Raw genomic sequence first — 499800 nt, forward strand, 5'->3', positions numbered from 1 at the left:
CAATTACCATTTTTCTCTTTTATTAGTGTAGATACTTACATGATATATAAACATTTATATTATATATCATATTTTATATTATATATAAATGTGATATATACATATTATGTATATATGTAATCAAGAATGTTGAAAGTAATTGACTAATTGATGCAAGCCTGGTTAATATTCTATATGGCAATAAAATGTAATGTTTGGGGTGTTACCTTTTCAATAAGGTGTAAGCTACCAGAAAAATTATTTGAATTCCTAGCCAAAGAATCATTTGCGTAATTATCCACTTTCTATAACTTAACCTCTATCCATAGAGAGCTCTAAAATAGCTTAGTCAGTTGAAAGACAATAAAAAAATGTAGACCTTTAGAGAATCAGAATCTCTTTGGAGGGTCCACTAGACAATGAAAGGATTATAGTAACCTTTCACCCATTTTCAGTCTTAGGTAATTTTTCCTGATAGAATAAAAAGAGCAAAAACAGATATGGTCCTGACTTTCTGGAGATTACAGTCTTGTGGAAAAGATTGCTATTAATCAATTAATCACAAAACAATTGATGAATATGCAAGTTGATGAGTATGTTAAAGATATGATATGCAGTGACATAAGAACATATCATGGGGAACCTGATATGGCTGAGGATCAGAATATAGCCCTTAGTAAAAAAATATTGGTATAGACCAGTGATGGCGAACCTTTTGAGCTCGGCGTGTCAGCATTTTGAAAAACCCTACCTTAACTCTGGTGCCGTGTCACATGTAGAAAATATATTTGCAACCATAGTAAAACAAAGATGTATATTTTTGATATTTATTTTATATATTTAAATGCCATTTAACAAAGAAAAATCAACCAAAAAATGAGTTCACGTGTCACCTCTGACACGAGTGTCATAGGTTCACCATCACTGGTATAGACCAAGATTTTATATGTAATAATTATTTTCTTATTGTGATTAAATACAGGTGGTACAAAATTCCAAATGTACCAAGTGATATAAAATAAAAAGTAATTCTCCCTCCCACTCTCAATCCCCAGTTGCCTTGTGTCTCTCGGAAGAAACGTGTGCACCGTTTCCAGTGTATTCTTCCATTATCTTCTGGACATACACATATACACAAATGCAAACAAGTGTACATTTTCCACAAATAACAGCTCACTAAATGCTCTATGCAAGACACTGCTCTGTCTTGTGGGTTTTTTTTTTTCATTTAACAATGAAATTATTTTTAATGACTGCAAAACTATCCATGAAAAGCATATACCATAATTTACTTAATCAATTGGATAAATTTTTAGTTGAAAAATATTTATGAGTATAATTACTAAGGAAAATGCATGTAGCATTACTCACTTCACATGTAAAATTCATTTTGCCCAGATTGTAATTACCCATCGTGTTTGTGGAAAGAGTACGGGTCTCCTATGAAAAGATAGTGGCCCCAGTAATGACTCTACTACTTATTAGGTGGAAGACCTTAGCTGTATTGTTGAAAAGCATGTACCTGGAAAATTTGAGTTAAAAGTGCCTGCCCATTATGGTTTGAAGAGTTAAGGTAATAATACATGTCAGTGGCTTTGAAGTTTGGTCCAGCAGCCTGGGAGGCAGAGCCCTTAGAACTCTGAGCTACACCTTCCCTTCTGCCTTCCACCATACACCTTAGCCAGAGCATATGGTTACTTATTTTAAGCTTCTGAGTAAAATTCTATTTGAAGACAGAAGGGAAATATTTTTAATTTGGAAAATTATATAAGCTATAAAACAATGCATACATATAAGGTATTATCATTTTCTATATTAGAGCGGAAAGGGAATCATAAATTAAAAGGTCAATGCAATTAGGAAAGCAGCAAAGCCATACATGCTGCAGGGACAGGGCAGGCAGTGCCAATGTGGGGAACCAGCTTCCTCTCTTGGTAGATCTCCCTCCCTGAAAGGGAGTGGGTTTGTAAAAGGCAATCTTCCTCTATCAGAAGCAACTGAAAGCGATCATTTAAGGAAGAAAGCAGGAGAAGAAAACTCAATCCTGGCTTAATTACTTCAAAACAAAAGCCTGAGAGGAGAAAGCTCCAAATGAATGACTAAGCATGCAATTCACATCCCAGTGTTAAGGGCCTGCACAGAATCCTTGAATGGGTGTATTTGCAGCAGCCCCTGGGCCTGGTGTTATTTTGAAGTACCATCCTACTCAGCCTTCTCCTGGGGGAAGTGCATTTCATCACAAATGCAAACTCCAGTCCTTACCTTAAATTTCTGCATAGTAGTCTCATTTAAGTGCCAGAGTTATTGTATTTTTAAAACACAGTATCATTAGATGAAATAAAATTTATAATATCAGTCCTCCACATGTGTACAGCAGCACACAAATACTTTCAATTAAACAGAAAGCCACAGGCCCAAAATACCATCACTTGTGCAAAAAGCCTATAATACCAAACCTAAATTTAATACCTGATCTAATTGCCGTTTCAACTTCTTCTAGAAATAAAATCTTAGTTAATCAGTATCGAATCTTCTGGTCAAGTAAAGTAATCTGTCACGAGGGTCCTCTCTGCCCGCCTTGCCATAGAAAGAAGAGACTATCTGCATAATAAAAACTCTTCCCATTCTCTTTCTCTCCCCAGAGAAAATACCATCATTTCTTTTCTTTTGTTAAAGCTCCCTTACCCCACACTTCCTCCTATATAAACCTGTCATTCTGTAGCCCCTCTGAATGCTCTCTAGTTGCTAGATAGGATGCTGCCCGATCATAAATTGCTTAATAAAGCCAGTTAGATCTTCTAATTCACTTGATTGAATTAAGTTTTTTAACAAATCTATTTTGTCAGATAACCAAATATTTTAAAAATATGTAACAATTGTGCACAAAACAAATATTTTCCAAGTGCCAGCCATTCAACAAAGAAAGATGCGCTGTGCCCTCTCCTACCTGCCAAAGACTGGGAGGCACCTGCCAGATCTTCAAAAAGCTCAGTCTTGGGCGGAGTAACCAAGCAGATGACTAGCCAGGGTATTCTGATCAGGAGGATCTGTGGGTGAGAATTATTAGAATTAACATGACTAAACTACTTTGAAAGCAGGAGTCTAGGACCCAACCAACACTAGAATAAGTAATTGAAAACTGCAGCATGTGACTCAGCTTTCTCCTGGTTCCACTTTCCTCTGAAACGATGTTCATCTTTTTAAACCCTCAGTCAAGCCATACTTTCAGCTAGAACCTGAAAAGGACTTATTACATTTTTATAGTTATAAAGCTGGTGTGATTTTCTCTACTATATTTTTTCATTTGTTATTGATGGTGTAATGAAACATTGAATTTCCTGTGTTGTGAGTTCTCTTTTAGCCCACAGAATTTGCCTATTTATTCTCTTAATTTGTTTCTTAAGAGATGCCATATTTTCAAGCAATGACAGTTTCAATTTTACCTTTTGCGTTCTGATCTAAATATATTTTATTTCATGTCTCTTTTTTATTAGAAGGACTAGAACCTACACTTTGATAGTAGATAATAGTAGGAATAACAGGCATCATGTCTTATTGCTGAATTTAGTGAGAATACATTCTAACACGACCATTCAAAACCATGTTTCCTTTTGATATTTTAGATCCTTTACCGAGTTAAGAAAATCCCATTCTTTTCTTGGTTTACAAAGTTGTTTTTTTCCAAAGAGTTTTTATTTCTACCATGTTTATCATCAGTTGATGTTGACTTTTATCAAATGCTTTTTTCTTTATTAATCTCTAGGTAGTGTGAGCATTTATTGATAGAAATTCTAATGTTGAACTATCATTTCATTCTTCAACTGACCAACTCGTTTATGATGATTATTTGTAATATGTTGTTAGATTCAATTTCCTGGCCTGTAATTTTATTTTCTTGTACTATGTTTTCCCAGGTTTGTTTGTTTTTTAATCTAGGTAATAAAAATGAATCAGATAGCCTTAACTCTATATTTTTAGGTAAGTTTTAAAAAGTCATAGTTTAGCCACTCTGAAAATTTGCCCAAAAATTGCCTATAAACTAGACCTGGTGTATATTTTGGATGGGTGAGTAGGTAGAAATTTGTATTACAATTTGACTTCTCTAATGGTTATTAGTCTATATAGGTTTTCTGTTTGTTTATTTTAAATTAATTATGCTAATTTATAATTTTCATTTAAAAATCCTCATTTTATCTCTTTCCCATTTTTTCATAAACAATGTTCCTTTGCATGATTATAATAAATCTGATCCTTGTCTCAATGTTTGTTCTCATGCTCTTAGCAGATATTAAACTCTGACAACTAGCCGGTTCAGTTTTCTCTTAGTCTCGACCCCATACTAACCAGCCTGTGTTTACTGCCCACTGTGTGTGGTCTGGCTCCTTCCAAGCCTCTGGGTCAATGTTGCATAACCCAACTGTGGTCCTGGAATTTGTGACTGTAAAACCAGAGAGCTTCTTTAAGGAGACTTTAGTCTCCATCTACCAACAGAAGCAATGTGATTTCAACCCAGAGGTTATTGATCTTCATGAGGCAAGTCAAAGGCAAAGCCACACATTTTACCAATAACATGCAGATATGAAGCTAAACTGTGCTTTACATGCTCTCCATTGAATTTTAGTTTGGATTTGATGAAGAACAGGAAGCTCTTGACTACTTTTGGGGAGTCCTTTGTGGGTTTAAGAAGAGCACTCATTTGAATGACACAGTTAAAAATAATTGTGACTCTAAATGAAATGTAATCAACCAGAAGACTGTAAAAGTTCTTAACTGGGCCCAGAGAGATGCATTTCATTTAGAATATTTATTCCAGGGAAGGATTCAACTAAGAACAAATAGTAAATACATGCCAAGATGTCCTCAGGCAAGAGTTCCTGGCTTCTTCTTGGAAACAAAGAAAACAAACAAACAAAAAAATCCATTTGCTTTCTTAAACTGAATATCAGCCTAAAACAGGTAGAATAAAATGTTCTAAAAATTGCCCCATCGAGTTAAGCTCTGCCAGACTCTGGCAGTTATCAATAGGTAGCTATAAAACAGCGGTCCGGGAACTAACCTGACTTCTTTTAAGTTTGTTTTTTAGATCGAAAGCCAAGTCACAAGCCACAGAGACAAACGCAATACCTTGTTGGGGAAGTCCCTTCCTGCATCCCGTAATAAATCTTGCTCAATCCCAGAATGCCTTGCTTTAGTGACATATGCCTGGAATTCAGTGGGACCCCAGCGGTCCTAAAAAGGAAAAAGCCAGCCAACCTACACCCTGATTGGTTAACCCCAGGAACTTCTGTGTTCCTCAGTAATAAAAATCCCTAAGCTCCACATTGGGCACGCAGAATCTAGGACCCTATCCCACTGTTCTCACCCTGTGCAGAGCCTCAACAAAGCTGCCTTTGCTTTCATCAGTGCCCCTGGTCCAAATTCCTTTGTATCAGGAAACAAGAGCCCAAACTCATCAGTGACAAGCCTACTTCAAAATCCCGAATCACTCCTAATTTGCTTCAAATATAGTCTCTTACTCACCATCCCTCCCCCACCCCCCCCTACACACACACACACACACACACACACACACACACACACACACACCTCAATGACTGCAAACTGCTGGACTATCTAACTTTTCAGCACAATTTATTGTGTTTTCAAATTCCACTTTCAAAACTTTTAGCTCCAATAATTCTTCACTTAATCCCACCTCAACCATGTAACTCGTGTCCATACCTTACCAATTGCACTGTTTCTAAATTATCATTTAATTTTCTCTTTCTGATTCTCAGCTTCTGCATTCTGGTATACTCTAACTCCATTCCAATAACGCTGAGACCTCCAATAACGCTACATTTTTACTAATATGGCACAATGCCCTAACTTCTCCCTGTAGTTACTTAGGATTCAGTACAAAGGAAATACTGTTAAATCATTTGTGTCTCTCTTCCTCCTCTGAACTCCCTCAGCAATAGCAATTCTGGGAATGTCTAAGCAACCGCTGCCTCTCCCCCTCACCATATCAGCTGAGTGAGCCTGGAGAAAGTCACACAGCATCCCTGATAGACTCAGCTTAATGTTTTATTTTTTACCACAAATCTCAGTTGGATAATTGAGACTACTACATAGCCTTAATAAAGTTTATCTCACACACTTCAGAATGACTATTTTATGTCTTCTCTTCTCCCCCAACAATGATTCTCTTCTGACCAAACTTTAGTCAGATTCCTCTGGGCCTTTTCTCAACGGGGCCTCAGCCTTGGGCCCTCAGACTAACATAGCTCAGGTTTAGTTAGACCAGAGGTTCTCAACCTTGCCTGCGCATTAGAATCACCTGGGAATCTTTTTAAAATCCTGATTTCTGGGCCTCATCCTCCAGACATTCTGTTTATTTGTTACTAATGTTGTGGCCCCACCCCATAACAAAGAAACAGAATTTCCGGAGGATGAGGCCCAGAAATCAGGATTTTAAAAAGATTCCCAGGTGATTCTAATGTGCAGCCAAGGTTGAGAACCACTGAGTTAGACTCCTGCTAAATCAGTTTAGTGAAACTGTCTCATCTTTTTTTTTTCCTAATTGATTTCAGAGAGAAGAAGGGAGAAAGAGATAGAAATATCAATGATAAGAATCATTGATTGGCATCCTCTTGTACTGCCTTCTGTCTACTGGGGATGGAGCCCACAACCTGAGAATGTGCCCTGACCGGGAATTGAAGCATGGTCTCCTGGTTCATAAGTCAGTGCTCAACCACTGAGCCATACTGGCCAGCCAACTCTCTCATTCTTGATACCTGATCACCCTCAATATATGATTAAATACCTCATCCTCCATCTTCCCACAGTGAGAGAGGATCACACAAGCCTGCCCTGAGCAAGAATGCTACCTCTACTATTGATGTCTCTTCTGAGTAATTTTTATCCACTGACCTTTACTTCAACCCAAATGTTTTCCTAACATCCCACTTGTTCTTTTCATTTTGGAACTGAGCTCACTTCTATATTGAGGTCTCTTTTCCCCTATTGCAAGAGTTCCTGATTAAAATCTGTTGCTACCACTTTCATCACTTTGTGGCTCTGGTTTTTTCAACACCTCCCAAAATTTAACATCTCAGCCCACCCTTTCCATGCTCTCAGCTGATAACAGCCCCAGTTTATGCCTAATAGAAAAATAGTTGCAGTCACTATAAAACAGAGGGCTGCAAATTATAACCTGCAGGTCAGATCTGGTCCCCAGCTTTTTTTCTGTATAGCCTATGAATTGAAAATGGGTTTTACATTTTATAAAGTTTGGGGGAAAAATAAAAAGAAATGTTATTTCATGACATGAAAATTCAATTTCAACGTCCATAATGTAGACAGCCACGCATTTATGACTGCTCTCATGTGCAATGGCAGAGCTGAGTAGTTACAACAGAGGCAGCATAGCCTACAAAGCCTGAAGTACTTACTATCTAGCCTCGAACAGAAAAATGTATGGACTTCTGGTTTAGAGCAATTCCATTTTCCCACAGATCACCCTGTGCTTGACTCATTCTATGATTGCTCTCATCTTACAAAGGAGCAATTTCCCTCCTCTAGCTAACTGGACTCCACTTATTGCATACACTCTCACTTTCTCAAGGATGCTATTTGTGCAATTACTTACTTTTTACTATTTTATTAATATATTTACCCTATTCCAAATGACATATAAACACACTTTAATGTCACTCAATTGGGGGAAAAAAGGAAAACCTCTATGACTTTATGTTCTTCTCCAGCCATTATTTATTTCTCTGCTCCTCTTTACAGCAAAATTTCTCAAAAGAATGTCTGGCCTCACTGTTTCCCACACCCCCCTCCTTTTCTCTCTTCCATCCACTTCAGTAAAAGCTTTTAGCTTACCACTCCCTTAGAGAAGCCCTTCTGAAAGCCAGCAGCGACCTACATCCTCCCAAAGCCAAGGCAATGTGTGCATTAATTCCCATTTTTGGTTTTGCATTTTATTCTTTCCTGTGGCCAGTTGTGGGCTTGCCATAACAGCAATGCTTCATCTACATTATACTTGAATCTTGAAATATAATTAGGGAGTATATTTAATGTCCTAAAAAAAATGGTATATGAATGACATAAAATTTCTCAAGTGTAATAATAGTTCTGTAGTTATGTCAGAGAATGTTTTCCCCCCACAGGAGATACATGCTAAAGTACCTAGAAATTACTTTGAAGTAGTTCATGAAAATATACTAAGTGTATTTGCAGGAAAGATAAAAAACTCTTTTTTTTCACTGACCGGTTTGGCTCAGTGGATAGACGTGGGCCTGCGGACTGAAGGGTCCCAGGTTCGATTTCCGCTAGGGGCATGTACCTGGGTTGCAGGCACATCCCCAGTAGGGGGTGTGCAGGAGGCAGCTGATCTATGTTTCTCTCTCATTGATGTTTCTAACTCTCTATCCCTCTCCCTTCCTCTCTGTAAAAAATCAATAAAATATATTTTAAAAAAACAAAACTCTTTTTCTCACCCTAGCTGGTTTGGCTCACTGGATAGAGCATCTGCCTGCGGACTGAAGGGTCCCAGGTTTGATTCTGGCCAAGGGCACATGCCTGGGTTGCGGGCTTGATCCCCAGTAGGGGGCATGCAGGAGGCAGCCTATAAACAATTCTCTCTCATCATTGATGTTTCTATCTCTCTCTCCCTCTCCCTTCCTCTCTAAAATCAATAAAAATTTATTTTTTAAAAAACAAAACTACCCTTTTTCTCTACATGTCTTGGATTCTTTGGGTAGGGACCTGTAAATTAGACAAAAGACATATTAAATGAGAAAACAGATGGAAGGTTATTAACATGTGCAGCATATGTACACATGGGAGCATGCTAATGAGTAACTCAAAGGGGTGGTTAGAAGTTGGGTCTGTATAGCATCTGAACAAAAGAACAATACATTTTTAGAGAAGTTGCAAGACAAAGAAGGAAAAGGACTTTGAGCTTCTAGCAGAGTAAATTGTGGGAAGGCCAATACATGGGGAAACTAATAGTAGATAAGGGATAGTTTTAGCAAGGCTCATGTAGATTCCTCTGGTGCTGTCTTTGGGCTCACAGGAGTCTCAAGTTTTCTCCAGTGATTAATTTCTGATAGAGAGGGTAGAGGAGACACCTTTACAAATTAATGTCTTGCTTGGGGGCAATAGGGGGAAGGAGAGTGAGTTTTTCTTATATCTGCTTATTCTCAATTACCTTCAGCTCAAAATAAGGCAAAATAGTATCTTTTGTGATGCCATATTCTGCTGCCTGTCATTTGTGTGTGTTTGTGTATGTGCATAAAGGAAAAGAGAAAGAAAGATAGACATACCAAATATGTCAAATGTTAGCAAACATGGATAAAAGATGTACAGCTGCTCGTTGAGCTATTATTTTTCATTTTTCTTTAAGCTTGAAATTTTTTAAAATAAAAAGTTGGGGGAAAGTTATATCATGATCATTTGGATTCACCTTAGAAATAAAAATACAGTGCAACCTTAGCAGGACTATCAATGTGATTCTCAAAATCCAGATATTAATAGAGAAAAAATAATGATTTAAAACATACAGAAAAAGCATGTCATCAATTCAAACCATTTCTGATTTTTAAAAGAATCTTAAGAAATTGAGGTTAGAAGAGAACTTTCTTCATTTGATTAAATAAATCTATCAAAAAAATCTATAGCCATCATATTTCTAAATGATAAAATTTCCATTAAGTTTAAGATTGAAGGTCCTGGCAAATTAAGCCATGAGAAAATAAAATATTTTTTTGGAAGGAAGAAATAAAATTGTCATCTGACACAGAAAATATGATTATCTATGCAAACCCAATAGACACATCAGTTTCTGGCAATTCAGTATGTGCTACCAATAACTGGAAACACACTCTTCTTTAAAAAACACTAGACATTCTGGGAAGTATAAGTAAATATCTCTCAAGAAAGATGCATCCCCAAGGAACAAAACAAAAAGGAGACTTCTATACAAGCAGCAGGCAGAAGTTGGTGCTGTGGCTACATGGAGTGGAGGTACATTTCCCAGTTACCCAGGGACTTGGGCTCTAGTCACACAGGGAAAGGATTAGAGACCTCGAGCTCATGTAAGCCAAGAGGGTTAGAAAAAATGACCTTCTCATGAAGCCAGGACTCTTGATGGGATAAATCCCCCATTAAAGGCTGGATTAGAAAGACATCATCCATCTATCCAGGAGATGACAAGGTCTCTTGTCTGCCTAGGGCTAGCATCTGAGTAGAAAAATAATAATTCTCCTCAAAGGACTTAGGCCTCCTGTGTTACCACATTTCAAACTTGAATGTATATTATCTATGTCATCTGAGAACCCCTTTGGTGAGAAATCAACATAAAAATTTTCCCCAAGATGATGATATCCCTACATAAAGAAATGTACATATTCTCTGGAGGAAATTACCTTCTTCAAAATACACAGGTTCCCACAAATCATGCCCCGCCAACTATGAGCTCACATATAAGGAAGGAATTCTTCACAAACAGAAGCCAGCAGGCACAGCCAAGGACATGCTTCATGCCTTAAGAACTTGAGATACGCCCTGACCAGGTGGCTATGTTGGTTGGAGCATTGTCCATACACCAAAAGGTTATGGGTTTGATCCCCCATCAGGCTCTTTCAGAAGGCAACCTATAGATGTCTCCCTCTCTCTCTCTCAAAAAATTAATGAAAATATATCCTCAGGTGAAGAATTAAAAAAATATTCAAAAGACCTTAGACAATATAATTATCAAATAGAGGTTTTAAAATTAAAATGATTACTTACAGTAGAAATTTAAATTGACTTATAAAATTAAATTTTCGGTTGACAAGCTAAAAAGTATTTAGTCACCACTAAAGAGATCATTAAATAAAATGGACAATTGGGCTCATGAAATTAATCCTTTTTCATAAAAAATAGAACATTTAGAAAATATGAAAGATAATAAAAACAGGAAAGAGAGAATGAAAAGATGCAACATTCATCTCTGTCCTTTAAATGTTGTTTTGGAAGAGATTAGAAAGATTGTGAAGAACTTAGAATTTTCCAGAATTTATAAATGATATTAGTCGCTAGAATAAAAAAAACTTTGTATTTGTTATTCCAAGACAAGATAAATAGAAAGAACTCCACAAGTAGCAAAATGAATATGGAATACCAAAACAAAATATGGAATACTGAAAACTTCAAAAAGAAAATATGGTGGGTTAACATAAAATGAATTAAACTAACTATAGAAATATCAATGTCCATAATTGAAAGCAGAAAAAATTTTAATAACTTCAGTTCATTGAGAGAAAATAACTGTGTATTTAAGGTCATATACAGATCACCAAGAATGAAGGTGAATAAAAAACCTTTCAGGTAGACATAATCTGGATAAATTTACTTTAATAATCCAAGGTGGGGGGTGGGGTGTAAAGAAAGTAGATCCAGGAGCAAGTCTGGAGATACATAAAAAAAATTATGAGCAAAATCTCAGACAAATGTGGATTACACAAAGATTAACTATGTAACCTAATAGTATACTAAATATACACAGCAATAGGTTCTGTGGTATAGGAGGGGAGAGGGAACACTGAAGCAGGGGCAAAAAAAAAAAATGACCTTAACTATATCAGCAATGTTTTTATTTTCTTAAAGAAACAAATATAATCAAATGCTAACCATAGTTAATTCATCATGGCGTGAATATGGGTATTAGTTGTATTATATATATCAATGGTAGAGAAACCTCATTAAACTCTCATGAGAATCTCTCACAGTGACAGTGATAATGTCTCTTTGTGAAAATTTTTGGAAATGAAATATTTTGAACTTTCATTTACTTAAATAGACTTTATAAATGTCTACTACCTGTCAGACCCTATATGAGAAACAAGGTCACTAATGTCACAGACTTGCCTCAAGGAGTTGAAAAGATGGGTTTAAAAAAAAGGGTAAAAATGTACATCCATATAATGTTACTCTATAAAAAAATGAAATAAACTTTGGTTGCACATGACATCATAATATCATGGAGGACAACTAACTTATGCTGAGTGAAAGAATCCAGGGCAAGACTATATACTGTGTAATTCCATTTAGATCCTTGATTCCCAACTACCTCATCAATTATGAGGACCTCGCAGGAAGGTCCAAGAGTAGAGAACACACTCAGATCCAAGAAAAACTTCTAATTCATCATGAAAGAAGACCTCATAAAGTCAGTTTTGGCTGTGAGCAAGAAAGAGTTCACTGGGACCTAAGCCATGCTTGTACTAATCAGACATACTCAGAGTATCTTTTTTGAACATTATAAATCAAAGGTGAGGGCTGTGGCATTTCAGGGAGAAAACCTCTGAATCACCTGTGGAAATAAGAGATGCTGACCACAATAAGCTCTGACCTTTACCAAGTCCGAAAACCTCAATGACTGAGTCCCAAGGAGCTTAAAGGACACCATTAGGTCAATAGAATTATAACTACATTCAGTTGAAAATAGAATTCCTCCCCTAAGCTTCTTCTTTTAAAAAATTTTTTTATTGATTTCAGATAGGAAAGGAAAGGGAAAGAGAGTTAGAAACATCAATGATCAGAATCATTGATGGGCTGCCTCCTGCACACTCCCTACTGGGGATCAAACTCAACCAGAGCATGTCCCATGACCAGGAATTGAACTGTGACCACCTGGTTCATAGATCGATGTTCAACCACTGAGCAACACTGGCTAGGCCCTTATGCTTCTTTTTTTTTTTTTTTTTTTTTTTTTTTTTTTTTTTTTTGAGATTTATGTAAATTTATTTATTTTTTTTTTTTTTTTAATTTTTTTATTGCTTAAAGTATTACAAAGGGTATTACATATGTGTCCATTTTATCCCCCCGCCCTAGACAGTCCCCCAGCCTCCCCTATCCCCCAGTGTCTTATGTCCATTGGTTATGCTTATACACATGCATACAAGTCCTTTAGTTGATCTCTTACCCCCCTACCTCCTGCCCCCCAACCCTCCCCGGCCTTCCCACTGCAGTTTGACAATCTGTTTGAGGCAGCTCTGCCTCTCAATCTATTATTGTTCAAAAGTTTATAATGGTCTCTATTATCCATGAATGAGTGAGATCATGTGGTATTTTTCCTTCATTGACTGGCTTATTTCACTTAGCATAATGCTCTCCAGTTCCATCCATGACGTTGCAAATGGTAAGAGTTCCTTCCTTTTTAGAGCAGCATAGTATTCCATCGTGTAGATGTACCACAGTTTTCTAATCCATTCATCTACTGATGGGCACTTAGGCTGTTTCCAGATCTTAGCTATGGCGAATTGTGCTGCTATGAACATAGGGGTGCATATATCTTTTCTGGTTGGTGTTTCTGGTTTCTTGGGATATATTCCTAGAAGTGGGATCACAGGGTCAAATGGGAGTTCCATTTTCAGTTTTTTAAGGAAACTCCATACTGTCTTCCATAGTGGCTGCACCAGTCTGCATTCCCACCAGCAGTGCACAAGTGTTCCTTTTTCTCCACATCCTCTCCAGCACTTGTCGTTTGTTGATTTGTTGATGATAGCCAGTCTGACAGGTGTGAGATGGTACCTCATTGTTGTTTTGATTTGCATCTCTCGGATGATTAGTGACTTTGAGCATGTTTTCATATGTCTCTTGGCTTTCTGAATGTCCTCTTTTGAAAGGTGTCTATTTAGGTCCTTTGCCCATTTTTTGATTGGATTGTTTATCTTCCTTTTGTTAAGTTGTATGAGTTCCCTATAGATTTTGGAGATTAGGCCCTTATCAGATATGACATTGGCAAATATGTTTTCCCACACAGTGGGTTTTCTCGTTGTTTTGTTGATGGTTTCTTTTGCTGTGCAGAAGCTTTTTATTTTGATGTAGTCCCATTTGTTCATTTTCTCTTTAGTTTCAAGTGCCCTAGGAGCTGTATCAGTGAAGAAATTGCTTCGGCATATGTCTGAGATTTTGTTGCCTTTGGATTCTTCTAGAATTTTTATGGTTTCCTGTCGTACATTTAAGTCCTTTATCCATTTTGAGTTTATTTTTGTGTATGGTGTAAGTTGGTGGTCTAGTTTCATTTTCTTGCATATATCTGTCCAATTTTCCCAACACCATTTATTGAAGAGACTATCTTGGCTCCATTGTATGTTCTTGCCTCCTTTGTCAAATATTAATTGAGCATATTGGTTCGGGCCGATTTCTGGGCTCTCTATTCTATTCCATTGATCTATATGCCTATTCTTGTGCCAGTACCAGGCAGTTTTGAGAACAGTGGCTTTGTAATACAGCTTGATATCTGGTATTGAGATCCCACCTACTTTGTTCTTTTTCAGGATTGCTGCAGCTATTCGGGGTCTTTTTTTATTCCAGATGAATTTTTGGAGAGTTCGTTCTAGATCTCTGAAGTATGCCGTTGGTATTTTAATGGGAAGTGCATTGAATTTATAGATTGCTTTGGGTAGTATGGACATTTTAATGATGTTGATTCTACCAATCCATGAACACGGTATGTTCTTCCATCTGTTTATCTCTTCCTCTATATCTTTTTTCAACGTCCTGTAGTTTTCTGAGTAGAGGTCTTTTACCTCTTTAGTTAAGTTTATTCCTAGGTAGCTTAGTTTTTTTGGTGCGATGGTAAACGGGATTGTTTTTATAATCTCTCTTTCTGAAAGTTCACTATTGGTGTATAGAAATGCCTCAGATTTCTTGGGGTTAATTTTGTATCCTGCTACATTGCCAAATTCATGTATTAAGTCTAGTAGCTTTTTGATGGAGTCTCTAGGGTTTTGTATGTATAATATCATGTCATCTGCAAATAAGGACAGTTTTACTTCCTCTTTTCCAATTTGGATGCCTTTTATTTCTTCTTCTTGCCGAATTGCAATGGCTAACACTTCCAGTACTATGTTGAACAGGAGTGGTGAGAGGGGGCATCCCTGTCTTGTTCCTGTTCTTAGGGGAAATGGTGTAAGTTTTTGTCCATTGAGAATGATGTTGGCTGTGGGCCTGTCATATATGGCTTTTATTATGTTGAGGTATGATCCTCCTACTCCCACCTTGCTGAGAGTTTTTATCAAAAATGGGTGTTGAATTTTGTCAAATGCTTTTTCTGCATCAATTGATATGACCATGTGGTTTTTTTCTTTCAATTTGTTTATGTGATGTATCACGTTTATTGATTTGCGGATATTGTACCATCCTTGCATCCCTGGGATAAATCCTACTTGGTCATGGTGTATGATCTTTCTGATGTACTGCTGGATCCGATTTGCTAAGATTTTGTTGAGGATTTTGGCATCTATGTTCATGAGGGATATTGGCCTGTAATTCTCTTTCATTGTGTTGTCTTTACCTGGTTTTGGTATTAGGGTGATGCTGGCTTCATAGAATGAGCTTGGAAGTGTTCCTTCCTCTTGAATTTTTTGTAGTAGTCTGAGGAGGATAGGTTTTAGTTCTTCCTTGAATGTTTGGTAAAACTCCCCTGTGAAGCCGTCTGGTCCTGGGCTTTTGTTTGCTGGAAGCTTTTTGATGACTGCTTCAATTTCTTCCATAGTTATTGGCCTGTTGAGATTTTTAGATTCTTCCTGATTGAGTTTTGGAATGTTGTATTTTTCTAGGAATTTGTCCATTTCCTCCAGGTTGTCTAGTTTGCTGGAGTAGAGCTGTCCATAGTATTTTTTAACAATCATTTGTATTTCTGTGGGGTCTGTTGTTATTTCACCTCTTTCATTTCTGATTTTGTTTATTTGGGTCCTCTCTCTTTGCTTCTTGGTGAGTCTGGCTAGAGGTTTGTCAATCTTGTTTATCCTTTCGAAGAACCAGCTCTTGGTTTCATTGATTTTCTGTATTATTTTTTTGGTCTCTATGTTATTTATTTCTGCTCTAATCTTTATTATCTCCTTCCTTCTGCTCACTCTGGGGTTTTCTTGTTGCTCTCTTTCTAATTCTTTGAGTTGTAGAGTTAGCTGATTTACTACCATTTTTTCTTGTTTTTTGAGATAGGCCTGTAGAGCTATAAACTTCCCTCTCAGGACTGCTTTCATTGTGTCCCATAGGTTTTGGATTGTTGTGTTTTCATTGTCATTAGTTTCCAGGATGTTTTGAATTTCTTCTTTGATTTCATTGGTAACCCAATCAATATTTAATAGCATGCTATTCAGCTTCCAGGTGTTTGAGTATTTTGGGTTGTTTTTATTGCAGTTTATTTCTAATATTATGCCATCGTGGTCTGCGAAGACGCTTTTTATGATTTCAATCTTCTTGAATTTGGGGATACTTTGCTTGTGACCCAATATATGGTCTATTTTTGAATATGTGTCATGAGCACTTGAGTAGAATGTATATTCCGTGGCACTGGGGTGAAGTGTTCTGTAGATGTCTATTAAGTCCATCTGATCTAGTGAGTCATTTAGTATTGCTGTATCTTTGCTGATTGTTTGTCTAGAGGACTTATCCAGTGATGACAGTGGTGTATTAAAGTCCCCTACTATGATTGTATTGTTGTCAATCTCTCCTTTGATATCTTCCAGAAGATTTTTTATGTATTTGGGTGCTCCTGCATTGGGTGCATATATGTTTATCAGGGTTATATCTTCTTGTTGTATTGATCCTTTTAGTATTATGAAGTGGCCTTCCGTATCTCTTGTTATGGCCTTCACTTTGAGGTCTATTTTGTCTGATATAAGTATTGCTACCCCAGCTTTCTTTTCTTTTCCATTAGCCTGAAAGATATTTTTCCATCCCTTCACTTTCAGTCTGTGTGAGTCCTTTCTAATGAGGTGGGTCTCTTGTAGACAGCAAATGTATGGGTCATGATTTTTTATCCATTCAGCCACTCGATATCTTTTGGTTGGAGCATTTAGCCCGTTTACATTTAAGGTTATTATTGAAAGGTACTTGTTTGTAGCCATTTCTTTTTTTGTGTGTGTGGCTGTTTTCTTTCTGGGATTTTTATTTCTTCTTTTTACACCAGTCCCTTTAGCATTTCTTGCATTGCTGGCTTGGTGGTGATAAACTCCCTTAGCCTTTTTTTGTCTGTGAAGCTTCTTATTTCCCCTTCAATTTTGAATGATAGCCTTGCTGGATAGAGTATTCTTGGATTCAGTCCTTTGCTTTGCATCACTTTGTAAATTTCCGTCCATTCTTTTCTGGCCTGATGTGTTTCTGTTGAGAAATCATTTGATAATCTAATGGGCGATCCCTTGTATGTAACTTTCCGTCTCTCTCTTGCAGCCTGTAAGATTCTCTCTTTGTCCTGAACATTTGCCATGGTAATTATGATGTGTCTTGGTGTGGGTCTTTTCGGGTTCACCTTGCTTGGGACTCTCTGGGCTTGTGTGACTTTTTTCTTCCCCACCTCAGGGAAGTTTTCTGATATTATTTCTTCCAATAGGTTTTCTAATCCTTGTTCCTCTTTCTGTTGTTCTGGCACCCCTATTATTCGTATGTTGTTTCGTTTCATGTTGTCCCAAAGCTCCCTTAGGCTCTCCTCCTGTCTTTTAATTTTTTTCTCCAACTGAAGTACAGTTTGGGTGTGTTTTGCTTCCCTGTCTTCTAATTCACTAATTCGGTCTTCCGCTTCTCCTAGTCTACTGTTGATACTTTCAATGGTGTTCTTTATTGCAGCTATATCGCACTTCATTTCTTCTTGGGTCTTAGTTAAGTTGTCGATTTTTTCATCTGTTTCTTCTTGCTTCTTGGATAAGTTGTCGATTTTTTCCTCCATCCGGTGTATGCACTCTAGGACCCTTATTCTGAATTCTTTTTCTGTCATGTTGTATGCCTCTGTATCACTTAGCTGCTTTTCTGGTGAGTCCTCCTTTTCTTTCCTTTGGGGATTTCTTTGTCTACCCATGTTTGATCTCACTGACGTATATAGATATTGAGTCGTTCAGTGGCTGCTCCCTAGGTGGCAGTGGCTCCTCGGGCTGTGGTTGCTCCTTGGGCAGTTGTGGTAGCAGCTGCTCCTCTGTTGTTAGCGGGTCTTCTGATGGGTGCTGTTCACAGCTGTTGTGGCTCTTCTGGCTGGTGGAGGGAGGCTTCACCCACAGCAGCTGTTCCTCAGACAGAGCGTGTGGAGATCAGGAGGCCGCTGTTGCTTGGATCTGCTGCGTTGATTTTAAGGCACAAAATACAACACAACAAGGCACAACGTACCAGGCACTGAACACAAATGAATTACGGTATTAATAACCCCAAATAAAGATGGCCACCCAAGCTAAGAGAGTTGGGGGGTAAGGAAGAAAGAAGAGAAAAAGATAGAGAGAAAAACAGAAAAAAGAGAAAAAAAAAAAGAAGAAAAAGAAAAAAAAAGAAAAATAGAATGAAGTAGAAGAGGGGAGGAGACTATTCATATGAGGAGAAAACTCCGATAGAACCGCCACTAATCCCAACAAATTCCAGCAACGGATCTCTGGAGTGAATACAAACTACAAACAGCCAATAATATCAAGTGAGGCAAGGGAAAGCAGAAGCACAAAAATAACTGGCCGGGGGTGGGGTGGGGAGGGGGAATGGGCGACAGAAAAAGAAAAAGAAAAAGCAGAACAACCTCACATACAATCCTTAAAGAAAAGAAAAGAAAAAAAAACACAATATACTCAACAATCGAGCAAGCAACAACAGAACAATAGAGAAAAGGAGAGAATAAAAAATTTGGATAGTGAAGAAAGATAAGGGAGAGGTGGATAAGGATTTAGAGCAGGTGATTGGAAAAGGGATATATAAGTAGGGTGAAATTTAGACAGGGCGTATGAAGAATAGGAAAAATCTAAAGCAGGAATAGGGTAAGAGAAACAGGACAGCAAAAGGGAAAAAGTGGGGAAGAGAGTTTTAGCACAGCAGCACAATTGAGGTAGAGGAAAATGATGCTAAAGGAACGATGAAAATAGAGTGGAGAACCTTAGTCCCAAAATAAAATAAATAGAAAATAAAATGACACTTTAAAAAAAAAATGGTAAAATGGCAGCAGTAATAATACTGGTTAAAAATAAAAATGTAGTAATTAAAAGGGTAATATCAGGTGATGAAAAAAGAAAATAAATGGTTTCTTAGTTAAAAGGTGAAACAATAATTAAAAAAAAATAATTAAAAAAAATGGGCTGTAATGAAGGTGCTTCAGATCTTCTGCTCCTCTTTTTGGCACACCAGGTATTCAGGAGAATGTTGAATTTTCCTCTGATACACTTTTCCTCTGTGTTGTAAGCCACAGTCCTGATTTTAAGGCAGGCTACCTTGGTTTCCCAGACAGCCCTTATCTGTATTTACAGAAGAGTCAGTTCATGGCTCTGCCTCTGGGCGGCAGTGCGTCGGGATTGACCTCCGAGGGTATAGGACCTCTCTGACCAGGTGTTCTCTATTGTACCGGAAGCTGGTCTGGGAATGTCCTCCGCCCAGAGCTGGTTTTCCAGTAGTCACTCCCCGCTCTGTTTCCCAGGCTCCCCCAAAACAGCCTTCCCTTACAAGCTCTGTGACTGACCCCAACTGGGTAGTCCCTTGCACTGGGTTCAACAATCAAACGCACAGATTTAAGAGCCTGGGAAGTTGTGCGAACTCGCAACGCTTCACCTTCCAAATCTGCGCGAAGTCTCTGCGCGCGCTCTGGCTCCTGGCACCGAGTAGCCGGCAAACTGGCGTAATCTGAGGCTGCCCGTTTGTGTCCCGTCCAACTGTGGGCTTATTTATAGCGTTCCCTTCTGCCAGCAGCCCTGGGGGTGCCCTTCCACACTCGTGGGTCACGCTGGCTCCAACGGCCGCGGTCTTTGTGGGGCGCAGAGCCCCCACCCCCCTGCGCGCGTTCCACTCTCCAACCTAAACTGCAAACCGCACCTTTGGGGAAAGTCTAACCTTTCTGTGGGGAGAAGTCGAGTTCCTCTGAGTTCACGTAGTCGCGCTGCTTGAGAGCCGTTGTTGCCGGGTTAGTAGCTGGTCTCTGGATGCCGGCGACAGTCACCCAAGATGGCACGGTCTCCGCGGCTGTGCCGGCGCACCTGGAGAGGTTTCAGCCTCAGCCTCTAACCGTTCCCTTTATCTAGGATTTCCCTGTCTTTCCTGGCTGCAGACTGTCTCAGCTGAATCTCCTCTGCTTATTCGGGCTGTATGCTACCCGTTTCAGCTGCCCGCCCTTATCTGCTCCGGGACAAGGCACCGACACGTCTGTCTAAACCTCCGCCATTTTCTCTCCTCCCCTTATGCTTCTTCTTAAAGGACATGAGGCATTTTTGTCACCAGAAAAAGGATAAATTATTCTGTATTCAATTGACAACTTAGTTGATTTAGTAGATACAGGGCTGAATACATGTTTTAAAGATCTGATGAAAGTCTTTAGGATTCTGAGCAGAGGTGTTATTTTTCCAATTGATTTCAATCACTGATTGGGAGTTATATGTGGTAAAGGAAGCAGGGCTGGACTTGAGTCAGAGCTCAGAATCATGGCCCTGTCACATACTGGAGCTTGGGGAAGCCACTTGATCTCTTCTGTTTTTTCCTCATCAACAGAGCAACTCCTACTGAATACTACCATTGCAGATCATGGTGAGGGTTAAATAAGAGCATACATGCCTCTCACAATGGCTGGCACAACAGAATACTCAGAAAAAAACTTAGGTTTTATTATGGGCTGAATTGTGTGCTCCTACCCCAAATTTGTATGTTGAAGTCCTAACCCCAAATATCTCAAAATATGATTGTTTTGGGAGATTGGGACTTTAAAGAGGCAACTAAGTTAAAATGAAGGTGTGGGCCCTAATCCAATCTGACTGGAGTCCTTATAACAAGCAGAGAAAATTTGGACACACAGACACCAAGGATTCTTACGCACAAAAGAAAGGCCATGTGAGGACACCAGGAGAAGGCAGCTGTCTGCAAGCCAAGGACAGAGGCCTCCGAAGAACCAAACCTGCCAACAGTTTGATCTTGGACTTCTAGCCTCCAGACTGTGAGAACTACATTTCTGTTGTTTAAGCCACCAGTCTGTTGTATTTTATTATGACAGCCCTAGTAAACTAACACAGTGTTAGATCTGAATTGATCCCAAAAAATGAGCTATGCGTTCAAGCGAAGGGGGGATATATATTTGTAAGAAATATGGAGCACCAGAAGAGCCACTTTTCTATTAGCATTGTGAATTCTGCAACAACAACAACAAAAACATTCAATGATGTTCCTATTAATAATATACGGAAAGACATATAAAATGCCATATTCCTAGAGTGTTACAGGTGATATAGTAAAGCTTGCCTCCTGGGGAGTAGTCTAAGTCACATAAGATATGAATGGACAAGGAAATTCAGATATTTTTTCACAATAAGCTCCAGAAGAGGTCAGGGTGTGAGCATGTCCCCTGAGTCAACCTCCTGTGTCTAAAGTGCCCCCATTGCTGTGACCACGTTCGTCAGTGGCTCACAGGTGTTAGGAACTGGATGGTGTTAGGATCTTGAGGGTCCTTCCCATCTTAATGGATGGAACAGTCAACACAGACAGTTCTGTCTAAAGAATCATGAAAAAAAAGGGAGAGATCAGAACAACTCAAACCAACAAATGTCCTGCTTCTACCTAAACAAAGAAACAGAATGGATTTCAGAATTCAAAAGCAGGTAGATTAAATGTTGATCCCTTGCAACATTCTGGAACAGAATTATTTCTGCTTTGAATGCCAGGCTTTTCCAAGAAAAAACGGAGAGTAAATGGGACAATTAGGCAGAGAAAGACCCCGCTGAGAACAGTGAAGAGAATACTAGTAGCTGGCAGCCTCCTTGCTTCAAGGTTGCAACTCTGTCTGGTTCTCTCTCAGGGGAGGGCATGGGGGGGCAGTGAGAGGACAGCACGGGTTGTCCCAATGCGGTGGCAGTCTTGGGTCGCTGGATACAGCTCCTTTGGGCGAGAAATGAAACGTCTGCTTCTTGTGCTCCTGCTCTGAGTGTGCCCCCGGCTCTCTAATCACGTGCACCAGCAGCATCGGTAGGACAGAGAAGGCATCTGGCGTTTCCCAAACCGAGTGGGGCCAGTGAAAAAGCCACCTATCCATCATCTGTCCAGCCTGCGAGATAACTAATTTCTGTGAACCGGAGGGATGTTTCTTCAGAGGAATGCAGGTGACAGAAGAATACAAATGACCTGTTTACAGATGTCAGCGCCGAGCAGAGCAACTGGCTTAGGTGGCAGCATGAAAACATTGACGAATTCTAATATCTTGCTGTCTAGCCATGGGAATGTGTACACAGACTCACAGATTCACCCACGACCTTGGAGGGGCATCATCTTTGTTCCTCAGCCTTCAAACGAAAAAGACCTTAGAGAGGTAGGATAATATTTATCTATCATGTATATATTTTTTTCATTCTTCTCTTCAACGAGTATTTGTGGAAAGCCAAGTGTGTGCCATACACTGGGCTTGGTGCAAAGGTTCAAGCATCTATCATCTCAGCCACTCTGCCCCAGGTGCTAAGAAACAGCCAACAAATCTGATGACCATGGGGTCTTAGGGGCATCTTCTCTTATCTGGGAGGAAAGTAGAGCAGGTTTAATGGGATGGAGGCATTCAATGTTTAAATTGCCAGTAAGGGTGAGAGCTTACCATCTTCAAGAATACTGCAAAAGCCAATCATCTGAAAGGAGTAATCCATATCCTTTCATTCTCTCTTCAGTGGGGCAATCCTCAGGTTCGAAGACATCCTGGCACTTGTACCTTGTACCAGGCCTTGTGTTCCCCTCATTGGTAAGCCAGGTCCTCTCTCTTCTCATCTCATCAACTAGAATGGCTTCTGGGCAAGGCTGATGTGGGAGAGACTCATCCTTTCTAGCCCTGCAGGACAGCATAGGGACAGAGGTGCAACAGATGCTGTCCCTGCTCTGGAGTTTGGCCCAAAGAATAGAAGGTGGTGCTGTTAAGCTGAGGGAAGTGAAGTGAGCTGCAGGATTTTGTTTTATTCGGGTCACATTTGAACTTTGGAGTAGATCAGCTTGAAGCTGCCTTCACTACTTCATGTGCAGGTTGTACAATTCCTCCCTTCCCCCAGCTTTATTGAGGTATAACTGGCAATTAAAATTGTACACATTTAAAGTCTACAAGGTGCTAACTTAATATATGTGTATTTTATGAAACGGTTACCAGTCAAATTAATTAAACAAATATACAAACACATCCATCACTTCGCATAGTTACCTCTGAGGAACTATGTGAGAAAGCTATTTGAGGTATACAATATTGTAATATATAGTCGCCATGCTATATGTTAGATCCCCAGGACTTATTCAACTTCCTGCCCTCAAGTGGCCCAGGAAAATACCTTAGTTGGGCATCAATGGGCCTGCTATAAACCTGTCTTGGTAGAGGCCAGGAAACCAAACTGAGGATGCAACAGAGATTCAGAAGGGTCTACAGTCGCAGCAGGAGCTGGAGGATAGCAGTTAAACCAAGCCAAGGATGATGTAAACATGAATCATATCAGCCTCCTACTTCAAGCTACCAATTACAGCCAAGACTGTGTGCAAAAACAGTGTTATAGAGACCAGAGGAGCCAGCAAAGGAGGCCCTCCCACTCTGCTGGCAGGGAGTCACAGGAAGCCTCTTCATGTGCCCAGATGCATCCTGGGAACAAGAAGGGAGGGAAGGGATCTGAATGACCAAGCATGATACCCAGAACAGCTTAATTATTGAATCAGCAAAAGGATGGTCACCAACAGGTTCAGGGGTGGCAGAATTTCAAGTGATTTTTACTTTCTTTACTTTTATGTATTGCTTCGCTTTTCTACAATGAGTTTGAATTATTTATCTAATAAGAAAAATATGCTATGTTTTTCATACTGAGATTACTGGATTGGTCTAATCTATTTCCCCTCCTGGCACATACTAGTATACACATTTTCTCTCTCTCTCTCTCTCTCTCTCTCTCTCTCTCTCTCTCTCTCTCTCTCTCTAGAGGATGGGTGGATGGATGCTCTAAAAGACATCAGTAATACAGAGAGAATCAAAGTTACATTTTCCCTAAGTCTCTGCTTAGAGTGAATAAACTTACAGCCACCTTCTTAAACCCAGGGCCCATAGCCACACTGAAACTCCAGATCCCATGTTGTTTCCCTGGTGACTTACCACATCTTTTGTGCCTCAGAGACAGACTATTCTGTAATTTTTAATTTCCCATCAGCCTGACATGCTCTGATATGTGGTCCTATTTACCTTTCTCACCCTTTAATGGTTTTCTTTATTAAGATAAAGGTTCTAATGTCTTTAACGAAAAGAGAGGGACCCGATTCAACAATTGACTTCTTTGTTTCTTTTGTAATTTTCCCATGAGTTCATTCAAAGACATAGTTCCTACTCAACATGCCCAGTAACCTTTAACTAAATTGCCCATGCCATTCAACAAGCAAAAGGCAGGACTCCAAACAAAGGGGTGGAGCAAATTAAACAAAGAGTGTCCAATCTAACAGTATCTACGTAGACTCAAGATAACCATAAGTCAGCCCCTTAATGTGATCAAAATGATTAGGAGAAAGGAACAGTTTAAATAGATCAAAGTGAGTTCTCAAAGTACAAATAAGAAGCAGAAATGGAAGAAAAAGAACACCTTTCCCTCTGTTTAGGAATAAGTGTGTGTGTGTGTGTGTGTGTGTGTGTGTGTGTGTGTGATTTTCTTGTTCGTTTGTTGTGTGTTGTTTATTAATTAGAGGGAATAACCAGCCCTTTCTGGGCTGTAGTCATTTCTATTTGAAATTTTAATTTCCCTGCCTTAAGAGTCACCACATGTAAAGGTGAGTTTTATGTCAACTTGGCCAGGCTATCATATCCAGTTATCTAATCAAGCACTAGCCTCAGTGATGCTAGAAGGCATTTTGTAGATGTGCTTAACATCTACAGTCAGTTGATGTTACCCTCCATAATGTGCATTGACTTCATCCAACCTGTCGAAGGTCTTAAAAGCAAAAACTGAGGTTTCTTTCCCAAAGAAAAGAAATTCTGTCTCAAAACAGCAGAATCAACTACTGTTAACATATTTTAAAAATATTTTGTGAGTATCTTGAGAACTTCCTTAAGATAATATTTATATAAAATATGAAATAAAAAGGCAAGAGAAAAATTCACGAACAGGTATAGCACTCCAATTTCCAAATAAAAGCAAGAGAGAAACACAGGCAGTTAGGAGGTACCATCATTCATTCAGAGTGGCCGCCTATAATCAAGAAGAAGCAGATGGCAGCTTGGTCTGTTTTGATATGATGCCTTGAGGAAATTTCATTTTCTTGGCATTTCATAAAAAAGTCCAAGAAGTTTGCACCAGTTTTTCTACATATATAATGTATTCATTAGTGAGCATAAAAGTGTTGAAGAGCAAAGCATTGAATAGATTAGGCAATTAAGGTAGCCACTGCTGTTAGCAGGGAAGCAGGGATAGAAAACATTTGATGGTCAACAAAGAAAAGTGAACATTACTGAATAATAGCAAAAATTACTTTAATATTTCAATCAAGTTGGTTTCTCTCTACCTGCTAAGAAACAGAAATTAATATATAAAAGTTCTTTCACTGTATAACGGGGGAAAAACATCTTTTTACAAATCAAGACTTCTCTGGTCATCCACAACAGCTGTAACAGGCGTGCTTGCAGGCATAGAAGAAAGTCACACATCTGTTTATTCCAGTATTACATGGAGCTGGAAAGTAGCCAATCAGAAAAGAAATACCTATCAAAGCACATGGGCATATGTTCATAAAGAATTTTTGAAGTTGGAAAATTGAGCAATTACTAAGAAATTTTGTGTAATATTGATAATGCATTTATCGACATCTTTCTATATAGAAGGTACAGTTCTAAGTGATTTTCATGTATTATCATGGTGCTTCCTATCTCTAATCTCTTTTGCTTCAGACTCTCCCTAGTGTAAAAGGTCTCTGTAGAATAAGTTTATCAGACCATACCAGGTCCCACTTGAGTGGTCCTGTTTATTTCTGCTTCATCTCCAGAGACATCATGATAAAACTGTCATTCTCTCCCTGTGACTCACTTTATCTTAAACTTCTGCTTACTCTGTCCACTTGAATTCACACACACAGACATCCACACTTAACTCTCTTTCACCCATCAGCTTCAGTCTTTTCCAGCCTTCATTAAAATCCTTTCCAGACTAATCCCTTAACATCAATGTCAGCCTTAGCTTCTGGCCACAACAATCACTCTTAATAATTATGCTTGACCTAATTATTACAGCAATCATCATGATTTGGATTGTGGCGGTTCACACCTATTCCGTTATTGGCGAACTTGACAAGGATACCTTGATTGCCTGTTACATGCCCAGATATTGTTATTTCTCTGTATTCGTGCAAGGCCTGTCTCTGTTAATAAGCAGGCCAGGAGGGAAGAGACATGAAATAATCAAAGAAAGTCATAAAACAATGAAATGTCCTGAGTTTAAGATAGTCTTTTCCCTTTGAAAATCTCTCACTGCCACCTCCTAAATTCACACCTGCTCCTAAATTCCTACAGACTATTTTTCTCCTCTCTGTCTATTCTGATATATAAGATTTCTCTGCAGACACTTCCTTCATCTTGTATTTATTCTGTTTAGCTAGGTAAGGTATGAGATCCTGTCAAAGTAACAGGCCCTCAGTAAATATCCTGAAATGATCACATGTATAAATAATGATGGAGCTATGTCCTTAGTTCTTGTTTCCTCTTTGGGTATTTCCAGGAGGGATAGAGATAGAGATAGAGGATAGAGGGTAGAGATAGAGGTGAGGATAGAGGATAGAGGTAGAGAGAGAGAGGGAGAGAGAGAGAGGGAGAGAGAGAGAGAGAGAGAGAGAGAGAGAGAGAGAGAGAGAGAGAGAGAGATAAATTGTCATTCATGGTCTTGGCTCTGTATAGAGTGTGAGCCCATTTGGCTGGTAAATGAGTATTTTACAAGAACAGTATGTGGATCAGGTTTTTTAAAATTCTTACATCATGATTCCCTTCTTCTGTACTCCATGATGGTATTTGAAAGAACAGCACTTAGAGAACAGTGAAAATACAGGTCTTGAGGACTCAGTTAATATCCTTAAATACTCCAAGATGGTTTAGTTTTGTAGTACCTGAAACTCTAATTAAAATCTAACAAGTAAAATATCAACATAAATAACTATAGTCCCTGCCCTTTCCTGCTTCTCCCTTCTTAAACCCTAAGGAAATATGCCGCTTTGCTTAAGATAATGACATTAGACTTTTACTTAATTTTGATTTGGACCACAACATCCTTTTCTCTTTTAGGGTCACCACATTTAAGAAAATTTAAAACAGACTTGCTCTTGGAGTTTATAAGAGAGAAGTGTGATGACTACACTGAAGGTGCCAATATGCCTGCTCTGCTCCCAGATCCCTGCTGAAGAACCAGAGATGGAATCCATGGCCTAAGGGCAGCCTGGGCCTAGGCTCGACAGGTCCAGGACAGTGTTTGAGAGCAAAAGATGCTGCCAGGCAGACCACACAAACTGTCTCTGCATGGAGTTTAGATAGGAAAATAATTGAGAATGGCCAATGAACAGGTAGTGAAAGGAATAAAAATAAAATATACAAAGACAAGCAGAGATTTTTTAAAAAGCAGCATAGTCACAGGGGTGAAATAAGTTAGGTCAGCTGGATCATGGCTCTTCATGCACAGATTGTCCTGTGTCCTGTGTTCCTTGGACAGTCCATTCCCATCAAGTGGCTGTCAGCTCTTGACCACCTATGGGTCTAAATCAATGTGCCCCTTCCTATTCATTCATTGTTGTGCGTGACTCTTAAATCTGATGATGACTTAGAAGTCATGTGCAGTGCTGTGGAGATTGTTAGCCACTACTTGACATTTATTTCTACCTACAGTCTTCTTTATTTACAGAAACCTGAGATGGGGAGAGAATCCTCCAGGAGGCTCTGGAGAAGTTTATTGTTCCAAAGAAAAAGCTACAGGAAGACACACTCCCCTTTTCTTCAGGTTTCTGACATGTCTGAGAATGAACTTGACACGGAGGAAAGTGAAAAGAGGAGGCTGCCTGGGTCTTCGGTGACACACTTGAGACATTAAATCAAACTCAAACCAACTCCACTCCTGGACTTGCCATTATTCAGGATAAAAAATGTCTTTTATGTTTAAATCTGTTTGAGTTGGGTTCCTGTTACCATGTAGAACCTTAGTAGAAGCTTGGCATTTTCCTTTCTTCTCAGTTCAACATTTCTGATGATGATGATGATGATGATGATGATGATGATGATGATGATGATGGGGGAGTTTGGGGGCCACTGGAGTTTTCCTATGATAGTGGAAGATTTCAAACAGGGACCCTGGCATCCTACATCTTCGTTGTGTCAGGAAATAGGTCAGTTTTCTGGTGCATATCATGACCTTTGGACTAAGGCTCCAGGGAAAGCACCAGAGTGGGTGGCTGATGTGCAGGGACCATCTGGAGAGGTGCACTGTCCACACACATCCCTCTGGGTGTCTGGCCACCAACTTAGATCCTCAATCCTGGGATTCATGGTAAGGATTATATTGAATTCAAGTGACATGACAGCCCAGAGAAAGGGAACGTTTCAAGGTCTCTTTTCTCATTTATACTGAAGTGAAGTTTGAGTTTGCAATGTTTTACTTTAAGTTGAGTTTTCATATGGAAGAGAGAAAACCAGTAGTAAGAAAGCTAAGGAAAGAAAGCTCGGGCTGCTATAACAAAGCACCACAGACCAGGTGGCTTAAACATCAGAAGTTTATTTCCTCAGACTGCTGGAGGCTAGAAGTCCAAGAGCAATATGTCAGCAGTCTCGGCTCCCTCCGAGGCCTCTCCCCTTGGCTTGCAGATGGCTGCCTTCTCCTTTGTCCTCCTGGTCTTTCTTCTGTGCACACACCCCTGGAGTCTCTTTATCTGTCAAATTTCCTCTTCCTATAAGAACACCGATCACATTGGAGCAGGGCCATCCTAATGGCTCATTTTAATTTTCTCGCTTCCTTAAAGGTCCAATCTCAAATACATCATATTCTGAGGTCCAGGTCTAATGTTGACATACGAATTTTGGGGGACACAAGCTCATAATGGGGAAGAAAGGGATTTGCGGCACCAGGGGGAAAAGTAATTCTTTCTGGGCACAGATGACTGGGGCCCTGAGACATTTAGGAAATCTGTGCACCTCGGGTAGGTGAGAGCCCAGGAGAAGGGCTGAGGACCCCTAGTGGCCTGTCCAGCTCAGCTCGAAGGCTCCGCTCCTCCGATGGCCCTCGCTGTCCCCTGTGTGCCAGGCTCCCTGGTTCTTCCCAAGTGCAGTTGGCCGCTTGGCTCAGAACCACACTGGTTATTTTAAACCTAAGATTTTTTTTTTCTTTTTCTTCTTTTAAAAATGTACCTTTATTGATTTCAGAGAGGAAGGGAGAGGGAGAGCTAGAAACATCATTGATTAGCTGCATTCCTCATGCCCCCCACTTGGGATTGAGCCCACAACCTGGGCATATGCCCCGACCAGAATCAAACCTCAACCTCCTGGTTCATGGGTTGATGCTCAACCACTGAGCCACGCCAGTCGGGCTACACTCATGATTTTGAACAATAGCCACCGTCAGGCTTGCAGGATTTCCTGCTGTGTTTATAAGCCATGGGCTTGTTCTCTGACTAGCCAGGATGCTGAACTCTGCTAAAAATGTCAGGACTCTGCAGACCTACAGGGTCAGCGTCCAACAGGTTTTATCTCCACACACTGTGCGGTGCTGTTTCCCTGAATATTTATCAGTGCAGCTGAGCACTGTCAACCATGTCTCCTCATTTGAAAATCTGTCTTTTGTGTCAGCGAAGCAGGGATTTCTACCAAGAATTTCTCTAAGCAGAGCAGGCTGACTTGACCTCCATGAGATTTAGGAAAGCAACGGGGTGCCTCTTGTTGGCAAGGACAGTAAACATTTTCAAAAACTGTCACCATCTATCATGCTGAGACCCCTGGTACTATCTCATGGCATTTGGACTGGAGGGATCTGGAAAGCTGTGTTTCTATCCATGTAACTCCCAACTTCTGAACACTTCACGTTGTTTCTCCACGCAGGCTGTATTTTTCCTCTTGTGTTTCCAGTAAAATGTTCAGGTCCTGGCAAGATCGGGCTTGACACACCCAGAAAATGCCTGGTTCTATGGGCCTCAGGGGTAGAGAGGAGCTGCGGCAGTAGGACTCAGGCACAGGCAGCCATATGGGAGTTTCCTCAGGTCTGTCTTCCTCTTCTCCGCCCCTGCTTCTCCCAGTCCTTTTGTGGGTCCCTCTGACATTGTGCCTGTGAGCCACATACACATCCCCCAGTCATATCCTCCCCCTCTCACCCCATCCTTTTTACCATCATGAGATGTTGGAGAGCCTGGTGACAAATTGGCTATGAAGCTTTGCTTTCCAAATGACCCACAACTTCATTTGAAAGGAGCCAGTTTTCAGAATGTTTCTTTCCGGCTGGCTCCGCATTAATATCTCCAGAGGTTTCTGTAAATATTCCCAAATGCATGTGCCAGCAGGAGAGATAAGGCCCGAACCTCCTGATTCGCCACCGGGGAAGCATTGTCTGCGCAGCCCCTCCATCTTTCCGTGAGGGGGGGCCTGTGATCAGCACGCTCCAGGTGATGGCCCTCCAGGAGGGGAAAGAACATCTATCCCCATAGTGTAAATTCTGGTTTCCAATTAAGTAAATTTACTAAAGAGTGGAGATGAGAATGTAGCAAAATGAGAAGACTCCCTGGGTACTTCCTGTCAACTGAAACTGAATCATAACGCTCTATGGCAATGAACCTAAACTGCTTCATATCCATTTCTGTCACCGCTAGCCTTGGGCCTCTGCCTCCAAGGGAATGTGTTCACTCCAGTTAAGTGAAATGGGGGGGAGGGTTGGCGGGGGGGGTAGAGGAAAAGTGACATCCTTATTCAACCTCAGGTATTGCTCCACTGTTTTCACATCTATTTTCTTATGGAAAATTTATAGGGGCTGAAATTACTCTTAGAAGGAAAGAGGTCAGAACCACTCTTCGCTTGCAGAGGGGGCATTAGAGGCAAAGTAGAGGCACCTGAACAGAGACACTGCTTGCCCCTCTGTCCTCCCTTTAGGCATTAAAACCTGGTCAGCACCAAGAGAAGGCACCGACAATGAAACTGGCCCCTTAACTCTCAGGAGTTGGAGAGAGGGATTGCATCCTGGTTGCTAGCTCAGTGCAAAACTGCCTGTCCTGCACCCTCTTAGTCCTGTCCAGTTCTATTTTTCTAAAGTTAAAATGATGCAGCCATTTAACATGTATGCCATATTATATAGAAAAAGCTGAGCCGAGCCTCAAAAAAAAAAAATTGCTGCTAGCAAAGAAATGAAAGGAGGGTAAAAAAAAAATAAAGTAGGAGAGACATGCATCATCTCAGACTCACACCTATGGCCAGCCTGCTCCTCAAGTATCTGAAAATACTGCATGATTTCATGCTCGCCATAGCATAGCCCTGGGACAGAATGAAGGATTCATCAGCTCGGCACCTAGAAGCCGGTTGGAGCATTGAGAGTCTATTTGACCTTAGCAAATGGTGGTCCCTCCTGCCTAGCTCTAGAGCTGTCTTCTGCAACTCAGGCTTCCCGTGCAGCCATTTGTGTATCTCTGTGACTTTCTTAGTCTCCTTTTCTGCAGACTGACATGGCCCTTGTTCCTCACCCCACCTCTTCTGGATTCAAGATTCCTGGGAAAACCAGCCAGGTGGAAGCATGAAGCTAAAGTGAAAGAAAGGGTGAAGGTGCAATGGTGATATTTTGACAGCTACAATCCTCTAAACTCCATTCAGATGTTTAAGAAATTTAAGGCAACTTGGATTTCTCCTTCTACTCATGTGGTTTGAATGTCTACCAGGGTCCTTGTAGGTCAATTTGACTCAAATACTCAATAGTAAGGCCTGTAGGAACCGAGAGCCCTCACATGATTCCTCCCAATTCTTGATGGTTGCTCACACAGGATGCCTTCCGCCTGTACCTCGTGCACACGCCTCAATCGCTGTCAAGGTTAAAACTTCACTTCTCACCTGAGTTCATAATATATGTACTCACACCATACATGGATCTATCACCTTTACTGGAACCACAGGGACTCTTAAGGAAGAGTCTTATCACACAACAAGTGGCCTTCAACAAATCTCTCTCATTGACCCCAGTGGCATTTTTCTATTGTCTCCTCCCTCCTCATCCCTTTTCCAGAATAATAGACATATTTCTGTTTTTGTCTTCTACGAAACAGTTGTATTCCTTCTGGGAGACCATGAGATGTCACTGGTTATCCTCAAGCTCTACCGGGGTTTTTCCAAACACAAAAAACCATTTTCTACTAAAGGGAATTCTGGTGCCAAACGTTTATCCAATCGCTTTGGCAGAAATGATGTTTGTGTCCACTTTGCTAATAAAGGAATTGAACAATAAGGCATCAAAGGAGGGGGGGAGAAGTTAGTTAATCCATTTCTTGCTACCCAGCCAGACTTTTCTCAGATCTATGTTTTCTTGTTCTCAGTGTTAAAGAGCAACAAATGGCTTGTCTAAAATGTTGTGTTATTCTGTTGGGGCATATCCTAGGAAGAACTACTGTTGGGTCACTGGTTCTTAGGGATGACCCTCCCTTCTGCTTTACCACTCTGCTGCCCCCTCGAGCAGTGCCGGCAGCCCTGATTCTGTGACTCCCTTCCAAAAATGTCACCTAGTACAATGATGTTACATTAAATGCAAATTGAGAATGTGTTATCATTCCAAGGTGTCAAAAACACACAAGGGCTGGGAATTATACCTTTAAAGGTACATCTAAATCACACATTACCAAGGGCACAGTGCCTCTGTTCAGGCTGCCATAGCAAAGTACCACAGGCAGGGTGGCTTCATCAACAGAAATTAATTTTTCACAGTTCTGGAGGCTGGAAGTCCAAGATCAAGGTGCTGTCAGGGTTAGTTTCTGTGAGACCTCTCTTCCCAGCTGGGATGAACTCAGCCCTCCACACCCGTCTAGCGAAGGAAAGAAGTGGCTCCATGCCTGGAGTGACTCTAATGTGAGGGAGATGGAGACAGCTCTGGAACACCTGACCTGTCTTATCTAAGCCGCCATCTTGCAGTAGGAATGAAGGAAAACTTGGAGATTTACTAAAAATGTATGACATCCCCAAACCTTACTTCATGGTGTTCTTGCCTCAAGGGAGTGTTAACCTGATTCATATTGAATTATCTGTGGGACCCTGGCTCTTTTGAAAGGTTGCTTTCTAAGGTAAGACATACTTTAGACCAGTGGTCAGCAAACTGTGGCTGGCGAGCCACATGCAGCTCTTTGGCCCCTTGAGTGTGGCTCTTCCTAAGCCTTAGGAGTACCCTAATTAAGTTAATAACAGTGTACCTACCTATATAGTTTAAGTTTAAAAAATTTGGCTCTGAAAAGAAATTTCAATCGTTGTACTGTTGATATTTGGCTCTGTTGACTAATGAGTTTGCCAACCACTGCTTTAGACTGAAGCAACCAACCTCTTATCCAAGAATCTAAGGATGACACTCCTTTTGTGAGTTAAAAACTGCCCGCTCTGGGCCTCCCAAATGATTGTAAGCTTGTCTATTTCACATGTAATATGAGAGATTTGAAGAAGGCCTGAGTGTTCTGACTCAACTTCTTGTGAATCATCTGAGACTATTAGCTTACTCAGTTTCTCTCTTGAATCAGTAGCAAAAGTCTACTGATCTTGTTAAGGCACTAACCACAGCAGCTAAACTAGTGGAGGCTCTGTTGACTTGGTGTTTAGAATTTCCTTTAAACTTGACAGTCCCTAATGGTGCAAAGTTTTTGTTGCCCACTGAGAATAAACACCTCACTGCAAGTAAGATCCTAGGAAATCCTTTTCTTCCCCCTCCCTCTTACCTATTTCTGTTCACCAGATAATGCTTCAAATGCTGCTACTCTTCTTCCACTGTCTTTAAGAAGGGGGCACTATAACTGTTTGCAAACTATCTGGCGTATTTTGGACAGATTTGCTAGAAAACATCAAAAGAGTTTTGTTTGTTGATGGGATATATCTTAAGACAACACAGGAAAATATCAGGTGGTCAGAATAGAGCAACTTTAAAAGTAATTCGGACCTCTCAAGGGGAACAGCTGGTGCTTTAGGGGAAGGTTGTTGTGATTGCCTCCCTCCAGACCTCACTGGTAGCTAACATATTGCCAACAAGATCCAAAATGCAAAGGTAGAAATTATGAATTTAGAGACTTTTTCTAATAGCCTCCTATTCACATAGGTGATGAGATTTTTCTCTTGGTTTGGTTTGGTTTCTGGCTGAGAAGTGGACTCCAAACTCTGATCATAAACCTTCTCTTACAAATTGTCTGGGTTGCAGTGATCAGCTCTGTGATCTCCGGAGTTTTGCATAATTATTGTAGCTGCTGCCCCATCTAATGATCCAACCACTGATTGTCCAACAAAAAGAAGAGGAAAACCAGACAAAGTAGTTAAAACAGCCACCTGGGAACATGATACATGACTGTGACACCTGAGTTGTGGGGAAATTATGGCTTGATCGTGCTCCCAGACACTAATGGTCTACCCGTTCAGCTCAGGTTGAAGAAGCTGAGAACCAAGAGCATCTTCACCCACTCACCTTTGTTCACATTGTCATGACTTTACAAGTCCATTGTCCTCACTAACAAAGCTTTGGTGTTCCTCTGTCTTCATCATGATTTTATTATAACTTCATTGTTCATTCCAGAAATTTCCTGAAAAAAAATTCACTGATATAAACGTCAAACAGTTCAATTCTTCAACAGACACCATCAAACATCTGTATTTCTCACATTCTTCAAAACCCTTGCTTCAAAACTCTTTGTGATGCCTACCAATGCTAAGCTATTACATCAGACCCCCCGCCCCCGTCCCGTTCTGCAATCCTAATCAAGCCTTTTCCCCTCAGAGATGCTACAAAATCTCTGTCAAGCACTGATCTCCCTTAAGCTTTTACAAATACCCTCAGCTCTGTCTTATCAACAGGTGCCTTTGGTGTTTGGGAAACCAGCAGGCATATTTAATGGAGATTCCTGAACATGACCTGTAGAGCTTCATATTCAGATCTTGGAAGGACCTAATCAACTTCCAGGTGATTCTGAGGAAGGTGATGTAAGGACAGTTTGCTGCTTTAATATACAGCTGTGTTTAATCTTACAAAAGCCAGTTAATATTAAATCAACTAAATAGTTACTGAGGCTAGGCCAATCACAGTGGCATATACTCTGATCCTTGTTATTCATGTGTTTGGTCCTAAACTGTTACAACTCAGGAATTCTGCTTAAATACTTTATCTCTCTCTATAAAATCTAAGAGTATTGATATTTGATGATAAATCTCAAGAGGATCAATTCACATTCTCAGTGCACATTTCCAATAACTGCTATCTAGGACTCTTTTTTAAATCATCAATAAAATGTGGGAAATTAATCTAATCATTAGTGCATGTTTGCTCAATACACTAAAGGAACAGATTTAGAAAATAATTCAAACAGGCTGTGACAATCTAGAGCAGCAATTTTCAACCTTTTTCATCTTATGGCACACATAAACTACTTACTAAAATTCTGTGGTACACCAAAAATATATATATTTGCTGATCTGACAAAAAATGGGTATAATTTTGATTGACTTAGAAAGAAAATAATAATAGTAATTACCTACCTTTTTGCTCCAAAGTGACTTTAAAAAACCAGGTGCCTATACTTGTATATAAGGGTTCCTGGTATCAATAGTTAACCAATTAGATGCATCCTTATTATGTGGTGTGACCAATAAGATGCAACTCTATTATATGACCTATATTTATGGTTCAAGACAGGGCATTCACACCGGATGACTATTGTGTTGGCTGCTGTCATTTTTTAATTTGACAGTCTAGGGGAAAAGAGGCCAGTGCCCCTGTCTAAATAGTCAGGTGTTGTATATTTTAAAAATTTTGCAACACACTGGTTGAAAATCACTGCTCTGGAGCATTGTTTTGTTTTATAAAACATTTTTATAAACAGATCTGAGAGAGAAGTATGACAGACATTTTACCTTCATGCAGAGGAGTCAGACCTTAAAAGTGCTTTTAGGAGGAGAGACAATAAATGGTATTTATAGCTCTGTTTCTTACATGGCAGTCACATTCTGATTGCATAATGTTTTCGTCAGTTGTTGTTTTCTTTAAGTCCTGACCTGAAGATATGTTTATTGATTTTAGAGATAGGAAGGGAGAGAGAGAGAGAGAGAGAGAGAGAGAGAGAGAGAAAGAAACATTGATTGGCTGCTTCCCACATGCACCTCAACAAGGATCGAACCTGCAACCTAGGTATGTGCCCTGACCGGGAATCAAACCCAATAACTCCTGGTGTACAGGGTAATGCTCCAACAAACTCATCCACCTGGCACAGGGCTGGATGTTTTTGTCAGTTTTAGCAGAAACCAGGAATTCCCATGATTAATTAAAGAAATAAACAAACAAAAAAGGGAAGCAATTTTGGATACCCCAGCCATTCCTAGATCCTGTTGTTTTGTAATTCATGCCTGGCTTATTAGTGTCTGCTAGGCATGGCTCATTTAGGAAGACATGGATTTTAGAAATAGGAATTATTTTTCTTTAGAAATATGTATGTTTTCTGAACCAAGGACAGAGCTGAGCTGAAGGCAAACTGCCTGGATTCTGACCCAGGTTTTAGCATCTCTCTTTAATGATAGGAATATATTGGTTGGCACACAAGAGTACTTTCCATATAAAAATCCTGAATTAAGACTGAAGACTGTTTTACTATTCACTTGTCATTTTTTTCCTAGACTTCATGGGATTACCTCCTAGATGTATTTGCAAGATTAAAACCTATGACATTAATTCAACATCCAAAGTATACACTGCAGGATGTTAATAGGCAAGAGGCAAAGGGTTCTGTGGTTAAACCCTTTACAAATGCAGAGTGATGTACAGTTCTGCAGGCTGCTTTACTTCAGGATTTCTCAAAGCTTTTAATATAGTCATGTGCGTTGTCAATCTCCAAGTGCATTAGAGCATGCAGTATTTCTCCAAACTATTTAACCAGGGAATTCTTTTATTGAGGAAGTAGTGCTACATCCAGTGCATTTTAAGTGATCACTGTGATATCTTCTTAGGTCGCTTAACCTCACCAATAAGCACACTGGAACATCCCAGTGAAGTTTTGGGGATATGGCTCTATAGGGGACGGTTAATTCCATACATTGTTTTTTTCTTGAACTGTAACCCTATATTTGGGTACATATCCCATGTGGATAGCAGTGGTTCTCAACCTTCTGGCCCTGTAAATACAGTTCCTCATATTGTGACCCAACCATAAAAGTATTTTCGTTGCTACTTCAGAACTGTAATGTTGCTACTGTTATGAATCATAATGTAAATATCTGATATGCAGGATGGTCTTAGGCGACCCCTGTGAAAGGGTCGTTCCACCGCCAAAGGGGTCGCGACCCACAGGTTGAGAACCGCTGGATAGAGTGTAGTATATGTTCTTGTAGGGACCTATTAACCCTCTTTCAGCTTCATTATTATTGCTTATCATTGGGCTCATCCATAGGTGAGCACCCCCCCCCTCGACCCGCCGCCCCCCCCCCCCCCCCACACACATGGGTTTTTCCCCTTGTTTTCAGCAACAAACAGTGGCTTGCATATCCCAGGCACTTGTATATTTTGTCATTCAAGAAGTTATAGCCACTAAATTTCAAGTCTAGGCAGGATTTTGATTCATAGTTTACATCCTCTAGTTAATCCTAAGACCCTGTTTACCTTTTTAATTTTATTAATTCCTCAATTACATTTTGGAGATCTGGCGTCCAACATGCATTTTGTTTTGTGCTAAGCAGAATCTTATATTAGGTGTCATCAACAATATATACCTGCTTGGTGCAGGGGGAAGTAGGAATAGAACAGAGTACAGGGGGATCATGTGGGGCAGGGGTGAGCTTTTTTTTTTAAAATATATATTTTATTGATTTTTTACAGAGAGGAAGGGAGAGGGATAGAGAGTTAGAAACATCGATGAGAGAGAAGCATCGATCAGCTGCCTCTTGCACACCCCCTACTGGGGATGTGCCCACAACCAAGGCACATGCCCTTGACCAGAATCGAACCTGGGACCCTTCAGTCCTCAGGCCGACGCTCCATCCACTGAGCCACACCGGCCAGGGCAGGGGTGAGCTTTTGAAACTAGCCTCGCAGACATCCTGAGCAGCATGTTTGTTCGTCCAGTTTCCCACGGCTCATGAGATTCAGAGTATAATGAATGAGACTGCTCTAGATTTTGACAGGCTCACTCAGGTCAGATTTACACTAGAATGACTCAGTTCTCGCCAACAATTTTATAATGTCATTTTATAAGAAAAAATAATAGATTTGAGTGAAAACCAATGTTTTAATACTTCTGAAAAATGGTCTAAAATGTAGTATCAGGAACTAATTGTAATTGCATACCAGGGAAGTCTGGGAACTCTTATTTAATTACAAATTCAACATTGGTACTTTCTGGACTGAAGACTGAGCTAGGCTGTGGGCAAATTGTTAATTAACTTTTCTCTCTTTTTTTTGTATTTTCTTTCTTTTATAAAAATATGGAATGCTTCATGAATTTGTGCACTAAAAATTCAAAACAGTGCCAAAAATAAGCTGTCTGTAAGAGAATATCTGAACTCAAGCATACACTGTAAGCTGTTTGTAAGCATATTCTAAAATATGAAAACTATATCAGCAATTGGAATCTTCAACATGAGAGATTAGTAGCAAGTGGGTAAGTTTATATAAAGTGAAAATAAGTTATGTTTCTAAACAAATGCTTGGCAGGAATACAATATGATGTGCCTACTCATTTGGTCAAAGTTAAGAACCACCTATGCATTGTGTGTTCTTCTGGCTAAAAACAATTCAGTTTGAACATATTTCATCTGAACCATCTATACTAATAAAAAGGTAATATGCTAATTAGACTGGACGACTTCCAGATGACCATCCAGACGTCTTTCCTGACAAAGCCGGCCCCGGCAAAGCCGCCTGTCCGTGGGCCCAAGCAGCCAGTGCCTGCGGCTGCGGCCCAGGAGAGGGAGAAGCTGCCCATCCCATGGTCTTGGGAGCCAGCGCCTGCGGCTGCAGCCCAGGAGACAGAGAAGCCACCCGACCCATGGTCCCAGGTGCCAGCACCTGCAGCTGCAGCCTGGGAGAGGGAGAAGCCCAGGCTGCAGCCAGGAGACGGAGAAGCTGCCTGCCCCATGGTCCCGGGTGCCTGTGCCTGCAGCTGTGGCCCGGGAGAAGCTGCCCATCCACAGTCCCCTGGGGCTGCGACCAGCCTGGGCAAAGCTAGCCTGGGTCCTGGGTGCCTACAGCCGGCCAGAGGGAGGGGAAACTCGGGTCCCAGCGCCTGCAGCCAACTGGGTGAGGGAATCCTGGGTCCCAGTGCAGGCCAAGGCAGAGGCAGTTAGGGATGATCAGGCCAGCAGGTGAGCAGTTAGGGGCGATCAGGCAGGCAGGCAGGCAGGCAGAGGTGGTTAGGGGCAATCAGGCAGGCAGGAAGGCAAGCAGTTAGGAGCCAGTGGTCCTGGATTGTGAGAGTCATGTCCGACTGCTGGTTGTGGGATCGGGCCTAAACTGGCAGTCGGACATCCCCGATGGGGTCCAGGATTGGAAAGGGTACAGGCCAGGTGAGGGACCGAATTTCATGCACTGGGCCTCTAGTTTATAATAATATCCCCTTTACTCCATTTCTCATCTAGGATTTTTTTCTTGTTTTTTTTTTTTCTTCTGATTTTACTATTAGTCCTGAGGGCTTCTCCTTTTCATAAGATTTTGAGCAGACACATGCTAAGTTTCCCTACCCGTCTTTGTTTCTGAAATTGGATTTCTGAAGGATGAAGGGGCTGGTCTTCTTGACCTTTGTTTTAAAAGATTGTCTTGTTAATAAGACTACTTCCTTCCCATTCTATTGAGGCAATGAACATAATGCCCGAGGAAATGGATGCTTTAGTATTCTGGCCAAAGTCTTCTCCTTTGCCTACCTCAGGTTTATATGGTGAAACCTCAGGGCCTCTCTTTGAAGTTATACCCTGTATCCTGTGTTTCTATAGTCTTTCTCACAAAAGAGGTAGAATCTATTCCCCATATCTAGCCTTCGAATTGCTTTGACCAACAGAATTCAGTAGAAGTGACGGTGTGCCAGTTCTCATCACTGAACAGTTGGTCAACCCCAGACACGTGAACAAGTCCAGCTGGGATCAGAAGGGTCCTGCCCACATCAGCTGAATCCCATATCCCACGAGCTGAAGAAATACTTTGTATTGAAGTTCTATGGCTGTCATGCAGCATTACTGTGGCAATAGAAAACTATTACCCGTGGCAGTGGTATAATGTGGTTGTGATTGGCTCCTAGCCTCCACCACCAAGCTCACTCTTGTCACTTAATTGACCTCATGAAAACACGACCTGGTAATGCATGTCAATGAAGTGGCTGGACTCTACTTACGGGGCTAGGCGGTGTGGTGTCATATTGTATTTTCATTAAGTTCTCAATTAATGAATTAAGAAGGATCTCTAAAATATTTGGTCTACTGAGAGTTGAATGGTGGTGGTAGTGGCCAGGGAGATATCCAAGAGCAAACTACATTCTTTACATTTAAAAAATGTAATCTCAATGATATCAAAAAGTAACAAGCTAAAGACTTAGCATAAAAACCAAATGTTTCCATTTGTTCTCATTTTCATTTTTAAATACCTACTCAAAAGGTTGCTGGAAACCAGCAATTATTTCCTTAGGGATGCTTGATGTGAATATTACTTTGGGTTAGGCAGGGTATTTAAAATGCATGTTCATTAGAGAGTATCAATTTTCTTTATTTTAACAAATTATATGTTTTGAGATTTTTCTATTTCACAGGTAGCTTTTAACTTTAGAATCAAGTAACACGTTTGTTGCTTGACATTACTTCCCACAGGATGGCTTCAGAAATGGATTAAACTTACTGCCAGAGTGGTTAAAATCCAGAGCGCATATAAAAAGCACATTATTTAAGAGCATGAGGCTAAAAGTGGATTTGAAAAGGTAATCACTCAAGTTATTAAAATAAAAAAAGCTCAATAGGCTTAGGTACATTTTTCAATATCCACGTTATTTTTTCCATATTAATAAAGTCTTCCATCTGTAAAGGAAATTGAGAAATTATATATATATATATATATATATATATATATATATATAGAGAGAGAGAGAGAGAGAGAGAGAGAGAGAGAGAGAGAGAGGAACACAGAGGAAGAGAGGAAATGAGAGCAAGAGAGAATGTAATAATGTGTATGAGAGAAACTGCAGGAAAATATGTGGATTTATCAGGAGGCTTATCTTTTTTTTATTTCATTTTCATAAATGTTCATTCAGACTTCAGATTCTCTCAGTGAACACTTAAGAAGAATATCAAAGTCATCTTGTGTTAAAATTACTTTTATTCAGGATGAAAAATACATGTAACCACATTAGATGATAGTCTATGGTTAGTACTTGACCACATATTTCCAAAGAACTACATACTTATTTCCCCTTGGTTTTACTGCATTATATTTCTTTTTATTTAATATTTCTTACAAGGTTACAATGTAGTGTTTTATGTAGTTTTTCCTTAATAGCAGATAGAGGACGTGTTGCACACCATTACAGGCAGGGAAAAACTAATACATAACTTTTTCAAAGAACAAGGAAGACACCAAATCTACAACTTGTAGTTCAGAGTTCAGGGATTTTTTTTCTTCTTTAAATAGATGCTTTTCTTGGGTATAATGTGGCTGATAAAAGCTTTAAGTTTTGCAGACTGTAGCGATATAAAGCTGTTTCCGACACGATGGATGAAGACGGGTCTGAGGTAGAAAGGTGGTCATGGCTTTCCTCTTGTATAAAACAATCTTCTTCTCAAAATATCTATGCCCCCTAACCCACCCGACTTATTCACAAAGAATAGAATTTCTAACTTTAAGCCTCCTTCTGGCCAGATCCCAGGTCAAGAGAACCCAAAGTTAAACTGTCCTGCTGTTTTAAAAGCACATGTGCTTGAATCAAAACACATTACTTTAACTTAAAAAAAATTCTTTACATTTGGTAAGTATATGCCATGTTTAAACTGAGTGAATTAAATGCTAAATCAGAAGTTAAACCAAATGCCTACTTGAATGCACTCAAAATTAGGCAGGGTACGACCATCCAAGCATTTAATTTCATTCTTCTGCAGAAGTAGTGGCATAGGCTTTTGATACATTCTTCCCAAATGTACAGGTTACATAAAGGACAATAAAAATCTGTTTATTCACCAAAAAGGGGAAATGAGATGTGCACTCAATTTGTGTCTGCTTTAAAAAAGAAAAGAACTGGAAGTTTCAAGAATTATAAGGGGCTTAAATATACATAAACAACAATAAAATTTTCTTTAAAGGGAACCAAAGGCAATAATGTGTCTGGCATTATAATTGGTTAAAGGTCTGCTGTGTATTTAATGATGAAAATCAAGATCTGGGAACTAGGAAAGATTGTACTAAGTGTTATTTTTGTGCCAAAAATAAAAATATGCCTAAATAGGCAACCTTTGGTAAAATGAGCTGTGAGATTATTATAAATCTGCTTTAAGTCTCCTCCACCATATAAACTCGGGGGGGATGAAATAAATAAAGAAATCAAGAGCTACTTATATAGAGCAGGCAAATAAAATGCAGGGAAAAATACCAATGGACATACCAGGTAGACCCACTGGCTTTTTATGGTAGTTATCCAAGTGGTTGCTAAGAAAAAATTAAGTATATGTTGTCAAATAAAGTTAAAAAGTATACACAGAGCTGTAGCCTGATCCATACACCTGTAATATAACTGACTGAACTATATGAACCTATTAATTGCCCAAATCATGAAAACAAATATAGGAAATCTATTTGGTCGTGTGGCTGATGAGTTTATAAATAACCATACAGGTAAGAGAGTTGAAAAAATACATGAAGTTATTGTACAAGGTTAATAGAAAGGAATGTAAAACTGTCTCCTAGTTCCTATGCAATTTTTGTCACGGTTATTAAAAACAAGTATCACATTAGAAAGCCCCCACCCACTTTCCCAATACTGTGTACAGTATACAAATCAGTGACAAATGTATTACCACTTCCCAATACCGCTCTGTTCATTCATTTACAGTTGCATAGAAAGGGAAGGAGAAAACAATAACATAGGATTACTATAAAAACAAAATATCCTTCTCTCTTTGGATAGTCAGTGTTTCAGCCCTTCAGTAGGACACACGGTCGGCGCTCAGCAGCCTGTTTCAAAGAGCTTCTGATTAAATGGGGCTTGGACTGGCATCTGCTGGAAAGGTCAATACTGAAGGTCAGGAAATGTTTGTTGGCTAGATGAGTACTTCACATTGCCTGCGGGAAGGGAAAACGGTGCTGTCAGAACAACATTTACATAAACCATTACAGGTAGCAGAAGCCTGTCAACTCTTCAAGGAAAAAGAAATGCTTCTTTCAGAACACATACCCTAGTTTGCTATGTTCAGAGGGGACCCTTGACTCCCATGTGACTTCTGCTCCCTGCGTGAGGCCCTTTCCTCTCATCCTGAAGTCACTTAATCTGCCCTTTATCACTGCAGCCAACATAGAGGAAGCCTGGAAGGCTGCTCTTGGCCAGGCTGGAAAGCAAGTTAAAATTGAGAGGACTTGTCCTTTTCTTGTGGGAGGTACCAAAGGTAAGTAAATTAGGCTGGTGCAAACACCCCAAATCTCCCACTCCTCATACACTGCCTCACTCCTTCCTAGGGCCTCCTGTGTTTTTCAGGGCATTTTTTTCTCTCTCATCCCCCAAAACACCCAGCTTTGAATGTCATGCCATCAGACTATACCAGCCACTATGCATCACCTTCTGACCCCGGGGTCAATGTTCCCTTACTTCTTGATGAAGAAATGGTACACTGCCACCAAGTTTGAAACTATTTTTAAATTTCGATGATTTCAACACCTACATAGATGATTCTTCCAACACTCTGGCCTCTTCATTCTTTGAGGTCAATGCCTCCAACTAACTTGTACTCCACTCATCTTAGACACTCACTCAAAGTTCCAAATATGGACCATTACCAAATGCCTGCAACTGCTCCCACATTCCAATTTCAATAACCCCACCTTCTGACAACCACCTCTATCCTTCCAGCTTACTTCTGCTAAGGCTCAACTTCATTTATCCTTTGATACTACAATGCATGGATTCTCCCACCTTTTTCCTGTCTCCCACACCTAAGACATCCTCACTTCTTTTCCTATCAAACATAGATGCCTGGTTCAATCATTATCATCACTCCTTTAACTCTTCCCTTGAATTGCTGTACGTACCCTCTTGGCCAAACCACAACTTCCACTTCGATTAACTGTAACCCTTGGCCTACTCTGATGCCTGTGCTCATGAACTTGAATGTGGCTAGAGAGCGTAACACAGGCCCACCCCGACCTCACATTATATTCACTAATGGGCACCTTTCTTGGTGCCCTATAATGCTGCCTGGCAGTCAGACATACTCTGTTCCAGGGTTTATGTGGACTTCCTCTAGTCTTACCTCACACCTATGCTACTCCCTCTCATCCTCACTGCGCTGAAGGGTCCTGGCTTCTGACTCACTAAGACACCAGAAGCAATCAGAGAGGAATTTTGCTCCCTGGGGTGAGGTCCTTCTGTCTCACCAGCTCTCACACACACATCCCTTTATCCGCTTTATGTTCCTTGGTTACTAAAGACAAACTGCCTGTGCTTCTCATTAAGATCCCAGCCCCTCTTGTCAATAAGACAATCAGAAGACGTTTCAATGTTTCAAAAAGATCAATAAAAAAGTTCATGGAGGAAAATGTTTTCCAAAGAGCTGTGGTCTTATGGCACATTATTACTAAGAGTACCTATAATATGATAAGGAAAATACGATATAAGTCTGTGGCTGCCAACAGTCCTCAGCAAATTTTTAAATGAAAAGTCAACTTCTCCCCCCGCCCCAAAGTAACAAAGCCACCTTTGTGTACTGCTCTGGTCACTGTTTTTAATCAATGTTCTGTGATAACCACCTTAAGTAGATATCTGGGAGAACAGTGGTCAGCCAAATCTACCCAAGCTAACTATACATTGGATATATGAGGCTGTTAAAAAGCTATTAGAACACAAAGGATTAAGCACTGCATATTTTGGGCATCTGGGAGAACTGGCTTGGGAGGGGGTCCCCCCCGACCCAGAGACTGACAAACTGTTGTACTGAATCAGCTAATATTTCAATGTCAAGCAAGTTTACTTATTTACATGGGGAATAAAGTAGCACTAAAATTGATAGTGGCTAATCTGCTTACTCTAAGTTGTAGTCAACACATGAGCCAACCAATCTGAAGACTTAGAGGAACTTCAATATAATTTGTGGCCCAACTTTTGGATTTTTACAGTTTGAACTGAGGCTGCTTTCAGTGCTTGACTTTGCTCTGAGGGCTTGGAATGAACAGCCTCTCTGTGCTGTCTGATTTTGGTTGGCAAGACACCTCAAAGCTTTTGTTCTACAAGCCTGAACCTGAACTGGAATGTTGACAAATGCCTAATCATGTTACCCATTGTTCACATTCTCGTAGCCCCACTTGCTGACCACTGAGTCAGCGGACTGTTGAAAGCCCAGTTGCCCCCACCAATCAGAAAATGAATAATGTAAGTTTGTGCTCTTGTTTCTCCTAGCAACCCGTTTCTCTGATTGTCAGCTCCCTGCAAAATTGCCTTTAAACGCTTTGCCCATCTCTCTGTCTTCAGTTCATACTGAGGGCTATGTCCCTGATTTGCAAATCATATATGAACAAAACTCTCTTTTGATTTCTGTTGGAATTTTTGTTAACAAAACCATGAACTCTTACCTGTGGCCTGCCAGGGAGATTTGCTGAAAGAGAAAACAAAATAAATAAGTTGAAGGTGGTACTGTTGTTAGGCTGGTTCCCCCTCTAAGGCACGCGAAAGTGTGCCCTTTTCAGCATGGTAAATGGATGCTAATAAAACAAGAAACAGTTTTGCCTTTTTTTTTTTTTGCTAGATGCTTTAAAACAAGGGCTAATTTCCCGTTTTTCATATCCCAAGTGCTTTAAGATACACAAATTCCACAAAAATATGCAAAGCATATGCTGGCTCTGTCAAAAAGTACACACTAAAGCATTCAGTGAGTTCTTAGTTTTGCAAAAAAGAAAAAATCTCAAAATTGCCCATTGAAATCTTGCATGTATTAGGTTTATGTAACAGAACAGAGCAAGAGCTGTGTATTTTGCTGAATAGTACCAGTTCTGACCGAGAAGTCATCAGGGAAATGAAGGTGCATGAGTCTTTCATGTTCGCCACCCTTGACTCACCCTTGCCCCACAGGCTAGGAAGATGGTAGCGATGTGCTTACATCAAGGAAAAGGCTGGGCTAATCCCTGAGAGTCTTCTAGGAACGTGGGCTACTAGTTGTGCCTCCCATGGCCCCAGTTAAGAGCATTGGAGAAGTTAGAACCTGGCATCTAATTGACCTTTGCATCTGATTTGCAGCTCAATTCCTTCCTCGTTACAGAGGGCATCGGACAGTGTAGCTGCTCTGGCGTGCCCTGTGAGGGCAGCCGCTAGCAATATTGTTTTTAAAGCCTCTGCTTTTTCGTCTCTCCTTTTCACTGACAAAATCTCATGATTCTCTCATACTCAATCCTACTGGGGAGAGGGAGCCCGGCCCCTCCAGTGAGGGCAACATCTGTGCTGTGTCAAATCAGAATTGTCCCTAGTCATCCAGCCTGCTTTACTCCTTCCCTCTCTCGTTTTTCTGTTCTTAGGGGAAAAAATAAGATATCTGTGACCACACAGAGAGTGCTAGTAGCTCTGTGAGAATAAAAGAGCAAACGAGGATAACCTTCTTATGATGCCTGCACGGGGAGAGTGAGCCCCAGGAGTCGTAGGGGAAGAATCAGGCTAGGGCCAGCCTTGTCCTACCGGGCATGTAAGTTACAACAGGAAGAAAGTGAGTGGACCTCCCACACACGTGAGCTACACAAGGGAGGGCTTAGCTGCATTAGTATTAAGTACCACATGGGAGAGTTACGCTTCTAAGTAACGAATAACCAAACCCAAACAGAAATCGAATCCATTTTGCTCCAAACCAACATTTAAAACCCCACAGCTTTTTATCAAATAAAAGGCTATGGGTACTCCCCTAAACAAATCATACAAATATATTTCTAAGAAATCAGGAAATCATTGCATTTTTGTAGGTTTTGTGTTTTTTTATAAATGTCACTCAAGCTTAATAAATGTAGGCAATTCACAGTGCAAATATGCCTATAGATATAAATAAATTTAAAGGCATTTGTTGCTTTTAAAGCAAAAAATACTCATTTGACTATTAGTATCCCATATATTTAGACAACATAAGTGAGAAAACTAACAAAACATTTTACAGTAAAAAAACAGTTACATCAGTCAGTGGAAATTTTAGTGTGTACATTGGTTAATAAACAACACAATTAAATTCCCTTCATTAACTCCTTGCCAGAAAGAGATGGTCATACCTGCCTCTTTGCTCTGAAACTTAATGTAAATAATTAAAAGAAGACTTTTAAGGGCTATAAGACAGAGGAAGTCTAAGGTGTTATATGCGGCAATATATAGATACAGTGAAATAAAAAAAAGCCTTGTTTAAGTAGGCAATTCACGCAATTAGGATTTATGAATAGTTTCATTTTAATTCCGAGATTGCCAGGAGTAGAAATTAACTTGTGACCATGCTAATTTTTAATCCACAAAGGATCAAAAGTCAAGATTAACATGCAGATCAATTCATTGTATGCTAGTGACAAGTAATTTTAAAGTTCTCATTAGTTACAGGGGCTTGTGAGACTGGCTTGGCATTGGGACGGTGCCAAGATGACTTGCTTAGAAAAATTCTCCAAAGGTGGTCAGTAATCTTTGGGAATTTGAAGATTTATTAAAATATTTGCTAGCTTAGCAATTTAAAAGGGACAACAAAGCAAATGAATCCTATGGAACCTTCTGAGTACTATATGGGGAAACTTCAACAGCTTAACCTTCCCAGTGGGAAAATGAAATCATCCATCATGACTTTTAAATAAAAACTTCTAATTGGCTTTGATTACGTAATTTTTTTAAAAATTAGTTACTAATGTATTTAGATTTAAGCTGACTCAAAACGTAATTTCATTTGTAAATTTAATTTTGAAATTCTGGCTTAGAAAGACTATATCTAGTCATTAAGTAACATACAACGTCAGAACCCAATTCTCTAGAAAATTCAACCTTGAAGTATAATTAATATAAAAAATTTAATCTGTTCATCTCTTATGGCTGTTACAAAGCCTAGAAGAAAAGCAACGATCTGATAGCCTATGAACTTAATGCCTCTGTAAATATCTACAGTACACACAAGCTTTTTTAGGGGCTGAGTGTGGGGACTGTCATAGAGTAAATGCGATTCAGCAAATTCGAGAAGTAGAACTACAAATTATAACCTGGAAAATGACTCAGTCCCAATTACAAATATATATATATGCACTGTAGAAACTGTAATATGTTCCTTAGGCAAATACTCCTAAAAATTCAGAAATGACTATTTTTCAAATAGATGTTTGCACTTCCTGCTAATGATCGATTTTGTAAACTGTAGAGTGGCATAAATTGAAGGGTATTTTGTAAATGAAGTCCGTATATCTTATTTATCTATACTCCTGATAATATTTTTTTTCCTCATTTAGGATAGTATTTTCCGAAAAGAAGATGGAAAAGGGTAAGATGAGAGGCTGTTTATATGTATACCACACATACATAACATATGACAAATGATAGTATATATACGTACTAAACTCTTTAGAGGCTGCTTAGATTTAAAAATCATGAATAATTTATAAAAATTATAAATAATATATTCATTTCTTTAAACAAGTTTTAAAAATGTAATTGTAGCATTAAATAGTATGTATATGTATTTAAGTCAATTGTTTCTGTGTGAAACAGAAGAAGTGTTTTTGGTGAGAGCTCAGCAGAAACTGCAAAGTGGCAAGATGCTGAAGACAAAATGTTTGAAGAAAATCAATACATAAGAATTATTAATAAGTTCCTTTAGGAATTGAGCTGCTTCTATTTTGTTATTATCTGGCTCTTGGTTGTTCATATGGAAAATTCACAGGGTTATCATCTGTGAGACCTTTAATGGCCTTGCCTTTACACAGTGACTACTTTATCTCATAATAAAAGAAACCAGAAGAAAACCAGAGGAAAACCTGAAAATAATCCCTTTCTGTACCTGCGTCTGATGATATCAGAGATCAATGTCTGGAAAAGAAATTACATTAGGAAAGGCCTTGTTTGGCATGCCACTGAAAGCTCCATTTTCAAGTAATACACATTCTTACTATAGCTTACACTGAAGAGAATAACTTCTTCTTAAAAAACAAAACAAAAAACAGACTTATTTTTATTTGCCTTCACGTTATCAGGCTCACAAGGCTTAGGAAAAATCTCCAAGAGCAGGACTGCGCTGTTGCTGTACTCCAGGGATGGGATGGGATCTATGCTGAGCTTCTTGCGCTTTGCTGACATACAGAATGTTTGCTTTATTTTCAATTAACAGTCAATCCGGTTTCTAATATAGGTTTTTGTTCTCTTATCTAAGAAGACAGTGGGCCCCACACCAGGAAAAACAATGGAAGGAGAAGGTGCAGTGGTGGTGTTAGTTCATTCATACTCACGGCAGCAGGATGGAAACGAGCTGTTGATCTGCTCCATCACCTCCGTGAGGTCAGTGCTGGTGTCATGAGGCGGGGCCAGCAGGTCTTCCGCTGCTGAGACAGCCATAAAAAGAACAGACATTCTGAAATTAATGTCTGGCCTTTCACCAAAACCCAACTTCAAGAGAAAAAACAAGCTGTGGCCTCTAAATATCAATGGGAAAATAATTCTGTAGAGCAAGCATGCCAAACTCAAAGGCTAACACCAGCCAAATAAATGAGGCATGCAGCCCGCGGGCCGCGAGTTTGACATGCTTGCTGGAAAGAATGACAGTTTTAGAGAAAAATACCAAAACCACTTTTGTATTAATTTGCCAGTAATATATTTGCATACATAAATAAAGTATACTAGATATTTCTGTGGAAAAAAATCGTGCTAGTGAAAAATTCATGAGTGAAAAATACAGAATGTAGTCACATTATTTCAATGTATTGTTTGGAATTTCATTATTTGGTGTTGCAACTATTTTTTCATATGAGAAAAATATCCTACCAATTTCTTTTTCACCACAAAACTAGAGGTATCTCGTAAGAGACTTTATACTTTCATGTATTTATTCGCTAATCAATAGCAAAATAATTCTTATTTTAAAAAATTAAAACAGTATTAATATTTTAGGTTTTCTCCTGATTAATATAGCAAAAGATATCTCATAAACAAATTAAATTGGTTAAAGTATGTGGTCCTCAGCAGAACTGAGGAACTTGAATTTTATCAGTAATAAAATGTCATTCCGAATGCCTGGTTGACAGAGTCCTAACTAGCAGCACTGACAGGTCCTCTCTGTGACAGGCTGGAGGGGACCTCTGCTTCAGATGCTGGTGGTAGAGGTGGCAATGTCTACGGTGACTGGGATGCAGAAAGCAGAATCTAAGTTCCTAGACCTGGGCAGAGAAAACCATGTTTGGTATACTGTTCTTTAGTATTATATTCTGAAATAGTAGACCTGCGCACGAATCTGTGCGTGGAGTAGCTTGCTGCCGCTTGTTTCTGTGTGAAACAGAAGTGTTGTTCAGCTGGCCACCCTGCCCACCACCGCTGACAGCTCCCCGAGGCTTGTAGCTCACTGCCCCGCTCTCCTGTAGTTCTCCCCACTCTTAGCTTGCTGCCCTGCCCTCCTGTAGCTCTCCCCGTCTTGTATATCAATCAGTCTTGACGTTACAGAGTCCCAGCTAATTTGCATATTCCTCTATTATTATATTAGATATGTACAAATATGAATTTTAGAAAAAGAAAATTTACTAAAAAGAGAAAAAAGAATCATTCCCAATGCAAAACACTTAAATTGCTGCTCATCCCGAAAGGAAAGAGCACATTTTTTCATCTTTCACCAAAATTCAATCCACTACTGCACCCTATGTATGTACATGTATTATAGCTATTATTCTAAAGTGTATGCTTTTTTTGATATTGTTAAAATGGCTTTGTGTACCCATCCGAGACCAAAGAGAAAAGAAAGCTCCTTTGTGCCCTAAGGCACCCATGTGTAAGAATGCTATTTCAAATGAAAAACAAACAAACGGCAAAGACCCGAGCAGTGTAGGGGAGGAGCCAAGTCTCGGAGACACTGACCTGCTTGGTGGAACTGTGGGCCGGCATCAGGATCGAGCGAGGGGCTCAGTGCAGATCGCTGAGGGGAAGCCCAGGGGGAGACGCCATTGATTCGGGAATCAGTTTCAGGCTGGAAGCACATTCAAATGTTAGGCCAGGGGAAGAATTAAAACATTATTGAGGAAACCATTTCCATTCCTAACGTCTCCCTCCCCACCATGGATAATTACACCATGTAGAGTTGTTTACCCACAGACATTTTCAAATACATTAGCATCAGTAGATGCTAGAACTCAGCTGAGCACTAGGTGGTCCTTCCCTTTCAGTCTGGGCAACTTGAAGAACTCACACAGTTTTATCACAAGATTTATGAATCAGGCTCAGCTTCAGCCCTCAATTGTTCTCCCTCTTATTTTTATGTCAACCAAGTGAATTTAGAAACATGTCCAATTCCTCTTGAAAATATTAGCACTGCTTGTCATATCATAAATGGATCTAATTTCAAAACCAGCTAATTTTTTAAGTTTAAGTCAATGTTTAAAGACAAATATTGAAGTGTTTAAGAGCATGATTCTTAATTCAGATGCTTAGATTTGAACTCAGAAGCTGTGTAATTCCGCACCAATTTTTAGCCTTTTGTGCCTTGGATTCTTTTTTTTATAAACTGGCTGACAGGAGCTGACAGGTGTGAGGCAAACCTTTGGCAAGTGCACTCCCACACAAAGCCCTGAAATGATGACGGACTTATTAACAAGTATGAGGTCGAATGAGAAAGTGTGACCCATGTAGAGGAAAAGCAGGAGTTAAAATGTATTTGATGCCAATTTTTTCATTAAATCTAAACTAGTTGAAGCTTAGTAGTTTTGCTAGTTTTTACTTTCATAGTAGATTTTTCTATTTCCCTCTGGCATTCATGCTGTCATTAAGAAGAGATAAGAGTTCTACAGTCTGGGTTATACTAAGACATTCAGATATCAGCTATCTCTAAAAGCATTATGGTGTAATTCTGGAAACATATGAGCCATTAGGCAGTTCTGTCTAATGGATGGAGAGAGTGAAGGGAGCCGAAGAGGGAAGGGTGGGCAAAGAGCCTTTAGCTCTCCTAAAATCATCAACAGGCTATGGCAAATGAAGTTTTCAGAGTATGGCTTCCTTCGGTTTATTTACTCACTAGGTTCCTATTACTAACACTTCATATTCTAAATATGAGCTTTCAAGAGAAAAGTAATCCCTTACACAGGCACCATTCAGAAAATTCAGGTTCATAAAACCAACAATGTAACTTTTCCCATATATGTGACTGGCACAGAGGCAAAAAGCAGACATCCCAAGAGCGCCAGGCCTTGGGTTATTCTTGGGACTATTACTTTCCAATGATGCCCAATTTGGAGGCCCCAAAGTAAGCTGTCCGCAAAACAGTCTCACACAAATTCTGAAACACTAGCAGACATACAGAGAAGTATATGGTCAAAATATAAGGGGTGCCCTGGCCAGTGTAGCTCCGTTGGTTTGGCACAGTCCTGTGCTCCAAAAGGTTGTCAGTTCTATTCCAGTCAGGGCACATGCTGGGCTGTGGGCTCGATCCCTGGTAGGGAGTGTTCAGGAGGCAACTGATTGATGTCTTGCTTTCACATTGATGTTTCTCTCTCTCTCTCCTTCTTCCTTCCTCTCTATCTAAAAAAATCAATTAAAAAATATATATAAGGGGTGAACTTTGGCCTGCTGTGTTGGTTATGCCAAAATTACACTGTTTTAATGACTCTGACATTTTAAAAGACACTGATAGCAAGTGTGAAAGTCGATTTTCTAAAATTTGAGATAAATCACTGGAGAGTATGTTGTTTCTGCTTTTGATTCAATCGATCATCTCCAGAGAAAGTAATTTCTAGTCACTACCAAGGGATCCCTCAATGCAAAGGCCAAAGAAAAATGCAAAAGGTGACATAAATGTTTATGTCAGGGGTTCAAGAGAGAGAAGCTACAGGCCCATTTGCTGGGATTCTCCACAATCTGTTCCTGTTGCAAACGCATCTTCATTACCAGTTCTGTGGCCTGACTCCTACTATTTAACTGCTAGATGTAGTCAAGCACTTAATTCTCTACAATGTGTTGTGTCTTTACATAAGAAACCATCTTGTTATAGATCATACCATTTAACAAGACTGCAGTCACCAAAAAAGCAGACACTTTTAGTATATCTCAAAGAACAGTGTTTTTCAAAACTGCAGGCTATTACCCATTGATTAGTTATAAAATGTATTTGGTAAATCAACTTTTGATCAGCACAAAGACAGAAAGAAGAAAAATGGAATGGAGGGAGGGAAGAAGAGAGACACAGAAGAAGAGAGAAAGGAGAGAAGGAAGGAAGACAGGATGGAGTGATGGGGGAAGGGAGAAAGGAAGGAAAGAAAAAAATAAGAATTTTTTATAACAGCAATTATTTTATATTCCTCATAAATGAATGTATTCATCATAATGTAAATTGTATTTCTTATTGTGAAGAAATTTTGCCCTGGTCAGTTTGGCTCAATGGTTAGAGCGTTGGCCCACAGGTCAAAGGGTCAAGGGTTTAGTTCCCGGTCAAGGGCACATACCTGGGTTGCAGGTTTTGACCCGCAGCCCCAGTCGGGGGTGCGTGTGGGAGGCAACCAATAGCTATGTCTCTCTCACATCAATGTTTCTCTCTCTCCCTCTCTCTCCCTCCCTTCCACTCTTTCTAAAAACCAATTGAAAAAATATCCGTGTTGAGGATTTTTAAAAATTTTAAAAAGAAAAGAAAAAAAATTTTTGCAAGCAAGTGCCATAGAATGTGGCCTAATGTTAGGAAATAATGGCAAATTAATAAATATCTGTTACTTAATTTCTTGAAAATAGCTTATTGGAAGAAAGGCTTTAGAATAAAGAGTTCAGGTCATTTCCTTTCCCTTAACCTGCACAGATGTTTCCCCTTTAACTTACATAGAACCATGGTATAGGATATTTTTCCTTAAACAATTCAGAGCTGGGATAATTTCAATATTAAAGAAGAATGAGAAATTCCACCTAAAATTGGGCAAGCAAGCACATGTTTTGCATGCCAGTGAGGCTGTATTGCTTACACTGGAAGAGGGATTTCTAAGCAACTCTAAATTAACTACAGAACTGAGAAACTGAAACTGAACCTCTCTAGTGACACTGGGGATGGGATAGGATAAGTGGCGTGAGAGGGTGACACCGAGTTCTGCAGACTCTACCTGCTCCAGCAGCTGTCGAAGTCGGTGGAGCTGAGACTCCAACTGCTTATTGTGATCTTCTAAAATCTGCATCCGGGCCTCCAGCCGACCCTTGTGCTGCCTGAGCAGTTTCGCTTCTGCTATAAGTTCTGAATCCTCAGATGTGTGATGAGGAGATACAATAGAGTCTGGAGGTGAGCCCACTGGGAGTCCCTTTCTCAGGTGCTGTTCCTTCAGCTGCTCATATTCCACCTGCAAACTTCTAATATCGAAAAGCAAAAACTGAAATTACTATTGTGCACATCATCTTCGACCCCAAATTATCTATAAACTCCAAATTTAGGGAATGCTATTTCTTTCCTCCTAGGTAAAAACATTTAACAGTGAGATGAGCAAGCATGATTTAAATGACTAGTAACTGTTCTAATAAACATCATCCCTGAACCCCAAATGCAGCTGTAACCCAAAGCCAGCAGGCAAGCTTGGTGATGTCCTCTAAAACGTTGACTCCACCATGACTTCTTGGACAATAGTTTGAAAAGGGAATGGGTAGGAGCCATGTTGAAGTTAATAAAAATTTCCCATTACAAGTTTTCCCAGGATGACATGTTTTCTCCCAGGTCTAGCACACCTTTGTTCTTCCTCCAACTCAGCGATGACCCGCTCCAGCTCTCCGCGTTCTTCCCTTTCTACTGACTTCAGGATCTGAACTGGACTCTGGGGCTGGCTCACGGAGGACTCTCCTCCGAGGGTCTGGCAATACTGCTGGATGAGGGCATGCTCGTCCTCCCTGGGGAGACAAATTAAACACAGGGGCTCATGTCTGGACATTGATGTCTCTGAATGTAAAGGAAGTGGAAGCAATGATGATCAGGATGGCTGCTGGGGCAAGTTTGCCTTAAAGCTCAGCGTCCCTGTGGATGAAAAAGGGGCACTGTAATGACTATCCAAAATGAACCTCAGAGGGTGATTTGATCATAAATTCCTAACTGGGTGGGTCATGGTGGAATAAGCACACTTCAGGCCGGTAACTTCCTTAATTAAAGAAGCCCTGTCCATTGTTCTTGTGCATCTGGGTTAACACATCCTTTTCCAGACTGTTCAATGGCATAACCACCCTGAAGGGGGCACATAACTTGTTGACTAGCCTGTACCTTGCTTTGTTCCACCTTCATGCAATCTTCCTCAGTCCCCTCCTTAATTCCAAGGGTTCACCAGAAACTGCAAAGCCGTCCTTCTCTGGAGCATTTCAGATCTTGCTCCCCAGCATGTTGTCAGTTTGGCTCAAATAAACACTTAATAAAAATTCTCTACAGGTTTGGGCGCTTCTGACATCCAATGACATGTTTCTTATGACATCCCATGACCTCACTTTAAAACTCTAAGAAGATATTTATCCAATACTGTATGTGTACTACAAATACCAACATTTCATGCTTTGGCTTAATCTAACATGTATTTATCACAAACCTCAAAAGAGATACTTTACTCAATAGAGGCTATAAAACAAAGTAAAATGCACAAACAGTTAATATAAAAGATGTAGGCAAAATCAATAATTAAATGCCAAAATAGATTAAAATACTATTAATTAAAAGTAACAGCTATAGACTGAATGTTTGTGTCTCCCCAAAAATTCATAAGTTGACACCTAATCACCAATGATAGCAATGTCAGCTTTCCATATCTGTGGGTTTTGCATCCATGTATTCAACTAACTGTGGTTTAAAAACAGTTGTGTGTTTTTTTTAAACTCCCAGAAAGTTCTAAAAAGCACTTGAATTAGCAGTATACTAACTTCACTAGAATAAAGTGATGTGTAGGAATATCCTGCTATAGCAAATATAGGTTATATGCATATAAGAACCTGAACATTCACGGATTATGGGACCAATCCTCTGAGGATACTGCGGGACTGTATTTGAACATGAGGCCTTTGGAAGTGATGAGGTCATGAGAGTGGAACCCCCATGAAGGATTAGTGCCTTTATAAAGGACTGAACAGACCAGAATTCTCCCCTTCCACCTCATGAGGACACAGCAAAAACGTGGCCATCTTTGAGCCAGGAAGTGGGTTCTCGTCAGAAATCCTACTGGCAGGTACTTTGATCTTAGACTTCCCAGCCTCTGGAACTGTCGGAAATAAATGTATGTTGTTTATAAGACACCTGGTCTATGGCATTTTCTTATAGTGGCCCAAATGAACTAAGACATAAGCTGATCTCACTGTCTTCAGCATTTGGTTGAAAGTCATTTTGTAATGCTCTGTAACCCATAGAGAGGAAAACATAATCCTCATATTCTTTTATTTAAATGACTCAGCACAAATTATAATTATATGCATTTAAACATACCTAGAGATATTTTACTTAATATCAGCCTGTCATTTTTCACTTGGATTCTCCCACTTTCCTAATTACGATGAACTAGACATATCAATAATATAATTAAATCTAATGACTGACAGAAACAGAAATGTAACAAAGTAGACAAAGCTGATATGTTTATGAGAAGACGCTTTACCAGCAGGCCTGGAATCCCTTCCCTTCCTCTATGGGGAGATCCAGTCAGATCCCCTCCCAAATGTGCAAATGACAGATCTCCTGGCTAATGCTACCAGGAGAGTCCTGCCATTGAATACCTTGAGCAGTCTGTACATGCTCTGTTATGGCTTTTGGGAAACAAATCCTGGAATCTAGGGCTTTATAGGATAGGACTTCATAAACACATCAGTGAAACACATATACAAGCTGATGAGTTAAAATTAGATTGGAGGTGCATTTTGCTGTCAACATTTACATACATTCATTTATTTTGGGAAGCTGATGAGATTTAGCATATTATATAATTATCATCACCACCACCATCATTACATCCTTTCATTAAGGTATCCTAGAAGGGAACGAAGGCAGTTTCTATAAAAAATCATTTATATCGAACCTATAATCTTAGTCTTAAGTGTTTTTCACAGATTATTAGGCTGAAAAGTTAAATATAAGAATAGATACAGTGAAGTTCTTAGTTATATGCAGTGAAAAATAAGAACATATCCTTTAGATACAGATAGTACATGAGGTACTAGATTAGGGTCATTAAGTGCCAATAGTGTGCCTAGTGCTAAAATAGAAAGTGTTATAAAAATATAGATCTGCACCAATAAAATACCATTAGATGGAATATAATTATACTATGTTTAAGTCACATTTAGAAAATACTATCTAGACTACAAAATGAGTGCATATCAGGTGACAAAAGAACTGTGACTCATCCAATGAGCTTTTGAAAGTAGCCAAGACATAAATAATAAAAAATAATCATCTTCCTTTAAAGGATAATTCTGTTCCAGGCTTCAAACTTGCAAATAGTGATGCTGGTGCAAACCACACCAGCCTCCCAATGTGACCCTTCCACATAAAACTGTGGGGCTAGGGCAGATGCCAGATGAAGTGAGACATCCTGATGGCAAGGGCCTTGAGTTCCTGCTACTGAGATTTCTCAGAACAGCCCTGGGTCCTGTGTCTCTTTGAGACATGGTTGCTTAATTCCTCTGTCAAAGAAAATTAGTATCCTTAACATTAATGTCCTTTAAATTGCCCAGAGTCAGACTTTCAGAGGAATAGGGAGAACTTGGATTTGGTTCTATGTGTGATAAAGAGCTGTGAGACTGATTCAAGTCTAGGCTGGGAAGGTAACAGCCCATGATGCAGAGAGAAGCAACAACTAACCAGCTTCACAGAAGATGACCGCTGTGGGACTCAGGCAATTGGTTCTACAGACCAATCTGAGGGACAGAGAAAAACTCAAATATAAATGACTAAAGAGCCTTGGATAACTTAGAGAGAATTTTAGGTTCACATCTCAAAATTCATACCTCAAAGCCTAGGGCTTTCTTTTATTGACTATGGCTGAGACCACCCAAACCAAATATAGGATATTGGTCTGGAGATGTTGAGTTACAAAATCTTTTATCTATACTTCCCACTACTATCTCTATTATCTACCTATCTATATTCCCTGCTATTACAAAAAGGTCCTATAAGATACAGACAAGCTTTGTCTGTGAAGCTGGGTCATGAATGAACAATGGGATTAGAACAAGGACAATGATAACCACCCAGAAGACTGGATGGATTTTCAGATGCTCTGACCGCCTCCCATCCCCATCTAGGAAGCCATCTCCTCCCAAAGCAGCTGAGACAGTGGGGTGGTTAGAAATAGTCAGGGCAGGGGTGCTTATGCCTGGAGCCAGGCTGCCTGGGTCTGAATCCCAGCTCTACCACTTACTGACTGTGAGACCCTGGGCAAGCTCCTTAACATCTCAGGGCTTCAATTTATTCATCTGTAAAATGGTGGTAACGAGAACAAGAGTATCATCTCAAAGCGTTCTGTGAGGATTAAATAACCAAAGATGGGCAAAATGCTTAGAACAGTGCCTGGCTCTTAGTATGTTCTATTAAGGAGGAAGCAGAGGTTGTTTTTGCACTATCACCATTATTACTCAAGAGAAACCTAATAGTATTTTTATAACTCAGCTCAGAATAACAAAAATCTCAACTCAAGAGGGCTTTGGGGAAAGGTGAAGGATTTGAGAAAGAGAACAATTCTAAAAAGCATTATAGAAATGTATTAACTCATACCATTTTTGACTTAAGGCACTCTGAAGTAGTTTTTCATCTTTCCCAAGAAAAAACAATACAAATCGCTAATAGACATTGGTTGCCTCCGGACAGACCCGAGCATGAAGCAGAAGAGCTAATGCTTCCTTGAGAAGCACTGCCCCCTTCCTTGTTCAGAAGCTGGCAATCCTGTTAAGTGGCACTAAAAACTGCCATCTATCCTCTCTTGGGATTCTATCGTGACCCTACCAGTGCCGAAGCTTTAGGGAATGTCCAGGGGAAGGCCAGAGTGTTAGAGTATGTTGCTTACTTCCTGCTCTTACAAAAATGTCCTGGGAGACACATAAACTTTGATCCAAGCTAAAAGCAAAGGAAGAACAGCACAGCATCTTGTCAAGAGCAGCTCACACTTCTTCCTACATCCTATGATCCAAGATGCTAAATTATTGATGGGAAACAAGGTGGAGAGCCAGAGAAATAGTGACGCTTAGTTCTTAAACCTTCCTTCAAAAATCCGGAGACATACCATCAGTCCCAAAAGGTGAGAACCATCCTCATTGTAAGTCTCTATCCATTGTGAGAAAAGGAATTTATTGTAGTAATACTTCTTTGTCTTGTCAAGTCAACAGTACTGATTAAAATGGAAATACTTAAATAAGTAAATATACATTTGAAGAAGGGCGACCACTGTAAGTCAAACCCCTGGGTTTAAGGGCCAGAGTAGGGATTACTGATCCAGAGTCCTTGTTAGTATTCTCCCTGAATGGCCAAATCCTCATATGTCCACAGCAAAGAACTTTAGTTTATTAAGTCATTCAGACTGTGGAAGAGCAAAGACCTAAAACCAGCTTTATCAAAATAAGATGTATTGACATATGCATTAAGAATGCACCAGTAACTGAGAAACAATTTCTCTTTAGTGGTTTATACCTTTCTGCACTATTAATTTAACTTAATCTTACATATCAGGGAGAATTTGTTGCCTCGCTTTTCCAGTGCCCAGAGGCCACCTACATTCCTCCATTTTCAAAGCCAGCAGAGTTAACATATGCAAATCTCTCTATAGCTCTGTTCTGCTTCCATGGTTACATCTCCTTCTCTAACTCTGACTCTTCTTCCTCTTATAAGAACCCTTGTGATTACATTGGGTCCACCCAGATAATCTAGGATAATCTCCCCGTTTTAAGATCCTTAACTTAATCACACGTGCAACGTTCCTTTTGCCATATAAAGTGACATATTCAGAGAATTTGGGGATTAGGATGTGGGCTTATTTTGGGGGCCATTATTCTCTCTACCACAAATGCCCTCACCATGCTCTTCCCCTGTAGGAACATTTATCTGCCTTCTGCCTAGCATGTAAGAATCTTGAAGATACACTATCTACAACTGCAGACCTTTATAGAACTGGGTGCATGGCAGTGGTATGCTAGCAACTGGATAATAGCAGGTTCTCTAAAAGAAAAAGACCCTGGATTTTCAATTTTTATGCTTTAAGTACTTTCATCACAGCCAATTTAAGCTAATGACTCCTCTGAATGGGAAGTTGGGAAAAGATATAGAGGTATAGACCATCTGACCAATACAAAAAACTACCCCAACAACATACATTTGTAATAAAGTAAAATAAGTAGGGCATGATTAGTTTTGAGTATTACCTTTGTTTCTATTTTAATCCTATCTATTTAGTTGTAAGAGTATATAAAATAGTTTTAAATATTGGCTCTCTCTGACAGCTTAAAACTTCTTGAAAATTAACAACTTGCTCTCACAGTTGGTTCCAGCACACCAGTGCACAGTAGGTATATAATAAATATTTGTTGGATGGATGAATGAGTTAATACATCTATCGATAGTATACAGAATTGTATTCAGCTGTTAATCACCTGGTTATTTTTTCTTTCCTGACATTAGTGCTAAATTTAAAAATAAACAGTGTTGATTTTAATTTGAAGATAGGCTACACTAAATTTAAGCATTATCTTTATTGTGTTCATAGGATATGATAAACACATTTTAAAGATTTTAAATTTGGTTTGAATTATTTAAGTATTACCAACTTTGATAGAAATAGTTGATTTAGGAGATATTCAATATATTTAACTATTTTATATAAAATACATACTAACTACTAAGTTAAATACGAAACAAGCATTATGAATATGGTATTATCTTGTTTGAAAATTGTTGCAAACTCACAGTACATGAATAATAATGTATAAATCACTGCTGTATTACTGTAAAGTATTAACATGCTAACCTTTGGAATGTAAAATTGAAAAATCTCCTGAGAACCTTTATTTGTAAGCTTAATGATAGTAAACGAGATTTTAAATATTGACAGGGAAAATTTCTCTATTAGAGTACCTAAGGTGGTTCAACTTGGCTCTCTTGATGGTTCTTTTTAGTATAAAACATCTAAGTACTATATTCTACAATGTTCTTTACAGCTTCCCATTAGATCCAAATGGCAATGAACCTGAGTAAGTCAGGTAAACTTGACACTACTGAACTCCTTTAGACATCATTCAGAATTAAAAAGGTCAATTGCACAGGGTGGGGGAAGAAAAAGTTCCAAAAGCACAATGACACCTAACAATGTCAAATAAAATATCTGCCTAGAAAGGTTTATAAGAAGTATTCTAAAGTCAGTCAGGCGCTTTTTAGTTGCTAATCAAATATTGGCAGAAGAGGTAACACTTTTCAATGAATGGTGGGGAGTATACGTATGTCCAAGTGCATGTGGGCCAAAGTTATTAAATGGCAGGGATTATGGAGGAAATGTGAGCAGAAGGATGATGATTGTACAGATGGGCCCAGATTCTGTGGAATTACATTTGTTAAATTAACAAGAAATAGCATACAAGTAGAATGACTATCTGCACCTGCATTAATTAATAAAACAATCTGTTTTTCGTGAAGAAGATTAGCTGCCAAATGCAGGATTTTTTCATTAATTCATTAATTTATATGAAAGTAAATAAATATATCCAATTTATACCACCATGGCTTGAAAGTATAAGATCTATGCAGACATATTTGTAACCACACATCAATTTTGACTGGGATCAAAATCCAGACCCTCGATCAGTGTAGGTGATTTCTGCCAGCCATAGTACAAGAACTAGCCCACCCGGGCAGCACTGATTTCATGATTTACTTACACACTTCCTGTGGTAGAGCTGCTATCGGTGAGGAAAGATCCATTGCTCCTTTCCATTTGGGCCAGTCTGAAAAATGAAAATAAGGAGGTTAGGCAAGGTAACCACATGGGCATAGTCCACTGGAAATAAAACCCCAGTCATTTTTAAACTGTCATAAAGTCAAAATACAGAAAGGTCCAAATATCCTAACAAGATTGTGACATTAAAACATCTAACGTTGTTACATTTCTATCATCACTGACGTAAGGCCTATAGGTCTTTATCTTATACCATGTTCTACAGTCTTCTAATTGACTTAGCCTCCTACTTAACCTCCCAGACCCTCAAGTCCATCTTCATTCTCACACAAATCTATGTTCCGTTCATGTTTCAAGATTCTCCATGACTCCTCGTTACCTCAGAACATCATCCAACTCCCTTAGCAAGTGGGCCCTACTTTATTGGACCTCAGCTTCTGTTCATCCACTCTCCTTCTTGACTCTTTCTCTACCTGCAGTTCTTTGAACAAGCCATGTTCTTTCCCAGCTCAACGCTTTTGAGAATGTTTTTCCATTAGTTCAATCCTGGCTTTTCCCAGAAATTCTATTTGGCTAAGATCCAGTTCAAATGTTACTATGTCTATGATGCTTGAATTAACCTTTTTAGGCATAGCTAGTTACTAGCATTGTAGACACCTAGTATACCTGTTTTCTGAAAGTTTCTACATACCATCAAGACCAGTCTATTCTTTATATTTTGAGGGGGGACTTTAAAATAAACCCCTGGAATAAAACATTAGCATATAGCAATTACATATTGTAACTCATACGTGCACCATCTCCTGAGAACACCTTCAATCCCCACTTTCATTCAACAACACTGGGTTACATTGTCTAAATCCTGCTTGTGCAGTGTTTGATTCTCATGAGCTCAATAATCATATGCTACTGAGTTACTCTTTATAGAATGTGTAGCAGGTATTTGATAAAGTGCAAATTACAACATGGAAGATGACAGCCTGGATTACAAATATAATAGAGTCATGGCTCCTACAAAACAATATTCCTTAAGTCAAGGCACATTAAAGATATCGGATTAATACAGACATAGATCCATTCTGGGAGGCAGTGTAGCAGAGGGCTGCTATCAAAAGTTTCTTACCGTGTGGCATACTGTTCTATTCTTGAATGGGTATCATCATGAAACAGCTGAGGAGACTGTGAAGGGCTATAAAGGAAGATGCAAATAAACAGTTTTATACCCACATATTGATAGATGTTCCTATTAGAAATGTTAGCTTAGTTAAATAATAAATTTGCCATGCAAAGAAACCACTAGGATTGTTACCCAAGAGGCAGAACGATTATTTTAGAATGAGAGTTTAGTAATCACCCCCATGCTAACAAAACTGATCAGAACATCCTCCTTCGCATATGGAGCCGTAAATACTCACTCATAATGCTCTGGCCACATACTGATGAGTGTGATAGGACTGCAGAGAGGGGAGAGGGAGACAAAAGGCACAGAACAAACACTTTAAAGCAAGTTAAGACAAAAGCTCTGGGAGGTGAGGGTGGGGAACATTCTCAATTGTCTTCCTCTGCTCTCTTAGGTTTCACCATTGAGAAATCAAGTCACAGAAGTCATTGTTAATTCTAGAGAAGATGCTGATATTTAAGCCTGTGGGGCCTTTTTACAGACATTTACAGGTATTTGTTACAGGACAGAAAACACATCTTTAAATATTCTTATTGGAAAAAAGAGACCGAATGCTCCAAAATAGCTCAAACTTATAAACAAATTTTAAAGATAATATTCCATAATATACTGAGAAAAGGTGCAATCACATTTTTGTTTACCTTTCTGACCAAGTTGATCAGAAAGGTAAAGTTAAATATCAAAGACTATATTATACGTATTGATGGTAGAGTTGCAATAAAATAAGACTTTTCTGATTTTGTGTCCAAATTTAAATGTAAACATTCAAATCCAAGCATACACCAAGTATCTGAACCTCACAGATACATTTTAAAAAGATGTAAAGTCAATATCTCTGTAACCCAGATAGCTCCCTCACATCCCACCAAAAATTTCACATTGTCAATAAAAGTGAAAAAAACTTTTTTAGATCATGATATACTTTTTTCATATAAAATTTTATCCAGAAGTTCAATCTATAAAACTGATAAACAAACTTGTTCTGCTTGAAGCAGGGCTTGAGTCTGGAGTGAGATCATTCAATATTACTCCTGGCCTTGGGGGTCCCCTCCAACCTCACAGCGCTGCCTAGAAATCCCCAAGTCTCCATGAACTACGTTTTGAAAACAACTGATGCTAATTAAAAACTAGCTCAAACCCTAACCTTTTTTTTTGTGAGAGAGGGGAGGTACTACTGGTGAATGTGGATATTTAAAAGTCTGAAATAAAGAAAATCACTTCTCTATTTAATTCAATAAAGTCTCCTAGAAAAGCCAGTGCTGACTGAAACAAAGAAGGGAAGTTGAAATTATTTCAGTTCTACTTGATTCTCCTTTACCTATCATACATACATGCTTAAGAAAAAGTTAATGATCTTATCTCCTATTGGGAGGCACAAGCTGATGTCTAAATAGCACAGACCAAAAAGGGATGGAAGGTCATCTTATTGGGATAAAAAACTAAGACCCTTTCGACCTACTTTCAAAAACAGGCATTTATCCAGGCTGTGTTTGTCAGATGATCTATACTGTAAGTAGACTTAATTATCCATGCATAAAACAGATACAAGAACAATGAAACAATACTGTACTATTCAATAGCCTTTTTACATCACTACGTTTCATTAACTCGGAACTAGGGATGTTAAATGTCAGGTGAATGGACTGCTCTATACGTTCCAAAAAGCTGTAACTGCTTGAGAGATCATTTCTAGAATTCAAGGGCATCACAACATTTACTGTGAACTTTAAACACAGAATGAAACATATTTTTTAAAAAAATCTTAATTGAACTTGGAAAGGCTTTGTAAAACTGCTTGGCTGGTTCTTGTGAAGTTAATTCAGTGTGCACAAAAGTGGTTCATTGAACTAAGATAAGAATGGCAGAGGCAGAGAGCAGAACTGAAGAGTTTCTCAAAAGAACGTGGTTTTTTTTTATATGTTGAGAGATTTTCTAAGAAGAGAAATAAAGATAAAAAAATGAAACTTAATGCTTCATTGACTTCAAAGTATTTTGATTGGTAGGAAAAACACACACACCCTTAAGTGATAAGCTTTCTCATTTAACTCTGGAAGAAAAAAAAAAGGCAATATTCTCAGTGAGTAGTTAGAATCTATGATTAAAGGGGGTTAAAAATAAGATCGATCTGTGTGTTAGCCTAGATTTACTAAAGCTCCCCCTGCTTCCAGAGCAGTGGCTGAACAGGTTGGTCTGATTAATCACACACTAATATGCAAGGAATCCGACTCTACTAAATACACTTACCAGTATATGAAATATAACCCAGATTTTCTTTGAAGAATTTTGTGGCTCTTTTAGTGCATTTAATTCTGAACAGACTACTTCTGCTTCCAGTCTTTTGCTTTGTTAAATCCATTGGCCCCAGAGCAGGGTAAGAGGGGTCCCCTCCTCCTCTAACATATAAACCTTCAATGGCTCCTGACTGCTCTCAGGATAAACTCCAAAAACCCTGGCATGGCTTACAAGGCCCTTCATTTTCTGGTTCCTGCTTCTTTCTCCACTCTCATTTCTTGCCACTATTCCCAGCTTCCCATTCCAGTTTCGAAAACAATCTTGACTCCAGGCCTTTGAAAAGGTTTCCCTTGCCTGGAAACTCTCCCTTTCCTCCTCCCACACCAAACACTGAATGTTTGGCCCTTCCATCACTCAGGTCTCAGTGTAGTTGTCACTTCTTCAAGGCCAGTGCTCCCACAACCATAATTACACTTCCTATGACTTGCTTCTCGCTACAGTAAGAATTTAATAACCCATGCAATTTATCTATTCCACCTTAGCCAATATCAGGGACAGGTGTCTACATTAATTCTTTAAAATGTAGGAAACCCAACCTAACTTTTTACCCAATAATTCTCTCACAATTCTCAAATTATTTTTGGCACTATTTTAACTTGTTTCTCGGGTTTTTATTCAATGGTAACTTTTTAATCAAGCTCTACTCATTTATTTTGATTGATGCTTTGAGAAATCTTGTAAAGTTATAAAATTAATTAAATACCTAAGCATGGGTTTATTTACCTTTTTTTAGTAATAACTCCTTTTTTCCATAAATCCCCTCCACACATGCAAGTATAATTACTGGATAGCGGATAAGATTACATTTTGCGGTGATAAAAGAGAATGTAGAAGAAAATTCTAATCAGCTTCATAAATAACTTCCACACATTTACCACTTCGCTGGTTTTTCTCCAATGTTCTCCTCCCACAAATAGGAGAATAAACGAAATCAAACTTTTTTACTACCCACGCACATAAATTGTTAGAACAGAAGATTAAGTGGCCTTGTGCTAGAGAGGGCTCAGCAGAAAAATGAACTACAGTAAGTACAAGAACACGTTTCAGGATTTAAAAAAAAAAATCTACCCACTCTAAACAGTAGCTCATAAATCTTTTTCAAAATGCATCTTGTGACATCTGATTTAATCTTATACGCCTTTTCTTTCTCTTGTTTTCCGCTCACTGAAAATGCTGGTAAATTTATGTTAGATGAAATGAAACATTTTCAGAGTTACAGCCAAAAATCCTAGCACAAAATTATTGGCAAGCTTTTCTGTTCTTTTTTTACTTTAACCAAGTCACTCAGAATAGAATGATGGATGCCAATGATTATTTTGACACTGAAAGGCAAATTATCAAAACTGCTTAAAAGGACTATAAAAGATCTATTCGTCTGCATGACTCACAGGAAGTATATAGATACTTGAGGCACAAAATGCCAATAACATATCAAAAGAGTGAAAAGCACATCGCCAGCTCAAACCTATCAATTATCCCATAAAAAAAGCACTGTCATAATTCTATGCTTCAAGCAGCTACTCCACAGGTTAGTTAGATCTGATGCTAAGAGTAGTAAAATTTTGTCTTTATCCTGAAGTGTTCAGCCCAGTTACACTATATGTTAGATACTGAAATAAATAAGAATGTATTGTCAGACAACCTGATGAGAAAAAGGACAAAAATATATCCACAAAACAAAGAGAGGACCAAAATCTACCTTTTCCATGGATTTAAGTATTTGAACATCTCTCCTTGAACTATAATTGCTTTTATTAAAATTTGTCCTAAAATAGTGTGGAAAAAATGACTTGGAGGCATGTATATTAATTGTACACAGTTTGATATCAAGCAAAGGTACCAAAAAGTTTGATATTTTTCATATGCTTTAAATGTGTACATGACACTTTTTGAGCTATTTATATATACAGCTGCATTATATTTCTTTCTATATGTACACCCATAATATTACCTACAGCAGCATAAAGACATCCACTATGCTTTGGCTGTGGTCTTTTTTCTGCTTCTTAGCAGTTTCACAAATTTTAAAAAATACATTTGCACATAAATGTATGTATAGAGCTTTATATGGAAAAAAATTCGGACCAAACAGTCTATCCCTCTATTTTGACATCTTTGAGACATGCAGTGTCATAATACACTGGACCATTACTGTTCTCAGATTATGTCTCTATGAGTTTTGAAGGTTAAAGAAAGTTTGAGTTCACAAAAATTGTACCTGGAACACTTTTAATACTTCTCTACTGTATAATGTAAAGAACCCCCCACTTCACACTTCTGAGCTTGTTTTATAGTCATTTGAGAGGGCATCTTTCTGTAACAAGAACCTAACTATTCTTTACGAGTAGGAACCCTGGTGATAATTAGCAATTAAGGTTAATTTCCCCCAAGATTCAAGCACACACGAAAATATTTCCTTTTACAGGTATATTTAAGCTGATATTCTAATGATTCAAAGATTTAAATCATATCTATTTTTGATCTTTATATATAATTATTTAGTAATTTAAAATTACTTCTTATATTTGTTCTGGCTCATTTTCAAAATTCTTCTTTTTATTTCAGGCTATAAGTTATAATTTTTCTTTGCTTTAAAATCCAATAGTAATTTTGTTACCTTGAAACTTTATTTCATTTATGCTTGTATACACAAATTATAAAATTTAAAGAAGTTGTGTCTATCTCATGTACTATATGTTTATTTTTAAAATATGTTTTTATTGATTTCAAAGAGGAAAGGAGAGGGAGAGAGAGATAGAAACATCAATGATGAGAGAGAATCATTGATCTGCCTCCTGCATGCCCCCTACTCGGGATCAAGTCTACAACCTGGGCCCTTGACTGGAATCACACGCGGGACCCTTCAGTCCACAGGCTGATGCTCTATCCACTGAGCCAAACCAGCTAGGGCTATATCATGTACTCTACAAAGCTATTTCATTTTGCTGTCATGTTCAAGACAAAAGAAATTAGAAATGTAATGTTAGATTTTGATGAGATTTTAGTATAGGTAGATATCTGAAGCAAGATAAGTATTAATAAATTTATATTAAAAGTATATAAAATAAGTGTGAAACGCATTATAAGAAATAGTAAAACATTCCCAAAAAAAGGGAAAATGGAAAATAAATAAAATAATTAAAGAATATACACTATTACAATTTGCTTTAAGTGTTTTGAAGAGGAAAAGAGATAACCAATGCAAAGATTAACACATTGACACATATTTGTAAAGTATAGGAACAAGTGCATAATGGAACCCGAAATTTTAGCTGTGACACTGTCAAAAGCAAACAGTAAAAATTTATGTTGTAAAGACTGATTCTAAGTTTAATTGACCTCCTTTAAAATGGAACAGTTTACCAAAACACAAACAGTTTTTGGTATCAAACAATTTCTTTTGTGTCCCGAACATAATAAATGACACTATCAGATATAAGTACATACATTAAAATTAAACTTACGTCTCTAAGTTGTCACCTTCAAGAACGGTCTGAACAGGCAGGTAGCCAAGTCGAGGATGTTTGGCAAAGTATTTCTTTGATCTGAACTTATTCTTCAGCACCTTTGTGAAGTCGCGTACATCTTCCCCAGATGTTGTCTATGAGGTTGAAAAAATTACACTTCTCTCATTAAAATGGAAGAAGATAACTTTCTACATTAAATAGACCAGGTGTAAATTAATGCAATTAAATGACAATAGTTTCAGTAGCTTTATGTATTTTTTGGAATAACACACAATGTTATTAAAGCACATAGTAATCAGGACTCATCATTAAATATACCCAGCAATTAGTTTATAATTTTTTTTATTTCTCATTGAAAATAAAACATAGCTAGCTTATTTGCCCAATATTTTACAAATTAGGCCAAAAAGTAAGATTAGTTTGGGGAATTTTATTGCCTGATTCCCATCTGTAAAACAGTTGCAGTTTATTATTAAACATTTAGGGATGATGAAGTATGATGGCTATTATATGGTTTTAACTAAGGTGCAGAAATGAGGTTGAGCTATGTAGCCTATAGTGACTGCACACACGCTAGTATATACTGCAGTCGGAAAAAGGAGGCAGCAGTAATAAGAGACCAGAGCAGCATCATACTTCTACTCTATATTGTAAAAAGTACTATACTATGTTTCCTATCCAAAGTTTCTTTGTCCTTTCCCAACCATACGAACATAAATAACTTTGACGCGAAATAAATTTTTATTCAGTATTTGACACTCTATCACCAATTCTAGTTTTTATTTGCAATACGTCATACAGACATCAACTTCATTCAGTCCTTCTGAAGATGTATTTAAAATGTTTACATTATCTGCACAGAACTAAATTATAGCCCGGCTGTCTGACTCCTGATTGGCTGTCCAATCTATAACTAGTTAGACCTCACTCTAATCTCTTTACAAAACAGAACCAGATAACTTTTCTATAATAATAAACTGAGTGCTAAATACACTGCCCCTACCTGCTGCTTCCCTCCCTTTTCTTGCACCCTCTCCAGTCTATCGTTTCCTTCATGACAAGCATTTCCAGGATTCATACTGTGACACAACCAAAACTATTTTGCAAGCAGAAGCTTAAAAATATATAATTATTTATTAAAACAACTAAATTCTGGGTCAACACTAATGTAGTTGTATTACTTCCTGTCTGCCCCTATTCTACCTAAATATGTCTACTTCTAGTAAACAGTTAAGGGGACTTTTGACTCTCTAGGTTTACAGAGCAGGGAGAAAACTTGAATAAGCCCAGGTTATTCCTAATCTAAAATTCAGCAATTTTCACTTTATTGAAAAGAAAAGAAGTATAGTGAGGACAGTCTGCAGAATCACTAGGCCTTACCATCAGATCCACAATGTCAAATCTCTTCTTGAGTAATTCTGAGAATAAACTATGTAGTAACCTGTCATTCTCTGGATTTAGATCCTAAATGTGAGTAAGTGTAGAAAAGAAGCCATTATGAAAAGAAATGCAAAGCTCTTTGTAAAGAAAAAAGAGTTGCTATAAGAAATGATGGTATTAAGATTTAACTAGGCAGGATAGGACGGGAGAAATAAGCAGAATAGAGTTGGAAGTAAAGAGTTTTTAGAGGAGAAAGCCTGGGAGGATATTTCACCTACCCTGAAGGGCATTTAGGTCTTTTACAATGGTTAAGACAACTGCAGATCATTAAGTTTATGAATATATTTACCCTGAATGTTTTGGTAAAAAAAATAAAATAAAGGGAAAAAAGCTTTTCATGATAGAAATGCAAAAATAAGGCCCCATGCAAGGATAATCGTTTATGACCCAATTTATGTCTATGTCTGATCTTAACATATTGTTAATATACAGGGAAATAATAAAGTAATGTGCTCCAGCTTTTACTTGGGCCATCTCCATTGGCAGCATAAAAGTTTTCATCTCTTAGGCCAGTGTTTTTGAAGCCATATCCAGGTTTTCAACTAACTCATGAGTGGGGGAAGTGGGGAAGAAAAGACCACATGCGCACTGTACCAGGCTGCTTTGCCAGTCTGGCTCAGCCAGGGCAGTGTACAATACAGTGTTTTTTTTAGTATATTCACATAACTGTGTAAATATCATCACTATGGAAGTCCAGAACATTCTCATCACCCTGAAAGAAAATCTACACTCATTCGCAGTCATTCCCTCTCATGTACTGTCTCCTCCTCTCAGCCCCTTGGCAACCACTAATCTACTTTTTCTTTCTATGGATTTGCACATTCTGGATATTTCTTATAAATGGAATCATACAATATGTAGTTTTTTTTTAATGACTGGCTTATTTCTTGGCATAATGTTCCTCTAGCTTATCTATATTTGAGATTCAACATGAACTCCTCCTGCTTGGAAAAAACATAATTCAAAAGTGCAAGTCCAATTCCACATGATACACTTTTTAGCTAAATATATTTAGGACATGGAAGAACAAAGCAAAATCACCAATCAACAAATAAACAACACCTACCTGCCTCCCAAAAAGTTGCAGCAGGGGCTGGAATTAAATTTGAGTTTCTGATATAAGGCCCAAATTTAATATTTGAAAAAAGTGAGTTCATTCTTATACAGAAATGGCACATTTTTCTTTCATCAATTTCCATATCAAGGAAAAAAAAAGTACCACCAACATTTGTAACCTAAAGGCACTAAATGCACTGCCATAAATTTTATGCAATATTAAAAGAAAAAGCAAAAAGTAATTCATCCCACAGGAACTAGATATTATATTCAGTTCAGCAGAATGTAATTCTTTAGTTGGAATAAAGCCAAGAAAATGAATTAAATCTATTTTCTCACCAAAAAAGTTAAAAGACATTTATACATATTTGGTCACATTGTCTATGTAATGACAATTCCTACTACTTCTCTGTTTTAAGTGCTCGAGCAATAATTTGGTAAAAATGAAAAAGAGGACCACCCACTTGTAACGAACATAAATAATCAAACTTAACTCTGTCTTCATGCTAGGTGTAATACTTTTTTATTTATATTATGATATGAAGATGAAATTGAAAGGACCCTCCATTACTACATAAATTACCCAATTCTTTAAATTATCTTTGCACTTCTTGAAAGACTAGGTTTTCATTTGTTGCTGTAAATGAAAAGGAGAACAAAAGACTTTGCAGATCTCATGAGATGAAATGAGGGTAGCATATTGGCACAGAACCCTGCACCTTATAAATAGCCTTCCTTCAATCTCTCTCTTCCATCAAGGGCAGTGAGATCTTCATCACTTTGTGACCCATAAGGAAACTGACACTAAGGCTTTGGGGGATTCAGACTTACGAGGTCAGTGAGGAGAAAGCTGCTCTTGAAAACCCAGGTCTTTTCACCATATGCCACTTCCACAAAACTGAAACAGTTTTAAGCCTTGTAAGAGGAAAAAACCCATATAGCCATTGACTAGAAGATTTATGATTACATTCTAAATTTCCCCTTCATTTTAAATAAGTATTGCTAAGAAACCCTGTGGTTGGTTTTTGCAAAATTTACATGGAAATGTCCAATCTACAACTAAATAGACCTCACTATGTAGAGAAAGGAGAGAAGTGAAAATTTCTAACTCTTTGAACATCCAGAGACAACTACTGGTAAGTGTTTGTGACTGGGCCTTCCCTTTTCCGGGCCTCCCTCCTACTTCCGGTCCCGCCCCTCGGTAGCTGGGATGCAGGCCAGGAACAGCAGGAGCCAAGATGGCGGCCAACAGCACATCCCTGGTGCTCATAGACCAGTTCCACAAAGAGGATGTTCAGCTTCACCTCAGCAGTATGAGGAAGCTGTTTACCACAGTCGCAGCCCTCGGGTGGCAAGGGCTTACAGCTTATTTTAAAACTAGAGGCCCAGTGCACAAAATTCATGCGGGGGGGGGGGGGGTAGGGGGAGTCCCTCAGCCCAGCCTGCATCCTGTCCAATCTGGGACCCCTCAGGGGATGTCTGACTGCTGGTTTAGGCCCAATCCCAGGGACATCCCTTTCACAATCCTGGACTGCTGGCTCCTAATTGCTCACCTGCCTGTCTGCCTGGTCACTCCTGACTGCCCCCCCACTGCGGGCCTGCTCGCCTCTCACTGTCTCTGCGTGCCGGCCTGGTTGCTCCTAACTGCACCCCCAATAAGCCTGCTCACTCCTTACTGCCCCCCAGCTGGCCAGGTCACCCCTAACTGTCCCCTGCACTGGCCTAGTCGCCCCTCACTGCCCCCCTGCCAGCCTAATTGCCCCCCTTCCCCCTGCTGGCCTGGTTGCCCTACGCAGCCTGCTTATTCACTCATTTGGTCGTCCCTCACTAAGCCCCTGCTGGCCTGGTTGTAGGCAGCCATCTTGTGAGGGTGTGAGGGTTAATTTGCATATTATCTCTTTATTATACAGGATAGTAGGTTACTGTCTTGACCTGTTCAGTGAGCACTTCTTTCTGTCATGCTGTATTGGTAGTGAGAGTATTTTGTTCTCTTCTTTTTATAATTGCCTTACGTGAGATTTGATTGTGAACCTTTTTCTAGCTCAATGTTTTTCTGAAATGAATTTTCCTAAACTTTTAGAATGATGAGAAGTTCAGGAAAGCTTTTCCGACTCCACAGAATTGATCTCTTTCTGTGTAACTACTTTACAAATGGGACGAAAATGGCAAAGGTGAAAGAGACTGAAAAAAAAAAAACAAAGCCACTGCCATCTCCATCTTTCCCAAATCCTTCCGCAGTGATTTTTAGCACATAAGGAAGAATATGCCCAACAAAGAGTGTTCCTCAAATGGTCATTTTTGGAAAATTACTGACAGTGAGTCATTGTGAAAATGTTTTAGAATTAAACTACACAAACAAGTGGGCATGTGAACACTGGAAATTAGACTTCCCTCCACTATGCTGCCATTATTTTTTTAAAAATATATTTTATTGAGTTTTTACAAAGAGGAAGGGAGAGTGATAGAGAGTCAGAAACATCGATGAGAAAGAAACATCGATCAGCTGCCTCCTGCATACCCCTTACTGGGGATGTGCCCGCAACCAAGGTACATGCCCTTGACCGGAATCAAACCCGAGACCCCAAAGTCCACAGGCCGACGCTCTATCCACCTAGCCAAACCGGTTAGGGCTATGCTGCCATTATGTAACAATGAGATGGTAATGAAATTTATTTAGATAATGATAAGTAATTAGTTCTCGACTTATTTCCCACAAACTAATACAAATGAGTAAATAAAATATTTAAAAAGTGTTGCTGAATCAGAAAAACTACCCTGTGGTAAGTCTGTCCATGTAACTCTCTACCAAAACCCTAAAACTCCTGTGTGTAAACTGGCATCTAATGATTTTTTTCTTGAATTCTATTTTGCCAACCAAGGTTGGGAATATTTTCAATTTTCCTCCATTTTATTCCTTGATTAAGTATAAATATAGCCATTATATAGAGCAAAATTTAGTCTATCTTTTGCTTGTGTTTGTATATCTCCATATAAATGCATGTGTCTTAGTCTATATCCCTGTTCATATTTCAAACTGTATATTCTTATCATAAATGCTGGCACCTATTCACTATTGAACTTCAAAAATATTGACATATGACTTTTCTTTCTCATCAATGCAAATCACAAGGAGCAATAATGCTAAGATGAAGAAAAATCTACACTTAAAAAATGCTAACCATCACAGTCCGACAGCCAAGTAGATTGTTAAATTGATTGTTTTACTACTTCAACTCAAAAAACTCCCTTCACCAAACATACACACAAAAAAAAAAAAATAAAGGGGAGGGGGAATTACAATGATGCCAATTAGACTAATGGCCAAAATTTCTCATTACTTAGCACTTTAAGCAAAACACCCAAAAGAACTACAAAAAAGAAACAAAACCGCATTGATTTTAAATCTTCCCCCAATTTTTTTGTTCAACTTGTAATTTAGGATGGGCAGTAGTATCTAATTCCTAAACTAATACTCCTAACATTATATTTTTAACTGTTAACTACAAATATGAATAAGTTATGTACAGAGGAAAACAAAGAAGTATAAAGAGGAAAATCAGGGTTGTATAAGATGACAGTCATTTAGCAGATGAGTATGATAATGAAACATTATAATTTGGATCATGCTTAAGTGCAGAATTCATTGGTGAATAGCACTCTCTTTAGCAAGACTTATTAAATATAGAAGTCAGTAGTCCTAAGTGGTATATGCACACTACTAAGGAGTACATTTCATTATCACAGAACTTATTTTAAAGACATTCCAGTCATTTTTAAAAATTGCAAAATAACTTCTCAGTTTTGAATTAAGTTTCATTGATTTTTAACAAGTTCAAATTCAGACATAGTAAATTCCATGGACAGTATGAAATCATTAGGATAAGCTCGGAGCCTTTTTCAAGTTCTAATGGAAAAATATAAAACTAAAAAATTAGCATTAATTAACAGAATCACCAAGGCGTCAAAAATAAGTGAGGTAATAAGTCAAAGTAAAATGGATTTGGGCCAAACCTCTCCTTAACAGCTAACAACATACTCTAAATGAACTCAACTTATTGTTAAAACAGTATAAAGTGGGCATGAGCTGAAAAACCACTTCTGGATGCTGAGGTCAGAGAAACAGCAATGATGCTGCATTTTTAGCATATTGGTAAACATCTCAAGTCTCATCTGAAGCAGCAAGACTGCCAAAAACAAACTATACTAACTCAGTGTAGAGCTTTCCAAAGGATGAATCAGCATTTTCTTAACATTTGATTTTTATAGCCTTATGATACATTGATGCTAGCAGGGGTGGACAGAGTGGACAACACAACACAACTATTTCTAATTTTTCTTTGTTTTTTTTGTTTGTTTTTTCTCAACAACATATAGGTTTATGTTTTTTTAAAGATGTGATTTTACTTTACACTTAATTTTTTTTTTTTTTTTTTAAGTAGAGAACTGTGATTTTTTTACAGGTTCTGAAAACCCTGACCATATTTGGTTTATTTCTCCACATATTAGCCAATACCAGCAAGAATATGCTTAGAACTGTTGCTTTAAAACTAACATGCATTTGCTTTAAAAAATGCAATACAAATTCTGTCTTAGGTGTTGTTGACTTAATAAGCTATTTACCATTGAGGCATTATTTTTTTCCTTATCCTCCCCTCTTCCCACCAAAATCTTAACAAAACTATCAGTACAAACTAGTCCTATCCAAAACAAGCATGTAAGCAGCGAATTTTGCAATGATTCCACCCCAACAATTTGAATGCTGGGAGTAGCTGATGTAGCTAACCTTTCTAGCAATAAAATTTTGCAAATATCCCATCCCTTCCCTGAGCTAATTGAGCTAACATGTCTCTCAGAACACCTTCCTATGCTGGCCAGACCTTCAGTTGCTGATATATGTATTAACCAACGGGGAAGTACTTTGCTGCCTTTCCCCATTTCTCCTTTTCCGGCCACTGTCTCTCACCAGATGCACACAGTCTTTGTCTGTTTACCTTTCTGTCCCCACTAGCGAGGACTCTGTGTTCTACTTATGAACACAATTCCCTACATCTTGTTCATAATTGAAAGTTCAACCTTTCTCCTTCAGTGAATCCTGATGCTCCCCTACGATCATCTCCATCAGAGGCTGTATAATCTCTCCCTCACAAATGCCAAGGAAAGAAGTAACACCATCTTCCCCTTAGCCTCAGCGGATCAGCCACTAAAACAAAGTGCCTGTCCACTCCCTTTGACTGGACTTGACCAGACACAGTATCATCTGTCACTTCTAGAGACTGATAGTCTTCTAAAGTCCATCTCATCTGTATAACCTTTCATGTCCCTTCAGTCACACACTGGGATATGGCCACACCTCAGGACTCATCATAACACATCTTTCATTCCCAAATCTCTATCTTGGAGAAAGCTTTCACTGCCTGGAACCTTCTTACCCTTGCTCCTACTTTTTTAATATGAGTAAATCCATTCTTGTCCCCAGGATCTTGATCTCTAGCCCCTCAAACACCTTTGGGATTTCTTCAGCATAGAGATATCCCAAATCCATTATAGTACCACTAACACCTTTGAATCCTTACTCTCTTGGCCTTCAACTATACCTACCACCTTTTAATTCTAAAGCAGCTGCAATGACAGAGTCACAGACTGCAAACCTTGCCAATTAACCTCAGCTGCACTCTGGTGGCAGTGTAGCAATTAATTTACTCAATTTTTGGTGACTCATGCTTGCCCTCAGTAGCAATTCTAAATGTTTTCCATTTTCCATCATATTTAACCCTATCCAACCCTGTAAGGAATTGCAAAAGCTCTTATAAATCATATGTAAAATTCATCATCCTCTTTCTCTAACCGACTATCACATGTTCTAACATATGAATGTTTCTAATTTGAATCAATTTAGGTTATTTGCAACAGAGAATATAGATAATTTTTTACAAAGATCCAATTAGGGTAATTTTCATTATAAAATTAAATGAAAATAATATAAAGTGTAGCCATCTTAAAAATAAATGATAATCCCCAAATCCGAACATGTAGTGAGCAGGTAATAAGAAAAAAAATCTGACTATTATCTTGATCCATAAACTTAATCATGTAAAAATGTTATAGTCTTTTGTTGAAATTCCCCACATAGAAGTCATCTTCCATTCATTATATTTTCTCTGTATCTCCAGTCCCCAACAATATGCCAGGTATAAAACAGGGTCCCCATTGAATATAATATTCCTGAAAATACACAGAAAATACTATTTGCTTATGACTACATCCCAATGGAGTTAAATAATAAATCTATGGTCAATGCCACTGATGTTGAACAAATCATTTACCTTCTGTAAGATTTAGTTTTTTTCTTTAAAATGAGAATGACTTAGATCCTTTCCAGCTTTAATATTCTCCAACAGCAGATATGAGCTCATTTAGCTTTTATGGACCAGAATTAACCAAGCATAGTAAGAAAAAGAGTCCTCAAGTAATTTAAAAGACAACAGAAGAGGTAAAAGCAACACACATACACACACACACACACACACACACACACACACACACCCCAAAACAAAACAAAAAAACAATACAGGATAACACAGACTCAAATATTAACTGGTAAAGTAAGGGCTATTGGTAGAAACCACAGAATGACATTGTTTTGGTGAGGGGAAACAGAAGAGCTTGGGAATAGTTCTTCTGTACAAAGTAAGAGCTGAGCTGCTTTTGTGAAAGGTGGGATTTTAATGAATAGAGAGAATGGTGACAGGTATTAAATATAGTCTATATCATGTTGTCTGTCTCCAACTCTTATTGAGCCCAATGAAAGAATTATCAAATGTACAAAAGTGGATTATAGAATGATCAGGGAAAATAAGAGTTAAAAAAAGTTATTTATTGGAGAGAAAAATTCCACTTCATTTCTATATATGTGTCTAATTATCAATTCCACAAAATACCTTTATAAATTATGATAGCTCATTCATACACCATTAGTCTTCCTACATCTAAAGACAAACATTGTTACAGATAATAAGCTGATATGTTCCAAGAACTATTTCTGGAGCTCTGAGGGTTTAAGATAAGGCTTATAAGTTTCAAAAACATAAGCTTCAAATATAGAAACATTGTGATTCAGCTAAACGTAAAGGAGAAAGAAATCAAGACTAATGTAACTAGAACACTTTCCTAGATGCAAATGGAGATGCGCTATGAGAAATGCAAACACGAAGATATGTACGGAAAGGTCTGATCCATTTAACACTCAAGTGGTGTTTATTATCATTGTATGGATATTTTTACATTTGATTTCATTTTCTAAGGCAGATATCAACTGAGTTTAGGGAATGTTGGGTAAAAGATGGATGCACCATAAGTAAAACTCACTAAAAAGAAAAAGAGAGGACAACTGTTACATCAAGTAATTTATTAGTATTAAATTCAGGGCTATGCCTTTCAAAGACTCAACTTACATAGATTTCTCAATTTTATCCAAAGTTGTGGGGTCAAATGCAGAAAATAACGAGTCATAAGAGATGATTTATGAATGTAGGTTGCTGATTAAGATCACTATGAAAACTTCAGAAATGGGCAAAGGACTTCCCAAAGCATGTCTGAAGAAAGGGAGCCAACCTGTACAATGCAGGGTAAGCTGTAATCTTAGACATACTAACAATGACTTTGGGAGGACTATATAACAAGAAGCGTTCTAGGTAATTTACAAATTTAATTTAAAAATGATAGTTGGAAAGTGAAATTCATCAGTGTATCAGTGATACTCAAGTATGCCCCCACTGGCCAATGACTGATAGGGAAGAGATATACATTTCAAATTTTGTGGGTATTTTGCAAAATCATTGGGGATTACCGTAGTTAAAACCAAGAAAAATAGTAATTATATATATATTTTCTTTATACATTTTTGAATATGTAGTCATTTTTATAGATCTTTAACATATACTTTCCCTATGATTTTTTCCATTTTGACATTAGCTTTTTATACAGTTTCCTAAATTTCTAGCTATGACCATGTAAATATTAATACTATATTTCTCCCCAATCCAAATCCCTTATAATGACCCACAGGGTCTCACAGTCGGATACCTGACTTTCTTAACCCCATCTCCTACTACGCTCCCTTTGAGATAGGATAAATTCACTTTCTATGAAATTCACTCCAGTTTCTGCTGGTCCCCAAGTCTTTTCCACCTCTTTCCCACCCCCCAGGGCCAGCTTCATGGGCATGTAACCTGTGCAGTTGCACAGGGTCCCGTGCTCAGAGAGCTCTGAACTTGGCCCAATGCTCTGCTTTTGCCATCTTGAATATCGCAATAATTTTTTAACAGGGGGCACCACATTTTCATTTTGCTTTGGTCACTTCAAAGTAGATACCAGTGCCACCTACTACACTCCCCTTGTGGAATATGCTCTCTCCTGTGCCCCAATCACACCAAACTCTTCTTCACCTCCAGACTCACTTGTGTGCTGTCTCTTCCCTCTACTAGTTCTATACACATGAAGTAAAGTAATTCTTTCTTTTCCTTCAATCTCAACTCAAATGTTAACATATTAGGAAGATATTAACTTACTTTTTTTATTTAAAGTGCCTCCTGTAACCTTTTATCTCATTATCCATTTATTTCTTTAAAGGCAATTTGCTGACCTACTTACTACAATCTGTAATGATCTCATTTGTTTCCTTGTTCCTTATCAAAGATCCCCTTCTCCTAAATGGAAAGTAGCAGGAGAGTCCTAATCTTGTCTATTTTGATAGTACACTGCTGAATTATCAGGGCTGAGAACAGCATCTGACACATACTGAGTACTCAATATTTTTTGTTGCATGAATAAGTATGTTAATCACAATAATAAATGGTACTTCACACATTGTCATGGGGGAATTTTTTCCTAGTTGAAGTTATTGTGCACTTTTATCTGTTGTAATTCTGCAACACTGTCCAAAAAGTAACTCAATTCCCTAACCAAAGAAAATGTATAGCTCTATGAATAAATTTTGTTCACTATTTGGAAGGAGGTTAAAAAATAGCTGTTCACAGAAAATGAAGATCACTTCAGAAAGCATAGCTTTATATAAAAGGAACAATATGAATTAATATCCAGTGCTAGTGAAGCCCTAGTAAAATCAGTACATTAACAAAATGTAATAATAATAATATGGCATAAACCTCTTTTGGAAAAATGACATGAAATATTTTGGCTATGAAAACACTCATAGTCACTCACTTCTAGTACTTTATTATATGGAAGTGTAATTTATATGTAATATGGAAAAAGTGATCTTTACAATCATATTTATGAGTGCTGTTTATAATATCAGAAAATTGAAAATAAGCTAAATATCCAAATTTAAGGTAATGGTTAAATAATTTAGAGTAATTCACTCAATTAAATAATCTTTAAAAAGGAAAAGTTATACTATGTTACAACAGAGAGGAAAACGTATTACACAACATGTTCACTAAAAACAGCAGAATCAAACTTATATAAATATAAAAGTAAACAAAATCTTAAAATCAGAGACATGGAAAAATACTGGAAGGTAGCTTGAACAGGAGCTAGATTTATGAATTTTTTTTACTCTCATTTTCTACATTATTTTTAATGTAAATATGTAATTATTAAAACATATTTTGAAGATGTCTACAAGAAACATGACTTCCTATCACATAGTATCATTTTCAATGTAGGTCAGCATGAGCTCTTAATAGAGTCTGCTGCCAAGAAAGTTGTTTAAAATCACAGACAGAAATAAAATTTAATTAATTAATTTTTATGAAAAGTGTATAATGATTCTGTTAATAAACATAATATAGATATATTTATTTAAAAGAAAACAAAATAAGAAAGTATAATTAAATCATCTTAAAAGTGACTTTTGCCCCAAAGTTATATAAACTGAATAATTTCAGATGCTAGTTAATTAAAAGGCAATATACTGAAACAAACAAACACTGGCTCAGTACTCACAGGTATACAATATTCCACCATTGGATAATGTAATTTATGACCTTTTGCTGTTCGACCCGAAAAAAAGCAACTCTGGCAGACATCATAGTTAAAATGCTTTAGGCTTCTATACCTAGAGAGAAGAAAATAAAATTATAAAGTTCATTGGCTTGAATGCCTATATTTAGTCCAAATCAATCATTTGTGGAAGGAATTTCGTTCATCCAAATCACTACAAAAGTATACTGGCCACAAACATGGAATTTGCTTAGTGACACTGGACATCGCTCTTTATTTGCAGAATCTTATTTCGAGGAGTGAAATTCTAAATTTTAAGTTTCAGAATGGAAAATATCTCCCAGATCTTCCACCTACCAGAATGGCAGGTAGTAACTACGAACATAAATATATTCATATTTACAGAAAAAAATAATAAAGAAAAGGACTAAGAATGAAAATGGAAACAAAATGTAAAAGGTATGTGAGATTAATACTGTAAACCATTAAGTTCTGAGTAGCTTCTAAAATGACGTGCAAAAAGCATTTGCAAATCGATCTCAAGAAAATAAATCAGCATATACTACTACATCCAGCTTATTATGGCAGGGAAGCACCCTGATCTGAAACATTCACCTACACTAATATTTCTTGACCTCTGCATGTCTTGACAAATATGACTGACATCTTGTCTTCTAAATGGAGTTTGTTTATTTCTGAACACTCCATGGCAGAAGGCCATTCTCCCTTCATTAGTACCAGACACTTGTACTATTAGTGGGTGGTGTGCCCTGTGAAAATGTTTTCCCGTCTCTCTTGCTGATGGTGGTGACCAATGCAATACAATCAAAGTCACTGGGTGGGATTTCAAGGGACTAACTCAGTTGGGAAGAAGCATGGCCCCGCTTCCTCCTTCCTGGAAAATGAATCTGACATCAAGAAGAGAAATTCTGACAGGGGGAGATAAATGGTGATGGAAGGAGACAATTTGGGATGGTAAACACACAATACAATACACAGATGATGTATTGTAGAACTGTATACCTGAAACCTATGTAATTTTATTAACCAATGTCACCCAAAAAATTCAATAAAAAAGTAAAAAAGAAGAATAAGAAGAACAGCTATTCTGTTAGCATGGGGTGACCTTGAAAATGGAAGCCATGTGTTAAGGATGACAGAGCATAAAGCCAGAACTATGAAAAGGGGATGCCGGTCAAATGGTACAAACTTCCAGTTATAAGAAGAATAATTTCCAGGAATCTAATGTGTAACATGATGATTATAGTTAATAATACTATATTGTATACTTGAAAGTTGCTAAGAGAGAAAATTTTAAATGTTCTTACCAAAAAAGTGAAGTGGTAATTATGTGACATGATGCAGGTGTTTCCTAACAATATGGAGGTAATCATTTTGCAGCAAGTATATCAAATCAACATATTATACACTTTAAATTTACACAATGTTATATGTCAATTTTATCTCAAAACTGGGGATGTGTGTGTGTGTGTGTGGGGGGGGGGTGGAAGAACAGTGGACCCAAATGACAGGGAAGTCACCATTCAGTCCTGGATTTCTATCTTAGGACTTTTTTTTTTACATGAAAATAAACTTCTAACTTGTTTATGCTTCTATTAAGCAGCTGTATGTAATCCTAACTGAAACAATTTCCAGTTTACAAAACATTCTGCAAATCCAAGATTTCATTAAAATTTAATTTGGAAGTAATTACAGAAAGACTCTAGCAGGATTTGTAAAAGTTCAGGGAAAATAAATGAAAAAAAAAATATATATATATATACACACACAAAGTGGTAGCAGAGTCAACCTGGAAAAAGTTGACATTATTCTACAAGGCCCATACTCTTTTATATTTAGTTCTGGAGTTGGCTTTCCATTCTTCCTTGTAGCTCAGAGAAAGAGACAATCCTTTACCTAAGAGCTAAAGGACCCATTCTGTCTCAGCCCTGTTTTATTATTGGAGTTGTTCTTACATTATTCTTTCCATGGATAATCTCTGTGCAATCATTAAGTTGATTAGTTTGAAGGAACCTTTGTTTAGTCTCACCTCTAAACCAGATATCGACTCTAGGTCTGTTTCTCCTCTGTTCAGAAATTAAACATTTTAAATGGACTACATTCTCAAAATAGAAAATTGGGAAAATATATATGCAAGTAAAAGGAAGATGATAACACTGACATATTTACTTCAAGTTAGAGCTGGACTCCTTGAGCCAGTTGTTTGCACATACTAACCCCCTTATTTTTCTGAGCCTGAGATGTGCCTTCCAACCTTATCATGACCTGGAAAGAGCTCTTTTTAAAATTACCAGTGACCTCCCAAATCAAAGGTCTGTTCTTACATCTGATGTTTAGAATCTCTCTGTTGCACCTAACATCTCTAACATCTTTCTAAAGCCCTCTTTCTGATTTCTACAACACTATGATTCTTCACTTCTCTTGAGAACTCTGATCATCTTTCTTATCTTGCCTTCTGCTGAGCATCATCACTGTTCAGGCTTTTCAATAAACAGTGTAATATCACCTATAGGCTGACCTACTATCTCACTAATGTTTATTAGTTTCGGTAATAATAACAAGAGCTAACATTTATTGACTGCTTGCTCTTTTTGTGATAGGTACTGCCCTAGTCACTTTTCATACATTAATTATTCCCGGGAGGAAACGCTCTCTGAATTTGAAGTTGAAGATACTCAGATTCAGGAAGGCCAAGTAATTTATCCAAAGTCACACAGTCAAATGGTAGATTCAGGATTCAAACCTAAGCAACCGGACTCCAGAGCTATTTCTCAACACAGCACCTCCTGCACATCCTGCTATAACCTTGATCTCTAACCACCTACCTGGTCAACTCCACATCTTATATTAGAGACATCTATATATAAAATTTACATTAAGTACCTAAAATTCAATATTTAATATCGTTCACCTATTTATCGTAATTGCTCTTTCATTTGTCTCTTATGAAATATTTCAAGTTTATTCAAAAGCAGAGAGTATCCTATATAATAAAAGCCTAATATGCTAAGTGTCTGGTCAGCAGTTTAAACAATCAAAGCGTAATATGCTAATGATATGCTAAGGCTGCTCAACCATTCATTATGACATGCACTGACCACCAGGGGGAAGATGCTCCAACCAGTAGGTAAGCTTGCTGTTGCAGTCTGGTTGATCAGGACTGAGTGAGATGGGCCCAACACATCCTGGAGCCTCCCATGGTCCCTCCCTGGCTGGCCAACTTCCCAAGTCCCTCCCTCGACCTGGCCTCTTGCAATCCAGGACTCCTCAGGGATGTCGGAGAGCTGGTTTCGGCCTGATCCCTCAGGTCAGGCCAAGGGACCCCACTGGTGCACGAATTCGTGCACTGGGCCTCTAGTAACATAATAAATATCCATGTATCCACATCTCAGCTGTGTTGAATCATAATGTTATGCTACAATTGTTTCAGTTTTTTTTTCTACTTAGGAAATAAAACATTAAAAGTACAATCAAATGCTAATAACTTTTAGAGTCTTTTGTCCTCTCCTTCACTCTGAGAAATCCCATCACTCCACATCTCCCTGGGCTATAGCATGGCTGTATGTAGCAGGCTTTACATAAGCCAGTTTCTCCAGATCAGTTTATCTGGATGGTTCCTGTGATTTCACATTACTTTTTTATATAGCATACCACTTTCGGTCTAATAATCAATGTCCTAAATCTATTGTTCTGTTCAATATCATCTAATTGTTTCTTAATGTCAAATCTCACCTCTTCTAAAAATCTAGCCTGCTTTTTTAAAAATACCATATTGAGTAAGAGCATGAACTGCAGAGTCAAAAAGATTATATTTGAATCCAGTTTTGTCTTCACTTATTGGATATCTGGCCTTGGGCAAGTTGCCTAATCTCTGAGTCTTAGTTCATTCATGTGTAATGTAGAGATAATCCTGCCAATCTTCAGGGATTTTATGGAGAGTAAATGAAATAACAAATGCAGTGTTTGAGCACAGAGCCTGACCTGCAGTAAGCACTGGAAGAATAGCAGTGATTATTAGTGCTGATGGTTATATCTTATTTGGACTATCTTCCCACTCATAGTTTGCTACATTCCAGCTATTCCTTTCGTCTCTGCCTGCCTGTCTACCAGGTGCTTTAAACTTAGCCTCTCCAAGAAACCTGCTGCATATCAATGGGCCTTTTCCATCTTCCTCACCCAGGGTTTGCCCTCTGACTTCCACTGGCTGTCAGGCTCATGCTGATTCTGCCTCCCACTGACTACCTGCCTCTCCATCCTCCTAGACTGTACAGCCTCGCTGGCACCATGCACTCAGAACCTTCACACTCTGGACTGGCTTCCCCGCATACCATGCCTGGAGGACAGGATATTTACACTCAGTTTCTCAGTCTGCCATTCTCAGAAAATGCAACAATACTCTTCATACAAACTATGCTGGTAAAGTCAGCCAAATGACAGCGATTTGTTTAGTCCAGCACTGACACTGATACTATATACAACAAAACCAATCCTGGCCATGAAACATCTTAGTCCCCTTGCAAATATTAACTGTCTTAACATCTTAATTTATTTTCATATGTGCCAGGAAATTACATTTAGAATTTTCAATTGGTATGATTGACCCTCCATGAGCGAAATCACCAACTTAGTTATTTCCTCTTTTGGAATGAGTGAAAGGCACATACAGAACCTTGAGTTCCACTGCTGAGTAGTCTTGCATTTTTCATAATTGACTTCCAAATCCAACTGGGATTACTTTCTATATTCCTTGCGTAAGAGAAACATATATATTCTAATGCATACTTATCGTAATACAAGGAGGTGAAAGGACTATGACAGTCAAGACACTTCATCGTGGGGCCAAACTTTAACCCTATACTCTCTGCTTTGTGGTCACAAACTGATGAATCTGACACTGATTACACTAACGTGCAGTGGTGAGCAGTGCTCTTTGTGTGTGGGTAAACAGGGTTAATCTACTTCACACCAAAGTTGGTAGAAGTAAAACAAAGCAACTCCATTACTTTACTTCTCAGTTGTTATTTAAATTTTGCTCTATGCTTACCAAGTTTGACCCCAAAGGCCTCAGAACATCACCCAATCCCATCAGGGCCATATATGTATAATGATTTGTGCAATTATCATGCATGAACATTTCTGTGAAATATGTAATAGAAATTCAGAAAAGTCTTTGGTTCTGGAGCAAAATAATATATAAATTTTTAATTCTTTATTGATTAAGGTATTACATATGTCTCCTTTTCCCTCCATTACCGCCCCCACCCTCAGCACATGCCCTCACCCCCCTTGTGTCTGTGTCCATTGATTATGCTTACATGCATGCATACAAGTACTTTGGTTAATCTCTACCCCCTCTCCAACCCTCCCCTGCCTTCCCTCTGAGGTTTGACAGTCTGTTCAATGCTTCTCTGCCTCTGGAGCTATTTTCATTCATCAGTTTATGTTGTTCATTATATTGCAAAATAATATTAAAATAATAACAATAAGCTTCATGTACTGGCTATAGGAAATGGAATTTTAGCCAGAGTATGCTGAGCATCTCATTTATTTAGAAGGCAAACCCCCCAATAGGAATGAATGGAAGGGATGACAGACATACACTGAGCTGACATCTACAGAACAAAAAATCGTCTCCTGCCACCGTCTGTGGTAGATCTTACCTGAATCCAACAATTGGACATTCTTTACAGATGTTGCATTTGGCCTGATGTTTTGCAGTTTCAGCTGCTGCCACTCGATGTAAAACTGGCAGCCAAACCATGGACTGTGGTTCTAGACGCATCCAGTCTATAAACTCTTTTACACTTATCTCTGGCTTGTTGTTATTCTGGTGAAGAAGCAAATACATTAAATGTGAAGAAAATTTATTTATTTAAATTGCAGCAAGTGTTGCTGCTTCATAATCTTCTGAAAAATCTGTGCTCAATTAAACATTATGTACTTCTTTCCACGTCAGTTAAATCATAAAACATTTAAGGTTCTTCAAGGACAGAAAATTCTAGAATTTAAAAAGATAAAAATCAGCCCTAGTCAGTTTGGCTCAGTGGATAGAGCATCCACCCGTGGACTGAAGGATCCTGGGTTTGATTCCAGTCAAGGGCACGTACCTTGGTTGCAGGTTTGATCCCTGGCCCTGGTTGGGATGCATGCAGGGAGGCAACCAATTGATGTTTCTCTTTCACATCGATGTTTCTCTCTCTCTCTGTCTCTCCCTCTCCCTTCCACTCTCTCTAAAAGCCAATGGAAAAATAACCTTGGGTGAAGATTAATACCAACGGCAAGAGAGAGAGAGAGAGAGAGAGAGAGAGAGAGAGAGAGAGAGAGAGAATGAATATTGTCATATAGGAAGAAGAAAAAAACCCCAGTACTTTCATATAATCAGATTAAAAAACAAAAAAACAAAAAAACCCTGCACTATTCTAGGTATTCTTTTCATATATGCTTTAATCCCATAAAATTCACTCATCTAAGACAGTAAAAATGTGTGAAAGCAAAAACTCACTAATTACTTTCCAAAAGTGAAGGCCATTATAAATGGTACATAAAAACGGTTATTTTTGTGTCCTGCTCCAGTCCTGTTATAACATCACACTGGGGGCACAGTACTATGAATGTTCTTGGCAAGATTTCAAAATTTATAACAAAATGTATGAAACATCTTAGTCCCCTTGCAAATATTAACTGTCTTAACATCTTAATTTATTTTCATATGTGCCAAATTAAATTTGTACCAACATCTTTCTTCTGTTGTTGTCTAAGTCATTCTATGAACCAGGACATAGGAAATTACATTTAGAATTTTCAATTGGTATTTTTTGTTCTCTCTAAAACAAGAAAAATGGCTATTATAAAACGTAATAACCCATAACATCAATTCACCTTAAAAAGATGGTGTGAGCATTTTTTTCTCTTCAATGATAAATCACTGAGTATGCTTTGAGAAAATATCTGTAGGCTGTACTTTAAGCAAATGTATGGTATCACTAGTAACAGTTCTAAAATGCTTTATATATAGTAAGCATTAAAAAGAAACTAACATGCTTTTTCCAGTTTAACATCAACAACTTAGACCAGTATAAAACTTTGTGTATCATTCTCCTTCTGCACATAAGTTCTCAAAGAAAAGACCTTATTTTAATAACATATTTATTTTATATATGTTTTAAAATCTTGCCTCCAAGGAACTCAAAGCTGAAATATTTAATAAGTAGCTGTAATATTCAAGGCACTGTGCACAGGGATACAATAATAAAAAGGTAAAAATTATCCTTATTCATGAAGCTTAGATTTTTATGAAAGGACAAAACTGAACAGGCAAATATACAATTTAGTATGTAATTATAATTGTAATGAGCACCCTAAGAAGGCAGAGGTGACACAGGTGAATACAGTAAGACACATAACCTCTTCTAAAGAGGTCAGGGAAGGGTTTTCAGAGGGTTTCAGATTTAAGGAAAGATCTAAAGAATAAATAAAGATTGGTGATGAGAAAAGAGTTTGTGGGCAGAAGATATGGAAAAACATTCTGAATAGAGTGCACATGTCCAAAGGCACAAAGGCAAGAATGGAGGGACTGAAGTAGTGTGGGTGGAAAGCAGGGAGCAAGGGGACCAGTGACACAAGATGGGGTCAGGGCAAAGGCAGGGCCACATCACAGCAATCTGACAGCACGTGTTAGAGAGTTTGGATTTTATACATTGAGAAGCAGCTATTCTTGAGATGGTAGCTATTCCTTGAATCAAATATGCCTTAAGAAACAAAATACAACTTACTAAGATGGCACCCAACGTCCCCCACCATTTGGCTCCAGCCCAAGTTCCCTGTCCCATTTCTTGGAACATTCTCAAAACCCTTCCTTAGTACACCATGTACACCAGCAATCCCGTGTGTTTACCTGTTGGAAGCAGCTGCGGACACTGGGTTCAATATTGCTGCCTCCAAAAGCTGCTACTTCTCCCAGCTGCCGGGGGATCTGGATGGCATCGTGAAGTAAAAGGCCCAGCTGCCGCTGGTCACACATTTCTGTCGGTCCTGCCACTTCCTTAAAGAGATCTGCAAGGAGGAGAGGCAAGAGGTCAACTTCCAGCTGCCCGAAGTGTTCTCTTATGTCTTTGGTGATGGGGACTGAACAATGAAGATTAAAAAATAAAAAATCATGGGGACGTGAATCAATTAGTCTTCTCCTGAATTCTGACAACCTTGATATTCTGTGTGTCTGTAATCAGGGCTGGTTAACCACATGCTTCTGAAAACAACCTCCTATTGTATGTCAATACATATAAACAGACCAGTAACTACAAATTTCCTTTACAAATGGTACAATAAATACATGTGGGTTTCATTCAGTGGTTTCAGTAAGGATTTCCCTTCTTATTGAAAAAGTCAGTGAGCCAAGACGAAGCTTCTCAGGACTTGTCAAAGGAATAAATGTGCCATAAGAGCAAATCTTTACATTTTAACGATTTGTTTACTAAACGTTTTGTGTTCACTCCTAAATTTAATATTCTATTATAGACATATGTATATATTTACTTCTTTTAAAGATTATTATACTCAAATCTATTTTATATAAAAAAAAACTTTAAGAAGTGCAAGGAAGTGTCTTTTATTTTTAAATGTGTAGTTGTTTTTTTGTTTAGGCCCAATCAGTCTCATTCCTTACTAGCTATAAAAATTATTTTTGTTTTACTTCATTTCATGTACTAAAATATATTTATTCAAATTTTAAAGACATAGTAACAAAACTCATGCTTTCTTTCATATTTCTTTAGGCTTTTAAATTCATTAAGAAAACTCCAATTTATTCCATAGCTTTCCTGATTCAATAAAATTAAAACTCTTCTCTCCTTTCCAGTGTTTGCTTATCTTCCACTCACCACTTGAAACATTTTGAAGATTTAAAATTATTAGCTTGTTCCAAGAAATAAAGCTAATATGCTTAAATAAGTTACTTTAGGAGTGGGGAGAAATTTCATGAAAAAACCACCCACTTTGTTATAGAAACTAATACTTTTTGAAAAGAAATTTCCAAGTTCTGAAAATTCATAATCACGAAAACTCTAAATGTTTTTCATGTGACGTTTCTAAGAACAGAAGAAAGGGGAGTAAATATTTATTGGATCCCACAAACCATAAAAAACCACACTGATAAATGAATATCAGATCAAAATGTATATTCCCTTTATTTTAAAGGAGAATAATGCCAGATCTAACACTGTCAACAGTGCACTTTCGAACAACTAAACCGGGCTCAGTGATATTTACATAGTAATTATCATGAAATATGACTTTAATTATAAGTATACATAGGGAAAGCAAATTTAATTAAGATAAATTTAATTTTTATTATCATTTGTTCACTTAAATTTTATTAGAGTTCTACTTGTTTCTCTTCATTTGTCAAAAATAAGATGATCATGGCCAGGAAATATTTGTCCAGGATTCTTACTATGAAGATCATTTTAAACTTGTTCCTGGGAAGAGGCCTTTTAGTTAAATAGAGGTAATGCACATGCATAATAGTCTGTACAGAGGAGTGCACGTGTTCAACAAGATCAATCATGTCCAACTTTCCTCTTTTGAGACTTGTAGCTATATTGCTATGCCACCATTAAGCTAAAACTACACACAAAACATAAAAGGTTAATATTAGCATTAGAAATGTTGACATATTTCTAAATTTTCATAAATGTTCATATTTTTGATGTCATAGCTAGAAATAAAAAGGAGTGTAAGAATGTGGGAATGGGTTAGAGAAAAGTCACAATCTAAAACCCAAGATCCAATAAATTAGCACAGAAGAGATGTAAAGGCCGCTGAAAAGGATCTTTGTAAATGTGTTTTTGATGAGGCAAATGGGCCACCAGCTATAAGCAGGAAGGCCGGGGTGTTGTTTGAATCTAATGAAGGGATACTCTCAGGAAGGCCTGAAGAGAAAGGGAGGTGCCACCAGGGTAAAAACACCTGCCCTGTCACTCAGCTACTAAATGGCAGAGCTGAGGTTTGAAGGCAGGTCTCTCTGGCCTGTGGGCCTGTTATTTTCCAAATGCCAAGATGCCCTTCATTTAATTATTTGTTTAACCATGTCTATAACAGTTTTAGTCTATCTTGATAAATATATTTAAGTATTGGAAATATACAGAAATAGAAAAGGCTTAGGTTTTAGAGTCAGAAGACTCTGTGATCTAACTCTAGCCCCACAATTATTGTCACTGCAGCCTTTCACTAGATTTGTAACCTATCTCAGCATTAACTTTTTCATCTGAAAAATGGAAATCACAATGCCTACATCATTATGGGATGATTATTCTCAGAATTAAATGAGATACTACTTGTAGCTGGTTCTCACTCTACCAAGGCACCTCACCTCTTGATCCTATTATCAGCGTTTCATTACACACAAGTCCACTATATATTAACACCCTCAGTGTAGCCTGGACATGTAGAGTAAGGGTTAAAAAAAATGGAAACTATTATTACTAGCCAATCATATAAAGTAAATCTCCAATAAAATGATCATTCCCATTACTAAAAACACTATTGGTATAAAAATGGTCTTACGTACATCTGTATTTTTCTTCTAAGAGACCTTTAGAGAGAGACATCAATCCAATCTTCAGACTCTGCACTCTAATTTTTCCAGTCCGACCCCTGAAATTATAAGAATCTCAATGTCTTACATGAATTTAAAACAGTATGTGAAATATTTCTGAATATCTATTTTCTTGAGGGTAAACCATTAAAAAATAATTGCATCTTAAAGCTCTGACTTTTCTATTCACGTTTAATAATTAATGTTAAACGTACACCATAATTTCATTACATATTTTAACAGTATGTTTGACCTGGTCTTGAAAAATATATAGCCTGAAGTCACATTACACAAAATATATAAACTAGGAAGAACAAATTAGGGAAAAATTAAAACTTTAATTATAAAGCTGAAAATATATAATTTTTATAAATACTATGAATTAAAATCTATTAATAACTATAAAAGATTCAAAATAGATACATTTAATATGCATGTGAGTTAATTCAGCAAGATATATCTAAGATCAAAAGTAAAAAAAATGACTGAAAAATCAGCTATATACTGAGAGCTTCTCACTGCTGAATACTCAAATACTGCATGTATTGCCTTTATTGATGTGGGTCTCTGTCCATGCATTTTTTTTTTTTTTCTATTTTTTTAAAATATATTTTATTGATTTTTTACAGAGAGAAAGGGAGAGAGATAGAGAGTTAGAAACATCGATGAGAGAGAAACATCGATCAGCTGCCTCCTGCACATCTCCTACTGGGGATATGCCCGCAACCCAGGTACATGCCCTTGACCGGAATCGAACCTGGGGCCTTTCAGTCCGCAGGCCGACGCTCTATCCACTGAGCCAAACCGGTTTCGGCAGTCCATGCATTTTTTGTGTTACTATTGCAATTACACTAGCTATGGTGTTAAACAGATAGGTGTGGAATCTCTATTTGGAGAAGTATTAAGCTATAATTAAATTTAAAATGTATTAATTAATCAACATGAGAAAATAGCTTTACACTATACCAATGAGAGACCATTTCAATTTTACTTATAAGAGGATAAAAAGAAAAATATTTTATTTTAAAGCAGAAAGTTGTCTTATTCCATCATTTATCAAAGAATTACTGAGCTGTCTACCAAATGTTAGTTGCTATACTAGATCCTGGGGATGGGGAAAGTAAATGCAGAAACTATAAAAATTAGCAATATGATGCTCCTTGCTATGGAATAGAACATAGTAAAAAAAAAAAGTCTTTATTGCTGTCGTTACATTTCATATTCAGAATCAGTTTTCAGTTAAATTGTTGTTAATTTTCTTAAAATATGTTTTTAATTTACAAATAAAGCATATTTAACACCTATAAATAAATTTTTACATAATTATATGAATACATAACATTTAGTAATTCATGCTATTCAAAAACAAGCAAATATTTGTATTATGGAACTTTAATTTTAGGTAGTCTTATTGTCAAACTGCATTTAAGTCTTGACCTTATTGATATTTTTACTATTAATATTAATTGATATCTTCCATTCACAAATTGTAAATACTCTGGTAAATTTTTGTGTACATATCATGACATATAATAAAATGAAATTTTAAAAAATGCTTAGGTATTGCTATAATGTACTTTCAAAACCATACCTCAATAGCCTAGAGTCTATATCTATATTAAATCATACCCAACAAACTTCTTGAACCTTTACTATGTATGTGTACAACATTCAGAATTTCCCTATGAAACAAGTAATAGATTTTAAAAATAAATGTAACTATTATAAGCAGAATTTCTAAGTTAATATATATATTCCAGTCTCTTACAATTATAGAAATATCTTAAACTGCTATGCTAGAAATTTTGCTTCTACTTAATATTTTTAGGTGTTTCCTAATTATCATATGAAAATAGACAATGTTTCTTTTCTTTCCTCCAGAAATCAGGAAATTTTATTCTTTGGACATAATCAGACAGTAGATTTGCAGAAGATAACAAAGGGCTGTGTGGATAGACTAGTACATGAATATGCCTAAGGACAAAGCAATCCCTTATGGGGAAAGAAAGATCCAAATGATGGGCATTACAGGATGACCTCCAGTCTGTGGTGTTAACAGAAGAAAAGAAAATCATCAGGAAGACTACTGAAAATGTCAGTTATCCATTCATCACACCACCACAGTTATGAAGGCTTACGATGATCCCAGCATTGTTCTACATACCACAGGAACCACTACAAAAGTACAAGACACAATTCCTACCCATGATATGCTCACACACTAACTGTGGGAGTGAGACAAGGAAACAACTAGAGAATCATAAGAAAATACAAAACCCACCTTTATGTATGGAAATAATCAAGTATAAGTTAATTGTGGCTGACTAATTAATGATTGCTGATTTGTCTAAATAGTCCTTAGCATAACAACATTTGATTAAAAAAACGTAAGTTGGACACTGGAGCACGACATGGCTCACCTATCCCAACTAGGAGGAAGTATGACAGGAAAAGCTTAGGAAGAGAATAAATAGAGGGAGGCCTGTGAGTGCCAGTGACAAGACTCATTCAGGTGGTAAGGACTTGCATCAAGGCTAAACTGTTGATAAAGTTGTCCAGGCGACATGGGGCAAGCTAACGCAGGGCTTTGATGTTAAAAAAAAAAAAGTATCTGGATTTGTGAGGCAATAGGGAGCTAGGAAAATTTATTATTGGGTGACATAACCCAACACTTAAGTATTGGGTTTCCTGATAGTTTCATAATTAACTCCTGATGTTAGTTTAACTGGGAAGATACGCACCATACAATTTATATCTATCTTGGAAAAGTGGAAAAAAAATAACCTCACATTGCAGCAAGTGAGGTTAATATTTTCCGCAGAGACAAAAGCATTTGAACCAAATCTTCTATTACTTTAAATAATAATTTAAACAATTTTGATTTCCATTAAATGTAGAAGGAAGATTTTGAAATTAAGACTTTTTACCCAGGGAAGATAAAGACTGAGTGAGGCTGTGAACTCTTATAAATGGAATCAATTTCGTTTCTATTATTTATGAAGACCTTTCTACATATTAGCTTGTTTGACCTTCATAGTCACTTTTGTGTGGTGATCCAAGCAGATGTTTTATTGCAATTTTTCAGATGAGAAATTAAGATGTCAAAAGTCAAGTGGTTACCAAATCACACAGCAACCAGAATAAAATATTTGCATTCTTATTATCCATAACAGAAGAAAGCAGGTTTTTAAAACAAAATTTAGAATATTAGGAGAAGGGAGAAACATATTAAAACTTCAAAGAAACAGTAAACATAGAATAATTTCTAAAGTACTATTTTTTCTTAGATATGGCAATATGGTAAGAATAATTAAGCAATATTAAGAAATGAATATTAGTACTATACCTACCATTAATATGCAATAGGTGGCCAAGGATAAATTGTCTTGTCTCACTGGGTCAGTTTCTTAATCAGTAAAAGAAAGAGGGCAAAATGGTAGGTCCTCATAGTCCTACTTCTAGAATCCTATGAACTGCTGTCTGATTATCTGCTGTCTATATTTCAAGAGCGGGCTGAGTATACTTCAAGAGCTGCAAATGCTAGTTCTGTCTGCATCATACTACACAAAGTAAGGCAGTCAACGCATATGGTTCATGAATGAATGTCAGACAGCTGGATGAATGAAAGGGTTAGATCATGGCACCATTTCCAAGGTTCAGAGACTTCTTAGGGTCCATTATTTTCTGGTGCATTGGAAGGAGTAGATAGAGAGTTTCTATCAGATTCTCAAAGGGAACTAATGGTTTGAAAAGAGTTAAACATTCTTGTTTAGATACATGAATAAGTCATAGTTATTAGAGAGATTTGGGCAATCAACTCAGGCCATCTGACACTATTGTCATATAAGAGACCATGTTTTTTTTTCCCAAGGTTAATTCACGATATTTCTCCAAGATAGAAAAACTAAACAGACTAGACATCATTCTGACTCACTGTGGTCTTTGCTATATTTCTTTGACATGAAAAGGAGATATATCTTAAAAGCTTTTTTTTCCCTTTTAATGGAAAATTTCAAGATATTGTCTTTCTAAATAAGAAACAGTATCTTAGTAGAGCAGTTCTCATGTGTTCACATTTGATGGTGGGAAACAGAAATATACAAACAGATAACTTCCTAGAATATGACATTTCACACACTGCTTCCTTCCCAACTAAGTGACAGTATTCCCTTTGGGCTGTTCAGTGTAAACAGCATGTATCTGTGTCATAGGCTGAATTATATCTTCCTAAAATCCATATGTTGAAGTCCTAATTCCCAGTACCTCAGAATGTAAGTGTATTAGGAGATAGGATCTCTAAAGAGGTAATTACGTTAGAATGAGGCTATTAGGTTGGACCATAATGCAATTTGTGTCCTTATAGGAACAGGAGGTTAGGACACAGACACACACAGAAGAAAGACCATGTGAAGACGCAGGGAGAAGACATCCACCTATAAGACAAGGAGAGAGGCCGCAGAAGAAACCAGCCCTGCTGACATGTTGTTCTTATACTGTAGTCTCCAGAACTGTGGGAAAATAAATTTCTGTTGTTTAATCTACGCTGTGGTACTTTGTTATGGCAGCCGGAGCAAACTCATACAGTGTGTTAGAGCCACAGTCATTGTCGAGGGTGTTCATTCTTTAAATATGGTTCAAGATGTGCACCTCTGCCATACCCCACAGGGCTTAATGAAGTTCCTAAATATGCTTCGAATTTAGCCTTCTTCCTGGGATGTAGTTAAAACATCTAATTGGCCAGCTATTTTGGTGAATTTACTATAGAAAATGTCTCTTTTGGAGGTTTAAAAAATTGAAAATCGACTTAATAGTTCATAATTGCTAACAGTTTTATTTTGCCATAGCAGGACAGAGTTGCATTAAAATAAAATGTATTAAAATATATCAGACAAGGATATAATAAATCCCAAATTCATTATGGTAATTGAGATTCATGCTATCACTTCTCAAGGAATTTCTTAAGAACACTCAAGCACACAAAGGCTATTGGGTTATTTAAAAAACTTTATGATATTTGTGAATATTGAAAAAGAAAAGATTTTTCTACTCCAAAGTATAAGCAAACTTTAATTAAATCAACTCTAGAGCTATTGTCATCATCACTTATTTATACAGAATCAGCTGTTAAGTGTGTGTACTTATGAACTATCATCTATCTTCTTTTTCTCTAAACCTAATGAAAGGCTGATAAACACAAATCTTCATACAGCTAATTAATGGAAAGAGAACTTTCAGGGTGTGAGAGAAAAACAAGAGTCCTCATTTTCTTATTTCATCTTTGCATATTTTAACCCCCTACCAGAAGAATGAATAATTCCTCCTAATAGTTCAGAAATGTCAGCACACAGCAGGTCTTTCTAGAATTATTTTACAAATGCACTGTCACATTCAAAAACTCAAGTTAATGGCAATTGAGTTATTCTGGGAGTTGAGAGTGCTCTTTATGTAACATGAGTACCTAATGAAATTACAGATATTAGTGCCCTGCAGCATAACTTACTTAAAAGACCATATACATACAGAACCACCTTTGCAATAAGTGAAGCTAATGCCAAAAGAGATGTAAAATGATTTTAATTGCCATTTGATTGCTCTTAAGTTGTCACACAAAAATCACAGATTATTATGAGGCAATAAATTATTTTAATTCATAAAAATAACTACAAAATATTGTCTTTAAAAGATACTATAAGAAATTCCAGAAGGAGAAGAAAACTGAACTTACTTAAATTAGGTTTCCTCTAGCATGATGACAAAACAAAAAACAAAAGACCCTACAAATCTGACAGCTTTTGGAATTAAAGCCAAATCTTAAAATAATGGATGGACATTCCTTTTTGTTTTATTGTTGGTTTATGGCTCAATTTTTGGAAAGTCATTCCTTTGCAACAATTAACATAAATATTTCCACTGGATCAAGTACTTTGAAAGCACTTTGAAGATTTTCACTTTAAAAATGTATGTATTTTGTGTTATTAACGTATGTCATTCAAGAATTGTACTTCGATGGGAAAAAGTAAAAACTTACGTGTCATACACATTGAGCAACCAGTTGAGACACATATCCACGCAGAGCGGAACGTTGACCAGATCTGTGTGCAGCTGTTCAAGGCCGCCGTAAGTTGTTGTCAGGCAGTTGATGACATCTGTAACACTGAGGAGCTGGTCGTTTTGGTTCAGCTTGTGCTGTCTGAACACGTCATCTGTTGTATTCAACTCTAAGAGATCCACTAATGGGGCGAGAGAAAGGGGTGCGCACAGCCATTACCTTACATAACAGCACTGGGACAAACGCATTTCTCGTCGTAAGTATTTGTCTTGTTCTTTAAGAACCTATCCTTTTTAGCTATTTTCAGTTATTTTAAAGTAATAAATAGCATTTCCATCCTTACATTTTTAACTTCTTCTTTTATCTCCATTTGCATTATTTGGAATCTGAGCTGTCACTTTTCAATATGATCCCACTTTTCACTCTTTAGAATATCAATTCTTCCTGCTTCCTTTTTCTGGCTATTTTCCCTCCAACCTCTTTCTACTCTTAAATATAGAAAGGCTTAAATCTCTAAATCTACTCCAAATGGTAGGAAGCCCACATGTTACATTGCTTTCCTTCTCTTAATTTCAGAGAACAGCCTGCTTACTACCCTCCCATTTCATCCTTTATGCCACTGTCAAACTAATAAGTTTTAAACAATTTCTCAACATGTACATAATAAGGTGCAAAGTTATTAAGGGGGGTCAGTTAAAAAAAAGAAAAGACAAACAAACTTTGCACTATGCATAACAGCATGAACATTCCTCACAATATTAAGAATAGAACTGCCCTATGATCCAGCAGTTCCTCTTCTAGGTACTTATCCAAAGAATATAAAAAACCCTAATCCAAAAGATATATGTACCCCTGTGTTTATTACAGCATTATTCACTTATGTCAAGATATCAAAACAACCTCTGTGACAACCAATAGATGAATGAATAAAGAAGATTTGGTTTATATACACATATAAAATGAAATACTACTCAACCATAAAAAAGGTCAAATATTGCCATTTTGACAAAAATGAATCATGAGATTATTATGCTAAGTGAAGTAAGTTAAAAGGAAAAGGATGAGTGAAAACCATATGATTTCACTCATATACAAAATATACAACAAAAAAGAAACAAATGAACAAACAAAACAAAAACAAAGGCATAGATGCAGACAACAGATTGGTGGTTACAAGAGGGAAAGGGGAGTGGGGTAGGGCAATAGGGGTAAAGGATGTCAAATATATGTTGATAGATGGTAAACAGACTTTGGTGGTGAACATACTATAGTGAATACAGATATCAAATTATAATGCTGTATACCTGAAACTTATATAATGTTATATACATGCCACCTCAATAAAAAATTAAACAAACAAACATGTGCTGTAGAAAACTAATAGTCTTCCACTGCCTTCTGAATGAAGCCTAATCTATAGGGTCCTCACAATCTGGTCCTAACTTTGTTTGCTTCCCATGATGCTTTGACATACAGGCAACTTGTAGCCAGTAAGGGTTAGTGGAGGTTCACAGTAAAGGCTCCCATCCTTACTCTTCTTGTATAAAACATCTTTAGTGGGCATGGCAGTTGCTAGAGCGCAGACAGTGGCAAAGAGGATAAGGCGGAGCCTCTGCTCTCAGTCTGAGAAGGAGGGCAGGCAGACTGATAACTTGACTAAAAGGAGGAGTGAAAGTACCCCAAGAGAAGAACACATCAATTTCTATGAGAGCTACTCCTGCTCAGGAGGTGGAAGGACAACTGGAAAAGGCCCCTGGGGAAAGTGGGTATGAAATGGGCCTTAAAAACTAGAGAAGGTAGCTCTGGCTGAGTGGTTCAGGTGGCTGGAGTACTGTCCACACCAAAAGGTTGTGGATTTGATTCCAGTCAAGGAACATACCTAGGTTGCATTTAGAACCCCAATCAGGTGAGTTTAGGAGGAAAGTGATGGATGTTTCTCTCTCACATGGATGTTTCTCTCTCTCTCCTCTCTCTCTCCCCTCCCTTTCTCCCTCTTTTCCCCTCCCTCTAAGATGGATTAATATATCCTTGAGTGAGGATTAAAAAAAGAAGAGAGTAGATAGAAGAGACCCATGTAAAAGAAGGAAAGAAATCCAGGAGGATAGAACTGCTTGAGGAAAGATAAGAATTCATAGAATTCTAAGGGCTCTCCAGAATGACCAACAGCAGTGCAGATGAATGGTGTGGGGCTTACGTATGAGTGGTATGTGGTTACCATCAGGCAGACACATGGAGTTCTAGGGACCTGGCACACATTGCCCAAGGGGAGGCCCTCAAAAGACAGGATTTTAGACAAAAAAGAAAAAATCTTAAATAATCTTTATTTTATTTTATTTTTTTACAGATGTCCCCTTCTAGCCCAAACCTGCCCTCTGGCTCAAACCTTCACCATACTATTGTCTGTGTCCATGGGTTAAGCATATATGCATACAAGTCCTTTGGTTAATCTGTTCATCCCCATCCACCAACCTGCCTTCCCTCTGAGATTCATCAGTCTGTTCTAATCTTTCTTTTAAATCAATGTTGAGTCATTCATTAACTAACTGAAAATAGGGAAACATAGATTATCAAACCACCATGTAATTTATATATTTATTAAGTGTGGAGATGATGCTTCTAATTCTAAACAAATGGGTTTAGAAAATTACAGAATTTAAGGTCTGCTCATGGAACTTACTGCTTTACAAATATCTCCATATTTTTAACTTTTAAGATGAAAAGAAATCAGCTCAGGGGAACTTTTAAAAATAATGTAACCAACTAATTCATCTTTGCCAGATGCAAAAATGTCCCCTCAAAACATATAATGATATTTTGGACAGTTAATTAAAATGAGCAGCTTCCTTTGTATTTAACCTATTTTTTTTTCACATCACATGGGTAATGGGCCAATTTTGTAACAAGTTTTGAGGGAGGCACAGCTCACACTAATTTTGAATTTTTAAAGACATGAATAAAATGTGTTTACTCTAGCTGCTTAAACACCATGGAATGATTTATTTTTTCAAGTTATCTACAATGGAGAAAAACTGCTTTAAAATTATACGGATTAAAATTATTTCTAATACAACACAACAGAAATTAAAGTAAAATTATTTCTAAAAACAGCTCATTTTTTAAAAAGAGGAAAAAATATAAAATACAACTGAGGATAACAAGTTAATCCATTTCCTTTGGATGCCGAATATATCATTGGCAAAATTTCAGCATATATATATATATATATATATATATATATATATATATATATAAATTGTGTAAGGTTCCCATGAGTTAGAGATGGTGAAAAAAGAAAAAAACCAACCAGCATGGCTCAGTGTTTGAGTGTCAACCTATGAGCCAGAAGGTCACGGTTCAACTCCTGGTCAGGGCACATGCGTGGGTTGCAGGCTCCATCCCCAGTGTGAGGCCTGCAGGAGGTAGCTGATCAATGATTCTCTTATCATTGATGTTTCTATCTCTCTCTTTCCCTTTCCCTTCCTCTTTTAAATCAATAAAAATATATTAACACACACACACACACACACACACACACACACACACACACAAACTGAGAACCATCCAAAATTTTCAATGTAGCATTTTCTTGGTTTTATACACTGTTTTCAATGATAAACTCCAGGAGGGCAGGAGCAAAATTCAAGTTCACTTTTCATGGTGTGTGATAAAAGGAAGGGATTAGTAATGATAGTAGGAGCTACAGAACTACAATTCCACATAGATACAAAGAAACATATTGAAATACTGCCAAAATGCTCGAAGTTTCTGAATTTCAGCACTAATTGTGCCAGCAAGACAGCACTGCTATTGTATCCCCCCACATGGCATAAAGTGACAATAGACCAAATTGCAAAAAGACCCTTCCCTGGATGAGGCTGTCCTTACATTTCATCCAGAAAAGTCTCCTTTGTAAAACACGTTGTAACTATGACAGTAATTTGTCACATCCCACAGACTATGATGTCTTCAATTTTTAGTGATTTACTCTGACACCCTGTCTTAGTGCCTAAGCAAGGCACACATCTTCCTGAAGTGTGTCACATTTAGGTACCTTTAAAAATTGACTACATTAAAATCACAGAAAATTATGACCTTCTCTTTTCAAAGGAAGAGAAATGACAGCTCAGTCATGTGGCAAATGAAACAAACAGCAGAATCATTTTCTACGCAGTTTTTTTCTTTAATCCTACATGAGGCACAGGTGATCAAATGAAAATGGGTCATCATTCTCCTCTGTAAAAATACTCATTGTAGACAGTACCTCACCTGGGGCTTCTGTGACTCCTGTTCTTGAACTGTTTGGCCATTTTTGATTAGCACCTTTCCCATCTCCTCTTCCCCAGACACCAAAGACATACAGGTGATGCTCAAGATCTCCTATCTAGAAAGCCTCACTCACTTTCATCACTTCAATTATTTCTTCTCTCTGGGTGACTCCGGATTGTTTTTTCCTGCCTGAACACTTGATTTGCAGTCCCACTGCTCCGTTCCCAACTAGAGTGATACTCTTCTCTTTCAGGAACCTTCACCTTAACATGTTCCAAATAAAGGTCTTGCCTTCTTGTTATGATGAAATCCAGGAACAGTATTACTACCTTCCATTGACCATCAGTCTGCAAATCCTGAGCCATCCTAACACTCTCCTTCTTTTACCCTCTGCGATTTATCAGCCACCAGTTTCCCCCAGTCATCAGTCCTTTCTCCTCGTCACAAATCCATACCCTCATCTCTCTGCCTACTACCAGCATCCAGCTCAGCCTCCACCATCTTTCACCTGCACTATTTTCTTGACCTCTGTCCCCTCTGACCTTTGACCTGCCTTTGATATTGTCTGCATACAGCCATGACTGGCCCTCTCTGCTAAATTCCACAAAACAAAAAATGCTTCTATAGCACTCCGCTCCACACACACACACACACACACACACACAAATCCAAACATTAAATACAACATTAGGAAAGCTTGAGGAACACCCCTCCCCCCCCCAAAAAAATGACCTAAAAATGTCAGAAAAGTTTTATTTATTTTTGCTGCTGTATCATATCACTTTTATCAATATGCCAAAATTAAACACATTTTACTATACAAAAGTGCAGCTATAAATCTTCTTATACCTACGTTCTTGTGTACTCCTATAACTTTCCAACTCAAATCATTTACTCAGTATGTCCTAGCAGACTGCTCTGTGCTAGAAGCTGTATGTGGCCCCGAAGTGGAGAAGAAAAGAGATTCCTCCCTCACATGAAAGCTTAGTTCCTTTGGAGAGACAGGTGGTTAATAAACACAATACCATACATTATGGCAGGCACCACATAAGAACTGAATCCATGAGCTGAAATATCAGGGGTGGTCTACCCAAAGAGCCTCACTAAATCCAGGAGACAGTTAAAGTAGGACCTGTAGGAAGAGATCGCACCAGCCAGGGGAAGAGGATAAGCACAAAGAGCCAAGACAAGAACTCTTCAGCTCGAGAAACGGAACCCAGAGCTGACCATTTCATCTGTCCATTAGAACTGAGAAGAGCCCATAGTGGAGCATAGCGGATGGGGTAGATGGAGATAAGCCAAGACAAAGGCCATTGCATTCGAGGGCAGCAGGAATCTGTTGTAAGTAGGAGAGTTGTGTGCATGTGTAACGTGCTCTCTCCAAGTTTAAGTTCCTTGAGTGCGGGAACCAAGTCTCTTTATCTCCTGCACAGTCTTGGAGCCCAATAAATGAATGAACAATGACAGAGATGACAATGAGCCCTCTACATTAGGACATCATGGTGGGTGGAGATTTACACAAAATGAAAGGCAACCCCTGACCTAAAGCCGTTCTCAGTGAAGCCTGGGCAATCATCTTGACATTATCTGCCACACAGAGGCACACACAGGGCACTTATGTGAGACACAGCCATTAGAGGCCATCGTAAAGTGTTGGAAAAATGGGCGGCAGGTGGAATTAGCTGGTAAATGCTTCCAAAAGGAGTAAATTTTTAACAGCATTTGGAAGGAATAAAGGGTTACAGACCATTGCTGAGGAGGGTCATGGAACTGCAAGTAGACAGAAAGGATGGGAGAGGAAGGAGCAGATTAATCATGAACAGGTGAGTTTGACAATGGAGCAAAGGCCCCAGGCTAGGGAGCAGTGGGCACAGTCAGGGAAGTAGCAGCCAGGTGGCTCTCAGAACATCACCTCAAATACCAGTATTTACAATCCAGCACAAGCCAGCACTTTTCTAGGTGTTCCTAAATGCCATTGTTTAGTTTATAAGTGGGAGGCACCGCTCTTCTGATCCTCTCAGGTTTGAAGAAATGAGGTGAAATGGGGAACATTTTTCTTTGGGAGGAAAATAAAAAACCCACCAGAAAGAAACACCAAATGCATTAATGGCTACCCACCCAGAAGGATTAGTGAAAATGGGGCCGTGTTCATAATGAACATGTACAAGGCAGTCTTGTGTCAGTGGGGACTCGGAGGCTGAGTCATTTGTCCTCATTTTATAGCTCATCAGGCCTGAAAGACCTCCCAGGTCTGTCAGCTGGATGCTGGACATGCAGCTGAGCCCCTTTCAAAACTGCTGCCACCAAGGACTCACTGAGCTCAGAACATCCCTGTTGCGTGTTCCTAATTCACTTCCAGCTTTCTTCTGGCTCAGCATACAGACCCCTGGCCAGAGTACTGGCTTTTTTTTTTTTTTTTGACTGGTAATTTTGCAACCCTTGCTGCCATCACCACAACCTGCCAGTTATGTGGGGCTCCCCGGATGATGTGATATGCAGGGCAGCCATCTCATCCTTTCCTCTACCGCCTAATCTAGAGATGTTTTTCAGCCCTTCGTAGACTTCTCTCCCACACATAGCTTACACTTTTCTTACTTTAAAAGTTTGCATTGCTGTATTTTCTCTCAATAATTCTACACTGTCTTTCCTCAACTCCTTTCATGTAATCAGCTTAAAATGCATTTTGAATTTCTCCTGTCTTTTAAGGAGCAGATTTTTAACCTTAACATATAATTTTTCTAAGCGTTATTTTCAAAGCTTCACTGAACTGCCTAGACATATAACAACTGTGAGCAAAAGGCAGCAAACAAGAATCCTTGGATTGATTTAAATTACCCTCTTAAAAGTATAGGCAAATGCCACTTTCCACATTAACTAGCTGATAAGACCTAAATGGTCTTTGAATACACTCAATCATTTAAACTATAACCACAAATTGAATCCGGACAGCTTAAATCTATACTCTATAAAAGCAGTATAATTCATATTTCTACTTAAACTTCAGTTATTTGGGGGGTATAGCCCTTCAGTAAAATATTACCACAGAAAGGTAAAGTTCATATTGATAATACTAGATGTCTCAAGACATATTTAAATGAACATAGAGCCTTTTATGTAATTTTCTAAAGTGACAGTTCAAATTTGGATCAGAAATGCGATTTTTTTAGCGTTTATTGTATGATTGTATTGAATGAAACTGGTTCAGACCCTACACTTCCAAACAGATACAAAGTACTAAAAAGGCAATGATCTACTATATATGCATTTTGATTTCTTGTTTTAATCCTTTCAAATTGGGTGGCAGCATACTTTTTAGAAAAATATTTTTATGTTACTGCTGTATTTTGGTTAATTTTGTCCTCCCACTGGGAATAGCATATGTTCATTTGTTTTACGACTGCACGCATGCTGACGGGGCAAACAACAGAGCATTATAGAATCACAGCCAACTCCTTGAGTGACGCACACTGAAAATCAGATTAACTCTACAAACACATCCCCCTCTTCATTTATCTTTGTCTTAAAAGAAAAGGCAACTCAAAGAACAGAGTAATTAACTTCAGTAGGATGACTCACAACACAGAGCTTTCTGTAGTCTTCGGATTTTGATAGCCGTGCGGTAGGCAGAGAAACGCACATTATTCAGGTCAGCTGTAATGGAAAAGGGAACACATTCAAAAACATGCTGATTGCTTAACTTATATCCAATGGCAAGAAGGTATTTGTTTACTTCAGATGTGTAAAAAGTCTTCTCCTAAAATCCACAGCATTTATTTAAGGAAAAATTTAAATGTTCATTTGCACCGTGGTGAGATATATTCCAAAGCAGCGCTCCACAGAAACTTCCAGGAAAGGAAAAGGAAGGAAATGAGGAAGAGGAAACACACTTGGTCTGTGACCTTTCAAAGGCTTCATAAATACATGGCATTGAGGGTAGAGGGCCCGTCCTCTGTATAGCTAGGCGGGACCCTCCTCCAGGGCCGTGTTCCACAAGGACAGTCAGTTTTCTGTCATCTCACTGCTCAGAGAGTAGTGATATTTCCACATTCCTCCATTCTGATCTATGTGCTGCTGCTGCCCTTTCATAGATCTGGTCCAAAGGATCTTACAGTCACGATTCCAGCCTTTGGAAAGAGCGAATATTGCAATTTCTTTCTCTATCCCCTAAAGACAGAGTACCAGTATTTGAGACTAGTGAAGTTAGAAGGAAACTCAGAAATCATCAAAATTTGTCCTCTCTTTTGCTCACCAAATAAACCAGTGACTTTTCTCTCACTTGTTCAACTTTGAAGCATCCCTCACCCACACAAATGGAAGTTCACATAAGAGCCTGATATTTACAGACACTAAAGGTGTGCTCCCTCCTTGTTGAAATGGGAGTGGCATGGGAGCCTGGGGGTGCTCCCCCTGCCTCTGCAGCAGCACCTTTGCTCCTTAAAGAGAAACTCTTTCAAAATGAGACACACACACACACACACACACACACACATATATAATAAAGTCATATCCTACTAGAAATCTATAAGAAAGAATTGTCATCTTATGAGTTTTCTTGCATTTTTTAATTGAAAATGAATTTAGTTCTTCAGCTGTACTTAGAAGAAATAAAATTCAGCTAGCTGATTTAATAAGATCTATTTAAAAAAGAGCGAGCTAAAGGCAGATTTAAAAGCAGTGGATTAGAGGTTGCTGTATTGTAATTGTTTTTGTTTTCACTCAAAATTAAAGATTAAGATGGCCCAATATGAGGGAGGTAAAAACCTCCTATAATATTCCCCTTTTAAAGTCATGGTTTTTGGGCCATGCCATTTCAAACTTCACATTCTCTTAAGAAGAAAGGTAAGACCTGTTTGCTTCATTGACCTCAGAAATTCAACTGCTTTTGTATGTCACTGTCATGGTGCTTTAAACATAACGTGCCATCTAAGAAAAGCTGGTGATCAGTTTTCACCCAAGAATATACCCTTTTCAGTTTAAGTTAATTCATTACTATTAAATAAGACAATACTCACCAAGGGATTGAAAGAGTTCGGTCATTTTAGGATGATCCCAACAGGTTGTCTGTGTTTGATGGCTGGGGAAAAAATGTAATAAATGTAAATAAAAGAACATATAAATAATATATATCTCACAGAAAATACATAAATAGAATTTTTATTAAAATTTTTAAAATATCCCCATGATAGATCACTCAGAAACCTGGTGCCCAATTATTACTCAATATTTGAAAAACAATAATACATTTTTATTTGAGCAATTTATATTGTGACAATGCAGCTGACATTTTTTGCTTTATCTATTTCAAGAAGAATTACAACTAAAATTAAAACTTAGCCTTGACCAGTTTGGCTCATTGGATAGAGCGTCAGCCTGCGGACTGGGGGGTCCCGGGTTCGATTTCGGTCAAGGGCATGTACCTTGGCTGCCGGCACATCCCCAGTAGAAGGTGTGCAGGAGGCAGCTGATCGATGTTTCTCTCTCATCGATGTTTCTAACTCTCTATCTCTCTCCCTTCCTATCTGTAAAAAAATCAATAAAATATATTTTTTAAAAAATTAAAACTTAGACGTAAAGTGTGACTGGTGTGGACCCTGGGGCCTCAGGCTTGATAACACCAGGTCAATAGAGTCTCCAGGGTAATTCTACTCCTGTTAGGCAGATGTAGATTCTCCTCCAGAACAAAGCCTCCAAGAGCAGCAGTGCTGCGCAGTCGCAGCCACTATACTTTTGAAGTCCTAATCAAATTTCCTGAAGAACAGACAAATGAAGAGTTTCACTCTGAATAACATCACCTCACAATCTATGGAGCCTCCCTCTTCTTCAGCCCAAGTCTCTCCTCCCTCTGTGTATATTTTCTCTTTTCCTCTGTGGGGAGCCACCCTAGCCTTGGGGTAAGAATTATTTGAAGCTAAAGAGCTCTGAGGTTCAACAGAGGTCTTCTCAGAGCTTCCTTTATCCGACTAAAAGCAGCCAATCCTGGGACATGAGGCTGTCATAAATCCCCTCCTGGACAGGAAGTTTGGTAGCCCTGAGGAAGGCAGATACACACTCGCACCTGCATAAACAAACGTCATCACAAACTTTCTTATTACATGTTTGTTCTTCTTACAAAAAGAAAAGTCTTTCCTGAAGAAACTTACTGGTTTTCCTCATTGGAGCCTTTTCTCCCCACCCCTTATCCCTTCTAAGTTAGGTGTATAAGATGCAAATTCTAACCACGCCTTTGAGTGTGACTCACCATTCAGCCTTCCTGAAAACCTGTACATTGCACGCATAAATTAAGATTGCACGCATAAATTAACACTTCCTTTTCTCTTTCTAATCTGTCTTTCCTCAGTTAATTCCCAGGCCCTCAGAAACAGGACCTATGAAGGTCGAGTGCAAGTTGCTTTCTTTCCTGACACCTTCTTCCTAGGTATCTGGACCCCACTCCCCTGAGGTATGTGTCTCTCTGGCCATTTGACTTCACGGACCGTCCCTCAGTTACCCATTGACAGATATGAGCAGAGCAAGGACGGATGGGCCAGCTGCAGAAACTCACCAGGGCAGAAAGCCTGGGGGGTGGGGGTGAGGGCAGGCGGCTAGCAAGGGGCAAAACTGGGACAACAAGGACCTTGCCCCAGGATAACCTATCCTCCCGTAGCATATTGCTGGCCATGCGCTTTGGACCCCCTGACTTTGCGTATGGCTAGCCATGTGGGTTCGTCGCCCCTCCTCCACCCCCGAGCTTGTCCTCTCCAAAGATAACATCTAGGCCTCAGTTGTATTTCACTTCCAGGCCCAGAAAAGCAGCAAAACCAAGTGATGCCCTGGCTGCCTAAAGACCACCTACATTGACGAATGACTCCCCTGCCCTGGCACGGACCAATCAGTGCAGACCACGACCCTGAAAGAACACACCTAGAAAGCTGATGAATATTCTATTGAGACACACACCTCCCCTGACCCTGAGACCGCCCCTAAGATTTCCACCTGCAAGAGAGAGAGAGATAAACACGCTCAGGACAAAAGGACCCAGCATGGCCTCTCTCCCAAGGAAGCACCCCAGTGTCATTCCCTCGCCCCTTCTTCTCTCTAAGGCAGTGGTTCTCAACCTTCTGGCCCTTTAAATACAGTTCCTCATGTTGTGACCCAACCATAAAATTATTTTTGTTGCTACTTCATAACTGTAATGTTGCTACTGTTATGAATCGTAATGTAAATATCTGATATGCAGGATGGTCTTAGGCGACCCCTTGAAAGGGTCGTTTGACTGCCAAAGGGGTCGCAACCCACAGGTTGAGAACCGCTGCTCTAAAGGATCCCATAAGACGTGCAACCAGGGGAGCAATGGGCAGCAGCAGCTCATCCCAAACCTGCCTCCAAGGCCCTCTTTTCTCTAACTTCCTAGTGAACCAAAGCAGCCAAGGCTAGGCTCTCCTGTTGTGTCTTCGATGTCCTTCCTTGTTTCACTGCCTCAAGCATATTTTTGTTGCTATCATGGACACAATACCCTTTGGCTTAGTGCTGTGTAGCCCTTCCCTTTGGATATCCCCATTCCCCATTCCCTTTTCTTTAAATCAATTCAATTTTTCTCTATTCACTGTCTAAGATTGCTATTTAGCCTACAAGCCCACCACCAACTTTCACCTTTCAACCATTATTGGGGTTTTAAAAATATAGATATTGAACTTTTTTTTTTCTCATGATCCTTATTCATCACTTTCAAAGCAAAGTTTATATTTTCTCTGTTTCTGTAATTTTCAAAACTAACTCAAAGAATTGGAAGTCTTTGGGGAATGAGACGATAAAGCAGATCAACATAGGTTCCTTCATTTTGAGTGTGTATGTGAGTTGGTCAGCTCTCAACTTCAATGGGAAAATGGCCTTATATTTAAAAATAGCTACCTGTCCCTTATCTGGGTCACAATAGAGTAATAACATTTTATAGTACTCAAAAGACTTCTTGGATGACACTTAATTCTTATAAAACTGTTTAGTAAGCTAGGTGAAATGGCACAGTGCACAAGAGAGAGGTATTAAAATATTCATACAATCGCATTTAAGAGACATTATTTTTTAAACCTATGTAATATATCAAGAGGTGGGGCATGTCACTGGGAAAAGGATGTAATCACTGTCATGCACCCGCAGGTAACAGAGCCCCCAAATAACTCATGATTTGCTTTGAAAAACATTAGCTTTGAAAAGGACTAGGTAAAATATCCTAGAATTTCCAAAATCTCAAATAAAATAACATACCTACCATGTGAAGATCTGTCTCAGGAAGAGTTAGAAAGTTGTCTGCCTCCCGTACCTGGTTCTTAACGCTAATACAGAGGCAAATACGTATTCCCACTTCATGAGCTGCTACCGAATACCAACAAAACCATTCTACCCACTGACTATCTGAATTGTTCCAAAGACCACGAAGGAAGTACTAAAGTTGTTTCATCTAACATTCTTACTACTGATAGATAGTACAGCCCAGGAATATGTTCAATATAGATATTGCTCCTACTGAATCAGAATCTCCTCTTAACAAAATCCCACGTGACTCATATGCACATTTAAGTTTGAAAAGCACTGACCTAAAAAGCTGCTAAATGCATGACTGAAAGTGAGAACATAAAAATAAAAAATAAAGAAAAACACCTCCAGATTTTTCTAATAAAACTGCTTCTCTACCACCAATGAGAATTAAAGAAGGATTTGCTGAAAATATAGTGTAATTCCAACAATTTCATCATGGCCTCCCAGTCTTAAGTCAGCCTACCAGTATTCACTTGATCGCTTGTCTCTTACTTTTGATTAATTTCAATCCCCATGGCAACACTACTATCCAGAGACAGACAACCCATCCTGAAAGAACAAACCAAAGCTCAGGAACCAAACAAGGCTATGAGTAATGCAGAGCCACACTTTATACTTAAACAACAGACATAATTACGCTTTCTCTAGAGTCACAAGTGTGGTCTTTTGGCCAACAACCCCTATGGAGCCATGAGAGGAAACATCTCTCCATGCAGTCAGGCAGAGGCCTGAGAATTCAGTGGGAACAAGGCTTGCTAATAGCTCTTTTTAGTGAAAGCACTAGTAGTTGCAGAGGGAGCACACACATTTGGCAAACAGATGGAGGGAGGGAAAAGGCATCCCCCTTTGTGAATTCAATACCAGTTGATTCATTAGGCAGAACTGCCAACACTGAAAATAAACACAGCCTCTGGTTACAAATGTATAACTGCAGCTTACCCAACAACAGTTACAAAAAACCAGTAGTAGATGCAGTTGGCTGTTGGATTTTCTTTCTTTCCTTTTTTTTTTTTTAAGTGGGGGGGAGGGGGATTTTAAAGCAAAATCCATAATCCACACAAAAGCTCAAAGTATTTGAACAGCTGCAGATTGCTCAGCTCATTGGGCCAAAATGTTGCCAGAGTAGGTAACCAAATCAGAAAAAGTTGCACTTCTCTCCCTCCCCCCAAAATACAACAGGTTAGCTTCTGCCCAACCTGGAATAGGAAAGAGGATTGGGACTTATTATTATATAACCTGATAAAGTATAAAATGAAATTGTAATTTTATTATAAAATTCCTCTTTTTAAGAAAGAACGGGCACAGAATTCTGTCCAAGAATAAAGCAAAATATTCAAAGTGTAACAAAGCAGCAATTAGCAGCTAAATCCAAAATCATATGAAGCAACAGTAATGAGAATCTGTGACAGTAACTAGAGTGCCCAGCCAGGCTGGTTTTGCTTGTGTAGGAAAAATTACAAAGGCTTTTTTGTGGGCAAAAAATTAGTGGGTGCCCTGTGAAGTTTAAATTGTCTTTGAGCTATTTTAAAATGGAACACTGAAGGAAACTGATAGTAATGCAAATGATATTTTATCCATAGAAATGCAAATTGTGTCCTCTGGAATACAAATTGATTATTGTCCTGTGGATATTGACAAGTTTGTCAGCTTTGCATGGCAACTTATTTTAGCAACCCTTAACTATAAAGATGCAGTATTCAGTATTCCCCTTGGAGCCTGTTATAACTTCCTACCCGTTCCCTTATTAATTAGTGGGTTAAATGAAATCTTTGACACATGTTCTTTTTATAGTTGTCAGAGTCAAGATTTTATCCATTTTTATTGTATCCTCTTTAATTAATTTTAAAATCTTTTATTTTTTGAGATATAATTGACATATAACATTGTGTAGGTTTAAGGTGTACACACTGTTGATTGATACATTTATGTATTGATTACCAATGTAGCATTAGCTAATATCTCTATCACATCACATAATTATATTTTCTTTCTTTTGTGGTGAGAACATTTAAGATGTAGTCTCTTAGCAACTTTGAAAGATAATACAGTATTGTTGACTATACTCACAATGCTTGCATTACATCTCCATTCCCTATTTTTTAAATCATTTTTCAACATCAGAGATAGTACTGGTTCAGACCCCTTGTCCTCTATAATTCTTAAAAATGGCTCTTTATTGGTGTCCCACTTGGATAACATGTGGTCCCTGTATTAAATGAACTTTAATGACAACTAATCAAATGATTAATAAGTAGTATATCCTTCTACCCATTATGATTCATAATGTATTCTGGTAAGTCAACAAAATACAGATTATACACCAATGAATAGAACACAAAAATGTTGTTTCATAAAATTGTCCAATATATGAGACAAGGAATCAACAGCAAAGCACATATAATTTTGATAGATTAATAATGTACTGATTTCTAGGCCAAAGACTGTTCTAGGGAAGATACTTTCAAATCGTTTGTCATTATGTTGGTCCTCATTGTTTCCATGGAACCATAAAAGGTGATGAAAAGGCACCCTGCTTGTCCCAAATTGATTGACACTTAGCCAAACACACTTATTTGTTACTTATCTACCCAAACTTATATTTGAAACTGAACTTTGTGAGTTTTGTCACTTATCATTCGATTCCAACCACAATTTTAAAGGCATATAAAAGAAAAACAAGAAAGGTGAATTCATTAAAAATGCAAATGTGGGAAAAAGGAATATGGACACTGCACTGTGATAAGACAATTTCGGAAGGAGAAATGTTTCTTCTTTGCTGTGCATAGTGAAAGATAACACACACTGGGTCACAATGTATAACATTAATTATAGTAATAGACTATTATTTCAGTGCTCAATTTGTACCAGGAAATCTTCTAAACTGGTGATTTTCTACTGGCGTGCCACAAAAAATTTTAAAACATGAAGTACCTGACAATTTAGTCAGAGGCACTGACTTCTTTTCCCTTAGATTTTCAAATTAAAAAATGACAACAGTCAATACAACAACAGTTGTCCAGAATCAAAACTACACCTTTTTTTTTTTTTTTTGTCAGATTGGGGAAAAAAAAATTTTAGTGTGCCACAGGATTTTTAATAATTTATGTGTGCCATGAGATGAAAAAGACTGAAAACCATTGTTCTAAACTCTTTCAATGTGTAAGCTTAATTTGCATAATAATTGTATGAGTTAAGAGCCAATATTATCCCCATTTTCGCTGAGATAGCTTGTTTGAAGTCACATAATTACAAGTAGTAGAAATGGTATTTGAACCCAGATTGATGGATCATAAGCTTGGGATCTTAATATGGAAGTATACTTGCATGATAGAGGTATTAAATATTTCTGATGAATCTGTCTAAATTTGAGTCCATCATTATAATCATTACAAACAACTTCATCTTCCTGGCTTCTCTCTTTTTCCTGGCAAAACCCAAGCATGGATCAACTTAATTACTCACCTTCTCTGGACATGACCAGCTGTGCATGGATACAGCTGGAGAAAATCACTCAACACACAGACTGACTTTACTCTAAATATTTGACTTCAAACCTCAAATGTCCAACTGCTGGCAACTGCACTGCATTGCCTAATCAACTAGCTTTCCCAGAACCCAAGACAGCAATTTCCCACTGCCTTCTCTCTTCCCAAACCTAAGCATCATTTAACTTAATCTTGTGCTTTACTGAAAAACAAAAAAACCCCACCAGATTAAAATTCCTTCATCTTCCCACCACCAAATCAATAAACCCTCCATCTGCCAGACTGTGTTCTCTCCTATAACTGAAGAATTATCTCCCATAAAGGCCAATTCATCCCAAAGATTTCTTAGAAAATCCTGTACTGCATTATCAACCCCTCTCTCAATAACAATACTCTCAGTATATAAATATTTAAGGATCCACCCTTTTGAGACACATATGTGCACACACGTGCACACACACCCCTAACTAGAATCTCCATTTCCTGCTAGCAATCACCCTTTTCCTCTTCTTTACAGACAAAATTCTCAATTCAAAAAAAAAACTCAATTCAGTAATGCACATCCTTATGTCTCACTCGCTACGCAGTCCACTTTTACCTGGTTGCCAACTTCACTCCTCCACCCAAACTCGTCTATCAAAATTATCAGTGAACTCTAAGTTGCTGAATGGAATGGTTGCTTCTCTGTCTTCATTTCATTAGACCCTCTCTCCTCAGGGTGAGGGGAAATAAGGAGGAGACAGTAGTCTTCTTAAGTAAAATCTATAGTGTGGTAGAGGCTGAGAGGTGCTATGAAAACAACACAACCTGCAGGAAATAAAGTTGGCACAGGCAAAACTCAGGCTCTGCCAACACCCTGTTCACAGATGCTTTAAAAGTTATATATATAGCAATCAAGCATGGGCGCCCAATTCAGCAAATCTGTAATCAGTTGACTAAAGTATAACGAGTGAAAACAAATTTTGGCACTCTGATGTGATGCAATTTGTCTGAGGTGTATCTTCTTAAAGATTTAAAGAGGTGACATTTTCATTTTGGAATTCATAACCCCCCTCGAACCGTGGTCAGCAAACTGTGGCTCCTGAGCCACATATGGCTCTTTGGCCCCTTGAGTGTGGCTCTTCCTAAGCCTTAGGGGCACCCTAATTAAGTTAATAACAATGTACCTACCTATATAGTTTAAGTTTAAAAAATTTGGCTCTCAAAAGAAATTTCAATCATTGTACTGTTGATATTTGGCTCTGTTGACTAACGAGTTTGCCGACCACTGCCCTAGAACTTTGTTTCACCAGAGACCAGAAAAATGAAGAATACAGCGTACTTCCATCAGTAATGTTGATCATTCCTCTGTGTGTCTGTGTTTTTGTGTGTGTCTGTATTGGGACCCCTGGGGAGGGGATTAGGGCAGTGGATAGGAAGCTGTGTGGGGAGTAAACTTTTATGTCCCTCTGGTTATATGCAGCTCCATGAACTTCCACAAACAGTACTCTAGGCTTTTACAGGCAAGAAATCTAAGGTTATACTTTTGGAAATGGAAGTATAAATCCAAAGATAAACAAAGTTTTAAAGCCAACATCAGAAAAAACAAACAAATACCTTTCTGTCCAAAATCCAAATAAGATATATGCTCCTACTTGATTATAGATAGTGCAAAAGCATACAGTCTTCCTTAAAAACTGCCATTAGCTTATCATAACAATGAAGACACTAGCAGGAAAACTAGATTGTAAACAGTGGATAACCCCAAATCTGTTGGATTTGACTATAAACTGAGCTTAAAATAATTTCACTCAGCAGTAGAGCCAGCATGTAAAGGGATGCAAAAATAGAGGCAACAGCACACCCCAAAATACAACATCAATAGTCCAGGCATCCTGGATACAACATTTGTTACAAGACAATGAAGCAAGGCTTGTTTGCGTTTACATTTAAGGAGTAGAATCAATGACCGGAATGGATGTGCCTGGGTGTGAGTGGAGGGAGAGGTGATACTTGCTCTGCGGGCATGGAAAGGTGGCCTGGAAGAATAACCATGCACACAGTCAATGAACACCAGGGAGCCTCCACCTGGTAGTATCTCGGCTTGGGCCCAGAACTCATAAGGAGCTGCACCTCCCACCCAACACTATGCCTGGTCTCCCTTGGCCCTGAAGCTCAGGAGAATCAGACCATCAGTCAACACTGTCAACTCTGCCACAGGCCTGTGGAGGCCCTGGCCCTGGGAGCCTGCTATGCCTGCCTGGGGGTTGGACCTCAGGATTATGTTCCCACCAGAGTTCCACTTATCACTGTATCCTTTCTAGTTTGTTTGTTTAAAGCTAGTTTATATCATTTACTACTTTAGCTCTTTTATATATACATTTTAAAGGAGAAATTCATTCTATTTTTTGTGTATGATTGTACTGACTCTTTTACTATATCATTTCACTTTATAATCAGTACAGAAAAGATATTCTATTTATTTCACAATTTATTTGATCACTATTACTTTTGTTAATTTTAAAGACTATTTTAAAAATGTAATCTTTACCAATTAAAGTACAGATATTACTTTTCCTCCTCCTTTCGTGGCTCCACAGCGATCCTTTCTGTACCTTATGGTAGACAATTACTAACTGCATCCCTGACCCTAAAAAATCAAACTGCTCAGTAAGGCTGATGGTACCATTATAAAGTAATGGAATGGAGTCATCTGGAAGATTACAAGCCAAAATTCCTCATAGTAATAATAACTCTGGCCCCAGCAGTGTATAGATATGTGACAAGCTAGTGTCTTCTTAAGTCCTGAAATGCTCAGTATCTTTCTAAGACAATGTCAATTCCACCTAAATTATCTCCATAAACCAGGACTCTGGCAAATGCACTGAAAGTTGCCCAGTTGCGCTTTGCCAGTTTCTGGCTGCTGCAGGGCAGGCTGTCTGCACACAGTTTTCCAGTTAGCCAGGGTATGCTCCTTGGTCTGAGGCTGCTCCAAGCCCTGGAGGTTTAGTGAACCCAAAGTGCTTACATTCTCTCGTAAAGCTATTTTGTTCCTACCTCCTCATCAGCGGAGTTGGCCCAGTGAGTTTTAAATATTTATTTTCAATAAAGATAGAGTCACAGACCATTTCTTGGGAAAATATAGACTCTTATGTTCTTCTTTTATTTATTTCTTTATCATTAAAGCTCCACTTCAGGAAAGTAACTCAAAGTGTGTCCCCAGAGCTGCAGTTGGAAATCAGGAATGGAAAGGATGCCATTTCTCATCTTGACGAAGGAGGGAAAGAGAGAAGACTCCTGTAGGAAGCCTTCAGAGAGAACTACATTTATCTTGCATTATTAATTATACTTTTGTTGTTGATTTATTTTGTTCTGGAATGAGCTATCTGCAATCTTTAAAGATAAAATGCTTTCTGTTCATTTCTATTTTTGTTACTCTTGTATCTATTTCTTTGTTAGCTTTGACCTTCCTGTTATTGGGATAGCCCATTGCTGCCTCTTTTCTCTGCTGGTATTTAGAGAAGAACTATTTCCCTACATCATCTAAGTGGGGTCCATGATACTTTTAAAGAAATAAGCATTAATTATTTTCTTCAGGCTGCACATAAACACCCAGACTAGTATATGTGGTTTATGCAAATGAGTAGCACCATTGTATAAAAAAAAAACAGCTTTCATTTCATTTACAATTATAAACTTAATTTTTTTCAGCAATTGATGGATTAGGGTAGTAGAGTGTCCTTGGCAGGCGAGAAGAGTGTCTAAAAGAATACTGCAGGGTTATCCATTACGGACACACTAACAGAAAAAGAAAATACAAAGGAGATGTAATAAATTGAGGAGAATCTTGCTTTAGACCTGCTCACAAGGAAAAGTTAGAGTAAGTCAGAGAATGTATGGTATTCATACTTGTAGATACAGATTAGTTCATTCTGGTTAATGCCCCTGTAATACTAAGAAATGTCAGTTTTAGAGAATGTGATATGTATTATCTTTATAACCAGAGATTATGAAATTGTTCATGTTCAAACTACATGTGGGATTGCAGTTAGGATTCCATAAAGAACTAAAGTTTGCATTTCAGATTCTAGTGGGGAAAACAGAGCCACAGATCTGTGAGATGTGAGCATGAAGCCTGCGCTGGGAGCCGGGTAATCACTGGTGCCCAGACGAAGGCTCACTGAAAAGTCACCCGCTGAGATGCAGAGAAGGCACCACAGGTGAAGAAAGGAACACCTCTTTCCTAATTACACCTATGAAACAGTATGGTTTACTCACAGGCTGGGCCTGTGTACAGAACTGTCATCTCGCAAAGCCCCAGGGGAGCTATGAGCCAGCTTCACTGAGAGAAGGGCAGAAATTTCCTGACCATGACAATGAGGAAAGGGAATGGAGGACCATCGTTTGTCTCCCCAACTCAGAACTGTCAAGATCTGACAGGCCAGATTGTGGAGAATGACTTCTTCCCATCAACAGAAAAGCACCTTTATCCATTACCACAGTGTAAAATTTCCTTAAACATATATTAGCCGTCTAGGAAGTCTACAGAAAAGGCAGTGTGGAGCACTGGAGAAAACATGGGCCTTGTTCTTGGAGAGCTCAGTGCTCAATGCTTACACACAATAGTGCATAATAAATGATAGCCAGTCTATGGTGAAGAAAAAGGAATGTTTACTCATCTTTTCCTCACCTGACTGCTCCTTCAGAAATAAAATGCTTCATTCTACCTAAATTTTCCATGTGACTAAAAATTTCTATTCTCTACCTTAATAATGTTGGGAATGGACACACTAGTGGTCAGAAATTCAGGAGCTGGAGTCAGTCCCTGGATTTGAACGCGAGCTATTCCGTTTACTGGCTGTGTGATCTCACGCAGGTTATGTGTGCCTGAGATCTCAGCCTTGCCTGAAAGTGGGCGCCATGACAGCACCTATACTTCACTGGGCCACCATGAGGATTAGAAGAGATAATCCCTGCACAGGACTAGCACAGCAGCTGGCACATGGATATTCAAAAAACAATTCATTACAATGACAATACCACCCACTAGGACTTTTATTATTATTATTCTTATTATATTTATTCTGGAATAAAATGAGAAGCAATGAGTTTTACATGATTAATATGACATATTAGGAAAGTTCAACCCAAAGCTTTTATTCACCATTCCCTTTGTACACAAAAAGCCCTGGATGTTGATTTTTAATTGAGGAAATGAACAACTTTGCAAAACACATGACTAACAATTCACAAAGAAATATCTGTTTTTTCTGGTAGATTTTTGTACATTGTGAAAGCAGCCAGAGGCATTTCAAAGTTTCTTAAACTGATAAGACAATGAGCTGCCACTGCATTATACCAGAAAAGAAAAATAACCAGATTGGTTTTGGAAAGCCTACCTTAGAGGCAGCAAATACAAGTTAAAGCTATGCATTTCAACTTAAGTTATTAACATAGAGGGTTTATACTACATACACTCTTATCTTTCATTTTCTAGAAACAAATTAGTCCCAGAACCACTGCAGTACACTTTGCAATATTAATAAAGAATTACCTAGAAAGAGAGAAATGCATTTGGGAGCCATCAAAGTATGTTTTAATTAATCCATAACATTAAAATGTGAAATAAAAATAATTTGTCTTTCCCATTTTCTTGTCAACTTTCTTGGTATATTCCGACATTAGAGTATATAAAAAAGCATACCTAAATACTGAAAATATCTAGCAATTCAACCTGAATATTATTTTCTTGTTGGTCAAATTAATGCATTCTAATATACTCCACGGAATTCTAATTGCATGAAATTTATGCAAAATTTGTTTTTCAATTTTTCTTCTACTTACTTGTGCAGCCATGCAAAGGAAGGTATATATTAAAAGCCTTCTCATTCATCATTTACTTGCTTATTAATTTGTTTGGGAATTAAATTTTGTTTTCATAACAATTCTTCATCTGGAAATACTGGCTCATGTAAGGCTCAGTACTTGAGATGGATGTTCCTTCTTTATGAGGAAATAAACTGATAAGTTACACAATAGAGCAAGTAATGGAAGAATCTGGTTAAACAAGCTTTCTAAAAATAAGACAATTCATTCTATATACATGAGCAGATTCCTAAATATTTGAAAGCCATAAAAGACAATTAACTCTAAAACTATACATATTTCAGAAAATCCAATCTTTCACTAATGATGTCAAAGATAGTTTAGGATGCTACAATGTTACAGGTCATCATTAACAAAACTGGCCATCATTGTATTATGCTTCAGCCAATGAGATGCCAGATAAACTAGTTTTTACTCTACTGGTCTGCCCCATAAAGCACACATAAACTAAGGGAAGATATGGTCCTGCTAGATCCTACCAAAGCTATAAAAATTCTGAATTAGTGAAATTCTGACTTAGACAATGTAATTCTTAGTCATATATACCAACCTGGACATACAGGAATCCCTTTTAATTATAGTGCTAAATTTAATAATGGATTTTTAAAGTGCCAAGTCAAATAGATAACCATTGTAGCACATAATCAAACAAGAGACTTAATATTGTATTTCTCTAGTAAATAAATGAAATTCTGCTTTACTAGATCCAATGTATATATTTTAAAAAATCAGGTGACACAGGCTTCTAGATTAATTCAGTAAATTAATTTCAATTAATTTGCATGGACGTTTAGATTTTGTACAGTACATGCATTAGTTTTTTATTGCTGCTGGGACAAATTACCACAATGTGAAGTCACCTTGAGCTGAAATCAAGGTTGCCTAGTCTGTGTTTCTTTCTGGAGGTCTTGAGAGAGAATCACATTTCCTTGCCTTTTCCAGCCTCTGGAGGCTCCTGCATTCCCTGGCTCATGCTCCCTGCCTCCAACTTCATGTAACCTAATGTAGTCACATCCAGGATGTGAGGCATTTTGTGTGGCCATTATTCTGCCTATAATGGTACATCAGATTTTTGCCTAAACCTGTAATATTCAATTCAAGTTAATATTCACCTAGTAAATTAAAATTCTCTAATATTATTATTATTATTTGCAATGAAAATTTAAAATAAAAATATGTAAATTTGTAACAGATTGTTACATTTTAGCTCAATAGGTATGTCAATGTGCCCAGCCACTGATTTCTTCCCATTCATGTTTGCATAAATTTGGCGCTTCATCCATGAGTTTATCACAACTCAGTACACTATGATAAAAGTATTATTCCCTCAAGACAATGTAACACATATTGCTTACTATACCTGTTATATGTTACTGCACATTATCTTTTTTACCCCGAGGCTACATCTCAAACACAGCAAAAGCTTCATAACGAAATACTCTTCCAAAAACACTGACTTCACACATACATTTTTGAGGAAGAGGGCTTTTGGAAGAGTTGATTGTTAGTGTTGGCATGGATTCTGGAGATACCACATGCTGTGTTAGAAAGGATACAGAGAAAACTTGGCTCAGAGACCCTCACCGTCTTGCTTGAGGTCACTAAGCTAACCTAAGACAGATCTGTCTCCTGATAGAGTATGTCAGCATTTCCACCACAATTATGACGCCATTCATCTTGCACATGAAATAGTCAACTATGACTCTTCATCACCTTATCACATTGTAAATCAATAACTTTGCCAATTCACACCTCAAGGGATTGCAGAAGTTGTATTTTATTATTCTGTCCTATGACAACATATAGCCTAACCCAAGGATAAAACCCTAAGCAGATCCTGTGTAAATTATACAAAATTTATTACTGTTACACAATAAGGAGAAACTTAGTACTTAAAAAGGAGAAACTGCCAAGTAGACAACAAAAATGAAGGATGATAAACCTAGACCAATATTGCAGCTAATTTCCATAAATCAAAGAAAAACTTGCAAATACTGAACTTTTTCATGATTAAAACAATGATGTTTTCTTTTGGTGGATTACAATGAGAAGAGCACAAGGACTTTTGAAATGTATTTTCTGGGACAAATAAAAGATGATTTAGAATCAGCACAGTTTGAGCAGCATCATTATGTCCAAAGTATTTCTGTCATTTCCCCCAAATATTTTAATACATGCTCAAAAAATATTAACTAAACACAGTTATAGCCTTAATTTAATAAATTATAAATTACAATTGTCACTCTGATTTTCAAACTAATCTTGTTCAAATATTAAATGCATATTATCTCTATAAATATAGAGATATATAATTTCCTTTAGAAAATAAGACTAAATTTCACTTTTTAAAAAAGTTGTAGGAGAAAAAGCCTCTTAAGTTATCAACATAACTTTATTTTCTTGGTTTGTAAAGGAGACTTAAAATCAACTTACTTGATGTAATAGGGCACTTTATTATGTGAAATGGATCTTTGCCACGGCAGCTGGACTGAAGCTGAGGAAACAAAGGGAGGTTATTGGAAACACTGCTAACCCCACAGCCTTATGCCTTAATGCAAAGCAACTGAACATGTTTTACAGCAAATTCAATGAAAAATGCTCTGGTTTTCCAGCTGGATTCCTATAATTATAAAACCTACAAGGCCAAAAAAACAGTCACTTTAAAAATTCATTTGAAGCATTAAAAGAACACAGGTCCAATTTCTAATGCCACCTCGAAGTAATTGAACTTGTTGATAAAATTACTTTTCAAAATCAAGTTTTATTGTTCATAGTCAACACAGTGTAAAACTTAGTACTCTTTGGAAATATATATATGGCATATCCAGATTATAAACTAAATTTCTCAAGACTGAAATTTCCAAATCACTAGTAACATTCTTTGCTTTATTTTATAGTCACAGGAATAACTATTAAGAACAATTGGCATTTAAGCAAACTCAATCATATGAATTTTTAAAAAGGAAAATTAAAATAAACATAGGCAAAGGGTTGTAAAGAACCAAGGCAATTAAATGGATAGAAGAATCTCAAATATGTATTTCATTTTAAATACACAGAAAATATAGTTTCCTACATTTTTACACTTGACATCACTATGATGGAGACTTTGCGAGACTTTTTCACTGAGGTACTTCTTTTTTTTTACAATTCTAGTTACTCCTTATATTATTCCTAAATTAAGCCAATTATTTTACGGCTTATTTAAGAAGAACTGTACATGTGAATTTAGAGAAATTTTGCTAAACGAACTAATAAACAAATTAAAAAATAAACAAGACTTCGTAACTATCACTAGACTCTCATACAACTAGTTTTCACCAATATTCTTTTCTGAATTTCATGTCATAGTACTACCTCAAAAATATATAGCATTCTCAACTCTGTAAAGCATTTGTGAATATATCTGTGGATAAGGAAGCCAACAAGATAGATATTAAAGCTCCATTTGATAAATGAGGAACTAAACATTCAAGAGATTAAATAAACTTGCTTAAGTAAATGGCTGAACTCAGACATGATCTCAGGGTTTCTGACCACTAGTTCGGCAATCTTTCTATTCAACAATTCTTCCTCTCTTTGTAAGATGGGAGGACTCCCTTCTCTAACTATGTCCATGAAAGTCTTAAAAAGGGATGAAAATGTGGAATGAAGCATATTAAGCTTCTCATTAGAGCCAACCTCATTTCAGTGTTGGCACCAGAGTAATAGGTCGGTTTCTATTTTGTGCCTAACTAAACAGGCTCCTTTTATAACCAGGGCTAATGTCCAAGAAATATAATAAAGCCAAAAATTCCAAGCAGTAGGGATAACAATTGTTAAATTTATTAATTGGGATTGTGTTTACACTTCTCAATTCATTTTCATAATTGTTTTAATTTGAATAATTCTGACCTCCTTAGACTATCAGTGCTAGACAATAGAAGGCAATGCACTTGAGGTTCACAATTTTTATAATGTTTTATTTCCAAAGAAATAAGACTTTGATTTTTCTTATGAAAGAATAGTTGCTAAGTGTCAAGTTTCATCAGTACTAATAGATGACTAATCCTTATAACAGAAGTGTAAATAGTCTCAGTTCCTTGTTAAATTCTCTTTAATTTGTTCTTAGCACATAGCTTTATATTCTATAAAAGTAAGTTTAAGAAATCTGGAGTGATTCATATCAAATGAGTAGACTGCAAACTTATTTAATTTATCAGCATTGATTAGTATCCAAACTTTAGAAGTGCATCCTGGCATGCAGGTAGACATTATCTTCCAGGAAGTGCTATAGATCACTCAAAGATGGCCTATCTAAGGGCTCAGGTGTGTGAAACAGGTGGGGGAGGAGAATGGAGTGGGGAGGGAAAGAGAGCTTGAGCACTAGGGGTGTGCTGGGCAGAAATGACTAATTAGGATTACTCTTGAAATTGTGAAAGAAAAGCCTGACCTTGACTTGAAGGTAGAGCAGATTATCAACCATGACAAAAGGTTAAGAGAAATATAATTAATCAATTTAGTTGGAGACAAGGTATTACTTCAGTTCTCTCTATGGTTGTAGATACAAAGAAGTTATAACAACTGGGAAATATACTTTGCCTTAGGTTTTAAACTTCCCCTAAACTGAAATAAGCAAACTCTGTTCTTACATATGTTTGCCAGAGACAATGAAAGGAAAGGAATTAATGTTCAGTGAAAACATTTGTGCCAAGAACTGTGTTAGGTGCCTTGTGCAACACAACATGTTTTCTCATTTAATTTTCAAGATGATAGAGGAAATAAGTATTATAATAATTTTAAGATAAAGAAATTTAAGCAGAATTACTATGTTAACCCCAATCTGGGGGACTGATTCCTATGCTCTCTGGTTTCCTCAGCAGTGAAGGCTAAAGTAGGGGCTCCAATTACTTACTCAAGATCTCATGAACAGTCCATAAAATAAAAAAGTTCAGCTGGAGAAGATTACATGAAAATCTGCATATGTGTTTTGGCTAAGTCTCTAACACCTGGCCAGCAGAAAAGCTAAATAGAATTGCAGTGAGCCTAACAACCCAAAATCTTCTCATTTAAACATTTGTGAGGAATGAAGTTTTACTTTGAAAGGCACAGGTGCATTTTAAACGAATAGTGCTTTTAAAAGAGAAAAATTAATTTAAAATCTTAAGATACAAAAATGATTTCTATATTGTGAAAAAGTTCATAACCTTTGCATGTGAATAACAATGATGCTGTGACACTACAGTAGTTATAATAGACTAGAGGCCTAGTGCATGAAATTCCTGCACTTGGGTGGGGGGGTCCTTCAGCCTGGCCTGAGCCCTCTTGCAGTCCGGGAGCCCCGTGATTGATTGCCCCGAAGAGGGAGGCCCAGGCCACCGGCCAGGGGGCTCTGCAATCACCCCAAAAAGGGAGGCCGAGGCTACCCTCTTGCCTCTTTGGGGCGATCGCGGAACCCCCTGGCCGGTGGCTTGAGCCTCCCTCTGTGGGGCGATCGTAGGATGATGGCGGGGCCCCCGACCAATCGCATTGTACCCGCCTTGGTGGTGGCAGTCAATGCTGGGTGGCAGTCAATGCTGGGTCTCCACGGTGCCTGCGACCCAGGAGGGACCGAGAGGTCAGCAGTTCAGCCCGCTCGCCAGTCCCCACCCACCTGAGCCTGCTGTGTGCACAACCTGGTGTTCAGTTGTCCATTCAGTCATTTTGGATATTATGGACCCTGGCTCTTTATATATTAGGATGATGGTTCAGTGGAATGCCACAGCTAAAGACAAGTTACCTTGGCTCCACTTCAAAGATTTACCAATTGTTACCAGGTTATTATAAATAAGAACCAATAAACAATACATTGATCTAATATAAGTAAACATATTTACATTGATCTAATATAAGTAAACGTATTTATAGCAAAAATATTGCTTCTTGAGAGAAAAAGCATGCTGATTCATTCATTTCATGAGCTCAGTCAAGTTTAATAGTACTTACTGGAGAGAAAATGCTGAGAAGACGGTCCAAAATCTCTGTGGGCTTCCTGAAGCTGCTTAAGGCGATCGTCCACAGAAACCTGCAAAATAATTTGATTTCAAAATAATAACTTTAATAATGTTCCTGATTTAAGCATTATTATAAAAGATGTTACTGCCCCAGATATGATTGCTTGTACAGATTCCTCCTCTATCTCTAAAATCAAAATGCTGGGATGAAAACAGACTCCTTTTGGTACCAAGTGACAGCAAATAGTGCCAGGCACTCTTTTAAGCAATTTATAGGAATGAACTCTTTTAATTCTCATAATCAAATAATTGGCATTAGCCGAAACCGGTTTGGCTCAGTGGATAGAGCGTCGGCCTGCGGACTGAAAGGTCCCAGGTTCGATTCCGGTCAAGGGCATGTACCTGGGTTGCGGGCACATCCCCAGTGGGAGATGTGCGGGAGGCAGCTGATCGGTGTTTCTCTCTCATCGATGTTTCTAACTTTCTATCTCTCTCCCTTCCTCTCTGTGAAAAATCAATAAAATATATTTAAAAAAAAAATAATTGGCATTATTTATTGTGATCACCATTTTACAGATGAAGACACTGAGACATACAGAGGTGTCCAGGACATAAAGTTAGTATGCATAGTGCTAATATTCATAACCAGCTCATTGGGTGCCAAGATCTATGCCTTTGCTGTCACTCTACATTGCCTCAAGAGAGTAAAGGTCATAAACATCTTAAGAGAAGATGTAGCCATGGGGTCAGTGGCTATTCATCTCTCTTTTGTAAGAAAGGTGGCAAAAAGTGTTATGGGGAGCAAATGAAGATCTAAAATATTCCAACGGAGAAAAATAGATAGAAAAACAGAAAGATGGCTGAATTAGATGATAGATAGATAGATGATAGATAGATAGATAGATAGATAGATAGATAGAAAAATAGATGATGGGTGGATAGACAGACAGATAAGACAAATGAGTGTGGAATATCTTATTTTCCTCCAAGTTTGTGTCCAATCATCTTGATTTGGGAGTATTCATATACCCACAGAAGAATATGTTTATGCATTTGTTTAAACAGATTGTATGGTTAACTCTCTACATTATGAAAATGCAAAGAGTTGGTACACTGAGAAACTATTGCCAATCAATAACAAATGCACACAGCCTACTGACATTTCCATGTCTCTTTTCCTGGTCTTTGCCTCTATAGTGCTGGTAAACTGTTCCACTTAGTCTGCCGATCTTATTTTCAGCTGCCTTTAAATGAAACGTGTATATCTCTGGCTCACTGGGCAGCTTTAGTTTCTCCTGGGTGGCTATTTAAGTTGTAGAGCAAGTACTTTTTTTTTGTTAAAGCCAAAAAGTACTCCTATGCCACACTTTACATTCAGGAGGAGAAAACAAGATGCTACTTCTGAAATTTAACAGCGTTGTCTGGCAGCATAGATTTCCCCCTCTTATTCAACCAGCAACTAGCATCTGAGTTCTAGCAGTCACCAGGCTCAGAAATAAAGAAAGCAGAACACATATCCTGTTTTGAGCATAGCATATTCCCTGACTTCTAATCTTTTCAGATGATGATAATAGAAGCAGAATGGGAAGGAAATCAAGCTGGACCACAGGAATACCTACATAAAAATGATGAATTCAAGAAATAAAACAGAAGAAAAAAAGGAGTATTGGTCAAACATTTCTGTCTTCCACTCATTAGAAAAGCACATTGGCATTGAGTTTAGTAGTATCCTGCCTTACTAATCCCAGATTATTAATACTCTTTCAAAGACAAAAAGGAATGTTTAATACTATACAACTCATTTTGTACCACTTCAATTTCATGAAGAAAATATAAACCCATTGGGTGTTTCAATGTTTGAATTAATTCAGGAAACCTAATTATGCCTTCAAATGTTTCTGTGTGCCACCTCAAAATTACATATTTATATTATTAAATATCACATTTTAGGCCCAGAATATAGAGAGGAATTAGTAAAAATTATTTTTTCACTCTCCCACTCAAATGATTCTGCTAGTTTTCAAAAAAAAAAAAAAAGATTATTAAGACTCTTGGGAATTGGCCCCTGAATGTGTCAAAGCTCCACAAAGATGGTCCAAAGGGCAGTGTCTGGCAAATGTTGGTACCTAGTAATACTCGAGAGGGTTCTTCTGGGTTTGGGTTAGTTCTTCTGGGTTAAATCTGAGACAAGCAAGTAAGATATAGAGTCATTAAAATAACTGCATTACAGCAGCTAAGATCTCTGAGCTAAAGGTAAACACCACAATAGTACCAACGTGCTGGCTGTAAAAATTGAGCAAGATACCTAAAGAACAAGCGGTTGCAATAAGAAAGATGAAGACTTTCTTAACTTTTCAAAAGAAGTAAAAAAATACATGATTAAAGTAAGAAAAATGACTCCTTTATAAGCCATTATGGGGAAAATGTTTCTGTGACCTACCATATGTTTCAATTACTGTGATTTATTTGACCTTTTGCAATTTTCTACAAATATCATACGAATAGTACATCAAAAATTACATTAAAACTTATACTCATAAATAAATAAGGCTTTTGAGTTCACATGCTATGAATCCATTATCAAACACACCAATAAAGGAAAAAAATGATGGTGTGTGGCAGAATAGCATGTATGGTTTAAAAATCCACCAAGGTCTAAGCCTGAATTATGAAGAGGAATAAGCTGATGATACCTGCAAAAGTTTCCATCGCATATTAAGGTCATCTAGCTGGCGAGACATCTTCAGAGATGGGTGCAGGTCAAGTGGAGACAGCTGACTCGATAAATCATTCATTGTTTTAACTTTTAAGTTGATTGGTGCAATTTCTTCTCTAAATGCCTGGAAGAAAAGGACAATAATGAGGGCATCAGAAAAGAATGTAATGGAAGGTGGTATGTATTTTGAACTTTCCAATGGCAAGATCAGCTGAGAGGCCAACGACAATTGTTTAATCAACAAGGGCTGATTCACGTCCAGTCTTCAGCCATCAAGACCACCAGCGGAAGGCCGGGGAGGGTTGGGCGGGGGGTGGGGAGGGTGGGGGGTGGTAAGAGATCAACCGAAGGACTTGTAGGCATGCATATCAGCATAACCAATGGACACAGGACACTGGGGAGTAGGGGAGGCCACGGAAAGGTCAATGGGGGGGGGGGGGGGCGAGACATATGGAATACTCTCTGTAATACTTTAAGCAATAAAACAAAATTTTAAAAAAAAGAGTCTTCCTTTATATCACAGACAAACTAAGACAGGACGTGTCGAGAAAGATATAATGCAAACACATTAAAGTGAGTATGTATTTCCTTCAAATTTTTCATTATATGTGATTTAGTCTAGATAATATCTGCCATTATAATCTACTTTACGAATTTCTAGTCTTGATTCTATCTTTAAATTTCTTCCATATTTCCTTCTCTTTTCTTTCTTCAGATGGCTACCTTAATATTTTTTCACCAATGCAACAACTTGATTTTAACAAGTTTTCATCGAAAATTAACTTTAAAAGTGTCCAGTAAAACCATCTTCCTTAACCACAAAACCGATGCCTATATGTACTAGAGAGGTAAGGCTGTCCCTTTCAAAAACATTTGTGATCATTGAGATAGATACAGGAAAAGAGGGAAATGAAGCTTAGAACTGACAAATGCCACCTCTGGCACAGTCCAGAGCTGGTACGGTTTGGGATGAGGAGGGTATGTGAGAGAGACAGAAAAAAAACAAAACAAAAAATAATACTTGGGCCATGACAGTCATCTGTCCTGTGAGAGCAAGCAGAATAATACAAACACTATGTTTTCTCCATTCCTCACATAATTTCACCTGCCTCATGTTCAAGCCTCCCTTTCCAACTGTCTGCCTAGATCCTTTAAGACTCCACTCAGGTGCCCGCATACACACCATTTCAGAAAAGATTTCCCTCAGGCCCTCCCATGGGTTCCCCAGCATTTTCTCTGCCTTCTCCAACCCAGCCAGGACATTCAACTACCACCTGTTTGACACACAAACTGGGCTTTATAGTGGAGGCCACTCTGATTGTTTGGTGTCATACTATCTAGTTGTTATGTTAAATATCTTTCCTTATCAGAGCTCTTAGTATATAAAAGCATAAGCATCCATATTCTTAATGTCCCCCCTGTAGAATGGAAGCTTCTTGAGACAGGCACCTGGCAAAATTCAGCATAAGATTTGCAATACAAGAGGGGCAGACTTCCTTTCTATTGACACAGGCCCACAAAAATGATTTTTGAAGCAAGATTAAGCCAATATGGAATTGGGAACAGAATGGGTTCTAAAAATAGAACTGTAATTTTATTTTTTTGGTACATCATAAGATTAGAGTGAATCATGTATTAAATTTAACTCATGGATATTAGGTGTTGTGAACATCCTATTGGCATCAGCCCTCAGGTTTTAATCCCCACCGTTAAGAGACTAGGCATAGGCCCTTTCTCCTCCTCTTTCCACCACTCCAAGTTGAATGAAGTAATATGTATTAAAGTGCTTTGGGGACTATTACATTTTATTAAAACACTACAAGTATTAATTTGGCTTCCTCCTTATGAATATAAAAAGAAAGCCCCTTTAACTACTTCCCTCCTTCTCTTCTCCAAAACTTTTCTAGTTACCCTATAGAATTCTTCCTTATATAATGCGCATTGGCTAAAAATAATCATTATGATTGATAAACATCAAAATAATATTAAGAATATAACTGTTTTTTAAAGAAATTAATTCTAGGCAAATCAGAGAATATGCTTCAGTGTTTCAAAATTTTGAACATGCCTAAAAGCCACATAAAGAAGCTAAGGTGGGGACTCAGCGGGAGCAGATCTGGAGCCAGAGTCGGAGTGAAAAGTACGGATGGTGGAGGTAGCAGTGCATACATTTGAAACAATGTACCTGCACGCCAACAGGCCAAAGGTAGGAAACATCACCAGAACTCTACAGACATGACATTTCAAAATCGGTAGAAGAAGGCAAGCCCACAAAGACATGTGAATTGCTGCAAAATGGAAAAAGAAAGAACTCGGAGTTGTGATAGCTTTTCTCCATGGCTGATGTCAGACGGTGCACACACATACAGCCCAGCGAGGAAAGCAGTTATATGATAACAAAGGCATTTTGTTACTATAACATAGGCCTAAGGAATTAATCACTGAAACGGACCCATGCAACAAAGAGAACTGGGAGTTAGGATGGGGAAGAAGAATTTTTCCAGCCTGGACTTTGAAGAAACCTGGTGTCCCTCAGATTCAGTTTCAGAATACCTACAGAATTTAAACCCTTCAAGCTTTCTTCAGTTGTGATTTTAATAGTATACATTAATGTTCTCTCCTTGGAGGACTCAAGATTTTTAATCTGCTTTTAAAATCAATATCTTTGTAAAATACCAAAACATAGATATTAAAGATTAAAACAAAATGCTAGAAAATATTCTCAGATTTATAAAATTTTAAATGCCTTCAAAAGACATCAAAAGATGCCCTTCAGAAGATAAAACTTTTTAAATTAGATTCTAACATTAAGACAGATTTTAAAATCTTCCAGAATGACAAAATAATGTTTTTCTCTTACAAGCCACAGGTAAAAACATGAAAAGATCTGTGACAAACAAGGTCTGTAGGTTTTGCTTCTGTTGCAGTGGTCAGGTGTTTTATGGCAACAAGAAATCTCTTAAGGAAGTATATAGTTTGGTTTGTAGAAGCTTCCAAATTAAGGGGCTAGAAATAAAGCAAATTTTAAAATGATCTCAGATCTGCCATGTGTTCTATTATAAAGAAGCAATTTATCATGTTCTGGCTGCACTTTCCTATAGGAGAATAAAAATCTATGTGGTCTTCTGGCCGTAAAAACAGAAACATCTGCTAGTATTTAAGGCACTGCCTGGCAGCCTGTTGGCAGATGTGAACCCCAAACTGGTCTCCAATCAGGTGTGCATTATGCAAATAAGAAAGACAAGGTAATTTTAGGGAGTTAAAATTATTTGATTACCCCAAAGATTTAGTTTCCCACTTGCTTTGGCATACTGAATAAGATTTAGCAATAATCAGTACTTATTTTCATCTGCCTGTAGCTTCGATGGGATTTGGGGTATATGTTAGAACACATGTAAAACGCCGCAACTGTAAGATCTGGGTTTTTATTTTCTTTTTTCCTAATAAGATGTTAAAATATCTTAATCCACAGTTTATTCCTTTCTCTTAATATTAATTGTAACTTTCCTAGCTTTCCACATAAGCAGAGATTTGAACAAAAGGATTTGGATGCAGCACTGGATAATTTCTTTAATCAAATCAGATTAACAATGCCAAAACTTTTTGGCCTTTAATAACCTGATGCAACTTTTTATTTTCATCCAACACTAATCATCCTATATTAAAAACTGATATTTCAAATTTGAATGGATAAATTTTTGCTCTATCCAAAAGACATCTTGCAGTCCAAAGGAACATGTGTTAGTAGACCACTGACTTGAAGATCTTCAGTGTTTAAAACCATCTTTTAAATACAGGAAGTAGCCCTAGCAGGTTTGGCTCAGTAGTTAGAGGATCAGCCCGCGGAATGAAGTTTCCCAGAGTTGACTCCAGTCAAGGGCGGAAGGCAACCAATCGATATGTCTCTCACATCGATGTTTCTCTCTGTGTCTCTCCCCTTCCTTCCACTCTTGAAAAATTATTTTTAAAAATATCCTTGGGTGAGGATTAATAAAAAGTAAAATACAAGAAGTATGCAACTTCCGAAGGAGCTTTATTTTCACTTGGTTATCCAAAACTCAGATCCACCCATAGACATGGATTTTAAGATACTAGAATTGTAGGAAGAAACTCACTCAACTCATTGGGTGGCTAGAAAGGTGTGTATATTAAAATGAAAGATGGCAGGCACCAATACTCTTTTAGTAATAATATTTTTTTAAGTTTAAATTTTAACATGTAACTTTTAAAGCTTTGAATTTAAACAGATGATCAAAATTGTGCTTAATTACGTTATTATGAATGAGGTCTCTACAATGAAAGTGAAGAGCAAGAAACAGATCATGAAAACTCTACCATTTACTAGCCATGTGGGCTTGAGCAATAGCTTCAAATCCATCCTTTATAAAATGCTCATAATAATAATGCCTATCCTGTTGGGTTAGTGTGATGATTAAAAGAGATAGCCATATAAACTGCTAAAGAAGTTCCAGGCACATAGTAAGCCTCAATAAATGCTATTATTCCCATGCCCCCCCCCCCACGCACATATATGTAATTTAAGTATTCAGTTAAATACCTAGACCTTTCTTCTCTTCCTATTCAGCCACATGTTTACATACAACGGGAAAGCATTATCTAATGTCTGTGCACAAAAGAGGGATGTCTTTTGAAGTAAAAATCCTATTCATGATAGATATTATCAATTAACACCTTCTGATTTGTCACTAGTTCATTCTCTGATTTGATTTCTAACTACGCAGTATATAGTTTACCATGCTATTACAAACCACACTATACTCTAAATCTGTTATTTGTTTCTCTAACTGCTTAAATCCCATTAACTTTATTTCTGGATAGGTTCTAGAATACTGTATCAAAACGGGGTCCAGAAGATAGATCTAACACCTTAACTTTGGGCTATTCCTGACCACAAACAGATTTATAGCTAAACGAATTTTCCATTGATATACTCTGATGTTTGAGTATATTATATAGTATAGATATGCTATATATACGTATTATGTAGATAAGAATTCCCAGTAAAACAGGATACTTTTGATTAAAACTTAAATTAAATTCAATACCAATTTACAGCAAATACAGAGTAGAGAGGAATCTGCCAGATTACACCATGTGGATGACATTCTGCAAATTCCAAGCTGTGAGAAACACTATAAAACAAACAATTCAGCTGCCTTAACAATTGCATTGCAAAAAAAAAAAAAAAAAGGAGGGGAATATTAGAGATTAAAAGGGACTTTAAAATATTTCTTAAAAACCAAGCAAGTGTTTAGGGATGCACAGTGGAGTAATAAAAAAATATTATTTTTTCCAAAATAAAGTAAATTATGGAAAAAAGTCAGAGTTGCTATTAGGGGGAGGATTCTGATGGGAAGGGGCATAGGAAAGCATCTGTTGTGACTGGAAATCTTCTCTATCCTGATTTTGGCAGGGGCTGTAAGGTCATTGACCTTATAACAATCCCTTATAACAAGTTATACATTTGGCTCTCTTTAATTGTGCCATATTTAACCATAAAACATGTCGTAAAATCCCTTATCTGAGGCAGTGATGCTGACCATGGTTTTTTCAATGTGATCCTGCAGCGAGTCGATGAGTAAGTCGCCCACGGGCTTCCAGCCATTTCTCACGGCCTCTGCCTCCTTCATGTCAGCATCCAGGTCGTCCATGGCTCCCTGAAGGTCTCTGAGTTTCTCCAGCGCCTTGTCCACCTGCTTTTGCCAGTTACTAGTTACAGCATTTAGACTTTCCCACTTCTCTTTAACTTCCGAAGACTGTTTGCGCATGGCTTTGGCAATCTTTTGGGCTCTCTCCTCGGGAGTCAATTCTGTGATTAAACAAAAAAAGAGAATATTTGGAAGCCTAATCAACTTTGTATTCCTTATAGTCAAGTGTGAAGAGCATCTTTTGAACCTTTGCTACCAGGATACTGGGAGGCAGAGTTACTCTAAACGGGGGAAGAACGAGTGTCTCTATACCTCTTCTAAGAATGCCCTGATGCTTCTCAAAAGAAGAAAACAGTTACAGAGTAGTAAGTGGCCCAGTAATTTCAGCAACTTCTAAATTTTACTATATTTGCAAACCTTGAAATATCACAAGTAAAAAAAAAAATAACATTTTTTCTTTCACATGTATTTCACATGTTATATAAAAACCAAAGACCATTTTTCATTCCATTGTCCTACAGAGAAATGGGGAGTATAATTAGTAGATAAATCGCTTTAAGTTATGAGGAAAAACTATGCAAAAAGAAGATGAATTTATCATGTTCCTTAAAAACAAAAACAAAAAAACAAAAAGTAACTGAAGACAAGTAACTTATCTTAGCTGAGAGCTGAGTTTGCTTGGCACTCATCTTTAATACAGGGTGCTTTCTGTAGTCCAGGATCAATGTAGCACATAACCAATGTTACAAGAGAAAGATGTAAGATTTCAAAGACCATCCCAAACATTTCATGAGGGCTTCCAGAATGTCTGAGGTAAAGTTAGGTTTTCAGACAGGAAAGGGAAGGCATAATGCAAAGGCCTGCCACAGGACAGGGGCAAAAAGACAGAGAGAGGGTCTAAAAGACAAGGAAAAGATAATGACAGAAATGGAAGTCAAGTTCAAAGCCCAGGGTCAGAAACAAAGACATGAGAAGCTGACAAGAAAAAGGCAGAGGAATTGGATGCACATAAGCAGGTTAGATAGATCACCAGCTAAACCCCCTGGGCCTCGCTGCCTCAACACCTGAGGATGCCTCCTTCCCTAGCCAGCTGGTTTGACAGTTTACTTGCTTGACCACTGGAAACAGAGATGCAGGTCAGAAACATACAATCAAGTTAAACTGTAAATTACTTTAAGATAGAAATGCACATTCTTGTTTGTGATAACATCCACCTTTTTGTGTCAGGCACATTTTTTAGCAACTTCCTCTGCACCTCAAAAATGTTCCAAATCACCATAAAATGAACTCGAGTTCATCGAACTTCCTAGGGAGACAAACTCAGCTAGGCCTCCTTAACTAAAGCTTTCATACTCAACATAAATTTGTCTGTCTGTCTTTATTTAAATGCTACTTAAGAAGTCAATAAAGGGGCCTGGACATATGTCTTTATCTATCTAAATTTCCAGAATATTCTAGATATCAATACTTAGACTTAGCAGCTATAGTAAATCTCAGGGGACCAAATGGACTCAAGAATTTAGTAACCATAGAGCTCTGAGTTGCACTGCTGAAGTGCTCTGAGGCTATAGAGACACTTGAAAAATCCCTTGGCAATAAAATTGATTATCAGGAGAGAATGTGTTATGATAGGTAGACTAAATATACCAGCACATGATAAATATGGAAAACTAAGTGAATCCAAGACCTAGCTTCAAGGAAGGCTGAAGCTGGAATATAGTCCAGCACAACAGTCAGGGGAGGAATCAAGAAGCCGGGAGAATAGCCCTAAACCACGCAACACATCAGGATTCCAGGGTTCCTGAGAAAGGACTTTGGGAGAAAAGATATGTCTTTAGGCAAACCTTATTTAAATCCTATACCTTCAAGATACTGAGAAAATGGCAAATATGTAATACTTATATTATATATAATTTATTTTTATGTAAATATAAAATGCTATATGTGAGTTGAAACAATGATTCATAAATGGCTGGATAAGAAAGGGAATTGACCATTTCTATAATGGCAACAGCGGGGTTTGTTAATAAGCCACTTGGGCTTTTTAAAAGATATATATTGAATTGCTAATGTCTCACTTTTGTAAAAACAAAAAACACAAAACACACACAGTACCAATTTCAGAACAGACAATTTAAATATAATCATTTTCCTTGGATGCAATAAAAGCTGTGTCTGAGCCAGTCATGGAATTACCTGAGACACAGCTTCTTTCTCCTATGACAAAATACCTGACACTGGCTGTGACCTTTTGTCTTCTATGTAAAACCTTTTGACTGAGCCATCCTTTCGTAGTATATATTATATAGTCCCTATTCAAGCAGCTACGCAGAAAAAAAAGCTCTATTTCACCATCTGTTTGCTGGAAATAAAAAAAAAATGTTATCTAACCAGAGTCAGAAAAATAGTGCCTCCTACTAAAGCAATAATCTGTTTATTATTATTACTAGAGGCCTGGTGCACAAAATTCATGCACGGGGGAGGGGAGGTGTGTGCCTCAGCCCGGCCTGCGCCCTCTTGCAATCTGGGACCCCTTGGGTAGGAACCCTAGGCCTAGCTGGCAATTAGGACCTATTGGGGCTTTCCTTTCCCCGGCTGCTGGCAGCTAGCCCTGTGCCCACCGCTGCCACTGCTTGCCATCTTTGTGGAGCTGGCCCCTTCCCCTGCCACCAGTCGCCTCCCTCTGCAGGCAACAGGCATAGGGTGCAATCACTTGGCTGGCCTGGGCCTCCATCTGAGGGACAATCGCTGGCCAGCCCTGCACACCCGCCATAGTGTTGCTGGCCGGTGGCCTGGACCTCCCTCTGTGGGGCGATTGTGGGGCAATGGTGGCCTCCCCCCCCCCCCCCCGACCAATTGCATTGCACCTGCCTTGGCTGGCCTGGCGCCAGTGCATGTCATAGCTTGATAGTCTGAATGGTCATTCTGCTATTCGGTCAGTCGATTTGCATATTACACTTTTATTATTATATACTAGAGGCCCAGTACATGAATTCGTGCACATTGAAAGGAAATTAATTAAAAGAAATATTGTAGAGGCTGGGGAAGGACCACAGGAGGTTGGCTCCAGGACATGTCCTGCCCATCTCGCCCAGACCTGATCAGCTACACCCTAGCAGCAAGCTAACCTACTGGTTGGAGTGTCTGTCCTCTGGTGGTCAGTGCATGTCATAGCAATTGGTGAAGCAGTCGACTGAATGGTCTACTGATTGGTTGGACACTTAGCATATTAGGCTTTTATATATATACATACATATATATATATATTATTATTATTATTATTATCATTAACTTTATAGAGAGGGGAGGGAGGGAAGGAGAGAGGGAGGGAGAGAGAGAGAAAGAGAGAGAGAGAGAAACATCATTGATCGGTTGCCTCCTACACGTCTGACCAGGGATCAAACCTGCAACCTGTGTATGTGCCCTTACCAGGAATTGAGCCTTCACCTTTTGGTATATAGGAGGATGCTCCAATCAACTGAATCACACTAGCCAGGGCAACAAACTCAGTTTAATGAAGACTTTAAACCAAGAACAGAGTGTGGTCCCTAATCAAACAAAAACTTCCCAGGGCATTTGTGAAACAGGTAATATGAAGCAATATTTGAAATATCAATTTATGACAATCTGGAGTAAGAAAATAAAAATTTTTTTAAATCAAAACAGCAGAATAGCAGAAAAGATAAAAATAAATAATTACATGTTAAAATCCTCTCGTTCTTCAAAAATCAAAGAACAAAGTTTGCTTCAAATTTTGTGAATAGATATTTTGTGGTAAGGATCTTCTTGAGCTGTGGTTCTGAATACTGGTGACATATTAGAAACCATCTGAGAGTTTGTTTTGTCTGCTTTTAAATGCTGATCCCCAGGGTACCTACCCCAAAGGATTAAAAGATTCTGACTAAGTTGGTCAAGGGTGAAGGGCAGCAAGAGTGAATGTAATGTGTTACCAGGTCACAGCTTATAAATTGATTACTCTGGTTCCTACTGCTGACACTCAACAGAGGATTTCCACTCCAGTGAGTTGTGTCATTCCCACCCACAACAGAGCCACTGACACTGAAGGCCAGAGAGCAAAGAAATCTATTTTGCATTTGAAAAGGCAGTAATAGAGGCTAACCCCAGAGACAGAGGAAATAGTAGGATAAAACTAAATAAATGTACTGACAATTCTCAGACCAGCAGCACTTTTCCTATGTCACTCTCCTATTCCTTATTGTGCATGTGTGTGTTTTGTGTATATGTGTGTGTATTCTTTGAAGGGGAAGTATTTTGTTTCATTTTCCCATCCTCCTCCTTTCAGGCCTTCCCATTTGCAGGACCAAATTTTGAGAACGGAATCTCATTTAATTTCTATATTTATATTCTTATATTTGTATTATATGTGTAATAATATATTGCAACTATTACTACATTTATTGTATATGTACATACTTTAAAATAGCAGTTTTTATTGTGTTACGAAGATATCCAAAGGAGAGTACCTTTTAGGAAGAAGGAAGATGAGAAAGAAGAACAAAGAGCCCAGCTGCAGAGTCTCAGTGGCCGAGCCTGACGGTGTGATCTCTGGGCAGGGCACACACCCGGGTTGCCACCTGGATCCCCGGTAGGGGTCATGCAGGAGGCAGCCACTCAATGATTCTTCCTCATCATTGATGTTTCTCTCCCTCTCCCATCCTCTCTGAAATCAATAAAAACATACTTTTAAAAAAGAAAAAGTAAAAGAAGAGAGGAGAAAGGAATAATCAATCCTGAAGTTTGCTCTCTGGCCCAATTATCTTTATCCTTCAACTTTGCAGATCAGTTGGATGGTATTTACATCACACTCGCCTTTATATCTTGAGGAGAAAGACCATAATACGACTCACTGTAATACAGGTGAAAAACCAACTTGGACCAGGAGCAGAGACTAGGATTTGTCATTAGCCTTGCCCCCACCTTGACCTTCACTCTGAAGCAAGCTTCATGACCTGCTTTTCCCAGCTGTATCAGGTGGGACCCCTATTTTCTCATGCTGGGAAAACATTTTACACCTACAGACACTTTTACCTCTAAAATTCAATTATATAAGAAAGGCAGAGCTTCCTTAAGAAATCTTAATAGTAGAGGGGGGAAAAACATCTCCCTTTGTGTGTTTATGCAAATATATATATATATATATATATATATATATATATATACATATATATATATATATAATTTTTTTAATTAAAAAAACACAAGTGTGCATTTCTCCTATGAAATCTATTAGAGCCAGCCCCATGTTGTTTGTAATAAAGATGTCCCATATTTATTGTATTTTCTTTCTCAATTATGGTACTGACAACTATTTTCTCCATTGTGACTTTTTATTCTATAGATATTAAAGCTTTATGTCATTCATCTTTCATTTCCTTCCGTCTTGGTTTTGCAGGCCTTAATCTAGACATGGTTGTTCTCAATATATAATTAATGAATTGAGTTCAGTTGAATGGGATTTTTAGCTTTAGTCTCTATTGAGAATGCACAACTTCATAATTTTAAGTGGAACCATTCCTACTTATTTTTTCTTTCTCCTCCTCACACCCATGTAAAGCATTTATTAAAAAAAATGTTATACTGTGAAAGAGAATGCTTTAAAAAGTATTTCAAGTATGGTAATTTCAACTATCTTGTTTGTACTATTGGTTGTTGTTTTTTACATGCATGATATTCTTACAGTTGTATTTCACCATAAGATGAAAAGAAAATATTAAGGAAAACAAATATAGAAAAACACATATAGAAAAAAAAATTCTCCAGAGTAGCTCCTCACTGCTGGACAATTTAGACAAGAAAAGATTAGAACATCATATGCTAGTTCCAATACTAACTAGTTATGTCATCATAGATAGGCCCCTTACCTCTTTGAACCTCAGTTAATATCTATGAAGCTATATATCTATATGTGCATATGCCTGGCCACAGTAGGACCTCAAAAGAGTTAATTGATTTCATTTCTTTTATTATTATATTATTAAGTCTGGGAAGTTTAGACATCTATAGAGATTTTCACATAGCAAACCAGGTTAATTAACAAATAATAATTCAAGGGCACAAACAATGCATCCCCATTTCTCTAGAGACTCCATTTGACTTGCTTTCTCTCACTCCCTCTCTTTTTACTCCCCTCTATTTCTCCTGCTCCTCTTTCTCTCCTTCTTCATTACCAAAAGATGCTTCTGATTAAAATAATGGGAAATAAATTCTTTTTAAAATTTCTTCTGATTACATGATTAAGATCAACTTAATTTATTTGAAATAATCAGTGTTTAAGAGGATCCTGTCCATTGCCTATTCTGTATGGTGACAAATGACAACAATTCTTTATGAACCTGATTACAAGTACATCATCAAGTACCATTAGTTGATTATTTTCATGCTTCTAATTACATCCATCTAATAAATTATAAAGATGACAATACTAAGAGACTAGTCAAAGTACATTAACCTGCTAATGTGTAGCCCAAATCTTTCAGCAGGGATATGAGAGAAATTATATGGATCCATCCAGCTGCCAAGGAACTTCTCAAATCCCTTGTGTGTGTGTGTGTGGGGGGCGGGGGAACGGCGGGGGTGAATATGAACAGTTGCATTTAGGAAAAAGAAAACTCCAAAGTAAAGAACGTTTTCCACAATACCAAAATGCTAGGTATTAATTTGGTGGGGTGCGGGGGAGGTGTCAGGGGGTGGAGAGGAAATAGGAATACAAATCACACTATGGAATGAGATAAACAGCAGTTCTGACCAGAACTTAATGAAGGTAGAAACAGAGGCCAAATACTTACAAGTTACACTGCTCCTGTAAAGAGGGACAAAGTAATCAGACTCAGCATGGAGCTGAGGAAGAAGGAACAGACTATTAAGAAGATTAACCTCTAAAGAAAGGAGCAATAACAGCTGAGAGGCCCTGGAACAGACCTAGCTAAGCAACCTAAGATCCAGCTTTCAATTTTCTGTAACTGAATATTCCCTGAGTATCCTCACTCTAATGGTAGTTTTATAATTTATTCAAGTCAGGGATCTGTGCTGGACAGTGGGGGGCAGATCACTGAGGGCAGGGGAGTGATGCTGAAAGGGAAGAAGGGAAGCTGGGAAGGTAAGTTCCCAGAAGGCAAGGATGTTTTGTTCACTGCTTCATCCTCAGGATCTATCTAGAATATCACCTGGCACATGGTCGGCATTCAATAAGTAATTGTTGAATAAATGTACAATATTATTGACTTAAAAAAATAAATTTTCCCCTTTCTCCTTCCAGAATCAAAGGGCAAGAGTCATAGATTAAAAGTCTTCCATTTCTTGCTACATTGCTGCCCATCTCTCCCCAGGCTGCTTCCCTGTGGGATATACCAGCCAATTGATCAAGCTACAAAAGAAGTCCTGAGCTTTCCATTATTTCCAAGCTTAGCCATTATTATAAAAGAACTTAAGTTATGTCTCATATTTATAAACTGCCAAAATAAGTTTAATGTGGCAAACCCTCTAAGTCACTCTTGAAGATTCCATATTTTAAGAGGAACAACAAAATAAATACACAACATTAAAAGAGATTAGTATCCCCCTATTCTTTATGTTTAAAGCTGAAAAGAACATCCCAGATGTTGATAACAATGTAATACATACATGTAAATTATTACCATCTTTTTTATTAAACAAATGTGATTTATGGATGGTTGTAACTATGATTAGAGAACATAACAGATGTGAACAATTAATATAAAATGTTGTGTCCATCAAACCAGTCTTTGTTATCATATCATTTTTCATCAAGAATGTTGATTTCTTTCTTTAAATCCAATTTCATTACTATGGTATTCATTAGTAGGCCCAAACATTTTGAAATTTTTACTCAATCAATGGGCTTACTGAGCTGGCTCATTATATTACGTTGAAGACTAGATTCGTTACAGATATCCATATTTGTAGAACTTTAAATTGGGAAGAAACACATTGCTGCTCTGTAGTTAAGAACACTAGGGGAGAAAAGCAACATTATATTTTTCTGTGCTTTTTCACACATTACAACTTTACTAATCTAATTTGGACTTAAGGAGCTAATTAAATTATTGTCTTGGTCTATAGGCCGGAAAGCAATTAATCTTCCAAGTTTTTATGTGAAAATTGAAAAGACAAAGTCTAATACTGTCTACACTCCTTTTCCCTTGGTGCCAGGAAATAAGTAAATTGGTACGTCATTCTACTAAGCAACCTGATATTTCATTAAGGAAAAAGCAACAGTAAAGGGCAAGGCAAAGAGTTATGGACATTTAATTATTATTATTCATATTTTTATCCTTACCCGAGGATATATTTTATTGATTGTAGAGAAAGAAGAAGAGGAAAAAAAGAGAGAGAGAGAGAGAGAGAGAGAGAGAGAGAGAGAGAGAGAGAGAGAGAGAGAGAGAAACATTGATCTGGGATAGAATCTGCAACCTAGGCATGGGAATCAAACCCACAACCTTTTGGTGCACAGGATGATGCTCCAACCAACTGAGCCATCTGGCCAGGGGTAAAAATTTCATTATTTTATAATTTTTAAGTAGAAAAATATAGAAAATAAAACCGTATTTCTATTGAATATCTAGAAGCATTTATGATAATTGGGATAATTAAGTTAGTATACTATGGTTAAGAGCAGCAGGTTTAGTGACAAGCCTGAGTTGGTGTTTCAAATCTGTCACATGGGTGACAGTATCCTTCAAACCTCTCAAAGACTCAGTTTTCTCATCCTACCAATGGGTGGTAAGAGTACTCCCACCTCAAAGAGTTGCTATGATAATTACAGGAATCAAGGCAGGTGAGGTGTCAGCACAATGCCTGCCACACCGTAGCGTGGGATCAATGTTGGCTTGTGAACATCTATGTTTACAAACACTTCTCTCTTCTCTCTTCCTTTCTGGGTGTTGATTCTTCCCCCATCTAACATTATGCTCATACAGGGGGGTCTGCCAATCCCACCAGACCCTGAGCTCCACACTCCTCAGGCTGTAAGTCAGAGCCCTGCCCTGGAATGTGCTGGATGCAAAACAAGGGCTCTACCTCCCTGGTATGAGGGTGTGAGGCAGATGGTGATAGGAAAGCTAAGACACTGAAAACCCGTGGAAAGAGGCAGAAGGAAAGACATGGAGAGAAGGCTTCTGGGTGGCACTCCTGTCGTTGTGGCCAGCTGTGCCCTTGCCCTTACTGTAATTTGGTTATGGGGGTTAATACATTCCCTGTGTGCCCATGATTACAGAATGATGGTGTCTGTCATTCACAATAAATGGGATTCTAATTAATAAATCTGTTATTAGTAAGACAAAAAATGCAGTGTGAAAAAATACCCATTAGATTTACTAGCCTAAATATTTAGGTTAAGTGTCACTTGGTCTCATTTAATGAGATATAAGGAAATAATTACTGCTATCTTTTTAATATAACCTTAAGTTATACTGAGAATCAGTATAAATGTAACTGCTACTAAACTTTATGATTTCATATTTTTACTCGTTTAATGATCATGACATTTTATATGCACAAGTTTGCTAATACTGGCATAAAATGGATTGACATAGTAGACTGAAAAATGTCATTTATTACTTGTTATACCATAAAACATATGAGATTTCACATAGGATAAAAGTAGTCCTAATAATTGGCTTTCTAAAATATCATGCACATTTATTAATTAAACATTTAATAGTTAAATATTTAATGATTAAAACAGTATGCCCTGAATTAAAATATTAACTACCACTAAATACACACAGCCAGCTATCAAAGATCAAAGAGGAGAAACAATAACCCATATATACTATTTTATCTGAAAAGATGATCACTAGTAACCAGTTATCATAGGTACAACCATATACACCTATATGAAGTTGTGGATAAATAAACCCATACACAACTATACACATTACACACAACTATAAAAGCATGACCACACTAAAGTAATATTCTATGATTGAAATGAAGCAAAGTAAACCAATCAACTACACCATGCTAAAAAGAAATAACAGTCAGACAGCCTGGAATAAAATAATAGTCATAGTAAAGCCTGGACTGGAATACATGTTAATGAAGACTAAGGGGAAATTTATGAACAAAATAATGCAAACTTTTTGTCTTAAAATCAAAAGCCAAACAGAGTAAAAGCGCTTTCCTACATCTACATCTACAATGAATTGTACGGTTTTCTAAACACTATTAGAGGTGACTTATCTTGTTAAAGCATTAGCAGTTTTATTTAGCAGCCAATACCTTAACTTCAAATCATAAAATGTGTGTGCACAGGCACGCGTGGCACCTGCACTGGCATATGCACCTGCCTACTCTATATGTGGTGTGGAGAGAGGGATGCAGACCTGAGTCTCTAACTCCCTTGTGCAAATTTGACTTTTAACTTGAGCTGTAGGCAATGAACAGTTAAGAAGGCACATTATTACTTGATATACACAAGAGGTTTGGGGTCAGGAATGGGCTAAGGCCTACTGTGGTTGGGTCCCACAGATGTCTTGCTAGCTACCATCAATATACAGTTGTGTGGTTTTCAAAGGAATTCAAATTTAGGGTTGAAAATAGCAAGGGAGTTTGGAAGAACATGGGAGAAGCCAAGAAACATTTGTGCAGGTTTAAGAAGTTCTTGACACTGAAAGTAAGAAGGAGCTAGGAGGTCAGTGGCCAATGAGCAGAGGGCGAGAGATCAAAATGAAGGGAGGAGGTAGAAGCCAGCCCAAACCTGGGGGTTAAGAAGCTCACCAACAAGGATTAGTGCTGTTCCTGGATCTACCCTACTTCAGCTGATGATCTTGGTCAGCAGCACAATATTTTTTTCGACTTCTGTTTTTATTTTTTCAAAAGAAGCCATACTCTATGATCTGCCCAACTCATTAAGATAGTTAGGAGAATAAGAAAGTGGTTTAAGAACAGCCTGGTCGGTGTGGCTCAGTGGTTGAGCATTGACGCATGAACCAAGAGTTCACATTTTGCTTTCCATTCAGGGCACATGCCGGGGTTACAGGCTCCATCCTCGGTAGGGGCATGCAGGAGGCAGCCGAACAATTATTCTCTCTCATCATTGATGTTTCTATCCCTCTCCCTCTTCCTTCCCCTCTCTGAAATAAATAAAAACATAAAAAAATAAGCACAAGATCAATATAAATAATGATGAGAGGTGATTAAAATAAAATGAAAAACAAATTCAAATGCATTAAGTGTTGCCATATACCTTTAAACTTATACAACTTTACAAATCAATCACATGTCTGTAAAACTAGGGGGGAAAGAAAATATCTAGCAAACCATACCTGATGAGATTCTTTGTCAGCAACTAATCATTTAGTTGAAATAGTTTGCTTGTTTTTTATAGTATTTTTCAGTCAACAGCTCATACTTGTGCTACTCAGTAATGACCCCAAACTCCACAGGCTACCATTAAAAAATATAAATATACATATGATACTAAAATCGATAATAGAACAAAATGAAGAAGCTGGAAGAATAAAGACATTGGGAAAGAAAAATCATGGAGAGAAGTCTTTTCTGGAATAGTTATTTAAAAATAAAGAGATGACTCCATTTTGGTGTGCCCATGTGGCACAGTACACAGAGTGTACTCAGTAAACAAATGCTTATGAAAAAGAATTGTAAAAATCATACTATGAACCCTAGCCAGTTTGGATCAGTGGTTAGAGCACTGACCCTCGAACTGAAGGGTTTTGGGTTCTATGCCCAGTCAAGGGCACGTACCTTTGTTGCAGGTTCCCCAGCCCTGGTAGTGGTGCATGCAGGAAGCAACCAATAAATGTATCTCTCTCACCTTGATTTTTCTCTCTCTTTCTCTTTCCCTCTCCCCTTCCTCCCTCCCTTTCATCTCTCTCTCTTCTCTCCCTCCCACTCTCTCTAGAAATCAAAGGAAAAAATATCCTTGGGTGAAGATTTTAAAACTAACCATGATATGATTTCTCCCCACTCTATCCCCTCCAACAATGAGTGCTTTACTCAGCGTTACACAAGGTAACTAATGTTCAAATGCTCTCTATTTCTGATAGCAGTGGCACGGAGCCATGGTAAACAACAGAAGTATAAAATCTATTATGGATAATTTTCTTTCATTTACTTTTAACATCAGGTAAAATCAGCCAGCATTATATATATATACATATATATATATGTATATCTCCAGGAAAGGAGAAAGTATGGAAATTGCCCATCGTAAAAAGAAAATAAAACTTAAAAAGTCATAAAGTGACATGATTTTTTTTCCTTGCCTATCAGATAGAGTATGTGAAAATGGGGCTTAGGAACATCTAGAGTGTAATAGCAAAATAAGAACTTAAAAAGCAATGTGTGTTTTCTAACTCCTTAAACTGACCGTCGAGGAGGAAAATTTATAGCAAAGTGAAGCGTTAGTGACATAATAACACTTGCTTACTGCTATGAAGTAGCTTATTATAAAAATGCTTCCTCTGTTCTCTGCAAAGTGTGGGAGAAGCAAGGAGATGAGAAAAGCAGATTTAAGGTATGCTCTCAATTAGATAAGGAGAGACAGTAAACTTCTCATTTTTCCTTCCACGCTTAAAAAAAAAATGCAACTACAACAGCACCTTTTTTCTTGCTGTATTAACTTGGAATATTCTGTTGCACTTTCCAGGGCCTCTGTAATCTGAACCAGACAGCACATACAAGCTCCTCACCTCCGTTCCAGGCACAAGCCCTTGACTCCCAGGTTAGGCTGACTGACTACCAGATGCACAGCCCTCACTGCTGTGCTGCTGCTTCTGCTGGTCCTGCCCAGCGTGGGCATCCCTCTGCCCTGAACCTAATCACTTCCTACCATACCCAAGAGTGCTCAGCTCAGGCATCCATTCATGCAACAGCTATGCAGTAAGCACCTACTATGTACATGTCTGTGTGTGCATCACTCACATGTATATGGCATGTGTGTGCATGATTCATATGTAACTGAGTACTCAGAGGAAATAATTCTTCACAGCTAGAAATAACAATTCTTCACAGATAGAGACTGTGGGGTTGCCAAAAGGTGGAGACTTGACACTGACTTAGGTCCCCAGTAGGCTGACTGGGAAGACAGTGTTACCACAGCAGAAAATAAAAGCTAATGCTAAAAAAGACAGTAAGTGTGCTGCTGCACACGTGTCCCACAGACACACATACAAAACTAGACTTAAAAGGGTCAGGGTCTTCACGGCCTTGGGAAACTTATTCAGATTGAAGCAGAACTTCCCTGAGAAAGGCTGAGTGGGAAAGCGGCTACCTGTCCAAAGGCCTGGTCCAGTTCCAGCTGCAGTCAAAGGGAGCCTTTTCCAAATGTACTTCCCTTACAAGTAAGAAATGCTCTTGAATCGCACTGCGGGACACAGCAGGGGGCCGACGCTTAGGTCTGCTTTCACTATGTGAAGTGAGTGACTGAGAACTATTTTGAATGGCGGGTTTATTTTTAAAAAATGCATCAAAATGCTTTTATTGCCAACAGTGAAGTATCATGATAAGTACATATGCTGGCACCAACATTTATGCGATTTATTGCTATTTGCTAGTAAGGTAGTTACTATTTCCATTTTAAACCAAAGTGCATAAATAGTACAGGTTCTTATTTTTAAATTAAGTAAAGTCTGTCAGGTGCTTGTAACCGAAAGGCACTTTAATGTCTTATTTTAAAAAGTAATCTTGAAAAATACAAGTTTATAACAATCTCTATAGATTTTAAATATTTCATACATGTACTACTGTATTTAAATACCATTTTCTACTTGCAATTATTTACTACGTAATTTGTTGATATATAAGACATGCACATTTTTATTTCTTAAAGAAATTACTTTTAGTTTCAATGTGTTTTTTAATAAATCGAATTTTCTGTAGTTTTCTTTTGAAAAAAATAATGTTGAGGTATAAAGTCATTTAAGAAGCTAGACATTTGTTAAATAATAAAATTTGATTCAGTTATTTCCAGAATAAAAAAATGTAATGTCCAATCCTGAAATAACGTCAGGCCCTGAAGTGCTCTAGGGGCATTTCCTACTGGATTGGGGTTATTTGTGCTCCTCACATGTGTTTTCATGGTGGACGAAGGAAACCAGTCTCACCTGGTTTTGATTGTAGGTTTCTTCTTGGTTCTTCGGGGGCCTCAATCGGCTGATCAGCCAGGAAAACGCGAGCTTGGTCTATTGCATTCAGGACAGAATATTCCTTCTCCTTTAACTCACGCCTCAGTGCCTTTGCAAAGAGAAGCAGAAGTTGAATCTGTAAACTAATGTGTTCAGCAAGTAATGGAACATCTTACATTAGACTTCCCACCACACTTGTCACAGGAATGACTAATTACCAGCATTCAAGCAAAGTTAGAAGTGAAAAATATAAATTTTACATATATGAATGATTACACATGAATAAAAGCAAAAAGGTGATTCCTGTAGAACTTAAAAATGCAAAAACAAAACAAAACCATTTCACAAGGAATTATGACAGCGTACTAAGCTTACACAAAATGTACTTTTAGGTCTTATTGCTGAAATATAATAGCCTGTTCTAAAACACTTTTTTTCTAATAAGACTGACAAAATATTATACCTAGTGGTACAGAAGAAGGCAATTTCACAAGTAGTAATGAGATTCTCAGAAGTGTTTACATTCTTTAGGATATATGAAGAACCAAATTAAGAGATTGAAACAAATTAAAGTACACGGAATCAAAACTAAACCAGAGAACACATAAAAGACAGTCTCCAATTATCTTAAAATATGTTCCATTTCTCATGCTGAGGCAATTTCAATTTTCCCCCATAAGGTTTTTCATGCAAATCTATGATTCTCAGAAAAGTCCGTCTTCAGTACTTTTATTCTTTTAGGTAGGGTTAAACTTTCACCCTGCTCCTGTAAAATGTTTGGTGACTAAAACTCTAATTTACTAGAATTTAAAAACAATAAAACTCAGCCCATGACTACTGCAAGATAAGAATAAGTGAAGATTTTCTTATGTGCTATTTTAATACTATACCTAAGTCAAAATTATTGTTAGTATTGTTATCCTCTTAAATTATGCACATACACACCTCCTGGCTCTAATATTTTGCTTTAAATGAAGTTCCTTGTCAACACATTATGAAAATTCATTTTTTCACTTTCTAAAATATTACACTCTAGTAGTATTTTAGAATCAATACAATCTTTCCTTCTGAATACAACATAGCATTTGACATAACTATATTGGGACAATGAGGTATTTTTAGGCTATATCCTCATTTTCCACAGTAAATAAAAAGTAAAAATCTAAAGATGCCAGAATATTCATCTGATGTGAAAAACTGGAGTGAAACACCAGAAAACATTGGTAATGAAATTAAAAAGGCCATCACAGGTGGGGAGGGCTAAGAAGAGCTGGGGAGGGGGCGCCGAGATGGCGTGACAGATGCTGTTTTTCTGTGATAACCATTGTCGGTATTTTTTACTTTTACATTATGTACAATTGTGACTTTGTTTAAAAATTTAAATTAAAAGAATAAAAGTGAACAGCTACTCACAATTTAGACACAGTAATAATGTACAGGATATAAGATGAAATAAAACTTTCTCTAAAATCCATAGATAACGTGTCCTTCCTATTATATAGATATATATAAGCAAAGACTGACCATGAAGCAAGCACTAGTCAATTAACTCCAGATCAATTATCGCCCATGAGCATGAAATAACTATGTTGGGGGGGAAAGCAACAAAACCTCCACCATCTCTATTTAAGAAGTGCAGGTTGTGAAGAAGTCCCAAGGTGTAACACTCCAGGAAAACAAGAAGATCTTCAGACATTTAAAGTTTTTGATGTACAGAAATAAAGGAGACACACACACACACACACACAGAAGAAAATATATTTGTGATCCAGAAATATCTATCTATTTATCTCTCTATCTATCTATACACACACACACACACACACACACACACATTTATAGGTCTTGAGTCCATTATTCCTTCAACATAGATTACTATTAGAGCAAGAAGCTCCAGATGAATGAAAATATCCCTAGTGTTTACTTCCAAAACCAACTGGAAATCTAAAATGAGGACATGAGAAAACATGTTGCCTAAAAGATAGCAGTGAAAAACAGTCAGAAATGTGGCAGAAGTGTCTCTAAACATTTTAGTGGCCAAGAGTATTTATCTCCCAAACCCAGTCCTAACCATTACAGGTGGGAACAGCAAAGGTTTTTTAAATGGTGTTCAAGGGCTTCGCTAGATTCCTTCTTTTTGAAAGGGAAGGACCAGGAATGCACCCACTGAGCACAAGCTGCTAGAAGCAGCTAGAAGAACACCTCACTCTGGTTTATCAAATAGGATAGGAGGATTCAAGGACAGTATTTAGAGACTTGGCATAAATGAAAACCCAGGAAACACCAGGTGATGATATGGAAGGAAGTGAAAAGCTAAGAGAAGCCAGAACATAAAGGAATGTGGTGCAGAAAAGGAAGAACAAAAGCAGGACTGGTCCCAAGGCAGCGATTATGGGGCATATATTCCACAGAGGATGAATCCAGATCTTATGGTGGAGAAAGAAGATACGACGCACAGAACTGAGGAGTACAGGAGTTCTGACTGGGAGCTCTAGATTAGTACTAGTCCTCAAAGCGTGCATTGGGTAGGAGTGTAAGGCGGGGTGGCGGGGGGGGTGGGGGGGGGGCAAAAAGAGATTTGTCTTCAGACTCTTTAGAATTTCAAAAATCCAAATGGAAAAATATATTTGTCTACAGAAAAAATACTGGGGAAAACTGACTGGTCAACTTCCTTGATGGCTAGAATTTTATCAATTTCACTCAAATGCTCTCACCGTGGATCATTTCACTGGCTGGCAGTTGGCTCTGCCTGGGAAGCTCTTTCCAAGATATCACAAGGCAGATCCCTCATCCCATGAGGCCTTCTCAGCAAGGCCACCCACCCACCTCATTTAATGGAGCATTCCACCTTTCCACTACCTGTCCCATGCCCATCACTATGCCGCACCATTGGTGTATTTCCTACACCTATCATCTTGTACTCTGCAAGGCAGGTATTTAGTTATGTTTATTGTTTATTTTCTGTCTTTTTCAGATAAAATGTAATCTCCACAAGGCCAAGGCCCTTTTCTGTTTTTGTTCACCGCAGTGAAAAAGGCACCCACATCGATGCCTTGGGACCTAGCAGAGCTTAGGTGGCTCTGAAATGCTTCCTGGTGAAGGTGGTGCCTCTATTGAGTTGTGCAGAGAGACAAGGGTGCTCCCAACAGAGGAACCTAGACACTAGCAGAAGAATAAGAGAGTGTGACAGTGAGCATTCAGGGAACGACAAATATTTACTACAGATAGAGCAGCATCAGCCGAGTTAGGAGAGGTGGGCGCTGGGAAGCCACTGACCAGCTGGACAAGGGGTGGGGGAGTGACTGTCAGACTTGCATCTTCGATTTTACACTATAATTGTCAGGTCTCCTGGATTTTTGAAAAACAAATCTGAGTCTGAGAAAGCTGCACAGCACTGGAGAATCCGATTTTCCTTCCTGACCACATTAAACGCCAGCACTTCATAAAACAATCTGCTCTCCACGGGCCATTGTCAGGAACTGTCTCATGAACTCCTTTGATGTGCCAAGGTATGGAAGTAGAGGAGGCAAGTGTGGGCAGGTGGGAACCATGCCAGGTAAGGAAAAATGTGGGGCTGTAGCACCAATGCCGACTTAATAGCCAAATGTCCGAGAGGACAGCATACATTTAATAATATCTGTGCATACTCTATTTTGCAAATTTAATTTTGTGATTCAATTTCCATTATATTTAATTGCATGTCAGAAAAGGGCTTAACTTTCAACAGCATTACACATACAATCGCTTCAGCATCCTTAACCTCTCAATTAGACATGAAATAAAAACAGCATTTCCTAAGCACCTGGTGAACATTAATGATAAGATAATTAGACTCCAACAGAGTTGTTTTGTATACAGAGCTACAAAGTGGCATTCAGCTGTAGGTTCTGATGTCACGTGACATATATAGGCTGCCTTAAGTGAGTATAACATAATCTAATTGGAATTTTTCCTATTTTAATGACTTTTTATTTTCATTCAAAACAATTCTGTTTTCAGATAATAACAAGTATTGGCGAGGATGTAAAGAAGTTGGAACCCTCATATGCTGCAGGTGGAATGATGAAATGGTACAGCCACTTTGAAAAACAATGTGGTAATTCCTTAAAATGTTAAACATAGAGTTACCATATGACCCAGCAATCCCAATCCTAGGGTATATGCCCAAAAGAACTGAAAGTATATGTCCACATAAAAACTTGTACATGAATGCTCACAGCATTATTATTCATAATAGCCAAAATGTGGGCACAACCTAAATATCCACCAGTTGGTGAATGGGTGAATAAAATGTAGTATATCCATATACTGGAATCTTATTCAGCAATAAAAATGAAATACTGATACATGCTACAACATGGATGAATCTTGAAAACATCCTGCTAAGTGAAAAAAAAACAGACATAAATGCCCATTACTACAAAATGTGGAAATAGGTAAGTAAGTGCATAGAGACAAAAAGTAGATTAGCGGTTACTTAGGACTGGAAGATAGGAGGGGAGATGAGGGCGTCACTGGTCATGGGTATAGAGTTTCTTTTTGGGATAATAAAATTGTTCTAAAACTAGATTGTGATGATGGTAATGTGACTCTGGACATATACTAAAAGCCACTTTGCTGTACATTTAAAAGGCATGAATTTTATGTTATGTGAATAATATCACAAAATTGTTATTAAAATAATTATGTTCTTTCTCTGAAAAAGTGCTGTAGGTAATTTATTTATTTTTTTAACCTTATCCCCACTCACCTGCAAAGTAATAACTCATCCCATATGTTTAGTGTGTTTCCATCCCATATATTAGTGTTTCCAGAACATTTTGTATTCCTAACAGAACTCATCCTAATATAGTGTCAATTCTTCCACAGTAAGGCTCACGTTTCAATCATTTGAAGTTCTTCTCAATGCCTGCCTAGATGTGTGTGTGTGTGTGTGTGTGGGTACACACACACACACACACACACACACACACACACACACACACGAGGCCTGGTGCATGGAATTCATGCACTGGGGTTGGGGGGGGGGTGGGGGTGGGGTTCCCTCAGCCTGGCCTGCGCCCTCTCACATAAGCCCTGCTTCTGGCTGAGCGGCACTCCCCCTGTGGGAGCACACTGACCACCAGGGGGCAGCTTCTGCATTGAGCATCTGCCCCCTAGTGGTCAGTGCGCATCATAGCGATCGGTCATTCCACCTCTCAGTCAATTTGCATATTAGCCTTTCATTATATAGGATATTACTGAAAATGTGCTTGGGAAATAATGAATAAAAAAGGAATGCTTTCAGAATTAAATACTATGTAAAATCACAAAATGTGGCCAAGCAAAATATCCCAAAGTTCCCAAATCTTATTATCCTAAATTAGAATAACTATTGCATTCAAGGTAGCTCTGGATTTTTTTGAACTATCTACTTTGCAAATTATTGGTGAATAATTTTCAGAAACAAAGTTAGTTTTCTCCTATCACCTGTCAGCTAATAAGCACTACGTATTTCATTTTGCGGTTGGCCGTTATTTTATTAATAGCAAATATTATTTTCTCTCCCTAAATAAATAAGGAACTGATCTAACTATAAAAAAAAGTGGTATGAGCTCATTCCATCTGTCCCCTTTTTACCACATCCTAATCATGACATAACTGCATAGGGCATAGTTTCCAATAATTTCAAAACTATTGCAGTGATTATATTGAAGGTTATATCCATTTTCACTCTTGTGTATCAAGCCCATCTAAAATTATTGGCTTAAAACAATCATGATTTATTTTTCATGATTCTATGAGCTGGCTGGCAATTTGACCAGCAACCCGGCTGGTGCCAGCAGAGGTTACTCCATCTGTGGCTTGAATGGAGTAGAAGCCCAAGATGGCCTCACTCACATGTCTGGCTGGAGCAGCTCATTTTCCTCTACCTGGTTTCAAATTGCCCAATAGGCTGGATTTGGGCTTGTTTAAAGCACAGTAATTAGTGCTCCCAAAGGGCAGAGTAAAAGCTGCAAGATCTCTGCAGACAGGTTCTGGAACAGCTCTGCCCAATGAAACCTTCTGCAGTGATAGATATGCTTTAAAACTATGCTGTCCAATATGGTAACCACTAGTTGCCTGTGCTATTTTGAACTTGAAATATGACTAGTACAACTGAGAAACTAAACTTTAAATTTTACCTAATTGTAATTGATTTCATTTAAGTACAAATGGTCACATGTGGCTGAAGGTTACCATATAAGTCAGTGCAGTTCTAGAATTCGCACATCACTTCCACCACCTCCCAATGTTATACTGACTCCCTCGAGGGGAACAGCGCCGATCCCCTGCACAGGGGGCTAGGTACGGAGAAGCATGGTTCCTTATGGTAGCATCTACCACACAGAATCAGAGGGAAAGAGAAGGTTAGCACGGGTGTCGGGGTTACTAATATTTCATATAAGCGCTCACAAAGGCATCTCAAAGACAGTGGTATTTGAGGACAGATTACCATACAGCTGACGTCTAGCTCCCTTGTGGACTCAAGCCTTGGCCATTGACCTAAAAGTGCTGTGTGTGGCAACCTGTCACAAAGCTTATGCATTTCCCATTTCTAGTACCTACGTGGAAAGAGCCTCAAGCCTCCTGCAGGCAAATACATGTAAAATGAAGCTTTGTCTATAAGCAACAGACTAGAATCCGTTTAACAAGGAGGAGGATACAAAACAATTTCTAAAAATTAAATTTAAACTATATTTAAAAGTTTCATATAAGGGAATATAGTCTCAGATATCTCAAGAGTCAAGACTAATAAATGGAGAGCACCATGACTGTCCCATGGCCATAAGAAAATATTCAACTTCTCTCCCTTTCTAAGGTGGCATGAGAGCATAACAGAATTTTCCAACAAAGATTTCCACCAAAACAAAAATGTCAAAACAATTCATATAATCTGTAAGGAAATATGCTAGGCATAAGAGAAGACAGCAATTAGTAAGCCATGATCCTAACTCTCAAGGAATTTATATTAGAGAGGAAAAAATAATGCTAGTGAGGATATAGAAAGTGCCACAAACCTTTGAGAGGGGTATAAATAGAGCACTAAGGAAATATACAGGCGAGGGAGGGAGGCGGAGGGGGCTGCAAGCTATCTGTTAAAGAAATATGTGAACTGCTAATGAAAAAGAAATTGGAATTAGATTAAAGGTAGTAAGGGGGAAAGCAATTCAAGTAAACAAAATAGAGATGAGGTAATCTAGTGTCTCATTGTTTTCTCTGGTAAAAGTAACATCTGCATGCTCATGCAAACCAAACGAAGCCCTGGGATGTCAGCTTAATGAAGACCTGATTCAAACACGAGAAGTTAACTACTAAAAATCAGTTTTCCTTCGCGATGATTTCTATGAGCCCAAGCTTTAGCAGAGCCCACCTTTCCGGCCACTTCTCTGTCCCTTTCAAACTCAGGGTGCTCTTTGGTTCCTATCACTTGCCAGACAGCAGAGAAAATCACTCCTCATTCAACTCTTAAGTGCCTGAAGGCCTGGGAACATTTCTCCCAGCTGCCACAATTTAGTGGGAAGAGCAGGGGATTAAGGGATAAGAAGGTATAAAGAAGTGACTGCTGTGGCTTAAGTCAGAAAGTCTCACAAGTCAATCAGCAGCTCCTTGTTTTCACCATGAACATGGCATCAGCCCAGCAAATGGTCTTGATACATCAGTTATGCCTGTCAGCACTGAAATGGACAGGATCCTGCAAGGTTCTCAATGTGAAAGCAGGGTCTGAGGGAACCTGGACCAAGGAGGGGAGTCAGTGCCATCCTCTGCAGTCCTAAACTGGCAACCTGCCATCCGGAAATGTGAATATGCAGGTGTGTACTAAGTCCCGGTGTCATTCTCTCTCCTTTAAATTACACCCATCTCCTCTTCTTTCTTTACTCTAAAGCCATCACCCAAACTGTCTGTATATCAAGTGCCAAAATCCACTGGGATGCCCTTTTCTTAACGATTTCTAGATATTAAAATGATAGATAAATCAGATCCTTTTGTTCTCCTGCCTGAAACACTCCAATGTGCTGCACTTAGGATAAATTCTAAACTTCCAACCGAGAGCTGGACCTTCTTTGCTCTCCAACCTCAACTACCAGCACACCCTAATTTCTAGCCTCAGAGGTTTTAATTCCCTTCCTAGAGTATGCCAAGTTTTTTCCTGCCTCGTGGCCTTTTCAACTCTGAACACTTTTGCGTCAAATCTCCAATGGCTGGCTCCTTATTATTTAGATTGCAACACTCAAGACATATATCTGTTGGGTGAATGAATGAAGAAATAACTAAACTGACTTGAAATAAAAAAACGGGGGAAAAGGAAGAAAACTGGGGAATGGGAGCAGCTCAAATAAAGCTGACCTGTAGAAGAAATCAGCATGAAATAACTTTGAGCAGGAGAGCAGAGAAGTTGTCATCTCCGTACAGCTCTTCACAGAAAAGGTTATTTCTCAGGAAACAATATCTGTGTGCTTTCTTAGCCATGTCACCGATGCTCACTGTTCAAAGTCAAAGAGATACACTAGGGTCATCCTTCCTGACCTTCAGGGAGCCAGCTCCAATACCACCTCACCTTGGTATAAACATCACCTGGCTTCCCTGCAGTCAGCCCTCCTTCCTCTATGCTTCTACAACACTTGGCATCTGCTTTTCTGAGCATTCAGCACACAGACATGTCCTGGCCTTTGCGCAGACCTGGCTCCTTCATAAAACTGAACCTCTCTGAAGACTCACATCTATGCCCCAGAGGGTAGAATGGAAATTCAATGGATCTATAAAAATAAAAGTGTAATATGCTAACTAGACTGGACGTCCTTCCGGAAGACCTTCTGGACGAAGCAGGGGCTAGGAGGGAAGCCTCGGTCCCGGGTGCCTGCCAGCAGCCAGAGGGAAGCCCGGGTCCCAGGTGCCACCCAGGGCTGGGAGGGAAGCCAGTGCCAGCATTCAGGGGAAGGGAGGCCCATTCTTGCATGAATTTTGTGCATCGAGCCTCCAGTTTGTGTATAAAAGAACAAAGAGACATTTAAGTTTCTTTTTGTAGTGTAGTAAAACCAGATAGAAACTTGCAACCCAAATCCTTGTGTTATAGCTCAGTAGGTACCTTGTAGGTACACCCTTAGCTACCATGAGTCCTTGGGTTTGCCCATAACTACTCTGCATGTTAGTAACAAAATCTCTCGTTCCACTTAACTGCACAGGTAAGACAGTGAATTTAAACAGATTTTAAAGCTATTCAGTGCTGTAGAATAACTAGCTATTAAAACATGCTAATCTAATATCTTACCATCATTCTCTGAAACTGAATTTCTCTCCTCGGCCTCTGTGCAGTTACACTTAGAGGAAAGTTCTAGCTGTTTTATCTATAGTTTGGATGACCAATACCAGTTCTAGCTGTTTTATCTAGTTTGGATGACCAATACCAGTATCCATCCCTTCATTAGCAGTAACAACTGAATTTAACTCTTCCAAGAGACAAATTATTTCTTAATGAGAAAAATAGAGTTATGTGATCCTCCAAGATTAAGTCATAGTGTTTGTTAAGCATAAAACTGAATTGCAAAACTCTTATGTAACTTTCGATTTTTAGATAGCCAACAAATAAATGTAGTGAACCAATCTGCACCAGAATAAAATAGTAATGTAAATCTCTTGGTAAAAATAGCCAGATTACATCACACATACTTAATTTGCTATAAATAGCAAATTTCTTCAACTGACCAGTTCAACAACAATGGACCACTTTTTCCCTATTCCTCTAGGTTCAACTGTTCAACTAAATCAAAACATCTAATCAGTTTACCACTTCTTTTTGGTAGAGAAATTTGAGTCAGACATCTGACATCCTAAACCTGCTCTCTAAATTCCCATATTGATATGAAATACAAGCATATTAATGCAAAAAATACAACATTCACCAGAAAGAGGCACAAAAATGAGAAATCATAGGCAAGGAAACAGTGAAACTTCACTTTCATATGTTGCTGGAGGCAGAAAATTAGTTCAATCATTTGGGAAAGTAGGTTGGCAATATATCAAGAGCCATTACTATGTACATATTATGTGAAACAAGAATTTCAGCTTTGGGAATATATCCTAAGAAAATAATCCACAAAAAAATAGTTCCAAATACAACACTTTTCATTGTAACATTATTTATGATTAATAAAAATTGAAACCAACTTAAATACCTAACACCTGGAAAACATTTAGGTTCACTAGGTAAGGCTACACTAGAGACTATTATGTAACCTTGAAAAATTATTGTAATAATGACTATATTGCAATATGAAGAAATAGGCATGGCATACATCTAAGTAAAAAAGACAGGATATAAAACCTATATACTCTGTTAAAATTGAGTGAAAGGCAAATATGCAAAAAGGAAATAATGCAAAATAAAAATGCTTGTGTTACAGTGGTAAAATTATGGACATGTTTTTGGAAAAAATCTATATTATTATTTTCATAATGAAAAATTATACTTTTAAGACAGGAATACCAGATGAAATCAAGTTTATTTATCATCTAATTTATCCTTAACAAATTATAAGAACAGTATTATTAAGAATTACAAATATTTTTAGAAGCACACTTTTATTATCTATAACAATCATAAAACTTTTCTCGATGTTCTACTTCAATAACATCTCTGAAGATAGATTTATTTATAAACTGTAATATATGCCAACATAGTTACTGAATGAGAGAGAACATGTGTTTAAGCTACTCCCTAGGTTTGTTAGGAATCATAAATCATCAAGTTTTCAAATGTCAAATTTCTAAATAAGAGAGAAGCAAAACGCTGGGAGAATCTGGCAGTTTCCAGCATAAAAAGGTATATTTTAAATACTATCTCAACAATCAACACATACTAGTTCCTTTCTGCTCATATAAAAATCTATCTCTTGGTTTGATAACTTAGGCAGTATTAAGGCAGGTAAAAGATAACCTCTTAGTTGACTGCAGTATTAAAGCATAAAGTATAATGGTGTTTATTAATTTTCTTACAACTTCAAGTATGTCATGTAATTGAAATTATGTCTAGCTCTTGAGAAAATATTGTTGCTTACATTTTTGGTCAGCTATTACCTTTATTAAAGATTCAGCTCTTTAAACTAGAAATATTATCAAAATGTGATATGCTTTCAAGCATGAATAAGAAAAAAAGGGATTAAAGAGAAATAAAAAGGAACATTTATACCAAAGGACGTGTTATCTTTGGGTATATTTCATTCATTCAACATTCAACAAATATTTCTTGGGCATCTAAACCCCCAGGCATAGACAAAGACACAACAGAAAATAAATAATTATATAAGAAGATGATAAATACTGTAAAAAATAGAATAGGTTAAAAGAGATTACAAATGCTGGGATGGGGGTTACAATTTCAAGAAGTATGAATAGGATTCATTGGGAAAGTGTCATAGAGCAAATATTTGAAAACGGTGGAGTTAACCATGTGGATATTATGCAAAGAGAATTCCAGGCAAAAAAGACAGCTGTGACTGAAGGCATACAAGAGACCAGAGTGGCTGAAACTAGGTTGTAAGAAGATAAAAGAGCAAAAATGAGGTGAGCAAGGTGTGAATAGGAAGTAGGTCAGATCATACAGTATCTTAACAACCATTTTGAGGCCCTGCCAGTGTGGCTCGGCAGTTGAGCATTAACCTATGAACCAGAAGGTCATGCAGGTTGATTCCCCGTCAGGAAACATGCCACATGCCCGGGTTGCCGGCTGGATCCCCAGTAGGAGGCATGTAGGAAGCAGGCAATCAATGATTCTCATCATTAATGTTTCTCTCGCTCTCTCTCTCTCTCGCTCTCTCTCTTTCTTCTCTCTTTCTCTCTCTCTCTCTCTCTCTCTCTCTCTCTCTCTCTCTCTCTCTCTCTCTCTCTCCCCGCCCCCTTCCTCTCTGAAATCAATAAAAATATATATATTACAAAAAAAACATTTTGAGGACTGTGGCTTTTATTCTGAATTAGAGAGCCACCAAAGACTTCTGATTTATTTAAATGGGAATACCCTGACTGTTATGCTAAAACAACAACAACAACAAAAACAAAAACATACACACAGACTGATAACTGTAGCTACAAAGAACTTGTTATAGGCAGTCAGATTCAGATTCTATATTTTGAACACAGAACCAAGATTTCCCAACAACCTGAATATGAAAGACAATATCGAAATAATTATTATTTTTTACCTAACAACTGGAACAGAAATCTATCCGCTGAAATCGGGAAGACTGGATAGAAGACATTTGAGGGGCAAGTTCAGGAATTCAGTATGGACATTTCAAGTTGGAGATGTCTATCAGACTCCCAAGTAGAGATGCACGTGAACAGATACAAATTTGGGAACGGTTGGCATATAGATGTTGTGGAAACCAGGAGGCCAGATGAGTTCAGAAATGAAGTTGGCACAGCCTGACCCCTGGTGCATCCTTATTTTAGGGGTGGAGGGGAAAAGGAGGAACCAGTAAAAGAGACTGAGAAGGAGCTACTAGTAAGGTGGGAAGAATATGAGGAAAGAGCAGTGACCTAAAAGTCAAGTAAAGAGACAGAACAGAAGTACAGTGAGTGAGTCAACAGGAAAGGGAGGACCGAAAAGAAACCACTAATCACAACCCAGCTGACAGTAACAAGCAGATATCACAAGTCACAATGAGGGGCATGTAAGGGGCTCAGGATGGCTTACTTCCTGGAGGAGAAAGAGGGTGCATAAAGTAATTGTTAAGAGGCTTTCATTATTGTAGAAGTGTTGGTTTATATATACCAAAACGTAGACATTAATGTTTTCCGTCTCGATGCAAGCAGGGCTGGCTATATAATCTGCACGGCCCTGTGAGAAGTGAAATCACGGGTGCCTGGCCCAAGAGTACTCAGAATTTAAAGATGGAGGCAGCAGAGCAGGAAGCCAAGTGCAGGGCCCTTCTAAGAGCAAAGCCCTGTATGACCTTGACTGCATGGGACACACCCATGAAACTGTCCCTAGACGCAAGGCAGCTGACCTAGAACAGAAATGTTGCTGGTACGTCAGGCTTCCTTAGCTTTAGGTTTCACAAAAGCACTGTTCATTGAAGAATATAAGCAGGAAAAAATAATTGATATCAACATAAGGAGAATCTGTTAGAATGCAATTTCCTTTTCCTCTCAAGTTGCTTTCAAAGCTAAATCAGCATATATGGATCTGAAGTCATAAAACGACAGCAAAAAAGGGGCTGAAGAGTCATTAAATTCGATATCACTAATAAAACCACATGAGAAAGGGGAAGAAAACAGGCTTACTTTTCATTGGTATGCAGATGAAATGTTTTTTAAAATCTCCCTTCACAGTGCTTTAGAAATTTTGGTCAATGTCCCTAAATGAACATATAATATATAAATTTATTTTGTTTCCAACCCATTGGCATAAAAAAATGATGCCTCAATCAGAATACTAAGTATGAATGCTAAAACTAAGATAGAAAACTTCCAGCTTCTTATAGTGATAAAACAATATTATTTCTTCCATTTTGAAAATACATGCATACATAAATGTATTTCTTTATCCAGCCAATATGTTCAGTCTTATTCTACATGTAGTCAAAAAGGGAGATGAGCAACACCTCTACTGCATACTTCAATTCATACCGTGGCAAATTTGGAGGATTTTTCTGCCAGAAGTTTTTGTAAAAATCTGTAGTGTATTCTAATTCCACAGTGTCTTTCTAGCTCAAAGGCCTCTTGCTCTATGGAGCCCTACCCAATCTTCCCAAGTACAAATAATCACGATTCATCTGTGCTTCCCTGGCTTGTGTTCATGCTCACATTACAGCATTTTTGATACCTACTGTCATTACTTTTTTTCAAACGTATCTCTGCTGCTAGAGGGTGACATCTGTGACAGCAAAAACAGTCATAAACTGATGCATGCCCAGTATCTAGCAATGTATCTGGCAAACATCAGGTGTAACACAGAAGTTTCCTGAATAAAGAAATAAACTGTGAGCGACATGAAATTGTCTCTGGGCTAACTATGTTCAGAGGCAGTTAGTTTGTTAGGAATGGGCTGAATAAAGGGGTGGGCTATGCCACTTGGTTTCACAGACTTCTGTTTCTTGTGGTCCACTGTTAATTTCACCCCCAGAGTAACAGCTATTAGACTACTTTGATTCTCCCTCTAGACTTGGATAAACCCCTTGGGGTGAGGTTCCAATTACACCTATCAGGTTCAGGTGACAGATTAGACTGCACACAACTAGATGGGAGTATGGCAGGTAGGTGCAGGCTCACTTAGAGAACTGCTACTTCTCTTTACTAACTGTATGGGGCCATGCATTTCACGTTTGATGAGAAGGAAGTCAACATAGGTGGCAAAGTAGGAGGGGGACTTGGAAATTAATTTTAAGCAATTTTACCAAGAGGTGAATTTCTCACATTAACTAGCCTCATAACACAGCAAGACCTTGAAGTTACAGGTTCGCAGGAGGAGTCTCAGATTGCTTTACCAGGGGATACGCACGCACACACACATTAAATTTTATGGTGGGGTGTTGCTATTTTAAAGATAATGTTCAAGTTTATTATTTTAATAAGCAAGTTTGCTTATCTTGGTAATTCAGTTTAAGGCCCTAATGTCCTGACTCGTATGAGATTTGAATATAAGAATTACATTGGGTTAAACAAAGGTCAGAAGATTCCTAAGGGAATGGACAAACCAACAAGAAATTTTACCTGAACCATACACTTTCAATGATTCTTAGTGGTTTCCTTTTCTAAACTCAATCATGCACTCTATTGGAGAAAGGGTGTTAGAGTTCTGATGAACGGCCCCACATAACTTAATAGTCACATTGGTATGAAAACGAAGTGAAACCCATTCAGCTCATAATCTCTAGATGTTCTAATTTAGCATTGAGAGATTATGTCAAATTAATTCTACTTCTCTAAATAGTACTGTGTGGTTCAAAATAAAGTAATTCAGACAGTTACCTGTTAAAATGGATGAAATCCTTGCCCTTCTACCTAAAACAAACTGCTCCACTTGTACATTGGATCCACCTGTCACTGTTCCTGGATGGTACCCGCCCCCCTGCGTCACTGACTTTTCCTACTTTACAGAATCATTCCCATCAGCAAGGAAGCATGTTCGATCAGCCCCCACCTTTATAAAACCATTACAGCAGTCCTCCCTTATCCACTGTTTCACTTTCCAGGGTTTCACTTTAACTGCAGTCAACTGCAGTTTGAAAATATTAAATGGAAAATTTCAGAAATAACTAATTCATGTTTGAGTTATTTCTCTATCATATTCTCTTTTTAAGTAGAAAGACTAAGTTTGCCCAAATGGTCATTTGAATAACCTCATCAGAAGGATTCAAAATAAAATAAATCTCATGGTCTTATCATTTTGCATTGAAGCAATATATTACATAGATGACACCTTCATTTAAAGATGCATGTGTTGGTGTTTGTCATTTTTTAAATGGGAACAGCATTCTGACATCACATTAAAATGTACATATTTAGAATGAGAACTTGCATTGCATGTGAAGAGAATAAAATATATAGTAGAACAAGCTGATATGTAATATGAGAAATCAGTATGAAGGAATAAATGAGTAAAAAGTTAATAAGGCAAAGAACTTAATACAAGGATCTAAGAATTAATCTGTCAGTTGATAACATTTCAGCATATCTGCTTATCAGTGTAGAAGTACAAATTTGCATAGAGACAGAAATTTGAGCAGAATGAAAATGTAACTCAAAAAAAGATCTAACTTCAGAAAAAGAAAACATAAAATGATCTTAAATACTACTATCATTTGCTATAAGACCTAAGTCCATTCTATTTTCTTACTACTTCAAGTCCTTATTTTTTCACTTTCATTTATTATAAACAGTTTGTAATTCTTTATGATTCTATGACTTTTAAATTTCAGATTAACATATAGTAAAAAAATCCCCAAGATATTAATATTTTAAAACTATTGGAAAGTTAGATAAATTTTGTAATTACCTAAAAGCAATATTATGCTTTAGATGTCTGTAATGTTTTTTAAATATTACATTTTTCTCTTCATATTTAGTTAAATATGAAGAGAAAAATTAATTTGAAACAAATGGAAGCAATTGATACAATTTAAAATAAATGTATAAATACTGAAATTTAGAAGCGGAGGTGGGGGAAATCTGTGATAATTGGTTCAACTGATATTTATCTAGAATTTTATTTTGAGTATTTATTTCACCAAAATCAAAATTAATTTTAAAAGATACCCACCATATGTGGTCAACTTACTTTACAATGATCATATTGGAGCTGTAAGGCTGGAACATCCCCTCCAATAGGCATTTGTTGTTTAAGCTCTTCATCTTTCATATTCAGCCATTTGATCAGTTCTTCCAGGGATATCAGCAACCTGTTCCACTTCTCAGCACTGGCCTCCAAATGGGCCCTGTTGAGAAACAATGCTGACCACATTTAGATGTTTGAAATGCATCCAAAAAAGTATATACTTTCTCTTAGCCTAATAATCTTGTATGACCGACTAAATGTTCATGTCTAAGAAAGAAGCCAACTCTTTGTAAAAAAATAAAATAAAACTAATAATAAAATTATAGTTATTATAATACTATTGACCATGTTTCTTAATAATATATATTATAGATATAATTTCCTGTAAGGAAGTTATTTTGAATTCAGAGTACATGTTGGTACTATCTATCAAAATTATAATGTACACCTCCATACCACAAAAGCATAAACATGAGGCTTTTAAGAAGAATGTGCACAACATAATGTAAAATTGTAAAACGAAGTTTCTGTAGTTTATCTGAAGTATATATGCACATTCAGAATAATATTTTCTCATTTCATCTATATACATGAAGAGATAGATAGAGAAGAAAGAAATTATATGTATAAACAATGTTTAGAAAGATGTATACCAGCTGTGGTTACTAGTAAGAACACAGTAAACACCTACTTTTTATGAATTTTTGTAACAACAATATTTACAATAGGCCCATATTACTTTTCTTCCCAACAAAAACTAATTAATATTTTTAGGAAAGGAAATTGCTAATGTCCTGATTTCTTTTGTAACCAAATAAACTACTGAAAGCAGACCATCACCAACATTTACATCGAAACTTAGAAAACAATAAGGCATTACTTGGACGCGACATTGTTTGGGTTAAGGCTGACTGATGTCCAGTGACAAGTTTCCACTGTGAATGAAAACAACTGAGCAGAAATCACTGATTGTAGTAGTTTATAGTCTGCTTAAAGGGAAGTCTTTGTTTTAATAATAATTTCTATTTTTCACACAGAAGAGTACATTCATCAGATACTTAAATTATGAACTTCACAATCAGGAAACCAGATTTAGGAAATACATTTTTATGTGATGAAGGCTCCAATAACAGCCAAGGCCTTTGAAAATAGAAATGCAAAGAACAAATTTGTTCGTTGTTCCCATAAGGGTCTTGGAGAAAACCCACATATCCAGTCTCCAGCCCACAGCACATGGGCTGGATTTGAAAAGACAGATCCATCAGAAACAACCTCAGAGACTCAAGGAATCAGCATTTAGTCAATCCTGCTTCACCCCAGTGGACAGACTGTGAATGTGGACTTAAGCACTAATCTGCGTGAAATGGAATTACCTTGACCTTTCAGATCAAAAGGGCAAGGCTGATAGAGACAGACATAAGCCTTGTTCTGCAATAGTTTGCAAAGACTAAGGATTTAGGATGAGAAAAGATTTGGGGCAACACCACGTGCAAGAAACCTCTGTTGATCAGGTTTCATATCCTCTCAGACAGCAATTCTCACCTTGACATTGGCATTAGGATTGCCCCTTCCACAAAGCTGCTTTTTTACTGAGAGATACTAGACACGGCCACTACTGTCCCTCAGACCTACCAGTGACTTCCTTTTTTGGACATCTGATCTACTTGAGGCTCTGTCTTAAAGATGAATTATCTGTTCTAGATAATTCAAACAGATATTTCCCCATTGATCACATTAGGTGGTACTCCCAGAAACAGATCACCAATATTGTTTCTTTGTTTAAAAAGTTCATAATCTTTTCAGAACTATAAGCTATTGATTTCTAGCTCATCTCCAATATTACTGTTTAAAAGAAAAATTTCCCTAAAATAGTATGAATCAGCATTCAGTCACATACAAAAAGCCAATTGTCCTGTGATCTATTTTTAGTTCCACTGTCTACTGGCTAATAGAAAAAGAATTAACATTATATGTCTTATTCAAAATAGCTAGGTATAAAGTAAATTAAAAAAATAAAATTTAAATACAAAAAGAAGTTTATGGTATTTTTATAGTTCTTGGAGAATAGTATGATTAAAAATTTTATTTTATTCTCTTGCATTTACAATCTTTTCTATTCATTCCATAGGTGCTATAATTGACCTCACTTTACAAAATTGTTCCTTTCTTTGAGTCGCCTCTTTTTCATATTTATCTTTTTAAAAGTTAATTTTTAATTATAGTTGACATACATTATTATATTAGTTTCAGATGTAAAACACAGTGCTTAGACATTTATATACCTTACAAAGTGATCAATCTGACAGGCCTACTACCCACCTGACACCATGCACAGTTATTACAACACTATTGACTATATTCCCTATGCTGTATAAAATTGCTCTTTAATGAGATTCCAATTCTGCTCGAGTGCTAGCTTTTCTGTGTTCATATTGATTAATTTTAGGCCAAATATGTAATTACCTATCCCTGATAAATAATGAATTCACTCGTCACAGAGCAGAACTAAATAATTTCAATTATATTAACTGAAAACCTCTCTGAAAGTTAAAACTATTTTGCCATAAGTACATTTGACTGATCTGATGCAATTTCTTGCCAGTATTTTTAAGTATAATTTTTTTTAAAAAGACCGTTATAAACCAGAGTAGAAATCAGAGGTCCTTAGTAAATCAAGAAGTGTTTGACACTCTGTGTGCAAAACACGTATGCACATACCCTGACCTCTTATTTTAGATTATTTGATCCTGCATCTTCAATGTCTGTAGTTAACTCTTTAATCAATAACAAACCAGACATTCCTTTGATTTCCAGTTACACACTCATTGTATTGAAGAGCATGCAAATGCCTTTTTCAATGCAATTAACTCTCTTCACTGAATAGAAATAATAAAATTGATCATGGAAATCTATGGCACTCAGCTCCTGAAGAACTATTTATAAAGAAGATGACAATACTTTTATAAAAGATATTAAAGTGACTTTGAAATTTAAAAAGTCAACATTAGTATATGTACTTCTCTGCATCTTTCTTTTTCCATAGTGAAAAGCAACCTGATCTGGCAGAATCTTTGCCTGGAAAATCTGTTTTGGTTATTCTCCAATGGACTATAACTGTGTTTAGTGGATTGCTACCATATGCCCAAATAAATGCATGCTTCCGTAGTAGCCTTCAGTGTTCTAGTTTCAATTTAATTCTTTCATCTTACAAGATGAAAGCTTTTTCTTGGACAATAGGTTGAATGCTTTGCAAGAAGAAACCTTAAATTTGTGTATGATGTTAATTGTACTTTCTCAATTTGTCTCTAGACACTTTAAAGCTTACATTCCCCCAAGACTTTAGAACCAGTCATCAATCATGTTTTCAGAATCGTCAAGTAAAACATTTTTTTTTATTTGACACATATCTGTGGGCACTTACATTATAGATAATTGACTCATTATCCTAACTCTCACCTGCTTCAGTTCATTCTTTGGTCACCTGACAGGGGCAAAATAATAAATACTTTCACTGAATGAAAGTCTTTATCAACCTAGGATAATGTCTACTAAATAATATGCTTTATAAAAATTCCCTCTTTTTAGATTGAATAATTTAATTTACAGCTGACTAAACATTTATAAATGACAAATTATTTATGAAAATATGCAAAAAGTTTTTAGAAGGTAAAGATTCATAAAAGTGATAATTATCTAAGTATACAAGTTATCCCAAAAATATATAAACACTTCAACAGCTGATAGCTCAATTGATGTTTATTTCTTATCATATTTAACCCACTGGAATTAATAAATTATTCAAAGTGTGTATACATTTTTTGGGACACCCTGTAGTAGAGCGTATCCTGCCATTTACTTTATTTTTAATATTTTTATTTTTGAAATACAGTTGACATTAAATATCATATTAATTTCAGATATATAGCATAGTGGTTAGGCATTTATATAACTTATGAAGTGACCCTACCATAAGTCTAGCACCCATCTGATACCTACATACTTATTACAATATTATTGATTATATTCCCAATGCTGTACTTGATATCCAAAAAAAAAAAAAAATGAGAAAGGGAGGGAAGAAGGGAGGGAGGGAGGTAGGGAGGCAGGCAGGCAGAGAGGGTGGGAGAGAGGGGGAGAGAGAGAAAGAAATGATGTATTAATATTTATTTCAAAACACCAGATGCCTCTTCTTTTCAATGTTTTTTTTCAAATACGTTTTTAGTCCTTCTCCCAGTATACAGATATGAAAAAGAAAGGAAACTTTGTAAGGAGGGGCATTTATTAAAATAAAATAGTTTTTTTCATTTATTCAATACAAACAAAATTTATGTAGCAACCACTCTGATATCAGGTACTACACTGCTTCAGAAATAGAAACTTCAAAGGTCAAGTTAGCAGAAAGACAAGTAATCCAAATGCACTCTGAAGTAGGAAACCTACCAACTCCAGGAGAGAACTATGACTGAGAGAAAGAAGTAATGTGTTCAGGAAGCTATGGTGAGACTGTGGAATACAAACTCAAGCCCAAGCTCTTTCCCAGACAGACATGTAGACATCTGGAAAACAGGTCTACCAGAGAGTACATGACCCAACCTAAGAGGAGCAAAGACATACTAACCCCTATTGTGTGAGGACTATAGATTTAGATGTCCAATTTGGCATTCTCACAAAAAATCAAATTTATTTTTAGTTTATGATTATAACTCATAGATTACAAGTTAAAGTTATAATAAAAGAAAATACCTTTGTTAGTACAAAATCAACCAGTAACATCAAAAGAGGATTATTTCTGCTCCCAGAAAGAGAATGAAGACCCATTAGGAAAAAAAAATGAAGTCCTCAGAATTCAGTCTGTGCTGAAGGAACACTAGAGCTGGGCTTCCAATATGGTCACCACCAGCAACATGTGGCGATTTCAATTAAATTTCAGTTCAATAAAATTTGAAATTCAGTTCATCAGTTGCACTAGCTATGTTTCAAGTGCCAACATGTCACATGTGGCTACTGGCTGCCCTACTGAAGAATGCTGATGTAGACCACTTCCATCGCTGCAGAAAGCGTAGGGCCCAGCACCAACCCAAAGAGAAAAAGAAAGGAGAGAGCAGCAGAACCTTCCTCTATTAGACCTGAGAAAAGGAAGTTTTAGTAGTTTTACAACATGCTTAGCAAAATCAGTTACCTAAGATTAAAAGTGGAGTCAGTGACATTGTAAAATGCGGTAACATTAGATGTAATGACGATGTTAAAGGTTAATATTCTCTAACAGCTTTTTAAAAGATGCCCTGAATTTTTATGAGGCTCATAAAAGAATGGGATGATAGAATTTTGTCTTTGAACTCTGTTTTCATTAGATTTGACAATTTCACTGGCCTTTGAAACCATATGTTAATAAGAACCTATATTAAACATCACTAAGCTGATAAGTAGATATTTAATTAGCATAATCCTAAATTAAATAAATGTAATATAAAAATTTAAACCATGTCATTCCCATTACTGAATTTATTAGTATATTTGCAATTCACATTTTTTCCAGGGAGGAAAAAATATTGTCAAATATTCCTAAGAGCCTACCTCCTAGCTGAAGTTTCAAATCATTAACTATCTTCTCTTACGCTGTTCTACATATAATGTACAACTGAATGTATTGGTTTTTAGCACAAAAGAATATTTGGTACCTTGGATATTAGTATTTTAAAAGTTTAATCATAGTCATCCAATGAGATTATAAAATAATATTTATGATATTAACCAAGATACTGAGCCAAATATTATTACATAGTTCCAATGACCACACCATGGTCCAAGGAGGTAATGTCTGTAAAGCACTTAATGTAGGTCTGGCACATGGATGTTTAATAAATACTAACTGTTATTATGATCTTTGGCAGATATTCTCTTTATAAAAATGATGATCAATTAGAGCAAATGCCCCCTGCTATGACAATATGAACTTTATCACAATTAAAACACAATTTAAAATTCAGAACGCACAGAAGGGGAATTTATCAGATGGCCTCACTCCCAGAAAAAAAATGAAACAAGACCACCTGCAGAGAGGGAGTGTGGGAGCTAAAGCAGAATCAAAGTCTTTTAAAAATAGGCATGGTGGTGAAGATTACAGAACACCATTCAGCATCACAATACCAATTCTAAGTAGAAAGTCTCAAATTAAAGAAATGATATTTCTTACTTTCTAGGGCAGCAGTTCTCAACCTGTGGATCACAACCCCTCGGGGGGTCGAACGGCCCTTTCACAGGGGTCGCCTAAGACCATTGGAAAACACATATATAACTACATATTGTTTTTGTGATTAATCACTATGCTTTAATTATGTTCAATTTGTAACAATGAAATTGGGGGTCACCCTAACATGAGGAACTGTATTAAAGGGTCGCGGCATTAGGAAGGTTGAGAACCACTGTTCTAGTGCAATACTAAGTAACCTAGAATTAAGAGCAGGAGAAAGAGAAGGTGTGATCATCAGAATGTCAAAGATTTAAAAAGCAGATGGAAAATCAAGGGGGAAGAGGAAATTTAAGATCCTGACATCATTGAAATGGCTTCTGATGGAATCCAAACTGGCTAATAGATTGATGAGTTTGAAAAAAGGAAGGGTTTAAGCAACTAAAGATGGGGACAGAGATGGGCAGGTTTAGGAAGAAGAAAAATAAAAAGAAAGCTAAGAATTCAAAAGTTGAAAATATTAAAAAATGTATATGTATTTTTAAAAACTCTAGTTGTAGTATTGTAGATTAATTATATATACAGGACAAAACTATAAAGTTGGATAATAGTATAGAGGTGGTCCTGTTATATAATAAGGTAATGAAAGAAGGTACCCACTTCATCAGATCCATAAGTTTAATGTGAAGGGGAGTTGATTTACTGATGATACTGTAAGCAATTCAGATTTTATAACAGAGAGCTCTTCTCTAACCAGCATGGAAAACAGTGGCATTGAGATGCACATGGGCAGGTGGAATGTAGTAAAATAATACATGTGCTCTGGAGAACAATTTGCCCTTGGTCTCTTGAAGATCAAGCGTCTCAGGAACACCAAGTTGACATGGGGCATGAACTGAATCTTAGGTAGGGCCAAGTCTATGGGACTTGGAAACAGAATAGGGATAAAGACTTTTATAGATAAAGTAAAAACAGAAACTTGGAAGAGAAAATATAAAAAATTATCAATATCCACACCCAAAATGACAACTGAAGAAAAGATGGAAAAGGAAAGGGAAGTCAGATGCTTAAATTAATGAGGAAAGTAGGAGAGTGCACAGCAGATCAGGAGGAAGCAAGAATTAAATGGTGAGAGGGTAGACTAATGGATGTATTCACTTCTAAGGAGAAGTTGTTGACAGATGGAGAAGCAATGCTTTGGAAACAGTGAAGAGGCTGCCACCTCTCCCTGTTACCAGCTGTGTGGCAGGACTCCTGTTCAGCCAGTGTTCTGCGGGTGCCATACTAGAAGTCTTTGGCTGGCATTCTGATTGTTTGGTATCCATACCAGTTGCTAAATATGCAGATTATTCCCAATGTCTGCCAGGTGAGGAAAATGGACACATTAAACTTAAATTTAATTAAATTTAAGTAAACCAGGCAATTAGGGGGAAAGCCAGTTTTCAATTATAAAGAAAAGTTGTGGAAGAACTTACAGAAATATTAAAGGCACAGGAGATTTTGTTCACAAGAGAAGTCAGTGTTAAGGGTAGACTTTTCTTTAAAGGAATGAGCAAAAAGCCCAGCCAGCATAGCTCAGTGGTTAAGTGTCGACTTATGAACCAGGAGATCATGGTTTGATTCCCAGTCAGGGACACATGCCAGGGTTGTGGACTTGATCCTCAGTATGGGGTGTGCAGGAGGCAGCCAATTAATGATTTTTCTCTCATCACTGATGTTTCTATTTCTCTCTCCCTCTCCCTTCCTCTATATATATATTAAAAAGGAATGAGAGGAAAGAACAGAGAAGGAGAAAATCAGTGCTTAACAGGCATCATTTTCAGTAAGGACCGAAGGAGGCAGGTGTCTGGGAGATAGGCTGTTTCTGCATATTTGCTAATGAGAAGAACACTTCCTGCCTTGGGTAGGGATTTTCTCACTAAGCACACTTCTGGCCTCTTCTCTGCCCCTTTATTCCCTCATTCCCTGGAGAGGTAGAATGAGGAATCTGATCTTTAAATCTGGGGATTACTGGGTGTGCTTAGCTCAGCCACCCTGAACTCCTGATACCAGGTCTGTAGATACTGAGTTCTTTCTATTCTTTCATGTAGGGAGTTGCACTCTGGAAACCACCTTGAATTGTAACTGCTAGTAATTTCCACCTCATTGTGGGGTTCAGTGAACAGCCCCATTTACCTCTTACGCTAAGCTCTATCCTCAACCTCAGCAATTCACATGACACTGTTATTCCTACTAGAGACCTGGTGCACGAATTCATGTACCAGTGGGGTCCCTTGTCCTGGCCTGCAGGATTGGGCTGAAACCGGCTCTCCAACATCCCCAAGGGGTCCTGGATTACAGGCCAGGCCAAGGGACCCCACCGGTGCATGATCGGGGCCAGGGAGGGACTGAAGGAGGGTTCCAGGGCATGTCTGGCCCATCTCGCCATCCCCCAGCAGCAAGCTAACCTACCAGTCAGAGTGCCTGGCCCCTGGTGGTCAGTGCACGTCATAGCGAGCGGCTGAGCGGCCTTAGCATATCATTAGCACATTACACTTTGATTGGTTGAATGGATGACTGGATGACCAGAAACTTAGCATATTAGGCTTTTATTATATAGGATTAGCCATACTTTCGGTTCATATTTGTTCAGAATCCAGCCTTGTTGGGGACCTGCTCAGAAATTCCTAGTGAATAAAAGTAGAAAAAGATGGAGTAGAGAACATTTCTATGTCCTTGGAGCTGATCAGTGCCAAACAGAATTGTGATCAATGAGACTAATAATAGGCTAAGTAACCTGCCCATGGGGCCACAGCTGATAAGTGGCAAAGCCAGTGTTTAAATCCAGGCAGTCTAGCTCCGGAGTAAAACATTAGAAACACTATCCTCTACCACTTCTCTCTGAGGTATGCTTCCCATATGAGGACCCACTACTGAGAATAATAAACCATTTTATCTTTTATAAATGTCTAAGTAATGATGAATATATTCATAAAATTTATTTTGTCCATTTTTTGAAGATAAAAATGAAGACCATATCACTCATTACTTTGAACATATCTAATCTATATGAAAGCAGAGAAAGGTCAATCTAGATATAGATGGAGCCTGCCAGCTGTTATAGGCTCATGATACTGTTATGGGTAATAATATAGTTATAGCCATATGTTCTCTTCCCCCACCCCCCCACTTCCCTTCAGGGCAGTTACTTGAGAACATGAGACTGTGTAGACTCAGTTCTATTTCCAGTGCCTCACTTCCCATTCTGACTCGTTAGTCCTCTGCAATCAGATTTTTGCCTCAATCACAAAATGATCCTGGCAAAGTCATCAAAGCCCTTCTAATTACAGCTGGACTCAGCAGCCCTGACCTTACTCGACTTCTTCAAGCAGCCAGCACTATTAACTAAGCCCTTCTTTCTGAAACTCCCTCCTCTTGGCTCTTGACAATACACTCCAGGTTCTCTTACTTCCTCACGGACAGCCACTTCTCAGGTTCTTTTCTGGTTTCCTTTCCTTCTCCTATTCCTTATGCACCTGGGTTTCCTGGGACTGTGCTGCACCCTCTTCCATTGGCATCCTCTTGCCTACTCACAGTGCTTACCTGCCACCTCTGCCTGGATACTCCCCATCCCACCATCTATTTGGCCTACAGTTCTCTTTTAAAGAGGTCTCCACCCAACGGCTACTGGTTATTTGTTTCTAGGTGTTCTGCCAGTGCCTCAACAACATGAATTAAGTAACAAGTCTCCCTGTCTTAGAACTGTGCTTATCTAATACATCCTCATAATTGTGTGGGAGGGATCATGACAAACTCCAATCTAATCATGTTCAGATTCCATCACCAAAGGAATACAATGTGGTACACACAGGTATTCTACGATTTATGTCTTGCCTCTCTCTCTACCTTTTTCTCTAGCCACAATCTGTCCTCTCTATACCAATGGCAAAATCTATTCTTAGCCAGACTGAACTTTTTAACTACTCCATGAAAACACAATGTTATTTCTAGCTTCCTGCTTAGAAGCCCTTCTCCAGTCCATCTGAGGAATAACTACGCATCTTTCAAGGTTCAACTTAGAAATTTCCTCTTTTATGAAACCTTTGATGACCAACTGAAATGAAAGTAATCACCCCCTCCTTTGGGTCCATCTGAACTTGGACAGAACTGTGAACCCTCTGGGGCAGGGGCCATATCTTATTTATGATTAGCAATGCCTTAAATAGAGAAGTTCTCATTAAATGCTTGAATAAATGCCTAAATCTCCAAAAGTGCGTAAAGGCAATAAAGGTAAAAATAGTTTTAGTTCATCACATTAATAACACATTTTACTGGAATGATCTATCATAATGCAGAAGTCCACTGGAAAAAGTTTATTCTCCCATCTTCTACAAGAAGATGGGAGAATAAACTTTAAGTTATGCATAAGATAATATCTCCCATCTTCTACAAGAAGATGGGAGAATAAACTTTAAGTTATGCATAAGATAATATTGCAACTAAAGTTTTTAAGGTATTTCTTTCCATGACTCAATGGGCTTAGGCAATAACATCCATGAAATGCCAAAGATTTTTTTGTCTTTAGTTTTCCACTTGGTCTGTTTAAACAGATGTAGTCTTCATTAAGTTTTCCTTTTTAAAGAACTCATCCTCCAGACTCTCAAAGGTCCAGCACCACATGCACAATTGTCACCAGCACCATTCCTGTGATTTTTAGCTCATTTCACTAGATCAGTGATGGCGAACCTATGACACGCGTGTCAGAGGTGACATGCGAACTCATTTTTTTGGTTGACTTTTCTTTGTTAAATGGCATTTAAATATATAAAATAAACATCAAAAATATAAATCTTTGTTTTACTATGGTTGCAAATATCAAAAAATTTCTGTATGTGACACGGCACCAGAGTGAAGTTAGGGTTTTTCAAAATGCTAACACGCCGAGCTCAAAAGGTTCGCCATCACTGCCCTACAGGTTGGTTTTGCTAGAACCTCAGTGAATGCTTGTCACTGTGTTAACATTCTAAAACTTTTCACTTATTTCTATTTATGGAGACAGAAAGGTGCAACCAAATGGGATTTGTCCAGTTGAAAACTCAATCTTCAACAAGCATAGTACACTGTACAACATTCCATAATCTCCCTCTTATTAAAAATAGTTGGCTGATTCTGACATGATTTTCAATGAGATCTTTATACTGAGGCTTTCATAGCCATGATACATGACCCCCTTCTTTAAGTATAAAATGAAATGCAAATCTTCCTCAATGATCCCCAGAAGAATAAAAGCCTTTGGACATCTCTTCAGGAAAAAAAAAACTTTTAAAAATTAATTCACAATAATAATCATTGAAGATTTCTAGTCTTTGTATGCTAGTTTTATGAAATCACTGAGCATCTTTATGTAAAAAAAATAATAATAACTACATTGAACAGGCTTCACATAGATTAAGGACCTATCAGATTATCCTATTCAATCTTCACAGCAATCATATAAATTAAATAGTTATATTTTATGAATTTAAGAACTAAGGCTCAGGGAGACTAAGTGACTTGTTCAAGGTCAATAAGTTAATTTAAAAAGTCAAACTCAAGATCATTTGGTTTAAGGTTGTACATTTTTCCATAAATCATACAGTTTCCAAACTTTAAAAGAAAGTGATGCAGGTGCAAGATCTTGGTCTTTCCCCAACATTTGTTTTTGGATGTTTGCTCAGTTACATGATCTCAGTTTCTTCTATACTTATATTCACCATCTATTAAATATAATTCTAAAATATTCTTGACTCTCAATAACAATAATACTTGTCACAGAAGTATTTGCCCAAGGTCCTTTCCTAGTCAGCATTCTGGTCCTCAGATTCATCTTTATTTAATTTTACTCTCTGCAAATGCAGACATGAATCATCAATTTTCCATTTTAGTGTCCATAAGCAATATTTAATTTCTATAAAACATCTTCAAATTGGATATACAAATAGCATGATGAGGCAAAACATGTTCATTGCCAAGAGTCCAAAAGGTCTAGATTCAAATCCTGGCTTGGCACTTGTTAGTTCAAATTCTTGGCGAGTTCCTCACATTCATTAAGTCTGTTTCTTCATATTAAGAAAGAATTTTACTATTGACCTTACTAGAATTTTTTGAGTACTGAAAAAGTAATGTTTGCAAGGATCCTAACATGGTACTTGCCTAAGGTAAACAAAAATTATCAGGTGTAGGTAACATTATAATTGGTATCATTAGGTTGAATATATGCAAATATATTGTGAATAATCAAGAACAGATGGCAAAGGGCACAGGACACTGATGGAACTAAAACTAGGACTTTAAAAAAATAGTCTTTGCATTTAAATCTTAGGGTATTTCTGGGGAAGTAGCTGGTTCTCTGTCTTATATACAAGAGTCATGAAACCCCCTCCCCCATTAGTTGTGTTCTGACATTGATTATTCTGACCTGATGCTAGCAGATTTTGCTTTCAAGTCGTTCCACCTTTGGTTCATATCATCGAGTCGATGTTGAAGCATAGTAGCCTCTTCAGAATTTCCCAGTGCTTTTACCATTTTCTGCCTGTTCCCATCAATACTTTTAAATATGTCATTGTGGGCATCAATTTCCGCCTGGATGTCCTAAAGATAGAAAAGCAGAGATAATGAAAATGTTACGTATTAGTGTCAACATTACTTGGGATTGCTATACAGAGTTTTATCTTATATTTCATAGATTAGGTGTATTTTTTAAAGAAAAATAATTTCATCTTAAATGATAAATTCAAATGTTTCCACAATTCTTACATTAAAAATAATAATCTTTAAATCTTCAATACCTTGATTCCCAAGTTCTTAAAAATAAAATACATTATAATCTTAATTTCATGTATGAGCTAGTCCGATTCAATCAAATTATTTATCCCCTTAATATATGGGTAAAACTCCCCTCAAAATATGAAGTTTTACAAAGGTTGCTGGATGTTACATCCTTTTAATTGCTGGTTTTCTACAAATGTATTAATTGTTTATTCTTTCAACCTAATAGTTTATTTCTACAATTTTTAAGAACATTTTCATTAAAATGTCTTGTTTAGGACATAAAAACTAATTGTAAAGTAATATTTCTCCTATTAAATAGATAATATTTTGTTTATTTTTACAAAGTAAATTTTAGTATAGTTTAAATAAAGTAAAAAATTATTATAAATTAATAATAAAAATTTGTTAAGACTTTGAAGAAGCATTTTGTCAATATGGATCAAAAAACCTTAAAACTGTTGAAATTGCCCAGCTGGTAGTTGAGCACTGACTTATGAACCAGGAGGTTACAGTTCGATTCCCGGTCAGGGCACATGCCTGGGTTGCAGGCTCAGTCCCCAGTGCGGGGCATGCAGGAAGCAGCCAATCAATGATTCTCTCTCATCATTGATCTTTCTCTCTCTCTCCCTCTCCCTTCCTCTCTGAAATCAATAAAAATATAATTTAAAAAATCTGTTGAAATTATGTATCCTAGGAATATTTTTATGTATAAACACATCTATTACATTGATTGTTTTAAAACTGAAAAAAAAGTGGAAACTATCAAGCACTCCCACTTCTGGGAATATATCCAGAAGATGTGAAAACACTAATTCAAAATTATATCTGTACCCCTGTGTTCATAGGAGCATTATTTACAATAGCCAAGACATGGATAAAACCTAGGTGTCCATCGGTGGAGGAATGGATTAACTAGTTGTGCGATATATATGTGGGAATGTTTTCTATCCATAAAAAATGAAGAAATCCTACCATTTGTGACAACATGGATAGACCCTGAAGGCACTATTCTAAGTGAAAGAAGTCAGACAGAGAAAGACACATACTGTACAATCTCATGTGGAATCTAAAACAAACAAACTCAGAGAAAAATCAGACTTTTTGCCATTACCAAAGGCGAGAGTGGGGAGAGGAGAAATTGGAGGAAGATAGTCAAAGGGTACAAGCTTCCAGTTATAAGATAACTAAGTACTAGGGATGCAATATACAACATGATGACTACAGTTAACATTGTTATATGACATGTAGAAAAGTTAAGAGAGTAAATCCTAACATTTCTCATCACAAAATGACTTTTTCCTTATTTTCTTTTCATTTCTTTTTATTGTATCTATATAAGAAGATAGATGTTAGCTTAACTAATTGTAATCACTTCACAATATCTGTAAATCAAACCATGATTCTGTATACCTTAAACTTATACAAAGATGTATGTCAATTATTTCTCAATAAAAATGGGAAAAAGTGGAAACTATTATAACACATTAATGGTGATATAATAATCAAGTTTAAAAATGGAGGATGCAAAACTATATGTTATGTTAATTTTAAAGTTTGTGTTTAAATCAGCATATGTACTTCTATATCATTGCACACACATACATTTAAAAAACTGTAAGCAATAAGTCAAAATAGTATAATTTCTGCAGAAGAGGATCAATGATGATGTTAGTGTTCATCAAAAGTTAGGAAGAAAATCAACATCCAAAAAGTGATCAAAGAAAAGGAAATCAGCATACATTGTTGTTGTTGTTGTTGTGGTGGTGGTGGTGGTGTGTGTGTGTTTTAATTTAACATTTGATGGCATATTTACTTAGACAAATATATCAACAGCACCTAAAGGCAGAAAACTATCTTAATATGTCTTCTGTATCCTTCACAGTCTCTGAGCCTAAAATGAAAAGATACAAAGAGATAACACATAGGTAGATAGATAGATAGATAGACAGACAGATGATAGATAGAAGAGAGACAGAAATTATGTATCCTAGGAATATTTATGTATAAACACATAAGATGCATAAATGCATGAATGAATGTATGAATAAGTTCATCTTGACTGACTGGCATATCAGCCACTCTAGCCCCACCAAGAAAATCAGATAATTAAAGAATTATAATGGAATATAGTAATAATTTTGTTTAATTTCTTCATTTAAAAATTTTAACAAGGGAAACTTAAAATTATTTAGAAGCCTGCATTGCAAAGTCCTGCCTAAGCTTTTCGCTGGAAATTTAGAATAACAAGCAATTAATGAATCATGCTCCTTCACAGATCACTGTGCAATGATTCACTGGCGTTTTAAAATCAAGATGCCAGCATGTGAGGCTGTCAGATTATGACCCTGATGTAGCATCAAATGCTAAAGTAAATTAAAGTTTCCAAGAAGTAGGGTTTACTCTCACTGCTCAGCTAGGAGACTTGCTCTAGAAAGACTTACCTCTGTCCCCTGAAAGCCTTTCTGAACATTACACAGAATGGTTACTGATAATTAGTTATGGGAATGCAATCCACCTAGAAGCACAAAGCAATGCTCTTCCAATCATTTAACATAAGCCAGTCATGTGCACAGAGGGGCCACAGCAAGGTATCCAAGCCATTAAACTAACACTTGAGAGCAGAAGAAGTATTTTAAAGATTCACTTGTGAGGCTTGAAACTATCTTCAAACAATGTAAACAGGGGTTTAGAATTAAAGGACTAATGTTTTTCTCTAAGTCAAAGCACCATCAAAAGCCTAAAATGCACCATTTCTGAAGAATCTTCCAGAAGACAATTACAAAAGCTCACATCAGCTCACTGATCAACAGTTAGTCTTTCTGAATATAACACCCACTACCCAGGACAAAACAAATTCACAAATAAAGGAAAACATTGATGTTCTTGCTCACTTCTTTAATCATTGATATTTTAATACCAATTTTGCCCTTAACTTGACGTACCTTTAATGATACAACCCATAGACATATTATAAGCAAACACTTCATAATGTGTATCACATACATTTTACTTCCTTAAAATGTCCTCTAATCAAGTAGTGGCCCTAATTATGTAAGCAAAACTATTTCTTTAGATTATGATAAAAAGGACTGTTTGAACTCTCCGACAGGCAACAGATTTAGAGAGTACCACCAGGAAGACTTCAACAACTAAATTGGTGCTAGAATGGATTCATCCTCTCTGGGCCTTGTTGACATAATTTTGGTTTATTTTTGCATGGCATATTGACCTAACCCTACACGGGCACAGCAATGTTTTCCCTGAAGGAGTCCTGACCCCTTTCCTGAAGGTGAAGAAGTAGGTCAGCAACAACTTCCCGACTGTATCCCAAGGCTCAGGCTAGATCAACAACGCTAACCACTCAGGAGAAGGAAGTCCACTGTTCCTTGCAGAATAAGACCAGACTTCAGAAACAGTTAGGACTGTTGATCAGGAATCAGCAGGATTATGGCCAGAGTTTTAGGTTTTGAAAACAAGGAATTATAACATTAAAAAAATAGGTATTACCTAAAAAATAATACAACAACCAGATAATATCATCAAGGATCATGAGTGATATGAAAATATACTTTGAGACAGTTTCTAAAGCTGCCGGTGAGTTATTGCAGTTAATTAGTCAATTTATAATTAAAATTAATTTATTTACTTCAATGAATTATCCAATCAATAATTGATAAGCTACATTTTCTTTCAACAATTAATCTCATGGGTTTTAACCACTCTATTAAGAATTATGAAATTGCCACTTGGTCTGCAGTAGCATTTATTAAGAAATCAATACCAGTAATGTTTTCCCCATTTCCTGTGATTATAAATATATGTTAGACAACAGAGCAGAAAAAAATTTAAATTACTAAGTGGAACAAGCTTACAATTAACTGCACTTTAAAGATAATTTGAACAAGTCAACTTGCAATGACAAATAATCAATAAATAAACAAATGACATTTTAAATTCCAGCATAGCAAACACTGCTATTGACAAAAATATTTTTCACAGCAACGCGTTCCAAATTCTTGACTCTATACCAATTGTTAATAAAACACACTAAAATACTAGTGAATTAAAATACAGCAGCTTTCCTTCCAAGGTGCACTTTATATATCAGGTCTAATCTGCATACAAACACAAGTTATTAAATGTTTCATGTGGCGAACTATTGCCCCACCTTAATTATCAAAACCAGATAGTATATTCAAAACTGAACAGGCCTGAAAACCTAGTCAAGGATTTTTCATGTTAAATGTTTAAACCTACATTCGTGGGGCACCCGCTCCTCTATGCCTCACCTGTGTAAAGGAGTTCTTATTGCCCAGAAAGCTCTCAATTTCCTCCCCCAACACACACACACACACACACACACACACACACACACACACACACACATAATCTCAGTTATTTACTTATTTTAAACTCATCTCTTAAGTCCCAGCTTAAATGTAATTTCTTCAGGAAAGACTTCACCACACCCCAATTAAACTGGGGCTACCTGTATTCTTATAACTCCCTCTACTTTGCTAAATCACCTACATGTACTAAAAAAATTCCTTATTTAATGTCTGAGTCCTCCCACCAGGCTGGAAGCTCAATGAAGGGCAGTCTCCCTGTTCTCCACTCCATCCCTGAACTCAGCCCAGTGCCACTTCACAAATATTTACTAAACACTGAATGAATGAATAAGCCTTGAAATTGGAAACTTACAGTGTCTTCAAGGACACATTTAAATATTACAAGTTGAGCAGTAAAATATAGCTTCAAAGTATAATTTTAAGTTAGTCATCATAAAGGAGGTAAATGCCTTAAAGGAAATTTTGTACTGAGTGGTTTCTTTCTGTGTTGTCACTATGGGAAACATCTTTTCACAAAAAGAGTGATATTCGGATTCAGACACACATGCACACCCTTAAAGAACCACCATTATCATTAATCATCTAGTAGCAGAACCGCATAAATTAATAAAAGGCAACAGTCACTCAAAATGTTACTGAGCTAAAATTGTCCATTACTCTATCTTCTTTGACTACTAAATAAATGGGAATGTACACAATGCCAATGGCTGAAGTATGACAGTATATTAACAGCCACTGAAGCCATCAGATACTTCCTTTATGAAGTACTTTCAAGCAGAAACTTAATTCGTTCAAGTCAGATGGCAATAAACCAACTCACAGGCTGGATTTCAGAGAGGTGCGTTGGTGGACCAGCTTTCTGTGTCAAGTCAACTCTTCAACCTGGATACACTGTCCTTTGCTCACCCCTCACCCCTCACCACTTGGTTAGGTGACTAGGACCTGCTTGCTGGCAGGTACATCTTGTCACAAGGTCATCCTCTTCTGGTGAGAAGTTTGTCTCAACCTCCCCTTTAGGACCACTCTGGGTAACACATGGTTCCTATCAATTGGGGTTTCCTGATCCTTGGTGAGCTGTCACCCTGAGGAAACAGCAGAGAACGTTTCCTGACTCCTGGACCTCAAGGACTCCCAGCATTGCCTTTTCTGGTGCTAGGAGATTAAGAATGAGTATCAAGTGCAACCTGCCCTTCCTGTCTATGCTACCAAATCACAATCCATGCGTCACACGTTTTGGGACTAGAGAATTAACTTGGATCTCAATCATGTGCCATATATTCATTTATGAACAAATACCCAATATAAATCACAACACCCCTGGAGTTCTCTAAAATTAAATAATAGCAACCAGAATTTACCTCACAAAGAAACTTCTCTCTAGAAGTTAGGCTGAAGGTCTGCTGTCTTCTGGGGGTTTTGATGATTGTCCAGTCTACAACTTAGCAGATTAACCATCATTGGAAGACCCAACACTATGCCAACCTTGGACCCTAGTTTTCGTAAAGCCTGAAATGGCTTTAAGAATACAGCCAAATTACCTTTATGCTATGACAACCACCAGACTGAAGAATTACAACTGCTGATATGAAAAGTATGAAATCACTGAGGTTAGAATTCTCTTTGGAAGCAGATCACTAATATAGGAAAAGACAGGACTATTATTTAGCTTCTGAAGGTATCATGTGGCTTTTGTATGACATCAGTGAGCTTGGCCTTTCCCTAGAAATGGCATTACTGCTTTCAGAGTGGGGGAAGGCAGGCAGCTGAATTTGGGAGGTGTCAGGCACTGGTAGCCTTCTATAATACCAGCTTTCCTGGCAATGAATCATTGTAGCAAGGGCTAAATGTATGAGACGGCTTTTGTGAAAATACACAAAAGATTTTTTTTTAATACTTGAGTTGAAGAAAAATACATTCATGTTTGACAACCTCCTACAAATGAAATATGGCAAAAAGATTAGGTTTCACATAGATTTTCATAACGGCGTCTAACACAAAAATAAACATGTGAGGAGAACTTCAGGCTGTGAATTGCAGCAGGATGGTTGCTCTAAATTGGCTCTTTGTCTCCAAAAAAATAAAATAAAAAAAATAAAAATCCCAAATCAAGGCTTTGATAGGAGTAAGGCAGCAGACTACTTTCACTGTCAATACGACTAAGAATAAGAAGTATGCAGACATTAAAGCTTCGGGTTTAAAAGAGAAACAGACTCACAGGACCAGAACTTGTCACTTTGTCAATAAAATGGCCAAAAGGCAGAGGCAGGTTCCTAACCTCTGGTATCTGACCTGGGCTTTTAAGACTACCAGCAGCAATTACAATACAAAAGTCCAACTATTGCCCACAATTACTGCTTCTCGGGGGTTCTCAGTAATGAATTATTCATGTAACATATACCCTATACCTTTTTAGGAAGAAACAGACAAATCCATGCAAACCAAGCTAACAGGCCTCTTTATGGCCATAAAGGTTGTCACCTGCTGTTACCAGCTGCCATAAAGAAGATCCTCTCTCCCTCCTCCACCCCTTTTAAATGGTGAACAGTCGACTGGGAACCATCCTTTGCTCTCAGGAATTTAGGTGCCTAACAGCATATTAAAGCGAGAGGTCAAAGTGCACCCTGTGTTACAATCTTTCCTTCTACAGTTGGGGTTGTGGGGGGAGAAGGGGGAGGCGGGTGCATCCAACCAGAAGTTGAATTCTTCCTTCTCTATATTCTGCCCGTACACTTTCTACCCTCATGAGGCAGGCAATAACGGCAACTGTTTTGGAAAAGCTTTCAAAGTTTTCAAATGACTTGGTTTTACGCCTTTTCTCCTCTGGCAAGTGTAGTGTGGTAAGAAAAAGCCCGCTGATGCCGTCAATGACCCCGTACCGTCTTGCTTGTATTTGCACTTGCAATGAACACCAAGGAAGCGCGGGGAAAACCACTGAGCACATCTGTAACAACGGAGAGGTAACTGGTCTATGCACACAGCGCGTCCTTCGCCTCTTTTTCCTTTTCTTTAAAGGCTGGAAGTGGAAAGAAGGCCGGTGCTTGGCATCCAAAGCCTAAGGCGGGCAGGAGCCCATGAGCCGCACATTGAGGTTTTCTGTTTTGTTTAACTGTAAATGTAAGGTAGCATTTGGCAGGCTAGACTGAATCCCAGCGCGTGCCAAGAACTTTCCTATGGAAAAAAGAACTAAATGCAAAACTAATGATCCGAGCATTCAATCTCCACGGTGCATGCAAGCACTTTGTGCTTAAAACAGACACATTCAGGAAAACAAGAAAGAGGTTTCAGATCAGATGCACCATCGTCACTGGCAGGCATCTCCTCCCGACTCTCAGGACTGAATCTTCAGGAAAAAGGGCTGGGAAGGCAGGGCTGGGCCACAGCAGGGAGATAAACCTGAGGGTAAGGCAAACAGAACCCGAGCCTGATGAAGTCAGACTTTGGCATGAAAACCCAGTGTTGTTGCTGTTCTTTTTCTTTTTTCTCCTCCAAAATAACTTTCAGTTAAATTGCCAGTGTCTTGAGTACAAAAGATCTCTTCTGATGTGGAATTCTGAAACTGACAGGCACAAGGAGAAGCCTCCTGACCAAAGGAAAGAATTGCTAATTTGCTCTTTAGTGGAAACAGGAAAGTTTTTACCAGGCTATCAAACTAAGGATGCCTTAGGAATCACATTAAATCATCAGTCAATAGAATAGATGCCATCTAAATGTAGAGTAAAAACAAAAGGCAAGAAAAAGAAGAATGGAAGAAGCACATTCATGAAGTCGCCTTCTGCATACCTTTTCAAATCTTGTCAGCAGTTCCCGTAAGCTGAAGTTCAGACCAATCATCGTCCAGTAGCCCTTGAAGTTTACATCTTTCCGGCAAACTTCCTTCAGACAACAGCGTTCGATTTCCACACACCGTATCTTTTCTGGCTATACTTTAAAACCCTTTGTAAAATCCTTTACAAGCCTTGCCCTTGAGCTATGGTCCATGAGCAGCAGCAGCTTGTGCTGGGACATGTTAGCCCCCCCAGCAAGGGTCCGTTCTTTCATGGACTTCGGAATTTGCAAGGAATAGACCTGCTTCTACAATTCCTGAGAGCTGTGTTCCACGAGGCTGGCATGCTCTCCTCTTTCTCTGGGAAGCCCAGGATTCCCTTTTGCTCACCTCACTAATGACCTGCAGCCCACAACTGGTCTCTCCTGGGCCCCAAGCTTAGAATTTGGTCTCAATTACACACAGCAAAAAGAAGCTATATCCTGGAAACTTGCATGAGAGAAGGCAGGAAAAAAAAAAGAGAGAGAGAGAGAGAGCCAAGTATTACCAACTTCCTCCATTCAGACTGGTTTCAGAAAGAAAAAGAAAAAAAAAATCCTGGGTAAAGAGCCAGTTTTCAAAGAGCATGTCTTATGTAGAGTTCCAGCAGCAAGGAGTGTACTCTTGTCTGAAGAAACACCCAAACACGGGACAAGAGGCCACCGGTTTGCACTCTCCCAGACACCGGCAGCCTGCGTTGCTATGGTAACCACCAAGCTAGTTTCAGTCCGTTTCCCTAGGTCAGGCTATGCCTAAGGGATGCTGTCAGTGCAACAAAACCACGCCGATGGTAAGTTGTTCTATCTGTCCGGAGAAAAGTTCCAGCAGTGGCTCTCATGACCGGGGATCATTTGCAGAGTTTGTGGCAGGGGAGCGAGGGCAGCCAGCTCCAACAGCATCCCTGGCCGATCTGACAGCGGTGGGGTAATCCACTGCTCTTTCCAGCAGTTGTTTATTATTTTAATCAGCATCCTCCCTTCCACCACCCCTCACACAGTTTGAAGTGAAGCGCACTCCCACTTCCTGTAGGCCTCCCTGCCCCAAAATGCAGGACTTGCTCTCAAATGGTGTGGATCCCGAGTGGATCCCAGGACTCATATTCCAATTTGGAGCCCACCCAGGAAAACAAAAGGGGGTAGGTGTACAAGACAATACAAGGCACAAAACAAAATATGAGTGATCAATTGGGTTATTTCTGAAAAGTTTTTAACAGTACAATGATGGGGGAAATAAAGGAAAGTCCCTTTGATCTCATTGATGACTCTAAGAGCCATTCAGACTTGTTTTCATGTGGGGAATTCACTTGTTTGTGAAATAAAACGTAAGTGAAACTACTCCAAATGTGAGTAATCACCAGTTGCTTTTAAATTATTAAGTTATTACTGGTTCCCAGAGAAACACTGTCTCCCACAAAGTTGTGTAATTGCTTTAAAGGAAAATGTTCAATCCAAATGATATATTCTTTGGACATCATGGGTTACATAGCTACTTAGTATACCAATAAAAGGTTAAGTGCAACAGATGTGTCCATATGAAACGTATTTCTCTAGCTGTGTGCAGTTTTGTTATAAACATATAATGCTTTTAAAAGTGACACCATCACAAATGGAAAGTTAATCTTAATATAACCAAGTTTACTCTGCATCAGGGCACAGAGCAAAAAAATTAGAATATGTATCTCCTAAAAGGCTATTTGAAGTACTCAAATATCAAAATTGTTAACATTCATTTAATCATATACAGATAGAGTTTCCACTAGCAAAGAAGAGAACCTGCCAGGGAATGTATACAATAATAATTACTACTTTTTGGAGTTGCACACCATTTTCCTTTCCATTTCATTCCCAACTTATTTTCGTATCACTGTTTAAATAGCATGTGTTTTACATATGCGGATCTATCCAAAATTTAACAAGCTTTTAAAATATTTTCATCATTTATTCATAAAACTCAACATGTCCCCAGGGGCACATGGCTTTATGAGAGTTCTAGCAGAACGTGTTCCACCTCCAAGTGCCCAATTCAGATTTATACACAGACGCTGTTAACTTCAAAAACAAGTGTTGTAAATGAATGATAACCCAGAAATTTATAAGTAAAAACAATCTGTGCACTTTGGGTTCACTACAACAACAACAAAAAAGACACTGACATCAGCATGAAGACCAAGCCTCAGAAAGGAGAGAAGAAACATAGAGAAACTGACCAGGCTCACCCATTCGGTGAGGGCTCTGGGGCCACATGCTGAGAGATCTTTCAGCAGCAACAAATAAACTCTTTACATAAATACAAAACAGAAGGAACCACCAGCACCAGCCCCACCACACACACACAAAAATAATAATAAATAAATAAATAAATAAATAAATAAATAAATAAAGGAGAGAGAGGAAAAGAACAATCTTTCTCAGCTGGGCAAACTTCCAGCTACCACCCAGGGTGCTGAATGACTGTGATCTGAGACTTGTGCAAACACGCAATCCCCTCTGCACGTATCCGAAGACTGAATTAAACAAAAAACTGTGAAACAACACAGACTACTACCCTAGTCTTTCTCTAAAGTAGACTCTTAGGTTTAAAGGGTTCTGACATCAAGATAAGAACAATATGTCATTATTAGAGCTGCTAATAGCTTGTAACCTGATACAAGGCTGACCTTTTGAGGGAGTCTTCCCAAAAGATAAGAGCAAGAGAATTTTTATCACATGATAGGTACCTGTGTTCTCGATGGGACAAAAACAAGATAAGAGTGGAGGAGTATGTGGTCACATGGAACACTAGAGTGGAGTCTCCAGAAGTCACTGTCCCTGTACCAACTACCAGCTTCTCTGACATCCTGGGCAAATGCCCCATACCCATTTCTCAGAACTGACATCCTCAGCTCAGGCAGAAAAAAACACAAAATAAAGCTTCCTTACTTACAGTTATAAAATATCAAGAACTAAGATACTGATGAACCTAGAAATGATGCACACTCTTTAGGAGGAAAGTTGGGGGGGGGGGGTTGGGGGAGCTTTACTTAGTGGATCTTTATGGAACCATCCAAAAATTTGTTTTTAGTTCTCACCTAATTTGAATTGCAGGGTAACTATACTCTCAATAAAACACTGGAAAGCAACTAAAATGTGATTTTTAAAGTGTCAAAGACAAATAGATTATTTATGTAAAAATCCAAAGATATGCTACAAAATTCCATTAGCTAAATATTTAATGTATTATTCTAAATTACTGTGCTCCTTGATGATTGAGTGACTTATTACAAATGAGACTTATAAAATGTAACTGTGAATTGCTTTAATAACTGAGCTCATTCTACCATGTATTTGTGTTTGATACCTATAACTAACTCTGTATACAAAATATCATCTTGGTAATATATTTTACATCTCCATAGCCTCTTCTTTTTTTAACCAAACACCTCTTTGATACATTATCTCCTATAATCATTAAAACAAACAAACAAGCAAAAAATAGAGGCTTCCAGTGAAAGCAATACATCACCAGAGAGACAAGCTGAATGATACAATGTGAAGGAGTTTACATTTGCAAGTCCACACTAGTGTGTAAATAAATAAATTAGGCACTAATCTTCAAGAGATGGTATAAATATAATCCCTACAACAGATCCTAACATAATCCCTACAACACCAAGTATCCTGAAATTCTCTAGTGAAATACAGTCATCCATGTCTCAAACACAGACACCTAGATCCACAAGACAGCAAAGGTTACAGAACCACCAAACAGCACAGAAAAACTCAACAGTGAAATCAATGAAATCTAAATCTAAATGACATAATAAAAACCACACTCCATGTCCCGAATGAAGAGAGCTATATATCCATATGGCTTTGGCATAAACTTTCAAAAGCTAGGCTACTTTTAAAACTGCTTATGATTAAAAACTATATAAAAACAATTAAAATAAATAAATAAATACATACATACATACTATATTTCATCTAATTGGCTTAAAATGGCTTACTTATTTAGCAATTTCATTGAGGCAACAACATTAATTTAGGGCTCACTCAAATACAAGCAAAAAGAGCCGTCTAAATGCTCTGTTGAAAGAGAATCTATGTCTCACCCATATGGTGGATCTTAAAGTACCCTTCCTGCTACTCAAATTTTTTAAAGCTATAAAGTATGTTTTCTATGGAAAACCAAACAGCTTCCTCTTTATCTTGGTCAATATGAATAAAAAGAGAAAAGAAAAGAGAAAATGAGAGAAGAAAAGTAAAAACTTGTAGGGGACCTCTAAGGCGAAGCATATGGAGGTCACTAGGTGATTACAAATAAATTGGTACATCATGGCTTTATTCACAATGAAGCGCTTCAGGCATGGGTAGAAAAATTTACTGGTTATAATCCCATTCTAACTCCAGGGAAGATCCAGGCTATGATGGCTTTAAGAGGAATATGCACAATTCTCCTTTTCATACTGTTTCTAAATCAGCACTTATAATTCAAAAATAAAATAGCTTCAAGACCCTAGTCATGATCTGCAATTTCAAATTCATTGCCTACTGCCGCTGTGGTTCTGTTAAGGGAGACTACTCAATACATGGCAGCTTTCTAGTTAACATCAGCTAGCAACCAAGTCTGTCAGCTGGTAGCTATTTAAAGTAATATACAGCCCTAAAGGGCAGAAGGTTCAATCTGAAATGGAGGCCTGAGCCCCCTGATGAAAGGCGGAACTCTCCTTTTATCCCAGGAAGCTCAGATAATATGCTTTGGACACAAAGAATTATTTTTAAAGTTCATCTCTTCACTAATGTCATCTAGTTTGATAACTATACAGGTGGCAGTTGGGAAACAGAAATTATAACTCATACGGGAAAAAATTCAACACTTTCTAAATTTCCAAAATCTATAGCCAGAAGATTCTAACCAGACATTTTAAAGTCACAAAGAGCTTTTTCTTCTAAAGGGAATGGATAGGTGGGGTGAGGATTGAGGAAGAGAAACCCCAGTTGATCTGCTTCTGAATTAGCCAACCAGGTGCAGGGGTCAGCGTTCAGCAACCTTCTAAATATTTAATGATTCAGAGAGCACTTTATTAGGCGACTAAAAATAAGGCCAAGACAAGTTAATGTTTCAAAACTATATCCTTCCTAAGAAATATGCAGCATGAGACAAGAGTGAAACCATCTCAGACGGCCAAGCCTCACAATTCCAGATGTCTACTGATGGCTCGAGCCTGTGGGGTGTGCGCAGGGCTTTGGAGAAGTTTCTTAGACGTTTCTAAAGGATTGTTCCAACTTTCCTCAGATCCCAGATTTAGAGACATTAAAGCCAAAATTAAATTACAAATTGTAATAATAACAACAAACATGTCAAGATAAAGCAAAACTGAAGGTGCTGTTTTCACTCACAAGTAAAAAAAAAAAAAATGGTACTCTCCTGGAGGGCATTATTGCTGTAATCTATAAACCCAGAGGAAATTCACTAACCCCATGAGAGCAGCCATGCTTCTGTGTGTAATGCCAGCTTTTCTGATGCTTGCCGGCCAACCCATTCAGAGCTGACTTACTGCTTCAATTCTGACCCATGCTCCTGCCATCGGCCTGCTTAGCATCCAAATTGGAATTCTCTGCAAAATCACAGCCTAACCTTCTTCCCCACCTTAATGATGGCTCATCTTCACTAATCTCATCAATACCCAGTCAACATACTTACACACGAACCACTTATATTTAACAAATGTGGCTCCCCAAAAGTCATAGACCATTGTAACTCTTTTTTCCTTAAGCATCTTTACTTATATATACTTTCTGTACCTTTATCTCACTTCTCTCGTTTGTTTATTCTGAGCAATAGGTTCTGTGATGACTCTGTTTCTTTCCGAAAAGTTTTGAATAAAGTATTCTCTAGACAGTGAACCCAGACAATGTATTGTGCAGGACATAACAAAATCAGTAGGCTGATTACAGAGGGAAGAATGCCTAGGATTGACAGAATTAAGTCAAGCCATTATATTTTCTGGAGATTATGAGAAGCAGCAGAGTTGACTTTTAAAAATCCGCCAAATTTTGGGATAGAAATAATTTAGCAATATTCACCAAACATTAAAATTCATATAACTTTTGCTTTAGAAATTCTATGCCTAGGAATTTAATTTGCAAAGATTTATACAAACATAGGGACAAAGATGCTCAATAAGTTCTATTTGACAGAGCAAAAAGCTGAAAAGAATCTAAATGTCCATTAATAGGTAAGTATGTAAATAAATTATAGCAGATTCCCACAGTAGAATACTGTTCAGCTATGGAAAAGAGGGAGAAGGTGGCTATATCCTGATAAGAAGTAATCTCTAATATGTATGTATGTATGTATGTGCCCAAAAGGGGGATATTAACATAGATGCATATACAGGATGCAAATAATATTTCTGGAGAGATATGTAAGAAGATAAAGGCGGTCATGCCTGCGAGAAGCACTGGAGATCTCTGTGTCTAGAATGGGACACTTTAAGTCTTTTATACTGTGTGAAAATTTTATCACAGGTACATGGTACATACTGTATTCCACACAAAATTAAATCAATTAATAGATGGAAAATTCTCAAGTAAAAACACATTTCTCTTTCTAGGTAAGATATCTATTCCCCAAAATGGTGGCATCATTAGATTTGAGGTAAGTACCACCAGAGACAATCATTTTTGTCTCTGAAAGGCTCAGCAGTTTTGAAGTGCCAGATGGTCTGACATTCCAATAAATCAGCCCTCAACAGAAACACGCCTTCGGCACAGTGGGCTGGTCAATGGTAAACTTTTCCAAAGGAGACAGGGACAAAGCCTTTTTGTTCCCGTAAGTTACTCTATAACTAGTCACTCCAATTTATTTAAATAATAACTCTGTGTCTAAATAGGCAATATATAATTTAAGTCATTCTCATTCTAAGGAAGCCAATACTGCTATTTTCATCTAATACTGTGACATTAAATGGCATGAATTTTTTTTTGCAATGTTTATAAAATTAGTACACACATACAGAAAAGAAGAATATCTAGCCTGATTTTGTCAAGCAATTGAAGTGTGGCCTCCTCACTCAAGATGGGCTAAGTGAGCTGGCAGAGGGAGAGTACCAGGGTCTACTCAACAGCACTTCTGTTCATGGGACTAAGTCACAGTAGTGAGAGAGAAAACACCATGGACCTTGTCCTGCTTGTCATGGCTGCAGAAGGCATGCCTGATGTGCTATGAAGGTTACTCCAACAAAATACTGAAGGAGATGTACCACGACAGGGGAAGCAACCACCAGACACCAAGATTGGGTACATTCTTATTTAGGACTAAATCGAATAGTAGAAGGAGTTTTATACTAAATCTTGTAAACCAAGAAACTTAAATCTAGATATTGTTCTGGCAGATGTTTGTTTGTGTGTGTTTTATTTTGCTTTTATTTCAGAGAGGAAGGGAGATGGAGAGAGATAGAAACATCACTGATGAGAGAGAATCATTGATTGGCTGCCTCCTGCAGGCCCTACACTGGGGATAGAGCCTTGCAACCCTGGCATGTGCCTTGACCGGGAATCGAACCAAGACCTTCTGGTTCACAGGTCAACACTCAACCACGGAGCCACGCCGGCTGGGCCAGATGTTTCAATTTTAAAATTAGAATATGGGATGGCTGTAGTAACAGAGCTTTTTAAAAAAGTAAGACCAAATCTAGTATTTATGCATATAAAATCAGTACTGACATCAAAATCATAACCTTGGGAGGCTACATACAAGTGATATTACTATTGCACAAAACCTTTTTGGAATATTATTTCAGAGATATCTTTATAATTAACTAAAGATCCATATAATAAAATTGATCCTTTTTTTCAATTATATTGCCACTTTTACCAAAATTATTAACACCCATCTTGATCATTAGACTTAACGACTGTTAGTGATGTGTACATTAGTAAGTCTAATTAACTATCATTAATAAGTGGATTCAAAGCACAATGCATGTTATTAAGGATGCTACTGACTACATAATATTAAAAAATATGAAACTAACTTAGAAAACTTAAGTGCAACCTAAATGTTGCTACAAAATATTTTGAAGCATAATATTCTTTGACTCATTCTACCCCATCTCTATTCCCACTGTTAGAGCTATATTGGTGGTTCCTTTTTAGCTGTGGCACTTTTTTAAAATGCCTCTTCATTATCTTACAGCTAATAGTACAAATTCTTACAGAAAAAATTATAGCTCAAAATGTTAAGAATTTAATCATTAAAATATAATGTTCTCATTAGAAATTATGAATCAGATCATACTACTATTATAATAAGCAGAAATATTAAGAAAACATACACTTGCTTCTCCAAGAAAAATCAAGGTCCAGACTATTATAATAGTCTGAAAAGCTATATAAAACCTGTTCAATCATATGAGAAAGTAATAACTGATATTATATAAGAACTAGATTACTCATTTATATTATTACATCCAGCCCTGTTATATCTTTGATGGGATAAATAAGAAAGAATAATATTCTTAGAGTCAAAGGACCTGGGTTGTGATTACATCTATATCAGTTATCTAACTGCTTGACCCAGAAAAATACACTTGAACCCTTGTCTGCTTATTTTCACCAAACTGTTCATAACATGTTCTTTGTTTACACTGGCTATCATTAGCAATAAGATTTTTAAAATATAAATAAATTATTGCAAAGTTCATCACTGATCATTAATTATTAAAAAGCAACATTATATAACAAAATATCCATCACATTAGTGAAGAGGTTCCTGAATTGCAATCCTCTTTCTATTTTGTTCACTGATGTACCCCAGAGATTACAGTAGTCCCTGATGCATAGCAGACAACCAACAAATTGTAATTAAATTCCTGAATCAATGTCCTGTAGATGATCTCTACATTCAACCAGGAATCACCATTAAATACACCTAATTACCAGCTGTTTACATATCAAAATCTCTTAATATTTTTGATACTCTCTTACTTCAGTCCTCTCACTGACCTCCTAACAGAATTACTCAAGCCATCCTGCTTGACTTCTCTTTCTATCCTCAAATTATCTTCTATATCCCATTAGCATGACAAACCAAAATAAATTCTTCTCAAAAATGACTTTAATAAAAAAGTTACTTAGTTTATGTCACCCTCTGTTTCCTCATCTATAAAACTAAGTAGATTAATAGCTAATTCAAAACTAAATTAACTACAATTCTGTTACTTTATTTTTTTAAAAAAAAAATTTAGCTTTTAAAATTTTATTAAATTTATTGGGTAATCATCGTATATGGCATTGTGTGCCAACTATCCGAAGTCAAATCTTGTGCCTTCAGCATATATTTCACCAACTATGATATGATTCTTTCAGAACACATATACACTTACATCTGGCAAGCTGTTTTTGGGCCATACAAAGCACTTATTAATAATAATAAAATTCATCCCCTTACAGCTTTTACATTTGAAAGTTCTTGATACATTATATCAGCCCCTCTGCCTTTCCTTCAGGGCTCTCCACATCCCAACCCAAAATATATCTAAACTAACTGCAATGTAGCCCTATTCAATCAAACTTTCTCCGATGATGGAAATGGTGTTCACCTTTGATGTCCAATAGAGTAGTATGGCTATTGGATGCTTGAAAAGTGGCTAGTATGACTGAGAAACTAAACTGCGGTTTTGTTTAATTTTAATCAATTTAAATGTAAATGCAGATAGTCACATGTGGCTACTAGCCTTGCTACACACTCCAGGCATGATTTCCTTACAATATTCTGAAGGATATGGTTTTCTAACACTTTCCAATATACACTCTACTGTATTTTTTCTCCATTGATAGAATTCTTTTCTCTCAAGTAATAGCCCCTTTTTTCTATGCATTCAAATTTCATCCAGCCATTGAGGTACCATTTAATTTCCACCCTCTACTAAAAGCCTCGTACGACAACTTCAATTCAACAATTTCCTATCCACATTGGTCATCTCCCTTACGCTGCATAACGATCCTGTACTTTACTTTCATGTTGCCTTGCTTGTTTACAGGTGGTTTTGCCAATTTGTTTAACCTTCCCTTTAACCCCACTCAACAGTGAGCTTTTCAAGAGAAAGAAAAGAAGTTGAATTCATTTGTCCCTCAAATGACCCGAAGGATGATAAACATACAACCACTGCTCAATATTTTTTCACTGGCAAGAATAAAACAATTAGAAAGTATTAAAAATTTACATCCTTAATGTGATTTTACCATTTTTAAAAAGCCATGATCTTGGCAGACACCTAATTAATTTACAAAGTTACCGGAATAATCAATCTAATTAAACTTTCCAGCAAAAAAAAATTCTAGGGGTTATTTTATTCATCTTTCCATTTCCTGAAAGGATCCCAAGTTATTCTAAAGGTTTTGCACTTATCTGATCATACATTTCTCCAAAGAAAGAAAAGTTTCAGTCCTTCTTCTATAAACCACTCAAGCTTAACTTGACAGAAAAAGTTAATTTAAATGTATTTAAGAATTACACTTTAAATTTTAAAAGAAAGTGCTGCCCTCTTGTGAAATGAGGTAAAAGATTTTTCATTTCACTGTAAGTTGAGTAAATATTGCAAAGGGATTAAAAGTTAAAATTTAGCCAAACCGGTTTGGCTCAGAGAATAGAGCGTTGGCCTGTGGACTGAAGGGTCCCAGGTTCAATTCTGGTCAAGGGCATGTACCTTGGTTGCAGGCACATCCCCAGTAGGAGGTGTGCAGGAGGCAGCTGGTCAATGTTTCTCTCTCATCGATGTTTCTCTCTATCTCTCTCCCTTTCTCTCTGTAAAAAATCAATAAAATATATTTTTTTTAAAAAAAGTTAAAATTTAACATTAAAACTAAATAGAGTTTTTCTCACAGTTGTATGTGTTTCCCCCGAGGTCTCTCCCTCATGCTCTTGGTTAATTTTCCAACCAAGTGAAGAATGGATCATCAGGACAAACTGTTCACAATTGTACTATGCCTAAAAAAATAATGAATGACTGGAATATGTTCATTATAATAGAAATAAAAGATTTTCTTTTTTGAATACTGTGTTACTGAGGAGATAATGGGAGCAAGGCCAATGAAGAAGCAGATGAGTCAATGACAGACAACATGGGAAGTCACAAGTTAACTCACTTTCTGACCTTGGGCAAGAGTTTAACTACCTGCAATCCACTTATTTATATATAAAGTGAGTATTTCAATAATACTACAAACTACATAGATTGTGTTGAGATTCAGTGAAACAGAAGAGGTAAAATAATTAGTATAATCCTTGTCATGTGATAAGTGCTTATTACAGATTACTGAACCAAGAGTAATAACAGTCCCATAAATAAGATTACATTCATACAGGCATTTAAACAATCTCTCAGAAAGTCTAACAATTGCAGTATGTGCTGTCTTTTTATGGGCATCTATTATATGGCACAGGTACGAGGTACCATGGAAAAAGACATAAAAGTATTTACTTTCAAGAAGCTTACATTCTGAGCTAACCATAAAAATACATGAAGAAAAAAAATTCTATAATCTCCTGAAGAATGAATGTTAGCAGATTTACAATTCACAGAAATGATGACTATAAGTCCAGTAGGCTTTAAGGATCCCATTAAACATCAGTTTACTTGAATGACAAATAGTAGGTTATCTCAATTCCAAGGATACCACAAATGAGAGAAAGACACACACACACAAATTTAGTGTTAACCAATAGTGTGTCCTCTTTCCATAGACTCTGCCTTCTTAGAATGAGCTTTCCCTCCAGTCCTCTCCCCTGGGATCGGAATAGAAGGAGGTAAAGTTGGCTGAATCCAGTACAGCAAGAATAGACTAAACTATCCTATTTCTTTAATTATCAAACATAAGTAATTCACAAACTAGGTTTCATTTACCCACCACATTGAGACATATGTAAATAGCCACCATTTACATATGAATATTAGGAACAGGTATGCCTATAATTGAAAGTGTTTAAAATTTAGAATGTTCTTTGATTCAATACTCAGCATTCTAAGGGAGTTGTCCATTTGAAGTAATCTTCAGGAAATTCTTTTGTAATGTAGATGATCTTTTGTCAAATTAAAAGCTACCACCAATATATATTTTTAGCAATTTGAATTTTTATGCATAAGAGGTTTTCCTAACTTTCAAAAACATCCATTTCCTTGATTGAAATTATAATGGAGAATAAAGAAATGTCTGGATAATGAGGTGAAAAAGTACCTTAAGGAAGTGTATAAATGTTATATTTAGTAACATAATACATTTTGGTACAGCTTCCTTTAAAAAATATCTTTTTATAAAACCTATAAAATGCAGGAATGACAATCATGCTGTTCCATTATTCTAATTAGTTGTCTTTCTGTTCAGATAGCAGACAGCCACAGAGGAACCTAGTAACATTTTAGGGAGCTGAGAAAAAAGTTCCCCAATTAAATTTTAAGAAAAGAATATTATCATGCACACAATTTATAACATTTTAAATTAAATAATCCTTTCATTTTACTGGGCTTAGGCAAAAGAAATATTGACTCATCATACACATAAGGGAATTCTTCCAACAAATAAATGAAGGTTAAAAAAGTGGGAAAAGATATGCCTCAGTAACTTTTCATGCTGAACGGAATTACATTACACTGTAACCACTAATTTTCTTAATCTTGTAGAGGGGGTGGAAGGTTGACAAAGTGAACTATTAAGTACACTGAAATAGAAGTCATTGACCTAAGTCTTGTTACCACTTATATCATCAGATAAAACAAATCTGTTCAATGACCCACACTAAGATCAACCAGAAAACATTTTCAAGTTCACAGAATAAGAGAAATGGTCCCCCACAGTGTGTGCTAAATAATCAGTTTTCAGTAGAGGTGTGTTGATTCAATATGATGGACCAATGAACGCCATTTTGACATAAATTTTTTTAAAGAGGTAATTTCTCCCTCCTCCCCTCACTAGCAGTGACCGTTCCTGTGGCATCTCCCAATTTCTGGCCAAGTCAGAACCATGCTCTGCAGTAGCTCAGAACACTCACAGCTTCCTACATGTCACCTGCCTCTTCTCCAGCACCCTTTCTTTGCTACCCTTAAACTCCAACAGCTCCTCTGTTCAGCACACATTTTGTAATCAACAAGTTTAAGGCTGCTTTCTCTGGCTCATTTTATTTTGTTTCCTATTTTTATATATTTCCTCTAAACCTTCAAATTCTGACTCCAGTTATTAATCAAAGAGCCAGGGTCAATCGGCCTTGTAGAAATGTATTAAGTGTCTTGTTAATATTATAAGGCACCATTCTACCACATAGATCACATTTCCATCATTTACCTACATTTTTGTATTTTCTCTTTATTTTTCAAATTGACCTAGAAACAAGGGCCAAGAAGAATACAACAGCTATCGTTGGAGCCATTAAATTTAAATATATCTTCGAAACAAAATATTTTATAACTAAACTAGAGGTCTGTGCACAAATTCATGCATGGGTGGGATCTGGCTGGCCCGCCCTGATGAGGACGATCAGGCTGGGCCAGCCTGGGTTAAGGGATGCAGGGGTTGGCCAGCTAGCTCTTCCCCTGATCAGGGTGTGAGGGGCCGATCTGGGGCTGTGCTGAATGGGGGAAGGGGCTGCAGGCAGTTGGCCGGCTGGTCCTGCCCCCTGGTCAAACTCCTGGTCGAGGGGACAATTTGCATATTAGCCTTTTATTATATAGACTAGTGGTCCGGTGCATGAAATTAATACACATTAAAAGGGAATGAGGGAAAATATTTTAATATTGCTATTTGCCCTTCCTCTATAATAGAAGTGTCAGAGATGAAAGAAAATTAGTAAAATGTATGTGAAAATCTTCCTCCTATCAGAGTCTGGGCATGCCGCAGGACCCAGAATCAAGTCCCCACCTACCCGTGGGGACCTCGCAGCCAATTCTGTGCAAGACCCAGACCTGGCTGGCCCCACCCACATTGGGCAAGATCCAGACCCGGCCGGCCCCACTCCCATCAAGTCCCGCTGGGTGGGGGGGCACAGCCTCAGGTCCCCCATCAAGGTCTGCTGGGCTGGGGACACAGCCTGACGTCCCTCGTCAAGCCCCGCCAGGCGGGGATTGTGGCCTGAGGTCTCCCATCAAGCCCCACCTGGTGGGGGGAGCACAGCCTCAGGTCCCTCGCCCCGGCCCGATGCCACGCAGCCTCAGGTCCCTGCTGATTGCTCATTACAGCTCGTTATGGGAACCCCACCTCCACTGTGGGCACAGCCATCTTATGTTACAGGAATCCTGCCTCCACTGTGGGCGCAGCCATCTTGTGATGGTGTGATGGAGTGAGGGTCAATTTGCATATTGCCTCTTTAGTATATAGGACAGTATCTAAGTTCTATGTTTACTTAAAAATGTAAACTACAATTTTAGATCTCTGGATACAAAATGACATATCAACATCAGCCATTTGAACTAGTCAGAGAGACTTTTTAAATACTAATATTAGAGTTCATTAAAATGACACAAAAAGATAAGATTAGAAATGTTTACTAAAGTATTTAGTTTTGTATATGGCTCCATAGGATTTTGCTTTTTCCAGACATGTATGGCTATGCTTCAGCAATTGTGGAGCCATGCTTTCATATACATATACCTCTCCTTTGCAAATGTAAATATAAATCAGTCATATGTGACACAATATCAAGGAGAAAAATTCCCCATTGATTTTGCCCTTTTAAGAAAGGTGATGAAACTAATTAACTAAACCACAAATATAGCATGCCATTGATACAAAAGACTCAATGTTTCATGTAGAACATAGTCGTAAAAAGTGTGCAAGCATGTACACAGAAGTATACAGTAATAAAAGTTTTTATCCAATCTCAGGAACACTTCAGCAAAATTAACAAAAGTTTTTAACAAAACTCAGTTGTTCACAAAATAAACAGAAATTTCCATAGTTCCATCAAAACTATTCAATCCAACCCACTCTCTCTCTGAACAAAATTAAACTAATTCCCTACTTGTTTTGCCCATATGCAGTACTTTAAAGTTTAACCTAGACTTTGAGTATTTGTAGTTCCCTTATAACACATTGTTCTCCAGCCCATTCCGATAAGTCAAAATGTAAATGTCCACCTTCAAAGCCTCCTCTCAACTTCTTCCATGAAATTTTTCTTTCCTTTTAAAACAGTGATTATTCATGTATTTTATTTTCAAGACCCCATCATTCCCTGATAGAGACAAAAGCCCTTCGACTCAGTATCTTTTTTTGCCTTGAACTTTACCTCCATGCATCAATAAAATTTCCAGGGTAATTATTTCCCTAAAACTATATGATTATGATGGATGAAAGGGGGATCAAGACAGAGAGCTCTGGGTGCTGGGGCAATCACGTTTGCCTGTGTAAAGCCAAAAGGTTCCAAAAAGTAGTAAATTAGGCAAAGGGTCAAAAATTTCCTGATTATGTAACATCTATTTATGAACCACATGCCATAATATATTGCACAATTTTCAATATAATCCAAGTGGGGAAATCAATATAATAAAGTCATATCAATATGTATTCCCCTGTCTAGGGGTGGCCATGCTTTATATTCAGAATGAAACAACCTTGCTATTGGAAAAAGATCTCTTCCATGGGCTGGGGATATTCTATCAGTGTTTCTTTAATTTTCCCAAAACAACGAAAGCATTTCCAGTTAAAAAGATAAAAAATGTGGAAGTCATAGAGTTCCTCGAGAGAATGGAGGAGATGGGTAGATTTGTGACATTTTATTTCCAAGCCAACCTTCTGTCACTATTGCATAAAACAGTTAAGATCTGGCCATAAGCAGTACAACTTGTCTGAGCAGGAAGAAAGCAAACACATAACTCAGAAATGAAGAAACATCCTTCCCAAATCCCTCACAATATATCAATTTTGACTCTTGGGATTAGGATTAGAAGAACAAACAATCACATCAAAATTGTTTATGGTGAAAATGGTGTCAGGTTAGCAAGAAAGTAAAGAGAAAAAACTGGAAAGAAGATCTAAAAATGACTAGGACAACTAAGAAAAAAACATGAAGCTTCATACAGTACGTACAACAACCTCTATGGACCCACACCACAGATTAAAACCACACCCGTAAAATTTCCAGGCTTATAATACTGGGTATTTGTACAAGTAGTATAAAATTAAAGAAAAATTAGCCATAATAAAAACAAAGTTCAGGCCATGCTTTTACAGCTTTTTAACTGAGTTAAAATTGGCTAACCCACACACAGGCAGTAATTAGAAAAATATCATCATCTTTTCAAAAAGGAACACACACTCTGTGCCTTGTTTGAGATCTCATTAACTGGAAATAAGTTCCATCAAAGACAAACAGGTTTTATATACTGTACTAGATTTTAATTAAGCCAAATACAGTTGCTAATTTTATATTCATGTAAACATCTTCATTGCTTGTGTCAAGATTCCTGAGCAATAAGATTTCTGTGAACTTAAAAGCATAGACGCAACCAATCACAAATTAATTATCTTACTCATGGAGATATTATTCTGGTCTTGGGTATTTTTTTCCTTAATAACTGGGTTCTGCTCATTGAATTTACTGAAAGCATAGGAAAAACTCAAACTCTAGAATTAGCATTTCATTATATCACTTAATAAAAGCATGGTACCCAGAATCTATAATGACCTTAGGGCAGAGGAGTAATTTCAATAATTGGTTATATCATTGGTAAGAATGTGTTAGGACCACTAGGACACTAACACTAAGGAGCATTATTTTTATTAATTCACCTTCCTCCGCTCCAGGAGCAAAAATCGTCCTATTTCATCTTATTTCATTTTATTTACTTATTAGCAGATATTCTTTGTCCAAAAACTTCTGGTCTTTAAATAAATGAGGGGGGAAACTGGCAATAGAAACGATTTCATCTACATTAAATGAAAATAACTTTAGTACATTATTTTATTTTAAAAAACAACTAAGCTCTCAGCTCTTTTGAAAACATTTTGACCTATGGTATAAATATTGGGACCATGTTGGCAGACTTTCATACAAACCCCTAATAACAACAGTTGTTAAAACTGGTATTTATTTAGTAACTTAAATGAGACCGGAGCTTTGAACAAATAAATATAAACTGTACTCATGATTATATACCTTCCTGCCTCAAATCTATATGTTATAAGATACTCTTTATGAACATAAAATCTAAATAAGACTTTTTATCTGGTAATTTCTCAAGAAATTGTAAGCTAATAATCTTAGTCGAGATTAAATAGAATGAAAAAAGAGTTTAGACATTGTGTATTGAGTAGTATATTCTTACAAATATTTCCAAGCTTAAGAGTAAACTGTAAGTTTTCTGAGGTGCTTTAGTTTTATACTAAAGGATATTCTCAATATATTATGTTTGGGATGAACATTAGAGGTCCTCGAGTCTACTTTTTATAGTGATTCAATTAACATAATGATTCCATATTATAGTATTATTTTAGTAGCAGTATGATCATTGTAATAATCACTATAGTGCTTCCATCTACAAATACATGGTAAGTATTTACCATTTTCTATATGGACATATGACACAATAGAGAACTGCCTCTCAATGCATCAGATTCCCAAATTCCTTCTCTATATTAAAGCAGAAAAAAGGTGCCTCCACCAAATGTCTTACCTTCGGCTTCTGCTGATATCACAGAACAAGCTCACATTTTCCAAAGATGACCCTTTCTCTATTTGAACGTAATGTAACTATCATGACTCCTGAGTTTTCTCTTCTTTTTTTAAAAAACCTAAAATACTTTCACAAAGCCCTATTCCTTTTTCGTACTAGATTTTATGGCTTTATCTTCATGTTGCCTGCACAATCTCTGGCACACGCTGAAACTTTTCCTAGGAATAGCCCCTCTCTTTCCTATGCTGATAAGCTTTCAGGCCCCTTTGGCCAGGATAATGCCAACACATTCTTCAGAATTGTCTGCCAATAATCATCTCTGAGAAGTCTGTGCTGGCATCTCAAAACCTGGCTAAATGTCACCCCCTCTTCCTCACAGAAACTCCCACAGCAGCATCCTTACACAGCATCCCCGTACATAATACAAAATACACCTGCCATCGTCTCTATTTATATGGTTTCGTGATTCAAGAAGTATTGACAGTGAAAGCAATAAGACAAGAAATATAAGAAGCAATAGGTCTTGGTATCTAATTGATTAGATGTGGGGAGTGACAGAGAAAAAATATTTAAAAATGATACCTAAATTTCTGGCTTGGTTAACTGGACAAGATTAACCAAACAAGAGAATACAGTAAGAGAAATGGATTAGGGCTTTAAAGGGTCAAGGAAATCACCCACATAAATTTCCATTAAGCAGTTAAACGTAAGAATGTAGAGCTCACACCATCCTACATGGTGGCCAAATTGGACTAGTACAAATTGGGATGAGTTTTAAGTGTAAAATACATGCCAGATTTCACAGACTTAGTGTAAAAAAAAACAATAAAACAAAATATCTCAGAAATAAGTTTTATGTCACTTACATGTTCAAGTAACATTTTGGATTCATTGGGTTAAGTAAAATATCTTAACATTTAAAAATTTTTGAGATCAAGAAAGTTAAGGGCTGGTGATAATAACAAAGATTTGGGAGTCATCAGCAAATAGACATTTACAGAGGCCAGGGAAGAGTCCATCAAATGAAAATGAAACAGGTTTGAGGACAAAACTCTGGGAAGTTAGTTAAATATTGAACAAAGGGAAGAAAGCCAACCAAAGGGAAGGAATAGCTAACTGCAGCAATAAAATTAATAAGAGTATGTGATACGCCAAAGATGAGAATACTTAACAAGAGTATTGTCAGTGTAAGATGGTACAGAATAATAAAATTAGGTAAGGCCTAGAATAGCGTTTCTCAACCTGTGGGTCGCGACCCCTTTGGGGGTTAAATGACCCTTTCACAGTGGTTGCCTAAGACCATCAGAAAACACATATATAATTACATATTGTTTTTGTGATTAATCACTATGCCTTAATTATGTTCAATTTGTAACAATGAAAATCCAAGCTTGCATATCAGATATTTACATTACGATTCATAACAGTACCATAATTACAGTTATGAAGTAGCAACGAAAATAATTGTATGGTTGGGGGTCACCACAACATGAGGAACTGTATTAAAGGGTCGTGGCATTAGGAAGGTTGAGAACCACTGGCCTAGAAAAAGGTAAGCAATAAAGCCATCAATGATCCTGGCCATGGCAATGTTGTGTGGCTGAAGCAAAAGCCAGACTGCATTATGTTGAGGGCAGATGGAAAGTGAAGATGTCAAAACAATGTGAGAAGAAACCATTTTAGAAACTTTGTGAAAGAAATGAGGAAGGAAGGAAGGAAGGAAGGAAGGAAGGAAGGAAGGAAGGAAGGAAGGAAGGGAAGGAAGGAAGGAAAGGAGGGAGGGAGGGAAGGAGGGAAGGAGGGAGGGAGGGAGGGAGGAAGGAAGATTGGTTGGTTACAGACCAGCTCATTCTGACCGATCCATACAACACTAAAAATTAAAATTAGATGAATTAACCATGAACAAATGTACGAATTTAAGAACAGTAATTCTAGTTCTAACTCTTTTAATTAAATAACTGGAATCCTGCCGAAACTGGTTTGGCTCAGTGGATAGAGCGTCAGCCTGTGGACTGAAAGGTCCCAGGTTCGATTCCGGTCAAGGGCATGTACCTTGGTTGCGGGCAAATCCCCAGTGGGAGATGTGCAGGAGGCAGCTGATAGATGTTTCTCTCTCATCAATGTTTCTAACTCTCTATCTCTCTCCCTTCCTTCTGTAAAAAATCAATAAAATATATTGAAAAAAATAAATAAATAAATAGATAACTGGAATCCTAATGATACCGTTGTGATAACCTAGTTATGAATTAGTAACTGGAAAGGAGCAAAGGGAAGCTACAATTTAGACACATGCTCAGTAAAGTCTGGGTGACATGGGAAGGTGCTAGTCTGTCATTCACATCTGCAAGTGAACCACTGGCCAGAATAGGCGTAGCCACTGCAAGGGCAGGAAATCTGAGATACTTAAATCCTGAACAAAGGAAGTTCTCTCTCTTGCTCTCTTGGCGCGCTTGGCCCTCTGATGCTCCTGGCTTGGGGAGCTTGTACACCCTGCATTCACCCTCCATACAATGAACTAATGGACTTTAACTTGCTTGATGCTGCCTCATACCCAACTCCATCATGGAAGAAAAACTCTGGACACTGGCCCTGCTTTTAGCTTTATTAAATCCCCAGCTGCACATTTTTCAGGACTGCTTTATAGACTTTGGAAACCAAGAAATACAGTTCCACGTGAATAAAAATCATCCATTCTCCCTTGTAAGTCTTAGAAAATTCATTTTCTCAAGATATTGCAAGAACCTCACTTCCATTAGTGATAGAAGAATTTCACCCACCAAATCCTCTGGTAACACTAACACTAAAATTACTTGATAGGGATAGGTTGGCCAGTTCACCTCATTGCCCTCTAAAAGGATCACAACCAAGATCCATAATGGAATATGTGGGCATTCTATCACCCAAGAAAATGAAAACAACACACACACACAACTTCCAAAAATCATTTTCAATACCATTGGCAATCCAGAGCACTAATTAGAAACTGATTAATTGAAAATCACTTCTAATCTAATTTTCCAAACAGATAGATCCTAGACCTAATCTCCTTGCTAAGAAAATGGATACTGTGCTACTAAGAAATTCTACATACAATGGCAAACAAGGATAGACCTATGTTAAGTGACCTCTTGACCTCTTTCATTGTTGAACAAACACTTTAGTGATTTATCATCTGTGAATCCATGTTTAAGGGAAGCACCTGGGGTTCAGAGATAAGTGGCCCCAAGGGCAATGAAATTAATATTTACAACATTCAAAATAAAACATTGCAGACTGAGAAAAAAAACAAAACACCCATGAAATATATTTTCTATTTAAATACAAAGCCTAAGGGAAAAAGAAAAACAGCATAATTACATCAATAAGGATGATGACAGACGCATAAGAGCTTATCTTAAGGAATGAGATGGCCACTACTTTTGAAAAAATGACCCTGCACTTAAAAGTTGTATAAAACATTTCAACTAGAGAATCTTTAGTGTGTTCTTTTTTTAAAATAGTGCGGGGAGGGGGGGCGTAGATGTGAGGGGGGGTAGCTTTCCCAAGTTTATGTGCTACATTAACCCTATGTAGTATTTCAGTACCAACTCTATGTCGAAAAAGCAAATATCTTGATCTTTAGAGCTTCCAAAGTGACAAAATTATACAAACACAGAGTAGCATCTGACACTATCTGGTGCATAAGGCCAATTATATCTCTCCTATTAATCATAATTTTAAATTATCCCATTCACTAAAATAGCTCACATAACTCACATACAGAATGCATAATAATCACCACTACCAGTTTTTTGGGGGGTTTTTTAGAGAGAGAGACAAATTAAACTAGATAATTGGGGCTGTAGTAGGCATCTGAGCACAGGAAACTAAATAAGTTCAGAGCTACCTGGCTGCCAAAGCAAGCAAAAAAGCAGAAAGTTACATCACTATCCAACTTCAATCATAGTTGGGGGGAAAGGCAAGATCTTGAAGTGCATGTAATGTACAGAATAGCACTATTTCTTTTTTTAAAATTGTGTATAAATATAAATGTTTGGATATATTAAAATTTTCCTGATTGTATAGGAAACTGATTGTTCTGGGTTGTGGTACCTGGGAATCAGAGAATCCATGTAGGAGAGATTTCACTTTATAATATTTATATATTACTATATTCAAGTTTTCTTATAAGACACATGCATTATTTAAAAATCTATTATAAATAAATGCTAAATAATAAAAAAGACAGTGGATGCAAGTATAACCTAAGGGCCAATTAACTGCTTTAGATTCTGAACATGACAATGTGATAAAAATAAAAAAGCACAATGTGATAAAAATTTCAACCACACCAGTACAAAACAGTTAACATAAAAAAATTCAGTGTTACTCTATTATAGTTTGGAATCAAATTTAAAGATAGCTCAAAGCAAAAATCCAATCATGTTCTTTCACAAGACTAGTCAGAGACAGAATGAAAGGAAGTGTGAGAGAAAAAGAAAGAATGAATAAAGAGAAAGGAACAAGGAACAGTTATTTTCAGAATGACTCACAAGAAGCAAATAAAAATCCACATATATAAAATTCTATACTGCCAACCACCATAAACCAAGTTATGGCACTGGAGTAAACTATAAAGACGACTATGAAAATGTCTGGAAATATGGAGAAAATAATTCTGATACTGAAGTCTATCTTTATTACTTTCATTATTAAAGGAAAACTTCGTTGGAGAAACTACTGAAAAATGATTAATCTCAATACAAGCATAATAAAGTCACAAATCAAATCATGAGCATTTGCATTTCAATAGACAGGAAGTATTTCTTAATAATTTATAACATAGTTTGTCAGAATTTTCTATTTTTTAAAAATACTACCACATATATTATCATTTTTAAGATACTTAAAATTCATGCATATAAATTACAAGCAAGCACCCAGATATGGTGCCAAAATTCATCCCATTCTTATTAAAAAAGTAACACAATAATTGCCTAAGAGGGCACCAGCCAAAGAAATTGAGAACTATGCTTAGATGTTTTAATAAGTTTAATAGAAAAGGACTGACTCTTAATAATAGTGAGAGGTCTATTAATTCAGAAACATTATTATACAAAAAGGGAAAAGTAAAAGCATTTTCATGGCAACCACAATTAACAGGAGAGTTTATGTTAATTTTATATAAAAACAGTTTCACAATGGCTGACAATGTTCCCAAATATATACAAAAAAATAAAAATATATTAACTGACCTAGCAATTCTACTCTTAGGTGAAATACCCAAAAGCAATGAAAACATATGTCCACACAAAAAGTTGTGCACAGTATTTACAGCAGCATCCTATCTAATAAAAGAGAAACATGCAAATTGACCATACCCCTGAATGCTTCCCATTGGCTAATCAGCAGGATATGCAAATTAACTGCCAATCAAGATGGCGGCCAGCAGCCAGGCAGCTGAAGCAAACAGGAGGCTTTCTTGCTCCACTGACGGAGGAAGCCAAGGTTCCTGGCCTGCGGCAGCCCAGCTCTGAGCTCCGGATGCAACAATGTTGCAATTATAGAAGCTAAACAAGCTCCAGATAGCTGCTTTCAGCCAGCAGTGGGCTCAGAGCTTAGAGCGGCAGTGATGGCAACAGAGTTTAAATTATAGAAGCTAAACAAAGCCCAGATATCTGCTTTCAGCAGCCGAGGCCTCAAGCTGGAGCTGGCCTCAGAGCTAAAGCCGGCTCTCAGCTCCAGTGACAGCCATAGAAAGTAAATAAATCCCAGAATAAAATTAAAAAAAAAAAAAAGAACAAAAGGAGAGGCTGGGAGCTTCAGTGACCCGCCAGCCTGAAAATGGCTCTCAGCCCCTCATCCACACTGGCCAGGGACCCCAGTGGGGACCCCCACCCTAAAGGAGGTGCGGGCAGCCTAAAAACAGCCATCAGCCCGTCATCCGGGCTGGCCGGGCACCCAAGCGGGACCCCCACCCTGATCCGGGACACCCTTCAGGGCAAACCAGCAGGCCCCCACCCATGCACCAGGCCTCTATCCTATACTACAGGTAACGAGCTGCCATCCGGGCCCCATGTGCAGCCCTGGGCAGCAGGGCATAAGCCCCGCCCCCAGCCGGGACCCCTACGTGCCACCTGAGCCCCCAGCCGGGACCCCCGTGCCATCTAAGCTCCGCACTGCTAAGCCCCACCCCCAGCCGGGACCCTATGACTACTGGAGAGCAGGAAAGTGCCACTGGGCCCTGGGTCGCTGTGGTGATCCGGCCATTGGTAAGTAGAAAAGTGCGGCCTGTAAGCAGTCCCAAGCTGCGCCTGATCTGGAAGCAGGAAAGCCCAGCCTGAGGGCAGCCCCCAGCTGGGCCTGATCCAGGAGCAGGAAAGCCCAGCCTGTGAGCAGCCCCCAGCTGGGCCTGCTCCCCGGTCAAAATGGGGATCCGGGAGCAGGAGAGCAAGCTCGGCCTGCTTCCCGGTTGCCATGGAGACCTAGAAGCGGGAAAGCCCAGCCTGTGGGCAGCCCCCAGCTGGGCCTGCTCCCCCATCGCCATGGCGATCCTAGAGCAGGAAAGCCCGGCTTGCGAGCAGCACCTCCATCCTGGCCATAGCTCAAGGGAGAGTACAACATGCAGTGAGGCCAGGAGCCTGAGAGATCAACACAGAGGGGCTCCTGCTCCAAGCCTCCATGGTGTGGCTGGAGGCAGGCCCCCAGCAGACACACACACACACACACACACATACATACACACAGTGCCTGCTCTGAACCTCCAATGTGGGTGGTGGCAGACCCCCAGTGGGAACACACACACGGCAACTGCTTTGAGCCTACGTGGCGCAGCTGGGGGCAGGCCCCAGCAGACACACACACACACACACACACACACACACACACACACACACACACACGGGACGCCTGCTCCAAGCCTCCGCTGCCAGACTGTGGCCATCAGTAGGACATCCACTGAGGGCTCCCGGACTGTGAGAGGGGCAGGCTGGGCTGAGGGAACCCCCACCCCCCAGTGCACGAATTTCATGCACCAGGCCTCTAGTTATTTATAATAGCCAAAGAGGAAATAACACAAATGTCCATCAACTGACAAATGGTAAATATGGCAATCCCCTAAAATAAAAAAAGAAATAGTTACGAACTACAACATGGACAACTCTTGAAAACATGATGCTTAAGTGAAAAAGCCAGTCACAAAGGACCACAAATTGTATAATTTCATTTATATGAAATATGCAGAATGGAAAATCTATGGAAACAGAAAGCAGATTGGGGTTGCCAGGGGCTGATGGAATATGGGTATCAGGAAATGCTGGCAAGGGAGTAGGGATTTTTGGATGATGATAAAAATGTTCCAAAATAAACTTGTAATGGTTGGGCAACTCCATGAATATACTAGGTACCACTGAACTGCACAATTTAAAAGGGTAACTACACTGTATGTGAATTATATCTCATAAAGCCATTAAAAAATAAAAGGCACATTAACAAGTCAAAAGCCTCTGCCATTGTGTTCACTGATCTCAACCTCATAAACCCTATTTCTGAGCCAGAGTCAGGAAGACTATAAACCATCCCAGTCATGAACCTCTGGGAAATTAGTGTCAAGTCTTCTAGCCATCACCCACACAGCAGCTCTAACCAGGAACCAACAGATTCTCCCAATGAACAGTCTCAAAGTGACAGGCACCTGAAGTGCTTTCAGCTGATAACAGGGCTCTGCTCCCAAAGTCCTCAGTGCAAGATACTTCTTGGTACCCTAGCTTCAGGATTTTCCTAAACTCCAGTCCTCATGGACTATTTTACCCTAATTATGGGCTTTAAATTCCTGAGTTCTTGAGCATTGAAAAGACTGCACATCCACAAACCCCATGCCTGGATTTGTCCTTGTGTCCCACCCATTTGACCTGAATGGGGCTGGACGATGGAAATCCCCATGGGCAACCTGATCGGCCTGCCATGCTCAGCCTCTATGCTCATCTGTGCAGCTGGACATCCACGGGAAGAGAGAATGCCTGTCCCTGCTCATCCAACCCCAGAACCTCCCACCTCATCAGTGGACACTCTATTAACACGGTTGAGATTACAAGACAGTCAAGAATTGATGACATATTTTCCTGACAAACCGCAAAATAAGTTGAATAAGATTTTTTTCATTTATTTTCAGTTTCATGAGGTTAAATAAAATCATTTTGAAATACTGAAGGAAAGAAAAAGAATGAAAATTATCCTCAAAATTAATAATGTATCCAGTCAATTCCTCAAAAGAACTGGAAAGAATATTCTTGAGGCACAGCCCATTAAATAGTACTGATCTTCCTTTGATGATTGTTCTGGTAACTATCTGGGAAAAAAATAGTGTGTTCATTGAGATAAAGTCCTCCAAAAACAATAGATCATATTTTGGGAAAAATTGTGACTAAAATGGAGAAGCAGCAGGTTATATTTCAAGTTTTTTTTACTCCTCAAAAAATACCTTATCTGACTGAACAGGTAAAAGAATTATAAATATACACTTCCAATTTATTTTGTTCAATGCCTCCCTGCAAACATGCATGCGGTATTGGCAAACTACTAAAGTATGCCATATAGTAGTGAAAATAAGTATGTAAGACTAAGTATTTGCAGACATCCAAGAAATTAGTTTCCCTGGTTCAATATAGGAAACAATACAAAATTCTTCTCTGCTATTTAAAAAAAAGAGGCCATTTTAAGGTCTGAGGACATGTAGCCATGTTTACTCTTACTTTGCTCATATTTCTGAAACTTTCCATGGAAAAAAAAGTATTTAAGATGAAAACCATACCTTGACCTGACTGTAAGTTTCCATTATTTTCTAGGTCTTGCATCTGGGGAGATGTGCATCTCTTACCAAGACTGTATAACGGCACCCAGAAATGTTTCTCAACTCTTGTTTTCCTTTTAAGTTTCAATATTTAGAAAAGATTTAACTATTAGATATAATTAAATTTCATACAGAATACAGACGATATGAATAACCAAAACAGAAATTTAAAAACAAAAGATGATTAGTTTTCATACCCTTTAAAAGCAGCTGAGACTTAAAGCTGTTTTCAAATAGGACTGAGTGAGTTAAGGAGAAAGTGAGTATTATCACTATAAACTTTGCCTCTTAAGATAGACTGAAGGCTGGATGGTCCCAAAGAACTCAGGCAGCTTTTGGAGATGCGTGTTCTAATAAAGTTCTTTACATCTTGATGTAGCTTGGAGCCTTTCCAGGTCCCTAGAAAGCCAGGGAGTCCGATAGACTCTCAGTAACATCTGAATGTCAGTCCTCTAGGATCACCGGGGAAAGTTCAGGGTTACTTCACCATGGGATATTTAGCTTATATTCCTTCTAAATTCTTTTTATTCTTTTTGCTTTCCTTTCAGAGCATGAGTGACATATAAGACACTATTGTCTTATCAACTCTAACTGGAATAGCATTTAAAACAAAACAAATAAACTATTTGTAAAAGAAAGAACCCAAAGCTCTCGTAGACAAGAAATGGGAGAAGAGTAGAACTAGAGAACTACTGACAGTAAAACATTCCACACTCCCCTAGAAATCAAGACAAGCACTGCTCTCAGCATTGTTGATTACCTGCTAAATCACCATGATTTTCCAATGCACATGCCAAGTTCTCTGTTCAGCCTGCTCCTCCTCTTTCATCACAAACATTTCCCCCTCAGTTACTTGTTCCCACAAATTACCCAGTCATTTTTAGAATTTAAAGAATGAAAAACCATGAATATTTTTTACAATTTCTGTAAAATGAAATTTCTTTGCAAGCTTCCTCTCTTTGCCCCAATATTTGGAACAAAAGCAAGTTTGTGGTAAGATATCCAAGCTTCCGCATAGCTGGAGTTTACCTGGTGAAGCCAGTGAATGTCTACAAGATGTTACTGGGGAATAGTCCCATAGCGTCTTAAAAGGATACACACTTCTGTCTTTACCTGTAGGACAGCAGCTTCAAAAAAGTATCCTCCACCTCATCTAGAAGGGAGTGTCAGGTATGAGGTTCAGAACAGACCAGGACGAAGATGGGTCTTTTTTCTGCAGCTGATCTGCCAGCCTCAGTTTCAATCTCACCCAGCAACAGGGGACATCACCTCTAACACAACTACATGTATGAAGGGAAGTGAGAAGAACCAATACCAAAATAATAAAAGTGTCTCCCAAGGTAAGTTACTCTCCTCTACAATGATGGCTGATGTGTCCCAAAGAGATGAGGGTTGATCTACAACCTTTGGCCTGATAGGAACTTAGCTTCATTTTATTGATTTTTTACAGAGAGGAAGGGAGAGAGATAGAGAGTCAGAAACATCGATGAGAGAGAGAAACATCGATCAGCTGCCTCCCGCACATCTCCCACTGGGGAGGTGCCAGCAACCAAGGTACATGCCCCTGACCGGAATCGAACCCGGGACCCTTCAGTCCGCAGGCCGACGCTCCATCCACTGAGCCAAACCGGCTTGGGCGGAACTTAGCTTCATTATGAAGTAAGAACCCTCAAACTCAACACACCAACTGAACTAAAACCATGTGTATCTATATCCAAAAGAATTGAAAGCAGGGACTTGAACAGACTCTGTATAGCCATGCTCATAGCAGCATTATTCTCAATAAAGAGGTGGAAGCAGCCCAAGTGTCCATCAACAGATAAATGGATATGCAAAGTGTCTTATAGGCATAGGATGGAATAGTATTCACCCTTTAAAAGAAAGGGAGCTCTGACACATGATACAACATGGATGTATCTTGAAGACATTATGCTAAGCAAAATAAGCCAGTCACAAAAAAATACAAATACTTTTTGATTCCGCTTGTATAACGTACCTAGAGTATTCAAAATCACTGAGAAAGAAATTATACTGATGGTTGCCAGGGTATGGGGGAGGGGGGCAATGAAGAGTTGTTGTTTAATAGGTACAGAGTTTCAATTTTGCAAGATGAAGAGTTCTGTAGATGGATGGTAGTGATGCTTGCACAATAATGTAAAAGTACTTAATACCAGTGAATTGCACACTAAAAAATGGTTAAGATGTCAAAATTTATGTTTTGTTTACACACAATTTTTTAAAAATCAGCCAATGTGGTGTCAAAAGCAAACCTGTTATTAACACTATTATGTATATTTCATAAATTCATATATATGTAAAATGTATAATTCAAAATAGGTTTATTTGCTCTGTTGCTACATGCAAAATAAATTGTAATATACTCCATGTTTAATTTTTTAAAAAAAGGAATAAAATTCTAATACATGCTGTAACATGGGTGAAACTTGAAAATATTACGCTAAGTGAAATACCTACACAAAAGGACAAACTTTGTAAAATACCACTTACATGAGGTGCCTAGAGTGTCAAGTTCCTAGAGATAGGAAGTAGAATAGTGGTTACCAGGGGCCAGGGTTAGAGGAGAGTGGGGGGTTGTTGATTAATGAGTACAGAGTTTCCGTTTCAGATGATGCAAAGTTTTACAGCTGGACAGTGGTGATGGCTGCACAACATTGTGAGTGCACTTAATGCCACTGAACTGGACACTTTAAAATGGTGAAAAGTGTATATTTGATACTATGTGTTTGTTCCCAAAATAAAAAAGGTCACGTTTATAGTCAAGTAACCAAATAGAGCTACAAATTCTATGACAGAAAGATAAAGGGTTTATCAATATTATTCAAAATATAGGTCTTATTTGAAACCAAGAGTAAAGTAAAAAAACAGAGAGTAAACTGTAAACTGATGAATTATTGTACAAGCTACAGTGGGGCCTTGACTTACGAGTGTCCCAACTAACGAGTTTTTCGAGATACGAGCGTCTTTCGGCCAATTTTTTGCTTTGAGTTGCGAGCTAAAATTTGGGTTACGAGCCAGCTCAGATACCCCACCGCTAGTTGGCGCAGCGAATGTCACAGTGAACGCCACATCATCATCCCAGCATCACTTGTCATTGTAATGGTGAAAATTGATTTGACATACGAGTAATTTGAGTTACGAGCTCTGTCACGGAACTAATTAAACTCGTAAGTCAAGGCCCCACTGTATTAGTCTTGCACAAATCGTTGGTCTTTACAATGGGAATGACAGCACTTGGGTATAATGCCCTTGCTCCAAGCACAACTGTAGCCAACAGCCCTTTTCCTGGAGACAAGCCCAGCACTAGCCCCACCCTTATTCATGCTCCCTATGCCTGAGTACACACACAGAGCAATGGGGCAAAGAAAAAATAATTACTGAAAGGAGACAGAAACTGGGTCAGGGTTCCATTTGTGTAGTCAAATCTCATTTTTCAATGAGCTACTCAGACATAAGCTCTACACCAGAGGGTACAAACTGAAATGCAACTACTGTAGATGCACAAAGTGATCTGCTTGTAAGAAAAACGATAGCACAAAGTTGATGGTGCACAGGGACAACCTCAGTGTTGGGGAAAACACAGGGGCTGGTTGGGATCTTGGGGAGCAGCAGTCCATGGGAACCATCAGCTCACTTTTCAGGCAATTGCTGCCTTGTATAAGTCCACTGTTACCGAATCTACCAATTTTTCAAGATAAATTATTTTGAACTAATGGAAACAAAGCTTCCTATAAAATACAGCCCTTGGATTGTATCTTGAAGGTGAATTAGAATTACAGAAAGTGAGGAAAGAGAACAGATGTCATGTTTAAGGTAGGACACCATTTGGGGTACCGGTAATACCTGATGCTTCACCTAGTGGGAGATCTAGAGTTAGAGGAGGTTGGAGAGATACCTGTGGACAAAAATATCTACAGATGTTTCTGAAAGCCTTGCTAAGAATAATGGTCTGTTTATTATTGATGCTGTATCAGCAGGGTTTTTCAGATTTAGTGAAATAACTACTGTAATACCATGGGAAAACAATTGAAAAGGTGAGAGAGAATAGGTAGACTAGTTTAAAAACATAAATCAGGGTTCTCATTAATTCTTTAAATAAATACCCATCAATTAACATATATGTAAATTAATAACTATCCAAATCCATATTCGCTTTTTCAAAAGCTTGAACAATAAAAGTGAACTATTTACTGGTCACTGTTAGGGCTTTGTATCTGTAATACAGCTACAGAAATCCTGTCTGAAAAGAAAACTATTTACATGGCTATTATCAACAGAAAGATTTTCAGTCAGAAATTGATTTTTTCCCACTTCAGTTTTAGAACTAGTCTTTATAAATCTCCAACGTTGTTTAAATTTTCAAAATAATTAGCATCATTCAATGTTGCTCAATCCTTTTTGTCATACATGCACACATAAAAGGAAGGTGAAATATACTATATTCAATTGATTCAGGGAAAGCAAAGAGAATCATAGTTGAGTTGTGCATTTAGCTTTTGTCCCATGTGACATAAGGTTGATTTGAAGAAGAAAAAATATTTAGAACAAATAAATTCATAAACATTTTTATTATTACTTTTGCCCAAAAATTGGGCAGCTTTTCACTGAACAAAGCATACCAGTTTCTTTACCCGAATCTTCAGGCTTTTCAACCATCTCCACTGAAACATTTAAGAGAATTCTAATAGCAATTTTATATCAGGTATTATTTACAAACTAAAAATAAACAAAATGCTTTCTTAACAAAGTGGAACATTTTAATTCTGAAAGCAAAGTCAATAAATCACAGGTAAGCTAAGAAGTCAAATATAAAAATAAATGCCTCACCAATAAATTTTCCTATTACATTTCGCCATGGAAAGTATAAACCATAAAAATATAATTTGGAATTGTACAATTATATAGCCTTTTGTTAGTTAAGTAGCCTGTATGAGTATCTGAAATATCTGATGACCATTTCCTAATTCTGTAACTTGCAGGACCCTTGAACCTTTAATACCCAGAATTTCAAAGAGCTGATTTAGTAATCTACCTAAAAGGGGAGCTGTCCTTTTTTCACTGAATTCTCTGTGCCATAATGAAATTTTAAAAGCCCTTTTCCATTGTCCTAAAAAGGACCCATCTCCATCCTATATAATAAAAGCCTAATATGCTAAGTGTCCAGTCGTCCGGTCATCCGTTCAACCAATTAAAGCGGAATATGCTAATGATATGCTAAGGCTGCTCAACTGCTCGCTATGATGTGCACTGACCACCAGGGGGCAGACAGTTGACTGGTCGACCAATCTCTATGACGTGCACTGACCACCAGAGGGCAGACACTCTGACTGGTAGGTTAACTTGCTGCTGGGGTCCAGCTGATCAGGACTGAGTGAGATGGGCTGGACACACCCTGGAGCCCTCCCATGGTCCCTCCCCAGCTGGCCAACCTCCCACATCTCTCCCTGGCCCTGATCGTGCACTGGTGGGGTCCCGTGGCCTGGCCTGCACCCTCTCACAATCCAGGACCCCTCGGGGGGGTGTCAGAGAGCTGGTTTCAGCCCAATCCCGAAGGCCAGGCCAAGGGACCCCTAGTGCACAAATTAGTATACTGGGCCTCCAGTCTATAAATGAAATAGAATATAGTAATAGGTACTTAGAATCACTTCATGTTATTTGCAAAATAGCATTGAACACATTCTTGCTATCACTGTCACAAACACAACACCCTATAAAGAATTTCAAAGGCATATTTTGTATTGTTTCTTAAATAATTGAAATCATGACTTTATAGGTTCCAGCTTTACAGATGTTCCTAATGTTTCTATTAAGATTGACAAAATGGAGTGATAATAAGTGATTTCATCCTTTCTCATCCGGGGCACAGATAACTTGAATGACTTGACCCAACTCATGCAGCTGGTGAAGTTGCCAAATCAGGACCCACGCCCACATGTTCAGTCCTCTACTCAACAGAGTCACTACTTCGGGTGAAAAAATACGAGTAAGAAAATTAGTTTATATGGAAGATTCCTTTATAATTTTCTGGAAGAAGCTTGGCAGATTGGGCATATTGCCATGTATTTCTTTCTAATGCTTCTCCAAATATGTTACCAGCACTGTCTTTATACTAATATTTATGGAGTTGCTAATAATCTTACTCTTATATTAGTTTTATCTAATATTTAAATACAGGCGATTCAAAATGAAATGGATATCTGCAACAATCATGGGCCCAATATGAGAGCAAAAGTCATTTTCCACAGCAGATGGGAGTTTCTACCATCCTTTCCTGTTTCCTAGAGCTAAATTTCCTCTATGTGAGAAAACACTTCTAAAAGATCCATTTATAAATAAAAGCCTATAAATGCCCATGCTTTATTTCCCCTCAGATTAGATGACACAGCATTATAATACAGATGATTTCTAATATGCCTATAAAGATGTCAGAACAAAGCACATATTATTAATCCTCTTAAGAATAATAAACCAGTAAAAAAACTCTTATCAGCCAATCCCACAAATTTGTATATGGCTATTATTCTTAAATTTGGTGTCATGATAGAACTATATTTTTCTTCATTATAGAATGCCATCTGTTGTAAAAGAAAACACTAACTCAAAAGCAGGGTTTCGGGGGGAGGGGGGGAGTAACATAAGATGTATATGTGAATAGTCTATAAACAGAAAATATTCAACCAGTTATTCATTCAAATTTCATGAAAATATGGTAAAATACTTCATGAATATAATGAAAATCTATGTAAACTAAAATTTAATACATATCTAAGTGGATGAACAAAAAGAAACAGGAGCTTTAAATAAATTAACTGTACCCCCCCACACACACACCCAAAAGGAGGAAGGATAGAGAAGGAAGAGAAGGAAGAGGAGGAAGGGAAGGGGTTGGAAAAGGAGAAAAGCAGGAGGAGGAAGAGGAAGAAGAAAAAGAAAACAAACATTTCTATTCCATAATCATCCAGATCAGCTTCCCTAGAGTATTTCCTAGGATCTGGAGCAGATATTTAGAACATTCTCAAAATGGGATCTCACATGCAAAGTAAAGGGCATGGCGGGGATTCAAGCATTAAGAAAATCTTCCCTGTGAAGGCTAAGAGAATCCTGTCCCTTTCCTAATCAAGCATCAGTGACATCCACCTGTTTCACATACACAGACCAGACATGTTGATTATTTAAATTACCAGACTCAGTACTTGCCAACAGGGTGGGAATACACATGTGTGAGATAATCTCATTGTAATGAGACAAATGCCATATTAAAGATGTTAACTTTATAATGCCATGGGAGTCCCAGGTAGAGGGTAAACTAATTCTTAGCTGGCAGCTTTCAAAAAAAATTCACTAAGAAAATGGTATTTGAGATGACCCCGGAAAAAGTTTCTAGGAAAAAGGCAATCCAGTCACAAAAAGAAGCCCAAAGTCAGAAAAGTACATGGTCTCTTTGGAGACCCATAAAAGGTTTGATATTCTATATGGTCTGTTCATATTAGCAATAAAAGAACAATACCTCTCTAAAATGGTTCCCAATTCATGTTTTTTAAAACGTACCTACATTGCTATTCCCATACCAATAAATTGCTATTAAATATGAATATTACAATTAAATAAGCATTCTCGAAGCACTTTACCAATAATAGCTCATTTAATCCTCACAACAACCTTAAGGGGTAAACAGTAGCATTATCCCCATTTCATAGATGAAGCTAATGAAACCCAGAAATTAACTAATTTGCCAGAGTCACACAGTTTGACTTCAGGACACCCTTAGAGCAGTGATTTTCAACATTTTTCATCGTATGGCACACATAAACTAGTTACTGAAATTCTGTGGCACACCAAAAAAAATGTAACCAATCTGACCAAAATGATATTATTTTGATTCATTCACACCAGATGGCTATTGTTGTTTTGGCTGTTGTCATCTTTTCTTTGACAGTATAAAGAAAGAGAGGTCAGGGCCCCTAACTAAATAGTCAGGAATTGCATCTTTTAAAAATTCTTGAGGGCTCTAGTTGATTTTGCTCAGTGGATAGAGCATCGGCCTGCAGACTGAAGGGTCCCAGGTTCACTTCTGGTCAAGGGCACATCCTTAGGTTGCAGGCTCAATTCCCATTTGGGGGCATGTAGGAGGCAGCCGATCAATGATTCTCTCTCATCATTGATGTTCCTATCTCTCTCTCCCTCTCCCTTCCTCTCTGAAATCAATAAAAATATATTTTAAAAACATTCTTGCGGCACGGCACATTAGTTGAAAATCGCTGTATTAGCTCCATGCTATATATAACCTCTGTACTGAAACATTAACCTCATTACAATGCAGCAGGGCTGCTCTTACTATACAAGCATCTCCTCATGTCTTTCCAACTTAAGTATACTCTGGACCAAAAGAAGAGAGATCCCAGATCTCAAACTCAACTTCTGCCTCCAGTTAAAATCCTTTTCTACTCCTCTCCTCTTCCTTCTTTCTTCTCATTGTTTCAGACCTTAAAGCTGAACTACACTAACCCCTTATTCCTTCCTCTTTCTCATGGTAATGTCACCAACATGGGCGCATGTTGACAGGACACAGCAGGATTTGTTTTTTAAGTCTGAGATAGGTAAATCCCCAGAGCTGTCTTGTCCCCAACTCACCAGCTCTTTACTTGAGAAGGCAGCTTTCCATGAAATACAGAAACAGATACACAGGAGATGAGAAAAAGTAGTAAAAAAACAACAAACAACAGTGTTGTTTCAGATGCTATTTCTCATTCCCTACAATTCAGCACATCAACAGCAGAAATTGAACATTTCCCAAATAATATGTTTGAAAGTGTTATGGTTCTGCTTTCCCTTTAGAAACTATGTTTTTTTTTTTAAATCGATTTCTAAAATAGAAAAGGCCTACGTAATAACTATGGTTACTACACTGATGTCATCACTCTGTAAGGGATATAAATGTTGAATCATTATGTTGTACACCTGAAACTAATATAATATTGTAGGTCAACTATAATTTAATTTTTTTTTCTAATAATAAAAATATCTTTACTTTAAATAAAATAAGAAAGGCCTATATGTCTAGCAATTAAGCAGATGGTGCCTTTATTAGAACAAAAACCAAAGCTGAAGGGCAACAGCACATATACCCAGATGAATTTACCTACGTGTGAGAGTTAAAGGAACCAAAATTGGAGTGAAAACGTATTAGCCAATAAAATTCAAATGGAGAGTTCAGCAGCACAGGTGGGTACTTAAAATTGATTTAAATGATCTGGCATGCAGTAGTGACATTTTCCATTCTGCAGTCATGGCCATCACAATGTGTTATGATCTTATTAAATTCACAAGCTAACCCCAAATAAGCCAGATTCAATATAAGCAGAAGGCAACTAAATAAACTAATGATACAAGAGGAATCCAATATATTACATTCCTTTTGCATTCATAGCAAAAAAAAAAAAAAAACAGACAGACAGACATTCATATAGACACAGGATATCTAGCATTGGGGTCTGGCTGAGGGAAGTCCATACTTAAAACAATACATGTAGTGAGCTAATCCAGGTTGAAACACTATTTTTTTATGCCAAATGCCTTTTCTGGATGGAGTTTAATCAGCTACAAGACGCTTCCTTATTTTTAACTCAATTGTAATATAAACAGTAATTCACAAAATCACACTCAGAATTGGGAGAGATCATAAGAGGTCATTTAAATTCTCTTATTTCTTAGGGAGCCAGCTTGACTTTGTCTTCTCCAGATTCTATACGCCAAGTGATAGATGTGGGATCATTTACATTTTTGGTACATTTTGGCAAACTCAACCAAAATCCAGGGCAACTTCACATAGATTAAATAAACTTTCCAGAAATAAATCATGTAGAAAAAAAAATGTATTCATCATTGTGTACTTCTTGAGAAATGTCACAAGGCACATTAACGTCTTTTCCATAAAGACACCAAAACAGTTTAAAGGTAAACTGGACTTGTCCCATATTCTGATTTAAGAGGTTGTAAAGTTGTAACCTGCCTCATTATGTAGTTATTCTATTTCATCCTATAATGGGTTGCATTTTGAGAAGGACCAAATTGATAGGGAGAGTTTTCAAATGATAATGACATCATGTAAAATAGAAAGTCCTGCCTAAATGCCAAATTATCCTAACGGCTTAAAACACCGTGGTACTTTATTAATGAATATAAGATTTTAAGATTGTGGTCATGCTTCCACTTATTGATTTAAAAATGAAAAACAATAACAAACAAAAAACTGACCAGTCTATTGACACAATAATAAAGCATGTGTATTGACCAATTTAATATCAATTTGCTGTGTTTATTTAATCACATAGATAACAAATTCATAATATGCTCTGATTCCTTGAGGAAGTCATTTATGATTTTAAAATTATCATGATTACAAAGCTATTATATCTAATATAATGGGTTATTTTCTAAGTATCAAAATCAAATGGATCAATTTTAAAAGACTAAATAGTTTAACCACATCAAGAATTGTGTGTGGTCAATTTAATTCTCATCTTAATGGTTCTTCTTGAAAGAATATAAATTCTGATAGAACATGAAACTTATTAAGTATTATATGTAAATATGTAATATTAAATCTTTGAGTATAAATAAAACATATTTTGTGCATTCTGCCATTTGGGGGCTAATGTGTTTGGCGATACAACTTAATGCATAGCTCTAACTTTAATAAAACATGTAAGCATAAAGTATTCTAATTTGCAAACATCAATTATGACATAGAAAAAGAACTGAGGAAAGGTTTTCACAGTGCCAGGTGCATAATGGGCACAAAAATAAATATTTGTCAAATGAATAAATAGCTGGACAAATAAAATTGAAATGGGGGTCAGATTTTAAAATTTCATGGTTAACCATTCAGTACTAAAATTACTGTATTTGAAAGTGGATTTTAAAAATCAACTCTAAAGATTTTTAGTCTGTAACTAAAATGCAGTTATTAATTTCCTATGTTTTATATTTACTTATAAGTACACAGAAGTATAAAATTAAATTTCAAATTGAAGATTGGCTGTGGCATAGTACTTACATAAAGTGAAGAAATTTTTATTAAGGAATATCATATGCAAAAATGCAGTATCAACAATTAAAAATGAATATAATTTAAGAATTGGAAAAAAATATTCAGCCATATAGACTTTCAAATTTTGAAGTAGTGTGGCATTACAAAGGAGAGAACCTCCAATTGATGTCCCAAAGCTTTTCTTTTCCACTGTACGACAATGACATTAAAAGTTATGATCCTAATAATACCTTTCAAATAGTGACAGATGGTTTCTTCAAATAGTCGCTATACCTTTTAATTTAGTTTGCAAAAAAAAGATCCATCTTCTGAAATACAATGTAAGTGCACTTACACTCATATATATTCTCTTTTTAAACCACCAAGTTAGTTACAATTTAATCAAAGCAAGCTTTTAAAGGACAACACGACAGTCAAAGTAGGGACTGCCCAATGATCCGCTAAATCCAGGGATGAAGTTTTGTTATCTGGAGAAATAGTTGGACTGCATATTTCAGAGAATCCTCCCTAATTCTCAGGCAAGCTCTGAATGGTACTGAGTGGGCGGCAATAAATTTGAGATTATGCTCCCTTGCAAGCATACTCCCTAGAATAGTAACTCTATGCAGACTATTAAATGCAATGTGATTATGCTTCAACAACCTGGCCATGTAGAGCAGGGCTGATGGACATTTATAAAAAGCTGAATAAAAAGGACACATTTCTAAGTGAAATACACTTTACCTGTCCTGAGTTGACCCCAAAGAAGTATAGGAGCTAAGTTCACTCTAATGCAAACCCAAGGCAATCAAATTCCTACATCATCCACAAAGCACAGCCAACAATGAATTTAGGCTGGAAGATGTTCAAAGTAAATATAACCCAACAGTCATAACTGTGGCCTTCATTAACATCACCTCAGCAGGTCTAGCTTTAAAAATGTGCCTTCCTGATAGTATTAAGAGAAATTAGCTGCTAAATGCAAACCTGGGTACCAAACTGAGACAACTTGCTTTTTCAGACTTCCAACTATACTACTTTAAATACAGGGAATATCCTGTGAAATCACAATGATGGCTTTTAGGACAGTGATTGTCAACCTTTTTCATCTCATGGACACATACACTAATTACTAAAATTCTGCAGCACACCAAAAAAAATTATAATTATATATATATATGCCAATCTGATTTAAAAAATAAGTATAATTTTGATTCATTGTGGTGCTGTCTGCTGTCATTATTTTTATTTGAAATCTAAGAGAAAAGATGTCAGTGCCCCTGACTAAATAGTCAGGTATTCCATGTTTTAAAAATTCTTGCAGCACACCGGTTGAAAACAGCTGCTTTAGGATAATGAATCTATGGCAGGCATGGGACAGTGAGGTCACAGTGAGTGATTAAAAATATTCGTAATTTTTGTTACTAAACATGTCATCTGCATGCTAGGGAATGCTTCCTTTTCTATTCATCAGAGTAGGAATGGAGTGGATCCAATTCATTCAAAAGTGGTATTAAGTTATTAAGAACTTAAAAAACATGTGGACAGCTGGAAGACAGAGCCTATTCCTGTCTAATCCAAATGAAAACTGCCCTCTGATTTCTCAGGAGATCATTTCTATTGACCCTGAATGTAACAACAGTGTAAGAGTAGATGGCACTATTTCTGCTTGGAAATCAATAATGCAGAGTCTGAATTGATTCATGGTGCTTTATTCGATCATTGATTTCTGTTAGCAGATTCAAAGGCCAAAGAATAGTCTATAGGAGCCACACGCAGTCTTTTCAGATTCCTGACAGATTTCTTCACCAGGTGGTGGAGTGGACATGGTGGGTTGGCTGTGCCGAAGCCCACCTGTGCCCGTAGTGGAAGCTGGCACAAGAAATGCAGGCTTATAATTTATAAAAGCAGAACTGGCATAGATTTCAGAGAGACTGTCCAATGAGCCAGTGGGCACATGACTTGGGGAGACAAAAGAATTCCTTTCAAACATTGGAAAAACATTCTGGTCTTTTTAGACGATATTAAATAACTGTAGAAATAAAGATGAAAATCAAAGTTTAAATCCTATCAAAGATGTTCACAGGTTAATTTTATGCTACCTGAATTTCACCTCAATTTTTAAAATCTGTAAAGGCTATCAAAGAAACACCTATCAGAAAACACAAATGTGCAAAGCAACCACTGAACCATGGTTGAATAAGAAACAAATATAACCGATTCATAATTGTGATTAGAATTACCATGCTGGCTGTGGCAAATTATTATGGCTTGTGGCTTAATCCAAGAAGACTTGCTACTCATTTTTAGAATTTGAGGGTATCCAATAAACTGTCTCTAAATCCTAGCCCCAAACCCTACTTTATTAAGTCAGCTATAGTTAACTGAGAATTATTAAGTAATAATTCAGAGTCATAAAAATTTTAAATGGTTCAAGATTTTACCAGTGTACACTGTATGGCCCATTGCTGATGTAGTTCAGAGAAACTGAATTAAACAGAAGAGAACAGTTTACGTCAAGGGCCCATGCTACTATACATGAGGAATTACCAAATGAAGATCAATGAAAATTGCTTCAGGGTGAGGGGATAGTGATGCAAAGGTAGGTGGTAGATAGTTTGGGTTGTGCAAGAAAAAGGGGTCAATGTGGCTCAAATGTGGCACAGGAGTGATTTTTTTAAAATAATAAGGTTGGAGAGACCAATGGAAGCCTAATCATGCAGGGCCTGTAGGGCAGGTTAAGGGGTTTGGTTTTACTCTTTACTAGAGGCCCAGTGCACAACATCCCTCTCACAGTCAGACATCCGGCCAGCAGTCCTCTCCCGGTCCGGGGCTCTTGCCATCTGGGACCCCTCGCTCCTTACTGCCCGCCTGCAGTGGAGATGCTAGAGGCTCCTGCCACCACCACTGTGCTCGCCAGCCATGAGCCTGGCTTCTGGCTGAGCAGAGCTCCCTCTAGCCTTGACCTCGAAGTCTTTCCCACAACCTTCAACAAACATGAAGCAAGTAAACTTTTGAGTGACTGGAACAGCATTGTCTAAATTGATTTTAATGATAAACTGGTTCAAGAAAAAAAAAGTGTGAACAACAGTGAGATGAACAAAGTTAAGTATGTTTCTTTACTGCAGAATTCATAGCCTTGAACATATAATGTGTACCATGCAACACACACACGAAAGACATAATTTGCAGAATTTTTCAAAATAATTGGACCACAGAAATCACTGTCAAGATACACATTTTTACATCTCCCAGAACAGGGTTCAAGAGATATCCAGTCTATGAAACACAGGCCTAACAAGATTGAATGGGAAACATTTCAACTCATCAAAATATTTCCAGAAACATAATTTCTGACTCCACATTAATTCTCATGAGCAATTATTCAGAATCCACATTAGTTTTGTATCTGAGTATATGATTCAAATGTTGATTCACTGGTGAGTTTCACCTTTAAAGAAAGTATGGATTCCTTTTCTTTTCTCACTTTGACAAACTCCCAAATCAGCAAACAAGTGTACAGTAAAGGCTATGCAAGGGGATTAAGGACAAACACAACATGGTGAAAGGGGCTCACCTGAGGCTTGGTGGGCAACACACCCCTCTACAGGGGAAGAATCATAGGTCACAATCAATGGTTGACCTGTCAAATTAATCTAATGACTTACGATCCATTAATTAAATCTCGAATATGAATTCTAAGATGAAAAAATCAAAAGAATGATAAGAGGATAAGACTTGAGGAAAATGCGTGTTTCAGGTTGAGGGAAATTTCTAACCCAGCAGTGACCAAAATCAACTAGAGTCAAATTCACAGCAAGATCCATTCACAGGTGTTGGATAATAGACATCTATGATAATTCATGTCAACTCGACTTTGTCCCAATGGAATTACAAGCTTTAGCCCCAGATCAATTCGGAGACATTTGAAGAACATTTCTAATATAATACAAGGCATTCATACTGACTCTAAAACACATATTTATTGAAATGAGAACATGCAAAACTTGTAAAAATATTGAAAATGTCAGTACATTGTGTGGCACTTAAACTGAGCATTAGCTAATTTTAATGATTGCTTTCTCCTACAATACTGCCAATAATGCCAGCAACAGATGTTGTTACTGAAAAATGCTAATTATTATATGCCCTAACCACCATCTAGCTCTCACTCCCTCTTTTTCTTTTTTTGGTTTGTATTAGCAATTAAATCTATGCATGTATAAACTGCACAGGATTTGAAGTTGTGTTTTGTGTACAATGATGTCACCACACCAAAATAGCAGAGACCAGTTATTTTACTTCCAAATTTTAAACACCATTTTATAAATAGTACTGAATAAAATGAAGTTCATCTCTAATTTCTGTTCATTGTCACATTACAGGTCAATGGGATACAGTCAAATTCATTTCCATTATGTCCTAACAATCAAATGCCTTCAACTTAAAATGTTAAGACATGAAAAAAAAAAATCAAAAGAATATATTCTATATTAACTTTCCAATAGTCGCTGCACTTCAGTACCACTAAACAGGGTTACAACTTGAAAATTTTTTTCAGCCATTCACAAAAGCTAACACAAGAAGAAAAAGGGAGATTCAAAATGAGCATAAAAGCTATCTGAAATCCTCAAAATAATATTTTCAGCTTAATTTCTAAATAGCCTAGATATCAGGAAATTTACCTTAACCTGTATTTATACTAATGAAATATGAAAATTAAAATCATACTTCATACTTAGCATTAAGTTCAGTTGCTAGATATAAAAGACAGAAGTTAAAAAAAATCTGTGCACACACTAAGGTTAAAGAATTCTGAGAATTCTAAAGAATTAGTTGCAAGAAACAGGGCTATAACCTTTCAAAGTAGAGGCGACACAATAAATAGAATATCGATTCATTTCTATGTAATTTTCTAAAAGTAATTGATAGCTTATCTCTTGCCAAACTGATGATAAGAAAAAAGTTATTCAGTGACAATGAAAGAGTAGGAACAGATCTGGAATTGCAGTTCAACAAAGAAACTGCAAGGGAAGTTCTATCATCAACACCCTGCCTTGCAAACTGATATTCTATCCTAATTCATTTCATCAAATATATTTCAGTATCTTATGTACCAATGTTAAATATCAAGGTTGTGATTTTCCGTGTAAAGCAAACCTTTGACAGATATGCTATAGAACTTTGATGCATGGAAAATCTATTTTCATTAAAAATTTTGTACCTTGTGTCAGAAATAAATGATGAATTGAGTTGGTCCTATAAGTTGATACAAAGGCAATACAATCAGATCTAAGAACCAAGAGGTATATCAAACGAGCACCAAAGAGAGATCTTGCATTCACTGGGAACTTGGAAGAACTTTCCAGCATGACAGAATTCTACTCAATAGCAACAAAGCTGTAGGGGAGCTTAGGAAGGCCTGTGATGAGTGGATCCTTCCATAATCATTATGAGAGATTAGTCTCAGTCAAAATATTTTTAGACTTTAGTGATTTTGTTTTTTGTCGCTTAAAGCCTTCAAACAGGCTACCAAACTGTAATATTTTAACTTGAGCAGCAATTACAAAATGTTCCACCCATTACACTAGGGAGGCACATGATGGAAAATGACAAGTTCTCATAACATAAAGACCTTACCTTTAGCGGAAAAAAAATAAGTCATTTGTCATACTGTATGATCTCACTTATATGTGAAACCCAGAAACACTGAACTCACAGAAACAGAGTAGAACTGTGGTTGCCAGGGGTTGAGGAGTGGGGGAAATGGGAAGATGTTGGTTAAAGGGTACAAACTTCCAGGTATAAGATGAATAAGTTCCAGGGATCTAATGTACAGCATGGCGACTATAGGTAACAATGCCATTATACACCTGAAAGCTGCTAAATTTACCTGATGTTAATGTCAGTTATATCTAGAGATCAGCCTATAATTTTATGAAGTGTTCAAATGACATTCATTTTTTAAATTATTGAAACTCTTAAAAATCAGGTCGTTCATTTCTTAAGAGCATTCATAATTGGGTAGAAGTTGTTCCCTCTTCCTACTCTTCTTTTTCTCTCATAATCCTGTTTGGTCTTTCTGAAGACCATTAAGGAAGGAATGAGTACAGCATTTCTGGGTTACTTCCTATGTTTGTAGACAGTGTGTTCTGTTGGTCATTAAGCAGGCACAGTATCTCATGGACAACTCTCAGATATGAATTATTGTTTCTACCACAAATATGTAAAAAATAGGGTTCATTAGTTTGAAAGTGACAAAATATAGTGTGAAGCAGTGTCCAGCTTTAAAGATCAAAGGCTCTGAAGTTATACAGAAACAGAGAAGTGGAGATACAGAGGTGGACATAATTCATATTCTGGAAAGTCTTATATTGTAGCCACACCCCAAATCATTTCCTTCAAACATATTTTATTTATTTAAATCTTATGAAACTATGAATAGTGATACACTATTGCTATATCAAGTGGGCTAGAACCTTTCGGAACTAATTAAAAATATAAATATGAATTCCCCAGAAAATATTAATTATTTAAATAATGCTGAGACTATGTTTGTAACTGCTGCTTTATTTGGGGCAGCAACAAATAGATCTGTGAATTGGCATTTTTTAAATAAATCATTAGAATGTCTGATTTGTTTTCATAAAGTGTCAAAATTATTTTACCATAGGGACTGAGACTTGCTATTTTGCTCTCAAACACTTAGGGACCTATTTATTTTATAACTTCAATAATAGAATCCCTTCCTAAATAATTTGAATTCTCTAGCATCAAGTAGATGTTGACAAGGTGCTAAAACATCAAAGAGATGTACACCAGCTCAAAGAAACTTAAAATTCTATCACAGAAAAAGAGCCAAATAAATACAAGAAAAAAAAATTCTTACAAGTAGTCAGTGATTGCAAATATTAACAAATACTTTAAAATTATAAAATCCAAGGCTGACAAGAGTATGGTGAGACCAATACTCTGATACACTATAGGAATATACTTTGGGACAGTCTTTCTGGAAAGCCACCTGCAATGTAAAATCTTTGATCCAGCAGAGTCCCTTAGAGAAACTCGTCCTAACAACAAAAAAACTATCAGTTACAGTCAAAGATTTATACACAAAGTCTCCTTTGCAGCATTCTATGGTCAAAATGAGAAAATGTTATTTGTCTATTTCACAAAATACAATTGCCATAAAAATCTTAATTTTTTAAATAAAGAAATATAAAATTCATATAAAGTACAGTTATGAGAGGAGAAAGACAAATATTCAAAACGGCAAAGAGCATTCTGTAAATTGATTCCAAATCTGTATAACTCTGTATACACTTTATACAAATACAGATGCTACAAGAACGAGTGAAAGGACATAGAGAAAGACATTAATAATATTTCCTTCTGAGTAAGCATAATTAACTGATAAATTTTATTTTCTTCTTCCTTTCAGCATTTTATAAAAGGATCACTTTGCTTTTCATATATCAGAGTAAAAATGTAAATGCTATTCTAAAACGAATGAAATCTGGTTTAATTTGCTGGACAAAATAAGAGTTGATTTGCTATATGTGCATATTCAAAAACTGTCATTATACTTTTTCAACAGTATAATTCACCAATTTTTCTAAAAAAAAATTTTTCATACCAACTTCAAGTTGAAAAGCCAAGGCTCTGCAATGGTAAGTGGCATACCATTATGCTCAATGCAGGAGAAGGTATGTCCAGAAAGGTGGTCTCCTCACTCCTCTACCAAGGCTCCCTCTGCTACCACTCGCTGAGTCGCAAGTACCTTAGTTATTTATTTAACCTCCCAAAAGACCTTTCAACATAAAATGTCATCACAAAGAACTATTTACCAGTACCTTGCTCAATTCCTCCTAGCACTAATCAACCACCTCTTTTCCTGATACACAACTGTTCTAAACAGGTACAGTGGGGCCTTGACTTACGAGTTTAATTTGTTCCGTGACGGAGCTCGTAACTCAAATTACTCGTATGTCAAATCAATTTTCACCATTACAATGACACGTGATGCTGGGCTGATGATGTGGCGTTCACTGTGACGTTCGCTGCGCCAACTAGCGGTGGGGTATCTGAAGCTGGCTCGTAACCCGAATTTTAGCTCGCAACTCAAAGCAAAAAATCAGCCGAGAGACGGCTCATATCTCGAAGAACTCGTTAGTCGGGACACTCGTAAGTCAAGGCCCCACTGTACTTGTCAGGTGGATTCTACTCTTCAATTCCTGGCTTTCATTAAAGGAAACATTCTACTGCTCTGCACAGTGCTTTAAGCATTGAATGAGGTTTCTCCCAGACTGCAATGAATATGTTAATTTTTATTTAATTTAAAGAGCAATTTAATTAAGAGCAATTAATCAAGAGCACAAGCTATATGTTATAAATAAATAAATACATTTTAAAATCTCCCAACAACTCTTTCAGTTTTTCTAGTCTCAGGAATATGCCATTCCAGTTCATTCTTGGAAAACAGCATACAATGTATTCCATACAATTTTCAGTAAATAAGGAATGAATCTAGGTTTCAAATACTACAATTTCTATCATTCTTTCACCAGATGAGAAATTTCAGTTTATCTGGCAATGTGAAAAGTGTTACATATATCCTATATAATAAAACCCTAATATGCAAATCAACCAAACGGCATAATGACCAGTCACTATGACAACCACTGACCACCAGGGGCAGACGCTCAATGCAGGAGCTGCCCCCTGGTGTTCAGTGAGCTCCCAAAGAAGGAGCATCTCTCAGCCAGAAGCCGGGCTCACGGCTGGAAAGCACAGCGGTGGTGGCGGGAGCCTCTCCCTCCTCTGAGGCGATGCTAAGGAGTGGGAAGCAGGCCTAAGCCAACAGTCGGACATCCCCTGAGAGGTCCCAGACTGTGACAGGGTGCAGGCCGAGCTGAGGAACGCCCCCACCCCAGTGCACGAATGTCGTGCACTGGGCCTCTAGTTGAGTTATAAAAGACAAAAAGCTTAAAGATTCTAGAATGTGTCCTAAAAGAACCACACCATATAGGATTAAGTCAATTTATAAAACAGCAGCATTAAGTAGCAACTCAGAAAAAAATGGGAAAAAGCATAACAAAAAGATGCAAATATAAATGGTGTTTCCAATAGCCTATTATGAGTCATTGTTCCTTGGACAAAGCTTATGTGCCATTCCTAAATAAAGACAAGGATAATCCCGGAGTTTAAGAATTGTGTCTTGATAAATTTCTACTAACCTCAGCAAATGTGAAAGACAAAGACATTTTATCAACACTCCAAAGGAAAGAGCCTCTTAACCTGCCTGGACAAAACTATCAGTTCCAAACAGGATTTGGAAAATCTTGTTAAATAGGGGTGCAAACCAAACTTTCCTATTATACTGAATTTTAAATAAGGAATGTTTTCATGATGGACAATTTTCTTTCCAACCTCTACAGGAATTAGGAAACTATAGTAAGTGAGGGTATCAAAACTACATATTTCAGAGTTTGGGAAGTCACAAACTTTAGTGGTCGGCATGTGCAGCTTTTGTAAAGGAAATACCAGTTTTTAAAAATGAGTTTTGTTCATGTTAAATGAGCTAAAATAAAGAAAAGCTATAGACTAAGTAAATATTTATCAGCAGGTAAGTCAAGACACGTTTAAACTATTTTTGCATTAGTCACTGTCTTAAGTTAACAAATGTAAAGAATACACAAAGAGGACAATTAAATTTTTTATGATTCTCAACAGTTAAGCTTTCAGAGTTTCAAGTAATCTCTCCAACATTTATCATAGTAGAGTTGCTGCTACTTTTGAAACATTTTATCATGAAAATGTTCAAACATACGGAATAGATGAAAGATAGTAAAATAAACACCCATATACTGACAACCAGATTTAAAAACTGTTAAGACGTTACCATATGGGTTTTATCTAAGAGAGATATTTTATTTATTTATTTTCCAGAACCACCTCCAAATAGGTCACTCACATCAACAACTTGATTCATGTGGTGTTCATAATCCATCTCGGAAACCTATAAAATACACTTTTATAAAATAGTCCCACGAAATCCAGGAATAGAATGTATCTTTATCAAAGCAGTTCAACCATTGCCACTCTTAATACATCCTAGGATACGCCACTTAACCCCTCTAAACTTCTGTCTTCTCATCTTTAAAAAATACAAGTGCTACACTTGAAAATATTCAAAGTCCCCACTGGTTATTAAGTTTGATGAGTTCAATGCCCACAAGGAAACTTTATTCTCATGTCTTGTTCAATCTGCAACATGAAATTCGAAGAAACCATAAGACACCTAAAAAGATGCAAGACACCTGGCCAGAAGCAGCCCCTACCCCACTCTTGGTGTCAAGATGCATTTCTAGAAATCACTCCAGCTTTTAAAGTAAGGATGATGACATCTGGAACAAGTGAATTAGTAAATTATTTAATTGTCATAAAGTATTGATTCTCAACCACATGGGACTTCCTGGCATTTTGGGTACACATTAAAATTTCTCAAATCTTTCACTAGCTTCCTATCAAGTTTTGCTGCTCAAGTTTTAGAAATAAGCATTTGGGTCATTAGGCTTCCATTAGAAGCAATTACTTCAAAAAGAGGAAATGTTTTCCTTCTTTACCACCACACCACGTGAGGATCTTCCACAATGACGGGCTGTGTAATGTAGCGATTTAGGATTTGCTTCAAGAATTAATGGAAAAGAGCACTCTGTCCTTATGGTCATTAATTCAGGTTATTCGGTGTCTATCAAAATCTCTCTCTCGAAATAGACATTATTTAAAAAGTCATCTCAGAATTACCAGAATGTTGAATTATTACTGAAATTTAAGAAAGATTTTCCTCAAGCCTTCCCAGGTTTTACATGTGCCAGCCGACATATGAGATCAATGAGGTATAGATTATAAAAATTTTGGCTGCCCTAATTTTAGATTGAATTAAAAATTCAGCTGGGTGGAGGCAGGCAAAGGAGGAGGGGTGGGGACAGCTGTAATATTGTCAACAATTAAAAGTAAAAAAAAAAAAATTCAGAATATTTCTTTGCCTAGAAACTCTCCCTAGGGGACCATTAGTCCCGATTTGAAGATATGGTTCCTTTCATGTAGCCCCAATGTGAATCTCAGTTGTTTAGAAATTGTATGACTTGACTAGAAGATAATGTACCTTAATATGAAAGCTGGCTTGGTGCCTTAGGAAAGAAGCAAAACAAAATGACCCTGCATTGAAGAAAGACATGAGGTGGTTGGTATTCAACATTCTGGCATCTGAACTGAGACAAACAGGAGATTTTAGTTAGCATGTGCTTTCGCTGTTTCAAAAATTATTGCAGCAGCAAACCCTAGTAAAAGCCTATGTGGATAAATATTGTCATTGTGTTTATTGGTTAGTTTATAGAACAAGAAATTACAGAATGTTAATATCTTAATTTTAGTAAGCTCTAGCCCTGTATAGCAAATTCATAAATATTAACTTATTGGTTCTATAATATCTTCCTAAAATGACAGAATGCACATTTATTTCCCTATCTAGATGAGGAAACTGAGGATTGACATATCACTTGAACATTCCAGAAGATCAAACAGCAAGTAAGGTAATCAAGCCTAGGTCTGATGATTCCAAATTCAGCATTTTTCACATCATACTTACTTCGATGGTACTCTAAAAAATATGAAAAGTAAATTGCACATGGTATAATGTTATGAGGTACATAAATCACTTAATAAAAGCTATGCTAATTATTATAATTAAAACTCAAAAACTCTCAAGTTCTATAAGATACCGTAGTAAATTTATCACAGTAAATTAGAATTATTTTTCCATCCCTTTTACCTAACACTTATGGTTTCAAACTTTTACTCTCAACCTCATGTTAAAAAGAAATAGATCAGTGGCTGCCTAGGACTGGGAGAGCAGAATGGAGAAAATGGGAGCGACTGCTCATAGATACGGGGTTTTATTTGGTGGGGGAAGGACAAAAATGATCCCAAATGTAATTGTAATAATAGTTGTGCAACCCTGAAAATATGCTAAAAACACTGAATTGTACACTTTAAAAGAGTAAACTCTATTGTATATGAATTAAATCTCAATAAAATTATTTTTAAAAGAATACCTGAAGCCAAAGTATAGCATTTCTACTATATTATAACATCATAAATCTAAAAAAAAAACAAACAAAAAAAAACTTGAAATTTGGGTTACGTATTCAACATTTACAAATGTTGTTCTGTTCAAATGATTCTTCTATAATAAGATAGGGCCCCAGATTCCAGAAATTGACATTGAGAAATAAATAGCAAGCTATAGTACTGGGCAAAGTTAAATGTAAATTCCATAAAAATAAGTACAATAAATACAATAAAATCTTATGAACACTTGAGCAATCTCCTGGAAATTTAAACATGTAGTCCAGTACCACTTGGCTGTGTAACCTTCAGCAGCATAAAATCTATATATATAAAAGCCTAAGTGACCAAACTACAGGTCGCTATGATGCGCACTGACCACCAGGGGGCAGACGCTCAGCGCAGGAGCTGCTCCCTGGTGGTCAGTGCGCTCTCACAGCAGGAGCGCCGCTCAGCTGACCCATGGGCGCCAGACACTGGGCTCACAGCTGGCAAGTGCAGCTGCGGTGGCGCGAGCCTCTCCTACCTCTGTGGCAGTGCTACCGGGTGGCGGCGGCAGGCACAGCCAGGCCAGGATGAGCGGGACTGGTGCAGTGCCCAGCCTGGGCTCAGGTTCCTCCCCAACTGCCTGCTGCTTCACGTACTACTGCATCCCTCGGGGGATGTCGGACTGCCGGTTTCACCCAATGCCCGCAAGCCAGCCTGGCCTGCGTGCCTGGCCTGTGGGGATCAGGCTGAAACTGGCAGTCCGTCATCCCCCAAGGGGTCCCAGATTGCAAGAGGGCACAGGCCAGGCTGAGGGACCCCACCAGTGCATGAATCCATACACTGGGCCTCTAGTAATATATTAAAGCACAGTAAGATGTGGCCCCAAATACAATAAATGTTAAGGCATTTATTTCCTCATATGTAAAATGAGGAAGTTGGTCAGATAATTTTTATAATTTCTAGCAATTCTAAAGTTCTATAAATTTCTAATTTAATACTAGGTAGACTGAAAGCCCTGGACCAAATGTCTTTACAGGTGAATTTTATCAAACATTCAAAGAAGAATTAACACCTATCCTTCTCAAACTATTCCAAAAAATTCAAGAGAAGGGAATATTCCCAAGCTCATGTTGTGAAGCCAGATTACCCTAATTCCAAAACCAGATAAAGTCCCAGATGAACATAGATGCTAAAACCCTCAACAAATGTTAGCAAACTGAATCCAGCAATACATTAAAAAGATCATACACCATGGTCAAGTAGGACTTATTCCAGGGATGAATGGTTGGTATAATATCTGCAAAACAATAAACATGATACACCACATAAACAAAATAAGGGATAAAAATAATATGATCTTATCAATAGATGCAGAAAAAGTATTTTATAAAATCCAGCACCCATTTATGATAAAAACCCCTCAGCAAAGGGGAAATAGAAGGAAGATACCTCAACATAATAAAGGCCATATATGACAAACCCACAGCCAACATCATACTCAATGGGCAAAAACTACAAGCATTCTCCTTAAGAACAGGAACAAGACAAGGTTATCCACTTTCACCACTCTTATTCAACATAGTACTAGAAGTCCTAGTCACAGCAATCAGACAAGAAGAAGAAATAAAAGGCATCCAAATTAGAAAGGAAGATGTCAAATTGTCATTATTTGCAGATGACATGATGTTGTATATAGAGAACCCTAAAGATTCCACCAAAAACTACTAGAATAAATAAGTTCAGTAAAGTAGCAAAATATTTATCCTTTTTTGCTTAAAATATTGTGCCATTCACTCATCACCTGAGTCGCAACAAGAGCATAACATTTTTTGTCACTCTTACCAAAATGACTTACATTCAAAAGAATTATGTTCATATTTAAAGATATAAATATGCAATTTTTTCATTTTAGAATTTCCTTTTTGAAATGTTCTCCATGTTTGAAAATGCCCAATAGTCACAAACACTTTTCCTTTAAAACTGGACTATATTTTGGAAAGAAGCAAAGGTCAAGGGTGATCTGGCATAAACAGTTGGCACTCAAAAGAGTAATTTTTTATTGAGCAGAAAATGTAAATGTTAATGAGTGAATTTCACAGCCATTTCTCATAAACAAGTACTCAATGTTCTCTGAATACAGTGAGCACGTGTTTGTGCCCTCTGTCTTTGCTCATTCGGTGTCTATTCCCAGAATTAGCTACTCTATTAAATTCTACCTACCTCTTAAGGTCCCTATCTTTTCTCTAAGTACTTCCATGACATTTCTTTCTTTTGTGTTCACACAACTTTTAGTTTTATTACATGGTTCTTGTCACTTCCCATTTTACACATTAGTGTTTGGGTTCCCAACTCAACAACTGGATTTTAGACACTTTTGAAAATAGACTGTTTGGTCCCACACTTAGGCAAACCAGTTAACCTCGCTAGGTTTTAGTTTACAGTCTACAGCATGGTTGCATTTTTCAGCTAACAATTTCATAAAATGTTCTTCATTAGTATCACCTATTTCTGGGAGGGTACAGGAAACTAGGCATTCAGGCTACTAGTGGGCTTGTAAACAGGTACTGCCTTGTAAGACAGAAATTTAGCAATAGATAGTAAATGTCATTAATTATTAATTTGGTCCAGTTAGTCAATTTTAAAAACATATCCTGGAAATCATCAGGATGCACTCTATGGTTTATGAAGGTGTTCATCAAGAAGTATTTATCATGAGGACACTGGTAATAACGTACTATCTAACCATCTAACCATAGTGGATTGCTTAAATAAGTTATGTTGCAGCCATTCAATAGAATTTTATTTACATACAAGAAATGTTTAGTAGCATGGAAAATCTTTCACGATGTGTCAAGTTTAAAAGGAAGGTTATAATATCACCCCAAAATCTAATTGCAAATAATACTTTCCTTGCCTCTAGATCACAACTCACACTGGGTAGGTGCACATACACTGCAGTCTTTTAAAATTCTGAACACGGGGTCAATATGAGCCAAATATCAAGAGATTTCCATAAAAGGTAATAATGAATAGTATATCTATACCAAGAACAGTAAATTTAAGTATTTTTCGGAGTGAACTTAAAATCAAATATAATGGCGTTGAAAAACACAAATCTTAAAAGTGTTGAGAATACACATAAGAATTTCAGTATTCCTTTGCATTCTCTTCTAACCAAACATGCTTGTTTTTCCTCCTGCATCAGTCACTGTAAAGGTAACTTCTTTGCTTTGTTCAGTTTCTGGAAATGGAAAAGACCTTCTTAACAACTTGTTTTAAGTAAATCAGGATTGTATCCGTTTCATTGTGGGTTAATTCGAATTTTAGGTGCTCTCTAGAAACCTAATCAATAATCCAAAGGAACCCTCAGAAATTGGGGAATACTAATTCTACAAGAGTTTCTGTCAAAGTTCATTTTTCTTGCACTTCTTCAAGCTGACCCTCATGCAGATAAAATAAACTGGGGAAAACCTCGAAGATTTATTTTTCCTGCTCCATGTTAAAAGCAGGGATGGCCCATTTTGCAACTCAGACCCTGTGAGTCAAAGTCAGGGTGGGGGGGATGAATCTTTAGGATAACTTCCCTGGGCAATTGAACTCTAACAAGTGAGCCCCCTTGTTAAGATCTAAGGGTTCATTTAGGAATAAAGATAATAAGAATGATGATAACACCCCAACACCCAAGAGACATTAAGGAACCTCTATGTTCAAGGCACTGTGCTGGCCATATCACACTGATCATCTTGTTTGATCCACACACAACAATGTATAAGATAATCATGATAATAGCGATAACAACCAACTGTCACAAGAGCAACCAACACACACGACATCTTATTATGTAGCAGGCTCTGTGATATCATTTTATAAATACGTATTAATTTTTTTAAATCTTTATTGTTGAAAGTATTACATATGTCCCCTTAAAATTCTCACAGCTCTGTGTGAGAGAGACAGATAAGCAGTAATTCTAACTCGGTTTTCTGAAAAGGAAGAGGAGATACAGATATTAAATGACTTGCCCAAGGTCACATTACTGGCAACTGGCAAAGTCATGATTGTTTGAATTCATACTATCAATCTCCACAGCAGCATGAACTCTCTGAACCACTAAATTTCTTCAAACAAGTTTTCTGAACTTGCTTGTTTTACATGGGAAATGCAAAGCTGTCTTTTGTGTTTATGCTGCTTAACATGCACTTTTGATACATGACAGCCATTCAATACATGATCTTGGAGTTGAATTGTTTTCTTGTTGTTATTTTTATTGAATTTATTGGGGTGACATCAGTTAATAAAATTATATAGGTTTCAGATGTACAATTCTATATCATCCATATATTGTGTTCACCACCCCAATTAGAGTTTAATTGTTTAAAAAAATCTTAATAAAAAAGACCCAGTCTAGTTGTGGGCACATCCCCAGTAGGAGATGTGCAGGAGGCAGCTGATCGATGTTTCTCTCTCATCGATGTTTCTAGCTCTCTATCTCGCTCCCTTCCTCTCTGTAAAAAATCAATAAAATATATTGAAAAAAAAAAAGACCCAGTCTAGCAAGTTAAGTTGACTGACTTTTCAACTTATTTCTTAAGGAGCTATTATAACCTTTTCCATATAATGATGATTTAAAAATCTACGTTTGAGTATAGAGATTTAGGTTCAGTGAATGCATGACTCAATGCTTGTGGTATGGAGATTTACAACAAACTAAAGTATCACTCAAACACCAAAGCAACTATATTATTTTGCATTAAAATGAACCAATCTATCTTTTTTATAAAACTGCAAAATGACATTACAAAGGCATTCAATATACAAGTTTAACTAGAACAAAATCTTTTTTTCCTTCAAATTATGTAGCTCGAACTCAAATAACAAGATAGTTTTGAAAAAAACATATTTTATTATGTTTAAATTCCTAGGAGAAACCAAGAACATCTCTACCTCACAAAACCCTAGTAGCGACAAAATATTGCTAAAACTACCTGAAATTAAGTGTAAAGAGGCATTAGATCTGGAATCAGAAAACCTATGTTTAATTCAAGTTGTGCACATACTAGCTGAGCAATTAATGACATGTTCCTAAACCTGCCAATTTACAAAACCTGTCTCGCCATTTGTTTAAGGGGAATAATGAGAATTTCCTTGCTACCTATCTCTTAAAGATAAATACTATAATTATACATTAATACTCTATGTATTAATGATGAAATGTATGAGAAAATACACTAAAACTTAAAGGAAATTGTATCAGTGATAACAAGACTTTCCAGTTATGAAAGCTTGAGTTTATTTTATTGCTGTATTTGGACATTCTTCTTTCAGTTTTCTTAAAGCAAAGTTAAATATTGTATTGTGAAACAGTTCAATGTCTTCTTTCATTTGCTGTTTTTCCAAAAGTCTTGCTTAACCTCAATCAAGCTATACTTTCATATCTGCCTATTCTTTATTAAGCAGTAAAAGGTTCTGTCTGTTTTTATAGGTAAACTTTGTTATAAATTAATCCTCTAGAATTTCATAGAACTGACAAACTGGAAGAAAAAAGAAAAGTAAACCCTTGAATGCACTTCACATCCTTTCCAATTTCAGTTATTTGTACTCATTTACCTTGCCCAGAAATGAATAAACTTTGTGAAGCTGAGGAAGCGACCATAGCATGAAATTTTCTATATTCTTCTCTCTCTATGGTAGGAGTTCTACTAATTGTTTATTTTACAGAACTAAAAATAAAGTACCAAGTATACTAAGAGAAAATGGCAATGTTCACAGTCACTGGTAAGTGGGAGTGGATAATGTCTCTACACTTAAAATTTAATAGTACATTCAACTTAGAAATTTCCCCTTGAAATTTAATAAACTTTACCCCTAGGTAAACACAAATCATTAACACTTTAGTCACAATTATCAAATGATAAAAATAAAGGACATCTTTTATCCATATCCATAATGCTATTCTAAAACTGATCTAGACTTACACAAATAATGATATCTTGACTGTTAAGGAACTATTTAAAATGCAATCTTGTAGAATGGTTTTAATTATTTTTAGTTAAATGACCAAGCATTATATCACATCTAATTATACTGCTCTTAGCTAAAAGTCATTGACAGCATGAGTTTTCTAATGAACAAAATGTTAGTAGATTAGATAACTGTTTTTTAAAATAATTTTGCCTGAGGAGCTATGGCAAAATAGAGATCTAAAATAGCACTGCTTGCCTGGCCAGAGTGGCTCAGTAGTTGAGCATTGACCTATGAAGCAGGAAGTCATGGTTTGATTCCTGGTCAGGGCATATGCCTGGGCTGCAGTCTCAATCCCCAGTGAGGGGCATTCTCTATTATCATTGATGTTTCTATCTCTCCTCTCCCTTCCTCTTTGAAATAAATAAAAAGATATTAAAAATTAAATATAAAAATAAAGTAGCACTGCAGGTTTTGGAAGCCACAAAAAACACACACACAGTAGTCTCCTCTTATCTGCAGGGGATACATTCTAAGACCCCCAGTGGTTGTCTGAAACCATGGATAGTACCAAATCCTATAAATCCTGTGGGGTTTTTTCCTATATGCTCATTCCTATAATAAAGTTATAAATAGGTACAGTAAGAGGTTAACAACAATAACTAATAATAAAGTAGGACAATTATAACAATGTACTGTAATAAAACTTGTGTGAACATGGTCTCTCTCAAAGTAGTATACTCTACATATAGTATGGATACACTAGACAAAGGGATGATTCACATCCCAGGCAGGACAATGCTGGATGGTGCACAAGTTCATCATGCTACTAAAAATGAAGCAAAATTTAAAATTCATAAATTGTTTCTTTCTGGAAATTTCCATTTAATATTTTTAGCCCACGGTTGACCATGGGTAAGTGAGAAAAGTGAGAGCATAGATGAGGGAACCTGCTGTACCTGATGACAAATAGGGATGCAGGTGTTGTCTCTCTTGACTCATTCACTTTTATCTGTAATTTCAACCCCCTGAGGGAGTGTAGAACTAGAGGGAGAGTAAGGAAAGGCATCTACCCAGGTGCCCATACAGCTTTGATGCAACAGGCCTAAAGCATCAGCGAAGACACATGAGATGCAGGCAGATCCTTCCATATTTGGCTTTTTTTTCCCTATTAAATACCTTCACAAATCTTCTGAACTAACCAAAATAAGAATTTTGTCATAAAACTAAGAAGAGACAATACTCATATGACCAACTAGAGTTCTCCCTCCAGGCTAGAGACCATGATTCTGACCTTTTCTGTGGTTCAAAAAAATGTGTGTGATTTGATTATGGAAAGATATGGAGGGAGTCTGAGAGCTGACCTTAAAATATACACATCCCAACATTCAGATCACTACAAAGAAAAGCTCCAGTGCCCTAGGATTTAATTATTCAAAGATAGAAAAGTTTTAAATCTAAAAAAAAGAGTAGGGTTACTTGAAGGAATAAAAAATATAATTTATCTTTATGGGGTGTAAGTTATACACCATTGCATTCTATGTCTTCTTTAAAAACATATATTCAACCTTAACTACCTCTAAATAAAGGGGACCTACACATGTAGATGTAAAATGATGTGTGAACTTTCCTCATCAGTGAATGTGAAAATCCTTTCAGAGACTCTGTGATATCATGGTCATATATTAAGGCTCCACACAGCTCTTTAGTGTCTGTATGTGAAAACACACACACACACACACACACACACACACAAACATGCGCACACACAGTAAGCCTTTTGTAGACATCACCCATCAGTCCAGACCTGCTGGGTGGACTCTCCTGGTCTACTTCTTTTTTTCACAGAGTGCTCAGAGGCAGCTGTTCTGATACCACAAAGGACGTGGGTTTTCAGCATGATTTTGAGATCAGCATTCATTCACTGTATGTGTGAATCAGAAGTCACCAAAATGGCATGTGTATACCACACAGAGAGAAAAAGACAACCAATTGGGTTGCAAGGTGAGATCAATAGAAAGTAAGAACAAAATTATGGTATACTATATGTGATTTTACCATAGCATATTGTATAATTTCTAAATGGATAGATAGAGAGATGATTAAAATATTTTACTGATAGTACTACATGATCAAAAATGTTTGGAGATGATTAAAACTATGTAAACTAATTTCCATATACATGCAGGCAAATAAAACATATTACTTAAATTAAAATTTTTTAATGCTTAAATCGTAAGAAATTCAATTTAGAACACAAATTGTATATTTTTCTAATTTTTTGTAATAGTTTATATCTCAATATACTGTACAAAAGCTGTTTTTACCATCTCCTTGATGAATAAGTATTCTGTGAAAATTGGCACTAGAGAAAAAATCAGGCCTTACAAAATTCCTTTCAGATTCAACAAAATTCAATCAACTTTTAACCCAAAGATTTAATGATAAAATATCCCAAAATAATCAGATTACAATAAAAACAAATGAATATTAATTTTTAAATCATTTACTGTGCTGTATTAGAAGAAAAACAATTTTATAGTCAATATTTTAAAGGCGCCTAAGCAATGAAAACCAAATCTGGAAAAATTAGCATCCAGCATGAGGTAATTTTAGGTCATCAGGGCAATTTCAATGCTGCTAATTATATCTCCAAGAAAGCAGAAGCCTATGTTTCTGTTTCCTGACCAAATTTTATGGGATGTATAACCAAGAATAAATAATTTTAAAAGCCAAAAAATACAAGTGAATGTGTGACTTGGGTGAGAGAGGGGGAACTCTGAGAGTTATGGATTCCAAGTGCCTCTTTTCATTCCTCCCCTCTTTTCAAAACATACATGAGGGGAAAAACACAAAATGAGAATATTTAACACAAATTTTCAATTATGCAACACATGCTATTTTCTGACACTCAAGACAAGTCTGAAGATAAACAAAGGAAGGCAAGGTACCATGGCAGAAAATGTCTGGTAAAAGACAGAATTTCCCAATAAGTTTAATTTTTTAAAAGATAGAATTTCCATATGATATGTAAAAAGAGAGATCCAAAAAAGGGGGGAGATTAAAATGCCAATATAAATTTAAAATAGTCGTGTCTGCCTTAGATTATGCAACATTTTTTCTCATTCATGTCAGTCTGGAATATATTTACAATAGACTGTCTCCATATTTTTAATGAAAAAACACTGAAACTTACAGCATTTCCTTTCTCAAAAACTAAATTTAGAGAATGTAGGAGGTATAGGTAGAGATGAAGTCATTACAGCATTTACAGTTTAAGAACAGAATTTATAGTGTCTTAAAGCAAATAAATACCAAGCTTATTTAGACCTGTAAGTACTACAATTAACTATTTGTGGTTGGTCTATTTGTGTCAGTATTTGGGATGGCAACTGTTAATTAATATTTAATTCTTCAACTAAACTTTTATTTAGATCATATAAGTTAACACAGTCATTAACTAAGATCAGTTTTCAAAATATAACCAGGCAAATAAATTATATCTGTTGCTAGCTGATTTATTTCATAGTAACTGTGCTACTTCCTATTCTGGATTTGCAGTTCTTTGGGCAAAATCTCATATATTATTGCCTTATATTGACACCTACTGGAAAGTACTGGAATTGTATATTTCTTATTTCATTATCTGGGCAGTTGTTAATTTTGCATCTGTGAAAACAAATGTGGAAGATAAAATTTTAACTGCAAATTTTAATTTCCTAAAAGAAAAAAAAAGCATCATTTATTCTAAACATTTTAACTGTAACGGTTTCCTTTAGGAAATTGTAAATCTCAAGAAGTCTGCCCAAAGAGTATTTCTGATGGGAATTAATTTACCCAATGACTTCAGCTACTGAACTTCTGTTTATTTGGGGTATGATTATGAAACTAATTAAACAACTTTGTCCAGTATTTGAACTTCTACTGCTTCATACATCAGACTAAATACTTTGGGTCACGTGACTTGAAAAATTACCTGATTTTGTGAAAGTATGCATACAAATGAATCAGAAAAATGACCCAACTATTAGAAAACGGATGCTTTACACATTCACATTTGAAGTTAAAAAGATAAAACAACATGCATTAGTGAATGAGCCTCACTTCTCTATTATCAAAACTACCTGTTCATATAATACCCAAATGTTTTACCAGACTAAATTTATTCCCTGAATGGACCAAAAGACAAGGCAATGAAAGCATTCATTTACAAATCTTTACAATTAATTATTTATTAAGTTGTATTAACTTTAAATTAACTTCTTATGCAAATGAAACACTTCTACAAATTTCTGTGCATACCCTACTACCTTAATCTGTCTCCTAAAACTTTTCAAAGAAAATGTTTTCAGACAGAAACACATTTAATTGACCAAACTATAAGAAATAAAAAATCTGATGTGATGAAGTTAATAGAATACTGCCTTCCTCCTCCACCCCCAGGCTGCTGCTACATAATATGCACAATTTAGGTGCTTGGACCTGTCATATTTTATATCATCATGAACATACTATTGTCCTAAAGACAGTTGTTCCAATTACAAATGAGTTTAGGCAGCTAAGGAGACAATAAGCTACATTCTTGGAAATGGCACTAAGAACATGAGGTGAAGGCAGAGCATTGCACAATTTACATTGTACTATATAAATTGCTTTAACATTCCTGTTATAATTCCTTCCTTTTATACCAAATCGCTCCAATTTTTAACAAAAGTAATGAGATAGTGTGAACATAGTTTAAATAAAACTATGATCAAAAATATAATAGCTAACTTTAAAAAATACAGGCACTCACTCAATGGTTTATGTTTAGGATGACGTGGTATTTGAAATTTGCAACTGTCAAACAAGTTGCCTCTTGCAAGTGTACTTAATCTACCTGTCCAAATAAAATTAAGTTCCTTAAGTGAAACTGTAATACAGGAAGACTCACGAATATAGGGGATACAGTATGATGAGAGTAAGTCTAATAGTTTTGAAGATGTGCTTTAATTTTTCAAATTAAAAAAAAAACAATTAGCTATAAAGAGATGTACAGTTTTTAAGTAACCTACTGAAAGATTATTCTAAACTCTTCTTTTAAATTTACCGAAATTTCCATAAGGCTAACGTGCTACTCAATATTGAGACACTGCAAAGTATCACAGAGGTAACAGGTCTTCATAAATGTAGTTTTGCTGTATTTTCTTCAAACAGTTCACTAGCCCTACTCAGAAGATTTTGTCAGCCCCAAAATAAAATAATCACGAAACACTACTGGCTCCTGATTCTTAAACAAAATTTAATTAGCATATCACTGTAGCAGCTTTTACAGTCCCTACGGAAAGGAACCTCTCCTGGGTGAGAACCCTGAAAGATTAGTTTTGAGAGCCTGAGAAGCAGTAGAATTGTCAGAATTATTTTCAATCACCAGTTACCTTACAGAGCTTCTGATACCGAGGAGAAGAAACTGCCATCCTTTGTAACCGATGTAACAAAACCACAACTTTCTGCAGAGACGTTCTCACCACAGCCATCATTTTAAGTTTACCACACTTCTGGAGACACCTCAGAATTTGCATTATAAATGAAGAGCAATGATCATTTCCTCCTGGTCACTGGACAATGATTTGCCAGTTCTCTGAGCATGCTCGTTTCCAGAAATGCATTTGAAAGATAACAGGCGCTCAGGTTCTTGGCAAAAGGAGGCTGCTATGCCTTCAACTTCTTCTCAATTTAAAAAACGTATGCAGACGCCACCCAGAAAGCCCCCCAGCAGATGCTCCCAGCCAGTACTTGCTCAGCCGGGCATGGCCAGGAAACGAAGCAAGTTGAGCAGCCAAACGCTGCCTGCTGCTGGAGAGGAGCGCGCTCAGTAGCCAAAAAGGATATTAAGTGAAACATTAAAGCTGCAGATACGAGGCAGACACCCCCTGGGAACAGAGATTCAACACATCACCACCGCGGTGCATGCCTCCTAGCGGGTTTGTATTAAGAGATCAAGGAGCATTCACTCTCTCACTGTAAAGAGGGATGCATTCACCACCGGACTAAACGCAGCTCTGGCCGTGCTCTGTGCGATGAGTGAATAGACTCTGTTACAAATCTTGAGAAGAGCAGAAGGTGCCTAACTCTAATGATATCAGCCTCTCCATTCAGTGCTAATAAATCACCTCGCGACAGGTCTCAGAACAAGATCATCTAAAACAAAACAAAACAAAAATACCTGCAGGGGGGTCTGTGGCTTTACCTAAAAGCAGAGTCCCAGATGCTACCTAGAATGTAAGCCATTCAAAATCCAATTCTAATGTTAGGTTAGGACTCTTCTAATTTAACAGCAAAGTTAATAACACATAAAAGTCTGTAACTGACCACTGAACATTCCAAATGACCACATTTCCTGATAGCATCTTCATGATCTCACTTCATGTCATAAAGCTGTTTCAGTTTAATGAGTAAGAAATAGAAGACGTGATTATATGATGTAAAAACCAAGTACAGAATTTCTGACTTTCATAGGCATGTGTACAACTTGAGATGCATTTTCTCAAATTGCAGCTCAAAGACCACTATCCAGCGGGGGAAAGCACTTTTAGGAAATCAGCAAAAATAACCCAGAATGATTAAATGACTGAGTCAAAGGGCACAGCCAAAAATAGGACCCAGACGTTTCTCATTATCAGTGTCCTGCTCAAACTAGTAACGCAGGAAATGTTGCCTTTTCCTCTTTCTCTACTATCATGATTTTTTAAAGGAAACACAATATTTAAAGTATGTTTTACTTCTTTTGCCTTCTCAGTCTTTGATTTTAGCCTGATTTAGAGTCCCTTACTGGTCAGAGAGAGTTGTGTTTATCAAGCAGTGTTTTGGTAGGCTTCTGCTTGTGTATTGTGTTTTCCCATGTATGTCTATACTGAGAACCTATACTGCCTCCTTCTGGAGAGGCTAACAATATCAAAATAGCTACACAAAGGCAAAATCAGAAGAGAAGTAGTCAGTTGATGATAGCAGCCAGTTAAAAATACTCAATTAAAAATAGTTATTAAGCAAATATATAGAAACAGAAATTAGATTATTGATTATTTAGGGCTGGGGGATTAGGAAGCTGCAAATGAGAGACTGATAGCTAAGGGGTATAGGGTTCCTCTCTGAAGTGATGAAAATGTTCTAATTTGATTTCAATGATGATTGCATAATTGTGAGTACACTAAAAACAATCAAATTTAAACAGACAAATGTATGGAATATGAATTATATGTCAACAAAACTATTATCAAAAAATATGAAGTTGTAATTTCTGCTCATAACCCAACAGGGGAAGTTTCCACGGTACAGGTATATATATCTCCCCCAAAACACGATGCCGGGTATGGAGCTGGGTACAGGGGAAGATTTGATCAAAGTCTGAACCTATCAAACAAGAGGATGAAAATTAGGCTGAAAGAGAATGCAGAGATGAAAAAATAATAATTCCAAACACATATTGTTAGAGAACAAAACAAGCCACCTGTTATAACACCACCCAGAAAAGTAGCAAGGCAGCATGCTTCTACCCAGGAGAGAATCAGAGCAGCTAGGCTCATTGGTACTGGTAAAAGGTAAAGCTCACATTTAAAAAATAATAATTAAAATGATAATGTGTTAGAATGTGGGCATGAAAATCATGAATAAATGCATTTGAATTAATGGATAGAGTGGGAAGTCAGTAATAGACATTCATTCAAAAACAACAAAAAGTTTCTCTGAGTCTTTGGCCAAAGTCTCTCATCTGAATGCAGCTCCATAGTGACAACTGCATACCAGGCATCTCCTCCTGGATGTTACACAAATGCCTCACTTCAACACAGTCGAAATGAAACATCCCATCCCGTCACCTTGCACTGCTGCCCTGACATTTTATTTTCCTGCATTCCTAATCTCAGGCTCTAATACCACCTGGCAAGCTTCTGTGTCTCTACCTCTTCCCCTTCCCTTAGTGGACCCTTACTAGCAAGTCATTAGGTGTATGTCCCCTGCTATTGCCTATTCCTAGTCATTATCACCTCTAAGCAGTTGGCTACAAGAAATCCTAACAGACTGCTCTGCTCAGTCTTGCCCAGTTCAGGCCCATTCCTCCTCAGCTAGATTCCTATAAAATACAAATCCCATTGCATCACTCTATTGCTTAATATCCTCTAATGACTTCTCCTCATTGCCACCAGGTTAAAATATAAAATAGCAAGGAGACTTCTCCATCAAAGCAGATTTTTAAGCAAGTTCTAGGTGAGATGGCCTGCGATTGACAAGAATAAGTTATTCTACACAAAGAAAATGGGAGTTCAAGGACACTGATTCACTTGTATTTGAGGATAGAAAAGGGATGCAGATGTGCTTCATAAGATCCCTCATAATCTTTTTTAAAGGAAAGGTTTTGTATTACCACATTTTGTGTAGAAGGAAAACTTGAACCTGAGACTGAATATATCATATTTATCAAGCCAAAGACATAAAAGTAATACCTCCAAGCCCAATGTTCTTAGTTGTAAACTAAGCCATAGAGCCTTTACAGCTTTTATATTAAGTATTTATAATAAATAGAGAATGAAACAACTCATATTAAGAGGAAATGTTCTTATAATGTAAGATTCAATAAGGCTAACTGTAATAGGGCTTAAAATGATAGAAAACAGAATACCTATGAGTCTAGAAGTCTAAATAAACAATTATTACTTCCATAAAAAAAGTGTTTTCCCCAATTATTAAGTAAGTGTATTTTACAGATCTTATTTCCAAAAACCAATTATTCACAGGAGAGCATGGATGCCATAACAGAATAAGGTGACAACCTCACTTCTGAATGGTAATAAATCTTAATGGTAAACAAGCACTGGTCACATTTTTCTGGGCACTTGCCTGCATCTGCTGTGTGAGCTCCTTGGCCAAGACAGTGTCCTGAAGAGCATTCTCCCGCTGAGAGGCATCTGCAAGCACATTCACTGTGGTCTCTGCTTCTTGTAACCACTTTAAGAAATTCTCCAGGTCCCTGCGAGAGGCCTCCACTGCCCTCAGCTCAGCCTCCAAGGCATTCTGTCTGTCAGCAATGCTGCAAGGAACAAGATGGGCAAGTCTCCATTACTTACAGTGTGACAGGCCTCATTATGACACACTAAAGAGAAAATCAGCAGACAGCTTCAAAGGACCTCAATTTCTTCAAGCACCTAACGGAATTAGGGGATTTATTCATGTGTGTCTTGAATAATCCATAATGGAGGAATAATTTGAATTGTGAGAGGAAGAAGAGGGAGAGAGGCATTACTCAACAAAAATCACATCCATATCACAAAATAAGTATGACTACATTTTTATAACTCATAATTGTATGGTATTCCCCATATGTTTTATTTCAATACCTTAGTATGATAAATGACACAAAGGCAATACCAATAAATATGTACACAATGAGTGACTAAATGAATCTAGAAGTAGCATCTGAAGAAACTTTTAAGATAAAAAAAAATAAAGAGCTAATTTTATATATTTTAAACAATTCAGATGAATACAAATTGGTTCTTTAAGTTGATTTAATAATATTATTCTTGGAAGACATTGGATTATCAAGCTTTTATACGCCATTCATTTAATCTACAAAGAACTACTCTGGAGTTTCATGATTTAAGAGATACACACACTGTATCAACCTTTAAAACTTTATAGACATCAAAACTCTGTAATAAGAAAACAACCTAATTTTTAAATGTATACAAACGAAATTACTCCCAGGTATTTAAACTCAAGAGAACTGAAAACATATGTCCACTCAAAAATTTGTACACAAATATTTATAGCAGCATTATTTATAATGGCCAAATGATACAATCAACCCAAATATCTATCAATTGAGAGGGGAATTGATAAAAAAATATAATATATTCATACAGAAAATATTATTCAGCCATAAAAAGGTATGAAGAATCAATAAATGCTACAACATGGATGAACCTTGAAAACATTATGCCAAGTGAAAGAAGACAGATACAAAATGCCCCATATTGTGCAATTTCATTTATATGAAATATTGCCAAAAAAGATAAATCCATAGGGAGAGAAAGTCAATTAGCTGTTGACTATGACTGGGGGTGGAAGCAGTGGAGACTGACTGCTAATAAGTGGTGGGTTTCATTTAGTGGTTATAAAATGTACAAAAATTAAGAGTTTGGTGATGTTTTTACAACATGGTAAATATATACTAAAGTCTACTTAATTGCACACTTTACCAGGGGTGGGGAACCTTTTTCTGCCAAGGGCTATATGGATATTTATAATATCCTTCACAGGCCACACAAAATTATCAACTTAAAATTCAGCCTGCTATATTTGGTCAAACATTTAATTAACTCACCCTTAATTCCTTGGCAGGGCTAGACCAGAAGATTCTGTGGGCCTTATAAGGCCCATGGGCCAGATGTTCCCCACCTCTGCTTTAAACGGTTAAAGTATATAAACTATATATTTTTTAAGGGGATATAAACTATATCATATTTTTTTTAATTAGCACCTGTGACAGACTTTGCTAAAATCTCTTAAACAAGCCACAGCTATAGAGGAGATTAAAAATGGCAGTAGAGTAAGTGGGCACTACACTGACACTCTCCCAGGAAATACAACTAAAATACAGAAGAACCACCCTGAAAAATCAACTGAGGACTAATTGAGAGATAACCAAGAAGGAAAGTGGAGACTGCATGGAGATTGCTAGGAAGTGCAGAGGCACAAAAGGGCTGGCCTGGCTTTCACAGACAGCAGCTGAAGTGCCAGAGGGATATCTCAGCTGTGGGGGATTCCCACTGAGGACTCTGGGGTCTAAACCCCAAGCTGGGTTCCCCACCCAGAGCAACAGAACTGAGAATGGTGCCCACATAACATCTGGCTGAGAAAAGCAGGAGGGCTGCTGTCTGCCAGGGAGAGACTACTGGAAATGTAGGCACCCTCTAAAAGGCCAATAAACAAAATTTCGTGTGCAGCCACTCACCTTGGGCTCTGACAAAGGGAGGGCAGAGTGGACTGAAGCTGAGCGAGGAAATTCCAGGGTTGGGGGCTCTGGGTTTGGAGCTCAAAGGGCAGCCACCCCGGTTTCCTAGGCTGAGTCATTCCCTCATACTGCGAAGACATCTTTCTCTGGCAGACCTTTGCTATCCAGGTGGTTGTTGCCTGGGAAAAAGGCAGTTTCCACACCCTCTTGAAAGATCTCTCACCCCACCCTGTGGTCAATAGCCTGACGCAAATCAAAGCTGATAAAAATCAGACTACAGTCAGAGGATGATCTCTGGAGGCCCTAAGTCTTTGCCTGATCTCCTTCTGGAGCTGGGGCTAGGAAAAGCAGACCCTGGTGCACAACTTGGTCCTTTCCAAAGGCAACTAGTCCCAGCAGGGGGAGCACAAATTGTGGATTATTGATAGCTCCAAACAGAGGAATCAGGGACAGTCAGAAACAGCATTTGACATTGTCTTGCACTAGAGGTTGGGAGTAATAGCAGATCTGCCTAATACATAGATAGAAAGGCAAACAGGCAGCCAAAATGGGGAGAGAAAAAACACAAAAACAAATAAAAGAACAAAAGAATTCTCCAGAAGAAGAGCTAAACAAAATGGAGATAAGAAATATATCAGATGTAGAGTTTAGAATAATGATGTCAAAGAAGCTCAACAGCATGAGAAAAGATATAGCAACTATGAAAGACCGGTTGGAAATAAAAAATGACATAACACTAATAAAGAACACATTGGAGGATTACACAGCAGATTAGGGGAAGCTGAGGATTAGATCAGTGAATTAGAAGATAGGATAGAAAAAAAATCACTCAATCAGAGAACCAAAAAGAAAAACAATTAATTAAAAACAGGAGGACAGCTTAACACATTGTGGACCAGTAGTTTTATTGCTGGCTTTATCCAGTGACCAGATAAGTTTCTATTGAATGAGTACAAAAAAACATTTTACATAAATGTTAAAGGCACGCTTTAAAATTAAATACCCATTACATTTTTGAAGTTATTTATTACATGTTCTTACAAGCTAATATCTTTTTAAAGTATGAGACTTTGTATAACACTGTGTAATATGAAGCAAGAATTCTCATGATCCGTCCACAATGTGTTAAGGGAGTTGTGAGACAGCCTGAGCCGTAACAAGATTCACATAATAGTTATACCAGAAGGAGAAGAAAGTGAACAAGGAATAGAGAACATGTTTGAAGAAATAATGGCAGAAAACTTCCCTAACCTGGTGAAAGGAAAGGTCACATAAGTGCAGAAGGCACAGAGAGACCCAAGCAAGAAGAACCCAAACAGGCCCATGCCCAGACACATCATAATTAAAATGCCAAAAAGTAAAGACAAAAAGAGAATCTTAAAGGCAGCAAGAGAAAAGCAATTTGTTACCTACATAGTAGCTCCCATAAGCCTGTACGTTGATTTCTCATCAGAAGCTCTACAAGCCAGAGGGAATGGCCTTTCAGGGTAATGAAAAACCAGAATCTAAAACCAAGATTACTATATCCAGCAAGATTATCATTCAAAATAGATGGTGAAATAAAGGGCTTCCCAGGACAAAAAAAAAATTTTTTAAAGGAAAAGGAGCTTATCACCACCAAACTAGCACTGAAAGAAATGCTAAAGGGACTGGTATAATGAGAAGAAAAAATAGACAAAGATAGAAACATAAGTACACAGAATTAAAATGGCAATAAAGAAGTACCTATCAATAAAAACCTTAAATGTAAGTGGGTTAAATACTCCAGTCAAAAGACATACGGTAGCTGAATTGATACAAAAACATTATCCAATCATATGCTGTCGCCAAGAGACCCTCTTCAGAACAAGACACATGTGATGAAAATGTGGGTGTGGAAAAATATTTTCCATGCAAATAGAAATGGAAAAAAAGCTGGGGTAGCAATACTCATGTCTGACAAAATAGACTTCAAAATGAAGGCCATCACAAGAGACAACAAAGGTCACCACATAATACTAAAGGGATTGACTCAACAAGAGTATATATAGCCCTGGTAAACATATATGCACCCAATATAGGAAAACATAAATATATTTTTAAAAATCTTCTAGAGGACTTTAAGGGAGAGATCGACAACAATACAGTCACAGTAGGAGTCTTTAACATCCTGCTGACTTCACTGGATAGATCTTCAAAAAAAAAAATTTAAGAAGGAAATAGTGACTCTAAATGACACACTGGATCAGATGGATTTAATTGACATTTACAGAACATGTCACCCCAAAGCAGCAGAATATACATTCTTCTCAAGTGCACATGGGTCATTCACAAAGATAGACCACATGTTAGGACACAAAACAAGTCTCCACAAGTCCAAGAAGACTGAAATCATATCAAACAGCTCCTCAGATCACAATGGAATGAAATTAGAAATCAACTACCGTAAAAACACTCAAACACATAGAGGCTAAATAGCATGTTATTAAATAATGAATGGGGTACCAATGAGATCAATAAAGAAATAAAAAACTTCCTGGAAACAAATGGAAATGAACACACAACAACCCCAAATCTCTGGGACACAGCAAAAGTAGTTCTGAGAGGGAAGTTCATAGCACTACAAGCCTGCCTCAAAAAACAAGAAAAAGTAATAATAACTATTTAACCCTACAACTTAAAGAATTACAAAGAGAACAACAAGAAAAACCTGGAGTAAGTAGAAGGAAGGAAATAATAAAGATTAGAGCAGAAGTCAATGACATAGAGACAAAAAAAATATCAATGAAACCAAGAGATGGTTCTTTGAAAAGATAAACAAGATTGATAAACTATTAGTACACTCATCAAGAAACAAAGAGAGAGGATCCAAATAAGTAAAATCAGAAATGAAAGTGGTGAAATAACAACTGACACCAAAGAAATACAAAGGACTGTAAGAAAATACTATGAATAACTATATGCCAACAAGCTGGACAATGTGGATGAAATGGACAAATTCCTAGAAAAATACAATCTCCCAAAACTGAATCAGGAAGAATCAGAAAGCCTGAATAGGCTAGTAATAACTGATGAAATAGAAGCAGTAATCAAAAAACTCCCAGCAAACAAAAGCCCAGGTATGGATGGCTTCGCAGGGGCATTTTATCAAACATTCAAAGAAGAACTAACACCTATACTCCTCAAACTATTCAAAAAAGTCTAAGAGAAGAAATACTTCCATGCTCTTTTTATAAGGCCAGCATTATCCTAATTCCAAAACCAGATAAAGACACTACAAAGAAAGAATTACAGGCCAATATCCCTGATGATCATAGATACTAAAATCCTCAACAAAATATTAGCAAATAGGATCCAGTAATAGATTAAAAAGGTCATAAATCATGACCAAGTGGAATTTATTCCAGGGATGCAACGCTGGTTCAATATTTGGAAATCAATAAATATGACATATCACATATACAAATTGGAGGACAACAATCACATAATATTAATAGACATAGAAAAAGCATTTGACAAAATCCAACAACCCATTTCTTCTGATCAAAACTCTCAGCAAAGTGGGAATAGAGGGATCATATCTCAATATAATAAAGGGCATATATGACAAACCTGCATCCAACATCATATTCAATGGGCAAAAACTAAAAGCATTTCCCCTAAGAACAGGAATAAGACAGGATGTCTGCTTTCACCACTCTTATTCAACACTAGAGGCCCGATGCATGAAGATTCATGCAAGAATGGGCCTTCCTTCCTCTGGCTGCTGGCACCACCTTCACTCTGGCCCGTAGCTGCCTTTTCGCCTTCCCATGCTGCCCAGTGGCCCAGAGTGGCTGGGGCAGTGTGGAACACCTGTGTCCTGCCCTGCCCCCGGCCGCTTGGCACCTGTGTTTGGGTTAATTTGAATACTCACTCCTGATTGGCTGGTGGGCGTCATGAAGATACGATAAATTTGCATTTTTCTCTTTTATTAGTGTAGATCAGCCGTGGGCAAACTATGGCCCGTGGGCTGGATCCGGCCCGTTTGAAATGAATAAAACTAAAAAAAAAAAAAAAAAAAGACCGTACCCTTTTATGTAATGATGTTTACTTTGAATTTATATTAGTAAACACAAACACTCCATCCATGCTTTTGTTCCGGCCCTCCGGTCCAGTTTAAGAACCCATTGTGGCCCTCAAGTCAAAAAGTTTGCCCACCCCTGGTGTAGATAGTACTGGAAGTCCTAGCCACAGCAATCAGACAAGAAGAGAAATACAAGGCATTCAAATTGGAAAGAAGGAAGTAAAACTCTCATTATTCAAAGATGACATGATATTGTACATAGAAAACTCTACAGACTCCACCAAAAAAACTACTTGATTTAATACAGAAATTTAATTTTAATTCAGCAGTGTAACAGGATACAAAATTAACACCTAGAAATCGATGGTGTTTTTATACACTAATAATGAATTTTCAGAAACAGAAACAAACAAATAATCCCATTTACCACTGCAACAACAAAAAATTAAGATACGTAGGAATAAACTTTACCAAGGAGGTTAAAAACTTGCACTCAGAAAACTACAGGACATTGAAAAGAGAGATAGAGGAAGATATATAAACAAGTGTAAGAATATACCATGTTCATGGATTGGTAAAATTACCATCATTAAAATGTCCATACTATCCAAAGAAATCTACAGATTCAATGCAATCCCTATTAAAATACCAACAGCATATTTCACAGATCTAGAACAAATACTCCAAAAAATTTATATGAAACCAAAAAAGACCCCGAATAGCTACAGCAATCTTGAGAAAGAAGAGCAAAGTTGGAGGGATCACAATACCAGATATCAATTATACTACAAAACCACTGTATTCAAAACAGCCTGGTACTGGCACAAGAACAGGCATATAGATCAATGGAACAGAACAGAGAGCCCAGAAATTGGCCCAAGCCATTATGCTCAATTAATATTTGAAAAAGGAGGCAAGAACATGCAATAGAATAAGGACAGTCTCTTCAATAAGTGGTGTTGGGAAAATTGGACAGATGCATGCAAAAAAATGAAACTAGACCACCAACATACACTATATGCAAGAATAAACTCAAAATGGATAAAAGATTTAAATGTAATTGTGAAACCATAAAAATCCTGGAAGAAACCATAGGCAGCAAAATCAGAGACATCTGTTGTAGCAATATGTTTGTGGATACATCTCCTAGGGCAAAGGAAACTAAGGAGAAAATAAGCAAATGGGACTACATCAAAATAAAAAAGCTTCTGCACAGAAAAAGAAACCATCAATAAAATGAAAACGGAGCTCACTGTATGGGAGAACATATTGGGCAATGATACATCTCATAAAGGGTTAATATCCAAAATATATAAGGAACTCATACAACTTAACAAAAGGAAGACAAACAACCCAATTAAAAAATGGGCAAAGGACATAAATAGATACTTCTCCAAAGCCAACATACAGATGGCCAAGAAACATGAAAAAATGCTCAGTCACTGATCATCAGAGAGATGCAAATTAAAAGACAATGAGGTATCGCCTCACACCTGTTAGATTGGCCACCATCAACAAATCAACAAATGACAAGTTCTAGAGAGGATGTGAGAAAAGGAAACCCTAGTACACTGCTGGTGGGAATGAAGACTGGTGCAACCATTATGGAAAACAGGATGTAGTTTCCTCAAAAAATTAAATATGGATCTGCCATTTGACCCAGTGATCCCACTTCTAGGAATATATCCTAATAAACTGGAAACACCAATCAGAAAGAATGTGTTCACCCCTATGTTCATAGCAGCACAATTTACAATAACTAAGATTTGGAAACAGCCTAAGTGCCCATCCGTAGATCAGTGGATAAAAAAGCTATGGCACATTTATACCATGGAATACTATGCATGGGTTATCTTACCCTTTGAGACAACATGGAGGGACCTGGAGAATAATATGCTAAGCAAAATAAGCCAGTCAGAAAAAGACAAGTCTCACATGATCTCACTCATATGTGGAATCTAATGAACAAAATAAACTGATGAACAAATGGATCTAGAGACATAGAAGCATGGAACAGGCCAGGATCTCAGAGGGAAGGTGGGGGAGGGTGAGTTGGTGGGAAGAGATCAACCAAAGAATTTGAATGCATATATGCATAACTCATGGACACGGGCAATAGGATGGTGAAGGACTGGAGTGGAGGGTGCGGGCAGGCTAGAAGTGGTCAATGGGAGTTTGGTGATATATGTAATACTTTCAACAATAAAGACATAATTTTTTTTTAAAGCAGCAGATGGAGTCAGTGTGCCCCTCCAAAAAAATTTAGCAACATGTGATATCTCATTTATGTATGTTTTCTAATTGTCCATACACACATCCATCCATTCACCACCATCCATCCATCTGTCCTTCTATTTGCTTGTTAACTCAATATTAAAAATGGTTATTTTAATATTCAATTTAAGGTGGTTTACTTTCTCATTTGTACTTTTCCACATTCTCTGAATTTATAATGAACAGTTATCTTTTTATACATCAATAAACACATTCTTTTAAAAAAAATAGGTAAAAGATTTAAACAGACACATCATCACAGAAGATATATGGATGGCAAATAAGCACATAAAAAGATGCTAAGCATCATTAATCATCAGAGAAACATAAATTCAAACCACAATGAGATATCACTACTTATTAGAATGGCTTTAAAAATGACTACATCAAATGCTGGTGAGAATGTAGAGTATCTGCAACTCTCACACATTGTAAGTAGGAGTGGAAAATGGTACAGCCATTTTAAAAAACAGCTTGGCAATTTTTAACATTAACCATGTACTTAAGATACAATCCAGCAATCGTTTTACTAGAGAGAAATGGAAATGTGTCCACACAAAACCCAAATGTAACTGATTATAGCAGCTTTATTCATAATGCTCAAAAACTGATAATAACCCAAAAGTCATCCACTGGTAAAAGCTGAACTGTGGTACATGCATATAATGGAATACTGAGCAATGGAAATAAACTACCGATAGATGAAAGAACATGGATGAAATCCCCGGTGCATTCTGCTAAGTGAAAGAAGCCAGACACAAAAGCTGCACACCATGATTCCATTTATATGACTTTCTGGAATGTCAGCGACCTCATCTCAGCACTTACTTACTGAAAACCTCCCGAAGTGTTTGGCTGCCTGCAAAAAACATCCACATTGCTTCTCTTGGGATGCAGTGCCCTCCACACTCTGTCACTAATTCACTTTCCCAGCTTTCCCTGAGTTCTCTCCAAAACTCTGTTCAAGTCAAGGTTGGATGTTCCATGTCCTCATAAAAATTTTATATCCACATATAAATGTCATTCTGACCACCGGGGGATTGGGCCTAAGCTGGTAATCAGACATCCCTATGGCTGCCCAGGAGCCCTCGGGGAGCAGGCTTAACCCGTCACAGCAGGAGAGGCTCCTGCCACCACTGCTGCACTTGCAGGCATCAGCCTGGCTTGTGGCTGGGCAGAGCTCCCCCTGTGGGAGGACACTGACCACCAGAGGGCAGCTCCTGATTGAGCGTCTGTCCCCTGGCTGTCAGTGCGTATAATAGCTACCAGTCATTCCTGGTCATTCTGCCGTTAGGGTCAATTTGCATATTACCCTTTTATTATATAGGATGTTTCTCAGTCCTTATTACACTATTATAATAAGCACTTATAGAATAATGAAAATCTATTTATAATATGCCTTTAAAATTACCTCCCAAACATCAATTTTCAAGAAGCTACTAAGAGACATCCTCCACAAAACTCAATTTATAAATCCAGAAAGAAGATATGAGAAGCATGAAAACAAGAGATCAGTGCAGGGAGGAGCTCTCACACAAACAGTGAGAGGTGAACTCAGAAAAGAGGGTGGTGAATCCAAACTGGACCAGGTGCAGGCTGTCATCACCATCCCAACTGCCATGTTTCGTTTTCACTTGACAAAATTTACGAAGGAGACACCCTGACAAAGCGAAAAAAATAACCCAAATTAGGACACCTCCTCCCCCACCTCCCCAAAATAAAAAGAGGAAAGAAAGCAACAAAACAAAAACCCATGAGATCCAGGAAATAGGGGTTCCAGATGAGGAGGAAGGCACAGGCACTCCCCAGATGATGGCTGTGCAGCAAATCTAGAGAGCGTGTTCCCAAGTAAACACATTAGAAGTGACAGGCTATTTAATGCGATTGGCTTTGTGGGAAATTGTACTGTCAGGCCATCGGAAAATGTGGGAAGAATGAGCAACAGGTGCAAAGAAAACTAAGCATGTAAAAACAAAGCCATTATTAATTTCAGGTAAACCAAACAGAGGAAGCAAAATTATAGTCAACTTTCAGTGTTCAGCTGTTAATGATGTTTAGACAGGCATAATAATGTCAACATAAAATCTGTTTATCTAAAAATTCATGCTGAGATGGTACAGCCACTGTGGACAATAATATAGCAGTTCCTCAAATAAATAAATATATCACCCAGCAATTCCATTTCTGGGTATATGCCCAAAAGAACTGAAAGCAAGGTCTCAAAGATATATCCGTATACCTATGTTCATAGCAGCACTATTCACAATAGCTAAAACGTGGAAGCAACTTTAATTTTTTGATAATCATGTGCCTATATCTCAATTTAGAAGTTACCCACCAGAATTTGGGTGGCCTTTGTTAGTGGTGTTTTATCTTCCACCTAAGCCTGCCCATATTTACAAGAATTAAAACATCAACAGTAAAAACATTAGAAATAACCAAATAAAGGCTGGGCCATTAAGATACTAGAAAGGGGAAAAAAAAATCAAAGGAGTACATACATGCAAGTAATCATCCATGAACAGATGATTCTTATTTTAAAAAACACTCATATAAAATTTAGTAATTATAACATTTTTCATTTTGCATACTCAGTATCCTTTACTTTAAAGAATATTCATCATAGGTTATGTGGCGAACAGCCGATATAAAAACAGATCATTCTACATTAGTTCTATTAAACCTGAAAAATGTCCAGACCAGAGGAAAAGTGAAAATGCCCTAGAACCCTATGGGTGAATTCAGAGGATTCCTTATAGACAAAAGACAATTATATACCCAGCAAGCATAGAAGACCAGGCTGGCAGGGGAGGTAGAAAACCTAAAGTGACCCACAAAAGGACAAATTACCTACTGGTCATCAGTGGAAAAAGTGATTCTGCTTTTAAGATATTCACTTTGTAGGAAACTGCAGAAAAACAACTGTTAGATGATGTAAGAAAACTCTACTTTGTTGGTTACGAAAGCCAAAGATTAAGCGTTTGGATCAAGGAGACAAAGTTCTACCACGGACTAGCTCTGACAACCTGGGCAGCTGCCTGTCTCCTCCAGCATCATTTTCATCATCTCTGAAAACTCTGCTTGGCACATGAGGTTCTCCATGGTCTGAGTCTTTGCTTACCTCCTCAAGATCATCTCATCACTCCAAGCCTCATTTTTCATTTACCTACAAAAAAGAATCAATTCCTAATCCTCAAAGTGGTCACTATCTCTATCTTATCCAGAGCCTTACTTTTTACTTCTTTTACCTTAAATACCTCTTCCCTCCCTCCACTACCCCGCCCCCCACTGCATTCATTTTTACTTATCCTGCAGAACGTGGTACAGACACCTTCCAAACCTACATGTACCTCATCCCTGAGCACCCATGATTTCCCTACCATGGCCAATGCTGCTATAACAAAGCACTACAAACTTAGTGGCTTACAGCAACTATTATCTCACAGTGCGTAAGTTAGTTTCTGAGAGGGGTCTCACTGGACTAAAATGAAGTTGTTGGCAGGCAGGACTGGTTTTCTCTAAAGGTGAATCCATTTCCTTGCTATTTCTAGTTTTGAGAAGTCACCCACATTCTTTGGCTCATGGTCCCTTCTTCCATCTTCAAAGCCAGCAGTACAGGGCTGAGTCCTCACGCCACATCTCTCTGACCCATTCTTCTGCCTTCTTTCTCCACTTATTAGGACCCATTGATGATCCAAGATAGTCTCCCCATCTTTGGGGCCATTATCCTGCCTGTCTCATTATACTGTACCTCCGATGGCAACTGAAAGTGACTACTTTGTTGTGTGTTTAAAGTTTCTGAATCATCAGTTTACCCGGTACCCCCAGGACCTACACAGAGTAGCACCTCAACAAGTATTTATTACAAATTAATACAAAAGTAGGACTAATATCTCCCTTCCTGCAATATTTTAATAAATGTATCAAAACACAGGAAACACTCAATAAATAGTAATTTACTGTACCTTATATATGAACTTGATGAAATACTGGGAAGTTAATTTTACTTACAGCATACAAATGAGCGATTTAATCATAAATGTCCTGAGGAATCTTTTTAAATTCACATATATCTGGTATCAGATTTTTTATTTCAAATGTAATCAACTACTAAAAATAATGAACATAGTGACAACTAAACCCTATGTATAGCAGTCCAGATTATCTTCATATTATTATAATAAATACACATTTTAAGTTTTTATAATCATAATATATGTACATATAAATAACTTATAGTCTGATTTTTGAAATTAATATAATTTTATGTGAAATTGCTAGTAGAATATAGTTCAAAGGCAGTTCTCCATACCACCCTTTTCAGTCTTCTTAAAAATTAGATAAAATGCTAGAGTATGGTATAAAGGACACCACAAGAATCTTTTATCCATTTTCAAGGAATTTCATATGAGGTATCATACTACCATAAGGCCAAAATTAATTGCTAAAATTAGAGGCTCAGGAGTGTTTATGCACACTTTATTAGACAGGCTAATAAATTACCATTAATGCTATTGGGCACTGCGCTCAGAAGAAAACAACCTAATTCTACACCTCTGCCAATTACTAGCTATAAGGCTTGGGGAAATCATCTTAATTCTCCAATTGTGTGTGTGTGGGGGGGAGCTCATCCCTAAAATAAGTTGTTTGGACTAAAAGTAAAGGACCCATTTCAGACTGACCAAGGGTCCTTTTAAAACTACATAATCCATCACAGCACACAGATAATAAAACCTGCTAGAAGAGTTCCCCCATTCTCACCTATCCCTAGCTTCAAATTTGGCTTCATTAAGAATCCCTGCTTGGAAATGAAAGGTGACTGATGGGAGTGCATGAGCAGAGAGCAGAAAGCAAAAAGGTCGAGGAGTACTGATGTGGAAGCTTCCTGAGATCACACCCAGCACTGAGCTCCCGTTAGTCCATGCTTCACAATGCAGAGTTTCTATCTGGTAGCTCTGGTTGCTGCATCTCAAGAAAGACCAGAACAGAGCTAGAGGAGATACTGGGAAATGTAATGAGAGAATACAGGGGAAGGAGCACTATCATAGAAAAAGAATCATCTTAACTTTGGGAAATTATGGCTACTAGACAAAGGCAGAGAAGTTTCACAAAAATCTTTTTTAACCTACAAATCATAAAGAGCAAGGACAGGCTGAAAACCTAAAGGATAAAATATCTGATGTAAAAGGCTAACTTTAGCAGAAACAAGATATTTTACTTCAAACAGAAGTAACACACTATAGAATTCTTTTGTAGAAGAAATGGTACAGAGGAAAAATATAAACTGCTTCTCATAAAAGATTAGAGGAATTCACTAGTGACAGATTTACTTACAATAGTTTACATTAAAGATAGCGGGGATCTAAAAAATGTAAACGCTTAGCTTTTAAGGAGATTTATATTATAAAGGCAACAGATATAGCTTAAAGTAATCAATCTAAATAGCTTATAGTTATCTTGTAGCACAAAAACATGGCCACCCACATAACTGCCTTGTTTAAATATTATTTTAAAGATGTTAAATGATACTTGGTATTTTAAGCTACAAGATATACTGGTTAATCAAGTGTGCATGTGCTTAGAATTGGTCAAAAGAGTGTTTGAACATAAATACATATGTCTCTTTTTTAAACTTGAATGGAAAAGAGCATCTCAGAAAACCCACAAATATGTGTTGCTAAACTTTGGTATACTTAAAAGGTGACCTTTATTTACAGGTACTTAAATAAGTATATGTATCTTTTTCAGAGCAGAAAAAAATGGCCGAATCAGTAGTTTGACTGGCATGTAGAAAACTTACACTGAAACATTATTTAAGCTTTTCAATGGGTACCTTCACAAGGTAATTTTGTTCTTTGGTAAATAAAGTAGGATTTAGCTGGGAAATATATTAAAACACCCCATGGGGAAATGCAATACATTTAATGAAGAATTAGTCACTGCAGATATCTCTCTGTTACATAGAGATTGGGATATCGTCAAGCACTTTAAAAATTCACCCCGTGGGATTTAAGAAGACTGCTGTAAGCAGCTAATACCACACGCTCAGGAAGCTCAAGAGAGAGCCCCAACCCCCTTGCCCATCCCATGATGCCTGCCTGCCCTTAACTTTATATAACCCAAAGGAGCCGTTTTCTCTTCGGCTGCCATTGACAGCAAGTAAATATTTAAGACCACAGAGCTATCCTCGTGAGAGGATTCATCCCACCACATCCTATTTCCTTTTTAGCTAAGTCACTACACGAAATTCGGCCTTTATTAGCCAACCAACATTAGACTGTAACTCAAATGCTACTCTGCACCTTTCCCAGTTGGCCAAAATCTACCTTCAAAACCCTTCTGTTATGCCCAGAACTCCATTCTGTGTTGGGAAGACTCCACAGATCAATCCCTTCACCTTATCTTAAGGAAAATTGGTTTCCCTAGGGCCATCAATTCCCCCAAAAGCTTTCAATGAAGTTTTTTTCTTGTTTCTCTCAGACCCTATATTCCTCAGGGCGAGGAGTGAGACTAAGGGTCCTCTTCTTTGCTTTCCATTGCTAATTCCAGCCATTGTTTTCTCTTCCAGGCAAAAGTCTACTCTTTCAAAGCATAAGACTTTTATCCATTATGGTCAAATCCTCACCTCTAGGTCTGTGGTCACTGCATATGGTTATAAAGGTTGCTCACTGTCTCAACAGGTAAATGGTGTCTGAAATCCAACTCAAGGTCTTCTGAACAAGCCACAGGCTCTGGTGAGGGACTGCATCACCAGGGAAAAGGACATTAGAGACAACATTATGGACTAGAGGTAAACCTGGTCTCTACTTCCTTAAAACACCCTCCTCTCCCTGTCCCCTATCTTTCATCTACATTCTTTCTACTTGTCTCTGAGTAGATGAACATTGCTGAAGAACACTACATGCATATCTTCACTATGCATGTATTATTATAAACCACAAGTAGGCACCGGCACTGTCCAGCAATAATGCAAAGACCCCTAGGAAGCTCTCTGTCCCACACATCAGAATTCTGACTTTATATCTGATCTTCTTTCTTTGGATATAAAATCTGAAGTCTCACCGAGAGCATGCCTCACAGATCATAAAGAAAGCAGAAGCACTACACAGAGAACCTTTCATCTTCCTCTCACTCAGGCTCCAATCCACATTGCGTACTCTTCCCCTCATTGTCCTTCCTGCCCTAACGGAAAACACATCCCAGCTCTTACCAAACCAAATTGTCCAGATTTCGCCTTCTAGTCTACTCTAGGACCTTCTTTCCTCTACTTTGTTCTGTCTTGAATCATCAGTCTTTTCTCTACTGGATCATTCCCATGAGCACAAAACCATGCTCTACCATGTCCCATTCTAAAGAAAAATCAATGACCACACTGAGAAACAACAAGCCCTCCAGGTAGTACCCAATCTCTCTCCCTCTTCACAACAAGCATTTCTAATGTTCTTTCCACAACTTGGTTCTACTTCCTCACCTTCACCTCATTCTCAGAAATGATCATTTTAAGTGTAGAGAAATCTCATCTTAGCTGTGCTAAGTAACTTTAAACATGTCAATGAAACTTCTCTGAGCCTTATAGCATCCAATTAGACCATGCATTCTTAATGGAGGCAGTAAGTAATTCTTTAGAAGGGTAAGGTGGAGGACGGGAACGGGGAAAAATTGACACTTTCTATGTATAACGCACAACTATAAAGTACAGAAACAGACATACAGTATACCCATAGTATTAAAATTTCATGAAGGAAGGTACCTAAAAAAGGCTTCTTAGGGGGTTAATAATATTTTTTTAAAGGTTGAGAAATACTGGTTTAAATGAACTATAAATTTATGTACAATTCTTAAAGTTCCTTACTTCTATCTTCACAACAACAATGTCAAGAATTCAAAAAATGCTTACGATAAGTTCACATACTTTGTTTAAGAAGGCAAGGACAGATTTGTACGTTTTAGAAAGAGCTCCAAATAAAACAGTTAAAAACTGTAAATGCCACTGTATTTAAAAGAGAAAATCCTCTCAATACATAGAAACTCCAGCTGTGACCGGTGAAGGGACCCTGTGAACCACAGTTTTGTTGGATTTTCCCTGTTTTATAGATAACAGTTTACCCAAATCATGTGGTATTTTGTTACAACAGCCTGAACGAACTAAGACACTAACGAAGAAAGTTACATATTCTCATAGTTTCATCTAGTAAGAAATATTTAGAGTACCTATACTGCATTCAATAAATCAGATAACCAACTAGTTTATAATTAACGTACATAGAAACTGTTTGAAATGACTATAGACAAATGACTGACAGTGACTCAACCTTCTGCTATTCTCACCAGTATCACAAAACAGACTAAGGGCAGTGGGTTTCTAAGGAAGACATCAAAAGATAGAGCACATGCCCGACTGGTGTAGCTCAGTGGGTGAGCGTCGACCCATGAACCAGGAAGTCACCAGTTCAATTCCTAATCAGGGCACATGCCTGGGTTGCAGGCTCAATCCCAAGTAGGGGCATGCGGGAGGCAGCCAATAGATGTTTCTGTCTTTCTATCCCTCCCCTTCCTCTCTCTCTAAAATCAATAAAAACATGTTTTTAAAAAACATTTAAAAAGACAGAGCACATGATGATAATCTGGCTAACCTTCTGTTGAGCATATATCATGTACAAGAAATGTTTACATATAATCTTTGTCCTCATAATAATCATACACTTAGATATGATCTCCAATTTAGAACCAAAGAAAGTGTCTCAGTCATTTAAAATAATAAGCTCAAGGGTGTTAAGTCACACAGATAGGAAATGAATATACTGGGATTTAATCAAGAATGGCAGGTACCATAGTGAGTTTACCTTCCGTTCTGCCTGTACAAACTGAGGATTGCCTTAAAGAGGCAAGGCAAAATATGGCTTCTGGAGGGTAAGGGCAAAGAGAAAAATGCAGAGCAATTAATTATCTATAAGAGAATATTTAAAACATAAAGTTATATTACCTCATTTCCTTTACAATATTTCACCACCAATCACTACATGTGTGTATATGTATATATGAAAGTATGTGTGTGTATACACACGTATGCCTATAGTACTACAATTGTGTGCGCACATACACACACACACATAGGCACTCCAGGGTTAAAATAACTTTTCAGACCCAAAAAGGCACCTACACTCCAAAAGTTACTATGAAGATATTTTATCTATTGTTAACTCAGTACTAAAAAAAAAAATTGTTAATTGGCATTAAGAGATGTAAAAGAAAAAATATCACAGGTTAAGAGTAGCAGCCAAGATACATCAATTAGGTTAAAATGTTAGAGACAGACCTATTGTATATAGAATCCAAAATATCAGGAGCTAGTTGTGTTTCAGAATTTAAACTTTTTTGCACATTAGAAATCTATTATGAATGTATCTATATGACTTATTACCTCTAAGTAGGATGTGAAGCGGCAAACACATTAATATGTCTGCACTTAGGAACAAGGCTATTCACACCAAGAAGGATAAATAAAGACTATAATAAATGGTTTCATGTCAAGCCAAAGTTTTCTGATATCTCAGCATATTGGATTTTGGCACTGCAGATAAGGGACTATGGACCTGCAACTGTGAGTGGCCAAGTTACTTAAGCCAATTGCAGTTCACAGAAAACATTTCCTTTGAAAGCTGATATTAAACTTCACAGATTATCCCACAATCACAATATTCCACTGGCAAGTATAATAAACTTCACCCCTCCAACACTTGGCTACCAATGGTATATGTTCAGAATTGAGCTGGAATCTAATGAGCAAAATATACTGACTAACAAAATAGGTCCAGAGGCATGGAAGCATGGAACAAACTGACATATCTCAGAGGAGTGGGCAAGGGATGGGAAGAAATTAGCCAAAGAACTTAAATATGTATGTGTATACACAGCCCATGGACACAGGCAATAGTGTGGTGAGGGCCTGGGGGGTGGTAGGAGTTGGGTGGAGGGAGGCAAAAGAGGGGAAAATGGGGGACATCTGTAATACTGTCAACAATAAAATATATTTTTGTATTTATAAAACAAACAACAAAAGAATACAGCTGGGAGGCAGGAGGTGGGCCATGTGCAAGGCCTCCCAGCGGTCATTACAATGGCCACATACTAGGGAGTGTTACATTATTCATAGCAGAAGCCCCATATCTTTAATCAGATCTGGCTTCTAAACTCAACACAGGTAAGAACCAGTAAGTGGAATCACAGACAGATCCAAGAGGTGAATACACGGAGCAGTCACCAGATAGCTGGCATTCTGACAGCAAAGAAAAAAGGTAAAGAAAAGAGCCTTGCTACCTAGACAAAAAGTCTTGCATTCCAATCTCGGCTCTGCCTGTATGAGCTGGGTGACCTTGGGCATTCCTGAACTTCTCTCTGCTCCAGTTTCATCAGCGACATAGTGTTGAGGAAAACACTGCCTGTCTCCTGTGGCTGTTGTGAGGATTAAATGAAATAATGCCTGTAAAGAGTTTAGCACAGTGCCTGACAATGAGAAGATACTCAATACAATTTACACAGTAAAAATAAAGCACAAAACTCACAAAGCATAGCAGCCTGAATAAACTTACTATCAACTCTTCAGAACTCGAAAGTGATCATAATTTCGTATAGAGAAATCTCATCTTAGCTATGCTATGAAACCTTAAACATGCCATTGAAACTTCTCAGAGCCTTGTAGCACCCGGTTACACCATGCATTCTTAAGGGAGGCGGTAAGTGGTTCTTTGGCAGGGTAAGGTGGAGGACAGCAGTGGAGGGAAGAAATGACTCTTTTTATGTATAAAGCATAACTATAAAGTACAAAAACAGACACACAGTATAACCATGGTATTAAAATTTCATGAGGAAAGGTACTTTAAAAGGCTTCTTAGAGGGTTAATAACAATTTTTAAAAGGTTGAGAAATACTGGTTTAAATGAACCGTAAGTTTACATGCAGCTCTTAACCGTCCTTAATCCTATCTTTACAACAATAATGCCAAGAATTCAAAAAAATGTTTACTATAAGTTCACGCACTTTGTTTAAGAAGGTTAGGACAGATTTGCATATTTTAGAAAGATCTCCGATTAAAACAGTTAAAAATTGTAAATGTCACTGTATTTAAAAGAGAAAATCCTCTCAAATCAAAGAAACCCCAGCTGTCACTCATGAAGGGACCGCCACAGTTGTGTAGGATTTTCCCTACTTTATAGATGACAGTTTACCCAAATCATGTCTAGATATGAATATACTTAGTTTTTTTCCCCTCAAAATGGGGAAAGAAACTAGAATAAGGGCAACTATTTGTAACCACCATGAAGTTGGAACACTGTGGCTGTCTTCGCTATGATAAATGAAAGATCACCTTGGAATATAATTCATTTTTAATTGCCTCTTCCATCTAATCTAACTACTGCTGGAGTCTGTCATAAAATATTTACAAAGTAAAAGCAAAAATAAAGAATTGGGGGTGCTAAATAAAGCAGGCCACACATTTCTACGTGATCAAGTTTTTGGGCATTGTTTACAACAAAAACAAAGTCATAACTTATATGTGAATTTTGGGAAACAGATAAAGTATGATTAAGGACTCTCTTAGTGTTACAGCTGTCTTTTTAAAACAAACATGATTGACATACAACCTTGTATTATTTTTAGGTATACAACATAATGATTTGATTTATGTATTTATTGTAGTGTGATTAGCATCGATCACCACAGTTACAATTTTTCTTGTAATGAGAACTTTTAAGATCTACCCTTTCACAGCAACTTTCAAATATACAATACAGTATTGTTAACTATAGTCACCATGATGCACATTACATTCGTTTTATAACTGTAAGTTTGTATCTTAAATCTGTTTTTAATTCACCTTCTTCCCAGCCTTGGATTCTAATCCTTTCTACACCCAAATACCTTGTTACAACAAAAGAAAACAGTTGTATAAAACGCTAGAAAGATCAATATTATAGCTATTTTCTGCTTTAACCACTTATGAAGTTTTGTATTTGCAACCCCAGTCTTATTTCCTCCAGAATCCTAGGTTTTTCATGCTCATATACCACCCTCTTAATTTTGAGTTTTCCAAAACTCCACTTTAGAAGTTGTAACTAAAAATGGCATTCTAAAATTGTATAAAACATCTTCATGTCAAACTGTTATTAAATGCTTGACCATACTTTATTACCACTAATACACATCAAGCCAAAACCGGTTTGGCTCAGTGGATAGAGCGTCGGCCTGCGGACTGAAAGGTCCCAGGTTCGATTCTGGTCAAGGGCATGTACCTGGGTTGCGGGCATATCCCCAGTAGGAGATGTGCAGGAGGCAGCTGATCGATGTTTCTCTCTCATTGATGTTTCTAACTATCTCTCTCCCTTCCTCTCTGTAAAAAATCAATAAAATATATTTAAAAAAAAATACACATCAAAAAGTATTCTAATATTATCCATTTTATTCACAGAAAAACAAATGTGTTATGATATCTTTGATAGCTTTCAGGCAGCTGCATTTGCATATGTAAAGATGTGTGTGAAACCAAATTCCCTTAGGCAAGGTGCTCCCTGCAGGATGCTGAAGGTAAACACATCTTGACTGATGGTGAATATAAATATGCTATCTTAAACAGATGCTAACCACTGTTTATAGGTCCTCAAATCCTAGGTCTTCAAGTGACAGAAAAATCTCTCTTATAAACCCACATGCTATTTTAGACTGTTCCAAACATACTGACTAGACAGAGTAATAAAATACATATATATATATATAAAATACATATATATATATGTTAGTTAAGCCCTGAATACACACAGAATAGTTCAGGAGTCTAGAGTTGGATCCATGTGTTCTCAGCCTCAACTGAGGCAATCCGATCAAACAGCCCACTATTTTAATGATCATTAGGATTACTATCACCCTAATGAAGCTGTGCATACCTGAGTATTCCTTAGCATCACGCAGCTACAAGATTTACTCTAGGTAACACCAAGGAGACCAAAAAAAAAAAAAATCAGAACACATAAATAATCACTGGCAAGGTTTAGACTTATTTAAGGAAAATCTCCATGTGCTAAGTCAAGTAGATATTGTATAAATATAAATATACATTCTGTATGATAACACTCAGAATAGCATTAAAAAAATTTTAATCACAATAAAATGTACTTCTAGTAGTCACACATTTTGACATGTTTCCATGAAAAAGCCAAAGCCATCAAATTCTCAACCTGACAAGACACCGTTACCTGCCAGGGCCTCAGCGTTTACCTTTGTTTGAGATTGATCCACGACGCTTTCAGATACTCGGTGGTTTCCTTCACGTTCCTCGTGTCATCGCTACCATATTCCCCCAGCAGCTTCTGCAGGATGTTATCGAACGCCATCACGATCCCGTCTCCAGGACCCAGTTCTTGAAGCAGTATCTACGGTGCAATTTCAGGCGCCATGGTTAGACTTGGTCACTCAGTAACCAGTATTGCCAAAACATTGTTCCTCCCAGCAGGTTTTAATATGTTTTAGACACAGATATCAAAAGGAGAAAACAAATTATTGGACAAACTCTTGCATGTAAGTTTAAACCAAAATAATTACAGACGTGAAAAGAAAAATAACTAAGAAAGTGATCAGGTACATAGCAGATGACATTAAACAAATGATTGGCTCTTCCTCTTTTAGATATTTTATTTCCTAAAAACAATGTCTTTTTTCATTTCTTCTGCTAAACATATGATCCTTATAGGAACATGCACTGATTAGGAATGAATTGACTATAGAGTTCCCTTATATGTATGTATAGCAATGGAAAGGGCCAACAATACAGAAGTCTTCTGTCTCCTGCCCCTCGATCACTGTGTATGTTTATAGGTAACTGCTTGAGTGGATCAAGCTGCCACGCAAGGTTCACTGGGAGTTGCTTGAATAGCTACACTGAGGCTATATCCATTGGCATATCAATTCCTTGACACACTTTTTCAGACTCTGAGAGTCCCTGGATCAAGATAATCCTCATGAAATCTAAAGGACAAATGAAAGTTCCTATAGTTTTTTGTGGCTATTGATAGAAAAGTCAACCCTAAAGTTTCAGAAGGAAATGACCATACTGCTAATTATAAAAGAATATTCTACATATGATGATTAAACCATTGATACCACTTTGAATTGTATTCCTTTAGTGAAGTTTCAGGGGCTCTGCTGATATTACTTTTGATTCACTTGGTAAAAACAATTAGCAGATATCATAAACACAGGGAATGATCCAGGAAATCAGGACACCTGGCCACTTGATTTTATATTGTAACCACAGAAAGTCCATATGTATGAAGAATGAAAATATACTTTCATGATTTAGATTTAGATTCCCACATATCCGTTATTATATTCTTCACAAATGTACACTTTTATCTTAGGCTATCTGAAGGGCAAATAAATGTTACACTAAAATATAAACTGACAACCATAACCTCTAATTCAAGAATATTTTCTGTGATTGCAGAGAAAATTTAAAATAGTGCCATACATGTTCAATATCATCAACTCTATTAGCCAAACTGATCACAGAAGGTACCTGCTCTGATGACATTGATAAATCAGTTTGTTATAAAGGTATTAAAAGAAACTAAACTTACTTATTACCTGATTTGTTCCCTACAGTAGCCCTCAAATGAAAGTCTCAAGAAATTTCCTAAATAGAAATAACCTTCAGGGTACACATGAAGGGAACAAAAGAAGGTTCTTGGGATCCTAAATATGTTCCCTTCCTAGTGGCCGGTTTGTGGGTGTGTTCCATTTGAAAGGAGTCAGTGAGCTGTAAATCTAAGATATATGTACATTTCCATTTGTTATGCCTCCAAGAATTTTTCAGAATCCTTCCTGGTCAAATGCTTTATATTAATTTCAATGTGTATTCTAAGAACTTGGGGAAACATCATGACAAGAATCCTTAAAATTACAGAACCAAAAAAAACACACACACACAACCAACAAATCAATATCGCCAAAAGATATCTAATGGGTCTTACTTGATTATCAGAAATTTGTTTGATAAGTGGATCCCTTCGGGCTTGTTGAAGAATATAGAGTCGAGCCTCATATTTTCTCATAAGTTCTTCAGTCTCTTCTCTGTGGTCATCCCACTGTAGGCTGTCAATCACCATGTCCTCCAGCTGCTGCTGCCGCAACTCTACACCATGCTGAGTGCTGTCCCACTGGTTCCTGACCTTCTCCACTACAGGAAACATTACAAAAAAGAATTCCTGAAAGTGACTCTCAGGAAAGGGGAAAAGTATCTGATACCAAATTTATTACAAACGAAGCTATCAATAGAAAAGAGAAAAGAGGCAAGTCGACACACATTTTAAAGAAACGTCAGTCTGTCATGCTATACAATTGATATATTTTGGAAACCATTTTTGAGGAAAAATTCTTATGTTAAACTCTATTAAATTTTATTTTTTTTACTGTTCCAACTGCTGGCCTCACTTTTATTTCTTTTCTTTTTTTGATATATGAGCAGTTTTTTTTTATATATTTTAGTTTATCTTTATTGTTGAGAGTATTAAAGATGTCCCCCATTTCCCGCCCATGACCCCTCTCCACCAGGCTCCTGCCCCATCCCAGGCCTCACCACACTATTGCCTGTGGCCACGGGTTACGCATGTATGCATACAAGTCATACAAGCTCTTTGGTTAATATATATTTCAAATGCACTAAAATACCTCACAATAAAAATATCTACTACTGTGAACTGATAAAGCGAAAAATTCTAAGAAAAATAATTTTCTATATTGTTTTATATTTACAGGACCTGGTTTAGAAAGGTATTAATAGCACTTTGTGACAGAACTTTAAGACACAGGCATAGTCACTTGTCATCCTCAAAGGAGATGCTCTAAGGTAATCTTGATTTGAAAAGAAAACTCCTTAAGAATACTTTCACATTTGTTTTACTGTAGCATTAAATCTCTCTAAAAGGAAGTATTTTTCTATGTTGAAGTTCAAGAGAAACACTAAAAGTAAGGTAAATTCAAGTTCTGTGTAACCAGCAGCCCTTTATCATAAAAAAACAACAAAAAACAACAACAAACAACAGCTCATAAATATTGGCTCTTGTCTGCTCTTTTTTATTGTTTCTTTCTCTTTCTCTTTCTTTCATTCTCAGTCTCTTTCTCTCCTTCCCTCCCTTCTTTCCTCTTCTCATTTTTAAGATGAAGTTAAGAAAGATCTAAGGAAACAAACTTCTGATTAATGACTTCGAGGGCAGTTAATGATCTTAAACTAAAGTACCAATAAGCAATAGCTTTCAATATCTTCAACAACCCATTGATAAGAGGTAGAAACTGAAAAACAAACTTCTAGAAGTTATTTTGAATGTCAGACAGACTGAAGGGCTATAATTAAGTACCAGGCCAAGAAGAACTTAATTACAATATAACATTTCTTCTGGTAAAATTCTTGGGATAATACAGGCTATATAAAGCTATCAATCCAATATTGTTCAGAAACCCGCAAATTACACTTACATGTGTTAATTCTAAAAAATTGTGTCAATGAGATGATTTGTTTTATACTGTCTGAATAAAAGCTTAAATAAATTGCTTAAGATTGTAACTTAAGGAGAAGACAAATCTATCATAATGTTCTACTTGTCAGTTAAAGAATTATATACAATAGTTTTGACCAATTCTACTACAAACAGAATCCTGAAATATTGAACAAATAAAACTAAAGACATCAAGCGACTGCAAATATCACCGGTTTATCATAAAAATAAGCAAATGATCCTATTATTTGTGAATAAGAGCAAAATGCAGGTTACTTTTTGTTGTAGAAGCTGAGGATGGCTTCTCATATAATAAATAATGATAAAGACTATGCAGTCTCTACATAAGAAAATGGAGAGAAAACAGAGAGAGAGAGTTAAATTGGAAAGGGAAGATATTTGGGAGAAGGGAAGAAACTTTGGACAAATGCAGAGGTGGTGGGGAAAAGGAAAAAAAATAAACGTAAGATGGTAGAAAAGGCAAAATGGAGATGGATTTGCAAAGAGTTTGGTGTCATTAAACCAGAGAAGCTCCCCTGCCAGCGATGGGAAATGGGGTCCCTCTGGATCTCCATAGGCATAGTAATCCATCAGTTCAGAAAAGAAAGGAAAAATGGCTGAATCAGTAAAAATAAAGCAACACTTTAAGACAGTAAAAGCTCTTTGCTAACTCATCTCTTGCAACAACCTTGCTGCCACACATTTATTTTGAAATCAAAGCGCCTTTTTTATAGGAGAAATAGTCGAATTTCTCCCCTCGAGAAATAGTAAACAAGGTGATAAAATACATTCCAGTTTATATTCTGTCACAAATTAAGTCCATCACTTGTATGGAGCACAGTGGGAGGCCCCAGAAAGGTGACTTTTCACAATCTGTGGCGGAGAGAAATTTCAGTAACTGTGAGATTCACAATGAAGTTATGGGGGCAAAGATCTAAAGATAGAAAACACCAGGGACCAGAACAGGGTGGGAAAGACTTTATAGAGGGGGTGACATTTTATTAGCTGAGGAGAATTTCACCTGGGGAGAAAAGGCTGAGGGGAAAAAATATGCGAATAAAGGTAAGTAGAATAAGAACTGTCCAGAAGTTTTAAAGAACATGTACAGTACAAAACAGCTACAGATGGGGCCGAGGGCTGTAGTGGAAGAAGGTGATAAAAGCAGACTATGACCGTCCCTAAAGTATGTTTGGATTTCAAAATAAATGTGGCAACAAGGTTTATTATAACAGATGAGCTAGCAGAGCACTTTTAGTGTCTCACAAAGTGGGGTTATTTTTCCTGAATTCGCCATTTTACTTCTTTCTCCCTCCTTTTATTATTAGATTGTTTTTGTCTTCCCATTCTTGAGAATTTAGACTTTGTTTGATATGACATACAGATGCTTTTAAGCCAGATATTAAACTCGAAACAGAAATTGTGGCTGTGGTTATGTTGTTTGCTTATTTTTTTATTTTGCTTTATTTTGTCTTTAGCTAAGGTGTTCCCAAATTACTGCCAGCTACAGAGGTACAGAGTAGTTGCTCAATAAATATTTTTAGACTGAATTTTGAGAACATGAGTTAAAAGACATGCTAAGATTTAGTTTTAGTGAATGAATTACAATGAAAGAATGGGGTCGCATTCCTGTGGGTTTCTCTAATTTTTGTTTTCTTGGTTCCTTCAAAAGGAATATTAACTTAACAGCAAATAATCCAATGAGTCAGTAACTACTTAAACATAATAATATTAATACTTTGAGGAATTCAAAAGGGAATTCTGACTGTTCACAAAAGATAAAAAAAACACAAGGGAAAACCGTATTTATTAATAGATAAAGAGTATCAAATAATATTAATTTCTCATTGAATAATCTTTGAAAAGGTGTATATGTGTGTAATCATTTTCAGTGAAAGTAGATGATGACATACGATTTTTTTGGACTTACATTTTTCTGTTATTGCTGTTCTCACATCTAAGCTGGAAGCTTTATTTTTCAAATTTTGAGCCAGTGTAAAAACATCATCAAGCTGAGGATGGCGCTGTTCCAAGTCCGCCTTTGTGATCTGTTTAAGAAAACATGATTTTTAAGACAGGCTAATCGTCTATTCGCCAAGAACACTAAGGAGCAAAGCCGGTGTACAGGACAGTGAGGCATCTGAGAGGTGGCACAGTAAGTCCTAGGTTCAAATCTCAGCTCTGCCACTTACCACCTAGGTAACCGGGCACTTCATCTCTCTGTTTTTGTTTTCACAAAAAGAAATAATAAAATACTGACAGCTCAGCTATATCAGGTCTGAGGAGATTAAATGTAAGAAGTCCCTTTAAAAACTAAAAACTGTTCTGAAAACATGAGCAGTGATTTCTGCAGATGATACCTTGCATATCAGGCCTACATCAGGTATGTAACACAAACTAATGTCACCTACAGGGATGGCAATGAGGTATTAGAAAAATGCTATTTGGAGTAATTGTAAGTTAAATAATTTTAGACGCAAAAAACTGTTGCTCTACAGTTATCTCTTAGTACTGATAACGATGGGAGAAAAGTTAATGTCAGAAAATGGTGTGTTTTAAATATAGAACTAATAGCCATCAAGACTATTTCCAATAGGTACAAATGGTATGGCAAAGATTCTCTCCCAGCTCTTCCTCTTAAGGAATTCACTAATTTTGCAGACTCCAATTACTCCTACAGTGTCAAATGTTATTCCTAAATGGATTATTCACAACTTCCAATCCTGAGTCCAGAGGGACATTTCAGTGAATGCTGATCATTTCTTTCTAAATGGCATAAGAACCTCTCAACACAACCTACTCAAAACTGAATCAATCAAACCCTCATCTACATTTCACTTCTGCTATTCTGAATCTCCGCTAATTGCAACAGCATGGTCTTAGCAGCCCCGAAAGGCTCTTTATTTTTTATTTTTTTTTGTATTAAGCATCTCTTGCACTATTCCTATTCTTCCTGCTAAAATAGATCATTGTTATCATCAGTCTCCAGCCACAATTTTAAAAAAGAAAAGGAATAAAAACACGTGCCCATCGCTTACAGATGAAAAGGGTTCTGCGTGGCCTGCAAGCTCCATCAGGGTGAACTCGAGCTGCCCGTGCTATCTCACTTCCCACTGCATTTCTTCGCTGCACAAATGTTGACCCCATGTCCCTCACCCTCCATGCTCCCCCACCTCATGCCTTTGTTCACTCTGCTCCCCAGACCAGGAATGCCATTTACTTGTCTCTAGATGAGAAAATCCCACATGGTCCGCCTTCCGTCACTGTGGCAGTAACTCTCTTCTTCACCGGGCTCCCCTATCAGGTCACATGTACCTGCCTGTGCCTGTTACTACACACTGCTCTGCACAGAGACTGTTCACTTGTACACATTCAGTGCCTCCATCACAGTCGGGGCATATGTGTAATCTGGGATAAATTTGGTAACTATTTCAATAGATAGTTAAGGAAGTAAGCATGTAAATTACTTACAAAAGTGTCCAACACACATTAAGTACTTAATAACAGTTAGCAATCACTGTTATTTAATGGTTCATTCCCAATTTGTATTTAGTGTATTCTTTTCCCTATCTCTATACAGCACACAAGCCCAGAACCTAGCACACACTGAATATGGAAAAAGAACTTTACAAATTGGCGTGACATGGTGTGTTTGTGTATATATATAAAATTATGGTCAGGCATTCTCACTGCTAATGTCAGCAATTAAACAAATAAGCTCATTATAAAGCATAAGTTGAAAAGGCACTTCAGGAAATTATACTACATCACACTAGACATTAACTGTAACGCTAGTTTATATTTGTACTGATGGGACTAGATTTACAATCTCCGTTTCAGATGTTAAAATATACACTGAGTCTACACTCAAGTTGGTAAAGGTAATCTTACCAAAACAGCATAAATGCAAGAAAATCTAGACTCTTCAGAGCTAGCCTGGGATGGCTGTTTGGCAGATAAAGAAGTTCTTAAAGCTCACTCTCCCAGAGTTCAGGACAAACAAAAGGGAGCCAAACAGATCGTGTCTACCCGCGTGCTAAGGTGTTGCCATGACAAGTCTGTACCCTGTGCACCTACTTTCATTCTGGAAACCGTCTTATTGATCTCTTCCACATCCCCGACAGTGACAATGTTGGACTTCAGCATCTGGTCGATCAATACCAGCCAGTCGGCTAGTTCTGTTATCGTTTTATCCAGATCAGCAGGGATTGAAATTTCTGAAGTATGAGGAGACTGGGCAGGAGGTTCTGATGCAGAGGATACTAGCACCACCTTTACGGCACCAGGATGAGCTGAAATAAAAAATGTAGCAAAGTACCACCGGATCAGTAGGATGTTCTGACTGTGGTGGGGCAATGGTGACAAGTGTCTGTGTGCTTATGTAAAATTTAGATTAGGTTTAAAAATCATGAGAGTTTCTATTTCTTCATATGGAAGTGGCAATGGTATTTCCAGCAGTATCTATGTCTTTGGTGGTGGTAAAGCCAATTAAACACCCAGTTACACAATATTCTAGGGCAGCAATAACTCAGAAGTAACTAACACTGACACCAAGAGAAGATAAAATGAAAAATACACCAACTGTGAGAAAACTAGCACTGATATTTTATTTTGTGAAGAGGTTTGCCTTAATTATAAAGCCAATTTATTCATAGTTTTCTGTTGTTCAGAGGGCTTGCAAGGCACTTAACTTTACAACATGAGCATTAGCAATTCTTCATCCACATCCTTGTGAATGCCTAAGAATATATATGTATTCACTACCTGTTACTTAACTCTTTCTCTACAGCTGGATATTTAGATGGCTCCTTACATTTCACATTAAAAAAGAACTCGCAAGGAATGTCTTTTTTGTGTAGAGTATTTTGCATATTTCTGATGAACACTTTGGTATTGATTTGCTAAAGTAGAATGACTGGATCAGAAAATATGAAAAAATTAATGTACTTAATATTTATTAGCCAATTTTTCCTTAAAAGTTGAAAGCTGAGACTTGCAACAGCGACATGTGGAGTCCGCATGAAGGATCCACACCAGCGATACTCTGTCTCAATGGATGAACACACAGTGTGCTCACTTACTGGTTTTTTATTATCAGGGAGAGCAAACATTTTTCGTTTGTTAACCAAGTATAGTATAATTTATAACTCTGGTCTTTATCTGCTTCCTTTTCAACTTGCAAGAACTCATTTTTATAGGAAAGATGAATCTTGCCATATTGCTGAAAACACTGTTTCTACTTTAGGATTTTTAATGTGTGTTTTCTTTTTAACATATAGATGTTATCAAATTTGGGTGATCAGATCCATAAATCTGTCCTGGAAGATTGTTTTTCCAGAACTTTCAGTTAGAGATTCTTCTCTTCTTCAAAACTTGGATACATATTTTTCTCTCTTGGTTGTTTGTGTTTGTCTTTTGTTTTTAAATGATGGAAGGTTGGTTGTTTTTCTTTAGTTTTATACAAGGTAGCTGAATTATTAGACCCATCTGGAGCCCACTTGAGCATACGGTATATTAGATAAGGCTTAAATAATCTTCTAAAACATATAGTCAATCCATAAATTCAGCACAATTTAAATTAAAAGCCCCAACATACTTGCATATATCTTGACAAAATCATATACTGAAATTTCCTGTTTCTAAAATTAATACAGTAAAGGGTCAAGAACAGTCAAGAGAGCAGGGCATGGTGTAATAGCTATGGTGCCATAACCTGCACTCTGATCGGGACAAGGAGAGAAGGAAACAGTGAGAAAACTTTTTCCTCCACACCTACGTGATCATCAGCATCTATCAGTAAATAGCCTCCCTGGGATGGAGCACTCTTCTAAAACCCCATCTCCCGCCTGGTTGCAGGGTACCTAGTCCTTCGTTCTCAGTCTTGATCTGCATGCAGTTACACCCCACACAGGGCATGTTGTGTAACGGTACAGCTGACCTCCTGAAAAACCGCACGTCCTCAGTTTCCCCACCTTGTCTCCTCCCTTCCCTTCCCAGGAAGGGGACCAGGTCCCGCTCTGGGCCCAGGAAAGGCAAACATTTTCTCTCTCACGAGTGCCTTGCCGTCAAGTATGTGTTGGATTTAAAGAAGATGTTCCTTTCAAATAACTGAAAATAGAATAACAAATCACAACTGCGTTGTGTTTTCCAGTTTAAAGTTTTCTCTAATTCATATATGATGCCCACAGTCATAATATTTTGCTATTTTTATAAAAAATGGTTAAGGAATAAACTGTATCTTACCAGCAGTTCTTGTCTGAGAAACAGAACAGGGCTCCGGAACGCGTTCCTTCAGTGCACTGGGCACGTCTCTGCATACCTACAGCATCCGGCCAAATGGAAAGAGAAGAGTACCATATAAATAAAGATGATTATGTTTCCCAAAGAGTAAGTGTCATTCTACATGACTGCTTTGCTATCCACTGCAGCCTCGCTTAAGCCCCTACTCCACCAACATTACTATCAAGAATGCCATCCAGCCCAGCCATCATGGCTCAGTGGTTGAGCATCGACCTATGAACCAGGAGATCATGGTTCTGTTCCCAGTCAGGGCACATGCCCTGGTCTCAGGCTCAATCCCCAGTAGGGGGCGTGCAGGAGTCAGCCAATCAATGATTCTCTCTCACCATTGATGCTTCTATCTCTCTCTCCCTCTCCCTTCCTCTCTGAAATCAATAAAAATATATACTTTTTTAAAAAAGAACGCCATCCAGTCCTTAGCTGCCCTGGGCCTTTGAAACATTTAATGCTGTCACTTCCCCTCCTGGAACTCTGAATAGTCTGTACTCCTGACTTTCCTCCCACCTCTCTCTGACCTTCTAAGTGTCCTTCACCAGCTCATTCTCCTCTGCCCATCCATCAAATGCTAACATTCTAAAAGGTAGGTTTTTAGTCTTTCTACCATTGACTCAGGCTTCTCTCCCTGGGTCCTGGTTTCTAATGGTTACATCTACCATACAGAGTTAAAGATGCCAAGGACTCCCAAAATATATCTTCAGTCTGGCTCCCTCTGGCAACTGGATATTCAGACATGTCCAAATCTGAAGTCATCATGTGTCTCCCTGAAGCGCCCTTGACAAAGCTAATGACTAATTGATCTTTCCAGATCAGTTATCCTGATCTGGTTGTAGGTTTTGCTAAGAGGAGTTACTTGACTTCCTGATATCCTGAGGACATCCATCCTAGGATCACTTCATCTCTATAGTTCAGCTATAGTGAGCTTTCAAAAGGTAACATTCTCCTGCTTAACCACCTTCAATAGCTGCCCACTGCTCTCAAAGTGATGAACTGTTCTCAAGACACAGATTAAATTCTTTGTGATGCATGGTGAGGCCTCCAGGATCTGATGTTTGCAAGCATCACTCATTCTTCACTTCATACTGAGCGACTTCCAGGACCCAAGTGCATTGTGCTCATTCTCTGTCTCTTCTAGACCATGTCACTTGCTGCTGTTCTCTCTGCAATGCCCTTTCCCCCATTATTCATCTGTCCAATTCTTATTCATCCTTTACAAATTAGCTTGGAAATTTTCTCCTCCAAAACCATCCACAGTTACCCCCTAAGGCCAGGTCATATGCCCTACTTTTATATCCCTATGGATCCCTCTATGTTATAATTGCTTAGCAACTTGTCTCCCCACAATAAACTCTTTGGATTAGGAGTGACATACTCTTTGCTGTATTAAAATGGTGACTGGCATAAAGTGAGAGTCCAGTTAAAACCTATTCAGTGAGTGAATGACTGCATGAATGAATGAAATATTCCAGAATAGTATTTCCCAAAGTGTGTTTGCTGGAATTCTCTGCACAGTCAGCCCTGCTTGTTCTTGGGCATTCATAATTCACCTACATACAGTAAAATCGGTGAAGTTCTAGGATAAAGTTACTTAGAAAGGTGCCACAGTGATTCTTAATGCACACCTTATTCCACGTCGAATTTACAGTTCTTAAGCTTTCTGAAATCTTTTCTCTTTCATGTAAACTTAGACTTTCATCTGAAAGCATTTCCAATTCAGTTCTATTCAGCCATTTGAGTTTCTCAGCTTGTACGTCCATCTCCTGGTTTAAGTCCTAAAGGTGTCAGAAGAGAAGTATGATTAGAAGGTTGTCATACTAGAGAAAGTTCAAGAACTGTATTAGAAACTAACATACTTTGGGTATTTTACAGACGTGAATTTTTAATTTCTTAAGTAGACAATAAACTTATAAGAAGCTTGAACATATGTTAACAAATTGTAATTGATATGGGAAAGACCACTCACCTGCAATGTGTACTTGGGTGCTCCCACCCACCACCCTGTCTTATAATAGGGCCATATCCTCATATCTACACTGATAACTTAACATTCTGTTCTTAGATGATGAAAATGATGTCTGTTCCAATGAAAGGGCAAAACAAAATAAAAAGCCAGCAGGAGCCTGTATGCACCTCTCTCTACCTCATCTCTATCGACCCTATTGTCCTGTCCAGCCCTTTGTGACGGCCCCCAAATTGTTTACAGAAGGGATGTTCCAAGAATATGAATGAAATTTGTAGTTAAAACAGGAACAAGTTTGTTAGCTATTTGATGTCACATTTTGAAAAGTAAACTTAATAACTGTTTCCAACAATATTTTTGTTGTTGTTACTAATAGTTTCCCAAAATGCCTCAATCTTACTCCTTTAGACAAAATCTCTTCAAATTAGTGGGCATCCTTTTAGGTATACTTTGATGCATGCCTGTGTGTTCATCCACATACATACCCAATTTCTTCTTTTTTAAAATAAAAATATGAACACAGTATGCTTATGTTCTGCAATAAGTCTTTCAATTCTTAACACAAAAAAATATAAAATTTATGGCTATTTGAGTATATTTATTTATATATCTTTATGTATTTTATACATAGTATAAATAAACAACTATAAACAATCCTTGTAGGTTGTAGATAAACAAAAAAATTTTATTAATACAACCATGACACTGAGTCTAGAGTAACCCTCCGTGAGTTACTCTCAAGTCACTTAGAGTTTTGTTTCTACAAAACTCAACTTTATAGCTAGTAATTAGCAATTATCTTCTAAATCTGAAAGCAAAAACTTTACTTCAAAGCAATAATTTATTTTATAATGACAATGTCTGTTTAAGATATCCTAAAAACCTTAGGTCTAATACTGAGACCACAGGACTTATCATTTTTATGAGGGACGCCTTACCTCTGCAAGAACAAAATACAGCTACTCTTTAGAAGAAAAGACAAAGACAGTCCTCTTTAAAGTTCACCACCTATACCACAAAGTACAAAGTTTCTTACCTTTTCTTCTTCTAATATTTTATCTTATTTTTAGTGTGATTGTTCATGCATCAAGCCACTTACGGTTAATTCTTTCCGGTTTTCTTCCAGCTCAGTGGTGGATCTCTTTTGCACAGCATTCTCGGCTTTTGTTAACCAACAGATAATCTCGTCTAGTCTCTTTCTATATTCCATCACTTGCTTGCTTTCTCCTTTTAGCCTAAAAGAATATATTATTGAAAAATATTGAGAAAAATTATCCAATTAAGCAGAACATCACACATTTACTTTGCATATCTGCACTAAATAAACCGCAAATGAAATAACTCCTGATAATTATTTTAATACATTTTAATGTGTAAATAATAATGTATACATTCTGCAATACCAAAGATTATTTGACAATGTAAGAAGAATTGTTCCTTCATTAAATTCAAAAACATTGAAACTAAAGACTGTTATTTTCTCTCATCGTGAAAATTACATTGAAATTTTCTAAGCTAGATACCACTGTTCAACATAATGGACTTTTTAAAAACCATGAAAAGTGTCTTGATCTAAAATTATAAGAAAAAGCACATAATTACTCCATAGAGACAGAAAGACTTCATTATATGACATATTATTCACATTAGGTGGCAACTATTATCCCACTTTATTCACAGGAAAGAAAAAATAGATACTGAGAATGGAATTTTTTTACAAGTATTAGAAAATGGAAATTTAGTTGGTTCAGTAAAATAAAACTGATATTTAAATATAACCAAGTCATAAAAGAGATCTAGAAGATAAAGAAAAGTTTTAAAGGACATAAGGACACAAATAGGCATTATGAATACAAAAAAAGGAACTGCCTTAATTAGATCATTTAAATATAAGAATAACATTTATAAGTATATAAACCATGTGTCAGAAAATGAGAATAAGATTAGAACCCATATGACAAACAAGATTATTTATTTTTAAGAACGGGTTTGAAAGCTATTTAGAGCTTGAGGGTGGTACCATTATTTTTATAGCTGATGATTTAAAAATAGAATGCAATTTTTTAATAAATTATATTGTATCATTTATATTTTTATAGCTATAATTTTGTCTTTTCAACCACAGAAAAAACATAATGCTATATATATATATATATATATACACACACACACACATATACATATAATAAAATGCTAAATAAGTACTTATATATTTAGTAGAGAATCAGTAATATTTGAAAGAGGGTATTTTAATAATTAAAAGCTAATGAAAATCACAAGTTTTCTAATTTAAATATCCATTAGGAGAGAATACTGCTTCAAAATTAAAAACAAACAAAAAATCAAGCAACAGTACTAATTGTAAAGACTAAAAATACCAAAACAGGTAATTTACCCTCTGTATCAAAGAGTATTTCACTATAATAACAACTTTAGAAATACCTAAAATACTATTATAGACTTGTATTTCAAAAAAATAAGCTGGCATTTAAATGTTTCATGTTTCATAATCATGACTAATTTAGTATTTTGAAAATATATCTATGAAGGAAAATAGCAAGTTATTTCAATACTGCATATTTGAGTCACAAAATTTTCATCTGCAAACTAGCTGAATATAACCTACATTTTAAATGTTATCCTATGAATAAAAACAAGCTTTAAATTCATGTTCAAACAGCAGACAACAATTGCTCATTAAGGAATAACACTGTGAGCTGCTGACCTGTGCAATTATTTAACTACCAGCATTTAATACAAAACAGATTGAAGTGTGTGCTTTCTTGATGACTATGATAACAGTACACATCTAAGCTCTTAAAGTGCCAACATGGCTCTAATCCTATATAATAAAGAGGTAATATGCAAATTGACCATCATGCCCTCTCACAAGATGGCCGCCCTCATGTGGTCACAAGATGGCTGCACCCATGTCATCACAAGATGGCCACCACAAGATGGCCAGCAGGGGAGGGCAGTTGGGGGCTACGGGGCCTGCACGGGAGGGAGGGCAGTTGGGGGGAACCAGGCCTGCAGGGGAGGGCAGTTGGGGGCGATCGGGCTGGCAGGGGAGTGTTTACGGGGTGATCAGGCAGGCAGGAAGGCAGGCAGGCAGGCAGTTGGGAGCCAGTAGTCCCGGATTGTGAGAGGGATGTCTGACTGCTGGTTTAGGCCCGATCCCTGTGTGCCTAAACCGGCAGTTGGACATCCCCCAAGGGGTCGCAGATTGGAGAGGGTGCAGGCTGGGCTGAGGGACACACACACACACACACACACACACACACACAATGCACAAATTTTGTGCACTGGGCCTCTAGTTTAAGATAAATGACTAACTGAAGTGGAGTTAAACCATGAATTTATAAAAGCATTTTAGTTAAAATATCAGATGTTGGAGAAGAGGTGCATTATTCTTTTCTCTTCCAAAAAAAATGAGTAAAATAAGTAGTGGCTTCAACTTATTAGTTCTGGAAACAATAATTAGCACACCCCACAGAGATCCATTTGAAAAACTTTAGAATTTCTGCACTGTTGCTAATACCATGCCAGCGGGTACATCCTTTTCCTTTAGAAGACCTGGCAGATAGATAATTTTCACGCTAAAGAGATTCCCCATGAAAACTCATGGGCATGACATAAAAGATCCTAAGAACCTCAGCTTCCAATCCTGGCCCTGGTCCCTGAACCTTCCTCTCCATCTAACCTTGGCAGATCTCTCACCTGGCCATACTGTTTCATGCCTCCCTCCCACCTTGCCTGTTCTACTTTTTTCCCCTAGAAGGCCCTCCCCAGGAGGAATTTATGGGAAATTGCTATAAATGCCTCAAAGCTCAGTTTCACGATCCTTCCCCTGTGATGCCTAAATTCCATGGCCCATCACCCCACCTCTGCGAAACACTGCATCTTCATCAAAACATAGCATTTTTTCCTTAAAATATTTTCTTCTTGCCCTAGTTGATTTGGCTCAGCTGATATTCAGCCTGGGGACTGAAGGGTCCCAGGTTTGATTCAGTTCAAGGGCACATGCCTGGGTTACAGGCTCGATCCCCAGTAGGGGGCATGCAGGAGGCAGCTGATCAAATATTCTCTCTCATGATGTTTCTATCTCTCTCTCCTCCCTTCCTCGCTAAAATCAATAAAAATATCTTTTTTAAAGTTAAATATATATATATATATATATATTTTCTTATTATTAGTCTCTGAGTTCTTAGTCATATTTGTATCCCCAGTGATAAACACAGGGCTCAATAAATATGGATTAAATCAATCAATCATTGGCAAAATTCAACAAACACATGCCTGGAGATCAAGTCTATATTAACTTGCTATTAAAAGAATGAGATATTTTGTGTGTTTACTATGAATAGTCAGGACATATGCTTTTCATAAACACTCTTCTTATTTAATCCTTAGGACACTCCTCTAAGAAAATATCAGAGTTCTCATTTACAGAGAGAAAACTCAGCTACAGAGGTCTGTGGCCTTCCTAGGTTTGTACAGCACTGTATTTGAGAGCATAAGTTAGCACCATCAATAACTTTGTGTGAGACCTTGGACCTCACCTCTCTGAGCCTCAGTTTCTAAAGCTGTGCAACGGGCCCTGGGTGGTATAAGGCCCGAGAAATCATTTGGTCTGGCCCTGCCAAGGCATTAGGGGTGAGTTAATTAAATATTTGACCAAATACAGCAGGCTAATTTTTAAGTTAATAATTTTGCATGGCCCGTAAATGATGTTATAAATATCCAAATGGCCCTTGGCAGAGAAACGGTTCCCCACCCTTGTCCTAGTGGATAGTGGTGAAGATTAAATGGGGCATGGTGTACAAGGTGCCAAACGCTCTCTCTGTTACGTGGCAAGCTCTCAACCAAGACATACAAACTACTATTACTTCTTACCAAAACACACAAAATGATAGATGTTATTTTATAAAAAGCAGCCAAAGGCCAAATAGTCATACTTGAATATTTTATGTTATAATATAGGCACACTTCACTTTATTGTGTTTCACTTTACTGTGTTTGACAGAATTTGCATTTTCTTACAAATTGAAGGTAACTCCCTCAGCCAGCAAAAAGATTATGACTCATTGAAGACTCAGATGATGGATAGCATTTTTTAGCAATAAAGTATTTTTGAATTAAGGTATGTAATGGGTTGTTTAGACAAAATGCTACTGCGCACTTAATAGACTACAGTATAGCTTAAACATGACTTTTATATGCAGTGGGGAACCAAAAAAAATATGTGTGGCTTGCTTTATTGTGATAATTGATTTATTATAGTGGTCTGGATCCAAACCCACCATATCTCCAAAGTATGCCTGTATTGGACTTAAAAAGGTATTAGGTTGGCCTTTAACAAAATATTAGCATAGTTCTAAAATAATACATCATCTACAGAGTTAAAATTAGCAGAAAAAATATCTGGAAATTTTTAACCTAAAAAAAGGTCATTTATGAGACAGAATGTATTAAGCAAAGTAGAAATTATCCATTAGTTATTAACCATCTCAGGAAAATAACTTCAAGTAATTTTAAAGTAATATATAACACACATATAATATTGAACTTTACAGTCACTGGTAAAGTGTTTACAACCAGAAGATACCCTAATAAAATCTGGGGCATTGAACATAATTTGACATAAGAACAAACAACAATACATCATACGTATCCTATTACCAGAAGAGGAGCGGTATTATTTACCAAGTACTGACATATATATGAGCACAGCACACCCTGTGACTAAGAACGACTGAGTGAGAGGATTACTAATGAAGATTAGTAGGAAGGTCCAGTCAGGAAATGAGCAAGCGTGAAGCCTGACCCTGAACCCAGAGCTTCAGACTGGAAGTCCGGAGTGTTCTTTCAACTACTTCCAGTTCCTGCCACATGGTCACCATATCACAATAAACAGTCAGAAATAAAAAGAACAAGGCAGTTTTTACGTGTAACACAACTGCATAGAAAAGTGGGACCTCATGGACAGCCTGAAAATTCAGTTAGGAAAAGGGTTCTAAAATGCAGAACATGGACAGTGCAGGTCTTAAATGTCAGTAAAGCGCCTACTATAATATCAGACAATAAGAGAATTTTGAACTCATCTGATTGTATCTTAAAAAGGCCCTGCCCAAAAAGTCTACCCCTGTGCCCTTAACTTATTGAGGCTCAGTCACCTTGGCTGCCGATCCTTCACCTCGGCGATGATGGCACCCCAACGCTGGTTTAAAGCTGCCAGCTTGTCTTTTAAGAAGCTCCCATCTGTGGGGGAGAGTCTCTGGACAATCCCGTCCCCAGTTCTGTTTAGTGCTGCAAAACTGGGCTGGTGACTGCTGATTCCCGCTTCAAGTTCCTACAAGAGAGTACAACCCAAGATGAATTCTGCCACTAAATTAAGATGTTCTGATGCAAGGGATCCCCCAGGTTCCCAGGCATTAATTGAAGTTTTAGAGGAATAAAGTCCTGCGGGGATACATTACGTTCATGAAAAAGGCATTTAAAAACACTTTCATTAAATTTCAATAAACACACTAAACAAAATCCATTTTGAAATCTCACCCACGCTTGTGAATGTCATACAGTGAAACAGGATAGATAAATAACATAAAATAAATAGCAGCTGTTTACAACTGAAGCGTAAGCATCAATCAGGTTTGATTAAATTGGATTGCTTATCTTTTTCCAAATATGTGCTTGAAAGCATCTCTCAAAAGGAAAAGTAAACCCATATGCCCTTATGTCCTACCACATATAGGTAAACCTCAATGTGCATTTTCTGGAGACATTGCTTCACTGGTCTCTAAATTTTTAAGCAACAGATTTAAAGAGAATATTTTAAAGTTAAATTTAAGCACTCATCTATATCTCTAAAAATAAGAAAAATGCATTAACATGTATACGAGAAAAATAAATGTATGTGTTAATGCCTCATGAACCTTCTATATAAAATACGTTCTTAAAATATAATAAAAGAGAAAATATTTTAACAATGGTAAAGTGAAATTTTGCTTGCTTTTCGACCATATTTTTAAAGACCTACTGTTATCAGCAGAACTGATTTTGCTACTCTTATATTTTCCAAAACTGAATTAGACTTACATGAGCAGCTGCCCTGATGTAGCTCATGAATAGTTTACTTTTATAATAATTATCAGTAATACAAAGTGGAAATAAGATGCCTAAGTGTTAAGTACAGAAAGCAGAGGTGAGGCATGCTGATATCTTTCTGCCTTAGTCTTGGGTACAAAATTTTACAAATGTCATTCTAAATTTAATTTTTTAAAATTTTTAAAATATATTTTAATTGATTTCAGAGAGGGAGGGAGAGGGAAGAGAGAAAGAAGTATCAATGATGACAGAGAATCATTGACTGACTGCCTCCTGCATGCCCCACACTGGGGATCCAGCCTGCAACCCAGGCATGGGCCCTGACTGGGAATCGAACCGTTCATAAGTCGACCCTCAATCACTGAGCCACACTGGCCGGGCATAAATATAATTTTTTTAATAATTTTTTTTTCATATTAGCCACTAAAGAGTATTTTTAATTAAATTTCATTAAAATTCTAATTAAAAATGTAAATAATGTTTCTTAAGCCTTTATGACCAAAAAACTAGATGTGGAACAAAAATTATAGGTTGTAATGCACCTAAAAATTCATATATTTAGCTCTAACTTTCGAAATACATCTTAAATGCCACATACTAAAAGAATACTGCCTATCCGGCGTGGCTCAGTGGTTCAGCATCGACCTATGAACCAGGAGGTCACGGTTCGATGATTTCTGAACACGGCGCATGCCAGGGTCTCGTGCTCAAATCCCCAGTGGGGGGCATGCAGGAGGCAGCTGATCAATGATTCTCTCACATCATTGATGTTTCTATCTCTCTCTCCCTCTCCCTTCCTCTCTGAAATTAAAAAAACAAAAAGGAATATGGCACCTTCTTAGCAGATCTGCATCCTGTGATGGAGAGCACTCACCTGCTGGTGGGCCCTGGCTTTCTCTAGGTCCAGGCCACCATCTGGAGCCAAGGTGTCAGCCAGTAACTCTTCAGCTTCAGTTGTCCACTGGGTGAGGTCATTAAGGTCACAGTGGAACTGTCTCCATTCTTCCATAGCCCTGTCAAAATAACTAGAGGACAAAAATTAACATAAAATAGGTTTCCAAACTTTCCAGAACTGCTTTGAAGCAATTTTTCTAAACAAATTCAAATCTCATTTAAACAGAATGCTCCAAAATCAGCAAATTCACAGCTCACTGCTCTAGGATCAGTTTTCATAATGGATTACAGTTAATGATTCCTTTTAGAGAAACATGTATTGTACCAAGAAATCAGCACAAGCACCATCCTACCCCCCTTTCTCTCACACACATGCCTGCACACATACACCCACATACTAGGCAGCTTATTAACTGAAAAGACAGCCTTCTCCAGCTTGGAAAATCAAGATGGATTAGCTACAGGCAGTTAACCCACCCAACTTTAAACACTTAACATTTCAAATACCATGAAATGTCAAATATGATTCATTACTCTATTCTCTTTGGAAAAAATTATGGTGTTTTACTTCTCAGGAAGAACAAAATGCCAAAACACTTCTACATTTCCTTTCCCTCCCTTATTCTCTGTGTGATGGACTGTATTGTGACCCCAAAACTCATGTGTTGAAGCCCTAACCCCCAAAGTGACTTTTTAGAGATAGGGCCTTCAGGGAGGTAACTTTTAAAATGAGGTCATAAGGGTGGGGCCCTAATCCCACACAACTGGTGTCCTAATAAGAAGAGGAAGAGACACCACAGATCTCTTTTTGTGTCTGAGAGAGCAGAGAGAAAAGGCGATGAAGGACACAGGGAGAAGGTGGCCATCTGCAAGCCAGTAAGAGAGGCCTCAACACAACTAACCCTGCTGGAACCTTGATCTTGGAGTTACAGCCTCCAGAACTGAGAGATAATAAATGTATGTTGAGTAAGCCACCCAACCTGTGGTCTTATTAAGGTAGCTCTAGCAGACTAACACCCTCTGTGCAATGACTAATCCACAGTACAGTATGGAAGTGCCTGCAAAGCCCAGGTTAGGCAATGAGACAAAGTACTACTGAGTTGCCCATTTAATCCTCTCTCCTTTAGAAATAAGATAAAGTCAAAGTCCAGTGCTAGTCGTATTTGGAACATATAAAATAAGTATGAAAAAGTTTAAGTTTTACTGCAGTCAGATTCTAAACACTTTCCTTTTGCCTTTTCATTTCCATAAGTGGTGCTGAGAAAGCTTAGAAGATACCTCTGAGATTTTTTAATATTAATAAAATTTTACTTTCTATAATAAAAAGATATTACCATTTTAAAAAATAATAAAATGATCCCTGACATCTCTAACTCTAAAAAAATGTTTATTTTTCCTTCTCCCATGAACATCATTTTGAAAATATAGTTAATATTTGTTAAGTGCCCACAGGGAAGCAACATTCTATTGGGCATGACAAAATTAAGCACTTCAAACAAAATACTATGAGAAAATATTAAAACAATCTTTATCGCCTTTGGTAAAAATGTGCAGTCACTAAATAACAACCACAAATTTCAACTTTGGGGATGTTGCAATAAATAAAGAGAAAATGTTGCTAGAAAGGCTGCTCCAAATATCTAAAGACTCTGAGAATATAAACAGTAAACCAAATAAATCTAAGCAGTATAGCCATAGATTAAATGAGAGAAAGAGAGAGAGAGAGAGAGAGAGAGAGAGAGAGAGAGAGAGATGTTCAACTAGGATTCCCTAAGTCATCGCCTCCTTTCTGAATACGGTCAGTTCATATGGGAGGCAGTATGGAATTGTGAAGGTCTATGGACTCCCAGAGAGTCAAAGGACGCAAAGTCCAAGTCTTAATCTAGAAACATACAAGTTTGCTTTCTCTAATATTTTAACTGGCATTGATATCTTTCCCCCAAAACATTCGTCACCTAAGTTCCTGGTCTCTGACAATGTTACCATTGCCTACCTGGGTCTCTAGGCTTGATACTGAAGAGTCAGTATATAGAACCACCCACTACAGCCTTAACACAAAACATATTTAAAACAAAATTCAGGTGGCTTAGTTATTAAATGTTAATTTTAAATCAAACAAAATTGTTTTTAAATGATACATAAATATTTAACTAATATCACACAAAAAGTAATTTGCATGCATATAAACAAACCAAAATCACAAAGGAAAAAGACTCATAAAATATAATTATATAAAATTAAACCTATACATCAAAAAAATACCGTTAACAAAATTAGATGGCATATGAAAAGTTGGGACTAAGCAATAAACAAGAAATATGAATAGGTAATACCCTTAATGTAGAAAAAAGCTCTTACAAATCAGTAAATAGTAATCCCATAATAGAAAAATGAGCAAAGACATGACCTAACAATTGACAGAAGAAGTAACACTGGGGCCAATAAATCTGTGTAAGGATACTGAAATGTCGCTGATAAAGAAGTGAAAATCTATTGAGATGAAATCTTCACTATACAATTGGTAAAGGTCTTAAAAAACAACAACCAACCTTTCATTGTTAACAAGGGTTCAGTTAACTTTCACATATACTATTGGCAGGAGTATAATAACCAATCTCATAATGCAACACTGAGCCTTAAGATGTTATTACTTTGAAGAATTTAATCTTTATCTAATAAACAAGTGTAATTAAATTGAAGTATGCATAAAGCGATACTTAAAACAATATTCTCTAAATGTATACAGCTGAATTTAAAAATCCATACAAAGAAATATACCAAAAGGCCACTGAAAGTTATCTTCTCAAGGATTATATAAGTACATAGACTATGTAGGCTACAACAAAACAAAACAAAAACGATGAAGACCATGATGCTTAATTTTTGTGTCTGTGGCTCTAAAGTTTTCCAGTGTATTTTTCTGTGTTAACTTTCTCTTACATGGTCCTTTATATTGGGCTATTTCACATCTTACTTGCCTATCTGCCTTTCTACTACATACACAGTTACTGCCAAAAATCTTCTCATTTTTTTTATTTCCATCTATTAATAGGCCTGGTCAAAACCTAGAATCATTTTATTTAACAGGTTATTTTTAAAGAGTTTGTGGTTATATATGGATTCCAATTATCTGTACCTGTCTCTCACTCACATTAATCATCAATATGTTGGGAAAGTGAACATTAATGAAAACTCTTAAATTATTTTAAAGAAAATGGACACTATTTAGATATTAAAAATTAAAGGTGCTTCCTTTAATTATTAAGATATTTTGTTGCAAATGATCGCCTGTATGTAATATCTTTCCTCTTTCTTTAAGGAACTACACTCATCACAATTTATTAAACAGGGCCTCTTCCAGGGATGTGAAACATACTCTCGTTAATCTTAATGTAATGTGACCTTTGTCATGGCTCATGAGCTTATCGGGTTTTTTTTAAATTAAATTTTAACTTAATTTATACATACCCTTTACGATCATTGTACATTCTATTAATTCTGTCCCATTTCGCATCCAGTTGAGTCAGTGTATCCCGGATCTGAATGACTTCAGGTACAGAAGCTTCGAGGATAACATCTGGTTGTTCCTCGTGAATGACTGCGATCTGCTCTCCAAGTTTGTCCAGTTGGTCTTTGATATTCTACAAATATATTGCCAAAACAGTCACAAAATCCAGCAAAGAGATAAAAAGAATGAAATCACAGATGAAAATGTATATGGTATAATACTTATTTAATAGATAATGAGATATAATTTCTGCTAATTAAAACTGGAAACTTAAAAAAAAAAAAATACTCTGTATTGACCAAAGTGTTAGGAACACTACATGATATCCCAATGGTGAGAAAAAAATCCTAACAGATGTTCCATGTGGCATTTGTCCAGATATTGAAAAAATTCAATAATATTCTATAAAGGTAATGAAGAGTTTGAAGTTAAAATCATTAATATTTTCATATATATAATAATGCTAGTTTAAATGACAGAAATGAACTGTCAATCAAAGCCATCAAATCTATCAGCAATTTTATTGTGACCTTATAGCCTATATAATAAAAGGCTAATATGCAAATAGACCAAACAGTGGAATGACCGGTCACTATAATGCACACTGGCCACCAGGGGGCAGATGCTCAATGCAGGAGCTGCCCTGGTGGTCAGTGCGCTCCCAAGGGGGAGTGCTACTCAGCCAGAAGCCCTGAGCCAGGCTCAAGACTGGCAAGTGCAGCGGCGGTGGCAGGAGCCTCTCCCACCTTTGAAGCAGCACTAAGGATGTCCAAGGGCTCCCAAACTGCGAGAGGGAGCAGGCTGGGCTGAGGTAATCCATCTAAGTGCACGATTTCGTGCACTGGGCCTCTAGTATAAGTATAATCAGATTATATAAACAAGCCTTAATGATATTTAATAGTGTTGTGAGTTAACTGAAAACTTCTAGATCCCTAATTAACTTACAATCAACATGCCATCCCATACCCCAACCATTGGTCAATGTTAAATCATTATAGGTGGCAAGATTAATGCTGACATTTCATATCCAACTGGCAGTCCAGTTTATAAGAAAGCAATATGTTTTGTGCAGGTGTTTGATTAAAAAACATCTCTGATGATGGAAAGAAGTAACTGCATACTAACAATCCGTATCTACTTTTAAAAAATAAATTTTTAGAATATTTCCTTGGTGAATATAGAAAGGTTTATTATTCATACACATTATTAATTCCTTGGCCTAAGTTTTAAAAGCTACAGATCATCTAGGTAGGCACAATGACAAATTCCTTGCATTATTTCTACATTAACTGCAGCTATTCCAATGCCCTGCCTGGAGATTTACCTTCAGAGCATCTTCCTGAAAAGAGAAGTCTTCATACACAGCAGTGCTTAGCTCTGGAGTATTAAGTGATAACTCAGCATCATCCATAGAAAGTAAAACCTTGTTAATTTCAACCAAATAATCTGGAGGGAGAAGTGATGATTTAATTCCGGAAGCTAGTTGGCTTGTTCTCCTCTGTTGAATAGGAATTTCCTGTAAAATCATTAAAAATAATAATGTACATCTCTTAAAATATCCCCACAATGAATTGAAAAAAGCACAAGACTATTTTGCAGAGAAGTACAATACTCAGAACCAAATTTTTTAAAACTATATTTTGATTTTTTATATTTTTGCCCTGCTTTGCTATATAAACCCTTAACAATCTCTATTCTAATTTTTGTTTGCAGCCTACTCTTAAACAGAAATGTTTCACTTTAAGACCAATGCCACCTAAACTCAATTAGCAAACAGGAAAGCATAACAGGTTCTTTCCAGAGTTACTGAGGACAGAAGAATATGCTGCAAATCATAAACTTCCATATGAAATAAAACATTTTAATACCATTATTATTTCAGCCATTTTTAAAATCTCACAATTATATTAAAGACCTCAGGGCCTTACTGTTAAAAATGTAACTAAGTTTGCCGAACCGGTTTGGCTCAGTGGATAGAGCGTCGGCCTGCGGACTGAGGGGTCCCAGGTTCGATTCCGGTCAAGGGCATGTATCTTGGTTGCGGGCACATCCCCAATGGGGGGCGTGCAGGAGGCAGCTGATCGATCTCTCTCATCGATGTTTCTGGCTCTCTATCCCTCTCCCTTCTTCTCTGTAAAAATCAATAAAATATATATTTTAAAAAAAATGTAACTAAGTTAAATATGTATTTATAACATAACAAGAAATTCAATGTAAAATAACATACAGGTAATTCAATATATAATCTTAACCTTGGAGAACAATATTACAGAACATGAATAGCCTACATAAGACAATAATAGGTCCTCAGACAAAACTAAGCTAAACTGAGTGGACTATTTATCTGCCCTAATAATTCTATTTTCTGTGTCCTCTAATCAGAACTTTCAAAATAACAAAGGGGATGGTCCACTCACTAGTCTTTAAGGAATTGAAGTATTTTACACGTAGATGGGTACAATTTAATAAATGCTGGCTACTACTTGCAAATAGCCACAGTTCATCTACTCATGAATTAAGATAGTTTCATAGTTTCACTGTACCCCTATTTGAACTTCATCCTCTGTAAATTGAAAATTATAGTAAAATGATCACAAATACATGTTCACTGAGTTAGTGACCCTGAAAATGGTTACAATTCCTAAATGAAACCGAAACTCAAGGCTAAAATCATGGAGTCAATAACAAGATGTTTAACCTAGAGTTCTGCATTTACTTGCAACAAGAACAGGCCTCTGGGGAACACCAGCACATTTACAATGTGGCTGGGTATGTGGCCACTGGAAAGGGAGCTGGTAGTGAAGCTTTTCTAGAATATAAAGCATAGTTTATCAACTTCACAAATTTGGTTATTTGTAAACTAGAAATTTTTTTGACATGGTCAGGCCTCTCCATATGAACTATGAATTCAAAGGAGGAATCTACTCTAAAAGAAAAAGGTTCCTTTTAAGATTTAGTACATTATCAGAAATCCAACAGAGATGCCCAATAATAAGGTTTTATGTTCCTATTTTCTTTGACTCTTGCCCCACCTAAAAGTATAAACATGTTTAGCAATGCACACCAGAAAGGAGAAGGTGTGTTTTGAGGTGTCCATGAATGCAACATCAAACATCTGAATGACAAGGGCTGAGTTATTTCAGTGGGACAGACACTCCCCATGACAATACCTTCGTTTTGTTGTATCTTGTGTGCAAAAGTAATAACTGCAAACGGATCTTTTCTTTTTTATTATCCTCCATAGGTTGATGTAACATTTGTTCTCCTCTTTGAAGAACGTCCTCAATTTGGGCTCTTTCCTCATCCATCTGAATGTTTAGAAAGAAAAAATTTACTCAAAAAAAAAATGCATAGAGGGTCACTTACCATCAGTTCCCAAAGAGGAAAACTAACCTACAAAATATAACTCAAGATATGTTCTTTTAAATTATATACAACAAAACATCATGTTTTTCTTAAAATATTTCATATTTGATGTTAAAACAAAGAATGCTAGCTAGTTTAGCATTAAGATGACATTATTTTTAGTCAGAAAGTGTGATGTCTATTTTTTTAAGCATTGCATAAATCAATTATATTGACACATCAGAAAATCATTTTTGGACTGTTCTATCATGTTTGGCAGATATCTGGGTAAACAATATTGGTGTAAAACTATAATTAGCAGAGAATAAAAAGAAGAACATCATAGTTTGAAAAATTCTGAACCAACCTTTTCATCTTCATTACTGGATTCCAAGGGCTTTTCCACAACTTTTAACATATATTCTATGTCACTTTCTAATTTTTCCAAGTCAGAGAAAGGCACATCAGCTTCAAGTGCTTCAGTGGTGACCAGAGACTGGTATGATACTGGTTCCTGGCCAATTAGCAGCTGTGGAAGGGAAATTATTCTTTAAAAAGATATTCTTCACTTGACTTTCTGTCATTAATCAGAGGGATGGAATGTCAGAAAAGGAATCAGCATTTATTTGAATTGACTTTAATTTCACTCATTTACAGCAATGATTTTACCAATTTGAGCTTCTCTGAATTACCCATTTTCTCCAACGTCATAGCAAGGGATGTGAAGTAGTGTGCAAATGGCTGTGGCTGCCTCGAATGCTGTTTGGAGGATTCTGAGACCACATGTGAGCACAGTAGGAAACAGTGCCATGATCCAAAAGCCATCCCTGTCATGGCCACAGACCGAGAGAAAGGCCACCACCTAGTACAGGTATGTCCCACAGAAAGCCTCCTGTTACCTTTCGCCAGTAGACGTGCCCTTGGAGTGGGACAGCCAAACTTCAGCGAAAGGCCATATTTCTCAAGGACAAATGCTCCATTCAAAGACAAACTTACTTTTAAAAATTTACTTTTAAAATTATTTACTTGTACCACATAGTTATCTATAATTTAGATGCATAATTATATGAAAAATAGCCTTATATAAAAATATCATTACTCACGTTGGCACTTTCGATGTGTTGAGACACCTTTTCAAAGTTTCTATTCAGTTCAGCTAATTTGGGTTCTACAAGTTCCCTGGATGAGCCTCCACGAGCATTCATCAAAACAACGGCTTGATCGCGAACATCCTCAACTTGCAGTCTGACATCATCCAGCTCAGATAGTAAACGCTAATTGTAAGAAAACACACATTATCACGTAGGGAAAATCAAAACCAAACATGGGTGCGACATTAACTCAGTATTAAAGGCAGTTTAAATAAATGTCTGGGATTCCTAAGAAGAGATTTTAATACAATCAACTTGCGTAAGAGCTGTTCATATATTAAGACTCATTCAAGACTTCAGGTCCTCCCACCAAAAATACACATTGATGAATGGGAGAATGTGTGCACAGGCAACTTGGCACATTCCACAAGAGAAAGCCTACAGCAAAACCTTCCACCCCCAGAAGTATGACTGCTCCTCTTTTGCTACCTTCACAATTTCTTCCTGTTTACTTGCTGGTTTTTTTTCAATCTCATCCAATAGGGCTTCAGCTTGATAAAGCCAGGTACTTATATGAGCAACATTTCCGTCAAATAGCTCCAGCTGATTCTGATGGCTCTGGAAGGGAAATAATAAAGTGTTGATACAACCATATGAAATATTTAACATGATAATCTTCAAAGAGCTTTAAAAAGCCTTCAAAGAGCTCGTTATATGCTGAATTTAAAGGGTTTCCACCTTACTGAAAGTTTCCTTTTCAATCTCATTTTATTTGCCTCCCTTATTCTTCATTCTTACATTGCAAATAATCTCATTTGCCTCCTTGATCATATCTGTTTAAAACTCATTTAAGAAAGTAATAACATAAAAGAATGATTAAAATATGGAATGAATAAGCGTCTGCTGTTCAATAGACTAACATCATAGAGGGCAGGTCCTGTGTCTTTTCATTGCGGTGTCATCAGCACTTAATATCACATCTGGCACAGACCTCACTCAGTACTATTTCCTGAAGCAGGATATAAAATGTGATCGAGCAAATAAATCCAAAAACAAAATCAAACTGATTAAGCTGAATAAACTGGCAAAATTGCTGGCACTAAAGTGAGAATTTAGAACTTGATCAAAAAGGGGTGGAAAATACCACATGAACTCACTAATTTATAGATAATAAAGAACATTATAACCTAATGATCAAAAAGATAGATACAGAGGCAGAGAAGCATCGAACAGACTATCAAATTACAGCAGGGAGGCTGGGGTGTGTTGGGGGGGGTAAGAGATTAATCGAAGGACTTATATGCATGCATATAAGCATAATCAATGGACACAAGACACTGGAGGGGTGGGGTAAGGGCATGTGCCGTGGGGGGGGGGGGGGGAGAGGCCGGGGGAAGGTCAATGGGGGGAAGAAAGGAGACATAAGTACTACTCTCATTTGCCTCCTTGATCATATTTGTTTAAATTTGATTATCATATTTGTAATACTTTAAACAAGAAAATAAAATTTTTTTAAAAAAAGGGGGGGTGGAGACATAGATAAAATTAACTTTTAGAAACTGTTTATAGGATAAATGAAACTAATAAATTTATAAAAAGTGTTTAGATGACAAGGAAACAAATTATTAATCTAAAACATAGAAAAACAGTTGAAAAATAAAATGAGAACTAGTAATGACATGAGAAATGTTTTGGCAGTGTTCTGCATTTTAAGAAAGAAGAATTGATAAGCACCAGACTTATTTGCCCCAGTAAAGCAGGTAAATCAATATTCTAACCAGACTAGGAAGACACTACTTGAAAAGAAAATTGCAAGGTACAGACTGAAAAATACAGAAGTAAGGGTTATGAGAATGTGGATAAAGATATATATAATTTAGTGAACATATTCTATTACCCAAGAATTTCACATTTGATACTTTTTTAGTATGTTCTTTTATTCCCATTTTTACATAGGAAAATTAAAGCAGATAATAAATTATGGGTAAACTCTGGACTTGAATCTCACAGATCACAATGTAAGCTCATGACCTTCAATGCTCTACACATTCTAACTGATTTAAATAAATGCTCAAACACACAATAATTTATTTTGTCTCTATCCATTACCTAGTAATTCTCTGAAATTTGGAATAGTCCTATATATGATATGTCAGAACAAAATACTAATTTCTACTAATAATATTTATTGGTAATAGAAGAGGAACATTAGATGGTAACTATATCCATGAAGTAATTAATAGTGTAGTGGTATAACCAAAGACTAACAACATATAACACTAAACAATTATCATAATCATAATCATCATACTAAAATCTAAAATTGGTTATTTTAGGCATAGTTAGATAAGAGCACTACATGCTTTATGTCATATAATCATCATAAAAACTGTACGAGGTGTATGAGGTAGAAATAATAATAATGCCCATTTTACATATGAGAAAACTAAGACTTAGAGAGCATTTAAGTACCTTGACCAATGTCACCCAACTAGTCAAAGTTTTTACTTAGGCCATCAGATGCCAGAGCCTATGCTCTTAACTAGTACACTATTATTAGAAATTAGAGGCCCAATGCGAGACATTTGTGAATGGGGGTGGGGGGTTGGGGAAACGCCTCAGCCCGGCCTGTGCCCTTTAGCAGTCCAGGAGCCCTCGGGCGCTCCCACCACCGCCATCGGCCCAGCTTGTGGCTGAGTGGCGCCCACCTTGTGGTCATTGCGCATCATAGTGACCGGTTGTTCCACCGTTCAGTCAATTTGCATATTACCCTTTTACTATATAGGATTATTAATAATATATAGCTTACGATAATTAAATATAATAATAAATCATTAAAATGTAACAAATAAGTACATTTACTAAGATATTAAAGTATATACTTCCATGTATATCACAAATGGCTATTATCTAATAGAAATATTTCAAACTCTTTCTAGCTATTGTCTTTTTAAAGAAACAAATAAAATGTAATCTAATGAAATTAATTCACAAGCAAAACATTATTGTGACACAGAGAAAATAGAATTTGGAATTCTAATCAAAGTTGTAGTCATTTTTAAAGAATTAAAGGAGAGAAGATTTCATCATTAACTTTTCCCAAAACATACCATTAAGGTATTGCACCAATCCTCAGTCCAGGTGCGCACTCTGCTCCAGCCAGCGTTGAGGACACACAGCCTCTCTTCTAAAACAGGCTCGCTGCCCTCGACCAAGTTCTGAAGGGCAGCACTGCTCTCTGTGATGGTATTTAAATCAGCTTTTCTCTTTTCCAGATCCTTCAGAACATTCTAGAAAATAAAAATACCAAAACCCATTTGATCTTTCAGAACATGGTAAAAGTTCATACAACCTTCCTTTAAAAGAAACAGAAAACTTTTCTTTCACATACTCCCTAGAAAGTTTACAACTGCCAAAGGTTTACAAAACTTTATAACTTACTAACATGTGAGAGTTCTTAAGATGCTAACAAAAATTGAAATGTTTACTTATGCACATAACAGGAAATGTATTAAATTCAGGTATGAAAAAAAAAGGTCATTTATTTATTTTAAGTATAAATTCCATGTATCATACACAAATACTAATTTATCTTCATCATAACTCCGGGTGTAAACAATCAATTTCACTTTCTGTAACTATAGCTGGTAAAGCAGAACTACCCCAGAACTCAGAATTCTAAAACTCATCATGAATGCATCTCCTTGGTTCCTACAGGAGACAATGGAGTACTAAAGTTACTTGCAAGGACTGCATCCTATAACTAAATGGCCTAACATGTAATTTCTTGTAAAAGCATTACAAAAGTATTTCATCTTAAGTAAACCATAAGAACTAGAACATCTAAGTTTTGGTCTTACAGTTGTCATAATACTATGGATAGTATAATGACAACTTAATTCTCACGTTCATAAAATTCAATAGGTAAGGTGTATAGTCAGAGAGTTATAGAGAGAATATTGGACTCCAAAATTAAAACTACAATGTTCTTTCAATCATAAAGTGACATGTGCATATCTAACCTACTGCTGTTGGCATCTTTTTAAACCAACATTAAAACAAATTCTTTAAAGGAGCACGAGTCTATATTTAATCTCACATCATTAAATCATATTTTGGAAAGCATAAAAATTTCAAATTTTTGTAAGATTATCTTTTACAATCTTAATCTGAAAAATTAATTGAATTTATATGTGAATAAAAATTCATTCATCTTTGTACATTATACTTTGTCATTATACTATCCAGAGTATTATGACAATTGTAAGACCAAAACTTAGATGTTCTAGTTCTTATGGTTTACTTAAGATGAAATACTTTTGTAATGCTTTTACAAGAAATTATATTTTAGGCCATTTAGTTATAGAATGCAGTCCTTGCAAGTAACTACAGTACTCCATTGTCTCCTGTAGGAACCAAGGAGATGCATTCATGATGAGTTTTAGAATTCTGAGTTCTGGGGTAGTTCTGCTTTACCAGCTATAGTTACCAGTGAGTCAAGGTTTGAACAATTACTTGGCCATGTCAATTAGTGATATTTTTAAAGGAACTGAAATGGTTCTCTCAAGTGTCCTTCTCCAGCAGAGGGGGGGGGGGGGGGGGGGTGGAAATAGGATACCCACAGCCATGCTTCCTGAAGTTAAGACTTTCTGCATTCCTTCAGTGAGCATGTACTGACTGACTAGTGTAGTCTTTAAGAACTAGAAGAAAGAATTAACTATGAGTAATTAAGTTGAAACAGTACACATGCTATCTATGGTGACAGATTTTATTGTAAAGAAAATGACCACATCTAAGATAATGACATTGAAGCCATGGAATGAAAACACTAAGTTCAGGAATAAAAATGCTATTTAAATTTTGCATTGAAAATAACTTTAATTCTTAAGTGCAAATATATTAAAATATTGTAAATATGCATGTTTCTTAAATCTGAAAACACAACTTTGAAAAAATGGATGTTCATGTTACATATTGATGTTTCATTCGATTTACTCTAGTGAAGAAAATGTGCTGTGAATTCATGACTTGTATATGCCATCATCATTATTTCAAATCCAAAATAAGACTAAATGAAAATTTAAGAGTGAGTAGTTACAGAAAAAACAAGCTTATTTTTACAATCTTAATCTGAAAAATTAATTGAACTTATATCTGTACAAAGATGAATGAATAAAGATTAAATATGCAAAAATGTTATATGTACCAGCTATAAGCAATTAATAAAAAAGAGAAAAGGCATGCTTTTTAAAGTATGTAAAATAAATAAGTATAAATTAACGTGTGTGTGTGTGTGTGTGTGTGTGTGTGTGTGTGTGTCTATGAAGAAAATAACCAAAGCATTATAAAGGGATTTTAAAAATTTGGTGGGAAATGAGACATGCCATGTGACAATATAACAATGATGTCAAATCCTCTCGAAACAAATCTATAAATTTAAGGCAATTCAAATAAAAATTTCTAACAAAATATATATTTTAAGAATTTGAGACTAACACTTCTAAAGTTTATATGAGTGTATACAAAAAAAGGAACATTAAAAACAGGGAATCTCTTAAGTGTATATTCAAACATATTATAAAGCCATATAGTTAAACAGCTAAAAAAAATTTCAGTAAATCAGTAAACAAAGAAAATCAACAGCCAAAAGTAATAGATGAAGTTAGCATGTCAAATCAGTGGGGAAGGGATAATTACTAGTAGATAGTGCTGACATAACTGGTTAACTACTTGGAAAAAGGTTAGAGCCTTACCTCATCATATACACCAAAATAAATTCCAGAAGGATTAAAGCATTAAAGATAAAAAGATGAAACTATAAAAGAGCTACAAGAAAATGTAAGTAAATAATTACATAACCTTGGAGCAGAGTTGAACTTTCTAAGCACTATGGCATAAATAATGAAGAAAAAGATGATTTTATTATTTAAAAATATATAACAACAGTATTTTTAAAATATATACAGAACAGGAAGGGAACTACAGTAGCAAAAAAATTTTTGCAATAATAGACAACATACAAAACATTAATAATTTAATAGATAAAGTGCTCTAAATCAAAAGACCTAACAGGTGAAAGAAAAATGGTCAGAATTACAATAAAAGGCAATTTTTTAAAAAAAGAACTACAAATGGCCTATAAACTGATGGAAAATGTTCTAATTAACTAACCAAAATATGATCTCTGCCTACCACTGTCAAAGTTGTGGTTAAAACAAGCAAGTAGGAATTCTCACATGGAGCTGGTAGGTACAATTTCTGAAGGACAATTTGATAATTTGTCTAAGACTTTAAAATGGATATATCCCTAGACTCAACATTTTTAGGTCTAAGAATTTATCCTCAGAAAAAAAATATGAATACATGTTATGATTTAGCTACAAGTATATTCATCACAGCATGTCTTTATTTTTTGTTAATCATCACCCGAGGATACTTTTTTCCATTGCTTTTTAGAGAAAGTGGCAAGGAGGGAGGGAGGGTGGGAGGGAGGGGGAGAGAGAGAGAGAGAAAGAGAGAGAGAGAGAGAGAGAAACATCCATGTGAGAGACACACATTGATTGGTTGCCTCCTGCATGTGCCCCAACTGTGGTGGGAATTGAACCTGCAATCCAGGTATGTACCTTTGCCTGGGTATCGAACCTGCGACCCTTCAGTGCACAGGCCGATGCTCTAACCATTGATCACACCAGACAGGGCATAGCATTTTTCATAATCGTGAAAACTGGTAATAAATCAAATGGACATGAGTAGAGAAATGGAACAATCAAAAATAAATTATGCAATTAAATATTAGGCCTGTCTCCAATATGTGATACAACATGTAGGTAAAGAAAAATGTTAAAGATATAAGGTGTTTGTTTTTTTAAAGAAAGTCATGAAACACTAAATGTAAAAGAATTCTTTTCAAACACATGCTGTGCCTGTGCATGTCTATATGTGCCTGTAAAAAGCTGAAAAGATAACGGTATTCTTTCATTATAGATGATTTTTGCTCCCCTCTTTTTTTTTACACTATAAAAATGTCATTCACTTAGCTTATATAACTTATGTTACTAATAAGAAAGCAAGGGCTTTCAAAATGTATTGTACAAAGAAGGTAATATTTCCTTGAAAAGGCTAAACTTAACAAAAATGAAGTTTGGTGCCTTTGCTTCCCATTCACCCACAATACACCTATAAATGCCAACATTCTTCATTGCCTGCATATTTTTTTTTTTCACTTCACACAGCCCATGGCATAATTATGCTTTTCATCAGCTATTTTCTAAACTGAGAACACTCTCTCTAGTGCCTAATATCTTGACTTTCATTCAACTGTTCTCTTCACAGAGCATTCAAATTAAAGAGTTGCATCACCCCCTATGATCTATAATCACATCCTCTTCACTTCCCACAGGCCAGCATGAGTGTAGGCAGCCATAACGGAGGATCTTGTGACTTTATAGAAATTTTTGTCACAGTATTGATCATTATTTTCAGGACTTATCTCTAGAATACATGCCTCTTTCTTAGAAAATAAATTTGGGAAAATAAAATGCCTTGGTAAAACAAAACAGTTTTGTATTCCATTCCTTCTTTGTCCACTTCAAAAGAGAACTGGAAAATCCACTCTCTAATCTCTATAATAGCAACGTAACTAAAGAGCCAAAGAAAACTCTTGGATCTTTCATTGATTCTTTTGAAAATTCTGTCTCTGTGCTCTTTACATCAGTTTGCAATAGAAAAACTAGTAACTGGCACAAAAGTTATTGTAGAAGAATTAACAAATAAATTCAGCACAACACTGTGTGAGGAATGAATGCTCAAAAAGAAATCACCAACTTATCACCAACTTTGAAAGTGTAACTATCATATTTTCAAGTGACACATAAACAGAACGCCTCTGAAGGCCTTTTGATGACAGATCAGAGTTCAACATTTTTGGAATCAAGACAAAAGTAGCTTCTTGGAATAGTTGTTTTAAAAATATTCTTATTGTTTTTCTTAGGACAGAGAAGTAGAAAAAGTAATGGAAAAAGGGAAAGGCTATATTTAATATAAAATGGAGAAAAAGAACATCCACCCAGATTGCCCTGAACAAAAATGCCACAGGTCACGCTGGTGTGATATTGGTGGTCCCCCTGAACTGTGACTCACTTTAGCCCAGGAAATCTCTGTATCCAAGTCTCCAAGCAAACCTTCCGAGTTGGATTTCTGTACCAGTTCCGTTTCAGTCACCGAAAGCCACTCCGAGAGAGAAGCAGCCTCTTTCTTCATTTTCCGGGCCAGATGGGAAGCTCTTTCCAGGTCCTGTTTTCCCTCCGTCACCTGAAAAGAGGGAAGCGAGAGAGGACTAAGCATGGATAACAGCTGAGGATCCAAACTGACTCGGATTGAACCCCAAGAGATATACAACCTTTATCTCTAGCACCAAGAGTTACTCTTGTATTTCTGCAAGGGGACACTAGACAGTCGTGGTTAAGTGTCAGGCAACCCTGGGTTTTCATCTTAGCAGAGCTAAGGGACCTTGATAGAGGTATGAGCCTCAAAGGTTGTTATGAGTTTTAAAGGAGAAAAATATATACACAAAGGACTTGGCCCAATCCTTGCAACAAAGTTAAGGGATCGGTAAGTAGTATCTTTTACTATTTTGAACAGAAGATGCTTAGAATCATCTCAATGAAGGACTCTGTTTAAAAAAACATTATATTCTAGCAATTTGAGGGGAAATAGCATGATTTTCACAATCATGTTTTACAATTACCCACTTAATGAAAAATACAGTAAATGATTATGCAATAAAGCCCTTTATTATTTTTTTCTTAAAAAAAAAGCAAAATGAACTGAATTAACATTTACCAGGCTTTTGATACATCTCACAAATGGTGTTAAGAAATCATACACGTTATGCAATAAAACCCACAACCACCTCTGTAATAGGACTATGACCAAAGTGACACAGTCATTGGATTAAGCCTGGTCTGAACCAGAAGCCTGAATTAGGGAACTGGTGTAAAAACCAGCAACACCATTCCCACGCATAAATTGCCCAGTCAATAAATAAATATAATGCTTCAAAAATAACTTCAGCTGTGTAATACCAAAATGATGTGCTGAGAAATGTGATCCAGTGGTACAGTGCATCAAAATGTATCAAAATCAACAACCCAATCTTGCCGAAGTGAACACCCAGGAAATATATGAACTTCCCATTTTCACTTGTTTGAAAGTGATAACAGTTTAGCTGGTTTTCTCTGGGCTCTTGTAGAAACTCAGTTACTATTTAATAACTCAAGAAGGATCTAAAATACAATCTAACACAGCCTTTTAATATTGCCAAGTTTTCAGTTCCACACTTTTTTTTTCTTACTTCCCTGGTTTCAAGACTGAGATTCTCAGTGAGAGAAGACACTCAGCCTATTGGATCCAGTCAGTAAATGACCCAAAACTCCCCCACCGATTTACTAAAATGCTCAAATTATAGCTGTTTCCTGAAAGGATTTTAAGTCCTGCTAGATCAATGTGACCTTCTTGTCACATAATATTTATTAGAACCCTGATGTTTGAACACTTTCAGTAGACTATTCAATTTAAATATCAATTTAAATTCAATGTTTAAAATTATGATTTTAAAAATCCTAAATGCTATTATTGGTATAAACCAATAACCTGAGTTTAAACGGGGACTATTATTTTTAAAGTTTACTTTTGAAATGTCAATAGTCATTGAAAATATAAAGTGAATCTGGATTAAATATTAAAAATAAGTTTCAATAAATACAACTAGTAATAACTGCAATATTAGCACAAACATTTAAAAATTAATAAAAATTCTTGGAATCACTGAAAACATTATTAATACCATAAAATTTAAACATGCATTCTCCCAAAAGTAAAATTTTAAAGTGCACAAAAGAGAGAGAGAGACACACACAGAGAGAAACAGAGAGACAGAGAGACGAGAGAGACGAGAGAGGTGGTGGTGCACTGCTGTCCTCACCTGGGCACCCAGGTCATTGTAGAGCACCTTCAGAGAAGTCAGCTGCTCGTCCAGCCCCTTAGGGTTGTCGGTTTGCTGCTTCTGAACAATGTGCCTTCCTGTTTTGATTACTGTCTCCACTTCAAGCTTGACTTCACTTAGAGTTTTATAGAGTTTCTTAAAAAGAAAACAAGACAAATAGCACACATCACAGTGAAAACCCAGTAACCCATTTCAGAACACGGCTTATCCAGATTGACAGCTAGGATTTTACTACGGAGATCAAAGGGCTTTATCTTTCCCCGATTTGGATTCAAAGGATGAGTAAAATGTCATCAAGTTTGCAATAACTTTTTTAAATCAGAAGAAAACAAACAAATGGCATTTATACTTGTTTAAAAAAAACCACTCAGATATGTATTCTAAAAGTTTATGAACATTTTTCCAACATAAAATGTGAAAATATCAGGACTAAAAATTGGAATGTCTATCATTTTTAAAATTATGACTTTAAAAGTCCTAAATGCTATCATTAGAAAAAAAGCCAATTCTGACTATATTTCTGCCTATTGGAATTTGGAAGTATTAGCATTCTTATTTTTTTTCCTTTCAATTCTGAAGTACCAAGTCTACTACATCGGTACATATTACTTATGTAATGAAAAGATATATGACAACTCAACACGTCAAGATGAATATGACTTTGAGAAATTTTAGTCATCAAGTCAAATTCAGAGCTGTCTTCATCTTAGTTACCTTAAACTATTCTGTGCAGGTTCTCTTGTCTCCACTCATCGTGATCCTGACCTGAAACATCTCAGGTGGCTCTGTCACATAACAGACCACTGGGCCAAGTTACACACAGTCAAGAATGGTGCTTGCTTTGCTGACCTCTATTATCTCAGTAAATATTTACATATATAAGTGTGTGCACACGTGCACACACACACACACACGCAGAAATGTATCCTATTTATTCCTTCTTCCACCTATTTCAGCTTCTGAGTAATCAAACAACCTTTGGTATATAACAGACATGTGGAGATTACAGTTTTGATAAGCACAAAGAACTCATCCCAAACTTTTGTCCTAACAAGTGTCATCTTCAGCTTCTTCATGATTCTTCTCAAGCAGAACACTATTTCTAAGAGTGTGTATGCTTAGCCACATTTTAAAATGTATAAGCAATTGAATTTTAAAATTCAAGACTGCAACAGCATTAAGGCCTTCTAAATATTTTTTTTCAGATCTTAGGTTTAAACTTTGATTTAAAATTAATTTTCCTAGAGAATGATTTTTTCTGTAATAATATCCCTGACATCTGTTCTAAGTATAATTTCTTCTTTCATATTTTAGATTTAGACTTTATAAATTAAAATTTAAAGTTTAAGTATCCTTAAGAATCATTTTTTTACATGGTAATATTCCTAACATCCATTCTAAGTATGGTTCTTCTGGCTACCTCAAATTTATCCTTTAAAGGTTAGTTTATTAGTCATATTCTGCCAAAACCTTTTCTAACATCATACTGTGATTATGAGTGTTTCCTTTGTTTTTTAATTATGTTTATTTATATATATATATGTATATTTATGCCTTTTCTCATTTTTTTAATTTCATGACACTGTAATAATTGATTTTACTCCCTCCTATCTCTCCTATCTCTCCTAATGTCTTTGGAGGAAAATACCACACTTCTTATTTTATAAACTGTTTTTCATCATTAACCCCTATTGTTAGCACACTGGAGACAAATAAATATTGAGCAAACCATGTACATTATACTAGATGAAGCCATATTTGCTGCTGGAACCCCAGGGGGCCCATTAACCACCAGCGCCCTCACCATACACTTGTCCAGGTGGGTCTGGATGACATCAGGGTCCACGTCCTTCACATCCAGCACATGCAGTTCTGCTTTCACACCATCCAGCACACGCTTGCAGTCAAGCATGCGCTGTTCGAAGTTCGCAGGCTTCTGGAAAAGCTGGAACTTGGTGGATACCTCTCGAAGTTTCCTCTGTTTGAAGAAATGAAAATAATAAGCAATTCACATCAGAATGATAATCTCTCTCAACAGACGGTATTAGTATAACACATGCTGCTAAAAAGCTATAAAAATAAAGCACCAATAAAAGCATTCCGTAAAGGAACTCAGCGAGGTTACCCAGGATCATACATCACTTGATATTCAGTGTGTCAGTCTTAGATATAATAAAAGGCTAAGCTGGCCTCGCTGAAATTAAAATGTCACTAAGTTTCTCACCTATCTGAAAACTACAGTCAGGAACCTAGAACTCAGAGTATTTTTCATGAGCTCATAGTGAAAGTCAATCTCACACACACCACCAAGAACTGAGTGGTGCCCGGTGAATTAGCCACACAGAACTGATGGGGACTCTGCATTAGGGGGAAGACTTTTCAAGCTAACTTCTAGACCTAGCTTGCTATCTCTTCTCAATTCAACTATAGAATCACATTCGATATCTTCCACGCATGCAATAATCTGTTCCTGCAGCTCTGCCTGGGATGCAATGCACCTGCAATGTGTCACTCAGCTCACTGTTCACATCAAAAAGAAGACCAAAGGCATCCAAGTAATCACTGCCAACACACCGCTCCCCCTCTCACCTGCAGGACATCCATCTGACTTCCTCCTCTGGCAGTCCTGCCTTCCGGGGAGGTTGGAGGCTGAGAGCGCGCATTTCTTCTCAACTCCTCCAGCGTTAGCTCATGGGCAGAGATCTCTGCTTGCATTTTCTACAAAGAGATTAGAAAGGGGGAAGATTGTATTTTTTTAAGTTTCATATAATCATATATTACATAAGAATATGCAGAGCCCTGTTCAAGTTTCAGTAAGTTCACAGTATAATAATAAAAACGCGGACTGCTGTATGTTGTGCACAAACTATGGTCTTTGCATTTGTCATTTCTAATGTTCACTGCTTATTTATAAAAAAGGAATTTTCCCAGTTTCGTAGCTAAGAAAGCTATCGTTTACCAGGGTTTCACAGAAAGGCCAAGAGAACTCCAAAACCCACATGCTGTCCCAAAAGCAAGGTCACCCTTTCTCACTGACTGCTGGTTTGGGATGGCAGGAGGGGCTGGTTCTCTTGCAGGTGGGGAGGCAATTACACTTGCTCTTCTGACAACTCAAACACCTCAGATCCATGGCAGTACCTGAGCTTCCTGCGGAACTTGGAGGGCGTCTACCCTGTCTGTCAGGTAGGTTGTGAGCTGCTTGTCCAGCTCTCGTAAGCTCTCCTGCAAAACTTGAAGCATGTGATCAGTTTCCCGCAGGACGTGGAGTTGTTTTTCCAAAGAAATCTGCTTACTCTCTGCCTACACAGGGGATAAAACTGAATCATTAGTCTCTCAGCACAAACATAAATAGCTGAATATAAGAAAACCCTATGATCTGATCACCAAGAAAAGAAATGCAGGCTCTAGTTCAAGACTTTGGTGAGCAGTACGAATAAATAACTAGCAATGATAACAATGAAAAGGTCCTTCTGGTATCTTATATATCTTGCAGTGAGTTACTCATTTTTACTTCTTTCTACATACAATGACAATATATAAAAATGTAAAGGTCCGACATAATATATTAAACAAAGAATTTGCCACTTATTATGAGTTTAAGGTTTTTCAGAAACCAGCAATTAGCCTATCAACAAGGATATAAAATATAACAAACATCTATCAGTAGAGTGAACATATAAAGCTTTTTCCAAAGTCTGAAACAAATTCCATGCACGTGTGTGTAAACCACTACTTGCTACACTTTTGAATCAAGCTTGATTCTTTTCCAGAGCTCAGCATCAACAGTTATTATTTAATATGGATTTGAAGGCACTAATATCCATCTAACCCCCCTAGGGAAGAGCAGTCTCCTTTCTCTACTTACTGATACGAGCATGCACGTTGCAATTCATTCTGGATATGCATCTAAGACAGCTTGGCATTTTATCACAACAGCTTATGTCAAATTCAGCCGGCCTAGTATTTACTAGGACAATATGAGTTATTCTTATATACAGCTACAATATAACTCAAAGGAAATGAAATAGTTCATCAACAGAAACCATCTCAAAGATAGATTTTTTTAATCATCAAGTTTTGCCGGCCTGTAGAGCTGGGTTTACTCTTCCTCAGCTAGTATTCCAAAGCCCACAACACCCCCGTAATGTTGGCTACCAACTTTTCCCTTGGTACAAGTTCTTGAAGTCAGCTCCATCTCACAAACACCTAGTCTGCACTCATGCACGTCCCAGTTCTTACCAGGTGACTCAATTCTTCGTATCGACTGTTGAAAGCCTCCAGTTTCTCACTGATTATGTCATCGAGGATCCCTCCATCGATCAGGGTCTGGCCAAGTTCCCGAATCTGGGTGCGATTATCCGCTGGATGTCGCAAAACAGATTCTAGAGACTGGACAGGGATGGGAGGGGAGAAACAATGCACTTACTGAGGTAAAATGTACCAAGGATCCAAAAGTGTCTGTTTTTTAAACAACTAATTTAATTTTCTACCCAAGAAAAAGACTAGGAATAATTAATTTTCAAAAATATCCATCATGGTATTAAACAATACATAAAATTGACAAAGCATGAAAGATGACATATGACAATACAACATCATAAAATAATTTTAGTAATTATTAATTACATGGGGAAATGGTCATGGTGTGATACAAAGTTTCAAATCAGAACACAATACTATAAAGCAAAATTATCTCAAACTGTTGATTATGTTACAAAAAATAGGTACTCAGTTTTCTGTAACATATATAGAAAGCTAGGTACTATTTTGTATACACACTTTATATGTACATAAATCTAAGTAACCTTGGAGTTAAATTTTATTATTTCATATTACAGACGGGAAAACTGAAGTTCAGAAAGCTTAAGTACTTTGCCTACATACATATGGTAAAAAGAAGAGCTAAGATTCCAACCTGACTCCTTATGATTTCAAAGTCTTTGATCCAATTACTATAATGTACTCCCTTCCAGTGTGTGTGTTAAAAAGTAATAACAATAATTAACAATAATTAACAATAATTAGAACCCTGGCCAGTGCCTCTCAGTGGTTAGAGGTCAGTTTGGGCATCAAAGGGTTGCAGTTCAATTCCTGGTCAGGGCACCTACCTGGGTTGCGGGTTCACTCCCCGCCCCCCCTCCCCTGGGGCTTGTGCAACAGGCAACCAGTCGATGAGTCTCTCTCACATTGATGTTTCTTTCTCTCTCTCTCTTTCTCCCCACCCCCCTTCCTTCCTTCCATTCTCTCTGAAAAGCAATGAAAAAAATATCCTCAGGTGAAGATTAACAAAAAAATATTAATAATAAGTAGGAAGAAATTTGCCAAAATGTTTAAAAGTATTTATCTTAGAGTTTGTTTTATACTTTTCTCCATCTTCCATATTTCTAGAATGCACATGTTTTAATTCTCATGTTAGGAAAACATTCATTTTTAAATTAAGCTTTTCATTGTTTTCATGCTCTTCACCTCTCACTCTGCTCCTTTATCTGAGAAGTGACATCTTTTCTCCAGCAGAGCATCCAGCTCCTGGGATTCAGGTACCACCTTTGACTTACTTCTGACCTTCAATCCAGTCACCCACTAAATTATCACATGTCCCTACAATTTCAAAAGCATATCTATCCTCTTCCTAGCCTTTTTTTTTAAAAGCAGATCTATTGTCTTCATATTTTATTTCATTTAAGAAACGGTTATTAAGTCATCGCGAAAGAAAAATCAGGTGCATTTCTTGGCCTCAAGGAATTCAAGTCGAGCTCCTTGAACAGGATCCCACACTTCTCACTCGTCCCTCTCCACCCTGTCCTCCAACTTGTTACATCTGAAGATAACACGGTAGGAGCCATTGCAAACAGTCACTGCCATATCTTAGGAGCAAAAATAACTTTATGAAGAAACAAGAGAGCAATTGTCCTAATAACATAAGGCAGATTTCTGTCCAGGGACTGGTAAAAAGAAGCAGGAAAATTACTCCAGTGCTTTCCTGACGACGTCTGCAATACACTAATTAACAAACAAGTACCCACTTGGGGACTGAGTTAGTGGGTCACCATTAATCTAAATATAAAGGACGGTACAAACACTTCAAGCAATAGAAGGCAACACTGAAAACTGCTGAGGGAGAAAACGCCTTGCTGGCGTAAGGCAGAATGTCCCTCATTTTAATGCTCATTTGACTGCCCTACAACAAGAAATACCACAGAGGACGCCGATGCCCACCTCCAGGGCCTCGTTGATAGCGTCTTCCTTCTCCGGCAGGGCCGCTGTGCTCCTCATCCGCTCTTCCAGAGTGTTCAGCCAGCTGGTCTCCAGGTCCAAATAGTGAAGAAGTTCAATCCAGCAAGACCATACCTCCTAGAGCAGGCAAGGAGGAAGGTGCATTAGACAAGCAGCCATTTAGAGATGCGTGTATCTCCAGCGCTACCTATTCTCTCTACTCAACAATCACTGCATTTAGACAGGAGCATAGGCGGAGATCCAGAAACTGATGAAATTGGAATTTCAAATAAATGAAATAAAACCTTATTCTTTACTAAATCACATTGGACCAATCAGAAGGAGACGGGAGGCAAAGAGGAGCGAGCTGCTCTTTACAGGAAAATAAGTTCCAAGGAACTGGTTAAAAGTAAAAAATAAATTATTTAATTAGTAGCAGAAAAGAATAGGAGGAATATATTCTTAGTTTGCTTTTAAACTAGAAAGGTAAAAGCACTCATAATTGCAACACTTTTTAACATTTATTTAGAAAACTGGAATTCCGTGGGTCTATCCTATTCCAACTCAGAGCTAATGGACATAACAATTTGCTGTATACTCTTTCCAACTGTTTTCTAAATTCATATGAACATGTCTCTATATGCAAAGAGCCATATTTTGCCAAAATGGAGTTATACTAACTGTATTAATGGCAATCACTATTCCCCATTCCTATGAGGGATTTCAGGGGGATAAATTTATACGCCCCACTTCCGAGGAGAAAATTATGGGAGGAACAGCCCCTTCCCCACAGAAGAGGAGCTTATTTGACTGATAAATGTAGGGAAAAGAGTTCCACATAGAGCCTCCCGGTTGGTTCTCTTTCGGATCCACTGACTGAGAGAGGCATGTTCTAGCCTGCACTCCGAATGAGTTGTGTTTACCGGGTCAGGGGGCAGCGACTTTTTCCATTAAAGGCCAGACAGTAAATATTGTAAGTTCACAAGCTAGTCTGGTCCCTGCCACAGATTCTTCTGTTTATTTTGTGTGTGTTTTTGTTTGTTGTTAATAATCCTTTAAAAATGAAAAACATACAAACCATTGTTAGCTCACAGGCCATAGTGGAAGAGACACAAACCAGATTTGACCCTCAGGCTGCAATTTGCCAGCCCTTGAATAAGACTAAAAGATAAACGGTGTGTCTGGTCCCCCAAATTTCTACAGGTGGAAAGCAGCAGAGACATCTACTCGGCTGCAAGCAGAGCCCAATTTCTTATGGGAAAGGAAAAATGAGCAGCATTCCCAGGAAACAGAACTGGTCCCTAATCAAGTCCCAGTCCTGCCCCTGGTGTAGGGGCCCTGGCCAGATTTCAGAGTGACTCCTATTACAATTCAGTCACTATTAACAGTGACTGCTATTTACCTTCCACTGCTCCCACTTTTTTGAATGGAGTGTCCGCTGAGGTTTTCCTATGTCTCGCTCACCTTTGAATGTGAGTGTATGGGGCATGATAACCTATCTTTTTAATGGGAAAGTCTCCAGATTGAGCGGTGCCACACCTGCACCTAAAGAAACTGCCCTGAGAGTCACAGTTATTTAGACCTGATGCTGGGTTTCGAGCTTGATGCTGTACTGGGTACGCTTTGGGGAGTCCCTGGGACAGCGTAAGTGGATATGGGAGGAGTGACACTAACGTATGACCAGAGGGTAGACTACGGTGGATTAACGATGGCCACAGTTTTTTGCCTTTACTCTCATTAAGTGGTGAAATTCTTTTCTCCTGCTCTGGAACGTGGGTTGGCCTTGTGACTTGCTTAGACCACAAGAATGTTACAGATGTGACTGTTGAATTGCAGACCAAGCCTTTAAGAGGACTGGGAGCTTCTGCTTTCTCCCTCTGAAAGGCCAGCTGCCATGCAGTAGAGAAGCTGTGAAACTGGAAGACCACATGGAGAGAGGCTTGGGAGATGAGAGGTCATCGTGATGTCCCCACTGAGCCCCCAGTCGAATGCAGCCACCTGAGTGAGCTAGTCATGGACCACATGGAGCAGAAAGCCACCCCACTGAGCCACCTCAACCACGGAACCATGAGAAATAATGAATGGCTGTTTCAAAAGTCACTACGTTTTGGGGAGATTGATGCATAGCAATTGATAACTGAGACACAAGTGGGTGTATATATTACCAATATAAAAATATGGTTGGGAAGAATATACGCCAACTTCTGGGTGATGATTACTTCAAGAGAGAAATGAGATGGGATGGAAAAGAAGAAAACAGGTTCCACAATACTAATGTACTTTATTTTAAAAACGAGATCTGGGAAAATATGGCAAAATGTTAACATTAGTTATAGTTAAAAGATGTATTAATAGTATTACCTCTATTCTTCTGTAAGTCTGAACTAGTTCCTGATTTCATATATTTTTAAGGAGCCTAAAAATAATCCAGGTGATACATTTGGATTCCTCTAAGAAGGGCATTCTCACTCCAATTTAGAAATTTGGTCTGTTTCTGCCCAAAATTCCTTGGTAATTGCTGACATAATTTTAAAATAATTCCCACTTTTAAATCCCTTTTTTCTTCTTTTTCATTTACCATTTTTAAAATATCAAGGCCTTATTTTTTCTCTTTTACCTATATCTTGTTTTTTGCATTTTCCTTCTCTTCTCTCAAACTAATTTCAAAGTAACTATAAAAGTAATTCTCAAAGCCATTCCAAACCCTCATTCCTTATTATAAAATTGTCACCTCTAGATCATAAAGACAGCTTGAAGAAATGATACACTATATGGTGGCCTTCTGTTAGCCAGGATAATTTGGGGACTCCGTTCATTATGTAGCCCAGGCGGCGTGGCTCAGTGGTTGAGCATCGACCTATGAACCAGGAGGTTGCCGTTCAAGTCCAGGTAAGGGCATTGTGGGCTCAATCCCCAGTGTGGGGCATGCAGGAGGCAGCGATTGATGAGTCTCTCTCATCACTGATGTTTCCATCTCTCTCGCTCTCTCTCGCTTCTGCTCTGAAATCAATAAAAAAATCTTTTAATTAAAAAAATTATATATGGGGGGGGGGAGAGTTAGTTGTTACTTTGGCTAGAAATAAAAGGAAAAGAAAAAAGAGCAAAATCAAGGGTGGTTATGACAGAGAAGAAAACATGCATAAGACTGTAGTGAAGCTCAATTCCAAGATCATTCGGTAGAACTTAAGATTAGGCATGCATAACACTATATGTTGTGTTTACAGAATTTTTAATTTCTCAAAGGAGTAACCTCCTGTATTTTACATCAGACAATATGTTAATATTAAACAGTGAGGTTTTGAGTTGTAGCTTTCTTATTAACTAGTCTCAGTTACCCATGTTTATCTTTACCACAAAATAGTTTCAGAACAAGCAAGTAATGGTTGAGTTCAGTTTAAATATTATAGTTGTGTTGTTTACCATTTTAGGATATACTTCAATATGATCGTTTATTTGAGGGTGAGCTGAATTCAAATTGAAGTGTTCTTAAACTATTTTCAATGACATAAAAGTCACACTAATATAGAAACGAATAAGAAAGAACTCAATTTTATTTTAAGTAAAAAAACAAAACTCATAGAATCATCTGCATCTTAAACCCAATGCCCAGTTAATTACCAGCATATTCAAGTTCTGCTTCCTTTCAGGTGATTCTAACTGTAGATGCCACTCTAAATAAAAAAATTTTAAAACCTCAATTCCTGTCTGTGCACTAACCAAAAAAAAAACAAAAGAGATGTTCACAGTACATTGCTCTATAATCTATAGAATCTGCCTATAGATTACCTGTGATATGAAAAACTTGATTTTACATATAAAAAATGTAGTCTAAGGATGTTAAATGACTTTCCCAAGAACCTTAATTGAGGGCAGATCTTGGTCTCCTATATATTTTTTATCCCTGCTTCGTTGTATTAACCTATTAACCAACAACTATTTTCCTTTATGATCCTGTATTTGGAAAAAAATGAAGTTTTTCCAAGAAATGGAAATGGTCAGTACATTACAAAGTTTTAATCTCAGAAACACATTCCTGAACAATAGCATACCTCGAGCGTGTGGCACTTTCCTCGAATTCTGTTGCAAAGAAGCTGGTAATTCTCCAGCACAACACTCAGCTCAGATTTCAACTCCTGGCCACCAGAGGGCACCTTTGCAGCCATTGACTTGATGTTGTCCTTCAGAATCTTCACTCTCACCTCCTTCTGCAGTACATCCTCTTTCGCCCTCTGTTCCAAGGAAGGAGAGAAATGAAAACTGTCCCCCTTTCTCACTAACCAATGTCTTTCTTTTTCCTAAAATAACTAAACCAAAATTAAAACGTCTACATGATTTCAACTACCTAATTTAGAACAGTATTTAGGTAATCACTAAAAAGACTGCTTTTTGAAAAATAAAATAAAATAAAATACTAACTATAAAATCTCACTCATTATATGCCCCAATGAATACAGTCCCACACAAACATTTTCGTTTAATAACAGGCAGGCAACGTTAGCACCTAAGTCATCCTTAAGTTATATTTACTGACGTTAAATATTTTCAAAGTCTGGGCCCATGATGAGAATCTAAGTGAATTAATTTTAATTAGCCACTAGAGTTCTGAAAATATTAGACTGAAATGAATAAATGGTCACAAAAGTTGAGATGCACGATGGTAGAGATGTCCTTTAAAAATCATGCAAATGTATTTTTCTCTCTGTGACATCGGTATATCTAGCCTTCTGATACTGAACAACATTTCCAAGATGATGAAGTTATACTAGGAAGATCTGATCTAGAAATAGTTCTTTCCTGACTCCCACTCTGCACTTAATATAAAGTCTCACTTTCAGGGAAATCAACCACAAACAGCTTTATACTTTCTTGTTCAGCTTTCTTTATTTCTCAATGGTTTTAAACTTTCCTAGGTTGGATAAAATAGTTAAGAGCAGTGGTTTTTAAAATTCAAATGGTTGTTTGGAAAAATAAAAATAGAATGTTGCCCAATCAAGGGTGTTGAATCTCATTTTTCTAAACTCTCATCCCTAGAGACTTAAATAAACCACAAAGCCAGTACTGTAAAGAAAATAAATGAAATAATATGGTTCTTAACGTGGTAGGCTACCTTTAAAATACCTTATATACTGAATATTTTTAAAGCTTTAAAAAAAAAAAAAAGCTACACTAGTCCGGCTGGTGTTGCCCAATGGTTGGGTGCTGACCAATGAACCAGAAGATCAAGGTTCATTCTCAATCAGGTCACATGCCTGGGTTGTGGGCTCGATCCTCAGTGTGGGGCATGCAGGAGCAGCCGATCAATGGTTCTCTCTCATCATTGATGTTTCTTTCTCTCTTTCCTTCCCCCTTCCTCTCTGAAATCAATAAAAATATTTTTTTTTAAAAAAAGCTACACTAAGAAAGATGTTTCTGTGAAAATACAAGTACAATAAAAGTCCTTTGTCATATATAATAATGCATGGATGAAATCTAATCCTTTCTTTAAAATGTATTTTTATTGATTTCAGAGAGGGAGAGATAGCAACATCAATAATGAGAGAGAATTATTGATTCGCCGCCTCCTGCAAGTGCCCTACTGGGGATCAAGCCTGCAACCTGGGCATGTGCCCTGACCTGGAACTGAACGGTGACCTCCTGGTTCACAGGTTGACACTCAACCACTGAGTCACACAGGCTGGGCAAAATTTAATACTTTTTAAAAAATATCTGCAGAGATGTTTGCTTTAGTTACACTTTTAGGCAAGTTAACTTTGGCCTAAAACATTCAATGTGTTGCTTAATCTTATTTTTTAAAATAGTCTTTAATCACTATCTCCTTTGGCTTGGACACTGAAGGAGACTTGAAGTGAGGTTGGAAATTTGGGAATGATGCCCAGTTCTTTTATCATATTTTTTTTAAAAAAGTGTTCAAGACTACTGACAGAGGAATATAAGTTCACGGAAAATATATCCTGTGGCCCCAGCCTATATTAAATCCCTTGACAATGTTCCTACTGCAACTCTACCTGCTCTAACAAACCGCTTATATATATGTGTGCCCCATGTAGTAACTGGAAGAACACATCTGATGAAATAAGGATAAACCCCAAGCAAACTGGAAAGTCTTTCTTATTCCTAATGAAAAAAAAATTATTCCTGAAAATTTTTGGAAATAGTTGTGATGGTTGCACAACATTGTGAATGTGATTGATGCCACTGAATTTTTTTAATTCATTCTCTGTGATTCCCCAAGGTTCTAATATAGGAAAACATCTCAGGGCCCTACATGGATTCAACTCATGGGCCACATTGAACTTCCTTCCCTTACTAGAATCACAGCAGCTCCCCTTCCTTCTTTTTTAAATTTTAAATCCTCTTATGAAAGATTATGTACCATTGATCCTTGAACAACACAACGGATCAAAATTCATGAATAGCTTTTGACTCCCCCAAAACTTAACTACTAAGAGCCTACTGCTGACCAGTAACATAAACAGCCTTATGAATAACATAGTCAATGAACACATATTTTGTATGTTATATGTAAGGTGGAGAAAAAGAAGTTATGAAGAAAACCAAACGAAAGAGAAAATACATTTACAGTATTTATTTTTTAAATTCTGTGTATAAATGGACCCCTACAGTTCAAACCTGTGTTGTTCAAGGGTCAATTGCACAATCATGGTTTATAGCCAGATGGATGATTGTTTGTGTGATTGATTGACTTTAAAGGGAGAGATAAACTCTGCTGACATTGACTGTCCCAGCCTCACCTTCATTTCTTCCACAGCACTCTCAAGTTCTTCCGGTGACTTGTATTCAAAATCTTTCTCCAGGTATTCTTCTTCCGCCTGAATCAGCCATTCCTGCATTTCTGACAAGTCTTTCTTCAGGTTCACCACTTTTTCCTGTCTTTCAGACAACCTATTTTTCTTAAAAGAAATCTAGAAAAGAAAAGCCATTTAGCCAAATAAACAAGCATTAATACAGTAAATGTCAAGTTTCTAATAGCTAATGACAAAGTGGTAACTCTCCACAAAGACCCTGACGGTTAAAATTCAGATAAAAGCCTCTACACACTTTCTGCTGATGCTGTGAAAATTTAAGCAATAATGAAAACAATAATGATATCTGTGTTTCTAGTTCACATTTTGGATATTAATCTAATCTGGACATATCAATAATAATAAAAGCATAATATGCTAACTAGACCACACATCCTTCCGGACATCCTTCCAGACAACCTTCCAGACAAAGCCGGGCTTCGAGGGAAGCCCAGGTCCCGGATGCCAGAGGGAAGCCGGTGCCAGCAGCCAGGAGAAGGAAGGCCTACTCTTGCACAAATTTCATGCATCGGGCCTCTAGTCTATTATAATTTTAAAAATGCATAACTTCCCAAATGAAGGAACCTAACCTATTAGCAATAAAAGCACATGTTACAAGAAATTTTACTGTAGCATTGTTTATTGTAGGAAAAAAACCTAAATGCAACCAAAATATCCATTTTCTCCTTTTTAACAAGATTCGCTGTAATGATTTCAATTTTTATTAACAATGTTCATAAAATACTGCTCTAGAAAATTTTGGTTTTGATAATTTACTATACTTGTATATTCCACTGAGACACAAAAATGTTACATGAGAGAATAGGTGTTTTTTTCTCAACCTGGTTCAATAACTTCAACATTTCAGAGAAACCTAAAATGCTTCCTAAGAACTCCTCCCTGTTACTGCAAACTCACTACTAGGGGAGAGATACCATCCACAGAGACCATGCTCACTCGCTATTCACCCTCCCCCTCCAATTCAATCTCACGGCAGCGTCACCTGCCAGGGCTGCTTGGTTGCACAGCTGATAGTGACCAAAGGCCAGGACAGGAATAGATGGCTCTCCTGAGAGTAAGGGGCATGGCTTAGTGGCTTTCCTGTCTCCACTCTCCAACCGGATCACAGTCATAAAAATAGAAAGGGGTCAAACAGGAGCTTTGATCTCACACCAGTCTGGTACTCTAAGAGCCTGGCCAAGGCCTGGCTGATCAAGAGTTTAACCTGATCAGCTTCAGCTTCACACACACACACACACACACACACACACACACACACACACACTTCTTGGGCCCCACTTCCAAAACATTCTCTTTGCTAGTTTCTGGACACTAGTTAGTTATATAATTTTCATGGATCCATAAAGAAATGAAAAAAAAAGAAGAGAGAGACACTAGCAAACTTTTCAGAAAAAGCAAAGCTCAAAATTGTAATTAACTCCCCTGAAATTATAAATTTTCTAATATCTGGCATTATAGTGTGCTTCCTTTCATGAGATCCTGGCTAGGTAGAATAGATGGCATGGACTGGTTTTTGCTTGTTGATTGATTTCATATGCCTGTCCCTTCTTAGCAAAATAAAAATTTGGCAGCATTATGTTTATCTCAAACTTCTTCAACCTTTTTACGACTCAATGAAATGCAATAGTCTGGAGGGTTGCCTCCTGCTGAGGACATTGAACCATGTTCCCTACATTCAATCCCATGTTTTGAACCAGCAATAATTCACAACTAATTCCATATTGTCATATGTGTGTATGTATACATGTGGATAGGGAAAGAGAGACAGATACAGATCTGAACATCGATGTCTATATCTGTCTGTATGTATCCATCACCTTCCTGGCTTCTCACTGCCACTTCGAAACCATTTTCCTTATTTACTACCCCAAAAGCCCCATTCAAGCATATAGCATCAGATTATAGCACACTTAGAGAAATCTGAATTTGGCTAAATTATTAGATGACTAGTGACTCAACGCGTGAAACTGTGTGAGTCCCGGAGTGCCACAGCCCCGAAGGGCCGGCGCCCCAGGGCACACGGGGCTGGCGAGGCGGGTGAGCGTGGTGGCCTGGCTCTAAGAAAGCCGCCCTGGGCCTCCCCCGGTTACCTGCGGGTTCCCCCGAGAAAAGGGCCAAAGGCGGCGCCAGCGGCAGCAGCGGCCGCCGCGGGCCTTTGGCATACAGCACAACATGTCTGCGAGTCAGTCTCTCCATCAAGGAGCGGGGTAGGGGTTGGGACTGTTTGAGAACAGGGTTGCCTGGCTACGGTTCCACGTTCTGCTGGGCTCCACGGTCAGGAAGTGAGGTCACAGTTCTTGCCCGGAAATGAAATCACTGCTCCTGTGTAAGGAGAAGCTCAGGGGAGGGGTCCAGGCAGTGACCAGGGAGGTTTGCTGTCCTGTTCATACCCCAGGTCAAGGCTGGGGTGGACGTGGAGGGTGGGCAGCCCCCGCTACCCCAGGTTTATCCTGACACCGGAGCTGAATCTCATTTCCCCGGGGCGGGGGGACAGGGGGGCGGTGCCCTCTGTCCTGATATTTAGTCCGCGGGGCAGCGGGACTCCCCCAAGTCCTGCCCCGCTGCCGGCCAGCGCCCTGCGGGACTCCCCAATGCACCTCCCGGTCCACTTCCCTCCAGCGCCCTCGTGCACGCAGCCTCAAGCCCCGCTGCACGCGGCCACCTGCACGCAGCCACCTGCACGCAGCCATCTTGTGATGGCGTGAGGGCATCACAGCGTGGCAGTGTGAGGACCACCTAGGCTTTTATTATTAAGATATTATAAAATATTTTTTTAAGTATGGTCATGGTGTGGCGGTTTTGTGTAATAGTGTCCTCATTGAGGGGTGAAGTGTTATGATATTTCCAAATCCTTGTCAAAAGTACATTTTTAACCAAAAACAAAAGAAATATACATGTATGTATGTATGCATATAAAAGAGGGCGGGGGATAAAATGAGAAAGCAAACATCGTAAAACATTAAAAACGGGCAAATTCAGAAACCGTTATGAGGCTGCTCCCTGTACCATTATTTCAACTTTTCTTTCAGTTTAAACATATGCAAATTAAGCAACTTGAGGGGAAACCATAAAGAAAATACTCAAGGATGCAATATAAATTTTTTAGATAAACATTAACCAAAAAACATTGTATTAAGAGATATACTATCCACAGGACTGTCTGTGAAATATTCCTGTATTTCACATTTTCTCCTCTCATTTTTTACCCTTTCCTCACACCACTGCTGTTTCACTAACAAAAGAGAAGCAATCAGAATAATCACTTTCCCTTCCATTACCATGGAGAAACTCTGCATCAGTAATTCTTTCGCTTAGAGAGTAAATCTCGTTCCCTCTCACACATAATCACAGACTTCACTTCAGAAATTATGTTCCCTCAATCTCTTCTGCATCATTATTTTCTCCTTCTAGGCGAGGTCCTTCTTTTCAGCATGCAAACATCCTACAGTATCTATTACTTTTAAAAATTACAAAAACATCTCCTTGGATGCCTATGCACATCACCCACCCCATTTCTCTGCTTTCTTGAATAGAAAAATGTCTCAAAGCTAGTTATACATGCTGTCCCCATTCCTCACTTCCCGTTCTCTCCTCAACATTGTGCAATGTCACTGTTTCCAAACTACTTCAACAGTCACTTTCTCAGGGTCTTTAAAAGCCTCCATTTGTCAAGTCCAGCACCTGGCTCTGTGGGGTGCTTTCTCCACCCGCCTCCGGGACCTCACACTCTCCTGGCGTTTCTCCTCTGGCCAACCTTCCCTTCTCAGCATCCTTGGCCTCTGTCCCTTCCTCTTTCCAGAGGTAAGTGCTAAAGAACTCCACCTGCATGTCTAATAAGGATCTCGACTTGAACCCTTCCAGATGGAAATCATCATGTCACCTGCTCCAACAAAAGCTTCTGCCCCTTGAGTCTCCACCATTTCAGTAAATGGCACCACAATTCACACAAAGTGAACGTTTTTGCAAAATTCCTAGCCTTTCCTTGACTGCTCACTTTTTCTTATATCACACTTCCAGGCCATTACTAGACTCTCATCTCTACTTACAAACCACAATCCACACCTAACATTTCTCATGGCCTCCACCACCATCTCCCCAGTCCAGGAGCCATTCTCTCTTAAGGCAGCAATGACCTCTTGCCTTTCCAGATGAATCCAGAGTGATCTTAAAAGACCTATCACATGTCACTTCCCTGTTCAAAACTCTACAAGTTGCCTTCTGTGTGATGTTATCCTTAAAACAGAATCCCCCACCTTTGTCTCCAAGGCCATAAACAGCCCAACTCCCTTCCTACCTCACATCTCACTGCTCTCCAGCCCACTACCTCCCCTGCTCACTCAATCCCAGCTGCAGTGTCTTTCTTGTTCTTTACTAAGCACAGCAAGCTCATTCCCAGTGAGGAGCCAAACTGGACAATTAGTATGCTCTCTGGTTTTCAGACGGTATGGGCTATACCAGTCAATGTTATCAATGGAATCTACCTCTTGAAAAACACAGACAGCAAAGCTGAAAAACTTACCTCCCTGCTACATTTCTCCAGTTGGGTTTGGTAGTCAACTAGTTTAGTCTGCACCCAGGCTTTGATTCCAGCAACCGGGAAACTTCGAAGGTGTGCCTCTACTTCCTTCATGTCTTTCAGCGACGACTCCGCTGTATCTATTTCGTTAACAAAAGCCTGAACACGTAAATTAAGACCTTGTTGAGTTCATTGCCATAGAGGCGTATACCATAATTATAGTTTGTTTTTATCTCTGCAAATATTGTAAGAACGAACGTTTGGGACGCAAAAGTTTAACTGCTTCAGAAATATTGTACCTTAAGAAGTTGATTTCACCTGGGTGCTTCATATAGACAATTGCCAAATTAGAGTGGAAATACTTGACTCTCAGTAGGAAACAGCACTTTTAATTAATTTAGAGAAGCCTAATGATTTCACCAAATATAAACTGTATGCACTATTACTGGGAAATTTCAACTATTAAGTATGTTTTTCTTAATGCTCCACCATGTGGCACAATAAGAGCAATATGCAATTGGTAATTATGACACTAAGATTGTCATCGTGGCATAAAACGGCAGCTCTTGTTCTCTCTACCCAAATTTCTATAACCATGGCCAAAAATAAAATATAAATAATCAGTCACTTTTTATTAACTCTAAAGCAAAAAAAGCTTTATAATGAAAGATATTTTATCTCAGTGTACTGTCATATCATATTCTAACAATGTTAATAATAGCTGCAAATAATAAAGGAAAAGAAGAACACGTTATTTATAACAGCAGGTCCCCAAGGTCAGCAGGGCTCACCGAGCATTGGTCAAGCTGCCTTTGTAGCCCTTCAGCATCGCCCTGGACAGCCTGCTCTTCCATTAAGAAGTCTTTCGCACCCTCCATCCACTTCTCAATGACTTTCGAATCAGCCTAATGGAACACAATAACAAAGGGGGATATTACTCAGTGACATCCAACCTACTGCATCTCAAAATCTATTACTACTGGAAAAAAAGACATTTGTTTAAAACTTTGATAGCATCATTTTCATTTACTTATTTTTTTTTAATATTTCAATTTTAAAAATAATAATTTTTCTTCATAAATAACTCGATTCCCCATGATTTGACAGTTTCCTAATCATTCTAGAAGCTTCAAAACACTCCCCAGTGAACCAAGCTATTTTGCCTCAATGTCAGTGGTATCTACGATTAAAACTTCAAATTACAGGGGGGGAAAATGCTTTTCTCGGTATAAACAGCGAAATATCTTTTGTCCTTACACAATTTAGAACAAGTTTTCTTCTACAGTTAGCTACTCAGAGCAGAAATAAATAAAGAGCATAGTGGAGGGAATGAAACAGGTTGTTCTTAGTTCTGCTGGACACTGTTATCTGAGAGCCCAGGACCGTCCGCTGCCCAGCTACATTCACGCTTTCATCCACAACATACTAATACCCACAATAGCCCGATGCTGTGTATGGTGCTGGGAGGTCTAAAACAATTAAGAAAGGAAATGTTCTGCAGAGGGAAAGAGACTTCAGAGGCAGCAACATTGGGAGTGGCCCTGAAAGAATGCAAGTCAGTAAATCCAACTTGGTCTCTACCACTGGAGAAAAGTAGTGGTCATTTCCTTCCAAGGCCTCCCATAACACCATCGGTCAGTCTGACTTCTTCATTGCCTTTGTAGTAAGCTCACTTTGTTTCCTGGCACCTTCGTTGGCTCTTTGCTTCTCGTCCGACCCATGGAATAAATATAAGTTTTCTATCCTGTTCAAAAAATACCTTCAGGTTTAAAGGCAACCACCATGCTTCCCCTTGGTCTTCCATTGGTTAAAGATCCCCAATTCCTTCCATGACGGCTCCAGGACATGATCTCCAAGAATTGCCCTCCCCACTCTGATCAACACGTTCCGGAAACTACATCAACTTCTTAATGTCCTTACAGCGTGTATGCCACACAGAACGGAGTATTCTTATAATGTTGGGTTGAATGACAACAAAGGAAGCTAAGGGGTATTTCACCTGCAGATAATTACATTCATGAAATGCCACCTAAAATTCTTTAAGTTTTATTTTTCCTACTGTAGGGTTGTTTTGTTTCTTTTGTCTTTTATTTGATTGTTTATAGATATATTTTTCACACAAAAAAATGGTTAACTGAAACTCCAAAATTCCCATAACTTCTACAAAATTACATTTTCCCTATCTTGTATGGCTTACAATTAGGAGTTGATGTTTACAAACAAACCTTGCCTTGTTAACTCACAAAATGATTTGAATTTTTAGTCTCCCTACTTTATTTTTAAAAAAAATATTTTTATTGACTTCAGAGAGGAAAGGAGAGGTAGAGAGAGACAGAAACACCAATGGAGAGAGAATCACTGATTGGCTGCCTCCTGCATGATTCATAGGTTCATAAGTCAAAACTCAACCACTGAGCCACACGAGCCAGGCTAGCCTCTCTACTTTCATATCAGCTAACCCTCCCATCTCTTTCTTACTTGCAAATCTGAGAGTGAAGCATTCCTTTTCTGTTGATTTTTGGGGGGTAGTTGGGTTTTCTCTGGTAAAAAAATAAAGATAATGGCAGTGCCTACCTGAGCATTCTCTTGTGAGGACACCATGTCATTCATTATTCAACAAATTTTCAGCTTACTTTTCAAAATATAGGAGTCAACCTAATACTAGCATCCAATTAACTTTCCATCTCCTTCTCATAAGGTTACTATAAGAGATTTTCTCAAATTCTTTACTGAAATCTAGGCTTGCCAAAAATGATGGTTTGTAGCATTATTTGAACTAAATGAGCAAACATGAAGTGTGATTCTATGAATCTGTGATTCAAATAATCTAATATCCCTCCTCCAAAAAAAAATAAGTTTAAAATAAAATCAGTCCTTCAAGGAAATGAGTCTAGGCAAGGCTTCTGAATGGTGTCCATGTTGATTCTTGGCAACCACACAGTCTTTGCTAAGCACATATGAGACCTCTGGTTGGTCATTTATCTACAGCCAAGAACCAACATCAATCTTACTTCAGGTCTTTAACTTCTAAAAAATGTTCCCCTTTAATTAGGACTTTCATCCATCTCCATCTTTCTGGTAATTTCTTACAAAATACATGATGTGACCTTGAGATCATGGGTAAAAATCCCAGGTGGCTTGGGATGTAGATTTAGGCATCTGAAGGATCTGTGTAGTTTTTCCACCTAACTCAGAATTCAGGCTCTAATGCACTCTCAGTAATGACTATTCCACACTTTCTAGTTTGCAGGGCCATTCTCTGATGAAGATGGAAAGCAACACGTGCTAATACACTGAGGCCTTTCTGTCTCTATTAATATTATACCACCCTGCACAACCACCTCCTCCCTTTTCCATACACAGCTGTGAAAGCCCTTTTATCCCCCTGCGCACTTTCCACAGCTCCCTTTCCGTCTGTTCTTTCGCTGGCCTGCTCCTGTTCCATAGGCCCGTGCTACTCTTACTCTTTGCTATTGCTTGCTTTGGTGATTTATCTCTTCTTTGTATTGGCTCCAGCATTTGAGGATCTTACCACAGAAGACTGCTTAGGAAGACATGGTCAGGACAAGTGGGGGTGGGGTGTGCAAGGAGACAAAAGTACAAGAGAGAGTCCAGTCAGCGTGGCTCAGTGTCAACCTATGAACCAGGAGGTCAGGGTTGGATTCCCGGTCAGGACATGTGCCCGGGGTTGTGGGCTCGATCCCCAGTGTGGGGCGTGCAGGAAGCAGCCGATCAATGATTCTCTCTCATCATTGATGCTTCTATCTCTCTCTCCCTTTCCCTTTCTCTCTGAAATCAATAAAAAAAAAAAAATCTAAAAAACAAGAAGAGAGAAAAGTATGAAACTTCTATAGAATTCATAAAGAATTCGACCTGCCCATTTAAGTTGTTGCCACTTCTTGCACTGTCAATCTCCATTTCGAACGTTTTAAGATTAGCAAGAGCATTACTGCCATATAACTGACAATTCAATAAATCTAGTTTTGAATAAGGAAACTGACAGTCTCCTGGGCCAAGGCTTTTTGACATTTGCATGGAAGCTTTATGCTGCAAGGAAGTTTAGTCACAGTCAGCCTTGACTGGAGCAAGTGGCCTGCACGATCCCTGTTGCTGGCATGAGGGAAGTTTTATGGCGTCAACCCCCACCTTTCCTCCCTCTCTCTCACACACAGACCATGTGGAGACACCCAATTCACACACGCCCGTCCTGGCATACACTTCACTACGAGGAAAAAGAAAGAGGAAAGCAACAGGCACCGGCCATGCAGACCACTGACCACAGACAGGCATCTGAAAAGCTGTTTTCACAACCAAGAGCCCCACATGGCCCTCGACCATCCTGAGTCCTAGGAGACAGCGTGCACCCAGGAAGAGGAAGACTACAGTCTGAACGCCAAGCTTAGCAACTTTCTAATTTCTCTTCTTTGAGCAGCAGAAGCCTATAGGAAAAATAACAAATACCTTGCCTGAAAAATTCCTGAAAAACAGGTAATGTTTGCAAAGGTTCAGAGCCGGGATGCAATAAAAGGTAGCTATATTACTAAGACCTACAAAACTAAGTGCTTTAGGACCAAGATTAGCTCCATAAGAGTTACCACTTCCAAACTCTGGTGTTTATTCCCATTGGAGACTCCACAGAAATAAGCAAGGGTGAGTACATGTTTGCTTAAGGGTGTTTAATGTTTTTTAAATTACTGCCAACAGTAATGCTTGTTCTGTCATATAACTGTTGAAAAGTAACTGTTTAAAAATAACAGTTTGAAGAACTGCTACTTATGATATTTCCTGACTGAATCCAGCTCAGCGGAAGGAAGCCAAATAAATGAGGAAAGGCCCGACTTTAAAAATACCTGGAGAGCAGCATCACATAACTGCCCCTGCCAGCCACAGCAGGGGGAGGGTCACTAAGACCACTGCTGACACCAGAGAGGGAGCTCTGCTCCGCCCTCCCGCGGCTCCTCTTTCCTTGGAAGAAAAACATTGCCTCACTTCACTTGTCATAACATTCCCTGTGATTTAAAAAATATCAAGTCCTGGCAGGTTTGGCTCAGGTGGTTGGGCATCATCCTGTTCACCGAAAGGTTGCTAGTTCGGTTCTGCACCAGGGCACATGGCTGGATTGCAGGCTTCATCTCAGGTGGGGTTGAGCAGGAGGCAGCCGATCATAGACGGTCTGCTCTCACATTGATGTTTCTCTTTCTCTCTCCCTCTCCCTCCCTCTCTCTCTAAAAGTCAATAAAAATATTTTTAAAAATACCAAAAGTCAGCTTATCTTTCATTCAATCATTCAGCAAAGAGGGGACAGAAACAGTGAAAGCGCTCACATGCAGAGTTTCTCTGTCCAGTTAAAAATCACTGCCCTGATGCACTGTGAGCTTCTAATGTACCAGGAGCATTTAATGTTTTCTCCACCTCCATCCACTTGCAGAATACGAACATATTCATTGAACCAATGAATATATGAATATACTGTATATTAGATTAGGCAATTTCTAATGTCCTATCTTCTTTGGGGGACCTCAGTCATTTAAAAACTTAGTGTATTTCATAAATAAATGTCTGTCATTATTTCACATGCAAAAAAACTGTAAACTGCATTATTTACAATAGGCAAGATGAGGAAGCAACCCAAAGCGCCCATCAGTAGATCAGTGGGTAAAAAAGTTGTGGTGCATATGCATAATGGAATACTACTCGGTCATAAAAAAAAAATACAATGAAATCTTACATTTTGTGACAGCATGGGTATTATGCTCTGTGAAATATGTCAGATAGAGAAAGACAAATACCTATAATTTCACTTATATATGGAATCTAAAGAAAAAAAATAAAGAAACAAACAAACAAAATAGAACCAGACTCATAGATACAGATAATAGACTGATGGTTGACAGAGGGGAGGGGGCTGGCAGATGAAAGAGGTGAAGGGATTAAGAAATACAAATTGGTAATCACAGAATAGTCCCAGGGATGCAAATTACAACATAGAGAAGATAGTCAAATAATATTGTAATAACTCTGTATGGTGCCAGGTGGGCACTTGAAAAATCAGGGGGACTACTGTGTAAAGTATATGATTGTCTAACCACTTCACTGTACAGTTGAATCTAACACAGAATATGGAATGTAAACAGTAATTGAAATTTTTTTAAAATTCTATAATAAAACATGTGAACTGTAAGTACCATCTAGAGCAGCCATTTCCCACTCCTATTTATACTCACAAATTCTCAGATATAAAATGATTAATATGGTAGTTTTGAAAAGCAAAGCATCAAATATTCTAGTTAGGAGGGCCAAAATTCTGCATTGACCATTCCTACTCAAAAGCACGGATCTGTAAGCATGTGGATGGGTAACACCTGCTGTAGGTCACGGAAAAGGAATGTAAGGTCACTAAACAATCCCTTTACCCTGTCACAGCCTCTCCCAGCCCAGCCCCTGAGCCAAGGGCGGAGGAATTCTGAAGCTTGGCAACTCTGGATTGAAGACAGTGAGATTCCAAGGTACACAATCACCTCCCTGAGATTTTGTTTACAGCTAAATTCTTGGCATTTTCTTTTGCTCCTCCCCCATCTTTTATAATTTCCACAGCTTTCAAGCAGTCAATTTCTAAGCCAAGACATAAGAAAAAAAAAATTGTGAAACCAGAATTAAAACAGTAATTTAAGGTAAGAAGGCTTCTATTTTATTTGGTTTTATAATATTCATTAACCTCTGCAACACAAGTGTCATGACCTCATTTCGTGGGGAAGACTAGCAATGACATTGCTACATTTCTTATCTGAAACTAACAAAGTTCCTAAATCTGAGGTTTAGAATGCATCAGTAAAATGAAGTAAAATGTATTCAAAATGAGGGGGGAAAACCTTCTGAAATAATTCTTTCAATTATATATTATCTTGAAAGAGTTAAATCAGCCATACTGCACATTACTCTGAGGAAGTAGTTAGCATTGTGTTTTTACGCTAAAATGCTTCCCAAAGTAATGTCAGAGCCTGCTTCCGCATGTCTCAGAGCGCCACACGGCCCCTCCACCCTCTGGGTCAGAGCACAGCATGCAGTCTGTTCACTGTGTGCCTGTGACTGTTCAGCCACTGAGGAAATTGTGTGACTGCACAGGTGTCCTGCCATTTAGGTTTTATAGATCCAACCTCACTAGGGAGGAACAATGGCTAAGATGTCTGAATGTGCCTTCAAAGTAGTTACATTCACACCTGCTTCCTTGCTGGAGGCCAGACAAGGTTGATATCTATCCTCAAAAAAGGCATGCCTTGGGGGAGGACAGACCAGCAGGTCTAGCAGTAATAAAGGCTGTAATAAAGGCTGGCCTGAGATGGTGTAAGGCAGCTGTGGGCAAACTACTGCCTGCAGGCCAGATCCGGCCAGTTTGAAATGAATAAAACTATTGAAAAAAAAAGACTGTACCCTTTTATGTAATGATGTTTACTTTGAATTTATATTAGTTCACACAAACACTCCATCCATGCTTCTGTTCCGGCCCTCCGGTCCAGTTTAAGAACCCATTGTGGCCCTCAGTCAAAAAGTTTGCCCACCCCTGGTTTAAGGTGTATCTGAAGGTGTAAACAACAGAGAATCATGGAGAAGGGAAGACCGCTGTGGGTGCTGTGGTAAGCAAGATTCAAGACTGCTTGTAGAAGCAGCTTTCTCTTAAAGGATGAGTATGAGCTGAGAAGGATGGAAATTCCCAGCAAGTGAGGGAATTTCCAGAGAAAGGCAATTGTCCAGGGTGGTCTTTGAAACCACCATATTGTCTCCTGACCCAGCTCAGCTCACAAAGGAAAATGCAGGCAGCATTTGAGGGAAAGGAACAGGCAGGCTCGACAAGACATTTGGGAAAACACTTTGTATTACCCTGGAAAGACAACCAGATCCTTCCCAGAAGTGCAGCTCGGGCCCCAGTGGGAACAAGAATTCAAGAGGAAAGAGACTGGAAGCAGCAGTCAGATTTTAAGGGTGATGAGACTGTCAGGGCAGGAGGTGACTTGAGAGTCTGCACACAGCTGGAAGGGGCTGGCGGTGGGGTCCAAAGAGGCAGGAGTGGCAGGGAATTTAAGGCAGAGTTTTGTGTGGGCCTTGAGGATGGTTTCATGGTCCCACAGTTACACCACAAGGCAGGAGATCTTGAAAAGCAGAAAGGAAACAACAAGAAGCACCTTTCAGCCCCTGAATCAAATGTATTATGGCTGGGGATAAGCAGCCTCAGAATTCTATAATATTTCATTGCCATCACTCATAAGGAAATCTTGTCAGTAAAATCGGCAATAACAAATTACCTCTTTTGTGGATTTTTTAAATGTTTTGCTGCCTAGTAGGAGTGGGAGGACTTTCCATGAGGTAATTTTCAATGCACCAATTAACATTTTAACTCTTAATTACAGGAATTGAGGTCACTACTTTGGCACAGAATAGATGAAAAAGAAAAATTTAAGCATGTATTTGAGCATAACACTATCCCTTAGAACAGCAATTTTCAACCGGTATGCCACAAGAATGTTTAAAAGGAGTACTACCTGGCTATTAAGTACATGAAACTGACCTCTTTTCCCTTAGATTGTCAAATTAAAAAATGACAACAGCACACACAACAATAGCCATCCAGTGTGAATGAATCAAAATTATGCTTTTTTTTTTTGGTCAGATCGGCCAAAAATAGAATATATTGTTTGGTGTGCCACAGAATTTTAGTTATTAGTTTGCGTGCCATGAGATGAAAAAGGTTGAAAATCGCTGACTGAAAGTGTGCAGGCCCATTCTCGATCTGTGCAAAAGGAACCAGCTGTGTAGACAAAGGAAACTCAGGCACATAGGAAAACACTATTTGCCGACAAAAAAAAAAAAACACAGAAAACTAAAATTTGCACATAAACAAATAAAATGAACTCTTTATGTGTATTGTAGGATGGTAGGAAAAAAGTAAGCAATAGCTATGAGTATGCTGTCAACATTTCAACAAAAGGCATTTCAATGAAAGGCATTATTGAGTAACAAAAATTCATACTCGAGGCTCGTGCATTTGAGTACTATCTTTTTCAATGCCCCTCATGAAATTCAATATCAGTTGTTTCAATGAATGTGGAAAAAGAATGATTCGAATTAGTAATATTCATGAACTTTCCTTTTTTACTTTGAATATGTTAACCTCCTTCAAAAATCACTGCTAATGTTAGCTGCCTCCAGGAAAGGAAATGGTATTGGGCCAGAAAGGGAACTCTAAGTGCTAACTCTAAATACTTCTCTGTTATTCAGTTGCTTCAATGAGTGTTATTCATGGATAACTTATACAACTTAAAATGCATTTTCATAATAAACAAGTCATACACTGCATTCCTAGGAAACCTTATCATAAATTGGAACTGAATAAAAACCTACTGTGCTTCACTGCTTAAAGACAAATAGAACTAAAATATTATAAATCAGGTCATTAAAAAGGGGAAATGAAGGCTAACCTCAAAATGAATATTTATTGTAATTATCTTTGGGGGGGTGGACATTCAAAGTTTCCCTAAGTGAATTCCCTAAGTAGTTAAGTAACAACCAATTCATTCAAAGCAAATAAAGGACTATAAGTGTTCTTTAGAATTTAAAAATGTATATTTCAATAAGAAAGTTGTATAATTAGGTAATACTGACACTCAACAATCTTATAGTTAGGACAAAAAAGTAAGCTAAAAATAACTGGACATTACAAATCTGCTACTGTAAAAATAAAAAAATCTAATTATCAAGAGACATGTGTTTGATGTGGGATATTTTCCATGGAAATAAATTTAGCATGCACTCCAACTGGTCACTTGAAGTGCCTAAATTTGCTACAGTAGTAACCACAGGCTAAAGCCTAAAGCTGGATTACTATAACCACAGGACTCTCTTCTGTGTTTTGAAGAACATGTATTATCTTTAAATTTCACATTAAAATGTTGGCACACATCTAGCTAACCCTATAATGCAGGGTTGTTGTTTTTTTTATTTTATCTTTATCGTTGAATATATTACATACTAGAGGCCCGGTGCACAAAAAATTTGTGCACTGGGGGGTAGGGGGGGCCCCTCAGCCCGGCCTGTGCCCTCTCGAAGTCTGGGACCCCTCGGGGGATGACCACCTGCTGGCTTAGGCCTGCTCCCCGGAGGATTGGGCCTAAGCTGGAAATCAGACATCCCTCTGGCAGCCCAGCAGCCCTCGGGGGATGTCTACTTGCCAGCAGGGAGCAGACCTAAGCTGCGGTCGGACATCCTTAGCGCTGCTGAGGAGGCAGGAGAGGCTTCCACCACCACCGCTGTACTGGCAGCCATCAGCCTGGCTTGTGGCTGAGCAGAGCCTCCCCCATGTGGGAGCTCACTGACCACCAGAAGGCAGCTCCTGCATTGAGCATCTGCCCCCTGGTGGTCAGTGTGTGTCATAGTGACCAGTCATTCCCAGTCCTTCTGCTGTTAGAGTCAGTTTCCATATTACCCATTTACTATATAGAATAGAGGCCTGGTGCACAGGTGGGGACCGGCTGATTTGCCCTGAAGGGTGTCCCGGATCAGGGTGGGGGTCCCACTTGGGTGCCTGGCCAGCCTGGGTGAGGGGCTGATGGCTGTTTGCAGCTGGTCACATCGCCTTCAGGGTGGTGGTCCCCACTGGGGTGCCTGGCCAGCCTGGATGAGGGGTTGATGGCTGTTTTCAGGCTGCCTGCACCCCCTTTAGGGTGGGGGTCCCCACTAGGGTGCCTGGCCAGCCTGGATGAGGGGCTGAGGGCCGTTTTCAGGCTGGCCAGCGACTGAAGCTCCCAGGCTCTCCTTTTTTTCTTTTTTTTCTTTTTTATTCTGAGATTTATTTACCTTCTATAATTGAAACATTGTTGCCATCACTGGCGCTCCCAGCTCTGAGGTCTCAGCCGGTTGAAAGCAGGTATCTGGGGTTTGTTTAGCTTCTATAATTGAAACATTATTGCTTTCGGGCTCAGAGCCGGGCCACGGCAGGCAGGGAACCTTGGCTTCCTCCATCACTGCAGCAAGCAAGCCTCCTGCTCGCTTCAGCTGCATGGCTGCCGGCCACCATCTTGGTTGGCAGTTAATTTGCCTATTGCCCTGATTAGCCAATGGGAAGCGTAGCGGAGGTACGGTTAATTACCCTTTTTATCTTTTATTAGATAGGATGTCCCCCTTTTTTCCCTTTGACCCTCTCCACCCCGCTCTGGTGCCGGGAGCCGGTCCATCCTTGCTGTTTCAAAGGACCTGGCATATATGGCATACTGTTCTTAAAATGTTTGCTCACCTTCTTGGCACTATGTGTTTTAACCAAGGTCTCCTCTCTGAGAAAGATTGTTTCCCCAGGTAGGGATTTTCCCCTGAAGTTAGGGAGGGAATAAAACCCCTCAACTAAGTGCCAGGCGGGTAATTAATCACTTTAACTACGAACAATCATGCTTAAGCTACATAATCTTTACTCCCTGGAATGGAGAGAAGAAACGCCCTAACCTTTGTAATAGAGATTGATAGGATTGAATCAACTGGTATAAATACAGATGTAACAAGACAGCAGGAGACAGAACTAGAGAGACAGAAATTGGCACAGAACCTACACAGAAAGTTCTCTAGAGACAGAAGAACTTCACTGGAGAGAACATGGCAAAAGATCCTGGACAGAAACTGGCCTCAGAACCTAGAGACAGAACCTAGCGAGAGAACATAGCAAAAGATCCTGGACTGAACCTGACTACAGAAATTGGCAAGAGAACCTGACTAGAACCTGGTGACTGAACCTGGCTGGAGAACCTGGACAGAACCTGGCTGGAGAACCTAACGAGGGAACATGGCTACAGAACCTGGCTGGAGAACCTGGAGAACCTGGCTGGAGAACCTAGCAAGACAACATGGACACAGAACCTGGCTGGAGATCCTAAGCAGAACCTCCCTGGAGATCGAGACCAGAACTTGGATGGAGATCCTGGCTAGGCCGCTGATCAACTGAATGCTGTCTCCGTGTCACTCCTTCTTCGCCGACTCCGTCCACGCCTTTGGGAACCCCTGGACCTGCTGGGGTTGGACCCCGGCACTCTGGCCTCCCCAGGCCTTCACCACACTATTGTCCGTGTCCATGGTTTATGCACATATGCATATAAATTCTTTGGTTAATCTCTCACTACTCACACCCCCCCCCACCCCAAACTTCCCTCTCCCTATAATACACTTTTAAGAGTCAAAAGGAGATTAACCTTTGGGTTAGTCTTCACCTATGAATTTCCTGAACTACACCTAGGAATAAAATTTGAAAAAAAACAAAACAATGATCTTTTGAAAAGATGGGAAAGATTTAATCCAGCATTGCTCAACTTTAGCACTACTGTCCTGTGCACTGTAGGATGTTCACCTGCAGCCCGGGTCCCTACCATTAGAGCTAATAGCACCCTCTCTTCCCCCATGTTGCAGCAAACAAACTGTCTGGAAGCAATAACAAATGTCCTCTAGGGGGCAAAATCACCCCTGGCCTAAGAACCACTGATAATCCAATGCTTGGATACCACCCAAAAATTTTAGAATTGTGAATAAAGGTAATTCTGTTTTTTAAAGCTGGAAAGAATTATAACTGAAGACAGACGAGGGGAAATGGATCCACTCACAATGTTAAGTGAGTCAAAAATACTAAGCTACACATAACATATTCTTCTTCAAAATGAATGATTTAATCCAGCCATTTCAACTTTTTCATCTCATGGAACACATAAATTAATTACTAAACTTTGGTGGAACACCAAAAAATATATTTTTTGCCAACCTGACAAAAAAAAAATAGGTGTAATTTTGATTTGTTCACACTGGACAGCTATTGCTGTGTTGGCTATTTTTTTTTTTTTTTTTTTTTTTTTACTTTACAATCTAAGGGAAAAGAGTTCAGTGCCCCTGACTGGTCAGGTACTGCATGTTTTAAGAATTCTTGCAGCACACCAATTGGAAACTACAGGTTTGTTCTAATGATATCTCAGTATAGAACTAAAACTTACACTTAGAGAAAACCACTTCCTTCCTCCACCACCATCACCACACACACACACACACACAAACACACACACACACACACACACACACAAAAAAAAACCTTACCATCTTTACTCTCCTCCTCATCATTCACTGGACCTGTCCACTGGTTCTTGAGCCAAAGAGCTTCCCTCCAAGTTCAATGGTCACCACTGTCATCTCATCATTCTGGATCCTTTCACACTCATCTGTACAGCCTTCCCCACCCTCTTCTACATGCCCTCTGATTTTAATTTTTAAACCATCATTCTCAATATGGAGAAAAGATGGTGGCCACAGAGCCAGCTGGAGCAGCGGGAGGCTTGGGTTGCCCCCTGAGACGGAGGAAGCCAAGCTTCCTGCCTGGGCGGGCCACCAAAGGAGGGGCCTGTGGGCGGGCGCCACGGAGCCGGTCTGAGCCGATGCTCAATAAAAATGAATTATTTTCTTCATTTTTAATCTTCTCACTTTTTTAACATCACCTTTAACACAAATTCTCTTGGGATCTAAATCCAAATATATAAATATACATAATCTCTTACATATGTTCTCTTGGGATATATAGTTCCATAGCTAAGCCCCCTAGTACTGATCTCATTTCAGGCATTGGAAATATTTATGGAGTTCCTTCTCTGAGCCAGGTTCTGTTCTAGAAGTACATTTTGGGATACTTACGTGCAAAAAAACATACACAAAAGACCCAGTAAGGAGGCTCAGGAGGACACAGAGCCTATGGAGGGTGAGTATGATGGGAACACTCTTCATCCAGATATTTCCTATTGCAAAACCAGGCGGTTTGGAAACTCTACTTCTCCATCTTCCTCACAGGCAAGTGTTTAATATTCTGACATTGACTTTTACCATTTTCTCCTTGTGTGATCACATTTATCCTTTCCTCTGGGATTTTATCATTGCTTCTTCCTCTGTAGACATTTTAATACGTAGCAAAGGATCCCATTTCTGAATTTTCGTACACCTCAAATTACCTGCTTTTCCAATCTGACACAGTCTGTTGAGGGCCTAGTTCAGATTTTTCAACTCCAAATATCTAAAACCTTAAAAACAAGACCAGCCTCAAAGACTCAGGTATCTGTTGCTACCCAGGCAACTTCGACCACTCTTAGGTACCCCTGCAATCTAGTCACCAGTCTGTATATCATGCGAGCTCCTCATCCCTGAAACTTTATTTTGACCATTTTTAAGTAATTTTCTCTTATCTTTGTGCTCTCCAGCACAGTAAACATACAGCTTTGTTAGGCAAGTTATAAATCCCTACTTAAGTACATAATAAATGTGGCAGTAGAAAAAATGCAAGATATTCAAATAATAGATATTTGAGTCTTACATGATAACTACTCTTTTACCCTGGAATAAACATAAATTCCTAATGGTCTCTAGATTTACCTCAAAAGCTCTCAGTTTGGGGATAATTTCTTCAAGCAAATGCAGATCTTTGGAAACCTTGACCTTCACTTTGTTCCACTTTCCTTGAACATCACTAAATTCTTGATTATACATTTTTCCTACATCTGGAGAAACGTTTTTCTCCAAAGCCTTTGTTTCTTCTGCAAGTTTAAATAACGTAGGTTTTTTATTCTCAAGGATTTCATCAAGAGCCTGGAAGAAAATTTTAAAAGATTAACAATATGTACAACAAATTACCTGTACAGATGTAATAATATGAGCTATAAACAGTTAAAAGTCACCTTTTAAAAAGCATTAAATTAAAAACAAAAAACAAACAAAAAAAAAAACTGTGGCCCAGCCAGCGTGGCTCAGTGGTGGAGCACTGACCTATGAACCAGGAGGTCACAGTTTGATTCCCAGTCAGGGCACATGCCTGGTTACCGGTTCAATCCTCAGTAGGGGGCATGCAGGAGGCAGGTGGTTGATGATTCTCATCACTGATGTTTCTCTCTCTCTCCCCTTCTCCCTTCCTCTCTAAAATCAATAAAAATATATTTTTCAAAGACTGTGAAAAAATCATCAAAAAAATAAGCACAATCAGAAAAGTTAAAGCTTTCCCTTCATGAGTTGTATGTGGGTGAGTGTACATGTAGTGTAGTGTAGTGCATTCTCTACACTAAACCTTCTGTAATAACACACCCAGTGAGGGCCCGGGCGTGGGGCTCACTCGGTGGCCTGCTTTATCTGATGAAATGGTTCAGAGCCATGTATCCTAAATGATCAGAGAAGCATTTTCCCTCAGCATGGAAAAAGTACAACACGTCAATTTAATTGATATTGTTCATTTTGTTAAATGTATTTTAGTAGATTATAAATAGGTTGAGAATTTTAAGTTACTTACAATAAAAGAAAAATATGGTTTCATTCTATTAAAATATTTAATATGACTATCTTTTCTTTTAGCTAAGGTGCTACATTATAGTAGCTTTCAATTGTAAGAAATTTTTGGCCAATTATGACCAAAAGTGACTAACGCTTTTTAAAATAGTTGAAAAATATATTTCAAAATATGTGACATATTAGAAGTGACTCTAGATTTCTAAGACCTAAAATATATATTACCTTTTTTTCCTGCAGGGCATTCTCCACCTTTGCAGGTTCATTCAAGACATCCAACGATGTCTGGGCCTTGCTTTCTAAATCATTTAGCATATCTTTCAGAGTTTTCAACGTTTCCAAATACGCATGTCCAGGTTGGCTCTTCATTTCTGTTTATTTAAAAATACTTAGTTTGAGAGAACAATGCTAGAAGCCTAATATTACTGTATATAACATTAATCTTCTGTATATACTAAGGGAATTCTAGTACAAAAAAAAAGTTAAACGCTGTAATTAAAATTTAAAAGGGTCTCTGTTAGATACTGAAATCATTCACTGGCATCTCTGAGAGTCAGACAGTGACATCATTCCTATGGATGTTGATGTTTGAAATATTAACTAACCCACTATCATTTTTCTTCATTGTGTCATGATGAAATGTCTCTCTGAAGATGGTACTACAATGCTTCCCTGTCTCATATCATCTCTTTTTCCCCAGTAGCTATGCAAAGAACAAAAGAAAACAAAGATCCCTTCAGCCAGTCTTCCTCCGCAAGTGTGCAGACGGACTGCCATTGCAGAGTGGTGGACACTATATGGGACACCACACCAGGCTGCTGCAGGCACCCTGAGAAACAATGACTTCAAACGCCAACTGGAATGAAGTCTACTGCACCCGCAAATGTAAAAACCACAGATAAGCAACGCTTGTGTGGAAAGGAGTAAACTTATTTGAAGCACAAAGTGATGAAACCAGCTAGCAGCAAAAGTAAAACTAGCAGCATTACTCAGAACAGTCAAAAGGTGAAAACACCCAGATGCCCATCGACAAATGAATGGCTAAACAAAATGTAGTGCGTACACACAATGGAATATTACTCAGCCTTAAAAAGGAAAGGAATTCTGACACATGCTACGGCATAGATGAACTTAGAGAATCTTACACTAAGCAACATAAGCTGGTCACAAGAAAACAAAGACTACTCGATTCCACTTATATGCGGAATCTAGGGTAGTCAAACTCATTGAAACTGAAAGTAGAATGGTGGTTGCCAACTAGAGGGAGGGGGAAATGGAGAACTCTTGTTTAATGGGTATAGTTTCAGTTTTACAAGATGAAATGAGCTCTGGGGATTGGTTGCACAACAATGTGAGTATATTTAACACTACTGAACCCCACCCTTAAAAATGGTTCAAGTGGTCAAATTAATGTTACATGTATTTTCCCACAATGAAAAACCCCCCAAAAAATAAAAATAAATTGAATTTTTAAGTAACTAAACATTTCAATTGCCTATGGATCCTTGTCAAAAAGGAAAGCATGTTTTGTAACAGTCAATTCAAAAAGAGGTCGTAATGTCAAACATTTGACATTCCAGGTTAACTGAATTCTATGAACAAAGAGTATGGTGTCTAAATGCCTTTCCAGAAGGAAGGGCATGTGACACATTTGCTCACCAATACACAATCTACAATTGCTGCAGGTAAGGGTATGGTTAAACGTGCAGCTTTTTAACATGCACTGCCCATAACATTACCTAATACAACACAATTCCTGGCTTAAACAACAGCTAAGGAGAAAAAAACATTACATGAGGAATAAGCTCTCAAAACTTTTAACAGCTAACTTGCCAAAACCAGGTTTATTCTAAAAGTAAAAACTCTTTTAAAATGTTCAGACTTCAAAACAGGAACATGATTTCTTTTAAAAGGGAAAATGGTACTGCTAAAACGTGAACCAGCTTGAGCAAACTGAAGTAAACTTACCATTCTTTTTAGCCCTTAGTAATGATATGGACTGGCCTCCTTAAAGGAAAGGGAAGAACAGCACCCTTTAATAAAAGCCTGATACCCTATTACCACACGGTTTTACAGCAGGTGAAAGCTGTTTGTATTTTCACAAACAATTGTGAATCCAGGAAATAGTCTGTGCTTTCTGACTTGGAACAGTAGCAGGCACAGAGGCAAACAGAGTGCGTGTCCTAAAAACAAGCCAACGTGCTAAAGGTCCAAATATTGGGAGGAATTCTTCAATTAGAGCGAACAGGGAGGTGATGCAGGAGACAGCACGTTTACCGTTCTCTAGCTGTTGCTGACGATCCTCTAAATCCTGCTGCACAGATCGGTAGCGGCCCAGGAGGCGTTCAAAGCTCTGCTGGACAAAATCGGGGGCAGAAGGCCTAGACTTCAGGGCTGCACAGCTGGCACGCACCGTTTCAATTCTGGGGTGGAGGCCAAGGAGACTCGTCAGTTCCCGCTGTGGACGAGAAAATCGGGTCACACAACTCACCAGAGGATGGACGTCCTCACAGAAAGCTGATCAGAGCAGAATTAACCTAACGGTCATGATACAAGGAGCATTCCCTTCAATACAGGACTGGACACAGAATTCGTTCACATCCGCATGGTGTCTCTCTACCTTCACACTCCGCAAGGCCTGCTGGGGGGATTCCGAAGAGGGGGCATGTTCTAGCCACTCCTCCTTTGTCTTTATGGTCTTGTCAAGCTCGTCGAGTTGCTTAAAGTAAGTGTTTGTATCTTCCTGGAGCTGAATCTTTCTTGCCAGATCTTCCAAATGCTGAGATACAGTCTTCCATTCTGATAATACCTTCTCCAGGATATGCTTTATATCTTCAGTCGGAAGACCTTCTACACAGACATGAAAAATAAGCAAACACTTCATATATCCTAAAGTTCGGAATTTGTTATAAAGATTCTAACATACTCAAAATAATGAGGTAATCTCACATATAATGATCATTCCGTAAGTCCCTTTTAACAAAACAAAAAATATATATATAGTCATGAAATAAAATAAAATAAATAAATATAAAATCTAAATTATAATGATGCAATAATATGCTGCTGCTGCCGCTGCTAAAAATAACTGCTCAATTCCTTGACCAAAGTGAGAGAGGGGGAGCTTGAAATGGTGTTTCAGGAGTGCTGTCACTATCACAAAAAGGACCATCAGTAGAGCTCAGAACTTCAGCCACTGCCTTTCCTATACAAGGTGTGTTTGCATCCTTGGCATCCTGGCACTCTGCTAGCTTCTAGCCTAAGCCAGGGAAATAAAACGGACTGTCTGGAGGTGTCTGGGGCTCTGACATCAGAAGGTAGACGCTCTGTTATCAGAAAAAGGGCAGCTGGCTACAAAAACCAGAAAGCAGCTTAAGTCTTTGGTGACCAAACCACAGTGTCATAGGAATTGCAAAATGAATAGCAAGAATTCCCAGTGCTGGGAGCAGCCTGGGGAGTGTAGGGACAGTCAGCCACCAGCCAGACCCGCAAGCATCAGCAAGCCTAGCCGGCACGCCACACACAGACCAGCAAATACCAGAACATCAATGCATCAGTAATATTACCTACTTCAGAAATACATCAGAAAAAATGCCATTATGTTTATTACTGGTATCTTATACTTACTTTTAAGCAGGAATATCCCAACAGTTTTACTTATTTATTTTGATACATTATATCCCCAGGACTTGTTTATCTTATATATAATTTTGCTTGTCTCACATTTTTTTTTTTTTTTGATTTCAGGAAGGAAGAGGGAGAGAGAGATAGGAACATCAATGATGAGAGAGAACCATTGATCACCTGCCTCTTGCATGCCCCCCACTGGGGATCAAGCCTGCAACCTGGCATGTGACCTTGACCAGAATTGAACCCGAGATCCTTCAGTTCGCAGGCCGAAGCTCAATCCACTTAGCCAAACCTGCTAGGGCTTATCTCACATTTTTGAGAGTTAGGATGTTCATAGAAATAATCAAGTTATCTACTCTAATAATAGACAAATATATAAATTGACCTACCTCCACACGACCCACAGCCAATCAGGAGGGAATATGCAAATTAGTGGAACAAAGATGGCAGCCACAGAGCCAGCTGGAGCAGCGAGAGGCTTGGGTTGCCCCTGGAGATGGAGGAAGCCAAGCTTCCCGCCTGGGCCAGCCACCAAAGGAGGGGCCTGTGGGCAGGCGCCACGGAGCCAGCCTGAGCCGAGGGAGGCTTGGGTCACTTGGCCAGCCAGAGGGGCCTGCAAACAGCCCTCAGCCCCTCACCCAGGCTGGCCACACCCTCATGGGGTCCCCGCTGGGGGGCATGGTCCGCCTGAAAATGGCCCTCAGCCCCTTACCCAGGCTGGCCACGCCCTCCCAGCGGGGACCCTCACTCCATGGGGGCATGGCTGGCCTACAAACTGCCCCACCCCTCACCCAGACTGGCAACGTCCCCAGTGGGGACTCCCACCCCAATGGGGGCGTGGTCGGCCTACAAACCACCATAGGCCCCTTGCCCAGGCTGCCCCGCCCCCCAAGGGAACCACTACCCTGAACCAGGACACCCTTCAGGGCAAGCCAGCCAGCCCCCACCCATGTACCAGGCCTCTATCTATACTAATAAAAAGAAATATGCTAATTAGACTGGGAGACCTTCCAGACGTTCTTCTGGACAAAGCCGTGGTGGCAGGGCCGAGGTAGAGGTGGTTAGGGCCAAGAGGGGATGGCAGTTGTGGGTGATCAGGCCAGTGGGGGGGGCCGTCAGAGGTGAGCAGGCCAGCAGGGGGGGCCAGTTGGGGGTGAGCAGGACATTGGTGGGGGTCAATTGGGGGCAGTCAGGCCGGCGGGGGGGGGCAGTTAGGGGTCAGCAGGCCAACAGGGGGACGGTTGGGCGCAAGCAGACCAGCGGGGAGGGCAGGTGGGGGCAAGCAGGCCAGTAGTGGGGGGAGTTGGGGGCAAGCAGGCTGGCGGGGGGGGGGGCAGTTGGGAGTGATCAGGCTGGCGGCGGGGTAAGTTTGGGGCGAGCAGGCCGACAGGCAGAGTGGTTAGGGGCAATCAGGCAGGCAGGCAGGTGAGCGATTAGGAGCCAGCAGTCCCGGATTGCAAGAGGGATGTCCAACTGCCGGTTTAGGCCCGATCCCACCTAAATCGACAGTCAGACATCCCCTGAGGAGTCCCAGATTGGAGAGGGTGCAGGCCGGGCTGAGGGACACCCCTCCCACCCCCTGTGCACGAATTTCGTACACCAGGCCACTAGTATATAATAATAGCTTTTGTCATATAAAATCTGTAAAAGTACTATGAAAAAGTATGAGAAATCTGCACAGGAGAGCATGTATGTTGGGAAGATAGGAGGCCAATAAAGACAATTATACTTTGTAAATATATACCATCGAAATCCAGGGAAATGAGAGCACTAAGGAAAAAAAGGCAAGTACAATGAAAGTTCACTTAAGACCCACAAATGATGCAATTTCAAAAATTCCTATAACATCCTGTATCCGCTGAAAATTAGAAATGCACACATGACAGGATTTGAATACATCACCCATGTCAGTGGCTGAAGTTCACTGACTGTCAGGCAGGTAACGGAATATTAATTAGACCTATGCAAGACATTCACACCACAGTCCAAGTTCAATCATCCCTGTTAATGGGGGTCATAAGCAAAACACATTGACATCTTCCTGACAACTAACTGAGCGATGGAAACAGAGGCTGTGCTTCCGCCAGGCCACTTCTGTTCTGAGTGGGCAAAAGAATAACGCCAACCACTTCATTTCATGTCAGCACTCTGTGCTAAACAAGAAAGAAAATCAAGCAGGTAAACACAGTTTTGAGATGAAAAGTATCGCTGCTCATTTAGAAAACAGGCAATGGGTGCTCACGTTAGGTACTAGGGAAGCCGAAGCAGCTTCTCCAATTCCTTTGTTTATTCACTGACAGTATTCCATGATCCATTTATGTTGCCCCTTCAAACCAATTCTCAGAATTTAAATCTCCCTCCTCCAAGCTTGAGGTAATATAGGTTGGACCAATATCAAGTAATAAGGAAAGCACAATTTGCATCATAAAAAAGGAAACCTACACACAGTTTTTTAAAATAATTGTTTTGCTCCCAGAGACACAAAATAATAACTTTTCTACCTCTATAGAACACCCAACTCGTAGAGGACTAATCGAAGCCAAATTGATAGCTCCTCATTTTACTAATTACTTAAAAAGGATAAAATAGAACATATTCTTGACATGATTATTTGAATATGCTTTTCTAAATGAACTGAATCATTTACCTGCCTCCTTACCTAGGCAGACTATGGCCAGATTACACCCTATAAAAAAAATCCTCTTATTAATTTTCGGTGTTCTAGGACTTACTTCAAATTTCTAGGGGAGGAGAAAGGGGAACAGAGAGGATCACCCAATTGTGCTCTCATTTCTGTTGAACATTCTGGTTTTAGAGCAGCAGCAGGACTTTCAGCACTAACCACAAGTGGAGAAATAATATGCAATACTATAAAATTACAATAATGGATAACATGGAACGACAGTGGGGAACTTTTAAAAAATCACTTTTATTCTCTCACTAATAAAAAACAAACACCTTCAGAAAATGATAAAATTAAACCCAGAACATATAATCCCTAGTCAGATCAGTGCCCCCATTTCTCAGCTTCCCACCCCATCCTAAAAAATTTTAATAACATATTAAATAAATAGAATCAGGGTTCTGTAATGAATGCATTTCCAGTCCTACCAAAGCTCAAAAAAATGGTAATGCAAAATATAAAAGGTTTCCTATGAAATTAAAAAAGCATATATTAGGTCACAAAATTCATACCTTAATGTAATTTTATCTCTCTGATGTTGCCAAAGCAAAAAATTTTCTTTTACAACCACTCCCCCGACCTCCCCACCCCCTCCCCCCACACACACACACACAAAAAATTTCCCAGCATATACCCCAAAGGAGGAGATTTTAAAAATCTATGCAGTGGAATGTAACTGTTTTGCTGAGATATCAGAGTTTTAGGTTCCCTGATCCTATCTAAAAGCAGAACAACTTTGCTTTTATCAGTTTGATAAATCAGCCTCAGCATAAGATTTCATTTGAAAAAAAAAACATTTTGCTGACAAAAAAGTTTCTGAAAACCACTCTTCTAGCAAAGAGGGTTAGAGTATCAAAACATATATATTTGATTTGTCAAACTGTAAATATGATGCAATGCCACCATCTAAAAACACATTAAAAAAAAAAATCAAGGGTCTCACCTTTTCCCATTTGCTCCAAAAGAATTTGTCCAGTTTTGTTTAATTCGTCTAATCTGGGTCTTCTTTCTGTCTGTTCTTTTTCTATTCCCTGGAAATAAAGTCTCAATATAAGAATATTGCAAATTTTCTTCTCAATATAATGCTAATGCTCTTTTAAGTTTTAGTGTTTAAAGTCCCTCCCACATTCCCTTTAGGTGTCACACTGTTTACCTAAGAGGATACTACCATACACAACTATGCAACTACAGGCCACTTTCCAGAGCACCAGAGATGATTAAATTTTAAAAGGTATATTCAAACAAACAATAAAAAACTTGGGTGTTTTTTTTTAATTTTACACTATAGTTATAAGTTTCTATCAAGAGGAAATAAGTAAAATTAGTGGTTTAGATCCAGGATATCTAACTATTCACATATAATAGCCTCCACATATGCCACACCATAAAAATAAGGGTTTGCATCCAGTGAACTGAATGTGCTCGGACAGAGATCACTGAACAAAAATTAATTAACAAGAAAAAGAAACAGCCCTCGCTAGTTTGGCTCAGTGAATAGCATGTCGGCCTATTGACTGAAGGGTCCCAGGTTTGACTGTGGTCAACGGCACATGCCTGGGTTGCAGGCTCAGTCCCTAGTAGGGGGCATGCAGGAGGAAGCTGATCAATGATTCTCTCTCATCATTGATGTTTCAACCTCTCTCTCCCTCTCCCTTCCTCTCTAAAATCAATAAAAATTATTTTTAAAAAAAGAAAGAAAAAGAGACCAAAATAATTTGAGTCGCAGTATTTTTTGTTGGTATTATATTAAGTCTAGAGTGTATTGCAAACGTCAATCATCAACATAAATTCATACATAATTTATAAATAATTCCAACATACTTTAGGATCCAAACTAAAGCATTTTGTTCTTTATGTTTTAAAAATGGCTTAGTTGTGTCTAGGTTGTGAAGACAAACTCCACAACCTCTAAGAAAGGGCTGAATAAGATCACGAGAATATATACACACACATACACACATGTGTGCACACTCAGTATTTGAAATTTTTCCATCTCCTCAATTCCCAATTGATATTAACTACTCAAATTGTGTCTAAAATAGCTCAATAAAAACTTGTAGGAAACCCATATTATTTCAACCAGACAATCCAGAGAAGGATGCCCTTTCTAACTTATGATACATGTAAGCACTGTCAAATAAATAGCTTTCCTATTTTGATCCACACAAACTTTAATGTGACTAAGAAACACAGCCATTTGTTTAGTCAAAGGTCAAGAAATAACAAGAGAGTCTAAGAAATACCATTTCTTTTTGTTAAGCTAAGTACTAATGCAAAAAGTCACCATCAAACTGGAGAAGAATGATTACCCCCTTTATACAAACTGATGTTTGATACCTTTGATGGTGGTGGTGGATTGGATTAGGGCAGTGGTCGGCAAACTGCGGCCCCTTGAGTGTGGCTCTTCCACAAAATACCACGTGCGGGCGCGCACGTACAGTGCGATTGAAACTTAATGGCCACATTCAAGGGGCCAAAGAGCTGCATGTGGCTCGCGAGCCGCAGTCTGCCAACTACTAGACTAGGGATTCTCCAGGTGGGGATTTTTAAACGTTCCCCAAGCTCCTGACCGACAAACTCCATTGCTAATGTACATGCAATACAGGCTTGCTCTAGATGCCCAATAGTTGATGAAAGGATGTACAGAGGCTTAATGACCACCAGTGACAGAAATCATGGCAGCCCCCTGTCACAATTTCAGTCACACACATATGGGTACAAAGCAGCAGAGCTAAGCTCCATTCATTTGATTAGCATTTGTGTTTAAACAACGGTGTCTCTTCTCTGAAGAGAGTACATTAAAGAAAGTTGAAATACTGTAACCCCCCTTATCCTCGGGGATACTTCCCAAGATCCCCATGAGATGTCTGAAACCACAAAGAATACCAAATCCAATATATGCTATATATCTTCCTATTTATATACAACTATGATAAATGAGGCACAAAAAGGAACTAACAAGATACTAATAATAAAATAGAACAATTATAACAATACGTTGTAATAAAAGTTATGTATATGTGGTCTCCCTCTCTCTCAAAATACTTTATTGCACTGTACTCACCTTTTCTTTTCACATATCTAAAGTGCCAGTATCACTACTCTTGTGCTTTGGGGCCATTATTAAGTAAAATAAGCATTATTGCACATAAGCACAGTGATACCTCAACAGTCGATCTGATAATGAATTAGCCACTAAATGACTAATAAAAGGGTAGCCTGTACAACGTGGATACACTGAATAAAGGTGGGATTCATGTCCCAGGTGGGGTGAAGCAGGACAGTGAGAGATGTCATCATGCCGCTCAGAACGGCATGCAATTTAAAACTTCTGAACTGTTTATTTCTAGAATTCTCCATTTAATATTCTTGGGCTGCGGTTGATTGCAGACAACTGTGCATAAGGAAGTACTACTGTAGTTTGCTGCATTCAGAAAGCAAAACGTCTTCTGCACACACAAAGTCACAAATTATTAGGTACCAGATTAAGAGCTAATCAAGAGGGGGGTGGGAGTGGCTGGGGAGAGGTCAATGGGGGAAAAAGGAGACTCATGTAATACTTTAAACAATAACAAATTTAAATTTTTAAAAAAGATCTAATCAATCTAAAAATAGAAATAATATTTAGATCACCTTAGGAAGTAAGAGTTCTTCCTACACAACTTAGTGGTTAAGGAAGAAGGGAAAAAATTTCTCTTCCACACAGGGATCTGATCCCAGCCAGCTTGAATCAATTCAAAATTTACTACAATGTTCTAAAAGCTGCGTTGTGGCTACATTTATTTTATAGGAAGCTTTTGGGTCCCATCCCATCTTTATGCCAAAGTAAATCTATCCTGATGAAATATTTTATTCACTAGTGTACTTTTGTTTTATGTTTTACCTTCAACTTCTTTTTCATTTCTGAAGTCTCTTGCATCTTCTTATATTCTTTTATCTCTGTGGCCTGAATGGCAGTCTTTGATTTCAAAATCCAGTCCAGCAGCTCTGCACTCAGGGCATCAAACCTGATTTGAGATTCAGATGTTACCACTTGTCATTCGTTTCCTTCTATTGTTTCACTTGGCTCAAGAAAGAGAACAGCACCCATCCAGCAAGCGTTTTAAACACCCCTCAGACAACAAACGGAAGAGCCAACCCAGAAATACAGAAACCACACAACATAACAACATGCATGCACAATTCAAAGTATGAACAGAGGAATAATAGTGTCGTGTTAATAAGTAAAGAAAATAAATATTAAAAGGTTGAAATGGTTGAAGAAATTACTTGTATTTTTATAAACGCTCGTAGATAATGAAAAACAGATTTGGTTAGATAATGACAAAAAAGAACAAGTAGGGACAGTGCTAACGTTCATGCCTTCTTTAATTCAGCATGTTTCTGAAGTGAGCCTATTATATGCCAGGCTCTGGTCTGGGCTCTTGACATGAAGGTAAATGAGACAATCCCAGCCTGTAGGGAGGGCAATGTAAAGTGAAGGGCAATAGCAAAAGGAATTTTCAAGGTGCTAATTCCAGGAATCCATAGGCCGGCTCCTCATCCGGTCAGGGAGGAATGGCTTCCTGGAGTAGAACAGCATTGAGCCAGGAGTTTTCCTCGCAAAGGGAGAACAAAGAAAGGAAGGACCACACTTTGCAAACTGCAAGTATTTAGATGCGGCTGGAACGGTGAGTACTAGGCAGGGAGTACACCAACCAGTTACTAGACAGCCCTAGAGAACAGGTGAAAGAGTTTGGGTTTAAACAAAAGGCAACTGAGAGCCAGTGAAGGGTCTAAAGCATAGGACTGACAAGATCCTATCTACCTGTGGGTGCTCACAGAGAAGAATCAAGAGAGGCAAGATCCGAGAAAGGGCTGTGGTGGGAACAGGAGCCAGAGAGAAGGTAATGCCAGTGGGGAGGAAGGAAAATGTGCAGACTTGAGAGGTGTTGGGAAGGGAAGTCAAAACACAGTGAGGAGGAACAACAGGGGAAACATTCAAGGATTGCTGGCCATCCACCAGGCCCTTTTCTAAGCGTTCTGTGTATTCTTTACTCAAGGCCTCTTTGCAACAATCCTATGAAGAAGACACTATTACTTCCCTTTGAATGATGAAGGAATTGAGCTTCTGGGAGTTTTAAATAACTCCACAAAGTGGAGGCCACAAAGTTAATAAATGATGGAGCTGGGAGTCCAACTGAGGCCGTCTGTTCTCTTGACAGACTCTCCTGCCAGCGTTTCTCAAAACAACCTCTGGATACTTTCAGGTACTTTAAGGTGAGCATGGGTTGTCCTTCCTGATTCTTTTGGGAAACTTCGCTTAAAGTTTTCCTAGTGAAAACCACAGTGAGGAGGAACAGGAGGAGGAACATATGGATATTTGCTTTTTCATCCACGTAAATTTTCTTTGTAGCTTGTAAAAGATTTCGTGACACTCCAGGTACATCACCAGAGGTCAGTGTGCCGCTCAAACCATGGTACACTCCTCCTGCCATCTTATCAGTTGATTTCTCTTTACTCTTTCAGAGAAGGGGAGCACCACCCGAAGGTGACACATTTAAATGACCTTGGAGACTTAGTCCATTTCTGGGAAAGCTCAGGTCACTTTAGCCATATCTAGATTACAGGAAAGGGCTGCCCCTATGGTGGCAAACAGCCACCAGCAGCACCAAGGGAAGAGCAGGGACAATAAACCACCATTTCGGAAGCTTATATTATTACATGAAGTTGTACCCAGCAGTTACTTAAGGTCCATATCCGCTTGGACAGCTCATTTTTAACACAAGTTGATAGTGGTTTCTAAGGGTCTGGAAGCCATTTTATAATAGAAATGGTAAAGAATTCCCTGGACTTTAGGACAATGAATGGAAATTGGAATATGAAGCCTATCCTCAAATACTAAAGAGGGCGGGTATGTCTTGCCCCAGAAAGACTGAGCTAGCTTGAATCACAAAGCTGTGTTATGGCTACATTTATTTTCCAGGAAGCCTCTGGATCCCATCACATCACACATGGGTAGACTGAGAGGGGGCCGAGTTGGGGTTTAATTTCTAATACTGAGATTTCACTGCCTTCTATTAGAATGAACTGGACATCCTCAAACTTCTATTTGTCCAGGGACCATCTAAAGAATGTCTACCTCAATCAACCAGTAAACTAGAAAACTGTGGTCCTCACAGCTGGTTGCTTACCCAACAGACACCTCCCTCCCCACACTTCCTCCTTGCTGCCAGAGTCCCCAGAGCAAAACTACAACGGCTGGAGAGGCGGGGCAGCTTCAACCTCCCAAGCACCCAGAGCATGGACAAGTGACTGAGTCCTGACTAGTGAGGCTGGGGGAACTTAGCTGATGTCTCCCAGGAAAGGTCTCCCTGATTTAAGAGAGAGAGAGAGAGAGAGAGAGAGAGAGAGAGAGAGAGAGAGAGAGAGAGAGAGAAAATAAGAAAAAACTGCCCTTACTGCCTATAAAGCAGGTTGTGCAGGATGTCCATGCTTCAGTAGCACCTTGGGGACCCTGAGAAGACAGGCCTGGGGGTAAAAGCCACCAGGCTGAGGAAGGCGGAGACAATGTGCAGGATGCTGCATGACCATCCCTACCTCCAGACTCCTCGTAACATGAAATGAGACCTCACTAAGTCACAGGTACAGTACTGTGTTTCTTGCAGCAGAATGCAAATTATACAACAGGCCATGTTTAAGATCTTATAGTTAAGCACTTGCGATATTGTGATTTATAGTAAGAAATATATATTTGGTCTTAGTCCCATTTCTGGCTCAGAGTGCCTAAAACCCTTGAAACTTCCTAACTGATGAGAGCAACAGAGTTATCACTTTTTATGTGAATGAGCTGACTTTTGGATCCCACCTAAAGATGGAGGCTGGGTGCCAGGAGACCCAACCTGTGATTAGGGGCTGGAACTTTCAGTCCCACCCCACCATCCTGACCTCTGGAGGAGGAAGGGGAGGGAAGTTGAATCCATCACCAATGGCTAATGATTTAATCAATCATGCCTAGGTAATGAAGCCTCTGTAAAAACCCAAAAGGACGGGGTTCAGAGAGCTTCCGGGGGGGGGGGGGGTGAACAAGTGGAGGTGCCAGGAGAGTTGCCGCCTGGAGAGGGCGTGGAAGCTCTGTGCTTTTTCTCTTATCCTATGCACCTCTTCCATCTGGCGGTTCCTGGGTTATATCCTCTTATAATAAACCAGTGGTCTAGTAAGTAAAATGCTTCTGAGTTGGGTGAGCCACTCTCACAAGTTAATCAAACCCACAGAGGAGGTCTTAGGAACCTCCAATGTATAGCCAGTCAGTTAGACGCACAGGTAACAACTCATTGGACTGAACCATTAACCTAGAATCCGATGCTGTAGGAAGTGTCAGAATTGAGCTTAATTGTAGGACACCCAGCTAGTGTCCCCTGACCTGCTTTTTGGGAGAATCCTCCCTTTCCCACCTACACTGGAATAGGTACCAGAACTTACTGATGCACCCTAGTTTTTTAAAACCTTCTCAGCTTCCAAAAGCACAGAGTCAGCCCTGGAGAGATACGTTGCTGGATATACTGGCAGAATACAAACACTCATGAAATGAAAGGTCTACAACAATATGAACATCAAAAGCACCTTCCTCATCTGCTGTCTTGGCTCCAAAAGTAACAGTTCCAAGGAGGTACACTGGTCCTGCAAGGAGGTGCTATTGGGAGGACGCACAGCCCTGTCATCAAAATGAAAATCATCTGGTAAAACTGGAATCCTGCTTTGTCTGACAAAAGCTAAATTGGTGAAATCACATCATTTTTATTCAGGCAAAACTAACTGCCCACTTACCCGAGCACTGGGACGCTACTGTAAAAGGGAGAGAAAAATAGTTCTACTCAAGGGTGTTTTGAGGACTACCTGCTACAGTTCATGTGAGGTACCTGGGCCACAGCATGGCTTAACAGGGTAGCTGGCATTCTATCTATGCCAGGGCTGATTGATCCCCTTATAAAGATCCCAAGTTTATTTTGAATCAATAAGATGAAAAGATAGCGTATGCTAAAGATGAATCTTCAAGCCAAACACAAAGAATCTGTAAATGAATCTAGAAAATAGAATTAACAAAGGCAGAAAGAAAACATGAAAAAAGAATGAGGGGTGGAAAAAAAAAAAAAAAACAGAAAAAAAGGAGACTAATTACTTCCCTGGAATAATTACTTGAGAGAAGAAAGCAGATTCACAAACAATAAGGAGATGTAAGTAAAGCAAGACTGTCAGAAGGGTGGCAGTGAAAGAAAGAAAAAATGAGGGATCATGGGCAATCATATCCTCCAGGTAAACGATAGGAAAGGAAGAAGCAAGGGCGTCAGCACACAGTTCAGGTTGAACACAGGATAAATAAAACCATCCGAGACAACACGGATACTTAGCCAGTGGGAAGTAGAATACTCAGAGCACTCAGGGGTAGTGAGTGGTTCCTAACAATAATTATGTCTAAATTTGCATATCATTCGTGGTTAGTATGACATAGGTGCTGAGTACAAAATACATAGTGTGGGGTCCTGGGTTTGGAAAACGTCTGTCTGTTCTCACTTTTTCTTCGCTTCCATGTCCACGGGGATCTGTCTCTTCTTTGGAGGAGGAGGAGGAGGCAGCTCTTGCTTAGACCTTTTGGTGGTCACTTGTTCTCTTATGTGAACAGTCTCCAAAAGGTCCTTCTGAGGAATTTGGGACATCCCCAGCTTTCCGACAGCCTGAGTCACCTGAAGTAAGAGCAGCCAAAGTTTTAGGTTTTATTACAGCTTTATTGAGATATCATTCATATGCCAGAAGGTTCTTTCTTTGAGGATGTAAATGCAATGGTTATTAGTGTACAGACTTATGCAACCATGCCCACTTTCTATTCCCAGAATAATTTTATTATTATTTCATAAAGAAACCCAGTACCCATTAACAGTCACTTCCCAACCTCTCTCCCGCCTTGGCTCCTGGCAACCACTAATCTACCTTCTGTCTCTATGAGTTTGTATATCCTATATAGTTCATATAGATAGAATCATGGTGCCTATAAACTTGGTACTGGCTCCTTTCACTTGTATGTTTTCAAGGTTGATCCATGTCATCGCACATATCAGTACTTACTTTTTTTATTGCCAAAAAATATTCCATTGTATGTCTATACCACATTTTGTTAATCAATTGACCTACTGTATATTTGAGTCATTTCACTTTTTGTCTATTATGAATAATGTTGCTATGAACATTCATGTACCAACCAAAGTTTTGGGTTTTTTATCAATTCGCTAAAATATTTTCAAATGCATAAAATTTAAAGATCATTTAATGGATTCATGTCTGTTATCAGTTAGCAAGCGTTAAATCACTGGATATTAATCCTTTTTTTAAGATCCATTAAAATTTACTTTAGAAAACTAAAAGACATTTTCATGTCAATTTTTCAATTTTATAGTAAACCAGGTATAAGGAACCAACTTTTTAGTTTAGCTACTACTCTTTTATTTCATAAAAACTAAAACTAACCTGAAATTTAACTTCTACTTAATGGCACAACATATTATCTGGAGCAAACGATACCTGGTTGGAGGAATCTTCTAGTCTCTGAACCAGAGAATCCCATCTCTGAGTCAGTTCCTCGGAATCACTGTTGATCTTCTTAGATGCCTTAGGGTTATCAAGTAATTGGCCCACATCCTGGCCAATCTCACTCAGCTGGTCCAATGCTTGACGCTTCATTTCCATGTCTTCCTTCAAAATCTAGTATTTCAGATATTCGTTAGATGACTCTCTTTTCACAGGACTTTATCTTCCTGTTTCCCAGTCAGAACATGTAAATATGTATATATTTTACAGGAGAATGTACCCTTGCAGTTACTAGTATCTGATGCTAAAACGTAAGACTCCTGGTTCTAGACCATTCCACGGCAGCATTCCAGTGCTGGGTAATGTGTCCTACTCTGGATTTTCTAAATGGTTTCAACCACTGATGTAAAACGCTAAAATATCACAGGCTCACAAGACAGACGCTGACAATGACATCACTTACAGCCAGGCGGCGAACACTTATGCTTAGCTCCTTTTGGTCTCTGAAGGTGCTCGTCTGGACTTTATTTAACGCCTCTTCTTTTTCGGTTAGCCAAGCTTTCAGCAAGCACTATAAGTAATAACAAAAGTTAGAAATACATGTGGGGAGTCACTTGGTAATTCGATTCAACCAAGTTCCCAAATCGCTAAGATTTATGTTCTTAGAAGCTTTATCCTTATCTTGACTAAGAAGAACCCCAAAAACCTAAGCATGAGGCATGCGTGACACAGAAAAGTCATTATCCTGCATAGATTTGCAACAGATCAACCTGAAATTAGCCCCACTCCTGGATAAGTAAACCTATTCAAGTCTCCAAAAGAATCACATTGTAACACTCCAGAGACAGGGGGAATCTCGGAGATTGCCTTGTCTCAGTCCCTTGTTTTAGGAAGGAGAGAGAGGAGAGCCAAGTTATACAGCCAAGGTCCCTTGGCTAGTTCACAGAAGAGCCAGATCAGGGACCCACACTGCAAAGCTAATGGTTTTTCCAGAGCATCATGCTGCAAAACCGCACCAACACTCCAGGTTCGACAGCAATTACGGTCTGAGGACAGTCCAAAGTAGAAAGACAGTTAAACTTCACTGGCCAACAATACATGTTGTTTTAGGCAGAAGTAGAGAGATCAATTTGAAGCAGGGGTGGAAAACAACATAACCTCATCGGGATAATTCTTCCCAAAACGTGGCATCTACCACACAAACCCTTTTCTATAGACTGGGGGGGGGGGGGGGGGGAGTCTTGGTTCTATGTTTGCAATAGAATCAATTCTTTCTCTAACTGTATTTTTTTAATCAGTGAATTTTACAACTATTCCTTTCCTCTATATTACACACAAACAAAAAGATGAAGATGAAGGACATAAAAGACAAGAGTGGGTCCTGCCCTCAGCAATAATAAGGGTAATAAGATATGTGCAGGAGTCACCATGGCACAAGATACAAAGTGCAGACACCACATAAGAGACCGATTCCAGTTTAGAGACAAGGAGAGCGGGGGATTTATAGATGGCTTCACGGTTCCTGATGGCTGGAGAGAACTTAAAAATGAGGAGATGAGTCTAAGGACATTCCATAGCCGATGCCAATCCTTAACCAAAAACACCGAAGGCTAGAAAACAGATGAAATACAGACACTCTTTCAAAAAACAAAGACAAGAAAACAACAACCTAAACCAGGAGGCACTTACAAGGCTCCATGCACTGGAATAGAAAGTAAAAAAGAACCAGCACTATTCTTGCAGCATTGGCAGCCTAGCCATGGGCTAGGGACTGGGAATTCAGGGTTTGAGCACTGGGCACATGGAAGGACAGAGGGAACATGAAGGCTGGAAAGGTAGGTTGGAGTCCTTTACAGAGTACCCCCTGCTACACTTCAAGCTACAGAAGTTTGGAACTCATTCTCACAGCCCATTTCTGACGCTTGAGGCCTCTGCAGCTGAATGCAAAATAATCCCATGAAAGATGTTCTAAATGAGATACGACTAACTTGGGCTCATTTCTGCAATAGCAGATTTCTCTACATTAAGCACCCATGCTGGATTCAACTCTCCATTTTCAGAAGATCCCTCCTTCCATGTCACTAGCAGAAAGCCATTCAAAGGTGAGTTATAAACCTAAAATACTGGCCCAAATAGCAGCTATTCCTTACCTGTAAATATTTTTTTTTTTGCCAAATTAAAATTCCTTCCAAATTTTAAATTATTTTACTTAGCAGAAAAGCAACACAATCGTTTTCTCTGGCAATCGATGTCTCCTACTGTCATTATTAAAGTAAATTTTTAACTATTCGATGTTACGCCTTGGAGTGAAAACAGGATCTAAGTAAATGTAAGTATTTTGTAAAGTGAACTGTAAATATTTCAGACATCAGAAATCTGGCCCATTTGGGATTCTTAACAGGAATATTGTGACCAATGATTGGGGGTGGGGAGTAGTGATTAACAATTTATACTGGGACAGATTTTGTACCCCACTTTTGCAGATGTTCTATCTGCACCATATTTAGTGAACCACAAAGCACTGCACACTTGTTTTTATTGCCTGAAAAGCATACAGTTCCTTTTTTGTAGATGGAAATGAGATGCATTTAAAAGAATTGAAATGGACACTGAAATGAGGGAATAGAGTATCTGTTTATTTTCTAAACCACAACTGTTTGGTGTTTTCAGGGCAAGTTTTGCTTATTTGTATTCTGTTTTGATGGCTGCTTTTCTGGAAGGATGGAGGAGGCAAAGGGCCACCACTCTGACTGAAAACTTAAAGGGGCAGTTTTGCACAAAAGGTTCGTTTACTATGGTAACACTTAGTAGGAAAAAATATACTATCATCCAAATGTAAAATCAATGGTGTTGCTAAATAATGTTTTCTAGTTAAATTCAGTAGTTATTCTGTTTTAAAATCATTAAAAATTCTTATGACTTAAAGGCCACAAAGTATTAAGTGGATTACTTATTTATGGAGCACAAACTAAATGCTAGGCACTGTGTTGGTACAAGTTCAAACACATAACCCAGCACAAATGCATGAAATTATAATGTCAAGCAAACCCTGAAAGTAGCATGTCTAAATACTAACATTCTTAAAAATAAACACAGATCACATTATTGTTACAATGGAGCAATACAGTATAATCTCCATGAATACTCATCATGTAAAATGGATACAAATCTGACTTTAAAAATAACAAATAATTACTTATAAAGGTTCCTTTAGAAGAAAAGTAAGACTTCATTCTAATGCCATAATTAAAGATGAGTTACCTCCCACCATCTATTTTGACCATATGGATAACAGTTTCATACCTGTTCTTCCAATAATTCCTGCCACAAGATATTGATTTCGTGTAACCTATTCCAGCGTTCCTCAGTCCATCGGCACACTGCTGTCCAACGTTGACCAAGTTTCTAGTAAAGGGAGAAACCACCCTTTGTCAACACAGCTTTAAGAGATAGTTACCATGATCCTCAAAGAAACTCTTGACATCAGTTGTTCTCTATTACAAAGTTTTAAATATATATAATAAAAATTGCTTTAAAATAATACAGATGAATCCTATATATTTATAGATGAGAAAAACTAATTTCCATAAACTGTAACTAATTATTTTACACTATAGAGCTAATAAGTATCACAACTAGAACTCTATCCTGTAACTGTCTACTCCAAATTCCTGCCCTTTCCATTTTATTGTGGTTTTTATTTGAGAATTTAGCATTTTTACATATATCTTCAAAATAGAGCAAACATCTACTTTTTGTGCTGAAATTGTTTTCAGGCTATAATTGTCTTTAAAACAAAATACAACACATCAGTAATTTTTAACCACTTTTATATGCCAAGAAAATTTTCATCTGTAATACAAGAGTTATGAAAAACTTTTAACCTTACAAAAACTATGTGTTGAATGAGAGAATTTCTATTAAATATACTTAATTGATTTTTTTCTGCTTACATCTCATGATCCATAGAAAATTCCACAAAATTTAGCCACAGAATATGTACAAGTACTAGCAATACTAAATAAATAATTTTGATTACTTTTTTAAAAAAAAGTATTATTCATGATGTTTCCTAATAAATTACTTTGTTACCATTATATAAATAATAACTAACAAATGTTCAACTTATTTCTACATTACTTAAATATGAGTGCTCGCTTCGGCAGCACATACACTTAGATATGAGCAAGAGTTAATTCATAGTATCCTATTTTGATATGTAATACCAGAGAACACTTTGGACAGTGCAGCGGGTCAAAGACAGAGCCAGAAGACAGGTCTCATCATGAAAACCCACTGTCTAAACAGGCTAGACACGAATGCCTACCTCTCAGGTTACTGTAAAAACTAAGCACTTCTGCACAAAGTCTCATGACCACTGGCCAACTTTAAATGAAGATACATGTCCGAAAGTTTCCAAATATCATAAACTGGCAACATCATAGCAGATGATTCCAGTATTATTCAAATGAAATACCAATCAATCTCTTTGTAAAGACTTTACACTATAACCTTTGTGAGAAAAGAAGCAATCTGTTGGGGTTCCCAAAACTGCTACTGAAATTCACACATTGGTCCAACCAAAGAAACAGGGATATGAAATCCTACATGGCTGAAATTCTCAAATGTTAATATGCCTGGACATTTTTTTAAAGTGCAGATCCACTGAGCCCCAATCCCAGGAATTCAGGTCTGCATGGAGCCCAGAAATCTATATTTCAGCAAATTCCTCAAGTGATTCTGAGCAAGAAGCCTGTGGGCCACTTGTCGAGATCAGTTCCTGTGCTTCCCAACCTTGTTACTATTACACACAAAACACCCTGCCCATTCATCCCAAGGGCTGATGTAAAGGAAGGTACCGAGGTACTCCTGTAACCCATATGCTGTGGAACCCCACCTGGGAAGGACAGTCTAAAGTAGGTTCATCTACTCTTCTACATAAACAGTGTGATGAGATGTAAAAAAAATAAGGGTACATGGAATTGGGTCTCAGACCATGGGCCCCTTGGGGTCACCCTCCTCCTCAGGGTCCTTACCTGTAGCTGATCTTCCAGGACAGCTGTGGCACTCTCACCGCTGTTTTCATCAACAATCACCACCATGTGAGTTAATGAATTTACCTTCACCTGCTCAGCCTCAAGATCATTTTGCAAGCTCTAGAGAAAAAAAATTAAGATATACCATTATCTCTACTCTCTCACATTTACCTATTTAAAATCCACTTGGTTGTCAATAGTAATTAAGGATATTTAATGAGGCATCGTGTTTAAATTTCCAATCATTACCCTAAGTGTTCTACTAATGAAACAAGCCCGTTATACATCTTTACATTTCATTATGAACCAAAGCAATTTGAAAATGCAATGTCATAACAGATGGCAAATGGGATGCCATTACTTTTAGTCCAAATTGTGGCAAAAAATAATCCAATCTAATAAATGACAAAAAGGGTAATTGACTGTACCTTCACTACACTTCCCACTGGCTAATCAGGGTGATATGCAAATTAACCGCCAACAAAGATGGTGGCCGGTAGCCATGCAGCTGAAGCAAGCAGGAGGCTTGCTTGCTCCAGTGATGGAGGAAGCCAAAGTTCCCCGCCTGCCGTGGCCCGGCTCTGAGCTCCGAAAGCAACAAAGTTTCAATTATAGAAGCTAAACAAACCCTAGATACCTGCTTTCAGCAGGCCGTGGCCTCAGAGCTGGAGCAAGCAAGAGCCAGCCCTCAGCTCCAGTGACGGCAACAAAGTTTCAATTATAGAAGGTAAACAAATCCCAGAATTTAAAAAAAAGAAAAAAAGGAGAGGCTGGGAGCTTCAGTCACCGGCCAGCTTGAAAACGGTCCTCAGCCCCTCATCCAGGCTGGCCAGGCACCCCAGTGGGGACCCCCGACCTGAAGGGAGTGTGACCAGCTGCAAATAGCCATCTGTCCCTCATCCAGGCTGGCCAGGCACCCAAGCAGGACCCCCACCCTGATCCGGGACACCCTTCAGGGCAAACCAGCTGGCCCCCACCCGTGCACCAAGCCTCTATCCCAGGGGTGGGCAAACTTTTTGACTTGAGGGCCACAATGGGTTCTTAAACTGGACCAGAGGACCGGAACAAAAGCATGGATGGAGTGTTTGTGTGAACTAATATAAATTCAAAGTAAATATCATTACATAAAAGGGTACGGTCTTTTTTTTTTTTTAGTTTTATTCATTCCAAACGGGCCGGATCCAGCCCGCGGGCCGTAGTTTGCCCACGGCTGCTCGATCCTAGATAGTAAAAGGGTAATATGCAAACTGACCCTAACAGCAGAAAGACTGGGAATGACTGGTCACTATTACACACACTGCCCACCAGGGGGCAGACGCTCAATGCAGGTCAGTGCGCTCCCACATGGGGGAGCTCTGCTCAGCCACAAGCCAGGCTGATGGCTGCCAGTACAGCGGTGGTGGTGGGAGCCTCTCCTGCCTCCTCAGCAGCACTAAGGATGTCCAACTGCAGCTTAGGTCTGCTCCCCGCTGGCAAGTGGACATCCCCTGAGGGCTGCCAGGCCTCCAGAGGGATGTCTGATTGCCAGCTTAGGCCCAAACCCCCGGGGAGCAGGCCTAAGCCAGCAGATGGTCATCCCCTGATGGGTCCCAGACTGTGAGAGGGCACAGGCCAGGCTGAGGGACCCCCCCCCCCCCCCGGGCACAAATTTTTGTGCACCGGGCCTCTAGTGTAGCATAAATGAGTTGAATGTCTATATTAGGAATTAAGTTAAGAATGTAGAATTGGTAAATCAAAGAAGTCCCAAATTTAACTATACCAAGATCATTTTCTCTAGTGCAGCATAACATAAAGCGAGAGATAAGTAGGTAATATTTGATAGTCGGAAGCTATTCTGAATAGCTACCCGGGAAAGCAGTTAAGGACACAGATGACTTCCATTCTCACCCCTTCCACAGGAAGAGCATGGCAAGTGCTAAGATGTATATATACAGGTAATTTATTTAAACACTACTAACAGTGCTGTCAAATGCCTTTGAGTTGCATTTAAAGTATCCCTAAAGCTTTATTTACCAGTTATCCAGATATTTCATTGAAAAATCAGATTATTCAGATTACCTGAAAAGGAGCTATTTGCTCTACCTTGCCTTGACTATGAAAAGTTTTCTCCTTAATTTGTGATCAAATTAAATTGGCCACCAAATTTTGATTCTTCACCTAGTGCCAGATACTTTTCCAGATCGGAATAGCTTTCCTCAAAGGGTAAGATACAGATAAATCTGAGGGTTTGCTTCTTTTCACGGCCTTGATGCTCACACACTAGGGTTCTTAACCACTTACAGGTCCAAAACAACCCTTGAGAATCTTAGGAAAGCATAGAGCAGTGGTTCTCAACCTTGGCTGCACATTAGAATCACCTGGGAATTTTTTTGAAATCCTGATTTCTGGGCCTCATCCTCCGGAAATTCTGTTTCTTTGTTATGGGGTGGGGCCACAACATTAGTAACAAAGAAACAATTTCCGGAGGATGAGGCCCAGAAATCAGGATTTTAAAAAGAATCCCGGGTGATTCTAATGTGCAGCCAAGGTTGAGAACCACTGGGATAGAGCTTTCCTTAGGACACTATACATACCCACATAAAATTTTAGTAAAGTCACATGCCCATGGACTCCACCCTCTAAGCTGCTGATGAGCAGAGGACACGGAGAAGTGTCCCACCTCTGCACTAAGGACAGAAGCCGTGAGAAGGCCACGTGCTGCTGTTTCATATTTGATAAGGTAGAAAAGAAATGTGAGCCAGGTTTACTTTATGATCTTCTAGCAGCTTTTGCAAGGATTGTAAATCATCATCCAGGGGACAGGTCTCCATCTTCTGAATGCGTTCTTCCGTGAGCGTCAACCAGGCAGAGAGCTGCTGCAGCTGCTGCTTCTGCAACTCCATCAGCACGTCGTGCAGCCTGTGGGGAGGGACACAGCATCAGTCCCACTTGCTTTTCTCCTTTGCAAAGGCAAATGCACACAATACACACTCCTGGCAGCAAACAAACTGGGTGGGATGGGGTGGGGGGTGGGGGGCACAGAAACTCACTCCTGTCTAACCATTTAAAGCAGCACTTAATCTTTAAATATAGAAACAAGCAACAACAAAAAAATAACACACAAAAAAAACAACACTTTCATTTTCCTCCTAAATGGAATCAATTAAATGCAGTCCAAGAATGCAAATAACAGCACCCACCATTCCTATCAGAATCATTGTTTCTTCAATCAGGAATTCCTGCATATTAAATAGGTGGAAATTGCAATGGATGTAGTTTGCTCCTTAATACACAATGCAGAGGAGAAAAAAGAACCATGGGAGGCGGGGGGGGGGGGGGGGGGGTAGTACTGCTTTAAAAATGTAATAAATTGTAAATAAATACTACATAATCCTGTCTTCACATTGGGTTAATGGTTAACCAATTTTAATACTGCAAGTCAATATCTATCCATATAAAATGTCCTTTCCTTTTACCTAATTTCTGTCCTCCAACTTTTTACCTTTTAATTTGGTTAACACATCAAAGGAGAAACAAAGATCATACAAAACTCCAGCAGCATTACACAAAGAAAAGAGTCAAATTTTACAAGGCAAGCTCTGTAATTATCTTGCATTCACGGACATACAGACATTTATTTCAACGAAACTGAGCAACACACATTGTGGAATAAAGTGTTCATTCTTTGCTTCCACTCACCGGGACTGTCTGTCCATACTCTCCACCCTAAGGGCCTCCCATCTAGCATTCAGCAGGGTCATCTGCTCCTGAATTTCAAACTCCTCTTCATCGGACAGAGTCCCTTGTGTTATCAGTTGGTTTCCGGCCTGCAGGACGCTCCCCACGCTGCTCTGGTGTGCAGTCAGCTCCATCATAAAAGCCTAGAAAGGTATATCATTGTGATTTGTGAGCAGCTCATTGCAAAAAATATATAAATAAATTAATGTTTCAATATCGAGGCTGCAGAAAAAGGCAGCCATGTAGAGTGTAAATAAAGTAGACTTTGACCCAACTTTGAATATAGCAAAGAACCACTGGCCTAACTAAAAAAGGATAATCGATCAAAGAAAACAATATTACTTCTGCTAATAGTAACTATTTTTAAGTAAATGCTGATTATGATACTGAGAGATCATGACATGGAATTATGAGAAAACAGAATAAATAAAACACCATGCTCACCCAAGAGAAACTGCTGAAAGAATCTGACAACTTCTATTATTTTCAAACCAAAACAGCACATGAGACCTATCAATTAACATACTGGCACAAAACAACTACTTAATCAAAAAGAAATCTCCATATTAGCTAATCACTACAGTGCAATACACTATATCCTCAAAATAGTAGGAAATTTTCATTGTATGAAAGCATACATGAACACTGGATATGACATTTGCTTAATCATACAATAAATAAAAATAACCGCTTCCTGGGGAACATTCCAAGTCTAAAGACTTGGTGTATTTGTATTAATTAGCCACTTTGTGTTTTAACTAGAACAATACACTTCAGAAACTAGGAGTGCCGTGCATTGATTTGTGTCAGTGGCTCCACAGATTTTACAAGTTACAATAAGATTAAAATCTGAAACCTAATTCCAATGCACAGTGAGTCACCCACGCCAACTTTAAAACAAAGCCCTATTTCAATATCACGAGTCCTAAAATGTGCCGTGACCTTCCTGCAGAGCAGAACTCAGTGAGCACACATCGCAGGGCAGAGCCCCGATAAGGCACAGGCACCATGGTGGACAGGGCCCGCTCATGGGCGACAGATTATTTACTTCGTGGGTGGCAAACTGCTCCTTGACTTCCTCCACATCCTCCGAGATGTCCTCCTGCTCCTGGAACGTGTCCTCGGCAGAAAGCAGCCAGGTCAGCACGTCCTCCAGGGCTGTCTGATAGCTGTCCAGGTCCATGTCCACCTCGGTGACGGTGCTGGGGGTGTCGGCCCGGGGGCTCCCGTGCTCCTCCTCCAGCGCTGAGCTCTAGGAAAACAAAGCCAAGAGAAAACCCTCAAGCATCATGAAGATGAGAAGGTGTTCAATGGAGACACACTGTCTGGAGAGCCCTCAGGGAGGAAGAGCCCACTGTGTCTCAGACATTCAGCCAGCTCTCAGGCGCTGGGTGAGCCATGCCAGAAGCTACTCGGAAAGCATGTATGAAGTGCCGGAGGATGGCAAAGAGCACAGAAGCAGCCTGCCCTCCTGGATCCTGTGCTCACGGGGATCCCAGCATAGGTGGAAAGAGACAACCCACGAGAATCACTTCTGAACAAAAATGTAATAGCTATTGCGAAGCTAGAAATTCCATGATCCCGATAAGCCTAGGGATGCTATTTGAGTTCAGCCAGGGCTAAAATAGGAAAGGTTCACGCAGGATTGTGTTGGGCCTTAAAGGGTAAATCTCAGTTAAAGAAAAGGAGGTAAAGATTAGAACTCTGCTCTGACCCTAATGAAACTGCTTTTACTGAAATACATGTTAGCACTTTATTTTTGACCCTGAAAGGCAGCCACACATACAAGCTGCTGATGGTAATTTTTGGAGGCTGCTATCCTCTAGTTTACTTGCTAGTCTATTTTTTTTTTTAAGCCCATGGGAATAAATTTATCTCAAGCAATGGAATATTTTTATTTACCTTAGAATCTTATAACCAAATGAACTCTCTCTTTCATTCATTTGTTCCCTTTTAGAGAAAAATTTCTTTAAAATTTGCTGATAGACTATCTTCACTTAATCACGTCCCATCCACAATTTTTATATATTTCAAACATACACAAATGTAGAGGGGAAACATGAGAAATTCTCATGGATTTGACAGCTACGATTTGTTAACAGTCCCTTTCAGATTTGGTATTGGTCCCCCACCACGCAATTGAAAAGGCTTTGCCAATGTCACCAAACACCTTCCCACTGACAAATCCACTCTTCTAGCAAGATCTTTAGGGTGATCATGTTATTAACCAACAAACTAGAACATTTTTATAAAAACGGTGCTATTACAACACACATAAACCAGAACTGTCCCAAGCAAACCTAGAGATCTGGTCACCCTCTCTCTTACTTAAACTCTCAACCCCACTCCATGGCTGACTTCCCACCCCCCTGAAGCCCTCCTTTCTCTACCTCAGTAACACCACTTTGGTCTTCCTCCTGATTCCGCAGCCAATCTGTAAGTCATGAATCTCCTTAAAATTAAGTCTGGGCCCTTTTTTCTTAACTCGGTGTACTTGCTCTGAGAGGTTTCATTCATTCCCATTGGGTTTAAAGAACCATCTATATCCCACAGACATTTGCCTTTTTATTTCTGAACCCAAACTCCAGACTCCTGTGTCCAGCTACCCTAGCATCTTCACATCATTGTGAAAGGCATATCAGACCATGTCTATACTTACCCTTTTTTTTCCCCCCCAAACTTATTCTTCCTCATGCTTTTCCATTTTCCTACGTGGCTCCTTCATGCACTAAGCTTCTCCAGCCAAGAACCAGGGAGCCAGCCTTGGATTCTCTTTTTCTTTCACCTCTCATGTTTAATATGTGAGCAATTCCTACCTTCAAAATGCGTCTCCAAGCCATCCAGACCTTTCCATCTCCACAACCAGCATCGTCTGTCCCCAGGACTACAACAGCCTGCTCACCTGCTAACCAGTATCTCACTTCCCGTTGCCACCCGCACTGCCACCCCTACAACCCCTTCTCACTCGGCCTCCAGAATGATCCCTGACAATATAATCACATCGCAAGACATCCCCACTTAAAATCTTTCCCTGCTTTCCCAGTGCTACAAGATGCAATTTAAAATTCTTAACATAGTTTACAAAAATACTGTGACAGCAAAAAACGGAGTGAGTGAGTGTGTAGGGTTGGATTTCAATAAGTTAATGGGGGAAGACTTCCCTGAAAAAGTCCCATTGACACTGAGGAAAGATTGGAAGCTTGCCATGCAAACAGTGGGTGGAGGAGCATTTCATAGAGAGAAACCCACGTGTAGAAGAGTCTTGGGGAAGGAGAGGAAACAGTCCACACGACTGCAGTGCGGTGGCCGGAGATGAATTGTGGAGGGAGGCTGGGTGTTGTAAAGGACAAGAGAAGACGAGTCTTCGATTAGCATGAGGGCTGCAACAGAAAGGAAACATGCACCAGGCACATTTTGGAGAAAGAATCACATAGAACCCAGTCAACTGTATGCAGGAGTTAAAAAAATGAATCCGTGAGCGCACAGATGAAACACTGGATACCAAAGACAGAGAAGGGAAAATGAGTTAAGTTCCGGACTTCATGTTCTGAAACTGTAGACACAAAATAGCCCTGGGGAACTTTGAGTAGCAAACCTCTCTGCTCTAATGAGGCTATCTGAGACTAGGAAACTTAGTGAGTGACCAGCCAGAGGTCGCTGAGATAAGCACTAGGATCTAGGGAGGTGGGAGATAGATGGAAGGCACTGTCTGGATGCAAATGTCCAGAAGGTATTAGTTAAAACACAAGAGGAGACTTTCAACCGAGACATTAAAGAGAAATGCAAGAACTATTTGCTGACCACCTACTGCTCTGCAGCACATTTGTGGAAAGACACAGCGAGAGAGGAAGGCTGGCTATTAGTGTTCATTGCAAAGTATCGGATGGCAAGCTCTGTCAAACAGTAAATGATTAAAAGTGGACCACATTTTATTTCGTTAATTATCTTAATTCAATCTCTAAGGCACTAATGAAAGCATGCAAATGAAGAGGTTCGGGTTAATGCACCTGCTCTTAATCAAACAGAAAATAGGTTCTACAATTCTTATCATGCCACCCTGAGCCCTACACAGACGCGATCATTTTATCTACACCTCATGAAAGGCAAATGAAATCTTTCTTTTTAAGAGAGAATGGCCTTAACTATAAGAAGTAAAATACCCCAGCTTTCTAACAAAAGAAGCCCAATTCAATAAACAAATAACTCAAACCAAAAAGCAAGCTCAGCAGATTATCTGAGCCACTTAAAAGGGCACATCATTAACACAGGATAATAATTTCACCACTAGAGACAAATGCTTCCCAGCTATAAAAATTACAGCTTTTCCTCAATTTCACTTGACTTTCAAAACTAAAAAAAAAAAAGAGCCCTAGGATCACAATTTGGCCCCATCTCTTGCCTCTTTTGCTCAGTAAGTCTTTTTCTTTTTCTATACATCATACTATTTTTGAATGAAGAAGTTAAAAGGATTGGTACCTACTACTCCAAAAAAATGTGAAATAATAAGTTCTTTGAACCTTGGAAAAGGAAAAAGAAGATGACATGCCCAATTCAAGACCATTATCATCATATGAGAATTAACGAACATTTTTACAAAGGAATTTGTTGAGTGAGAATGAACACCAAAACAAATTAAGAAGGAGAAATTATAGTAATGGTAGCTGCTGCTTATGGAGTGCTTATTAATATTATTTTAGACACTCTGAGTTGCTTATCATTATAAAGTGGGTGATTTTATCCAGATTTTACAGATAAAACTGTGGTTGAGAGGGAAAGTAACCAATCCACAACAAGTAGTGACAGGAATATAATTTCAGCTTCAAAGTCCATGCTTCTGCCTCTCTAAAATATATTTCTTATCATTTTGAAATTCATGTCCATCTCTTGGTTGCTGAAATGTTGGACTGAACGAGTTTTTAAGGTCTTACCCAACTGTTAAGATTCTCTCATTTTACGAATTAAGAGGACCAGTTACATTGAAACAGAGTAAGATAAAATATGTATTAATTCAAGGCAGGATAATCCAGGAAGAAAAATTCATGACTTTATTTTAAAAAACTAATCTTTATCCTATTGAATTATAAATCTTTAAGTGAAAAACCCACCGAGTAACATATTGTCAATTATTCCTTCTAAATGAAAGAGAAAATAAACCTTGTATTTTGATAGCCCTTATGAAAATATAATGGTAAAAATCCTTTTGCTAAAGACAAAATGAAAAGAAAACTAGTACTTAGAACAAAGCTAGGCTGACATGAGAGAAACCACCTTCAACACAAAATGGCACTGATGGAAGATGGGGACCAAATGATGGAACAACATTGCTTCTGAAGCATGTCATGCAGCAGTATCATCACAGCTGTGGGCCCCCTTATGGTGTGAAACAGTATATTTCCTTCTTAAGAAATCAGTTGAGTTATGGTTTTCCGTTACACACATGTGACACGTGACAGCATGCTAACTGATAAATTGAACTTCTAAGGTGTACGCAAGTGGACAAGCCAAGATGTTCTCAGTCAAGAAAAAAAAAATCCCCTGCCCTGGCCAGTGTGGCTCAGCTGGTGGAGCGTTGGCCCTATGCACCAAGCAGTGGCCAGTTTGATTCTCGGTTAGGGCACATGCCCAGGTTTTGGGCTTAGTCCCCAGTAGGAGGCAGCTGATCAATGTTTCTCTCTCTCTCTCTCTCCCTTCCTCTCTCTCTCAAATTAATAAAAACATTAAAAAAAAAAAGGAAAGAAAAATAATCACCTAAAAGTGTTTTTATCTGGTACCAAAGAGATAACAAATACGGCCAGTCAAACATTTCAATAAAATTTACCTTTACCTGTATATTAATATCCCCTTCTTCACATTCTCTCTTGTATTTCCTTGGGAGAGTCTCTACTTCACGGATGGCATCTATGGTGACTTGCTGAGGTAGCACCTCAAACAAAGATGTTAAATACATAATTATGGATTTCTTGTCAGGAAGCTGAACAGCAACATCTAAAAGAGGAAGGAAATAAAGACCAGCTGAAATTAGATGTCCAAAATATGTGAACAGCTCAGTGGGAGATATAAAATAACTATCCTCAGCACCCATAAACAATACTATTATATAATTTTTGCAGTACCATAGCTCAGTAAGTTTCTGTTTCATATAATGATAGATGAGACAAAGGCAAGGACACTTTCTTAATTTTGTTCGGTATCCCATTTCTTTAAATTCTTCCCTAAAAGCTTCTCCCAAATGCTCAAGATAAGCTGACATTTAAGATAATGCCAGATTTTATTAATATTATAAAAATAACTCTAGAATTAAATTCCACAACATTTGTAACTAAAGTTTTCACATCACATACAAGAAGCATATATAAAAATGCATTTCAGTAAAATAAACCAAATACTGAATTGGTTATCTAATAATTATATTTTCCTAAAACTTTAACTCCTCTGGGGCATCAAATAACTATTCTCCAATGATGTAATTAAATTTCCTCCTAAAGGACCCTACAAATTGTTAAGTCCAAAAGTCCAAATAACTTGCACCATGTTTCAAAAGGAAGAACACTGCTCAGTTCTCATAATTCCTTTTGAAAAAAAGAACACCACCACAACAAAAAACACTGCTCTTCAAGTGTCCAAAATTGTGCAGCAAAATCAAGATTAAAAATAAGCACGGAACAATACCTTCAGGATCTAACAGCTTTTCAATTCCCAAGTACGTCTGGGCCTGGCCGAAGGCATGCTCAAGCCTCTCAGTGGGGGACATCCTGACAACGCTATCCCAGCTGAAGAGATCAGGTCTGAGAACACCATGCAAAGAAAACGCGATGAAAACAACACATGGGGAAACGAAGCGGTCATTGTTATAATCTAACACATTGCAGTTTTAGATTTTTTTTGTTTGTGAGTTTAAATTAAAAAGTTTAACTTTATATCCCAAAACCTTGCCAAATATATAGTATTTTAAAGTAACTTATAAAAATGAAAACAATGGATAATATATTCTAAGTTTCTTGTATTGGCTAAACATACCTATGAAATTTCCTGGAGTAATCATTAGAAGATTAAAAAGAGTATGTAATACTTCCCAAATAGTAAAAGAGAAATAAGAGGAGGACGAACCTATTAATATAAGATAAAAAAAGAAAAGAAAAGAAAAGAGGTACAGAAAAGAGAAATAAAAAGCTCAAAATAAATTGGTAAAAAAATGAAAAATTAACCTATATACATCAATTACCACCATTAATATTAATGAATTAGTTCTCTTATTGAAAGACCAATTATTAGCAGAGTGGAAAGTCCAGCTTTAATCTGTTCACAGGATATTCCTAAACCAAAGGTCCTGAGAGAGTCACCCTCGTCACCCCCTCCATATTACATTACTTGGATTTCATTTCCATCTAGATTTTCCTTTAATCCTAGAAATTGGACATTTTGTGCTTTGACTTATCCAAAAGTTGATGATTTTTTTTGCACTCTATCTGTTCTTGCATCCTAGACCCAGCTACCTCCTGGGATCGCCTCGCCCACTCCACCCGTTTCCTTTCTGACTTCATCTCCTATTACTCTCCCTACTCACGCCCTGCACCCACTGGCCTCCCCTCTTGCCTGCTACGTTTTTCTTCAGCATGTTTACCACTTCTTTATGCTACACAACTTACATTTCCTTTTCTTTCTTTCTTGTCAGCCTCCCTCTACTTGAACATAAACCCCAAGGAGATGGGGGTGTTTGCCTTTTTTCTCTGTTGTACAACCTGAGCCTAACACAGAGAAAGTACTACAAACACACTTATTGAACCAATTAAGTAATCAATGGAAAAAAGTTTGGGCTAAAACTCAAGTTTTCTGACTACAAGTCTTATCCAACTAGGAACAGAGGGTAACCTCTCTAAACTAATACAGTGAAAAAAGATTGGGTGTGGGGGTTCTCTAACCAGATTATATATATATATATATATATATATATATATATATATATATACAGCAAATATCATTGTTATTGTAAAACATTAAAAACATTCCCTTCATTTTCAAGAACAAAATATTCTGCTCACTATTACCAATTCAAATCAGTATTGTATTGAAGGACAAGGCACAAATGAACAGGGAAAAAGAAGAAGGGAGGGGAAGGGAGGGGAGGGGAGGGGAGCGGAGGGGAGGGGAGGGACTATTATAATCTATGGATGGTCTACCAAAAATATGTTTTTAAATCTACAGAAACAAATTTAAATTTTGTAAAATTTTAACAAGTTTCTAGATCTAAGATATAGAGATGTCAATTATATTTTTATATATAAACAGAGCATATACAGGAAACAAAACTTGAAACAATAAATTATTTAAAATAGCAATAAAACATGTACGAAATTTCACCTTTCACATTTAAATCCTTGATGCATCTGAAATTTATTTGTGGGTATGGTGAGGTAAAGATCCAATACGATTATTTACATATGGGTAACCAGTTGTCCCATACCATCTATTTTAATAGCAATCAGTTCAGTTGTATATCAGGATGGAGCTATTTCTGAGCCCTTTATTCTGTTAGGTTGAAGTATAGAAAATGCCATTGTTATATGTCAAAAAAACAGTCAAATACTGGCAATTTCATATGGTTCAGCCTATAATTAAATTAGTGTATTTATTTATAGCACTATAGTTTTAATTAATGTAGCTTCATAAATAGTTTTGGTTTCTGTTTGAGAAGTACTTCAGCCTGGTTCTACTGTTTCACAATTGTACTGGCTCCTCATGGGCTTTTGGTCTTTCATATAATTAGAATCTGTTTACAAATTTCATTAAAAAATCATTTTCTATAATTAACTGGGATTGCACTGAATTATAGAACTTTCCCTTTGGTACAAGAATAAATACTAGCACAATTCTTTGCATATATTTCTGGTTAGTGCTGAATGAGTGGGTCTGAACTATGTGAATCATTTTACATGTTTTAACTTATGAATGCGTAGAAGCAACCGTGGCTGCACTGTGCCATTTAAGTCCTACAGAATACACACTTGGTGGGTAGTTTTTTCCATGATATTTCTTTTCTTAATATTTTGGTAGAAGGTGTGCAGAGAGGATAGCAGGGGTAGTGGGGAGGGGCTTTAGGGAGGAGCAGTGAGGGAGGGAGAAAGGAGATACACATTTGGAAAGTCCACGTCTAAGTAGAGTCATGTCTCACTTATGTCGGTGGAGCAGGGCATTAAAGGCGAGTCCGTCTGTCCAGCTGGTGGTGAAGTTGAGGACGTTGACCTGGCTGTATGGCCTGGTGGACTGGCGCACCCAGCTCAGCAGGATCTTCTCGCTGTTTGTCTGCTGCAAGGCTGACATGATGTCCTTCATCACATCTTTCACCTGGGAGAGAAACCATGTCTGCCTCTGACTTAAAGCAGCTACTGAGATCAAGTCCTTGAATGAGGACTATTTCATTAATTAACCATATGGATCAGGTCACTGGTTATTCAATTTATTTCAAATTTTTCTTTAAACAGTGATTATTTTGAAGTACTAGGATTTAGAGGTGATTTTTTACTTCATCATTATACATTACCATACTTTCTATATCTTAACAAATACTTATATTAGATTTGGTTACAATAAACATTACTTTTATAGTCACTAAAAGAATAATATTTTAATACTATACATTTACAAAGAACTTTTGATAGGAAGAAAACTCAGTTTTGATTTTCTACAAAAGATGAGGATGCAAGGTAGACCTTTTGACTGAATGCAAAATCAAAGAATGAAGTAACTTTTCCGATTATATCAAGAACTAATATTGCACATTATTATTCTAAAGAAATACATGTGTTTTAAGAAAGTGCTCAAAGAGTGATGTGGACATGTCAAAAGGACACAAGAGCTGATTTGGGGAGGGGGGGATCAATCACATGGGCCAAATTTAGGATAATTTAAGCATCAAAATAAATAATAATAGCAAAGTTACAGGCTATTAAATACGTAAAAATCCCTGAGTGTACACTGCATGTACAATGAACGAATTAAAAAGTAGGTGGACAGACAGATAAACAAGAGTCAAGGGAAAGCTCTTCCTTACAATGTAAAAGGAACAATGACATTAGAAATTTACTATTTGCCAAGCATCATAATATTAACTGATCAGCTAACAATTATGAATGGATCTTAACCATTTGCAACATCATGGATAGAACTGGAGAGCATTATGCTAAGCGAAATAAGCCAGTCAGAGAAACATAAATATCACATGATCTCACTCATTTATAGAATATAATGAACAACATAGACTGATGAACAAAAACAGATCCAGAGACACAGAAGCATCGATCAGACTGTCAAACCTCAGAGGGAAGGTAGGGGAGGGCGGGGAGTAAGGGGGCGAGAGTAACTAAAGGACTTGTATGCATGCATATAAGCCTAACCAATGGACACAGACAACAGGGGGGTGAGGACATGAGTGGGGGGTAGGGGGACAATGGGGTGATAAGGACACATATGTAATACCTTAATCAATAAATAAAATAATAAAATAAAATAAACTAATGGGGAAGATTTGATAAGTAGCTGAATATTTACACAGTCTCAAAGTATATCTCACAAGATATTTTTTTAATAACATGGGACAGTCACGTTACAGTGGAGGCATAGGCAGATACCACATTACCCAAATGATGAAAGTTAACGCTGCCAGAACAAACCTAATGGACAGTGTGTGTTTCCTGGTGAGGTGCACCAAGAATAAATCAATATCACTTTTGCGGCATTCCTGCCCAAAATGAATAACCTGAATCTAATCATGAGAGAATATCAGCAACCCACAAAAAGAGACATTCTATAAAATAACTGTCCAGTACTCTTCAAAAATGTCAATATCATGAAACACAGAGCCTCAGAAACTATTCCAGAGTAAAGAAGATGAAAGAGACATGATAAGTAAGTTAGAACTATTAAGGTCATAGTACACATTTTATATTATGACAATATATTGTAGTTGTGTAAGAGAACTCCTTGATTTTAGGAGAACAATTTGTTTTTAGAAAATATACACTGAAGCATTTAGGCAAAGAGAAAAAGAGAGAGAAAACATAAATACAGATAATTGTTAACATTTGGGGAATATGAGTAAAGGTACCTGGAATTTCTTTGAGCTATTTTAGCAACATTTTAAAAAATATATATATTTTATTGATTTTTTACAGAGAGGAAGGGAGAAGGACAGAGAGTCAGAAACATCGATGAGAGAGGAACATCGATCAGCTGCCTTCTGCACACCCCCCACCAGGGATGTGCCCGCAACCAAGGTACATGCCCTTGACCGGAATCGAACCCGGGACCCTTCAGTCCGCAGGCTGAGGCTCCATCCACTGAGCCAAACAGGTCAGGGCTATTTTAGCAACTTTTTGATGTCTGAAATTTTTAAATTCAATATTTTAAAAAGGCATTTTCTTTTGTCTAGGCCAGGAAAATAGAGCAGTTTGTCTGTCTCTTCCATTCCAAACTGTTAGGCATTGAATGGTGTCCCCCGCAAAATTCTACGTTGAAGTCCTAACCCCCAGTACCTCGTAATGTGACTGTATTTGTAGAAAGGGTCTTGAAAGAGGTAATTAAGGTAAACATATGGGGGAGAGGGAGGGGGCCTCATCCAATATGACTGGTTTCTTGGCATAAGAAGCCAAGATTAGGGCATGACATACACAGGAGGAAGACCATGTGGGGACCAAGGGAAGAAGGACCCACAAGTCCAGGAAAGAGGCTGCAGAAAAGAAATCCTTGCTGACAATTTGATCTCAGCTGTGCAGCCTCCAGAATTGGCAGAAAATAATTTCTGTTGTCGAAGCTACCCAGTGTGTGGTGCTCTGTGATGCAGAGCTCAGAAACTAAGAACACAAATGACACATTCCAGTTTAGTAAGTGACTGAAAACGCCCCACCTGCCAGTGCAAAATGATGCTCCACAGCAAGCCCAGCGTCAGCTTGTGATTTCCATCTACAATGTCCGTTCCTCCGATATTCACCAAATCCACCTGACACGATAAAAGAAAATAAAGGTTCAGACAATTGCTCCACGGAAGCTGAGGTTTGGGATTGAGGACATCCGGACAGCCACACATGTGAATGATAAGAGAAATCAGGTAAACCTAAATCTCAAAAATGTGTTACTTGCACACTAAATCATTAAAGTAATCAGAAAAAAAGAGTGACTATCCCTTCACTCATAGAAAAAGTTCAAACTTCTCATAAGAAAAATGTTTCCATAAATGAACTGATGCCCATGCACAGAGCAGGTGGCTGGTTTCAACAATGAATAATCCCAATGGCACCCAAGAGCCCCCAGGTCACCTGACCAACTTACGTTGTTCTGATGTAAAACCTGCAGCACTCTGTTGACATTATTTAAAGCATGCACCCTTGTGGAACCACGTTCCTTCGGCTGGAAAATAAAACACAACATCAAGTGAGACAGTCCCTCCACAGCCTGACAAAAAAAAATGACATTGAGATGGACAGAGCACAGCAGCTCAGTATGGAGACCCCTCTGTGCTGGAGCTCTGGCTGCTTCTCAGGCCGCGTCGGGGCTGATGTTGCCGGTGAAAACTCCCCCACTCCAACACCGTAAGGCGGTAGTTCCCCAGCTTCCCTGGACACTGAAGCCTCCAGTGAGCTTCCCAAAACACCAAAGCCTCTTTGACTTAGTGAGCCTGGGTGCAGTAAAGGTTTGGAATTTTTAGAATTCCCTGGTGATTCCAATGCACTAAGTTTGGGGGACAAAGCTTCTTTTCTCTAAATTGGTCTGGATGAAGGGAAGTTTAGAAGTCGTATCACATCCATACTTCACTAGGGTGGACAGAGCCGGGGGGCTCGGGGGCGCTATCCCAGGTTCCAGCTAGCATTACAAGGGGGAAGGCAGGAATTGCCACCGGGGAAAGGTGATCTGGGAGGCATCTTCCTGCCTCACTGGCCAGGCAATCTTATCTGAGAGAGGGATCAGCCTCTTCCGCAGGCCTGCCCACCATCTGGAAGGCAAAAGGGAGTGTGCAGCACCCCACACTTTGGTAAGAAAGGAATTCATCTTTGGGAGTGCATCTCTCTATACCTTTTATAGTAATTCTACCTCCAGTGTTCAAGTCTGTGTTCATAAAATTGCATCCTCTTCATTAGCAGAGCTATTTCTGTGTAAGTAAACAGTACCTTGCATATAAAGTAACAGAGTGGGATTTGATGGAGAAATAAAATAATACTTTAGATTTGAATAAAAATAAATCTCATCATTTGAACAGCCTTGTTTTAATATTTGTTAAATAACATTTAACCGTGTCTCTATATGCCCTGCTATTCAAAACATTATGCCCTCTTTATGTATCCGTTCTTCTTTATCATTATCTACTGGGCTGTCTGAGAAAAATAAACATTTGAGTAATTTTATCTTTGATAAACATATAGTACCCTCCCAGAAAGTCTGAATATTGCTCTATCAAAAAGTTCATTGAAACACTTTTTTTAAACATTCGTATGTCAGCTTTTACATTTTGAGCAGCCCCAGTGGGTCCTCAAGTACTACTAAAGCTGAGAGACAGGCAACGCCTTGTCCTGGTTCTCTAGGCTGATGCCTCTTACCAGCGATGCTCCTGTGAGGCCTTCCAGAAGATCCAACAGTTTCCTTCCATCTTTGAGGTCTGTGAACATATCACTGATGGGCGGTTTCCCACTCTGCATAAGAAAGAGTAAAATACCACTTAATTCAGCAGCAAAAATTCCATACATGCCTGGCAGGCAAAGGAATGGTTTATTTTTTCTAATGATCAGCTGACTATACAACTTTGCCTTGTATCAAAAGAATAAACATAAATACAGAGAACGTTGAGATCTCATCACAAATGTTGTGAGCTGAAGGATTTAAATTGCATTATTTCTTAGAAAGGGAGCAAATAAAGCTTTGGTAGATGTCAATACCTTGACGATGGTATATAGTCCTGAGAAGGAATAATAAGAAGATACAGTAAAATTATGAGTTTCCAAACACCTGGGTACAGAGGCCAATGAAAAGTGTGCGGGTCCTTACTCCATCACTGCCCTTACACTCATGGTAGGAGACTGTCTTGTTCTATTTCCATTGTGGGAGCATGAATTTCAGCTCTTGGGTGCTATGTCTGTATTTCTAGCAATTTCATTTCTGAATGATTAACATGCTTTGGGCTCTGTGTGGAAGTTCAGTATCGGTTCAGTGTTTTCAATAATAAAGCTTATAGAATTCTTAAACTCTCTTCCTCTCATCCCTGACTGATAAATAGCATCAGCTGCCCCGAGAAACAGGCTCTGGTGTTTGAAACCAGGAGATGCCACCCCATCCCAGGCGCATCCCGTCCTGACTGTCTGTGTGATCAGACGAGTTGTGTGCAGCGGGACGATCACCACACAGAAAATCAGGAAGCTCAGCCTTAATCCCAGTTTGACCATTAATTTGCTGGTGAATCTAAGTCAGCTATTGAACCTGTTTCTGAGTCACAGATTATAGTAAAGATCAAATAATTTATACTACGTGAAGATGTCCAGAAAACTACAAAGTCCACTGTAGTAAATACTGCGTCATTCTGTCACATCAAATTTCTCCCTAATAAAAAATTTTCAGAGATTAATCATCCTAGATCCTTTCAGTAATAAAGATATTTTATAAGCAGTAATTATTTTACTTTCTTCCCTTTTTACTTTAAAAAACATATACATAAAGTCATATGAGGCAAAATTTTACTCTGAGTTTGAAATGGAGGTGGAAAACGGGAGCTATCTGAGGTTTCCTGAAACTTCACATTTATCCCCTTTTCCTCTCCTCTTCATTCATTACATTTTTTAAATGAAATGTAATTCTTATTCAACAAACGATTCTAACATGTGGCTTTTCCATATACTCTAAATACTCTAAATGAGGAGAAGTATGGCCAAGTTTTCAGCATAGAATCAGTAAAGAATAAGCTATGACTCATTTGTATGTGAAACAAAGCTGCTGTTCTCTTCCCAGTTACCATTTTTGTGAGCAGCGATGGTGTCAGGGACACATAGATGATCTCCACCGACTGCAATAACAAACAGATTTGCATGATGCAGGAGACACAGTCCAGAGGCAGAAGTATTTTGGGAGGCAGAGCAAGGGGGAGATTCCTGCACATTAAAGACCTCCTGCTGCTCTCAGGGAAAGCAAAGGGCAGAAGTGGCCTGGTCACCTGCTGCCTCTTACCTTCCCCTTCCTCCGCCAACCAAAGTGCACTTCAGCCACCTGCCACCAAATAATCAGACTCATGGAGAGGTGAACAACCTTGGTCTTAGATCGAAGAGGCAAGAATAGAGGTCAAGTTCATGGGAGAAACAAATAGGGCAATTTCAGCACAGGAAGGATTGTAGGAAATAATGATGACAAGGGAAGCTAAATAATGTCCGGGCAGCATTGAACCCTTCTCAAATTCACTTTCCATGTATAAACAAGATAATATAAAGCAGCATAATATAAAATAAAATACATGTAAATATCTGTCCGTGTTACAACTAATTATGAATGTCCATCAATGACCTCACTGTAGACGAGAAAAGCTTCCTACCCACCATATAACTTTGGGCAAAGTTACTTGGTTTTTCTGTGTTTATTTGCTCATCTATTAAAAAACTAAAATGACAGTCCCGGCCAGTGTGGCTCAGTTGGTTGGAGCACACACTGGGCACTGAAAGGCTGCCGGTTCTATCCCAGTCAGGACACATAACTAGGTTGTCGGTTCAATCCTCAATGGGGGTGCATACAGGAGGCAACTGATTGATGTTTCTCTCATACATCACTGTCTCTCTCTCTCTCTCTCTCTCTCTCCCTCCCCCTCTCCCTTCCTCCCCCGCTCCCCTTCTCTCTAAAATCTGTAAAACATATCCTTGGGTGAGAATTTAAAAAACAAAAATACAACTAAGATGACAGAAGTTCAATAAGCAATGTTGTCATTCGTCTCATAAACTCTTAACTTTAATATTTCTACTGTCATAAAGGTGCCATAAAATTTCAACAATGTCTGAAAAGATGGATAAAACAAATAAGCACTTCTTCATCCCAGGAGGAATGTAAAAGCAAGCTCTGAACCTGAGTACATGGTAGTGTCAATTCATAGACAAGTATCTTCCAGGTCCTGAATTCACGAAGGGATACATCCCATTCAAAACTAAGGAATGTGCTGATCCGAGAGCACGCCTGTGCTTTAGGTATGCACCATGCGATGGCGTAATTCTGCAGAACACTCACTGGATTCCTCCTTGAGCTCCACTGCTGCTCAATGGTGAAGTGGGGGGCGTTAATTAAGAGGTAGCATTATTTTTTCTGAATGAGACACTCTTTTCATCTCTCTCATATCCCATTCATTCATTCATCTACTGAGCAACAAATTTTGAGAAAGTTTCCCTGTGGAGCATTCTGTTGAAACAAAGATGACTGAGACCCAATCCTGCCTTTCTAGAAGTCACTCACTCAGACAAGGGCAGCCAATGCCTTTATTTTCTTTAAAAACACAAACCGTACCGTAACAACCCTTTCTTTATTGTTTCAAATCCTCAGACAAATATTGATGGCAATCAATAAGAAATATGCTTTCTGCTGTCCCCTTATCCTAGCACTTTCTCACCTCCCCCCCCCCCCCAGGATGGTACTATCAGTGTGTACTCACTCCCACCTGTTACCTTCAGAAGGACCGTGTGCAGGACGGCCAAAGAGGACAAAATACAACCTGTGAACCTCCTCCCAGAAAAGGTACCAACGCTTATACAAATCCAAAACTATGGTTCAAAATTACACAAAAGCACAGCCATGCTCACCGCACATATGGCCAACCAATACATAATACTACATATCCCCGACAAACACAATTTGTCCCAGATGTGGATTGGGAAAAAAACAGCCTAAGCCCAATAGGAAGTTCTGCCTACAACCCGGAGAGTAACAGCTGCAGGCGTGGTGATTCAGTGCACTGTGCCCTATGGCAGGGGTCAGAAAATGTCTTTTGTAAAGGTCCAGTGAGGACCCAGGTTAGGTGCTGCTGGCCAGGGGGTTGGTCTCTACTGAAACCTCTCTATTCAGTTGTAATGTGAAAACAGCCACAGTCATTACATAAACAAATAAGCTGGTCGGAATGATGACTGGGTTCCAATAAAACTTTATTTGTGGATTCTGAAATTTGAATTTCATATAACGTCTATGTGTCACAAAATATTTATTCTTCTTCTGATTTTTCACAAAAATGTAAAAATGTAAAAAACAATTTTTGCTCGTGGGCCATACCAAAACAGAGAGTGGAAGCAAGCAATGTTCTTCAACATAGTAAGAGCAATCACTCAGACATGTTCTAAGAGACTTACAGAGATTTAGGTGTATTATTTACTTGCAGTACTTGTTTCTTTATAATAGTATTTTAAGGTAAGGAAACTGAGACGTAGAGGTGACATGACGACTGAGAGTCAGAACCTGGATGGGATAACACAGAATTTGGTTCCGAACCCAGGTCCTCAAAGTCTGTGCTAAATTGTAACTAAAATTATGAGGTCACAAAACTGCAACATACAGAGAAGGAAATACTTAATCAGTTGTGAGCAGAGAACAGAGGAAGTTACGTGCCATGACTTCCCAAAGAGGGCAACATTTAAATGAACTCAAGCTCATGGCTTTCAAGCAGAGCTGGTGCTTTCACAGGCTCTAACGCGGGACCCGCCCTGAGAAACAGTTTGGGAATGTCAGAAGTCATCTTTAATAAAAATAAAAGCATTCTTCCAGACAGTTAACCTCTTATTTAGATTTTCGGTTCTTTACAAAGACATATTTGCAGAGATTTCTCTGACAGAGAGAACAGTTTAATAATTCAATCAGACAAATATTTGGCGAAAACCCCCTTTGTGCCTGGTCTTGCAAAAATGCCAAGTTCAGGTCGCCCTCCCCGTTCATATGACAGGGTTTCCATAGTTTTCCAATAAACACAAAGTAATAGAAACAATCTTGAACTTGGAGCACAGACAAGCCTTGAGTCACATTTAACCTTAAAAAATACAAATAAAAAAGGCAACAACACTGTATGATTCCAGAGACAGAAGCTGCAAGTGGCCAACTCTGGTTGCCCACCCTCTGGTCCCCTTTCTCCCTGTATTTCTTTGCACTCTCTTTATGCCAAATTAAGTAAACTGATGCAATTCAGGCTCCTCACAACTATAAAATGTGTAGCTTAACCAATGAAATGAAGACTGGATGGTCTGGTGAAAGAATGAAAACAGCATGGCTTTTGACTAAAAGCAGAATGAGTTCAATGAAATGCCTAAAGTCTTTAAACACCTTGACAACGGAAAACTAGCAAGATGTGCTATAGTCACTTGAAGAATCAGAGAGTACAGGGCTTAATTTTTAATTCATCCTTAAAAATTCATGGTGGTCACCACAAGATCTTAAGATTCCACTTAGAAGTTTGTTTGGAAGGAGAGAGGGAGAGAAGAAAAGGAAGGAGAAAGAGGGGAACAAGAGCAGCAGATGGCTCAGGTGACATACTAACACCACCTTACCTCCAGAGCAATGATTTACACTGTATTCACGGAGGAATCAAACCAATGAATGTGCATGTGCCTTAAAAATGACGGTATGCTATAAAACACAAGCTACACCACATATGTCTTTCAGAGCATCAGGAGTCATACAGCAAGTAACAGAACTATTACCTTGATTTTGATAAGCAAAGTCACTGAGATAGTGTTCATAACACTGCAATGGTAAGGACCCATATGTGGGGCTCACACACCATGGACAAATAACCAGGCAAGGGCTGCTGGCTGGCTTAACCCCAATTCCACATGCACATCAGGCAAGGTCTGTAGGCAGACTAAATAGACAACACAGCTGATTCCATGTATGCACACCTGGCAAAGCAGTGGAGACGTTTGGAGAATGTGGTTCCTAAAAAGATGGGCTTCCGTGGCACCAGGGCGAGGCATTGGTTATGGCATTGACAACGGTAGCGTAAAGGTAAATAAAGTGCCACTTTCTTTGTTTACTACAGGAGAGGCAGCTGCCTGCCCCTTCATTTCCCTTAGAGTGTCCGTTTAAAAACATAACAGGCCCTGCAATCCCTCCTCAGATTACCCAAAATTTTGAAAATATTTATTTGAAAAAATATATGTATCCCTATGTTCATGGCAGCATTATACACAGTGGACAGAACATGGAAACAAGTGAAGTGTCCTTTGATAGATGATTGGATAAAGAAAATGTGGTACATATGTACAATGGAATACTACTCGGCCTTAAGAAAGAATGAAATACTGCCATTTGCGACAACATGGATTGATCTTGAGAATATCATTCTAAGCAAAGTAAGTCATACGGAGAAAGTTAGGAACCATATGATTTCACTCACATGTGAGATATTAACCTGAAAGCCACAAACAAACACACAAAACCAACAAAAAACTCATAGACAGAGACAAGTTTATGGTGGTTACAAGAGGGAAAGGGGGTGGGAGGGAGGCAGAAAAGGGCAAAGGGCGTCAAATATATGTTGACAGAAGAACACTTGGCTTTAGATGGTGAACACACAATACAATACACAGGTGATGTATTATAGAATTGTCTACCCGAAACCTATATAATTTGTTAACCAATGTCACCCCAATAAATTTAATAACATTTTTAAATGGTAAAAAAAACGTAAAACATAATAGGCCCAATTTTTTGATCAGGGACTAAATTGCCTCTAAGCTTCCAATGCAAGATAACAAACATCTGAACACTCACTCAGGAGGTAGACGAGAGACCTCACAAGGTGCATCCATTTGTCCCTCCAGGAGATGAGTGCCCACTGCTCTTTCTTCTACTTTCCATATATTCATGTGAAATTCTGTCCAGACTTTCTAGTCTTTTGCCACTGCCTGCATGCAACTAGTCTGAACTGCATATTCAATAAAAAATTGTGTTTTCCTTATATTCTATATTGAATAAAGGCCTTTTTGTTAGCAGGTTTGTTTTTTAATTTCCCTAGCAAGGAAAACAATAACAATGTCCCCAGCACCCCAGTAAGGCTCCCCTCATGGTTAGTGGCGGCTGGCTTCCTGTAGCAATTGCAGCTAAAAGCTTCTTAGGCCAGGTATAACTAGAAATGGGCCCAGTGCCCCCTAGCTCTGTTAAACAGAAAAGGCTTCTTTCCCTCAAAACCACCTCTCTTCACCAATCCTCTCTTTATAGCTCACTGGCCCCCACTGGCTTAGGCCAACCCACCCAGGCTTACACTTTAAGATCGCTCTAGCCCAGCCGTGGGCAAACTACGGCCCGCGGGCTGGATTCGGCCTGTTTGAAATGAATAAAACTAAAAAAAAAAAAAAAAAAAAAAGACAGTACCCTTTTATGTAATGATGTTTACTTTGAATTTATATTAGTTCACACAAACACTCCATTCATGCTTTTGTTCTGGCCCTCCGGTCCAGTTTAAGAACCCATTGTGGCCCTCGAGTTTGCCCACCCCTGCTCTAGCCACTCTGTAGAAAGTGGAAGGAAGGGAATGGATAAGGTGAAGCATGGAAAGGAAGAACCAGATAATAGGTTATTACAGTGATCCGTATGTTCAGAAATAATTTTCCAAGAAAATAATTATTTTTGTTTGCAGGAGGCAGAATATACATTTGGCCATTCTGGAGTGGAACCTCCAGGCACACCTGAGAGGCAGCAGCAGAAGATGCAGGAGCCTGTGGGAGAGGCCCAGGCGTCAGAGGACAGGGGGCTTTACCCTCCCCGTGGGAGGCCTCCAGCAGAGAGGGGGTCCTTCCTCAGGCCTAAAATGCCTGCATTGGATGTAACCAGCAGGAGGACTGGAAGAGCTGGGGCAGGATGGACCTGAGAGTTAAAGGGCAAGGACCACTTAACCTGGCATTTACCCAAAGCTGGCCCTGGGTGGTGACAGGAGAGAGTATAGTGATCCTGGAGGGGAAGAGTGGGCGAAATTGGGGGAGAGGGTTCGCACAGGCTGAATAGAAGGACACAAGTAGGCGGCTCTGCTCACTGCTTTCTAGGTGAAGGGTGAAAAGGCATCTCCTCTTAGCAGGTTAATCCAAAACTTGATCATTGATTACAAAGATTCAGCCTATAATACCAAATGTATTTAACAACTATAAATATGAATAGGCTCAGTCAAAATCATTTAAGTACTCAATATGTACAAAATACAGCTTGTTAAATTTTTAATTTTTTTATTTAATTATTTACTTAGATATTTATTTTAGTTTCATCAGAGTAACCAGGTGAAAGTGACTTTTGCAAGTGTAATGTTTGGAACCAACCAACAAACAAACAAAAATCAAACAGAATGAAAACAAAACAAGCAAACTTATATAATATAGCCAAAACCTATCTGGAAGCTGTTTAGGAATATGGAATACATTTTATTGTTTGCTTTTGAGAGGTATTGGTGAGTAAACATAAACTGAAACTTCTTAAGGGGCCACTTGAATGGTTATGGCCCCTAAGACACTTAGTTGAGTGTTTTATATGCCACACACATATTCATGAAAATAAATCAATGCTAGACCCAGTGTGTAACCGTGGAGCTCAAATCTCTACTGGAAATGCTATTTACTGTCACACAAGGAAGCCTGGACAGTCTCCTTAATGAGAATTTTAAAAAGGCTTAAACACCTGCAGGATGCTTTTGTTGCTCCCTCCTCTACAAACCTCCCTACACATCTTTTCCCAATTCTATTTTTATGACTATCAACTTCTAAGATGAAAAAAGGAGAAAACGATAGGCCACTAACAGCAACGTCCCACTGTCTCCAAAAGGAACACATTTGAATAGCTCTTCACGTTGAAACCTATAAAAAAAATGCTCCAGATTTCCCCTTTTCTGTTCTATCTATTTAAATGTCAAGTTTGGAATAGTAACTAAATGAAAACTTGGCTCACCTTTGTTTTCAAAAGGGGAAAAGCAGAAATATGCCCAACTCAAGTTCAGCATTTTTAAGTTTGCACATTTCTACCTCTAACCATTATGTGTTAAACCTTTTTTTTGAGAATCGCCTCACTAAACCGATAAAAGAGCTTCAGCAATTTGTACGTCTCAGCTCTGCCAGATGAGAAGCTCTGAAAGTCATCCAAAGAAAATGCAGGCTTAAAGTCAGAGCACATTTCCCAACAGTGAAGCAACAAGGCTGGTCCCCCAGGAGACCAGCCCACTAACAAACCGAAGGCTCTTCAAATTAGAGGGAACAAAACACTCACGCTTTACCCACCAGAAAATGGAATCAAGTGGGCTTACTGAGCCAATGCTTTCTTCTTCCATTTCTGTTTTAAAATATATATAATAGCACAGGCCAGGGATACCACAAGTTTTGGGTACCTGAGGGTTTTAATTTAGCATTTCTAATTATAATCTTCCATAATGTTTCACAATAATGCCTCTCTATTTCTTAGTAATATGAGGCAAGCAATTATGATCAAGTGTGTCTCATAGTTAGAGAAATAAAAACTAAGAGACCTGAGAAAATTGGCTAATAATCTGCCAGAGGTCAGAAATGCATATCCAGCAAGAAGTGCTTAATTTCCTAACTCTTAGCTCCTTTCGATAATCATCTTCTTCTGAGCTTTACATAACTTTTCAAAATCCAACAACCATACGTTTTTCTATACTGTGTGACTTCTCAGGATAACCAAACTCCAAAGCACTGCGTACTCGGTGAGATATTAACAAGGACTTACAGCAAATTATATATATATATATATATATATATATATATATATATATATATATATATATATAGTGAATGCTGTCTTAGCGATCATATTTCTTTTATATAGTTAAAAATTGAAATATGGTTTTAGTTCCATAGTATTCAGTATTCTCAAGCTCTTTTCCAAATCTCTTTTATCAAGGAATAAATTAAGCCAATTTTATGTTTTAAAACTCATTTTCTTCACTCTAAATTTATAGGTGGATCCTATTTGAAGACTCCTACCCAATAGACAAGGAAATGATACCTATTAAATCCAAATGGCGATTTAATAAACTTTGCAGCACACATCCAAGAAACCAGGTAAATATCAAACAGATATTTTGAAACCTTTGCATAGTTGGATTTGTTTGTTTTTGTGAATAAATGCAGCAAAATCCCCGAAGCATTCAAATCCATGAAATAACACAGTTTATGCCATTTTGCTCTCATTTCCACATCCTATCTCTTTCCAATCAACTTCTAACTGGTTTATAGATAATATAGTACTAGGCATTTAAATGTGTGTTTCAGTCATTGCCATTCATTTACTTATTACGTCTATAAGTACCCACTGGATGCTCGCGGAGTGCCTGAAGTTGTTTCAGTGAACAAAACAGACAACCCTGCACCCATGGAACATACCACCGTCTAGGAGAGGAGAGACAAATACTTTCAGATACAATTATTTAAATTACATTTATGATGAGTGCTTCAAAAGGTAACACTTTAAGAGTATAGAGCAGCCGTGGGCAAACTACGGCCCGCCGGCCCCATCAGGCCCGTTAGAAATGAATAAAACTAAAAAAAAAAAAGACCGTACCCTTTTATGTAATGATGTTTACTTTGAATTTATATTAGTTCGCACAAACACTCCATCCATGCTTTTGTTCCGGCCCTCCGGTCCAGTTTAAGAACCCATTGTGGCCCTCGAGTCAAAAAGTTTGCCCACCCCTGGTATAGAGCATACCCACCCTACTTCGGGAGCTCAGAAAGTGTCCTGAGTAAGTGACATTTAAGCTCAGGCAAGGAAGAGTAGCAGTTGGCCAGGAAATGATGGAGGAAGGAGTTGTGTACAAGCCATGGGAAGACCCTGGGTGGGGGCGACACAGACTATGTGGCTAGAGCATAATGAGGAGGCAAGAGTAGAATAAAATGAAATAAGGAGTAAATTGGGGGAGGGGCTAACTATTTAGGGCCTTAAAAACCGAATACAAACAATGAGCAGCCATTGAAAGATTTTACAGGAAAAAAAAGCGATTATTAAGCTTACAGTGTAAGATCACTCCAGCTACTCTGTAGAAAGTGAAAGGAAGGGGATGGATAAAGTGAAGCATGGAAAGGAAGAAGCAGTTGGCAAAGTATTACAGTGGTCTGTGTGTTCAGGCATAATTTTTTTAAAAAAGGTAAAGTTGTGGATTTCATTCAAATGTAATATTAACGTGTGTCAAAGACTTCAACTCATTAATTAATGAGGGAACCAGTAAGGTGTTAAAACTGGTTCAAAGTAGAATTCAAAATGCCATATGTTTATGTAAAGGAAAGGTGAAATAAATTTTTAATAGGTGAAAAACAGGTCTCTCCAGGGGGCAATAATCAATTGCATCCCAAGCTACTTTACATTTTTATGAATATGTATCATTTGCATGACTATCTACAAGTCACAGAGTTGCACAGCAACTCAAAAATAATGGACGGTAGATAACCCAGATAGATTAGCTGGCAGGGCTCCCACTAATCTTTTCTGCCAATCTTAAAGTCTTTCACAGATTTTCCTAACTCAGATAACACTGACTTGGCAAAAGGTGTCGATAAATATGGAGAGGAAGAGACAATGTTGAATATATAGGGTACTGGAATCAACAAAGACTTGACGTTCAAAACTTTGGACGGGGAGGAAGCCACAATGTTTTTAATGTTTGGAGAAGGAGTTTAAAGCAAATTCCTAAATGGCAGAAGATGCCATCAGGGTCTGTTGGATTTCCTACCACATGGGACTGGCCCTATTTCTTCAGAGAGGCCCACACCACAGGAAAGCAGCGGACTTGATCAAGAATTCTATTTTAAAGTTCACCATGATATACCAAAGGGCATGGATAAAGTAGGAGTGACATACAATTCATCCCCTTCAACAGGATTTTTTCCTTGTGCTAGCTTCTCGATTACCTAATGATACTATGCTCAAATACAACCTGACACCAGCTCTGCGGGAGTTAAGCCGAGCAAGGAGTCTATGGGAATCTCCCAGTCTGTTCCTTTCCTGGTCACCAGTATGGAAGCAGTCAGACTTATGGACTTAAGACAGCCAGAAGAAACAAAAAATAAAAGAATAAAGAATAAACAGCCCTCACCGGTTTGGCTCAGTGGATAGAGCGTCGGCCTGCGGACTGAGGGGTCCCAGGTTCGATTCCGGTCAAGGGCATGTGCCTTGGTTGTGGGCATATCCCCAGTAGGGGTTGTGCAGGAGGCAGCTGATCAATGTTTCTCTCTCATCGATGTTTCTAGCTCTCTGTCCCTCTCCCTTCCTCTCTGTGAAAAATCAATAAAATATATTTTTTAAAAAAAGAATAAACAAATAAAAAAATAAAAAATAAGTATATATATATATATATATATATACACACACATATATATAGTATATGAAGTTTAACATATTCCTCTACTTCATTATATCCAAATATTCATAATTTCTTTGATACATTTGTTCTAGACTCATCCAAATTTCTTTTTTGACATCTATTTCTTATTAGAAGTAATCTAAAAGAATTTTTTTCCAGGATCAGCTCAACTTTTAATACTGTTTCTCCAAATAAAACAAGCTTTTAACTTCCGTGTCATTTTAACATAACTTCAACTTTTACTGAGTGGTAACATTACTTGGGCTTTTCATTGTCCTGGCAATACTTACAAGCCTCCTGGAACAAATGATTTGCATGGGACTAAAAGCCCTGATCTAATGTTACAAAATAATATATACATTATAAGTGTGCAATTTTAAATATCAAGTTCATAAAATCATCTATCCTGAGACCACTGGCAATCAAAGGCACCGGAAGGTTACCTATGCCTCTACAACAAAACAAATTAAAATTTACCAAAAAAAAAAAATAATAATAATACCTCTGTCTGCTTTGGAATAATCCTACACAGAAAACCACCAATTGTGCAAGCACTTCTATATGCTTGACCTTTCTGTCAATGTCAGACAGTTTTCACGCTCCTTACATTCTCAGAGGCAAGATAAAATTTCCCTCAACAAAAAACTTGCAAAACCTAAAAATTCATTGCAATCAAATAACGAACTTTAAGCATTGTGATGTGGAACAATTTTTATCTGCACTGCTATTCAAAGTAATCTTAAAACACTTTCATTTTGTTTCAAAGAAACAGCAATGTTTATTTTCCTAACCTCTGCAACCTTCCCAAGTAGAATTTAAAAAAAAAAATAACTCAATTAAAATAGCTTTCATACTATTTTAAATACCATAATGGCATTACTCTGAGAAAGGTTTATTTTTCATCTTGCTATAGTGTCATCCTACAACCCAACCTGAAAATTTTCCTCTCATCTCAGACTCAGAGAACAAAATTCCAGTAGCCCCTGGATTACCCAGAGGCCCCAGGAGGGAACCAGTTCAATAACCAATGGATAACTCTATTAGGACAAGTTTAAAAAATAGTGTTGTGATTCCTCTCTTCAGCTTACTCTGCCCTTGAGCAAAATATAAATCAAAACTTTGATTATAATCCAAGTGGTAAGAAATACTGGGAAAGAATACAACTTTGGGGGAAAAATTGAGGAAGTTCACAAGAAAAGAACATCGTAGGTAAGCATTATTAGCCACAACCAGTGTAAAAATCCCTAAACTTTTCTGCACAGGGTAGAACGGCTGCCTGAATGATAACAACTTGATCCTAACCAGGCAAAATTATATCACTTTTTTAGTTAAGTGAACACAAAATCTTCCCAATGATATACTCATTTCCTAAATGTACCCAGGATTCAGAGAGGCAAAAGGAGCAAACTACTGGCTTAATGTCCAGAGACTGCCAGGTGAAAATAAAGAGCCATTTGCACCCTGAACCATTTAAACAGAAATTCCACTTCGACCTATCTTAGAAGAGAATAAAAGAAGAATACGTGTATCTATATATTTTTTGTTAGATGACATTTCATGGGGAAAATTCACTGTACTTCCCACTAAGCTCCATCGATCAGAATGATGCATTTGAATCATCGGAAGGTTTTGGAAAGTCTTGGTTACCTTTGAAAAGCGAGCATTTATCCATTTGGTAAAGGTCTTCTTCTGCACGTCATTGTGTTCATCTGTGGGAGGGAAAAAGAGAGAGAAGGGAAAAGTATGAGACACTGGACCTTCAGTAAGCATGCTACACCAGATCATCTCTATCCAGAGAGTTTTAAATGGTGCTACTGGTAGACTCCATGAGGCACAATGATCCCCAGCTAATGAAGAATGTCATGGCTGACGACCAGCATTTATGGAGCCCGCTAACACAATTATGCAGCACAGGGAGGCTCAGGCACCTTTCCCAAGCATCGGTATATTGCCAGCAGCCATTAAATCCACATTTGTAGGATAGAACTATCATATGCAATACAGACTTGCATTTTAAGTAATATTTCAGCATAATAAAAATGTCAGCATGTTCAAAACAAAAATCGAAAATATCCATTAAAAACTAAGAAATTCATTATTTCCCTCCTTTTCATATGAGTTCTACGCCTTCCAAAACTAGTTCAAGGTTTAGTATGAGTATAGTATAAGGTTTATAGTCAATTCCATACCCTATTTCCTATAGAAAGAATGACATGGCAAGATTTGAATGATCTTGTTCCATAAATATGATCTATATATTTTGCAAGTAGAGAAATCAGTATTTTTAAAAAATAATTACAAATTCATTTTTCAAGGCACAAATGAAAATTGACCTTAAAAAACTAAAGCTTCCTGAACTTCTTGAAGATGGGCAGGGTTATTTAGTTGGCTATAAGGAGGCCTAGCAGTACAACAAATAGATCAAAGGGCTTTAGAACCAAATAGACCACATCCCAATGTACTAGCCTGTGGGCTTGGGTAAGTCATTTAAGGGCTCCTGGCCTATAAACTCCCATATGTAAAATGTGGATAAATAGCACCCAGCTCATAAGGGCATTGTGAGGATTAGTGACTATAAGTGGAAAATACTTGGCAAAGAGCTGGTGTTCAATTCTTCTTTGTTCTTGTTATTGTTGTTAGTATAGTATATGTATGAACAAATCAGATAGACATCTATTTTACCCTTTCTGTTACTTCTGATCATATCCTCTTCAATTGCTCACCAATACGCTAATACAACCAGCAAGAGTCATTGCTGTTTAAGTCCTACAAAGCAACCTGTTAACAACCCCTAAGTAGTTCTGAAAGCTGCCCAAGGAGCATCTGGAACAGTGCAGAAAGCTGTTATATACACACTGCTGGTTCCACTACCGTCCATACCACCAGGCTGCGCGAGACCCACCCACCCCCCACCCCCCGCCGCATGATAACAGCAAAATAATAAGAGAGGAGACCCCACTGTGCCCTGCCCTCCATCCATCAATCTGAAGGGGCTTCCTCCCACCCAGACCTCCTCACTCAGCTCTAACAGCATAATTTGAAATTCACCCCTGATACTTCCCCATGTCTGTGGCGTCTTTGGTCCTTACTCTCTTCTGGAAGGAGAGTTTGTAATGAAAAGTCATTCTTGGAATAAATATAGCAGCAGCTTCAGGAAAGTGCACTTCTATAGATCCATAGGGTAATTGGAGACTGACTCCGGGTCACAGAGGGGACAACTGGAGAAAAACAAAGCTGCTCTCTAAGAAACTTCTTGATGTTAATTGTGCTAAGCAGAGGCCTTCCTTCCAGAGAGGACAATGCAGATGCAGATGAACACAATGCAGATGCAGTCAGATTTCTGCATCTGATCAATGCCACATATCAGCCATTTATTAACCTAGAGGACTTGCTTACACATTCTGAATATCCCAGCCTTGACCATCACACCCCAGAGGGACAGAGCTCAGATTATACACAGAATATAAGGCAACCAGATACATCAACCTGCAGAGAGCCTATACCAGCCCACCAATATAAATATATTAAAATCAGTGTTCAGAGCATTTGATAAATCCAATTACTTGTCCCACTACTTTCAAAAGATTTATTTTTGTAAATGTCGCCATATCTATTATTCTTTAATGCTACAAATATATATGTCATAAATATTAAATTCTGTTAATTTTATAACCTTCATACAATTTAAGGATGTTTGACCATAAAATAAGAAAAATTCTAAGGGATAATATTACTACATTGTATTTTTTTCTTAACCTCTTTTCTAGGTATTTAGCCTTCTTATTTTCAAAAACATATTAAATTATCTAATACTATATAAGGTCCTCAACAGGTATAAAGTAGAATGAAGTACCCATCACCTTATCAAATGATAAATAAAATCTTTCAATTTTATCAAATATAGAATGAAATCAAATTTTAAAGATTCCCACCATACAGAGATGTTTATAAAAATCAGTGAGGTAATGTTTCTACGATAGTCTTTGATCTTTGAGTCCAATATAAAATAAAATATTGGCTTGTAAAAGATAATCAAATCCAAACATTTCAAAAACACTCCAAAATTCATCAAAATTCTTTTCTATTAATTTTTGTGGTATAGTTACAGAGGAAAAAAGGATTCATATTTCATATTTCAATAAGCCTTAAGTTCACATTTTACTCTTTACACACACACACACACACACACACACACACACACACCCCCCAGACAGGAATTCAGTAAAGTACAAGAATTAGCCTGCAGCTTTTCGATTATGAGATTAAAAATGTAACAGCTTTGGAACACTTGGTAGTATAGAACTGCCCTCCACACCACAACAATTATGACCTTGGCCCAGGTCTCTGTAACAAGGAGGTGAAAATATACTAGCAAAGTGGTAGCAGGACATCTCAAAATCTAAGTCATGCTATTCTGATCAATCATTTTGCCTTCCTAGAAATTTATACAGAACTCCAAAAGTCTCGAATTCTGTTAACTCTCTATTATCAATTAGTTAACTTACATATAACTATATTCGTTATATATGAATTAAATGAGTGAGTATAATTTACAGTCTAAATATATTCTTTCTGGTTCCCGAACTAGTATTTTCTTTAGATTTGGAGTTTAGAAACACATTTAATTTCTGAAAGCCTTTCCTGCCTCAGTAAATCTTACCCATTAATGACCTTTCTCCATTAGAGGGACAAACACGGGACTGAATTAGAAGAAAAATGTGTTAAATCCCTTAAGGCTGATTTTCCAAATTCTTCCTCTAAATATTTTGCTCTTCTTAGAATGCTTTTGACATGCTCACGCAGATCCAGGGCCTTGGCTGCTGCCTAGCCTGGAATTTTATTTCTGTGATGGGTAAGAGAAACGAAGCAAGAAACATCAACAAAACTGCCTGATAAATCTTCAAAGAAACGAGTTAGAAATTTATTTCACTTCACCAGCTCAAATGCATATCAAAAATGCCTTTAGCAGAGCTTAGCAACAAATCTCAATGTAAACGTTAAACTGGAAATGGGGCAGAGAAACTAGGAGTTGCATCCCCTAGGGAAACACTCACACACATCTCAGGAGCACATACACCACCATTAAAACTCTACTATTAGAGAGAAAGCATGACCCCTTGTACACTTTTCAAAGCAACTGAAGAGTGTCCAATTGGCTGGCAATAACCTGGGTTTCATAAGATGCAACTCTTCAGAAAAGAAGTCCTTAGAATTTAGGCCAAAAAAGAATATCTTGTTGGATGATTTCAAACTTGGATTGACTTTATGGAAGCCTCTTTCAAGAAATTGAACACAACCTAGAAAGCCAGTTTCTCATTAGCAAAAGGAGATGATTTCAGAAGCAGTGAAAGCATTTCAGACCACCCTCTTTTTCCCAGTATGTGAATCAACCCCAAAATAAATCTATTACTAAGGCTTAGTCATTCTCCTCTCCCGCTTTGTCATACCCAATTTATTGGTCTCTGAAAAACACCAATTCATTTATTCAAACAATATGTATTAAATTGTCATACAGAAACATAAATATTATGTAAATAATCTGTAAAATACTATAAATATATAGACAAAGAAACAGAGACAAGAGGAGACAGACGGCTCAAATGCAGAGTGCTTAAATTCCTGAGTCTGTTTCAAAATCTGACATGCTCAGAGGATCTGGGGGGGGAAACTTAAAATTAAAAAATGTGCTTTTCAAAACTGTCAAACTACCTAAATGTATAAGAAATTGTGATAACATTTCAAATTATATTTTTGTAAGTTTGTTGCATTTATAATTTGAAGTTCTTAAAGTAAAAACTGCATTTAAAACAGACTTTTGCTTCACTCTGTACAAAGCAAAAAAAAAAACAGTTGATGGATGGTCTCTTAGGGAGACGTGGAGATGGATGGAGTGAGAAGGAAGAGGAAAACAATTCACTTTTCAAATGAGAAGCTGAACCCAGGGACCAAAGTTAAAAGAATCTCACCCACATACTACGTCGCAGAGTCACAAACAGAACCAGGTCTGACCACCTCCTGAGCCTATGTTCAATGCACATCCAAGCAAGAGAAGGTCAACGGGAGTTTCATGGGGAAAACCAGTGTTTACAATATATAGTGAAGGACAGATGAAGTTTGGTTCTTGCAAAGATGGGAAGAAAGGCATTTTAGACAGATTAAGACATAATTGAATAACACCCTCTCCATTTCAGGCTCAGACTAAATACCAGACCCTATAAAGAAGAGCACAGTTAATAAAATATAATTATGTATCTATAAAAAAAACACAGAGGACTGTAACATATAATGATGTCAAGACAATAATTCTAAAATAACCCCATCTTCAGAAAGTTTTCCATCCTGAAAACAGTTGAAACCCATAAAAAGGATCAAGCGTACAGAGTTAGAAATATATGTTCAAAAGAAAGTTATTTTCTCCAAATCATTCTTTTTTTAATTCTTTATTGTTTAAAGTATTACATAAGTCTCCTTTTCCCTCCATTGACCTCTCCCCATCCACTCCCACGCCCACCCCCCTGCACATGCCCTCACCCCCCTACTGTCTGTGTCCATTGGTTATGCTTCTATGCATACAAGTCCTTTGGTTGATCTCTTCTCCCCCAGCCCCTCCCCTGCCTTCCCTCTTAGGTTGGATGGTCTGTTCGATGGCTCTATTTCTGTTCATCAGTTTATGTTGTTCATTATATTCCTCAAATGAGTGAGACCATGTGATATTTATCTTTCTCCAACTGGCTTATTTCGCTTAGCATAATGCTCTCCAGGTCCATCCATGCTGTTACAAATGGTAAGAGTTCCTTCTTTTTTACAGCAGCATAGTATTCCATTGTGCAGATGTACCACAGTTTTCTAATCCACTCATCTGCTGATGGGCACTTAGGCTGTTTCCAAATCTTAGCTATTATAAATTGCGCTGCCAAGACTATAGGGGTGCATATATCCTTTCTGATTGGTGGGTCTAATTTCTTGGGATATATTCCAAGAAGTGGGATTACTGGGTCAAATGGTCAAAAGAATGTCCTTATAAAAAGATACAGATTCCTTGAAAATCAACCTGTTTAAGTAAACACATGCTCTGTTAGCATGACCTCTGACCCATCCACTTGGCTCCCAAATTCATTACAATTATGGAGCACTTGGGTTCAAGAAAGTCCGCAGCCCCACCTTGACTGGATAGACAGTTTCTATTACTCTCAGCATTGGAGGAAAATGTTTCAGCTGAGACCCAGCCTAACCCACTAGACTGCCCACCTTACTATCACGGAATCACAGTGCATAAGAGCAGGAAGGAAAATAAAGAGGCACCTCATCAACCAGAGACCAGAAATGTCAGAAGCTTGCCCACAACATGCAGTTAGTTGGTGTCATAAATAAGTCAGGATCCATGCCTCTTTATCTAATACTTCTCTAGCTCCCAAAATTTTTTTTAAAAAATATCTTTATTCAAATATAATTCACATATCATACAATTCAGCCATTTAAAGTTTGCAATTCAGTTTTTGGTATTTTACATTATTAATTTTTAAAATTGTGGTAAAATATATATTACATACAATTTGTCATTATAACCACATTAAAGTATATAACTCAGTGGCATTGATTACATTTTGAGTGTTATGCAACCATTGCCACTATCTGTTTCCAAAACTTTTTCATCCACCCAAACAGAAACTCTATAATCACTAAGAACTCTCCTCTTCCCCTTTCCCCCAGGCCTGGTAACCTCTAACCTTTCTATTTCTATGTATTTGCCTCATCTAGATATCTCATATAAGTGGAATCATATATCTGACTTCCTGTGTCTGGCTTCTTTCACTTAGTAAAATGTGTTCAAGGCTTGCCCATACTGTAACATGTGTCAGAATTTTGTTCCTTTTTATGGCTGAATAAATAGTCCATTGTACATACATGCCACATTTTATTTATCCATTCATCTGTTGGTGGACCCTTGGGTTGTCCTACCTTTAGGCTATTGTAAAAAACGATGCATTGACAACTGGCCTACTAGTATCTGTCTGTTCAAGTGCCTGCTTTCAGTTCTTTGCGTACACTATACCTCCCAGGGGAACTGTGGGGTCATACGGCAATTCTATGTTTCGATTTTGGAGGAAACGCCAAACTGTTCATGTAGTGGCTACACCCTTTTACACTTTCCCCAGCAATGTACAAGGGTTTCAATTTCTCCACACCCTCACTAATACTTATTTTCTTTTTATTATTATAACCATCTTAGTAGGTATAAAATGATATGTTGTGGTTTAGATTTGCATTTCCTTTACCACTAATGATGTTGATCATAAGACTGAGTTTTGAAAATGCAAAAACTATTAAGCAAAACCCCCCAACCTTTGAGATATCCTGAAGATGTTCTGAACTAGTCCAACTTCAACAGCATGGCACCCCAAAGTATCTAGGGTTCAGAGATGTTCTTTTTCATTTATCCTACACAATGTTGCAAAATCATTAATCTAATACCCAAATAATTACTTTCAGAATTAGATAGATCCGTTAAGTCCTGGCCATGTTCTAATTTCGGACTTTACCTATTTTCTCCTTGATGAACTCCTCAAGTTGTTTAAATAAATGCATAGGAATACAAGAGGGAATATATTCCTACTTTCACTTTCTAGAGCTTCTAAACTTAATCTGAAGACTATCTGTAAGATTTATAGACATCTGGTAATGTTTGAAGCCTCTCTGTAAATAGCTTTTAAAAAAACTATTAATGTCTTAATTATTAACCTTAGTATATGTAATGCAAATGCAAAAGAACAAGGACTCAACTTATGGGGACAGTAATTATAAACTTGACATATAAATACTTCACTTTGGACTCTTATCCTGGAGCAAAAGAGTTTTATTACAATCAGTTGAAATGTCACAGAACAAAGAGAGGTTATTTAGGAGGAACTGAATGAGTCATAAGGATGATGAGTCACTGTCATGAAAAGCCAATAGAAAACTAATTTTTTTTTAGTTATTGACAAAATTTAGACTTAGTAAATAAAACTTCTGTGAAATCTGATTCTTCACTTTATTCCTATTAGGTAAAAGTCCATTATGTTCTACAAACGCTACAGAAATCTCAAAAAAGAATGACTGCTTCATAAACAGATATCTCTAGATATATGAAAATTCATGCAAATTACTTTTCATGGGAATGGGGAACAATTTTTCGAATGTAAAAAAACATTCCACTGATCTGACTTCAGACTTTGTCATGACAAGTTCTACTTTCCAAAATAAGAAAAAAATATGTCTTTCCAGCTGTTAAATATTCAGCATTTTTTTTCTGAGTTTGCTTCATTTTTTCCATATTATGAAAAATCTAAGAGATTTTTTAGATTCCTTATGATAAAACAATAAATATAAACAATAAATAGTCATTCTCAAACAAAAAAAAATCTTATAGAAAAAAACATCAAAATAAAAAGAAAACACTTTCAGAACCCAAATAGCTTCCTGCACTCCTTTATAGGAATGCTACTATTATCTATAAACCTGATGTAGAAAACCTTTACCTGTGTACCATGTGTCTTCTATAATCACAACTTTGGATCATCACACTCAGATACAAGTATATATATAGAGAGAGAGACTGAATACATAGACTAAATGAATGAGCAATGTAGATGCCAGTGATAACCTTCCAAAGCCAACAACTCCAGTGAATTAAGAAGTGTGGCAATATAGTTTGGCTTCCCTCCTAAGATCTACTTCAATTTAGTTATCTGTGTGTCATCAGCTAAGCAGGAGAGTCCCCAGGTAGCCCCAAGAGCAATGTGACTTCAAGGAACTCAAGGATCAAAGAAAAAGCATTTCCAGGTCATCCAGATTAGATGCTAGCAAAAGTTTAGACAATTTTAGAGGCCAGAACATTCCCACAAACAGAACTATGAGCTATCATGACCACACCCCAATATTTGCAGAATCTCTGGAGCCAGGACTCTTCCCCTCTTTCGTTGTGTTCAGTACCCATTTCCTTCTTCTGACTGCTTTAGTTTTTTGAACATCCAAACCTCCTCCATCCTGCCTCCCTGAGTATTCTTCTTCAACATCCCTCCCTGGACCATTCTAGAATTCTCAGCCATAAAGCCTGCCTGGCGACACCAGTCCTGGTCACCCTACAGCAATCCAAGAGCATTGGAGTCTCTTTCCACTACTTTTTTTCTTGAATGTTTTTTTGCATCTTTTCTTTCTCTTCTTGAAATTTCCTGTATGATGTCTATAATAGACTTTTAAAAATATCTACAGAGAAAGGGTAATGCTATATTTATGTCAGTTTAAATCAGAGGCTTCAAACATTTTGTGTTCATGAACCTCTAAAAGAATTCCTATGTATGTTTTTTTTTTAAGTTGACAGCTAATATTTATGGTAAATTTAAATAGGCAAGAAAATATAATTTCTAGCATATTGTTAAGGAGCTTCAAATTTAGCTCTTCAATTAATAGAAAATGTCTTCTCTGTTACCTAACTGGCAAAAGCTAGTCCTCATTGTCAAACTAGTCACCTAAATCAGACTTAATTTCTGACAAGGGAAGTCTGATTTTAGTTTTCTATCTAAAAACCTTGTTGATATCTATCTCCAGGACAACAGCTCACTTCAGAATTCTCATTCTAAGATGGGTTGATGGATGGATGGATGGATGGATGGAAGGATGGATGAATAAAGATGGCAGGCACAAAGCCTTGTTCCTAGATGTAATAAGGCACAGATCATTTTTAATAATTTTTAATGAAGTATTCTTTGTTTTGCATTCTTAAATTGCTCCCTTTCTTGGTGCCTAACAGCACTGTAATGCAGTGAGATTTGAGAAGGGTGAGAGATGGTTCTTTTTGTTGATAAATGAAGAAGGGGAATCCTGAAAGGAAAGATGGGAAGGGAGAAGGCAGGTACCTAAGATGCCTCCCCAGGTTCCTTAACCACAGGAAAAGCTGGTCATAGGTCAACACACATATTCCAGCATGCAAACCAGGCTAGGGGCTCACAGTTGTCCCAACCCAGGACAATACTCCAGAGAAGGGGAGCTGTAATTTAATTAGAAAGGCTAAATGCCAGAGGTGGCCAATACAAGGCATCAGCTATCTTGTCACGATTAACACCAGAGATTTGGCTAATTAATTTAGTACATGTGAGAAATGTGTTTTTACTGTGGCTTGAGAATTGGCACTGGTGAAGTTAGTGTTATTCAATGAATGTGAATTGGCTAAAATATTTCATATACATGCTCCACCACTGATTAAACAGAATAAAAATCTGGCGAGATGAGGAGACTAGATCCCTTAAGGCCCTGTGTTCAGCCATTGGCTAGGAGGATTCTAGTTCCTGATGCTGACTAATTCCTTTAACTAAATCCTCTCTCTAAAACAGCACTGTCCAATAGAAATACATGTGAGGCATATACATAATTTTCAAGTTTCTAGTAGCTACATTAAAGAAGAGGAATAATTAATTTTAGTAATATGTTATTTAACCAATATATTCGAAATATTCACTTTAATACATGCGTAATATTTTGAAAACTACTGATATCTAACATTTTCTCTTTCTTACTAAGTCAGTATTTTAAATATATTTTTTATTGATTTTTAGAGAGAGAGGAAGGGAGAGGGAGAGAGAGAGAGAGAGAGAGAGAGAGAGAGAAAGAGAGAGAGAGAGAGAGAGAGAGAGAGAGAGAGAGAGAGAGAGAGAGAAACACTGATGAGAGAGAAATATCGATCAGCTGCCTCCTGCAACCCAGCCATGTGCCCTGACTGGGAATCAAACCAGTGACCTCTTGGTGCCTAGAACAATGCTCAATCCACTGAGCTGTACCCACTGGGCTAAGTCAGTATTTTAAACAAAAATATTTTAAAGTTATAAAATCATTGATTCAGAAATTCTGGAGATTTATCTTAAGGAAATAATGAGACACACAAATTAAAGATATTTAAAAGGATGTTCTTCAAAATACTCCTCATAATTGTAAGACACTATAAACAATCAAAATGTCCATCCATGGGAACTACTTAAATGTATGTTTTGTGCATAAATACAACCATTAAAATGATATTATAAGGAAGAACACTTACAGACATAGAAAGGTTTTCCTCAATATGTACATTAAGGAATAAAAATTATGGTCACTAAAGAGTATATAGGGCCCTAACTGGTTTGGCTCAGTGGATAGAGCATCAGCCTGTGGACTTAAGGGTCCTAGGTTCGATTCCGGTCAAGGGCATGTGCCTTGGTTGCGGGCACATTCCCAGTGGGGAGTGTGCAGGAGGCAGCTGATTGATGTTTCTCTCATCGATGTTTCTAACTCTCTATCCCTCTCCCTTCCTCTCTGTAAAAAATCAATAAAATATATATTTTTTTAAAAAGAGTATATAGGGCATATTTATGCACTGTGTACATAAATGACTAGGGAAAAAAAGAGCCAAAATATTAGTATTGTTTATTTCTAAGAAGACCCAGAGAAGATTCTTATATCCTAATTTTATTAGCTATATATTCTTATTTTTATAATAAATAAAATAGAATACTCTGTACCATTTTTTTCTTTAAAGCACCCACCTGTTGCCCTGACCGGTTTGGCTCAGTGGACAGAGTGTCAGCCTACGGACTGAAGGGTCCCAGGTTCGGTTCCAGTCAAGGGCATGTACCTTGGTTGCAGGTACATCCCCAGAAGGAGGTGTGCAGGAGGCAGCTGATCGATGTTTCTCGCTCATCAATGTTTCTAACTCTCTATCCCTCTCCCTCTCCCTTCCTTTCTGTAAAAAATCAATAAAATATATATATATTTAAAGCACCCACCTGTAAACAGTGTATTTTTCTCCACGTGGATGTGGACAAGTAGGAGAGGAAGAGAATGTAGCAGCCAAAAAACTAAATTGAGTGAGAAAGATCTCTGTCTGCTTGCTTTTTTCGGGGGGGGGGGGGGATAAGAATAAGGGAGACTTGCATTACCTGTCATTACATGCAGACAGGAAGGATCTAGGAGAGAGAGAGATGGGATGCCACACTCAATACCCAAGAAGGGCTCTCTGATGGAACCAAACCCTACAGGATGGATGACAGAAATACATGAGGAGCCAGTTTCTCAGCCAGATGCCATTAAGGTCACATATTTCTAAAAATGAAACTCTCCTGGTTAAGTTGCTTTTCTTGTATCTGTCTTTCCATTGAGTGTTCCATTCCAGTCTGAAGAGATAATTAGCCAGATGAAAAATAACAGTACCTATGGGGATCCATCTCTTCCCATCTTCTAGTGTATTCATTATGAAACACTGTTGAAGAGGAAAGTGCATCATTGAAAATAAAATATTTGCAATAAATTCAAGCATTTCTAGGTAAAATTATCACGATAATAATTAGTTATTAAGATGGAAAGGCAAACATGGAAGATTAATACAAAACCAAATGTTACTGACGGATCACACCAAGCTACCAGACTGTCTCAAGGATAGAATATTTTACTCACTTTAAGAAAATGAACATAAACCAGGGGGGAGGAGGGGCATAAGGAGTATCTGTTCTTTGTTCATATACTTTAATGAAATACCACCCACTAGAAACATAATTTTCAAAATAAAAAATGGAATATTTTAGATGTACTTTTTAAATTTATTTTCTTTATTTTAATGTTAAAATGTTAAGCCATGACAAGTTAAAACAATTTTTTTAAAAGGAAGGGTCATTGTAATAATTGAATTTTCAAAATTTCAAGTCCATTAAAATGCCATCCTTTGTCCAAGATAAATATTTATAATAAGCAGGGAAAACAAGCCAGAAAGGAACACTACGTTTCTCCTTAAAAACTCAGGGGTAAAGACTTTTTCCCATGGACTTCACAGTTATGAAATTGGCTCATGAAGCACAGCATTCTTCACTTAAAAGTATTTACATTGAACGCTAATAAGTAAAATAATTTAAATACTGAATCTCATGTTGAAAATGTATACTGTCTCATTTTCAATTTACATAACTAAAAATTCACATGATCTATTAATATTTTTCACTGAAAAGCTTATTCAGGTAGTGATGGACAAGGGAGATAGAAAAAATCTACAATATGAACAAAAATGCAAGAAGCCCCCTATTCAAGCCTTTACCCCAACATTCTAATGTTATCCTCTATATCGTTTATCCTCTCTAAGAACTGCTGAAATTTAGGATCCTGCCTCAAATCAGCACCTTTAATAGTCTTCTCTGGATCTGACGTTTCTTTGCCTTTTCAGAAATTTGTAAACTCAGTCTCTGGGTATAACAGACTTGGTAATTATCTTCTGCATAAAATAGTTCCTTTTTTAGTCTTAAATGTTCCTCTTTGAAACATCAAAAAGTCCATATTAATTTAACTTAGTTAACGATTAATTTAATTAATTTAGTTGAAGATTAGAAGAACAAGTTCATGTTTGCTCTTCTGAAATAAATGCTTTTATGACCAGTAATTACATTTTCTCTTCACTTTTATCATTTTAGACCAAAGAGTCCTAATCATTTTAGCCCGTTTTATAAAAACATCGAATGTATTCGCTCCAGGACTTAAGTTTCCTTCACTAGACTTCTCTCGCTGTTAAATTAAAACGGGGACCAGCGTCTCGGGGAATAATCCATGTGTACGGTCACCCTTAGCTTTGCAAAGGAAGGGTAATGTTCTGTATTCTTTCCTGTTTCCTTCCTAATCACACCCTAAAAACTAGTGCTAGTGTCTTTTTTTTTCATTGCAGCAACTCCCAGGCCAGTGTCTTCTGAGAACACTACAATTACTTCCTCCCTTCCGTGACCCTAGATTAAACAAACATAACTCGTGAGGACAATTTTTTCTTAAAGTTAGCAAGACAGTGAATCAAACAAAAAGATTTGAACAGATAATCTTTCTTTAAAGCTTTAGCACTTCTCTAAGGACGAGAGTAAGTCAGCAAACCTGAACACAGGATCCTGAAGAAACATCTGCACACCATGTTCCAAGCAGCACTACTCACAACAGCTAAGAGGCGGAAGCAACCCCAGTGTCCATCAATGGCCGCATAAACACAACGTGATATGTGCATACAATGGAATATTAATTAGTCTTTAAAAGGGAAGAAGATCCTGGCATACGACACAACATAGATGGACCTTAACGACCTTTTGCTAAGTGGAAAAAAGCCAGTCACAAAAAAGACAAATACTGTACAATTCCACTTGTACGAGGTACCTACAGTAGTCCAATTTATAGAGACAGAAAGTTGAATGATGGTGGGTATAGTTTAGGCAAAGAATAAAATTGAGAGTTATTGTTTAATAGGGACAGCTTCACTTTGAAAGATGAGAAGATATAGAGATGGATTATTGTGATGGTCGCATAGCAATGTAAATGTACTTAATATCACTGAACTGTTCACTTAAAAGTGGTTACAATAGTAAAATTTATGTTATGTGTAATTCACCACAGGGGGAAAAAATAGGAAAGGAGAGCACATGCAATAAATATTTTTCATTTCCATTTCAACTTGATTTTCAAAGAAGAGATATTTGGTATGTCTTAGTTCATACATACCCCAGCAAGACAAAGGGGGAAATTTCACTAGGTTTCAATTTCATCTTTTAGAACTTTTATTCTCAACAAATCATCTTTTTGGAATGTAAATACAGGTAATCTGAATTTTAGAATCAGAATTGTTTTCATTAAGATGTCTCCAGACATCTTATTCAAGAAGGAACTATCTGTCAAATTCATTGTGGTAGATACTGCTGGTTACCTACACAACCCTTTCTCCCCCTCTTTTTTACTAGTCAAATCTTGTTTTCCTTGAAGCAAGGTGGTAGTTATAATACTCACCTCCCTTGCAACTAGGGATAACCATATGGCTCAGTTTTTGGCCAATGGCATGCAAAAGGGTGTTGGGTGAAACTTCCAGGAAATCTATTATTTCCCTGTCAAAAAATTAACAATTTCATTTGGCATAACATGTTTCCCTTGGCCTTCTACTTTTCTCCAAAAAGGCAGAGGAGCCAGTTTCCCTGAGCAGGTAACCAGTCTTGGATTGCCTACCTACAGACTGAAGGTTACTAGAGAAAAAATGAACTCTTTCTTCATTAAGCCAGAGTAGAAGACTTTCTCTTACTTTTAGGTAAATTCAATCTTAACTCAACCTGTTACCACTGAGATAAGTCTGAGGGAAGAAATTCAGAAATATTTCTGGTCTAGAAGATGGAGTTAGACATTCTACCTCTGTAAAAGGGATATTGATAAGACTGAATTGTAACTCCCCCATCTAAGAAGTAAAAGACAAATGATTGAAGTAGTGAGATGAAGGCATGAAGGATGCTATCAGAATCTCAATCCACAAACAATATTTTTCTTAGTGAAACTAACCTTCATTAAATGCTTACTGCACGCCAGCCATAGGGGTAATCACTTTACACAAATTTTCTCATTTCATCCCAACAACCTTACAAGGAAGAGCCTGTATGCCCAGCCACTTTATTGAACTGCTTTTTGATAGGTATAGGCCTTAACTCATTCAAACTCTCTGATTTTCCTCCTAAGTAAAGGGGGAGAAAAATGCAACAATTAAATAAAAGATAATATAATCAACATATGTAGCAAGGGGAACATGGTTCTCAACAAAAAGTGATTGTCATTCATCAAGAAGAGCATACTGCACAAATTCCCAAGAAAGAGCTAAACATCAGAATCCCCTGTTGAATTTCCTCAGTACAGATTCCTTGCGGCCAACCAGACTTATTGAAGCAGGAGGGTGCCCAGTCATGCATAGATTGAGGAGGGGTGGGGGTTTGGGGGAGGGGGGACTCTGGACCGCAGAATGTACTCTCAAGATACCACTTTGTTGCACCAAATCATTAGAGAGCTTATATACCTAAGCCACACTCGGGAATCTGCCCTCTGCCCACACAATTGCCTTCACAGAACCTACATTTCAAAGAATGCTCTCTGATTTCACTAAGATTTAAGAGCCTCTCTGTAGTTTATGTGAAATTGCTTTAGAGGGCAATGTGCATTGCCTCCTCTCACTTTGGGACCAGGAATAAGGCAGGCTGTGCTGATAAATCAGAGTTCTGCTTTCTCGTAGACCCTGGTGCTATTTCATCCACTCACTGTATCACTTGGTCTTGGCTGCCAGGAAGTTCAGAGCAAAGTTTTGTACTACAGTTTTCCTCAATCACTTTTTAAGTATCATGGAGATAAGTATTATTTTAACTACTTGCTTTGCTTTGGGAAGATATTTGAAAACATTTATCACAAAATCAGTCCAATGGATTAAGGAAGATTTAGATAAGCCAAAGCAAGAAAATTTAAACCACCCATTTTCATCCATTCAGAGATAACCACTGTTAACATATTTGTGTCCACCTGCCTGGACATTTTGGGCTGCTTATTTTTTTTACAAAAAATGAATGAAAAAGAAAATACATGGCATTTTATGGTCTTTACTTAAAATACACTATGAGTATGCTTCCATCATAGTACATACTACTATTCTATAATGTCATTTTTCAAGATACACAGGTGTTTCATTGACTGACATTCAATAATCCTTGTACCCATTACCACCCTCTTATACATTTTCAATGCTGTTTCTGTTTTTAATTTTATAAGCATTTCTGTAATAAACATACTTGGAGTCAAAATTTTGTACACATACATGATTCATTTATTTACTTATTCATTCATTCATTCATCCATTTAAAGGACAAATTCTTAAAAGTGTAAGTCAGGCCCTAACCGGTTTGGCTCAGTGGACAGAGTGTCGGCCTGCAGACTGAAAGGTCCCGGGTTCGATTCCCGTCAACATGTACCTTGGTTGTGGGCACATCCCCAGTAGGGGGTGTGCAGAAGGCAGCTGATTGATGTTTATCTCTCATCGATGTTTCTAACTCTCTATCCCTCTCCCTTCCTCTCTGTAAAAAATCAATAAAATATATTTTTTAAAAAGTGTAAGTCAAATAGGCATCTCAGTAGCCTTCAACACTCCCTGCCTTTCAAAACATTCTTTTCTTATCTTCCCAGATTCAAATTCCTCCTTCTCCTCTATTCCTCCAGTTCTTCTAAATGTCAGATATTCTAAGAGATCAGTCCTGAACCTTACCTCAATATATTTGCTCTTACTAAGTAGTCTTTAATCCACCCTTATAGTCTCAAATACCATCTATGTGCAAAAGTCCCAATGTTGTATTTGCAATCCAAAGCTCTCCACTAAATTACCAAATTATATGTACCTAGAGGCCCGATGCATGAAATTGTGCAATTCATGGCCCAGGCCCAGCCTCATGGCCCAGGCTGCCCCGCCCACTGGTCATTCCAGAAGATCATTCCAGAAGGTTGTTCAGGAAAGTCGTTCTGCTGTCCAGTCTAATTAGCATATTAGCACTTTATTATATAGGATGATTTTAAAATACATTCACAACTTGGTCGTCCGCCATTCAAGAGGTAGAGTTAATTCCCTCCCCTTCCATGTAGGCTGGATTTGCTAACTCAAGTCTAACGAAGAGAATACGGCAGAAGTGATGACGCAGGACTTCAGAGACTGTGTAAAAGGCCTTACAGTTTCCTCCTTGTGCTCTCTCACATCACTCGCTCCAGGAGAAGCCAGCTGCCATGCCATGAAGACACTCAAGCAGCTCTATGGAGAGGTCCACGTGGTGAGGACCTATGGCCTCCCACCAACAACAGTCAGCAAGGAAATGAGGCCTTCTGCCAAAGCCATGTGCACTGGCCACCAGGGAATCAGATCCTCCCACCCCACCAAGCTTTCAATTGACTATAGTCCTGGCCAACACCTTGACTGTAACCTTATGAGAGATGCTGGGCAAAGCACCTAGCAAAGCCACTCCCAAGTTCCTGACCCAGGAGACTTCATGAGATAATAAATATTTGCTGTTTTAAACTGTTAAATATTGGAGTAATATATAATACACAATACTTTACTAATACAGAGCTGCTGCTAAGTTTCAGAGTAACTTGTTGTGCAGCAAGAGATCAATCATATATCATGTTTCCAACAACCTACCTGACATCTCCACGAGATATCTCACAGACCATTTCAAATTTAACACGTCTAATACAGAACTGTTGGTCGGCTTTCAAATAAATTCTGTCTCTAGTCTTTCTTATCAGTACAAGCACCTAAATCCATTGACTTGTTCATGCCAGGAACCTAAGACCAATCCTTGGCATTCCACAATCTACCTCATACTACTATCTATCACCAACTTTTGTTAGTTCTAATTCCTAAATATACCATGAATCCATCCACAACTCTTCATCTCCCAGTCATCCCCCAGTCCAAACTACTGTCATCTCTTGCTTGGAATCCACTAACCTAAAACCAATAACCAGGCATTAACCTCCTAATGTCTGTTCTTGTTTCTTTTTAATCGACTTTTGAAATGGTAGCCAGCTTGACCATGAACTTTGAAACAAATGAATATGGTTTACAAAGCTCTGAATCATGTGAGCCCTGCCTATAGCAAGTTTTATTTGCAATGCTCTTCCCTCCTCTCAATTGCCCTCACAGGTCTTTGAGTTACTCAGATGCCCCAGGATATTTGCTCATTCTGCTATGTCTGCCTCCAGTACTCTTCACCCCATTCTCTATCTGCTTAATTCCTATGTTTATTTCAGGCCTAGTTTTAAACATCTTTCCTCAGAGCAGACTCTGGGCTCCTCCAATCCCTCAAGGCATCCAGTTATCTGTTTTCTTTTCCTTTGCCCCCTAGTACAGTGATGGCGAACCTATGGCACGCGTGTCAGAGGTGACACGCGAACTCATTTTTTTGGTTGATTTTTCTTTGTTAAATGGCATTTAAATATATAAAATAAATAGCAAAAATATAAATCTTTGTTTCACTATGGTTGCAAATATCAAAAAAATTTCTATATGTGACACGGCACCAGAGTTAAGTTAGGGTTTTTCAAAATGCTGACACACCGAGCTCAAAAGGTTCGCCATCACTGCCCTAGTACTTAATTTGATTACCTATTGATTTATATAATTCCATGAGGGCAATAAATGTCTACTTTGTTTACCATAGTATATGCAGTTCCCAATAGAGTGTCCATTAAAAAATTATTGAATGAGTGTATTTAATGTGTTCATTAAATCTAAACAAACTGTGTATTAACCATTATTCAATCTAGAATTCTAATTTGTCCACTTCAGAAAAAAGAACTTGATTCTATTATATTATGGCCTTTTCTGCAAATTTTTAAAATTATAATTATCAAGATGACCCACTGACTTTCATTGTCACTTCCTCTTTTTCACATATTTAAAGATCTTTTTTTATTAGCAAAGAATAAAATGTGGCCTTCTAGGAACATTAAAAAGAATCACTAGTGCCCTGGCCAGTGTGGCTTAGTTGATTAAGCATCGTCCAGTACACTGAAAGGTCACCAGTTCAATTCCCAGTCAGAGCACATGCCCAGGTTATGGATGTGATCAGTCAATCAAAGTTTCTCTCTTCTCTCTTCTCTCTCTCTCATCAATAAAAATGCATGTGTTTTTTTTTAAAGGAACCACTGGTATAAAAATAAACCCTAAAGGCAGACTGAAAAAGCAATTCCAAAGCTCATTAGAAAACTAAATTGACCGCTAATTCATCTAAATAGGAACACTTTATCCTGGTGTTTAGAGTTTTGATGAATAATAATTTCCCTTTCCACAGCTCAGTGGATTTGTAAAGGCAGGAGGATCATGACACAGCACAAGATTATTTTCTGATGAAGTAATCAGAGACCTGCTGATGGGAGAACCAAGAAATACTAGTAAGGGCAGCTAAAGCACAGAGTGAAGCAACAACACCCGGACATTCGCTTCCAATCAATACTGCTCTGACTCCTACCCAGCGACGCAGCAGGGCTGGAAGCAGACAGTGTGCAGGTTAGGAGGCAAAGCCACATACAGGGAACAGCCCCACTGTAGTGTTGGCAGCAATTAACCAGGAAAGACACTGTGCATGGTACCCATGGTGGAAATAACACACAGCACGCATCAGTCTTTCCACCCACATTCATACACACAGACCTCAGCCCACTACCAAGACTAAATTCCACGATCACACAGGTTTACATATAAACACAACATTGTGCCAAACTCTGGTGAGTGACACATATTTCATCTTAATAGATTTATGTGAATACACAGTGACAGAACATGATAAACTCAATTATACTCATAAACACGTTGTGTAATATATTATACACTTGCTCACTGAGAAATAAATGTTACTTGGTATAGGAAAAGATAGAATACTCATTGAATTTAAAAAAAACTATAGCTTTGGTCATTCCACTCATTGTGACAAATAGGTACACATAATTTATTTGTTTTATTGTAGCTCAGAGTACATTATTAATATTAACTATAACTTATTTACTTTATAAACCAAGTAATAAAGCTAGACCATTTTTACTGTGTTCAGTTTAATTTTGATAAAGGAATTTAACCAGCCATTCCCATGGCAATGGAATGCATAATTCTTTAATGTATAAATTACCAGAACACACTGATGAAACTTTGTTTTCTAAACAATAAGAGGTAAAGAAAATAATATAAAAGTTTAAGCTATAATAATTATTCTAGAAAAATTCAACTCAGAATGACACTAGGTATCAAAACAACAACCATATATAATTTATTCATATATAAATAAATAAAGTGCATATATTAATACTCTGTTAAATATACTACAACTTATAAAAAAAGGCTGCTAACCTTTGTGAGGGTGGGAAAGCATATCATTAAACTGCCATGCAGAAGGTATCAAGTGTCGGAAACCAGCCTATGCACTAGAACAAAAGAGGGGTGCCCCAAAGCAGCACCCAGACAAGGAAACAAGAATGCCAACATTTAGGGCCATCAAGGGACACACTCCAACCAGCAAGCAAGATCAAAGCATCCAACTGGCAGGGCAACCAGGTGGGACCCCACTAGGAAAGAAAGAGTCGGTGTAAGGTTTATCAAAGGTCAAAGTGAAATAGCAAATGACTAGCCAGGCCCAGCAGACAGGGGGTAGAGACCTACAACAGCTGAACACAAGTCAACAAGGTCACACCAAACAAAGAGCTTGGCAAGAAAAAGAAAAAGTCCCCATGACGCCCAGCTACAAGGAAACCAAAATGATCTTGTCTTGATATTCTATATATATAAAAGGCTAAGTTGACTCGCGCATGCGCGATACATATACAGCTCTCTCTGGTGCCAATCCCATGTGTGTATTTTGGTCTGTCATTGTTGATCATGAATTTGATTGGCACTTCTATTATAGAGAAAGGGCGAATAGCAATATTAAAATATTTCTTCTAATTAATTTCCTTTCAATGTGCACGAATCCATGTACCAGGACACTAGTTGATAATAATGAAACTAGAACACAGTGTAAGCCTGAAGGAATAAACCCAGAAACGAAAGTTACAGTTCTGATCAATTTCAGATCCTATAATCCACAGATAGTGTGCACTTCCCTAGCCATGATCAAATATTAGAACCTGTTAAAAACTATAATTTATCATAGTTTACACACATGCATAACTACCATGTAATCCTTAAAACCATGAAATGCCCCCAATCTCATTTATCAGTAGTTCTAAAATGATCAGTTTTAGGATGTGCTGCACAATATTTAGCAAACACAGTCCAAATGTTATTCCAGATAAATGACTAAAGAAAAGAGTATATTTTACATGCATTTTATATAAAGTGGTTTTTTAAAAACAGACAAGTGTGGTTACGGTAGCAGATTGCATGTACAACTATGTAGCTATTGCCCAGGAGAAGAAAAATGTATTTAACTGCAGGAGGGAAAACACTAAGAGGAAATTTCATCAAGATTGAGGAATTCCTCTAGATTTCCCTGCTCTTGGTTTCTCTGCTTCCTCTCCATTTAAGCAGCTGAGTGTGTCCAATCAGAGAAATCCAATGCAATAGAGTAAAAAAGAAAAAAAAATCTATAAGTGCCATAGGACATGCCAAGAAGTACTTTATTTTCTCTAAGAAGATGCAGTGCAAGCAAGTGGGAAAAATGCATACACTCACAGTAATTCGAAGGCTTTCCATCACAAAACCTGCTCACAAACACAGACCTCTAAAAACATTTTTCAAGCACTGAATTGCTAGTCTTGTGGAATCTGAAGGAAAGAACTAAAAGTAATATAAGCAAATTATAAGCAATTATCTTTTTTATAACAACGATGATGATAGCCGTGACAGACGTAGCTAATACGTGCAGAGCTCTTGCCGTGTGAAGGCTTGGCACCAATTCCCATGCATTATCCTATCTTTTGTCAACTGAGACATAATTCACATGCCATAAACCCCATCAATTTAAAGTGTACAATTCAGTGGTTTTTAGTATATTTGCAAAGTTGAGCAACGATCATCACTATCCAATTCCAGAATACATCCATTACCCCCAAAACCCTGTACCCTTTAGCAATCATTCCCCACTCCCTCCCTGCCTCCCAGCCCTAGGCAACCACTGATCTACTTTCTATGGATTTTCCTGTTCTCAACACTTCATATAAATAGTCATATGATATGTGGCCATTGATACCAGACTTCTTTCACTTAGCATTATATTTCCAAGGTTCATGTGCATTGTATCAATACCGCATTTCTTTTTATGGCTGAATAACGTTCCATTGTATAGAGGGACCACATTTTGCTAATCCATCCATCAACTTGGTTGTGTCCAATTTTTGCCTATTATGAATACTGCTCCTATGAACATCCCTGTACACATTTTTGTGTGGACATATGTCTTCAATTCTCTTGGGCATATAACTTAGAGGGGAATATCAGGGGATACCACAACTTTCTGAAGAAATGCCAAACTGTTTTTCCAAAGCTCCTGTACCCATGTTACAATTCCACCAACAATGTCTGAGGGTTCTCATTTCTTCACCTCCTCGCCAACATGTGCTCTTTCCCACATTTTTTATGATACCAATTCTAGCGGGTGTGAAAGTGGGAACCCCGTTCTGGTTTTGACTTACATTTCCCTGAAGACTAATGCTGTTGAACATCTTTTCATGAGCTTCTTGGCCATTTGTGTACCTTTGAAGAAATGTCTATTCAAATCCTTGCCCATTTCTCCATTGGGCTACTTGTCTTTTTATTGTGAGTTCCAAGAATTCTTTATATATTCTGGATTCTAGATCCTTTTAGCAGATATATGCTTTGCAAATACTTTCTCCCCATCTCTGGGCTGTCTATTCACTTGCATTATCTTATTTCATCCTCTCAAGAGCCATGAGATAGTACAATGAGTATCCACCATTTCATAGATGAAGAAACAGTTAATAAACTTGCTTGGGTTTCATAGCTAATAGGAGTGAAGCAGAGATCCCCACCCAGGCAAGCTGCCGCCGCTCATCAGCAAGATGCACTGTCAGAGACCCTGAGCTCATTACGTGCTATAGCAATGCGCACTAAATAAGCAACCAGGATTTAAAATAACTAACTTAAAAATAAATAGTTACTGATGCTTTGCATAGAAATGCCAGAGGCCCCTCCAGTTGTTTATACCAGTCTTCTTGAGAAGAAAAAGTAACTTAAAATAAAGCACATTCAGCCATAAAAGGCAAAACTTGGCCTCTGAACAGTGTCTATTCTTTTCAATTGTAGGAAACTTTCTTTCTTATTGAGTTATGTAGTGAAAACAAAGGAATTCAGAATACAAGTGGTATTTTTGCTGAGATTCAAACATTGTAAGTCATCACAGTGGGTGTTCTGTTAGGTGGAGGCCTGTTTCTTGGCCAAGAACCCGCTTTGTTCAAAATGCATGCCTCCCCCAGCCCTGCACAGCCACTCTCTGAGAAATGGACAAAGCAGAGCTTTAGCAACTAAGATGTCATTCCAGCCAGTCTCTTCTTATTCTCCTCTTATTTCTGCCATATACCACGGTGAGTATAAAAGGTAATCTGCAAATAATTTTAGTTCGTCTACAGAATTATGTTCACGCTAAATAAAGGGTGAACTAGTGGTTTAAAATAACATGCTAGATCTACCAATCCTGGCATGGAAAGGAATTAAACATGTATAGTTAAGGGGGGGGGGGGGGGGGACCTGTAAAACAACATTAAAAAATCTGATCTTATATTTATTAAAAATAGGCAAAATGAATAATACATATGCACACAAACAAAAATATGACATCTAGTTGTGGGCATTTTCCCCCTGGGAAGAAGGCATATTTTTTGCATAATAAAATGTTTAAATTTTTAAACATATATAAAAATATTGTTTTTAAAAGAACAACCAAAGGTCCCATTCTCTAAGTAACAAGAGTTCTTATTTTGTCCACATCTGCATGTTTTAGCGACTTTACAAACTTTAAGTCATGAAAAAAATTATGTACTTGCATATGTGATTTTGAGTGGGGCAGAAATTCCATAGTTTTTATCCATTTTTAAAATGATTCTCTGACTCCAAAAATATTTAAGAACATTATCTTAAAAGAATATGATAAGGTCTCATTTTATGAAAGGTCAAGATAAAAATTAAAGGATCAAATAATAAAACAAAAGTCCTTAAGCCAACCACAGTAAAGGCACCTTCAAAATAATGAAAGAATAATCATTAGGTCTCCTTAAGCCCTCCTGGGTAATTCTTAGCATGACACTAACATAATCTGATTTTTAAGCTTCTGATGTATACTTCTAAATGTTAAAGATGTGTTTCTCTTTCCTTTAAATACAAAGCAAAAATCTTTCCTAGAGTAAAAGGAGAGAATCCACCCTTATAAACACTAACCTTAACTACATATACGAACAAGTTATCCCATTCATTTCTTTAACAGTTATTTATTGAGCATCTACTATAAGCCAGTCTCATTGTTCTTTAATGTCATTCTTATTTGTTATATCCCAGGATTGTCCTTTCCTCTACATGCTGCAGAATAAAGAAACTGATGGAATAAATTTCAAACATTAGACCATCTTAAGTGTCCATGTAATGATTTCCACCTGCTCCTATGATGTCTCTTTATAGGAAATGGGAAGGAAGAGTAGCAACAAACTTATAAGCCTTCAATCCTTAGATCACCAAGGATTGTCAGTGATAAAAGAAACCCAAACTTTCCCTTATCTAGGGACTTAACACTCCTACACTTTTTCTCTCGGCCCTCCAAGAGAAATAACTTTTAGAGATATCCAATAAATAACTGTATCCTTGAAGATAATTTTCTCCTTGAAAAAAAAAAGCTAATCCAATTTATCATAGGAAAACAAACGATTAAGGCAGTTTCTACGTGTGTAGGTTATTACACTGACATCTAAGACAAAAACCTTACTTCAAATCTAACAGTAACCTAAGTATTTCAAAAATGCATATTTTCTAAAAATTATTTCAATTGTTATTACTCTAAAAATTCTAAACATTATTCAAATTCACGCTGGTTTACCATAGCAGCAACAGGAAATGATCACACCCATTCACCTGCAACATTTCTCAGTCATTCATCCCTGCCTGTGAGTCACAAACTGAAATACAAAGTCAGAAGTAGCAGCCCACAGACGGGAGAGCCCAGCTGTAGCCGTGCAAGCCTGTAGCCCTAACTGGGCAAAATACACAGATCAGCCCCTGCAAACAAACTTGCACAAGAGGCAATCCCACACACACAGACCCAAAGGAATCAAATTTGGCATGAGCTCCTTCTGTTACCATCAAGGAAAAATAAGGTGGAAAAGCACAAAAGAAACAGCAGGTCACACTCAGAAGCAACTTCTGCAGGTGTCAGCTGAGCTCCTAAGCTAGAAATGGATACTGTAAATACATCCAGAGGGACGAGCCTTTCACACACGAGTTCTTTCCATCACAGTTACACCCAAGAGAAGAGTGAGCTCAGCTTTTGGCAGCAGAATCTTAAATACTAAAAACCATGAAGTGAGCTTTGTCATAACATTTCATCCCTCCCCAGAACCAAGATATTCCCAAGCTACCAACCTCAATGGCCAGGTCCTCGCCTTTGATGTATTATAAAAACATCCTCTATCATCCACCTCCTACTTGCATCCTGAGCACCTTCAATAGATTAACTTAGGATCATGAAATTCTGCACATACAGATGCTCCCAAACATCACCCACTGCCCTCAAAACCAGGTACAGCTATGCCTTTTAGGCTCATGGCATTCAGCATGCTTTCCTTTAGCCATCCCCACTCACCCGTGCCCTCTGGCTGCAACCTTGTCCTCCAGCCCCAGCTCGCCCATCGTTTCCACATCAAATTGTACCTTTTTTCATGAAGCTGTTAGAAAGCTTCCTTCTCCAGCCCTACACCCACCACACCCCACCTATTAAATTCACAGGTTGTTCTTATAACAAACTCTCTGGGGAGCTTGAAGATTTAATAATATTATATACATGCAGGACCATATTGATCTCCCTTCTAACGAGATTCTTAACTCCCTAAAGGAAGAAACTGTCTTATTCCCTGGCTTCTGTTACTTAAGCACCATAAATATATAGGAATCCTTACCAAAGAAATAACCTGATGTATCCTTGCGGGGGGTTGCGGGGGGGGGGGGGCGGGAAGGGGGGCGGAGAAAGAGAGAAATCCTGATGGTTCAGAAAAACTTAAGCATTCGCCATGTAAGAAAACATCTTTAACAGGAATAATTCATCTCCAATAAAATTATAATGTTTTAGGGTTTTCTGTGTTTGCATGCTTTAAGCAGGGAAAATTCCAGTGGGAACTGTTGAGTGAAGAGAGTGCATCCCCTCCCGTTGGCCGTTATTCCTACCACACAACCAAATTCCTACCAGTTGACTTAGGACCTAAAAGCCATCTTCGAGAGGACATGTAAGACCCAGCTGGAAAGCAAACGAGTAAAAACACAGGAAGGAACAGGCCCCAGCCAGGCCCAGTCATCCCTCAACCATTTCACATCGCACCAGTCCTGGGAAGACCACGCTTTCCGTGGGTCGCTTTCAAAATGAATCTACCCTTATGATTTAAAGTTATAGCTGCTAGATCTTGTGGCATTCCGTCATACAAAATGGACATACGTATATATGTATATAACTAAGCGTTGGGGCAGTTTCTTCTACAAGTGGGAAAAGTAGACAGGCTAGAAGCCAATCTTTTCCTAACTTCTGACTCAAAAGCCTAAAAAAATACTTAGAAAAGGAAGATAAACATAAAATATAGTTCTGTAAGATACTGCATTTCATTTTTAAAGTACTATTGTATTTTTATCAGTTATCATGTGACTACTAAACCCTTTTGAAAGCCTAATAAAATTCAGAGTGCTAAGTACTAAGAAACTTCATTCAAAATCTTATTTCAAACAGTGGACCAATAAGATACCAAACTTAAAAATCAAGCTATTGCCAAAGTAGGCTTACCCTACAGCTAATTCTTTACCATATTTCTTGGCACAACAAATTCATCTGCACAACCTGGCACACAGCAGGTCCTCAATACACCTTTGTTTTAAAATGTTACTCTAGATACAAACTCAGCCTCATAGGTAATCCTGTCTTATGGATCCAACACATCAGTTGGTCTAGTTGAAATCAATGTTCATGTCATATAAAGAATGATGGTTCTTTTTTTTTCTGTCTTTTCTCTGCCTAGTTTCAAAAACTATCCAGGTGCTAATGCAGACCTTTCGACCACATATTGGCAAAGTTTCATTTGAACAGGCACTTTCTCATGACCTTCAAGTCTGTGTTCAACAATGAAATCATTTGGCTTTATATCCTGTTCAGTTATTAATCATGAACAACAAAGGAAGAACTTGCACATGGAAAATGTGAAACCTATGCTGGCCAGCATGCACCCTGGGTCACTCGGGGTCATATTCACGTCCAACTAGGGTCATTGAAGACTGGGTAATGACTTCAGCTTTTTAAAAACTACATTCAACATTTTGCTGGTGAGAAAACAAAACAGTGATGTGACTTTAGGACAAGTGCTCTGGAGACTGCAGTCTGAAGAGGGAGCACTGAAGGACAGCAGCTGGGTAATGGACAGATGGGAGGGGGTGAGGGAGGCAGGTGTCAGTGTACATGCCGGCCACAGGCCCTCCCTGGGAGGGCTCTTCCAGTAAGTGCCTGAGACGGAAGTTTCTACCCGGGCGTAAGACACCCAGATCAGGACCTCAGCATTCTGCCCCCGCCCCCCCCTTAAAGAAATTTAGCTATTATGTTCTAGCCAAATTTGACTTTTAGAAATCAACTCTGATAAGTTTTTTTTAAATTAATAAAGCAAATATTTACAACTCTTTTTATTTTACTCATTTTCTTTGTCTCTGTGACTATTATTATTACTATTATTTGGGCCTTTGTTTTTTATTAAATTTATTGGGGTCATATTAGATTATATAGGTTTCAAGTGTACAATTCTATGATATATCATCTCTGCATTACATTGTGTAACTGGCCTTTTTTGTTATTCTTTAATTTTGAGTAAGGAAGTGACAGACTAATGACAAAAATCCCCGGAATCAACCTTACATTTAAAAGGCACGTCCCTTATCAGTCCAGTAAAGTCCCTTTGAAGATCCAGAATTAGACCCATCAGGTCTTCCCCTTAACTCCTGGATGGTTTTAACTCGAACACAGCCCTCTGGACTAAGACCGAAATTAAAACTAAGATTGCCCCTCCTGCCAAACAGGGGAACTGCAAGCTAAACATTTCCCCAAGGCATTAACAATGATCTCAAAAATAAGGATGTAATTAGGAAAGCAATGGATTCGGATATTTTTTCTTCCTAATATCACCCGTCTCTATGTGGAGAAGCCACTAACTGAAAACCAGTCTTTCTGAAATCCAGCCGGGCCCTGAGTCACTCCATGGTGTGAAGGAAGGGGCAGAAGGTCACACTAAGTGGGGTCATTCAGTCATTCTGCAGGGGCTCTAACCCCACTAAGAATTTCAGAGACTCTCCCAAGACTCTGGGCAGCAGCATAATTAGAATATTTATTTGTCCAAAATGTCTCAGAATCAATGAAACTAAACTCATTACTTCCTATACAGGCAGGTTTTCAAAAGGTTTCTATTCCCCTGGGCTAATTTGTCCCCTTCTTTCATCAAGGTCAGAGAAAAACATCTTAGTTTGCCTCTCCCCAGAAGCAAACACTGAGACAAGGATTTAAGTGCAAGTAGATTATTTAGGAGGTGATTCCACGGAACACTGGTAGGGAGTGAAGAAGTGAGACAGGAAAGGAAAGGTGGCCAATAAAAGGGTCATTTTCAAGCAAGTTACCACTGCATCAAGATCCAAATGGGAACTCGGAGACTCGCTGGAAAATACTCATCTCAAAGGTAGCTCATTGAGATACCACAGCAGTCCCTGGCTGTGGGCTGCTGGAAGCTGGCACTTCCTGCCTAACCTGAGTAGGAGCTTTTCCAGGCAAAGGAATACCCTCAGGCAAAGGACTGGAGGTGCCTGCAGCTGGAAGTTCCCAGCACTTGAAACTGCTAAAAGCAGGGGTTACGGGTAGGGCCTCTGCTACAGCTAGGACTGGAATTTTCAAAAGGGTAACCCAGAGGCAACCATGGTTATCAGATGGCCCATATCACAGGGTACACAGCTGAGTGCTTTGCACAAAATCGTCCTTCAGAAAACAGAGGCTGCAACCTTACATTTAAATCCTGGACGGTCTCGTCTTTACTCGTATTACGGGACATTGTCAACTACTATTTCTCATTCTGAAAAAGCAAAGGGCTATTTGGGTGAAACATAATAATCTGAAAGGACCTCGGCCATGTTCAACTTGGATGCTTGTTAAGGTCAAGCAAAGAAAGGTAATACAGGCTTGGTTACTGGGGGTATGACTTTTCAACTGCAAATGGTAGATAACAAAGCAGCTAAAAAACAAAATTGAAAAAGGGTAACACAACAAAAGCAATTCCTGAATCTTCAGATATGACAATACAAATAAAGAATAATAGGAAATGCCTGTCTTGACTAATAATTACAGAAATTAAAAATAAAACAATATGTGGTATTCACAATTGAATACTGGCTAGATCGCCAAGATATTCACATATGTATATACAACTGATGGCATTGAGCTTCCCACAGCCCTGGAGAGCATTTAGGAACACGTCAGAAACGCGTCTTGTTTCAAAAATTCTATTGCTAGGAACTTATCAGAAATAAATAACTACAATGAAGAATGATACCAACAGCAATAATAGTAATAGCAAATATTTATGTAGTGCTCACTAGAGCAGTACTGGGGCTTTAACTGTTTTAGGTCAGAGGTTCTCGACTGGGAGCGATTTCAACTGGGATCCATTTTACCCCCTGGGAGACCCCTGGCAACCTCTGGAGACTTTTTTTTTTTTTTTTGTCAGAACCAGTGGGTAGAGGCCAGGGATGATGTCAAACATCTACAAAGAGGACAGTTCCCACAGCAAACTTACCTGGCCCCAAATGGCAATTGTGCTGTGGCTGAGAAAACTTGCTTTTTATGTATTCACTCATACAATCCTCCCAGTAACCCTACAGTAATTATTTTTATTATCTCCATTTTACAGATCAATAAGACAATTTTTCACTGCACTATTATCCATAATGTTGAAGTACTAGGAATGAACTAAATCCCCCAAAGCAGGGAAAGAGTTCAATAAATGATAGTGTAACTACTTAATGGAAACATGGAAAGTACTTACAAAATAATATAAAAGTAAAATAGCAGGACAAAAAATTAAAAGGATTATACAATTATAATTATTTTAAAATATTATTATAGACACGAAATGGGAAAATAAGACATGAAAGTTAGCATGGTATTAAGATGGTAGAAATGGGAATGGATATTTTTTCTTCTCTAATATTCTTTGATATAAACGTGATTTTTTAAAGGAAAAGGCACTTAACAATGAAGATAAGAAATTTGGAATTTTCTTTAAAGAACACAATTTTAATTAAATAAGGAACATCTTATTTTAACAATAAAAGGGTAAACAGGCTAAGAAGATAGTTAATATTAAGAAATTCAAAATACAGATTTCCAGGGAACAGCAACAAATGCTAGTGCTTTAAATTCTACAGTCATGAGACTGCTGTGCAGTGTACGAATAAATCACCTAGATAGTTTATCTGCCTTTATTTCTACCTTTTAGTTTTTCATGGCTCACTATCACCTAAAGAGAATGGGCAAAAGGAATCAAATTTCAATTCAGCCAAGTCTATTTCATTTTAGCAGCTCTATTCTATAAGATAGTTTAAACTATTATTTTAAATTTGTTAATAATACTAGGAATACTATATATACACTATATACTAGTGGTAGTAGCCTTACTATTGTTGCTATTCTTAGCAGTATACATTGAATGCTTCCTGCATGGATTAATATGTAATCTAAGCCCCACAACATCCATTACAGGTAAACGTTCTTATGGTCCCTATTGTTCAAAAGAGATCACAGACACTTACAATTAAGTAACTTGCCTAGATTATACACAGCTAGTAATGGAAATACCTGAATTGAAATTCAGGTAGTGTGACTCCAAAGCCCCAGTGTGTGCTTGGGAACATGACCGGGGCAGGGAGGAAAGGCTCTACCTTCCTCCTCTCCCTACACAGGAGTGGTACACATCCAGCCCATGGGCCTTATAAGGCCTGAGAAAGCATTTGGTCTGGCCACACCAAGGCATTAGGGGTGAGTTAATTAAAAGTTTGACCAAATATAGCAGGCTAATTTTTAAACTGATAATTTTATATGGCCCTCGAATGATGTTTTAAATATCCAAATGGCCCTTGGCAGAAAAAACGTTCTCCACCCTTGCCTACAGCAATGGACTGATTGATCTGCTATGTGGGATGTAGAACCTGCCTTTGAAGTACATTCTCTACTTTGTCTGAGTAGACATAACAATGACATAACCAACAAGATCTCATATTGTAAAGAAGTTTAAATTACTAAATTTAATTCTGAAGCTCATTTTAAATTTTTTCAATAATTATTTTTATAATCAATCAATCAATCAATATTGACAAACAAATGTTTGCCAAAAACTGCTGAAGAAAAAAGAAAATAAGGCTGCCAGAATTTCTGTAGGAAGTCCTTTGATCAATGATTCCAACACGAGTTTTCATCTGATCCTCATATCCCAACTGAATATTCTCTTCTCATGGATTTGAGGTTTAAAAAAATAAGCCTATATCCTGTTAATGATAAAATGGATACCTTAAAGTAAGTAACAGGGGATTGTCTGTTTAAACATGTTAAGCATCTGTTTCTAAAATGCTGCAGAGGGATGGATAGGAACGTTAAATATAAAACACTACTTGTAGATATTAAATTGTTGGGCTTAAAGGTCTCTAGTCTAGTCTCACCTACCCAAAGCGTATATTACAAAATGAGGTCACTGAAAACAAAATGCTGTGATCTTCTGAGATCCCTGAAGCGCAGATTAACTCAACAAATAACAGGGATCAGGATACTAATAACATATCATCACGGGGAAAGGAAGGGAATCTGGCATGAGTCAAAGTACAAGCTCATAGCCTGGCTGAGCTGCTATCAACTCACAGCAGGTCAGTGCAGAGTCTAGGAACAACTGGCCTCCAAACCCCACACCCACCAGCCATTTTCACTGCCTGCTGGTGGCAGGAAGGGAGGTGGCCGGTGAGGCGGGTAAGGAAAGTGGAAAACCCTCCTTTGTGGATAAAGCTAACATTTCTTCCTACCATATGTCTGCATCACTGACAAACTGTGAGTAAAGGAAATATAACCTTATTTGGAGTACATGTGGTGATTTCACTATATAAAGAAATCTGGGGTCTGTATATTTTTAACTTACTGGAAATAAACCACTGAAATGACGGAAGATAACAATAGTAAAAAGAAAAGCAAACGTATAAAAGCAAACGTATACTTACTTTTGACAGCTGTTCATATGGAAAACAATGCGATAATTAAGAAATAATAATACAAGAATAAACTGTGCTTCAGATACTCGCAGCTGTAAGCCTACGTTTGCCACACCCTGTATAGCACGAGAGCAGCAACAGGCTGTTCTAAACGCTTTCTATCAGGAGAGGTAAGCAACGAATTCCTGGAAAAGGTGCACCTGACCAACCTTAGGAGTGGATTGTTGGTGATCTAATAGCAGAATAAACCAGAGGACACACCCTGCTCACAGGGGGGAAGGCTCAGCCCCAAGAACACTGGCAGTGGCTCCGAAAGGAACCGAACGCTGTCCTCAGAGTACCAACCCCAGCACAGATGGGCTGAACGCAGGCCACTCTGGAGCCAGAGAAAAGGGCTTTGTTTTCATTCACTTGGTTCCGACAAAATACACCAACAGGATTCGAAAGCCTGAGTGCCTGCTGCAGCCCAGGCACCCATGCAACCTTCCCTCGCTTGCTAGTCATTTCACTGGAAGAGGTCTTTTCACCTGCTAATGTTTTTGTGTTTGTCTTCCAATTGTTGCTTACTGGAGTAGCAAAATAGAATGCCATCTGACCCAGGTTGCTTGGGCTTGAGCCTTCTCTGGGCAGCTTTTTTTTTCCGTCTCCTCCACAACCAGCACATCTCATTATTGTCATCGTGTCCATTTTTAGCAGCACTCACGCCTGCTACCCTTCTCATTTACTGCCCCAGACCTAGAAATTGAGTCCCTGGGTGTGAATTCAGAAAAGAGTCACTGAATGAGGGCCTCACACTGCACAGACCAAGGGACAAATGTCCATTCTTATCCATGTGCGGTCTGCAGGATATGCAGTGGTCTGGGCTGCCAGTGAGCAGAATCATTAAGTTAAAAACCAGATTTCAAACACTCAACAACCGTAACAGGATCTAAAAAACAGCAGGTCTCAATAAAGTTCTCTAAATTATTTGGGGCTCCTTTCCCCCCCTTATTTCTAATTCTTAGCCATGTGTGGCACAGTTAAGATTGACAGAACATTAAGCACTACTCTTTTAAGAAACATGAAGATGAGAAATTTGAAAAATTACAAGGAAATCAATGCTTACTTTCTTCCTAATACAAACCCAATATGATAAGGCTTGTTCACCATAAAACACCAGGCAAATATTACCTACTGAATGACTTCCAGATTATGGGAAGTAAATATCGATTATTTATTACAGTAATCAAGGGATAGATTTACCTTCAACACCTTTCATTTTCATTTAGATTTTATTACTCAGAGAAATTTTGCAGCATAAGGTCTAGCAACAAATTCAGAATACACAGTATGCAATCGCAAGGATTTTTTTAATAGGTCACAGTTCATTTAGCTACAAAATAAATTCTCATCATAAAACATAAGATTCTCTTTGTAACAGCAGAAGAAATTGGTAGGTAGACAAGATGGGTCCAGTGGGGCCTGGCCAGCATGTCTCAGTGGTTGAGCATCGACCTGTAAACCAGGAGGTCATGATTCGATTCCCTGTCAGGGCGCATGCCTAGATTGCGGGCTCGATTCCCAGTGGGGGGGCGTGCAGGAGGCAGCCAATCAATTATTCTCTCTCATCATTGATGTTTTTATTTCTCTCTCCCTCTCCCTTCCTTTCTGAAATTAATAAAAATATATATTTTTTTAAAAGAAGAATCCAGTGGGACATGGAGGAGGAAAATGAGAACTTTTCTCAACCCACTTGTAAAATATCCATAACTTCCCAGTTTAAAATCCATCACCGTAAAATACACTAGGGTTTGTAAAAATGCATATGAACAAAGATAGAATGTCATAGGTACTTTAAAGAATTGTCATGTGCAGAGATAAAATATGGTATTTCCATTTCATGATGTTTTTTCTCCTCTATTTCCAAATGTTCCATAAATCACTGCCAGACACACATACACACAACTATACTTTTCTTCTTCCTCCTGTAACTCTAGTTATTCAGAGTTAGACTATAAATATTTATTAAAAACTAACTAAACAGCTCTCAGAGTATTGTCAGATACCAGATTGCATGGGATAGGTGAGTCAGAGTTATCTAGAGAGAAAGTGAATCGACTGGGGAAATACATTTCTTCTGTCAAACACAGACCAGGAACTACTAACACTAGAAAGGAAGTTATTGCCAAAGAGTGGAAACAGAAGCTAAAGGCACAGAATCCGGGAGGCGAACAAGAAAACAGGCCAGGTCAAAAGCCAGGAGACTCACTCAGCTAGGGGCTGGCCAGGCCAGAAGAAAAGGGTCAGTGTTGCGTGATTGGAGGAGCTTTTCTCAGAGGGCCAAGAAGATGGCTATCTGATGAGGCATTTCCATTGATGATATGCAAGTGACCTGGAAGAATTTGTACAAGATGCCTATCTTACAACTGCAGGGTAGCCCAGCCTCTCACACTATCTGGATCAGAGGCATTAAACTGAAATCTATCATGTTTCCAGACCATTCTGACGGTTCTCCCTATTTGGAGAAATAGTCCTCTCTGCAGACTAAATAAAGCTTTTTATATAAGGCACTGAAAGGCAAATAGGTCGCACAGCAGAGTCATATGGGAGGCTGTGTGCCCTTTCCCTCTTCTTGCCTTGCTTGCTTGCAAACAATAAAAACCTTTCTGAACAAATGGAAGTGAACTTTGGAACCAACAAAACATTTCGGGCACCCTGCCACAAGGATATTCTCCAGACAACTGTGGGCCATTTGCTGTCCTGTATAGCTCTATATTTCTTGCCATGTAGTGGGTCTGTGGTTGAATAAGCCTGGCATAGAATTACAGCCTCGATGCTTTGATGTGAAAAATCACTAACAGATCTAGACTGAGAGATGAGGACAAACGTACATTTTCAGCATGATGGTACACACGGGATGTCATTTAAACTAATATCTTCGTATATTCTTTTTCCTGCATTAACTTGAAAGTCTCCACCGACAAAAACAGCCACCATTGACCATAATCCTTTCTGCCGTTTGCCATGTACTGTGCAAGGGATTTTACATGCATACATCTTTTAAGACTTAGAATAGCCCCATTATCTCCATTTTGCAAGCGAGGAAACTGAGACTCCAGCTCTAGGTCTCTTCCTGCTAATTCCAACATCTTCCACCAACAGTTAACTCTGGGATTTACTATCCCTGTAAAAAACAATTGATCAGAATATGAAAAGTTAGTAAAGTAGTGAGGACACCTAAATAATTACCAGTGCCAGCACAATTTGGGATGATGACAGCTTTACACTACCAAAAAGAGAAAGAAAAAATAGAGAATTTATTTCTAAAGATTCAAACCTCTGCCCCAGAGATCGGGAAATCATGTCTGTCTTTTCAGATAGAAGTTAACTGTCTTAGAACTCAAAAGAAATTCAAATAAGTAGTCATTCAAAATCTGCCATTTTGTAGGGATTTCCTAAAAGTCAAAGATCCAAACAATGGAAGAAAATAGTCAATGTATAAAAAGGCAATTCGATCAACCAAAGGACTTGTATGCATGCATATAAGCGTAACCAATGGACACAGACACCACGGGGGTGAGAGCATGGGGGGGGGAGGGGCAATGGGGGGATAAGGCAATTCACTGAAGAAGCTTGTCAAAATAGCCAATAAACATATGCAGAGAAGTTCAGTTCCACAGAAAAAGAAATACAAGTACAAACAATTATATTCTACTTTTCATCTCTCTACTCTTTACAGACAGCAATTTAACAGTAAAAGCCTATTTGCCCCGAAATTACCCAAATGAACTAAGACACCTACACAGCTCATTATTTTTAATAATTTAAAAAATGGGATGCCACTACTACAGGGTGGTTTCAACTTTGGTTCAGAAAGAAAAATTGAGCTTGTGGGAACTTAGATGTAAAGCTGTACATTTGTATATTCATAGAAAAAAAACTGTGGCAGGACAAACAAAACTGGTAATAGTTATGGAGGGAGTGAGGGAATGACAATTTTCCACTTGAGTATTTTTTACTCTGCATTGAATTTTTTTAAGAAGGAGCTGGATTACTTATAGTATTTTAAAAGACATTTTTAAACACATTATTAAAAGTTAGGATGAAGGTCAAAAAATGTATTATAATGAATGCTTCTGTAACTTGAAAGCAACCCTACAGAGGGGGCCCCACCAATTCCTGCCCAGCTCACAATCCAAGTTTGAATACTCTGTGGTTTAGACAGAAAGTTTGATCCTTGTTCCTCTAGTCCTAGACTAAAATTTCACTTTGGCACAATATTAAAACTGGGCTATGACTCATCTTCCTCTGCAAAACAATGAAAGTTCTAGTTCAGTGGGAAAAAACTACTTAAGTTGCCATTTCACCGAGCTATTCGAATCAAGGTCAAAATATTGGGTGAGAGCAAGGTGTCACTGCCCAGACCCTATCTCATTCTGGCATCAGTCCTTTCAATGGGCCTTCAACTGTTATTGTCATAACTAGTTAATATTAATAACAGGAAGAAATATTAATAATAGGAAGAGAGCAAAGGGAAGGCCAGACATTATAAGCATGGTCATCTGGGCAGCTTCACTAGGAAGCTGCAACTACACACTCCCCAGTGAATCACTGGTCCATTCCCTGCAAATCACTGGGGAAAGGGATCGAACAAAGGGGAAGATAGGTGCATGAACAGTGAAGTCAGGGTAGTGTAGGGAAGGTGCTTGCCTGTCAGTCTAGCCCAGCCGTGGGCAAACTACGGCCCGCGGGCCGGATTCGGCCCGTTTGAAATGAATAAAACTAAAAAACAAAAAGACCGTACCCTTTTATGTAATGATGTTTACTTTGAATTTATATTAGTTCACACAAACACTCCATCCATGCTTTTGTTCTGGCCCTCCGGTCCAGTTTAAGAACCCATTGTGGACCTCAAGTCAAAAAGTTTGCCCACCCCTGGTCTAGCCTCACGATAAAGATCATTGGCCACGCCTTATTTTACAGAACTTATTTTTCCTTTTACTATTTACTTGGAACTGTTACCTAATTCAAGTCTGTGAAAATGTGGGAATCCATAATCCCGAGACAAAGGAGTTCTCTCTCCCTTGCTCCTCTTGCCTCCCTCCTGCTTCCTTGTACTTATCCATGCTCCCTCCATAGCCATGTGGCTCTAGATGCCCCATGCCCCATGCCATGTGGACCCTATACAGTGGCCTGCAGCTGGGAACACACAAGCTAACTTAGCCAGGTGTTGAACTGGTCTGAACAAATATGGAGGAGAAACTCTGGGCAATGGCTTTGCTCCTAGCTCTGCTGAAGACAAAATGGGGCTATGTCTTTGGTGGAACAGAGGGAGATGGGACGTTGGAGAGTCAGGGGTTTCGTTCCACAGAAATAAAGCTTTCCATGATACCTCATCCTCCCGTGGGGGCCTCAGGAAATTCCCATTCCCACAGCACCCCAAGAAGCCCACTTCCACCAGCAACAGGTGAGGACACAGAGAGCACCCTACTGATAACACAACCAAAGCCTGAATCTGCAAACAGCTAGAATAGGAAGCACCTGGTACCCTCAAAAAAGGGGTCAGAGAACCCAAGTGAAACATAAAACCGACCTGGGATCCATGTCATGAGCATACCTTTCAAGTAATGTCAAGGAAAAACACAACTAAAAAAGATGATGATTAAATATATTAAATATATATATATTCAAATGTAATGTATTTTAAGTACCATAATGAACAAAATATTTGATTTCCTATTTCTAGGCTCTAGGTCACGGGCAAAGCTCTTTATCGACTGACTAGATTTTTACAATTTTTACAGAACTTATTCCTTTTACTATGTACCTGGAGCTGTCACATACAGTGGGGCCTTGACTTACGAGTTTAATTCGGTTCGGAGACCGAGCTCATTAAGGAGCTCGTTAAGGAGTTCGTTAAGGAGCTCGTTAACTCAAATTACTCTCTCAACTCAATGCAAAAAATCAGCCGAGAGACGGCTGGTATCTCAAAAAACTCGTTAGTCGGGACACTCTAAGTCAAGGCCCCACTGTATAGCTTTCAAGGTGCTTTAAAATGTGTTCCATCATTAATCCTGACCATGACCCCCTGGGGGAATCCTGCTGGTGAGAAGACCCATCACAGAAGGTAAGTGCCTCCAGAATCCATGGCAGGTGGACCTGAGATCCAGGTCCACCCCTTGAACCACTGCTCAATACTATGTTAATCATACTTCTCAGTTCCCCTCCAAATTCTTTTGTTTCAAACAAATCATTCTGTCTCTACCCTTCTTCTTCCAACTTAATAATTTGCTCTCAAGCCTCCACAAGTTATATTCTACTTGCTCTTCCTAGCCATGAAATCATTTTTATAAACATTAAGACTGGCTAAAAATTCACAAGCCCTGAGAAGTTTTTTCAGGCAAACCTCAGCACACTCTGATCTGAATTCTGTGTTCCTTCATTCTTACATACTGTCATCAACCGGTGGGTCAGGCAGGCCCTAAGACCTGCCAAAGATAATCACACTCCTCCCTTCGCCAGGTCATTTTAGGAGACCCTCCTGGTAGTCCCCCACCGGCCCCACCTCCACATTCACACCCATTTGCACTCACGCCCCTGATGCAAGTCTGATTCCCAAGCTCTCCACCTGCCTTGCTCCCTGAAGACACCGCCACCCTGCAGCCTCGTCTGTGCTGAGAGGTTTGCCTGTCCCCGTCACTCTCCTAAGAGCTTCCCAAATGACAGCCGATACTCAGACAGGCCACAGTCTCCTAGAACCCTCCTCCACATCAACACAGACTGGACATTAAGAGATCCTACCCTCTGCCAGCCCTCCTGCTGCTCAGAGAAGCTTATTCATCCATTCCACAAGCAAACTCTGAGCCTTCCTGACGCTGGGCACACAGTGAGGTGCTGGGTACCACGGTGACTGAGCTTCCCTCTCGTCCTCGTCCTCATGGAGCGTTCGGCCTTGTAAGGAACGAGCAGCCTGGGCCTGTGCTCCTCCTCGCTGAGTCCTTAGAATCACTTGGATATTTTGGAAAAGCTTCACAGTGAAGGCCGAATCCAATTACGTGAGGGCCCCAGCCCTTTAAGGATTCTGAGCGCGGCCGGGGTTGAGAAGATTTAATCTGCCCATCTGAAAAGGAAGCAGCTGGCACAGAGTCCTGTTGGCCCACCAGCCAAGCAGGAAGGGTGGCGAGAAGAGCAGGGCCTCTCAGAGGTGGCTTCCTGAGCAGGCGATTTCCAGACAGAAGTCATCTGTGCCATAGTACCTGCCTACGACTCCTACACATTTTTACTTCACACTTTCAAGATGGGTGAGGTGTTTTTTTTTTAACTTTGGTCTCTCTCAATTACATTATTTTAAACATTTGGCCATTTGTACACAGACATCAAGAATAAGAAAATATTCCACAAAAGTTTTAAATAAAAAGATTCTATATGAAAGACAGAGATACATATGTCCACCTTCTTCAGTTTCCTCCTGTTATATCTCAGGGGTAAGCTGAGAGGCAAATTCACCAAACTAGCATTCTACCTTCTAGATGGCAACATAGAACAAAAGACTGACAATTTCAAAAAAATAAAACAAACAAAAACACTGAAAGGCTAATTTTGAGCAAATATGTCTTTTAAATCCACTCTATTTAATTTGTTTTATTATTCCACTTAGATTCTGCAACAGTCCTTTGACCTATCAACTTCTGCACTGTCAAAAATTTAATACAAAACACGTATGGTTTCACTTTCTGCCTTACATGAGGTCTGTAAATAAAAGATTCATCCCAAACTTTAAGCTAGAATGGAGCAGCTTTAACAAAAAAAGGCCATGTGTTGCAATGAAATATACTATCCATAAAAATGAATTTTTATATCTTTATTTCTAACAGGATCACTAATGAGACCTACCTGTAGGTATAAGGAAGTAAAGTACTCAGTTCAGTAACAGCAACGTGAAGGGAGCTTAGGCCCTTGTGGAATTTGAAATCATGGATCCATTGGTTTTCTATTTTTGTTAAAAACAACATGTTCTGAAGTATCTTTTTTTAAATGCTTTGTATTTTCCTAAAGCCTTTGGACTGGTCAGAGGGCAGGAAAGAAATCTTGTCTAATTGGATGGGAATTCCTGTTTAAAGCTGCAGTCTACTTGCTTTCAAGTTTGCTTACTATTTAAAGGTTTATTGGTATTTTTTTCTTTTAATTATCTTCTGATTTTGATCACCAGAGTTACCTGAGACCCTTTGTAGCAAGACCATAAAATGCAAACGAGCAAACTACAGAGATTATGAATGCCAGGGAAAGAAAGAGGATTAAGTGAGAGTTAAGAAGTATCCTCAAAAAGCCACAATGCTGTGATTGCTACTCCCAAGCACGAGGTTTTAATTCAGTGCATGAAAGCTATTTTAATTTTCTGTTGAGACCACATGGTTCTTTAAATAAGAGAGAAAAGTCAATAGCCCAGGAAGAGAATTATAGGTACACTGATCTCCTATTACATGTGGCATAGAAAGTAAATTTACTAGGAAAATATGGGCCACTCCATCATTTCCCTTTAAATGCCCTCCATAGAGACACTGCCTACAAGCATTTACCACCTCATTTATATGGATTTATAAGGAATAAAACATTAAAAGGGACAAAGTAATTCCAAAAGAAAGAAAGAAATGTTTAATACTAACTAGCCTAAAAGTTTTCCCATAGTGACGATGTCCAAACATGATATATGAGATCAAATAAAACACATGACTTGCTTTGTTCTGCTTTTCTCAGAAAGCTTCTATGGCCAGCACATGAATATATACATGAACTGGTCCAGAAAGGTCACTTGGAAGTGGGGTCCAGTGATGGAAACGGGCATGAGCACAACCCATGTCAAGCTCTGCGCTGGCGGTTCTCCAGTAAAACAAGACCCCCTCATCTCCATTTCCCCCAAAAGTACAAACCTCCGGCTCCCCCACTTTGTCAGCTCTGAACTATATACGTTTTCAAAAGTGAAATATCTTTTCGCCAGCACAGTGAATCAAATACAGAACGGCTTGAGCTCTACCACAATTCAACAGCAGAGGAAACTTGCTCTCTATATTACTGTAAACAGTCCACACATCAGAAGCTGCTTCAGAAATCCAGGGAAATCAAGTGAAACACACTTGTCACAATAAAGTTATGGTTCCTGGAGTGTTTTTCCCCAAGAAGCTAATATGTGGCAGACCATCACACTCTGAAGAGGAGGATGAAGCAGACAGCACTGGTCTCCACTATTCAGTCTACAGCAGAGGCGGCATCAGGAGGAACAAGGCTGTCCGTCACCAGCAAGTGGCTTTGTTGCAAACAGACGCGGTAAGTGACTGAGGGAGCCTTGTCCTTGCTGACGTCCCCCTTTCAAAACCTCAAGGGTGGGGAGTCGGGCAAGTTGACAAACTTACCTGGCACTCGCTGGTAAACCCGGCGAGCTCCTGGCCCTGCCAAGTCAAATCTGCACTTTTTCCAACGAAATGCGGTGACTGCCGGGCTGCTCATCACCTACATCTGCTTGAAAGGCGAGGAAAGGGATGCAGAGGAAGCGGACAACAAAGCAGCCTGCGAACTGCACACTGGGATGTCCTGTGTTGGGGTGGCTTTTCTTTTCCCATGAGAGGATCTGACTAACCCTAGCCCAGTCTCCTCCCAAGACAGACAGGAAGTTACACTTAGCCGTCAGTGAAACGCCTTAGGTCATTGGGGGCTGGGGTTGATTTCTTTTTTGTTTTCTGTTTTGTTTTGCTTGTTAATTGTCACAAGTAAGGGCCTTTGAATATACCAAGAGATTATAACTTTGTTTCCTGTTTTGACAGCATCAGCTCAGCTACTAAGGGACATCTCCACCCACCTCTCTACCCACTAGGTATATAAATAGAAGCTTCTGCCCTGGGTATACAACTGGGTGAAGAGTTTGGTTACAAATTAACTATACTTCAAAGAATAAATTGGACTTGTTATTTCACTTTAATGGGCATATATATATATATATACATATATAAATAAAACTTGAGGAAATAAAACTCAAAATGATCTCTTCTTAATTCCTTAGAAACTGCTATTATGGAAAAAATTAACCACATAGAATTCTAAGATAAGAGGTTACAATTTCAACTCACATTTCCAGGCTATTCTATTTTCTATATTTGCCTTGCCCTCTTGGCTATCACTTCTGCACGTTTTCCACAGATGTATAATAAGCAAGATAAATCATCACCACATCACCTCACCTGTTTTCCTATTCCTATTCTCTTTTTCTCTCTTGAGTATAGAAACTTCCTACTCTTAAGCAAAGATTTTCATAGAATATGTGCCCTTACCAGGAAACACACGGGTTTAAATTAAAAGCCATGTTCTTCCCTACTACTGCTGGCTGAGGTATAGAAAAGAGAACCAGCCAGTACCTACCCCACTCTCCTCCTCTTTACCTGTGTATTTTGCCTAGACTGGAAGCTGTATGACTCTGGCAAAATACTCACTCTAAGCCTCAATCTCCAAACCTGTAAAATGGGAGTGGAGACCTCACCTGCCTCCTAAGAGTCTTGCGAGGAGAGAAGAACAGTGATACAGATTATGTCACATAATCAAAGCCCAATTTTTTTTTTTTTTTGGTAACAGCTTTATTGATTTAGAATTCCCTTTGTATGCAATTAACTCACGTAGAGTGTATAATTCAATGATTATTCATATATTCACAAAGTTGTGCATCCATCATCACAATCAATTTTAGAACATTTTCATCACCCCAAAAAGCTGTCATGCTCCACTTCCTCCTCCCACCCTCCAGCCCCAGGCTACCACAGAAATCTACATTTGCTCTATTGATTTGCCTCTTCTGAGCATTTCATGTAAATGAAATCATTGAATATGTACATGGTCTTTTTTTTCACTTCCCACACAATGTTTTCAAGGTTCATTCGTGTCAGTACTGCATTCCTTTTTGTGGATGAATAATATCCCATTGTAATAATACTCCCCATTTTATTTATCCATTTATCAGTTGATGGATATTTGGGTTGTTTCTACCTTTTGGTTATGAATAATGCTGCTTTGAGCATTCATGTACAACTCTGAATGTTGTTATATGTTTTCATTTCTCTTGGGTATATATACCCAGGGGTAGAATTGCTGGGTCACATAGTACCATATGGTGAACCGTTAGAAAAACTGCCAGAGAGTTTTCCAAAGTATTTCCACTACCTGTCTGTGCAGATTCCAATTTTTTCACATCCTCAGCCGTACCTATTACCTGTCTTTCTATTATAGAAGCCATCCTAGTGGGTAGATAGGACATCTCATCATGGTGTGATTTGCAGTTCCCTGATGGTTATTAAAGCCCAGTTTCTACCAGGAACCTAAAAATACTTCCATATTGAAAGGCAGGGCTACATACTCAAACTACAGGACAAGCAGCAAGACATGGGGACCACTTGCTCAGAATAGATACTGGCTACTAATGCTTAAGCAAGACCTTGAAGGTATCCAGCTTTAATAGTGGGTATTTCCAAACAGGTATAAAAGAATTTCAACATTTTCAACTGGTATAGTCGTATGGATTTATACCAGGTAAATATTGCTGGCCTTCTTATCTCTGGTAAGAAGCTGCTAAAGTACTTGATCCTGCTTGCTCTCCCAAAGGGTTGCTTAAGAAAATGCATTAGGAGATGCAATTCTCAGTGGAAATATGACATTCCAATCACTCACAAACCAGTTCTTCCAATCGGTCTTTCTGCTTTATTTTCTTCTTAAATAGAAATAGGCCCAATTAAAAAGCAGCCTTTTGTAAGTGAATAGCTATAATTGTTTATGGGGAAAATTTTTTATTTTATTTTTCAATTACAGTTTACATTCAGTTTCACTTCACATTAGTTTCAGGTGTACAACATAGTGGTTAGACAATCATATACTTTACAAAGCGTTTCCCTGATATTCCCAGTACCTACCTGGCACCATTTTTTAATATGTTTTTACTAATTTCAGAGGAGGGGAGGGGGAAAAGAGATAGAAACATGAATGATGAGAGTCATCGATCAGCTGCCTCCTGCACACAGAGATCAGTTGTGTTGTGATTTAAGATTAAAGATCTCAAACATTTTGAAGGCAGCCAAGGAGGACAACAAATCAGGAATCCCCCTTCCCTCTTAAAAATATGATATTGTAAGAGGGTGGTAATTATTCTAAATCAAAGGGATTAGCCAAACTAATTCAAAGAGATTATCTAATTCAAAATTCAAACCATCTAAAATAATCTAATTTGAAGGGATTATCACTTTTTTCTAATTCTAAGGGACTATCTAATCTGCTTCAATCTAATTCAGAGGAATTATCTTTTTTTTTTTTTCAGACCTTGTGGTGTTTGAACAAACTCATAGACAATGTTAATTATCTCTTTCCTAAAACATCCTATTTTAGGATCTTAATCCCCCCAAAAAAAACTAAACAGAATATAATCAACATAAAGCAAACACACACACACACACACACACACACACACACACACACACACAAATATAAAAAGGCTACAAACTTTAAAAAGTAACCATTTTTTTCTTTATTTTCCAATATAAGGCCTCGGGCCTTGCAGCATGTACTAATAATATGATTCATCCATCTTCTAAGAAATTTTCCACATCCCAAGCCTGCACCATGTAATCCACTGTTTTTGTTATTTCTTGGCATACGGCTGACTATGAGGCTGACCCCTGCACTTTCCTATGTCAAATAGAACTTTCCATTGTGGGAAATGTCTAAAACATGCACATTAAGCTAAGTGAGAATGTCATCACAGCTCAGGAGCAAACGTGGTCTGTATCAACCAGTACAACTCCTGACTGGATTCTGCACAGGAAAGGCAAGCACAAGTGCAAAGCCTTCCCTGGAGTCTCTGTAAATACTTGACTGTGAAGAAAATCAGAAGCAGCGATCAGCTAAGCAACGTTATCTAAAGGTCCTTCTAAAAAGCTCTAACAGGAGGGCACTTTTTAAAATTGCTCTGTGACGTCAGAACCCACTCTCAATCCACAGACCCCTTCTTCTTCTTCTGTGTTACCCGGTGGCCTCATTTCTAGTTCTTGTGAAATCAATAGGCCATTTATGCTGCAAGGATCTGTCTAGGGTATGCGCTGTCTTATTCAATCTGGTGTTGACAGCAGTAATCAAATTTTGTACATACCACCAGCTCTATTATATCTCAACAGTAACTGGCTGCCAGCCTAGGTCTACTCTCACCAGAAAGGAAAAAAAGACTGGACCGGAGAGAGAATTATAGGACGAATGAGCTGAAACTACAGGAGGTCGTGTACAAGAGAGGGAGAGAAGCAAAGTCATTTCAAGACTAATCCCCTCTCCACTGGGAAGACACAGGCCCAGCAACATCAGCTCAGCCAAGACCAGTTGAGCTGACCTTGGCTATTAAAGGCACATACTTTACCCTTCTTTCTGTTATCTGCAAACCCTCTTGGCTTTGAGCATCTAATTATAACCGCCAGTCCTGACTAATGAACCTACATCTAACCCTGCAGAGCAGCAGACAAAAGCTAGAGACAAACCACACCAGGGAGCCCACGTGCAAGGGGACCTGGAGTTACAGCACCTCCCGTGAATGCTCCAGACACTGTGGCTTCACTTTGTAACTCTTCTGTCTGCACTTCAGGTGGAATCAAGAAAATATTAAATTAATCTTATGATAAAAACAAAGTCAGCCTTTAAAAAAAATAGTGGGGGGGGGGGGGGGATCAAAACCTAACTTTGGCATTCTACTGGATATTTCTTTCTTAACTTTGAATTATCTAAAAAACACACACACACAGTCCTGCTAACAGATATTCTCTACTGAAAAGAACATAGATGATGCTATTTCCTGTTATAACAAGCAATTTTCTTCTCATTTTTTAAAACTTGAAATAATTTTAGATTTACCAAAAAAGTTGTAAAGCCCTAGCCGGTTTGGTTCCGTGGATAGAGCGTCGGCCTGGGACTGAAGGATCCGGGTTCGATTCTGGTCAAGGGCACATGCCCAGGTTGTGGGCTCAATCCCCAGTAGGAGGCATGCAGGAGGCAGCCAATCAATGATTCTCTCTCATCATTGATGTTGCTATCTCTCCCTCTCCCTTCCTCTTTGAAATCAATAAAAACATATTTTTTGAAGTTGTAAAAATAGTAGCGTTCTCATTTCCTTCTCCCAGCTTCCTCAAATGTTACCATCTTTACATAATCAAAGTACAGTTATCAAAACCAGAGATTTAATACCGATGCAATACTATAAACTACTCTACGGATCTTATTCGGATTTCCAATAATTTCCCCTTCTTCTGGATCATGATTCAATCCAAGAGCCTACATACAAGCAACTCCTTAAAAATCCAAGATACATCCTTTCCAATAATTCATGCAATATCTAACGAACATTCCTGACCCACCCCCCCACACACACCCCCCGCAATAGTTGTTTTTCAAGCTAATGAGGTAGTGTCATTATTGACCATTGAGTTTTCCCAGCTAGAAATGTCCTTTTCCTTCAAAATTCTTTCATATCTAATCTGGAAAGTCTTATCAAACTTCTCTCATAAGTACAGCTCATATAGCTTCACAATCCCTTGTCCAAAATTCTTGGGCTAGCTGCGTTCCAAATCAGAACTTTTCCCAATTGAAAAAGTCAGACAGCACACAAGCCATCTATTACAATCATTGAAACATAAACCAGTGAGACCCAGAGAAATTTCCCCTAATTAAACACATTAATACATCTGCAGCAAATATGTGTCATTTATTAATGGTGAGTGAGATAAATAAAGATTGGAAAAATGTCCCAGCAGTTCAGGTCAAATGTTGCCACCAAATGAGTTCAGGCCAAACTCAGGTTTTACTGTCAAATGAATTACAAAGAAAATACCTTTTGGTCTTCAGAGCTCTTTTTGGCTACTGTAACTCAACAATACTTTTAAGGAATGAGACCACTTGGATTTGTACTTACGAAATCCATGGCTTCACTCATCTCCTGCCCTTCTTCACCACATCTTCTGTCACTCCCTCTCCTGGCAAAATAACCTGCAAGGTTAGGTCTGCCTCTAAACTCTCTCCATTCCAATCCCCACCTTCCACGGAGCCCCCAGGGTGATCTTTGTAAAACACCTACAGCTCCCTTGCTTCAAAATTCATAGGAGGATGGAGGTGGAAGTCTAATCTTCATGAGGTTTACAAAACTCTCCACCACCTGAGCCAACTCCTCCAACTGCACAGACCATCTACACAGCATCACACCCAAGGAGAACCCCCCCAAAAAAGGGCACAAGCCCTAGCATCAAGATTCTCACAATCTAATTCATTCTCTTTAATATTTTCATCGAACTAATTACACTTAGAATACAACTTCCCAATATTCAAAGAGCACATCAGGCGTTTTAACTCATTTTTTTCTAGCTAGAAAATTCTACCTTAGTTCTTGACCACATTGACTAACAGTACTATCACACAACTAACAGAATCCCACATGTTGACAAAAAAGGAATTTTTCACATGATTTGAACAACACATTTCCAAAAATACTCACTATGTTACTGTTGGTATGGTTAAAACAACTACAAAAAGCAAAAGCCAGGGAAACTTTTCTGAAAACAAGCAAACCCAAAAAAGTAACGCCACGGATGGCACTTAACGGTCTGAGTGCTTTCTCATGGGGATTGTTTTTTCCAAGGAACAAAGATATAAATAAAATATGAAATCATGCCTTTGTTTCCATATTAGTATATTCATGCAATCAAATGACATTATGATCAACAGAATTATGTTAGAGAGAATTAAACAAAAATCCCCACCATCGGAGAGTTTAGAATTTATCCAAAACCACCCAGAGGCAGACCTCAGATGCAGACTTTAAGGAATATGCCAATGAAAGAGGAAAGAAATCATATGGTAAGTATTATTGCTTTTACTTTCTAATGTGCAAACAGTCAAAAACACCTACTTCGAATTAAAGGAAAAATTCCTAGAAGTTGTATTTCAAGATAAAATTATAACCTTTCTTACAATTCTCCCAGGAAAATTGCACAGTAGTAGTAATCCCTTAATGAGGGGGGTAGAGAGAGGTTGTAGGAGCTGACATCCTCTCCCTATACTGAGTGACGTGAGGAAGGCTCTGAGCAGGGAACCTGGGTTCCCTGCCAGGGAGGCCTTCCTCTTACAACAGTGTGTGTGTGTGTGTGTGTGTGTGTACACATGCACATGTGTATGTCTGGCCGAATTGCTTCCAAACAGACCAGCAACTGCCTGGAACCCACGGGTATGGCATCCAGTAGAACAAGCAGACAACATATGGCTGCCAGGTGGTGCCACCACTTTGTAGATGCCAGGATCCAATCTGCCAGAGCCCTGGGAGGAGCCCTGCAGTGTTGTCTGCTAAGGCAAGGGTCCCTGGGACAGCCACTCCGGCTGCAAACATCTCACTCCAGCAGTAAAAAGGAAGCTCACTGCAGGGTTCCTCAGGGAACAGGCATAGTAGTTACAGGGATATTAAGAGATTAATAGAACGCAAATGCTTTTAAAAAGCAAGAGGAGTTTTTAAAACACTATTTTTAAAAAGGAGGGGTGATTTTTCTGGATTTTCTACCTTGTTCTGTTTTTATCAATCAGGAGGAAAAAAAATGTCTTTCTCATTTGCCTTTGTATTGCCATCCCTTGGCACAGCGCCTGACACGGGATATGGACTTAATAAATGAACAATTACTGAAAGGAAAGGGATGAGATGATGTGGCAGACATCAGTGCAGAAGGGAGGGTGGGCCAGGACAGTGAGAGGAGCCAGGCCAGCGGCACCCCCCACCCCCACCCCCAAGAGCACAGAGCGAGCGTGCGACACGCCCACTGAGGCAGAAGGGAGGTGGTGGGGTCTAAGGCAGGAGCAAAATCAAAACAGCAGCTCTGAGGCAAACTCAGCAATCCCAACGCTGCAGAAAGACTCCGCCGGGACTAGAGAGCGGTGGCCAGGCGAGAAAGGCACTTTCAGGAATATACAGAGTAATTTGGAAATAAAAGTGCTGTAACCATAGAGGCAATAACACTGTCTCCCAGCTGGGCTGTGGAGCCAAGGTCAGCAAGCGAGTTTTCCTGAAGCGCAACTGCTGGCATGGCAAGGAAAACACTAGTTTCTAGAGGGTTCTAGAACCTCAAGCTTCATGGGAAGGTGTGAAGAGGGAAGCACAGGGTTATTCTTTGTTGTTCACAATAAAACCATCGAGTGGAAGAAGTGATCTAAGTGTCCCAGTGGGCACACAGCCTGTGACTCCAAGTGACTCCTAAAATTTTGTCCCTTGGTCACCTGCAGCAACGATCTCAATTTACTGTCTTGCCTACGGAGCCCCCCTGCCCTTAGGCAAAGCTGAGGATGCTGGACACTGGGAAGACATGCGTGAGTCAACTGTAAGGGGTAGCACACAAAGATTGTCCCGTCTGCGGGCACACCCACCCCCACTCCCATGTGTCATCTCTCAGCTTGGGAACAAGGCATCATCATCTACTTGTGACAACTGAGGGCTGAGCATGGGGAGAAAATGAAGGAGCGAGGCAGTAACTAGACCAGGGGTGGGCAAACTTTTTGACTCGAGGGCCACAATGGGTTCTTAAACTGGACCGGAGGGCCGGAACAAAAGCATGCATGGAGTGTTTGTGTGAACTAATAAAATTCAAAGTAAACATCATTACATAAAAGGGTACGGTCTTTTTTTTTTTTTTTTAGTTTTATTCATTTCAAACGGGCCAGATCCGGCCCGCGGGCCGTAGTTTGCCCACGGCTGAACTAGGCAGAACCGATGCCAAGGAACTGACAGGGAGTGTTTTAAATCAGTTCCAGGTTTCCAAGGGGTAAGCAGGTGAGGAGCAGAGACTGAAAACAATGCTTATCGCTTGGGAATTGGAGCCACAGGACTCAGCGACAAGCTCCCAGGGGTCCAGAAAAGAGTACTCATGAGAGCCAGGCAGCTAATGATCTGTTTCCTGAGCACTTACTGGGTTCCACGCAGAGCGGGGAGCAGAGCCAGTTCCAGGCCGGGGAAACCACCTAACACCCAGGGCTATCGCGGCCTCAGGGACCAGGCCGGAGCCCTACGACAGGCCTGAGCCTGCGAAATATTCAAGGAGGAAACAAGGAGGGAGTGAGCACCACAGAAGCAAGAAATACGCCTACTATTCACGTGTTCTAAGGAGTCACAGAGAAGGTACGAAAGAGAAATGGGTGGCTCGGAAAGAAGGGAAGAGCAACACCAGGCCCTCGGGTTCCAGTGCGGTCCCTGAGGGAGGAGGACCATCCTGGAGTTGGCAGGTTGGGGCCATGTATGTCCCATTTCACACAAAACTCCACTTTCTACAAAACATTCTCCTCCGGAGAAGTTCCACGAGTAAGCCTGTCTATCTGTGAAAGTATAAGTACAGCAAATATAATGAACTTGGTTTGAAATTAGGAATGTTGGACGAAAAGAGCGGTTTCCTGGAGGTTGCCAATTCGGTGGCGTGCGGGAACCACCACTGTTCCCCTTGGAACGGCACTATGTAATTTGGTCGGTAACAACTGACCAACTTTCGGGACCTCTGAACTTGAAAGTTCCTTCACATCGCTTTCCATTGATGCCTGCAAAATGCTTACAACTTAAGCTCTGTCAACACCTCAACGCTCATTTGAAAAATGAGGTAACTGAGGTTTGTGAACACAGAGTGTAACCCCAAACCCAGGCTGTGGGTGTTCTCAGCCTCAGGACCAGCTCCAGCTCCGTCCCTCTCGCGGGCTTCCTACAGCAGCCCTGGCTCTCACCAGCATGGCCTGAACCAAGAGGAAGTCCAGACACTGCAAATTTGTTTTCCTGAAAATAAATGATACCATGCAATACTTCCTCTCCTCCTCAGAGTCACAGCCAAAAACCAGATGACACCCAGAGGAAATGCATGTTCCTCAAGAGCAGGAGGTCCCAGGTATCAGGTAGCAGCAGCTGCTGCAGAGAACAGTCCCACCCCCACCCCCACTCCCACCACAGTCCCGAACTCAGCACCAACACAAGCCTCGGAACCTTGAGGCCACTCAGAAGGAAGTCTTTCAGCAACAGAATGAAAAAAATACCAACACACCTCCACTCCCCAGGGCACTGAAATCATAGCCCCGAAGGAGCAAGGTGGTTACTCAACACATGACTTACTAACTCAACCCCTCCACACCGGAAAGGGAGAGGAAAAGGAAACGAAAGCAAGTGACTCTAGGTTCTAAATGTCATATGCAAGAATACCCAGCAACAGGTGCAGCATTCTGGTGAAATAATGACTCCCAAAACATCTTTCGCCTCTGCAGCAAAGAAACCCAGCATTAGCAACAATGTCAGAGGGGCAAACCGTCATGTCCTTGCCTTGGCAATTTTGTAAAAAAAAAAAAAAAAAAAAAATAGCAAACAGATCAAATAATATTTCTCTGCTGACATGACTTTTTTTACGTAGTCCCCTCCTAAAACAGTTTACTGGGAAATAATTTAAATGTTGGTTCTGACAAAAACATTTTTTAATGTTGGTGACTAGCATAGTGCCTGGCACATAGGAGGCAGGCAATAAATATTTACTGAATGAATGAATGAATGAATGAAACCAACAAGCAGGTAAACAAAAAGTTGTCTTCACAAATAAAGGTAACCAAAATCTCACTTTCAGGGTAGTATATAAGTATAGTTTTTCCCAATTTCTCCAAGAAGAGAACAAAAGCTTGTAGTTGGAAGCCAAGACAAGAGCTATAACCAATGAACATCTATGTCAGGGGGTGCCGACCCCTGAACCCCCTGGCTGAAGCCCTTTGGGAGAAGGGATCTATGTAGAAAATTCTCATTTGGAGAAGACCAAATGGGAAAAGCAATCATGATCATTTGAGCAATCCACCTTTGGGTTTTCCTTTCTTTCAGTACACCATTTCATATAACGTTGTCCACCTGCCATTACTACAGAGTTCATAAAATAAATTGTGTTGTACCGTCTTTTCAACATGATAAAAATAATCCACTGATTATATCTCATAGAAAACGTCTTGTGCTATATGTGACAAGTATAAGAAAAATAAGTGTGGATAAGGTGGAGTAGAAGTGGAGCCATTTTATGAGCTATAAAAACTGACAAAAGGAATGGAGGAAAATGGCAATGAAATTGAGCCCACTGATGAAGGATGGCTGTCATAGGAATGCTGCACCAAATAAAAAGAATATCAGTATGAGAACATCACTGATGTACATCAGATGAAGACTTACATAGTGATACTAATTATAAAAATAAGGGTTTGGAGCACCGATAAAAATAAATCATCAAAATTCCCAGGAAATGTCAGAGAACTGAGAAGTACAAATAAAAATATAGAGAGGTGCCTGGTGTGGCTCAGTGGTTTAGCGTTGACCTATGAACCAGAAGGTCACGGTTCAATTCCCAGTCATGGCACATGCCTGGGTTGCGGGCTCAATCCTCAGTGTGGAACATGCAGGAGGCAGCCAATCAATGATTCTCTCTTATCACTGATGCTTCTATCTCTCTCTCCCTCTCCCTCCCTCACTGAAATCAATAAAAATATTTTTTTAAAAATAGAGTAGTAAATAATTTTATAAAATTACAATAAAGAATAACTCAATTTAATAATAATCTATTTAATTTTCTTTAAATTCATGAATTTTTTTTTGTTTGTTTATAACAGTACTTAGTATTCCCAGTAGAATTTCTCTCATCCTATGTATTCAATTTAAGGAATCCTTCAGTTTTTCTACTCATTCCTTCCAAGTTCCAAAAGAAGTCCTACTTTCTTTTACCTCCAAGTAATACCCAAGGGTACTGAATAAAATTCTTAGCTAAGATCCTAGGTGCCTAGTTAAGAATTACTAACTTCAAGCAATAAACAGGAATAGCAAATCTCTTAAGAGTGCTTTCGTGTGTTTTTTAATGACATATTTTCATTCATTCATTCATTCATTCATTCATTCACAAGATCCATCATCCTTACAGGCCAGGGGCTGTGCCAGGCACTACAGACAGCGGTGAACTAGAAAATCTTGCTCCCTGCCCTTACAGAGAGCACAGTAGGGACTATCAACAACCAAGTTAAAGCAAACAGCACTGTGATATTTGTGCTGAAGCAAACAACAGGGCAGGTGGTAGGCAAGAGGAGGAAATCTACTTCAGGCGGGTAGTCAGGACAGGCATCTCTGATGAGGTGCAATTTATTCCCATGCCCAACCCCAGAGAGAGTGGAAGGGGCTAGCCAAGTGCTGGGGTTCTGATATTCCAGGCAGAGGAAAGAGCCTGTAAAAAGGTTGTTCCTGGAGCTACAAGCCAGCCATAGATGGGGTGACGGACAAAGGGAGAGAGAGGAGGCTCATTATAAATATGCCAACGGCATCTCTCCATGTGACTCACCCAACACGCCTTTGCGTTTACACACACTTTCCCCTCTGCCTGGAACCCCTCCCTTCTACTCTCTCTGCCACCTGAAAGGTCCCTCCTCTGGGAGACATTCCCTGACCCTCCAGAGAAGAACAAAAGTCCAGGAGTCAATCCCTCCTTACCCGTGTTCCCACAGCACCTGGGATGTGCCACTGTCATACCTCTTACCACATTGCACAGAATCGCTGTGGTCAAGGGCCTAGACGCAGGGATCTTGCCTTATTTGTCTGTTTCCCAGCAGTCTGCTCTGGAACGTGACTCCAGCAAACAGGCAGTAAATGACAAGTGAGTGGCCACACCAAGAGAGGAAAGGACAAGTTAAAGGAAGGCATTTGGAATAGCGCTATGGTTACAACTCATTAACCCATTTGTAGTTTTGAAGACAGGATGTTTTCTATCCCCATATGATTTTCATACAACAAACCCTTTGGGGAAAATCACCTTCCATCACAGAGAAGTGACAGGATCATTTTCACAGTGTTTCCTTAGACATCAGCCCCGATCCATTCACATTAGACAAGCATGCATTCCATTCCCTGACAGGCCCTACCCTAGGCTCTGAGGCCGACAGTCACCCTGCCCTAGAATGTCTTCAAGACTAGTCAGCAAAGCAAATCACATTTCCAAAGTGTTGTTAATGACTGACCTTGTAAGATTTTTTTACATGTAATTTATTTTTTTCATAATGTTAAGAAAAACTGCTTTTTTTAAAAATTCCAAGGTCACCCAGAGGACAAAATCCTTTAAGATCTGTCATTCAGAACTGTCCACACTAATTCGGAGCTCACTGAGTCCTGCCGAGGTTTCCTTGCTACAACCGATGGACAAAAGGTTAAGGAGCCACCACATTCTCGGCGAGTCTTCTTTACCTGCCTGCGACTCCCTGCCATCTCCAAGCGTGAAATCAGACGCCACTTCCAGTTCTCCTTGGCTCAGCATGTCCTCCAAAGGCAGTTAAGATTCACCAACCAACCATGCATGTTTCCTACAGTCGCTGGAGAATGTGCTTTTATGGAGTCAAATTGAAAAACAAGGCCGAACAGTATGGGAACCACGGAGAGAGGAGTCCCTCCCAACTGCCCCAACCAGAATGGTGACATTCCTGCCTCAGCACAGCCCAATCCTGGTCTATTCCGTCTGAGCCTGAGCCTCTGCCAGACTGGGGAGCCTGTCACTTTAAAATCCGGATGTGTGGCAGCACTCATCTGCCTAGGAACGCGGAGGTGTGCATTTTGGCTGTTCAAATTGCTTACAATACAGAGAAGCCAAGCACTTCCTCGCTTTTTCTCGGGTTTTCCTTCCATTGGAGTCAAATGAAAATTTGGGTGGGCAAAAATGTTTAGGAATTAAACAACTTTTTAAAATGTTCCTAAGTGTCCAGCTCTCGCAAGAGACCTTGCTCTCATAAAGTTTACAATCAATTTTTCAGCCTCTATATTCCAGATGAATCGCTAAAGCTTTTAGGAGCCATCCATTAATATCCTAAATAATGCATGTGGTCAAGCTGAAAGGTAAACTGTGCCTCTTCAACCAGGATTGAAAATACTATTGAGTGAAATGCAAACTGCATCTTTCTGCCAACCTCAACGCACAGCCTGCTGCTCACTTCACCCCCAATCACTGCCCTCATGCACACTGGCCGTAGGCCAAGGTCTGCCCTACGCAGGGCCTGCGCACAGGCTCTGCCCTCAGCCAACGCCCTCTACCCTCTTCACATGTCTACTGCAATATCCCTACTAGTGCCCAACTCAGGCAGGTAAAGGCCCATCAGGATACACTACCACAGCACGGCAGCACACTCAGCCCCTAGGCCCGTGGCTGACAAACCGCGGCTCGCGAGCCACATGCAGCTCTTTGGCCCCTTCAGTGTGGCTCTTCCACAAAATACCACGTGCAGGCGTGCACGTGCAGTGCGATTGAAACTTCGTGGCCCATGTGCAGAAGTCGGTATTTTGTGGAAGAGCCACACTGAAGGGGCCAAAGAGCTGCATGTGGCTCGCAAGCTGCGGTTTGCCGAGCCGCGGACCACTGCCTTAGGCAATCAACTATTAGTATATGCTTCCCTTTGAAACTGTTTCTTCTATTAGTCTACACAACCCAAAGGGCCAGACATCATGTCTGTAGTGCTCATCAATTTTCCTGACCATGCCCAGTGCAGTGGCATACGGGGCACTCAATAAACAGTTCTTTCCATTTCAGATTGTTGTCGCTATAAAACTACCTGGCACGCTGCTATCACTTCCAAGCTCTAAGGAAACCAATGTTCATTTTAAACCATCCACTTTGACAGGGGTTATTGCAAACCAGGGGGTCCATGAACTCAGAAAGGGGAAAAGTAGATATTTTTCACTAACCTTTAACAGAAATTTGCATCACATATTACAAAGGTAGGCCATAAAGCACACTATTAGTAGTACCTTTGACTGTATCACCAACAAAAATCATGGCCATTTTCATAAGACATTACAGATAAAAAAAATGGCTGATTATCACCTCAGGACAGTATGGGAGCTACTGGGCTCACTGTTAGATCTTGTCACTGAATGCACTAATAAAACACAAATATGACTCTATCACAGGCTTCTTAAGTATTTTGTAACTGAATTTTTATATAATTGGTTTTCCATTATAATGCCATGCATTTTATTTTATGCATTTTAAAACGTTTCTCTGGATTCACCAAACTGCGAAAGAGGTCATGGGTTAAAAAAAAAAAAAAGAAAGAAAGAAAGAAAAAGAAAAAACAGGGAGGAAGGTGATGAGAATAAAAAATGAAAACTCTGATCTCCATCATCATCAAGAAATATAAATACTGATGTACCAAGAAACACATTCTGTTTTCAATGGATTGAACATGATTTTATTCACTGGGAAAGGGAGAAAAAAAAAACAATCTAAAAAAAAGACAATACAAAACAGAATTATTAAGAAGTCATTTTTTCAATAAAAAAACTCTATTTTACTAGTTTTAGTACAAAACAACTATAAAAGAGGAAGTTCTTGAGGGTCATTTACAAGGTTAATAGTTACTGTACAGTTCAACTATCCTACATCCTTGATATATTCTTAATAATGATAAAACTTCTCCCACTTTTTCCAGAAAGACTCATCTTTGATCCAGAGAGCCCCTTGGGTTGGTAAAGTGAGAAACAAGGCAGGTAGGGTTACAAAATATATCACAGCCTATCATCTTCTGCATCAGCTCTGGGAATATATATGCACATACCCACCAGGAGGAGTAGCAGAGTAATCATTAACACCTGACTGTGAGTTGCTTTAAGAGCAGTAACACCCACCACCCTCCAATAAAAAAGGAGGCCGACCAGAGAAGGGAGGAGCCTCCATTACGGTAGCAGGCCAATGGACATCTAGAGGCTGGGTCAGCAGAAAAAAGCTCAGAGAAGGCACGTAAGTCAAATTTTGCAGACCCTCGATGGCAGCCAGAGGTCCCGCTCTCCTTATTAGGAATGCTCTGGAAGACTGAAAACATAGCTTTTCTCACATAAATTAAGACCGTTTCTGGCCAGTTCCGTTCAGCAGCTCCAGTTACATTCAGTGAAACTTTCATTCTTTCCCACCAAAAGGAGCATAACAGGTCCTTGCACCCCTGCTCTGTCCTTCCCATTTGCCCTCTCCCCCATCCTCCCTGTTTACCCCAAAACTCCGGACTCCAAGCGCAAGGCCTGCCTGTTGGAATCCACAGGCAGGTATCACATCTCTTTCGGAATATGAACACAGTAAACATAAACCTGAAATCTCTCAAGAAGTTCACACACCCCAAACTCCCAGCAGAATATTTCCCGGAAATCTGTGAAAGTATTTATTCTGAGGCACAAAACCACAAGACAGCTATCAAGAAAAGGGAGCGAGACGTTGGCCTGAAGTCCGGGAATCCCAGAGCAGCAGAAAGAACACCAAGTCCGGGGCCACGGTTTAATCTTGGAAAGCCATGTCCTCCCTCGTTGACAGATTCCTCAATTATCAGACAAAGGGAGTAGACTTAGGTGGCCCCTTAAAGCATCTTCTAGCTCTAAAGTTCTGTGCGGCTCCCTGTTGTTCCAACAGCCATCCATGGTTACAAGGGAGTGGGAAGGACAGGGGCCGCTTACCTCTGAAAATGGTGCCTAAGTCAGGAAATACTGGAAAGAGATCATTTCAGCTTCAAGGTCTCATTCGGAATTCTGTTATTTAATTTGTACTTCCTTACTAGTAAACTAAAGATACGCAGCATGAGAAATGTCTAACTGAAAATAGTCCATAATCACTAGCAATACAAAAAGTATGTGACTGTAATGTGAAGAGAAACTTGTTCAAATTAATTTGGATATTTACAGTTCACATGCACATTAAGTGATTTCTAAGGCCACGAAGCCTGGAAAAAGATCGAGGAAGTAGTAGGGTAATCATGCCTGACAGTGGTAAGAAATCAGTGCTGAGAAAAGACAGCTACTGAAAAAATGGAGACCACATTATTCCCAGAGGTTTATTGACTGCCAAGACAGTAATATTGTGCAGCATTTTCTATACCTTCAATACATTTTCCAACAGAATTATTTCCAGAGTAAATCTCTCATTACCTCTTTCTCAATCTCCATCAAAGTCATAAATGCTCATAGATTTGTGGGGGGTTTTTTAAATCAAATAGGACTACAACAAAATTCAGCAATCCTGCCCAGCCCTCCCTTTCAACAGGCCAGCCACTTCTGTTTATTATCTATTTGTTCTGACACTCATTTACGCATTTATACTGCGGTTTCCAGATTGTAAGTCAGACATTATTTACAGAATTTTATTATAGTAATTAAGGATTTACTTCCCTTATATCCACTCTTCCATTCTCTATCCAGTGGTGTGTTTGTTTGTTTTAAGGAAAATCAGTATTCACAAATTTGGGGGGTGTGTTTTAAATATATTTTTATTTATTTAAGAGAGAGAGGAAGGAAGAAAAAGGAAGTGGGAAGGGGGGCAGGGGAGAGAGAGAGAGAGAGAGAGAGAGAGAGAGAGAAACATCAATCATTTGCCTCCCATATACACCCCAACAGAAGACCAAACCCACAACCCAGGCACGTGCCCTGACCAGGAATCAAACCAGCGACCCTTCAGTGCACGGGACGATGCTCAACCAACTGAGCCACACCAGACAAGACTCCATCCAGTCTTTTGTTTCTTATATCATCCTTTAAATTTCCAAGACCTTTCTCATTCCCCAAATCTGATTTTTTTATAGCATTCTGCTCTTGTTTTCAAAGATGCAATTAATTTCCCACTTCTCTGAGGATATTTATTATATATCATTTTCCTGTTTCCCCTAAATTCCTTTTTCCTGCTGTTTGTTTGGGGACGGCATCAATCCTCAAATCCCTGGCTCCTGACAGCCCCTCACATATTAAAATGAGGCCACCAATGCTCAAGTTCCATGAGCTTGGGTGTCGCTTGATGACTGGGGGGCTCAAAGTAGGTAATTTCCGTGCTGTAACTACACTGTACTCCCAATACGGTAGAAGCATCCTCTGCCTTGGAGCTGGTGTAGCTTTAGGAATTCTGGGACAGGTGTGCCAGGGTTTCACCCTCCTGGTATCACTTAATCCTCCTGAGGTCAAACCAGAGCCCCAGCGTCTTCTCTAGGTCGGGCTCCCAAGTCAGGGTTCAGGTTCCCCAGGGAATATATAAATCTCTGTTCTCCTGAGCAAATGGGGAAGAAGGGAGTCCAAATGTGCTGTTCACGGATCTCAACCAAACTCCCAGTGTTTAACCCCCGACTTCTCCCCCTTCCTGCTGATCCAACTACAGACAGTACTGGTGACTCGGAGTCAGGGGGCTTGTAAATTCTGAGAGATACATCCTGAAGCCTCTTTCCATCGGTCCTGCTCTGGAGCCTCAGTACTAACCACTCCACCACCATCTCCCAACATGGGCCACCTTGCCCACCCATAGCTACCTTGTCTCCACTTTCCTCTGGACACATGAGTTTATTCCTCTTTGTTCTTTTACCATAATTATAGTGATATCATGGCAGCAAGCTGTGAAAACTACAGACACTCCACCGCTTCCAATGGTAAGATCTGCTCTCTTCAACATCCTTAGGAAGACCCTCCACATGGTCTCATTACCATGAGCCGGGCACCGATTTACATGGTGCCATATGCAGGCAAAGACTTGGTCCTCACAGCCCCGAATTCTAAAAGCAATTTTGCTGAATATCTTATGGCCAAAACCACACTTTGTACAGTAATATTCATAACATCAGATGTATTTGTCAGTTATTTATTCTCTTCATGATTAGGTCTGATTTGGAATTTGAATTCAACATTTACAATATGATACAAAGCGATTTCATATGTAGCAAAATTTTACAGTTATAGCATATTACATTTCTTTGCTTGACCTTCAAATGTGAAATTTTACTTTGCATTTAGTAATTCAGTATGGCCCAGTTATAAGTGCTATTTGGGGACTTGAGTGCACATTCACTTTATAAACTAATAGTACTAAAGTTCATTATAACTTTATTAAAAACTCCAATAAATTTTATCTCTGAAAGTGTACGCTAAAATAAACATAGAAATCCAAAGTTTATCTATATTTATTTTAAAAAAAACTATAGGTGTATCAAGTACATTAATAATGAAAGAAAAAATACCCAATGTAGATGGTCCTTAACCTAACAGCTCAATGCCTCACAACCAATAAACAGGGCTGCCTATAAGTTTTAAAAACACAAAGAGCCATTCCCATCTTGGCTGAAAGGGAACACATATGTTTCTGATAGTAACATGCTGAAATACAGAAATCATTTTTCAAGACCTTCTTTTGGATCAGAAAGAACTTCACAGCTGGATGCCAATATTCCCCACAAAACCCAGTGAAACTGACTGTGGCTACCTATAAAGAGAGTGGAAACTTCTCAAGCTAATAAAAGTAAGGTTTTCCAGCATATTCATAAAATTGCAAACTTAGCATAAATTATGTGGTTTGATAGCTCACATACAGCCAGTTTGATCAAGCCATTGGAAGTCATGCAAGCTCATAAAATATATTTTGCCCAAGTCATGATATATCTTTAATGTATCATAAAAAGATGGTAAGAAAGCAAGAAATTTAATAATGTGTTCTTTATTTTCTTTAAACCTTCCTGTTTCTGCAATAGCTAAAGTAAGTAAAGGTAATTACTACTAAGTGATTTCGAACTTAAGGCAAAATCAATATTAACGTTGTGCTCCATGGATTCCAACCCAGGCATATTTAATAGCCCCTAGCATTCAAAACAGAGTATCTCTAACCTTTATTTCCTTGCTCCCTTCCACCACATCACTAAATGGAGCAGGAGGATTTTTTCACTCTCATTCAAATGATAATAGTTTTATCATTTATAGTAATCAATTAGTGCTGATAAATGAATATAGATGAATGATGTTTACAATTTTACAAATAATATTTATAATCCACAACTTACCTAGTAGTCATGACAATTTAATAGCCTTCTGAAGGAAGTGTAATTGATCCAATTACCAAAGTAAGAATTACCAAGTTTCCTGCATAATTAGAAATGTCTTCATTACTTAAATGTGGGAAATAGACCTTAAAATCCTAGGGCAGCCAAAACAGTTAAACTCTCTACATTTGGACAGGATTTACCTTCTAAAAAGATCAAAATCAAATACTCCGTGTACATTTTCCTATGTCTTTAGCCTAAAGTATTCTATTCGTTAATCCTTTATACACATATCCAGCCCCCATGTGCCGAGCGTTGTTCAAGGCAGTGACGTAAAATGGTCTATGAAATCCTTTTACTTTCTATCCCACACTCTGCCCATCAGTCTCATCTAGCGGCCTCCGTATGCTTGTGAGTCAGTGTCTTTCATTTCCCGTACCTATTAGGAAAGATAGAAACCCCAGGTGATGCGTCACAACCCTGAGTTTTGTGGGAGAAATAAATTCCTGGCCCACAAAGTGACCTGCAGGACAGCTGTTGAAAGGGCTCTCACAGACTTTGGGGGATTAGCGGGTACAGGTTTCCAGACGCAAAACGGTAAATCCAGCAGACACACTGGATGGGTGCTCACTAAGATAGGACGGTAAACCCAGCAGACACACCGGATGGGTGCTCACTAAGACAGGATGGTAAACCCAGCAGACACACTGGCTGGGTGCTCACTGAGACAGGACGGTAAACCCAGCAGACACACTGGCTGGGTGCTCACTAAGACAGGACGGTAAACCCAGCAGACACACCAGATGAGTGCTCACTAAGACAGGACGGTAAACCCAGGAGACACACCGGATGGGTGCTCACTAAGACAGGACGGTAAACCCAGCAGACACACTGGCTGGGTGCTCACTAAGACAGGACGGTAAACCCAGTAGACACACCAGATGAGTGCTCACTAAGACAGGACAATAAATCCAGCAGACACACTGGATGGGTGCTCACTAAGACAGGACGGTAAACCCAGTAGACACACCAGATGAGTGCTCACTAAGACAGGACAATAAATCCAGCAGACACACTGGATGGATGCTCACTAAGACAGGATGGTAAACCCAGTAGACACACCAGATGAGTGCTCACTAAGACAGGACAATAAATCCAGCAGACACACTGGATGGGTGCTCACTAAGAAAGGACACACCGCAGGGAATCACAGAGAGCACTTGTTGCACAAACATCCAGACAGCTAAAGCCTCCATGTAACAAACAGAAACAGCCAGATCCCAAGCAGAGGCCACATGTACCAAGCAACCGACACCAGGCTCCATTTTGATAACTATAGAGTTTCTTAGGTTTTCTTGTAATCAGATAACTTCAAACGTATTTACTATCATTATTATTTGCTCAGAGTTACAGACTAAGCACTAAATCCTACAGGTAACAATTTAGAGTGTGGCCCAGCTACCTGGGTTTAACTCTGCCACTTGCGACCTGTGCTATGTTGGGTAACCACTCTGTATTTTGGTTTCCTGATTGTAAAACGTGGATGATCACAGAAGTGCCCTTTCACAGGGCTGTTGTGAGAATTAAATGATTTCATGTGTGTGTGTGTCTGTACTAGTATGTATACATTCCTATATACACCTATATGCAAGTGTGTGTGTTGTATGTGTGTGTGTGTGTGTAAATAAGGGTAAAACAGCTTAATAGTGACTGGCCTAGGAAGCATGCAAAAACCATTAAGCTACTCTTCTTATTACTGCAATGCTTCTTATACACCAAATTATTCCATGTGGTGTCTCAGGTTAAAGTTAAGGAAACACTAAACATGTACAACTGTGTTTAATATGATGAGCTAGAGATGATTTAAGTTTTTCAGCTGATTCCAAATACCTGTGCCATACGGCCACTGACGCACAGTAAGCTTACCTGGGCGCTTCAGCCAGCACCTCCCTCCACCCCATCCCCTTCGGCAGGAAGAGGCTATAAGAGAATCTGGCAAATAACGCACAAGTGGAATCTCGGTTGCTGGGAAAGCACTTAAGAGAATTTAAGAAGGTGACTGGGGTGAGTGGTCCCAGTATTAAAGGAGGCTTCTGCGAGTCCATCACCAGCCTGAATCCTAACATTTCACACCACAGCTGACAAAGGCAGGGGTGAAAAACAGCGTGAGTGGCACTCGTTGTTTGGATTGCTTTTACACTAACTTGTTTTAATGTTTTACCTCTGTAATCCTACCTATGAGAAACTGCCCTTTGCTCCCAAATGCTCCTATCACCTTAGTCTATACCAGGGGTGGGCAAACTTTTTGACTCGAGGGCCACAATGGGTTCTTAAACTGGACCGGAGGGCCGGAACAAAAGCATGGATGGAGTGTTTGTGTGAACTAATATAAATTCAAAGTAAACATCATTACATAAAAGGGTACGGTCTTTTTTTTCAATAGTTTTATTTATTTCAAACGGGCCGGATCCGGCCCGCGGGCCGTAGTTTGCCCACGGCTGGTCTATACACTTCCTCTCCCTCCTGCTGCTTCCCCTACTTCCCACACTGTGAGGTCCAACCAGAATGTCAAAGTGTGTACGTCTGAGTATTTGTCAACCAATGTTGTGGCTGGAAACATGGGTCGGCATCTATTCTGCCAGACCTGGTAACCCTCTGTCTCCCGCAATAGCCTGCAGAGAGTCAAGAGCAAGTGATGCAAAGAGAGGAAGAGAGTGCAGGAATGAAGGCAGGAAGTAACAATAACAACAACAGCAACAAAAGCGAGAGCCTCTAACAATATTAGGCGAACACTCTTAACTCTTTCCATCTTCACAGCAACTCTACAGAGCCATTAAAACACAGCAGAATCCTTATTTTTCTTCTACCGAGTGCCCAGTATTGACATTTTTTAAAATTCACCTTAAGTAACTTGGGACCAAAAATTGAAGATATAGAAACACATCTCAAATAAATCTTTTGCTGTAGAAGATTCCATAGGGGAGCCTGCTAGGTGCCCTTATTTGCAGAAATGAGAAGAAGACAGGAAGCAGGATGTTGGTGAAGCAAGTTACTCTTAACGAATTATCATCCAAATCCTTAAAGTCCCAAGTTTCATAAAATGTCTCATAAAACAAATAATTTAAAGCATTTTGTCAACAAATCTTTAAGTGTCAAAGTCTCTGGCAAAAGCTCCATGCAGGGACAGAAAGTCTGACATACCCAAAAGCAGCTCTCCCAGGCAACCCAGACCCTCCACTTAGCAGCCTGATGGGCAGACAAATACCTTGGGCCAGGACAAGAGAAGAGAGAAATGCATGCGGCTTAATTGAGACAATTACAAAAGAGTAATAAAATAAAAAAAGACCTAATAAAATACTATGAACATTTACTTTAATCCAAAATCATTTAAAATGTGTCTTTTTCTGATTTTTCAATGGATAGTATAAAGAATAAACTAAGCAGCACCTTATTTCTTGCTATCTTCTAAGTACTCCTAGAGGCATAAGAAAGAAGGAATACACTGAAGGAAGATGTTTCCTTAAAGAACTGCATGCGACAGAGAAGTCCAGGCCACCGCCTCATGACCCGAATATTTTGCAGCCTCGTAACAGTTGCCAAGTACTTTCCGTATATATTACAGAGTATTAAGAAAAATCCTAAAAGCAGAGTACCTAAGCCAAAAACGAAACTCAGAAAACAGATAATAGGTCAAGAAATAAGAAAACATAAGGACTTGAGGTTTGTAAAATGAAAAAAAAAGAAGAATCCCATCTGGAAGCTATTTCCAGGAAAAGAGGAGAGGAAAGAACAGACAGACGCAGAAAGAATGCTCATGTTAGGAATTACTGACTGTGTATAGACGTCTATGCACCACTATGGAAAAAGGACCATGACAAACGACCAAATCGCAAAGGGTTTCTTGACAGGAAAGTCTGAGAACCACTTTTTAAAGATTAACTTGTGAAAAGAAAGATAAGGGCAGGTACGATCCTCATATGAGGAAAATTTGATAACTTACCAAGATACCAGAATCATTTAAAATGGCTGTTGATCTAAGGCAAAACACCAGAAAACGTCCTCCCATCTGTACTGGAAAAAGTGATTTTATAAATGTGTGCCTGAACTGCCACAAGTGAGAGTTCTATTAGTCCAGATATCACATAAAGCTGAAGAGGTATCTTCACATGATGCACTGCCCCATGAGAAAGTTACAGGGAAAAGGTTTTGGAACCCCAGGGCCAGGGGGAAATGTCTTCACATCAGCAAATGTCTGTTTGAAAAGTGATTGATAATGTCGGCCTAATAACTAGTCACTTTCCTCTTTGCATTGCCTAATATCATACTTGGAGATAAACTTGCACCTAAAGTTTAACAAGAGGGTAGGGCACCTCATCTAAAGCAGGAGAATGTCTGTGAACTGACTCCTCTTGTCCTTGTACGTATCAACTCTTTTCTTCCTCTCTCTGCATTTTTGTTGTATTTTTTTCTTCAAATTCTACTCCTTACGTGACTTTTTGTAGCAAACTGGAATAAAACAGGGAATAAGTCTTTTAAGCATTACAAAGAAACTTACTGTAAGACCTGGCTGATAATTCAGATGTATCCTCGACTGAAAAAGAAACAGTTATATTTTCCCCATAGAATTATTGTAGGGAGTAAATGAAATAATGTATTTTAAATGTCCCAGCACATAAGCTTAACGCTCTGCCTCCTTCTAGTCTTTTAGGAAGTACTTTTTCAATCTCAAATTAATTTTCCTCATGTGCTGTGGATTTAGCGAGCAATCAATTAGTTCACACATTGCTAACTTTTATGGTGTAACTAACTGGCTACAATTATAAAAGGTTAATGTATATCCAGATACTTCCATAAAATACATTGACTCTGGCAAAGATTTCTGGGACCTCCATATTACATGAAGTAAAAGTTTAACAAATCATGTTTAATTTTAAATGAGGGTCACGTACATGAAGATACTGCTAACAAAGGGACTGGTTGTACTAATATTTACCCAGACCTTCTCATTCCTGATGTTTTCTTTGACCCTAACTGCATTTCCCAATCAAATGGCACCCCAAGGAGCCCACTGTAACCCAAACGGCATGAATGACAGCCATGGAGTCACTAAGAGCCACCAGTGGCCACTTGGGTGCAAATATGAGTCAATATCAGTCTGCAGGCTTTTTCATATAATAATGAAAGAAGAGAAGTAGTGGAGGATGAACCACTTGGGGGATACAGATACTGAAACCTCTCCACTCGCTGTATCTTCCATTTCGGAGGCAGGTGTGTAGGGAACAGGCCACGATAGCAAGGGATCCACGAGCCACGGACTCCTGCGATGAGCCCAAGCAGCTCACAAGGTCATGACATTCCTATCTGTCCACCTGTAGCCACAACTACTCCACGGGATCCTCACAGAACAATCCCAGGATTCTAGCATGGATGAGGGGCTTTCCTACAGACCTCTACTCATCCCAAGCTGCCACACTACAGTATGAAGTCTGCCCGTCGCAGGGGCACCAGGCCATAGTGCTAAAGGGGCTGATGTCCGGCCAGCGCAGTAACCCTGAGGGAAAAGAACAGCTTCTCTGCACAGAGGCACAGCCCACTAAGTAAGTGTGTCCCTCAGATTCTCTCTCTCCGGGGGGGACCACCTTCATCCAACTGTCCTCCCAGAAGGGCTGTTTGACCTACTATTCATAAAGGCAAAACGTCACCCATCCGCAGTCCTGACAGACCTACACACTAACCTCACCACCTCCGAGAATTCCTTTTCCTGGAGCACCAAGGCCAGTGCTGTGAGAACAGGAACCAGAGTCGGGAACTGGGCCCTGCCCAACGAGTGTCAGACCTCAGCCAATTCCCGCATCCCTGACCTCTGCTACTATCACACCAAACACCCCAAACTTCCCCTCCCTGCCCACACTCCCGTGGTCCTGGCCCAGTGCCCTGAGCCACTGCCCTGCCAGGCCGGGAGGAGCCACACAGCTCTAGGAAAGAGGATCAGCTGCAGACGGCCGGGCGACCCTGCTTCCTGACCCTGCTGGTGCGCTTCAGAGGCACTTGCTCCGGAAACAGTGTGCCAGGGGCAACCACCTCCCATGGCACTTGTACTGCCCTAGGGTCTTTCAGCAACCATGGAATGTGAAAGAGGATTCGCAAGCTGGCTTAATTCCAAAGCTTCAAACAGCAAATTAGAAATGAGAGAGAGAAGGGTGATAGAATACCTTCCCCTCCGTCTACTGTGAGCACTAAAAAAATGCAGTGCATGAACGTGTCTGGCACAGAGTCAACACCGAGAAAACAGTCACCATCACAAGGTGCACAACCCTTCATCCACGATGCCAGTGTCCAAAAAGTCCTGAAAACCCAAGGTTTTGTTCACAACCCACTTGGCAGCAAAACATGACCTGAACTGACTTCAGACTCCTTATAACCTTGTTTGTGTCCCGTTTAGTGGCAATGATCATATATTTTACCACAGAAATAGTAATATTTTTCATTGAAGGAGCTGTCCCAAACTCTCCCACAGACATTACATCTATTATAGAATATGTACCATAAGCTCCCTGAAACAAACAAACAAAAATCATTCATTCTGAAAACACATCTGGTTCTCGGGGTTCTGGATTTGGGATTGAAAGAGAAAAAGGAACCCTCGTGCACTGCTGGTGGGAATGCAGACTGGTGCAGCCACTGTGGAGAACAGTATGGAGTTTCCTCAAAAAGTTAAAAATGGAACTCCCATTTGACCCAGTGATCCCACTTCTAGAAATATAGCCCAAGAAATCAGAAACACCAATCAGAAAGGATATATGCACCCCTATGTTCATAGCAGCACAATTTACAAAAGCTAAGATTTGGAAATAGCCTAAGTGCCCATTAGCAGATGAGTGGATTAAAAAACTGTGGTACATCTACAAAATGGAATACTATGCTGCTGTAAAAAAGAAGGAACTTTTACCATTTGCAACAGCATGGATGGAGCTAGAGAGCATTATGCTCAGCAAAATATGCCAGTCGGGGGAAGATAAATATCACATGATCTCACTCATATGTGGAATATAATGAACAACAAACTGAGGAACAAAAATAGAGCCAGAGGGGGGGAAAAATTTTAGAATATAATAGAAGCAATCCTGTTAATTGCAGATTTTTAATATTTCCTACAACTTTTGTGATATTATACTATGCTAGTACAGTTTGGTAATATATTTAAAATTTTTTCTTGAAATATTAATGTTTATTGTATGTAAATGGCTAATTATTTTGTATCTACAATCTGATAATAGATTTATTTTGTATATTGGAAAGATAATAATTTTATTGCTGGGAAAAAAACTATCATTACCCATCCCTAACCTGAAGGAGGCGGGGGCTTGCTGGATCAACCCAAGAGCCGTCTTCGATAGCCAGTTGTCAGGAGGTCTGAGCACAGCAATGGCTCAGCCCTGGGGCAGGTTAGAATCAGTCTCCTGGCAAAGCTGGCATGACAGGCGGGGGAGGAAAGAGCTGACAGTCTGAGCAGAGGGGGACATGGAAGCCAAGCCCGCCCTAGTACTTTGCTGGCTCTCAGAGGACCCAAGCCATCAAGCACATTCTTATAACTGTTTAGCCATTTTTTTCCTAGATTTTCAAGTGAATCTAGTTTTCAGTCCCAACACTGGCTCCCTTGAGTCTGGGCAAACTGCCACTGAATCACAAGGGCCACTCAAAGGTGTTTTTTCAGGCTGCTGAAAACATTAAACTAAATAAGAGAATATTCTCCAGACTCTCTCACTGCACCCTTCCCCACCCTTACCATCCATTAAAACAACACTCCATTCATTCCAAAGATATTCTACACGTAGTGGATTAAATACATAACATGTATGCTATAAATAATAAATATGAGCATTAATGAAGCAGCAGCACGGGGGAAAGTGGAAAACTTTAAGAGCTAAATCAAGTGAATGCTTCTATTTATAGCACTATCCTTAGACCTAGACAAGAGAGGCCCTGCCTTCAACGCCGCCTTTTCAAGGGCCCTATCTGGCCCTCTTCCAGCTGCACCCCTCCCTGTGGGACAGAGAGCTCAGGGCCAAGGGCAACTGTGTACTCAGAGCCCATGCAACCTCTTCTAAAGCATACTCCAGGGACCCAAGATCCCAGTAATCCTGTCCATGCGAGCTCACTTCCCAAGGTGGGCCACACCTGTTTGCAAGTGGGATAGGGAAGAAGACTGGCCAGGGTGACCACCCCCTTGTGTGGAAGGCCCTTCTCGGTGCAGAATGGAGCCTGCACAGAACTCCGAGGATAATCCTCCATTTAAACCTGACTCACCAAGTTGTCATAAAAATATATTTGGCATTATCCATTCTCACCTTCTTCTCTTTGGTATCAGAAGTCTAGCCCTTTCCTTGCTCCCTCTCCGTTTCAGCACGAGGCCACCTTACCACACACCACATTTCGCCACCCCCCTTGCAGCTAGATGGGGCATGTGACTAAGCTGTAGCCAATGCGACAGCAAAAGGCATCATGAGCGAAGTCTCTGGGTCACATCCTTTAAAAATGAAATGGCTTGGTTTTCACTCCCTCTTTTTCCCCTTTGCTAGGACTAGCACTTGGACGCCATGAAGGAGCCAGGATCCCTGAGAGGCCTTATTGGGTCAGAGTCTCCAAAGCCACCCACCAACTCTGCACCGTAACATGAGAGGAAAATAAACTTCAGTACTATTAGTGCCATGGAATTTTGAGGTCACATCAGCTTAGCCACTCTCTAATATATTTTGCAAATGACCTAAATAAAAATGAGACATATGTGCTATTATTTGCAATTACTTTAAACAATAAAAAAAAAATCAACTTGGGAAAAAATATATATAAATAAAGAGATAAAATAATTTTGGAGGGGAATTTTAACATTCCAATGCACAAGTGTACATGGAGATAAGTGACTAAGGTTGGGAGGCATAGAAGACAATCTGCTTTCTTTTTCTTTTCTTTTTTTCCTTTTTATAGGCAGAGATAATGATGCAGTGCTTTAACAACTGACACATTTGAGGATAGAGGCATGGAACATTTTTTGATGTCCTTTGCAAAGTTTCAAAATAGTTTTCCTAGTGAAGACACAGCATGACAAGTTATGTTCCAAAATGGAATTTTCTTTCTCTTTTACTTATTTATCTTTCCAGTAATGAGACACTGGCTTTCAATGATCAAATTAGTCAATTTTGTAAAATTTGCAAATGCCACATTATACCTACCAGTTTGGGGGCATAAATTTGCGACATGCGGGTTTACAGAAAAAATAAAAATAAATAAATAAACTGATTGCAAATAAGATTTCTAGGGGTATGCTAAAGTACACAATATGAGTCAACGTTAGTAATCCCAGACCAAAACTGATAATACCAAGCCTTAGCAACATTTAAAAAAAAAAAAGAAGAAGAAAAGAGAGGAGGAATTTCGTATGGATACAGAGTCATTTTTTCCCAAAAAATCTTACCAGAAAAATATATCAAATATATAGTTAGTCACACAAGAAAAAGTAGGTAAAAGAATTCCATGGGAGATTTATTTATTTATTTTTTAAAAATATATATTTTATTGATTTTTTACAGAGAGGAAGGGAGAGAGATAGAGAGTTAGAAACATCGATGAGAGAGAAACATCGATCAGCTGCCTCCTGCACATCTCCTACTGGGGATATGCCCGCAACCCAGGTACATGCCCTTGACCGGAATCGAACCTGGGACCTTTCAGTCCGCAGGCTGACGCTCTATCCACTGAGCCAAACCAGCTTCGGCTCCATGGGAGATTTAATCACAGCATCTAAACGTCTATAAAATGTTCAGTCTAACTTAAAATGCCTTCTTTTCAAATAGAAAAGAGCAAACAATTAAAAAGCAAAATTCTATATATAATTAAGAAATAAAAACAAAGTTTGCTTGTGTGATATAACTAAAACTATTCTTACATGCTCATTTTAGAAGACTGGAAAGAATACACTCAGATTATAAGAGGCATGTGTGTGGCAGTGGTAGCTGGCATTTATTGAGTGCCGCTGTGCCCAAGTGCTTTACATATATTAATGTACTTAGTTTCACCACAACGTGAGGAAGTAGGCACTAGTACCATCCCTGCTTTATTGAAAATGAAATTGAGGCACAGAGCAGCTTAGCAATTTGCCCAATATCACACAGCCAATAGGTGGCCACATTTACATTTAAAACCACATCATCTGATATGGCATCAACCACTCCCTGATATGGTAGCACCCCAAGAGAGTGCTGATAAAAATTTTAAATCCTCCACACCCCTCGGGAAGAGATTGGACAAAAATCATGCACCTATGGATGAGGACGGTGGAGGGTGAGGGCGGAGGGTGGGGTGGGAACTGGGTGGAGGGGAGCTATGGGGGGGAAAAAAGAGGAACAACTGTAATAATCTGAACAATAAAGATTTAATTTTAAAAAAATTTTTAATCCTTAGGAATTTTTTTATTCTGCTTTTCAAATATTGTGTAAAATATATCATGGTATACTTGATACCTAACCCACTTTAGAGATAAAAGGCTTATCTCAGAGACATAGATTAGTGAACAGACTGTCATACCTCAGAGGGATAGCAGAGGAGGGGCTGGGGGGAAGAGATCAACCAATGAATGCATATGGGTATATGCATAACCCATAGACACAGACAATAGCTTAGGCCTGGGAGTAGGGAGGGGGGTGGGAGAAGTCAATGGGGGGGAAAGGGGACATGCTTAATACTTTCAACAATAAAGATTTTTTTAAAAAGATAATTCACAAAGGAAGAAACAAAATGGCCAATAGGTAAGTGAAGAAATGTTTACCTTCATTAGCAATTAAACAGATACAAATGAAATCCATCTATCATATTGGCCAATTAAAATAAATTCATAATATACTTACGTTGATAAAAAAAAAAAAAGGCTTATCCCAAATGCCACTTTGCAATCCTTTCTTTTTGATGTTGTTTTGTTCTGTTAATACATTTTTATTGATTTCAGAAAGGAAGGGAGAGGGAGAGAGAGATAGAAACATCAATGATGAGAGAGAACTGTTGATTGGCTGCACATCCCCTACCGGGGATCAAGCCAGTGACCAGGGCATGTGCCCTGACTGAGAATCAAATGGTGACCTACTGGTTCATAGGTCGATGCTCACCCACTGAAGCACACCGGCTGAATGTAATAATTTCTACAATTGCAACAAGCTTGCTTTAAGTATCCCAGTGTGGGGGATCCTTGGGAAGATCACCAGATCACTGCAGACAAAACTGAAATTCCAGCAATGAGGAAGAAGGTAGTAGAGCACAACCTTCACCAGCACAGCTATGACAAGTAGCAACAATTTGGTTCTCTGGAGCTTATACATCGATCAGTGTGAGGTCATCCAGTCCCTACTCCTTACCTTACAAACAGATCAATTAACTGTACAAAGAAAGAGATTGATTTAATCAAGGTCACAGAGCTGGTTATATGCAGAACCAAGACTAGAACCTAACTCTTATCTGAGACTAAGGCATCCAGGTTTTCTAGAATTTATCAACTAAATTATGTTCCAAAAACCATAAAGGACCCTCAGGGGCCTGGGGGTGGGGGGTGGGGGGGCAACCTGCCACTCCCATCTACCCTCCACAAAAACTTGCTTTATAGAAAGCTCCCCCTGCCTGTCAGCTCTGCGTTAAAGAGGGCAGTGATGCATTGTCACATTCCTAAAATGCACCTCCATCTAAGATATTTTCAGAAAGACTTCCAAGGCAAAAGGAAGGAAGGAAGGAAGGAAGGGAGGGAGGGAAGAAGACAGGGAGGGGGGGGGGAGGGAGGAGAGGTAGGCAGTCTTCAAATCAGAAACAAAACCAAGTATTAATTAGCATGCTTTCAAGAAGCCTTTACTTGGGCCCTTTTGGAGTGCTTCATCTGAAGAAAGCTTTCTGCTACCAGAATCCATCTCGCAGAAAAACTATCACCATCATTTCCGTAAGTGGACATTTTTGTGCCAAACAGGAAGGAACATGTTCTCTAAATAAAGGACAAGCTTGGAGAAGAAAAGGCAGTTGACAACCCAACACTGACATATATCTGCATGACATTGGCCTTAGTCTTATTATTTCATGTCCGGCTGTTGGAAAAATCAAGTACTGCCAGCCAGCTTTGGGGAAACACAGGAGCAGACGAATTCAGAGCTAAGCCGTCAGTGCGAGAAGACGCAATAGTGACTAAGCTGTTATTTGACTTGGGGATTACACATTTGTTGAAAGCAACAAAAGACACACAATTTTTTTTATTCACTCAACATGCATTTACTGAACATTTACTCTGGGCCAGGCACTGCTCTGGCTACTAGCCATCCAACCTAAACAAAAGACCTGCCCTCAAGGAGTGATGGCGATTGACTGTAAATCTCAATGAAGAGCCAAGAAAGGACATGAAGGGATGGGGACAGCATAATGGTCAAAGCATCAACGGACTGTAGACCCCTCTGGGGTCAGAAACTGCTAGAATCAGGATACAAGAGGGAGTGGGCTAGCCAGGTAAGACGTGGTGGGCAGAACTTAAAATTTAGATTATGGAGGGGCTGCAGCCATAAATGATGGCATGGTTGGCCAAGAGAGGTTCAAGAACTGAGAGAGTAGTGTTAGAAGGATGAACTATGCTTACACTGAACTAACTAAAAGAAAAGTAACTTCTACAATGGGTGACAGTGAACCAGGAGCTAAACCCACAGAAAAATGAGAGGGATGAGGAAGTGGGCGACAGAATGGCATCTCAACAATGAGGGTTAGTTGGTGACACAACTTGATGACATAGAGGGGGTCTGATCCAGATGTGAACTGAGGAGCAAGGGGATCAAACACCACTGATCTCTCTGGGAGTAAGAGAGGGGTGGGAGAAAAGAGGCCCATGGGAGGCCATCAGGGAGCAGGGTCCTCAGGTGAGAACCACTACTCTAATTACTCCATGAGTAAAAGAGAGATTGACTGGCCTATTTTCAAGTGACAAACACATCAACATTTTTGAAAAGTAAATTACCTTTCATGTTAGGAAAAATAAAGCATGTGATGCCCACTCCACCGGAGCTTGATGAAGCACAGGTTCCATTAATAATAATAATAAAAAAAATCTGAACCAGAGTGTTAATTAGTAATTTATGTCTGATTATTTGCCACTTTTAGCAACAAAAGGGAAAGATTTATCAACAAACTGGGTCAAACATGATAGGAAATTATGTCCTTCAAACCTGTGTCTACCCATCCTAACTCCAGCAATCAGGTATTTTGCTTGAATGGCTCTGAGACAACGGAAGCAACAAAAGGTTCAGAATATGGGTTGTAGCAAGAGTGTGGGGTCCTAAACTCATGCTACAGTATCAGACTGCCAATTTAATTTCCATCAGAAAAGACGGAAACACTATAAGAAACGCAACCCTAATAAGGATCAACTTTTGATGGATCATAGACCTCCTTTGAAAATGTAATGAAAACTGTGAACACTTTCTCCCAGAAAATGTGTAAAAAAATTCTGTACACATTGCATGCAGTAATCAACTTCAATAAGAAGTAAAAAAAAATAAATAAATAAAATAACTATCTTTAAAATGTTAAGAAACTAATCAGCCCTAGCTGATTTGGATCAGTGGATAGAGTGTTGGCCTGTGGACTGAAGGGTCCCAGGTTCAATTCGGTCAAGGGCACATGCCTGGGTTGTGAGCCTGATCCCCAGTAGGGGGCATGCAGGAGGCAGCTGATCAATGATTCTCTTTCATCATTGTTATTTCTACCTCTCTATCTCCCTCTCCTTCCTCTCTGAAATCAATAAAAATATATTTTTTTAAATGTTAAGAAACTAATCAAGTTAAGACAATTATTTCTGGAGGAAGAGCTAATAACTGACTGTGTTGAGAACTTGAATTACAACATGATTTGAAAAACTATACATCTGGTTAAAAATGACAAAACAAATCCCATGAAGGTAAAGTGTACAATGAGGCTTTAGCTGTGTTATGACTAATGGCTAACCATCTTTCAAAGCCTTTCTCCTCCTCCTTCTCCACATGTGCCACTCTAGCATTTCTAATCTCAATTATTTTCTCAACTCTTACCTGCTCCCTGCCTCCCTCCAACTCTCCTCCCTTCTAAGGGGATCTTTCATACTGCCAACCAAGTCATCTTACTGAAAAACAGTATCAAGCCAGTCATTAACCCACGACAAATCCCATAGTGACTCCCTCCAGAGAAAAGATCACACCTCTTAGCTTACTTCAAAAGAGCTTTCAAAATCTGGCCCCAATCTCTCCCATCCTCTGCAAAGCCCCAGCCACACTCCAGCTACAGACTCAAAATGCATTGTTCTCCTGCAATGCCCTTCCTCCGCTGTCCACATGGCTGTCTCCTATGCATCCTTCACAGCATAGCTCCAATTCCCTCCTCTTAGGGCCCTCTCATTCCCACCAGGGCAAGAATCTGTCCTTCCTCTTCCCATGTTCCCATGACCTTGTGTGCACCAAGGATGTCTATTTGTGCCTCTCTTCCCAAGCAGCCTGACAGCACCTTAAGAACAGACACATGTCTTACTCACTGCTGAGCCCATCATTTAGCAAAAAAATTGACAACAACCATTATATAGAAGCATATCTGATTTTTTTTAATCATGAAGGTACACCGTAAACCTTTATAGTGCAGTTACTGTTTATAGCAACTAATCTACCTACTGGCATCAGAAAGTCAAATCAGGAAAGCATATACCCATACACAAGCAAAAAGAGGCAAAAATAAAAATAAAGAGTGAACAGGAGGCAGAGATGAATTCTGGCTCGGTGATCAGGTGGTGAAACGTTTTGCTGAAGGTTGAGGATGAAGGTTTCAAATTTGGGGGCGGGGGGGGTGGGGGGGAGTAGACACAGGGTGGGGAGGGGAAGTGGGGATGAAGAGAACAAACAATCTGAAGAGAGCACAGAAAACAAAGCAAGCCATCTTTGACAAGAGCTCAGTAAAGGAATACTTCAGTGCTGAATATTTTGGTATGATCTTCTGGCTCAATGGGCCACAGTAAGAAATGCATCAACAATGCCTTCACTCTCCTGACCCACTTCCACAGTTTTACCTTGGCTCAGCACAACCCAAGCTCTCCAACAAGACAAAAGGGGGGAAATGCCCAATACCAAGATATCTACTAACTTTTGAAATTGTTTAAAGGGCAGTGTTTACAAGGAGAAATAATCTTCACTCTTTGACTAACACTCTCCTTGATTCTCTGAAATGCACAGACCACATTCTCTTTCATTCCGGGAGTCTTAAACCTGCCTCCTTTGTCCATAAATCAATGGCACTAAACATAACTTATTAAAACCCCAGTTGCCGGGAACCTACTCACAGGACTGCGTCAGAATCCCAAAGGGTGGTTGTGACATGCAGCCTGGGTTAGAAACTCCACATAGAAAGAGCCCAAAGCCTGACTTTTAAAATAAAAGCATATGCATACATCTATGTAATTACTGAATTAATATTGACATGATTCACACACAGCCTATGAGGAGCAAGAGAACCAACCAATTAGTATCAACTTCAAAATGCTATGCTCCACCCCACCCCCAAACAAACAGTCTCCTCATGTAAAGATCATACCAAAATCTTAAAAAGAAAAAGGAATGGGGGATTTGAAGATGGCGGTGTAGGTAAACGCCTATACTCACCGCCTCCCACAACCACATCAAAATTACAACTAAAATACAGAACAACCATCATCCAAAACTGCTGGAAAACTGTCTGAATGTAAGTCCTACAACTAGACAAGTAAAGAAGAAAGCACGCTGAGACTGGTAGGAGGTGTGGAGGCCTGGAACGGCCTGGTCTGGCACCCATGAGGGCCGCTTTTTTAATCGGGAGGGAGATCGTCTCTGCGCGGAGGCTGCCTGGAGCAGCAAGGGGGCCCAGCCCCACACCAGATCCCCAGCACAGGGTCCCAAAGCTGGGGAAAGAAGTCCCTACGGGCAGTAAGAACGATGAGCTGTAAAAACCAGTGCGAATTGGGCCCGGTGACACAGAGGCTGCTGGAGACCCAGCTGTTCCTCTTAAAAGGCCAGCACCATGAACTGAACTTACACAGTCCTGCTTCCTCTGAGCTCCAGCACCAGGACGAGGCTCTGGGGATCACAGGCACATACGAGGAGGAGCTGGATTGTCTGGCATCGGGGCAGGAACTTGGGGGTGACTTTCTCCCAGATGGAGGTGCTCATAGGAATCATTGTTCCTTTGCTTGGACCTACCTGGTGGCAGGGCTGACTGACAGCCATTTCTGTTTGCTCCACTCTGCTGTGGTGATTCCCTAAGACACCGCCTCATCCAATTTACAGCCTCACCCAAGCTGTGTGCAGCAGCTTTTGCATATGAATGGCCTCTCCTCGCTCAGGCTAAAATATCTCCAACAAGCTTCAGCTGGGTCAAGGAACCCCAAACCTATCAATAAAAGGCCCAAGACCCAGCACCAGCACCAGCCTGCCTTGCTTCATAGCTGGGCCTCACCTGGGTACTTTCAAACCTAAGAGAGAAATCTGAAGATCTCCCTATAGCTCCTGCTGGGTGGCCTCAGGCAGTGGCTGACTTTGCACCTCTCTAGAGACCCAAGAGCCAGTGTACCTAATGATCAGTGTCAGACCACACCAGATTACAGCTCTACATATCCATAAGCAACACACTCAAGGGAAAGACTCAGTGAGCACCAAAGCCCCACTGAAGAAAGGCCTGCTCCATAGGGCTATCTCCTACACAGCAACTCTCCCACTGTAGTCACAGCTGGTCCTCACAGCCAATGGGCCTGGAAGTCAATTCCTCCCAGTGACACCAACAGCAATCAAGTCTCAACTACAACAGGACTGCGCTCACAGCCCACAAAGGGGTGTACCCAGAGCTCCCAGTTCAGGTGACTGGGGAGGCTGAGCCACTGGGCCCTACAGAACACCTACTACACTAGGCCATTCTACCAACTCAAGGAGACATAGCAACACTATCCACTACATAGAAACAAACACAGGGAAGCAGCCAAAATGTGAAGACAAAGAAACATGTCACAAATGAAAGAAATAGAAGAAAGCAAACTATTGGACATAGAGTTCAAATCCACATTATAAGGTTATTCAAAAATCTTCCAGAAAGCTCCAAAAAAAAAAAAAATGGAAAAGGACCGGTCAGAAATTAAGCATACATTGACTGAAATAAAGAATAATATACAGGGATTCATGACTAGAGTAGGGGATTCTAAGAATCAAATCAATGATTTGAAATACGAGGAAGCAAAAAACACACAACCAGAAGAGCAAAAAGAAAAAAGAATCTGCTGAAACCGGTTTGGCTCAGTGGATAGAGCGTCAGCCTGCGGACTGAAGGGTCCCAGGTTCGATTCCGGTCAAGGGCATGTACCTGGGTTGCGGGCATATCCCCAGTAGGAGATGTGCAGGAGGCAGCTGATCGATGTTTCTCTCTCATCGATGTTTCTAACTCTCTATCTCTCTCCCTTCCTCTCTGTAAAAAATCAATAAAATATATTTTAAAAAAAGAAAAAGAAAAAAGAATCCAAAAATATGAAGATAGTGTGAGCACCAATCAGCACTGGTTTTTACAGCCCGTAGTTCTTACTGCCCATAGGGACTTCTTTTCCCAGCTCTGAGACCCTGGGCTGGGGATCAGGTGTGGGGCTGGGACCCCTTGCTCCTCCTGGTGGGACAACTTCAAGCATACCAACATTTGCGTTATGGGGGTGCCAGAAGAAGAGAGAGAGCAAGATATTGAAAACCTATTTGAAGAAATAATGAGACAGAAAACTTCCCCTTCCTGGTCAAAGAAATAGACCTACAAGGCCAGGAAGCACAAAGAGTCCCAAACAAGGTGAACCTAAAGAGGACCACACCAAGACACATCATAATTAAAATGCCAAGGGCTTCCCTGGTCTGGTAGTTCAGTTGATTAGAGCATCACCCCAAAGCACCAAGGTTGTGGGTTAGATCTCTCTCACTCTTGCTCTTGTGCCCGCTTCCTCTCTCTCTCTCTCTCTCTCTCTCTCTCTCTCTCTCTCTCAAATCAGTACAATTAATTAATTAACTAACTAATTAAAAATGCCAAGGGCTAAAGACAAAGAGAGAATCATAACAGCAACAAGAGAAAAACAGTTAGTTACCTACACGGGAATGACCATATGACTGTCAGCTGATTTCTCAACAGAAACAATGCAGGCCAGAAGGGAGTGGCAAGAAATATTCAAAGTGATGAATTGCAAGGACCAACAAACAAGATTACTCCACCCAGCAAAACTATCATTTAGAAGGAAGGTTAGATAAAGAGCTTCACAGACAATAAAAAGCTAAAGGAGTTCATCACCACCAAACCAGTATTATATGAAATGTCGAAGGGTATTCTTTAAGAAGGGGAAGAAGAAGAAAAAGAAAAAGATCACAACAAAATGGCAAATACATACCTATCAACAACCGAATCTAAAAATCAAAATAAACTAATAAGAAATCTAATGAACAGAATAAACGGGTGAATAAAATAGAATCAAAGGCATGGAAATGGAACAGACTGATGATTCTCAGAGGGAAGGAGGTTGGGGGTGGGAGGAGATTAAACAAAGATCTTATATGCATATATGATTACCTATGGACACAACAGGGTGGCAAAGGCCTGGGGCAGGGTGGGAACCAGCTGGAGGAATTGGCTGGGCATTGGCTGGGGAAAGAGGGACATCTGTGATAATCTCAGCAATAAAGATTTTTTTAAAAAGGAATGGAAGAAATTTGCAAGTATTAAGACCATGGAATTAGAAAAGTTCTAAACAGATAATACTTTTTCCATTACAGCACCGTGTTCATTGCACAGTTGTACCACTTTAGAGACACAAAGTGATGTTTTCTATTGGATTCCCCTGCTACATTAGAAATGTGATTATGTGTTCTTTTCTTCCCTTTCACAACAATTTGTTTCATAATTACATGTAAGAGTTATTCAACTAGACAGAAATCATAACAACTAAACCGACCACCCACCCACCAATAAAAGTTCACTTGAAAATATCCACCTATGAGATGTTATTCTCACACTGTACACTTTGAGCGCAATGGCTATGATGGACAGAATTGATTTTTCTTAACGAAACTGAATTCTCTAAACTGATGCGAGGTTTTACCACCCCCAACCTTAAGCATAACTGCCAAATGAGCACATGCAAAACAATTCCTCCATGCCCTAGGCCAGGAGCACAGGCTTCTGACAGAGACCGACCGGCTGCAATCAACCTCGGTATTTGGCTGTGCAAAAGGTGCATGTAAGCCTCCGGCAGCTGGCATGTGCACGTCCAGGGGCAGGAGAAGCAAAAGTGAAAAGACTGGGTCTGAACTGGATTTCTCAGCTCACAAACCAGCATTTTGAGAGTAAATACATATGTATTTAAAAACCCACACCGACTCACATGCCAAATACCAAATTGAGTGTGTTTATTATTATGCAGTTCTGGTAAAAAAAAATAATAATAATAATAATAATATAGCAAACACCTCTGCCTCCACAGACAGCTTCGGCAGGATATGAGGGGGGTCGTCCAGCCAATACATCTGAAACCACCTGAGTATCCTTTCACGATTAAATTTTAACTAATATTTACAACTGCTTCAATGACCTTACATGTTCCCTTGTTCCCTGAAAACCATCATATCAGCATGTAGTTCAAACGTCTGGCCTCGAAGAAGGTTCAATAAAATTGAGTTTTCCATTCCGTCTATATAATTAATGTACTTTCACTGCCTAGAACATTCTCAGCAATTCACATTTTTTCCGATCATGTACGGATCATCTACCAACCTTTCACAACCATAGTAACAAGTCAGGGGAATCATATTTATATAGAAAACTTTTCTATGATTGCACTCTTTCAGCACAACGAGGAAACAACACGGAGATGTTACAGGCATTACGAGAATAGCTGCTCCACGCTGTCGGAGTTGAGTTTCCATCAAAGTTACTTGTCCCTCACCACAAATCCCCAAGGCTCATGGAAAAAACCAAACCTGTTCAAAGACCTTCCTTCAGAGCACAGGTATTCCAGCCATGCAAAGCTTCAGAAAAACACAAACAAAAACACCTAATTTTTACAGTCCCTTAAGCTCTTTAGAAAAATCCCCACTGATATTTTTTTAAATGAAAGAGAAAGAAGCAGACCAACAACCCCCTAAATACAACTTAACCACTGTCCTTCATAAAGAAAGGCTTCTGAAAGATAAACAAACATGATAATCTTGCTCATAATTTTCTAAAACTGAATCTTGCTCAGCAAGCTTACTTTATCGCAAATATAGCATCTTTTTAAAAAGGCTTGCAGTAAATGTAACCAGGTATAATATTCCATCTTAAATAATTCACTTTCTTTTTATTTCACTTGCCTCTCTTTTCTCCCTTCCCCCTCCCCCACCTCTTACCAACTCTTTCAACCCACAGATACCCATCTGGGCATCAGACCAGGACTTAAACTGTGCCAAATCGCAGTGCATCTGAAATCCTCTACCTTTTTTCACCAGCCAGTGAGAAGCCTTGAGCAGCAGTCGGAAGAAAAGAGAAGGGAGAATTCATGTCAGAAACAGATGATCAGTTTCTCTACCTTCCACCCAGAGGACTGCCTGTCCTCTGGTATTTTCCCCTTTGCTAACTCTTGACAGAGAATGACAAAGACCAGAACCAGGGAAGGCCAGGACAGGTCTGGGAGCAGCAGGTCGTATCTCCTACAATTTGGCCCTCCCTTGGCAGCACTACAATGACAACTGGGGGCCCAGGAAGGCTCTCCCTCACAGCCTGGAGTCCCAACCTTGGTCACCATAAAGGAAGAGGCAGAGGCACGTATAAATCCAGCTCATACTGTGAGAACGTTGTAAGCAATAGATTTAAGCTCCCAATGAAGAAGAATTCCACAAGCAACAAAATAAACGACCTTGTAAACTAGAAGACTCAGCACTATGTGGAGGTCAAATGCAGGGTTTCTGGAGTCAGATCTCCTGAGCTCTAATCCCAGATCTGGCATTTTCTAGATTTGTAAGCCTTTTTTCATTGAATAAACATTCATTGCTCACCTACTATGAGCTAGCAGTTTGGTCTCTGTACCTTTGGAATTAAATTCTAGTGGGAAGTACATTAATAAATACACAAAACAAGAAGAGTGCCAGGTAGAGATAAGAACATAGAGAAAATTTAAATATACTGACGCAGTCAAGAGTGACCAGGAGAGCTACTTTCTTTTCCTTTTTAATCCTCACCAGAGGACATGCTTTAGAAAAAGTAAGAGAGAGCAAGAGAGAGAAACATCAATGTGAGAGAGAAATATGGATCGACTGCCTTCCTTACATTCCCTGACTGAGGATCAAACCCTCAACCCAAGTATGTGCCCTGACCAGGAATCGAACCAGCAGCCATTCAGTGCACAGAGAGACACTCAATCAACTGAGCCATTCTAGCTGGGCAAGGGAGACCTACTTTCTAAAGATCTATCTAGGAAGATCTCTCAAACATGGCATTTACATCTAAATCTAAATGATAGCAAGGAGCCCATCAGACAAAGACAGGTGTAAAAGGGATGTGCAAAGGCCCTGAGATCGGCACAACTGGGCCTTTGGAGAACTAGAAGGAAGGCCAGTACGGTCAATTACTTCTGTGTGGCTCACATTTGTCATCTGTAAAACAGTGTTTGTTTTACAGAAACTCTTGACACCACATCTGCACACAGTCTATGTTCAATAAATGTAAATTGCTAGGATTATCATCCTCATCATCACCAATGAGATACCATCATTGGAAGTGCGCATGCAGAGGCTGGGTAACCACCTTGCAGGCATGGCTGAGTTATATGGCCTCTAAAATTCTCTCAGCAATTAGGTCCTCAGCAATTAGATCCCAAAAGGTGGAAGAAGAAAGGGTAAAATTGTTATACACAGGCTTCCTACCCAAGGTACTTAAAGAACACATTGAATCATGCAACAATGTGGCGCTTACCTGACTAACTCATTCAAGTAAATGGCCCCCTCCCATCTGAGCGTCTATGATTCGAATCCCCAGATTGTCAAAATCCCCACAGGTAGCCAGCTGACACACTCTCTTTAGCCCTGAGTGCTACCCTGGTTAGGAGGCTCTCAGTTAAAACTTAACCACAACAGAACTGAGAATATCAGAAAAGGATGCCTTGTTCTATATTACCAGCTTTAATATGTGTTAGCTATTGATAGGATGAAGTAGCAATGAGCATATTCTTTGACTTGACATGCATCCCAAACCATTGTATTATTTCATGTTTAAAATGTTCCAAACAGAAACGTACACATCACAGACTCCATTGGCTATATGTTTCCACTAAAAACAAACAAACAACTCTATATCTTGGCCTACTCTCTCACAATATTTACTAATTTGGTAAGCTTTCTGAAGCCCACTAATTCAAACTGTGAAAGATGCAGTTACTGATGACAAACGACATAGGTGTGTTTAAGTTAGGAAAAGAAAGGTCTCCATTTACCCCACCTCAAGCTCTTAATAATTAAAGGTCATATTATTTCAAGTTCTTTTCTAACGTTCATTCAAATCTAAGGTAAATGTGGTACAACCATAAAGAAATATATGGGGTCATATATCCCCCATATAGAGTTAATGGGCTAATTGGTATACACGTTTTCATCATTTACCCTTGATAATTTCATACGTCTGTTTAGAAGGTGGAAATAACATAAAAAATGTAAAACCTCATACACATCTTAAAGCCAAATAATAATGAATGAGGGCAATATAAATAATCCCAATAACTTGATGTAAAATGCACAAATATTTTTGTTACACCAGGCTTTTAGCTTTCCAAATTCAAGTATTTGGGAAGGAGTGAGAATGGAAGAATCTTGATAAACCAAGAGATTAAATTAATCAATTTACTCTCAACTTGTTTTTCCCACCCTAATCTTTTCTCCCTCCCCCATATCCAATCTCCAAAAGGAAGAAATCTAGAGAAGCAGATTAGATTTAAAATTCTTCCATCGGAAAACATCCCTTTAAAACAATGAGAAAGCAACAACTTAAGCATAGAACGAGTCCAAGAAGGATCTTTTTAAAAAAATGCATTATATGTGGATGATTCCTTTGAATGAATCTGAACTAAAAATACCTATTCAATATGTATATTTTGGTATACCAAAAGACATTATCACTGTATGCTAATATTTACCTTAAAAGAATCAAAACTGTGCCTTTCAGAAAGCAGAATTGGGACTAACAGGCCCATTCAAATCCAAATTTATCTACTGGCTCTTGCAACATAATACAGCCAAAAGAATGTGATTCATATCTCAGCTATGCAACAGCTAACTTTTCAATGTGTTTTGAAGTAGGTGCCACCAAGCAAAAAAAATGTAACAGTCCTAGCCTTGGCATTGAAACACTCTAAGCAATTTGAGAGCCTTTAAAAATAAGAACTAAGTAATACAGTCTCATTGAAGAACTTTAGAAAATACATACAAGCAAAGAGAGAAAAATAATAATCCCAAAATGCCAAGGTTAACACTATTAACATTGTAGTGTATAATCTGCTAAATTGTTTTAAAAAATAATTTTCACCTAACTGAATTCATATTGCATATATTTTTACTTGACAAAGTCAAGAACACATTTCTATGCATATATATAGACATATACATATCAATAACATATTATGAATGTATATTCTTCTGCTTTATAAATATACCTAATATAATTAACTCCACTGAGATTCTCTACAATCAGTTCAGAGGCCCTACACTAAATGAACAGAGTAGGCTGACCACTATTTCCTAAAATTATTTGTCTATGGCATCCTTTTTTAATTAGAACTTACGCTCATTTCAAAATACTTTGGGAAATTATGACTTAACCAGTCCTCAATACTGTATTTTTATGGTGTTTCCAATTTTTTTCCTTTTATAAAAAATGTTGTGATCAACTTCTTGCTTGTGCATTTCTGTGTGTTTTAGGAAATACCTCTAAAAATAGAGTTAATAGGCTAATTGATATACACATGTTAAAAACATGTGACGATTTCTGCCCAACTGTCCCCCAACAGTGTATGAGAATTGTAAGTCTTTCTAAATGGTAATTTTTAATTTAAAAAACAATTTGGAAGCTATGTGTACTCATCATATATGCTTAGCATTTCGAAACTTATTCAATTACTCTTTATGGGCACGGTTGAAGCACATAGTTATAAATATCAAAGGTCTTACTGTAATAGAGGTTGACTCAGACAACTATTTAAGAATATATCTCCTCACAATTTATAGAACATGACCAGCATGGATATGTTAAATTGTCTCACTTTCACTTTCCTCTGTGTTACATGTACATAGTCTGGATATATATTCTTAAGAAAATACTAATAATCCCTTATAGCTACATAATTTTTTATATTACTAAAATATTTAAAACAAAAAGAATTTTTGAGAAAAAAATACCCTCAGATGTTTAAAACAGGATAGTAAGCTTTAATGTACCTAGAGATCCTTCAAGCTCCACAGTAGTAGCTACAAATTTAGAGCCAGGACTGTTATAACCAAAATCTTTACCAATCAACCAGTTCCAGTACCACAGAAAGAAATGTGTATCTTAAGTGTGTATGTCTATTAATTTAGGGCTGATTTTCAGTGCATATTTCTGCAGTTTCATGTACTGAGAAATAAGCTCCTAATATAATATAAACATGATACATGGAGCAAAACAGGCTGTATATTTCTTTTTTTATCTTAAAGTGACTGTGGTTGTAATTTTATACCTGAGACTAACTCTCAAGGTTACTTAAGTATAGTGTTCACACCCAGGGTAGAGTTCTGTGTAATTTTCAAAGCTCAAACAAGCCGAGCCTACTCAAAAATATCTCCCCTTGAGCCTGTCTCAAAATCATATTTGAAGCCTCTTTAAAATATAGAATTTATTATTCAATAGGTATGGAGAGGAGCCAGTGCATCTGCATTAAAAAAAAAAAAAAAAAAAGCCTTCCCAGTTGATTCAGTTGAACAGCGACAGCGGAAAAGCACTTGGTTACATAAAAAGACTGGGTGTGTAGAGCAGTATCTTAGGTCCCCAATTTAAATGTTCAGATGAAAACCATTAATCTGTCTTAGTCCGGTTTATTAGATTACCTAGGTGAAAACTGTACCTGGAGAAGGTTCATAAGAAGTTTCAAAGATGGAAGCAGAGGTAAGAAACCCGTAGGCCTAGCCTTGGCCACCAAAAGGAATCAGGGTAAGGACATATGTGATCGAAGCAAAACTACAGAAGATCCATCCTGCCAGAAACAACAGCACCTCCTACTTTAAGCATATAGAATCCTTTCAACTTCATAAAATAGGCTGAAAAGGGAAAGCATGCTCAGCTATATTTTTGTGTGAAAAGGGGTGAGTCTGATAAAAGCACCGCATTCAGCTACTGGTCGCACCCAGTGTAACTACACAAGCCAGTCAGCACAGGATGAGATCAAACTGGGCTGAGAGATTCACATCGGACCGTCAGAGGCACGATGTTACCTTTCATAATACAATACTCCTTTGTCAGAATTATATTTCTCACAAGAAATTTGTCTCACAAGAACAGTGCAACACAAGCCAAAAAAAAAATTAAAAAAACACACCCTATGTCTTCTAAGTAGTTTACGCATATAAACCTGGCATTTTCTTAGGCTCCCATTACTTACCAGATCGGGACTTAATGATGTCACTGAACTCGTTCTGCCCATCATCAGGCCTGGCCTCATGTTCTCCATACTTGGCCATCTTTGCTGAGTTTCAGTAAAATCCAAACACTACTAAATCCTCTTTTTTTTTTTTAAAGACATCAATACCTAAAGAGAAAAGGGAAAGTATGGGTGGACTTGAAAAAAAATAAGTATATACACATGTAATACATATAGTCATATACAGTTATATATCATCACCATTTATTCAGGAAATATTTATTCAGTGCCTGCTATGTATAAGGCACTGATCTGGGAATGGGGATATGACTATCAAAGAGACACAGCCTCTGCCATCATGAAGTTCATAGATACTAAGCAATTAACTATATAATGAATTATTCTGATACGCTACAAACATACAAAGGAGATGCACAGAGTAACATCATCATAGAGCAGAGGAATCTAACCTGCTCTGGGCAATTAGAGAAGCCTTCCTTGAAGAAGTGACATTGGAGCCAAGTTTTCAAAACATGAGAAGAATTTAATTAGGTAATCCTTGATTGAATTCAGAATTTTTCAAAATACACAATTTGGGATAATTTGGAAAAATCTGAATTTGGGCGATATATTAGACCAGTGGTTCTCAACCTTCCTAATGCCACGACCCTTTAATACAGTTCCTCATGTTGTGGTGACCCCCAACCATAAAATTATTTTCGTTGCTACTTCATAACTGTAATTTTGCTACTGTTATGAATCGTAATGTAAATATCTGATATGCAGGATGTATTTGCATTGTTACAAATTGAACATAATTAAAGCATAGTGATTAATCACAAAAACAATATGTAATTATATATTCAATATGTGTTTTCTGGTGGTCTTAGGCAACCCCTGTGAAAGGGTCGTTCAACCCCCAAAGGGGTAGCAACCCACAGGTTGAGAACCGCTGTATTAGACAATATTATTGTATCAGTGTTAAACTTCTTTAATATTGGTTAATGGTTGTGTCCTTATGCAAGGAAATGTCTGATTGTAGAAGACACTTGATGAAATAGTTTGCAATGAAGTATGATAATATCTGCAACTTAAGTTCAAGAAGGACAGCATATATCTGTCTGTATATGTTTATCTATATGTCTATGTATAAATGTACACAAATACTAGTATACACATGAATACACAGAGAGAGACATATGAAATATTGAAAAGTGACAAGTGGAGAATGTAGTTAAAGAATACATGAATGTTTAGTCTTATATTCTTTCTAGTGTAATATTACAGACAGAAAATGACTGTGGCCTAAACCAGGGAAGATGGAAAGAAAACGGGTGGATATGTGGGATGTTTAAATACTAAATAAAGAAGGTGCATAGGATTTGGGAACTGGTTGGATATGAGAGGCTCAGGATTCTAAGGGACAAAATGACTGCCCGATTTGGCTTGGGCAATTGAGTAGAGGGCGAGTCATTCACTGAGCTGGGGAGTTCTGGAGGATAAGCCTCTGCAGGAAGAAATAATGAAAGTAGTTTGGATTTGCCGAGTTTGAGGTGCCTCTGATATTTATATGTGGAAATAACAAAAAGCAGTTGGGTATTCAGGTCTGATCTAAGGAAAGCTTTCAATTAGATATAAATCTGAATAGTTTATATGTTATGTCATTTTAGAAGGTGCATCATATTAATTCTGCTGGGTACAGATATCACTCAATAGAAATAATTTTAATTTTTAGTAATTAATTAGTCATAAGCATCTTTAGAATTTAAAGAACTAAAGATTCTGTCCTACAATGCCACCTTTTCTTTAAGAATATTAGACTAGTACATTGCCCTAATACCTTCTGAAACACACTGCCCCCAAACACCCAGACAGATTCAGAAATTCAGCCAGCCACTTGGCTCTATCCTAAGAGTCCCTTAAGGAGACCCCAGATGCAAATTAAATAAATTAATCATTTCATTAGGAATATAATAGGCAACACTTCCAAATATTAATCTGTGGAAAATGGATGATAATTCACATACTAGTATTACAACACTTACCAGAACCAGAGTTTACTGCTAGCTAGGATTAGACATCTCAATTATTTAACTCAAGGATGCATCATACGGTATTGTTATTTTATAATATATTTCATTTTGTATATTATATACTACTATTTTATATACTACTAGAGTCCCGGTGCACAAATTCATGCACGGGTGGCGTCCCTCGGCCTGGGTGGCAATCGGGGCCGATCGGGGCGTCTTGCCCAGTCCCAATAAGGGCTCATCGGGACTGACCGGCCAGGGGAAGGGACCATGGGAGGTTGGCTGTGGGAGCGCAATGACCACCAGGGGGCAACTCCTGCGTTGAGCGTTTGCCCCCTGGTGGTCAGTGCACATCATAGCGACCAGTAGACCAGTCGTTCTGTCAACCAGTCATAAGGGCCACTTAGGCTTTTATATATATATAGAAGATTTTTGTGATATGTAATATTCAAGGAAACATCATGTTATTTCATAATAATATAAATATGCAATATGTAATAATTGTTATATTTTTATCCTTATCAGTCAGAAAAAGGGTGTGTTATAATAATAAAGATATCAAAATTACCTTAGAAAAAAGTTTTGTGTTAAAGAGTTGAAGCAGATGAAAACTGTGGTAGATTCCTAAAGTTGTAGGAACAATGTACTCTCCAGTAGGGAGGAAAATGTGGATTGTGGGTCATCAGTCTGCCAAAATTTATGAGTATAAAAAAGTTTTACATTTTTTTATATTGCGCTACTACTGTTAAGACTTTAGGTATTATTATGTGGTTACATTTCCTTTTGGGGGTACATGCCTATAAAGATTTGCTGAATTCTTAAGTGCATTTTATTATATTCAAAAACCAAAAACTTTGTTCAGAGGAATGCATATAAAATTTTATTACAGAAAATCAAGTTTGCCCAACAAAATTCTCTTAACCGGAAAGTAACTATTCCTTTGAGAAATATTTCTAATGCTCTCCATATAACTGGTCTTAGCCAAAGGTCTTCACTTCAAAGCTTCCCAAAGATCTATCCTACTCCATAAAAAAAGTGAACTCTTCACACAGGACTTTAATTCCTTTTCACATAAATATTTGCTGATTGTAACATTTTATTTTGCCACTCTCCTTAAGATAATTTCTCAAATTTTCCCTGCTTGATCATCAAAATCCCGTACATACTACAAAGATACCGAAGAAAGGGGGATAGATCAAGGACAAGGGACGAATGGGAAGAAGGAAGAAACAGGTCTAGCCACCAACTTCCACTTGTTGCCATGAATGGCAGGGGACTCCGTGTTGAGTAACATGGCAAAAAAAGATACCTTCTTCTAAGTCGATACATGCTGCAGTGGTTTATAATCGGTGGTCAGGAGACAGAATGGAAGTTTCATCACTAACAATGTGCCTTAAGATGGCCCTCCATTTCACATCCATGTCACAGAGGGAGGGCCATCTTCCACACACAGCTAGTTGAGAGACAGAAGAAATGAGTGGGAGTTGCTTTAGAAGTTTTAGGCCCTTTACAGTTATTGTTACCATTTATTGTTATTTATATGTAATTTATTGTTACCGCTGCCCTATGTTTCTGTGCCCTGATAAGGATGTTCGCCAAGGTTAGCCAGCTCTTCTCACTGAAACCAACACACTCAACTCGAGGTTCACCAACATTTTCCTGGGAACATGTCTGGCTGCCCTATGGACCTGAAGCCATGAGTGTGTGTCAGTCAATAAACCAACCTGGGGTGAAAGGATAGGGGATGGCCTCCAAGGGAAAGTTTTAATTTCAAAATAATATGGGAATTACACAACGTACGAATACAAAGATGTTCAACAATGTACAGTTTTGATGGAAATGTGATGCTGATCCTTGGGCAGAAAGTATTCATTCATTTACCCTGGCGACCAAAACCCCTAGCTAGAGTTACTGCGAAGGGAAGCCCAGGGGGAAGGAGGTGGCCACTGGGCTCGATACATAGTAAGAGACACCACCCAGCGCCAAGAACTGCCATTCACTCTCGGAAGTGCTCCAAGGGAAGGTGAATACTACAGTGATTAATACTGTTTACAGGGCAATAAATTGTATGTAAACACCCACAGGGAAGTTAAAGAGCTGTCTCATCGGGCCCATAAATAAGGGGAATGACTGCGTAAGCCTGGGCCCTCGCCGCCGCCGGGAACTCTGCAGGCTGAAGCCCCCACGAGCTTCGCATTCCTCCAGCTCCCGCCGGGCCCGCAGCACCATCCGCCCGCCGCCGGCGTCCCCCGCGCCCTCCAGCAACCAGCCGGACAGGCCACCCCGACTTCCTGGGACCCGTGCAAGTTACTGTGCTATGGATGCGGCTGCTGTCGCCAGGCCAAGGGGCGGGGAGCTCCAGTCAGGTCCCGAGGACCAGGGACTCCCCCAAACTCGTGCCCTCGGGGCCGCAGCTACCGTTCCACCGACACCCCCCGAGAGCCGCGTGGGAAACTGACCCGCGAGGCCCTGGTGACCCAGGCGACCAGATGGCTGGGGAAGAGGAGGCTCACCCCGGGAATCCCAGAAAGGGGCGCCCTTAGGTTAGACCCCAGGCTCCCGTTCGATGTAAAACAAATTGCGGTCCGCGGGCTCTAGGAGGTCGGCACGTTTCCTCCCTCCCTAGAACAAGTCCCTTTCCGGGTCTGGTGGGAAAGTCTCTTTTAACAGCTTGCCTTCTAAAAGTTGCACAGCCTAAAATCCGTGCTTTGGGGGGGGGGGGGGGGGTTGTACGTGGCCTTGGACAACCAGAGCCTCGGATCCGGGGCCAAAGGTAGGGCATGAATGACCTTACCAGCTGCAGAAAGAGATGCCAAGAGTCCGGACCACGCACCGCCCCCTCTCCGGAGCCCCACCCTCGCGAGCAGCGCCGGCCCGGAGGTCCAGCACGTTTCCTGTCAGGCAGACGGCTGGGAACTGCTCCCCAGCCCGCCGACCACGCCACCCTCTCCTAGCGGACACCTCCGGCCCCGCCCTCCCCGGCCGGGGCGTGTGTGACAGGCCACGTCCCCTCCTGGCGATCACTGGACCGGCGCCCTGACCGCGCGAAGCACGGATGCGGGACTCTCACCCAGGCAGGGGAGGCTGGGGGGCCCAGCGGCAGCCGGGGACCTGTCGGCGGAGTGAGGATCCCTCCCTACTAAGCGGATCCCCAGGACCTCCTCCTCCTCGCTGCAAGTGTCAGTCATTCTCTGCTCCGCCGCGGGGTAGCAGAACTCAGGACCCCAGGAAAGTGTACGCAAAAGTTGGTTACATCTCAGCCTCGGGGTGGAGAAGGAGCGCGGGACGCGGGCCCCGGGCGCAGGAGCCTCGGGGGAGCCCGTCCTCCCCGCAGCCCACGCCCCGTCCCCCCGCGGCCGTGGTCACATTACCCGGCGCGGCGCCTCAATAATGCATGGACTTACCTGCTCCCGTGACCGCGCGCCCGCCTCGCCTGCCAGCCGCCGCCTCGTCCCCAGCGGGCCGAGGGCTCGTTTGGATGTGTTTCGGGTCGCAGTGATCGCGGGGGTGGTGGTGTGCAAGCGTGAGTGCTGTGGTGCAACTTTAAAAAAGAAAAAGAAAAGAAATGTAGAGACCTAAACGAGGTCCGAGAGGGAAAAAGAATTTTGACACCCGATTAAAACTGCCCCTGACTTGTGCAACCTTCCTGCCCAGTAGTTCCGCCAAAAACAAAACAGTCCTAGTGCAAACCTGGCACGGGCGCGGAGGCACCAAGTTTGCCAAACACCGGAGAGTTTTCCGTCTGCAGAAACGGCCCCAAAGCAGGGGGGCGCCGCTCCCGGCGGTTCCCCGATCGGCTGCGGGAGCCCCCGGCTCCTCCTCGCCCCGCGGCGGGAGAAAGCCCGCGGCAGGCTGCGGCCGCCCGCTCTCCGCCGCCGAGGCCAGGCGACTCCCCAACTTCGGGCGAGCGGCTCGCTCCTCCCGCTCCCCTCCTCCCGCTCCCCGCCCGCAGGCCTGCCCCTTTGTTGGAGCGGAGCGCTGGAGGCAGAGGAGGAAGGGTGGGGCGCAAGATCGCTCCGTGGCGCCCCCCTGGGAACCGGCTCGCGGCCGGGCACCCCGGGGCGCGGTCTCCCGAGGAGGCGGAGGAGGAGGCCGAGCAGGTCCAGTTCGCCGGCCGCCGCCGCTCCAGCTCCCCGCCGCCTCCCGCGCCCCGCCGCCACCAGCCCAGCAACTTTGTTTCGGGAGATCAGCCCCTCTCGCCTCCCAGTTCGGCCCTGGCCCCAGCCCGGCCCAAGCGGCCACCGCGGGCTGGGCTCCGGGGAACGTGGCGCCCAGAGTCACCTGACCGCGTGCCCGGTCGTTGAGCGCCCGCCCAGCGCGCCCTCCCGGCCGGTGGCGGCCGGCCCTGCGCTCAACTGGCCTGGGGCTGCGCGCGCCCGCGGCTCCCGAAGTCAGGAGCTAGCCTCCCACAAGCGCAAGCCCCTGGACTCAGATTGTCTGAAAATGGGAGTCACGCCCCTCCTCAGCCACACTGGGTAGTTCTGGTGATATTTTCTCCTTCAGAGATAAATTTCCACTTGCTCCTCCACTCACTCCGTCTCAGCTGGCTGGCATTCCTGATTTGTTGGCCCTACTTCCAAGGGGATACTAGTATTTTTTTGTGTAGTTTTCTCAGTGTCGTTTAAGTATTAAGAAAAACTCGAAATTTCGTTTTATATTGATTCATGCCTACACATAGTGTTTGTGCTGACCTTATTTTCCTATTTTTCCGATGTACACACTCACACACACACACACACACACACACACACACACACACACATACATCTATCATAGAGCCCCTCTCAAGGCTGAGGGGTTGGTTAAAAAATATCTGGGGAAAAAGGAGTTTGTGCTGTGTGTGCCTTTTTCTTATTCACATATTTCACTCCCCGTGTGTTTCTGTGATTCTTTTTACTTGATCATCATGCTGTGGAGGGAAAGAAAAAAAACAACCCAAGTTGCTAATTGGTATAAACAAAGAGGAAAGGTTGATTGATAAGCAAGCTCTGGGCTCTTGCTGGTTTAGTATTTGCGAGTTAGTAAAAATAAACCCTAGAGCCTTAACCAATTTTTTCAGAAAGAATGCACTCGCCTTTTATTAGTTCTAAAGTGAAAGTTTCCCCAGTCCCTAACTACTGCAGAGGCGTAGGAGGTCCTGAAAGATAGTCTTTCTTCAAGTCTCTAGTTTAGCTTCCTTCCTTGAGGGTTTTTCTTCATATAATCCAAATAAAATCCAGAAGATTACTTTGAAATGGTTATAATTCATTCACTTTTTTTTTTCATTCATTCATTCATTCATTCAACAAGTGCCAATTTGGGGCCTGCCAGGTCTCCTGGCACTGTGAATGGTGCAAGTAAAAATCCCATAGAGATCTTACCTTATAGAACTTCAAATCTAGTGAGATAAGGCATGTAAACAAGTAAGGCTGTGCAAGATCAGCAGTAAGTATCAAAAGAAAATGACAGATCAAGTGTTACTTGAGTCTGGCTGTATTAAGGGAGACTGTTGTTTCTTTGAACTGATAATTCTACAGACCCTTAAAAGCTCTCATTGGGCACTGTTATCTTGCTTGTTGAGTTGACGGAAACTCAGATTTCCTCCTTTAAAATAAAACCACATTGGAGTGTTTGAGGATTTTGTTACTTAAAATTATGTAAGTGAAAAAGCACCTTGTAAATTGCAAAGTGCTACACAAATATTTAACTCAAAGTTTTTGAAAAACACCATCATTTGGGGACCTAGAATTTTTAAGTTCCGAAGGAATGTTTAGTTAAGTTTCCCCAAAGGCTGTAAGGAAAGGGTTATAAGGGACAACAGCCACCATCTGTGCAGGAGTGACTCCACCCCATACTACAGCTTCAGTGGCTTATGGTGTGTTACCTGTGCTCTATCTGTTTCTAGCCCATTCCCCCTCATGCACAGACTGATAGTTTCTGTAGGCCCTGGACGAGAGAGAACAGAGAACTTCCTATTGATGAGATGACCATGAGGACCTAAGCAGGTCCTGCTCCCTGTGTCCTGTGTAAGTGAGGAAATCACATTTAATGGCAGATTCTGACCACCGAGGGCTACATTTCCATCGAGCAGACAGTATCATCTTCCTCCGAAGCCTGAGAATGGAGTTGGGGGGAAGTGAGAGATAACCTGCAACCAACATTCCACCTGCAGCTCACACGGCAGGGACATGGGCCTGCAATGACCATGCTCAGTGGGGCTGTGTCTGCCCACTCCAAAGATCGATGTAGAGCCTTCAGAGAAAGTGATAGGAATGCGGCCCAGGGTCTACCAGTAACCCAACAGTCATCACAGAACAGTGAAATTTTAAGAAAATTGAACTTCTGTCTTTGGGCTAAAGCCCTTGACATAGGAGAAAATCTTACGCTATGAGTCGTGTATATGTAGATTCATATGTAAAGATATATGCATATGTATGTATATATAATATGCAGAGAGACATGATTCTACATAGATATTGTTCATATATAAAGAACAGCATCCTAATACAAGAGCCAAAAAGGAAACTTTCTCTACTAAACTTTGTGCAAGGGTACACAAATGCAGTTTCTGTATAAGCAACAGAAACACAATGTATAAAAAGCAAGACACTCCTTCAGTTTTACACTTGGTGTTGACTACGAATAAAGCCCTACATGGAAGCATTTAAGAGAGGAACAAAGGTTAGGGAATTTACCTTTTCTTATCTTTTTCAGGTCAAGAAAGTATAGATCTGTAGCTTACATATAATAGCTACTGGAATATTTGCTGAAATTGTTGCTGAATTCTTCAGTCCAACATTTAATACTTATTATGCAATTTGAAGATAGATATAACTGAAATTCTCTGTGATACAATTAAGGGGAAGAAGACGATGACAATGATGAATGAAACTTTTAAGAATAACTAGCACCAAGGAAGAGTGTCTTACAGTGTAGTGAGCTAAAGAATCACCAGGGCCTGGACTTCCAGTCAAGATGGTGGCTTAGGTAAACTCTATGCTCCCCTCCTCCCACAGCCACATCAGAATTACAACTAAATTATAGAACAACTGCCCTTGAGAACCACCTGAGGACTAGCTGAACAGAACTCCTATAATTAAGGATATGAAAAAGAAGCCACACGGAGACTGATAAGAAAGGTAGAGTCTTGGAACAGGCTGGTCCCCCACCACGTGTGGTGGTTAAGAATCAGAAGGCATATCTTGGGTGTGGAGGCCCCCCTCAGGGCTCCCAGCCTAGAGCACCAGTAGCAGGAAAAGGTGTCCCCACAACAGCTGTCTGTAAAAATCAGCAGGGATTCCGTCCAGTTGAGGTGGAGGGCTACTGGGGACTCAGACATTCCCTCTTAAAGGGCCTGAGCACAGACTCACTTGCCCACAAATGCTCGCCCTGAGCTCCAGAAGGGATAGCAGCTTGAACAGCTACAGGGACATGTGGGGAGGGACTGAATTGTCTGGCTTCAGGGGGAGGGCTGGAAGGGCAGCTCTCTCTGACATAGCAGTGCTGGCAGGTGACATTATTGCTTGGTTGATCCCTCCCCTGACACAGCCAGCAGGCACAGATGGCACCATATCTGAGTCTCCATTAACCTGGTTACCACTCTAGCCCCACCCTGGTGATTTTCTGAGACCCCACCCAATTCAAGCACCTGGCTTGAACCTCTGTTAGCAGTTGTTCCTCACAAACGGCCTACCTCAGCCCACACTGCAGATTTACTAAAATCTCTCAAAGGTCTGCAAATCCAAACAAGCAGTGGCTGGCTTCGGAAAGCCCTGTACCTCCTGTTAAGAGGCCCCCAACACCAGTGAAAGCCAGCCTTAGCTCATAGCACAGTGTCCCCCAGGCACCTCCAAGTCCAGCACAGGCAGCTACCAACCTTAGATCACTTTGTAGTTCCCATCAGATAACCCCCGGCTGAGCACAGGCAGTGGCTGAGCTGGGCCTGCACTGGAGCTTCTCCTAAGAGGCCCCCAAACCAACACACCTAGTGGCTGGCTTCAGACCACACTAGAGCACCCCCCAATCAGCTCCACAAATGACACACCCAAAAGGCGAACTCGCAGGCACCAATGCCCCTGTAAAGTGAATGCCATTCTGTGGGGTCAGCCCCCAGAACAATAGCTCATCCATAGTAACAGCCAGTTCTCACTGTCAGGCAGCCTGAGGGTTAATCCCACTGACGTGCCAACAGTAATCAAGGCTCAACTACAATATGAGGGCATACACAACCCACACAAGGGACACCCCTGGAGCACTTAACTCAGGTGACCAAGGAGTCTGCAGCAGATCCCATAAGACCCCTGCTATGTAAGGCCACCCTACAAGACTGTGAGATGTAGCAGATCTACCTAATACATCGAAACAAACACAGGGAGACAGCCAAACCGAGGGAATAAAGAAACAAGTCCCAAATAAAAGAACAGGACAAAACTCCAAGAAGAGTTCAACAAAATGGAGGCAAACAATCTACCAGATACACATTTCAAAATACTGGTTATAAGGATACTCAATTAATTTAGGAGGGAAATAGATGAAATCAGTGAGAACTTACACAAAGAGATAGAAACCATAAAAAGAACAAGTCAGAAATGAAGAATACAATAACTGAATAAAGAATAGATTAGATAATAATCAACAATAGATTAGATGAAGCAGAGAATCAAATTAGTGATTTGGAAGACAGCGAAACATCCAATTGGAATATGAAAAAGAAACAAGAATTTTAAAATGAGGATAGTTTATCCCTAGCCAATTTGGCTCAGTGGATAGAGTGTTGACTGCGTATTGAAGGGTCCCAGGTTCAATTCCGGCCAAGGGTAATGCCTAGGTTATGAGCTCAATCCCCACTAGGGTGCATGCAGGAAACAGCCAATCAATAATTCTCTCTCATCATTGATGTTTCTCTCTCTCTCTCTCTCTCTCTCTCTCTCTCTCCCTTCCTCTCTGAAATCAATAAAAATATATTTTTAAAAATAAATAAAATGAGGATAGTTTGAGACCTCTGAGACAGTATCAAGCATAACAACATTTACATCATAGGGGTATCAGAAGGATAAAAGAGAGAGCAAAAATTGAGAACCTATTTGAAGAAATAATGACTGAAAACTCCCCTAACTTGGCAGAAGAAATAGACAAGTTCAGGAAGTGCAGAGATTTTCAAACAAGATGAACCCAAAGAGGCCCTCACCAAGACACATCATAATTAAAATGCCAACAGTTAAAGACAAAGGGAGATCTTAAAAGTAGCAAGAGAAAAGCAGTTAATCATGTACAAGGGAGTTCCCACACAACTATCAGCAGATTTCTCAATAGAAACTGAGTAGGCCAGAAGGGATTGGCACAAAAATATTCCAAGTGATAAAAAGCAAAGACCTGCACCCAAGATTACTCTACCCAGCAAGGCTGTCATTTACAATCAAAGGAGAAATAAAAAGCTTCCCAGGTAAGAAAATGTTAGATTGAAACATACACACACAGACTGAAAGTAAAGGGATAGATAGAAAAAGGTATTTAATGCAAATGAAAATGAGAAAAAAGCTGTTGTGGCAATATTTATATCAGACAAAACAGACTTTAAAACAAAGGCTATAATAAGTGATAAAAAAGGACATTTCATATACAATAGTCAAGATACAGAAGCAACCTAAGTGTCCATCAATAGATGATTAAATAAAGAAGATGTGGTACGTTTATGCAATGGAATATTACTCAGCCATAAAAAGAATAAAATCTTGCCATTTATAACAACATGGATGGACCTAGAAGGTATTATGATAAGTGAAAAAAGTCAGACAGAGAATGACAAATACCATGTGATTTGCCTTATGTGTGGAATCTAAAAAACAAAATAAACAGTCAAAATAGAAACAAACTCATAGATACAGAGAACAAACTGATGGTCCCCAGATGAGAGGGGGTGAGGGGGTTGGGTGAAAAAGGTGAAGGAATTAAGAAGTACAAACTGGCAGCTGCAAAATAATCCTGGGGGTGTAAAGCACAGCACAGGGAATATGGTCAGTAGTACTATGTATGGTGCCAGGTGGGTACTAGACTCATCGGGGGTCACTTCATTACTTATGTAATGTGTAATATGACATTGGATGTCAGCTGTAATTTTAGAAAGATATAAAATTTTTTAAAAATAATCACCAGGGAGTATATTTGAAATTCAGGTTGCCTGCCAGCTCCAAGCAATTCTGATTTACTAGGTCTGGTGGGGCCTAGGAAGCTACAGCTTTAACAAGCAACCCATGAAGTTAAATCACAATGGTTGGGGAGCTGAATTTTGAGCCACAATTCCCTAGGGGCCTCAAATAGACCACTTTCGATGAGTGGAGAGGGGTCTAAAAATTGCCTTTTTCACAGAAAAAAAAACACACACAAAAACTCCAAACTGGATCAATCATAATTCAAAATACCCACCATTAGCCTTATCTTCTTTAATTCAAGTGTTTCATTCTGTTGTGATCACCTTTGACGTTCATTAACACCCCAGGAGCATTCTGGGCAATTCAACCTGCACTGAGGTACAAAGCCTGCCAGATACTTTTAAGAGGCATCTGGTGGCAGGAGGGCAGGCAAGAGAGGACTGTCGAGGCTGTAGGAACTCAAATGCAAGGTCCAAAAAAGCCTAGTACAAAATAAAAGCTGTTAGGGAAAAAAGAGCAACTGATAGATTCAAATGAGAGAATATAAGAGGCTCTGAAAGAGAAAGAAAAGAGGAGGGAGGAGTGGAGGGGGTCTGCCCACTGAGAACTGGAGATTCTTCTTGAACCACACAGGTGCCTTGTGTTGGGTTTAGCATACTTGTTACTTTTACTTGGTTTCATTTACTTTGTATAATTTTATAATGTTGGTACTGGAAGGGATTTTGCAAGAGTCCTTCAACCCTCTAATTTTGTGTATAAAGAAACACATGCAAAATGCAAAACAGGCTAGAGAGTTCATTTAGATAAAATAAAGCCATCTACTGGGGGAATGTTCAAATTATGAAGAAGTAAAAAGAGAGCATTTCTATTATATTAGTTTATTATTAACCTTGAGGAAGAAGAGGAGGAAGGGGAAGGAGGAGGAAGGAAAGGAGAAGAAGGAGGAAAAAGAGGAGGAGGGATGGGAGGATGAGAAGGGAAGGAGAGGGAGGAGGAAGAAGGGAAGGAGGAAGAGGGAGAAGAGGAGGAAAAGGGGGAGGAGGAGGAGAAGGACAGGAAGGAGAAGTACAGAGAGTGTAGTTGAGAGAGATGGAGGCTGGATTTAAGCTACCTAAGTGCTAATTATTATACTGATAGTTATTAGCTGTATGATCTTGTGGAACTGACCCTTTAGCTTTCTGTCTGTAAAACAGAAGAATACCTTCCTGAAGTGTTGTTGTGAGAAGCAAATGAGTTACTTAATAGAAAGCATTTATCACAGTATCTGGTTCTGTTGTACTTGTATTATGTTTCTTCCCCTTTCTCTTAACTCAAGGATCTGCTGAAAATTTCATTGTTCGTATGTAGGAATGCAGTGGGTTTTTGTACATTGAATTTGTATCATGCAACTTTACTATATTTGTTTGTTGTTCCTAATAGTTTTTTGGTGGAGTCTTCAGGGTTTTCTATATAGAGAATCATGCCATCTACAAAAAGTGACACTTTTACTTCTTCATTCCCAATTTAGATGCCTTTTATTTCCTTCTCTTGCCTTATTACTCTGGCTAGGACTTCCAGCACTATGTTGAATAAGAGTGGTAAGAGTGGACATCCTTATCTTGTTTCTGATTTTAGAGGAAAAGCTTTCAGTTTTTCACCATTGAGTATGATATTAGCTGAGAGGTTGTCATATATGGCTTTTATTATGTTGAGATACTTTCCTTCTATATCCATTTATTGAGTGTTTTAATCATTAATGAACATTGTATCTTATCAAATGTTGTATCTTTTTGCACCTATCGATAAGATCATATGATCTTTATCCTTTGTTTTATTAAGGTGCTATATTTCATTGATTAATTTGCATATGTTGAACCATCCTTGTGCCCCTGGAATGAATCCCACTTAATTATAATGTATTATTTTTTAATGTATTGTGGGGGTTTTTCCCCCTAGCATTTTGTTTAGGATTTTTAAAAAAATATCTATTTTTTTGTTGATTTCAGAGAGGGAGGGAAAGGGAGAGGGAGATGGAAACATCAATGATGAGAAGGCATCATTGATTGGCTACCTCCTGCACACCACAGACCTGGAATAGAACCAGGGTCCTCTTGGCTTCTAGGTAGACTCTCAACCGCTGAGCCACACCTGGCTGGGCTGTTTAGGATTTTTGCATCTGTATTCATCAGAGATATTGGTCTGTAGTTTTCTTTTTTTGTGTTATCCTTGCTGGGTTCCTATATACTAACAATGAAATTTCAGTAAAAGAAATAAGAAAAACAATTCCTATTGCAATTGCAACAGCAACAACAAAATAAAATACCTAGGAATAAACTTAACTAAGGATGTGAAGGACCTATTTCCTGAAAACTACAAAGCATTATTAGAAGAGATTGGAAAAGGTACAATGAAATGGAGAGTTATTTCGTGTTCATGGATTGGAAGAATCAACATAGTTAAAAATGTCCATATTACCCAAAGCAGTATACAGATTTAATACAATCCCATCAAAATTCCAATGGCATTATTTAAAGGAAACACATGAAAAACAGAAGGGAAAACATGAGCAAGTTAAAAGACTGATCCAGAAAAAGTTTCTCAAACACAGACTAGAGAAAACAATTAATTCACCAACAAAATAATTTAAGATTTCTGAAAATTACAGGATATATAGTTCCAGTGGGAAAAGCTCACTAAGTCTTCAACAATGAAACTAGATCCTCACCAAGATACATCGTAGAGATATTTCAGAACATAGGGGACAAAAAGAAGATTCTGTAAGTTTTTAGAGAGGTGTGGGGAAAAAAGATCACATACAAACTAACAGGAATCAAAATGGCTCTGACCTTTTCGATAGCAATCCAGGAAGTTAGAGGGAAATGGAGCAATGCATTCAAAATTCTGAGGAGAAATGATTTCTAATTAATATCAATTATCTAGTCAACTTTTTCCCTAAGCGTGAGGGTAAACATCTTTCAGTGAAAAACTTTACCCCTCCTCCACACACACACACAACCTTCTCATAGATACTGAAGGATATGTACAATCAATACAGTGAATTAGGTCAAGAAAAGGAAGATGTGATTCATGGGCTAAAAGAGAGCCAACACAGGAGAAATGCAAAAGTAATTTTCACGTCCAGGACAATGCAGCAAGCATGGGGGCCACCCATCCAGACTCACACAGGCCCAAATGCTTCAGAAGAGACTTAAGAAGATAAAACTAATATAATCCCCAATGCAAAAAAATGTATCAAAAAGCAATGGTTTGTGGTTAGAATCAGAGACCCAAATCTAAGTACAGAATGAAGACCACATTATGACTTTCATGGGCCCTAGCCACTTTTTACTTTGAGAACTACCACAACAATATCAATATATAAAACAATTTTGATATAATTTTACTTTTCACCTGCACCTTTAGGAACAAAGTGTTGATTGCCTCAACCAACTGAAATGGGAACTGTTAAACTAATCACAACATATGACATACTCTTCATGCAGAAGTATGAAGATTGTAACTCAAAGGCCAATGTCAGGTTCATTTTACAATATTGGAGAAAGAATTGGACACATAAAAGCTTTTTAATGTTGTATTCAGTTGAGAATAAGCCTATGGAAAATTGAGAATACATCCAACAATTTTAATATCGGTTTACATTAAGTTGCTGGGTTCAAGCATTTCAACATATTATTGCTATGAAATAAATTTAGAAAATATTGCGTAAAACAGTTTTGTACTAACACTGTTGGGACCAGAGCTAATAAAGGTTTATTGTTTATAAGTGTTTTGAATAATAATACTTTGCACTTCTGCAACTCTATACATTTCTCTAAGACAGTACTTTCTCTTTTTGCTTAGATGTGTTTCTATCCTTTTCATATGAACATATCTAAAACTGAACTTCCCTTTAATATGATCTTCCTCACTTGAGTTACCCAATCCATTCAGTTGCTACCACAATTCTGGTCACTCTAGCTTGAGCCTGGGATTCTTGCTTTTCCTTCCCCCCACTCTCAATATCTAATTGGTTAATAGGCTCTATTGATTCTTCCCAGCCCTAACTCCCCTTCTCATCTCTGTACTTGAGCTTTTGTAATGATTTCCTAATTGGCCTCACTCATCCAACTCTCTCTATTTCAGTCCATCCTACACTTGGCCATCACATCAGCTTGTTAATATGACAATCATGTTGTTCAAGAGTCTTCAACAGCTCCCAGTTGCCTTCAGATAAAATCAGCCGTTTCAATCTAGTAACAAACTACACTTTTGCGACTCTCAGACTTTTCTACCCATTTTTTGTTAAGTCTTTTATAGCCCGTCTCCATGCTTTGGCCTCTCTGTTCTTTCTTTAGAAGTGTCCTCTTGTGACTGTCCCCCTTTTATTAATGGAGCTCAAGTCCACCTTCTCTTTTCTTGAGTAGTTGTTTCACAACTATTGTGTCCTTTGGATTCTTAACACTTATTGTCAGTGCTATTCATTTTAAAATATGTTATATTCTGCCTTTTATGGTTAGTAATAGCCTCCTATTCACATATCTTGTCGCCTGAATGAATTATAAGTTACTTGGGGCCCAGAGGTTGCCTGATCCTAACATGGTGTTGGTTGCATAGTATGTTTCCAATAGTTGATTGATAAGGAAAAAATATTTTTAGCGGATCTTTTCCATTTCCATGTAGATACAGGGCATTATAAAAGTATATATAGTAATATGAATATACTTAATACCACGGAACTATACACTTAAAAAATCATTAAGATATAAATTTTATGTTACATATATTTTACTACAATTAAAATTATATGTATCAAAGTACATGTTTTTTATATTGGAAAACTTTAATGTACTATACAATGGCTTATCAAAAATAAATGAGATGAAAGAGTATACTGGATTCAAGTCCTAATTCTATCAGAGACTATGTGATGAGTTGCTTGACCTTTTGAGCCTGGATGGCCTGGTCTGCAAAGTGAGTGGATGGATTCACCACATGACCTCCAAAGGCACAGTCTGTTTGTCTGTAACTTCACATCTCTCAGGAGAGCACACATCATCTCCAGAATTATGAGAGAAAGCTACCTGGCTCCCTTCCCAGATTCACAAACCAAACCATGCTAAGTGAACACTCCCAGCCCCGAGGATTCTAAAAACTGGGAAACTGATAGCAGCAGTAAATTTGGAGGGTTGTGCTTCTGCCCTACCCCTGCCCTGACTCTTTTCTGGGTAGTCTGACTGCATTTATACTCTTCCAGCATCCTGCCCTAGTAGCATTCACTGTACTCAGCCCAGCTGGGAAGGAATAAACCCTCCTTTTGGTAGCCCCTGCACAGGCCTTCAGCTCCAGCTCTTCCTGCCCAGTGGGGGAGGGGTGGGAAAAGGAGTCTTTTCTTTCCTCAACTACAGCGTATCAGGGAGTGCTTGGGGAAACAGGTTTCATTAATTAACTTATAAAATTTTTTGAACAGACTATTAACTTCATATTTTAAGTGCTGAGACTTTTGTCTGCTTTGCAATTACAAAATCCTTCATATTTATATATTGATATATATAGGATTACACATGTTTAATTTACATATACTAGTATATTTAATAAATATATATTTTTAATTTTCCTACTTTTGGGGATAGAATACTGTTCTTCTGATGGCTGTCCTTTGAAATAAATTCTGAAAGCTGAGTTGTTGGTTTTTTGCATTTTTTTTGTTTTGTTTTTTTCAAATAGTAGGTTTTGTTGGAGTTTGCAAAAATCTCTAGTTCATCTTTTGGCTCAGGTTAGTTATAATAACTATAAATCTGTCAACCAAAAAGGCAATATTATTAATAGTTTTTAAGAGTGCTAGCATGTTGTAAAATTCCAAAGGTTCAATTTATACATGCAAAGCTTGGGCAGGAGAGGAGAGAGAGGGATTATCATCTTAATTGTAGCTCACTCCCCCACCCCAGTTTACCGGGAGTCCTGAACAAAGCGTAGAGCCAAATGCTTTAGGGCTGAGATCACCAGACTGTCAACCAATCTTTGTTTTTTTTTAAAAAAAGAGAAGAGTGGTGGGGGGGAAGAGGGGTAATTTTTTGCTGTCTTTGCCTTAGTAAGTATTTAATTATTTAGTGACCTGGCAATTTCTCTATGGGATTTAAGGCAATTTATATAACAATTAAGTTTAAAAATTGAAACTAAGTGGATGAGGAGGAAAGCTGGACCAAGTTAGAATTATAGGCTGGAAAGATAAGACAGGGCAGGCAAGAGGTTAAAACACAAAGATAGATGAGTAAATTTTTGCTTATTTCTTGGTGTCGAGCCATAATTATTGTGAATAACAACCCTTGTTTAATTATCACAAAATGCTGTTACCAGGCCATTTCTAGTAGAACCTTCTCCAAGAGCTATTCCATTAAGTGGCTCAATCCAACTGTGCCCAAGCCCTACATATTTTGCTTATCTTCCTTCGGCTAATGGTGTGGTTTGTCAATATTAACTTGAGGGGTTGCTGCATAACAGAGCCAAGATTCCTGGGGTTAACTTCCTTAAATTCTAGAAGTCTTAATGTTCATTTTTCTGTCTTTGTGATTGATTAAGTCTGGAGCTGACTGGATGAATTGTGCGGTTTCTCTATGGCA

General features: G+C 38.5%; 1 protein-coding gene across 1 annotated transcript; it reads right to left on the reverse strand.

Moving 5' to 3' along the window:
• Positions 1 to 41411: 41411 nt before the first annotated feature.
• UTRN (utrophin) lies at positions 41412 to 487309 on the reverse strand. The gene is made up of 75 exons (XM_081094315.1): positions 486768 to 487309; positions 486482 to 486618; positions 481066 to 481212; positions 394331 to 394392; positions 380937 to 381029; positions 379675 to 379752; positions 379253 to 379345; positions 376523 to 376695; positions 374023 to 374138; positions 373178 to 373338; positions 368402 to 368605; positions 367315 to 367496; positions 366384 to 366534; positions 363637 to 363756; positions 361904 to 362005; positions 359064 to 359171; positions 358595 to 358774; positions 357593 to 357762; positions 352926 to 353049; positions 349986 to 350073; positions 345350 to 345579; positions 345007 to 345187; positions 342955 to 343100; positions 341830 to 342042; positions 328197 to 328310; positions 327409 to 327564; positions 322818 to 322988; positions 320115 to 320294; positions 316069 to 316203; positions 314092 to 314241; positions 312991 to 313152; positions 312442 to 312570; positions 311657 to 311830; positions 309832 to 309987; positions 307989 to 308159; positions 302960 to 303139; positions 300339 to 300467; positions 299862 to 300032; positions 299126 to 299287; positions 298584 to 298721; positions 296738 to 296929; positions 295374 to 295546; positions 291886 to 292036; positions 290081 to 290256; positions 285004 to 285139; positions 283567 to 283716; positions 281891 to 281966; positions 279725 to 279939; positions 277578 to 277695; positions 274130 to 274335; positions 272379 to 272533; positions 250675 to 250864; positions 177707 to 177879; positions 165087 to 165243; positions 148772 to 148901; positions 134556 to 134824; positions 128972 to 129118; positions 126271 to 126349; positions 122740 to 122800; positions 107677 to 107738; positions 106241 to 106315; positions 98378 to 98579; positions 92323 to 92408; positions 89653 to 89810; positions 87419 to 87585; positions 81741 to 81852; positions 69276 to 69412; positions 63755 to 63793; positions 63463 to 63528; positions 62323 to 62388; positions 55174 to 55332; positions 54564 to 54804; positions 51352 to 51460; positions 49740 to 49832; positions 41412 to 43403 (listed from the first exon to the last, which is right to left on the reverse strand). The coding sequence occupies exons 3-75, from the start codon at positions 481142 to 481144 to the stop codon at positions 43330 to 43332; spliced, it is 10332 nt and encodes a 3443-aa protein (XP_080950441.1). The 5' UTR covers positions 481145 to 481212; positions 486482 to 486618; positions 486768 to 487309; the 3' UTR covers positions 41412 to 43329.
• Between the last annotated feature and the right edge of the window lie 12491 nt (positions 487310 to 499800).

The sequence above is a fragment of the Myotis nattereri genome (genome assembly GCF_964212035.1).
Source record: "Myotis nattereri genome assembly, chromosome: 6".
Classification (NCBI taxonomy): domain Eukaryota; kingdom Metazoa; phylum Chordata; class Mammalia; order Chiroptera; family Vespertilionidae; genus Myotis; species Myotis nattereri.

Coding starts and splice junctions, on each gene's coding strand:
- UTRN (XM_081094315.1), bottom strand. CDS start 481,144: ATGGCCAAGTATGGAGAACATGAGGCCAGGCCTGATGATGGGCAGAAC. Junction 353,050..357,592: donor GACATGGAAGCGAAGAAAAA/GTGAGAACAGAC, acceptor ATCTCAAATCAG/GTTTGATGCCCTGAGTGCAG. Junction 300,468..302,959: donor ATTGGTGCAATACCTTAATG/GTATGTTTTGGG, acceptor TTTCCCTTCCAG/AGCCATCAGAATCAGCTGGA.